This window comes from Oryctolagus cuniculus, chromosome X, assembly GCF_051225735.1.
Source record: "Oryctolagus cuniculus isolate XC-2025 breed Fujian yellow rabbit chromosome X, ASM5122573v1, whole genome shotgun sequence".
Taxonomy (NCBI): domain Eukaryota; kingdom Metazoa; phylum Chordata; class Mammalia; order Lagomorpha; family Leporidae; genus Oryctolagus; species Oryctolagus cuniculus.
This window is the reverse complement of record NC_142888.1, coordinates 43,239,242-43,815,957: the sequence shown is the minus strand read 5'-3', so window position 1 is coordinate 43,815,957 and position 576,716 is coordinate 43,239,242. Positions and strand designations below refer to the sequence as shown.

At 41.6% G+C, this 576,716-nt stretch overlaps 2 protein-coding genes, 1 long non-coding RNA gene and 3 pseudogenes across 18 annotated transcripts; 4 read left to right on the top strand and 2 right to left on the bottom strand.

Moving 5' to 3' along the window:
- Positions 1-48,582: 48,582 nt before the first annotated feature.
- LOC149119623 (uncharacterized) lies at positions 48,583-51,353 on the top strand. The gene is made up of 3 exons (XR_016228080.1): positions 48,583-48,704; positions 50,159-50,346; positions 50,958-51,353. It is a non-coding gene; the product is annotated as an uncharacterized LOC149119623 (long non-coding RNA).
- A 92,648-nt stretch (positions 51,354-144,001) lies between these two features.
- ARHGEF9 (Cdc42 guanine nucleotide exchange factor 9) lies at positions 144,002-551,315 on the top strand. Of its 15 annotated transcripts, XM_008272701.5 has the most exons (14): positions 144,002-144,696; positions 246,294-246,362; positions 250,543-252,147; positions 261,297-261,441; positions 267,450-267,544; positions 437,664-437,843; positions 465,297-465,488; positions 475,496-475,675; positions 509,681-509,913; positions 515,731-515,860; positions 523,061-523,192; positions 533,676-533,919; positions 541,501-541,569; positions 548,026-551,315. In XM_008272701.5, the coding sequence occupies exons 3-14, from the start codon at positions 250,594-250,596 to the stop codon at positions 548,205-548,207; spliced, it is 3,336 nt and encodes a 1,111-aa protein (XP_008270923.1). In that variant the 5' UTR covers positions 144,002-144,696; positions 246,294-246,362; positions 250,543-250,593; the 3' UTR covers positions 548,208-551,315. The 15 variants fall into 15 exon arrangements, with proteins under 15 accessions (XP_008270923.1, XP_069923540.1, XP_051683696.1 ...); XM_051827736.3 differs by lacking the exon at positions 437,664-437,843 and having other exon boundaries at positions 144,432-144,696; XM_008272702.5 differs by lacking the exon at positions 523,061-523,192 and having other exon boundaries at positions 144,547-144,696; positions 548,026-548,255.
- Positions 173,851-174,234, bottom strand: LOC149119622 (large ribosomal subunit protein eL42-like; annotated as a pseudogene).
- Positions 235,550-236,323, bottom strand: LOC149119621 (transcription factor BTF3 pseudogene; annotated as a pseudogene).
- Positions 300,465-302,585, top strand: LOC149119620 (uridine-cytidine kinase 2 pseudogene; annotated as a pseudogene). Its single transcript, XR_016228251.1, has 2 exons — positions 300,465-301,401; positions 301,512-302,585. The product of XR_016228251.1 is annotated as a uridine-cytidine kinase 2 pseudogene (transcript).
- On the top strand, positions 405,436-405,711 carry LOC138847741 (uncharacterized). The gene has a single exon (XM_070067441.1). It carries the CDS (start codon positions 405,436-405,438, stop codon positions 405,613-405,615), a length of 180 nt encoding a protein of 59 aa, XP_069923542.1. The 3' UTR covers positions 405,616-405,711.
- Positions 551,316-576,716: the final 25,401 nt, after the last annotated feature.

Here is a 576,716-nt window from a genome sequence, read left to right as displayed (position 1 = left end):
CTGTGCAACTCTAACAATAAAAATACTAATATTTCATTTATAATGGCATTAAAAATAAAATATTTAGGAAAACTTTGGCAAAGGGAGTGCAAAACTTGTACACTGAAACTACAAGAACTTGTTCAAATAATTTAAAGAAGCATACATTTTGTGTTAACGAACTGAAGGATGTTATTGCTAAGATTACATTGATTCTCCTTGATGTGAATGGAATGGGATAGGGAGTGGGAGATGGGAGGGTTGTGGGTGGGAGGGAAGTTATAGGGGAGACAAAGCCACTGTAATCCAAAAGCTGTACTGTGGAAATTTACATTTATTAAATAAAAGTTAAAAAAGAAGGTAAAAAAAGATTACATTGATTCTCAATCTATAGGTTATACACAGTGTCCATTAAAATCCCAACTGAGATTTTTTTGGTCCTTTTTTATTCACTTTGTTTTTTCAGAAATGAATAATACTCTTTCATATGGATATAACACAAGATATTCATCCATTTAGGGTATTTTTTTTATGTGAACATCAGGCTTATATCTGTCTGCATACCACACATGAACTTATCTTGCATATTAGCACTAGTCATTACAGGTTTCCAGATAATTAAAGCTGCTATCCCTCCAGTAAATTCAGTTTTCCTAAAAACAACATCCAGGAGCCTACAAAATAAAACAAGCATAGGCGATTTGGTAAAATTTCCTGAGGGAGAGAACTGATTCCCTTCCCATGCATATTCTGTGATCCATAACTCCTGCAATGGGAATAACACAACTAGAAAAGTAGGTTTAAAACATTTTTTCTGATTTTTGCAGAAGTCATTAAAGTATGGTACTTCTGTTTTGGAAATCAAACAAGCCAGTCTGAATTTATTAACTAGGGTTTCCATGGATAATTACACAGCCCTTTATTTCCTCTTAGCCAGCCAAGGGGAAGTTTGTGCTATAACAAATATTCCTTGTTACATCTATATAAATACTACTGAATAAATAGAACTGTCTGTGGCTAGCTAAGCGAAAATAAAAAGCTACCTGGTTCTCTGAAATAGACCTTGATGAATTCTGGAACATGTTCTCATTCCCTGGGTTTTATACTGCGTCTCTGACTTCAAGATTTGTTGTAAGAACTAATAGTCATTTTGCTTCTGATAGTTAACTTATGTTATACGTGGTCAATGTATTCTTTCCAGAATCTTGAATGCCACTGAACAGCTATTGTCAGGTCAGGTGTTTCAAATATTCATCCAACTGAGAGAGAAGAAAAGATTAACCCTGGTTCAACTACAGATAACATTGAAAGAACAATCTGCAGATATTATTCAGCAAAATATAGGCAATAGTGAAAATCTGGTTCTCATGGATTGATGTCCTGTGGTCTAATTTCACCTGAAAAAGATTTTTTAAAAAGCAGCCCCTTCTGGGTCTGGCACTGTGGTGTAGTGCGTAAAGCTGCTGCCTGCAGTGCAGGCATCTCATATGGGTGCTGGTTTGATTACCGGGTGCTCCACTTCCGATCCAGCTCTCTGCTATGGCCTGGAAAAGCAGTAGCAGGTGGCCCAAGTCCTTGGGCCCCTGTACCCACATAGGAAACATGGCTCCTGGCTCCTGACTCCTGGTTCCTGGCTTCTGGCTCTTCAGATAAGCAGAGTTCCAGCCATTGCGGCCATCTCTGGGATGAACCAGTAGATGGGAGGCCTCTCTCTCTCTCTGCTTTTCAAATAAATACATAAATATATATTTTTTAAGCAACCCCTTATGTCTGAGGTGAAGAAAAAAAAAGGTAGCCTCTGATTTCCAGAATTTGGCCTGACTTTCACAGTTAAATCATTTTATTTTCATAAAAATGCAAATATCTCATAGAACAGCAAACTCGGACAACATTATACTGAGCTCATGATCAAATGAGACAAAGCAAGATCACTTCATACTTTTCTCTGAGAGGACAAAAATAAGTTCTTTGTGTTGCCCACAATAAACACCTTTCGGCCAAAATTAATTGCTACTTCTTTACTAATTACACCTTTACCGTCAATGTCATCTCCTTTGCCTGCAGATGAGATGTATTGAGATGATAGAATTATACTTAATTTCTGACAGCATGCAATCTAGAGCAAAATTCCACTTCTTTAGATCTCCTCAGAATCACCCAAAGCAAGCCCAAATCTTAAACAGTAAGTCCCCCTTATCCGTGAGGGACGAGTTCCAAGACAACCAGTGGATGCCTGAAACCACACATAGTACTGATATATACATATATTATATTTTTTTCTTAAAACTATGTACCCATGATAAATTTAGTTTATAAATTTAGCACTGTAAGAGATTAATGACAACTAATAATAAGACAGTCATAGTTATATACTATAATAAAAGCCTTTTATTTTTTTATCTTATTGTTTTAAAAGATTTATTTATTTGAAAAGCAGACAAACAGAGAAAGAGGGAGAGACAAAGAAGACAGTGAGATCATCCATCTGCTGGTTCACTCCCTAAATGCCCACAAAAGCCAGGCCCACTCTAGGAGTCAGGAACTCTATGAAGGTCTCCCACGTGGGTTGCAGGGACCCATGTACTTGGGTCAAAATCCACTGCCTCCTGGGATTATCAGGAAGCTGAATTGGAAGCACAGTGGCAGGGACTAAAAGTGACACTCTGATATAGGACATGGGTGTCTAAGCAGACTTGCTGTGTCACAACAGTCACCACAATAAAACAAGTTTTATTTTTGGAATTTTCTGTTTAATATTTCAAGAACACTATTGACAACAAATAAATGAAAGCATGGAAATTGAAACCAGATAAGGGAGGGCTACTGTAATAAGTTCTTTGTTATCCTGCTTGTTGGCACACCCCATGGTTTCTCGTGGTTTGTATTCTCCTTCCATGCATTAAATAATAAACCCACCTTGTTTATCTATAGGTGTAGTTCTGGTGGTCTTTGACTGAAAGAGGTTGACAGTGGGTACAAGATTCATTTTTGGAATGATTAAAATGTTCTAAAATTTGATTATGATGATGATTGCACAATTCTGTAAATATATAAGCATCATTGAATCCTACATTAATAAGATATAGAGGGAGGAATAAATTAATAATAGACATATATTACAACATCATAGATTGTTAGCAGCTTCTTTGAGATACAGTTTACACACCCTCATATCTGTGCCCATGGGAAAGGGTCCAAAGAAGCAACATTCTGCGCTGCACCTGCCCCATTCTCCCTGCCTTCCACTAGTTCCCCATTCAATACTGCTCAAGAAAATAGATCATTTGCACTTTCCAAGATTCTTTCCTCAGGCGTCCATTCTAGGGTCTAAATAAAGCTATGACATTTTGGAGCTGGAGAGAAGCTTTGCTCCATTTTACAGGTAGGAAAGCGGAGGCCCAGGGCTGCCATGTGAAGTGGAGATGGTTTAGCACAATGGACTCTGGAGTCATACTGTTTAGATTTGAATCTCATTTCTGCACACTTTGTAGCTGTGCAGCCTTAGACAAGTTGTGTCCCCTTTTGGAGTTTCAATTTCCTCTCTGTACAGTGGAAGTCATATTAACAATACCTGCTGTACAGAGTGGTTGTGAGAACTGAGTGATATAACCTGCGGAATGCAGTTACTGCAGCGTCAGACACACAGTAAGCCTTCCTAAAGTGGCTGGCAATTGTTATGGACCTGCTTTCCCAACAAACTTGTGAATGTACCTTTGGCCTCTTGATTCTCACTTTTAACAGTGACCTTTGCTGTACGTAACATTCAAAATGTTATCATTCTCTACCTTTAGTCTGCTCCAGTCTGCTACTTATTCGATTGGAGAATATGCGGCTCACCAAAAGTGTACCTTTGCTGGTGATAACATCTACAACACGTGGCCCTGCAGCTGGTAGGTTAAATAAGAATGGGACCACAGGTTAGTAGGGCAGTGGGAAGAAGATACCAAAGCCTCTTGCTATGGGCTCAGGTTGGAGTAGTGTTCAGCCTAAACCGGTACAAGATCACATCACACTAATTCTGCGTAGAGAGGATATGTTCCTGGGGACAACATGGCAAGCACAATGCAGGAGAGCTCCAGAAAGCAAATGCACAATAGTTTTAAGGACTATTTGCACCTCCTCCTCAGTGTCAGATCCCTCCCTGAGGGGCAGCTTGATGACCCACGCTGACTTTCACTCAAGGAAACACCACTGAGGTTTGCTGCCAAACAGTCCTCTCCCCACAATGGATGCCTCATTGAAGGCTGCACAGCCAGTGCTTCAGGCTGTATAATATTAAAGCCACTCCCTTCTTGGGAGATGTCTGTGTGCCTGTTGCTTTTGCTGCACCTATTCAGGTAATCCTCCCAACTACCACAGGGCCGGTTTACTCTCATTTTTTATAGGAGAGTAAGGTAGCTAAAGGGGAAGTCACAAGCTCAAGGTACCTAGGACTCCCTCCTGGACAATGTGGTTCTAGGTCCATGCTCTTAAGCTCCTGGGGAAGCCTGACTAGGGGCGGGGTCACAAGCTCTCTCTGCCTCTTATATCCATGACCAAGTGGCTTTAGTTCCTCATCCACATGTAGTGAGACATTAAATGAACTAACACATGGGAAATAGCTTTGGGCCTGAAGGCCAGCAAAGTAGGCAACTGTAACATAATTGCTTCTTTCTCTCCCTCACTCTCACCTGTTCTCTGATATTAGCCTCTGGTTTTCTCCTTCCTCCTATCCATGACTTCACAACTAATGTGGAAAACTGTGTAAGTGTTGCTCTTATAGATTGGTGCTTATGAATGGAGACTCTGAATCTAGCCTTAGCAGGTTCAAGTCTTCCTTTCCTGGTATGTGGCATTGGACATTGGGCAAGTCACATAAGTGCCTGAGTCTCTCATCCTTAAAGTTGGGATGATAATAATAGTTCTTGCCTCAAAGTTGGGGAATTCTAACAATAGCAATTGCATTAAAGGGTTGCTGTAATAAGTAAATAGATTAGCAAGTGTAAAGAATTGAGAACAATGCCTGTCACAAATGAAGTCTCAAAGAATATATGTTATTCATATTAAAAAATAAAAGGACATGGGCCTATGTGTGGTAGGGATGGGATCTTATAACTAACATTACTTTATTTGCTTGCCATTGCCATTAGAAGAGGAAAGAAAAAGTCAGGGAGGAAAGAAGGAGAGAAGGATAAGTGGGGGAGAAGGAAAGGCGGTGATGGAGAGAGAGAGAGAAAACATTAATATTACCAATCAATTAGGTCCCTGTCAGCCTCAAACTGTGCATCAGATTTCAGCATATTATTTCATAAAACAAGAGTTGGAGCTGGCATTATGGTATAGCAGGTTAAGCTGCTGTCTGCAGTGCATACCATATGGGCACCAGTTTGAGTCCTGTCTGCTCCACTTCCAATCCAGCTCCCTGCTAACACACCTGGGAAGGCAGATCCCTGCACCCACATGGGAGACCTGGAGCTCCTGGCTTCAGCCTGGCCCAACCCCGGCCATTGAGGCCATTTGGGGAGTGAACTAGCAGATGGAAGATCGAGCTCGCTCGCTCTCCTCTCTCTCTGCCTCTCCTTCTTTCTGTGTAATTCTGATTTTCACATAAACAAATAAATCTTTAAAACAACCCAGAAACTATGCCCAAATTAAAAAAAAACCTCCATTTTATTTCAAAGGGACAGACTAGAGCTAAATATTCATACTAATATCAGTTATATGTCTCACAAATTTAACAACAAAAAAATCAATGACTAGATTGGAATCGGAAGTTAGAATCTCCACATCTGAGTCTGACCTCTGCACATCCCACTGTGTGACCTTGGCATATCCCTTTCTGTTTTAGGCATTCATTTCCTGTCTAGGCAATGCCGGATACAATCTTTCTGTTTTAAGATTCTGTGATCCCATCTTTTCCTCTCCGTGGCTTTTCTGTTTTCTGAGTAAATCTTTACTAACTTGCCCTCAGTTCCCTCCAATGTATTTGGTTCTTTGGGAGGACCTTGCCTTCCTAGGCAGCTGAATCTGTGGAAAATGAAGCCTGGAGTATCCTTTTTGTTGTGTATGCTCTGTTATTCCAGAGCCAAGGCCAGTCTCATGGATCCAGCCACTCCTTCATACAGCAAAAGGCACCCCACTTGCCCCTCCTAACCTTTATGTTGCTCTTGAAGTTTCAGAGTCTGGCAGTGGCTGGAGCTCTATGAATCCTTCTTTTTTTTTTTTTTTTTTTTGACAGGCAGAGTGGACAGTGAGAGAGAGAGACAGAGAGAAAGGTCTTCCTTTTGCCGTTGGTTCACCCTCCAATGGCTGCCGCGGCCGGCGCGCTGTGGCCGGCGCACCGCGCTGATCCGATGGCAGGAGCCAGGAGCCAGGTGCTTTTCCTGGTCTCCCATGGGGTGCAGGGCCCAAGTACTTGGGCCATCCTCCACTGCACTCCCTGGCCACAGCAGAGAGCTGGCCTGGAAGAGGGGCAACCGGGACAGAATCCGGCGCCCCGACTGGGACTAGAACCCGGTGTGCCAGCGCCGCAAGGCGGAGGATTAGCCTAGTGAGCCGCAGCGCCGGCCTATGAGTCCTTCTTATTCCCAGCACCAACTCTGCCTGTCTTCATCTCCAGGGCTGTTTTCAACTTCAGCTCCTAACTTAGGAGATGGCTGGGCTCTGTGTACCTGCACACTTGCAGCACCAGCAGGGCTTGCTCCCCAAATCAGTGAAGCCCTTGACTTCAGTGTCTCCTTCAGGAAATGGCTAGGAAACTGCATGATTGGGATTCCGGCAACCCCATTGGGCACTAGGAGTGCCCTAGATCCCTCCTACTACTACCATCAATATAGCCAAAGGGAAAAAGAAAAAAAGAAAAAAAAGTATAGGGAGATGATCCTAAAGCATCCAACTGGAATATAGTATTGAACTATGAGGAAAGGGAGATTGATGAAAAGCATGGTAAGAAATTCAAAAGGATGATTATAAGGTAACTCAGAGAATTAAGAAAGAATGCATATAGACAATTAAATGAAATTAAGAAATCAATGCATGGGGCCTGGCATTGTGGCATAGTGATTAAAGTTGCTGCTTGCAACACTGGAATCCCATACAAGCACCAGTTCGAGTCCTGGATGTTCCACTTCTGATCCAGCTCTCTGCTAATATGCCTGGGAAAGCAGTGGGAGATGGCCAAAGTGCTTGGGACCCTGCCACCCATATGGGGACCCAAATGGAGTTCCTTGCTCCTGGCTTTGGCCTGACCAACCCCAGCTGATGCAGCTATCTGGAGAGTGAACCAACAGATGAAAGATCTCTTTCTCTCTCCTCTCTCTCTCTCTCTGTAACTGATCTTCAAATAAATAGTTAAAAAAGAGATCAATGCATAATATGAATGAGAAATTTAGCAAAGAGATAGACATATTGAAAAAAGACCAAATAAAAATATTCTAAATGAAGTAGTCATAGAATTCAAATAAGGGGCTGGCATTGTGGTGCAGTGAATTAGACCACTGCTTTTGACACCAGAATCCCACATCTGAGTGCCAGTTCAAGTCTTGGTTACCCCACTTCTGATCCAGCCCCCCCCCAACTAATGTGCCTCAAAAGGCAGTGGATGATGGCCCAGGTGATTGGGTCCTTGCCACTCATTTGGGAAACTCAGTTGGAGTTCCTGGCTCCTGGTTCCAGCCTGGCTCAGCTCTAGCTGTTGCAGCCATCTGGGGAGTAAACCAGCATGTACAAGATCTCTCTCTCTCTCTCTCTCTCTCTCTCTCGCTCTCTCTCTGAAAGAAACCAAATAAAAATACAGTTGACAAATTTAACAACAAGCTAAATCAGGCAGAAGAAAGAATATCTGAACTTGAAGACAGGTCTTTTGAAATCTTGATTGACAATAAAAGAAAGAAAAATTAAAAATAATGAAAACAGTGTTCATGATCTATGGGATACAATCTAATTTAACCAATATTGAAGTTTTGGGAGTTCCTGAAGGAATAGGAGGAAAAAAGAAGTGGCTTAGAAAAATCTATTCAATGAAATAATAGCAGAAAACTTCCCCAATTTGGACAAAGATATGGACATCCAAATATAGGAAGCCCAAAGAATCTCAATTATATATGATCAGATAAGAACTTCACTATGGCACAGTGTAGTCAAACTTTCCAAAGTACAACGCAGAGAGACAGTGCTTAAATTGGAATGGAAAAGTTCCAGGTCACTTTTCAAGGAACCTCCATTAGATTGACAGCAGATGCTTAAAAGATTTATTTATTTGAAAAGCAGAGTTACAGAGAGGCAGAGAGAGAGAGAGAGAAAGAGAGAGAGAGAGAGAGAGAGGTCTTCCATTGGCTGGTTCACTTCCCAGTTGGCCGTAATGGCCAGAGCTATGACGATCCAGAGCCAGGAGCCAGGAGCTTCCTCTGGATCTGCCACGTGGGTGCAGGGGCTCAAGGACTTGGGCCATCTTCTACTGCTTTCCCAGGCCATAGCAGAGAGCTGGGTTGGAAGTAAATCAGTCAGGACTCAAACTGGTGCCCATATGGGAAGCTGGCACCACAGGCGGTGGCTTTACCTGCTACATCACAGCGCTGGCCCTGACATCAGATTTTTCAACAGAAATCTTATGGGCCAGGAGGGGATGGAAAGTTATAGGCCAAATTCTGAAAGAAGAACACTGCCAACCCAGAATATTTTATATAGCAAAGCTATCTTTCAAAAACAAAGGAGAAATAAAGACTTCATAAGACAAGCAAAAAGTGAAGGAATTCATTACCACCCAGCCAGCCTTATAAATGATACTTAAGCCCGCGCCATGGCTCAATAGGCTAATCCTCCACCTGTGGCGCCAGCACCCCGGGTTCTAGTTCCGGTTGGGGCGCCAGATTCTGTCCCGGTTGCTCCTCTTCCTGTCCAGCTCTCTGCTGTGGCCCGGGAGTGCAGTGGAGGATGGCCCAAGTGCTTGGGCCCTGCACTCGCATGGGAGACCAGGAGGAAGCACCTGGCTCCTGCCTTCGGATCAGCGCGGTACGCCGGCCACAGCGCACCAGCCACAGCGGCCATTGGAGGGTGAACCAATGGAAAAAGGAAGACCTTCCTCTCTGTCTCTATCTCTCACTGTCCACTCTGTCAAAAAAAATTTATTTAAATAAATAAAAAATAAATGATACTTAAAAGGTGTCCAACATACAGAAACAGAGAATGATAACCTTCATCATGAAAATATGTGAAAATATAAAACTTACTAGAAAAAGAATAAAAGATAGTCAAAACAAACAAAAGCAAATTTAAAGGAAAATGACACCAGGAATTATTTGATAGTTCAACATAGGCAAATCAATAAATACAATAAAAAACCCATAAGATCATTATCAATAGATACAGAAAAACGTATTCAATAAAACTCAGTATGCATTCATGATAAGAATCTTGAACAAATTAGGTACACAAGGAACATACCTCAACATAATAACTGCAATATATTACAAACGCACAGCCAACATCATACTGAATGGAGAAAAACTTAGAAAATGCTTAGAAAGCATTAAGATCTGGAACTAGATAAGATGTTCCCTTTCCCTACTTTTATTCAATGTGGTACCAGAGGTTTTGAAGATGATATGATTCAAAATGTAGAAAAATATAAAGGTTCTACCAAGACTATTAGAACTAATTAATACAGTCAGTAAAATTACCGTATTTGAAATCAAAACATGGAAATTGGTAGAATGTTAATATAATAATAGCAAACTTGCTCAGAAGGAAATTATAAGAGCAATCCTATTCTCAATAGCCATAAAAAGAAAAATAAATTTAACTAAGGATGTGAAAGATGTCTGCAACGATAATCAAAGAACGGTAGGCATTTAGTCTAGTTGTTAAGCTGCCACTTGGGATGCCTATATACCATATTAGAGTCCGTGGATTTAGGACCTGGCTCTGCTCTCAATTCCAGTTTTCTGCTCATGCATGTCCTAAGAAGTTGCAGGTGATGGCTCATGTATTTGAGTCCTTGCTACCCATATACGAGTCCCAGATGGAGTACTCAGCTCAAGGCTTTTGCCTGGCCCAGACTCAGCAATTTACAGGCATTTGGGAAGTGAACCAGTGTATAGTAGCTCTGCCTCTGCAATACATAATTAAGTAAAAAAATTAAATGATAATCACAAAACACTGATGAAAATCATTGAAGAAGACAGACACAAAAACTGAAATTAGAAGGGCCAAGGTTGTAATGCTGTGGGTTAAGTCACCACCTGCGATGCCAGCATCCCATATAGGAGTAATGGTACAGCAAATGGTACTGGGAACACTACATGACAATATACAAAAGACTGAAGGCTTGACTCCTCCATCTCATTGTATACAAAAATTAATTCAAAATGTATCAGAGACCTAATATAAGACCTGGAGCTGTAACAATAGTAGAAGAAAACACAGGGGAAACACTTGAAGACGTCTGTGTAGTCAATTATTTTTGGATAATACCTTGAAAGCACAGGCTACAAAAGCAAAAGTAGACAAATAGGACTATATCAAAACAAGAATCTTTTGTACAGCAAAGGAAATAATCAATGGAGTAAAGAGACAACTGACAGACTGGGAGAAAATATTTGGAAACTATTTATCTGACAATGGATTAATATCCAGAATATACAAGAGTCTCAAAAAGCTCAACAACAATAAAACAACCCAGTTAAGATATAATGAGCAAAGGAACTGTAATCACATTTCTCAAAAGAGGAAATACAAGTGGCCAATAAATACATAAAAATATACTCAATATCACTAGTCATCAGAAACATACTAATCAAAATTACAATGAGACATCATCTTACTTCAGTTAGAATGGATATTAGCAAAACAAAAACAATAAGAAATGCTGGCAAAAATGTGGAGAATTGGGAACCATTATACACTGTTGGAAGGAATACAAATCAGTACAGCCATTATGTAGAATACTATGGAGGCTCCTCAAAACTAAAAATAGGGGCTTGCATTTGTAGCACAACAGGTTAAGCTGCTGCCTGTGATGCCATCATCCCTTATCAGAATGCCAGTTCAAGTCTTGGCAGCCCTACTTCTGATACAGGTCTGTGCTAATGTGCCTGGGAAAGCAGCAGATGATGGCCCAAGTTCTTGGGCATCTGCCAACCATATGGGAGACCCAGACGGAGTTCTTGGCTCCTGGCTTCAGCCTAGTATAGCCCTGCCCATTGAGGCTACCTGGGGAGTGAACCAGTGGATGGAAGATCTCTTTCTCTCTCCTTCTGACCCACAACACACTTTCTCTCTCTCTCTCTCTCTCTTTCTCTCCCCCTCTCTCTCTCTTTCTGTGTGTGTGTGTAATTGAATATTATTCAGTCATAAAAGGAATGGAATCCTGACATTGCAGCAACAAGTATGGAATAGGAAGTTTTTATGTTAAGTGAAATAAGCCAGAAATAAAAAGAAAAATACCACCGATTCTCTCTCATATGTGTAAATTAAAAAAAAATTGATCTGAACTTAGAGTAGTGGTTGCTAGAGCTGGGAAAGGTGGGGGAAGATAGAGGGAGATTAGATAATGGGTATCAAAACATATTTAAATAGAAGTAACAAGTTCTAGTGTCCCCAGCACAGTGGAATGACCATAGCTCACAATAATGTGCTATACAGTGTGGGGAGATTGGAGAAAAGGAGCTGGTAGGCTCTACACATAAAAGATAAGCCCTGGAAATGCTAATTATATGATCTGATCAGTTTACACCATATACATGCTGAGAGAGTGTATTGTATCTCATAAAAATGTACTGATAACATGTTAATAAAATATTTTCTTTTTAAAAATATTTATTTATTTGCAATTCAGAGTTAGAACGAGAGAGAGAGAGAGAGAGCGCTTCCATCCTCTGTTTCATTCCCCAAATTGGCCTCAAAGGTTAGGGTTGGGCCAAGCCAAAGCCAGGAGCCAGGAGTTTCATCCAGGTCTCCCACGCAGGTGGCAAGGACCCAAACACTTCGGCCAGCTTCTATTGCTTTTTTCAGACCATTAGTAGGGAGCTGGATCAAAGTGAAGCAGCCAGGACTCAAATTGGTGCCCATATGGGATGCTGGCATCTAGGCGGTGGCTTTACCTGCTATGCTACAATGCTGACCTCAAAACATATTCAAAAACAAAAAAATGAAAACAGTATTCTGTGGTGAGAGTGGGAAATCCTATGAACAAAGCCCTGGAAGTAAATTTTGTCTGCCCAGTTCCAGGAGAAGCTGGAGACAAAGAAAGTACCTAGGAGCTAGTCCAACTGGGATGAGGCTGTGAAAGCCCAGCCTAGGGAAGAGAAAAGAGGAGAGGAGGAAACAGTGAGGATGAAAAGCAAAGAGAAATGCAGAACATGTGCACCAAAAGAATCACAAGATTTGATAACCCTTTAGAAGAGAGGGAGAAACAAAAGCTGGAAGACCTCTCAGAGGAAGTGACCTGAGGTCTGAGATCTGAGGCCCAAGAAGGCAGTCATGCAAGTATCATAGGAAAGGACCTTTTGAGAAGAAGAAATTGCCAAGACAATGGCTTTAAGGTGGTCACACAATTTTGCACAAAACATTCTAGTAACAGGAAGCTCATTACTTTACAAGGCAGTGCATTCTGTCATTGATATTATCTTTGCACCTAGCTGGTGTCTGCCTCCCTACAGATCTTAGTTAAGTACCCTTTGCCACACAAAGCAGTCTGCTCCCTCTGCTGATAACTGTTCAGAGAGAAACCAAGATCCCCCTTGCAATCCCCCAAGCTTCCCTTCTATTCTGGTTAGGGCCATCTGAGACTGAGGGACATACCGCCTCAGTGGATCACCCTTTGTGAGGACAAGAGGACAAGTTCTTGTCTCCTTCATGAAAAGGCTACTACCTGTGGCTGAAGTTTTCTTCCTCTCTTACTTTGCCCTGCCTTTAAGCAAAGAAACCCTTGGACTCTTATGTCTCAGATGGTTCCATGGTCTTGCACTGACTAGGGCAGCCCTGACTTCTCAAGGCCCTGAGGCTTAGATGAAAGGAATCTGAGTGACCAACATTCCCAGATTCCAGACACTAACTGGTTGTGAATTTCTCATGAATCTTTCTCTGGCCCTCATTCTTGGCCTTCAAGCAGGAACTAGAATGTCTGCATACCCCTCTTCCCTGGAGGGACTGTAAGAACAAATACAGGGCTCAAAGGTGATTGCACTCAGGACAGAAGTAGGTTTTGCAAGTTGAAAGGAATGCTGTTGTTTTGTGATATTAATCTCATTTGGAGTTGGTTTCTCAGGGGCCATGAGGACAATTTGACCTAATCAGCAGCTCCAAAACTTTTGCTGTCCCAAAGCTGATGACTGGCCAGTTCAAAGAACTTGAGCTGCTCTCAAAGTCCCTTTCCTGGTCACTCAGTAGAATTGTGGCATCAAAAAGGAGTAGTGAGGGATGAGGTGGGTGGAATTAAGTCAACCCATCATTCCCATTCAGCTTGGTAAAAGCAGATAAAACAACCAATGGACCAACATAAGCTGTGTCGTGGGTATGGGCACTGGGCCAGGCTGGACACTGGAGGAGTCACAAAAGGACACACGACCTATGCTCAGTCTCAAGGGGGAAGTGAAGATGCTCAGGAAGTATTCATTCATCAAATATATTAGAAAATGATCACTACGTTCCAGACATGACTTTAGATACTGGGATAGAATAGTGACTAGAGCAAACAAAAACATGTACACAAATTAACAGTGCAATTTGGGGGAGTGGTAAGTGGAAATTTGGAAAATATGGTGAGTGTCATTAAAAAAGACATTCGATAGATTTGGGGGATATTTTAGAGTGAGCCAGTCATGAGAAAATTGGGGAGCCAGTCATGGGAAAAGCGGGTCACGGTGTTCCATACAAAGGGGAAGCAAGTGCAAAAACTATCAGAAACAAGCTCTGATGTTTAGGGAATAACAAGAACAAAAAGGCTTGTGCAATTGAAACATAGTGAGCAAGAAAGGGAGCAAAAAGATACAATATCAGAGAGGTAGGCAGTGTCCAGAATATGCAGTGCTTTGTTTAGGCTTTGTTTGTAAATTCAAGCTTTATTTTGAGTGTATTAAAAAATCTTTGAATTGTTTTAAATAAATGATTGATGTTCTTTGACTTTTCAAAGATTCTTCTGGCTGCTGTGTGGAGAGGTGGGCAAGAGCAAAAGTAAGCAGTCCAGTAAGGAGGTGCTTTCCACAACTCAAGTATGAGAAGATTGTGCCCTGAACTAAAGTGGTGATGGTGGAGGTGGTGAAAGATGAATAGATTTGAAATTTTAGCACAGTATAGTGTAGTGTTTTCTAAAGTGGGAGTCACAATCCTATAGGGAGTTGTGAAATCAATACAAGGTATAGAGATGAGTGATTTAAAGAGCAAAACAGGAAATAGCATGCATTGCAGGTGTTGTTTGTGACATTTGTGTTAGATATGTATGTATGTCAGCTATATACACTGATAAGTGTGATAGCATGTAGAAATTTGCAATGTAGGTTGTGGCCAAATACTTTGAAAACCACTGGCACAGTAGTCAGAGTCAGAGTCAGAGACAGATCTGAGTTTGAATTTGAATTCCACAGCCACCACTTCCCAGTTGTGAGGCTTCTTGTGATACTAACTTGTCTTATCTGTAAATAAGGATAATAATGGTACTTATCTCAAGGTGTTGCTCCTGAATGTGAATAAGAAAAAAAATACTATCGTAGTGCCTGGCACAGAAGAAATAGCAATTATTCTATTAATATTGATGGCACTGAATGTTGAATGCTGGGCTCTATTGCCTGAATGATGAGTAGGGGGGATTTAGAAAAGTGAGAGAATGTTGTGGGTGGATTTAACTGTCCCTGCTCCTGGTGCACAAGTATGGATTCCATATTTTCAAACAAAATATCTAAATGTGAGGCCTGGTTAAACAAAGGATATTTTTCAATTTGTGAATTCAAATGAAAAGATCTAAAGAAAAAAACTCCAACATTGAAATTAATTTTTAAAAAGATTTATTTATTTATTTGACAGGTAGAGTTACAGACAGTGAGAGAGAGAGAGAGACAGAGAGAAAGGTCTTCCATTCTATGATTCACTCCCCAAATGGCCGCAACAGCCGGAGCTATGCCGATATGAAGCCAGGAACCAGGTGCCTCTTCCTGGTCTCCCATGAGGGTGCAGGGCCCAAGCACTTGGGTGCCATCCTCCACTGCCTTCCCGGGCCACAGCAGAGAGCTGGACTGGAAGAGGAGCAACCAGGACTAGAACCCAGTGCCTATATGGGATGCCGGTGCCGCAGGCGGACGATCAACCTAGTGGGCCCCGGCATCAACCCTGAATTAATTTATGAACTAGATTGTGTGCTAGGACTGGGCTAGGTGCTAGAGAATTGGGGTATAAAGATGAATAAAATATAATAAATAAAGATGAATGCCTTGGCATTCAAGGGATCCCATAAGCTGGTGAGATGCCCTGTGTCAGCTGAGTTATGCAACTAATAAATTGTCTTTACTGAAAGAATATAAGGAGCTGAAGTCCCTATATATATATATGTAAAGGCACTCAAATATTTGAGTACATTAGTTTTTTTTTCTTTTTTATTTATTTGAAATACAGAGTTACAGAGAGAGAGAGAGAGGAGAGAGAGAGAGAATCTTTAATCTGCTGGTTCACTCCCCAAATGGCCACAATGGCTGGAGCTAGACCAGGCAGAAGCCAGGAGTCCGGGGCTTCTTCGGGGTTTTCCATGCAGATTCAGGGGCCCAAGCACTTAGGTTGTCTTCCGTTGCTTTCCCAGGTGCATTAATAAGGAGCTGGATCAGAAGTGGAGCAGCCAGGACTCCACCTGGGATCCATATAGTATGTGGACATTGCAGGGGTCCATTTAACCCATTATGCCATGGCGCCAGCTTCAAGTCTATTAATTTTGATGAATATTTATTGTGTGATGCCCATTTACCAAGATGAACATTGGGAATCTAACGTTGAATAAGACAGCTTTAAGGTGCACACTCATGATGTTCACAGTCTAGCAAAGCAGGCAGACATTGGACAAGCCATTCCAAGCACACTGCATGCTCAGGTGGTGGATTGTGTAGATGTGATGGAAATATGTGACAAAAGGGTTTCCCTTCAGCTGGGTCTTAAACGATGGGCAAGAGACTTTAAGTGCAAGGTGGCGGTGGAGAAAAGCAAATATAAACATGGGAATGACTCATTTTTATTGAGACCAGAAAGGAGTTTCCCTGGTACATATATAGACCTATGAAAAAGGGAGTATCCAGGGCAGCCAGGGTTTCATAAGTCAGACAAATGTGGTTAAACTTGGTGGCATAGGTGATAGATAAATTGATCACATTTTGGTTTATCAATAATGTGATGGCCTTAGTATTTTCCAAGGATGATATCTAGTAGACCTACAATGGAGAAGAGAATGGCTGGTGCACAGGAGGCCAACTACAATCTTCTTGCCACAACACAACTCACCTTAGGGTTTTAAGCTTAAATCATAGTGGGCAGCTGTTAGAAGAGAGAAGAAGGCATATTTCTAAAAGGCATTTCTCAGAACAGCCTGACCTTTGTGTCTGGAGAGAAAAGGGTGAGTCAAATATTATTCTCAATTTTTGGAGAGGCTTGGGTAAATTAAAGAAAGGTACTGAGCCAGCATTGTGGCATAGTGGGTTAAGCTGCCACCTACAATGCTGGCATCCCATATGGGTGCTGGTTTGAGTCTCAGCTGCTCCACTTCCACTCCAGCTCCCTGAAAATGACCCTGGGTGGGCAGTGGAAGATGACCCAAGTACCTGGGCCCCTGACAGCCATATGGGAGATCCAAAAGGAATTCCAGGCTCCTGACTCTGGTCTGACCCAGCCTTGGCCATTGTGGCCATTTGGGTAGTGAACCAGCAGATGGAAGACTCTCTCACCCTCCCCCCCTCTCTGTATGTAATTCTGTTTTTCAAAATAAATAAGTAAATCTTTAGAAAGAAAGAAAATTGGGGCCAGCGCTGGGGCGTAGTGGGCTAAGCCTCCGACTGTAGCAGCAGAATCCCATATGGGTGCTGGTTCTAGTCCCGGCTGCTCCAATTCCAATCCAGCTCACTATTATGTCCTCGGAAAGCAGTAGAAGATGGTCCAAGTGCTTAGGCCCCTGCACTGGTGTGGGAAACCCAGTGGAAAATCCTGGCTCCTGGCTTCGAATTGGCTCAGCTCTGACTGTTGCAGCCATCTGGGGAGTGAACCAGTGGATGGAAGACCTCTCTCTCTCTCTCTCCCTCTCTCTGTAACTCTGCCTCTTGCCTCTCAAATAAATAAATAAATAAAATCTTTTTTTTTAAAAAAAAGAAGAAAGTTGGCTTTTCTGAAAGAGGATATGTGAGAAAGAAAAATTGCTTTGTAGCATGGCAAGGGGGAGAAAGAAACTAACACTGTATTTTAGTTCCCCAGGCTAGATTAATTATACATATTTGCAATTTCTGTGCTTATAAATGAAATTAAAGGACACATATAATATAGTTATCTCTATTAGTGAAGAACAAATAACTCTCTTCATGCAGGAAAAATATTTTTTAAAGTTCAATTCCTACTGATAGAAACAATGGTAGAAAAAAAGCTTTTTAGCAAATTAGACATAAAAGGGAACTTAACTTTGTTAAGATTATGAATAAAAAGACAACAAATATTATACTTAATAGAAGAACTTTAAATAAAATTCCATTTAATATTGAGGGTCAATATCATGCCTGCTCTCACCCATTCTGTTTCATATAGTATGGAAATTTCTATATCAGAACTGGAACTTTAAAGAGGCATGAATAAAGAAATAGAAAATATAGAATTTTCATTATTGCAGATATGAAATACCAAAAACTGTGCCTGTGGAACACTCGAACCATATACAAACCATAGCATTCTGCTCTGGGCTCTGAATATTCATACCATTCACAGGGCAAAAATACTGTAATTCCAACTCCAATAGTTCTAACATCTTAATTAATTCCAGCATGAATTGAAAAGTCCAGGCCGGCGCCGCTGCTCACTAGGCTAATCCTCCGCCTTGTGGCGCCGGCACACTGGGTTCTAGTCCCGGTCGGAGCGCCGGATTCTTTCCCGGTTGCCCCTCTTCCAGGCCAGCTCTATGCTGTGGCCAGGGAGTGCAGTGGAGGATGGCCCAAGTCCTTGGGCCCTGCACCCCAGGATAAGTACCTGGCTCCTGCCATCGGATCAGCGTGGTGCGCAGGCCGGCTGCAGCGGCCATTGGAGGGTGAACCAACGGCAAAGGAAGACCTTTGTCTCTCTCTCTCTCTCTCTCACTGTCCACTCTGCCTGTAAAAAAAAAAAATGCTATGGGGGAGGGGCTGGCACAGTGACATAATGGATAGAGCTGTTGCTTGAAGTGCCAGCCATCTCCTATGGGTGCTGGTTTAAGACCTGGATGCTCCACTTCCAATCCAGCTCTCTGCTATGGCCTGGGAAAGTAGCAGAAGGTGCCCCAAGTCCTTGGGCCCCTGCACTTGCATGGGAGACCTGGAAGAAGCTCTTGACTCCTGGCTTCGGATCAGCACAGTTCCAGCCATTGCAGCCAACTGGGCAGTGAACCAGCGCATGGAAAATCTCTCACTCTCTTCCTCTCTGCCTATTCTTCTCTAACTTTCTTTTTTTTTTATTTGACAGGTAGAGTTATAAACAGTGAGAGAGAGAGAGAGAGAGAAAGGTCTTCCTTCCGTTGGTTCACTCCCCAAATGGCCGCCACGGCTGGCGTTGTGCCGATCCGAAGCCAGGAGCCAGTTACTTCTTCCTGGTCTCCCATGCGGGTGCAGGAGCCCAAGCACTTGCGCCATCCTCCACTACCCTCCCGGGCCACAGCAGAGAGCTGGACTGGAAGAGGAGCAACCGGGACTAGAACCCGGCACCCATATGGGATGCTGGCACTGCAGGTGGAGGATTAACCAAGTGAGCCAAGTACTTAAGTTTCTACTCAAGTACTTTCTTATACTGCTTTCCTGGGCCATAGCAGAGAGCTGTTTCAGAAGAAGAGCAGCTGAGTCTCCAACTGGTGCCCATATAGGAAGCCAGTGCCACAGGCTGAGGCTTAGCTTGGTATGCTATAGCGCTGCCCCACTTTTATTTTTTATGGCTTAAGCTAGTACCCTGCCACACATTAGGGCTCCAAGCAGATGCAAAGACAGTATGGTCTGCAAGGCTCTCCCTTTGATAATATCACCTGTGATGTGGGCTGCCACAGTCTGTTCTCACTTTGCTCTCCAAAGGTGATGGATCCTCCGGCTCTCAGCTTTGGGGATTCCGTTTTGTGTTCACACTTACTGCTCTGTTTCCACACCTTCCATGCTGATCCATGGCATCCCCTTTCCTTTTCTAGAATTTTCACTGCAGATTGTTCTCCAACTCTCCACTGGGAATGCACTTTCTCCACTTTTTTCTTTTCTGCTATTTTCCCCTCGCCTAAAGCAGTACATCTTTCCCCTATTCAGCCATCTTGGAATTTCATATATAATATTTTTTTTAATTCCCTGGTGTTCTAGTAGTATCCACATTTTTTCACTTCTGATTTATTAACTCTTTTCTCTTTTTTTCTTAGTCTAGCTAAAGATTTGTCAATTTTGTAAATTGGGACAAATAATCAAATATACAACAATAGACAGATATTTCAGTACCCTAACTTGCAATAATGGATAAGATAATCAAATGGAAGGTCAATAAACGGAGGATTAGAATAACACTATAAATTGATTAGACCTAAAAGAAATATAAGGTACATTCCATCCGACAATAATGAAAACTACAATTCTCTCAAGCACACATTAACTATTCTTCAGGATAGTCATTCGTTAGGCCACAAAACAAGTCTTATTAAGTTTTGAAAGATTGAGGGGTGGGTGTTTTGTGCAACTGTCAACTCACAGTTTAGGATGCTTGCATCTCACATTGGAGTGCCTAATTTGAGTCTCAGCTACTCTGTTTCTGGTTTAGTTCCCTGATGATGTACACTGTGGGAAGCAGCAGGTGATGGCTCAAATGATTGGGTCCCTGACACCCATATGGGAGACCCAGATTAAAAGTATTTAAAGAGCAAAGATGAAGACAAAGCACACCAAAACTTATGGGGTAAAATGAGAGCAGTGCTCAGAGGGAAAATTACAGCTATAAATGTATACACTTTAAAAAAAAAGAAGTTTTCAAACTAACAATTTAATGCCACATTTTAGGGAAGTAGGTAAACAACAGTAAACTAAAACCAGATCCAGCAAAAGGAAGAAAATAAGAGTGATTAGAATGAAGGGGCCAGCGTTGTGGCATAGTGGGGTAAGCCTCTGCCTGTGGCGCCAGAATCCCATGTGGGTGTTCGTTTGTGTCCTGGCTGCTCCTCTTCTGATCCAGCTTTCTGCTATGGCCTGGGAGAGCTAAGGGGCTGTAAATACAGTGTTTTGTCAAACTTTGTTTTAAATCTTTGCCAAACAAATCATTAATAAGTATATGCTACTGTAATTTTAATGATCTGTGACTATTTTAAAATTTACTTTATATGAGAGATATTGAACATCTTTTCATTTGATTATTGTTTATAAACAATAGACCCTTGCCTATATTCTTGTTGAACTATGGTCTTTTTACTTTTTTTTTTTTTTTAGTTTATTTCAGGGGCTGGAGTGTGGAACAGCCAGTTAAGCTGCAGCCTGAAATGCTGGCATCACATATTTCAGTGTCAGTTCAAGTCCCAGCTGCTTTGCTCCTGATCCAGCTCCCCGATAATGTGCCTGGGAAAGCATTGGACGATGGCTTAAGTGCTTGGGCCCCTGCATCCACGTGGGAGACCTATAAGAAGCTCTTGGCCTAGTCCTGGCCATGGTAGACATTTGGGGAATGAACCACCGGATAAAAGATCTCTCTCTTGCTCACTCTTGCTCTCTTTCTGTCTCTCCCTGTAACTCTGCCTCTCTCAAATAAACAAATATTTTTTTAAAAAGTGAAAGTTTATTTCAAGCTGCTAACAACTTACCTTTGACTGCATAAAACAACTCTACATTTTTATCCCCCCACAAACATATTGAAATATGCTTTTGATGTCTGAGTTTGCATCATAGCATGTTTTGCTTGACAATTTATTTTAGCTGTAGATGTTATTAATAATTTTGTACTTTCATTCTCTTAATGATAAAATTACACACAACCATTACAGTCCTAGTTTATTGTTTTAGAAAGATCTAATTTATTAATTTGAAAAGCAGAGTGACAGAGAGGGAGAGACAGAGAGATAAAAAAGTCTTCTATCCCCTGGCTCACTCCCCAAATGGCCACAATAGCAAGGAGTATGTCATCCCAAAGCCAGAAGACAGGAATTCCATCCTAGTCTCCTCGATAGGAGACAGAGACTCAACTACATAGCCATCTTCTGCTGCTGTCCCAGGTACATTAACAGGGATCTAAATTAGAAGTGGAGCAGCTGGGACTCAATCGGGCACTTTGATATGGAATGCAGACATTGTGACACAATGCCAGCCCAAAGTCCTAGCATATTTTGAATATTTCTTTGTAATACTTGTACCATGCAGCCTCTATGGAAAACAGTTTGGCAGTTTTAGTGTTAAACATAAAGTTATTTGACCAAACAATTTCACTTCTAGGTATATAGCCAAGAGAAATGAAAACATATGTCCATGCAAAAACTTGTACACAAATGTTCACAAGCAGCATTATTCACGATAGCCAAAAAGTGGAAACAAACCAAATTACTTTCCATAGACAGCTGGATAAATAAAATATGATATATACATTTAATTGAATATTATTCAATAAAAATGAGCACATTATTGACACACAACAATATGTATGTAGCTCAGAGACATTGCGTTCAGTAGTAGAAGAGGTTTCATACCCCATGTTCCCTTTCTTGAAAATATAAAACTTTAGTGTTGAACACCACATCAACGGTTGCCAGGAGCTAGAGGTGGGGACTACACTTATAGAAGGGCAGCATGGAAGAGTTTTGAGGTGGAGGTAAGGGAACTGTTTTATATCTTAATTTGAGTGGTGTTTGAATAAATAAACATGTGTGCTAAAACTCACAGAACTCAGGGTGAGCATTTGGCATAGCCATTAAAAAATCATCTGGGACTCCCACATCCCATCCCAGAGGGCCTGGGTTTGAATCTTAGCTTCACTCTGAATTCCAGCTTTCTGCTAATGTGTACCCTGGGAAGGAGCAGGTGATGGCTCAAATGTTTGGGTCCTTGTCACTCACATGGGAACGCTGGATTGCGTCCCTGACTCCCAGTTCTGGCCCAGCCCTGGCTATTGTGGACATTTGGAGAGTAAATCAGTTGATGATAAATCTGTCTGTCTCGCTTCACCTTTCAAAAAATAAACTCAGAGAACTGTATGCCCTAAAGGTCATTTTACTGTTTGTTGGCTTTAAATTTTTTAAATGTTTGTTTCAAATTCATTCTCACCTGTTCCATCACTCTAATGTTCGTTTCAGGCTCTCATTGGCTTTTGGATAGATTATTGTGTCAACTTCCCAAGTGGTCTCCCAGCCTTCAACTTTGCCCCCACCTAATCTATCCTGCACTCTGCTGCTACAGTGAATGCTCTGAAACTTACACGTAACCATATCACTACGCCTTAAAACCTGTTCTATAGCTGCCAACTGTCTCCCAAGCAAAGGGCCAACCTTTACTTGGTTTACTGGAACCTTTCTGATGTGACTGTTGCCAAGCTCTCCAGCTTAGTATCTCTCTACTCTCCTATTCATCACCTCCCCTGAAGACTGACTTTAGAGGGTTTTAGGGACCTGTGTTCCCCCACATCCATATTACTTCATCATTGTGGACTGCCTCCCTATTCCTTCACTTGGTTAACTTTCATCCTTTAGCACTTGGTTCAGTCCATGCTTCCTCTAGAATGCATTCCCTGACCCTCTTCTATCTGGCTTGACTTCCCAGCATGTGTGTTTCCTTCTATGACTCCACCACATGACATTTAAAAAAAAGATTTTATTATTTATTGGAAAGACACAGTGACAGAGAGGGACACACACACACACACACACACACAGAGAGAGAGAGAGAGAGAGAGAGAGAGAGAGCAGAGAGAGATCTTCCATTCACTGATTTACTCCCCAAATGGCTGCAATGGCTGTGCGTAGACCAGGTCAAAATCAGGAGGCTGGAACTCCATTCGGGTCTCTCACATGGGTGGCAGGGATCCAAGCACTTGGGTCATCTTCCACTGCTTTCCCAGGGGCATTAACAGGGAGCTGAATTAGAAGTGGAATAGCCAGAACTTGAACTGGTGCCCACATGGGATGCTGGCAGTATCTTAACCCACTGCACCACAACACTGTCCCCAACAATTATTTTTTTGATTTATTTTCCTCCACTGATAAGAGCACTTCCTGTGTACAGGGGCAATACAGAGAGCCTTGTGCATGCAGACCTTTTCTGCTATTAGCTGTGGTATACTTTTGCCCCCTTGTACTTCCCAGTCCCTGTTTTTCAGCTACTTGTGCATGGTTTTGGTTTAGGGGATGCAATTTTCAGTCTCAAACTCCCAATGCCCAAAAAAGATGGTAAAGAAATGGATGTATTTGAAAATAGGTTGATTTGCATCCATCCTGAAGTGAAAAAGGCTTCTGAAGTCTTTTTCTGTGGCCAAGCAGCTAGAAGGAAGATGCTAAGGCTCTGACAGGTATGAGCAGAGTTTTCCACCTGTTCCTTAATGGGTTGTGGGCTTGCTATCCTGAGTTCTTTGGTGTTTGGTTGCTGTGGATTTCCAGTGTCAGTTTTCTCACAAGACCTGTTTATGTATCTGTATCAGTATATATTTTCATACACATGTGTTCCTGCTCTTTGGGAATAAGCAGGTGCCAGGTGGCAGTTAGGAAGCAATGTTCATAAGAAGTTCCTGTCTCAGTCAGGAAGATAGAATTGCCATAAGAAACCAAGGGCAGGAAACCAGCCTTATGTTGAAACTGATAGATAGCTGGTGAGTTCTCTCTCTCTCTCTCTCTCTCTCTCTCTCTCTCTCTCTCCCCCCCTCACTCTCTCCATCTCCCCCATGCACACTCATGTACACACACCTCTTGAAAAAGGCTGAGTGACTCGGACAATTACAGACTATGCTCCTATATTTAGAAGTCTTTCTGGGCTTCAATTTTCCCATCTGAGTAATGGAAGGGTTTGAACTGGGTAGTTTAGTTTCTTTTTTTTTTTTAAAGATTTATTTATTTATTTGAAATTCAGAGTTACACAGAGAGAGGAGAGGCAGAGAGAGAGAGAGAGATAGAGAGAGATCTTCCATCCAATGGTTCACTCCCCAATTGGCTGCAACAGCCAGAGCTGCGCCTATCCAGAGCCAGGAGCCAGGAGCTTCTTCCAGGTCTCCCACATGGGTGCAGGGCCCCAAGGACTTGGGCCATCTTCTACTGCTTTCCCAGGCCACAGCAGAGAGCTGGATCAGAAGTAGAGTAGCCAGGTCTTGAACTGGCGGCCATATGGGATGCAAGCACTTCAGATCAGGGCATTAACCCGCTGTGCCACAGCACCGGCCCCGAACTGGGTAGTTTCTAAGGCCTTTGTGTGCCTTGCAGACTACTGCTTCTTGGAGTAACTGAGTGAGGAGGTGGTTTGAGGTGAGACTGATCAGGGGTGGTTGTTGGGAGACCATTCAGGCTCAGTAGGTACAAGGAGGATCTGGGAGTTTGTATTTTTTTAAAGTTCCCAAAGTGATCTGATGCAGCCAGCTGGTGGGAAATTAATTTGGGTGGCACCTTTGGAGAAGATATTTCCTCCCTCTCTTCCTGCCTGTCTGCCTGCCTTCCTGCCTGCCTTTCTTCGTTCCTTCTTCGTTTTTTGAGTTCATTCCCTCCCTCCTCCTTGAGCACTCCCAGCTTTACCCAGTTCCCTACCTTTAACACAGTCAGATGCATAATTGGAATTCCTGGGGCTATAATCTAATGGAGAGTCCAGGAATTATGATCTGGGCTTCTCTCTTTTTTATTCAAATCATTTTAAAAAATATTTACTTACTCATTTATTTAAAGAGGCAGAGCGAGTGAGTGACAGAGATCTCCATTCATTGGTTCACTCCTCAAATGCTTGTAACAGCCTGGGATTAGGCCAATCCGAAGCCAGGAACCTGGAACTGCAATAGGGTCTCTTACATGGGTAGCAAGGACTCCAGTACTTGGGTCATAATCTACCGCCTTTCCAGGAACATTAACAGAAAGCTGGATGGGAAGTGGAATAACTAGTACTTGAACCAGCACTCTGATATGGGACGTGTGGATGCCAAGCTGTGGCTTAACCTGCACCACAATGCCCACCCAGAAACCACAATTTTAAAATGTTGTTTGAATCTTGCTCTTGTTAATCCATTCAACAACTATTTGTTGGACACCCACGGTGTTCTAAAATACAGCAGTCCCTCCCCTTCCAGAGCTTCCAAATCACATCTTTCCTAGTACCTTCAGTGCTCAGGTGGAAACACTATGGACTCCTGGGGGTGCCCCTGGTATTGACTGCATCCATGTTGGGACCTGGCACCTGACATAGTATCTGCCACATGGCAGTTCCTGAGTAAGCCTTTTGAATAAAGGGACCCTAAAAAGCCAAACTATCATACCCTGCAAACTAAGATTAATTTGGAATGAAGCTAACCTGATTCACAGGATCTAGGCAAAATATACATAATTTGATGTTTGTATGCACAACAGCATGAAGTAATTACTAGCATTGTGTGAACCTGCTATAATTAATAAAGCTCTTTGGCATATTAATAACGGATACAAAAATTCAAGCCTCCTGTAATGTTTTTTTTTCTTAAGTGGGTTACCATTTTTATTGTAATCCAGCCTTGAGGTTTTACTTGAAAATGTGAGGCCATTGCTGAGCAATGGTGTAGGGGATGGGTTTAACAGCATGACTAAGAGAACTACACTACTTGGTTCTGAGTCTGAGCCTTACCACTTGCTAGGTGTGTGATCTTTATCAAGTCAGTGTGTCTAAGCTTTGTCTGTAAAATGGGGGATAATGATGATGATGACAACACCCATGTCCCAGGATTATTGCCAGGGCTAAATGAGTTGTCATGAGGTACTCAACAAGAGAAGCTTCTGAGGTGCTCAACAAGAGAAGCTTTGTTGCCATTGTTATATATATGGCTGCTGTGGCAATGCCTACTTCCATTGCAGGACCACACAGAAGTTGTGATTGTCACTCCAGAAGGAAAGACCAGTAAGACCTTTCCTGGAAAATGCCCACTTCTGGAACCCCTCTGGGTTGGCTCATCAAAGCAACAGGATAAAAGAGTTGACAGTATGAAATTTACGTCATATACTTTCTAGGTGCCAGCTACTGTGCTATCTTTTTTCTTGAGTGTTTATTAATATTGTCACTCTCCTGTACTTAGGTGCAAGGATTGGCAAGTATAGCTTGGCCAGGGAGATCCATGGCACAGTTCACTGTGCTTGCTGTACTTATCTTACGGGAATAATTTATGAACCTGAGCAGGAGACAATTAGATAGGCCTCCAGCCTTCCTGAAGAATGTGGCAATGACTGCCTAATCCCCCTTGGTCAAGGGGGAGTGTTAGTCTTGGATTGGTGCTGGACCAGATGTCTTAAGATGACTGAACAGCAGTGTCTCATTGGTTTCTAATGAGAAAGCTAAGGTAAACCATTCTGAGCTTTATTACCAAGTCATAACAGGCCAAAAGAGAAGGGAGAGGCAAGCAAGTTGGGACCTGAAAAGTGCAGGAGGAGAAAGTTCCTTTCAGAGCAGGTGATTGGAAAGAAAAAGTCCTGAAGGCCTGAGCAGGAGCATGCTTTGATTTATCCTGTCTGGGGTTTTCTGTGTGCCTCTGGGGCTCAAGATTAGGAGCTTGGGAGTACAATGGGAAAACAAAAATCTCTGGAAGAGATCACTGTCAATTATTGATATCTGAGTAGGTATTTTTTTTTATCAAATTGCTAGGAAAGAGAGCCCTATAGGGATGGGACACAGGGCAGGCCAGATCTGAAGAACACTGAGAGCAGAAAGAACACTGGTAACACAGGGAGGTTTCTTAAGGATGCAGGCTTAAGTGAAGTGCCACAGTGGTCATGCATCTTTGAAATCCTGATGTGAGGCAGCTATGATAAGTGAGAATGCCAGAAAAAATGGATTTTAGTAGGCATAGCAGATCAATAACAACAGTAGATAAGATTTTCTATTTCACTATGTTTTTTAAATTCACAACCATGGATGTGGGTGCTGTGACAGAGTGGGTTTAAGCCATGGCTTAGATAGTCACAGTTGTTCCACTTCTGATCCAGCTCTCTGCTAATGCCTTCTAGGAGGAAGCTGATGATGGCCCAATACTTGGGCCCCAGCCACCCACATGGAAGACCTGGATGGAATTTCTGGCTCCTAGCTTTGCCCTGGCTCAATCCCAGCTATTGTGGGCACTTGGAACATGAACTAACACATGGATGATCTTTCTCCCTCTCTGTCGCTCTGCCTTTCAAGTAGGTAAAAATAAATAAACATTAAAAACACCCACAACCACGTTATGAAGCAGGTATTACTGACCTTTGCATTTTGCAGAGAAGTATGGTTTAGGGAGGCAAAGCACATTGACCAAGGACACACAGTAAGCAGCAGAGTTCAGTTTCAAACTCAAGACTGCTTCATCACTACCATTATGCTATGTGTCACCTTCACCTAAATTCCTACTCTTCTCTCAGTGCACCTGTCAGATTCCACTTTCTCTCTGAAGAAATCTAGCCAGCTCCCCTCTGGGATCCTTTCTTCCTGTTTATTCTGTCAACTCTTAAAACATGTCTGGGCTAGACTGTATCATTTAGTGCTAACTAGTTGTTGTCTTGCTTTGCTTGCTTGCTTGGGTGTGTGTCTGTGTGTCTGTGTGTGTCTGTGTGTTGGTGGGGGGAGAGGTTGTGGAAACTTTTAGGACAAGGGTTGTGTTTTTTCTTCCTGTGCACAATATGACCCAATCCAGGTTGGGCATTAAGTGGCAACACACAAATAGAACCCTACTATTTTAGGGTGGTCAGGGAAGGCCTCTCTGAGTCAGCAACATGTGCACAAGAATATAAATGAAGAGCGGAAACAAGCCATGTGCATGGCCTTATGCAGTGTTGCAAGCAATACATAACCCTAATAATAACCACATGGACTGGAAGGTCACTTTTCATTAGATGTTGTGTGCAAGCTCAGGGCTTCCAAACCCTGCATTTGGTGGAAGTTCCTCTGAGTTCCCTTAGGATCCCCATGCTCTTTCTTTCTGGGAAGCTGTGTTCTGAGTTGCTTTGCATCTTTATGCTCTGATACAAGGGTGTATGTGAATGGCAGTATCCTGTGGCTGGCTACACCTACCTATGCTTCTTCCTTATCTCAACCCACTCAGGCCCTTGCAATCTTTCTGTCTACTTTTTCCTCTGCCTCTACCTTATCCTCAAGATCTATCTGATTCCTAGAGTTCCTGTATTCAGGAAAATGTCTGGATTTGTCCCTACCTTGCCAGAAATGCCATTTCATTCTTTTCTCACTGCTGTTAGGGGAAAGGCCAAACTCTTCAGCAGAAGTGAGGCCTTTTCGTGTCTGACCTGTCACTCTGGCCTGGACCCTGCCTCACCAGCCATACTACTGCGCTACAGTTTTCCAAACATGCCACAAAACTTAGGGTTTGGCACAGTTTTGTAGGCTCTGTGCTCCCATAACACTCCTTGTCCCTTGCTCATTAAGACCCAGATCTAGTGTTGTCTTCTGTGTTAGGCGTTTCCCAACTCCAGCCACAGCATTTCTGGCTCTTTACTTTTAAAAACTTGTATCAGAACACTTTTCTCACTGAGTTACAATTTATTAGTTTCCATATATGCTTTCCTCTACACAAAGTTCTGAAAGTCTGGGGAACAGATCTTATCCACTTTGCATTCCCAGAGCCTATCAAAGAGCCTTAAATCAAGTTGGTATGCCAACATTTGTTTTCAAGAGCTTATTGCATGTCACTCTTCAAAATGCTTCAAACAGCTAACTCAATTAATTTTCTTTTTAGTTTTTTTTTTGAGGTTTATTTATTTATCTGAAAGTCAGAGTTACACACAGAGAGAAGGAGAGACAGAGAGAGAGGTCTTTCATCAGCTATCTACTATTCTAGTACTTACAGTTTAATTTGAGAGCTATTTGCCGCCTGTACCACCCCTGCCCCCCACTTCCCTGCCTTTTCATTACTTTGGCATTGAACATCTACCCCAGTATGGTCCTGAGCTCAGCGCTGGCAAAGGAGTCACTTTCTATACCTTAATTAATCTTTACAGGCAGCAAGTATGAATGGCAGTAGCAAAGCCTCTGGCCCAGTGTGCCCAAGTTGTGATTTGAGTTTGGAGTATTTAAGTCACTGCTGGTGAACGGTTTACTCCTGTCTCACTCTTGGGGCCTATGGCTGGGTCTGCAGTTCCTCCTCTCCTCCAAATGGAACATTATGTTGCAATTTCAGTTCAGGAGCTGACTTGGGAGGAAACAACATTCAGCCCCCAAGCCTGCTGGTACAATCATCAGGTGTTTGTTTTCTCCAACTCCAGGTTTTGTCTGCATACCTGCTGGAGACATCCTAAGTGGCCCTTGCTATCTGGGAGTGGAGTTTATCTCACTTTAGGCCCACATGTCCTCTAAGTGAAGGTCTCCCGGCTGCCCCTCCTTCATTCTGCAGATGGAGAAAAGCTGGCCCAGGAAGATGACAGAAACTTTTTCAGGAATTGTGCGCAAACAGGGATTACTGAGGAAAGAAACCTCCACTTTTCTGTGTACACATATGAAGAGCACTCTAATTTGGTACTTTATAATTACACTGACCATGAAACAGAGTGTGATTACCCCTAGTTTAGAGATGAGGAAAGTGGGGCTTAGAGAAGTTAGGTAAATTGCCTGGGGTCATCTGGCAGAAGTGGCAAGACTTAGATTCCAAGCTCAGATTCTAGTGCACAGGCCCGCACATTCTTCCCATTATCAGGCCACTTCGCAGAGCAACAACAGAATCCTAGATTCTCACAGTATGACCCAGCATATTTTCGTACAGCGAACTGCTCTGCCTGGGGAGAATTCCAGTCAGAACCAGGAGCAGCCTGGCGGGGATAGACACCGGGGAGGAGTATTTCTTTTGCTGTCTTGGGTAATCTCTACTGATCACTTCCAGGCAGAGATGACAGAGGAATTAAGCCCTGGCCTCAGAATTCTGAGTCCCTCTTCGATAACACCCCCTTCTAAAGGCTTCTATGCCATTGTCATGTTCTCTTCATTCCTTTCTTTTCTTCAAATGGTTCTCAGAAAGACTTGCCTAGCAGTCTTCAGCATTCCAAAAAACTGTTTAGCACTATCATACGAACTTCCTTTAAAAAAGTTAGTGGAAAAATGAAATTAAATGCTGAATTTATCTTGGCACAAAAATGCTTAAAATCCATGCATAGATTTTATATACTATGTGTTTTCCATGAACATTGTAAAGATCTCTCATAGACTCACAGAGATGCTGTCCTTTTCAGCGTGGGACAAATAGGCCTAACATTGTACCCATCCTGTTTCTTGAAGAGATTTATGCTCACCTGGAATCAGTCAAGAAAACAAAATGAAACAAGACAAGATAACAGGCTAGGGAGAGATCTCCAGTATAAAATTCTTTTTCCCTATGCCTTTTTGTACCTGTACGTGATGGGTAATGGGAGAGGAACATCCTAGAGGGATGATTCCAGCCAAAGTGTATGACTAAGCCCCTAGTTAAACCCAGAGATGCTAAGATTTCATGTTTTATGGACATTGGAAATAGAAGGCTGGGTTTTGTTTTTTTAATTTATTTATTTTCTATTTTTTAGGAACTGGCTCATTTGAGTGCCAGAAGTGTTAGTAGTAAGAAAAGCTTATGCCATGTCTTGGCGTGTCGAAGAAAGCTGGGACTTCCCACTCAGAAATCAAACTCTTCCAAACTCCCACTGCTAAGGTCACTGAAAATGTTGAATATCTTTTTGCCATATGGCTTCACTTTGGCCTCATTAACTCAAATCTCTTTCCTGAGAGTTCTATGGTCACTTCAGCTCAGTCCAGGAACTGACAATCTTTTGAGTATCAGTATGTCCTCCCTCTTAGGTTACTTACATTCTCCTCTTGCCTGCACCTCCAAATCTCATTAGGGAGTGAAAATCTTTATCTGTATCCTCTTTCAACAGCTTTCCTTCCCGGGGTCCCTAAAGTGCTACATGAACCTGGGACCCAGCAGAGAAGTTACAGGGAAATGAGATGTGAAAACCTCAGTCCCAGGTCGTTTTTACATTGGGATTATGCTCACAGCTAAACTGTGGGCTGATAAATGAGTACCCAGCCCAGCCCCAACTGAACTCTGGGAGATCTCCAACCTGTCTAGAAGAGCAGTCCCCAGTTAGGCTTTCTCTTTAACAGCTGCTTTCTCTACCTACTCCTTCTCACAGCTCTCTGTGAGAACATTGAGCGGAGTAGTCCTTTGTGTGTTTTGAGCACCCTCTAGAGACCGCATTTCAGCCGTGCAGCCCTAGCCAAGATAGCACTTTATAGCAAATTGATAGATTTTCAAACCTGGCGTGTCTTTCCTCAGCTATTAACTGATCTCGGCCCCAGCCTCAAAATAGGAGGTGCAGAATTTCAGGAGCAGTGCAGAAAGATGGAGCTTGACAAAATCTTAAACACCGCCCTGGGTTTCCCTGTTTCGCAGATAAGCCCACACAGTTGGTGACTGAATCAGGCCCTACTAACCCTAGGCAAGTGAGATTTTTCACAGTAACTTATTGTTTAAGTAGCAAGCAGAGGGAGCAGTACAGAAAGCGGGAACAGGGGTCTGTGTTGTGGCGCTGTGGCATAGTGGAGAAGGCGCCAATTGCAATGCTGGCATCCCATATGGGTGCTGGGTCCTGTCCCAGCTATTCCACTTCTGATCCATCTCCCTGCTAATGGCCTGGGACAGCAGTGGAGGATGGCCGAACTGCTTGGGCCCCTGCCACCCATGTAGGAGACCTGGAAGAAGCTCCTGGCTCCTGGCTTCAGATCGGTACAGCTGCGGCTGTTGTGGCAAATTGGGGAGTGAACCAGTGGATGGAAGTGCTCTCTCTCTCTCTCTCTAATTCTGACTTTCAAATAAATAGCTCTTTAAAAAAAGAAAGCAGGAACAATGTGTTTATCAGTAAAAGATTAATAGCTCATATATATGAGAGCTCTCTAAGTACTAGATACTGTTCTCTACATGTAACATTTAATACTTATAGCAGTCCTCTAAGGTACGCAGTATTATTACCCCCATTTTACAGATTAGGGAACTGAGGCACAGAGAGTTTAAGTGACTGATCCATACTGGCATGTTAATAACTGACGGAGTCAGAATTAAGACTCAGGCAGTCTGACTCCTGAGTCTGAGATCCCCTTTGGTCGCTTCCTGGTTTCCCTCTTTCCATCTACATCTGATCAGTCACTAAATTCATTAAGCCTTTGATGTGTTTGTAGATCATGCTGGGCTGTTGAGTAAAATTCCCCTCCAAGTCTCCTGAAGATCCTAGTATTTTACTGTGTGATTTCCACTTTAGCTACTGTTAAGCCAGGTAGTCCTCATCCTGTATTTATACAATTGATTTCCTTTTAAACTCGAGTTCAAGATATCACCTTGTCCCTTCTGGATATCATATTGCTGATATCCACTCTATTGTTCTGCCATTGAACTCTATTTAGATATGGTTGTTTGAACAGGTAAAACAGCTGATTTATAATCCTTAAAGATTTGCTGAGACCATCTTTGCTGAACCATCTTCCACTGCTTTCCTGGGCACATTAGTAAGGAGCTGGATTGGAAAATAAAGCAGCCTGGACTTGAACTGGCACTCATATGGGATGTTGGAATTGCAGGGGGCAGCTTAATCCATTCTCATGAAACCCTTGACTACTCTTTATATATACGATCTCAAAATAAGCTTGTATTTAATTCAGTTTTCCACAAATTCTTGAAGTCCTTTTATAGTATATCACAACATCAAAATTTTTTTGATAATTCATACTATTATCTATCCACATTCAAATTTTCCCCAACAGATCCCAAAAATGAAATCTGTGAACCAGAATCCAGTGAAAGTTTTTGGATTGTGTTTCATTACATCTCTTTAACCTAGAATGGCAACCTCACATTTCCCCCATGATATTGATATTTTAAAGTGATGAGGCCAATTGTCTTATAAGAAATAATTGGTTCTATTTTTTTAGATTATTTTCAATTGTCTCATAAATGTGTCACATTCTGGGTTGTTCGATTGCTTCCTCAGGGTATTATATAATTTGACCCTCCATCCTCCCTTTATATTTTCTGTAAACCTAGACGTTAGATCTAAAAAGAATAAGTATGCTTAGGTATATATATACATAATTTTGGAAAGAATAGTCCATAGGTGATCCTGTTGTTTAACATTGTACGTCACAGCACACACACACACACACACACAATTAGTGATGCTATGTTTTATCACTTGGTGGAGTTGGTGACCACCAGATTTTCATTTTAAAAGCACATGTGCCCTTTGCAGTTTAGCTTGCTTCTTAGTAAAACTATTTCTGTGATTGTTGGATCCTACTCTATCAGCTTCCTAACTTACTTAAACAGTGATTGTAGTCCTTCTGATACTTTTCTGCCCTCTAAGCATCAAAGAGAGAACGAGCGAGAGTGAGAGTGAGAGCAAGAGAGGGAGAGAGAGAGAGAGAGAGGAGCTCCTTCCTTCTACCATTGGAAGAGTTCAGTGAGGTCCAAGTGAGATAAAAGAGACCTCTTAAAGGGCAGGAGTTTTGAGCTGGGCCTGGAAAAATGGCCGAGTTGGAATAAACTCAGGGCAGCTGGGAGAGCACTTGAGAAACATGACTAAATGCATGGAGGAAGGGATGAACATAAAACAGTGACCATCCTAGCCAAAAAAGAAATACTGGGGAGGAGTGCAAAGAGGACAGGTAATGTGCGGCCATTTTATAAAGGAGCTGGAACATCAGATGGGCTCCCCAGGCATTGGCTCAGGCAAGGCACCAGCTTCCTCCCAGTGAATGTTAGTATGCCACAAGAGGGCTCTTTCTTGAGCCCTAGGACCTTCCTCATGCTCTTCATGGCACGTAGCAGACACTCAATAAATGCGAATTTCCTTCCCCACCTTGTCTATGAAGCATGAGGCCAGAGTGAGGTCAGCTTTCACCTTCGGATTGCACAGACCACTTCTCATGTAACTACGACTCATCAGAGATGTGGGAGTCATTCCCCCAAGGCCTTTTTTTTCACATTTTCTCCCATTCACGGTAGCCTGAGGGGGCTCCCAAAGCCTTCAAGAGATCTAGAATATTTGATTATATTAATCTCGACCCTAGGACAAGCCAGGGATTTATTGGTCTGTTGGTGCATGAGTTTTCTATTGCTGTGTAACAACTTACCACAAACACTATGACAAAAGAATATCCATTTCCCAAGTCTGGTGCCACATGGCTGGATTTTGTTAATGGAAATAAGCAGGCTCTGTAAAAAGATTAATATACAATGTATTCAGGACAGCATATGAGTGATCTAGGCCTGGGAGACACAAACACAATGAGTGTAAGGAGTCTTAGGAAGTGTTCCAAAGTTGTCAAATTCCAATCAGAATTTATGTATTGCATGACAATACATTTTCATTTTCATTACACAGTGAAAATACATTGGCTTGGTCCCAAAAGGTGGGCTATAGGTAAGTGGGGATGAATTTTTTCTAGGTTATACATTACTTTCCTTACATCATGAATTGGTTACAGACATTGTCTCTGAAAAGAGTTACTGAAAAGAAGACTATTGAATTAAATTTAAGAAGGACATTCCTGATAATATAGCAAAGAATGCATAGGTGGAGGATGAAGGATTGCTCAAGGGGCTCCAGATGGCTAAGATGAAACAAACCCTGTAAGCACATCACTCAAATCACATTGATCTGGTGGATGAGAATAATAGCTCTGTCCATATACTCCTCAGACACGTCTCAGTAAGTGTTTCTCTTGAATGCTTTGCAGGCTTTTTGAGGGCAGTTTGTTCTCAGTTTTCTGCTCAGGGCATCACAAGGATGAATCAAAGCATCCTCCATGTTGAATTCTTAATGGGACATGCTAGGGAAAAAATGACTTCCAAGCTAGTTCTTCTTATAGGGGTTCAGTTTCCTGCAATTATAGAACACGGGTCTCCATTTCCTTGCTGATTTTCAGCTCCTAGAAGTCACTCTCCAGTACTTCTGCATAGATTCCTCTATCCTAAGGCCAGCCAGGATAGACTGAATCATTCTCCTGCTTTAAATGTTGAAATTTCTCTTTTAACAATGAGTAAGAAAACTTTTAAACACTCAGGTGACTAGATCAGGCCACATGGATGATCTCCCATTTTTAGAAGCAACAATAAATTATACATAACCTAATCATGGCAATGAAATCCATTCTATTTATAGTCTCAGCAATTAAGCAGGAAAAAAAACCAGGAGAATGGGAAAGCTTGAGGACCACCTTAGGTGGTCCTGCTCTCCTGACCCCAAAGACTCATATCTTTCCAAAATGCAAAATATATTCATCCCTACCTCAAGTTGCCTAAAAGTCTCATCTCAATACAGTATCATCTCAAGTCCAAAATATCATCATCTCATTTGCAGATGACATGACTTTATAATAAAGAAAACCCCAGGACTGGCACTATGGCATACCAGGTAAAGCCATCACCTTTAGCACCAGAATTCCATATGGGCACCAATTTGAGTCCTGGCTGCTCCACTTCCAATCCAGCTCCCTGTTAATGCTCCTGCGAAAGCAGTGGAAGATGGTCTAAGTGCTTAGATCCTCACTCCTGGACTTGGCTCAACCCCAGCTGTTGGGGCCATTTGGGGAGTGATCCAGCGAATGGAGGATCTTTCTCTCTGTTTCTCCTTCTCTCTTTCAAATAAATAAATAAATAAATAAATTATTTTTACAAAAAGAAAATCCAAAAGCCTCTACTAGGATAAGCAAACTTAGCAAAATTTCAGTCAATGTGCAAACATCAGTAGCATTGTTATACACCAATAACAAATCATCTAAAAAAAAGAATCAAGAAAGAAATCCCATTTCCAGTAGTGTCCAAAAAAATACCTGAGAATAAACTTAACTGAATAGGTGAAAGATCTCTATAATGACAACTGTAAACCACCGATGAAAGACATTTAAGAGAACACAGAGAAATGGAAAGACAACTTATGTTCATGGACTGGAAGAATCAATATTATTAAAATGTGCATATTACTCAATTTACAGATTCAATGGCAATCCTTATGAAAAATTTTAATAATGTTTTCACAGAACTAGAAAAAACACTGCCAAAATTTGTACAAAATGACAAAAGACCCCAAACAGACAGAGATGTCTTGAGCAAAAAGAACAAAGTTGTAGGTACCACCTGACTTCAAAATAAATTTCAGGGGCCAGTGATGTGGCATAGTAGATTAATCCTCCACCTGTGGTGCCGGCATCCCATATGGACGCCTGTTCTAGTCCTGGTTGCTCCTCTTCCAGTCCAGCTCTCTGCTGTGGCCCGGGAGGGCAGTAGGGGGTGGTTCGAGTCCTTGGTCCCCTGCACTCATGGGGGAGACTGGAGGAAGCTCCTGGCTCCTGGCTTTGAGTCAGTGCAGTTCCAGACGTTGCAGCCATATGGGGAGTGAACCAACAGATGAAAGATCTTTCTGCCTCTCAAATAAATGAATAAAATCTTTAACAAAAAAAAAAAAACAACAAAAAACAAAATACATTTCAAAGTTGCATAAATTAAAACAGCATGGTATTGACTTAAAGATGGATCTACAAAAAATAGAAGAGAATAGAGACCCTAGAAGTAAACCCACACACCCACAGCCAACTAATCTTTGGCAAAAGTGCTAAGAAAATGCATTTGAAACAGGATAACTTTCTCAGTAAATGGTGCTAGGAAAATTGCATATCCACAGGCAAAACAATGAAAAAGGGTCTACTCCTATTTCTTACCTCTTATAAGAATCATCTCAAAATGGCTGAGGACCTAAATGTGAGACCTGAAATTTGAGACTATTAGAAGAAAACGTAGGGCCGGCGCCAGTGTTCAATAGGCTAATCCTCCACCTAGTGGCGCCGGCACACCGGGTTCTAGTCCCGGTCGGGGCGCTGGATTCTTTCCCGGTTGCCCCTCTTCCAGGCCTGCTCTCTGCTGTGGCCAGGGAGTGCAGTGGAGGATGGCCCAAGTCCTTGGGCCCTGCACCCCATGGGAAACCAGGATAAGTACCTGGCTCCTGCCTTTGGATCTGTGCGGTGCGCCAGCCGCGGCGGCCATTGGAGGGTGAACCAACGGCAAAAGGAAGACCTTTCTCTCTGTCTCTCTCTCTCACTATCCACTCTGTCTGTCAAAAAAAAAAAAAGTAGGAAAAACACTTCAGGACATTGTAATTGCAAGAATTTCTGGATAGGATTCCCCAAAATAAAAGCAAAAATAGACAAATGGGATTTCATCCAACTAAAGAGCTTTTGCACAGGAAAGGAAACAGCCAGTATAGAAAAGGGACAAACTATAGAATTGGGGAAAATATTTGCAAACTATACATGTGACAAAGGGTTAATATTCAGTCAGTATGTGGAACTCAAACAACTCATCAGCAAAACACACACACACACAAACCCACAAAAACCAAAAAACTATCCAATTCAAAAACAGGTAATATATCTAAACAGACAGTTCTCAAAGGAATACATGCAAGTGTCTCAAAGCCACATTAAAAAAATGTTCAACATCATTGATCATCAGGGAAATACAAATCAAAACCACAAGGAGATACCACCTCATTCATGTAAGATTGATCATTATTTTAAAAAAACACACAACAAAGATAACAAGCATTGGTTAGGATGTGGAGAAAGGGAACACTTTGCAAACTGTTGGTGAGAATGTGAATTAGTACAACTGGGGTTGGTGTTGTGTCACAGTGGGTTAAGCCACCACCTGACATCCCACATCAGAACACTAGTTCAAATCCCATTTGCTCTACTTCCAATCCAGTTCCATGGTAATTCTCCTACGAAAAAAAGCAGCAGGGGATGGTCCAAGTACTCAAGCCCCTGTCATTTATTTGAGAGGCCTGGATGGAGCTCTTGGCTCCTGGTTTCAGCCTGGCCCAGCACTATTTTTGCCATTTGGAGAGTGAATTTTCTCCCTGTCTCCCCCTTCTCTGTCACTCTGCCTTTCAAATAAATAAAATAAGTATTAAAATATTAAAAAGTAGTACAATAATTTATGAAAACAGTATCGAAGTTCATTAAAAAGCCAAAAATAGAACTACTATATGCTCCAGAAATCCCATGGAATCCAAGGGAAATGAAATTCATGTGTCATTGAGAGCTGCACTCGCATTTATTGTAACACTATTCACACTAGCCAAGAAATGTAAGACAACCTCAGTGTCCATCCACTGATGAACAGATAAAGAAAATGCATTAGTCATAAAAAGGATGAAATCTTGTCATTTGTAACAACATGGATGGAACTGGATGTCATTATGTTAAGTGAAATAAGCCAAGTACAGAAAGACAAATGTCACATGTTCTCCTAAGTATGTGGAGTATGAAACATATAGTTGCTCTTATATGAGTTAAAAGTGTAACTGTATTATCAAAAGCTTGGGAAGGAAGTGGAGAGGGGAGGGAGGGTTGGGGAAAGTTGATTGATGGTCACTAGCTTATAGCTAGATAGCAGTAAGAAGTTCCGGGTGGCTCCTGGCTTCAGATCAGTGCAGTGCGCCGGCCATAGTGGCCATCTGGGGGGTGAACCAACGGAAAAGGAAGACCTTTCTCTCTGTCTCTCTCTCTCTCTCACTGTCCACTATGCCTGTCAAAAAGAAGAAAGAAAGAAAGAAAGAAAGAAAGAAAGAAAGAAAGAAAGAAAGAAAGAAAGAAAGGAAGGAAGGAAGGAAGGAAGGAAGGAAGGAAGGAAGGAAGGAAGGAAGGAAGGAAGGAAGGAAGGAAGGAAGGAAGGAAGAAAGAAAGAGAAAAGAAAAGAGAAAAGAGAAAAGAGAAGAGAAGAGAAGAGAAGAGAAGAGAAGAGAAGAGAAGAGAAAAGAAGAGAAGTGAAGTTCTGGGGTTCTTTTGCACAGTTGGGTGAAGATAGACAATGTTCATTTTGTGTTTATTTCTCTGTTAAAAAGAACTAGAAGAGGGGCCAGTGTTGTGGTGTGTGGATTAAATTGTTGACCGAGACACCCGCAACCCTTATTAGAATGCCAGTTCTGGCCGGCACCGCGGCTCACTAGGCTAATCCTCCGCCTTGTGGCGCCAGCACACGGGGGTTCTAGTCCCGGTCGGGGCACCGGATTCTGTCCCGGTTGCCCCTCTTCCAGGCCAGCTCTCGGCTGTGGCCAGGGAGTACAGTGGAGGATGGCCCAAGTGTTTGGGCGCTGCACCCCATGGGAGACCAGGATAAGCACCTGGCTCCTGCCATCGGATCAGCGCGGTGAGCTGGCCACAGCGCTCCGACCACGGCAGCCATTGGAGGGTGAACCAACGGCAAAAAGGAAGACCTTTCTCTCTGTCTCTCTCTCTCTCTCTCTCACTGTCCACTCTGCCTGTCAAAAAAATTAAAAAAATAAAAGAATGCCAGTTCTAGTTACAGCTACTTTGTTTCTGATCCAGCTCCCTGCCAGTGCACCTGGGACCAGCCCTGGCCATTATAGCCATTTGGGGAGTGAACCAGCAGATGGAGGATCTCTCTCTCTCAATCTCAATCTCTCTCTCTTGTGGGGAGCAACTCGGACTAGACTAAGTTACTCGAATTAAGACTTACTCTATGTGGCCGGCGCCACGGCTCACTAGGCTAACCCTCCGCCTAGCGGCGCCGGCACACCGGGTTCTAGTCCTGGTTGGGGCGCCGGATTCTGTCCCGGTTGCCCCTCTTCCAGGCCAGCCCTCTGCTGTGGCCAGGGAGTGCAGTGGAGGATGGCCCAGGTGCTTGGGCCCTGCACCCCATGGGAGACCAGGAAAAGCACCTGGCTCCTGGCTCCTGCCATTGGATCAGCGCGGTGCGCCGGCCACAGCGCGCCGGCCGCGGCGGCCATTGGAGGGTGAACCAATGGCAAAGGAAGACCTTTCTCTCTATCTCTCTCTCTCACTGTCCACTCTGCCTGTCAAAAAAAAAAAAATTAAAAAAAAAAAAGACTTACTCTATGCATCTGCTCTCCCACAATATGGCGCTGGGAGAGGAGTAAACAGCTTCTACGCAGCTGCCTCTCGCCAACTTGAGTGATGACCTGCAGGAGCTGATTCTGCTCCTGATTGGAGGAGAGCAGCGTACTCAGCGTGTGGGTAGCAGAGCTGGGATTGGTGGAAGAGGACTATAAAGGAGGAGAGAGACTCCATGCACCAGGAACATCTAAGGGGAACATCCGGATAACATCTGAGCAGCCCCCGAGAGAGCCGGCCGGCAGTGTGCCGCTCCCCTGCGGAAGTGGGGAAAGTGGCAGGGGGGCCCGCCCCTCCACGGAGGTGGAGGGACAGCAGCCAACCCAGGAAGAACCAGCAACAAACCTGGGAAGGGCCGAGCAGACAAAAGAACAGCGCAGGGTCCTGTGTCGTTCCTCCAGGAAGAGGGGGAGCGACACTCTCCCTCCCTCCCTCCCTCCTTCCCTCCCTCCCTCCCTCCGTCTCTCTCTTTCTCTCCCCCCTCCCTCTGTCAGTCTACCTTTCATATAGTTTAAAAAAAAACCCTATAATATAGGAGCCAGTGCTGTGGCATAGCAGGTAAAGCCACTGTGTGCAGCTCCCACATCCCATATGGATGCTGGTTAGGGTACCAGCTGCTCCACTTCCAATCCAGCTCCCAGCTGATGTGCCTGGGGAGGCAGCAGAAGATGGCCAAGTGCTTGAGTCCATGCACTCATGTGGGAGACCCAGATGAAGCCTCTGGCTCCTGGCTTCAGCCTGGCCCAGCTGTGGCTGGTGCAGGTATTTGGGAAGTTAACCAGTGGATGTAAGATTTCTCTCTCTCTCTCTCTCTCTGCCTCTCCTTTCTTAAAATAAAGGTAAGATTTTTGAATATTTGCACTATAAGGAAATGCTAAATGCTTGAAAGGATAAACATGTTTAGCCAAAAACATATACAATTTTTATATGTGTGTTGAATTATTTAAAATTAAAAAGTTTTAAGCAGGAAAAAGAATCCTAAACTTATCATCTAAATTAATTCACTCAAGTACAGGTGAGGCTTCTGGGTATAATGAATTAAGTACAAGATTTGGTGTACAATTATTCCCTTCATTTGTGAACCTGTGAAACTAAAGAGGCAAGTTCTCTGCTCCAAATACTTTCAACATAAAATTCAACATAAAATGGTAAGATAGGCTTAGAATAACAGTTATAGACATTTGAGTTAAAAATGGGTAGAATGAGAGATAAACAGGAGTCACCAGTCCAAAACAGTCTTGATTTCCAGCTAAGCAAACTCCAGAGTTTGCGTATCTTGACTCTGCCCTCTGATTCATCCTCCTTTGCAAACATTTGTTTGCACTTGAGATGATTTAGCAGCCTGCTTCATGACAGTAGATTTTAGGAGTCTGATGGTCTTTGATTTTGTATTCTCTATTCAGTCCAAGCTGGAAGCATTTTTGCTAATCTAATTTTCTCAAGAATTTAGTGGGCCTTTCATTAATTTCATGGGGAATCACATCATCAGATTAAAAACTTCATCCACAGATCTTTCTGAGATAACAACCTGATTTACCTTTGCTGTGACTTCTGAGATGGTCAGAGGTAAGTGTCCCTAAGGGTTCCCTGGATTGCTTGGAAAGATTTGTGCAGGGCATCCTGAGTTCTCTCTCTAGTCCACGCTGTCTCAATTTTTCTGTCTGGTCATATTCCCGTAAACTTTAGCCTCTCTTGCCATGTGGATAGGATAAGAGTTGTCAAGTTCCCCCAGTAGGATTCATTTTTGCTTAACAACTCTCTACTAACTTTTTACTATGAGCATCAAGGATAAACAGGCAGAACCTTCCACAACTTTGTTGGAAATATCCTTAGCTGTAAAGTTTTTCATTTCCAAGTTCTGACTTCAGTATAAATGAAAGACACAATGTAGCTAAACTTTTTGGCCCCACTTAACAATGTTCCTCCTTCCTCCAGTTTCAAATAACATTCCTCACTTCCTCCTCAGCCCTCACTGGCAGCATTCTTAAAGTCTCTGTGAACAATCTATTCACAGTGATTTGGGCTGTCTCTAAGGCAAATTAGCGTTTCATTGTAGTGCTCCTCCCTTTCCTTCTGAGCCTCCACCTGCAATATATATAATGTCAATCTTGCTAATGCCTGTCTCTTTTAGGCAGCAGGGGTTTCTATCATGCTCCTCAAAATTCTTCTAGCTTTCCTCCACTGCATAATCCAAAAGCTGCTGTCCTATTGTAGTTATTTTTCTTTTCTTTTTTTTAACTTTTATTTAATGAATATAAATTTCCAAAGTACAGCTTATGGATTACAATGGCTTCCCCCCCCATAACTTCCATCCCACCTGCATCCCTCCCCTTTCCCTCTCCCTCCCCCCTTCCATTCACATCAAGATTCATTTTCAATTCTCTTTATATACAGATCAGTTTAGCATACATTAAGTAAAGATTTCAACAGTTTGCACCCACATAGAAACACAAAGTGAAAAATACTGTTGGAGTACTAGTTATAGCATTAAATCACAATGTACAGCACATTAAGGACAGAGATCCTACATGAGGAGTAAGTGCACAGTGACTCCTGTTGTTGACTTAACAAATTGACACTCTTGTTTATGGCATCAGTAATCACCCTAGGCTCTTGTCATGAGTTGCCAAGGCCATGGAAGCCTTTTGAGTTCACCAACTCTGATCATATTTAGACAAGGTCATAGTCAAAATGGAAGTTCTCTCCTCCCTTCAGAGAAAGGTACATTCTTCTTTGATGACCTGTTCTTGTCACTGGAATCTCACTTGCGGTGATCTTTCATTTAGTTGTTTTTTTTTTTTTTTCCAGAGGCTTTTCATGCCTGTAATACTCTCATGGGCTTTTCAGCCAGATCCGCATGCCTTAAGGGCTGATTCTGAGGCCAGAGTGCTATTTAGGACATCTGCCATTCTATGAGTCTGCTGTGTATCTCACTTCCCATGTTGGATCATTCTCTCCCTTTTTTATTCTATCAGATAGTATTTGCAGACACTTGTTTATGTGCTCCCTTTGGCTCTTAGTCCTATCATTATGATCAATTATGAACAGAAATTGATCACTGGGACTAGTGAGATGGCATTGGTACATGCCACCTTGATGGGATTGAATTGGAATCCCCTGGTATGTTTCTAACTCTACCGTTTGGGGAAATTCAGCTTGAGTATGTCTCGAATTGCACATCTCTTCCCTCTCTTATTCCCACTCTTATATTTAACAGTGATCACTTTTCAGTTAAGTTTCAACACTTGAGAATAACTGTGTATTGATTACAGTATTCAACCAAAAGTATTAAGTAGAACAAACAAAAAATACTAAGAGGGATAACAAATTAAGTTATTCATCAACAGTCAGGGCAAGGGCTGACCAAGTCACTGTTTCTCATAGTATTCATTTCACTTTAACAGGTTTCCTTTTTGATGCTCAGTTAGTTGTCACCGATTGGGAGATCATATGGTATTTGTCCCTTTGGGACTGGCTTATTTCACTCAGCATAATGCTTTCCAAATTCTTAACAGTGATCACTTTTCAGTTAAAATTTAAACACCTAAGAATAATTGTGTGTTAATTACAGAGTTCAACCAATAGTACTAGAACAAAACAAAATACTAAAATGGATAAAGTATTACATTGTACATCAACCGTCAGGACAAGAGCTGATCAAGTCACTGTTTCTCATAGTGTCCATTTCATTTCAACAAGTTTCCCCTTGGGTGCTCAGTTAGTTGTCGCCAATCAGGGAGAACATATGATATTTGTCCATTTGGGATTGGCTTAATTCACTCAGCATGATGTTTTCCAAATTCCTCCATCTTGTTGCAAATGACTGGGTTTCATTGTTTTTGACTGCTGTATAGTATTCTATAGAGTACATGTCCCATAATTTCTTATCCATTCTACTGTTGATGGGCATTTGGGTTGGTTCCAGGTCTTCGCTATTGTGAATTGACCTGCAATAAACATTAATGTGCAGACTGCTTTTTTGTTTGCCAATTTAATTTCCTTTGGGTAAATTCCAAGGAGTGGGATGGCTGGGTTGAATGGTAGCGTTATATTCAGGTTTCTGAGGAATCTCCAGACTGACTTCCATAGTGGCTTAACCAGTTTGCATTCCCACCAACAGTGGGTTAGTGTCCCTTTTTCCCCACATCCTCGCCAGCATCTGTTATTGGTAGATTTCTGAATGTGAGCCATTCTAACTGGGGTGAGGTGAAACCTCGTTGTGGTTTTGATTTGCATTTCCCTGATTGTTAGTGATCTTGAACAAGTTTTCATGTGCCTGTTGGCCCTTTGGATTTCCTCTTTTTTTTTTTTTTTTTTTTGACAGGCAGAGTGGACAGTGAGAGAGAGAGACAGAGAGAAAGGTCTTCCTTTTGCCGTTGGTTCACCCTCCAATGGCCGCCGCGGCCGGCGCGCTGCGGCCGGCGCACCGCGCTGATCCGATGGCAGGAGCCAGGAGCCAGGTGCTTTTCCTGGTCTCCCATGGGGTGCAGGGCCCAAGCACCTGGGCCATCCTCCACTGCACTCCCTGGCCACAGCAGAGGGCTGGCCTGGAAGAGGGGCAACCGGGACAGAATCCGGCGCCCCGACTGGGACCAGAACCCGGGTGCCGGCGCCGCTAGGCGGAGGACTAGCCTAGTGAGCCGCGGCGCTGGCCATGGATTTCCTCTTTGGAAAAATGTCTATTGAGGTCCTTGGCCCATCTCTTAAGTGGGTTGTTTGTTTTGATGTTGTGGAGTTTCTTGATTTCTTTGTAGATTCTGGTTATCAACCCTTTATCTGTTGCATAGTTTCCAAATATTTTTTTCCCATTCTGTTGGTTGCCTCTTCCCTTTCCTGACTGTTTCTTTTGCAGTACAGAAACTTCTCAATTTGATGCAATCCCAAATGTTAATTTTGGTTTTGACTGCCTGTGCTTCTGGGGTATTTTCCAAGAAGTCTTTGCCAGTACCTATATCTTGCAGGGTTTTTCCAATGCTCTCTAGTAATTTGATGGTGTCGGGTCGTAGATTTAAGTCTTTAATCCATGTTGAGTGAATTTTTGTGTAAGGTGAAAGGTAGGGGTCTTGCTTCATGATTCTGCACGTGGAAATCCAATTTTCCCAGCACCATTTATTGAATAGACTGTCCTTACTCCAGGGATTGGTTTTGGATTCTTGATCAAATATGAGTTGGCTGTAGATGTTTGGATTGATTTCTGGTGTTTCAATTCTGTTCCATTGGTCTATCCATCTGTTTCTGTACCAGTACCATGCTGTTTTGATAACAACTGCCCTGTAGTATGTCCTGAAATCTGGTATTGTGATGCCTCTGGCTTTGTTTTTGTTGTACAAGATTGCTTTAGCTATTCGAGGTCTCCTGTGTCTCCATATGAATTTCAGCATCATTTTTTCCAGATCTGAGAAGAAGGTCTTCGGTATCTTGATTGGTATCGCATTGAATCTGTAAAGTGCTTTTGGGAGAATGGACATTTTGATGATATTGATTCTTCCAATCCATGAGCATGGAAGATTTTTCCATTTTTTGGTGTCGTCTTCTATTTCTTTCTTTAAAATTTTGTAATTCTCATCGTAGAGATCTTTGACATCATTGGTTAAGTTGATTCCAAGGTATTTGATTGTTTTTGTAGCTATTGTGAATGGGATTGATCTTAGAAGTTCTTCCTCAGCCATGGCATTGCCTGTGTATACAAAGGCTGTTGATTTTTGTGCATTGATTTTATACCCTGCTACTTTGCCAAACTCTTCTATGAGTTCCAATAGTCTCTTAGTAGAGTTCTTTGGGTCCCCTAAATAAAGAATCATGTCATCTGCAAAGAGGGATAGTTTGAGTTCTTCCTTCCCAATTCGTATCCCTTTAATTTCTTTTTCTTGCCTAATAGCTCTGGCTAGAACTTCCAGAACTATACTGAATAGCAGTGGTGAGAGTGGGCATTCCTGTCTAGTACCAGATCACAGTGGAAATGCTTCCAACCTTTCCCCATTCAATATGATGTTGGCTGTGGGTTTTTCATAAATTGCTTTGATTGTATTGAGGAATGTTCTTTCCATACCCAGTTTGCTGAGAGTTTCAATCATGAAAGGGTGTTGTATTTTATCAAATGCTTTCTCTGCATCTATTGAGATAATCATGTGGTTTTTCTTCTGCAGTCTGTTAATGTGGTGTGTCACATTGATTGATTTGCAAATGTTGAACCATCCCTGCATACCAGGGATAAATCCCACTTGGTCTGGTGGATGATGTTTCTGATGTGTTGTTGCATTCTATTGGCCAGAATTTTCTTGAGGATTTTTGCATCTATGTTCATCAGGGATATTGGTCTGTAATTCTCTTTCAGTGCTGCATCTTTTTCTGGCTTAGGAATTAAGGTGATACTGGCTTCATAGAAAGAATTTGGGAGGATTCCCTCTTTTTTGATTGTTCTGAATCGTTTGAGAAGAATTGGAGTCAGTTCTTCTTTAAATGTCTGGTAGAATTCAGCAGTGAATCCATCTGGTCCTGGGCTTTTCTTTGTTGGGAGGGCCTTTATTACTGTTTCAATTTCTGCCTCAGTTATGGGTCTATTTAGGTTTTCGATGTCTTCCTGGTTCAATTTAGGTAGGTAGCATGTGTCCAGGAATCTATCCATTTCTGATAGGTTTCCCTGTTTGCTGGTATACAAGTCTTTGTAGTAATTTCTGATGATTCTTTTTATTTCTGTGGTGTCTGTTGTTACATTTCCTTTTTCATATCTGATTTTATTGATTTGGGTCTTCTCTCTTCTTTTTTTTAGTTAGTTGGGCCAATGGGGTGTCAATTTTGCTTATTTTTTCAAAAAACCAGCTCCTCGTTTGGCTGATTTTTTTTGTAATTTTTTTGGATTCAATCCTGTTGATTTCTTCTCTGATTTTAATTATTTCTCTTCTCCTACTAGATTTGGGTCTGGTTTGCTGCAGATTTTCTAGATCCTTGAGGTGAATTGAAAGCTCATCTATTTGGTGCCTTTCCAATTTCTTGATGTAGGCACCTATTGATATAAACTTTCCTCTTAACGATGCTTTTGCTGCGTCCCATAAGTTTTGGTATGTTGTGCTGTTATCCTCATTTACTTCCAGAAAATTTTTGATTTCTCTTTTAATTTCTTCTATGACCCATTGTTCATTCAGGAGCATGTTGTTCAATCTCCATGCGTTTGCATATGCTCTAGGGATTCCTAGTTGCTAATTTCTAAATTCATTCCTTTATGGTCTGAGATGCTGCATGGTATGATTCTAATTCTTTTGAATTTGCTGAGACTTGCTTAATGGCCTAGTATGTGGTCAATCCTAGAGAAGGTTCCATGTACTGCTGAGAAGAATGTAAATGCTTTCTGTGTAGGATGAAAAGTTGTGTAGATATCTGTTAGATCCGTTTGGGCTATAGTTCATTTAAATCTACTGTCTCCTTGTTGATCTTCTGTCTTGTTGATCTGTCTATTTCTGAGAGTGGGGTATTGGTGTCCCCCAGTACTATTGTATTGGGGTCTAAGTCTCCCTTTAAGTCCCTTAACAAATCTTTTAAATAAATCAGTGCCCTGTAATTAGGTGCATATACATTGATAATCGTTATATCTTCCTGTTGAATTGATCCCTTAATCATTATATAGTGCCCCTCTTTGTCTCTCCTAACAGTTTTTGTGGTAAAGTTTATGTTGTCCGATATTAAGATGGCTATGCCCACTCTTTTTTCATTTCTGTTGGCATGGTATATCTTTTTCCAGCCTTTCACTTTCAGTCTGAATGGATCTTTGTTGGAAAGATGTGTTTCTTGTAAGCAGCAAATAGATGGCTTTTGTTCCTTTACCCAATCAGCCAATTGGTGTCATTTTCACAAGAGAGATTTTCTATCTTGTCTATTAAGGATTTCTGTAGTTAGAGAATTTGTTTTTGAGAATTTCTTAATGTTCTTATCAATTTTTTGAGATCTGCTTCTTGCATTTCTTCTATCTCATCATCTTCATAATCTTGAATTGGGGTGTCTATTTCATTTGGGGGCGTCATAGTGTCTTCCTTGTTCTTGTTATCTTGGCTTTTGCGTTTCTTTGTCATACTGGAGATATTCTTTGGTTTTTCTCGTTATACTGTGACTCTAGATTAAGAGGACTGTCTGCTTTTGATGGATCCTTCGAGGCTGTGATGGGTATGGCCAGAGAGCTCTGGTTCTACAGGGTTAAGGGTGTGCCAAAGGTGATTCACCCTGATTGTTCTCTTGCTGGATCTCGCTCTCTCTCTCTCTCTCTCTCTCTCTTTTTTTTTTTTTTTTGACTCAGTTGGGAAGTAATTCCACACAGCTGAGTGGAACTGAGAGTAGTTGATGTATGAAATCTGGCCCCTGTGGGTATTCGTTTGCTTACCAGAGTCAGGTTTTTCTGCTTGGCTAATGAGGGGCACCTGCTTTACATATGCAAAATGGCACGCACTGCTTTACTTAAGTAAAATGGCGCCTACCCTTTGTCCTGCTCAGCTTTGTAAGGTGAGTGGAGAGAGAGGCTAAATGTCCGTGCCGGTTCCCCTTATTTATTCGATTTTTTTCTCTCCTCCAGACAGCCTGGTGAACTTTCCCCAATGGGGTTTCAGGCCTCGTTCTCTGCAGGCTCTTTCTGCCTTTCCCTGCCAATGTCTCGGGTTACCAAGAGTTTTTTTGTCTCACCTCCCCTTCCAGCGCTGGCACGCAGACTCTGCAGCTCTGGCGGGTCCGGCGGGTCCAGCTGCTCAGCTTCCACGCGGTGGGCGACCTTGCTCTCCCCATAGGTTATCCGAGTCACAGCCACTAGATCCAGGAGAGTTTCCTCTGCAATTTTTCCCTGATCCTTTTCCTGAGGCTACCGTAACTGCACTTTTATTAAACTATCTTTTCCCGGACTATCAGTGCGCACCATCACTATTCCGCCATCTTGGCTCCGCCCCCTGTAGTTATTTTTCAGCAGCATCCCACTAGCAGGTATCAAACTATGAATTAGTTTTCAATGGATGCATAACAAATTACCACAAATTTAGCAGCTTAAAACCATCCCCATTTATTAGCGCACAGTTGTTTAAGTGAAAAGTGTGGGCGCAGTGCAGCTGGGTTCTCTCTTCATTGTATTGCAAGTTGTGGCTGAAATCCAATTGGCAGCTAGGATGAGTTCTTATCGGGAGGCTCTGGGGGAAACTCATTTCAACTCCTATTTTTGTTTTTAAAATTCGTTTTAACTTAATTTTTAAATTCTATTTCCATGTTATTTGAAAGGCAGAGACATCTTTGATCCACTGGTTCACTTCCCAAATGCCTGCAACTGCCAATCATGGGTCAGGCCAAAGCTGGGAGTGCTAAACTCTACTGACGCATGAATGGCAGGAATCCCATTACCTGAGCCATCACTGCTGCTTCCCAGTGTCCATGTTAGCAGGAAGCTGTTGGTTTCAGGTACTTCAAAGTGAGACATGTTTTTTTTTTGTTTGTTTTGTTTTGTTTTTTTGGACAGGCAGAGTTAGACAGTGAGAGAGAGAGAGAGAGAGAGAGAGAGAGACAGATAGACAGACAGACAGAAAGGTCTTCCTTCCTTTGCTTCACCCCCCAAATGGCCATTACGGCTAGCGCACTGCGCCGATCCAAAGCCAGGAGGAGCCAGGTGCTTCCTCCTGGTCTCCCATGCGGGTGCAGGGCCCAAGCACTTGGGCCATCCTCCACTGCCCTCCCAGGCCACAGCAGAGAGCTGGACTGGAAGAGGAGCAACCGGGACAGAATCTGGCGCTCCAACCGGAACTAGAACCCTGGGTGCTGGCACTGCAGGCAGAGGATTAGCCTAGTGAGCCCCAGCGCCGGCAGAGACATGGGCTCTTAATCACTAGGCAAAATACCTGCTTCTTTTAATTTATTTTTTAGAACTTACCCATAGTCAAAATTACCCAAACACTTCTCTTTTATTTACTCTGTTTTCCTTTTAGCTGTCCCAGGGCATAAGATGTGGAGCTTCCATCTGGGCAGATCTTTCTGGTCTTCCAACACCCAAGACACAGCAGGGGGACCAGTGGAGTTGATTGATACCAGCCTAACAATAACTTAGAAAACTACAAGCCATTCTTTGGTTTTATTTCTTTTAGTTCCAGCATAACTGCAATTGTAAAAGAAGAAGGTAAAATTCCTCTGGGCCTTAATGAATGTTTCCTGTCTCTCTTTCCACTAATTGAAACACTGTACTTCTATTTTCTACACTCTCCAATGAGCAGAGGAGATCTCATGTGCTGAGTAGGACCTGGGGAGGAAATGGCAGTTAAGATGCCAAATCTCTGAAAAGGCCATCTGTCTTGGCGTTATTCCATCACCAAAGAGGAGAAAGCAGGCAACAGTTACTTATGTGTGATTCAGATTCTGACTGATTCGCAGAAGTTCAGAACTGTAAAGCATCTAGTGCTGGCTTTGCACACTGGCGACCTCTAGGGTGAAATTAGGCCTGTGGATGAGTTTTGTTTGGACAGCACAGTGTTTCCTTTTTAACTTTTTGAATCTGAAGGCTTTTAAGTAGAACATGCATAGTTCAGTTTTTGACACAGTATGCACCACTCCCTAGTTTCTTTTGTAAAAGAAATTTTTATTAACCATAATTGTACATGTATATGGTCTAGTGTGATGTCTCAATATATGTCTACAATTTATTCTGGTAAAAACAAGGTAATCAATACTTCTTGTTCTTTTTATTTTGAAGATTTATTTATTTATTTATATATTTATTTATTTATTTGACAGAGTGAGAAGTAGAGAGACAGAGACAGAGAAAGAGATCTACCATCCATTGGTTGACTCCCCGAATAGCGGCAACAGCCAGGGCTGTGTCAGGCTGAAGCCTGGAACTCAGAACTCCATCCAAGTCTCCCACAAGAATGGCAGGGGCACAAACACTTGGACCACCTTCTGCTGTTTTCCCAGGCCATTAGCAGGAAGCTGGACTGGAAGTGGAGCAGCCAGGACATGGACTGGTGCCTATGTGGGATGCCAACATCCCGGGCTGCTGCTTTACCTGTTATGCCACAATACATGTATTGAAATATCCATCTCTTTCTCTTTTGTGTATCTGCTCTGCTAGTGAATTTTGTACTATTGTGTGTTTTCATGATGATTGCTATGATCGTGTTACTTTTAATGTAGGACTGCCTTCAGAATTTCTTGTAAAGCTGGTCTGTTGGAGAACTCAGTTTTTTCATGTCTTGGAAACACTTTATTTCTCCTTCTTTTTTTTAAAGATTTATTTATTTGCAAATCAGAGTTACACAGAGAGAGAAGGAGAGGCAGAGAGAGAGAGAGAGAGAGAGAGAGAGTCTTCCATCTACTGGTTCACACTCTAAATGGCCGCAATGGCTGGAGCTGGACTGATCCAAAGTCAGGAGCCAGGAGCTTCTTCTGGGTCTCCCACATGGGTGCAGGGGCCCAAGGACTTGGGCCATCTTCTACTGCTTTCCCAGACCAGCCCAGATCTGGCCATTGAAGCCATCTGGAGATTGAACCAGCAGATGGAAGATATCTCTCCCTCTCTCTTTCTCTCTCTGTAACTCTGCCTTTCAAATAAATAAATAAATCTGGAAAATTTTCTAAAAAAAAAAAAAAGAATTTCATTCTTTTTTTATAGCTGAATAATATTCCATTGTGTATATATACCACATTTTCTTTTTTTTTCTTAACTTTTATTTAATGAATATAAGTTTCCAAAGTACGAATAATGGATTACTATGGCTTCCCCCCCATACCGTCCCTCCCACCCACAACCCTCCCCTTTCCCACTCCCTCTCCCCTTCCATTCACATCAAGATTCATTTTCGATTATCTTAATATACAGAAGATCAGCTTAGTATACATTAAGTAAGGATTTCAACAGTTTGCTCCCACACAGAAACATAAAGTGAAAAATAATGGATGATTTTTTTTTAATGATGATGAAATCAGATCAGACCTATTGTCATGTTTAATCCCAGTGAGAGTCAAGTTGGGAGTTGATAGTTTCTTTTCTTTTTTTTTTTTTTCCAGAGGATCAGTTTAGTATGCATTAAGTAAAGATTTCAACAGTTTGCACCCCCATAGAAACACAAAGTGAAATATATTGTTTGAGTACTCGTTATAGCATTAAATCTCAATGCACAGCACATTAAGGACAGAGATCCTACATGAGGAGTAAGTGCACAGTGACTCCTGTTGTTGACTTTACCAATTGACACTCCTGTCTATGGCATCAGCAATCCCCCTATGCTCCAGTCATGAGTTTCCAAGGCTATGGAAGCCCCTTGAGTTCTCCGACTCTTATCTTGTTTAGACAAGGTCATAGTCAAAGTGGAGGTTCTCTCCTCCCTTCAGAGAAAGGTACCTCCTTCTTTGAAGACCTGTTCTTTCCACTGAGATCTCACTCACAGAGATCTTTTGCCAGAGTGTCTTGGCTTTCCATGCCTGAAATACTCTCATGGGCTTTTCAGCCAGATCCGAATGCCTTTAGGGCTGATTCTGAGGCCAGAGTGCTATTTAGGACATCTGCCATTCTAGGAGTCTGCTGAGTATCTCACTTCCCATGTTGGATCACTCTCCCCTTTATTTATTCTATCGGTTAGTGTTAGCAGGTACTAGACTTGCTTATGTGCTCCCTTTGACTCTTAGTCCTTTCATTATGATCAATTGTGAACTGAAATTGATCACTTGGACTAGTGAGATGGCATTGGTACATGCCACCTTGATGGGATTAAATTGGAGTCCCCTGGTATGTTTCTAACTCTACCATTTGGGGCAAGTCAACTTGAGCATGTCCCAAATTATATATCTCTTCCCTCTCTTATTCCTACTCTTATGTTTAACAGGGATCACATTTCAGTTAAATTTCAACACTTAAGAATAACTGTGTATTAATTACAGAATTAAACCAGTCATATTAAGTAGAACAGACAAAAAAACTACTAAGAGGGATAATGTATTAAGTTGTTCATTAACAGTCAGGGCTATGCTGATCAAGTCACCGTTTCCCATAGTGTCCATTCCACTTCAACAGGTTTCCTTTTTGGTGTTCAGTCAGTTGTCACCGATCAGGGAAAACATATGGTATTTGTCCCTTTGGGACTGGCTTATTTCACTCAGCATAATGTGTTCCAGATTCCTCCATTTTGTTGCAAATGACTGGATTTCGTTGTTTCTTACTGCGGTATAGTATTCTAAAGAGTACATATCCCATAATTTCTTTATCCAGTCTACCGTTGATGGGCATTTAGGTTGGTTCCAGGTCTTAGCTATTGTGAATTGAGCTGCAATAAACATTAGGGTGCAGACCGCTTTTTTGTTTGCCAATTTAAATTCCTTTGGGTAAATTCCAAGGAGTGGGATGGCTGGGTCGAACGGTAGGGTTATCTTCAGGTTTCTGAGGGATCTCCAGACTGACTTCCATAGTGGCTTGACCAGTTTGCATTCCCACCAACATTGGGTTAGTGTCCCTTTTTCCCCACATCCTCGCCAGCATCTGTTATTGGTAGATTTCTGAATGTGAGCCATTCTAACCGGGGTGAGGTGGAACCTCATTGTGGTTTTGATTTGCATTTCCCTGATTGCTAATGACCTTGAACATTTTTTCATGTGCCTGTTGGCCATTTGGATTTCCTCTTTTGTAAAATGTCTATTGAGGTCCTTGGCCCATCTCTTAATTGGGTTGTTGGTTTTGTTTTTGTGGAGTTTCTTGATCTCTTTGTAGATTCTGGTTATTAACCCTTTATCTGTTGCATAGTTTGCAAATATTTTTTCCCATTCTGACGGTTGTCTCTTCACTCTCCTGACTGTTTCTTTTGCAGTACAGAAACTTCTCAATTTGATGCAATCCCAATAGTTAATTTTGGCTTTGACTGCCTGTGCCTCCCGGGTCTTTTCCAGAAACTCTTTGCCTGTGCCAATATCTTGAAGGGTTTCTCTAATGTTCTCTAGTAACTTGATGGTGTCAGGTCGTAGATTTAGGTCTTTAATCCATGTTGAGTGGATTTTTGTGTAAGGTGTAAGGTAGGGGTCTTGCTTCATGATTCTGCACGTGGAAATCCAATTTTCCCAGCACCATTTATTGAATAGACTGTCCTTGCTCCAGGAATTAGTTTTAGATCCTTGATCAAATATAAGTTGGCTGTAGATGTTTGGGTTGATTTCTGGTATTTCAATTCTGTTCCATTGGTCTATCCATCTGTTTCTGTACCAGTACCATGCTGTTTTGATTACAACTGCCCTGTAGTATGTCCTGAAATCTGGTATTGTGATGCCTCCGGCTTTGTTTTTGTTGTACAAGATTGCTTTAGCTATTCGAGGTCTCTTGTGCCTCCATATAAATTTCAGCACCAATTTTTCCAGATCTGAGAAGAAGGTCTTTGGTATCTTGATTGGTATCGCATTGAATCTGTAAAATGCTTTTGGGAGAATGGACATTTTGATGATATTGATTCTTCCAATCCATGAGCATGGAAGATTTTTCCATTTCTTGGTATCCTCTTCTATTTCTTTCTTTAAGGTTTTGTAATTTTCATCGTAGAGATCTTTAACGTCCTTGGTTAAGTTGATTCCAAGGTATTTGATTGTTTTTGTAGCTATTGTGAATGGGATTGATCTTAGAAGTTCTTCCTCAGCCATGGCATTGTCTATGTATACAAAGGCTGTTGATTTTTGTGCATTGATTTTATACCCTGCTACTTTGCCAAACTCTTCTATGAGTTCCAATAGTCTCTTAGTAGAGTTCTTTGGGTCCCCTAAATAAAGAATCATGTCATCTGCAAAGAGGGATAGTTTGAGTTCTTCCTTCCCAATTTGTATCCCTTTAATTTCTTTTTCTTGCCTAATAGCTCTGGCTAGAACCTCCAGAACTATATTGAATAGCAGTGGTGAGAGTGGACATCCCTGTGTGGTCCCAGATCTCAGTGGAAATGTTTCCAACTTTTCCCCATTCAATAGGATGTTGGCCGTGGGTTTTTCATAGATTGCTTTGATTGTATTGAGGAATGTTCCTTCCAAACCCAGTTTGCTTAGAGTTTTCATCATGAACGGGTGTTGTATTTTATCAAATGCTTTCTCGGCATCTATTGAGATAATCATGTGGTTTTTCTTCTGCAGTCTGTTAATGTGGTGTATCACATTGATTGTCTTGCGCACATTAAACCATCCCTGCATACCAGGGATAAATCCCACTTGGTCTGGGTGGATGATCTTTCTGATGTGTTGTTGCATTCTATTGGCGAGAATTTTATTGAGGATTTTTGCATCTATGTTCATCAGGGATATTGGTCTGTAATTCTCTTTCAGTGCTGCATCTTTTTCCGGCTTAGGAATTAAGGTGATGCTGGCTTCATAGAAAGAATTTGGGAGGACTCCCTCTTCTTCGATTGTTCTGAATAGTTTGAGAAGAATTGGAGTTAGTTCTTCTTTAAACGTCTGGTAGAATTCAGCAGTGAATCCATCTGGTCCTGGGCTTTTCTTTGTTGGGAGGGCCTTTATTACTGTTTCAATTTCTGTCTCAGTTATGGGTCTGTTTAGGTTTTCGATGTCTTCCTGGTTCAATTTAGGTAGGTTGCATGTGTCCAGGAATCTATCCATTTCTGATAGGTTTCCCTGTTTGCTGGCATACAAGTCCTTGTAGTAATTTCTGATGATTCTTTTTATTTCTGTGGTGTCTGTTGTTACATTTGCTTTTTCATCTCTGATTTTATTGATTTGGGTCTTTTCTCTTCTTTTTTTAGTTAGTTGGGCCAATGGGGTGTCAATTTTGTTTATTTTTTCAAAAAACCAGCTCCTCGTTTGGCTTATTTTTTGGAATGTTTTTCTTGATTCAATCCTGTTGATTTCTTCTCTGATTTTAATTATTTCTCTTCTCCTACTAGATTTGGGTCTGGTTTGCTGTAGGTTTTCTAGATCCTTGAGGTGAATAGAAAGCTCATCTATTTGGTGCCTTTCCAATTTCTTGATGTAGGCACCTATTGATATAAACTTCCCTCTTAACACTGCTTTTGCTGCGTCCCATAAGTTTTGGTATGTTGTGCTGTTATCCTCATTTACTTCCAGAAAGTTTTTGATTTCTCTTTTGATTTCTTCTATGACCCATTGTTCATTCAGGAGCATGTTGTTCAATCTCCATGTGTTTGCATATGCTCTAGGGATTCCTGAGTTGTTCATTTCCAACTTCATTCCTTTATGGTCTGAGAAGCTGCATGGTATGATTCTAATTCTTTTGAATTTGCTGAGACTTGCTTTATGGCCTAGTATGTGGTCAATCCTAGAGAAGGTTCCATGTACTGCTGAGAAGAATGTAAAATCTTTAGCTGTAGGCTTGAAAGTTCTGTATATATCTGTTAGATCCATTTGGGCTATAGTGTCGTTTAAATCTACTGTCTCCTTGTTGATCTTCTGTCCTATTGATCTGTCTATTTCTGAGAGTGGAGTATTGAAGTCCCCCAGTACTATTGTATTGGGGTCTAAGTCTCCCTTTAAGTCCGTTAACAAATCTTTTAGATAAACCGGTGCCCTGTAGTTAGGTGCATATACATTGATAATTGTTATATCTTCCTGTTGAATTGATCCCTTAATCATTATGTAGTGTCCCTCTTTGTCTCTCTTAATGGTTTTTGTGGTAAAGTTTATGGTGTCTGATATTAAGATGGCTACGCCTGCTCTTTTTTCATTTCTGTTGGTATGGTATATCTTTTTCCAGCCTTTCACTTTCAGTCTGTATGGATCTTTGTTGGAAAGATGTGTTTCTTGTAAGCAGCAAATAGATGGGTTTTGTTCCTTAACCCAATCAGCCAAACGGTGTCTTTTAACTGGACAGTTCAGGCCATTCACGTTCAATGTGACTAATGATAAGTGGTAACTTTGCCCTGCCATTTGCCAAAGATAAGTTCTAATATATGCTTTGAATTCCCTGTGATCTTTTGCTGTGAGCTTTCCTTCCTTGGTTTCCTTCCTTTACCTTCTTTCATATTGATGACCGTGTTTCTTTGTTTCTGTGTGTAACACATCTTTAAGCATCTTTTGCAGGGCTGGACGAGTGGCAACAAATTCTTTCAATTTCTGTTTGTTATGAAAAGTCTTTATTTCACCTTCATTCACAAATGATAGCTTTGCAGGATATAATATTCTGGGCTGGCAGTTGTTCTCTCTTAGTACCTGGGCTATATCTCGCCATTCCCTCCTAGCTTGTAGAGTTTCTGATGAGAAGTCAGCTGTGAGTCTGATTGGAGATCCTCTGAGAGTAATCTGACGTTTCTCTCTTGCACATTTTAGGATCTTTTCTTTATGTTTCACTGTGGAGAGTTTAATTACAACGTGTCGTGGTGAGGATCTCTTTTGGTCGTGTTTATTAGGGGTTCTGTGAGCTTCCTGTACTAGGATTTCTCTGTCCTTCTCCAAACCTGGGAAATTTTCTGCTAATATCTCACTAAAAAGGCCTTCTAATCCTTTCTCCCTCTCCATGCCTTCAGGAACTCCTAGAACCCGAATGTTGGGTTTTTTAATAGTATCCTGAAGATTCCCGACAATATGTTTTAGATTTCTAATTTCCTCGTCTTTTCTTTGGTCTGACTGTATCCTTTCCTGTTCTCTGTCTTCTAAGTCCGATATTCTCTCTTCTGCTTCACCCATTCTGTTCGTAAGGCTCTCTATTGTGTTTTTCATTTGGTCTATTGAATTCTTCACTTCAGTCACTATCCCAGTTTCCTGTTGTACTAGTTGTTTCGTTTCATTTTGATTCCTCCTTAATATTTCATTTTCACGAGAGAGATTTTCTATCTTGTCCATTAAGGATTTCTGTAGTTCAAGAATTTGTTTTTGAGAACTTCTTAATGTTCTTATCAGTTTTTTGAGATCTGCTTCTTGCATTTCTTCTATGTCATCATCCTCATAATCTTGAATTGGGGTGTCTTTTTCATTTGAGGGCTTCATGGTGACTTCCTTGTTTTTATTACCTTGGTTTTTGCGTTTGTTATTTGTCATATTGGAGATATTTGGTTTCTTCACTGTGGTGCTTTTTCTTGTTATACTATGACTCTAGATTAAGTGGACTATCTGTTTTTGATGGAGCCTTAGGGCTTGAGATGGGTGTGGCCTGAGAGCTCTGTTTGGTGTGCCAAAGGTGACACTCCCAGGTTAGGCGTGGTAAACCTCTCTCTCTCTCTCTCTCTCTCTTTTTTTTTGATTCAAAAGGGAAGTTATTCTGCACAGCTGAACGAAGTTGGAGGTAGTTAGCAGGCAAATGATATACCCACAGGAGCCAGAGATCAGAAGCTCTTTCCCAAGGACCACACAGGGAAGCTGTTCGGCCCTCAGAGTGGGCTCAGATTCTCCTTCAGTCTCCCACTGGGTTGCCAAAGTTACGGAATTGTAGCGTCTCTGGAGAGTGCTCACGTGAATTCCGTGAGTTCTCTCCCCCACCGTCTCTTTTTTCACAGTCTCAGTTCAGTAGCACCACAAGTTTACTAGGTCCTAATCTCCTGTTAATTCGCCCCGCCCAGAGTCAGGTTTTTCTGCTAGGCTCAGGGCCGGTGCAGACCTGAGGTTGCTCTGCTTATGACGTATGTCCAAGATGGCGCCTGCTCTTTGTCTTGCTCGCCCTTGAGAGGTGAGCGGAGAGAGAGAAACCCGTGTCCGTACCAGTCACCTTTTTTTTTCCCTCTCTCTCTCTTCCAGTTAGCTTGGTGAAGTCCCCCCCCCGGGGGTCGTTCCCTCTAGTCTCCTCTCTCCGCTTGCCTGCCGGTGTCTCGGGTTATTGAGGTTCGGCTCACCTCGCATTCCAGCGCTGGTGTGTTGAGTCTGCCGCTGGTGTCCCGAACTGTGGGCTCCCACGCTCTCCACGCAGGTCTGCTCCCCTTCCAGCGCCGATGTATGGACTCGGAGCCCTGGACGTCCCAAGTCTCCCCGCTGTTGCACTCCCCTTCGAGCACTTGCGCGCAGACCCTGCAGCTTGCGCAGCTCAGTCCCGCGGCTCGGCCCTGCGGCTCGGCTTTCGCGCGCGGTGGGCGACCTTGTTCTCCCAGTACGTCCTCCGATTCACGCCCACTGGATCCAGAAGAGTTTCGTCTGCAATATTTTCCTGGTTCTTTTTTCTGAGGCTACCGTAACTCCCCTTTTATTAAACTAAATTTTCCCGGACTATCGGTGCGCGCCCTCACTATTCCGCCATCTTGCGAAGAAGGGCATATACCACATTTTCTTAATCCATTTATCTGACTAGCAACACCTCGGTTGATTCCAATTTTTGGCTATTGTGAACAGTGCTGCTATAAACATGGTGGTGCAGGTATCTTTTTGATACACTGTTTTCAAGTCTTTTGGATATATATCCAGCAGTGGGATAGATGGCATGTCTAGTTCTAGTTTTTTTTTTCTTCTTTATGAAATCTGTATACTGGTTTCCACAGTGGCTGCACTAATTTACACTGCCACCAACAGTGTAAAGTGTTCCCCTTTGACCACATCCTCTCCAGCATTTGCTACTCCCTATGTTTTGGATTTTAGCCATTCTGACAGAGATGAAGTGATATCTCATTGTGGTTTTGACTGGTGTTTCCCTGATGGCTAGTGATGTTCAGCATTTTTTTCATATACTTGTTAGCCATTCCTTCTTCTTTTTTATTTATTTATTTATTATTATTTATTTATTTATTTGAAAGGCAGAGTTACAGAAAAGCAGAGGCAGAGAGAGAGAGAGAGAGAGAGAGAGAGAGAATGTCTTCCATCCACTGGTTCACTCCCCAGATGGCCACAACAGCCAGAGCTGCGCCAATCCAGCGCCAGAAGCCAGTAGCTTCTTCCAGGTCTCCCACAGGGGTGGAGGGGTCCAAGGACTTGGCCCATCTTCTACTGCTTTCCCAGCTCATAGCAGAGAGCTGGATCAGAAGTGGGTCAGCCAGGACTCGAACGAGCACCCATTTGGGATGAAGACAGTATGGGCAGCAGCTTTACCTGCTATGCCACTGTGCAGGCCCTGGAAATTCCCTCTTTTGAGAACTGTCTATTGTGGTCCTTCGTCTATTTCTTAACTGAACTTGTTACTTATTTGTTGTTCAGTTAATTTTAAATTGCTGGGTGTTAATTTTTTGTCAGATGATAAGTAACTTGCAAATATTTTCCCATTCTGTTGGATGTCTCTCCACTCTATTATTGATCAATTCCTTTGAAGATTTCAAGTTTGATATAATCCTATATGTTTAGTTTTGCTTTTGTTACCTGTTCTTTTAGTGTCTTGTTCAAGTTGTCCCCTACACCAATGTGTTGGAGTGTTTCCTATGTTTTCCTACAGCAATTTCACAGTATCAGGTCTTAAATTTAGGTCCTTGTTCCATCTTGAGTTGATTTTTGTACACAGTGAGAGGCATGGATCTAATTTCATTCATATATATATATATATATATACACACACACACACCCTGTTTTGCTAGCACTGTTTGTTGAAGAGATAATCTTTATTCCTCTGTAAGGTCTGAGCATTTTTGTCAAAAATCAGGTGGCTGTATTTTTGTGGATTAATTTCTAGGCTCTCTATTCTGTCCCATTAATCTATGTATTTTTTTCCATGCTGTTTTAATTACTATAACTTTTCAGTATGTTCTGAAGTCAGGTATTATGGTTCCTCCAGCTTGATTTTTCTTGCTCAGGATCACTTTGGTTATTCAGGGTTTTTTTGTGATTTCATATGAATTTTAGGATTGCTTTTTCTAATTCTGTAAAGGATGTTATTGGTATTTTAATAGGGATTACATTGAATCTGTGAATTATTTTAGGTAATATTGAAATTTTAATGATATTGATTCTTCCAATCCATGAGCAAGGAATATATTTCCATTTTCTCATGTCGTAGAGATCTTCAACTGCTTTTGTCAAATTTATTCCTAAATATTTGATTTTTGTGGCTATTGTGAATGAGATTTCTTTTTCTGTGAGTTCATCATTAGCATACAAGAAAACTACTGGTTTTTGTGTGTTTATTTTATAACCTGCAACTTTACAAAATTGGTTTACTAATCTGAACAATGTTTTGGTGGAGTGTTTAGGTTTTTTCATGTACAACATCATGTCATCTGCAAACATGGATAATTTGACTTCCTATTTCAATTTTGATTCCTTTTATTTCTTTTTCCTTGTTAATTGCTCTTGCTAAAACTTCTAGTACTATATTTAATAAGAGTGGTGAAAGTAGACATCCTTGTCTTGCTCCAGATCTGAGGGGAAATGCTTTCAGTTTTTCCCCACTCAGTGTGATACTGCCTGTTGGTTTGTGATATAGAACCTTTATAATTTTGAGGAATGTTCCTTCTATACCTAATTTTGTAGTTTTTTTTTTAAATCAAGAAGGAGTGTTGAGTCTTATGAAATGCTTTCTCTGCATCTATTGCTATGATCATATGGTTTTTGTTCTTCATCCTATTGATTTGAGTTATGACACTTATTGATTTTCTTTCTTTTTTTAAAAATTTATTTGACAGAGTTAGACAGTGAGAGAGAGAGACAGAGAAAGGTCTTCCTTCCTTTGCTTCACCCCCCAAATAGCCACTACTGCCAGCACACTGCACCGATCCAAAGCCAGGAGCCAGGTGCTTCCTCCTGGTCTCCCATGCGGGTGCAGGGGCCCAAGCACTTGGGCCATCCTCCACTGCCTTCCCGAGCCACAGCAGAGAGCTGGACTGAAAGAGGAGCAACCAGGACTAGAACTTGGTGCCCATATGGGATGCTGGCGCCGCAGGTGGAAGATTAACCAAGTGAGCCATGGCGCTGGCCCCATTTATTAATTTTCTAATGTTGAACCACCCTTGAATTTCTGGGATAAATCCCACTTGATTGTAATGTATTTTTTTAAGATTTATTTATTTATTTGAAAGGAAGAGTTACAGAGAGGCAGAGGCAGAGAGCGAAGTCTTCCATCCGGTTGGTCAACAGCCAGAGCTGCACTGATCCGAAGCCAGGAGCCAGGAGCTTCCTCCAGGTCTCCCACTTGGGTGCAGGGGCTCAAGCACTTGGGCCATCTTGTACTGCTTGTACATCTTGTACAGCCATAGCAGAGAGCTGGATTGGAAGTAGAGCAGCTGGGTCTCGAACTGGTTCCCACATGGGATGCCAGCACTGCAAGCAGCGGCTCTACCTGCTATGTCACAGAGTCAGCCTCAATTCACGATTTCTTGATGTGGTTTTGGATTCAATTTGCTAGTATTTTGTTGAGAATCTTTGCATCTATGTTCATTAAGGATATAGATCTGTAGTTTTCTTTTTGCGTCACGTTTTTGTTTGGTTTTGATATCAATATAATGTTAGCTTCATTAAAAGAGTTTTGAAGAGTTTCATTTTGTTTAATATTTTGGAATAGTTTGAAAGTTATTAGAGTTACTTCCACTTTGAATGTTTTGTAGAATTCAGTAATAAAGCAATCAGGTCCTTGTCTTTCACTTTTGACGATTTGAATATAATACAAACTGGAGAGCGTCTGTTAAGAACCCTTGTATTCCTTTGGAGACACCTTGCTTATTCATGTTTCCTACACATTTCATGTGTAGGTTATATTGGGAATTGTGCACTGGTAGGTGTGGGCCTGGTGCCATGGAATGCAGATAGAGTCTTCAAAAGTGCCCTGGGCAAACAGTCCCAGTCCCAGAGATGCAGGACTATCAGGGCACCTTACCCAGACCTCACAGCTTGATCACAGGTTATGTTGGTGAATGCGCACAAGTAGGTGCAAGCCTGGATCAGTGAGGGTGCAGATAAGACCTTCCTCACGTCCCATGGATGAGCCCGGGTGCCCCTGAGAGTTATAGAACAAACAGCCATAGACTTGAAGAATTCAGTGGAGTCCTTAACCAGGTCCCTTGGAACAAACTCAGATGACTCTGTGTAATATAGCTCCCAAATTCAGTCTCAGAGCCGCAGGACTCAGCTGATACCTTACCCAGGTCCCACATTGTGAATGCATATTATACTGAGGATTATGTACTAACAGGTACAGCTTGGAGCAGAGAAATGCATACTGAACCTTTCCCACGCCCTGTAGGAGAGCACAGGTGTCCCTGGGACTTATAGAACCAACAGTCTTGGTCCCTGAGATATACAATGCAGTGGTGTATTTACCCAGGTCTTAGGGGTAGAGTGCCAGTTGTTCTGGAGATTGTGCACTGGCAGCTTCCAGCCTGAAGCCAAGGAATAGACAGAGTTCACCAATTCCCTCAGCCAAGTGTGTTACTCCAGGGATTGTAGCACTGGCAGCCACAGTCCCAGTGCTGTACTACACAGAAGGTACTGCCCCAATTCTCACATGGCTTGCAATAGTGATGCTCAGGCTCCCTGGGATAAGAGATGCAGAAGGAGACTTCCTCAAGTCTGGTTCTTTGGGCTTGTATATTGGCTTCTGCTGGTTCTGAGCCCCCAAAAGCAGAGGGATTAGACAGAGTGAGCGAGTGTGGTTCTAGGGCCTGTGCCCAGCAATCCTGAAGCTGGTGGTTGCAGATGGGTCTGCTCCCTGTCCTATAAAGCACCTTGGCTCCTGCTCTGGGCTTCTGGTAGCAACACAGCTGCTTTTTGTCCCTTAAGACAGAATGGAGTTTAGCAATGGCTATCCAATAGCAGCTTGAATCTATAGCTTTGGGGGTAGAGAGAAGCAATATGGACTCCCTTTTGGGGGCAAAGCAGTTGCTCAGACCCCACTCAGCTTTCTAGAATGCATTTAAAACCAGTGAGGACTATGGTATCTTCAAGTAGTTAGGGTTGCCAACCTGCGGCAATGGTGGGAATATTAGAGCTTTCTACTTAACGTTTTTCAGGCTGTATGGGGTCCTTGCAGCAAGACAGCTGGAGCTGTGGTGTGCTGTGTTCCTTCCTCTTTTCTGGATTTTCAAGTCTCATGTTGTTAAGTGTTCCCCTCATTTCTTCACTGAAGTTTTCCATCAGTCAGTCTCCTGAAAATGTGGTCCTTCCTTTGTTGTTCTGGTTCTTCTCTGTGGTGGAAGCAAGTGCAGGGTCTTTCTATTCAGCCATCTTGGATCGGCTGGCGCTGCGGCTCAGTAGACCAATCCTCTGCCTGCGGCACCAGCACACCAGGTTCTAGTCCCGGGCGGGGCGCCGGATTCTGTCCCGGTTGCCCCTCTTCCAGGCCAGCTCTCTGCTATGGCCAGGGAGTGCAGTGGAGGATGGCCCAAGTGCTTGGGCCCTGCACCCGCATGGGAGACCAGGAGAGGCACCTGGCCCCTGGCTTCGGATCAGCGTGGTGTGCCGGCTGCAGCGTGCTGGCCACAGCGGCCATTGGAGGGTGAACCAGCAGTAAAGGAAGACCTTTCTCTCTGTCTCTGTCTCTCTCTCTCTCACTGTCCACTCTGCCTGTCAAAAAAAAAAAAAAAATCTTGGATCTTTCTCTCTCCTAGTTTCTTTCTTTAAGAGCTATTTATTTATTCATTTGAAATGCACAGCCAGAGGAGGGGAGAGAGAGAGAGAGAGAGAGAGAGCGCGCGCGCAGATATCTTCCATTTGTAGATTAACTCCCCAAATGGCCACAACAGCCAGGGCTGGGCCAAGCTGAAGCCAGGAGCCAAAGATTCCATCCAGGCCCTCTACAGGGGTGTCAAGGGCCCAAGCACTTGGGCCATCTTCCACTGCCTTCCCAGAAGCATTTGTAGGGAGTTGGATTGGAAGCTGGGCAACCAGGACTTAAACTGGCACTCTGATACGGAATGCTGATGTTGGATGCAGTGGCTTAAGCTGCTGCACCACAAGGTCAGCCCCTCTCCACTTGTTTCTTATACTAGACGTCTTCATATATTTTCTCAAATGCGTGAGAGGTGGAGTAGAGTGATGATAAAGAACATGGCCTCTTGATTCAGATTGCTTGGATTTGAGTCCTAGCTCTTCTACTTGTCAGTTGTGTGATTTGAAGATAATTCGATTTTCTTTTTTGTTTTTAAATATTGATTTATTTATTTGAAAGTTGGAGGTACAGAGAGGAGAAGATAGAGATATAGAGATATAGAGATAGAGAGAGAGAGAGAGAGATCATCCGTGTTCTAATTAACTCCCTAGATGGCCATAACAGCCAGAGCTGGGCCGGTCTGATGCCAGAAGCCAGGAGCCAGGTCTCCCACGTGAGTGCAGGGGCCCAAGGACTTTGGCCATCTTCTGCTGTTTTCCCAGGCATATTAGCAGGGGGGCTAGGTAAGAAGCAGAGCAGCCGGGACATGAACTGGTACCCATATGGGATGCTGGCATAGCAGGTGGCAATTTTACCCACTGTGCCACAATGCTAGCCCCAGGATAACAAGTTTCCTATGGTTCAGTTCATGCATCAGGAGAAAAGGAAATTATAATAAAATGGTATCTATCGTATAGAGCTGTTGGGAGTATTAAATGTGTTAATATTAATGAAGTGCTTAGAATAGTACCAGGCATACAATGAGTACTATAGAAATATTTGTTAGTGTTTTTTTTTTTTTATCTCTGAAGGCATTTAAGTTTGTGCCTCCCAATTTCAGTATAATTTTCCTTACCCCACATTTTATAGATGAAGAAATTAAAGCCTGAAAAGATCAAAGTGTTATCCAGGTTGCCTGACATCAACAAAACAGTAACAATAATATAGCAACAACAGTGAAGTACACAACACTTTTAGGTACAGGTGAAGTTTGAAGTACTTAATACACATGAACCCATTTAGTCCCCATAGCAATCCCAAAGTGTAGCTCATATTATTAACTCCACTTCTAAAACTGAGAAAACTAAAGCACAAAGAACTAAAATGCTTTCTAAAGCTATTGGCTTAAATTGCCATGCTGTTTTTCTCAAGGAATCTTAAGGTACTGTTTATTTTCCACACAGGTGGGATTAATATGATATGCAGTGGGTTGGCTGTGAGCTAGTTAATTGCAGCTCCTCCACTACCACACTGTGAACTTTGGCAAGTCCTTTAGCATCTCTGAATCTTGGTAAAATGTTTATTATCACAAGGCTAAATGCAAATGAAGGGACGTGGGAAAGTCCTAGCACATAGTTAAGTGTTCCATATATGTGTGCCCTTTCCTTTCCAATGTTAAAAAAAGGTGTATTCCTGAACAGTGCTGAATCTTTGTCTAAAACAGTCTCTCAGTTGACTCCTCATCCTACCCCTACTTCATGCATGTCTTATTTTGAAATCATTGCACCAAGAAGTTGGACAGTATTTTCACTTTGTTCTCACTGGCATTTCTACTGGTGAGTTGCTCTGTCATTTGTGCATTCTGGAATATCTCATAGTCATTTTCTTCCCCTTGCTCCATGTACCTATTGGTTTAGGGATTTGAAAGTTCCTGTTGGGTTCAAATCCTGGCTCTGCCTTGCACTGTGTTAGGTTTGTCCCTTCCTTTTCTGGGTCTCAGGCCCCATCTGAAAAATGAGAGATGCCAGACTGGACCATCTGTAAGGACACTTCAGCACTCAGTACTGGATTTCTTCTGGGCTGTGCCAAGGCTGGGGTCATTATGACCACAGTTGTCATTCTTCTCTGGGTGAGGAGGTGGGAGGTGTCTCAGGTCTGAGCTGGAAGAGCATTGGATAAGTAACTGAGAATTTCTGAGAAGCCCAACAGTACTGAATTGAAAATATGTCACAATGCCTCCAGTCCTAATCAACATGATGTATCATTTGTGTTCATTAGTGTCCTCTTTGGCCTTCTGTTCCCAGGGATAAATGTTGTTTGGTTTGGGTAGTACAGTCTTTTTGATTAATAATTAACTCAGAAAATTGTCATTGAATTGCATAATCAGGCAAGCATTTATCAAATCCTTCACTGTGTTCCAGGAGCCATATTTGCACAACAGACTTATATATGCTAAATTTCAATTGAGACAGGTACCCTTGCTTTAATTTATTTCTTTTTTTACTGTTTTCAGTCTTTTTTTTAACTTTCATTTAATGACTATATTTTGCAAAGTACAGCTTATGGATTACAATGGCTTTCCCCCCCCATAACTTCCCTCCCACCTGCAACCCTCCCATCTCCCACTCCCTCTCCCCTTCTTCACATCAAGATTCATTTTCAATTCTCTTTATATACAGAAGATCAGTTTAGCATATATTAAGTAAAGATTTCAACAGTTTGCATCCACACAAAAACACAAAGTGTAAAGTACTGTTTGAGTACTAGTTATAGCATTAAATCATAATGTACAGCACATTGAGGACAGAGATCCTACATGAGGAGTAAGTGCACAGTGACTCCTGCTGTTTGCTGTTGACTTAACAATTGACACTTTTGTTTATGGCATCAATAATCACCCTAGGCTCTTGTCATGAGTTGCCAAGGCTATGGAAGCCTTTTGAGTTCACTGACTCTGATCATATTTAGACAAGGTCGTAGTCAGAGTGGACGTTCTCTCCTCCCTTCAGAGAAAGGTACCACTTTCTTTGATGGCCCGTTCTTTCTGCTGGGATCTCACTCACAGAGATCTTTCATTTAGTTTTTTTTTTTTTTGCCAAAGTGTCTTGGCTTTCCATGCCTAAAATACTCTCATGGGCTCTTCAGATCTGAATGCCTTAAGGGCTGGTTCTGAGGCCAGAGTGCTGTTTAAGACATCTGCCATTTTATGAGTCTGCTGTGTATCCTGCTTCCCATGTTGGATTGTTCTCTCCCTTTTTTATTCTATCAGATAGTATTTGCAGATACTAGTCTTGTTTATGTGCTCCCTTTGACTCTCTGTCCTATCAGTATGATCAATTGTGAACTGAAATTGATCACTTGGACTAGTGAGATGGCATTGGTACATGCCACTTTGATGGGGTTGATTTGGAATCCCCTGGTATGTTTCTAACTCTACCATTTGAGGCAAGTCAATTGAGCATGTCCCAAATTTTACATCTCCTCCCTCTCTTATTCCCACTCTTATATTTAACAGGGATCACTTTTCAGTTAAATTTCAACACTTAAGAATAATTGTGTATTAATTACAGAGTTCAACCAATAGTATTAAGTATAACTTTTCAGTCTTAATTTCATCTACATTGCATTCTACTCTGCATTCTGTCACTGTATAATGTTGGGTGAGTCCTTTTCAATCCCTAGTCCTCAGTTTCTTCCTCTATAATATAATTGATCTAGAAAGCTCTGATAGTAGAATTGTATGCATGATGGTGAAGATAATTTACATTTATCTGGCATTTACATTATATGCCAGAAACTTTTCTAAGCTCTATAAATGGATTATCTCTTTTTATGGGTGAGGGGATGGAGAAAACAAAGAGTAAGATTAAGGATGCATTTATGTGAGTAACTTACTGATACTACAAACATTGTGACCACAGTTACACACGAGTTTTTAATTTGATACTGCTTAATACGAATTAGTCCTATGTAACACAAATTTAGGAGTGTTTGTTTTCTTTTTAAGTCAGTAGTCTTGAGGAAGGACAGAGGGAGGCAGAGACAGAAGATGGATCCCAGCCACAAGACTCTTATTCCTATCCAATGTGTGTGTATTATCATTTCAAAGATATTTCCATCATTTTCTCACATGTTTGACACAGAACCCTGGGAAGTTGTCATGGCAGGAACTATAAAGTTGGCTTCATGAACATGAGTGCTAGGTGTCTTAGCGAAGCACCTCCATTGAAGATCTCCCTTAGGAGAAGCAGCTCAGTGTATTGGTTAAAAACAGAGGCTCTGGACCTGGACTGGTTTCAGAACCAGTCCTGATCTTTTGAGGGTTAGTTCTATTTCTTTTTTATTTATTTTTAGTTGACAAATAAAAATCTATATCTTTATCATGTATTAATGTGGTTTTTGAAGAATGTGTACAAAGCAGAGTGACTAAATTGAGCTAATTGGCATGAGCCTTACCTTTCACATGTCTTTTTTGTGGTAAAAACACTTAAAATCTACTCCATTAGCAAGTTTTCAAGAATACAGTACAATGCTATTGACTGTATTAGTCACCATTTCGTCCAATGTATCTCCTGAATTTATTCTTCCTAACTGAAATGGTATATCCTTTGATGAGCATCTCCCCATCCACCCACCCTCAACCCTTGGTAACCATACTTCTACTCTCTATTTTTATGAGTTCCACTGTTTTATTTATTTATTTTAAAGATATATTTATTTATTTGAAAGGCAGAGTTAGAGGGAGAGAGGGAGGGAGATAAAGGGAGGGAGGGAGTTAAAAGGAGGGAGGGAGGCAGGGGATATATATATATATATATATAGAGAGAGAGAGAGAGAGAGAGAGCGATATTTTTTACCTACTAGTTCACTTCCCAAATAGCTGCAACAGCTGGGGCTGGACCAGGCAGAAGCCAGGAGCCGGGAGTTTCATCTGGGTCTCCCACATGGGTGGCAGGCACCCAAGCACTTGGGCCGTCTTCCACTGCTTTCCCAGGCCATTAGCAGAGAGCTGAATTGGAAGTGGATCAGGAAGGAATTCAACTAACACCCATATGGGATGACAGCACCTCAGGAAGCAGCTTTACTTGTTACATCACAATGCTGGCCCCAGAGTTCCACTGTTTTAGATTCCACATATAAATGAAATCATGTGATGTTTGCTTCTGATGGATTAATTGGATAACAGAAATGCTGGGGGGCCAGCGGGCCAGCGCTGTGGTTTAGCTGGTAAAGCAGCCACCTGCAGTGCCAGCATCCCATATGGGTGCCTGTTCGAGTCCCGGCTGCTCCACTTTCCATCCAGCTCTCTGCTATGGCCTGGGAAAGCATTAGAAGATGGCCCAAGTCCTTGGGCCACTGCACCCACATGGGGGACCCAGAAGAAGCTCCTGGATCCTGGCTTCGGATCAGCGGAGCTCCGGCAGTTGTGGCCAATTGCAGAGTGAACCAGAGGATGGAAGACCTCTCTTTCTTTCTCTACCTTTCCTTCTCTCTCTGAGTAACTCTGACTTTCAAATAAATAAATAAACAAACAAATAAATCTTTTAAAAAGAGAAAAATAGAGACGCTGGTTAAGGAGAAAAAAACCTAGGTATCTCATGAGCATCCTGTAATGACTTGGTGGGGGGAGTGTTTGTCCCCCAGAACAGAGTGATAGACAATAACTGAATGGCTCCCAGAGGTCACACACTGTGCTAGACACATCTAACATAATTCTTGCTACCAACAACTTGCTAGCTGGGCTTTATCAGCTCTGTATCACTGATGAGGAAATGGAGGTTCCGAGAAGCTTGATGGCTTGTCCACCATCACCCTGCTGGTAAACAGAAGGGCGATTTGAATCACAGGAAAAAATGGATCCCTCTCAGGGAGGAGCCTTTGAAGAACAAAGGATGTGCAAGTTGGAGGAAAAAAAGTCTCATGTCTTTTCTTGACAATCACATCTATAGTTTGTAAAATTATAGAGGCTTACATTCCTAGGCTTTCCAATGAAATACAGCAATTTATTCATGAAGCTGAGTGCACAGATATCCACAACCACAAATTGAACATTATCTGCCCTGAGAGCTTCTAGTGTGGAGTTGGAACAGAGAGTGCCCAGGGTATGGCACTTGTGTTGGCATGACTCATGTGTGCATTCTCAGATGTTCAATTTATCTGCTTGAACTGGCCAAAGCCCTAATTCCTCCATTAAAGCTGAATCACTCTAGCTTAAGGCTTTGCTTGTTAAAATGCATCTTCCAAAGGAAAAGGTAATAGCACAAATTAGTATTAGATTACTTTAAAAGGTTTGTGGAAAATGGAAATTCAAAGATGTTCATTTTTGTGTAAAAAATATTTAAAAGCCATGAATATGAGTAGTCATCCAAAAGCTTATGAAAAAACTAGCAATGGTTTTAAAAACATTTTTCGCACCAAAACAAACTCATTTTAATTCCATCTTTCCATGAACGTTTTCAATTATGCTCATATTTCTCAAAGTCTGTATCTAGAGTAATGTTAATAAGTGGAAGTAATGTTAATAGGTGCTAATAGTTAAAACAAACCCACAGAATTCTTTGACCACATAAATTTAGGTTACAAAGTATATTTTATACCCCTCTTGAAAACCTGTGTGCATTAGACTATTAAAAGGTCTGCGAAATTCAGCAACAGAGAAAGCATTAACCTGTATTTATCTCAACATTTCCTGAACTTATTTCACCGTAAACCTTTTTCTAATGTAATAGCCTTCATGGAACTTCATGGAAGGACTGTTATCCAGAATAGACTGGGAAATGTGATTTAAACTATTTTCACAGGTTTATACTTTAGTTAAAGAAGCTCTTGATGAGAGGCTGGGAATAAAAAAATATGATGCCAGTAAGGTAGAGTGAAGGCTCTTGTTGTTTATTATTTTGTATAGGGTGGACCTTTTTTGATATATTCTATTATTTATTCATTTGAAAAGCAGAGTAACAGAAGGGAGAGAGAGACTTTTTTGAAAAAAAATTTGTTTATTTGAAAAGCAGAGCTACAGAGAGAAAGGAACACAAACACACACACACACACACACACAGAGAGAGAGAGAGAGAGAGAGAGAGAGAGAGAGAGATCTTTCATCCATTGGTTCAATCTCCAAATTGCTGCAACAGTCAAGGCTCAGTGAGGTTGCAGTCAGGGGCAAGGAGTTCATCTGGGTCTCCCATGTGAGTGGCAGGGGCCAAACACTCGGGCCATCCCACTGCTTTCCTGGGCACCTTGGTAGGGAGCTAGATGGGAAAGTGGAGCAGCTGGGACAAGAACTGGCACCCATTTGGGATGCCAGCATTGTATACAGTGGCTTAACCCATTACACCACAATGCCAGCCCCAAGAGATATCTTTCATTTGTTGGATCACTCTGCTAATGGCTGCAATGGCCAGCACTATCATGCTGAAGCCAGGAAGCCAGAGCTCCACCCAGGTCTCCCATATGGGTGAAAGGAGCCCAAGCACTTGGGTCATCTTCCACTACCTTCCTAGGTGCATTAGCAAAGAGCTGGATTGGAAACAGAGCAGCTGGGATTTGTACTGGCATTCTAATATGGGATGCCGATGTCAAAAGCAGTGGCTTAACCCACTGCACACAACACCAGTCCCTAGATGGATGTTGATAAAAAAGAGTTATTCTTCTCCTCATAATTCCCAACTCTGTGTTTCTACCCATTTCTACTTTTCTTTCTCCCCTCTCTTGCTACTGCTTCAAATGAAGGGAAATAAATCTTTGATATGTACACATCAGCTGTGACCTTACAGAACATATTCCCAGGATTTTCCTTTTGCTTCTGGGTTTGGCATTTCTTTCCAGGCCAAAGAAGGGAACTTTGACAGTAAATGGAGACAACTACTTAATTAGATGGGGGCCTGATGGCTTCTGGGAAAATCATGTCTCATATAATGACTTGAGAAATGACAGGCAAGATGAGAGAGAGAGAGAGAGAGAGAGAGAGAGAGAGGGAGAACATTTAGCCCTCATGTAGAGTTTACCCTTTCTCCAGGCAGCGTAGCAGAGTGCTTCAAGGGATTGCTGCTGTCTTGGATACCTCCAGCTGCCAACTTTGCAGGCTGTCATGTATGTCCATGCTCATTGTCATGTGGAACAGTAGAGAGCCATGGGGAAACAGGCACAATTGACAACTAGCTAGCTGTGTGCCCTTGGGCCTCAGTTTCTCCATTGTAACTCAGAGTTTGGAGGAAGTTTCTTCTCATTCAGGCAAAGGATTCAGCCTGTGAATGGAAGTAGCTGTCACTGTTGTGGATGCTGTCTAGCCTCTTTAGCTTTTAAAGTTTCTATGGTTATTTCAAGCTTATGAAAATCTGCAGTATTTGGGAAGGTGTGTGGTGCAGTGGTTAAGACATTACTTAGGATACCCACATCCCATACTGGAAAACTAGGTTTGAATTTCCAGACTAGCTTTCTGTTAGCGCACACCCAGGGGGCAGCCGGTGGTGGGCCCAAGTACTTGGGTCCCTTTCACTCACATGGGCAATGTACACTGAATTCCTAGATCCCAGCTTTCATGTGACCCAGCCTCAGCTGTTGTGGGCTTTTGGGTGATTGAACCAGTGGACAAGAGGTTTCTGTCTCTCTGTCTCTCTGTGTGTGTCTTTCTCTTCCTTTCTGTCTTTACCTTTAAATTAAAATTAATTAATTAATTGAAAGATAAAATCTGAAGCATTTGCTATCTATTTCAGTGTTATAAAATATCTCAAAAAGTGAATGCTTCATAGGCTAGTGTTGCAGTGTATTGGGTTAAGCCTCCACTTTTGATGCCTGTATCTCATATCAGAGTACTAGTTCAAGTCTCAGCTACTATGTTTCTGAACTAGCTTCCTTGCTAATGCACCTGGAAAGACAGTGGAAAATGGCCCAAGTACTTGGACCTCTGCTGCTCATAGAGGAAATCAATACACAGTTCCTGGTTCCTGACTTTGGCCTGGCCTAGACCTGGCTCTTGTGGTCATTTGGATGTAAACCAGTGGATGGAAGATGTCATTCTGCCTCTCCATTTCTCTGTCACTCTGTCATTCAAATAAACAAATACTTTTTAAAAGTGAGTATCTTCAAAACAATAATAAACACATGAATCTAAGACATTAAATAAAAACGAGCATATTTGTATTAATATTCTATAAAAAAGGTGCACAAAATCATGCACTTGCACACATGTTCAAACAATATAAACTATATATACTTTTAGGAACTGTCATTTCTACAAATTCCCTTTACCAAAAATATATAGCAGGTCTTTTGATGCCCAGCTATTACTGCAGGAAGATGATGAAAGCAATCACTTGCAGAAAAGCATGTATGTAATGCACAAAAAATATAAAGACAGCATTCCAAAAGGAAAGGTGTGTAATGATGTATGAGTGATATCTGAAAAGCTTGGAGTGTACTCCTGTAATCAAAAATCTGTATGCACTGGCGTCACATCACAAATGGCACCTTATGTACAAAATCTTTACTTTTAAAATGATTTTAAGGCAGACATTTCACTTTTTAAGGATTTATTTATTTTAAAAGCAGAGTGACAGAGAATGAGGGGGGAGAGAGAGTGAGAGAGAGAAGGAGATATTCCATCCACTGTTCACTCTCCAAATGCCTGCAACAGCTGGGTCTGGGCCATGTCAAAGTCAGAAGCCAGGAACTCCACCCAGGTCTCCCATGGAGGGATTTAATTACTAGAGCATCATGTACTGCTTCCCAGGCTCATTAGCCAGATCAGGAGTACAGCAGGTGGGGCTCGAACTAGTACTCCCATAGGGGAAGCTGGCAAGGTGGCTTAACCTGCTCCCAGTCATTTCAATTCTATGCTGTTTTGTAAGAAGTTATGTGGATTCCATACTTCATGATAAACAGCTAATCAATTCTGTATGCCAACTACTTTTCCTTAACAGTAGTGTAAAATAGGTAAATTCTAAGTATGGAACATTTCACATAGATAATGGGCTTTTAAAAGAATATAAACTGGTGCGACCATTGTGGAAGACAGTATGGAGATAGCTCAGAAAGCTGAAAATAGATCTACCATATGACCCACCCATCCCACTTCTGGGAATTTACCCAAACAAAATGAAATCAGGATATGGAAAAGGGACCTGTACCCCGTGTTTACTGAAGCTCAATTCACAATAGCTAAGATATGGAATCAACCCAGATGTCCATTGACTGATGACTGGATAAAGAAATTGTGGTGTATATACACTATTGAGTACTAAGCAGTAGTTAAAGAAATGAAATCCTGTCTTTTGCAACAAAATGGAATCAACTGAAAACCATTATACTTAGTGAAACAAGCCAGTCCCAAAAAGACAAATACCATATGTTCTCCCTTATCTGTGATAACTAACAGTATCTAAAAGGTAATGTATAGGAGTAAAATTGACATTTTGAGATTCAGTGATTGTTACAGCACTTTACTGTTGAGGAACAGTGTTTTTTTTTCTTCATACTGTTTGTTGAACTCTTAGTGTAGGGTTAATCTTATGAGTATAAAGTAAACTGAAAATAGATCTTTGTACAAATTAAGAGTGAGAATAGGAGAAGGAAGAGAAAGAAGGGTGGGAGCACAGGTGGAAAGTATCACTATGTTCCTCAATCTGTATATAGGAAATACATAAAATTTTTATATCTTAAGAAAATTTTTTGACAGGCAGAGTGGACAGTGAGAGAGAGAGAGACAGAGACAGAGAAAGGTCTTCCTTTACCATTGGTTCACCCTCCAATGTCTGCTGTGGCCAGCGCGCTGCGGCCGGCGCACCACGCTGATCCAAAGCCAGGGGCCAGGTGCCTCTCCTGGTCTCCCATGCGGGTGCAGGGCCCAAGGATTTGGACCATCCTCTACTGTACTCCCGGGCCATAGCAGAGAGCTAGCCTGAAAGAGGGGCAACTGGGACAGAATCCGGCGCCCCGACTGGGACTAGAACCTGGTGTGCCGGTGCCGCAGGTGGAGGATTAGCCTATTGAGCCGTGGCACCAGCCCAAGAAATTATTTTTAAAAAGTTAAAATGAGGTCAGTAGGGTGAGCCTTAAAAATAGATTACTTAGTAACCCAAATGTGAATTCAAACTGCCCAAAAATTGATGAGAATGACTAAAAATTCAGTTCATTTTTTTTAAGTACAAATTTCACATTTTGGGAGATGAGCAACAAATAAGGACCTTTAAAAATAGGATTAATAAACTGTACATATACACAATAAGCTTAAAATGACAATTTTCAGAATTCACCATATTTTATCATATTGCATAGCTAAACCGTCCTCTACTACTTACAAAAAAACTTTCCAGGGGCCAGCGCTGTGGTGCAGTGAGTTAAAGCCCCAGCCTGCAGCGCTAGTATCCCATACGGGCGCTGGTTTGAGTCCCGGCTGCTCCACTACCCTCCAGCTCTCTGCTATGGTCTGGGAAAGCAGTAGAAGATGGTCCAACTCCTTGGGCCCCTGCACCTGCATGGGAGACCTGGAAGAAGCTCCTGGCTCCTGGTTCCTGGCTTCGGATCAGCTCAGCTCTGGCAGTTGCAGTCATTTAGAGAGTGGACCAGCAGAAAGGAAGACCTTTCTTTCTCTGGCTCTACCTCTCTCTGTAACTGTCTTTCAAATAAATAAAATAATTCTTAAGAAAAAAGCTTTCCATTCATTCAAGAAGATTTTTGTTCTGATTTCCTTAGATTCCTTCTCTCATACTGTACAGTGCTACGAGTTTATTGTGCAATGCAGTAAACTTTAAAGAAAAAAACTAAAACATCAATAATAAACATTTATTATCTCACGCAATTTCTATGAGTTAGGGACTCAGGAGTGACTTAGCTCAGTGGTTCTATTTCAAGATCTGCCATGAGACTTTGCAGTCCAGGTGTTGGGCAAAGATTGCGGTTATCTGAAGCCTTGCTTAGAATCGGATGATCTGACTCTTGGATGGTTCTCTAGCATGATTGGTACATTAATGCTAGTTTTTTGTCTATAGGGTCACCTAAGTCTCCTCATGACTGAGTGTTTGGGTTTTTAGAGTGATTCTAAGACATAACAGTGATAGAAATCACAGTGTCTTTTTTAAAAGATCTTATTTATTTGAAACATAGAGTTACAGAGAGAGAGAGAGAGAGAGAGAGAGAGAGAGAGAGAAAGAGAAAGGTCTTCCTTCTGTTGGTTCACTCCCCAGACGGCCGCAACAGCCAGAGATATGCTGATCCGAATCCAGGAGCCAGGAGGTTCCTCCAGGTCTCCCACACTGGTGCAGGGGCCCAAGCACTTGGGCCATCTTACACTGCTTTCCCAGGCCACAGCAGAGAGCTGGATTGGAAGAGGAGCAACCAGGACTCAAATCAGCACCCATGTGGGATGCTGGCACCATACGCAGAGGATTAACCTATTGCGTCACAACTCCGGCCCCTGCAGTGTCTTTTAGGTAGCACTGCTCTCATTTTATAAATGAAGCACAAAAAGCTTAAGGAATTCACCCAAGATCACACAGCTACAAAAGTTGCTGCAGGCATCAAATTCATGGTTGTGTGATTCCAAAGCTCAAGTGCTGAGTTGTTCTAGGACATCTCCCTCACCTACTTGTCAAGGTGCCAGACATGTGAGGCTGCTTAGTCACTCAGGGGGCCTGATCCAAAGTGATATCCCCTTGGGAAGAGAAATAACTGAGGGTTTCAGCTGGCTATGCCTAGCCATTTAAAGAAGCCTAGGCTTTCTAAGAGTTGGGGGGGTGGCTTGAGGGCTCAGGGCTCAGGGCTCAGGTCCACTATGCAAGGGTGGGGTGACAGGTCTGGAAAGAGCAGGGATGAGGCTTGGTGGCATACTGTGAAGTCTTTCCAGCTTTCAATTTCTTGTGTCTCTTGGAACTTCTGGGAGGGGATGAAGTTGTGGAGGGAGTGAGGTGCCATCTGGGCTTCTGTGAAGGTGCATTGTTGTTTGGGGGAAGTGAGTCAGAGTCCTGCCAGGCAGTGTTTTTCTAGCCTAGTCAGGAAGGTGAACTGACATCCTGTGGTGGGGACTAAAGCCCAAGGGCACTCCCCTGAGCGGCTCAGCAGGCCTTTCATCTTGGCAGACCCTGAGATACCCTGAGAGCTTTCCACTCAATGCTCCCAGCCTGCAGTTCTGTCCATTCTCTTGCTCACTGAGGCCTTTCAACTCTTTCATCAGGGACTAGGCCTTTCCACAGAAAAGAATCAGGCCTAGAATGCTTAGCCTTCTAGGTGAGAGAACGTAAGGATTGCTGTCCCCTCTCAATCCCACCAAGGGGCAACTTCCTCTGAGGGAGGAACACAACAGTGGAGGCAGTAGGCCTGGAACTCCTTCTGGCTTGGCCACTAGTGAGCTGGGTGAGTTTGACTGCATCCCATTGCCTCTGTGGGCCTCAGTTTCCCCATCTCAAACCTGAGAGGATGGGCTACAAGGTGCCAAAAAGCTTATGGTGCATTCTCATTCTGTGCTTCACATTCCCTGGAAGAAGTAAGCCACTGAGAAGAGCAACAATAGTAACAGCTAACGTTAATTGAGCACTTGGATATGCCCCACCATAAACTCTTTTCTTAGAATTAATAGTAAGGATTATTATTATTGCAATTTTGCATATATGAAAGCTAAAGTTAAATAATCAGTGTGATACAGCTTGTAAGAGGAAGTGATCCTAGAATAATAATTGTATTGGGGGGCATTGTGGCATGGTGGGTTAAGCCACTGTCTGCGACACCAGCATCTCATATGAGCTTTGGTTCGAGTCCCAGCTGCTCCACTTCTGATCCAGCTCCCTGCCAATATTCCTGGAAAAGCAACAGAAGATGGCCCAATTAATTGGGCCTCTGGCACCCACATGGGAGGCCTGGAGGAAGCTTTGGCCTGGCCCAGCCCTAGCTGTTTCAGCCATCTAGGGAGCAAACATATATGATTCTCTCTCTCTCTCTCTGTCTCTCTCTCTCTCTCTCTCTAACTCTGCCTTTCAAATAAATACATCTTTAAAAAATTCAAAATAGCAGAATTAAAATAAATGTATGGATGGCCCAGAATGAGAAGGTCCAGAAAGGAGATGTGCTTCCATTCATCATCTACCTTGTCTCTCCTCCTCCTCCTCCTCTATCACCTCCTTCCACTTCTCCTCTTCCTTTCTTTTTTTAAAAGAAATTTCTAAAAATGATTTATTTATTTATTTGAAAGGCAATGTTACAAAGAGAGAAACGAAAGGAGACAAAGAGGACAGGAGCTTCATCAGTCTCCCAAATGGGTAGAAGGGACACAAGCACTTGGGCTATCTTCTGCTACTTTCCCAGGCGCATTAGCAGGGAACTGGTTTGGAAGTGGAGCAACTGGGACTCCAATCAGTGATCATATGGGATGCCAGCATTGCTAGGAACTAGGTTTATTGAAATGACATGTCATTATTCACCCTTAATGGTGGGGTCCAATTATGTGAATTAAAAAAAGACAAATTCTGAATATGTGCCATTTGACAACTTTGGGTTTCAATGCCCTGGCAGCACAGAGGAAGAAGAGATGAATTCTGAAGGAGCCTATAGAAATGTATGGATTTCTAGAGGAGGTGGTTTCTGGGAGAAATCCAAAAGATGAGTAGTATTTTGACAGGAAAAAAAAAGGAGGAGGGGCATACATGGAGGGCATCAGTAGAGATAGAGCTTTCCAAATTGAGGGAATAGTGTGAGTCAAGTCTCAGAGGCAGAAAAGCACACTGCGTGCTTGGAAGGCAGAGCTGTGTGGAGTGGCTAGCATATGCCATGGAAGTGTAAGCAAGGGCATAAAAGAAGATGAGGCTGTAGACACAGATTACAGGGATCTTTGGATAAAGATTCCTTAACATCAAGATTTAAAAAATATTTTTAGTTATTTATTTGAAAGACAGAGGCAGAGAGATAGAGAGATGGAGAGATAGAGAGAGAGAGAGAGAGACTGGTTCACTCCCCAAAAGGAAGCAACAGCCAGGGCTGGGACAGGCTAAAACTGGGAGCCTGGGTGTCCCACATGGGTACAGGGGCCCAAGCACTTGGGCCATCCTCTGCTGATTTCCCAGGCCATAGCAGAGAGCTGGATTGGAAGAGGTGCAGCCAGGACTCAAACTGACACCCATATGGGATGCTGGCACTATGGACAGTGGCTTAACCCTCTGTGCCACAGTACCGGCCCTGTTATTGTAACTCTTTAGGCCACAGTCTATCTATATAATGGGAATAACAGTAGTGATATAGTACTTATAGTACTTATAGTGATAACAGTACTTACATAATACAATGTCATGAAGATTACATGAGTTAATAGAACTAAAGAACTTGGAACATGCTTGTGAGGGAGTAGCAGAGAAAGCTGAGATACTTGGGGCAAACATTTGGCCTAGCAGGTAAGACACAGGATAGGAAGCCCACATTCCATACTGGAACGTTTGGGTTCAAGTCCAGGCTCTGTTCTCTATTCCAGCTTCCTGTTAATATGCACCCCAGGATGCAGTGATGATGGTTCAAGTAGTTGCCAGCTCAGGTGGGGAGACCTCAATTGAGTTCTTACTCCTGGCTTCAGCCTGATCCAGCTGCTGCTGTTCCAAGCATTTAGGGAGTGAACCAGCAGATGGAAGATCTCTTTCTCGGTCTCTGTCTCTGCCTCTTAGGTAAATTTAAATATAAATAAATAATTATTAAAAAGGAAGCTGAGATACTGTATTTGAGAGCAATTGACACACTAAATATGGTCTATAGGAGGAGACTTGTTCCAGACATCGGAAAGCAGGAGAGCAAAGTAAGTCCTTCTGTTGCTCAAGACATGGTATTGCACAGGAAGACCTGCAGAAGAAGACAGGATGCAGGGGGCCTGACAAGAGCCAGGAGAGGCATGGCCCTAGCACACAAGTATGCAATATTGGGATATTTACCACTAGAGGGCGAAGACCTATCAGTCTTAGAAACTTATGATCTTGTCTCAAAATTGAAAATATTTCTGTCCTTATTATAAATCTATTAAATATATACTTGTACAAATTACAGAAAATCAATAAAAATTAGCAAAGAAAATAAAGACTTACCAATATTAAAGAGCATTTTATTTTTCTTAGCATTTTATATAATCATATTTTATAAAATGTACATATATGTATAATGTGTTATATATGCATTTTAAATGTTTATTTTCACCAACTTGAAAGACAGAGTGACAGAGAAGGAGAGAGAGAGAGAGAGAGAGAGAGAGAGAGATGAGAGATATAAGTCTTTTAACTGCTGATTCACTCACCCAAATGCCTGCAATAGCCAGGATTGAGCCATGCTGAAGCCAAGAGCCAAGAACCTTATCCAGGTCTCCCACATGGGTGGCAGGGTCCCAGGCACTGTGCCATCATCTGCAGCCTACCAGATTGCATGCTCAGGAAGCTGGATCTTAAGTGAAGTAGCTGAGACTCAAATTGTCACTCCAGTATGGGATGCTCGCATCCCAAGCAGCAGCTTAACCTGCTGCACCTCAATGCCCTCCCCTGTGTATGTATTTGTGATTTTCGCTTTGTTTTAAAGATAACTACAGAAATATTTTCACTCCCCAAGTCATTTGAGAATTCTTTGTCAGTTATGTTGTATTTTCTATAAATATGCATAAAATTTAATTATAAATGCTTTATAATTTACTTCATTTCTAATGTGACAAGGTTGCTACTTAATTATTATGATTTTAAGTTAATCTGGGTAGAATAACTTTGTGTATAAGCTTTTCTATATATTTCAAGTTATTTTCTTAGAGCCAATTCCTGAAGTGGGATTACTGGGTTCAGGAAGTTCATTCTATAACTGTTAATACAACTTATATTCTTAAGATTTATTTTTATTTTTTTTGAAAGACAGAGTAACACACAGATATGGGGAGAGAAAGAGAGAGAGGAAGAGAAATATCAGTCTTCCGTCCATTGGTTTATTCTCCAAATGGCCATAATGGCTAGGGCTGGGTCAGGCTGAAACCAGGAGACTGGAACTCCATTCTAGTCTCTAACATGTGTGCCAGGGGCCCAACTGGTGTTCCAATATGGTATGCTGGTGTTGCAGATGGCGCCTTAATCCACTGTGCTGCAACACCAGCCTTGACCAACTTACATTTCCACCAGCAGTGTCAGCCCATAACTGCTATACCATATCCTCCCCGTAACTATTATGCAGACATTAAAATTACTTTTCGTCTTGCTTTAGTTAGAATTCCTTTGATTTATATGGAGTAGGGTATTCTTTTGTTGATGCTGTTGTTTTTTTTTTTTTATAAAATGTGTTATCTATTTGTATTTATTTACTGATTTGTCTGTTCACAACTTTTGAATCTATCCAGAGAGGGTCATGTTCATTCCTGTGAATTGTTCATACTTAAGATTTTTGAACTTTTTGTCTTACTTGTTAACAATGGTTTTGAGTTCAGATGTAGCAATAGCTATTGAGACTCAAAAAGCATTTTGAGATTGCAGCATTAGAAAATCCAGGGTCTATTTGAAGTACTTTGGCTTTGTAAATGTAATAATAATGGCAGTTCACATGTATTGAGTGTTTACAGGAGGCCAGGCACACAGTGGAGTGATGTCAGTAATCTAATTTAATTTCTATCTCAACCACAAGAAGCAGATATTATAATTATCATCACAGGCAGAGAGAAATTAAAGTCACTTCTGAGATCACACAGTTGTTAGCAGCTGTCTCCAGAGCTTGAAGTTTTAACCATAGAGCTCTATTTCCCTGGTACTGAGTTCTGAGGACCTTCATGTATGGTCACACAGGTTGCACACTGTTCAACTTCAAGGATCATCGTCCACATTGTAGTACACAGGTGCTCCCTACAATTGTGCCATAACTGGCATTGATACAGTGTAACTAGTTAAAGTTCAGATGAGCTGGAAATTTTTGTATCCCTGAAAAATAATGTTCTCTTTAACTATGGGTTTGATATGCCCACCTGTTGCTGTGGATTCATTCTGAGAGGAGAAGTGGTGGGGGCAAGAGACGTGGCATCACCACACAGACTCCAGGAGTTGGATGAAAGTGGGCCAGAGGTGAGCAGCCAGCAGACTCATTTATTTCAGTTGGTGCAGCAGCTTATATAGCTGAAGCAGCCAATCTGGTCAAGGGGCAGTTTATGCCCTAACCAATCACAGCCTGTTGTCAGGCAGGCTCTATTGCCAGGTGGTTTCCAAAGCCATTCCTGAGTAATTGATGCTTGCTTGCCAGCAGCCATCTTGGCATGGGCTTCTCATTCCACCACACCCACCTTCCCAGGAAGCACCTGTATAAGAGGTAAATGGCTACAGAGAACTCTTTTTCTGCCACTACCCAGAAAGATAGTGCTCTCGTTTTTTCTCTTTGCACCATGGACTGGTCTCAGATGGACCTTTCTCTTGGACAGACTTCTCTCATTTTTTCTTAGTGGTGTTCAAACCCACTAAATGACTGAGGCATAATAATAAGACTGTAAGATGCTTCTCTTCCTCCATCTTCCCACCACTTCGATGGGGCTCCTGTACAATAACACAGGAATGCAATGAAAGAGCTGCATGTCTCAAATCATATTTTGGAAGAAAGCTCTGGGGAAATCCAAAGACAAGTGAGACAATAACAAGCACATCAGAGGGAATTTTGGCCTCTGATATCTACAGCTACAGCAAACTGTAAACACAGACTAACTCCCAGCCAGATAAATGTAAGGCTTCATAATATAAGTTTATTTACTTTAGTTCCTTTTAGCCAGTACCTAATGTTTGGCTTTCAACAACAACAAAAAAATTACAAAACATGCTAAAAGATCAAAAACACAGTTTGAAGGGACAGAGCAAGCATCAGAACCAGACACAGGTATGGCACAGGTATGGCAAAGATGTTGGGATTATCAGACCAACAATTTAAAACAACTGTATATAATTTGCTAGGAACTCTAATGAAGTGGACAGCACAATTAAAAAAAAAAAACAAAAAGTTAAAAATATAAATGGTGGATATCAGAGGCTGGGGAAAGAATTGGGAAGGAAGGTAGAGGAAAGCTTAATTTATGGGTACTAGGTTATAGTTTGATAAAAGTAAGAAGTTCTGGAATTCCATTGCACAGTATGGTGACTATAGACAATGTTAATGTACTGCTTATTTCTCTATTTAAAAAACCTAAAAGACAATAAGTCAGTTAGGTAATGTAAGCAGTGAGATAAAAAACATCTCCAAGAAAAATGAAAAGGAAATGCTAGAAAACACACACAGTATCATAGAAATGAAGAATGTCTTTCATGGACTCATTGATAGATTTGAAGTGGCCAAAGAATGAACCAATGGGCTTGAAGAAATGTCAACAGAAAATTCTAGAGCTGAAACACAAATAGATAAAAGACAGAACATCATATCCAAAAACTGTCAACTATTTACAGAAACTCTAACAGACACATGATGGTAATACAAAAAGAAATGAAAGCAGGAAAGACAGAAGAAATATTTAAAGTAGATTGAGAATTCACAAAATTAATGATAGACACCAACCCAAAGAACAAGGAAGTTTCTAAAACATCAAAAGGATAAATTAAAAAAAACTACTCTGAGGCATATTATATTCAAACTGCAGAAAATCACAGACAAAAAAAGTCATAAATACAGGAGCAAGGATAAGAGTTACATCACATATGAGGAAAATATTTGAACTGATATTTACAAAACAAGATACAAATATGGCAAACATACACTTTAAAAATGTTCAAAATCATATATCATCAGGAGATTGCAAATTTCAACAACAATGAAATACTTCTATATATCTATTAGAAAGATCAAAATCTCAAACACTTACAACACCAAAAGCTGGTGAGGATCGGGAACAACAAGACTCTCACTAATCATGAAATTGCAAAATAATGCAGCCACTTTGGAAGACAGTTTTGCAGTTTCTTACAAAATCAAACAGGATTCTACCACACAATCCAATAGTTGTGCTTCTTGGTTATGAGGGCACTTAAAAAATTTCATGAAATTGGGGCTGGCATTTGTAACAGAGCGGGTGAAGACACAGCCTGTGATGTCAGCATCCCATATGGGTACCAGTTCTAGCCCTGGTTGCTCCACTTCCAATCCTGTTAATGCAGCTGGGAAAGCAGGGGAAGATGGCCCAAGTGCTTGGACCCCTGAACCAACTTGGAAGCCCCAAAAGAAGCTCCTGGATCCTAGCTTCAGTTTGGCCCTGCCCTGGCCATTTTGGCCATTCGGGAAGTAAACCAGCAGATGGAAGAGCTCTGTCTCTCTGTCTCTCCCTCTCTCTATATAACTCTGCCTTTCAAATAAATAGAATAAATCTTTTTATATAAAGTCATGAAAAATGGAATTAAAAATTTATTTTAGTGCAAAGTTTTTCTTAATCCCTGCTTTTTTTCATAATATACATTTCCATTAATATTTTGAAGACCTTGGGCTGGTGCTGTGGCTTAGCAGATAAAGCTGCAGCTTGCAGTGCCAGCATCCCATATGGGCGCTGGTTCAAGTCCCAGCTACTCCACTTCCAATCCAACTCCCTGCTGATGTACCTTGGAAAGCAGCAGAAGATGGCTTAAGTCCCAGGACCCCTGCACCCATGTGGGAGACCTGGATGAATCTCCTGGCTCCTGGCTTTGGCCTGGCCCAGCCCTGGCCATTGCAGCCATTTGTAGAGTGAACCAGTAGATGGAAGGTTTCTCTCTATCTGCCTCTGAATCTCTAACTCTGCCTTTCAAATAAATAAATAAATCTTTAAAAATATTTTGAAGACCTCTAATTTTTACTCAAAGTGTTGTAAATTTATATCTATACTAAGATCTGCATATATGGGCCGGCACTGTGACATAGCAGGTAATGTCACCACCTGCAGTGCTGGCAACCCATATGGGCACCAGTTCAAGTCCCAGTTGCTCCACTTCTGATCCAGTTCTCTGCTATGGCCTGGGAAAGCAGTGAAAGATGGCCCAAGTTCTTGGGTCCCTGTACCCACATGGGAGACCCAGAAGAAGCTCCTGTAGCCTGGCTTCAGATCAGCACAGCTCCAGCTTTTGCAGCCAACTGGGGAGTGAGCCATTGGATAGAAGACCTCTCTCTCTCTCTCTCTCTCTCTCTCTCTCTCTCTGTAACTCTGACTTTCAAATAAATAAATAAATCTTAAAAAAGATCTGCATATAAATGTTTGAAACAGTTTTATGCATAATGCCAAAACTTGTAAGGAATCAAGATATCCTTCATTAGGGGGAAAGAATCAATAAACTGATAAATTCTATACACTAGAATACTGTATTTGTCAGATTTTCCTTACTATTGCAAACCTCCTGATATACCTAACTTCTCAAGACTCAACCCAATCCAATCACCATAACTGAATTAAGTTTTCACCTTCTCCTTCTTAGTACCTTTAGCAGAGACCAAACTCCCGAGTTCAAGCCATAGCCAATATCAGTTATCAATATAAAGAATGCTATCAGAGCACAAGAAAACATGGAGGAAACTTAAATACATACTGCCAAATGAGCGATGTCAATCTGACAAAGTGGTATACTGTGTGATTCCAACCGTATGATATCTTGGAAAAGGAGAAACTATGGAGACCGTAAAAAGATCAGTGATTGCCCGGGTTTCCTCCCTAGGAATGAGGGATTGATGAATAGCTGAAATTCAGGGGATACTTAGGGCAGTGAAGCTATGCTAATAGTGTATTTGGAAGCTCTGTCCACCTATTAATTTCTCTTGGAAATCCATACCAATATTCTTTCTCCTACACTCTCCAGTATAGCACAGACTACATTTTACTGGAGTTAGTCGTGCTTCTTTGGAATCCTCCACTTCAGGATCTTCAGATGCAGCTTCTCGTGGGGTAGACACAACTTTCCTTTATGCTCCCATTACCCGGAACATGCTCACTCCATGATACGCTTTTTGAATAGATGGGTGAATAAAAGCATGAATAAATCAGGCTGTGATGGTTAGAATATAAGCAAGTGACTATGGTTTTAAAACGTTAAGGAGCCATAGAAATATAAAGCACATTGGTGTGATAGAAGGATATCTTTAACTGCAGGTCAGCCTTGCTTTGAACCCTAGCTTCACCATTAAAATTTGTGTAACTTCACAGCTTGATGTCTCAGTTTTAATATCAATAGAATGGGACTAATAATGACTTCTAAGTGTGTTGTGATTAATATGGGAAGCAGCACTCACAAAACACCTAGTATAGAGCGAGATGCATGGAAGATAATCCACACGCATTTTCTTCCTCTCCCCTGTCTTACTGACTTGCCACCCTGCTTTTTATCCAAGCACCTTCTTCCTTCACTTCCACACTTGATCTTAGCCAAGAGGCCACGAAGAGATTCCTTCCCTCACTTCCACCAGCTCCCATTTGTTCTTGTCCTCTGACAACTTTTAAGACACTTATTTCTGTCCCTCCCAGCTCCTGGAGCCTGAGTCCTCTTCACAGGGCAGACGTCAGGCTTGGAGTTACTGTCCCACCTCCTGCAGAAGTGCTGTTATCATGAGACATCAGACTGACACAAGGCCCTTTGCTTGCTAGTGCTGGACTACTCTGGAGCCAATGGCTGTTCCTTTATAACTGTTTTTCCTGGAGTTATTTCAAGATTCCACAGAGGAACTTTGCTCTTTGCCACACCCCTGCACCCAATCTCCACCTTGCCAGTGGGGGCCCCTCATCCCCTCTCCTCTCAAGGGAGGAGAAAGTGGTGCTGGGCTGGACAGCCCTGTCTGTCTCCTCTCCTGAGAGACTTCCTGTTCCAGGCTCCTGGGAGCCAAGCAACGGAAACAGCCCAGAGGTTATGGCCTTGCAGGCTCCTGCCGGCCTGCCTTCCTCTAGGTCTTGTTTGTGTGTGTTTATTTTTGGGTCCAGAATACACTGCTGTTGGGGGAGGCAGAGAATTAAGCAACATTTTTTTTTTCTGGGGAAAGGATCAGTAACTTCTACCTCTTTTATAAGTACCTCTCTGGTCTCAGGCTCTTCTGTAATACTGTAGCTATTATACAAACACCAGTCTCAGAGCTAAAAAGTATCGTCATAATCTTAGCCCACCTCCCAGTTTTGCAGCTGGGAAAACAGAAGTTCAGTCTGGCAGAAAGGAATTATCCAAGGTTACCTGGTGAGTTATTATTCTGTGAGTCTTTAGACTGCCCTAGAGAATCAGGTATCTCAACTTCTCTGAGGAGCTATTCCATTCTTGAAGATTCCTAAATTTGTCATGAAAGAGATATTTTACTCAAGGCAACACACCATAAGCACTGACATTCTAAAATAAGAGGATTTTCCCCCCAGGCAAAGCAAACAAAGTGTGTGTCAGAGCACCTTACTGATGTTTCCAAAATCCTTACTGCCATGCTGGGTTTCATTCCCCAGTGAAACCATTAACAAATGATCTTGGAGGCTATGTGAAATCTAAAACCAAGAGACAGGAAAAAATTGCCCATTTTTTCCCAAAAAAGGGAAAGGCACAGATATTGAAAACCAGGGTCCAAACACCATGACTTTGATATTAGGTAAGATTCTGGAACAGGCCATGGAAAGAATGATGTTTGGGAATCTAGAAAAGGAAGTGGTAACCAGTTCAGTCGTCATATGCCTACTTGGAATGCAAAAAGTGTCAGAGAAATCAACTGTATTGTCTTTATTGACAATGTAACTAGCCTTTTGAATTGGATAAAAGGAGATATATGGTTAATTGGCCTATGGTAGGGAAACTATCACAACTTTTCTGAATATCTCTTGTTAAAAATGGGTAAATATAAATTGACTGACAGGATAGTTCAATGGATTTGTAATTAACTAAATGATCCTATCCAATATATTACTATTGTCAGTGCCGCTACTGTTACTGTTGTCTTTGCTGTTATTGTTATACTTTGGTTTAATTTTAATTTAGGGAACAAGCAGTGAAAGATTTCTACAATGAAAATTATAGCATACTAATGAAATAAATCATCAAGGTCACAAAAAAATGGGAATATTTTTCTTGGCTTTGGAATGGATGAATTAATACCATTAAAGTATCTATACTAAAGCAATCTACAGATTCAATGTAATCCCTATTAAAATACCAATGACATTCTTTACAGAATTAGAAAAACAATCCTAAAATTCAAATGGAACCACAAATGATCCAAAATAGCCAAAATGATCCTGAACCAAACAAATCAAACTGGAGGCATCATAATATCTGATTTCAAACCATACTACAAAGCTATAGTAATTAAAACAGTATGATAGTAGAATAAAAACTGGCACAGAATAGAGAGCCCAGAAATTAATGCACATGCATACAGCCAACTGATTTTTGACAAAAGAGAGTCATTTTAATAAATTGTGCTGGAGAAACTGGCTGTATATATGGAAGAATGAAATCAGCACAATTTGTTGAAGTGACTGTCCTTTCTCCATTATGTTCCCCTGGTTCCCTTGTTGAAAATCAGTTGATCATAAATGCTTGTATTTATTTATGGGTCCTCTTCTATCTCACTGATATGTCTATTTTAATTCCAATACCATACTCTTTTGATTACCATAGCTTTTTAATATAATTTTAAATCAGGAAGAGTGATGCATCCATCTTTATTTTTCTGGCTACTTGGAATCTTTTATGGTTCGACATTAATTTTTGAAGTCTCCTCATATTTCCCTGGGCATTTATCTCTCTCCTCTGAGTTCTCTAATTTCTTGGAATATAGTTTTTCATAATAGTCCCTTTTGATAATTATTTTTAATTTCTGAGGCATCATCTATTATAATTTCCTCAGTTTAGTCTTTTTATTTTATGTGAATCCTCTCTTTTTTCTTCGATTAGCTAGGGATTTATCTTTTTTTATTTTTCAAAACCTAACTCTTAGTTTTATTGTTTCTTTAGTTTTTCTGTTCTCTATTTGATTTATGTTCCAATCTTTATTATTTCCTTCCTTTAGGTTTAATTTGTTATTTCTTTAGTTCCTGGAGGCATAATATTAGACTCCTTATTTAGCTATTTTTTCTCTTTAATTTAGGCATTTATTGTTATAAACTTTTTTCTTAAAACTGCTTTTTCTGGATCTCATGAGTTTTATTACATGATGTTTCTATTGTTATTTGTCTCAAGCACTGATTATTCAGGCTCATGCTTGATTTCCACATAGTTGTGAGTTTTCTAAGATCCTATCTATTGATTTTTAGTTTTATACTATTGTGGTCTGAAATGATAGCGGATATGAAGATTTGCCTTGTGGACTAACATTTTGTCTATCCTGGAAAATGTTCAACATTCACTGGAGGAAAATGTGTATCTTACTACTGTTGGACAGAAAGTTCTATATATGCTCCATTTGGTCAAAAATGCAATTCAGATTCTATTAATTTTCTGCCTGGTTGATCTATCCATTGAAGAAGTAGCATATTGAAGTCCTCTACTATTATTGTATTGGTATCTATTTCTACTTTCATGTCTGTCATTTGCTTTCAGCTACTGCAGTGTTGGGTGCATGCATATTTACAATTGTTATGTCCTCTTGATGACTTGATATTTCTATCATCTCTTGCACCAACTATTGACTTTAAGTCTATTTTATCAGATGTAAGTATAGCCACCACTATTCTCTTATGGTTATTATTTGCATGGAATACCTTCCATCTTTCCATTTTCAGCCCATGTATCATTAAAGTTTAAGTGGATCTCTTGTAGGTAGCATATAATTAGATCTTTTTTACTATATCATTTCAGCTACTCTGTTTTTTGATTGTAGAATTTCATATATTTACAATCAAGGTTATTATTTATGGATAAGGAATTGCTATTGCCATTTTGTTATTTGCTTTTTGGTTGTTCTGGGACTCCTTTATTCTTTTCTCCTATTATTTAACTTTGTTATCTAATATTTTTCCATAATGCTAAACTTTTATCCCTTTCTCCTTATCATTTGTATATCTACTATAGTTCTTGGTTTTGTTTTATGGTTACTATGAGGTTTACATTGAATATATGATAGTTTTAATCTACTAGTTTAATTTATGTAAATTGCAAAACTCTGGACTCTCAATTCAGTTCAGAGATTTGAACATGGCGTGGCTCCCCAACTCATGCAGACTTTTAAGCCTAAAATCATGGGATGGGAAGGGTTGTGCTAGGAGGGTGAAGGCTTGATCCAATTATGATGTTCAGGAGGAGGGCCAGATGGAAGTTCCTTAGATCATTGGGGAAGTGCCCTCCAAAGATAATTCTCAGGAAAGGACTGGTTGTGTAAACTTCAATTGGGCCCAGCCACTCTCTGTCTGCTTCTTCACTCACCATATGATTATTCCTCTGCTCTTGTCATCCTCTGGGCTCACCAGATGGCTGAACCATTGAGACCCACCTGATATTGAACTATGATTTTCCAAAATGATAAGCTAAAATAAATATCCTTCTTTTGTGAGTAACCTCTGTCAGGTACTTGTTATAATAACAAATGTTCAATTAATACATTTACCCTCCCCCACAATTGATGTCACAATTTTCATATTTTTATCCTGTGTATTACTGAACAACTTATTACAGCTTTACTTTATTTTTGGCTATTTTGGCTTTTAACCTTCATACTAAAGATTTTTATGTTATACGTAGCACCATTACAGTATTGGGATATGCTGGATTTGATTATGTAGTTACTCTACCAGTGAGTTTCATATTTTCATATGTATCCATAATAGTGATTATTGCCATTTTGTTTTTGCCTGAAAAACATTCCCTTAAAAATTTCTTATAAAGCATTCCTGGTTGTAATGAATTCCTTTAATTTTTACTTGTTTTGAAGAGGCTTTGTTTCTCTTTTATCTCTGAAGGACAGCTTTGTTGCATATAGTATTCTTGTTTTAAATTTATCTTTATTTATTTGAAAGACAGAGTTACAGAAAGAGGTAGAGACAGAGAGAAAGAGAGAGGTCTTCCATCCATTGGCTCACTTCCCAATTGACTGCAACAGCCAGAGCTGCACTGATCCGAAGCCAGGAGCCAGGAGCTTCTTCCTGGTCTCCCACGTGAGTGCAGGAGCCCAAGGACTTGGGCCATCTTCTACTGCTTTCCCAGGCCATAGCAGAGAGCTGGATCAGAAGTGGAGTGGCCGGGACTCAAACCAGTGCTCATATGGGATGCTGGCACTTCAGGCCAGAGCTTTAACCTGCTGTGCAACAGCCCCAGACCTGCATATAGTATTCTTGGCTTGCAAATTTTGTCTTTCAGCACTTTGAACACATCATCCCATTCTTTCCTGGCCTGCAAATTTCCTGCTGAGAAACCTGCCAGTAGTCTAATGGGGATTCCCTTAAATGTAACTTCCTGATTTTTTTCTTAGTCTTTTAAAATTTCTGTCCTTTGTCAGTTTGATAATAATATGCCACAAATTCAGTTTGAATTTATGTGGGAATATTTGAGTTTCATGGATCTGTTGTCCATATTTTCTGCAAGACTTAGGAAATTTATTGCAATTATTTAATTAAATAAGTTTTTGATCCATTGCTCTTCATCTTTTCCTTGTGGAAATTTCAAGATATGAATATTTGCTAATTTACAGTGTCCTGTAAATCTCATAGATTGTCTTCACTCCTTTGCACTCATTGTTTTCTTCTGAATGGATCATTAAAGGAGATCTATCATTGAGTTCACAGATTCTTTCTTCTACTTAATCTACTTGGCTCTCCATTTTATTTTATTTTATTTTTTGCTTCATTGATTAAATTTTTCAGCTCTGAGATTTCTTTTTTTCCCCCAAAGAAGCCTTTTATTTAATGAGTACAGATTTCATAAGTGCAACTTTAGGCATATAGTGATTCTTCCCACCATATCCTCCCTCCCACCTCTACTCCCACTCCAACTCCTCCTTCCTCTTCCATTCCTAGTCCCATTCTCCATTAAGATTCATTTTCTTTCTTTTTAAAAAAGATTTATTTATTTATTTGAAAGTCAGAGTTACACAGAGAGAAGAGAGGGAGAGGGAGAGGGAGAGGGAGAGGGAGAGGGAGAGGGAGAGGGAGAGGGAGAGGGAGAGAGAGAGAGGTCTTCCATCTGATGGTTCACTCCCCAGTTCGCCACAATGACCGGAGCTGTGCCGATCTGAAGCCAGGAGCCAGGAGCTGCTTCCAAGTCTCCCACAAGGGTGCAAGGGCCCAATGGCTTGGGCCATCTTCTACTGCTTTCCCAGGCCACAGCAGAGAACTGGATCAGAAGTGGAGCAGCCGGGACTCGATCTGGCACCCATATGGGATGCCGGCACTTCAGGCCAGGGCATTAACCCACTGCTCCACAGCATTGGCCCCCAAGATTAATTTTTAATTAACTTTATACACAGAAGACCAACTCTGTACTAAGTGAAGTTTTCAACAATTTGCACACACACACACACACACACACAAAGCTGTTTGAGAACAAGTATCACAATTAACTCTCATAATATAACTCATTGAGGTCAGAGGTCCTGCATGGGGAATTAATGTACAGCGAATCTTGTTGTTAATTTAACAATTAACACTCTTATGTATTAAGTCAGTGATGGCCTGAGGCTCTTGACATGAACTGCCAAGGCTATGGAAGCCCTTTGAATCCACAATTTCTGTCAGTATTTAGAGAAGGCCATAAGCAAAGTGGACATTCTCTCCTCCCTTCAGAGAAAAGTACATCCTTCTTTGATGGCCACTTCTTTCCACTGGGGTCTTACTCACAGAAATCCTTCATGTAGGACATTTTTTGCCACTATGTCTTGGCTTTCCATGCCTGAAATGCTCTCATGGGCTTTTCAGCCAGACCAGAATGCCTTAAGGCTGAGTCTGAGGTCAGAGTGCTAATTAAAGTGGTTGTCATTCTATGAGTCTGCTGTGTGGACTACTTCTCTCGGATTTCTGTTTGATTCTTTTTTATGATATGCATTTCCTTGTTGGTTTTCTCATTCAGATCATGATTGCTTTTCTGCTTTCATTGAATTGTCTAAATTATTATGTTCCTTTGGTTATGTAATGTTTCATTACTTTTTAACATTTCTTCTGTATCTCCATAGATGTTTTTGCATCTAGTGCTGCCTGTCACCACTGAGTAACTTTTGTAGAATACTTTCACCTGCACTTGGACCTGAGAGTGCCATTTGGGCAGTGTGTAATGGCTCTGTTTCTACATAGACACAGTTGTTATAGTTTCTGTACAGCTGCTTCAATCATAGTCCGTGTCAGCAATGACTGTGGGCACTTCAGTGACAGTAATGGTGGCTGTGTACATCATTAGGAAAAGGACATTAGATATCCTCTTTATTCTTGCCTTCCTAGAAGCAAGGAGTCTTAGTTAAGGGGCTAACTCTTGGATTGAGTCTGACATAGCTCATAGGTAGCCACAGTGGCACTGGAATCTAAAGCACAGATTGTTGGAGTGAATATGCATCTGGGTTCCTGGGCTCAAGATCTTGAAAAAACTACTGCAAAACCAGGCACTTAAAATGGAGATTTGTTCTCCAGGGCATAAGTGGGTTTATTTATCCCACGAAGCCAAGGATTGTTGCTCTCAGAAACAATCCAGGAACATTCAGGTCCAGGGGGCTGGGAGACAGTTGTAACTCTATTCTATTCCAACAATTCCACATTCCAGGGGAATGGTAATTGCAATTATTTTCAGTCAATTTCAGTCATTAGTGGGATATTGGTTAGCCATCCTTGACCCCAGCTCCATGGCAAGCAGTCATGTCCTCATTCTAAAAAAAAACGCTTAGGGGAGCCAGGATCTGTAATAAAGATCTTCTCCAAATATCAGGGATCTGTGTTTTGATAACTGGTTGTTGCTTCTGATCACAGAGATGTAGACACAGTGGTAAGCTGACATTGTTTCATTCATTCCATGCATTGTTTCATCTCCTGTGCACTGACATGACTCTTAAGGCATTGGAATGGCTTGTCCTAGTTTTTTTCCCCCTGTTTTTCACTTTTCTCCTTTTACAAGACAAAATTTTAAGAACCAAGGCACTCAAAAGCAACTTCAGATATGGGATGATTTAGAAAACCACTGCATGTGCCCACAGAAATACAAAGGCTAATAAAATATCTTACATGACCTTAAACTTTTGCCTTAGGATAATCTCTGGCAAAGAGATACCTTACAATACAAAAAAAACACCAGCATACCCTAAGAAAGACAGGAAATTTAATATCTAGATTCACCACATTATAAAGATTTGAAGTTCAGTTTTAACAAAACATGATAAGGCATGCAAAGAAACAAGAAAATATGACCTACTTAAATGAACAAAATGAATAAATAGAAACATCTGAGGAGATTCAGATGGAAGATTACTAGACAAAAGCTTTTAAAAACTGTCTTACACTCTGGCAAAAAAAATGACTTAAATGAAAGATCTCCGGGAGTGAGATCCCAGTGGAAAGAACAGGTCATCAAAGAAGGAGGTACCTTTCTCTGAAGGGAGGAGAGAACGTCCACTCTGACTATGACCTTGTCTAAATATGATCAGAGTCAGTGAACTCAAAAGGCTTCCATAGCCTTGGCAACTCATGACAAGAGCCTAGGGGGATTACTGATGCCATAAACAAGAGTGTCAGTTTGTTAAGTCAACAGCAGGAGTCACTGTGCACTTATTCCTCATGTAGGATCTCTGTCCTTAATGTGCTGTATATTGTGATTTAATGCTATAACTAGTACTCAAACAGTATTTTTCACTTTGTGTTTCTATGTGGGTGCAAACTGTTGAAATCTTTACTTAATATATGCTAAACTGATCTTCTGTATATAAAGAGAATTGAAAATGAATCTTGATGTGAATGCAAGGGGAGAGGGAGTGGGAAAGGGGAGGGTTGCAGGTGGGAGGGAAGTTATGGGGGGGAAAGCCATTGTAATCCATAAGCTGTACTTTGGAAATTTATATTCATTGAATAAAAGTTTAAAAAAAAGAAAAAGAAAATAAAAAAACTGTCTTAAAGAGAGGGAGGAGATGTACAGTTCAGCACATGCTCTCTCGGACTTACACCTAATGGTAGAGCTAGAAACGTGCCAGGGGATTCCAATTCAATCCCATCAAGGTGGCATGTACCAATGATATCTTACTTGTTAAAGTGATCAGTTTAAGTTCATAATTGATCAAAAAGATAGGATTAAGTGTCAGAGGGATTACATAAATAAGACCAGTGTATGCTAATAATAATTGATATAATTAAAAAGGAGAGAATGATCCTACATGGGAGGCAGGATACACAGCAGACTCATAGAATGGCAAATGCCTTTTAAACAGCACTCTGGCCTCAAAATCAGCCCTTAAGCATTCAGATCCGGCTAAAAAGCCCATGAGAGTTTTGCAGGCATGGAAAGCCAAGACACTGTGGCAAAAAAAATGACCTAAATGAAAGATCTCTGTGAGATCCCAGTGGAAAGAACAGGCCATCAAAGAAGGAGGTACCTTTCTCTGAAGGGAGGAGAGAACGTCCACTTTGAATATGGCCTTGTCTAAATAAGATCAGAGTTGGTGAACTCAAGAGGCTTCTATAGCCTTGGCAACTCGTGACAAGAGCCTTGGGTGATTACTGACATCATAAATAAGAGTGTCAATTGTTAAATCAACAATGGGAGTCACTGTGCATCTGCTCCCCATGTTGGACCTCTGTCCTTAATGTGTTGTACTATGTTAATTAACAGTAAAACTACTACTCAAACAGTACCCTATACATTGTATGTCTGTGTGGGTGCTGTCTGTTGAAATCTTTACTTAGTATATACTAAGTTGATCTTCTGTATATAAAGATAATTGAAAATGAATCATGATGAAGAATGGGATGTGAGAGGGAGTGGGAGATGGGATGGATGCAGTGGGAGGGAGGTTATGGGGGGAAAAGCCGCTATAATTCAAAAGTTGTACTTTGGAAATTTATATTTATTAAATAAAAGTTGAAAAAAAACTGTCTTAAAGATCCTCAAAGACTTAAAGGAACACATGGATGAAAACAGGAAAACAATGTATGAACAAAATGAGAATATCAATAAAGATATTATAAAACAGGATGAAAAACTCTGGAGCTCAAAAATATAATAAATCAAATGAAATATCCATTATTTAAATAGAAATTTTAAGATAGGACAGTTGAAATTACAAAGTCTAATGAGGAAAAAGAAAAAGCTTTAAGAAAAGTGAATAGTGCCTAAGGGACATGTGAGACCCAATCAAATATCAATATGTGCATTATGTGAATCCCAGAAGGCGAGGGCAAAGGACAGCAAGAATACTTGAGGAAATATGGCTCAAAACTTCTCAAATTTGATGAAAGTCGTGAATCTACATATCCCAGTAGCTCAACAAAATCCAAGTAGGATGAACACTGAAAAAGACTCACACTGAGACACATTATAATTGAAGTACTGGAAGCCATGACAAAAAGACAATCTTAAGAGCATAAAGAGACGAGGAGTTTGTCACTTACAAAGTATCCTCAATAATATTACCAGCTGATTTCTCATGGGAAATTTTGGAGATCAGAAAATAGTGGGTTGATATAGTCAAAGTGCTGAAAGACAAAAAAATCTGGCATTTGAGAATTCTAAGTCCAGCAAATTGTTTTCAGAAGTGATATGGAAATTAAGACATTCTCAAATAAACAAAAGAGGGCTCATTAACACTAGACTTGCTCTCCAAGAAATACTGAAGTGAATCCCTAAGGTTGAAATTAAAGAACATTAGACAGTAATCCAAAGACATGTGAAAAAATAAAGATATTCATTAAAGGTAAATATTTGGGCAATTTTAAACCTAGTATTATTGTGATTTTGGTTTGCAACACCACTTTTTGTTTTCTGTATTATTTAAAGGACAAAGGCATAAAACAATCATAAATTCACATTATTGAGCATACAACATAGGAAGATGTATTGTGATATCAATAACAGGGATGGTTGGGGCTGATTAGGCATAGAGGTTTTTTTTTTTTTTTTTTTTTTTTTTTTTTTTTTTTTTTTTGGACAGGCAGAGTGGATAGTGAGAGAGAGAGACAGAGAGAAAGGTCTTCCTTTTGCCATTGGTTCACCCTCCAATGGCCGCCACGGCTGGTGTGCTGCGGCCGGCGCACCACGCTGATCCGAAGGCAGGGGCCATGTGCTTCTCCTGGTCTCCCATGGGGTGCAGGGCCCAAGCACTTGGGCCATCCTCCACTGCCTCCCCGGGCCACAGCAGAGAGCTGGCCTGGAAGAGGGGCAACTGGGAAAGAATCTGGCGCCCCGACCGGGACTAGAACCCGGTGTGCCGGCGTTGCTTGGTGGAGGATTAGCCTAGTGAGCTGCGGCGCCGGCCTAGGCATAGAGTTTTTAAAATAAACATTTAATTTCAGACTGGTTTTAAATTTACAAAACAAAAATTGTGAAATAGGAATAATTTTTTGTATGCTATTGACGACAGGTTGCTACAAATTCAAATTAGATTGTTAAATAATTTAGCACATTACGTCTAATCCCTATGGTAGCCACAAATCACACAAATATACATGTAGAAAATTAGAAGGGAATCAAAACTGTTCACTACAAAAAATTAAATGTACAAGGAAGTTTTAACACAAGAGATGAGGGTCACAAATTGTACAAGATATACAGAAACAAAATATCAAAGTGGCAGATGTAAGTCCTTACAGAAATCACTTTAAATGTAAATGGATTAAACATTTCATTCAAAAAGCAGAGGTTAGCAAAATTTGTTTTAAAGATGACCCATCTATATGCTGTCTTAAAAGACTCACTCTAGATCTAAGACAAAAGTAGATAGCAAGTGAAAGAAAGGAAAAACATATTCTATACAAATAGTTACCAAAAGAGGCTAGTAGCAATACTAATATCAGACAAAATATCTTTAAAATGATTACAAGAAATAAAGACTATATTTTAAGAAAAAGTTCAGGAACAAGATATAAATACTATAAATATTTACGACATAACAATAAACCTTCAAAATACATGAAGCAGGGCTGGGGCACTGTGGTGTAGCAGGTAAAGCAGTGCTGGTTTGAGTCCCGGCTGCTCCACTTCTGATCCAGCTCTCTGCTATGGCCTGGGAAAGCAGTAGAAGATGGCCCAAGTCCTTGGGCCCCTGCACCCATGTGGCAGACTTGGAAGAAGCTCCTGGCTCCTGGCTTTGGATCAGTGCAGCTCTGGCTGTTGCAGCCATCTGGGGAGTGAACCAGCAGATGGAAGATCTCTCTCTCTCTCTCTCTCTCTCTCTCCCTCTGCCTCTTTGTAACTCTGCCTTTCAAATAAACAAATAAGTCTTAAAAATATATATGAAGCAGACCTAGACTAAATGGAACGGAAAAAGAGAGAGTTGTACAATAAGAATGGAGACATCAATACCCCACTTTCAATAACGAGCAGAACGACCAGTAAGAAAATAGGGGCCTTGGAAAACACAATAGGCCAACTAGATTTAAAAGCTATATACAGAACACTCCATCTTATAATAACAGAAGACACAATCTTTTCAAATGAACATAGCACAGTCTTCAAAGATATTAGCTGACAAAAGAAGACTAAGTAGGTTTAAAAAGACATATAACAAAGTATTTTCCATGACAGAATCAAGTTAGAAGCCATAACAGAAGGAAAATTAGGAAATTCACAAATATGGGGGAATTAAACATACACACTTTTAAACAACCAATGGTTCAAAGAAATCACATGGGAAATTAGAAAATAGAGACAAATTAAATGAAAGCAAAACATACCACAATTTATGCAATGTAATAAAAGCAATGCTCAGGAGAAAATTTATAGTTGAATATGTCTATCAAAAAAGAAGAAAGATCTCAAACAGTCAATGTTTATACTTTAAGGAAAATGAGAAACGAAGTAAACCCAAAGCACACAAAACAAAGAAATCACAATGATCAGAGAAGAATGAACAATGTGTAGAACAGAATAGTTCATAGAACAGAAAAATAATAAATAAAATGATTAAATTTAAAAATTTGTGTCGCTCCCCGTCTTCGTGGAGGAACGACACAGGACCCTGCGCTGTTCTTTTGTCTGCTCGGCCCTCCCCGGGTTTGCTGCTGGTTCTTCCCGGGTTGGCTACTGTCCCTTCCACCTCCGTGGAAGGGCGATTCCCCCTGCCACATTCCCCACTTCCGCGGGGGAGCGGCACACCGCCGGCCGGCTCTCTCGGGGGCTGCACAGGTGTTCCCCTTAGATGTTCCTGGTGCATGCCATCTCTCTCCTCCTTTATAGTCCTCCTCCGCCAATCCTAACTTGGCTGCCCACACGCCGAGTACACTGCTCTCCTCCAATCAGGAGCAGGATCAGCTCCTGGAGGTCATCACTCAAGTTGGCAAGAGGCAGCTGCGTAGAAGCTGTTTTCTTCTCTCCCAGCGCCATATTGTGGGAGAGCAGATGCATAGAATAAGTCTTAATTCCAGTAACTCAGTCCAGTCCGGGTTGCTCCCCACAATTTGGTTCTTTCAAAAACTGATATCAGATAAGCCAGACTTTAAATCAAAAACTGTAAAAAGAGATAAAAAAGGATATTATATTTTGAAAAAATGTTCAATTCAGCAAGAAGACATAAAATCATAACTATATTTGCACCCAACACAAGACCACCCAGAAAATACTATTGAACATAAAGAGGGAGATAGACTCTGATACAATGATAGTGGGTCATTTAAACACCCCACTCTCATCAATAGATATATCATCCAGACAGAAAATCAACAAAGATACATCACAGTTGAAACATACTGTGGAGTAATTGAACCTAACAGACATTTTTTTTTTCTAACAGACATTTACAGGACACGTCACTTAACAGCTACAGGTTACACATTCTTCTCATCAGCACATAGAACAATTTTTTTCTTTTTTTAAGGATATATTTATTCATTTGAAGGCAGAGTTACAGAGATGCAGAGGTAGAGAGAGAGAGAGAGAGAGAGAGAGAGAGAGAGGTCTTCGATCCACTGGTTCACTCCCCAGATGGCTGCAATGGCTGGAACTGTGCCAATCCAAAGCCAGGAGACTGGAGGTTCTTTTAGGTCTCCCATGCAGGTACAGGGGCCCAAAGACTTGGGCCATCTTCTACTGCTTTTCCAGACCATAGCAGAGAGCTGGATCAGAAGTGGAGCAGCAAGGACTCGAACCGGCGCCCATATGGGTTGCTGGCACTGCAGGCGATGGCTTCATCCACCATACCACAGTGCCACCCCTAGAACATTTTCTAGGATAGACCACATATTAGGCCACAAATCAAGTCTCAGCAAATTTAAAAAGATTGAAATCATACCATATATCTTCTCAGACCATAAAGGAATAAAACTAGAAATCAACAAGAAGAACAATGGAACACTCATAAATACTTGAAAATTAAAAAACATGCTACTGGATGATCAATGGGTCATTGAATATATTGAAAAGAAAATAAAAAAATTTCTTGAAATAAATGAAAATTAAAACACAACATACCAAAACTTGTGATATACAGCAAACACAGTATTGAGAGGGATGTTTATAGCATTAAGTGCTTACACTAAATAGAAGAGAAATGTCTCTAATTAAAAATCTAATGATGGGGCCAATGCTGTGGTGCAGAGGGTTAATGCCCTGGCCTGAAGCACTGGCATCCCATATGGGCGCCACTTCGAGACCCAGCTGCTCCACTTCTGATCCAGCTCTCTGCTGTGGCCGGGGAAAGCAGTAGAAGATGGCCCAAGTCCTTGGGCCCCTGCACCCATGTGGGAGAACTGGAAGAAGCTCCTGGCTCCTGGCTTTGGATCAGTGCAGCTCCGGCTGCTGCGGCCAATTGGGAAGTGAGCCAGTGGATGGAAGACCCCACCCCCTCCCTGCCTCCCTCCCTCCCTCCCTTCCTCCCTCCCTCTCCTCTCTCTGTGTAACTGCGACTGGCAAATAAATAAATAAATCTTTTAAAAAAATCTAATGATGCATCTTGAAGACTTAGAAAAACTAGAACAAACCCAAAATCAGCAGAAGGCAAGGAATAATAAGTATCAGAGCAAAAATAAATGAAATTGAAAATAAAAAGCATACAAAAGATCAACAAAACAGTCAGTTTGTTGTGAAGATAAACCAAGTAGATTAACTTCAAGCCAGACTAACAAAGAAAAAGGAGAATGTGCTCAAATAAATAAAATTAGAGATGGAAAAGGAGACATTACAACTGACATCAATGAAATACAAAGGATCATAATAAACTACCATGAAGAACTATATGCTAATAAACTGGAAGTGAAAGTCACAAAAAACTTTCCCCAAAGTAAAAATCCTAAACCAGATGGCTTCACTGGTAATTCTATCAAAAGTAAAAAAAAAAAAAAAAAAAAAAAAAAACAAAACCCACTAATTGATAGTACTCTCCTCTAAATTGTAGAGAATAAACACCTCCTAATTCATTTTATAAGGCCAGCATTACCCTGACATCAAAGCCAGATAAAGGCAATATAAGAAAATTCCAGACTCATATCCCTTCTGAGTACAGATGAAAAAACCCTCAATAAAATACCAGCAAATAGAATCCAACAGTATATTGAAAGGATTATTCACCATAGTTATGTAGAATTTATTGCAGGAATACAAGAATTTTTCTACATAAGAAAATCAATATAAATCATCACATTACTAGAATGAGGGGGTAAATGATCATCTCAGTTGACACAGAAAAGGCATTTGAATAAAAATAAACTTCTTTCATGATAAAAGTTAAGAGAAAACAAAAAATATACAGGGTTAATTCCTCAACATTATAAACGGTATTTATGAAAAGTTTATAGCTAATATCATACTGAAGTATGATGACCGGAGTATGATGAAGTATTTGAATGACTAAAAGCTTTCTCCTAAGAACAAGACAAGAATGTCACTCTCACCCCTACCATTCAACATTGTATTGGATATTCTAACCAGAGCTATTAGATAAGAAAGACAAATAAAAGATATCTAAATTGGAAAAGAGGAAATAAAACTATCCTGATTCATAGAGAACACAATTCTACATCTACAAAGTCCAAAAAAAATCCACAAGAAACCTACAAGAGCTAAAAACCAAAGTCAGCAGTTATAGGGTACAACATAAACTTGTACAAATCAATTGCTATTTATTTGAAAGGCAGAGGAGAGAGAGAGAAAAAAAAGAGAGAGATTGATTTTATCTGCTGACTAACTTCCCAAATGGCTGCAATGACGAGGACTAGGCCAGGCAGAAGCCAGGAGCCAGGAGCACCTTCCAGGTCTCCCACGTGGGTACAGGGGCCCAAACACTTGACCTGTCTTCTGCTACTTTCCCAGGCCATTGACAGGGAGCTGAACTAGAAGTGGAGCAGCCAGGACTCAAATTGGGGCCCATATGGGATATTGGAATCATAGGCAACAGCTTAACCTGCCATACCACAACGCTGCTCCCCAAATTGTGTTATTATTATATATCAGCAATGAACAATCTAAAAAGGAAATTAAGAAAAGAATTCCACTTGCAATGGCAACTAACATAATCACTTAAGGATTAAATCTAGCCAAGGAGGAGAAAGACATCTATGCTAAAAACTACAAAACAATGCTGAAAGAAATTAAGTAAGATTTAAATAAATAGGATGACATGAGTAGGAAGATTTAACATTGAGATGTTAGTGCTATATGACATTACCTATAGATGTAGCAATTCCTATGAAAGTTCCAATAGCCTTTTTTTTTGAAAATGGAAAAGTCAACCCTCAATTTTGTATGGAAGGTTGTCAATTTTTTTTTTTTTTGACAGGCAGAGTGGACAGTGAGAGAGAGAGACAGAGAGAAAGGTCTTCCTTTGCCATTGGTTCACCCTCCAATGGCCGCCGCGGCCGGCGCGCTGTGGCCAGCGCACTGCGCTGATCCGAAGCCAGGGGCCAGGGGCCTCTCCTGGTCTCCCATGTGGGTGCAGGGCCCAAGCACTTGGGCCATCCTCCACTGCACTCCCGGGCCACAGCAGAGAGCTGGCCTGGAAGAGGGGTAACCGGGACAGAATCCAGCGCCCCAACCGGGACTAGAACCCGGTGTGCTGGCGCCGCTAGGCGGAGGATTAGCCTAGTGAGCCGCGGCGCCGGCCAATTTTTTTTTAAAAAGAACAGAATTAGAGCACTCACTGTTTCTTACTACAAAATTGCCATGAAGCTATAGTAGTTCAACAATATGATTTCTGGAATAAGGACAGACATATCTACCAATGGAATGATTCAAGAGCCCAAAAGAAACACATGTTAGAACTAACTGATTTTTCACATGTTTGCCAAGACCATTCAATATAGAAAGAAAAGTCTTTTGAATAAATGTTGCTGGGAAAATTGGATGACTACAAGCAAAGAATAAAGTTGAACCCTTATACCACATGCAAAAATTAAATCAAAATTAATCTAAGATCTAAGCATAACAGCCAAGACCATAAAACTCTTAGAAGAAATGATGGGAGAAATTCTTTGTGATATTGGATTTAGCAATAATTTCATAGATATGACACCAAAAGCACACAGAGCAAAATAAAAAAAATTAGGTAAATTGGACTTAATCAAAATTAAGAACTTTTATCCATCAAAGAACAATATCAAGAAAGTGAAAAAGCAACTCATAAAATGGGAAAAATATTTACATCTGTTAAAGGACTAATATCTCAAATGTATAAGGAACTCTTATAAATCTACAACAAAATAACCAACAATCCAGTTCAAAAGTGAATAAAATACTTGAATAGACTTTTCTCCAAAAAATACACAATGGTCACAAAACATAGGAAAAGATGCTCCACATCATTAGTCATCAGGGAAATTCAAATCAGAACCATGATGAGATACCACCTCACATTCACTAGAATGGCCAAAAACACAATGAAACAAAACAGTGGAAATAATAAGTACAGGAAAAAATGTGGAGCCATTGGAACCCTGATGCGTTGCTGACGGGAATGTAAAATGATGAAGCTATTGTGAGAAACAGTATGGTGGCTCCTCAAAAAGTTAAAAACAGAGCTACTATATGACCTAGCATTTCTACTTCTATGCATTGAAAGCAGATGCCTGTATACCAATGTTTACAGCAGTATTATTCACAGAAGCCAAAAAATGGAGACAGTGCAAATGTCCACCAATAGGCGAATGAGTAAACAAACACGCTGTGCATATCCATATAACAGAGCATTAGGCAACTTTGAAAACATTATGAAAAGTGAAATAAGCCAGACCCAATAGGGTGCATATTGTATGAGTCCACTTATGTGAGGTACCTTGAGTAGAAAATTCATAGAGACATAGAATAGAAGTTACCAGGATTAAAGGGAGGTACTCAGGAAGGAAAAGTTACTTTTTAATGGGTACAGAACTCATGCTGGAAAAGCTTTAGGCATAGATAATGGTGATGGCTACACAGTATTGTGATTGCAAGTACTGCAGTTGAATTGTACACTTATAAATTATTAAATTGATAAATACGTTATATATATTTTATCACATTATTTTAAAGCAATTAAATACTGGTAATTCCTATAATATGGCTGAATATTTAAAATATGCTAAGTGAAATAATCAGATACAAAGTGCTACGTACTGTATGATTCCACTTATAGGAAACGTCCAGAATGGGAAATACATAGAGACAGAAGATAGATTAGTGGTTGCCAGGGGCTTGTGGGAGGGGAAAATGGGAAGCAGGTACTGAAAGATTTCTTTTGGAGATGATGAAAGTGTTCTAGGATTAGATAGTGGTGATGATAGCATAATTTGCTGCATATACTTTAAAAATGCCAAATTATAATAATAATTTTTCTTTTAATTTTTTTCTTATCCCTCTGCTATACATTTTTTATTTTTAAAGGAATTTATTAATACATTAGATTCTCAGGGTCACATAAAATTTATGATAATTGCTACAAAACAATTCTCATCAATTCTCATGTTAATGTGATATTATAACCGAAAACAGATTCAATGCAGTTCGTGGATACAATTCTAAGAATATAATGATAGTTACCTCCCTTCCTTCTTTCCTTCTGTCCTTTCTTCCTTCCTTCTTTGTTTTTAAACTTATAATAATTTTTAAAAATCTAATAATACAGATTCAGGCTGGGGAAGATGTGGCTCAGGTGCAGTTTATGTGAAAAGATTCAGGGACTGTAGTTAATAGTTAAATTCTTATGAAGTCAATAGTGTGGCTTGAATTTTGGAAAACTAATATGATTAACAGGCTACGTTAACAGAAGTATATGCTCTATAAGAAGGAAAGCTGTCATCTTGTTCTTTCCTGGGCTGGCCAAACCAGACCTGGGAAGACTGTGTTTAGTATTAGTCCCATCCATTTAAGAAAGCTTTTAATCACCTCAAGCATGACTACAGTGGACTTCCCAGTTTGTAAAAGGATTTGAGGTGGATTCAAGAAAGGGGATGCATTCTCTAGGAGGCAATATAGTTTAGAAAAGGCTTTGTTTCTCTACTTACAAGGTTAGTAAATTTGAACTTATATTTCACTCTGCCAATTGTATTCATTGCAAGTGACAGAAACCCCAACTAAAATTGGCTTAAGCAAAAAAGGGAATGTGTGGGCTCATATAATTGAAATGTTCGAAGGTAGGTAAAGCTTCATCCAGGAGCTCCAGGGCTGCCACTTGTGTATTGCCTCTGTCTCTCTAGGCGCTATTTCTTTTGATTGACTCTTAGCAGGTTCTCCCTTCAGGATGGCAAAACAGCTGCCAGCATTTCCACACTACATCATTCCAGGCTTGAGTGTGTGTGTGTGTGTGTGTGTGTGTGTTAGAAAAGAACTATTTCCTGAAATTCCCATGCAAATTCATGATTTACCCTAATCGGAACACCTCAGGTCATGTGCATTCCTCTAAGGTTGCATGTACAACTCAGTATTGCTGGGAATCAGTGTGCTGATTGGCCAGGATTGGCACAAATGCCGTACTCTTGGAACCCTGCCTGAAGTACATGTACTGAAAATAGAGGAGAGATTGTGTCTTTAAAAGAAAACCAGCATTCTTTTATCACAAGGAGCAGAAATGCATTCTTGGAAGTCAAAAAACTTGAACAATAATACCCTCTCTAGGCCTCAATTTTGCCATCTGTAGGACTGGAATAATCATGCCCATCAAACAAGATTATTATAAGCAGTGAATGTGATAACATACAGAAGTGTCTAGCTCAGTGCTGTATAAATGTTAGTTACTTTACTTCTCCTAATATGTATCAAAATCTATATCTCACTGGTTTAGGACTTCAAGACACCATGACTGGGTATTTTTAAAAAAGATTTACTTATTTCCTTGAGAGACAGAGTTAACAGAAACAGAGAGAAAGACAGAGAGAGAGAGAGAGAGAGAGAGAGAGAGAGAGAGAGGAAATCTTCTATCCACTGGTTCATTCTCCCAAAGAGCCACAGACAGCCATCAAGGATCCAGGAGCTTCATCCAGGTCTCCCATGGGGTGCAGGGCCCAAGCACTTGGGCCATCCTCCACTGCACTCCCGGGCCATAGTAGAGAGCTGGCCTGGAAGGGGGGCAACCGGGACAGAATCCGGCGCCCCGACCGGGACTAGAACCCGGTGTGCCGGCGCCGTTAGGTGGAGGATTAGCCTATTGAGCCGCGGCGCTGGCCCCTGATTCTCTTCTAAGCTTCAAGATGAACAGGAGTCATTGCTCACCTCCAGCAAAGATACCAGGTACTGAAACTATCTGGTTATACCTGAGACAAAAGCTAAACATGCAACTATTTCATACATTAGTATCAAAGCACAGCCACTCCAGTATGCCCTTTATTTCATTTCTGGCAGGGCTAAAATTTATTGTCTCTCTTGCTTTCCCAAATCTGTCTGATGTAAAACACAGCTGCCCTGGGTCTCTGCAGTGTGTACATATGTGTATGTGTTTATATATATATAATTTTTTATTTGACATATAGAGTTAGACAGTGAGAGAGACAGAGAGAAAGGTCTTCCTTCCGTTGGTTCACCCCCAAAATGGCTGCTACGGCCAGAGCTACGCCGATCCGAAGCCAGGAGCCAGGTGCTTTTCCTGGTCTCCCACACAGGTGCAGGGGCCCAAACACTTGGTCCATCCTCCACTGCCTTCCCGGACCACAGCAGAGAGCTGGACCGGATGAGGAGCAGCCAGAACTAAAACCCGGCGCCCATATGGGATGCCGGCACCGCAGGCAGAGGATTAACCAAGTGAGCCATGGCGCCAGCCCCTATATATATTTTTAAAATACTTATTTATTTATTTGAATGTCAGAGTTACACAAAGAGAGGAGAGGGAGGGAGAGAGAGAGAGGTCCTCTGTCTGATGGTTCACTCCCCAGTTGACCGCAATGACCGGAGTTGCACCAATCCGAAGCCAGGAGCCAGGCGCTTCCTCCAGGTCTCCCACATGGGTGCAGGGGCCAAGGACCTGGGCCATGTTCTACTGCTTTCCCAGGCCATAGCAGAGAGCTGGATCAGAAGTGAGCAGCTGGGTCTCGAACTGGCGCCCATATGGGATGCCAGCACTTCAGGCCAGGACATTAACCCACTGCACCACAGTGCTGGCCCCTGTGTATTTGTATATAAGGGTACTTCAGAAGTTTCATGGGAAGTGGAATTAAAAAGTAAGTTGATTTTGGTACAAAAACATTTTGAAATCCATGCACACAACTGGTCTTCAAAAATTAATGAAATGAATATTATGAAAAGCCTATGCATGAATTTAAATTGTTGTACCAAAATAAATTTATCTTTTAATTCCATTTTCTACAAACTATTTGAAGTACCTTTGTATGTGTGTGCACATGTGTGCCAGTGATACTAAAGGTGGGTAATGATTGTCTTTACCTGTTTGTAAGCAAGAGTAACAGAATGATGGCAAAAAGAGCTGTTAAGGTCAGAGTAATTATGCAGGCTGTATAGCAACCCCAAGCAGGAACAGTAACCCTGGAAATGACAATTCTAGAAGACTTATGAGTCCGTAGAGATTTTTCACAAGCAGATGGAGTCTCAGTGGAGAGACGAATCCTCTTTAATGTTTGTGGCTTTAAGTATGGTGTCGTAGTCTTTTTGTGCTGCTATAAAAAATACCATAAACTCGAGTGGCTCATCAACAATAAAAATTCACTTCTTAGAGTTCTGGAGGTTTGGAAGTCCAAGATTAAAGAGTTTGTAGATTTGGAGCCAGGTGAAGATCCTTTCTGTTCATTAACATTGCCTTCTTATTGTGTTTTCACATGGTGGAAGGGGTGAAGGGTTCCCTGAAGCCTCTTTTTTTAATGGTATTAATCCCATTTACCAACATACTGGTGATCAGATTTCAACACATGAATGGGGTGGGGGGGAAGATTCAGACCATAACAGATACCAAGTGCTTTGCAGCCCCTACCAATGAGTTTCTGGAGAAGTGGATTAGGATTCTTATCCTGTTATCCAGTAGAAGAAACTGAGATGTGAGAAGTTCTGAAAAAGATTGCAGCTCCACCCCAGAGTCTGTTCTCCTCAAGTTATAAAGGAACAGGTACCATGACCCACTATGGACAGTGTGTTAAAACCTACAATACTCAAAGAAGTTATTGTCCCTGGATAGGGGGTATATATTTGCCAAGTTTCTCCAGAGAAACAACTAATAGGACACACACACACACACAAGATATCACATAGTGATGGAAACTGGGAACTTCTATGATCTGCCATCTGCAAGCTAGAGACTGGAGGAAAGCCAATGTAATTGGCTTTTTTTTTTTTTTTTGACAGGCAGAGTGGACAGTGAGAGAGAGAGAGAGAGAGAGAGAGAGAGAAAGGTCTTCCTTTTGCCATTGGTTCACCCTCTAATGGCCGCCACGGCCGGCGCGCTGCGGCCGGCGCACCGCGCTGATCCGATGGCAGGAGCCAGGTGCTTCTCCTGGTCTCCCATGGGGTGCAGGGCCCAAGCACTTGGGCCATCCTCCACTGCACTCCGGGGGCACAGCAGAGAGCTGGCCTGGAAGAGGGGCAACCGGGACAGAATCCGGTGCCCCGACCGGGACTAGAACCCGGTGTGCCAGCACCGCAAGGAGGAGGATTAGCCTAGTGAGCCTCAGTGCCGGCGTAATTGGCTTTTGTAATTCATATATATTTTTTCATTCAATGTATTTCAATTCAATGTAATTGGCTTTTGTAATTCATTCTTTTATCTGAAGGCCTAAGAACCAGGGGAGCTAATGGTGTAAATTCCAGCCCAAAAGCAGGAGACAGAAAAAAAAGTGAATTCCTCTTTCCTCTACCTTTTGTTCTATTTTGATTCTCAACAGATTGGGTGATGCCCATCCACACCTAGAATGACAATCTACTTAACTGATTCCACCAGTTTAAATGTTAATCCCATCACAGACACACTCAGAGTTAGTGTTTCATCTGGGCGTCCTTGGCTCATTCAAGTTAACACATAAAATGATCCATCACAAGGTATAAAGCAGGGAAAGAGCACTGACATAAAAACTAGCAAAAATTAATGCATGTTACATGAAGAAAGCTGACTACAGAAGTGACCCAGCTGAAAGCCATATGTGTGAATGTGCAAACGGCTGCTGACAGGACTGCTATGTTTTTCAACTCAGTCACATAGACAAGTTGATCCTCAGAAAGGTGTCACTCACTGCTGGAGAGGAAAGTTCTTTGGTATGAGGATTGAGAGACCTAGAATTTGGATTTCAGCTTTAATTTAAAAAAAAAGTTTATTTATTTGAAAAGCAGAGTTACAGAGAGAGAGATTCCATCTGCTGGTTCACTCTCCAAACGGCCACAATGGCTAGAGCTGGGCCAGTAGCCTGAAACTCCAAACAGGTTTCCCCTGTGGGTAACAGGGGCCCAAGTACTTGGGCCATCTTCTGACACCTTGCAGGATTCATTAGCGGGGAACGGGATCAGAAGTGGAGCATTGGGCCGGCACTGTGGTGCAGCAAGTTAAAACCCCAGTGTGCAGTGCCGGCATCCTGTCCTTGGGGCCCTGCACCCACGTGGGAAACTCGGAAGAATCTCTTGGCTCCTGGTAGAAAGAGAAAGCTGTTCCATCTGCTGGCTCGAGCCCAAATGGCCATAATGGCAGCAGCTGGGCTAGTCCAAAGCCAGGAGCTAACATCTTCATCTGGGTCTCCCGCATGGGTGCAGGGACCCAAGCACTTTGGCCATCTTCTGCTGCTTTTCCAGGCACATTATCAAGGAGCTGGATCCGAAGTGGAGCAGCTGAGATGCTAACCGGTGCCCATATGGGATACAGGTGACAGCTTAACTTGCAATGCCACAATGCCAGCCCCAAGGGGATGGTAATTTTTGCCCTGCTTTCTTCACTATGTTCTTATTTTAAGAAGCCAAAGAGAACAATAAATACTTTGAAAACATATTGATAATGATAACATTTATGGAGATACTTTATCCCAATATTTATTGAGTATATAATTTGTGCCAGTTATAGAGTGAGAAAGAATAAAATAAAATAAAAAGTTGTGATTTTTATTATTCTATAGGGCCCATGTTGTGGTGCAGCAAGTTAAACCCATATCTGAGAGCAAGTTTGGGTATTGTCTGTTCCGCTTCCTATCCAGCTTCTTGCTAATGCACCTGGGAAGCAGCAGATGATGGCCCAAGTGCTTGGGTTCCTGCCACCCAGGTAGGAGACTGAGATGGAGTTCCTGGCTCCTGGGTTTGGCCTTGCCCAGTCCTGGCTTTTGCAGCCATTTGGGGAGTGAACCAGTTGGTGAAAATCAATATTTCTTTTTCTCTGTCTTTTTCTCTCTGTCTCTCTCTTTTGTCTCTCTATCTTTCAAATAAATAAATAAACCTAAGACTGGGGACCAGGACAAAGCTAGGAGCCAGAAGTTTCATCTGGGTCTCCCACTTAGGTGCAGGGGCCATCTTCCACTGTTTTCCCAGGCTGTTAGCAGGGATCTGGAGTGGAAGTGGAGAAACCAGGATATGAACCAAACTCATGGGATGATGGCTTCACTACAATGCCGGCCCCTAAATAAATCTTTTATAAAGTTTTTATTCTAGTGGAAAAGACAAATGTAAGCACTACACATTGATAAAAATTAATGTAGGGCTTAATACATAGGAAGATTACTCAGCACAGAAAGTGGTAATTAAGTTGGTGTTTGAAGGAAGAACAGAAGTTTTCTAAGTGAATAATAATGGTGATGAGGATGGTTATAAAGTTGCAAAAGGAGGAAACAGCTCTACTTGTGTTGGAGTCCCAGGAGACAGGGATTCTGTGTTTCTTGTGCTATCTTTTTACCTGCTGACAGGCAAATATTAAGCATTTAATAGATATTTTTTAAATACTTCTTGATTGAATGAATATGTAAGGAATATATGAAAAGACAAGTGAAAAAGAATAGGCAAATTTTTAATAGGCTGGTATGTTTGGGAGGTAGGCTCACATTTGTTTCTTTCAAAACAAAAAATATTAGAGGCTAGAATCCCAGGCCACTAGGCCATTCATTAGCTCAAATCTCAAAGCTAAAGCACAGGGAAAAATCTTTTTAGAGACTAGCCTTTCAGGTTTAAAGGTGTGGAGTAGGATATCAAGAGATCTTAATGCTCCATTCCCCATATAGAATGAAGCTGTCCCACTATGTTATATAATACCCTACCAGAATTGATCACTTTGATGATGAGTATGACATGAAGTTCCAGGTGTTCCTTTTTCTAAGTAAACCAACTCTCCAGAACTCTAATTACTTAGCACTTGTTCATGGAGTCCACCATTGCCTAAGAGATCACTGAACTGGAAGACTGTTTAACAACAAGTTAGCCAGGCTAGTGACCCATGCTATCTAGAGCTTTAGGAATTCCTGAAAGGAGCCATAGTGATAGGCTGTCTGGGCACTATAAGTAGAAATTAAGTGTGCAGCTCTGAGCCTCCACCCTAGCTCCAACTACATCAGCTTTATTGGGCTTTTTTATTAGATTTCATTAGAAGAAAGCGTTCCATGGGACCTGCATTGTGGTGCAGCAGATTAAGTCACCACCAGTTCAAGTCCCAGCTGTTCCACTTTGATCCACTCCCTGCTAAAGTGCCTGGGAATGCAGAAGAAGATGTCCCAAGTACTTGGGCCCCTGCACCCACGCAGGAGACCCATATGGAGTTTCAGGCTCCTGGCTTTAGCGTGGCCCAGCCTTGGCTGTTCTGGCTATTTCGGGGGTGAACCAACAGATGGAAGATCTCTCTCTCTCTCTCTCTCTCTCTCTCTCTCTCTCCTTTTCAAACAAATAAATCTTTAAAAAATAATAACAGAAGAAAGGGTTCCACTGCAAAAATATAAAATAAAATCCTTGAAAACAACCACTTACATTAAACCCTACCATTTGCCCGAAATGGAAGCTGGGTACAAGCAGCTACAGTGATATCACACAACCAGCCACTGGTAGAGTCCGTACTCAAGGATGTCTTGCTATACAACTCCAGGGAGTACAGATTTTGTTGTATTTACCAAGATTTATGCAGCATGGAATCTCTGAATGGAATGCTTCTCTCCTGATGCAGAGCTATGCTATCTTCCACACTGTTATGTACACACTGAATTAATAATGGAGGTGCTCAAATCAGTGACTTGCAAACTGAAAAAGTTTGATCATACTCTTCACTTGAATGAGAAAACAAGAATTTCAAAAATCAACTGTTGAATTAAAGAAATATGTATTTCTTTACTGCAGCTTCCAGCCAATGTAGACCATGGGACAGCATTAGTTGAGTTCCTGCTACTCACATGGACACCTGGATTACATTTGTGGCTACAAGCTTTAGCCCTGGCCCAACCTCAGCAATTGCTGATATTTGGGGAATGAATTAGCAGATAGGAGCTCGCTCTCTCTGTTTGTGTCTCAAATTTTAAAGACACTTAAAATTAAAACATACATATTGATATGTCCATAAATTTTTTGAATATCTACATTTTGTCAGATATTTCACTTGGTATTGGGAAAATATATAAGAACAAGATATAGTTCTGTGTGTAAGTAGCTTATAGTGTATTGCAGTACGCCCATAACCCTTGGATATAAAACATCAGCCTTACCTTATAGCTCTCCCTTGAATCTTTCAAGAATTGAGGCAGACTCTGTTTAATTGTGTGTTGGTAAATGTTTAACTATCAAGGCCCACGCCATGGTGTAGGGGGTAAAGCCACTGCCTGCAATGCCAGCAACCCAAATGGGTGCCACTTCTAGTCCCGACTGCTCCACTTCCAATCCAGCTCTCTGCTAATGGCCTGTAAAAGCAGTAGAGGATGGCCCAAGTCCTTGGACCCCTGCACCTACGTGGGAGACTGTCGCTCCCCGTCTTCGTGGAGGAACGACACAGGACCCTGCACTGTTCTTTCGTCTGCTCGGCCCTCCCCGGGTTTGCTGCTGGTTCTTCCCGGGTTGGCTACCGTCCCTTCCACCTCCGTGGAAGGGCGGTTCCCCCTGCCACTTTCCCCACTTCCGCAGGGGAGCGGCACACCGCCAGCCGGCTCTCTCGGGGGCTGCTCAGGTGTTCCTTCAGATAGATGTTCCCCTTAGATGTTCCTGGTGCATGTTGTCTCTCTCCTCCTTTATAGTCCTCTTCCACCAATCCCAACTCTGCTACCCACACGCTGAGTACGCTGCTCTCCTCCAATCAGGAGCAGGTCCTACAGTTTATTGGTTGAACTGGAGGCAGCTGTGTAGAAGCTGTTACCTCCTCTCCCAGCGCCATATTGTGGGAGAGCAGATGCATAGAATAAGTCTTAATTCCAGTAACTTAGTCTAGTCCGAGTTGCTCCCAGTTGCTCCCCACAGGAGACCCTGAGGAACCTCCTGGCTCCTGGCTTCAGATTGCGGCCATTTGGGGAGTGAACCAGCAGATGGAAGACCTCTCTCTCTCTCTCTCTCCCTGTAACTCTGCCTCTCTGTAACTCTGCCTTTCAAATAAATGAATAAATATTTTAAAAATGTTTAACTATCTGCTCTCCAGGATGTAATAACAGCAACTTGATTTGTGTTTATTGTCATTTTGTATAGTATAAATACTCAAACCATGACCGATTTCAACTACTAACATAATGTTACTGAATGTGTGGTGGAAAAGAGTTGTAATAGCTTCTCTTGCCAGCTGTTACAGGCTGGCTAAAGCATACTAATGGAAGAAATTATTTCCTTTAAACTCTTTCCCAATCCTTTACTGCCTAGCTTTAGTCTATGTGCATGGAGAATTTGGTGTCATACTTTCCAATTATTGTTATTTTGTAAACACATACATCAACAGGGTCTTCACACATCATTTTTTATTGATTTTTTTTATTTTCTTGTGCCACAGTATGCCTTTCTTAAGGAGCACCTACAAGATGATTGGTAATCAGGATGTTAGTGCCCCAGCTTTTTTTTTTTTTTTTTTCTCAACTTCCACTTTCTCACAGCCACTCAATCTCATTCTCTCCATTCTTGGCATTTACATCCAGTCTTCAGAGAGTAGCATGCCAAGTCTCTCAATCAGAAGACAGATGTATAACAGGGCTGGGGATACTGACATTTAGGGACGTAATAAACTGGTAGAGGAGAACTTGACACAACCTAGAAAGGGTTGCTTCTTTTTGAAAAATCCTATTCATGTCCCCTTCCTCATGGTTGACACCTGATATTTTGGTTTAACAACTTGATCTCCACAGAGATGAAGAAGTATTTGATACAGAAGATGCATTATGATATACATCCAGTAGCTCCATTGGCTTTCCTGCTGTTTCCCTTCAAGAGCTCTAATTCAAGAGGCATATATATGTATGAACCACCTTTGCAAAGCCAGTGGAGGGTAGATTAGGGCTTGTTTCAGAATCCCTGGCACCTAAGAAGGCTTGATACAAGGGTTTCTTATTAGTTTAATCCCAAGAAGCAAGTAGGGGACTGGGCTCAATGTTTTGTGTGATTTATAGGCTGGTGTCAACTCGGTGCAGCTCCATCAAAGAAGTGTCATTATTTATTTTATTCCTCAATTGCATCCATGATTATATCTATGAAACTCAGAGAACATATCTTTTGTCCTGTGTAACTCAGTCAATCTGCGTTCTGCTTAAAATAAATGCAATTTTAAAAAAAAATCCAGAGGCCGGTGCTATGGTGCAGTAGGTTAATCCTCCACCTGCAGTGCCGGCATCACATATGGGTACCAGCTCAAGTCCCAGCTGTTCCTCTTCTGACCCACCTCCTTGCTATGGCCTGGGAGAGCAGTGGAAGATGGCCCAAGTGCTTGGGCCCCTGCACCTACACAGGAGACCCGGAAGAAGGTCTTGGTTCCTGGCTTCAGATCTGCTCAGCTCTGACTGTTGCAGCCATTTGTAGAGTGAACGAGCCAATGGAAGACCTTTCTCTCTGTCGCTCCCTCTCATGGTCTGTAACTCTACCTCTCAGATAAATAATAAATAAAATCTTTTTAAAAATCCAGTTTACAGGTTCCTTCCTTCACCTGGGGTAGAAAGGAAATGGAAACAGTTCATAAATAAGTAACAGTAATTAAAGCGTTGCACCGTTTAGTTGATTCAGACAGTAAAGCATTAAAAATCCTTACATTTCTTTAGAAAGCATTAGAAATACTATACAGGGAATAGAAATATTGATTTGTTAAATTAATAGAATTGTGTTGCCTGAAAAGGCCCTGGGAGATTACTATGAATGATTACATACAAGCTTCTGGACAAGTCTGTAAGTCCCAGCTATGGCAGTGCCTTTATGGAACATCAGATTCAGCTTACATTTTGTTTGACTAGGTGTCCCTAAGAGGAAATTATTTTGCCCAAAGTCTGGGAGTTGCCTGCATTTTGAATGTGAAGTGGGAATGGATGCCAACCCTATCTAAATTGTTTTATGGATAATGAAGCACTCTCCAGTCATTTGAGGTTCATGTCCTAGGTGAGTGATGGGCAGAAGGCACACAGGACAACAGGGAAACCTACATGAATGGGCCAAATGCTAGACCATGGTGATGGAATATTTCCAGAAATCAGGCCATTACTAGGTCCTCTCTCTGGGAAAAAAAAAAAACTCACACCAAATGGCATCTCTTTACTATGCTGCCAGTATGTGGGAGACTTGTATTCTTTGGAGCCCATCCATTCTACAGGCAAATGTTAACAATGTGCATGTTCACTAGTCTGAAAAGGAAAGCTCCATTTTGATCCCCTGGCGGCTTTTCTCTTGAATATTCTGATATGTGTTCCCCTTTCTGACCTATCGGAGGAAAGAGACAAGTGTTGGGCAAAGGAGTTTAATTTTCAGGAGACTGTGTTTGGGGACAAGCTGACTCCCGGGACTATGAGGCCAAAGTCATTTTTTTTTTTTTCATGTGGGTGAAGTGAGGTCTTTTGTTTCCAAAGCAGGCAATTATTTTTTTCCTCTTCTAATTCCCCTCTAACCTCTGGCTGCTCCTTGGACCTAGAATCAGGACACCCTGAGTAACGATCCAGGCCCTGTTACTCATTAGTTCTGTAGCTTTAGATAAGTGGTTTTACCTTTGTTGAACATCCAACTCTCCAATGGCTTTTCAGTCCACTTAGAATCACCTCAGAAGACCTGAAAATGGCCCACAGAGCCATTACATGATTTTATTTTCTCTGACCTTATTTCTTACTCTCTTTCTCTTGCTCATTCCATTCTAGGCACACTGGTTTTCTTGTGTCTCTGAATACATAGGTGCCCTCATGCCTTGGGGCCATTGAACCTACTATCTCCCTTTGCCTGGAGCACTTTACTGCCAGATATTGAATGACTTAGTCCCTCACTTCCTTCAGGCTGTTACTCAGATGCCACTTTATCAGAAAGACTCTGCTTGACCATCTATCTCAAGCAGCACCCCTGTTTCTCTCAGTCCCCTTATCCTGGTTTATTTTGCTTTTTAGCATTTATTCTCACCTGAGAAATTTTTTCTCATTCATTTACTGTCTGTATCTTCCTTCTAAAGAACGTGTTTTCACTGTTGAGTCCACAGTAACCAGCACAAGACCGTGCTCAGTAAATATCTATTGAACGAATATATGAAGAAAGGAATGAATGGAATATCATAGACTTACTGTGAAGGTTTCACGAATAATATACACAACAGTGGTTTGTAAACAGTAATATGTGGTCTGTTGTGTTTTAGTTTGCTTTCTGCACTGGATCCTCCTTTTTTTTCTTTTTTTGCACATCCTGCCATCATCTCAAACATGACTTATCTAAAGTGAGGTACTTCTACCTTTCCTCATTTCCTCCACTATGCCTTTGTCCAGGGTATCTTTGTTTATTCTCACTGCATCCTAGCTCCAAACCTTTGCATTCTGCCTCTCTCTAGTCTGAGTTCCTACAATAATATTCCATCCAGCTTCTCTGTCTTCAGTCCTTCTATGTAAGATTCAATTTTCTTAAGAACCAGTATGCAGCACTTCAGTACTTCTCTCTTGTGAGGAGCATTTGTCATCAAAAGCATAAGAAGCTGGCAAAAAGATGGCCTAGGTTCTAGTTTTGACTCTTAGAAGTAGGTGTTGTGAAGGAAGAAGAAAGCCACTACACTTTGTGTTTTGAACTAAACCACTCCACTGAGGCTTAACACTTTAAGCAATATCAATTCTCAGGATAGGTATTTGACCTAGTGGATAAGATGCCAATTGGGCTACCTGCATCCCATATTGGATTGCCTGGGTTTGAGTACTGGCTGCACTCCTAAGAACAGCTTCCTGCTAATGCACACCTTGGTATACATCATGTGATGCCTCAGGTAGTTTGGTCACTGACACCCACGTGGGAGATTCAGATTGAGTTCCCAGCTCTTGTTTTTGGCCTGGCCCATCCCTGGCTATTGTGAACATTTTGGGAAAGAACTAGTGGATAAGAGCACTGGCTGTATGTCTGCCTCTCAAATAAATAATAATAGACCTTTTAAAAATATCAATTCCCTTCTGTGGTCCAAGTATTAGGTTATAGAACTTCTGTCTGTCAAATGAAAGCATTGTATCAAAGCATTCGAGTTTTTTTTCTTTTTACACCTTTCTCTCTCTCTCTCCAGCAATAGCACTATATGTTCAAGAGAACTCTATTCCACAAGCCAAATATACAAAATAAGCTTAAAAATGGACTTTCTATATCTCTTCCTCCAGTAAGCCTTCTCTAATCTGCTCTGCCCCCAAATATGTCTCCATTTATGAAATCTTGTAACAATTAGTCTGTAAAAATACATTTGAAGTTGATTATTTCCTATTTAGTATTCATTTTCACTTATACATACTATATCTTCTAATAGATTGTAAATTTTTCAAAGGCAGGTGGTTTATATTGTTCAAAGGGCAGGGAACCTCATAGTAATACAGCATACTCTATTTGCACTCAAAAAATCCTATGAAGGTGACATGACATAAAAATTATATACAATATACAAAAAAGGATATTAAGGCTCAGAGAGGAAAATTGACCTGCCCAAGATCAAACAACAGAGCAGAGATTCAAACTCATTCCTTCTAACACTCGGTTTTCTGTGGTTGCTTATACTGAACATAGTAGGACATCAATGAATGCTTTTTGACATGAATGAAAACAGAAAAAGTGAGCATGAAGCAATGGCTCAGCCTTGATATCAGCCTAAATTCAAGTCTGACTAAGACATAGGGTGCACACTCAGTCCTATTTGTGGGGAGCAACCCGGACTGGACTGAGTTACTGGAATTAAGACTTATTCTATGCATCTGCTCTCCCACAATATGGCGCTGGGAGAGGAGAAAACAGCTTCTATGCAGCTGCCTCCAGTTCAACCAATAAACTGTAGGACCTACTCCTGATTGGAGGAGAGCAGTGTACTCGGCGTGTGGGCAGCCGAGTTAGGATTGGCGGAGGAGGACTATAAAGGAGGAGAGAGACGGCATGCACCAGGAACATCTAAGGGGAACACCTGTGCAGCCCCCGAGAGAGCCGGCCGGCGGTGTGCCGCTCCCCTGCGGAAGTGGGGAATGTGGCAGGGGGAACCGCCCTTCCACGGAGGTGGAAGGGACAGTAGCCAACCCGGGAAGAACCAGCAGCAAACCCGGGGAGGGCCGAGCAGACGAAAGAACAACGTAGGGTTCTGTGTCATTCCTCCACGAAGAGGGGGAGCGACATAATGGTGCCGTGACTCGGATATGAAGCCTAGGCAGGGTTCAATGTCGCTCCTCCATGAAGAGGGGGAGCGACATAATGGTGCCGTGACTCGGATAGGAAACCTAGGACGGATAGGAAACTTAGGAGGGAAGAAACGGGAAGAACTGGGAAAATACCGGAGAGAGAGACTAGCAAAGAGCCTAGGTGCCGGAAGAAGCTATTGAAAGCCTAGGCATAGACTCGGATATGGACTGTGGGAAAGAAGTTAGGAGTGAAAGCTTTCATAGACTCGGATGCGGACTATGGCGGGGAAGCTAGGAGATTGAAAGCGAAAGTGAAACCTGGAGGAGGCTTGGACTCGGATATGGACTGTGGGAAAGAAGTTAGGATTTAAAGTGAAAGCAAGAAGAAACTTAGACTTAGATACGGACTGCAGGTTGAAAGTGAAAGTGAAACCTATAAGAAACTTAGACTTGGATACGGACTGTGGGGAGAAGCCAGGAGAAATGAGGGAGGAATATTGTTGGAAGAAAACTTAGGGAAACATACTGGGTAGAGAAAAATGTTAGGGAGGATGAAGCCGCGAGTGCAGGCCGAGGCGGAGACATAAGCCACCTTGGAATTCTTCAAGTCACCCCGGGGAGCAAGAGGCGAAGATCTGGAACCAGAGGCAGAGACGTGGGCCGCCAGGTTGAAATTCGCCAGGTTAGTCCGGGGAACTTGGACTGAATGCCAGTGGTGGCGGAAACATTCGCGGAAGCCGCCGCGTGCAGAGAGAGCACGGGGTGTGAATAGATAGGGAACGCGGGGCTGGCGCGAGGCCGTGGTGCGGGCGCGAAGTGCGTGGAGACCGCGGAGCGTGCGCGCAGAGCCGTGAAGCTGCCGCGGGGCGAGGTGCCGAGAAGCAGCCTCGGGGCGGGCGCCGCCGGGAAGCCGCGGGGATAAGAGAAACAGAAGTTTAGAAATAAAATGAGAGAAATAGGAATGCTGGAAGATAGAAGTAAAATGGGAGAAATAGGAATGCCCGGAGATAGAGAAATAGAGAATTAGGGCCTCCCCACAACACTGCAATGTGAGAGCTTGGATTCGGTCTGCCTGATTAGTGAGGCGATGAGCACCTGCGGGCAGCTAGCAGCTTATGCGCCGCAGGTCACCGAAGACAGGCACGAATTAACATCAATAAGGCCTCCCCACAACACTGCAATGAGAAGGCTTGGATTCGGTCTGCCTGATTAGTGAGGCGATGAGCACCTGCGGGCGGCTAGCAGCTTATGCGCCGCAGGTCACCGAAGACAGGCACGTTATCAACACCAATAAGTCACCCCACAACATGGCAATGAGAAAGCTTGGATTCGGTCTGCCTGATTAGGGCGATAAGCACCAGCAGGCAGCTCGACCAGAGTATGAGCTGCAGGTCACCGAAGATAGGCATGAACCAACACTAATAAGTCTCCCCCACAATATGGCAATGAGAAGGCTTGGATTCGGTTTGCCTGATTGTTAGGGCTTGTAAGCCCCTGCAGGCAGAGCAGAGCATGCGCTGCGGGGCACTGAACACAGGCACGCATCAGCGCCTAAAAACCTCCTCACAACATGGCGAAGAGAGGACCCGGATTCGGTTTGCCTGATTGATAGGACTTGTAAGAACCTGTGGCAACTCTAGCAAGCAGAGCAGAGTGTGTGCTGCGGGACACCGAAGACAGGCGCGTATCAACGCCAAAAAATAAAAAGAAAGGGGGATCTGTGGGGAGCAACCCGGACTGGACTGAGTTACTGGAATTAAGACTTATTCTATGCATCTGCTCTCCCACAATATGGCGCTGGGAGAGGAGAAAACAGCTTCTACGCAGCTGCCTCCAGTTCAACCAATAAACTGTAGGACCTACTCCTGATTGGAGGAGAGCAGTGTACTCGGCGTGTGGGCAGCCGAGTTAGGATTGGCGGAGGAGGACTATAAAGGAGGAGAGAGACGGCATGCACCAGGAACATCTAAGGGGAACACCTGTGCAGCCCCCGAGAGAGCCGGCCGGCGGTGTGCCGCTCCCCTGCGGAAGTGGGGAATGTGGCAGGGGGAACCGCCCTTCCACGGAGGTGGAAGGGACAGTAGCCAACCCGGGAAGAACCAGCAGCAAACCCGGGGAGGGCCGAGCAGACGAAAGAACAACGCAGGGTTCTGTGTCATTCCTCCACGAAGAGGGGGAGCGACACTATTAAACATATTTTCATTCATTTCCATTGGACACAGGCCAATATCTATCATAAAAATCTCTGCACATCAATTTTACCTGACATCTGAAGAATTAAAATCCTTACTCATCAATTTTACATGAAACCTAGATCGTTGAAATCCTGCCCATCAATTTCACCTAAATTCCAGATCAAAGAAATCCACACTCATCAATTTCACCTAAAACTGGGATCATCAAAATCCTCACTCATCAATTTTTCCAAACACCTGGATCATGGAAATCCTACAGGTCAATTTTGTTTTGCTACCAGCCCTCACTACCTCCTTAGCCAAATAAATCCCCTGAGATTACATGGATGTCCCAGGGTGGGTGCTGCTCTTTAATTTCCAAGCCTGGGTTTAGAGGATATTAGTCTAAACAGCTCAGCAATCCAAAGGTAGGAAAACATCTGCCTTGACATGTATGTGTGTGTGTGTGTGTGTGCTCATGTGTTATACGCCTGCATACATGAACATGCTGAGTGAGTGGTAACAAAAAAGGAAAAGGATAGTGAGGGAAGGAAGGAGAGGCAACCTATGGTCCCAGAGCACTGAGTCCCTATAATAATCAATTTTGACGTGTCTAGAACAGTTTTTTTTCCTCCTCTTCACCTTTATCAAAAGGCATCGAACTGCTTGTGCATGCCCTGAACAAGATCTCAGGGACCTATAACAACACTAGCAAAATGAAGAATGCCCCCAATTGCCTTGCCAAAGAGAGCAGCAGGGGTGGCAGTGCTATCTGAAACTGAAGCCAAGACACAGAAGAGTGATTTAGTCAAGATTATACAGGAAAATTCTGTATTCTCTTTCTAATAATAGTAATGTAACTTTTATATTTACAACATTGTTATCCTGTGCTATTTGTTATATATATATATACATATATGTACAATAGAATATTATTTTTATCCTTATATTTATTATTTTCTTTTTCTACTCTAGTCAAGGATCTCTTTTATCACCACTGCTCAGTAGCAAATTTCAGGATCCTAATTGTGTCAATTATAAGAAGATGTGTCCACAGGTAATATAAAAATAGTTATTTTTCTAAGGTGGGGAAAACAAGAAAAGAAATCAGGATTTCACTAAATAAGAAGCTTTTTTGGATCTATGTTCCTTTGAAGGATATGTGTGTGTTTGCTTTGAGTTAAGTCTATGATGCTTATGTTTAATGTTATGGAGCCTAAGTTTCTCTAATAGCTATATATATATATAAATATATATATATATATATATATATATATATATATATATGAAGCAGTCTCATCAGTTACAAGCCTGGAACATCCAAAAGAAAATTTCGTTACTACTTCTGTACATTTGTTCATACTCTGGCTTAGTTATTGCCCTGATGGTCTTTATCAGCCTTGGATATTTCTGATCTGTTGGCATTTAGATATTTCCCCCCTTGAAGCCTGGTTTATTATCTAGGTGCTTTCCTTTTTTAAGAAATTTTGCAAGCACTAAAACTATCCAGGCCTCCTGGGGACCTCATGATCTCCTCTTTTTTTAAAAAAAGATTTATTTATTTATTTGAAAGTCTGAGTTACACAGAGAGGGAAGGAGAGGCAGAGAGAGGTCTTTCATCCACTGGTTCATTCCCCAATTGGCCGCAAAGGGCGGAGCTCCGCTGATCCAAAGCCAGGAGCCAGGAGATTATTCCCATGTCCCATGTGGTTGCAGGGGCCCAAGGACTTGGGCCATCTTCTACTGCTTTCCCAGGCCATAGCAGAGAGCTGGATCGGAAGTGGAGCAGCCAAGACTTGAACTGGTGCCCAAATGGGATAATGACACTGCAAGAGGTGGCTTTACACACTAAGCCACAGCACCGGCCCCTCATGATAACCTCTTCCCTCCATCTTTTTCCCCAGAGGAGTTAAGTATAGCCCTGCTTGATTTCTAGCTTAAAGGCACCTGTTGCTTTCAGCATAATTTCTTTTTGAAAAAGATTTATTTATTTATTTGAAAGTCAGAGTTCCACAGAGAGAGAAGGAGAGTCAGAGAGAGAGAGAGACAGAGAGAGAGACAGAGAGAGAGAGAGGTCTTCCATATGCTGGTTCACTTCCCATTTGGTTGCAACAGCTGAAGCTATACTGATCTGAAGGCAGGAGCCAGGAGCTTCTTCCGGGTCTCCCACGTGGGTGCAGGAGCCCAAGGACTTGGGCCATCTTCTACTGCTTTCCCAGGCCATAGCAGAGAGCTGGATAGGAAGTGGAGCTGCCAGGACTCGAACTGGTGCCCATATGGAATGCCATCACTGCAGGCGGCAGCTTAACCCGCTACACCACAGCACAGGCCCCTCAGCATAATTTCTTAGCAGTTTGTGATTCCTCATTTCTTCCCTCTGGCCTTCAGTTGTAATTAAGTATCCTTTAACAGAGTCAGGGCTGCTGTATGGGATTAAACAGAGTGTACTCTGTAAACCATAGGGGGTGCCAGCCTCCTAGATTGCAATGTGAATGGTACATCCTGGAGCTGTGCAACATCATATCCCTCTGAGAGTCCTATGATCAAGAAAGGCCAAAAGTGAGACCAGCTGGTTTCTACAGCAAGTGAGTCCAGCACATTCTTCTAATGCACTTCCACTGTCCTGAGAACAGCTGGGGAGGAAGTGAGACAACCCCCACATCCCTTTTGTCAAGGAGCAACAGTGGTAATGGATATACCTCAACTTCCCTTTCCTCTTACCTCCTCAACCTTCACTAGCAGTCCCCACACATGATGAAGGAGTTCTGGAGAGGGAAGACTTTTTCATTTTTAATTTTGTTGTTCCTGTATGTTTACATTTCTTGATCAAATTAATGTCCCTGCCAAAATATTTAGAATTTCTCTGCATAAGACATTACTGAAGCAGGAGACATGTTTTCCCACATGACTCTGATTTTGGATGACAAAAGTGTTTAATACTGCTGCACCCTAGCTCTACCCACCAACATTTTCATTCCTTTCAAAGTTTCCTATTCACAAATTCATGGTTAATAGCAGTTTTTACTTTCCACATCTTCAATAAATCGGCCCACTCTGGTAGATAGTTGTTCTGATATGGAATATGCTCTTTCTCCCGTTGAAGGATGCGAGGTGGAATGCAGCAAGGAGCTTCAGTCTATCATAGGAGGTCCTGCTATTAGAAGACCTTTCTGGGTTCCCTGTAGTCAATCAGGATTTTGAAATGGAGGGGAGCAATGAACCATGGATGTATTTTCCAGTGAGTGATCAAATGTCTAGTCACTATTGGATAATGTTAGTCCTACTGAATTCAGCCTCTGTACCTACTTCAGAAAGAAGTAACCACCTTGTAGCAAATCCTGCAGTTGAGAGTCTGCCTGGTGGGGTCCCTTGCTCCAGACTACAGGCTTACTTCATATGAGGAAATGCTTGTCTGTTTTTGTGTGTGAGTCACACCCAGAGTTGTGAGAAAAGGAACAGTTTCAGCAATGGGGTGGGCACGACTCAGTCACAGAGCCTGGGCCTTACGCCAAGACTTGGTGTTCAGCTACTGTTGGACGCATCAAAAGAAGGCAAGATGGGAAAAGCCTATGAGGTAATTTTTCTCCACCCAGGAGCCAGTAATAGACTCCCCCTTCTTTTCTTTCATACCTCTATCTGCCAACAGTGTGATTTAGAAAGCAATATTTTCTTTGTTTTTCCCCATATTTTATTTTCAGGGATCACTCAAAGGAGGTACTGGGGCGGGCATCATGCTTCTTCTTTAGTGAACTTGTCAAGATGCTAGTCAATAGTTTTGTATGCAGGAAAATCAAGAAGCAGTCATTCCCAGTTCACCCGTCCCTCTTCCCATACACAAACATCTACAGGAGCACATAGGCACTGACAGGCAAATGAAATTGAATACAGGAGTGTAGGTACAGGGAACTGGGCTTACAACCAGGGAGTACAAGAGGCCACATTATTCAGTACCTTGTTGGCTGGGGACTGTGTAAATTTTACAAATTTATCTTGGGTTGATTCAAATTGGTTTGCTTCTAAGAAATTTTGGGGGATGTGATAGGGCTTCCAATTCTCAGGCTCTTAAGAGGCAACTGCAATAAAGAATGAAAGGCCTTAGACAGTGGTGACCACAGCTACATTCTCTATAGTCAAAAGGGAATAAAACTATGATGTCACATTTTAAATAAAGGGATTGTTAACCTATTTACTTTTCTAAGATCTTGTACAAATTTCTATTTTGGTTGACCATCTTTATTAAACTTATAAAAAAAACTCTTTAAAAAAACAATTAGAATTATAGTAGTATTACAGGGTGAATTCTCTTTAAATGTATTCCGGGGCCAGCACTGTGGTGTAGCAAGTAAAGCCACCACCTGCAGTGCCAGCATCCCATATGGGCACTGGTTTGAGTCCCGGCTGCCCCACTTCTGATCCAGCTCTCTGCTATGGTCTGGGAAAGCAGTAGAAGATGACCCAAGTTCTTGGGCCCTTGCACCCATCTGGGAGACCTGGAAGAAGCTCCTGGCTCTTGGTTTCAGATTGGTGCAGTTCCAGTCATTGCAGCCAACCTGGGAGTGAACCAGTGGATTGAAGATCTCTCTCTGCCTCTGCCTCTCCTTCTCTCTCTGTGTAACTCTGACTTTCAAATAAATACATTTTTTTAAAAAAAGTATTCTTGTATGTATCTCTTTCAAACTCTCTCTCTCTTTCTCTCTCTCTCTCTCTATATATATATAGATAGATAGATAGGTATAGATATATATATATCCTATATCTATCTATCTATCTATCTATCTATCTATCTATCTATCTATGAGAGGAATGGAGAATGACCATACATCCTTTGGTTAACTCTTAAAATGCCTGCAGTAGTTGAGACTGGATCAGGCCAAATCCAGGAGCCCAGAATTCAGTCTAGGTCTCCCACATGGGTGGCAGAGACTCAACTACTTGATCCATCACCCACTGCTACCCAGATGCATATTAGCAGAAAGCTGGAACTGGAAGTGAAGCTAAGACTTGAACCCAGGCAGTCTGATACTGGATGATATGGGATGATACAAACAACTTGTTAACTCCTGTGCTAAATGCTCACTCCTCAAATATTTCTAATATTTTTTCTAATAACTGATTTGGGTCCCTCTGAGATTCACATAAATGATACATGTTATATATAACCATTCCTGTTTTTTTAAAAAATAAAATAACGGACTTCATTTTGAGTTAATTGCAGAGTCACATGCAGTTGTAAGAAATAATGCAGAGAGAGCATGGGTACCCTTTACCCATTTTTGCCCTATGGTAACATCTTGCATAACTGTAGTATAATATCACAACCAGGATATTTACATTGAAATGTCCCATAAATCTTATTCAGATTTCACCAGCCACCTTTACATGCACTCAATTGTGTATATGTGTGTGTTGGGGGTAATCTGTAATCACCACCACAACTTAGGATGTACAACTGCTCAAAAAAAGTATCCCTCATACAACCCCTTTTGTAATAGTAATAACCACTATTACACTCCTGCACAAACCCTGGAGACCACTAATCTCTATAATTTTGTCATTTCAGGAAGGTTATAAAATTGTAATCATATATGATTCACTTTCTGAAATTTGCTTTTCTTTCCATCAGTATAACTTTCTCAAGGTCATCCAAGTCCTTGCATATATCAATAGTCTATTCTTTTTGTTGTTGTTGAATTGTATCATACTATTGTTAATGTAATCATTTTCTGCTAAAGGATAGCTGAATTGTTTCTGGGTTTTAGCTATTTTTAAAATATTTAGTTATTTATCTGAAAATCAGAGTTACAAACAGGCAGAGGCAGAGAGAGAGAGAGAGAGAGAGAGAGAGAGAGAGAGGTCTTCCATCCTCTGGTTCACTCCCTATATGGCTGCAACAGCTGGAGCTGGGCTGATCTGAAGCCAGAAGCCAGGAGCTTCTTTTGGGTCTCCCACGCAGGTTCAGGGGCCCGAGGACTTGGGACATCTTCTTCTGCTTTCCCAGGCCATAGCAGACAGCTGGATCAGAAGTGGAGCATCTGGTATACAAACCGGTGCCCATATGGGATACTGGCACTACAGGCGGCGGCTTTACCAGATACGTTGCAGTGCTGGCCTCTGGGTTTTAGCTATTACAAATCAAGCTATGAACATTCATGTACAAGTGCTTGTATGAGCACAGGTTTTCATCTCTCTGGAATAAATGCCCAAAAGTGCAACTGCCAAGTCACGGCAATTGCATGGTTTCTTCCTTCACAAAACTGTCAAACTATTTTCCAGAGTCTCTGTATAAGTTTCCTTTCCCTAGCAATGTATGAGAGGTTTAGTTTTGCCAAATACTTCTCAGTATTAGACATTATCACTATTTTAATTTTTATACTTGATTTTTGATGTTTCTGTACATATTCTGACCATTTTGCAATGATATTGCATCATGGTTTTAAATTACATTTCCCTGATTACTAATGGTGTTGGCCATCTTTTCATATGCTTATATGCCACTTGTATATTTCTTGCAGTGAAAAGTGTGTTCATGTTTTTTATACAGCTTCATTTTTTTTAACTTTTATTTAATGAATATAAATTTCCAAAGTACGATTTATGGATTACAATGGCTTCCCCCCCATACCGTCCCTCCCACCCACAACTCTCCCCTTTCCCACTCCCTCTCCCCTTCCATTCACATCAAGATTCATTTTCGATTATCATAATATACAGAAGATCAGCTTAGTATACATTAAGTAAGGATTTCAACAGTTTGCTAACACACAGAAACATAAAGTGAAAAATAATAGATGATTTTTTTTAAATGATGATGAAATCAGATCAGACCTATTGTCATGTTTAATCCCAGTGAGAGTCAAGTTGGGAGTTGATAATTTCTTTTTCTTTTTTTTTTTTTTTACAGAGAATCAGTTTAGTATACATTAAGTAAAGATTTCAACAGTTTGCACCCCCATAGAAACACAAAGTGAAATATATTGTTTGAGTACTCGTTATAGCATTAAATCTCAATGCACAGCACATTAAGGACAGAGATCCTACATGAGGAGTAAGTGCACAGTGACTCCTGTTGTTGACTTTACCAATTGACACTCCTGTCTATGGCATCAGTAATCTCCCTATGCTCCAGTCATGAGTTTCCAAGGCTATGGAAGCCCTCTGAGTTCTCCGATTCTTATCTTGTTTAGACAAGGTCATAGTCAAAGTGGAGGTTCTCTCCTCCCTTCAGAGAAAGGTACCTCCTTCTTTGAAGACCTGTTCTTTCCACTGGGATCTCACTCACAGAGATCTTTTGCCAGAGTGTCTTGGCTTTCCATGCCTGAAATACTCTCATGGGCTTTTCAGCCAGATCCGAATGCCTTTAGGGCTGATTCTGAGGCCAGAATGCTATTTAGGACATCTGCCATTCTATGAGTCTGCTGAGTATCTCACTTCCCATGTTGGATCACTCTCCCCTTTATTTATTCTATCGGTTAGTGTTAGCAGGTACTAGACTTGTTTATGTGCTCCCTTTGACTCTTAGTCCTTTCATTATGATCAATTGTGAACTGAAATTGATCACTTGGAATAGTGAGATGGCATTGATACATGCCACCTTGATGGGATTGAATTGGAATCCCCTGGTATGTTTCTAACTCTACCATTTGGGGCAAGTCAGCTTGAGCATGTCCCAAATTATACATCTCTTCCCTCTCTTATTCCCACTCTTATGTTTAACAGGGATCACATTTCAGTTAATTTTCAACACTTAAGAATAACTGTGTATTAATTACAGAATTAAACCCGTCATATTAAGTAGAACAGACAAAAAAAAAACTACTAATAGACCAATGGAACAGAATTGAAATACCAGAAATCAACCCAAACATCTACAGCCAACTTATATTTGATCAAGGATCTAAAACTAATTCCTGGAGCAAGGACAGTCTATTCAATAAATGGTGCTGGGAAAATTGGATTTCCACGTGCAGAATCATGAAGCAAGACCCCTACCTTACACCTTACACAAAAATCCACTCAACATGGATTAAAGACCTAAATCTACGACCTGACACCATCAGGTTACTAGAGAACATTGGAGAAACCCTTCAAGATATTGGCACAGGCAAAGAATTTCTGGAAAAGACCTGGGAGGCACAGGCAGTCAAAGTCAAAATCAACTATTGGGATTGCCTCAAATTGAGAAGTTTCTGCACTGCAAAAGAAACAGTCAGGAGAGTGAAGAGACAACCGACAGAATGGGAAAAAATATTTGCAAACTATGCAACAGATAAAGGGTTAATAACCAGAATCTACAAAGAGATCAAGAAACTCCACAAAAACAAAACCAACAACCCACTTAAGAGATGGGCCAAGGACCTCAATAGACATTTTTCAAAAGAGGAAATCCAAATGGCCAACAGGCACATGAAAAAACGTTCAAGGTCATTAGCAATCAGGGAAATGCAAATCAAAACCACAATGAGGTTTTACCTCACCCCCGTTAGAAGGGCTCACATACAGAAATCTACCAACAACAGATGCTGGAGAGGATGTGGGGAAAAAGGGACACTAACCCACTGTTTGTGGGAATGCAAACTGGTCAAGCCACTATGGAAATCAGTCTGGAGATTCCTCAGAAACCTGAATATAACCCTACCGTTCGACCCAGCCATCCCACTCCTTGGAATTTACCCAAAGGAATTTAAATTGGCAAACAAAAAAGCGGTCTGCACCCTAATGTTTATTGCAGCTCAATTCACAATAGCTAAGACCTGGAACCAACCTAAATGCCCATCAACGGTAGACTGGATAAAGAAATTATGGGATATGTACTCTTTAGAATACTATACCGCAGTAAGAAACAACGAAATCCAGTCATTTGCAACAAAATGGAGGAATCTGGAACACATCATGCTGAGTGAAATAAGCCAATCCCAAAGGGACAAATACCATATGTTCTCCCTGATCGGTGACAACTGACTGAACACCAAAAAGGAAATCTCCTGAAGTGAAATGGACACTATGGGAAACGGTGACTTGATCAGCATAGCCCTGACTGTTAATGAACAACTTAATACATTATACAGCTTCACTTTTACCACCTTCCTCTTCCTAATACATTTGTCTAAAACTTCCAAGTTTCTTTCACCATCCATTCTTTGTCAATATTTTTAGTGTTAGAGAAGTCACTGATAAGGACATTTATAGGGTCTTATCATCCTCTCTATCCATTGATCACCAAATACAATTTTGTGCCTCATAAATGTATTTTGGTCAGTGATGGACTGCATATACAATGGGGGTCCTATAAGATTATAACAGAGCTTGAAAAATTCACATCGCCTACTAATGCCACAGCAAGCATAGCATTGTAGCAATGTCAGTGAAATTGTGACATTAGAGTTTAATGTATTACTCACAATGTTGTGGTGATGCTGGTGTGAACAAACCTACTGGCTGCCAGTTATGTGAAAGTATAGCACAATTACATATAATGCATAGTAATTGGTATTGATAATAAATGACTTTGCTACTGGTTTATATTATTGTAGCGTATAATCCTATTTTTTTTCAAATGCTTACTGTTGGTACAGCATCCTGCATCTATTTTTCATCATGTCTCTTGATTGCATTAAGAGGATACATTAAAGCAGTGACCTATACTGTTTAGGTTGCTGCAAGTACACTCTACAATGTTTTCACAATGACAAAATCACCTAACAATGCTATCTCAGAATATATCCCTATTCTTTTTTTAAGATTTATTTTATTTATTTGAAAGGCATAGTTACAGAGAGAGGTAGAGAGGTAGAGAGAGAGAGAGAGAGGTCTTCCATCCACTGGTTCACTCCCCAAATGTTCGCAATGACTGGGGCTGAGTTGATCCAAAGCCAGGAGCCAGCAGTTTCTTCCAGGTGTCCCATGTGGGTGCAGGGGCTCAGGGACTTGGGTCATCCTCCACTGCTTTCCCAGGCACATTAGCAGGGAGCTGGATTGTAAGTGGAGCAGTTGGGACTCAAACCAGCACCGATATGGGATACCAGTACTGCAGGCTAGGGCTTTAACCTGCTGCACCACAGCACCAGCCCTGGCTTTAGAGGATTTTGAGCTGAGAAGGGACAAGCTGTGACGTGTGTCATATTTATTCATTTGTTAACAAGGCAGAGAGATGGAGACAGAAAGAACTCTCATCTGCTGGTTCACTCCTCAAATAAATGCAATGATCAGTGTTGAGTCAAACCGAAGTTGAGAGCCCAGAACTCTATCTGGGTCTCTCATGTGGGTTGTAGGGACCCAAGTACTTGAGACATCGAGTGCTGCCTACCAGAGTGGGCATCATAGGTGGGCATCATAAGGAAGCTGGAATTGGAAGCAGAGCTGGGGCTCAAACCCAGACTCTCTAATATAAGATGCAAGTGTCCCAAGAGGTGTATTAACTGCTAGGCCAAATGCCTGTTCTATGACTTGTGGTTTAAAAGGATGTCTCTGACTGATGTGTGCATTATAGACCAAAATAGGGCGCAAGACTGAAAGGAGCAGGGCAACTGGAAGTTATTGCAATAGTCCAGGCAGGAGAGTGACTGGAATGTGGGTGGCAGCAAATGAATAAGCTATTGGCTGAATACACTGCTGAAGCTGTAATATCTGGGATGCTGTTGAGGACATGAGGTAAAGAGAAAAGTGCCTTAGGCTTTGAACTCATCCCCAAGTCTCTGAGGAAATGTGGTCTTGTGAGCTTAAAGACAGAAGCCCAAGGTTTCTGTGGTCCCCACAGAACTGGGCAGGTGGAGCCAGTGTTGTATTTTAGCAGGTAAAGGTACCATCTGTGATGCCGGCATGCCATATGGGCACCAGTTAGTGTCCTGGCTGCTCTACTTCCAATCCAGCACCCTGCTAATGGACTGGAAAAGCAATGGAAGATGGCCCAAGTGTTTGGACCCCTGCCACCCACACGGGAGACCCAGATGAAACTCCTGGTCCCTAGCTTTGACCTGGCTCAGTCCTGGCTGTTGTCACCATTTGAAGAGTGAGCCAGCAGATGAAAGATTCTCAATACCTTTCTCTCTCTCTCTCTCTCTCTCTCTCTCTCTCTCTCTAACTTTTTTAAATAAATAAATCTTTTTAAAAAGAACTAGGCAGGTAAAAAATCTATTTTTTGACATTTCTTTGTTACATAGGACCTGAGGAGTCCATGCTAGGAACCTTAAATTATCCTAGGTAATGAGGTGGCTTGGAAATCAGGCAGTATGGACCTGATACATCAAGAACATTACAATCACGTGCATGGCCAACTTCCTGCTAGGGATACATGTGTGGCTTGCTCCCTGTGAAGAAATGTCTAGTCAGACCAGAGGTAGGAAAATAGCAGAGAATGATATGAGATAAAAAGAGCCTGGTTTGACAAGGCAGTAGTTTCCCATGAACTCCCACCACCCTGTTCCTCATGAGATGGAGAAAGACATAAGGTTTGGTCTTGCTTGTGTTTTCTCTCTGATACTGGAGAGTTGGTTGGGAAGCAGAGAGGATAAGGTTAAATTCCTCTTTTCATTGGGAAAGAAAAGAAAAAGAGAGATTCCCACTTCTGGGTTTTTTAAACCAGCAAAGTCTATCTGAAGGCCAGCTCAAGTCCCACATGTGAGATGAGTTGTGTCATTGGCTCCAGTTCTGTGCTGTTGCCATTTTTAATACGGCTCTGTTGCCATGTCCTTGGCCCAGAACTCTCCAATTTTGCTCCCTTATTGTAATCAGGAAAGGATCTGACAAATCCTCAATGAGCTTTCTCTGGAGAGTTGGAGTATAGAGACACTCCCTCCTCCTCCACCTATCCCAATGTTCTCAACTACCTTCACACAAGTCCTTCTGCACCCAACTGTGATAACTGATGGAATTACTTGTGCAGTTGAGTAATTGGTTTTGTAAAAAATTTGTAAAGTACCTTGAGAGACCAATTCATTCCCATAGAAATGGCTATCTCTCCATTGTCAAAATAGCTTCCTCAGTGTGGACTTACAGCTGTCTTAATAGTTCTTAACATCTTAACTTCTTCTGTTCTACTGAATTTTTCCCCAAAAACTCAAAGAACTGGTTTTTTTTTACATTTTCATTATTAATATAAAGAGAAAAGATTTATTAAAGAGTATATGTTAAATTATTTATTTATTTGAAAGGCAGGGAGAGGGAGAGAGGGAGAGAGGGAGAGAGGGAGAGAGGGAGAGAGGGAGAGAGGGAGAGAGGGAGAGAGGGAATCTGCCATCTCCTGGTTCACTCCCAGAATGACTACTACCAAATGACCACAATAGCTGGTGCTGTGCCAGACCAAAACCAGGAGCCTGAAAACCCATCCTAGTCTCCTACATGGGTGGCACTTGGATCATCTTTAGCTGCCTTCCCAGGCACATTAGCAGGAAGCTGGATTGGAAATGGAACGGCTGGGATTCAAATTGGCGTTCAAATGTGGCTTAACCCACTGTGTCATAACACTGTCCTCCACCCCCAAAGAACTTTATACTAGGAGGAAACCTTTAAGATTTCCTTACTCTGCTTCCTTGTTTTACATTGGGTTGGTAAACAGGAGCCCAAATGAAGAAAATAATGTTCCCAAAGTCATAATACCATTCAGTAGCAGAGCCAAGATTTGAACCTAATTTTTCAGACTCTCAGGCTATTGTTTTTTTTTTTTTAAGAATCTGTTTATTTGAAATGGGGAGGGAGAGAAAGAGAGAGAGAATATCTCTTTCATATGTTAGTTTACTCCCCAAATGGCCTCAACTGCTAGGTCTAAGCAAAGCTGAAGTCATGAGCCTGAAATTCCATCTGGGTCTCCCACATTAGTGATAAGGGCCTTAGTAACTGGGCTGTTTTCAGGTGCCTCCCCAGCAGGCCAAGGTTCTTAACATGCAACAATTTTTTTTTTTTAGAATTTGAAGCAAGCCTACAGCACTATATGAAGGAGCATATGCCTGGCCTAACTGCACAGGTAAGTGTGTCCAAGTTCAAAAGGTGGGGATGGGAATGACATGAAGTAGGGGCTGTTATCCAATTGTGGTTAACCAGGGAGCCCAAAATACCAGGGCTGTTTCAATGAGGGTCATCTTGGAGGAAAGGTACAGGTAGAAGTCTATCCCTCTATAATATAACCTATACCTGAAGGGGCAATTCCACTGTATTCTTAGGTCCAAGGAGAAGGCAGTGGCCCCTAGAGGGTGCACATTGGTCCATGTTATTAAAGGTAGATATTTCTATTTGGTGCATGAACTTAGCTGTGGCATTAGGCCTAGCCTAACTTTCTCTGGCCACCATAGCTTGCCCTTATCAGCAAGGGATGACATGGCATGTTTGCCTTCCCCTTCTCCTCTTCCCTTCCTCCCTCTCCAGCCCAGGGGACTCCAGCTAACAAGGATTTCTCCCCATCTTTTCTGTGTAGCTCACTCTCCTGGCAACCTCCCATCCCCATCTCCCATTGTAGACAGACTGAAGCATGGCTCATCTCTGTTGGCTCTCTCCCAAACATGGCCATGCATTCAGCAAGTGAGGAGAAAGAGCTTGGGCTTCTGTCAGGTGGAGTAGACAACCATTTGAGGCCACCCAGGGATTCCTAGATAGAAGTCTAACTATTCGGCACAGGATATTGGCTGCTATAGGCCTGATTCATAGATCTGTGGCTTCTTGTGGAGGGAAGGCTGGAATAGGCCTGTGTTTCTTTTACACCATTAACATACCCCAGTCTGCTTCCAAGAAATCCAGGAGCTGAGAGCTTATGAAGAAACAGTTGGCTGAGTTGCAGGCATTCTGCTATACAGGTAGTTACAAGCAATTTAGATCTAAGCAGTAAAAAAATTAGGCCAAATCAAAAAAGAAATCAGACTGTGAATAAGAATTATTAATAAAATGTAGACCCATGCTCCAATGCTGCTCTTCTCCTATATTTACATGAGCTGCTCTTTATAAATATTTACTGAGATAAATTAATATATCATATATTTTGCCCATTTAAAGCATATAATTCAGGGTTGGCATTTGGTGCAATGGTTAAGTCACAATTTGGGATAACTGCATCCTATGTCAGAGTGTCTGGGTTCAAGTCCTGACTCCACTTCCAATTCCAGCTTTCTGTTATTGCAGATCCTGTGAAGTATCAAATGGTGGCTCAAGTACTTGGGTCCCTGCCATCCACATAGGAGGGCCAGATTGAGTGAGGGGGTCCTGATTTTAGATACACCCAGCCTTGGCTATTGCAGGCATTTGGGGAGTAAACCAGCAGGTGGAGGATCTCTCTCTGTTTAGCTCTGCCTCTCAAATAAAAGTGAATGAGTAAATTCAGACAATCCAGTTGGTTCTACTATATTCAGTGTTGTGAAACAATCACTAAGATCTATTTCCAAAACATTTTCATTGCCCCACAAGAAAAAAAAAACAAAACTCCATACCGATTAGCAATCACTCTTCAGTCCCCTCTCATAATAGATCCTGGCAACCACTAATCAACTTTCTGTCTATATGGATTTTCCCTTTCTAGAGATTTCATTTAAATGTAGTCATAAATGCTGGTTCTAGTCACGGCTGCTCCAACTCTGATCCAGCTCTCTGCTATGGTCTGGGAAAGCAGTAGAAGATGGCCCAAGTCCTTGGGCCCCTGCACCCACGTGGGAAACCTGGAAGAAGCTCCTGTCTACTGGCTTCAGATCGGTGCAGCTCCAGTAGTTGCAGTCATCTGGGGAGTGAACCAGCAGATGGAAGACCTCTCTCTCTACCTCTTTCTGTAACTCTGTCTTTCAAATAAATAAAATAAATCTTTAAAAATAAATAAATAAATGTAGTCAATAAAATATGTGGCCTTTTCCATCTGGCTTATTTCATGTATCATGTTTTTAAGATTCATCTATGTCGCAGCGTGTACCATAATTTCATTCATCTTTGTGGCTGTATATTATTCAATTGTATAGATATACCACATTATTTATCCACCCATCAGTTGGTAAACATTTGGTTTCTTTATGCTTTGTTACTTTGAAGGCTTTTTTTTTAAAGATTTTGTTTTATTTAAAAGTCAGAGTTACACAGAGAGAGGAAAGGCAGAGAGAGAGAGAGGTCTTCCATCCAATGGTTCACTCCCTAATTGGCCGCAACGGCTGGAGCTGCACCAATCCGAAGCCAGGAGCCAGGAGCTTCTTCCAGGTCTCCCACGTGGGTGCAGGGGCCCAAGGACTTGGGCCATCTTCTACTGCTTTCCCAAGCCACAGCAGAGAGCTGGATTGGAAGAGGAGCAGCCAGGACTAGAACTGGTGACCATATGGGCTTCAGGCCACAGCGCCGGCCCCACTTTGTTACCTTGAATAATGCTCCTATCAACATTGGAGTAAAATTATAGGTGAGATGACAACTCAATATTTAATATTGTATAGAATTATCAGACTGGTATGTGAAACTTTTTAAAAGATTTATTCATTTATTTGAAAAGCATAGCTAAAGGGGAGGGGGAAGAGTCAGAGAGAGAGAGAGAGAGAGAGAGAGAGATCTTCCATCCATTAGTTCATTCCCCAAGTGGTCTCAATGGTCAGAGCTGGACCTATCTGAAGCCAGGAGTCAGGAGGTTCCTCAAGGTCTCCCACCTCTGCAGAGGCCCAAGTACTTGGGCCATCTTCCACTGCCTTCCCAGGAGCTTTAGTGGGGAACTGGATCGGAAGCAGAGCAGCCAGGACTCTAACCAGCACCCATTTGGGATGTCAGCACTACAAGCTATGCCACATTGCCAGCCCGTGAGACATATTTAAGTGTGGGAAGTTTGGAGCTCATTTTGTGGATTGATTTAGTGAGTATCTAACAAGAATCTAATCTATGTATATGGGAGATACAAATACATCAAATAGTGTACAACTAAGGTGGACAGGCAAGGGTGATTCACTCTTACCAATGGGTCAGGAAAGGCTTCATGGAAGAAGTAGCATTTGACTTAAGCCTTGAAAGATGAGTAGTTTCCTTAGTATATAAAGTGGAGTGGGATGGAGAATCTTTTCCAAGTAGTGGAAATAGCATTACAAAAGTAACAGGTTGGAAAGGATATGGCAATGTTAACTGAAGAACAGATAGTACGAGGAAGTGCAGTTAGATTACAGAAAGTCTCAATTGCTGCCATACTAAGCATTTTAGAACATACCCATTGAGGTATTCTGAGTAAAGTTATTGAAATAACCAAGGCAAGACAGACTTACAGAAATAAACATGTCTGGGGCTGGTATTATGTACTGTGGGTTAAGAAATCAACTGCAATGCCAGGATTTGAGTTCTGGCTACTCTGCTACCCATCAAACTTCCTGCTAATTTGCCTATGAAACCAGCAGAAAATGGCCCAAGTGCTTGGGCCCCTATACCCATGTTGGAGATATGGATGGCGTTCTAGGCACCTGGCTTCTGCCTATCCAAGCTCTGGCTTTTGCAGCCATTTAGGGAGTGAACTGGCAGACAGTTGTCTCTGTTTCTCTGTCTCTCTCTCTCTCTCTCTCTCTGCCTCTCTCTGTAATTCTACCTTTCAAATAAAAAATCTTTAAAAAAATACACATGTCTGCATGTGCATGGGAATGTATCCTATCCTTTCAAGAAGATTAAAATGTTCTGGTTTTCTACCCCCCAGTGTCATCACTTCTAGAGTTTCTTTGTATCTTCTTTCTTGAACCCTCACCATCACTGACTCAAGCTCCCCTCAGCAAAGTATAAAAATAAAGAAGATAGGAAGAGTGGCAGAAGAGGTAGGGTAGCACTAAGATCTTTTGGGAAACAGTATTGGAAGAATATCTTTCAGATGATCTCAAGACTGCGGCTCTGAGCTAGGGTATAATCTACCCAAGGTCACCAGAGCTGGGATTTAAAACTCAAGTTTTTAGGCACTTATGTCAGTTTACCATATAACCTAATTAATACACCTTATAATGTTTGAAAAATACATAAAGTATTGTTTAAAACATTTACTGGGGCCGGCTCTGTGGCAAAGCAGCTTAAGTTGCCTAGTGCAGCACTGGCATCCCATATGGGTACCAGTTTGAGTCCTGGCTGCTCTACCTCTGATCCAGTCCCCTGATAATGAACCTGGGAAGGCAGCAGAAGATGGCTCAAGTGCTTGGGCCCCTGCACCCACATGAAAGGCCTGGATGAAGCCTCTGGCTCCTGGCTTCAGTCTGGCCCAACCCTGACCACTGTGGTTATTTGGGGTATAAACCAGTGGATGGGATACTTCTCTTTCTCTCTGCATCTGCCTCTCCCTTTCTGTAACTCCACCTTTCAAATAAATAAATACATTTAAAATTACATTCATTCATTTGTTCATTCATTTATTTGATACATAAAGCTCCAATCTACTAGCTCACTCCCCAAATGCCTGTAAGGGTCAGGTCTGGGCTGGACCAAAGCCAGGAACTGGGAACTCAATCCAGTTCTCCCATGTGGGTGGCAGAGATTTATGTACTTGAATCATCACCTGTTTCCTCCCAGGTTTACATTACCAGGAAGCTGGAATTAGGATTAGAGACTGCACGTGAACCCAGGAACTCCAATATGGGATGAAGCACCACAACTGCTAGGCCAAACACTTTATCCTGTATTATTCTTTGTATAGGTGAAATACACCAGCAGAACCCAGAGCCCTATGGAGATATGTCAGCCATGTAACAATGAGCTAAGTACTATCTTTCCACATAACCCCCCTGATCACTTTGCTAATTAATGGCATCAGTTCATTTACTCAATTTTTCAGGAGGTAGGCATTTACTGAATGCCTATTTAATGTTAATAAAGGTCCTTTGTTGGGCATTGAGGCTTATAATCTTGTAAGGAGTTGTGGCAAGGACACAGAAGACAAACTAGATGGAATAACATTATGTATGACTACAATAAAAATGTATCTATTTTCTAGGAGTGCTGTAACAACTTACCAGAAAATTAGTGACTTAAAACAATGCAAATTCATTCTCTTACAGTTCTGGAGGTTAGAAGTCCAAAATTAGCCTTATGGAGCTAGGATCAAGGTATTGGAAGGGGTTTTCCCTCTGGGGACTATGGAGGAGATTCCATTTCTCCCCTCTTCCCACTCAGATGACAGTTCACATTCCTTAGCTTGTGGCCTCATCAGCTCAATCTTTAAGGTTAGCATCTTCAAATCTATATCTGGCCTGTAAATTCTTCTATTTACCTACCACAGCTTGGTGCCATGACTCAGATATCAGATACAGCTCCAGCGTGACTCAGATCCAGTTAAAAATTCAATTCCAACCATCATCAGATCTCCTCGCCACTGGATGGGACTAAACAACTAGAAGCCTTCAAACACCAGGTGGTACTTGATAATGCCTTTGAGGAAATCTGCATCTACCAAGGACCCTTAGATCAACTCTCAGAGTAATACTCTACTGCTGTCCTTCAATGATACCCCCTTTTAGCATGAAGCAGCCAGAACAGTCATCACACCCATATCCCTAACAGCAGTTGGGGTCCATTCTTTTGGGAAGGGGGAGGTGACAGTTATTTGGCTGATAGGTAGTTAGGTCAGATCCCTGTTGGGATGAGAACAGGGAGGGTCCTTTTAAGAGTGAACAAGATGCATGCTTCTCCCAGAAGCTGCATTTAGCAAGACAAAAATTTCGATCCCAGCCTTCTGAGTTTCTAGTTTTATCATGAGAATAGAAAGAAATTACCTATCCCACCCTTCTGATGGCTTTTTTGTTTTATCATTAGCAGGTTATGGGTTTTGTCCCCTGCCATTTGATTGATTATTCCCTGAATTATGTTTACAAGACTCAACTTCCACCAATTTCTGGGGTCTTCCTCACTTGGAGACCCCCTTCTGACTGCTGCAGCTGGAGGTTTTTGACTTAAATAAATATTGCTTTGTTAAAAAAAAGTCTCTGCTCCATCTCACCATCACCTTTTCTGCTGTGTTTGTGTAGAATGAATCTTCCTCTGTCTCTTTCCTATAATGAAACATGAGATTGTATTTAGGGATCAACTGGAAAATCCAGGATAATTTCTACACTTAAAATTCCCAAATGTAATCATATCTGCATATTCCTTTTGCCATGTAAGGTAATACATTCACAAGTCCTGGGGATTAGGACATGGACGTCTTTGAAGAAAAATTGTTCAGCTTATCACAAAAAGTGTAAGTTTTAAGGGCAAGGGAAAGCTGTAAGATCCAGGTATAGATTTAGGAGGCATTAGTGCAATAAGAGATGAGGGCCATGGCTAGGATTTTTCTCTAGCCCATATGGAGTTCAGAAACAAAGGTATGCAAACTATGGTGTTCAACAGCTTTAGAAATATTAAGCAACTTTACCTATCATAGCTGGGGAAGTCTATACTCAGTGGATCCCTATTGAGTATTAGTAATGAAAGGCTTGGGGATACAGCTATAACTTCTTGTCTTTTGGCAAGAAAAGTGGGTAGTGGCAATTGCTTGTTAAATGTTAGTCTAATGTTCTATTGTCTTTGCAACAATGACAATGCAAGGCAGAAGATTCTAGGCAGGGAACCTATTTTTTGCTTATTTTTAAGATCTCCTTGTATAGGGGCCAACATTATAGTATAGCGGGTTAACCTGCTGCCTGGGACTCCAACATCCCATATGGGTGTTGGTTCGAGTCCCAGTTGCTCCACTTCTGATCTAGCTCCCTGTTAATGTGCCTGGCAAGGTAGTGGAAGCTGGAAGAAGTATTTGGACCCCTGCACCCATGTGGGAGACTCAGGATGAAGCTCCTGGCTCCTGCTATAGCCATTTGGGGGATAAACCACCAGATGAAAGATTTCTCTTTGTCTGTACTTCTGTCTCTGTATACCTTTCAAATACATAAATAAATCTTTTTTTTTTTAATCTCTTTGTATAGACAAGGGTTTCTTGAGAGTAGGATCTGGGCCTTGTCTGTCTCTGGGTTACTCATGGGATCTATCCAGGTGGTTGTCCAACATAGGTATCCAATGAATGTTTGCTTTCTTCTTGAATGGTTATCTTTCCCTAGGAAACTTGAAACATGAGTAATCTTTATGGTGAGGGCCTTTTGGGAGGCAAGCAGCTGGATGAGAGAGCCTATGACTAAAGTGATAGGGATGACATTTCCATATGAGTAAAGCATAGAAGGCTCATTTTAGAAAGAGTTATTCCTTCTGCACCTAGCATTATCTCCTTCCCCATTGCAGAGGCTGTTACTCGGTGCAAACATTATTATTAATGTTATCATGGTGATTATGATGAAGAGGAATAATTATAGCAATCAAAATATGTATCCTTGTCTATATTGTCAGTGATGTGCCTGGCACTCCATGTAGAATGTAAGAACTGGCTTTTGTTTTTGAAAGCCTCCACTATGAGCTCAAGACAGGCCCTGTACAAAGAGTAAAAGGGTCTGTTTCTTTTTTTTTAAATTTTTTTTTTGACAGGCAGAGTGGACAGTGAGAGAGAGAGACAGAGAGAAAGGTCTTCCTTTTGCCATTGGTTCACCCTCCAATGGCCGGCGCGCTGCGGCCGGCGCACCGCGCTGATCCGATGGCAGGAGTCAGGAGCCAGGTGCTTTTCCTGGTCTCCCATGGGGTGCAGGGCCCAAGGACTTGGGCCATCCTCCACTGCACTCCCTGGCCACAGCAGAGAGCTGGCCTGGAAGAGGGGCAACCGGGACAGAATCTGGCGCCCCGACCGGGACTAGAACCCGGTATGCCGGCGCCGCTAGGCGGAGGATTAGCCTAGTGAGCCATGGCGCCGGCGAAAAGGGTCTGTTTCTAAAGCAGGAGGCCCGTCCCTTTCCTTCAGAGTCTGATTAACCATTGGTGATCTGCTCCTGCCTCCAGCAAGGTAATGGGCCACAGACTACAATAGGGCATCTGAGACTTCCTTTCCTTCCTTTTGAGAGGGGAAGGGAAACAGACATTTTCAGAGTTCTTATTATGAATCAGGCATAGTTCAATCCACTGATTCCTTTTCAAAATACTATGAGGAAAATCTTATTATGGCTATTTTATGTATGAGGCATACTGAGGCTCCAAGGTGGTAAAGTGACCTGCTCGAGGTTTCCATTCCCATTTTAAGGTGGTCGGGTCCTCTCAGTGTCCCATTAGCTATTACATACTTTGGCAGGAATACTAGGAGCAGGAGAAGACAGTGAGAAGTGGGAAAGGTGGTCTCAACCTTGAAGGAGGCATCAGGTCTGACTTCTGTATGAGGCTGACAGGCTGTTCTGGAAGCTGGGACCTAGCTGGCATCTCCGTGGTAACTTTACAGGATAAACTTGCTCAAGTCCATTCATTTGTCACAGATGGCTGCATTTTTGTCTTCAGGCAGAATTTCTAGGAAGTCTTAGCAGGGGAGTGCTGCCTCAAGCAACTGCCTCTATAGCAAACCGATATTTATAAAAGAGTGCTAAAGTCATCTGTGCGACTTTTCTCCCCTGGCATATTATACAGATTTATTAGCATAATTGCCAGGTTGATTAGGCTAATCTCTCTATTTAAAAACAGGAGTGTATCCATTAAGCCATCCTGGAAAATTCTAAAGTCATTTCCTTGCACTTAGGAGCAGGGCTCAAATGCAGGGTTCCTCAGTCAAGAGGCATGAGCCTGAAGAAGCAGTTTCTCATACCTAGTGCACACCTGGCAAGAGAGGCGGGAAAGATCATTAAAGTCGCCTTGCCCACCACATCCCTGCTTGTCTTTTCTTGATGATTGGAAGCAGATTGTTATAACACTAATAATAAAAAGGGGAGCTTAAAAATGAGTACTGTGATTAACATGTGGAGAATCTGCCCTCCTGAGGGTGTCGCAATCACCGGGAAACTGCGAGGAGTGAACTGAATGGATCCAGGAAAAAGGTTGTCGACAGTCGGTCGCGCCCTCCCACCCCACCCTCTCCTTCCCCCTGCAAGTCTGCCCAGCCTCCCAGGGGTTCAAGGCGGGGCGCCGAGCGAGGGTGTGGCGCTCCGCAAGGCGCGAGGGTGGCGGATGCAGGTGGCCTCTCAGCGAAGCCTGCAAAAGGGCAGACCCTCTCCCTCGCCGTCCCGGCTCGTGGCCATTTACTCCCAGGAGCTCAGCAATTAGGCTGATGAAATGTTTGGGTTACAAGTCTGAGCTTGGCTGACCAAGGCAAGCTGCGCGACCCGAGCAGGCAGCGGGGGGGCGGCCATTAGTGCGTGGCGGGATCGACCCGCCCTCGCCATAGCGCGCACCCTCTCTTGGGCGTCCCCGCCTCCACCCCCCCCCCAACCGCCCACCCCCAGGAATAGCGAGGTCGCCCGCGTCCGCCCTGGGGAGCCAGCGCGGCCGCCAGTGTGCGTCGGCCTTTGGCCAGTCTTCTCCCGACCGACCGCAGAGTTCCGACCCGAAGTTCAGAGTTGGGGCCCCTCCCCCCTTCGTTCGCCTCTTCGGCTCCATCTTCCGCCAATTGTGACCCGAAGAACCCGCCGCCCCGACGGCCAGTCGCTGGCTAGAGGCAGCGGCAGGGAACGGCTCAGTGAATGAAGGCCGCCTCTGCCCCTAGTTGACACCGCGTGCACCTCCTCCGGCGCTCCCGGGCGCGCCTGTAACCTGCTGAGGGCGGTCGCGGCCTCCGCGAGGCGCGGCGGGGGTCGAAGGACGACAGAAGCCACGCGGCGGCCCTTGGGCTTAGGCTGGCGGTGAGGCAGCGGGCAGCGAGACTCCGCCGCAGTGGCACTCCCTGCAAAGCCGCCACCGCGCCGGGCGCCGCCTGCCCACCGGTCCCCTAGCAGGCGGCAGGTCAGTGGGTCCGTCCCGCTCCAGGCTGCGCGGGACGCGGGGTAGCCCGCCAGCCTGCTGCGGCCGGCTGTGATTGTCGCGTGACGCGGCGTGGCCCCGCGCGTGCAGCTAAGGTGCGGACCCACCCACTCGCCGGTCCAGTCGCCCGACGGAGCGCTGCTGCTCGCTGCTTTCAAGGTAACTCCCGCTACCGGCTTCCTGCCGAACCCGTGCCTGCGCCGCCAGGAGAATGGCCGAGTTTTGGCACCAGCTCAGGGAAAGTGACAGAGACAGGAGCCACTCGAGGATCCAAACTAAGATCCCAACTAGGATGGGGGGGGGGGGGGATTCCAGGATAGGGACTTGAGTGGAGGCGCCTGCCTGGCGCAACCTGTGGCCAGTTTATGGACTTAGGGACCTGGGGGGAAACCTTACCCATTCTCTAAGAGTTGTCCCATGGGGATAGGGTGGGGAGGTGAGGAAGAGAGGACTGGGTGGTGAGGGCAGGGGGTGAGGAAGTTGGCTTCTCTGAGGGCCCGGACCTCAGCGGCAGGACACTTCCAACACTGCCCTGAGTTGTGGAGCCCGGCTCCTTCCCCGCATTCTACATGGGCCCCCAGGGCCACAGAGAAAGTGTATTTCTGTTTACCCAACTTCCCAGGCAGAGAACGAATGGCACATGGGTGATATGTCACGATTTTTGTTAAAAGCTTGGCCACCCTTAAGCTGTCTATATGCAGGAAGATGGCTGGGTGGAGGGCAGCCCTTGAAGTGACTCAGAGTGAGAGAAGGAAAGAGACAGGGGTGTTCTCTTCAAATATCTTCAAAGCGTTATGTTTGTTCTGTGTGGCCTCAGAAACAAGAATCAGGATGGGTAGGAATTCAACGAGGTGGAAGCCTAGAGGAGGCAGAATCACGCTTACTATAAGAAAGTGCTTTCTAATAAGGACGGGGGAGTGCTTTTAACTGCTCTACTGAATGCTTTGCATAAATTATCCCACTTAACACTTACTGTGACTTCCATCTGTTCAGTGATAAATGGAATGGCCCAGAGTAGTGGGGTGTGGGTCACTAGAAGCCCTCTAGCAGAAAAGAGGTTGCTATATTATGCGGGATACTCAGACTTCCTGTAAGGATTTGTAGTATGTAACTAATAGGCCTTTTCAGACCCTGAGAATTTGGAATCCTACATTAAGGGATCAGGGATTATTATTATTATTATTATTATTACTACTACTACTACTTAAGAGCAAAAAGCCCCTAAGATCCTGGGGAATCTCTGGTCCAGACTCCTCACTGTACCAATTCTGTGAGTCCCTCTCCCTGTGTTTATGACTCAGGCTTGACAAGAAATGGTTACATATAGGCAGCTTACAAAAGCTGCTTCTCTGGGTAACTACCAAGTTGACCAAAATGCACATTTAACTGGAGGATTATTGTTCAGCTGGACTCCCAGAGAGGCATGGCTGAGCTTTTGAAAATTCAGGTTGTTTCACTGTGAGCAGCTGGAGAAACTTTGCTTTGACAAGAAGAGGACGTGTGTCTGTGTGTGTGTTTGTGTGTGTGGCAGTCTGGTAGTCAAAGACAGGATGTTTGAAACAGAAAAATAAGCCCCCTGCCTTTGAAAAGAGACACTGTGCTCATCTAGACTGCAGCTCTTCCTGATCCTGGGTTAAGATGAGGTTGGTGACAACCATTTGTTGATTTGTTGGTGTTGAAATAAGCTACTGCAAAGCAATTGGGAGGTTCTGTCAGCCACTAGCCTTGTGACTTTAGGTCCTCAAGTCTCCTGTCTCTGAAGCCAGTGGGTTGAACTTTACAGGGATAGCTCAAAGATCCTTTTAGACAAGTGATAATAAAAATTAAAACAAGCAAACTACGTTTTGGTGTCTTACACACTTGTATTTAGGGTTGTTGTAGAATCAGAGTTCCACACTGTCTTGAATTGACTGTCACTTCCCTGCAGGGGAATTGAAATGTCACCCTTTCTTTCATTGGCTAAAATGTGACTCTAATGTCCATTCAATTAATGGAAGATTTTGGTGGCTGCAGTATTTCCCAACAGCCAAGAACTTGAAGGGTAAAACCCAGGGCCCCTTTAGATGTTGTTTGGATTTCCCTATGCATGTTGCATTATTTTCTGGATATTGCCAAGGCAAATGCTCTGGCCTGTGATGCAAAAATGTGGGGCATCTGTTGATGTGGTGGAATTATGGTGAGCAACTGGACAGAAGGCAGACAGGACCGAGCAAAATAGATTCCTGATCTTAGAGGACTCCATGTCTATTGTGGATAAAGTGGATATAATAACCATATTACAAGGCAGAAAGACAAAGTGTCTTAGGGGTACAAAAAAGCTTTGTAGAGTGGTAAAAATATAGTATAGAATAGAAGTTGGAAGCTACTAGCTTCTAATACTGCATGGCTGTCTGTGTTGGCTCAGCCTGCTTCCTGAGGCCTGCAACTTTAAGGTCTCCTGATTTTAAATGATTATTTCTGGTCTGGGTTAGAATCATCAAGAGACGTTTGTGGTGGGCATTGAAGGGCTGTATGCAGAGAACATTCCAACATTGCTGGAGAGCAGAGGCAGGGGGACGAGAGGTGCAAGGCTTTCCTGGGCAAGTGAGTAACATGTATGACTTCATGGAGGCAAGAAGGTGCTAGTATGCAGGGGACGGTTAACGGATATTGTGATTGCTGAACCCAAGAGTGGAAATAAGGTTAAGGTTGCAAAGAGGGCCTCTGAACATCAGGCTGAGTTGTTCTGAACTTGTTCTTTGAGCAGCCACAGCAGCCATGTATTGTGTTGGACAGTGCTGGTGAGCAAATTAGTCATGAAGAGAGCCTCCTATATTGCCATACCTAATTTCCATTCTGCTCAGGCATTTGAGGAATGATAGCCTCTCACTCTTAGAAAACATGAGCAGATTGTCTGCTGATGGTGGACAGTGCTTCTTAATGTCACTGGAAAATAAACAAGATAGGTTCTAGTGACCCATCCTTTACATAGCTGCCAGTGAACTGTGCTGGGTCCTGGGCCTTTGCTAGGAACCAGGGTGGCTGACCTTGTTAGCTACAGAGAGACAGTAGAAGAGGTGGCCAGTGGATTGTCATCCTTTTCTCCTGTTTGTGGCTGATGGACAGAGGGTATAGTAAAGGCTGGGAAGGGAAAATCTTTTGGATCATGTGATTTGCCTTAATGATCAACCCCATTCAAAGAATTTGAGATTGCCAGTGGGGGTCAAGAGTGGATCTAGTCGGCGCCGCGGCTCACTAGGCTAATCCTCCGCCTTGCGGCGCCGGCACACCGGGTTCTAGTCCCGGTCGGGGCACTGGATTCTGTCCCGGTTGCCCCTCTTCCAGGCCTGCTCTCTGCTGTGGCCCGGGAGTGCGGTGGAGGATGGCCCAAGTCCTTGGGCCCTGCACCCCATGGGAGACCAGGATAAGTACCTGGCTCCTGCCATCGGATCAGCGTGCCGGCCTCAGCGGCCATTGGAGGGTGAACCAATGGCAAAGGAAGACCTTTCTCTCTATCTCTCTCTCTCTCACTGTCCACTCAGCCTGTCAACAACAACAACAAAAGAGTGGATCTAGATTTTTGCGGTAGAGTCTGGTTTTCTTGGAGAAGTTCAGCTAATCCCACTCCAGTGATGGAAAGAACTTGGGCTATCAATCAAGTATCTTAGGCTCTCTGAGCCTTGGTTTGTCCATCAAAGTATGGTAGTGGTGGAGGTTGGTTTGGATGACTCCTCAGGTGCTTTCCAACTCTAAAGATTTTTGAGACTATTATTCGATTTGGATCCTCCAAGGATGAATCTATATATTAAATTTAGACCAAGAAACTTGGCTGAGAATTGAAACAATAAGGTTGAGAACTATGTTGAACTAAGGGCTTAAAAAAGCCACCTTTATATTGGGAGGTTGGAATAGGTAGAGTGGGAAAGGGACCAGAGGTGGTATGTGCAGTTCTCCCTGCTTTGCGGTTTCTGGAATAGTGACCTTGTGTTGCTAGATGCTATTGCCTTTGGAAAATAATTTCCCCTCTTACATCCTACGGCCCCTGTCCTCAGTAGAGGAATATCAGAAGTGTTGATGTACTGAATTCTTTGGATATTTCCTTTCTCCAATCCCTGTTTTCCTTCCCTTTCTTTCTGTCTCCCAATAACACTTCTCTCTCAAATTTCCAGTAACCCTTGCTCTGCCCAGAATACCTGGCACACTAGGGCTTTTGTCTTTCCACTGGAACAGGGCAGCTTTTGGGCTATTTCCCTTGCATCTACCACGTGAACCCTAAAGCCATTTTCATCTTGTCTTTCCTACCACTGAACATATACCACTTCAACATCAAGTTTTTGGCTGCTAAGTCTTTTTTTTTTTTTTTTAGAAAAAGGTTTATTTGTTTATTTGAATGTCAGAGTTACAGAGAGAGGGGGAGAAACAGAGGAGGAGAGAAATCTTCCATCGCTGGTTCACTCTCCAGATGGCTGCAGTGGCCAGGACTGGGCCAGGCAGAAGCCAAGAGCAAGGAACTTCAGCCAGGTCTTCTACGTGGGTGGCATGGGCCCAAGTACCTGGGTAATTTTGCACTGCTTTTTTCAGGCCATTAGCAAGGAGCTGGATCACTAGTTGAGCAGCCAGATACAAACTGATGTGCGTATGAGATGCTGGCATTATGATGCCACAACACACCCCATAGCTAAGTCTTTAGAATAAATGGTGATAACATCTTTTCATGTATTTTTTTAAGTAAGAAAAGTACTTCCGTTTACTTTCCTTTTTTTTTAAAGATTTACTTATTTATTATTTGAAGGACAGAGTTATGGAGATGCAGAGGCAGAGAGAGAGATGTATTCTATCTACTGGTTTACTCCCCAAATGACTGCAATGGCTGAAGCTGGGGTGATCCGAAGCCAGGAGCCAGGAGCTTCTTCCAGGTCTCCCATGCTGTTACAGGGGCCCAAGGACTTGAGCCGTCTTCCACTGCTTTCCCAGGCCATAGCAGAGAACTTGGTCAGAAGTGGAGCAGCCAGGACTCGAACTGGTGCCCATATGAGATGCTGGCACTGCAGAGGGCAGCTTTACTTGCTTATAAAGAGCAGGTAAATGAATGATAAATAGATAATAATATGTTAGGGAAAAGTAATGCACAATCATATGGTAAACAATCCAAACTCTACAAAAGTACACAGAATAAGAAAGAGAAAATTCCCTCCCCAGGCAACCACAGTTCATAGTTTTCTGTATATTCTTCTAGTTTTTTATTTGTGTGTCCAAAAATGTATAGGTACATATAAATCTAATATTTTTGGTTTTAGATTTAAATGGGTCACACTTTACATTTGATTCTGAAACTTGCATTTTTTTTTTAATTCCACAATATATTTTGGAAATTTCTTCATGCCAGTATAGAAATCTGCTGCATTCGGATCTCCCAGGTTGGTGGCAAGGACCCAAGTACTGTAACCATTACCTGCTGTCGCTTAGGGTGTACATTAGCAGGAAACTGCAGTCAGAAGCAGAACTGGGACTTGAACTCAAGCATTTTGATATGGGCTGTGGGTGTCCCAAGGGATATCTTTACTCACCAAACACCTGTCGCCCTACCTCATTTTTTAAAGCAACTACATAATATTTCAAAGTACAAGTATGAGGGAATCTTCAAAAAGTTTATGGGAAATGCATATTAGGGAAATACATATTATGAAAAATTATACATGGATTTTGAATTTTTTGCATCAAAGTAAACTTATCTTTTATTTTAAAAGATCTAATTAGCTTTTCTTTTTTATTTAAAATTTTTAACAAACATAAATTGTACATATTTATGGGATATTTTAATTAATACGTTTATTAAGCAAATAATATAATTAAATTATTTTAAAAATAATACATTGTAGAATAAAATGCAAATTTCAGAATCAAATGTGAAGTTTGATCCATTTAAATATAAACACAAAAATATTATATATATATATGTACCTACACATTTTTGGACACACAAATAAAAAATGAGAACATGCAGAAAACTATGAACTGTGGTTGCCTGGGGAGGCATATGTTATTGTTATTTATATACATTATATAATGTCCAATCACAGTAAATATATTTATTCCTTCAAGCATTTACCACTTCTTTATAGTGAAAACATCCACAAATCCTTTTAGCTTTTTTGAGAAATACACAGTAAATTAAAATTACCTATCTTCACTCTACTGTGCAACAGAACCCAGAACTTCATACTCCTATCTAGCTATAACCTAGTACCCGTAAATCAACCTTTCCTCATCCGTCTTTCCCCTCTTCCTTTCCCATCTTCTGGCAACCATCATTATATTTTTTAACTTCTGTGATGTCCCCTATTTTTAGGCTCCCCATATGTAAGAGATCATGTGATATTTGTCTTTTCTGTGCTTGGCTTATTTCACTTAACACAATGACTTCAGGTTCCACTCATGCTGTTTAAAATGGCAAGATTTCATCCTTTTTTATAGCTGAGTAATATTCCATCATGGATATGAACCATTCATTCATTAGTGGATGGAAACTTAGGTTGCTTCCATTTCATGGCTATTGTGAATAGTGCTACAAAACACAAGGGAGCACAGATTTCTCTTTGACAGAAGGATTTCATTTTCATGAGACATATTTCTAACAGTGGGATTGTTAGATTATGTGGTAGTTTTATCTTTAGTTTTTTGGGGAACCGCCATACTGTTTTCCAGAATAGCTGTACTAATTTACGTTGCCATCAGCATTGTGCAAGGATTCCCTTTTCTCCACATCCTTGTCAACATTTGTTGTCTTTTTTGCTTTTTGATAAAAGCTAATCTTACTGGAGTGAGTTGGTATTTCATTGTGGTTTTGATTTGTATTTCCCTGATAACTAGTGTTTTTGAACATTTCTTCATGTACATGTTGGCCATTTGCATGTCTTCCATTGAGAAATGTCTGTTTAGATCTACTCATTTTTAAACTGTGTTCTTTTTTTGGCTATTGAATTGTTTAAGTTCCTTGGATAGTTTGGATATTAACCCCTTGTTGCATATTTTTCCTGTTTTCTGGGTTATCTCTTCTCTGTATTTATTACTTCCTTTGCTATGCAAAATCTCTATAGTGATTAAAATCCCATTTGTCTATTTTTGCTTTTATTTCGTATACTTTTGAGGGTCAGATACAGAGAATCCTTGCACATTCTTTCCCTGAAGTGTTTTCACCTCATAGTCTCAAAGTTTCAGGTCTCACATTTAGGTCTTTAATACATTTTGAGCTGATATATGTACATGGTGAGAGATAGGGGTCTAGTTTCATTCTTTTGCCTATGGATATCCAATTTTCCCAGCACCATTTATTGAAGAGACTATCCTTTTTCCAGTGCACGTTCTTAGCACCATTGCCAGAGCAGTTGACTGTGGATGCTTGGTATATTAGTCTGCTTTCATTACATTAACTAAAAGACTTGAGAAGAGCCTTTTGGAGAATAGGTTTAATTCATCTTACAATTTGAGGCTACAGGATTGGGATACCCCATAGCCCAGCATCTGGTGGAGGCTGGTTGTTGTGGATTCTGTGGCAGCAATCACATTGTGAGCCAGGAAGGAGAGAAAAAATCTAGGCCAAACTTCAGTTCAAGAAATACTCCAGGGGCTGGCGCTGTGGCGCAGTGGGTTAATGCCCTGGCCTGAAGCACTGGCATCCCATATTGGCACAGGTTCAAGACCCGGCTGTTCCACTTCCTGTCCAGCTCTCTGCTGTGGCCTGGGAAAGCAGTAGAAGATGGCCCAAGCCATTGGGCCCCTGCACCCGCGTGGGAGTCCCGGAGGAAGCTCCTGGCTCCTGGCTTCAGATCAGCGCAGCTCTGGCCATTGTGGCCAGCTGGGAAGTGAACCATCGGATGGAAGATCTCTCTCTCTCTCTCTCTGCCTCTCGCCTCTTGCTTCTTGCCTCTCCTCTCTCTGTGTAACTCTGACTTTCAAGTAAAATAAATAAATCTTAAAAAAAATACTCCAGGCCGGCGCCGCAGCTCACTAGGCTAATCTTCCGCCTTGCGGCGCCGGCACACCAGGTTCTAGTCCCGGTCGGGGCGCTGGATTCTGTCCCGGTTGCCCCTCTTCCAGGCCAGCTCTCTGCTGTGGCCAGGGAGTGCAGTGGAGGATGGCCCAAGTACTTGGGCCCTGCACTCCATGGGAGACCAGGATAAGTACCTGGCTCCTGCCATCGGATCAGCGCGGTGCACCAGCCACAGCGCGCCGGCCTCTGTGGCCATTGGAGGGTGAACCAATGGCAAAGGAAGACCTTTCTCTCTGTCTCTTTTTCTCTCTCACTGTCCACTCTGCCTGTCAAAAAAAATACTCCAACCTTTCCTGCAGACCATCCTCCAAGGGCACACCCCCAATGACCCACAGACCTCCCACAGGCCCCACCTACACCATCATTAGGTGAAGTTTCCACCCTTAATCAGTCAACCATTAACATTAAGACATTACAGTTTAAATAACTGCATGAGTTTTGGGGAGACAAATCTTGCTGTATCCGTAACACAAGTGTTTGCGTTAAAGGTCTCTATTTTGTTCTATTGGTGTATGGATCTGTTTTTATGGCAGTGCCCTGCTGCTTTCGTTACTGAAGCTTTGTAATAAATTTTAAAGTCAGGTAGTGAAATGCCTCCGGTTTTATTCTTTTTGTTCAAGATACCTGTGGTTATTCTGGGTCTTTTATGGATACATACACATTTTAGTAGTGTTTTTTTCAACTTGTCTCTTAAAAAAAGATTTATTTTACTTATTTGAAAGGTAGAGTGACAGAGAGAGAGAGCGCCCTTCCATTCGCTGGTTGACTCCTCAAATGGACACGATAGGTAGGTGGGGCTGGAGTCCGAAACTCCATCTTGAACCATCTTCCACTGCTCTCCCAGGCACATTAGCAGAGAGTTGGATTAGAAGCAGAGCAGCCAGAGCCAGCATTATAATAGGTACTAATGTGCCTTTGAAAGCAGTGGAAGATAGCCCAAATCACCGGGCCCCTGTATTCACTTGGGAGACCCATATGAAGTTCCTGGCTCCTGGCTTCAGCCTGACTCAGCCCTGGCTGTTGTGGGCATTTCAGGAGTGAACTAGTGAATGGAAGATCTATCTTTCCCTCTCTTTCTCTAACTCTGCCTTTCAAATTAAAAAAAATAAAAATTTTAAAAAAAATAAGCAAAGCAGCTGGGACTGGAAGAAGCTCTCTGATATGGGATGCCGGCATTGCAAGAAGCTGCTTAAACTGCAACGCCTCAACACCAGCTCCCCAACTTATCTTTTAATTCCATTTTCTCCATGAACTTTTTCTTTTTTCAAAAATTTATTTTTTTATTTGAGCGAGCGAGCGAGCGAGATCTTTTATCCATTGGCTCACTCCCCAAGTGACTGCAACAGCTGAGCGTAGGCCAGGCCAAAACCAGAAGCCAGAGGCTTCTTCTGGGTCTCCCACAGGGTTGCAGGGGCCCAAGGACTTGGGTCATCTTTTGCTCCTTTTCCAGGTACATTAGTAGGGAGCTGGAATAGAAGTGGAGCAGCCAGGACTTGAACTGGTGCCCACGTGGGATGCCAGCTGTACAGTCAGAGGCTTAACCTTCTGTGCCACAGCACCTGCCCAGTCCATGCACTTTTTCAAATACCCTCATATAACATAATGCATTTAAACTGTCCGTCTTGATTGACATTTATGTGGTTTCCAGTTCTTTCCTGTAGCACACAGTGCTGCAGTGTCCCTCCTTGGCTGTTATTTATGAGCACATGAACATGCATTTCTGTAGGGCAGATCCTTGGAAATGGAATCATACCAAAGGGATTATGCTTTAAAATTCTACCCTCCTCTCCAACATTTTATTATGGACATTTTCAAACACTCAGAAAACGTGAAGGAACTGTATAATGCAGTCCAGTATATATACTATCTAGAGTCTAACCTTAACATTTAACTTGATTTGTTTTATCACGTACACATCTATCATCAAATCTTGTTTTAATTTTTGCATGTATTATGAATGAAATATGGTATTTTGATTCATTTGCGTTTTCCTTAATTCTGTAGAGATTGGACATATGAAAATATGCTTTTTGGAGGTTTATATTTCTTTTTCTGTAAATTGCCTCTTCATATTCTTTGCCTCTTTGTGTGTACATTGCTTGGTTTTGCCTGTGGTTTAAATTTTGCAATATATCTATACAAGGCTGATAATACAGAACTCATGCGATCATTTTCCCCCCAGCAATATTATTGCTGATTGAAACATCTGAAAATTGCTCCTTTGCTAGCCCCTTGTGTCTCCTTCCTCGGACTTTCATTATTACTCATCTGGACAATGACCAGAGTGATTTTTTAAAAACAAATCTGATGTTGCCAATCCCTGTGCTCAAAAAGGCTTTCAAGAGCCCTATATTGCTTGAGGAATACAGTCCATACTCTTCCAGTCTGAATTCTAACTCTATCTGACGTCAATCTGCCTTTGTAGTCCTACTCCTTCTACTTTAATTTATACTCTTGAATGCGGGTAAAATGTAGGAACTTGCATTTCTTCATATGAAAAGCACATTTTACCTCCGTCTTCCTAAAGTATTCTTTCCTCCTCCAGCATCACATGGCCAATTTTTGTTTATCCCTAAGCATTAGATTAAATGCCTCCTTCTCTACACAGCTGTCCTAGGGTTCTCTCCAACAAAAGTACACTTCAGAGGAAGTGTATGCTCCTCTGAAACTTCTCTCTCTCCCCACCCTCTCTGTGTGTGGTGTGTGTCTGTCTCAATCTCTGTCACCATCTCTTGCTCAGTGGGTTACTCTTAAGAGCTATTTAAGCTATCATTCTCTACTTTATTACTAGCTTATGTTTATTATGTTTTTCTGTTTTCTAGTCCTCTAAGGAACTTGAGTGTTAGGGGATCAGAAAATAAACAAATGAATTAATTTAACCTGAAAGTAAGCATGAAGCTACACACCAAAAGAATGGAATTTCCCTATCTGCCTTGGGATCCCTGGTTTATCCGGAAGACTTCAGGATGGAGTGCATGGAGGTGGGGGAAGGGTGGAGCAACCTGGGGTGTGTTTAATGCTGACAAAGTTTCTTTCTCTGTGATAGGTAATGTGTGAGGAGCATAAGTTACTGAGGGAGGCAAAGGGTGAGATCCACAGTGCTATTGTGGTTTGGATACTGCTGGTATGCCCAAGTTATTCAGAGTTTAATGTGGGTGAAGCCACCTTATTTTGTGACCTTGAAAAGCTACTTCCCCACTCTGAGCTCTGGTTCTCATTAGCCAAATAATAGGAAAAGAATACTGATATTGACACAGGAAGGAGTAAATTGCATAGTCTGTAAAAAAGCACTGAAGTACTATACAAGCATGAAGTATTTCTGATTATAATAATGTTTTGTGGGGTAAATAAGTCAGGAGATCTAAGTTTCAGTCTCAGCCTTGTTTGGGCTTCATTCATGGCTTTGGGTAACTAGCTTACTCTCTCTGGGCCTTTATTTATCATCTATAACATTAGATCTGTGATTTTCTATTTTTATTTATTTAATTACTTAATTAATTAATTTGAGAGGCAGAGTTGCAGATAGAGAGAAAGAGAGACAGAGAGTTTTTCTACCCACTGGTTCACTCCCCAAATGGCAGCAAAGGCCAGAGCTGAGCTGATCCAAAGCCAGGAGCCAGGAGCTTCTTCTGGGTCTCCCATGTGGGTGCAGGGGCCAAAGCACTTGGGCCATCATCTGCTGCTTTTCCAGGCATATTAACAGGGAGCTGGATAAGAAGTGGAGCAGTCAGGACTTGAACTGGTGCCTATATGGGATGCCAGCACCACAGGCAGCAGCCGAAGCTAATACACCAGAGCACCGGCCCTTAGATCTGTGATTTTTGAACAAAGACGTCTTTCAGGAAAGCCCAGTATGGTGGGACTTCTTGGACCCTGAGATCATCTTTTGTTCTGGGACCCAAGAGATATCTAGATGAAGCTAAATAATCTCCAAGAGTCCTTCTAGCTCTCATATTCCATGACTCTGTCTCTTCAGGTAGCTGTATCATAATCACTGTTTTCTAGGTGAAGGCAGGGGAAAAGCATAAAACATGGCTTTTCTTTCCTATTCTTCAAGTTTTAGGCCTCCAGTCACATTTCTTTATGAGTACATGTGCCCTCCCAATTTTCAGTGAGAACCTATGGCCTGCCTCCAAGGATTGGCTGTTAATTTTGGAGCTTGTTCTTAGATACCGAGGTCATTGATAATGTCACAGCCTAACTTCTGTTTCTGAGCATAGTTAAAGACTATGGGGGCAAAGACTAATGGATGAAGGAAAGAATAAAATCAAAGCCTTAATTTCCTCAGTCCCTTATGGAAGTCTTCTAGGGCCATGATTTTCTGGGTTTTGAAGGGGAGGAGTCATCTGAAGTCACTTTTGACGTTTTGGACCTATCAGCAGATGGTTCCCATCCTTGCTTAAAACCTAAATCCAAAATCTTAGTCTAGCATTCAAAGCATCCTTCTAACTTATCTTAACACTCCATGTTCTCATTCATTTATTAGGGCAACTAAGTCCCAGAAAACCTAATTGAAGATCACACTTAAGGAAAATGTAACTGAGATCCAGAAAACCTTATTGATGACCACATGCAAACAAAACAACACAGTTTAGTTCATTTTAGAAATTTTTCTGTTTTAAAAGAACAGAGAGGGGGAAATGTACTCAATAAATTGAAATTCTCCCCACTTATTCTTCAGCTCACATAATGGTCAGTTAAGGGAGGAGAGAGAGACAGAGTAAAGAAAGGGAAAAGGAGAATGATTGGGTAAAGAGGAATGGATGGAAATCAGAGGGTGACGTAGGTGTTCACAAAGCGAGAGAATTATGAAGTTCTTAAATTGCTCTTTATCTTTGAGCTTTCAGAGCTGCCCCTGAATGAGAGGGAAATGAGAGGGAAATTATTCATAACAGCTCTTCAGAGACAGTGATCAGATCACCATTACTCCAGAATGTCTCTGGTTGTCTGAAAGTTGGCCCCCTCCAACAATAAACCATGTGTTCCATTTGTCCCTGACCACCCTCTCCCCCTGCATTCTGCTTGTTGTTATCTTGGTGCTTTCATAGGTCATCAGGGTCAAGGACAAACAAGGCTGTCTGAAGATGAAGATGGATAGGGAAGCTTAGACCATCAGGATGAGGACCTTGAAGCTAATGTAGTAGAGCTGGTGGAGCCTGTCTTTCCTTCTTCCTGGCTTTGGTAATGAGAAGTTGTGCTAGAGGACAAGATGACATAAGCTACAGAACCTGGACCATGATTATTGTCAAGGTCAGATCATGAGGCAATAACTTCCATCTCAGCGGCCAAGATCATTTGACTTCCTGTTCTTCCCATTTTTACTTCTGTGGTACAGAATGAGGAAGAGCAAAGGAATTGAGGCTTGAGGTGGGGTGTGGACAGCTCCAATAGAGGCTTAAGAGGCGAGCTGGCCACCCAGAACAGAGGGAATGGAAGATTTTCTTTTATTTTCAATATTTATTTATTTAAAAGGCAGAGAGAGTAAGAGAGAAGGGAACAGAGATATTGATACTGCATCTGCTGGTTCACTTATTGAAGAGTGAAAGTGAGGAGAGAGAGAGAGAGAGAGAGAGAGAGAATATCTTCTATTCACAGGTTCACTCCACAAATGGCGGCAATGACTGAGGCTGGGCCAGACTAAAGCCAGGATTCTGGAACTCTATCTGGTCTCCCACATGATTGCAGTGGCCTGAGTACTTTGGGCCATCTTCTGCTGCTTCCCAGGTGCATTACAGGGAGCTGGATCAGAAGTGAAGCAGTGAAGAGTTGAACCAGCTCTCATTTGAGATGCCAGTGTTACAGGCAGTAGCCTGACACGCCGCTACACAATGAAAGATTTTCTGGAGCAGCACAGGAGCTAATGTTTTAGAGGTTCCCTGTTCATCTGCCTGGCTTCTGACAGAATCCTAGAGAGGAAGTGAGGCTGTACTTGTATTGTTCTCCATGTGTGGAAAACAGGTGTCTGGCAGCTGTTTCAACTTGTAAAAGTAGGCAAAGGACCGATGGGGAAGCATCAGGCCCTGTGACGTGGTTGTTGCTCCCCCTACTTCCTAGTCCTGATGGACAGGCATCTTTTCTTATTTTACTGGTTTGTATGGCAATAGGCCTCATTAGTGTCCTGAGAATCAGGTTCATGGAAATAGGTTCTGGGGATTGGTGAGTGTGGGAGATAGTGCCCATATATAGGTCTCCTAGGTTTTGACTTTATTTGTTCCATTCTCCTGATCTCAACTCCCAAGATCTACAATTCCCTGACTTTCCTCTTTTTCCTTACCTTCTGCCCTTCACCCAATTATAATTCCCTCTTTTTATTTGTCTTATCTCAACCAGATTTTAGGGAAAGTCCTGGGACTGATTCACACTACAATGTGCTTGACTGATTTATGTCCTCACCTCACCCCCAGAGTTGTCTCGGGGAAAGTTATACCCCTTCAACATCAATGCTTGGACCTCATCAATGGACCTTTGTGGCTTCAGATCTCCATTCTCACTTCACAGATAGGAAATAAACAGAGCAGATCTTTCTCTATGCCTTAGGGTCATTCATCTGTAAACCAGGACAATAGTAGCTACCTTGATTTCTTATGAGGATTAAATGAAATAATGTACTAAAGCACTTAGAACAGGACCTAACAGTACTGTAGGGCCTACCCTACAGTAAATGTTAGCTATTATTAATCCTGTCAGTGCAAAAGAAGTGAAAAGAGGACTGGATCAGGAGTTAAGAGTGTTGGGTTCTTATGAGGGCTATTCTGTTCTTGTTTCCTTGTTTAAGTTTCTGACTTTCCTGGTCTATAGTTTCCCCATCTATGTCTTGAAGATGGGACTAAGTGATTTCTAAAGTTCCTCGCATTCCTATCATCCTTACTTACAGAATTATGATCTGAGAAGCTGGTGTTGTTGGCACAGTGGATTATGCCACTGCTTGTGATGCTGGAATTCCATTTAAGAGTGCCAGTTTGAGTCTCAGCTAATCTATTTCTGATCCAAATTCCTGCTAAAGTGCCTGGGAAGGCAGCAAAAAATGGCCCAAATACTTGAGCCCCTGTTCTTCATGTGGGAGACCAAGATGGAGTTCTTGGCTCCTGACTAGCTTGGACCAGACCTGGCTGTTGTGCCATTTGTGAAGTGAACCAGAAAATTCTCCTCCCCCCAATTCTGCCTTTCAAGTAAGTCAATAAATATTTCAAAAGAGCTATATCTGTCAAAATCGGCAGATACTGAGTTAAGAGAGTGGATTAAGAGTAGGCTATATAAAAGAAGATATGTCTGAGTGGCAAGCAGTCCCCAGGTTAAGTGCTTGGTGCCAGGTGTTGCCATTAGAGCTGACCCTAGGCTATTATAAGTTGATGTGTCAGCTGGGGTTCTGGCTGAAGGCCCAGGGACTGCAGTGGTTCAGGAAGTCTTCTGCGTCTAGCTAATACAAAGGCTAAGAGGTCCTCATATATAAGTAAATTCATAAGACACCTCCTCTTCTACAGTGTGACATATGGGAGCTAGCATCCAGAATATAGCCTTCTCCTGTTCCCTCCATCTTCATTTGTTCCTCAGGACATTGATCAACTGTCTATTGGTTCCAGCCAACATCAGCCTGATTATTCATTGTTCGCTATGGAGGCACAGTATTCTTTGTGTGTGAAACATAATGGTTTTCCTCTGGGTTTTCATTTTTTTCATAATCTCATTATACCCTCCTCTTCAAGGCTCTGGGATCGTTTGCCTTCCTAGGCTTAGGAAGTCTGAAAAAGAAATGGAGAATTTTGGTGAACTTTGATCTTTCCTCTTGGAAATGAATGAACCAGCATTTTATCCACTAATCTTCCATTGCCTATAGCTAGAACTGCAGGTGTCAGGTCCATCTTGGCTGAGCCAATGGCTGGATGAATAGTTTTAGCCTGGGCTCATGATATATCTCAGTTTAGAATTATAGAAAGGTATTTTTCTACTACTGTCTTTTAAAAATTTCCTAAAATTTTATTTATCAAGATAGTATATTTAAAACCAATAATAGTCATACAGCATGTAATTTATGCCAGATACTGTTCTTATTGATATGTGTGTGTGTGTGTGTGTACTCATTTACTCCTCACAGCAATATATAAACAATCAACAAACTCAGATGAGTTTGACCATTCTGGAGGGCCTGTGTTGGAGAAGGTACTGTACAGCCTGAATCTACTCTGCTCCCATGACAGAGGCCTGAAATCCAAATTACTCTGGGAATAAGCTGCAAGCCTTCTTCTCTTACCTAGAAATGGGTCAGGTCAGGGATGGAGTTGATTTGGGAGACAGTATTGTGTGAGGATAGGACCAGAGTGTGGAACACTGGGAGTGACTTTCAGTCAACATTGAGGCCTAAATATGTGTAGCCTAGGACTAGGCTATGCTATAGGAGAAAAAGAAGCTATGGAGGGATGGAGAGGGATTGTGGCAGAGGTCAGATTGACAAGAACTGAAGTCTTCATATCTACGGCTTCTTTGCTACACTCCAAAACAGTAAACAATAATTCTAATCTGAGTGATCCCAATACCCAGGACTACAGCATCTCAGAGAGGGGAAGCTGCAGAGAGAGGTGGGCCTTATCTGGCCTTTGGAGAATGTGTGAGGAGGAGAGGGGATAACATTCCAGGCAGGGTTTGGGGGATTTGCATTATTGTGGCTGAAGTCTGAACAAATGGTCATCCTCCTTTTCCCATTCCCTCCTGGGGCACTTACTTCCTTTCTCTCCTTGCACTTCCTTCCCCACTGACTGAACAAAGATGCCATCAGAACTTAGAGATGCTTCCTTGAAATTTTGGCACCCTGTCCCTATGTGAAGTGGTCCATTTATAGCTTGATCTAGATGTTCCACTAGCCCAGACTATCTTTGTTCCTGCAAGTTGGAGAAATTTTGTAGTTGGCTTCTGGAAGCATGCTGTTGGGCTAGCCCTCACAAGTTGGAGGAGTAAAGGTAAATGAGGCAAAGCCCTTGTGCCCTAGTCTGGAAAGTGTAGAAATAAAACAAGTGTGGAAGTAACTAATAAAATGCTATGGAGGCCGGCGCTTCGGCTCAATAGGCTAATCCTCCGCCTAGTGGTGCTGGCACACCGGGTTGTAGTCCCGGTCGGGGCACCGGATTCTGTCCTGGTTGCCCTCTTCCAGGCTAGCTCCCTGCTGTGGCCCGGGAGTACAGTGGAGGATGGCCCAAGTCCTTTGGCCCTGCACCCCATGGGAGACCAGGATAAGTACCTGGCTCCTGCCTTCGGATCAGCATGGTGCGCAGGCCGCAGCGCGCTGGCCGTGGCAGCCATTGGAGGGTGAACCAACGGCAAAGGAAGACCTTTCTCTCTCTCTCTCTCTCCCTCTCTCTCTCACTGTCCACTCTGCCTATAAAAAAAATGCTATGGGGGAAAGGCTGGCACGGTGACATAATGGATAGAGCTGTTGCTTGAAGTGCCAGCCATCTCCTATGTGTGCTGGTTTGAGACCTGGATGCTCCACTTCCAATCCAGCTCTCTGCTATGGCCTGGGAAAGTAGCAGAAGGTGCCCCAAGTCCTTGGGCCCCTGCACTTGCATGGGAGACCTGGAAGAAGCTCTTGACTCCTGGCTTCGGATCGGCATAGCTCCAGCCATTGCAGCCAACTGGGCAGTGAACCAGCGCATGGAAAATCTCTCACTCTCTTCCTCTCTGCCTATTCTTCTCTGACTTTCTTTTTTTATATAATTTTGTATTTGACAGGTAGAGTTATAAACAGTGAGAGAGAGAGAGAGAGAGAAAGGTCTTCCTTCCGTTGGTTCACTCCCCAAATGGCCGCCACGGCTGGCGCTGTGCTGATCTGAAGCCAGGAGCCAGTTACTTCTTCCTGGTCTCCCATGCGGGTGCAGGAGCCCAAACACTTGCGCCAACCCCCCACTGCCCTCCCGGGCCACAGCAGAGAGCTGGACTGGAAGAGGAGCAACTGGGACTAGAACCCGGCACCCATATGGGATGCTGGCACCGCAGGCGGAGGATTAACCAAGTGAGCCATGGCGTCGGCCCCCTTCTTCTCTGACTTTCAAATAAATAAATCTTTTAAAAAATACTATGGGGAAAAAGGCTATGGGCCCAGAGCTTTGGTGAATTAAAAGGATGGAGAGCTTAATCAAGGAAGGCTTCATGAGGAAGGCGACACTCCAGAGTGGGTAGATTGAGCCTGAGTAAGAGAGAAAAGGAAGATGAAGTTAGACCAGTAAGCTGGAGGCAGATGGGGGAAAGCCATGGATGCTAAATGAGGAATTGTATGTGATTCAGAAGGCAGCTGTGTGCAAACTGAGTTGGATGGGGAGAAATCTGGAAGCAGGGAAACCAATAAGAGATTATTGCAGTCATCTAGGTAAGTGAGGTTCTAAGTCTAAAGTAGGGCTGTGGCAATGGGGCTGCAGAGGAGAGATAATTAGAAAGTATGATAACTCATAACCTTTTGGAAACAGAGTCACATCTCCCTCTTCTGTTGTTGCTTGTGATGGCAGAGAAAAGGCCTGAATCCCAAAACCGAGGGACAAAGACTAGAACAGCACTTCCTAGTGGTGCAATCTGGATATTATGGTATTGTTGCTAAATCTGTTAGTGATGATAATGGGACTGTGGCTATATAGGGGAAGTCCTTATTTTAAAATAAGTGACTTCATTTCATTATAGGAAGATAGTTCAAAAAGTTCATGGAAAGTGGAATTAAAAGATAAGTTAATTTTAGCCCCAAATTTTTTTCATATTATGCATTTTCCATGAATTTTTGAAGAGCACTTGTATTATTTTTCTTACTATTTACATATTTGAACATTTAAGGTGAAACTTCATTATATATGTAATCTAAAACATTTTAAAAATAGAATAGTAGAATGTTAATAATTTTTTAATCTAGGTGATGGATATGTGAGTGTTATGATTTTATCATATATATGAGAATACTTGCAGTGAAAAGCAAAGAAAAAGTGGAATTTGGGGATAACCTGCATCATAGTCCCTTAGGAAATGTATTTTACAAGGAAATTCCTGGGTTTCATGCCCAAGCCCCTGAGTCAGAATCTTGGAGTTGAGGCCCAGAAATGTACACGTATATCAACTCCCTGGGGAGTTTTGATGCCCACTCAAATTTGAAAACTGCTCATTTGCCATCCAGCACAGGGACTGTTGCTTTTTCTCTTTTCCTGGAAGAAGCCTAGGATTATTGCTTCTATAGATGGTAGTTTCCCATTTTTATCAATGGCAGTTCCTGTGATGCAGATTTCCAGAGGCTTAGAGCAGAGACTGGGATACCCAAGATTTTTTGTTATGCAGCAGCAGTACTGGGAAGGTGATGACACATCCTCTGGATCACAGTCATCTAATTAATGATCTGTGGGCTGTGGAAAATCCAAACCAAAAAATAAATGGATCACTTCACAAAGGGATAGGATATCAAAACCTCAGAGAAGCATCTCCAAGTTCTGATGGCATCTTTGTTCAGTCACAGGATAGGAAGGAAGGTGGGGAAGGAAGTGTGAAGAGAGAAAGGAAGTAAGTGCCCCAGGTGGGAATGGAAAAAGGAGGATGACCATTTGTTCAGACTTCAGCCACAATAATGTAAGTCCCCCAAGCCCTGCCTGGAATGTTATCCCCTCTCCTCCTCACACATTCTCCAAAGGCCAGATAAGGCCCACCTCTCTCTGCAGCTTGCCCCTTCTTTGAAATACTATATCCCATCCCAGGAGCTAATGATTAGAGCCCCCACAATGTTTTATCTCTGCTTTGCTGGAATATCCAAAGTATCCTCCATCTATCTCCATGTGTCAAAAGGAAACCAAAAACAAACCCCAGTCTGAGCTCAGAAAGAACCCCAGTTAAAATTTCAGCTCTGCATTTATCAGCTTACTAGGTTACATACCCTGAGCCTCAGTTTCCTCATCTGGAAAAGTTTGGGTACCAGAAGTACCAATTTTGCAGGGTTGATATGAGAATTAAATAAGGCAATGTACAGGAAATTACCTGCCATCTAGGAGAGACTCAGTAAGTCATAGTCATTGTTATTATTTTTTCCTAGCTCTGAGATGGTCTCTCTGGTTCTGAATGTCCTTCTACTGTTGTACTGTCACCTGGTTGCAGGCATACAGTTGGTTCTGAGCCATGGAAATTCTCTGCGAGATCCTATGAAAAATGTAACTCTGGTACAGCCAGAGAATACACTCTGTTCCCCAGCTGTCAGGCCATCTTTGACACTGGCCTGGAAGAAGAGAGTGAATGCATTGAAAGACACCCTGACCCTGGAGCCTAACTCCCAACTTCAGGCAGCTAATGTTGTAGCAGATTAACATAGAAAATGTTTTATAGCTTGGTTTTTACCATGGCCTCTATCAAATGGAGGAAGGGGAAGGAATATCAAGTTTCTCAGAAAACTGGAAGTCAAATTGTGATCAGAGAAGACAGTAGGCATGGAAAAAGTTCTCAAAACTCTATGGAAGAAAGAATAATCCCTTGTCTTCTTTGTAATGTGAAATTGATCTCTAATGTAGAAGAAGTGGCCCAGAGATGACTTCTGACCTGAAGAGAAGTTGGGTCTGGATTTGAGTCTTGCCTCTACCAATTGACTGCTGTGTGACCTTGAGCAAGATCCTTTCTGTCTCTGGGTCTTACTCTTAACTGTAAAGTCCATGCTAGGGAGTGGAATTCGAAGGCCTCCAGCAGCTTTGCTAGCCTGTGAATGAAAGGGTTTGTGTCCTCAGAGAGATTTCAGGCATGAGTGAACAGTTAAGGGACAGTTACGGGGACCTGGGTCCCTAAATCTACATAAGGCCTGAAGCTAGTGCCTTTTTCCTGCTCAACTTCAGATTTATAGCTGACCTAAAGTAGATGCTTTAAAAAGGTCAAACCATTTTTCACGGCCATGCCAGACTGACTTTTTGCCCCTGTCTTTCTCAATCACTGATAGTTTTTAACTTCTGTGAGGAAGTATCTGTGAACTGTTAGTTAAGTAATACATAAAGGCCCACCCTCCAAGATCCCTTTCCTTGCTAACCCTATCCCTTTTTTACAAGTCAGTTCAATTCAATATATTGTTAACATAGATTTTTATTATGCAATATATACAACATAAAATTTATCAGTTTAACCATCCTAAGTACATAATTCAGTGACATGAAGTACATTCAGAATTTTGTGAAACTGTCACCACCATCCGTTTTGAACTGTTTCATCATTCCAAACAGAAATTCCTTGTCTATAAAATAACTCCTCATTTCCCCTTCCTCATAGCCCCTGGTAACCTCTGCTCTACTGTTAGTCTCTAGGATTTTTCCATTTTAGGTACTTCATGTAAATGAAATCATAACAGTATTTATTCTTTTTTATCTGCCTTATTTCACTTAACGTTGTTAAGACTTATCTACATTGTACATGTGTAAGAAGTTCATTCCTTATTAAAGTTTAATCATATTCCATCATATGTATGTACTACATTTTGAGTAGACTTTCATCTGTTGAAAGGCATTTGAGTTGTTTCCATCTTTTGGCTATTATGAATAATAGTGTTATAAACATTGGTGTATGAGTATCTATTTCAGTCCCTCCTTTTCAATACTTGTGGGTATATATTTAGAAGTGGAATTGCTGTATCCTATGTTAATATGTAATGTTTATAGTGAATGTATATAGTTACATTGAATTTTTTAAGGAAATGTAAAACTGTTTTCCATAGTGGCTGCATAATTTTGTATTTCCATCAACAGTCCACAAGAGTTCTAATTTCTCCACATCCCATATGGGCACCGGTTCAAGTCCCGGCTGCTCCACTTCTAATCCAGCTTTCTGCTATCGCCTAGGAATACAGTGGAGGATGGCCCAAGTGCCTGGGCCCCTGCACCCACGTGGGAGACCTGGAAGAAGCTCCTGGCTTCGGATCGGCGCAGCTCTGGCCATTGCATCCAGTTGGGTAGTGAGCCAGCGGGTGGAAGACCTCTCTCTCTCTCTCTTGCCTCTCCTTTTCTCTGTGTAACTCTTTCAAGTAAATTAATGCATCTTAAAAAAAAAAAAAGAATATGTTATTTAATTTTCACACATTTTCAAAATTTTCTATTTTTTCTTCTGTTATTTTTTTCTTTCCTTTTTTTAAAGATTTATTTATTTATTTGAAAATGAGAGTTACACAGAGAAAGAAGGAGAGGTAGAGAGAGAGAGGTCTTCCATTGGCTGGTTCACTCCCCAATTAGCCACAATGGCTAGAGCTGCACCGATCTGAAGCCAGGAGCTTCTTCTGGGTCACCTATGCAAGTACAGGGGCCCAAGGACTTGGGCCGTCTTCTACTGCTTTTCCAGGCCATAGCAGAGAGCTGGATTGGAAGTGGAGCTGGTACTCGAACCGGCACCCATATGGGATGCCGGCATTGCAGGCAGCAGCTTTACCTGCTATGCCACAGCGCCGGTCTCTGCTGTCGTTTTCTAGTTTCATTCTACTATAATGATAAAAGGTACTTTTTATGCTTTCCACTTTTTTCAACTTCTTAAGGACTTGTTTTGTGGCCTAACACTATTTTGGAGAATTTCCAGTGTGTACTTAAGAAAATAAATACGTAATCTGTTGTTTGATGGAGTGTTCTCTATGTCTATTACATTGCAATTGATTTATAGTATTGTCCAAGTCATCTGTTTCATTACCTTCTATCTGGTTGTTTTCTACATTACTGAAAGGGGGGTTCGATCCAACTATTATTATTGGACTATTTCTCCCTTAAATTCTGATAAAGATTTCTTCATATATCTTGGAGTTGTAATGTTTGAGTATATCCGACCATAACTTTTGTATCTTATTGGGCAATTGACCCTTTTATTAATATGTAATGCTCTTTTTGTCTTTAGCAGTTTTTACCTTAAGTGTCTATTGCTTTGGGTTGTCATAATCAAATACCACAGGTTATGTGGCTGAAATAAAATTTTGTTTTCTCATAGTATTGGAGGCTAGAAGTATAAAAACAAGGTTCCATTTGAGTTAGTTAACTGTAAGTTCTCTCTTCCTGGGTTGTAGGCATCTACCTTCTTCCTGTATATTTACATCTGCCTTCTTGCCTTGTCTTCTCACTATATCACCTGTGTGTATGGAAAGAGAGAGGTTTTTTAATGGTGTCTCTTCCTCTTCTTATAAGGGTAGTGGTTCTGTAGGATTAAGACTGCACTCTTTTTTTTTAAACTTTTATTTAATGAATATAAATTTCCAAAGTACAGCTTATGGACTACAATGGCTTCCCCCCCATAACGTCCCTCCCACCCGCAACCCTCCCCTTATCCACTCCCTCTCCCCTTCCATTCACATCAAGATTCATTTTCGTTTCTCTTTATATATAGAATATCAATTTAGCATACATTAAGTAAAGATTTCAACAGTTTGCTCCCACACAGAAACATAAAGTGAAAAATACTGTTTGAGTACTAGTTATAGCATTAAATCTCAATGTACAGCACACTAAGGACAGAGATCCTACATGAGGAGTAAGTGCACAGTGACTCCTGTTGTTGACTCAACAAATTGACACTCTTGTTTATGGCATCAGTAATCACCCTAGGCTCTTGTCATGAGTTGCCAAGGCTATGGAAGCCCCCTGAGTTCACTGACTCTGATCATATTTAGACAAGGCTATGGTCAAAGTGGAAGTTCTCTCCTCCCTTCAGAGAAAGGTACCTCCTTCTTTGAAGACCTGTTCTTTCCACTGGGATCTCACTCGCGGAGATCTTTCATTTAGGTTTTTTTTTTTTTTCCCCAGAGTGTCTTGGCTTTCCATGCCTGAAATACTCTCATGGGCTTTTCAGCCGGATCCGCATGCCTTAAGGGCTGATTCTGAGGCCAGAGTGCTGTTTAGGACATTTGCCATTCTATGGGTCTGCTGTGTCTCTCACTTCCCATGTTGGATCATTCTCTCCCTTTTTTATTCTATCAGCTAGTATTTGCAGACACTATTCTTGTTTATGTGATCCCTTTGGTACTTAGTCCTATCATTATGATCAATTGTGAACAGAAATTGATCACCGGGACTAGTGAGATGGCATTGGTACATGCCACCTTGATGGGATTGAATTGGAATCCCCTGGTATGTTTCTAACTCTACCGTTTGAGGAAAGTGAGCTTGAGCATGTCCCGAATTGCACATCTCTTCCTTCTCTTATTCCCACTCTTATATTTAACAGTGATCACTTTTCAGTTAAGTTTCAGCACTTAAGAAGAATTGTGTATTGATTACAGTATTCAACCAAAAGTATTAAGTAGAACAAACAAAAAATACTAAGAGGGATAACATATCCAGTTGCTCATCAACAGTCAGGGTGAGGGCTGATCAAGTCACCGTTTCTCATAGTGTTCATTTCACTTTAACAGGTTTCCTTTTTGGTGCTCAGTTAGTTGTCACCTATCAAGGAGAACAAGTGGTATTTGTCCCTTTGGGATTGGCTTATTTCACTCAGCATAATGTTTTCCAAATTCCTAACAGGGATCACTTTTCAGTTAAAATTTAAACACCTAAGAATAATTGTGTGTTAATTACAGAGTTCAACCAATGGTACTAGAACAAAAAAAAAATACTAAAATGGACTGCACTCTTACAACCTTATTAGTTAACCATTTTTTCCTCCTAGTAGTCCTATCTCCAAGTATAGTCATATCGAAGACTTCAAAATATGAATTTTGGGGAAAAAAGCAATTCAGTCTGTAATAAAGTCTGTTATGTCTGATATTAGTATGACTACCCATGTTCTCTTTTGTTACTGTTTAATGAATATCTCAAGGATGATGTCGTGATGTTAACAAGTTAAGCCTGTGGCTGTGAAGCCAGCATCTCATATGGGTGCCTATTCAAAACCAGCTTGCTGCAGTTCCCATCCAGCTCCCTGTTAATGCTCCTAGGAAAGCACCAGAAGATAGCCCAAGTACCTGGGCCCCTGCTCCTACATGGAAGACCTGTAAGAAGCTCCTGGCTCCTGGCTTTCGCCTGGCTCCTGGCTTTCGCCTGGCCCAGCCCCAGCCATTGTAGCCATTTGGGGAGTGAACCAGCAAATAGAAGATATTTCTCCCTCTCTCTCTCTTGCTCCCCCCCCTGTGTGTGTGTGTGTGTGTCTCCCCTTCCTCCTCCTCCTCCTCTTTATGCAACTTAGCCTTTCAAATAAATAAATAAATAACTCTTCTAAGATAAATATCTTTTTCTGTATTTTCAATTTGTGTCCTTAGATGTAAAGTGAATATCTTTTTGATAGCATATACAGATGGTCCCTGACTTATGATTATTTAACTTTAAATTTTTTGACGTTATGATGGTGTGAAAGCAGTTTACATTCAGTAGAAACTCTACTTTGAATTTTGATCTTTTCCTGGGCTAGCAATGTGCAGTATGGTACTCATGGCTCTAGACAGTGACAGTGATAAAGTGAGCTGCAGCTCTTAGGGAGCCATGAGATCATAAGGGTAAGCAACTGATACTCTAAAGTGTACTATGTTCCCGGTTGGGGCGCCGGATTCTGTCCCAGTTGTCCCTCTTCCAGGCCAGCTCTCTGCTATGGCCTGGGAGTACAGTGGAGGATGGCCCAAGTCCTTGGGCCCTGCACCCGCATGGGAGACCAGGAGAAGCACCTGGCTCCTGGCTTCGGATCGGTACAGAGCACCGGCCACAATGCACCAGCTATAGTAGCCATTTGGGGGGTGAACCAATGGAAAAAGGAAGACCTTTCTCTCTGCCTCTGTCTCTCTCACTGTCCCCTCTGCCTGTCAAATAAAAACAATAAAAATAAATAAAAATAAAAAAATAAAGTGTACTATGTTAACATGTGGAAAGGATATTTAATGCATTCTTAACTTGGAATATTTCCAATTCATGATGGATTTACTGGCATATAATCCCATCACAAACCAAAGATAATGTATAATTGTATCATATTTTGCTTACTCATTTGAGACACACAGAGAGATCCTGTCTGCTGGTTCACTTCTCAAATGCCAGATCGGCTGTAACCAGTGTCCAGAGCTCAATCCATTTCTCCCACATAGATGGTAGGAACTCAGTTATTTGAGCTGCCTTTTGGGGCCTGCCTTAGCAGAAAGCGGGAGTCAGAACTGGAGGTAGCTGTAGTACCAGGGCACTCAAAGGTGGGACACCTCACCCCAGGTAGAATGGCTCACATTCAGAAATCTACCAACAACAGATGCTGGCGAGGATGTGGGGGAAAAGGGACACTAACCCACTGTTGGTGGGAATGCAAACTGGTCAAGCCACTATGGAAGTCAGTTTGGAGATTCCTCAGAAATCTGAAGATAACCCTACCGTTCGACCCAGCCATCCCACTCCTTGGAATTTACCCAAAGGAAATTAAATTGGCAAATAAAAGAGCTGTCTGCACCTCAGTGTTTATTGCAGCTGAATACACAATAGCTAAAGCATGGAAACAACCTAAATGCCCATCAACCGTAGACTGGATAAAGAAATTATGGGATATGTACTCTATATAATACCATACAACAGTCAAAAACAATGATATCCGGTCATTTGCAACAAGATGGAGGAATATGGAAAACATTATGCCAAGTGAATTAAGCCAGTCCCAAATGGACAAATAGCATATGTTCTCCCTGATTGGCGACAACTAACTGAGCACTAAAGGGGAAACCTGTTGAAGTGAAATGGACACTATGAAAAACAGTGACTTGATCAGCTCTGTTGATGTACAATGTAATACTTTATCCCTTTTAGTATTTTTTTTTTGTTCTAGTACTATTGGTTGAACTCTGTAATTAACACACAATTATTCTTAGGTGTTTAAATTTTAACTGAAAAGTGATCCCTGTTAAAGATAAGAGAGGGAATAAGAGAGGGAGGAGATGTACAGTTCGGCACATGCTCAATCGGACTTGCCCCAAATGGTGGAGTTAGAAACATGCCAGGGGATTCCAATACAATCCCATCAAGGTGGCATGTACCAATGCCGTCTCACTAGTCAAAGTGATCAGTTTCACTTCATAATTGATCACACTGCTAGGTCTAAGAGTCAAAGGGATCACACAAACAAGACTAGTGTTTGCTAATACTAGCTGATAGAATCAAAAAAGGGAGAGAACGATCCAACATGGGCATCAGGATACACAGCAGACTCATCGAATGGCAGATGTCCTAAACAGCACTCTGGCCTCAGAATCAGCCCTTAAGGCATTCGGATATGGCTGAAGAGCCCATGAGAGTATTTCAGGCATGGAAAGCCAAGACACTCTGGGGAAAAAAAAAAGAAGACCTAAATGAAAGATCTCTGTGAGTGAGATCCCAGTGGAAAAAACGGGGCCATCAAAGAAGGAGGTAACTTTCTCTGAAGGGAGGAGTGAACTTCCATTTTGACTATGACCCTGTCGGAATAAGATCGAAGTTAGCGTACTCAAAAGGCTTCCATAGCCTTGGCAACTCATGACTAGAGCCTAGGAAGATTACTGACGCCATAAACAAGAGTGTCAAATTGTTAAGTCAACAATAGGAGTCACTATGTACTTACTTCTCATGTGGGATCTGTCCTTAATGTGTTGTCCAATGTGAAATAATGCTATAACTAGTACTGAAACAGTATTTTACACTTTGTGTTTCTGTGTATGTGCAAACTGATGAAATCTTTACTTAATACATACTAAATTTATCTTATGTATATAAAGAGAATTGAAAATGATTCTTGATGTGACTGGAAGGGGAGAGGGAGCGGGAGATGGGAGGGTTGCAGGCAGGAGGGAAGTTATGGTGGGGGAAAGCCACTGTAATCCATAAACTGTACTTTGGAAATTTATATTTACTAAATAAAAGTTAAAAAAACCAGACATCATTTTTATTAAAATTTTTAAAGATTTATTGTATTTAGGGGCCGGTGCCTTAGCTCACTTGGTTAATCCTCTACCTGTGGCACTGGCATCCCATGTGGGCACCGGTTCTAGTCCCAGTTGCTCCTCTTCCAGTCCAGCTTTCTGCTGTGGTCCAGGAGGGCAATAGAGGATGGCCCAGGTACATGGGTCCCTGCATCCGCATGGGAGACCAGGAAGAGGCACCTGGCTCCTGGCTTCGGATTGGCATGGTGCGCCGGCCATGGCGGCCATTTGGAGAGTGAACCAAAGGAGGCAAGACCTTTCTCTCTGTCTCTCTCTCTCTCACTGTTTATAACTCTGCCTGTCAAATAAAAAAAAAAGAAAATATAAAAAAGATTTATTGTATTTATTTTAAAAGCAGAGTTTCAGAGAGGGAGAGGGGAGAGGGAGAAGGAGAGAGACATCTTCCCTGTACTGGTTCACTCCCCAAATGAACACAATTGTCGGGCTGGGCCATGCTGAAGCCAGGAGCCTGGAACTCCATTCAGGTCTCCCACTTGAGTGGCAGGGCACATCTTCTGCTGCTTTCCCAGGTGCATTAGCAGGGACCTAGGTTGGAATCACAGTGGCCAGGACTTGAAAACGATGCTTATTTGGGATTCTGACACTGCAGGTGATGAGTCAACCAGCTGTGCCAGCCGTATGATATGTGTGGGCATCTTAACAACTGTCTTAACTGCTAGAACAAACACCTGCCTCTATAATTTTTTCAAAGTCTATTTTGTTAACCTCTGCCTTTCAAATGAAGTGTTTAATTCCTTTATATTTAAAGTAATTACATTGAGCAAGGACTTAACTTCTGCTATTTTGATAGTTGTTTTTTATGTCTTACACCATTTTTGACCCTTATTTTCTCCACTAATGCCTTTTTTTATACAGTTTTTTTTTATGGTGAACTGGTTTGATTCCTTTCTCATTTCATTTTGTGCATATTCTATAAATAGTCTGTGGTTACCAAATTACAGGTATTACATTTAACATGCTAGAGTAATAACAATGCAATTTGAATTTATATCAACTTGATTTTGCTGTTCCTGATCAATTCTGACCAGCTATATTATTGATATTACAAATTACATTACAAAATATATGTCCAATAATATAGATTAAATTTTTTATACATTTGTCTTTTAAATCATGAATAAAATACAAAGTGGAGCTACCAATGAAAATTACAAAAGTGTTAGCTTTTATAATTGCTCATCTATACGTTTAATGAATATCTTTATCTTTTCCCATGACTTTGAGTCACTGTCTAGTGTTCTTTAATTGCATCGTGAAGGACTGCCTTTCTTGCAAGGCAAATGCAGTTGCATCCTTTTGTATATCTGAATTCTTTTGTATAGCTGAGAATATCTTAACTTCTCCCTCATTTTTGAACAGTAAGCTTAAGATTTTCTTGTCATCAAAATAAAACAGAAGATAAAGCTTAAAACTGGATCACTTGGCCCTTTCTTTGCTTATCTTCTGCCAGTTCAAAATGTTTACATCTCTTAAAAGCCAGCATTCTCTTAGATCTGCAAGTGAGTGCCACATTCTCAAGCCTTAATGCAATCTTCTTTGCAGTTTTAGCTACTTTCCAGAAAATAAGCTTAGTCTGCCCACCAAAGCCACTCTGCTTCCTATCATAATGCTGCTTTGTTAGGGCATACAGAGAATCCTTGCCCTTCTTGTACTGTTGTTTGTGGGGTTGGTGCTTGCCACCTTTTTAACAGAAGGTCCAGTGGGTTTTAGAAATTTTTACCTTCTGTGCTGGAGAACTATTTGTATGGAAAAGAAAGAGCATGAGCCAGAAGCAAAAATATCTCTCCATAGCCTTTGCAGGACACTTTTACTAGATGTGGACTTTTTGACTGGCACTTCTGTTTTCCTTCAAGCACTTTGCATCATTCCATTGCCTTCTAATCTTCAAGGTTTCTGCCATGCAATTGGCTGATAATCTCATTGAAGATTCTTTGTGATGAGTTGCTTCTGTCTCGATTTACCACAATTTCTTTTTATGTTTCTCACTGTACATCTCTTTGGGTTTATTCTACTTAGAGTTTTGTTGAGTGTCCTGAATTTGGAGATTCATGTCTTTAAGTTACTGAAGACTTCAGCCATTATTTCTTCAAATGTGCTTCCTGTCCCTTTCCTTCTCCCTCTACCTTCTGTAACTTTCATATGTTTCATATGCATATGTTGATCTGCTTGATGGAGTACTGTAAGTCCCTTAGGCTTTGTTCACTTTTCTTGATTCAATTTTCTTTCTGTTCCTCAGACTTGATAACATCTGTTATCATGTTGTCATGCTGATTTTTCCTTCTTCCTACTAAAAATCTGCTATTGTGTCCCTCTGGTGAATTTTTCATTTCAGTCGGACAGTTAGTGCCAGAAATTCTGTTTAGTTTCTTTTTATATTTTAATTTCTTTTGGGTTTTGTTCATATATAATTTTCCTAGTTTATTTTGGTTCTTTGTACATGTTTCCCTTAGCTCTTTGAACATATTTAAGACAGATTTTTGTTTTTGTTTTAGTTAATTAATTAATTTTAAATATTTATTTATTTACTTGAGTTACAGAGGGAAAGACAGAGAGAGAGGTCTTCCATCCACTGGTTTACTCCCCAAATGGCCTCAACAGCTGGAGCTGAGCTGATCTGAAGCCAGGAGCTAGGAGTTTCCTCCTGGTCTCCCTTGTGAGTGCAGGAGCCCGAGCATTTGGGTTGTCTTTTACTGCTTTCCCAGGCCATCAGCAGGGAACTGGATCAGAAGTGTAGCAGCTAGGACTCGATCCAGCACCCATATGGGATGCCAACACCGCAGGAGGATGCTTAGCCTACTACGCCACAGCTCCGCCCCCAAGACAGTTGTTTTAATGTCTTTGTTTATTAAGTTTGATATCTGGGGTCCCTCAGGAATGGTTCCTGTCAGTTTATTTGGTTCTGCTGAATGAACCATGTTTTAATTTTTGTTTGCTTTTAGCATGCCTTGAGATTTTGTTCTTGTTGTCAGAAATTGGGTATTTGATTATTACAGTGTGGTAATTCTGAAAACTGGATTTTTCCTCTTTCACAAGGTTTCTTAAAGATTTAATTAAAAGGCAGAGAGAGAGAGAGAGAGAGAGAGACAGACAGACAGAGAGACAGACAGACAGAGAGAGAGAGAGATCTTCCATCTGCTGATTCACTCTCCAAATGGCCACAAGAGTCAGGGCTGGGTCAGGCAAAAGCCAAGCGTTAGGAAATTCTTCTGGGTCTCCCTTGTAGGTGGCAGGGACCCAAACACTTGGTCCATCTTCTGCTGCTTTCCCAGGTGCATTAGCAGGGACTGGATCAGAAGTGGGGCAGCAAGGACTCGAAACAGTGCCAATATGGGGTGCCAGCAATGCATTCCGCTATACCACAATGCCAGCTCATCCCTAAGGTTTCTATTTCTGGTGTTGTTGGAAACTAGAGTTCCATTAGTTTCTTTTTTATGTTTCTTGTTTTTGACATTTATTTAATGAATATATATTTCCAAAGTATAGCTTTTGGATTACACTGGCTTTTTCTCCCCAATAACCTCCCTCCGACCCACAGACCATCCCGTCTCCCTCACCCTCTCCCATTCCATTCACATCAAGATTCATTTTCAATTCTCTTTATATACAGAAGATCAATTTAGTATATGCTAAGGAAAGATTTCAACAGTTTGCACATACACAGAAACACAAAGTGTAAAATACTGTTTCAGTACTAGTTATAGCATTACTTCACATTGGACAACACATTAAGGACAGAGATCCTACTTGGGGGAGTAAGTGCACAATGACTCCTGTTGTTGATTTAACAATTGACAATCTTGTTTATGGCGTCAGTGATCACCCGAGTCTCTTGTCATGAGTTGCCACGGCTATGGAAGCCTTTTGAGTTCACCAACTCTGATCTTATTTAGACAAGGTCATAGTCAAAGTGGAAGTTCTCTCCTCCCTTCAGAGAAAGGTACATCCTTCTTTGATGGCCCATTCTTTCCACTGGGATCTCACTCACAGAGATTTTTCATTTAGGTCCTCTTTTTTTTTTTTTTTTTTTTTCAGAGTGTCTTGGCTTTCCATGCCTGAAATACTCTCATGGGCTCTTCAGCCATATCCGAATGCCTTAAGGGCTGATTCTGAGGCCAGAGTGCTGTTTAGGACATCTGCCATTCGATGAGTCTGCTGTGTATCCTGATGCCCATGTTGGATTGTTCTCTCCCTTTTTTGATTCTATCAGCTAGTATTAGCAAACACTAGTCTTGTTTGTGTGATCCCTTTGACTCTTAGACCTAGCAGTGTGATCAATTATGAAGTGAAACTGATCACTTTGACTAGTGAGATGGCATTGGTACATGCCACCTTGATGGGATTGTATTGGAATCCCCTGGCACGTTTCTGACTCTACCATTTGGGGCAAGTCTGATTGAGCATGTGCCAAACTGTACATCTCCTCCCTCTCTTATTCCCTCTCTTATATTTAACAGGGATCACTTTTCAGTTAACTTTAAACACCTAAGAATAATTGTATGTTAATTACAGAGTTAAACCAATAGTATTAAGTAGAACAAAAAAATACTAAAAGGGATAAAGTATTAAGTTGTTCATCGACAGTCAGGACAAGAGCTGATCAAGTCACTGTTTCTCATTGTGTACAATTCACTTCAGGAGATTTCCTTTTTGGTGTTCAGTCAGTTGTCACCGATCAGGGAGAACATATGATATTTGTCCCTTTGGGATTGGCTTATTTCACTCAGCATGATGTGTTCCAGATTCCTCCATTTTGTTGCAAATGACCGGATTTCAGCGTTTTTTTTTTCCTGCTGTATGGTATTATATAGAGTACATATCCCATAATTTCTTTATCCAGTCTACAGTTGATGGGTATTTAGGTTGGTTCCATGCCTTAGCTATTGTGTATTCAGTTGCAATAAACATTGAGGTGCAGACAGCTCTTTTATTTGCCAATTTAATTTCCTTTGGGTAAATTCCAAGGAGTGGGATGGCTGGGTCGAACGGTAGGGTTATCTTCAGATTTCTGAGGAATCTCCAAACTGACTTCCATAGTGGCTTGACCAGTTTGCATTCCCACCAACAGTGGGTTAGTGTCCCTTTTCCCCCACATCCTCGCCAGCATCTGTTGTTGGTAGATTTCTGAATGTGAGCCATTCTCACCGGGGTGAGGTGAAACCTCATTGTGGTTTTGATTTGAATTTCCCTGATGGTTAGTGATCCTGAACATGTTTTCATGTGCCTGTTGGCCATTTGGATTTCCTCTTTTGAAAAATGTCTATTGAGGTCCTTGGCCCATCTCTTTTTTTTTTTTTATTTTTTATTTTTTTTTATTTTTTTTTTATTTTTTTGACAGGCAGAGTGGACAGTGAGAGAGAGAGACAGAGAGAAAGGTCTTCCTTTGCCGTTGGTTCACCCTCCAATGGCCGCCGCGGCTGGCGCGCTGCGGCCGGCGCACCGCGCTGATCCGATGGCAGGAGCCAGGAACCAGGTGCTTTTCCTGGTCTCCCATGGGGTGCAGGGCCCAAGCACCTGGGCCATCCTCCACTGCACTCCCTGGGCCACAGCAGAGGGCTGGCCTGGAAGAGGGGCAACCGGGACAGAATCCGGCGCCCCAACCGGGACTAGAACCCGGTGTGCCGGCGCCGCTAGGCGGAGGATTAGCCTAGTGAGCCGCGGCGCCGGCCTCTTTTTTTTTTTTTTTATCTTTTATTTAATGAATATAAATTTCCAAGTACGACTCATGTGTTACAATGGCTTCCCCCCCCATACCGTCCCTCCCACCCACAACCCTCCCCTTTCCCACTCCCTCTCCCCTTCCATTCACATCAAGATTCATTTTCGATTATCTTAATATACAGAAGATCAGCTTAGTATACCTTAAGTAAGTATTTCAACAGTTTGCTCCCACACAGAAACATAAAGTGAAAAATAATAGATGATTTTTTTTTAAATGATGATGAAATCAGATCAGACCTATTGTCATGTTTAATCCCAGTGAGAGTCAAGTTGGGAATTGATAATTTCTTTTTCTTTTTTTTTTAACAGAAGATCAGTTTAGTGTACATTAAGTAAAGATTTCAATCGTTTGCACCCCCATAGAAGCACAAAGTGAAATATACTGTTTGAGTACTCGTTATAGCATTAAGCCTCAGTGTACAGCACGTTAAGGACAGAGATCCTACATGAGGAGTAAGTGCACAGTGACTCCTGTTGTTGACTTTACAAATTGACACTCCTGTTTATGGCATCAGTAATCTCCCTATGCACCAGTTATGAGTTTCCAAGGCTATGGAAGCCCTCTGAGTTCTCCGACTCTTATCTTGTTTAGACACGGTCATAGTCAAAGTGGAGGTTCTCTCCTCCCTTCAGAGAAAGGCACCTCCCTCTTTGAAGACCTGTTCTTTCCACTGGGATCTCACTCACAGAGATCTTTTGTCAGAGTGTCTTGGCTTTCCATGCCTGAAATACTCTCATGGGCTTTTCAGCCAGATCCGAGTGCCTTTAGGGCTGATTCTGAGGCCAGAGTGCTATTTAGGACATCTGCCATTCTATGAGTCTGCTGAGTATCTCACTTCCCATGTTGGATCACTCTCCCCTTTATTTATTCTATCGGTTGGTGTTAGCAGATACTAGACTTGTTTATGTGCTCCCTTTGACTCTTAGTCCTTTCGTTATGATCAATTGTGAACTGAAATTGATCACTTGGAATAGTGAGATGGCATTGGCACATGCCACCTTGATGGGATTGAATTGGAATCCCCTGGTATGTTTCTAACTCTACCAATTGGGGCAAGTCAGCCCGAGCATGCCCCAAATTATACATCTCTTCCCTCTCTTATTCCCACTCTTATGTTTAACAGGGATCACATTTCAGTTAATTTTCAACACTTAAGAATAACTGTGTGATAATTACAGAATTAAACCAGTCATATTAAGTAGAACAGACAAAAAAAATACTATGAGGGATAATGCATTAAGTTGTCCATTAGCAGTCAGGGCTATGCTGATCAAGTCACCATTTCTCATAGTGTCCATTTCACTTCAGGAGGTTTCCTTTTTGGTGTTCAGTCAGTTGTCACCGATCAGGGAGAACATATGGTATTTGTCCCTTTGGGACTGGCTTACTTCACTCAGCATGATGTGTTCCAGATTCCTCCATTTTGTTGCAAATGACTGGATTTCGTTGTTTCTTACTGCGGTATAGTACTCTAAAGAATACATATCCCATAATTTCTTTATCCAGTGTACCATTGATGGGCATTTAGGTTGGTTCCAGGTCTTGGCTATTGTGAATTGTGCTGCAATAAACATTAGGGTGCAGACCGCTTTTTTGTTTATCAATTTAAACTCCTTTGGGTAAATTCCAAGGAGTGGGATGGCTGGGTCGAACGGTAGGGTTATATTCAGGTTTCTGAGGAATCTCCAGACTGATTTCCATAGTGGCTTGACCAGTTTGCATTCCCACCAACAGTGGGTTAGTGTCCCTTTTTCCCCACATCCTCTCCAGCATCTGTTGTTGGTAGATTTCTGTATGTGAGCCATTCTAACGGGGGTGAGGTGAAACCTCATTGTGCTTTTGATTTGCATTTCCCTGATTGCTAGTGACCTTGAACATGTTTTCATGTGCCTGTTGGCCATTTGGATTTCCTCTTTTGAAAAATGTCTATTGAGGTCCTTGGCCCATCTCTTAAGTGGGTTGTTTGTTTTGTTGTTGTGGAGTTTCTTGATTTCTTTGTAGATTCTGGTTATTAATCCTTTATCTGTTGCATAGTTCGCAAATATATTTTCCCATTCTGTTGGTTGTCTCTTCACTTTCCTGGCTGTTTCTTTTGCAGTACAGAAACTTCTCAATTTGATGCAATTCCAGTTGTTAATTTTGGCTTTGACTGCCTGTGCCTCAGGGGTCTTTTCCAAGAAGTCTTTGCCTGTGCCTATATCTTGCAGGGTTTCTCCAATGTTCTCTAATAATTTGATGGTGTCAGGTCATAGATTTAGATCTTTAATCCATGTTGAGTGGATTTTTGTGTAAGGTGAAAGGTAGGGGTCTTGCTTCATGCTTCTGCATGTGGAAAGCCAGTTTTCCCAGCACCATTTGTTGAACAGACTGTCCTTGCTCCAGGAATTGGTTTTAGATCCCTGATCAAATATAAGTTGGCTGTAGATGTTTGGGTTGATTTCTGGTGTTTCTACTCTGTTGCATTGGTCTTTCCATCTTTTTCTGTACTAGTACCATGTTGTTTTGATAACAACTGCCCTGTAGTATGTCCTGAAATTTGGTGTTGTGATGTCTCTGGCTTTGTTTTTGTTGTACAAGATTGCTTTAGCTGTTGGAGGTCTCCTGTGTTTCCATATGAATTTCAGCATCATTTTTTCCAGATCTGAGAAGAATGTCTTTGGTCTTTTATTGGTATCACATTGAATCTATAAACTGCTTTTGGGAGAATGGACATTTTGATGATATTGATTCTTCCAATCCATGAACATGGAAGATTTTTCCATTTTTTGGTATCCTCTTCTAGTTCTTTCTTTAAGATTTTGTAATTCTCATCATAGAATTCTTTAACATCCTTGGTTAAGTTTATTCCAAGGTATTTGATTGTTTTTGTGGCTGTTGTGAATGGGATTGATCTTAGAAGTTCTTTCTGAGCCGTGGCATTGCCTATGTATACAAAGGCTGTTGATGTTTGTGCATTGATTTTATATCCGTTAGTTTCGAGACATTTCAAAATTATTTTTTCGAAGACTATTCCTTATAATTCATAATCAATGAAGTCTCTGTTTCTATATCATATTTAGGTAACATATCATGTTTTGTTTGCCAGAATTAACTGTAGTACCAGGAAGTGAAAACAAAACAAGAATCCTTTTCCTACCTTCTCCCCTCCACCAAAAAAAAAGAGAGAGAGAGAGAGAGAAAGCAACCACGTTTCCTAATCATTGCAGATTGGTTTTCTGAACTTGAAGTTCTGCTCTGAACATGAATCTTGTCCAGGCATATACTTGGTTTTCTAAATTCTACCATATACATATATACGGCTTCTTTTGAATGTCAGAGTTTCCCAAAGAATCATCCCAGCTTTTTCTCTGGGTCTTAGATGGTCGAGTGTATTTCTCTGCCTATAATCTCTCACCCAAGATATCTATGAGTTTACAGGTTCTATAACATTTACAAGCAGTGCTTGCTGCTTTTGCTTCCTGAATTCTGGGTCGTGTGAAGCAGTTATGAGGGCCTTGCATTGGTCCTTAAGGAAAAAGGGCAGAACAGAGAGTAGACAGGATACGAAGTCACAGCCAAAATGAGTTTATTCAAGAAGAAAAATAAATATATTCATTTTGGTTGTGAGTTCGTATCCTGTCTCCTCTCTGTTCTGCTTCTCTTTTTCCTTACAAGTCCTTCAGCTATATCACAGATTAGAACAGATATACACAATAATTTGCAAATAAGTTCAGTCCTGCCCCTTTTTGTTTGAGGGAAAGAACAAGGAACAAGTCTGCTTAAGAGTATGACTATTGCTCTGTTAGGGAGGGAATACGGTATGGAAAGTAAAATTGCCACAAATTTCATACCATTTTGAGGACAGCTCTTTCTTGATTGAGCATTTGCTTGGTTGCCTTCAGCCTTTGTTTTCCTGAGTGCCAAAAAAGTTTGATTCATACAGTTCTTTATTTCCTTGGTTTAATAGGGCTTAGAGCTTTCTAATCCACCACTATGTTTTTTTAAAGATTTACTTATTTATTTGAAAGTCAGAGTTACACACAGAGAGAAGGAAAGACAGAGAGAGAGAGAGGTCTTCCATCCAGTGGTTCACTCCCCAATTGACTGCAATGGCCGGAGCTGCACCAATCCGAAGCCAGGAGCCAGGAGCTTCCTCCAGGTCTTCCCATGTTGCTGCAAGGGCCCAAGGACTTGGGCTATCTTCTACTGCTTTCCCAGGCCATACCAGAGAGCTGGATTTGAAGGGAGGCAGCCAGAACTTGAACTGTCGCCCACATGGGATAACGGCATGGCAGGCAGCGGCTTTACCGGCTACACCACAGTGCCAGCCCCCACCATTATGTTGATGTCAACCCTGCATTCAACATATTTTTGTTGCAAGTGTATGTGGCAGTGTGCCTAACCTCAGAACTTTTTCTAACCTGTGCAGTTGATCTCTTGAGCAGAAAGATAAACTGTGAAGAAATCCTGTGGTCTTGTGCCAATACTATCTCTGGGTCTCATTCTCCTCACCTGTAGAAATAAAGTGGTAGGGGCTGGTGTTATGGTGAAGCAGGTTCAGCTGCTTCCTGCCACACCCCCAGCATCACATATGGGCATAGGTTCCACGGCCCTGCTGCTCCAATTCTGATCCAGCTCCCCGCTAATGTACCTGGCAAAATAATAGAAGATTCTCCAAGTACTTGGGCCCCTGCCACACACATGGGAGACCCAGATGGAGTTCGGGCTTCCTGGCTTCAGCCTGGCCCAGCCATGGCCATTACAGCCATTTGGGGAGTGAAACAGGGCATGATATTCTCTCTCTCTCTCCGCTTTCATCCCTCCCTCCCTTCCACCCTTTTTCCTTCTCTTCCTTTCTCTCCCTCTCCTTCTCATTCTCCCTCTCCCTCTCCCTGTATCTAACTCTTTCAAATAAAAAAATAAATCTTTTTTTACAAAGAAATAGAGAGGGGCTGAGGCTGTGGCATAGCTGGTAAAGTCATCACCTGCAGTGCCGGCATCCCATATGGGCGACGGTTCGAGTCCCAGCTGCCTCACTTCCGATCCAGCTCTCTGGTATGGCCTGGGAAAACTATAGAAGATGGCCCAAGTCCTTGGGCCTCTCCACCTGCACGGAGACTAGGAAGAAGCTCCTGGCTCTTGGCTTTGGATCAGTCCAGCTCCAGCCATTGCTGCCATTTGGGGAGTGAACCAGCAGATGGAAGACCCCTCCCACCTCTGTCCGCCTCTGCCTCTCTGTAACTCTGCCTTTCAAATAAATAAATAAATAAATCTTTAAAAAAAAAAAAGAAATAGAGAGTGGTAGACTGGAGGAGGCTGGTGAAGTACTCTTAGAGGTGCTTTTCAGCTTTGATGTTATTTCATTCCTTCAGCTCTGCAGCCCCATACGGCCAGTCAGTAATGAGTCTTTATCCCGACTTTAACTCGAAACAGGGAGGCCTTCGGGCAGGACAAGATCATATCAGTGGTATTTCCCTGCCCTTCCAATTTGGGAGAGGAAAGGTAGAGCTGAAGGTAGTAATAACAGAACATCTGATCCTGAAATGACTTGGCTATATGTTTGCTATGTGAAAAAAAACCCAAACGTGTTTTATTGAATTTTCATTAATCTTTCTGTTTGAGTTTTGAATATACTGCATCTGAGAGCCTACTGGGAATGGTGGTGTTTGTATCCATTTAGAAGAACTCAGTCAAAATCAATGCTTGTTCTCCTAGGCAGAATTTTCTGTAAGTTTTCAAACAAGGCTTTTAAGGGAGGCAACTTTGGGGATCCTCAGTTTCCTTGTCAGTGAAATAGGGACCTTACACTAAGGAGTCTTAAAAAGCCTTTGAGCTTTGGCCTTACAGGATTTGAAGAGTATTTCTGCTGTGTTGCTCCTAGAGATACATGAAGCCAGAAAATAAGTGGCAGAGAGGGCTACAGGTACAGGAACAGCTTTCAAGTGATGTTACTTCCTTGAATAATGCTCTCCCTCTCCACACAACTGGTTTGTTTTCTTCTTTGTCCTCTTGTCTGAGGGAGACTCTCTCTGGGCCCCTGGCACCTCTGTATATGTTCAACAGAATGGCTACAGAGATTCCAAGCAAGGCATGAACTGGACTTTTCTGGAGAAGAAAAGCACCAGACCAAGAGTTTTGCTCTGTTACTTCCCATCTATGTGTCCTTAAGCAAATGACTTTATTTGGGGGCGGGGGGTATGTTTCCTTATCTGTACTGTGGACTTAATATTTTCTCTCTCGTCTTCTCTAGAGAATGCCACAGGAAAACATTTTTAAAGATTTATTTTATTCCTTAAAAAGGCAGGAGGGGGAGAGAGAGAGAGGGAGAGAAAGGGAGAGAGAGGGAGAGAGAGAGAGAAACAGCTGGGGCTGGGCCAGGCTGAAGCCAGAAGCCAGGAACCAAGAGCTTCTTCCGTCTCCCAAGTGGGTGCAAGGGTCCAAGCTCTTGCGTCATCTTCCACTGCTGTCCCAGGCATGTTAGCAGGGAGCTGGATCAGAAGTGGAACAGCCAGGACTTGAACCCATATGGGATGCTGGCATCACAGGCAATGGCTTTACCCACTATGCCACAACAGTGGCCCCACAAGAGAACATTTTTAAAAACTGTCTGTATAAATAGGCATAAAGTACTGCACAAAAGGGAGCGATCTCTGGGTCTAGAGGTGGCTTTGTGCTTCAAGTCGAAGCTGGGTCAGGGAGACAAAAAGCTGATAGCTAAGCTGCAGTAAAAGAACAAATGGTCCTGGGGCCAAAATAGGAATGCACGGGGTATGCAGAGCTGTAGAGGTCTGGAGTTGGGGGCGATGTTTCCATCAGATTGAGGATTTTCTCTCTGGAGGAGCCCTTATACTAGGCATTCTCCTACTACTCCTTTTGCAGACGAGGCAGTAGGCCTAGAGAACAGAGGGATGTGTCCAGTGTCCCAGGTGAGTCAGGGCTTCCAGACTGCCAGGCCATTCATTTTTTTTTAGCATATCATAGTGTTCCCTTTGTGGTGGCAGCCTATGTTCTAAGTGGTCTGAGAGTTAATCTTTTCAGATTTGAGTAGCCTGGTTAAACTAGCACTATGAGGGCTCTCTGATCATTAGAATCAGGGCTGCATTCTGCAATCTTGATATCACTGCCTTCTCTGAATTCCTCTCTGCCTGGAATGTTCTTAGAATTCATCAAGCCATGGGACTGAGAGTGTGTCAGATGTCTTTTTTGTCGATGGAAGTCTGTACAGATTGAATCTGTGTCTTTATCACTACCTTGGTTCTCTCATGCTGAAGTGATAACTGAAGTGGATGATATAGGGAACCAAAGTGAATTTGGGGTAGGTGAGATTTATCTGCCTTGACTGTCTTTGCAATGTTTCACTTCCTTTTACTATCTCTGAAGTAAGTATGATTATTTCCCCTGCTTTACTGATAGGACTGGATTAGAGGTAACATGAACTTTCCAGTATTACTCAGTTGTCACATGGCAAAGGAGGAATTTGAACTCACGTATGTGTGGCTTTACAATTCATGTTTATTTCACTAAAACTCAAAATAGTATGTTATAAATGTCAGATAAATGGCACAGACATTGTGACAAAAGGGCTTCTGAAGTGATTGGATATGTTTGGTTTAAAGTAGTCCAGGAAGACTTTAAAAAAGTAGTGGTACTCATGTAGTTCACAGGTACATATATTTGTATCATTTGTAAAGTACCCTCATGTGTGTTAACTATGGACTCTTCAGGCTATCTCTGTGTGGGAGGCAAAACAGTTTGCATCCTTGGAAGGGAAATGATTAGCTCAAGCTTACACAGCTGATACATCAAGACTAGAGTAGAATCTAGCTTTTCTGCTTCCCAGCTCAGAGCCTTTGTCACCCTGCTAATATGTCTGGAAAAGCAGTGGAAGATGACCCTGGTGTTTGGGCCCCTGCACCAAGATGGAAGACCAGAAGAAGCTCCCGATTCCTGGCTCTGTCTGGCCCAGCCTTGGCCTTTGTGGCCATTTGAGGAGTGAACCAGTGGATGGAAGGTATCTCTCTGTAACTCTGCCTTGCAACTAAATAAAATCAAAAAGGAAGAAAGGAAGGAGTGTGGGGAGAGCATTTGACAGAGTGGCTAATGCCCCTGTCCAATATCAGGGTGCTAGAGTTCGAGTCCTGAATCTGCTTCACATTCCTGTTTAATGCACACCCTGAGAAGCAGCATATGATGGCACAAGTACCTGAGTCCATGCTGGCTGCTATAGCCAAATTATCAATTAACAGTTGTTCTTGAAAGTCCATCCCAAAGGAAAGGTGAATTGACTTTCCAATGGTCAGTTCGAGGTATGAAATGGGAGCTTAGTGCCTAACGTTCTAGATTCCAGAATGTCTGGAGCTTTTGGCTTTGTGGCTAAGCCTGTGGTTTCAGGTATATCCATCAGATGGCACTGCTGTGTTATCCATCAGGTGGCACTGCTGTGTTCTTTTGAAATGCTGGCAGTTAAGGGGCCAGGAGATGCGAGGTTGCACCTGCCCTGCCCCTTACTTCAATTGGATGATTCATTTTGGGATCAAAGAGCCCCCTCCCTACCCAAAGATCTCTCTACTTTCCTCTAACCGGTTCAAGGCTTACCAAGCTGCCCTTCTCCTCAAGCCTATTTTTATTTGCCTGTTTGTTGCTGTTTTTGTTCAGTTTGATCCTTCACTTCTGTTCTTCTCATTACATTTTATCCGTAAGGAATATGTCATTGTGCTCCTTTCACATGCTAATTTTGTCTCCTCTGTCCATCTAATACCTCCTCTGTACATGCACACATGCACACACACATGCGCACACACACAAAACCTATATGCAGAAGATGCCCCACTCCATTGATTTCAGAATTGTTCTCTGACTGTTTACTTGGGGCCAAGCAAGATTAGTAAAAAATTTACTGCCTTCACAAAGACTTTGAGGTAGAATGGAGGATGGGAGTATGTGTATCCACAGTCCTCATACAATTGGAGGAGAGCTAGAAGAACATCAGAAGTAAAACACTATGGAATCCTATGGTTTAATTAACATTGATGGACTGGGGGCATCAGGAGACAGGACCAGAATTGGAAATGCACATTTGGAAAGCCAAGCAGCAAAGTAATAGGGACATGGGGTCCTGACTGGGAGTGGGCAGAAGAGAGCCTCAGGCAAATTTGAGAAATAACGGGAACCTGTGGAGCTAGACTGCCTAAGTTCCATCCTAGCTCTCTCATCATTTAGGTGTGAGACTTTGAGAAGTTTCCTGATCTTTACATGCCTCAATTTCTTCGTTTATACAATAGAGAAAATGTCACAATACCTAACACATAGTTCAAAAAAATCAAAAGTTTCTGAAAATCCAAAGTTAATTTCATGTTTATATCTGAACTGGCATGAGGCTTTTTTTAGTGTTTATATCATTTAATGTGAATATTTGTACATGTTGCAGTAGAATTTTTAAATCCCAAAACATATCTGGCTTTTGAGGTTTTTATAAAAAGATATCGTGGGGGCTGGCGCTGTGGCAAAGCTGGTTAAAGCCCCTGCTTGCGGCACTGGCATCCCATATGGATGCTGGTTCAAATCCCGGCTGCTCCACTTCCAGTCCAGCTCTCTGTTATAGCTTGGGAAAGCAGTGGAAGATGGACCAAGTCCTTGGGCCTTTTCACCCACATGGAAGACCCGGAAGAAGGTCCTGGCTCCTGGCTTCAGATCAGCACAGCTCCAGCAGTTGTGGCCATTTGAGGAGTGAACCAGCAGATGGAATACCTCTCTCTGTGTCTCTTTCTCTCTCTGTAACTCTGTCTTTCAAATAAATAAAAAAGCAAAACTCAGTATCTAAAATTCAAAGAAAATGATTTTTATAAAAGGATATTTTGGACCTTTATCACCTATCATACAGATTTTTTTAATGATTAAGCGAATTAACATGTGTAAAGGGCTTGGAACAGTGGTTTGTAGTAGAAGATTCAAATATGGTAATTCTTATTATTTCAGAAAAATTTTATAAAGCCTTTATCACCAATTTAGGGATTCAGAATTTTATATCTGGGAAACTGTTGAAGGTTTTTGAAGGAGGAGATAATATGGTGTTATTCTTATGAAGTAATTGTAATGATGGTGTAAATGATGCCTAATAGGGTGGAGCTCCCTGACATGAGACAGGGAGAATAGCTAGGAGCCTTTTGTAATAATATTAGTTTAGATGAGAGATGATTAGGTCTCAGTTAGAAGAACTATAGGGATAAAGAGAAAAGGATGGTTTCAAGACATGTATCATGTAAGATATGCAAGATTTGGTGATGTGGATGGTAAGAGAGGGAGCAGGAGAAAACTAATGGCATTTCCAACTTCAGGGACAGTGTTGTTGGTAGTGTTTAAACTGAGTCTGGTCTCCTTTGCTCTCCTCGTTGTATAATAAGGGAAGTGAATTCGGCCGGCACCGCGTGAGCCTAGGCTAATCCTCCGCCTAGCGGCGCCGGCACACCGGGTTCTAGTCCCGGTCGGGGCGCCGGATTCTGTCCCAGTTGCCCCTCTTCCAGGCCAGCCCTCTGCTGTGGCCAGGGAGTGCAGTGGAGGATGGCCCAGGTGCTTTGGCCCTGCACCCCATGGGAGACCAGGAAAAGCACCTGGCTCCTGGCTCCTGCCATCGGATCAGCGCGGTGCGCTGGCCGCAGCGCACCGGCCCCGGCAGCGGCCATTGGAGGGTGAACCAACGGCAAAGGAAGACCTTTCTCTCTCTGTCTCTCTCTCTCACTGTCCACTCTGCCTGTCAAAAAAAAAAATGAATAAGGGAAGTGAATTCTAGAGAAAAGACCTGATGAGGTACACAGTGAGTCACCAGGGCTGGGCCTAAAATCTAGGTGTTCTATTTGTCTGTCACTGTATTATTATCATTCCTATATTGTATTAAATTATTCCTATATATATTAAAGAATTTGGTATGTTGGAAAAATCTGACTGTGGTAGTTCCTGTGTTGCTTCTATGGAGATTGCCATGACAAGTAGTCATAGGCTCTCTGTTTCATGTTTCTCTGCCTATTTGGTACCTCTTCTGTCCCTCAAGAACTGTCAGTTCTTAAACTTTGTGAAGAAGTAAGCATCATAGTTCATTTATTGGTTCCATATTGTAGAGGAGGCAAAGATATTCATTCCCTCAGGAAATTTGTGCTCCTCTGTCATATACTTTCTGCAATCTATCCTCAGGAAATAACTCGAGTTCCTAATTTTCTCTTCAGGGTGAAAACCAGAGGACCTCCATCTGAGGTATTTTAAGGTTTCTCTTTGTGAACAATGTCATTGGTATTTTGATAGGAATTGCTTAAATGTGTAGATCACTTTGAGTAGTATGGATATTTTAACAGTGTTAATTCTTTTAATGCATGGACACAGGGTGTCCTTTCCTTTTCTTTGTTTTCTCTTCAATCTTGTTTTCTTAAGATTTATTTATTTGAAAGATGGAATGAGAGAGAGAGAGAGAGAGAGAGAGAGAGATCTTCAGTCCGCTGGTTCACTCCTCAAATGGCTGCAGGGCCTGGGGCTAGGCCAAGCAGAAACCAGAAGCCAGGAGTTTCTTCCAGGTCTCCCACGTGGGTGCACGGGCCCAAGCACTGGGCCATCTTCCACTACTTTCCCAGACCATAACAGAGAACTGGATCCAAAGTGGAGCAGCCTGGTCTCAAGCTGGTGCCCATATAGGATACCAGCACTGCAGGTGGCAGCTTTAGCCACTATGCCACAGTGCCCACTCCACCTTTATAATTTTGAGGTCTATTTATTGAGGGTTTTATCATGTAAACTTCCCTCTTAATTCTTCTTTTGGCTTGACATATTGTGTTTTAATTTTCATCTGTTTCAAGACATTTTTATTTAATTATTAATTTTTATTGTTCATTCAGGAGCATGCTGTTTAATTTCCATGTATTTGTAAATTTTCTATTCTTTTTGTTGTTGATTTCTAGTTTTATTCCTTTCTCATATGAGAGGATATGTGGTATAATTTCAACCTTTTCAAATTTTCTAAGACCTGATTTGTGGCATAATATATGCTCTATCCTAGAAAATGTTCCATGTGCTGGTGAAAATAATGTGTATTCTGTAACTGTTGGGTGAAAAGTACTGCAAATGCCTGTTAAGTCAATTTAGTGAACAGTAATGGTTCAACTCTGATGAACAGTTGTTGGTTTTCTTTCTAGGTGATCTGTCCATTGATGACAATGAGGGTATTATTAAAGTCTTCAACTATTATTGTATTATAGTCTATCTCTCCCTTTAGGTCTGTTAATGTTTGCTGTACATATATATGGCTGGTATGTGTTTTTATGACTGCTATATCTTCTTGCTGAGTTGATTCTTTTGCAGATGTAATGTCCCCGGGTCTGATGTTGTGGTATAGTGGGTAAAGTCTCCGCCTGCAGTGCCAGCATCCCATATGGGTGCTGGTTTGAGTCCTTGCTGCTCCACTTCCGATCAAGCTCCCTGCTAAAAGCCTGGGGAAAGCAGTGGCAGATGGCCAAGTGTTTGGGCCCCTTTACCATGTGGGAGACCCAGATGAAGCTCCTGGTTCCTGGCTTTGGCCTGGGCCAGCTCTGGCCATTGTGGCCATCTGGGGAGTGAACCAGCATATGGAAGATCTCTCTTTCTCTGTCTCTCCTCACTTTCTGTAACTCTTTCACATGAATAAATCAATCTTAAAAAAGATATAATGTCTTCATCTCTTTTAGCAATTTATATTTAAAGTCCGTTTTACCTGATATGAGTCTAGCTCCCCGTACTTCTTTTGGTCTCCATTTTGTATGGTATATCTTTTTCTAGCACTTTACTTTCAGTTTATGTGGATCTTTACATATGGAGTGAGTTTTTTGGTAGGGAACATAGAGTTGGGTCTTTTTTATTGATATCCATTTGGTCAATCTATATCTTTTGACTGTGGAATTTGATCTATTCAAGGTTAATATTGATAGATAAAAACTGACTCTGGTTGCATCTGCTGTGTTAGTGAATTTGATACTCTTGTCTTTTCATGTTTACTTCTAATTCAGGACTCCATTTAGTATTTCTTGTAATACTGGTCTTGTGGTAATGAATTCTGGCAGTTTTTACTTGTCTGGAAAATATTTCTCCTTCACTTCTTTATTTTATTTTTTTATTTTTTGACAGGCAGAGTGAACAGTGAGAAAGAGAGACAGAGAGAAAGGTCTTCCTTTTGCCGTTGGTTCACCCTCCATTGGCCGCCGCGGCTGGCGCACCGCACTGATCTGATGGCAGGAGCCAGGTACTTATCCTGGTCTCCCATGCAGGTGCAGGGCCCAAGTACTTGGGCCATCCTCCACTGCACTCCCTGGCCACAGCAGAAAGCTGGCCTGGAAGAGGGGCAACTGGGACAGAATCCGGCTCCCCGACAGGGACTAGAACCCGGTGTGCCAGCGCCGCAAGGCGGAGGATTAGCCTAGTGAGCCGCGGCGCCAGCCTCTCCTTCACTTCTAAAGGATAACTTCAGTGGTTATAATATTCTTGGTAGCAAGTTTTTCTTTCTTTTGAGATATTTAGTATATCATCCCACTCTCCTCTCATCTATAGGGTTTCTCCTGAGATGTCAACTGTTAGTCTAATTGATTTTTCTTTATACATAATTTGATATGTTTCTCTTATTGTCTTTAGGATTACCTCCTTGTCCTTAACTTTTAACAATTTGAATGTAAATGTGCCTTGGAGAAGACCCTTTTGGATGAGTCTGGTTGTGCTTTGAGCTGCCTGTACCTGTATGTCCATACCTCCTTCAAGACTTGGGAAATTTTCAACAATTATTTCATTTGATAGGTTCTCAGTGACTTTTTCTTTCTCTTCTCCTTCAAGTATCCATATAGTATGAATAAATGCTTGCTTAATGGCATCTCATGTGATGTATTTGCTTTCTTTATTCTTTTTAATTCTTTTCTCTTTATTTTTGTCTTATGGAGTTATTTCAATTCTTGTCCTTATCAGAAATTCTTTCTTCTCCTTTGTCTGTTCTGCTGTTGAAACTCTCAGATGTATTTTGTATTTCATTGATTTTTCTGGCTCTAAAATGTGTTGGTTTTTTAAAGTGATTTCTGTCTCTTTATTGAATTTCTCATTTGTGTCATCTATTGTTTTCTTCACTTCTTTAAACTGTCTATATTCTCTTACGTCTTATTGAGTTTCCTCAGGATCATTGTTTTTAGTTTTTTTTTTTTTTCAGGCATTTCATAGAATTCCTTCAGATCAGGATCTATTTCTGGAGAACTATTGTGTTCTTTTGAAGGTGTCATGCTTCCTTGCTTCTTCATATTTCCTGTGTCCCTATGTTGACATTTATGCAGCTGACATAATAGTTCCCCCCTTTTTTATAGAGTAAGTTTCATTGGAAAATACTTTTTTAATTATATTGACTAATGTTGGGGTTTGTTGGACCATGAACACAAGTCCCAGCTCTGGTAAGTGTTAATAGGCCCTTGTTCCCATCTTACTGGATGAATACAAGTTATTCTGAAGATTACATTCTGGCAGGTATGGGTCTGAGCAATTCCCTAGGTCCTGCACAGTATTTTCTGATGACCCTGAGGAATCTAGTACTAATACTGACAGTCCTAGTGCTGCAGGATCCAAGGGGTTCTCAGGGATTTTGGCCTGGCAGTCATCAGTCTAAAACAGAGTAATGCAGCTAGGTCCTTCTAGATTCCATAGGTCATGCGAATTACTCCAGGGGTTATAGTATAAGCAGTGACAGTCCCAGAGTTGCAATATACAGAGGAGATTGTGCCTTTTCGCAACAGCATGCATGGATGGTGCTGTGGCTTGTCCCCTGGCCACCCAGCACTCTGTGGTAATAGCTGTAGAAGGGGCTTCCTCAGGTCTGGTCCTCAGGGATTTTGTATGGGGTGCTACTGGCAATTAGCTCCAAGAAGCCAAGGGAAACTATTATACAAGACATAGACAAAGCAAGTTCAGTTCAGAACTTGTGCCCAGAACTCCCATAACTGTAGAATCACAAAAACGTGCTCTTTACCCTGGAAAGTGCCCTTGTTGTCTCTGGGGGCTTCTGTTAGTGAAGGGGCTGCTTGCTTGCTCCTAAGACAGATGGAGTTCAGCAGCTATCTTAGCAGCAACACAAGTGCCACAGTTTGGAGACAGAAGGAGTCATGTAGGGTTCCTTTTTGGGAGCTGGGTAGTCCCTTGGAGTCCAGTCAGCCCTCTAAACTTGATTTAAAGTCAGTGAGGACTGTGAAATTCTCCCATAGTTGGGGCTGCCCATCTGTAGCAGTAGTGTAGGTTGCAGCACTCTTCTTGACAAGATGGCATCCACCAGCAGGAAGATGGAGGAGTGGTGAGTGGCATTCTTTGTTCCTCTCCCTACTGGCCTTCACAGTCTGTGCTGTTTGCAGATCTCATCACTTCCTCACTGAAGATTTTCCCTCAGTCGGTCTCCTCAGTTCTAATACTTGATAAAGAACCCTTTACCAGCATGATAGCTTCCCCTGGCTGGGGAGCCAGAATAGGAGTGGCAGGTGGTGGCAGCAGGTCATGGTGGTGCTTTGTCTCTCTGTGTTGGTTTTCAGCATCTATGTGCTATTTTCAGTTCTCATAACTACTTTACTGAAGTGTTCCTTTAGTCAGTCTCCTCAGTTCTAATATTTTATCTATAGAACCTTTTTCTCAGCAAGATGATATCCCCTGACATGGATGTTGGGGCAGGAGTGATGGCAATAGTGGCAGAGTGCTTTAGTTTTGCCCATCTTTGAACTTTATATAAATCATACTTTGTTTTTGCGAATCATATTGTTGTGTGCAGATATACTTTGTTCTTTTCCAACTGCTATTTGCTCATCTGTTATATGAGTATGAAAACTCTACTTACCCACTCTCCTATTGAGAAACAGTTAGGTTGTATCTAGCCTGTTATGAACAGTGTTTCTGTAAACTGTCTTTGCCTGTCTTCTGAGTCACATATACGGGAGCTTCTTCAGTGTGTATCCACAAGATTGGGGTTGTTTATATATAAATGGATTCAAATTTGCTAGAGAAGGACAAATAGTTCCCAATGTGGTCGTGCCAATTTACAGTACCATAAATAATGTATGAAAATTTAGTTTTCAATGTGTCTTCATTTACACTTGCTATTGTCTGTATTTTAAAATATTTTGAGGTGTCTTCTTATGGGTTTAATTTGCATTTCCCTGATTACTGATAAGACTGGTCATATTTTTCATTCCTTTATGACCCTTCAATACTTTTCTTTTTTGTGAAGTGGCTACTCATGTATTTGGCCTATTTTTTCTGTTGGGATATTTCCCTTTTTCTTTATTGATTTATAGGAATTCTTTATATAATCACATGCTGCTTTATTATATTTCCCTTTTTGATGCACAATTTTTGCTTTAAAATTATTTGTTTAGTTGAAATGCAGAAACACAGAACCAGAGATGGACAAGAGAGATCTCTTGCCTGCTGATTTGCTGATTCACTCCCCAAATGCTCGCAAAAGATGGGGCTGGGCCAGGCCCAAACCAGGAGCCCAGAACTCAATCCGTGTCTACCACATTGGTGACAGAAACCCAAAATAATTGAGCTATCTCCACTGCCACCCAGAGTGCAAATTAGCAGGAAGCTGGAATCAGAAGCAGAGCTGTGACTCAAATCTGGGCACTCTGATTTGCGATGGATATGCTTGGGATGTCAAATGCCTACTCCAATGCACATCCTTTTCCTCAGATTGCAAGCTTCTGGAGGGCAGGGACCATTCCTTTTCCTCTTGAACACCCTTTTCCCACCCCACCCACTCAACTGGACATGAGGAAGATGGGATAGTAGACAGGGAAGATCTCCAAATGGTCAATCTTGGTCAGAGGTAAGTTGAAATGAATACCTTCCTGGATCCTTGACCTGGAGTCATTATTAAAAAAAGACTTATTTTGGGGCCTGCACTGTAGTGCAGCAGGTTAAAGCCCTGCCATAACGTGCCAGCATCCCGTATGGGTGCTGGTTCTAGTCCCGGCTGCTCCATTTCCAATTCAGCTCTCTGCTGTGGCCTGGGAAATCAGTAAAAGATGGCCCAAGTCCTTGAGCCCCTGAACCCATGTGGGAGACCCAGAAGAAGCTCCTGGCTCCTGGCTTTGTATTGGCACAGCTCCGGCCATTGTGGCCATTTAGGGAGTGAACCAGCAGATGGAAGACCTCTCTCTCTACCTCTTCTGTAACTCAAATAAATAAAATAAATCTTTAAAAAAGACATTTTTATTTATTGGAAAGGTAGAATTACACACACACACACAAAGAGAGAGAGAGAGAGATCCTTCATTCACTGGTTCGCTCCCCAAATGACCACACTCAGTGGGGGCTGGGCCATCAGGTCTCTCACAATGGATGGCAGGTACCCAAATAATTGAGCTATCTTCCACTGCTTTCCCAGGTGCATTAACAGGGAGCTGGATCATAATTGGAGTAGCTGGGACTGAAACCATGATTCCAATTTGGGATGTTTGCATCGAAAGTGCGCTGCACCATAATGTCATTCCCTACCTAGAGTTACTGAGGAAGGTAGGAGTAGTGGTAAGGAAGTGACACTATTTTAATCCCTGTATGCCAAGCTCAACACTCTGTTGTACCATCTTGTCACACAGTGACCTTGAGAGACACATATTACTCTCATTTTTTGATGGAAGAGGCACAGAGCAGTAAAGTCAAACATATCCATAATGTTCCCACTTTTTATTACCTCTGTAATCAATATGTCTGATCTAAATTGCTTTCATCTTCAAACATACAAAGCCTAGTTCTTCCTCTATGCCTTTGCCCTTATGAGTTCTTAAATCTAGAGTACTTTTTCCTTAGCCAAATGACTCACTCTCATTTCATCCAATGTCACATGGCAGAGATATTTTTCCTGACATCTCAAGTAAAAGCCCTTGATAGTCTGTTCTCTTACTGTATTTCGTTTTCAGGGCATTTGCTACCACACAACATGTTGGATATTTGTTTTTTGTCTGTCTCTTCCCACTAGAATATAAGATTTTTTGAATATCCTGTGAGGGAAGGGTCCTTGTCTGACTTGTTTGCCTCTGTGTCTTACTTGCTAAATAGATGAAGTATATAGTGGGTGCTCACTGAAAATACGCTGAAACAAACAATAAAAGTCACTTGCCCAAGGATATGCAGCTACTCATTGGTGAAGTTAGCTTTCTAACCCAAGCCTGTGGAACTCAAATCTGATGTTCATTCTCCTACTCGACAAAAGCCCTGCCTCTTTATTTGGTGACTAACGGGCAGACTTCATACTAGACATGGAAAGAATATGGTCTCTTTTTTTTTGACAGGCAGAGTGGACAGTGAGAGAGAGACAGAGAGAAAGGTCTTCCAGTGCCGTTGGTTCACCCTCCAATGGCCGCCATGGCTGGCGTGCTGCGGCCGGCGCATGGCGCTGATCCGAAGCCAGGAGCCAGGTGCTTTTCCTGGTCTCCCATGGGGTGCAGGGCCAAAGCACTTGGGCCATCCTCCACTGCACTCCCGGGCCATAGCAGAGAGCTGGCCTGGAAGAGGGGCAACTGGGACAGAATCCGGCGCCCCGACCGGGACTAGAACCCAGTGTGCCGGCGCCGCAAGGCGGAGGATTAGCCTACTGAGCCACAGCGCCAGCAGAATATATTCTTGAGTAAGGTCAAGAACAAAGAGCAAGAATTAGTAAATAAAGAAGAGGCAAAGTGATGCCTTGGGGAACTTGTGTGCAAAAGACATTCTTCTCCCTAGTGAGAAGAGGGAGTGGGCAGAATATGTGAAAGAGGCAAGCAAGTATAGTTGAGGGGAAGTCTGTAGCTACTATCTGTATGGTATGGTTTTATAGGCACCAAGAAGGTTTCCTCCTAAATTTCTTTCCAAAGTGCCTGAAATTTAACTTTCAATGATTTATTTTCAGGGAGTTGCCAATGAATGTTACAGAAAAAAAGATTGGCCATGAGCTTGCTCGTTCAAAAGGAAATTCTCTGAATCTTGAGGCAGCTCTTTGTGAGGGTCTGAGAAACCATTTGGGAAGAGCATCTCAGAAACCTGGGGTATTGGGAGGGCTACAGAGCACATTGGGAAAAGAAAGGGATGAGACCATACCCCCTTTGCTGAGGTGCTCTAGCCCCCTGCTGCTCAAAGTTTGCTCCCAAGATCTTCAACATCAGCATCATTGGCAACTCACTACAAATGTGAAATCTCAGATACTACTTCAAACCTATTTAATTAGAATCTACATTATAAATAGATTCTCACATTATTCATGTACACATTTCACTGTGAAAAAGCTAGGATTGTTATTTGTAATTGTGGCTCTTTTATTTCCATCTAGAAGTTAGAAACTTCTAGAGTAGCAAAGATGCATTTCAGAAAGTAGTGTGTGAGTCCCAGTTTGCTTCTGCATGGCCTCACTGCATTCTTGGTATGCTCTCACTATTCCTCAATGTTGTTCCCACTATCTTCCCTTGAGTATAACCTGAGACTTGCCCCAAACAGACTTGGGGGTTATCTTTTGACATTCATCAGTGGGAAAATTTATAAAAAGGTAAAGATAGAAAGGCTAAGCAAGGATAGGCCTTTGGTCTAGAGATTAAAATGCCAGTTAAGATTAAGATGTGCTCCCTTAGGGGCTGATATTGTGACACAGTGGGTTAAGCCACCATCTGCGATGATGGCATCTCTTATCAGAGTCCCATTTTGAGTCCAGGCTGCTCCACTTCTCATCCAGCTACTCGCTAATGCACTTACGAAAGTAGCAGAATATGGCCCAAGTATTTGGGCTCTTGCCATCCACATGGGAGACCCAGATGGAGTTCCTGGCTCCTGGCTCCTGGCTCCTGACTTCAGCCTGGCTTAGTCCCAGCTGTTGTGGCCATTTAGTGAGTGAATCAGTTGGTGGAAGATTCTTTCTCTGGCGCGCTCTCTCTCTCTCTGTCTGTCTCTCTTTGTAACTGTGCCTTTCAAAAAGACAGAGTTACAGACCACAGTGGAATGAAAGTGCAAATTAGCAACTCAGGAAACCCTAGAGAGTATGCAAACACATGGAGACTGAACAACATGCTCCTGAATGAACAATGGATCATAGAAGAAATCAAAAGAGAAATCAAACACTTTCTGGAAGTAAATGAGGATAACAACACAACGTATCAAAACTTATGGGATACGGCAAAAGCAGTATTGAGAGGAAAGTTTATATCAATAGGTGCCTACATCAAGAAATTAGAAAGGCATCATAATAAATGAGCTTTCAGCACATCACAAGGACCTAGAAAAACTGCAGCAAACCAGACCCAAATCTAGTAGGAGAAGAGAAATAATTAAAATCAGAGAAGAAATCAACAGGATTGAATCCAAAAAAAGCATTACAAAAAATCAGCCAAACGAGGAGCTGGTTCTTTGAAAAAATAAACAAAATTGACACCCCATTGGCCCAACTAACTAAAAAAGAAGAGAAAAGACCCAAATCAATAAAATCAGAGATGAAAAAGCAAATGTAACAACAGACACCACAGAAATAAAAAGAATCATCAGAAATTACTACAAAGAGTTGTATGCCAGCAAACAGGGAAACCTATCAGAAATGGATAGATTCCTGGACACATGCTACCTACCTAAATTGAACCAGGAAGACATCGAAAACCTAAACAGACCCATAACTGAGACAGAAATTGAAACAGTAATAAAGGCCCTCCCAACAAAGAAAAGCCCAGGACCAGATGGATTCACTGCTGAATTCTACCGGACATTTAAAGAAGAACTAATTCCATTTCTTCTCAAACTATTCAGAACAATCGAAAAAGAGGGAGTCTTCCCAAATTCTTTCTATGAAGCCAGCATCACCTTCATCCCTAAGCCAGAGAAAGATGCAAAAAATTACAGACTAATATCCCTGATGAACATAGACGCAAAAATCCTCAATAAAATTCTCGCCAATAGAATACAATAACACATCAGAAAAAACATCCACCCAGACCAAGTGGGATTTATCCCTGGTATGCAGGGATGGTTCAATGTTCGCAAATCAATCAGTGTGATACACCACATTAACAGACTGCAGAAGAAAAACCACATGATTATCTCAATAGATGCTGAGAAAGAATTTGATAAAATATAACACCCTTTCATGATGAAAACTCTAAGCAAACTGGGTATGGAAGGAACATTCCTCAATATAATCAAAGCAATTTATGAAAAACCTACGGCCAGCATCCTATTGAATGGGGAAAAGTTGGGTTGGAAGCATTTCCACTGAGATCTGGTAACAGACAGGGATGCCCACTCTCACTACAGCTATTTAACATAGTTCTGGAAGTTTTAGCCAGAGCCATTAGGCAAGAAAAAGAAATTAAAGGGATACAAATTGGGAAGGAAGAAGTCAAACTATCCCTCTTTGCAGACAATATGGTTCTTTATTTAGGGGATCCAAAGAACTCTACTAAGAGACTATTGGAACTCATAGAAGAGTTTGGAAAAGTGGCAGGATGTAAAATCAATACACAAAAATCAACAGCCTTTGTACATACAAGCGATGCCACGGCTGAGAAAGAACTGCTAAGATCAATCCCATTCACAATAGCTACAAAAACAATCAAATACCTTGGAATAAACTTAACCAAGGATGTTAAAGAACTCTATGATGAGAATTACAAAATCTTAAAGAAAGAACTAGAAGAGGATACCAAAAAATGGAAAAATCTTCCATGTTCATGGATTGGAAGAATCAACATCATCAAAATGTCCATTCTCCCAAAAGCAGTTTATAGATTCAATGCGATGCCAATCAAGATACCAAAGAAATTCTCCTCAGATCTGGAAAAAATGATGCTGAAATTCATATGGAGATACAGGAGACCTCCAATAGCTAAAGCAATCTTGTACAACAAAAACAAAGCCAGAGACATCACAACACCAGATTTCAGGACATACTACCGGGCAGTTGTTATCAAAACAACATGGTACTAGTACAGAAAAAGATGGAAAGACCAATGGAACAGAGTAGAAACACCAGAAATCAACCCAAACATCTACAGCCAACTTATATTTGATCAAGGATCTAAAACCAATTCCTGGAGCAAGGACAGTCTATTCCATAAATGGTGCTGGGAAAACTGGATTTCCATGTGCCGAAACATGAAGCAAGACCCCTACCTTACACCTTATGCAAAAATCCACTCAACATGCATTAAGACCATCAAATTATTATAGAACATTGGAGAAACCCTTCAAGATATTGGCACCGGCAAAGAGTTCCTGGAAAAGCCTGGGAGGCGCAGGCAGTCAAAGCCAAAATTAACATTTGGGATTGCATCAAATTGAGAAGTTTCTGTACTGCAAAAGAAACATTCAGGAGAGTGAAGAGACAACCAACAGAACGGGAAAAAATATTTGCAAACTATGCAACAGATAAAGGGTTAATAACCAGAATCTACAAAGAGATCAAGAAACTGCACAACAACAAAACAAACAACCCACTTAAGAGATGGGCCAAGGACCTCAATAGACATTTTTCAAAAGAGGAAATCCAAATGGCCAACAGGCACATGAAAACATGTTCAAGATCACTAGCAGTCAGGGAAATGCAAATCAAAAGCACAATGAGGTTTCACCTCACCCCGGTGAGAATGGCTCACATTCAGAAATCTACCAACAACAGATGCTGGAGAGGATGTGGGGAAAAAGGGACACTAACCCACTGTTGGTGGGAATGCAAACTGGTCAAGCCACTATGAAAGTCAGTCTGGAGATGCCTCAGAAACCTGAATATAACCCTACCATTCAACCCAGCCATCCCACTCCTTGGAATTTACCCAAAGGAAATTAAATTGGCAAATAAAAGAGCTGTCTGCACCTTAATGTTTATTGCAGCTCAATTCACAATAGCTAAGACCTGGAATCAACCTAAATGCCCATCAAGAGTAGACTGGATAAAGAAATTATGGGATATATACTCTATATAATACCATACAGCAGAAAAAAAAAAAAAAAACGGTGAAATCCGGTCATTTGCAACAAAATGGAGGAATCTGGAAAACATCATGCTGAGTGAAATAAGCCAGTCCCAAAGGGACAAATATCTTATGTTCTTCCTGATCTGTGACAACTGACTGAGCACCAAAAAGAAAACCTGTTGAAGTGAAATGGACACAATGAGAAACAGTGATTTATCAGCCCTTGCCCTGATTGTCTATGAACAACTTAATACGTTATCCCTCTTAGTATTTTTTTTTGTCCGTTCTAGTTAATACTATTGGTTGAACTCTGTAATTAACACACAATTATTCTTAGGTGTTTAATGTTAACTGAAAAGTGATCCCTGTTAAATATAAGAGTGGGAATAAGAGAGGGAACGGATATACAATTTGGGACATGCTCAAGCTGACTTGCCCCAAATGGTAGAGTTAGAAACATACCAGGGGATTCCAATTCAATTCATCAAGGTGGCATGTACCAATGCCATCTCACTAGTCCAAGTGATCAATTTCTGTTCACAGTTGATCATAATGATAGGACTAAGAATCAAAGAGATCACATAATCAAGACTAGTGTCTGAAAATACTAACCAATAGAACAAAAAAGGGAGAGAACGATCCAACATGGGAAGCGGGATACACAGCAGACTCATAGAATGGCAGATGTCCTAAATAGCACTCTGGCCTCAGAATTAGCCCTAAGGGCATTCGGATCTGGCTGAAAAGCCCATGAGAGTATTTCAGGCATGGAAAGCCAAGACACTGTGTGAAAAAAAAAAATGGCCTACATGAAAGATCTCTGTGAGTGAGATCCCAGTGGAAAGAACAGGCCATCAAAGAAGGAGGTACCTTTCTCTGAAGGGAGGAGAGAGCTTCCACTTTGACTATGGACCTTGTCTAAATAAGATAAGAGTCGGTGAACTCAAAAGGCTTCCATAGCCTTGGAAACTCATGACTGGAGCATAGGGTGATTACTGATGCCATAAACAAGAGTGTCAATTTGTAAAGTAAATAACAGGAGTCACTGTGCCCTTACTCCTCATGTAGGATCTCTGTCCTCCATGTGCTGTACATTGTGATTTAATGCTATAACTAATACTCAAACAGTATTTTTCACTTTGTGTTTCTATGTGGTGCAAACTGTTGAAATCTTTACTTAATATATAGTAAACTGATTTTCTGTATATAAAGAGAATTGAAAATGAATCTTGATGTGAATGGAAGGGGAGAGGGAGCGGGAAAGGGGAGGGTTGCGGGTGGGAGGGAAGTTATAGGAGGGGAAAGCCATTGTAATCCATACGCTGTACTTTGGAAATTTATATTTATGAAATAAAAGTTAAAAAAAAAGAGTTACAGAGAGAAGAGAGACAGAGAGAGCTCCAGGTCATCCATCCGCTGGTTCACTCCCCAAATTACTGCAATGGCCAAGGATGGGCCAGGCCAAAGCCAGGAGCCAGGAGCTTTTTCTGGATCTCCCACATAGGTAGCAGGGGTCCAGGGACTCGGGTCAGCTTCTGCTTTCCCAGGCACATTATATCCACAGAAGTAGATCAGCAGGGACTGGAACCAGTGCCCATATGGGATGCTGGCACTGCAGGCAGTAGCGTAACCAGCTATGCCACAGTGCAAGGCCCTAATAAATCTTAATAGGGTGCCAGGGAAGAGATCAAAGCCTGGGTTTCTCCTGACTGTAGCTTCCTGCTAATGCAGATCCTAGGAAGCAGTCTTGATGGCTCAAATGCCTAGGTTCCTACCACACATGTGGGAGACCTGGATTGAGTTCTAGGCTCAATCCAGGGAATGAACCAGCAGATTGATGCTGTCTCTCTCTGTCCTTCTGCTTTTCAAATACATAAAATCAAATTAAAAACAAAATTACTAAGCATACATAATACATAATATAGTCAGATTTTTCAGGGTGAACCTTCTTTTTCATATAGCATTTTTCATCAACACAAGAGCCCTTTGGAAGGATATGAAGTATAAGCTTCTGATCCTGCAGATGTAGAAAGCACAGTAAGAGAAAGATTCCCTGTGGCTCAGTTGCCTTCTGTCAAGCTAACTACACCATCTCTTGTCCCAGATAGGGTATTGCTCTTCAATCATTTTGCTTGGGTTTTATCTCAGCCAGGCCCCTCCCAACAACATGGGGCAAGCACCATCTTATCTCTTGCTATGTGGCATTGGCCAGCTATGAGCAGGAAGAAACATCATGGACCTGTACCCTACTTTCAAATTCCCAAATGACTTGCTGTCCTTGTCCCATAACTCTAGTTCAGAATAGAGTTAAAGGTGGAGAAATGGACATTTGTGGTTTTTGTTGTTGTTGTTTTTAAAGATTTATTTGTTTATTTGACAAGCAGAGTTACAGAGAGGCAGAGGCAGAGAGAGAGAGAGAAAGAGAGAGAGAGAGAGAGAATCTGTCAGTCTTCCATCCATTGGTTCACTCCCCAGGTAGCTCAACTGCTGGAGCTGAGCTGATCTGAAGCTAGGAGCCAGTAGCTTTTTTCAGATCTCCCCACAGGTGCAGGGGCCCAAGGACTTGAGCTATCTTCCACTGCTTTTCCCAGGCCATAGCAGACAGCTGGATTGTAAGAGGAGCAGCTGGGACTCGGACCATTGCCCATATGGGATGCCAGCACTGCAGGCAGAGGTTTTACCTGCTACGCCACAGCGCTGGCCCCTGGACATTTGTTGAACAGCAAGAGAATCAGGTAGTTGGGAAGTTTAAACAATGGCTGCTTTGGAAAGTGGCTGGCATAAAACCTGGTCACTTTCTGGTTCCCTGTGTATGACTCCCTCTGCTTTTGGAGCTTTCTGGTATGATTCACAGAAAAGAGTGTCTCCCCTTTCTTCCTCCCAGTCCCACTGCGGTGATGTGATCTGCTGGTGTCAACTTTATGAATTGACAGGGATAACAAGACCTTAAGCAAACAATGCACATAACCTGACTGATGATGGGTATACTCATGCTAAATGGAGGCCCACTTGCACACCAAGGGAGCAGCCTGTGCTTTGAGGGTTAAAGCACTGTGAGGTAGCTGTAGCACTGAATGCTTTAGTCAGGAGAGTGACAGCAGAAAATAATTATAAGGGTTGAAGTATGGAATTAAGACTCTTAAGGAAAGGAAGAAGATGGAAAAGTGGGCAGAAAAACAGGGCCAGAGAAGCTGAAGAGGCAAGACAGGAACATTTTGCTTGACACTTATGCTTTTGTGCTGAAATTTCAAAATTTGATTTTGAGAAAGGAAGCTCTCTGATTGAATTAGGAATGTCTTCTGACTGATAATGCAGAAAAGTAATAGCAGCTCTCAGATCTGGTTATATGTTTGAAAGAATATCTTCTTAAAATAGGTCTAGATATTTAGATATTGTCTTCTGGAACTTGCTCCGTTAAAGTAAAGAATCTTGAACTTCTCTAGGTCATCTGGTATATGAAGGCTATTTGGGCTGATGCCAGGGAGATGCATCAAGCTACCCGAGGTGTTGATTAACAGGGTTTGGGGAGAGAGCCTTAGCTCCTAATTAACAACAAATGTTCACAGACTCCAAGACAACACTGTTGAAATGTGAGCCCATTCTTAGCCCCTAGTTCTCAAACTCTAGCGTGTATCAAAATCACAGGATGCTTATTAAACATTTAGAGTTCTTGGTTCCAACTCTCAGTAATTCTATTTCTGAAATAATCTAGACCTCATTTTGAGAAACACTGTCTTTGAGGAAAGATATTGACCAAATGAAAGAAAGATTTGTAATGAGCAGTGTTTCATTCCTTCTTTGGGTCCATGTGTTCCTATCAGTACTTAGCATTTTGAGTTAGTCACACCAATGTTTCCCATGGTCTCATATAGTTTTTTGGGTCTGTAGATATGTATGTTGCAAATTAGTCAGTGTCCTGTGAAATGGAAGGTAGGGTCATGAAAAGCTAAGAAAAATGTCTGATCCCCGTATGTGAAAGAGCTCTCAAACAAACCAGGGGTGTGATTGGGTGAGTAGGCTGGAGAGGGTTTGTAGGGTCTGGGACGTACAGAAAAGAATTCAGGGAGATGTGAGCTTTGGCTTTAGGGGAGTTGATGTGGGGAGAAAGAGCAGAGTTTGTGTGGCTCTACTCTTATGTAGTAGGGACAGTAAGAGGAATGTAATATTTATTGAATAATTAGTGTATATGCCTGAAAGCTATAGGAGTAGGTTTAAGCTCCACAAAAGGACAAAATTTCTAATGATGAAATGGACTGCCATTGGAGTAGTGAGCTGCTCATTACTGGAGGGGTGCAAACCAGTGAGATCTTTGTTTTATGGGAATGACACAGGGAAGATTAGGTGATGATGCTGGCCATGGTGATTGAGGAACAGGGGGATAAAAGGGCTGGACAAGATCACCTTTAAGGTCCTTTGGAAAAACACTAAGAGCCAGTGAAGTTAGTCTTTGGTATGCTTGCATGACTTTTTTGTGCTTTTACTTCCCAGACTCTTTTGTTGCCTGTCTAGTCTGTCAGGGACAACAGTGAGGCTTCAGACTCGAGTAGTCCCCTTTTTCCCTCCAGAGGTATTGGCATTTTGAAAGCAGACCAGCAGAAGAGGTAATGGTAGCATTTTAGAGATCAGCCAGCCTTTTGTGAGCAGACAACCTGAAGCATCAATATGGACACTGTTGTTCATACTGTTATTCTATAAAAGGTTGTTCCTGAGCTTAGAGATCCCCTGTTATAGAGCTTGGGATCCTGTAGGCTTATCTAACTACTAATATTGTTTTGCCCCAGGTTTTGAACCTCTCTGTCTTTAGAGAAATCTAGGAAATTGTAAACAGTTACCAACATCCTGTCTGAGGATTTCCAGCTCTGGGTTTTCTGGTATTTAAAAAGATGTGCAATTTTATGACATCATTTGTGTGTTTGTGTGATTGTAGCAGAGAGAGAAAGAATGGATAATAAGAAAATAGCGTAGATGTGAAAGCTGTAAAATAGGCTTGAATTTTAAGCAAAAGGATTGAAGCATGAGGCACATTCGTCTGCGGACTGTCTGACCTTTTGATTCTGTGAATTTCTGAACAAGGGAGGTGTGAGGGAAGGTGGCCTTGTGGACTATGAGAAGGCCAGCTGTGCTGTGAGCAGTCTTGTTGCTAAGGACCTCGAGCAAATTGACTTCTTTCTCTGGTCCTCACTGCCATTGTTTGTAACATGACACCTGATACTTTATGGTCATATAAAAAGGTAACATTCTCATTAATCCTACCTCCAGTCCTTGAATGCTCACAGGGAACAGTTAGAAGGGCCCTGAGAGACCAAGAGAAAGGCAGCAGAAGGTAATAATTAAGAGCACAGCTTGAGCCTCAGCTACTCCTTGGTCGCAATCATCTCTACACTTTTTTTTTTTTGACAAGCAGAGTTAGACATTGAGAGAGAGACAGAGAGAAAGGTCTTCCTTTTCCGTTGGTTCACCCCCCAAATGGCTGCTACGGCTGGCACGCTGCGCTGATCCGAAGCCAGGAGCCAGGTGCTTCCTCCTGGTCTCCCATGCAGGTGCAGGGCCCAAGCACTTGGGCCATCCTCCACTGCACTCCCGGGCCACAGCAGAGAGCTAGACTGGAAGAGGAGCAACTGGGACAGAATCCGGCGCCCCGACCAGGACTAGAGCCCAGGGTGCCAGCGCTGCAGGTGGAGGATTAGCCAAGTGAGCCGCGGCGCCAGCCCATCTCTACTATTACCTAGGAGCTATGTGGCTTTGGGCAAGTCACTTAACTTCTCAGTGTTTCCATTTAAAAATGAATGCCTAATAGCATCTTCCTCACCAGATTGTTGGAAATATTGGGTGAGACAGTGGTTGGTAGTACTCAGCACAGGGTAAGGACCAAATGAACTTAGCTATTGCCTCTATTGCTCTGGGTTTTCATCCACATCACATGTGGATAGGAGGTATGTTGCTTAATCAGGGACAAGTCTGCAGATTATGATTATCATAACCAGGAGAAGCTTTGTCCTCCCGCACCCTCAATGTTGTCTGAGACACTTAAAGTAGTGTCTTCTGCTTCCATGACTTCTAGGAAGTTGAGCACATTCTGCTGGGTCAGGCACATCCACAGGTTTGGGTCTCCTACTGCTCTCCTGGCAAGGCAGTGTTCCTGTTGGTTTGGAGATTGTGAACCAGATAGTGTACTGTTTCCCTTTGGCTGAGAAATTGGCTAGGGAGCAGAGAGAAATTCAGGCTTGGGTGGGGGCTAGGCTTTCCAGCTGTTGAGCAGGAACAGGAGGAGCGGGCTCCAGTGAGGAGGCCTCAATGGAGAAGGAGACAAAAGATAAACAGATGAGGCTCCAATGACTTCAGGACCACACCTGACTTACTTAGGCCACATTCTAGTGTTGACTAAATGGCTTCTATACTAATTTCTCCCATCCAGTCTCCCATATGTGTTTGGAAATGATGCTTCCTGGCAGGTCAGTGAACTGCATTTATGGAAACTGTGTGTTACTTACCAAGAGGCATGGTTAGGGACAAAACTCTGAGGCTGGACTGCCTGGGTTTATCTGTGCTTCAAAAGTTACCATTGTGCTTATTTTCTCATCTGCAAAATGCTGATAATAGTTTCTAATTGGACTTGCTGTTGGCATTAAGTAATTAATAGATGAAAAACATTCATAACAGTGTCTGGCATACAGTGTCCATTCTACAAGTGTTTATTATTGCCTCAAATCAACAAGCAGTTAAATCAACCATTAAGCCTTCAGTGCTGACTCTATGCTGTTAGCCATGTGTAGTCCACAAAATGATGTGATAACTGCTCTGAGCTCGCCTAACAAATATAGACTAGTATTATTACCTTTAGGTGTTAACAGGATGACTCCATGTAGTATTGGGTATGCCCAATGCATCATAATTAAGGACAGGGGCCAGCGTTGTGGCTTAGTGGGTGGAGCCACTGCCTGTGATGCTGGCATCCCATATGGGTGCTGGTTTGAGTCCCAGCTACTCCACTTCTGATCCAGCTCCCTACTAATGCACCTGGGAAGGAAGTAGAGGATGGCCCAACTGCTTGGGCCCCTACACCCACATGAGAGACTCAGATGAAACTCATGGCTCCTGGTTATGGCCTGACGCAGGCCTGGCCGTTATAGCATTTGGGGAGTGAACTAGAAGATGAAAGATCTCTCTCTCTCTCTCTCTCTCTCTCTCGCTCCCCTTCTCCCTGCCTCCTCCTCCTTCTCTCTGTGTAACTCTGATTTTCAAATAAATATGTCAATGTTAAAAAAAGGGACAGTGGCAGTGGTTGAATACTTGGAATACTTAGTCATGTTGCTGATGAAGCTTAGGTCTGGGGGTAACAGGAAGTAGACAGCATGAGAACAGCATCAGAAGATGTTATGAATTGCCTATCCATACTCAGTCCTTTGAAGGCTATAATAAACTGATAGAAACAAAAGCTGTCCTTCCCAGCCTTCTGGACTCTGTTCGTTGGATTCTGGCTCTAGAGACATTTCAGTGTAGCAGGCGAGTTTCTAAGTTGCAAATATTATAAGTTGGCTTGGATTTAGCCATTCGAGGAATACATTGAGGGATATTAGGGAACTTCCAGAATTTCTAAGAAGGCAAAAAAAAAAAAAACAAGTTTAAGGTTTACCAGCCAAAAATAGTCACCTAAAAATCATACTACAGGACTTGTTGATTATTAAGGGTATTACTACAATTGCCATCACCTGGCACTGGATGCTATGCTCTGTATCACCAACACTGCTAACACTGGACACTGAAACCCTCCTAGCTGCTGTTTTGACTCAGGAACTCACTCACAGTACTGTATCATCACTGCTCTACGTAATTAATGTGTACTTGCTTCCAGACATCCACGGTGAAAGTCTTTGTAGGTCTCCCTGGCTGAGGGTAGGCCCACTTGTCTTCAAGAGAAAATGGGAAAGCAAGTTTTTTATATTTCTGGTTTCTCTGCTTGTAGATGGGCAAGGCTCATCAGGGCGAATACTCTCCAAACATAGGAAGGGAGTGTAGAGTCTGGGTGGCAAAAAAAACAAAAAAACAAACAAACAAAAAAAAACGATGGGCTCCATGCCATCATCATAAAAAGAACACAGTTAAGAGCCAAGACATTGGTTTTCAAACTGCAGAGTTCAACCCATTAGTGGCTCGTGAAATAATTTTAATGAGTTGTGACTAGCATTTTCAAAAAAATGAATGTGATTTAATAAAATGGGAAAAATCAGAGGTTTTAATAAGACTGAGCCATAATGAAATCACCCACACACAACTTATTTTGAACAATAAAAAAGAATAGTTTCATATAAATCAACCTAATTCATCAGCACATAAAATGTGTTTTTTAGGATTTGTAATGAAAAGATTTAAAAGCCACTGAAGAAAGATTGCCTTTCTGTCTCTTAGAATTTGTATATATGACAAATTACAGACGCCTAGGCACTCAGTGCTATGTTTCCAATTGGCAGTGTGGAGGAGTGGGAAGGTCATATTGAGCAGGTGACTCCAGAAGGGTTTTCCGGAGGTGAGAGAACTTGGCTGGTCTTGTTAGATGGCAAGGTCTGATTAATGATGGAGAGGAGGGGCACGGGTTGGAATATTTTCCAGTAGAGGGCAGCAGCAAACTTGAACCAGGAGTCTGCCATGAGCACAGGCTTACGGGTGGTGTTCTGGGAGTTGGGATGAGGAAAAGGCAGTCTGATCTCTCCAGTTTCGTTCTCCTTGGGAGCCAGAGCATCAAGATTAAGCTAGATTTTCCCCTTTGGCTTAGATATTTGTGATCACGCTATGTTGGGTAGGAGATTTCTCAAATTCTAGATTCTCAGGACCATGGAGACTTCTTCAAAGTTGTTTAGTCCATCCCCTTGCCTCTGTAGAGGCCTGTACTTAACATCTGTCAGACAAATGAAAGTCTATCTTTTTAAAAAAAAGCTCTGTAGAGAGAAATACTATGCAACCTCTTTCTAGCTGCCTGTTTCACTGCTTAATAGCTTGTGGATGGGAAGTTCTTCTTTTGTCATCTCCTGCCTCACCTTAAAATGTTTTGATCATGTCCTTGTCTTAGTGCCCATGGTAAGCAATAACTTTCCTAGAGATGGCTGTATGTGCTGATTATCTCCCTTTGTACAGAGACCTGCATAATTATGAATAAAATATGTCAAATTTGCTCTGAGAACAGAACCAGGGCCAAAGAGTTAAAAAGTTACAGGGAGGCCAGTGATTATCCAATAGAATAAGGAAATTGTGAAAGGATTAGAGGTGACCACAAGAGGAATACCTTGGGGCTGGCGATGTGGCGTAGTATGTAAAGCTGCAACCTGAGACACCAGCATCCCATTTGTGTCTCAACTGCTGCACTTCCAATTCAGCTCCGGCTAAGTTGTCTGGGAAAGCAGCAGAAGATGGCCCAAGTGCTTGGGTACCTGTCACTCACATGGGAGACCCAGATGAAGTGTTTGGCTCCTGGCTTCGGCCTGGCCCAGTGCTGGCTGTTGTGGCCATTTGGGGAGTGAACCAGCGGATGGAAGACCTCTCTTTCTCTCTCTCTCTCTCTCTCTCTCTCTCTCTCTCTCTCTCCCCTCTTCCTCTCCTTCTCTCCCTTCCTCCCTGTTTCTCCCTCTCTTTCTGCAACTCCAACTTTCAAAATAATCTTTAAAATAATACATCAAAAAATCAATGAAATAGACAACAGAAAAAAATTTTAAAGAAGAATGCATTGAGAGACCTGCTTCTAAAGATTTAATCAGAGCACAGGCAAGATGCTGCAGTTGTGATATTTGTATGGGGGGGTTGTCACTAGAAGATCTTTAAGACGGTTTGCCCTTGATGTTTATTCCTCTCTCCCTTTACCCCTTATCCTGTGAGTTATGTGCTTCTAAATCCATGCAGTGACCTCAGCCCTCTGTCAGGGCAGAAAGAAAACAACCATCTTTGGTCAACAGATTGAGACTAGCCGTGGGAACAGAACCTGAGTCTGATAGTCTCCAAAGCCTGTGCTTAGTCCATGTACACTAAGTGAAAAATAATCAAAATAGTTCACAATTGAGTACTTCTTGCAAGTTTGTTCTATCAAAATAATTCATGATGCATTTACTTATTTGAAAGTCAGAGTTACAGATTGAGAGAGATCATCCACCTGCTGTTTCACTCCCCAAATGGCCACAATGGCCAGGGTTCAGCCAGGCTGAAGCCAAGAGATAGGAGCTTCATTCGAGTCTTCCATATGGTCCAAGTACTTGGATCATTTTCCATTGCTTTTCCAAGGCCATTAGCAGGAAGGTGGATCAGAAGTAGAGCAACCAGGACATGAACTGGTGCCCATATAGAATGCCAGTGTCACAGACAGCAGAGTGATTTTACCTGCTACACCACAATGCTGGCTCCTGTGTTGTTATTATAATTACTTGATCTACATGAATGAAGTTTGGGGGTACATAAAGGAAGTGTCATTTTGACCATTTCCCCAGTGAGGTAAATGAGGTTCAAATGGAATTGGATATTGCCCAAGAGCCAGGATTTCAAACTATTGCATTAAAAAAATGAGAGAGCAAGCAAGTTAGCTCTCTTATCCATTGGTTAACTACTAAAATGGCTGAGATTGCTAAAACTAGACTAGGTCAAAGCCAGGATCCAAGAATTCAATCCAGGGCTCCCACATAGGTAATAGAAACCCAATTTCTTGAGCTATCATGGATGCCTCCCAGAGTCTGTATTAGTAGGAAACTTGAATTGGCCAGAGTTTGGTATTGAACCCAGGTACTTTGATATGGAACAGAGGCATCTTTTAAAATATTTATTTATTTATTCTAAAAGCAGAGTTACAGAGAGAAGGAGACACACACACACAGAGAGAGAGAGAGAGAGAGAGAGAGAGAGAGAGAGTTTCCATCTTCTGGTTCACTCCCCAAATGGCCAAGATGGCCAGAGCTGGGCTGATCTGAAGCCAGAAACCAGAAGCTTTCTCTGAGTCTCCCACGTGAGTGCAGGGGCCCAGTGACTTGGGTCATCTTCCATTGCTTTCCCAGGCACATTAGCAGGAAGCCTGATAAGAAGTGGAGCAGCCAGGACTCAAACCTGAACCCATATGGGATGCTGGCACTGCAGGCAGTGACTTTACCTTCTATACCATAGTGCCAGCCCCCTGGAACAGGAATCTTACTTGAGGTCTTAGCTACTGGGTGAAATGCTCACCGCTCAAACCAGAGCTTCTAACACCACCAAATCTAGTGATCCTTTCTTTACACATATCACCCTTTCTTCCTACTGTAAGTGAATAAATTGACAGATTCTGTACTGTTCCAAAGAAGAGTATCTGGACCATGGGACAGAAATTATAGGAAGACAGATATCGATTTACAAACAAAAGGAAGATCTTGCCAAAAGGATTGGCCATAGAAGGCTGCTTTGAAAATGAGTGATCTCTACAACACCAGGGAGTAGAGACTGGACGATTTCGTGCTAGGGATTTTAGAGAGAGAGTCAAAACTTAGAAAGGAGCTGAGGATAGATGCTTTCTGAGGTTGCCATTGACAGGCGTTACCCAGCTCTTCTTGTAATTGACTTTTCTGAGCAAGAATGACCCTAAAATACCTGATCAGCATCCCAAGCTCTCCAGAGACAAAGGCCAAGTCCCTCTTTGTTTCTCTGACCCCAGCCCTGCTAGTTAACATCTACATAGATGAATTCGTGGTTTCCTATGCCTTGTTCTCTAGGCTTGAAGCATCTGTTTCCTCTCAGCCTCTATTCTAAGAGCAACACCCTAGGCTCCACAGCAGTTGGCTGACATCTTTTTGTTTCTCTTCCTCCTGCTTATCCCCATTGAGACTTTGCCTGTGAAACAGAGCTGGTATGAATTGTTATTCTCATCTCTTCCTGCTGCTTCCTCTTTGCTCCCTTTACCACAGCACTCTCTCCACACTTCCTGCCCCAGTCCCCTCCACACCCTCTGTAAGCCAGCCTGGAGATTCACAATATGGTCCCATGGTTTACCGAATAGGAATTTCCTCTTCAGCAAATTGATATCTTTCTCCAACTTCTCTACTTTGACTTTACAGCTCCCTTAGTACACATATTTTAAATGGAGGAATTAATTTCCCCATGAAGTAGGAAGAGCCAGTCCCTCTAGAACAGGGTTGGCAGACTTTTTCTGCAAAGAGCTAATGGTATAGATTTTAGGCTTTTAAGTCATTTAGAGTTTCTGTCACATATTATTTTTTAAAAATGATTTTAAAAACTAGAATAATTTTTAGCTTGTAGGCATTTCAAAAAATAGGCTCTGGCTAGATTTGGCCAGTATTTGGTAGTTGACTGACACCTGCTTTAGAGCATTCTCCCAATTCATTGTTCATCAGCATTCACTGTCAGGAAATTCCCCTTAACATCTACTTTTGTTCCTCACGGTAAATCTTGAAGCCATTTACCATTTGTCAATTTTTCTGTAAAAGTTTTTTGTCATTGTTTCTTAAAGTGCTCATCTGCTGCTGTTCTCACTCATTTCCCAGAATTCCTTATTAGCCTTCTTCCCCTCTCCCGAAGCAGCAACACATCTTGATTCTTGCCTCACTTTGCCTCTCTTCTCCACTTCTAAAACCATTCCCAAGAAAACAAAACCAATCGAAGATTAGGAGGTGAAACTGGATAGTGAATATTTGGAGCCTCACAATCAAAGTTTTGTTCAAACTATTGCTTAAACCTGTGGGTGGCAGTGAACTCGTTCTTTAGACTAAAAGTCTGTTTGTTGTTAATTTCCCAGGATCTTTCTCTGCTTTTATTTTCCTTGAAGTGCAGAAGTTTGACTCCTATTCCACCCTCTTTTTCCAGTTAATTTCTAGCTACTTGAACTGTCAGAGAAGCATGACTTAATTTTCCTCTGTGTTGCCTTGCCCTTTTATCTTTTGAAATAAGAATACAAAACGCACGATTTTTTGGGGGGAGGTTGTTCAGTGTAAGAAAACTCATATATAACAAGTGCCTACTATGTGCTTAGCTCTCTGCTAGATACTTCCTCAAGTATAGAATCATCATCAAAATAATGCATTAAATGATCCTAATTTTCCTCTTGGTGAAACTGAGCTTAAAGATGGAATGACTTATCTGGAGTTCATAGCTATCAAGTGATAAAACAGATTTCCCCCTGCTATTGGATTTAACTATATGAAGTTGCTGCTTTTGTGGGTCAGTAATGATCAAATAATGGTATTTTGATACAGGTCAGTGTTAACATAATGTCCATAAGGCCAACAACTTTTCTGTTTTCTTTAGTGTTTTGGCTTCATAGCCTTGACCAGTGTTTGGCTTTGGTCAGAGGGGTTAATACATATTTATTAAATGAATGGCTGAAAAAAGTGCATGTTCTTTCAATGTACACAAACGTTTCCCTATAGTATTGTTTCCAAAACTTCAGCCATTTGTGGATGATGTCAAAATTTTGCCCAGTTGGGGCTGGCACTGTGGTGCAGCAGATTAAAGCCCTGGCCTGCAGTGCTGGCATCCCATGTGGAAGCCAGTTCAAGTCCCAGCTGCTCCATTTATGATCCAGCTCCCTTCTAGTGCACCTGGGAGAGCAGTGAAGGGTGGTCCAGGCCCTTGGGCCCCTGCACCCACATGGGAGACCTGGAAGCAGCTCCTGGCTCCTGGCTTTGGATCAGCTCAGCTCTGGCTGTTGTGGTCATTTAGTGAATGAACCAGCAGATGGAAGACCTCTCTCTCTCTCTCTCTCTCTCTGACTCTACATCTCTCTCTGTAACTCTGCTTTTCAAATAAATAAAATAAATCTTTAAAAAACATTTGCCCTATAACATACCTATGTACTTTTTAGAATGGTCTGCAAGGTTCTATTCTTATTTCAGCATAGTATGTACAACTCTTTAGACACTGCTGCCCCTCACACTATCCTCGTTAGAGAGAAGAACAAGAGTTAATAAATGTAGTGGGTAATGATGCCCGTGTTGTTGCACAGCAGGTTAAGCTGCCTCCTGAAATGTCAACATTCCATATTGGAGTGATGATTTAAGTCTAGCTGCTCCGGTTCCAACTCAGCTGCCTACTAATGTGCCCAGGAAAGCAGTGGAAGATGGCTCAAGTACTTGTCCCTGCCACCCACGTGGAAGATCCAAATGCCCAAATGGAGTTACTGGCTCTTGACTTTGGCTTGGCCCAGGCCTGTCTATTCCAAGCATTTGAGGAGTGAACCAGAAGAGAGAAATTCCCCTTCTCTCTCTCTCTCTCTCTCTCTCTCGCCTTCTATCATTCTTCCTATCAAATGAATCTTTTTTAAATGTAGAGGATAACAAAGGCACCAGAGTTATTAAAAGGCTAGGATACTGTCCTAAGGGAAAATAGCAAATGAAGACACATGTATTCAAGAAAAGAAAAGAAAATTCAGTAAGAAATGCAAGAGTCTGTGATATGTCAGCCAAAGTTGCTCCCTCCCTTCTCCTCTTTAGCTCATGGAGCCAGAGATTCTACTTCATTTACCTACAGCCAAGAATAGAGGACTCTGTCGCTGCAGTTCCCAGTGCGAGGGCTTTCTTCCCAAGAGGCATGGGATGTCATCATTTTTCATCAAGCCCCCAGCTACCTATTGCTGAAACTCAGTCCCAATGCAAGTACAGTTGTTGTTGGTGATGGGTACTCCTTTGCTGCCCAGCCCCCATTGTAGAATGGAGGTTGTCCTTTGGGCACATGATACTGAGAAGACTGGGTCCTTGGACACTTTACACCGGGTCTTGAAATTGTGATTGCACACTAGGGGAGACAAATTCATGAATGAGCGATGAATTAATAGATTAGTTCTGCATTTTTAAAAGATTTATTTATTTATTTGATAGGCAGAGAGAGAACGAGAGAGAGAGAGGGTTCCCATCCACTGGTTCACTCCCCCAAATTGCTGCAATGGCCAGTGCTGACCCAGGCTGAAGCCAGGAGCCAGGAGTTTCTTCTGGGTCTCCCATGTGGGTGCAGGGGCCCAAGTCTTCTGCTGCTTTCCTAGGTGCATTAACAGGGAGCTGGATTGGAAGTGGAGCAGCCGGGACTCAAAGTGGCACCCATATGGGATGCTGGCCATGCAGAGGGTGGCTTTACCTGCTGTGCCACAGAACCAGCCCCTAGGGTTTTTTAAACAGATTTATTTATTTGTTTTGACAGTGTGGAGTATCAGTTGTTTACACTAGGGATCATATGGCTTACATGAGCTGCAGCTTACTGCAGCTGCCCAGCATCTCTAGAATATTAACCCAAATTACTAGTCTGGGAAGAGGTCAGAATTCAAAATTTAAAGTAAAGGTTCTATGGAATACATATTGCTTTCCCACCATTGTAAAGTGGAAAAAAAATCCCAAGTTGAGCCATTGTAGATTTGAAACTGCCTATACATAAGTCACTTGTTAAACACTTTTAATAAAAAATATGGAAAACAAATTAAGAAAACAATTTCAGTTATAATTGCATCAGAGGAATTAACATACATAAGATTATATTGTTGAAAAGAAGTACAAAAGTTATACTCTGACGATCACAACACATTGTTGAAAGAAAAAAGATCCAAATAATTGGAAAAAACTATCCCTTGTTTTTGGGTAGAATTTCCTAATATTGTTAAGATACTCTCCAAGTAGGTCTACATATTTAATACAGTCTCTGTCAGAATCCCAGTTGACTTCTTTGTAGAAAGAACTAGGCAAGCTGATTCTAAAATTCATATGGAATTGCAATGGATGAGAATGGCCAAAACAATTTTGAAAAAAAAAAAAAAAAGAACAAAGTAGGACTGACTGTTATTTCCTACAAAATTACAGGCACCCAGACTGTGTGGTGCTGGCATAAGGATAAACATATAGTTCACTGGAACAGAATTAAACATTCAGAAATAAAATGATAAACCTATATTCAACCGATTTTCAACACTGAGGCCAAGAGCATCCAAAGAAGGAAAGATTAGTTTCTTCAGAAAAATGGTGCTGTGAGAACTGGATTGCCACATGCAAAAGAGTGAAGTTGGATCCTTATCATACACCGTTATAAAAATAAACTAAAGACAGAACAAAGACCTATATATAAAAGCTAAGAATGTAACTCTTAGGAAATGTCTTAGTTTATTTTGTACTGATATACTAGAATGCCTGAGAGTGGATAATTCATGAAGAACACAGATTTATCATAGTTCTGGAGGCTGAGTGAGGGGCCCACATCTGGCAAGGGCCTTCGTGCTGTGCTGTACCATGTCATAGTGGAAGATGGGAGGATAATGGAGTCGGAGAAAGACATGGTCAATCTTATTTTACAACAAACTCACTCTTGCTATAACGAACCCACTCCTGTGATAATGGCACCAATTCTTTCATGAGAGCAAAATTCTCATGACTTAAACACATTTTTTAAATTTTTTTTTATTTTGACAGGTAGAATTATAGACAGTGAGAGAGAGAGACAGAGAGAAAGGTCTTCCTTCCGTTGGTTCACGCTCCAAATGGCCTCTATGGCCGGCGCTGCGCTGGCCTGAAGCCAGGAGCCAGGTGCTTCCTCCTGGTCTCCCATATGGGTGCAGGAGCCCAAGCACTTGGGCCATCCTCCACTGCCTTCCCGGGGCACAGCAGAGAGCTGGACTGGAAGAGGAGCAACCGGGACTAGAACCCAGCGCCCAAATGGGATGCCGGCACCACAGGTGGAGGATTAGCCAAGTGAGCCACGGCGCCGACCCCTTAAACACATTTTAAAGATCCCACCTCTCAACACTATTGTACTGGGGATGAAATTCCCAACACATCAACTTTGGGTGAGATATTCAAACCATGGCAGGAAAAAAAAAATCGGTGGTAAGTATGACCCTAAGTATGGCAAAGGATGCTAGCTATGATACTGAAAGCGTGAACAACAACAAAAAAAATTAAATTGTCCTTCATTAAAATAAAAAAGAAAACCTTTGTTTTCCAAAGGGCTCTATCAAGAAAGTGAAAAGGCAGTTCAAAGAATGGCAGGAAGCATTTGCAAATCATGTATCTGATGAGGGACTTGTATACAAAATACAACTCAAAACCAAAAAGACAGCACATTTCTTAAAATGAGCAAAGGATCACAATAGATGTTTCTCCAAGGAAGTATACAAATGGCCAATAAGCACGCAAAAATATGTTTGATACCATTAGTCACTAGGGAAATGTGAATTAAAAACCACAATAGGATACTGCTTCACACTCACTAGGATAGCTAGAAGCAAAAAGTGTTGCCATGGAGATGTAGAAATTAGAATCCTCATACACTGTTGAAAGAATGTAAAATGGTGTAGCCACCTAGAGAAACAGTCTGGCATATCCTCAAAACATTTAAGCCTACAGTTACCATATGATGCAACAATTGCATTCCTAGGCATATACTCAAGATAAATGAAAATGCATGCCCACCTCAAGAACTGTACATGTTTTATACCATATTGAAAAGATGGAATGTCCATAAGCTGATGAATAAACAAAATGTGATATATCCATACAATGGAAAGTTATTCAACCACAAAAATTAATGAAGTACAGTTACATGTTCTAATATAGGTGAACCTTAAAAACATGTTAAATGAAAATATATGTCAAAAAGGGCCACATACTATATGATTCCATTCATATGAAATGTTCAGGACAGGGGAAATACACAAGAGGACTTCAAAAAGTTTGTGGGTAAATGGAATTTAAAAATGTGCATTTTCCAGGAACCTTTTGAAGCTCTCTCCTATAGAGACAGAAAGTAAATAAGAGGTTGGTCTTACCTGGGGCGAGTGGTGTAGATCTGGGGTTGGTAGATATAGGGTTTCTTTTTGAGGTGATGAAAATTTTCTGTTGGTTATGATTGCACATGTCTGTGAATATACTAAGAACCATTGAATTGTAAACTTTATTTGTTTGAAGTAGCTTTTAAAATTTTTAAAAATAATTATCAAATAAAAATAGAATATATTCAAGGTGTACAATATAATGATTTCATATAGATATACATTGTATTATTGTTGCCATAAATTAATTAACATATCCATCAGTATCCATGTGGGACATTAGACCCCCAGAATCTGCTCATGTTTATTGCAAGTGCATACCCTTTGGCCAACACATCCCCATTTCTCCCAACCTCCAGTACCTGGTGACCTCCAGTTTACTCTCTGCTCCTATGAGTTTGACTTTTAGATTTTGTATATAAGTGAGATAATACAGTATTTGTCTTTGTGTGTCTGGATTAGTTAACTTAGTGTGCTAGGTGTCTTCCAGATTCATCCATGTGGTTGCAAATAGATGGCTTTTCTATTTTTTCTACTGAGTAATATTCCATTGTGTATATATATATATATATATATACACACACCACGCTGTCTTTACCTATTCATCCATTGGTTGAAACTGTGGTTATTTCCAAGCTTGGCTGTTGTGAATAATGCTGAAATGAACAGGGAGATCAGATATTTCTTTGCTTCTGATTTCATTTCCTGTGGATATATACCCAAAAGTAAAGCTGAGTCATATGGTAGTTCTATTTTCTAAATATTTTTGAGGAACCTCCATACTGTTTTCTATAATGTCTGAACTAATTTATTTTCCCCTCAATAATGGAAAAGGCTTCCCTTTTCTTCAAACTTTTGCCAGCACTGGTTATCTCTTGCCTTTTTGATAATAGGACTACTAATAATTGTGGGATGATATCTCACTGTCATTTTGATTTGCATTTCTCTGATTATTAGTGATATTGAACAACTTTACATATACTTGTTGACCATTTGTATATCTTCTTTGGGAAAATGTTCATTCAGGCCATTTTTAAAATCAGGTTATTTGGTTTTTGCTATTGGGTGGAGTGAGTTCCTTTTATATTTTGAATATTAACCCTCTGTCAGATACGTGGTTTGGAAATACTTATATTTTCTCCCATTTCATTGGATGCCTGTTCATTTTTTGATTGTGTGATTTTCTGTACATAAACTTTTTATTTTAATGTACTCCTTTTTTTTTTTTTTTTGACAGGCAGAGTGGACAGTGAGAGAGAGAGAGAGAGAGAGAGAGAAAGGTCTTCCTTTGCCGTTGGTTCACCCTCCAATGGCCGCCGCAGCCGGCGCGCTGCGGCCGGCGCACCGCGCTGATCCGATGGCAGGAGCCAGGAGCCAGGTGCTTTTCCTGGTCTCCCATGGGGTGCAGGGCCCAAGCACCTGGGCCATCCTCCGCTGTACTCCCTGGCCACAGCAGAGGGCTGGCCTGGAAGAGGGGCAACCGGGACAGAATCCGGCGCCCCGACCGGGACTAGAACCCCGTGTGCCGGCGCCGCTAGGCGGAGGATTAGCCTAGTGAGCCGCGGCGCCGGCCTAATGTACTCCTTTTTTATTTTCATTTTCGTTGCCTGTGCTTTTGGTGGCATAACCAAAAAAATCTGTTGCCAATGTCAAGGATCTTTTTGCCTATGTTTTCTTATAGAAGTTTTATGGTTTCAGATCTTACATTTGACTCTTTAATCATTTTTAGTTTTTTTTAAAGATTTATTGGCTCCTGGCTTCGGATCAGTGCGGTGCGCTGGCCACAGCAGCCATTGGAGGGTGAACCAACGGCAAAGGAAGACCTTTCTCTCTGTCTCTCTCTCACAGATTTATTTATTTGAAAGTTAGAGTTACACACAGAGAGAAGGAGAGACAGAGAGAGGTCTTCCATCCACTGGTTCACTCCCCAATTGGCTGCAATAGCCGGATCTGGCCTATCTGAAGGCAGGAGCCAAGAATTTCTTCCAGATCTCCCACAAGGGAGCAGGGCCCCAAGGACATGTGCCATCTTCTGCTGCTTTCCCAGGCCATAGCAGAGAGCTGGATTGGAAGTGGAGCAGCCAGGTCTCAAACCAGCACCTATATGGGATGCTGGCACTGCAGGCAGCAGCTTTACCCGTTACGCCACAGCACCAGCCCCAGGTTATTTTTATATAATGTAAAAAAGTGTTTCAGTTTCATCTGTGCATATGAAAAATATCCAATTTTCCCAGCATGATTTATCAAAGAAAATTTCCTTACTTCATTATGTATTCTTGGCACCCTGGTCAAAAATTAGTTGACTATGTATGAGTAGGTTTATTTCTCGGCTTTCTATTCAGTTTCATTGGTCTAGGAGTCTGTTTTTATGCCATTATCATACTGTTTTGATTATTACAGTTTTATGGCCTTCTTTGGTGTTGATCGTCTTTCTCAAGGTTGCTTTATCTATTCAGGGTTTTTATGAATATCAGGATTCCATATGAATATTAGGATTGTTTTTCCTGTTTCTCTGAATAATGCCTTTGGAATTTTGATAGCAATTGCATTGCATGTGTGGATAGCTTTGAGTAGTCTAGACATTTTAACAACATTGATTCTTTCAGTACATGAACATGAGATTATCTTTCCATTCATTTGAGTTTTGGTCATCTTCTATCATCATATATCTTATGGTTTTCAGTTCCAGATCTTTGGTTAAATTTGTTCCTATATTATATTCTTTTATGTAATCCTTAATTTCTTTTTTGGAGATTTCATTGCTAGTGTACAAAAACACAACTAATTTTTGTATGTTGTTTTAGAATCCTACAACTTTACTGCATTTGTTTATTCTAAACATTTTTGGTGGAGTTTTTAGGTTTTATATATATGTATATATGATCATGTGATATATGAATAGAGAAATCCTTTCTTTCCAATTCAGATGCCTTTTATTACTTTTCTTGCTTAATTGCTCTGGCTAGGACTTCCAGTACTATGTTCAATAGCAGTGGTAGGAATAGGTACCCTTGTCTTGCTCCTGATCTTAGAGGAAAAGTTCTCAGCTTTTTGTCATTGAGTACTTAGCTGTGTGCTTGTCCTATATGACCTTTGTTATACTGAGATATGTTCCTTCTGTACATGATTTTTGAAAGTTTATCATGAAATGATGTTGATATTCTTCATTGGCTTTTTATACATCTGTTGTGATGAGCATATGATTTTTATCCTTCATTCTTTTATTGATTTTTATATGCTGGATCATCCTTGCATCTCAAGAACTAAATCTCACTTCATCATGGTGTATAATCTTTCCAATATGCTGTTGAATTAATTTTGCTGAGGATTTTTATGCCTGTATTTATCAGGGATGTTGGCTTGTAATTTTCTTTCCTTGCAGCATTCTTATTTGGTTTCAGTATGAGGATAATGCTGACTTTATAAAAGGAATTTTGATGTATTCTCTCCTTTAGAAGGATTAGCATAAGAGGCATAATTTTTTAAATGTTTGGAGAATTTTCCCATGAAACCATGTGGTCCCAAACTTTTCTTTATTCAGAGGTTTTTGGTTATTGATTCAGTCTCCTTAATCATTATTGGTCTGTTCAGATTTTCTCTTTTCTCATGATTCAATTTTGGTAGGTGTTATGTTTTTAGAAATAAATCCATTTCTTTTAATTTATCCTGCTTTTTGGCATGAAACTAGTTTTTCATAGTATTTTCTTATAACCTTCCATATGTCTGTGGTCTTAGTTGTAATGTCTCCTCTTTTCTTTACAAATTTTTTTATCTGAGTCCTCCCTATTTTTTATGGTTTAATTAGGATGGTTGATATTTTCAAAACATCATCTAGTTTCTTTGATCTTATGTATTATCTTTCTAGCGTATATTTCATTAATTTCTGTTGTAACATTTTTTTAAAAAAAAATGATTTTTATTTATTTGAAAGGCAGTGTTACAGAGATAGAGGAAGAGATCTTTTATCTGTTGGTTCTTTCCCAAAATGGTTGAAATAGTCCAAGACTAGGCCAGGCCGAAGCCAGGAGCCTGGAAATTCATCCAGGTCTCCCATGTGGGTGGCAGCAGCCCAACCACTTGGACCATCTTCCTTTGCTTTCCCAGGCATATTAATAGGGATCTGGGCCAGTGCTGCGGCTCAATAGGCTAATCCTCCGCTGGCACCCCGGGTTCTAGTCCCTGTCAGGGAGCCAGATTCTGTCCCGGTTGCCCCTCTTCCAGTCCAGCTCTCTGCTGTGGCCCAGGAGTGCAGTGGAGGACGGCCCAAGTGTTTGGGCCCTGCACCCGTATGGAGACCAGGAGAAACACCTGGCTCCTGGATTCGGATCAGTGTGGTGCGCTGGCCACAGCGGCCATTGGAGGGTGAACCAACGGCAAAGGAAGACCTTTCTCTCTGTCTCTCTCTCTCACTGTCCACTCTGCCTGTCAAAAAAAAAAAAATAGGGATCTGGAGCAGAAGTGGAGCATCTGGGACTTGAACCAGTGCTCATGTAGTATACTGGTTTCACAGGCAGTGGCTTAACCCGCTGTGCCACAACTGCTGGTCCTTCTGCTGTAAACCTTATGTCTTTCCTTCTGCTGACATTAATCTTAGTTTGTGGGACTGGTGCTGTGGCATAGTAGGTTAAACCTCTGCTTGCAGTGCTGAAATCCTGTATGGGTGCTGGTTCAAGTCCTTGCTGCTCCACTTCCCCACCAGCTCCCTGCTAATGTGTCTGGGAAAGCAGCAGAGGATGGCCCAGTTGCTTGGGCCCCTGTACCCATGTGGGGAACCCAGAAGAAGCTCCTGGCTCCTGGCTTTGGATTGGCCCAGCTCCAGGCATTGCAGCCAATTGGGGGGGTGACCCAGCAGATGGAAGACCTCTCTATGTCTCTCTGTGTCTGTGGCTCTTCCTCTCAAATAAATAAATCAATATTTTTTTAAAAAAATTAGTTTTGGGGCTGGCACTGTGGCATAGAGGGTAAAGTCGCTGCCTGCAGTGCCAGCATCCCATGTGGGTGCCGATTTGAGTCCTGGCTGCTCCACTTCTAATTCTGCTCTCTGCTATGGCCTGAGAAAGCCGTGGAAGATGGCCCAGGTCCTCGGGCCCCTGCACCTACATGGGAGACCTGGAAGAAGCTCCTGGCTCCTGGCTCTTCAGATTGGCTCAGCTCTGGCCGTTGTGGCCACTTGGTGAGTGAACCAGTGAATGGAAGACCTCGCTCTCTCCCGCCCCCACCCCGCCTTTGCCTCTCTGTAACTCTACCTTTCAAATAAATCAATATTTAAAATTATAAATTTTTTTAAAAACTTAATTTTTTGCTCTTTTTCTATTTTCTTAAGGTTTGAAGTTAGGTTGTCTAAAATTTACCATTTTTTTTAGCACGCAGGCATTTATTGCTAAAAGATTCCCTTTTAGAATGGATTTTGCTACATCCCATAAGTTTTGGTATGTTGTGTTTCCTTTTTTGTTTGTGTCAAGATCCTTTTTGACTTATTCTTTGATACATTTATTGTTCATGAATGTATTGTTTAATTTACACATATTTGTGAATTTTCCAAAATTACTTCTATTATTGATTCTTAGTTTTATAATATTGTGGTCAGAAAAGGTATTTGAGATGATTTTAGTCTTCTTCAATTTGTTAAGACTTCTTTTGTTACAGAACATATGATTTACTCTGCAGTGTGTACTTTAGAAGAATGTTCCACTTTGATTATGGCCTTGTCTAAATAAGTTTGTGAACTCAAGAGGCTTCTATAGCCTTGGCAGCTCATGACAAGAGCCTTGAGTAATTACTGACGTCATAAATAAGAGTGTCAATTGTTAAATCAACAACAGGAGTCACTGTGCACTTACTCCCGTGTAGGATCTCTGTCCTTAATGTGTTGTGCTATGAGAATTAACAGTAAAACTAGTCTTCAAATAGTACTTTATACTTTGTGTGTCTGTGTGGGTGCAAACTGTTGAAATCTTTACTTAATATAGAGTTGATCTTCTGTATATAAAGATAATTAAAATTAATCTTAATGAAGTATGGGATGGGAGAGGGAGTAGGAGATGGGATGGCTTGCGGGTGGGAGGGAAGAACCACTGTAATCCAAAAGTTGTATTTTCAAAATTTATATCTTTAAATAAAAGTTAAAAAAAAAGAAGAATGTGTATTTTTGAGGCCGGTGCTGTGGCATAGTGGGCTAAGCCTCCACCTGCAGTGCCAACCTCCCCTGTGTGTACAGGTTCTAGTCCTGGCTGCTCCTCTGCTGAACCAGCTCCTTGCTATGGCCTGGGAAAGCAGCAAAAGATGGCCCAAGTGCCTGGACCCCTGCACCCACCTGGGAGACCTGGAAGAAGCTCCAAGCCTCTGGCTTAGACTCAGTTCCGGCCATTGAGACCATTTGGAGAGTGAACCAGCGGATGGAAGACCTCTCTCTGTGTCTCTAGCTCGCTCTCTCTCTTTCTCTCTCTAACTCTGACTATCAAATAAATAAATAAAATTTTTAAAATAAGAAGATTGCATATTCTCCTGTTGGGTGTAATGTTCTGTATATGTCTGTTGGGTCCATTAATTGCACACTTGGAATGGATGAATTATGTAGTGTGTTAGTTATATTTCAGTGCTATGGTTCGAATCATGGTGTCTCCTCAAATTCATGTTGACGCTTAATCCCTAATGCAACATTGTTGAGATGTGTCACTTTGGGGGAGCAATCTACCATCATGGATGAATGAATTTCCTTATACAAGAAGCTTCAGGGAAAATTTGCTTTCCTTACTCTTTCATTCTTCTACAATGCGAGAAAACAGTGTTCAGCCGCTCTGGAGATGCAGCAATAAGGCGATATCTTGGAAATGTAGACTGGGCCCTCAACAGACACCAGATCTGACAGTGCCTTCATCTTGGACTTGTCAGTCACCACAGCTGTGAGAAATTTATAAATCAGTCTGGTATTTTGTTCTCACATCACAAATTGACTAAAACACTCAATAAAACTAATTTCTTTTTTAAAGAACTAAATGGCAATTCTCAATAAAGCTATTAAAGAGTAAGTCTAGGATGAACTGTATGCAGTCTACATTAAAATGCAAATATAGCCAGACCAGGCCTCTCCTATTAGTTTTGTCTGACTCATATCTCATTTCTGGTTTGAGCATGAGCTTTGAGAAGGAATAAGAGAAAAATGTTGCAAAGAATTGTGATGCTTGCTTAATCATGTGTTATAAAAATAAGCAAATATAATCCCTGTGTATTTACCCTATATTGCTTACTTCTTCACAGCAGGCTAGTAGTATCCATTAAGTGAAAAGCCCACTTGTGCCTAACTCAGAATTTCACATTTCTAGTTGTTTTAAGTGTGAACAAATAAGCATATTTTAGTTTTATTTGGAAGGGAGGGAAGGCGAGAGAGAGAGAGAGAGAAGAAGAAGAAGAAGAAGAAGAAGAAGAAGAAGAAGAAGAAGAAGAAGAAGAAAGGAAGGTGGGAGGGAGGGAGGGAGGGAGGGAGGGAGGAAGGAAGGAAGGAAGGAAGGAAGGAAGGAAGGAAGATAAATCTGTCATCCACTGGTTCATGCTCCATTTTCCACAACAGCTTGGCAATGGTAAAGCCAAGATCTGGGAATTCAGTCTATGTCTTCCACATGAATAGTAGGGACCTAACTATTTGAACTGTCAACTTCTGCCCCATAGGACGTGAGTCAGCTGGAAGCTGAACTCCATAGTAGAAGCAGGACTCAAATACAGGCACTTGACATGCGATGTGGATGTCCCAAGTGGCGTCTTAACAACAATGTCAGATGTCCACCCTAAGCATACTTTAGAGCCATTTAAAATCTGTGTACTTGTATACCCTGAGAAAGTACAGTCAGTGTCTGCTAGCTACACAGTCATTGTGCTAGAGGAACCCACATCCCTGCTGGCCTTGAGTACTCTGACCCAGAGACTTTCCATTTTGTTACTAATGACACGACCTTTTTGATCCCCGTCTCTTTTGTGAGTCTCTCTAGGTGGTAGCCCCTCTCCATTGCCTCTGGAATGTCTTTTGCTATGAAGGACTTTTAGTGTGTAGCTTGTCAAAGAGCCACCCAAATTAAACTTATTGTGTGTTACTGCCACCTCCTGGTCATAGCTTTTTCCCTTCTCAGCCCTGATATCCCCTTAATCCATGACATCATCCAGCTTGATATGCTAGTAGCAGTATGTGCTGGGCCTAGATGTTAACCCAGTTGGCTTCTTCATATCATGTTGTTGGTAGTTCAAATGTCACTTCTTGAGAGAGCCCTTCCATGACACTTTAGCACTGCATCTCCACCCTCAGTCATTTATTGTTTGCTTGAAGAAGCAATTTATCTCTAGCTGAAAGTCATCTTGTTACTTATTTTCCTGTTTAATATCTATCTATCCTCCTTTGGAATGTCAGTCCACTGAGGGTAGAGACCATATGTATTCACTGATCTATCTCCAACATTTAGCATAGTGCCTGACACACAGGAAGTATTCCAATGAGGGGTTTTTAATGAGTTAGAATGGTTAGAATATCCAAATTTATGAGGTACAACTAAAGCAGTGTTGTGAGAGAAATTTAAAGCATTAAGTATCTATAGTCTTGTAAGAAAGGTCTTGTATCACTGAACTTAGCTTGTACCTTAGCAAACCAGAAAAAATAAGAGCAAGTTAAACCCAAAGTAAGAGGAAAAAAGGAAATGATAGAGATCAGATTGGAAATTAGTGAAATAGAAAACAGAAAAACCACAGAGAAAAGTCAGTGAAACACAAAAAATAGTTATTTGAGGAGGTCAATAAAATTTATCAACCTGTACAAGATGCTACATATATTGAAAGAATAATAAGGAAATATTAGGAACAACTTTATGTCAATACATTTGATAATTTCGAAGACAATTATGAACCCCTTGAAATAAAGCAAAAAACTTCTAGTTTCCTGAAGAAGAAATAAATAGCCTGAATGACTGGATATGGTAGGCATGCCTTCCAGAATTCCTTTCTTTCACTCTTTCCCAAAAAGACAGGGATCTAAAAAGTGTGAGAGAAGGAATATTTGATGTGGGGCTTAGCAGATGTGTATTTTAGGAAAAGCTCAGCCATTGACTTGTTTTCTGAGACCTGGGGAAGCCACAACTTCTCAACCCTCAGATTCCTTCTCTCAGAAGTGGAGTTGTGAATATTAAATAAAGTGATATAGATGCAAGGTATTGGACAAGGAAAATCCAGTACAAACTTGAGCTTCTGCTTTGCCTTGGGAATATGTGGTGAAGGGGGAAATAACTGCTCAGTTATCTTGGTAACATCAGAGATCTGGTAAGAGGTTTTTGTCAGAGCTCTGGTAAGAGGTTTTTGAAAATAACCAGTGAGATAATGGTTCAAATAAGGTAGTTAGAATTATAATCACTTATATTTCTAGGATACTTCTACTTTAAAGAAGAAAGAAGCCTTGAAGGGTATTTTCTTCTTTTTAAAGATTTATTTATTTTATTTGAAAGGTAGAGTTACAGAGATGCACAGGCAGAGAGAGACAGAGAGAGGTCTTCCATCTGCTGGTTGACTCCTCAGATGCCCACAACAGCTAGAGCTGTGCTGATCTGAAGCCAGGAGCCAGGAGCTTCTTTTGGGTCTCCCACACAGGTGCAGGGGCCCAAAGACCTGGGCCATCTTCTACTGCTTTCCCAGGCCATAGCAGAGAGCTGGATCTGAAGTGGAGCAGCCAGGACTCGAACTGGTGCCCATATGGAATGCCGGCACTGCAGGCGGCGGCTTTGCTTGCTATGCCGCAGTGCCAGCCCCTGAAGGGTATTTTCTTTTTTTGTTATCTTTTTTTTTGACAGAGTTAGTGAGAGAGAGACAGAGAGAAAGGTCTTCCTTCCGTTGGTTCACCCCCCAAATGGCTGCCACAGCCGGCGCTGCACTGATCCGAAGCCAGGAGCCAGGCGCCTCCTCCTGGTCTCCCATGTAGGTGCAGGGCCCAAGCACTTGGGCCATCCTCCACTGACTTCCCAGTCCACGGCAGAGAGCTGGACTGGAAGAGGAGCAGCTGAGACTAGAACCCTGCACCCATATGGGATGCCAGCGCTGCAGGCGGAGGATTAACCAAGTGAGCCATGGCGCTGGCCCCCTTGAAGGGTATTTTCTTAGCTACACATCTTCCCTATGAAGTAAGGTGATAGTACAGAAAGTTCTTCACTGAGTTCTGGGTGGGAAAACTGGTGGTCCAATAGCTGAGGATAAACCTCTTCTTTAGAGAAGATCCTCCCACTCTGGAGCCTGTATCACCTCCAAGTCATCCCTGTGGCTTTCTTCAGTTTGCAATGCAGTTAAAGACCATTCATCCTTGCTTAAAATTCATCTTACAAGTTGTTTTTGTTTCATCATATGCTAAGTCCCTCTTCTTTTGCCATCTTCCAGAGTTCCACTCTTCCTTTCACCTCTTGTTCCTCCTTTTTAGGGACCTATCTCTTAGCATCTGCCAAGAGTAGACACACCCTGAATGCTCTCCTACCCCCACATGTCTCTATGGAAACCAGACAAAAGAGGATTAGAAAGGTGACATGAGAAGTAGGCTTGTTTTAGCCCCACTGCCTGAATTCTGTCAGAGCTTAATGCAAAGCTAGGTGCTGGGTACTGAGGTCTAGATTTGATTGAAAGCAAATGGATTTTAGACATGATTTTAATCACTAAGCTGGACAGCAACATTTAATACTTTCCTCTGAAAATAGTGCCTACTTGTTTCTTAATATTTACTTAATATGCATGGATTATTCCAACCCAACCCTGGATGTCAGTTTCAGACATCTAAAAGCAGTGATTTACTTTGAAACTAATTCAGGAAACCAGAAGATTGATCAATTGTTTCACTCCAGTAGTCATTTGGAGCTGTGAAGTTGCTAGCTAGGGCTAAAATCATATTCAGTCTTGACTTTTTAGGCAATTAACCTAACATACAATTTTTAAAAGCTAACCAGATGTTTAATAGTACACACATTTGAGGTTAAATCTTTTTATGTATAAAACTCATATGAAACTGTTCATAATTTCTTCAAAAGTGTATTGGAATGAGACATTCCATAGAGATAAATTATCCAGATAGCTGAACTAAATTCAATGCTGAAATTTTAAGAACATTTAATACTCGTTTATATGGAAGATGACCTAAATATACATTATACATTTCCCTTTCTTTTTAGTATAAAGCCAGGACATCTAAAGAACACAAAACAGGGGCCGGCGCTGTGGCATAGTGGGTAAAGGCACCGCCTGCAGTACCGGCATCTCATATGGGCTCTGGTTCAAGTCCCGACTGCTCCACTTCGGATCCAGCTCTCTGATACGGCCTGGAAATGCAGTGAAAGATGGCCCAAGTGCTTGGGCCACTGCACATGAATAGGAGACCCGGAAGAAGCTCCTGGCTTCTGGCTTCAGATAGGCACAGCTCCAGCCATTGAGGCGGATTAGGGAGTGAACCAGCAGATGGAAGATCTCTCTCTCTCTCTCTGTCTCTCCTCTTTCTGTTAACTCTGACTTCCAAATAAATAAATAAAATCTTTTTTAAAAAAAGAACACAAACAACTCAATAGAAAAAAAAAGACCAATTAAAAATGGGCAATAGATCTACACAGGAATTGTGTAATGTCCATACAGGGTAAATATGGTTATTATTTCATACATTTAATATTTTTTGTGGATATACACAAAAATCCTACTTTCCAGGTTTTTTGTAGAGAAACATACAATAAATTAACATTATCTATCTTAACCCAATTGTATGATAGAAACACAGAGCTTCTTATCCCTGTCTAGCCATCAATCAGCTTTTCTCAGTGCCTCCCTTTCCCCTTTCTACCCAGCTACTGTTAAGCACAATTATATTTTTGACTTCATGGCATAACCTATATTTTGATTCCATGTATGAGTGAGACCTTGTGGTATTTGTCTTTCTGTGCCTGGCTTATTTCACTGAATAATAATCTCCACTTTCACTCATGTTGTTGCAGATACACAATTTCATCTTTTTCATGCTGAGTAACATTCCATTATGTACACATACCACATTTTCTTGATCCATTGATCAATGTAGGGACACTTACGTTGTTTAAATGTCTTGGCTATTGTTATTAGTGCTGCAATAAACATTAGACTGCAGATGGCTCCTTTTTTTAAAACTTTTATTTAGTAAAAAGAAATTTCCAAAGTACAGCTTATGGATTACAATGGCTTCCCCCTCCCCATAACTTCCCTCCCACCCCTCTCCCTCCCATCTCTCACTCCCTCTCCCATTTCATTCACATCAAGATTCATTTTCAATTATCTTTATATACAGAAGATAAATTTAGTATATATTAAGTAAAGATTTCATCAGTTTGCACCCACACAGAAACATAAAGTGCAAAATACTGTTTCAGTACTAGTTATAGCATTACTTCACATTGGAATACACATTAAGGACAGAGATCCTACATGAGAAGTAAGTAGACAGTGACTCCTGTTGTTGACTTAACAAATTGACACTCTTGTTTATGGTGTCAGTAATCTCCCTAGGCTCTAGTCATGAGATGCCAAGGCTGTGGAAGCCTTTTGAGTTCGCCAACTCCGATCTTATAAAGAAAAGGTCATAGTCAAAGTGGAAGTTCTCTCCTCCCTTCAGAGAAAGGTACCTCCTTCTTTGATGTCCCGTTCATTCTACTGGGATCTCATTCACAGATATCTTGCATTTAGGTCCTCTTTTTTTTTTTTTCCACAGTGTTTTGACTTTCCATGACTAAAATACTCTCATGGGCTTTTCAGCTGGATCTGAATGCCTTAAGGGCTGATTCTGAGCCCAGCCTGCTGTTTAGGACATCTGCCATTCTATGAGTCTGCTGTGTATCCCACTTGCCATGTTAGATCGTTCTCTCCCTTTTCGATTCTATCTGTTAGTATTCGCAGACACTAGTCTTGTTTGTGTGATCCTTTGACAGTGTGATCAATTGTGAACTGAAATTGATCACTTGGACTAGTGAGATGGCATTGGTACATGCCACCTTGATGGGATTGAATTGGAATCCCCTGGTATGTTTTTAACTCCACCATTTGGGGCAAGTCCGATTGAGCATATCCCAAATTGTTCATCTCCTCCCTCTCTTATTCCCACTCTTATATTTAACAGTGATCACTTTTCAGTTAACTTTTAACACCTAAGAATAATTGTGTGTTAATTACACAGTTCAACCAATAGTATTAACTAGAACAAAAAAATACTAAAAGGGATAAAGTATTACATTGTACATCAACAGGCAGGACAAGGGCTGATCAAGTCACAGTTTCTCATAGTGTCCCTTTCACTTCAACAGGTTACCTTTTTTTGTGCTGGGTTAGTTGTCACTGATCAGGGACTGGCTTATTTCACTCAGCATGATGTTTTCCAGATTCCTCCATTTTGTTGCAAATGACAGGATTTCATTCTTTTTTTACTGCTGTATAGTATTCTATAGAGTACATGTCTCATAATTTCTTTATCCAGTCTACTGTTGATGGGCATTTGGATTGATTCCAGGTCTTAGCTATTGTGAATTGAGCGGCAATAAACATTGAGGTGTAGACAGCTTTTTTTGTTTGCCAATTTAATTTCCTTTGGGTAAATTCCAAGGAGTGGGATGGATGAGGAATCTCTAGATTGACTTCCATAGTGGCTTTACCCGTTTGCATTCCCACCAACAGTGGGTTAGTGTCTCTTTTCCCCCACATCCTCACCAGCATCTGTTGTTGGTAGATTTCTGAATGTGAGCCATTCTCACCGGGGTGAGGTGAAACCTCATTGTGGTTTTGATTTGCATTTCCCTGATTGCTAGTGATCTTGAACATTTTTTCATGTGTCTGTTGGCCATTTGGATTTCATCTTTTGAAAAATGTCTATTGAGGTCCTTGGCTCATCTCTTAAGTGGATTGTTTGTTTTGATGTTGTGGAGTTTCTTGATCTCTTTGTAGATTCTGGTTATTAACCCTTTATCTGTTGCATACTTTGCAAATCTTTTCTCCCATTCTGTCAGTTGCCTCTTCACTTTCCTTGACTGTTTCTTTTGCAGTACAGAAACTTCTCAATTTGATGCAATCCCAAATGTTAATTTTGGCTTTGACTGCCTGTGCTTCCGGGGTCTTTTCCAAGAAGTCTTTGACGTTACCTATATCTTGCAGGGTTTCTCGATGATCTCTAATAATTTGATGGTGTTGGGTCGTAGATTTAGGTATTTAATCCATGTTGAGTGGAATTTTTAAAAAATTTTTTTGACAGCCATGTTAGTGGATTTTTGTGTAAAGTGTAAGGTAGGGGTCTTGATTCATGATTCTGCACGTGGAAATCCGATTTTCCCAGCACCATTTATTGAATAGACTGTCCTTGCTCCAGGAATTGGTTTTGGGTCCTTGATCAAATATAAGTTCTCTGTAGATGTTTGGATTGATTTCTGGTGTTTGTATTCTGTTCCATTGGTCTATCCATCTGTTTCTGTACCAGTACCATGCTGTTTTGATAACAACTGCCCTATAGTATGTCCTGAAATATGGTATTGTGATGCCTCCGGCTTTGTTTTTGTTGTACAAGATTGCTTTAACTATTGGAGGTCTCCTGTGTCTCCATATGAATTTCAGCATCATTTTTTCCAGATCTGAGAAGAATGTCTTCGGTATCTTGATTGGTATCGCATTGATACATTCCTTAGATACACACCTGAAGTGGAATTATTGGATCATATGGTAGTTCTTTTTTTAATTTTTTGAGGAATCTTCATACTGTTTTCCACAATGGCCACACTAATTTACATTCCCACTAGCAATGTGTAAGTGTTCCATTTTCTCCACATCCTCACCAACGCTTGTTATCTTTTGTCTTTTTTATAAAAGCCAATCTTACATTAGTGAAGTGATATCTCCTTGTGATTTTGATTCACATTTTCCTGATGATTAACAATGCTAGGCATTTTTTTTTCATGTAGCCTTTGGCCATTTGTATGTCTTCTCTTTGAGAAATTTCTATTTATAGATCTTTATAGATCTTTATAGATCTTGGGCATGAATGCCTTCTCAGATATACAACTTAAAAATATTTTGTACCATTCTCTAGATGTTCTCTTCACTCTATCTAATGCTGCTTTTGCTGTACAGAAACTCTTTAGTTTGGTGATTTCTTGTCTATTTTTGTTTTTATTTTCTGTAGTTTTTAAGGTCAGATCCAGAAATTCCTTGCTTGTTCCTATGTCCTGAACTTGTTTCTGTATGTTTTCTCCTCATAGCCTGAAAGTATCATATCTCACATTTAGGTCTGCAATATATTTTGAGCTGATATTTGCACGTGGTGAAAGATAAGGGTCTAGTTTCAGTCTTCTGCCTGTGGATATCCAATTTTCCCAGCACCATTTATTGAAAAGATTATCCTTTTTTGAGTGCATGTTCTTAGTACCTTTGTCAAAGATCAACTGGCTGTAGATGTGTGGGTTTACTTATAAGGTCTCTGGTCTGTTCCTTTGATGTTTGGATCTGTTTTTATGGCACTTTCATGCTGTTTTGTTTTTATTTTTTATTTATTTTTATTTTTATTTTTTTTGACAGGCAGAGTGGACAGTGAGAGACAGAGAGAAAGGTCTTCCTTTTCCGTTGGTTCACCCTCTAATGGCCGCCGCGGATGGTGCACTGTGGCCGGCACACCGCGCTGATCCAATGGCAGGAGCCAGGTGCTTCTCCTGGTCTCCCATGGGGTGCAGGGCCCAAGCACTTGGACCATCCTCCACTGCACTCCCTGGCCACAGTAGAGAGCTGGCCTGGAAGAGGGGCAACCGGGACAGAATCCGGTGCCCCGACCGGGACTAGAACCCAGTGTGCCGGCGCCGCAAGGCAGAGGATTAGCCTAGTGAGCCGCGGCGCCAGCTTCCATGCTGTTTTAATTACTATAGCTGTGTTATATATTTTAAAGGCAAAGTGTGTAATGATTCCTGCTTTGTTCTTTTTGCTCAAGATTGCTTTATATATTTGAAGTCTTTTGAGACTCTATACAGATTTTAATGGTGTTTTTACTAGTTCTGTGAAAAATGTCATTGGGGCTTTGATAGGGATTGCATAGAATCAGTAAATCACTTTAGGCAGTATGCATATTTTGTTTAGTTTTGTTTAAAGATTCTTTTAATTTATTTGAAAGACAGAGTAACAGAGAGAGGGGGAGAAGCAGTGGTATATTTCAACTATGGATTTACTTCCCAAAAGTCTACCATGGCCTTGGCTGGGCCAGACCAAAACCAAGTTCCAGGAACTCTATCCGGGTCTCCCATGTGGGTGGCAGGAACCCAACTACTTGGTCATCTTTTGCTGCCTTTCCAAGCACATTATCAGGAAGCTGAATGTGAAATGGAGCAGTTAGGACTCCAACTGGCACTCCCATATGGAACACCAGTGTCACAGGCAGTGGCATAATTGGCTGCACCACAATACCTGCCCCAGCAACTTTTTTTTTAATTAACCTTTGTTTCAAACTTTATCCCCAGGCTTCCTCAGCTTAATTAACTGCAAAGAATGAATTGTATAGAAGCAAAAACTGAAGCGAGCAGTGCTGTCTAAGGGGCTTGAGGTTAAAAATATCAGAGATCTAGATTCTATCAAGATCATAAATAAAATAATTTTAAAGAAGTCATAAAATAGCAGCTCCCAATAACTTCTTCACGTTTTACTTTCCTCGGAAGTTGACTCCATTCAGTTTGTCTCATTCTTAAGAAGTCTCATCAAAATTCTCCACAAGGTCTGGAACTTCATCATTATCATCCTCTTCAGTAGCAAGTAATGCTTTTCCATCTACAGATTGGGTAGAGCTTCAGCCAACCTCCTCAAGGCTGTCTGCACCAAGCTGGTTTGAAATGCTAGGGAGCATTTCTGTTGGCTGCTTTGTCTCAGTGTGGCCTCTAATGGTGAAAGTGTTTGCTGCCAGAGAAGCCTGAACATTAGGCTTGTTAAAGTGGATCATTGTTGGTTTGTAAACGTCCTCTTCAATACCAGAGATATTGTTTACTCCTAATTTCTTTAAGAAGAACGGAAATTTTTTGTTTGTTTGCTTTTTAATCATGTACTGTTACTGTTCTGTGAACCAACCACCCTCTTTCTTTTTTTAAAGATTTATTTATTTATTTGAAAGTCAGAGTTACACAGAGATAGGAGAGGCAGAGAGAGAGAGAGAGAAGTCTTCCATCTGATGTTTCACTCCCCAATTGGCCACAACGGCCAGAGTTGCGCTGATCCGAAGCTAGGAACCAGGAGCCTCTTCTGGGTCTGCCTTCCCAGGCCACAGCAGAGAGCTGGATTGGAAGAGGAGCAGCCGGGACTAGAACCGGTGCCCATATGGGGTGCTGGTGCTTCAGGCCAGGGCGTTAACCAGCTGCGCCACAGTGCTGGCTCCCATCCTCTTTCTGCAAACAGTTCCTTTCCCACCAATGGACACTTGAGCCTATAATTTGGCAAGTTTTTCTTGGTTCATGATGGTTTCTCTCATTTTGTCTGAACAGAAATGAGGCTGCATGGGGGACTAGGGTTGGTGCTCAGGGAATCTTGGGCAGCTCAGCAAAGATTGAGCGCACACATATGGGGACGGAAGATGTCTAGTCCAGCAAAGTCTTTTTAAAATAAAGGACTAGATATTAAATGTTTTAGGCTTTTCAGGGTCATGTCATTTCTATTGCAACTACTCATTCTGCTTTTGTTGTACAAAAATGACCATAGAAAATATATAAATGAATGAATGTGTCCCAATAAAATTTTTCTTTATAAAACAGGTAGCAGGCCTTGGTTTCTCAGCCCCTGATTTAGATCCTCATTATTGTGCCCCTCTGTATGCTGTGTACTTGGTAAGCACTGAGGAAAGCAAGGCAAAGTATGCTGAGGGCAGATCCTTTTGCCTGGGTCATCTTCAGTTACTCTGCTGCATCATGAGGTGCCTGCTGCATAGCTTCTAAAGTGCCTCTCAATTCTGCAGTTTTGGTTGATGCATAAATACACAATATGTACCTGGAATACTTTTTCAATTTTAGTTTTTAAGCTAACAAAAATTGCATATATTTGTGGTGTACGGCATGATATTTTGATAATGCACATATTGTAGAATGATGAAATCAAACTAGTTAATATATCCATTGCAATACTTATTTTTTTGTGGTGAGAACATTTAAAATCTACTCTCAGCTATTTTTTAGTATATGGTACATTATTATAATCACCATGTTTTAAAATGGATCTCCTGAATTTATTCCTTTTAACAGAAATTTTGTATTATTTGGCTAATATTTCCCTACCACTCTAACTCCCCATTCCTGCCCCCTCAAGTCCCTGGGAACCACCATTCTATTCTCTGGTTCTATGAGTTCCACTATTTTAAATTCCAAATTTATTTGAGGTCATACAGTATTTGTCTCTCTGTGTCTGGCTTATTTCACTTAACATAATATCCTGTAGGCTCATTCATGTTGGCAGAAATGGAAAGATTTCTTTTTTTTTTTAACTTTTATTTAATGAATATAAATTTCCAAAGTACATCTTATGGATTAAAATGGCTTTCCCCCATAACGCCCTCCAACCCGCAACCCTCCCCTTACCCACTCACTCTCCCCTTCCATTCACATCAAGATTCATTTTCAATTCTCTTTATATACAGAAGATCAGTTTAGCATACATTAAGTAAAGATTTCAACAGTTTGCTCCCACACAGAAACATAAAGTGAAAAATACTGTTTGAGTACTAGTTATAGCATTAAATCTCAATGTACAGCACACTAAGGACAAAGATCCTACTTGAGGAGTAAGTGCACAGTGACTCCTGTTGTTGACTTAACAAATTGACACTCTTGTTTATGGCATCAGTAATCACCCTAGGCTTTTGTCATGAGCTGCCAAGGCTATGGAAGTGCCCTGAGTTCACCGACTCTGATCATATTTAGACAAGGCCATAGTCAAAGTGGAAGTTCTCACCTCCCTTCAGAGAAAGGTACCTCCTTCTTTCATGACCTGTCCTGTTCTTTCCACTGGGATCTCACTCGCAGAGATCTTTCATTTAGGTTTTTTTTTTCCCCAGAGTGTCTTGGCTTTCCATGCCTGAAATACTCTCATGGGCTTTTCAGCCGGATCCGCATGCCTTAAGGGCTGATTCTGAGGCCAGAGTGCTGTTAGGACATCTGCCATTCTATGGGTCTGCTGTGTATCCCGCTTCCCATGTTGGATCGTTCTCTCCCTTTTTTATTCTATCAGCTAGTATTTGCAGACACTATTCTTGTTTATGTGCTCCCTTTGGTTCTTAGTCCTATCATTATGATCAATTGTGAACAGAAATTGATCACTGGGACTAGTGAGATGGCATTGGTACATGCCACCTTGATGGGATTGAATTGGAATCCCCTGGTATGTTTCTAACTCTACCGTTTGAGGAAAGTCAGCTTGAGCATGTCCCGAACTGCACATCTCTTCCCTCTCTTATACCCACTCTTATATTTAACAGTGATCACTTTTCAGTTAACTTTAAACACCTAAGAATAATTGTGTATTGATTACAGTATTCAACCAAAAGTATTAAGTAGAACAAAAAAATACTAAGAGGGAAAACATATTAAGTTGCTCATCAACAGTCAGGGTGAGGGCTGATCAAGTCACTGTTTCTCCTAGTGTTCATTTCACTTTAACAGGTTTCCTTTTTGGTGCTCAGTTAGTTGTCACCTATCAAGGAGAACAAGTGGTATTTGTCCCTTTGGGATTGGCTTATTTCACTCAGCATAATGTTTTCCAAATTCCTAACAGGGATCACTTTTCAGTTAAAATTTAAACACCTAAGAATAATTGTGTGTTAATTACAGAGTTCAACCAATGGCACTAGAACAAAAAAATACTATAACGGATAAAGTATTACATTGTACTTCAATAGTCAGGACAAGAGCTGATCAAGTCACTGTTTCTCATAGTGTCCATTTCACTTCAACAAGTTTCCCCTTTGCTGCTCAGTTAGTTGTCGCCAATCAGGGAGAACATATGATATTTGTCCCTTTGGGACTGGCTTAATTCACTCAGCATGATGTTTTCCAAATTCCTCCATCTTGTTGCAAATGACTGGGTTTCATTGTTTTTCACTGCTGTATAGTATTCTATAGAGTACATGTCCCATAATTTCTTATCCAGTCTACTGTTGATGGGCATTTGGGTTGGTTCCAGGTCTTAGCTATTGTGAATTGAGCTGAGATAAACATTAATGTGCAGACAGCTTTTTTGTTTACCAAGTTAATTTCCTTTGGGTAAATTCCAAGGAGTGGGATGGCTGGGTTGAATGGTAGAGTTATATTCAGGTTTCTGAGGAATCTCCAGACTGACCTCCATAGTGGCTTAACCAGTTTGCATTCCCACAAACAGTGGGTTAGTGTCCCTTTTTCCCCACATCCTCTCCAGCATCTGTTGTTGGTAGATTTCTGAATGTGAGCCATTCTAACTGGGGTGAGGTGAAACCTCATTGTGGTTTTGATTTGCATTTCCCTGATTGCTAGTGATCTTGAACATTTTTTCATGTGTCTGTTGGCCATTTGGATTTCCTCTTTTGAAAAATGTCTATTGAGGTCCTTGGCCCATCTCTTAAGTGGGTTGTTTGTTTTGATGTTGTGGAATTTCTTGATTTCTTTGTAGATTCTGGTTATCAACCCTTTATCTGTTGCATACTTTGCAAATATATTTTCCCATTGTTGGTTGCCTCTTCACTTTCCTGACTCTTTCTTTTGCAGTACAGAAACTTCTCAATTTGATGCAATCCCAAATGTTAATTTTGGCTTTGACTGCCTGTGCTTCTGGGGTGTTTTCCAAGAAGTCTTTGACGTTACCTATATCTTGCAGGGATTTTCAAATACTCTCTAATAATTTGATGGTGTCAGGTCGTATTTTAAGTCTTTAATGCATGTTGAGTGGATTTTTGTGTAAGGTGAAAGGTAGGGGTCTTACTCATGATTCTGCACGTGGAAATCCAATTTTCCCAGCACCATTTGTTGAATAGACTGTCCTTACTCCAGGAATTGGTTTTGGGTCCTTGATCAAATATAAGTTCTCTGTAGATGTTTGGATTGATTTCTGGTGTTTCTACTCTGTTCCATTGGTCTATCCATCTGTTTCTGTACCAGTACCATGTTGTTTTGATAACAACTGCCCTGTAGTATGTCCTGAAATCTGGTATTGTGATGCCTCCAGCTTTGTTTTTGTTGTACAAGATTGCTTTAGCTATTCGAGGTCTCCTGTGTCTCCATAAGAATTTCAGCATCATTTTTTCCAGATCTGAGAAGAAGGTCTTCAGTATCTTGATTGGTATCGCATTGAATCTATAAATTGCTTTTGGGAGAATGGACATTTTGATGATATTGATTCTTCCATTCTATGAGCATGGAAGATTTTTCCATTTCTTGGTATCCTCTTCTATTTCTTTCTTTAAGGTTTTGTAATTTTCATCGTAGAAATCCTTAACGTCCTTGGTTAAGTTGATTCCAAGGTATTTGATTGTTTTTGTAGCTATTGTGAATGGGATTGATCTTAGAAGTTCTTCCTCAGCCGTGGCATTGCCTGTGTATACAAAGGCTGTTGATTTTTGTGCATTGATTTTACATCCTGCTACTTTGCCAAACTCTTGTATGAGTTCCAGTAGTCTCTTAGTAGAGTTCTTTGGGTCCCCTAAATAAAGAATCATATCATCTGCAAAGAGGGATAGTTTGAGTTCTTCCTTCCCAATTTGCATCCCTTTAATTTCTTTTTCTTGCCTAATAGCTCTGGCTAGAACCTCCAGAACTATATTGAATAGCAGTGGTGAGAGTGGGCATCCCTGTCTGGTACCAGATCTCAGTGGAAATGCTTCCAACCCAACTTTTCCCCATTCAATAGGATGTTTGCTGTGGGTTTTTCATAGATTGCTTTGATTGTATTGAGGAATGTTCCTTCCATACCCAGTTTGCTTAGAGTTTCCATCATGAACGGGTGTTGTATTTTATCAAATGCTTTCTCGTTGCCTGTTGAGATAATCATATGGTTTTTCTTCTGCAGTCTGTTAATGTGGTGTATCACATTGATTGTTTTGTGCACATTAAACCATCCCTGCTACCAGGGATAAATCCCACTTGGTCTGGGTGGATGATGTTTCTGTTGCATCCTATTGGCGAGAATTTTATTGAGGATTTTTGCATCTATGTTCATCAGGGATATTGGTCTGTAATTCTCTTTCAGTGCTGCATCTTTTTCCGGCTTAGGAATTAAGGTAATGCTGGCTTCATAGAAAGAATTTGGGAAGACTCCCTCTTTTTCGATTGTTCTGAATAGTTTGAGAAGAATTGGAGTCAGTTCTTCTTTAAATGTCTGGTAGAATTCAGCAGTGAATCCATCTGGTCCTGGGCTTTTCTTTGTTGGGAGGGCCTTTATTACTGTTTCAATTTCTGTCTCAGTTATGGGTCTGTTTAGGTTTTCGATGTCTTCCTGGTTCAATTTAGGTAGGTAGCATGTGTCCAGGAATCTATCCATTTCTGATAGGTTTCCCTGTTTGCTGGCATACAACTCTTTGTAGTAATTTCTGATGATTCTTTTTATTTCTGTGGTGTCTGTTGTTACATTTGCTTTTTCATCTCTGATTTTATTGATTTGGGTCTTTTCTCTTCTTTTTTCAGTTAGTTGGGCCAATGGGGTGTCAATTTTGTTTATTTTTTCAAAGAACCAGCTCCTCGTTTGGCTGATTTTTTGTAATGCTTTTTTTGGATTCAATCCTGTTGATTTCTTCTCTGATTTTAATTATTTCTCTTCTCCTACTAGATTTGGGTCTGGTTTGCTGTAGGTTTTCTAGATCCTTGAGGTGAATTGAAAGCTCATCTATTTGGTGCCTTTCCAATTTCTTGATGTAGGCACCTATTGATATAAACTTTCCTCTTAACACTGCTTTTGCTGCATCCCATGAGTTTTGGTATGTTGTGCTGTTATCCTCATTTACTTCCAGAAAATTTTTGATTTCTCTTTTAATTTCTTCTATGACCCATTGTTCATTCAGGAGCATGTTGTTCAATCTCCATGTGTTTGCGTATGCTCTAGGGATTCCTGAGTTGCTAATTTCCAACTTCATTGCTTTATGGTCTGAGAAGCTGCATGGTATGATTCTAATTCTTTTGAATTTGCTGAGACTTGCTTTATGGCCTAGTATGTGGTCAATCCTAGAGAAGGTTCCATGTACTGCTGAGAAGAATGTAAATTCTTTAGCTGTAGGATTGAAAGTTGTGTAGATATCTGTTAGATCCACTTGGGCTATAGTGTCGTTTAAATCTACTGTATCCTTGTTGATCTTCTGTCCTGTTGATCTGTCTATTTCTGAGAGTGGAGTATTGAAGTCCCCCAGTACTATTGTATTAGGGTCTAAGTCTCCCTTTAAGTCCCTTAACAAAAATTTTAAATAAACCGGTGCCCTGTAATTAGGTGCATATACATTGATAATTGTTATATCTTCCTGTTGAATTGATCCCTTAATCATTATATAGTGTCCCTCTTTGTCTCTCCTAACAGTTTTTGTGGTAAAGTTTATATTGTCCGATATTAAGATGTCTACGCCCGCTCTTTTTTCATTTCTGTTGGCTGGGCATATCTTTTTCCAGCCTTTCACTTTCAGTCTGTATGCATCTTTGTTGGACAGATGTGTTTCTTGTAAGCAGCAAATAGATGGGTTTTGTTCCTTATGCCAATCAGCCAATCGGTGTCTTTTAACTGGACAGTTCAGGCCATTCACGTTCAAAGTGACTAATGATAAGTGGCAACTTTGCCCTGCCATTTGCCAAAGATAAGTTCTAATATATGCTTTGAATTCCCTGTGATCTTTTGCTGTGAGGTTTCCTTCCTTTACCTTCTTTCATATTGATGACCGTGTTTCTGTGTTTCTGTGTGCAACACATCTTTAAGCATCTTTTGCAGGGCTGGATGAGTGGCGACAAATTCTTTCTATTTCTGTTTGCTATGAAAAGTCTTTATTTCACCTTCATTCACAAATGAGACCTTTGCAGGATATAATATTCTGGGCTGGTAGTTTTTCTCTCTTAGTACCTGTCTATATCTCACTATTCCCTCCTAGCTTGTAGGGTTTCTGATGAGAAGTCAGCTGTGAGTCTGATTGGAGATCCTCTGAGAGTAATCTGACTTTCTCTCTTGCACATTTTAGGATCTTTTCTTTATGTTTCACTGTGGAGAGTTTAATTACAACGTGTCGTGGTGAGGATCTCTTTTGGTCGTGTTTATTAGGGGTTCTATGAGCTTCCTGTACTAGGATGTCTCTGTCCTTCTCCAAACCTGGGAAATTTTCTGCTAATATCTCACTAAAAAGGCCTGCTAATCCTTTCTCCCTCTCCATGCCTTCAGGAACTCCTAGAACCCGAATGTTGGGTTTTTTTAATAGTATCCTGCAGATTCCTGACAATATGTTTTAGATTTCTAATTTCCTCTTCTTTTCTTTGGTCTGACTGTATCCTTTCCTGTTCTCTGTCTTCTAAGTCCGATATTCTCTCTTCTGCTTCACCCATTCTGTTTTTAAGGCTCTCTAGTGTGTTTTTCATTTGATCTATTGAATTCTTCATTTCATTATGATTTCTCATCACTATCACAGTTTCCTGTTCTACTAGTTTCTGCATTTCATTTTGATTCTTCCTTAATATTTCATTTTCACGAGAGAGATTTTCTATCTTGTCCATTAAGGATTTGTGTAGTTCAATAATTTGTTTTTGAGAACTTCTTAATGTTCTTATCAATTTTTTGAGATCTGCTTCTTGCATTTCTTCTATCTCATCATCTTCATAATCTTGAATTGGGTTGTCTTTTTCATTTGGGGGCTTCATAGTGACTTCCTTGTTTTTATTACCTCGGTTTTTGCGTTTGTTATTTGGCATATTGGAGATATTTGGTTTCTTCACTGTGGTGCTTTTTCTTGTTATACTATGACTCTAGATTAAGTGGACTGTCTGTTTTTGATGGAGCCTTAGAGGCTTGAAATGGGTGTGGCCTGAGAGCTCTGTTTGGTGTGCCAAAGGTGACACTCCCAGGTTAGGCGTGGTAGATCTCTCTCTCTCTCTTTCTTTTTTTTGATTCAAAAGGGAAGTAATTCCGCACAGCTGAACGAAGTTGGAGGTAGTTAGCAGGCAAATAATATACCCACAGGAGCCAGGGATCAGAAGCTCTTTCCCAAGGACCCCACAGGGAATCTCTTCTGCCCTCAGAGTGTGCTCAAATTCTCCTTCAGTCTCCCACTGGGTTTCCAAAGTTACGGAATTGTAGCGTCTCTGGAGAGTACTCACGTGAATTCTGTGAGTTCTCTCCCCCACCGTCTCTTTTTTCACAGTCTCAGTTCAGTAGCACCACAAATTCACTAGGTCCTAATCTCCTGTTAATTCACCCTGCCCAGAGTCAGGTTTTTCTGCTAGGCTCAGGGCCGGTGCAGACCTGAGGTCGCTCTGTTTATGACGTATGTCCAAGATGGTGCCTGCTCTTTGTCTTGCTCGCCTTTGAGAGGTGAGCGGAGAGAGAGAAACCCGTGTCCGTATTGGTCACTTTTTTCTTTCTCTCTCTCTTCTAGTTAGCCTGGTGAACTTTTCCCCCCGGGGTTGTTCCCTCTAGTCTCCTCTTTCGGCTTGCCTGCCGGTGTCTCGGGCTATTGCGGTTCGGCTCATCTCGCGTTCCAGCACTGGTGTGTTGAGTCTGCCGCTGGTGTCCCGAACTGTGGGCTCCCACGCTCTCCACGCAGTTCCACTGTGAATCACTAGTTCTGGAAGAGTTTCTTCTGCTGTTTCTTCCCCTACTCTTCCTTGAACCTGCAGTATCTCCACTTTTATTAAACTGTCTCTCCTCAGACTATCAGTGTGCTCCCTTCCTATTCCGCCATCTTGCTGCCCTCTAAGATTTCTTTGTTTTTCAGTCTGAACAGTGTTCCACTTGTGTGTGTGTGTGTGTGTGTGTGTGTGTGTTTGCTTGTACATGTCCATTGATGGACATATAGGTTGATTCCATATTAAGGCTATTGTGAATAATGCTGCAATGAACTTGGAAGTGCAGCTAGTTCTTCTACCTACTGAATTCATTTCTTTTGGTTATATACTGAGAAGTGGGATTGCTAGATCATTTTAATTTTTTGAGGACGTTTCATAGTCTTTGTCATAATGACCACACTAATTTACATTACCACCAATCATTGTATATGGCTCCCTTTTGTCCACATCCTTGCCAATGTTTATTTTCTCTCATTTTTTTGATAATAGCCATCTTAACAGGGGTGAGGTGATATTGTCCCGTGTGTTTGTCATTTCCCTGATGATTAGTAATGTTGAACATTTTTCATATACCTTTTTGCCATTTGTATATCTTCCTTTGAGAAATGTCCATTCACATCTTTTTACTGATTTTTAGATTGAGCTGTTTGTTTTCTTACTGTTGAGTTATTTGATTTCCTCCCTTATGTATTTTGGATATTAACCCCTTATCAGATGTAGGGTTTGCAAACATTTTCTTCCATTCTGAAGGTCATCTCTACTCTGTTGTTTCTTTTGCTGTGCAGAAGCTTTTTAGGTTGATGCAGTCCTATTTGTCCATTTTTGCTTTTGTTGTTTTTGCTTTTGGATTCCTATGCATTCTTTTTGCCAGAACCAGAGTCATGAAGTTTTTACCCCTAGTAGTTTTTACATTTTGGGGTCTTATGTTTAAGATGTTAATAGATTTTGTGTTGATTTTTAAAGAGAGGATGAGATGAGGGTCTAATATCATCCATATGTAGATTTTGTGTTGATTTTTAAAGAGAGGATGAGATGAGGGTCTAATATCATCCATATGTATGTGGATATTCAGTTGTCCTGACATCATCTATTGAAGAGACTGTCCTTACCCATTATGTGTCTTTAACACTTTTGTTGAAAATTAATTGACTGTAAATGTATAGATTTATTTCTTGGCTGTCTATTCTGTTCCACTGGTCTAAATGTCTGTCTTTGTGCTGGTGCCATGCTATTGAATTACTATAGTTTTGTAATAGATTTTGATTTCAGATAGTGTGATGCCTCTGGCCTTGTTCTTTTTGTTCAAGGTTGCTTTTGTTATTTGGTGACTTTTGTGGTTTCAATTGAATTTTAGGATTGTTTTTTGTATTTCTGAGAAAAATGTAAGTGGAGTATTTATAGGGGTTACATTGAATCTATAGATTGTTTTGTGTAGTACTATGGTATGAAAATGATTTGTCCTATGAAATTCATATTGAAATTTGCTTGACATTGTGACTGTTGGGAGGTGGAGACTTTAAAAGATGATTAGGTCTGTAAGAGGGCTTAATGTCTTATAGAGTAGAGTATTATAAAGTATTGCCACCTCTTGTGTTTTTTATTATAAAGTGAGGCAGCCCCTTGTGTTTTATCTCTTCTGCATGTGCCTCCTTGCCCTTCTGCTTTTCCTGCCATGCTATGATGCAGCACGAGATCCTCACAAGAAGCCAAGCAGATGCCAGCACCATACTTTTGGACTTCCCAGACTCCAGAACTGTAAGCCAAAATAAACCTCTGTTTTTTTATAAGTTGCCCAGTCTGAAGTATTGGGTTATATAAACAGATGCAGACTAAAACAGGTTGTGGTAGAAACATTTTAGTAATATTAGCTTATGTTCTAAAGACACAAGTTATTTTTGCAGTTATTTGTGTCTAATTTATTTCATCAGTGTCCTAGAGCTTTTAATGTATAGTTCTTTCATTTCTTTGGTTCAGTTTATTTGCTTCTAAAAATTTATTTGTTTATTTCCACATCAGAGAGAGGGAGAGAGACAGTGAGAAAGCGAGTGTTCCTCTCCTCTGGTTCACTCTCCAAATGACTGTAACAGCTAGGACTAGGCCAAGGCTGAAGCCAGAAACTGGTAACACAATCTAGGTCTCTCACATGGGTAGTAGGAACCCAATTACTTGAGCCAACCTTACTGCCTCCAAGGGTCTACATTAGCAGAAAGCTGTGGTGAGGAGATGGAGTCTGGAATCTAACCCAGGCATTCTGATGTGGAATGTGTATATTTTTTGCCACTAGGTAAAATTCCCTCTTCCTTCAGTTTATTTATAAACATTTCATTCTTTTTGGAAAGATCTGTTTATTTACTTGAAAGAGTTACGAGTATGATACGGGGTTGGGAGTAGAGAGAGAGAGTCTCCCAGGTAGATAACAGTTGCCCAAGCAGTTGGGCCGTCTTCTGATGCTTTCCCAGGCATATTAGCACGGAGCTGGATCAGAAGTGAAGCGGCAGGGACTTGAATCTGCTCCCATATGGGATGCCGGTATTGTAGGTAGTGACTTAACCCACTGCCCCACAGTGCCAGCCATGAGGTTGGTTTTGAAAGGGCATATTTTTGGGGGAGATCCACTTAGTGTATGTCTTAAGGGTAAAGCGTTATGGCCAGGTGGAGAACTAGGGGAAGTGAGAGTCCTCAGTTCATTTGCCTAATTTGGGAGGGCTTTCTATAGGAGGGTTGTCAGGTGTAGTGGTCTTTTTTTTTTTTTTTGACAGGCAGATTTAGATAGTGAGAGAGAAAGAGAGACAAAGAGAAAGGTTTTCCTTTCTGTTGGTTCACCCCCCCCAAAAAAAGGCTGCTACAGCTGGTGCGCTGCGCCAATCCGAAGCCAGGATCCAGGTGCTTCCCCCCGCCCCCAGTCTCCCATGCGGGTGCAGGGCCCAAGCACTTGGGCCATCCTCCACTGCCTTCCCGGGCCACAGCAGAGAGCTGGACTGGAAGAGGAGCAACCAGGACAGAATCCGGTGCCCCATCTGGGACTAGGACCTGGCATGCTGGCGCCGCAGGCAGAGGATTATCCTAGTGAGCCGCAGCACCAGCCTGGTGTAGTGGTCTTTTCCTACCAATCCCCTCTGCAACCAAGCTTCACTTTAGACTCTGGCACCATGAATGTGTCCAGATACCTTATAGGAAGGTCAGTCTGATCTGGAATTACCAAAAGAAGTCAGGAGGTAGGCAGGCAAACAGACTTGTGTATGGATATTCCTCTGTATATAAAGCTCTGTTCTAAAAACGGAGTTAAGGCATGACCTCAGGATCTACACATCCTCAATTCAAATCTCACCTCTTGTTACCTAGTGGCTGTGGAGAACATGTGTAAATCACCTAAACTTTCTGTGCCTTAATTGAACCATGTTTAAAAAGAGGATAACAATAGTACCCACCTCATAGAGTTGTTGTGAGAACTAAATGAGTAAATAAGAACTGAATGCAGTGCCTGGCACATATAAACAGCTAGGATATTATTATCATAATTCTAAGTGGGGTAGAGAGCATACTTGGAGAAAATAGAACTTATGAATGAGTGTGACAGTGTGGTACAGTGTGGTCCTGCCAGGCCTGGGGAACAAAGGGACTAAAGCTTTTTTTCTTGACCTGCCACTGGCTTGCTGAATGATCATGGTCATGTTTCTGTCTCATTTTGTTTCATTTTCCTCAATTAGATCATCACGCTGATCTCTCCCAACTTGAACATTTTCTGATTCAAACAGATTCTGTGCAGGCTGTTTGCAGAAGTATAGGAAGAACACAGAGTAAACACATGGTAAAGTTAACCATGAAGACCAGAGGAAAGAGGAACAAACTGATGTTGAGCTTGGGAACTGGTCCCTGGCAAAATCACTAAGAACTCAGAAGTTGTCTTTAAGACTCTAGACTCAGTATACTTGCTTCTCTCTTTAAAAACATTTTGTAAATATTTACTGAATTTGAAAAGCAGAGTTACAGAGAGAGGAAGACACACACACACATACACACACACACACACACACACGGAGAGAGAGCGAGAGAGATAGAGAGAGTTCTTCCATCTACTGGTTCACTTCTCAAATGGTTGCAGCAGCTGGGGCTGGCCAGGCTGAAGCCAGGATCCTGGAAATCCATCCGAGCCTACCATGTAGGTGGCAGGATCCCAAGTATTTGAACTATCTTCCACTGCTTTCCAAAGCATATCAGCAGGGAGTTGAACTGGTGTGCATACGGTATGATGGCAGCACAGGCAGTGGCTTAACCTTCTGCACCAAAATGTGGACCCCTTGCCATTTCCCTTTTTTAAAGATCTATTTACTTATTTGAGAGAGAGAGAGAGAAAGAGAGAGAGAGAGAAAGACTTCCATCCACTGGTTCCATCCCCAGATGGACATAACGGCTGTAGCTGAGTGAATCTGAAGCCAGGAGCAGGAGCTTCTTCCAGGTCTCCCAAGGACCCAAGCACTTGGGCCATCTTCCACTGCTTTCCTAGGCACATTAGCAGGAAGCCAGATTGAAAGTGGAGCAGCTGGGACTCGAGCAGGTGCCTGCTATGCCACAGCACCAGCAATTCTCTTTCTTATCAAGCCCTCATCTCAGACTGTACAGGGTAAAGAGACAAAGAGCAGCAACTGTGTGGAGGGATAGTCTCATAAATAAGGTTCCAGTTCTGGACCCTGCAGTTTGGGGAAGGATTGCAGGGTCTTTAATATCCTTTCTGTCTGCCTCTTTCCAGCTCCACACCTTTCAGTCCCACTGTCTACCCCCACTCCAAGCATCTGTGACCTTTTGGCTTACACCTATTATAGCACCTATAGTACTGGCTGTATTGTAATTGTTTGTTTTTGTTTGCCAATGTCTCCCGTGAGCCTGTGAGGTCGAGTGACTAGCTGTGTGTGGCTGACTCATCTCATTGATGTCCAGTACCTAGCTGAAGGGTGTTGCCAAGCAGGTGATCTTATAGGCAAGTTAATTCAGGCAGGCTTCCTGAGTGAATAGAAGAGCAAATGAGAGAGGGAAACATGGACTGGATAGGGTCCTTACCTACTGTTCCCTTGGTTAGGCAAAATGGATGTCTCTGGATCTCCAATGCCTAACTGTAAAATGAGAGGACCAAAGTGATGGAGTTCTGAGATACATCTCAGGTTTTTCTGTTCTGGCTTTTCAAAAATGTATTTGCTTGGCCGGCACCATGGCTCACGAGGTTAATCCTCCGCCTGCGGCGCTGGTACCCTGGGTTCTAGTCCCGGTCGGGGCGCTGGATTCTGTCCTGGTTGCTCCTCTTGCAGTCCAGCTCTCTGCTGTGGCCTCGGAGTACAGTGGAGGATGGCCCAAGTGCTTGGGCCTTGCACCCGCATGGGAGACCAGGGGAAGCACCTAGTTCCTGGTTTCGGATCAGAGCGGTGCGCTGGTCGCAGCGCGCCGGCCTCAGCCCGCTGGCCACAGCGGCCATTGGGGGGTGAACCAACAGAAAAAGGAAGACCTTTCTCTCTGTCTCTCTCTCTCACTGTCCACTCTGCCTGTCAAAAAGAAAAAAAGAAGAAGGAAAAGGAATGTATTTGTTCAGTTGTCATGGTCTGATAATAATTGCTCTAAGTTATGTCCCTCTCAAGTGTATTTGTATTGAAATAGGAATAAACCATTCTTTGGTACAGAGGTTAAGCTGGGATATCCTCTGATCCGGAGTGTAACCTAGTGTGGTTCAAATGGATGAGTCTTTCCTCTTTAAAGGTACTAAAGGTCTGTTAGCCTAGTGATGGTAAAGTGTCTTCTGTGTGTTTGGTCATTGCGCATTGGTAAAGAACCCTATTTGCGGCCTTGCCTAATCTAGCTGTTTCTCTCTCCCCTCCTCCTTCTCCTTCTCCCTTTCTTCTCCTCTCCCCCTTTCCCTTTCTCTCCTCTCCCTCCCCTCTCTTTTCTTTAGCTGGAAATAACTGACCAGTCCTCCCTCTGTGCCCCATCCCCTGCTGTGACCATGGAGACACTCAGTAGCTGCCAGACTGCTGCCTTCTCAGAGCTGGTGCCCAATGGTTACCCTGCTCAGGCCTTCCCAGACTGCCCTGAAGTAGAAGGCCTAACCAGGGAAATGGGGCTGGAGGAGCTGGAGGAGTCTGAGCAGTGTAACCAGGGTGAACTGAATCCCAGGGAAGAGAGTGGTGGGAACAAGAAGAAAACCAAAGTCAACAGAATATGGAATTTTGTCAGCCGCAGAAAAGGGACTGCTAGCCAGGGGAAGCGCCCTCAGTCCATGATCGTACTGGGAGACAGCGCCAAGCCATCAGAGATGAAACCCAAAGTCACATTCATGGATCGAATGAAATCATTTAAGAGGCTGAAGACTTCAGCTGGATCCTCCAGGAATACGCCCCCTAAGAACAGTAAGACCCAGGATCAACAGGAGGCCACAGATATCTACCGTATCAGGAAGGCTGAGGAAGCCCCAAAACCCTTCCGCCATTCCTACGCAGGTCACATAGAGGGTCAGGAACCCTTTGTCACAGATGTGCAGGAACTGGTGCAAGCCCCCAAGAGGGTGAGCCAGAAGTTACTTGCCTTTGACGACTTTGGCATCCAAGTGGAGGAAAGCTCCTGGGAGGATGAGGCCCCTGGGCAGCTAAGTGGTGACAGGCAAGCCAGAAGCTGCCAGAAAATCACATTTCCCAGGAGTCATGAGGCCCCACACACATGGGCCGAAGACACCAGAGTCGGAGAGCTTGACACTACCATCAGGAGATCTACATTGGAAGGGGAAGTGGAGGGCAGCTCTGAGGAGAGCCGTGGACACCAGCGCCGAGACAAGGCTGCACCTTTTGGTGTTGTCATCAAATTCTTCAGCAATGTGGCTGAGGTAGCCCGCAAGTGGAGGGCATTTTCTCGTGAGGAGTCACAGTTGGGCCGCCACCGCCGTGAGTCCTACTTCAGTGGCTGCAGTGATGGCTTCATCCTAGAGGGCACTGCTTCTGGAGCTGCCTTCCCACTCAATCTGTCTTGTGTTGCTACTGAGGCCACACTGTGGGGCAGTGCCTCAGAGAGGCACCGTCGCCACCGAAAGGCCTCGCAGGCCTCGTGCACTTTTGAGATGAGCATTGAGGGAGAGGAGATACCAGGCCAGGGCCTAGCAGGTCCTTGCACTACTGCCACCTCTGCGGCAACCTCAACTGTCTTTGAGTTTCAGGATGACCCATCACAGCACAATGTCCATGGCCACAGCTACTGCCGTACCTTCACCAGGGAGAACTCCTCTTCAGAAGAGCTTGAGGGAGACACTGAGACTGTGGTCAGCTTCCTCAAGGAAGATGACAGTTTTGGTGAGTCCCCTGAACTGAGTGTGTGTGCCAGGAAGGTCACCACTAAGGCTGTCACAGAGAAACTGGAAGAGAAACTCAATGACATGAAGGAGCAAGAGGATGGCAGGGGGCCCAAGGGGTCCATCCAGGCCAGGCAGCCCCAGAAGCCTGAATTGGAAATGGGTGCAGGGGACACAGAGGGCAAAGCCAGCAAGGCCTGCGCTGGAGTCTGCGGTGCTCAGGTAAGGCTGGCTTTTACAAATCACCATTTGAAACATTTGGGACCCTAGAAACCAGTTAAACTCCCATGTCGGCTACTCTCATTCCCCCTCTAGCCAGGAATGCCCAGAATTCTCCCAGTAGTCCAGGGAACTTGACAGATCCTAAAATTCTGGAGGACTATTACCCTTGGTGCTGAGTTCCATGATTACACCTTAATTCAGCCTTTCGATAAAACCTGAAGCTCTGAGAATGGCAGGAGAATGACCAAGGTCATTTAATGATGTCCTATACAACTGTGGTCTCCTGTTTTCCTTAGGTAGGAAAATATTTCCATGGCTTTGGTACCATTCCCAGTACCTTCTCCTTCCAGCAGGAACTAGATCCCAAGACTGGAGTCAAGAGGGAGATCTGGATTTGTATCCTAGCTCTGTGCCCTGTTGTCTATATGATTTCAAGAGAAGTCCTTTCATTTTCCTTTTGGAAGAGTGAGGGTGTTCTCTTGGCACCTTCTTGGAACAGTACTGTTCGTTGACTTGACGAATGTAGACCAAGTCCAATACACTAGAATTTTCCTCCTGGCATTCATTGAATGGCAACTGTATATAGCCCCTTGCAGGGCACTGTCACATGCATTGTTCCCACTTAATTCTTATAGTAACCTTGGTGGGTGGGAGTGATTAGCCTCGTTTACTGATGAGGAAACTGAAGCTGAAAGATGTTGAATGACTTAACTGAAGTCATACAGATTGTGACAGACTTTGGGTTCAAATTTTGGTTCTTACTTTTGATTCCAAATCAGTACTTTTATCTGTAGTTTTTAGGCGATTTAATTTGAGTAGTGATGGACAGCTGTTCACCACATGCTTAATCATGAACAAAAAGAACTATGTACTAGATTGTTGCAGAGGATATGTTGAATATACAGTAGAAGTGACCCTGGCTTTGAGACTTAAGAAAGTCTTCATAAAAGGGCATGCTATAGTTTCTCCAGATCATTTTAGGACAATGACTTTTAAATAAAAAACCTTCTTCTTAGTGACAGTACTGGGGTGGATTACCTTGGTTGTTCTCAACCTGTCCCTAACAACTCTCATATCCAAGTTTCAGAGAACTTGGGGCCCATCAGGACAGAAACAATAGCCTACTTTTTCTGAGAAGAACATTATTTTGTTCACAAGCATTCTCTTTCTATATTTTTTATGGTAGGCTTTAAGAATATAAAAATTGGCATGATATTGTGGGGAGTAAATTTTATTGCAGTGATTTTAAGATCAACCATCAAGCAAACAGTCAGACAAATATACCTAATAACTCCATTAGCTGATAATTGCAGATGGGCATTGTGTGCCCAAGTTACCAATAGCTGGGAAGAGAGTCACAGATGAGCACATAACCTTACTAGGATGCTCACTGAGCTGTGCCCAGGGATGCCTTGTGAGTTTGTTGAAAGCACAGGCTTTCAAATTACAAAGGCTTCAATGTAAGTTGCCTTCTCATATATGAAATGAGGCTAGAGGTCGGCATTGTGGTGTAGTGAGTAAAACTGCCGCCTGGGACACCGGCATCCCCTATGTTCGAGTCCTGGCTGCTCCACTTCTGATTCACCTCCCTGTTAATGTGCCTGGGAAAGCAGCAGAGGATGGCATAAGTTCTTGGGCCCCTGCATCCACTTGGGAGACCTGGAAGAAGCTCCTGTCTCCTGGCTTCAGCATGGCCCAGCCCTAGCCATTGCAGCCATTTGGGGAATGAACCAGCAGATGGAAAATCTCTCTCTCTCTCTCTCTCTCTCTCTCTCTCTCTCTGCCTCTCTCTTGTCTCTTCTCTCTCTGTAACTCTGACTTTAAAATAAATAAAATAAATGTTAAAAAAAGAAATGAGGCTAAATGCTCCCTACTAAGAGGGCTGTTGTGGGGATGAAAAGAGCCAGTGTATGTAAGACGCCCAGCTAATACACATTGCAGGTATCCACAAAGTGGGAGCAGTTGTTGTGTTGATATTATTGAAAGTTGGTGAAATCAGAGTAAGTATCAACAATATTTAGCCAGTGAAGCAATTCAAGACTGTACTACAGCAGGAGCGGAGTGATGCAAGTGAAGGAACAATGTCTGAGAATCAGGAAACACTGGGCTATAGTTTTATTTCTGCCTTTGACTGGCTTTGTGACCCCAAGCTGGTTCCCTCCTCTCTGTGGGTCTCAGTTCCTTCATCTGAATCATGGAAATTTGGATCAGACAGTCTCTAAAGATCTACTCACCTACTCTAGTTCTCTATTCTAAACCTGTAATTATCTCATAGGAGACTGGTTGCCTCCTTTCTGCCTGGTGACTCATTTCCTAATGGCTTTCCTCTGCAAGCTTCCTGTGCCCTTTTCTAGTTTCACAGAAATGCTGGCTAACTTTACTTGGAGTATTAAATACCAGCCCAGGGGCCAGCTTCAAGGCTCACTTGGTTAATCCTCCGCCTGCGGTGCCGGCATCCCATATGGGCACCGGGTTCTAGTCCCGGTTGCTCCTCTTGCAGTCCAGCTCTCTGCTGTGGCCCGGGAGGGCAGTGGAGGATGGCCCAAGTGCTTGGGTCCCTGCACCTGCATGGGAGACCGGGAGGAAACACCTGGCTCCTGGCTTCGGATCAGCACAGCACCAGCCGTGGCGGCCATTTGGGGAGTGAACCAATGGAAGAAAGAACTTTCTCTGTGTTTCTCTCTCTCACTGTCTAACTCTATCTGTCAAATAAAAAAAAAAATACCAGCCCAGATGTGGACTAGGGACCAGGGAAAAAAGCAAAATGCAGTGGAAAAGCTGAATGTCATAGGATATCAATGTAAATCTGGGGTCTTGTTGACCATCTCCTCCAATTATTTCATTTTACAGATGATGAGGACACTGAATCCTAGGGAAGGGAAGGGATTTACCCCAATGTACAAAAACTGAGAGGCACGTGGGACCTGAGAGTTCCGGTCTTGGTGTTGCCACAAATCTTATCATCCCATTAGGTTTTAGCAGCCTTAAATCTCATCCTCACCTCAGGCACATATCAAATCTGTTGTGAGGCTAAATTCAGGTTACAGATATGAGAACAATGCCTTTTAAAGTATCAAATGCCACACCTTGGATCATTATATGCAAATAGAAGTAAAAAACTTGGTAAACTGAATAGGTTCTTCTGTGTTTCCCAGGGAAACTGTGGGCTTTGGCTGGCTTCCAACCCTCCAGAGCTAAGCATCTCCTGAAACTGTGACGTCTTTGGTCCAGATTTGGCTGTGGTCAAGCCTGGGACTACTGTCTTAGCCTAGAAGAGAGTGCGGCCTCAAGGGGATGATGTCAGAGGCTGGGGATGTGGCCTTATCAGGGTCCATAGGGACTTTAAACTTCATGCTTTACTCCCTGCGCTTCAAAAATGAGGAGTAATACTAATAATTATAGCTAACATTTTACAGTGCTTATTATGTGCCCAGGCACTGTTCTCATCATTTTACACATATGAACTCACTTCATCATCATGACTAACCTATGAGTCAGGGACTATTTTTAAAATGAAGATGAAAATAATATCTTCCTTACAGGGCTGTTGTGAAGATGTAATGAGTAAATACCTATAAGTGCTTATACCAGTGGGTGGCCAAGAGTCCTTGTGGAATAAGTGCATTCGTTATTGAAAGTACATGACACAGGAAGGGGCTATACTTCAATAATACTGCCATTAGCTAATATCTTGGTGTGAATGAGTAGAATACAGGTTGAGGGAAGAAGGGGAAGAATGCTAAGAATTTCTTAGATCTGCATAGGACTTTACAGAATGCTTTCCCACATAAAAATAGATTTTTTTCAGAACTACTCTAATGATCATTAGCATCATTATATCACTATTCCCATATGATAGACAAGGAAATGGAAGCATGGTATGTGGGGGGGGGGGGCATTGAATTTGGAGTAAAAAAAAAATCCTAGTTTCTTTTTTTTTAACTTTTATTTAATGAATGTAAATTTCCAAAGTACAGCTTATGGATTACAGTGGTTCCCCCCCCATAACTTCCCTCCCACCCGCAACCCTCCCCTCTCCCGCTCCCTCTCCCTTTTCATTCACATCAAGATTAATTTTCAATTCTCTTTATATACAGAAGATCAGTTTAGCATATATTAAGTAAAGTTTTCAACAGTTTGCACCCACACAGAAACACAAAGTGTAAAGTACTGTTTGAGTACTAGTTATAGCATTAAATCACAATGTACAGCACATTAAGGACAGAGATCCTACATGAGAAGTAAGTGCACAGTGACTCCTGTTGTTGACTTAACAAATTGACACTCTTGTTTATGGTGTCAGTAGTCACCCTAGGCTCATGAGTTGCCAAGGCTATGGAGGCCTTTTGAGTTCGCCAACTCTGATCTTATTTAGACAAGGTCATAGTGAAAGTGGAAATTCTCTCCTCCCTTCAGAGAAAGGTACCTCCTTCTTTGATGACCTGTATTTTCCACTGGGATCTCAATCAAGGAGATCTTTCATTTAGGTCATTTTTTTTTTTTTTTTTGCCACAGTGTCTTGGCTAAAAAAATCCTAGTTTTAAAGTCCTGGCTCTTCTGTTTTACTAGGTATGTGACTTCTGATAAACCAGTTAACCACTTTGATTCTTGGTGTCTTTCATTTATTACCTAGAAATAGGAAGTTTTCTCTGTGTCCTTCCTAGGGAAGAAAGACAATGCAGATATACTGAATGCATACTTTGTGCTTTTACTTGTTATCTCATTTGATTTTACTAGTATCTATGATAACCAGCATATCATTATTTTGCAGATGAAGGGGGCTAAGCTTTGTCTAAGGATACATCTAAGGTGATAGATATGGGCTCAAGATACCAGGATCCTGGCCCTTACTTAGACCAGTGCTAGATTCTACCTCTCACTCTGTTCTGGAGTCTCTTGAAAATTATGGAACCCAATTTCCCCAGCCTCTTAGGTGCTGCCCGTTTCATAGCTGGCGAAACAGCCAATGGGCTATGGAGGAAACAGTAGTTAGGTTTTGCAAATCAAATTTCCAGCCATGCTGCACTCTTCCTTCTGCTCCCACTTTCATTAGCTCCTATCCACTCTGAGTGGGTTCAGCTCCTTCTTAGAGGCCTGTGAAAGAATGCAATGGAAGAGTGGGCAGGAACCTCCCTGAATGAGCAAAGTTGTCCCTGTGCTATAGGTTTTGCTATCTAGACCCTCAAGGCCATACTTCAAAATGGCTACTGCATCAAGATATTTCTGGATACACCAAATAATGAGGTAAGTATTACAAGAGCTGTAATTTGGGAAGCAAGGTAAAGTTTCTTTAATGATGGTAGGAGCTACAGAGACCATACCCTTAATTCAGTACGGGCCTTAGTGAAAGTTCAAATGACTACTTCCACCTCTCTTTTCTTACCCTTTTCTAGATCTTGGGTGCCTCCCCCTGTCCTCCAAGATTCAAGATGCTTAATGTTGGTACCTCCCCAAGCTGAAGTTTCTAAAAGGCTATGCCTTTCTGTATTGGCTAAAAATTGTGCCCCTTGCCCCTGAAAAATATTTTCACGTTCTAACCTCTGGTACCTGGCATGTGACTTTATTTGGAAAGGGCGTCTTTACAGATGTAATCAATTTAAGAGGGGAAGTCAGAAGATTAGGGTGGTCCCTAATCCAGTGAATGGTGTCTTTATAAGAAGAAGGAAGTTTGTACATAGACACAAAGACACTGGGAGTAAGAACATGTGATGAAAGCAGTGATTGGAGTGATGCAGCTGAAAGCCAATGAATGTAAAGGATTGCTGGGAGCCATCAGGAGCTAGGATGAGACAAGGAATATTTTTCCACAGAGATTTCAGAAAGAGCATGGCCCCTGCTCCTGATTTCAGACTTCTGGCCTCCAAAATAGAGAGAACAAATTGTTTCTTCTAAATCACAAAATTTATAGTGGTTTGTTATGGTAGTCATATAAAAGTAATATACCTTCCATCTCAAACTATAGCTCTGGTAGTGAGTATATTCTAGAAAGCAGTCTGATTAGTTAATTCATATGGAGGTCTGTTTTAATCTTCACAAAGAAGGGTGGCCCTAATCCCCACAGTGATACTGAAGGTGGTAGACTGCATGTCTTGTGTATAATCAATGAAGTGGAGATGTTCAGATCATATAAAAGAAAGAGAATTTTTGGCCAAGTATCCTGACAGTCTTACCACAGAGATTGACAGCATATTCTGTAATCACTCACCTTTTATTTAAAATCAAAATAGCTCAATGGCCCAGTGTCTTCCATTGCTGGGCCCCAGATTTTTCCACATCCATACAATGAGGAGACTAGATTGTAGGGCCTATAAAGTAGATTTCCAGGGGCTGACATTGTAGCCTAGGAGGTTAAGCCACATCCTGCAACATCAGTATACGATATGATCATGGGTTCTAGTCCCAGCTGATCTGCTTCCAATCCAGCTCCCTGCTAATGCACCTGGGAAAGCAGTGGAAGATTGCCCAAGTCCTTGGACCCCCTGCCCACAGATGAAGCTCCTGGTTCCTGGCTTCAGCCTGGCTCAGCCTGGCTGTTATGATCATTTGGGGAGTGAACCAGCAGATGGAACATCTCTGTGTTTCTCCCCGCCTCCCCGACCCTGTAACTCTGCCTTTCAAATAAATAAAATAAATCTTTATTTAAAAAGTTTATGTGTCAGTAAGACACAGGATATAAGTTAGGATCAGGTACAGTGGTAAAATTCAAATTGAGACCATGTCTTAGGATGTGTACAGATATAGTACAGTTTCATACCTTATGAAACTGAATTTTCATTATGACCTGGTGACTTGCTCTTCATAAGGATTCATTGACTATGGGATCTCATCTCTGCCCTTGGAAATTAGGTTAGTAACTAGGCAGAGACCCTTCCCAGGGTCATCCAAACTGAAGTGCTCCCCACATTCAGTCTTCCTATGAAGGAATGATATAGATGGAAGAAACCTGTACTGTGTTAGTAAGATTGAAGAGTAATTTGAAGGACATAGGGGCAGAGGAGGTATTTTCATCTTGTCCAAGAAAGGTAACATGTAACCAGATAGACTTATTATTTATTGGTAGATAACTCATTTTTCCTTTTTGAGCTCTAGTTTCTTTACTGGAAAATGGGCTACCATATACCTTAGTTGTAGTTGTGAAGAATGAATGAGACAGCATGCATAGATATTGTCGCTCCCCCTCTTCGTGGAGGAACGACACTAAACCCTGCCTAGGCTTCATATCCGAGTCACGGCACCATTATGTCGCTCCCCCTCTTCGTGGAGGAATGACACAGGACCCTGCACTGTTCTTTTGTCTGCTCGGCCCTCCCCGGGTTTGCTGCTGGTTCTTCCCGGGTTGGCTACTGTCCCTTCCACCTCCGTGGAAGGGCGGTTCCCCCTGCCACATTCCCCACTTCCGCAGGGGAGCGGCACACCGCCGGCCGGCTCTCTCGGGGGCTGCACAGGTGTTCCCTCAGATGTTCCCCTTAGATGTTCCTGGTGCATGCTGTCTCTCTCCTCCTTTATAGTCCTCCTCCGCCAATCCCAACTCGGCTGCCCACACGCCAAGCATGCTGCTCTCCTCCAATCAGGAGCAGGATCAGCTCCTGGAGGTCATCACTCAAGTTGGCAAGAGGCAGCTGCGTAGAAGCTGTTTTCTCCTCTCCCAGCGCCATATTGTGGGAGAGCAGATGCATAGAGTAAGTCTTAATTCCAGTAACTTAGTCTAGTCCGAGTTGCTCCCCACAGATATCCCCAACAGAGTGTCTAACACATATACATTCCACATGCTCCAAAGAGATTCCACAGATAATAGCTTGTTTCCTCTTTTTCCACTTGTAAGTCAGGATTTTGTAAAAGAAAAGGGTATGGAATGAAAACAACTTAGACCATATTGATGTCAAAGGGGAGAATTTGAATTTAGTCTTAGCTGAAATGTGCTTTTGGCAAGAGGGGGGTTTCTCTGCCTCTCTCTTTCTCCCTCTCTCTCTCTCTCCTTCTCTCTCTCATACACACACACACACACACACACACACACTTTAAAAAATATTTATTTATTTGAAAGTCAGCATTACAGAGAAGGATACACAGAAAGGGAGAGGGAGATATCTTCCATCTGTTGGTTCATTCCCCAAATGGACACAACAGTCAGGACTGGGACAGGCTGAAGCTAAGAGCTTCATCTGGGTCTCCCACATGGGCACAGGGGTCCAAGGACTCAGGCCATTTTCTGCTGCTTTCCCAGGTGCATTAACAGGGAGCTGGATTGGAAGTAGAGCAGCCAGGTCTTGTACCGGCATCCATATGGGATGCTGGTGCTGCAGGTAGTGGTTTTAGCTGCTATGCCACAGCACAGTCTCTCCCTCTCCCACTTTCAAGAAATACTTTATTATGTGTTGATCTCATTTACCCTAGTAACTCTGAAAGGTGGGTAACTCTTGCTATCTCTTCTATGTAGAGGAAGAAATTGAAACTCAGGGAGGTGAAATAATTTGCCCCATGGCTCACACTGAATAAAGATTAAAGTCCAGCAAATGCAGAATCTTTACTCCCTGCATCCCAGTTTAAATAAACACATGTTGGGCTGGGCATATAGTAGAGTGGTTAAGATGCCACTTGGGACACTTGCCTTTCATAATGGAATCCCTGGATTCATGTCCTGGCTTTGCTTCCAATCCAGCATTCTGCTCATGTGTACCCTGGGAGGCAGCAGCAGATGGTTCAAGTACTTGGGTCCCTGTCACCCATGTGAGATAAACAGATGGAGTTCCTGGCTCCTGGCCTTGTCCTGGCTTAGCCCTAGCTGTTGAGGGCATGTGAGAGGTGAACCAGTGGATAGAAACATTTTTCTCTCTCCTCTCTCAAATAAATAAGTAAAGTGGGTTTTTCTAAACAAAAATAAACACATGAGAAAATATACCTTAGAAAGGATAAACAAGTAGATACTGTCTTCTTTAAATCAGTTGTCTGCTTTACATTTGCTTCACTGTCTCATTTCCTTTAGGCTTTTGTATCTTTGCTTCCATTTATTGATGACATGTGTTAAACCTACTTGGATGTGGGTACTGGATTAGATGATGTTTCAAATTGGAAGCTCTGCTGTCTAAGCCAGTTATTGGCCTGGTCTCCACTTCTATGGAGTAACTAATCCTGGTTGGTTTTCTTTGCAGGTTTTCTTTCCTCCAGCAGAACCACCACCTAGGACTCCACCACTCAAAATCCTCCTCGAAAAATGCTACTCTTTGCCCATCTCACAGAGTATCCCTCTGGAGCTAGACCAAATAGGCTGGAGGAGACCCATGATATTTTGCACTGGTAAGCCTTTTGTGCCCTGGTTTCTGTGGCAGGAAATGCCAAGCAGGCCTCATGCAAAGACAGACTACTGACATTTACCCTCCTCCGCCTGCCAGTACTGATTCTCATTGATATCCTGAAAATCCCACCATTAGCAATGGCTTGGTATGGAGTGCCCCTTTCATTATCTTTGAAAATGCAAGTATGTCCATATTGGGGGGGGCTTTAATTAAGATATCCCATTCTTCCCAAAGCCAGTTTGTCACCTCCCCCCTGCCACCCCACCCCCACTGGCCATCTCTACCTAGTACTTTCCAGGCCTCATTCTCTCTCCATTCTTCACAGTGCTCTTATATATACCCTGCCATCCTAAAAGTGAGCCGTCGTGTATTTCCCACACTTAGGGGATCATCCTTGTCTTGCCTCTCTTGCATCTTACCTAGACTTACTCTCTGTGGGTCCTTCTCCACCTTCACCGACCGCTGACCATGGAAAACTCCTCAAGGCTTGGGGCAGCTTTCAGTTAACTCAGTATCAAGAGACTTTTCCCTCCAAACATCAATTATCTCCCAGAGCTTCAGAGTGTGCCCTTTCAGACTCAGTCCACTAGCCCTGCCTGACAGATTGCTGTGATGCACAAGCAAAGCTCCATCTTTTGCTGCAATTGAGGAGAATCCATGCTCCTGGATCCCCAGGCTGCACCCTCAACAGCCCCTAGATTCCACTCTCAGTCCTTAGAGCAAAGCAATTTGTAGGAATGATGAGGATGCTTAATACCTCATAATATTCCTTTCTAAGTTTGTCTTTTATCTTTAAATGTTCTGGTAGCTCTGGTTCTACTTCCTCATGCCCCAAGGTTCCCTCAGCTTCAAAGATTTATAGCTGCTCTGGACTGGCTCCTTCTGTTTCTTCCTTTGTTGTCATTACTCTACGTGTGGGACATGTGGGATGCTTTAACTAAGAGCTTGTTTTCAACTTTGTGATTCCTTTCCAGCATTCCAGAAAGAACCAAAGAAATCACCTGCCTGGGTCTTCTGTACCATCATTTCTGTCAGTAATCCTCAGAAACTGTGGAGATAGTAAAAGGCAAATCTAAAGAATTTTGAAGATAGGGAGCTAATCCTTCATTAGAGATTGAATTGTCTTGTTTTTATGGATGGGGTAACAGGCTCAGAAGGAATAGGAACCTATCCAAGGTCACACAAGGCATTCATGGCAGAGTTAAGTCTGAGGGCTTCAACTTCCTGACTTTTCAACATTCTAGAATGCAATTTTACTTCAGTTCTTCACCAAAATGTTGGGATGCCAAGCCTCTGGTTCCATACAAGTTCACCTGCAGGGAAGTTGCCATCCATATGTTCCTTAAAGAGACTGTTAAGTGATGAGTATAACAAGCTATCAAGACGACAAGAGATGCCTATCAATTTCTGAGTCCCCTGCCTAAGGTACTCTCACATAGTTCCCTAAGAAGTCAGACCAGGGAGTCTAATACAAGGTATCAGATCCCAGCTCTTCCTTTCCTCCCACCCTCTGTCTTAGGAACTGGACCCACCCCTGGCAATTTACAAACTTTTGAGTAGCTGCTGCCCTACTGCTAAGTGCATCAGGTTACCTACACCCCCATCAGCCTCCTGATTGTCGGAAGCAGATGACAGAGATGGTTAATAAACCTTACCGTACGGACTTCTCTCTCATTATTTATAGGCCATGGGTGGGAAAATTTACCCCTGAGATTGACTCAAGCCCTGCCATCACCTCAGCAGGCACTCTCACCTCTGGGATATAAGTGGCTCCCACATTGCAATTCTGCATCTCAAGGTCCCACACAAACACTTGGTGCTAAAAATATCCCTGGGAAAGCAAATGACATCAGGACCCCATTTGGGAAACGAGTTGTCATCGGCTTCTCTTTTTGTCTGTGACCCTGCTGGCAATGGGATCCAAGGACTGTATTCTGATCATGATTAGTATCTGTTTTGCCTCTATCTTACTCAGGACCCAAAGGATTTCAGATCATTTTCTTTTTTTAAACTTTTATTTAATGAATATAAATTTCCAAAGTACAGCTTATGGACTACATTGGCTCCCCCCCCATGAATTCCTTCCCACCCACAACCCTCCCCTTTCCCACTCTTTCTCCCCTTCCATTCATATCAAGATTCATTTTCAATTTTCTATACATACAGAAGATCAGTTTAGTATACATTAAGTAAAGATTTCAACAGTTTGCACCCCCATAGAAACACAAAGTGAAATATATTGTTTGAGTACTCGTTATAGCATTAAATCTCAATGTACAGCACATTAAGGACAGAGATCCTACATGAGGAGTAAGTGCACAGTGACTCCTGTTGTTGACTTAACAAATTGACACTCCTGTTTATGGCATCAGTAATCTCCCTATGCTCCAGTCATGAGTTTCCAAGGCTATGGAAGCCTTTTGAGTTCTCCGACTCTTATCTTATTTAGACAGGGTCATAGTCAAAGTGGAAGTTCTCTCCTCCCTTCAGAGAAAGGTACCTCCTTCTTTGAAGACCTGTTCTTTCCACTTGGATCTCACTCACGGAGATCTTTCATTTAGGTTTTTTTTTTTTCCCCCAGAGTGTCTTGGCTTTCCATGCCTGAAATACTCTCATGGGCTTTTCAGCCAGATCCGAATGCCTTTAGGGCTGATTCTGAGGCCAGAGTGCTGTTTAGGACATCTGCCATTCTATGAGTCTGCTGTGTATCCCGCTTCCCCTGTTGGATCACTCTCCCCTTTATTTATTCTATCGGTTAGTATTAGCAGGCACTAGACTTGTTTATGTGATCCCTTTGACTCTTAGTCCTTTCATTATGATCAATTGTGAACTGAAATTGATCACTTGGACTAGTGAGATGGCATTGATATATGCCACCTTGATGGGATTGAATTGGAATCCCCTGGTATGTTTCTAACTCTACCATTTGGGGCAAGTCAGCTTGAGCATGTCCCAAATTGTAAATCAGATCATTTTCTACTACTCAATTATTGTCGTTCCATTTTCTGTCAAACACATTCCTTCTAGTTCCTCCGTCTTTGTCTCTAACCTGGATGTTTTCAGAGCAGACCAATACCATGGAAAGATAATAAACATTGGAGTTGGACAGACTCAGCTTTAAATTTTTGCTCTACCACTATGGGAAAGTTGTATAACCTCTCTGGAACTCATTTTCCTTATCTGAGGACTGAAATGCTCAATAACATCTAACTCACTGGGTTGTTGTGAGGAATGAATGAAACAGTATCCCCAGCACAGAACCTGGCACACAGGAATGCTCAGTGATGGTAGGTTTCTTTTTCTCTCAACTGCCCTCCACTGATTCTGTATGTGCAGGAGTTTTTTCCACATGCACACATCACTGTAGGACCCAACTTGAATCTGCCCTAGTACATGGGTTGCTTGTTATTCATTGATTCATGCACTTGCTTGCTCATTCAACAAACATTTATTGCAGAAAATTAGAAAGTCAGTGGAGTTTGTTTTTTGACAACTTTTTGTTGGGAAGGACCACTTTTGATTTTTTTTAGAAAACTTTTATTTAATAAATATAAATTTGGAAAGTACAACTTTTGGATTATAGCGGCTCTTCCCTCCATAACCTCCCTCCCACCCACAAATCATCCCATCTCCCTCACCCTCTCCCATCCCATTCTTCATAAAGATTCATTTTAATTATATACAGAAGATCAATTTAGTATATACTAAGTAAAGATGTCAACAGTTTGCACCAACACAGACACACAAAGTATAAAGAACTGTTAAAGACTATTTTTACCATTAATTCTCATAGTAAAACACATTAAGGACAGAGATCCTACGTGGGAAGTAAGTGCACAGTGACTCCTGTTGTTGATTTAACAATTGACATTCTTGTTTATGGCGTCAGTGATCACCTGGGGCTCCTGTCATGAGCTGTCAAGGCTATGAAAGCCTTTTGAGTTCACAAAATCCGGCCTTATTTAGACAAGACCATATTAAAAGTGGAAGTTCTCTCACTTCAGAGAATGGTACCTCCTAATTTGATGGCCTGTTCTTTCACTGGAATCTCACTTACAGAGATCTTTCATTTACGTCATTTGTTGCCACAGTGTCTTGGCTTTCCATGCCTGAGAAATTCTCATGGGCTTTTTAGCCAGATCCGAATGCTTTAAGGGCTGATTCTGAGGCCAGAGTGCTGTTTAGGGCATTTGCCATTCTATGAGTCTGCTGTGTATCCCACTTCCCATGTTGGATCGTTAGTCTCCTTTTTAATTCTATCAGTTATAATTAGCAGACACTGGTCTTATGTATGTGATCCCTTTTGACACTTAATGCTATCTTTATGATCAATTATGAACTTAAATTGATCACTTTAACTAGTAATATGGCATTGGAACCTGCCAACTTAATGGGATTTGGAGTCCCATGGCATGTTTCTAGCTTTACCCTTAGGGGTAAGTCCGAGTGAGTGTGTGCCGAACTGTACATCTCCTCCCTCTCTTATTCCCACTCTTATTTTTAACAGGGATCAATTTCCAGTTGGATTTAAAAACTGGGAAGGACCAGTTTTGAAGCCAGACTTTCTTAGATTTGAATAGTGGCTCTGCCATTTATTACCTGTGTGACCTAGAATAAGTTACTTTAACTCCCTGAACCTGTTTTCTCATCTGTAAACATTGGGTAATAATTTGGACCTCATATGTAATTCTGTAAGTCCCTGAAGGTCTAACAAGCATCGAAGTGCTTTATAAGCTCTGAGGTACTATACAACTAGATGAGAATTATAATAATAATGGCAATAACAATAAACAGATTAGAGAAAGGAATATGTCTTCTACCTCTCCAGTCCCTTGCTTAGTATTAGTCTGTAAATATCTGTTGATGCCAACATTGGGATTAAAGATCTGTTTTCCAAATGAGTGGGTGGTGGATTCTTCTGCTTACAAGAACCAAAATCTCAGAACAACCCCACTGCAGGCATATTCATACACATGCTGCTCCACACATTGTCTGAGCTTTGCTTAAACCACTTAAGGCTGAGCTGACGCAGAAGCCCCTTTTTCCCAGTATCATATAATTTCCCAGTGAGGCACTGTTCCTTCAAGTAGGTTTAGTTCTGTAGAGGATTGTAGGGTGCAGCTAGAAGAACCTACCACCACTAGAGGGAACAGTCCTGGGGCTATTGGAAGCAATGTTAAGTAAGACGCTGGTTTCACAGTAGATAAGAAGAAACTGATTTTTATCTGTCACTTGACTATTTTTTACCTATCACCTGAATATTTCTGTGGTGATGGTACCATTTAACTGTGTAATAACTGAGCCAGGGGTTGGGAGACCCAAGTTATATTGCTGAGTTTCTGTGTATACTTGTATGTAGTCAGTTCCACTCATTTTCCTGCTATGAACCTTAGCATCCTCATCTTAGAAATGGAGGCAGTACTGTTTGGCTGATCTGAAAACACTAATTTCACTTATTAATTGGTTCTGATTAGATACATGCTTGGTTTCTCCTACTACTACTTGGTTTTTGGACATATCTACTGCTCGTTTCCTCTTAAGGAGTGGGTTACCGAAAGCGATAAAAATGTGAAATTTGTCATTCTGGTAAAATGTTGAATGGGGCAAGATATTAGAGATGTTTGTGGAAACGTGGGTTTGACAGTGTTTGTGTATTTTAATTAACGTGCTGTCTATGTGTAAAATGTCAAGTACCAGAGAACTGTCAAACCTGAAATTGTTAGTTTGCAACTCCAGATAAGAACCTGAGGTTCTTCTTTTCCCAAGAAATTCCCTGAGAAATACAGGAAGGACTAGAGTACTTAAGACAGTGGTTTTCAATTTCTTCTTGACTAATCTCATTGTTCTTTCCCTGGATTGCAAGCCTTACATGAGTTTACCCTCCCCTTTTGTCTCCTACCCACCTCCATCCTGGTGATTCCAAAAGGTAGACCAAGTTGACCAGCATCTGCACCTCCCCAGAGAGAACTGAAGTCTGGACTCAACCTAAAGGGTATTCTCTCACCACAGGTAACTTGAACCAGGGTTCAAAGACACTAGAAAGCCGCAAGAATATTGGTGGATACTGGAAGCTCCAGGGACCAGGAAACAAGCCAGTTAATGAAGTAAGACCGTTTTTCTTAATTCCTTTGGAAATTGCCATTCCTGAAGCACTATTTATCTCCTCTGAGTTTTCCTTTCCATAGACATATTGCAAGTGTTGGCACTTCCAGCATTTGGAATGGAAGCAATTTTTAGACGGGTTTTGGAGCTATTTTATTGCTACATAAAAGTTGGGAGCATTAACCTTTTTTTCCCCTGAGGTTAGTTTTTAAATAAGATAAATCAGGGATTTTTTATGGTTTCCATGCAGCTTGCTGCCGCCGTTCTTTGGCTGCCTTTGCCATGGCAGATGGGGGAGCTGTGAGATTTTTAAACCCTGGGTACTTTGGTTTGTTTTTATTACATCCTTTATTACATCCTCTGAGTTCATGATCATCTTCAGTGCTAACTGGCGACATATTTATAGGCATTTCCTTGGAGAAGTTGCTTCATAAATAAAGATTTAATAAACTGCTGCTTAGGGGTTCAGTGTTAGCAGGTTTCTTTACCTCTGTGTCTTCATATCCATGACTGTTGTGCACTTATATTGACCTTTGTGAGAGTGGTTTTCTTGTGTCTCTGAACACATGCATATCTGTCTGCCCTTTTGTCCAAATGTTTCTGGGCGTTTTGACATATGGACCTTTTTGTATGGGCTTGGCTCTGTGAACCTGTCCATTTTCATGTTTTTGTTTGAGAGTGTGTACATATGTCTGTCTTTCAGTGTGTCTGTGTTTCAGTACAGTCAGTTTACCTGGGAGCAAGTGTGTTTAGGTAAACCCTGGTGAGAAATGATAGCTGAGAATGCAACCCTGAGATATCTGGACTAGCGGCTTAGCTTTCACTAACCACTGCCCTCCAATTTGAATATTCCCACTTAGAAATAGGCTTCTTGTCACTACGTGTTAGACCTGCTCCATGACAGTCACCACTTGGAGATTCTTGACTGGAAATATGTGTAACGAGGTTGAGGCTTTGTGGTTTTGTTTTATAGTTTGAGAATTGCAATGTGAGGCTCGCAGGAAAAGGCAGTTGGTAATTGGTTTGCTTTTTCTCATTCCCTGGCCCTGTTCAGTTGCCCACTTGGTTTCTTGGTCCAGACTGAGGCTGATCCATTTCTCCTGAGGCAATGGTGATCAATAGGCAGGTTTGGATGCCTGTTTTCATTTGGGCCTTGTATCTGTGCTGGGCCTTTCCTTATTCAGAGAACAAAATATCATTTTCCTCCTAACCAAAAATTGATGTGTGCTCACAGACAGTAGTTAGTCATATGTGATAGGAAGCCAACCTTTGTAAGGCTCCAAGATATTAAAATCCATGTATGGTGGTTCTGGCAAGATGAAATATCCTGGCCCAGTGGTGTAGGGGAGTGGTTGGATTCACCAGGAAAGCCTTGAGGAACTCCATGGCATTCAAGGACTTGATGTACTTTAGGAACCATTTTGCAGCCTTTGTCAGCCTTTGGGTCTCTTATGAGTCATAATAATGACATATATCCATAACATTTTACAAAATATTTTTAAATTTAGTGTTTCATTTGCTCTCATGGCAGTGGTGTCACTTAATATCCCTGTTTTGTAGATGAAAACTTAGAAACTCACAGAAGGTGCATGACTTACCCAATGTCACCCTGCTACTAAGAGCCAGGACCTGAATTCTCTTTATAATTGAAAATAAAAAGGCAGGACTAGATCTTTCATTACCCTGGGTAATCTTGAATTGGGAGCAAAACAATTTTTCAAGGGATTAATCCAAGATAAGTTAAAACAGAATCTAGCTATATGGTAGGCTGTAATACTCAATATTTCATAAGGGTGTGAAGGGTGTAATAGTTGGAAAAGAGGTGGCCTGATCAGATGGCAGATACTACAGGACTGGGAAAGATACCCTCTTTCTGACCCTGGGAGCACTCATTTCAAGCTTGCCTTGCTATTATCAGCGTTAGGAGATACCTTACATGTACACAGTATACCTTATAGGTAAGAGAGCAAATTCACACATATAATGATACTTAATTCTCACAGTTACCCTGGAGATACTGTTATGTTAATTTTTATGATGAGTAAATGAAGCTGGAAGGAAAGATAGGACTTTCTCAATGTTAAAAAGCAACTTGGAGTGGAGGGTTAGCATTGTGGCATAATGGGTAAACTTATCACCTGCAACACTGGCATACGACATGAGCATGGATTCATGTCCAGGTTGCTCCACTTCCAATCCATGTTAATGGCTTGGTAAAACAGCAGAAGACGGTCCAAGTTCTTGGGCCCTTGCCACATACATGGGAGACCTGGATAAAGCTCTGTCTCCTGGTTTTGGCCTGGCCCGGCCCTGTCCATTGCAGCCATTTGGGGAATGAACCAGCAGATGGAAGATCTCTCTCTTCCTCTTTCTCGCTTGCTCTCTGCCTCCCTCTCTTTGTGTCTGTAACTCTGCCTTTCAAATAAATAAGCCTTTAAAATAAAAGCAAGTTGATAACTGGATCAAGATGGATTTTCTTGTGACCCTAAACCCAGTGACCTAAAACCAATTCCATATTCTCACTTGGGGAAGATTGGCAGGGTATCTGCAGTAGGTCACCAAGCATATACGTCTTGTCATATTCTGCCTCCATCACCTCTAATATTTCCTGCCTGTTATAGGACTCCACCTTAGCTGATCTTGTCCTTGTCAGGTGGGGCATCAGCTGATAATCTCAGGCAGGGAAACCTGTTATGGCAGTGATCCGCCTTACAAAGTCAGGAAGCTCTGGAGGGGACATCTTTGATGCAAGACCAGCACCAGACCCCTAACACTCTGACGGAAGACTACTGCTGTTTTTGGCTCCCCATCAGTTGTTTCTTTTCTCTTTCACAACTCTCATGTGTCACCTATCAAAATCTGGCCAAATTTTCCCCTAGAAGTTAAAATTAGTCACTCTGCTCTTTTCCCCAAAGCTAGACTGAGAAAATATTTTCCAAAGAAAAAATTTTTAAATGATTGTAGTAAAAAAGTGTTAACAGACATAGAATAAATGTGCATATCTATGGGCTATTTTGTGATGTTTCATTACATGTATATATTGTGTAATGTTCAGAGTAAATATATTTATAATTTATATATTTACAATTTATAATTATAAATTATAAATAAAACATATTTTATAGTGAAAACATACAAAATCCCATTTTATTTTTTTTTAAATAGAGAAAAATACAGGACATTAACTATCTATAGTCACCTTACTGTGTGATAAAACCCCAAAACTTTTTTTTTTATTTATTCATTTGAAAGAGTTACAGAGAGGCAGAGGCAGGGGGTGGGGGTAGAGAGAGAGAGAGAGAGAGAGAGATTCTATCTGCTGGTTCGCTCCCCAAATGGCTGCAAAGGCCAGAGCTGGGTTAATCTGAAACCAGGAGCCAGGAGCTTCTTACAGGTCTCCACATGGGTGTAGGGGCCCAAAGACTTGGGCCATCTTCCATTGCTTTCCCAGGCCATAGCAGGGAACTGGATTGGAGGTGGAGCAGCCAGTACTCGAACTGGTGCCCATGTCAGATTCAGGCTATGCAGGTGGCAGCTTTACCCACCATGCCACATCGCCAGTCCCATAACCCCAGAACTTCTTACTCCTATCTAGCTATAACATAGTAGTTATCAATCAACCTTTCCCATTCCTGCCTCCTTACTTTACACTCCATCTTCTGATAGACACTAATATATTTCTAATTTCTATGAGATCACCTTTTTTAAGGATTGCATATATGAGTGATACTTGTCTTTCTCTGCTTGGAATATTTCATTTAACATAAGGATGTCCAATTCTGTCAATGTTGTTGCAAATAAAAAAATGCCATCCTTTTTCATGGATGGGTTATATTCTGTTATGTGTAAGTACCACATTGTATTTACCCATTCATCAGTAGATAGGTACTTAGGTTGTTCCCATTTCTCAGGTGTTATGAATATTACTATAATAAACATGGATATGCAGATGTATGTTAGACAGAAGGATTTTATTCCCCTTGGATATATACCCAGAAATGCTATTGTTGGATAATATGATAGTCCTATCTGTAGTTTTTTGAGGAACTTCCATATTGTTTTCTGCAATGGCTGTACTAATATACTTTCCCACCAGCAGTGTACAAGGGTTCCTTTTTCTCAATATCCTTGCCAGTACTTGTTACCTTTTGTCTTTTTGATAATAGCCAATCTTTCTGGAGTGGGGTGTTATCTCATTGTGGTTTTGATTTGTGTATTCCTGATAATTAATGATGTTGAATATTTTTTGCATGTAGCTCTTGGCTATTTGTATATCTTCATTTGAGGAACGTCTGTTTAGAACTATTGCCCATTCTGAATTGGATTTCTTTTTGCTATTGAGTTCCTTGAATATGTTGGATATTAACCCCTTGTCATATGTATAACTAGTAAATATTTTCTCCCATTCTCTGTGTTGTCTTTCCGCTATGTTCACTGTTCTTTGTGTGCAAAAGCTGTTTACTTTGATGAAATCCATTTGGTTTTTCTTCGGTTCTTCCCAATGTCCTGAAGTATTTTCCCCATGTTTCCTTCTTACAGTCTCAAAGTTTCAGGTCTCACATTTAGGTCTTTGATATATTCAGAGTTGATTATTGTACATGGTGAGACATAGGCATCTAGTTTCGTTATTCTGCATGTATACATATGATTTTCACACTATCATTTATTAAAAGTACTATCTTTTTCTCAGTGCATGTTCTAAGCACCTTTGTCAAAGATCAGTTGGCTGTAGGTAAGTGGGTTTACTTTAGAGTCTTTATTTTTTCCATTGGTCTGTAAATCTATTTGTTTTTAGGATTTATTTATTCGAAAGACAGAGTTACAGAGAGGAGGGAGGAAGGAAGGAAAGAAGAGGGGAGGAGAAGAGAGAGAGAGAGATCTTCTATCCACTGGTTCACTCCCCAGATGGCTGCAAGGGCCAGGGCTGGGCCAGGTTGAAGCCAGGAACTAGAAATTCCATCCTGGCCTCCCACATGGGTGGCAGCGACCCAAGTGTGTGGGATATCTTCCACAGCTTTCCCAGGTGTATTAGCAGGGAGCTGGGTCAGAATTGGAGTAGCTGAGACTCCAGCTGGTGCTTAAATGGGATGCTGGCTTTGTAGGTGGTGGCTTAACCTGCTACACCACAACACTGTAGATCTTTCTTTTTTATGCAAGCATTGATTGTAAGTATAAGATTGTAAACGGTAAGCTGTGAACTTACTTGTTAGTATGTATTTTACTGTATCCTATAGGTTTCGGTATGTTGTTTTTGAATTCTCATTCATTTTAAGACATTTTTAAATTTCCTCCTTGATTTCTCCTTTGATCCATTGATTGTTCAGAACTAAATTGTTTAATTTCCACGTATTAGTATACTTACAGCATTTTTTGTTGTTGAATTCTGGTTTTATTGCATTGAGGCCATACAAGATATATTTTTTAATTTTTTAACATTTATTTAATAAATATAAATTTCCAAAGTACAGCTTATGGATTACACTGGCTTTTTCCCCCCATAACCTCCCTCCCACCCACAACCATTCCATCTCCATCACCCTCTCCCATCCTATTCACATCAAGATTAATTTTCAATTCTCTTAATATACAGAAGATCAATTTAGTACATACTAAGTAAAGATTTCAACAGTTTGCACATACACAGAAACACAAAGTGTAAAGTACTGTTTGAGTACTAATTATAGCCTTAATTCACATAGTACAACACATTAAGGACAGAGATCCTACATGAGAAGTAAGTGCACAGTGACTCCTGTTGTTGACTTAACAAATTGACACTCTTGTTTATGGCGTCAGTGATCACCCAAGGCTCTTGTCATGAGTTGCCAAGGCCATGAAAGCCTTCTGAGTTCGTCAACTCTGATCTTATTTAGAAAAGGTCATAGTGAAAGTAGAAGTTCTCTCCTCCCTTGAGAGAGAGAGGTACTTCCTTCTTTGATGGCCCCATTCTTTCCACTGGGATCTCACTCACAGAGATCGTTCATTTAGGTCATTCATTTTTTTTTTTTGCCAGAGTGTTTTGGCTTTCCATGCCCAAAATACTCTCATGGGCTTTTCTGCCACATCTGAAAGCCTTAAGGGCTGATTCTGAGGCCAGAGTGCTATTTAAGACATCTGCCATTCTATGAGTCTGCTGTATATCCCGCTTCCCATGTTGGATCGTTCTCTCCTTTTTAATTCTATCAGCAAGTATTAGCAGACCCTAGCCTTGTTTATGTGATCCCTTTGACTCTTAGACCTATCAGTATGATCACTTATGAAGTCAAACTGATCACTTTGGCTAGTGAGATGGCATTGGTACATGCCACCTTGATGGGATTGTATTGGAATCCCCTGGCATGTTTCTAACTCCACCATTTGGGGCAAGTCCGACTGAGCATGTGCCAAACTGTACATCTCCTGCCTCTCTTATTCCCACTCTTATATTTAACAGGGATCATTTTTCAGTTACATTTAAACACCTAAGAGTAACTGTGTATTAATTAAAGAGTTAAACCAATAGTATTAAGTAGAACAAAAAATATTAAAAGGGATAAAGTATTAAGTTGTTCCTCGACAGGACAAGGGCTGATCAAGTCACTGTTTCTCATTGTGTCCATTTCACTTCAACAGGTTTCCTTTTTGGTGCTCAGTTAGTTGTCATCGATCAGGGAGAACATATAATATTTGTCCCTTTGGGACTGGCTTATTTTACTCAGCATGATGTTTTCCAGATTCCTCCATTTTGTTGCAAATGACCGAATTTCATTGTTTTTTTTTTTACTGCTTTATAGTATTCTACAGAGTACATATCCCATGATTTATTTATCCAGTCTGTGGTTGATGGGCATTTAGGTTGGTTCCAGGTCTTAGCTATTGTGAATTGAGCTGCAATAAACAATGAGGTGCAGACAGCTCTTTTATTTGCCAATTTAATTTCCTTTGGGTAAATTCCAAGGAGTGGGATGGCTGGGTCGAACGGTAGGGTTATCTTCAGATTTCTGAGGAATCTCCAAACTGACTTCCATAGTGGCTTGACCAGTTTGCATTCCCACCAACAGTGGGTTAGTGTCCTTGTATCCCCACATCCTCGCCAGCATCTGTTGTTGGTAGATTTCTGAATGTGAGCCATTCTACCTGGGGTGAGGTGAAACCTCATTGTGGTTTTGATTTGCATTTCCCTGATTGCTAGTGATCCTGAACATTTTTTCATGTGTCTGTTGGCCATTTGGATTTCCTCTTTTGAAAAATGTCTATTGAGGCCGTTGGCCCATCTCTTAAGTGGGTTGTTTGTTTTGTTGTTGTGGAGTTTCTTGATCTCTTTGTAAATTCTGGTTATTAATCCTTTATCTTTTTTTCCCATTCTGTTGGTTGCCTCTTCCCTTTCCTGACTGTTTCTTTTGCAGTACAGAAACTTCTCAATTTGATGCAATCCCAGTTGTTAATTATGGCTTTGACTGCCTGTGCCTCAGGGGTCTTTTCCAAGAAGTGTGCCTATATCTTGCAGGTTTTCTCGGATGTTCTCTAATAATCTGATGATGTCAGATCATAGATTTAGGTCTTTAATCCATGTTGAGTGGATTTTTGTGTAAGGTGTAAGTTAGGGGTCTTCATGATTCTGCACGTGGAAATCCAGGTTTCCCAGCACCATTTGCTGAATAGACTGTCCTTGCTCCAGGAATTGGTTTTGGGTCCTTGATCAAATATAAGTTGGCTGTAGATGTTTGGATTGATTTCTGGTGTTTCTACTCTGTTCCATTGGTCTATCCATCTGTTTCTGTACCAGTACCATGCTGTTTTGATAACAACTGCCCTGTAGTATTTCCTGAAATCTGGTATTGTGATGCCTCCGGCTTTGTTTTTGTTGTACAAGATTGCTTTAGCTATTCAAGGTCTCCTTTGTCTCCATATGAATTTCAGCATCATTTTTTCCAGATCTGAAAAGAATATCTTCAGTATTTTGATTGGTATTGCATTGAATCTATAAATTGCTTTTGGGAGAATGGACATTTTGATGATATTGATTCTTCCATTCTATGAGCATGGAAGATTTTTCCATTTTTTGGTATCCTCTTCTATTTCTTTCTTTAAGGTTTTGTAATTCTCATTGTAGAGATCTTTAACATTCCTGGTTAAGTTGATTCCAAGGTATTTGATTGTTTTTGTGGCTATTGTGAATGGGATTGATCTTAGAAGTTCTTTCTCAGCCATGGCATTGCCTGTGTATGCAAAGGCTGTTGATTTTTGTGCATTTATTTTACATCCTGCTACTTTGCCAAACTCTTGTATGAGTTCCAGTAGTCTCTTGGTAGAGTTCTTTGGTTCCCCTAAATAAAGAATCATATCATCAGCAAAGAGGGATAGTTTGATTTCTTCCCTCCCAATTTGTATCCCTTTAATTTCTTTTTCTTGCCTAATGACTCTGGCTAAAACTTCTAGAACTGTATTTAATAGCAGTGGTGAGAGTGGGCATCCCTGTCTGGTACCAGATCTCAGTGGAAATGCTTCCAACTTTTCCCTATTCAATAGGATGCTGGCCATGTGTTTTTCATAAATTGTTTTGATTGTATTGAGGAATGTTCCTTCTATTTCCAGTTTGCTTAGAGTTTCCATCATGAAAGGGTGTTGTATTTTATTGAATGCTTCCCCTGCATCTATTGAGATAATCATATGGTTTTTCTTCTGCAGTTTGTGAATGTGGTGTATCACATTGTTTTGCGAACATTGAACCATCCCTGCATACCAGGGATAAATCCCACTTGGTCTTGGTGGATGATCTTTCTGATGTGTTGTTGCATTCTGTTGGCCAGAATTTTATTGAGGATTTTCCATCTATGTTCTTCAGGGGTTTTGGTCTGTAATTTTCTTCCAATGCTGCGTCTTCCTAAAAGTTATTTGATACTACTTCTACTCTTTTTTTTTTTTTTTTTTGACAGGCAGAGTGGACAGTGAGAGAGAGAGACAGAGAGAAAGGTCTTCCTTTGCCGTTGGTTCACCCTCCAATGGCCGCCGCGGCCGGCGCGCTGCGGCCGGCGCACCGCGCTGATCCGATGGCAGGAGCCAGGAGCCAGGTGCTTTTCCTGGTCTCCCATGGGGTGCAGGGCCCAAGCACCTGGGCCATCCTCCACTGCACTCCCTGGCCATAGCAGAGAGCTGGCCTGGAAGAGGGGCAACCGGGACAGAATCCGGCGCCCCAACCAGGACTAGAACCCGGTGTGCCGGCGCCGCTAGGCGGAGGATTAGCCTAGTGAGCCGCGGCGCCGGCCCGTACTTCTACTCTTTTTTTAATTTGTTGAGATATGTTTTATGATCTACCACATGATCTTTCCTGTAAAATGTTCGAAGTACTATTGGTAAGAATGTGTATCTGCATCTGTTGGGTGAAAAGTTCTGTAGGTATCTATTAGATCCTATTGATGTAGGGTGCTCTTTCTTTGTTGATTTTCTTTTAAATGTCAACTTTTAAATTTACTTTCACCTACTTGAAAAGCAGAATAACACAGATAGAGTGACAAGTCTCTAGATGATCTATTTCTGAAAGTTGGATATTTAAGTCTTCTACTTTTATTATTATATTGGAATGTATGTCTCTCTCTAGTTATGTTACTATTTGTTGTATGTATTTGAGTGAGCCATCATTGAGATCATGCATATTTAGAAATGTTATTTCTTTTTTTGTGGGATCGGACTATTTATCATTATATAATGATCTTCCTGGCCTCTTTTTACTGCGTCTTGGAAGACACACACAGTCGGGAGGAGGGGCAGGAAGGAAGAGGTATCTTTTTTCTGCTGGTCCATTCCCCATATGCCTGAAATAGCCAGGGCTAGGCCAGGCTGAAGCCATGAGCCTGGAACTGCATCTGGCTCTCAGACATGGTTTTCAGTGACTGAAACACTTAAGCCATCATCTGCTGCCTCCCAGGATGCATTATCAGGAAGCTGGACTGGAGGCAGAATAGCTGGGACTTAAACTGGCTCTCTGATGTGGGACATAGGCATTTCAAGTGATGGCTAAACCCACTGCACCACAACACTTACCCCTAAAATCTATTTTATCTGATAGAGTTATGCTTATGCTTGGTTTCTTTTGAGTTCCATTTCCATGAAATATCTTGTTCCATACCTTCACTTTGAGTCTAGTTGTGTCCTTAAAGGTTAAGTGAGTTTCTTAACAAGCAGTGCACACTTGGGAATTGTTTTTTAATCAGTTCAGTCACTTTATGTCTTTTAATTGGGAGAATTTACTCCGTTGGCGTTTCAATACTTATTGATGGGTAAGGTCTTACTAAGACTATATTGATACTTGTTTTATATTTTTATTTTAGTTCCTTTCTTTCTTTGTCCCTTAACTATTATCTTCATTTATGGTTAAGTGATTTTCTGTGTTGGTGTAATTTCATTCTTCACCTTTTATTTTTGGTAAGCCTATATAGGTGTTTGCTTTGTATTTACCATGAGGGTTACAAAAACTTTTTTTTGCTATAACAATTGGTCTTTTCTAAGCGCAGACTCCTTGTTATATGTCCATAAGTGTCATAATACTAGATAACATCTGGAGCCCTTACTCCACCAAGACCAAGTATAACTTGGGATAGGATCAAAACTGACCTTGCTATGGTCTGTCTGATGTTGAGATGGGCTTACTGCCTGATGCTGCACCTATCAGCCACTGATAATACTGGGTGGGGTGAAAGACTGCTCAGTCAGGACCATAGAACTCTCCTGGGCACTGAACCATGTCCAGAGCCTATGCCTGGATTTTAATCAGCCTGGCCCTGGCCCTGAGTCCCTTAAACAGTCCTGCTATTCCTTGCTGTCTTCCCAAGGTTTCAGGAGGGGTGATGGAGGCAGCCCTTTAACTATTCAGTGAGGCCCTAGGCGGTAACACATCAAAAATTGAAAATGTCCAGAAAAATGTAGGGCAAATGGAAAGTGCTTTATTAGGATTTTTATTTATTTATTTATTTATTTATTTGGAAGACAGAGTTACAGAGAGAGAGGAAGAGGCAGAGAAAGAGATCTTTCATCCACTGGTTCATTCCCCAAATGGCTGCAGGTGCTGGGACTGGTCCAGGCTGAAGCCAGGAGCCTGGAACTCCATCCTGGTCTTCCACATGGTTGGCAGGGGCGCCAACACTTGGGCCATCTTTTGCTGCTTTCCTAGGCACATTAGCAAGGATTTGGATTGGATATGGAGCAGTTGGTACTTAAACTGGTACCCATATGGGATGTTCATTGCTTTTAAAACACTGGCCCCTTTAATTAGGGTTTAGCTCTTTGTGTTTTTTTTAATCTCTTTCCTTATTCTTTTTTTTCTGTATTTTAATATTTTATTCTTTTTTTTAACTTTTATTTAATGAATATAAATTTCCAAAGTACGATTTATGGATTACAATGGCTTCCCCCACATACCGTCCCTCCCACCCACTACCCTCCCCTTTCCCACTCCCTCTCCCCTTCCATTCACATCAAGATTCATTTTCGATTATTTAATATACAGAAGATCAGCTTAGTATACATTAAGTAAGGATTTCAACAGTTTGCTCTCACACAGAAACATAAAGTGAAAAATAATAGATGATTTTTTTTAAATGATGATGAAATCAGATCAGACCTATTGTCATGTTTAATCCCAGTGAGAGTCAAGTTGGGAGTTGATTTTTTTTTTTTTACAGAGGATCAGTTTAGTATACATTAAGTAAAGATTTCAACAGTTTGCACCCCCATAGAAACACAAAGTGAAATATATTGTTTGAGTACTCGTTATAGCATTAAATCTCAATACACAGCACATTAAGGACAGAGATCCTACATGAGGAGTAAGTGCACAGTGACTCCTGTTGTTGACTTTACCAATTGACACTCCTGTCTATGGCATCAGTAGTCTCCCTATGCTCCAGTCATGAGTTTCCAAGGCTATGGAAGCCCTCTGAGTTCTCCGATTCTTATCTTGTTTAGACAAGGTCATAGTCAAAGTGGAGGTTCTCTCCTCCCTTCAGAGAAAGGTACCTCCTTCTTTGAAGACCTGTTCATTCCACTGGGATCTCACTCACAGAGATCTTTTGCCAGAGTGTCTTGGCTTTCCATGCCTGAAATACTCTCATGGGCTTTTCAGCCAGATCCGAATGCCTTTAGGGCTGATTCTGAGGCCAGAGTGCTGTTTAGGACATCTGCCATTCTATGAGTCTGCTGAGTATCTCACTTCCCATGTTGGATCACTCTCCCCTTTATTTATTCCATCGGTTAGTGTTAGCAGGTACTAGACTTGTTTATGTGCTCCCTTTGACTCTTAGTCCTTTCATTATGATCAATTGTGAACTGAAATTGATCACTTGGAATAGTGAGATGGCATTGGTACATGCCACCTTGATGGGATTGAATTGGAATCCCCTGGTATGTTTTTAACTCTACCATTTGGGGCAAGTCAGCTTGAGCATGTCCCAAATTATACATCTCTTCCCTCTCTTATTCCCACTCTTATGTTTAACAGGGATCACATTTCAGTTAATTTTTAACACTTAAGAATAACTGTGTATTAATTACAGAATTAAACCAGTCATATTAAGTAGAACAGACAAAAAAACTACTACGAGGGATAATGTATTAAGTTGTTCATTAACAGTCAGGGCTATGCTGATCAAGTCACCGTTTCTCCTTATTCTTATAATCAATGTTAAGTTGTCTCAAATCTGCGTTTATTTTAGACTTTATTACTAACAGCTTCTCATGTGTAGTCAACCTTTCCCCAACCTTCTCTGCCTAGAGTCACTGGCCTAGGGATGCAAACCGTTAGGATGTGCCCAGTGTTGGGCTTTACAAGCCCAGCACTGATTTCCAAGATACAATCCCTTGGTCCCATATTATCTGTTCACAGTTGGAAGAGGGAGGTAACGGCAGCCCCTGGCTTCCCAAACTGGCCCCAGTCTGGCCACATCTGGGTCCCACAGTCCCTGGTCCCTTCAGTTCCTGGTGTGTCCACCAAGTTCACTCAAGACCGGAAGTTATTGGATCAGTTCAGCTCCAGCTGTTGTGGCCATTTGGCGAGTGAACCAGCAGATGGAAGAGCCCCCAACCCCCCATTTGTCTTTTTGCCTCTGCCTCTCTGTAACTCTGCCCTTCAAATAAATAAATAAATCTTTAAAAAAAATTGAGAATTAACACCCGCCAAAATGAGTCCCACCCACTGGATCTCAGGTCTCTGCTTTTTGCTGGATAAATCTGGAGACAGTCTGAGCACCTGGCTGGCGGTGAGGCAGTGGGCTTTGGATTTTATAAGATGATGGATCTGGATGAGGTAGGCTTGGTCATGGTCCTAATAAGCTTCCATTGCTGGCCTCTCCTCATGGCTTTCTGCATGTGATTGGAGGAAGGGTGGCAGAGGCTGCCTGGCCGTGGAAGCTCCACATACTCACTGCACAGGCATGGACTTGGAGACGGGCACCGGAGGTTTTTGTCTGACTAAATCTTTTTCAACAACGGGTCTGGCACTGCAATGCAGTTTTTCTTCCTCTCCCAAGTGAGAGTTGTCTCCCATGCTGCAGTGAGTTAGGAAGAAACTGGATTGGAATTTCAGTTACTGGGACTTGAACTAGGCATTCTGATAAGGAATGCAGGAATCCCAGCAGCAGCATAGCCACTGTACCAAATATCTGCCCCTGTTGTGAAGAAACATTTTAGTTCGATGTAATTAATCTATTTCCACTTTTGTTACCTTTTTAAAATTTAATTGATTGTTGACTTTGTTTTTGAAATCACATCCAGTAATCACTCCCACACCATTGTCATGGACCTTTACCACTATGTTCTCTTCTATCAATTTCATGACTTATGTTTCAATCTTTACTCCATTTCAAGTTGATTTTTGTATGTGGTGGGAAGTCAGGGTCTAGTTTCATTCTTATGCATGTGAATATTCGGTTTCACAACACCATTTATTGAAGAAACAGCCTTTTCCATGCTGTATTTTCTGGATACCTTTGTCAAAAATCGGTTGGAGGCCAGCATTGCAGCACAGCAGGCTAAACTGTCCCTTGTAACATGAACATCTCATACTGGAGTGCTGGTTTGAGTTCCTGCTGTCATGTTTCCAGTCTAGCTTCCTTCCTTTTATTTTTAGTTATTTTATATATATATATATATATATATATATACACACATTATATATATATATATACACGCACACACAGAGAGAGAGAGAGAATGAGAGAGAGAGAGAGAGAGAGATCTTTCATCTGCTGGTTCACTGCCAAAATGGCCACAATGGCCAGTGCTGGTGCAGGCTGAAGCCAGGAATCTGGAACTCCATCTGGGTCTCTCACATGGGTTCCAGGGCCCAAGTACTTGGGCCATCTTCCACTGCTTTCCCAGGCACATTATCAGGGAGCTAGATTGGAAGCAGAGCAGCCAACTCCCTGCCAGTGTGCTTGGGAAAGCTGTGAAGATGGTCCAGGTATTTGGCCCTTGCTACCCAAATGGAAGACTAGGAGGGAGATACTAGCTCCTGGCTGTTGCAGCCATTTAGAAAGTGAACCAGTGAATGTAAGATCTCTTTCACTGTCTCTCTGTCACTGTGCTTCTCAAATAAGTAAATAAGTATTTAAAGGGAAAAAAACATGTTTCTCCAGCTCAGTGCTTGAGGTGGATTCCCATATTGGTGATCCGCAGCTGCTGTGGTTTCTCTGGGAGAGGAAGGGTACTCTCAGACTTGTGGGTATAGAGGTTTCCTGAATAGACTAGTTAGTTATCTAAATTTCTCTTGCTATTTCCGTGGTTCTGCCTGCCTGCCTGCTTGCCTATCTACCTGCCCTTATAACACTTAGGGAAGTAGATAGTTTAGGCAGTAAGTAGTTTCAGGACCAGTAAAGGAGGATGTTTTGCAATCATTTCTCCTGGCTAATTCTGTTGTGCTCACCTGGTATTTTTGGTGGACTTCTCTGTCAACAAGAGGAGTGGTGAATCTATCTGGGCTATCTTCTGTTGCAAGATTGGAGGTCATTCAATACTAGGTTTGGTCTTTTTTCTATTGTATGGGGATTCAGGGATATAAGATGTCCTGCCACTATTTTGTTTCTCTTGTTTAAATATTTATTTATTTATTTGAAAGGCAGAGTGTCAGAGAGAGAGAGAGAGAGGGAGAGATAGAGAGAAAGAGATCTTCCATCTGCTGGTTCATTCCCCAAATGGCTGGTTCACTCTCCAAATGACCACAATGATCAGGGCTGGGCCAAGCTGAAACCAGGAGCCAGGAACTCCATCCAGGTCTCCCACATGTATAGAAGGGGCCCAAGTATTCAGGCCATCTTTCACTGCTTTTCCAGACATATTAGCAAGGAGCTGGATTGGAAGCAGAGCAGCTGGGTCCCAGCACTCCTATACAGGATGTAGCAGTTTAACTTGCTGCACCACAATGCCAGCCCTTTGTTGCCTTTTCTTTAGTCCTGGGATCCCAAACCAGATTGGCCTCCTGCCACCACCTTTCACAGATCTTCTCTGGTTGCATGCTTCATTATTTCCAGGGCTTATAGATTTCCTTAGCAAGCAAGATTGGGGAGAAATGAATCTACACTTTCCAGTCCAGACCAGAAGTCTATCCACATATATGACTGTTTTTAAACCCACAGAACATCTACAATTCTGTCACTGACCTCTTCGCCCAGTGAATTCCCTTCTCCTCACTGGTGATTCCTGAAACATCTTCTTTGGGGCCCCTTTTCACTGAACCCAAATCACTCACAGAGCTTCCATGCTCCTAATGAATATCCCTTCTCACTGAGTTTCCTTAGCCTTACCAAATCCCCCCTCCTCTAAACCATATTTTTTCTTCTTGAACCCCCTGTACAAGACAATTGCATTCCTTCATCAAGGTCCTGTCCCTTCTCTTAGTCCCCATAGGCACACTGATCTATCATTCTATCACTTACCCTAATCACTTCAATTGAGCCCATATTTGCTCACTAAGTTCTTCCAGACCCCACCCTTGCCTTCCAGGCTTAACTTAGCTGTGTTCCCCAATTAACAGCATCTCTTGACTGAGTTCCCAAATGCTTCTATCCCTCAGGTAGCCATCCATGGTCACCCCACTTAGCAACCCTCTTATTAGCCCCTATCCAATCCTTTAGTTCCAGCATCTCACATATTTAACTACCTTCTGCCCCCTGAATTTCATTTTTTTTCTTTTCCATTGCTGAGCCATCAGTTTTGTGGGTGAAACCCTGATTTTTCTCTGTGTTCAGTTACATCCTTCTTGTTCCCTTCTGTCATCCCCAAATTCTTCCCTTTTGTCACACATCCCCTGTTTTCTTGCCAGTTCCCCATCTTTTAGCTGTGGTCTCCTTTTTTCAAGCTCCTGTATTATTTCTAAACCTTCTATTTTAAATATTTATTTATTTATTTGAAAGTCAGAGTTACAGAGAGGCAGAGGCAGAGACAGAGAGAGAGAAAGAGGTCTTCCATCCGCTGGTCCACTCCCCAGTGGACTACATCCCCAGATGGCTACAATGGCTGCAAACTGCACCAATCCAAAGCAGGAGCCAGGAGCTTCTTCCAGGTCCCCCATGTGGGTACAGGGGCCCAAGGACTTGGGGCAGCCTCCACTGCTTTCCCAGGCTGTAGCACAGAGCTGGATCCGAAGTAGAGCAGCTGGGACTCGAACCTGCACCCAAAGGGGATGCTGGCATTGCAGGCGGCGGCTTTACTAGCTACGCCACAATGCCTACCCCCACATACTTTCTTTGCCCCAATCTTCTCCCTAAGTACCTCTCTGTACTACTTAACCTTCCTTTTTGCCGCTGAAGAATAGCTTCTATCTTTCCTTTTGCTGGCCCATATCATGGCCACTTATCTCCCATCATGGCCACTTAGCTTGATCCACTATAGCCCATTCCTGCCATTTTGTTTTATCTACACATTTAGTCCATCTCTCTGCCAGCAGAGGTGTCACATTTAGACACTTATTTTCTTGACAATGTTCCTTTGAGAAAATAAGATATCCATAGCTTTGAAACACAGATTCCCACTACAGTTTACACATCTGGGCAAGCATTTTCTTTCCTGCTTCTCTTGGGTTGTTCTGAGATTACATGTACTTACATGAAAACAGCAAATGTTCAAGAAATGCTCATTCCATTCTCTCCTTTGACAAGTTTCTTCTGCTATACAGGGCTTAGGTTTTTGCCCACAACTCTGGTTGTGACTGGGACAATATTTCTCCTCAGTTGGACTCTGAAAGTTAGAAACAGAATGCTGTATTTTTGGAGGCCAGGGCCCAGGTTTCCCTTGATTTCTCCTTTTCTTACATGGGACAGTGAATTGGATTGGCAGAATTTGGAGACAGGCATGACTGTTTATCTGTGGTGTAGTGACTACTAAAGCTGTCAACACCTTTGAAAGGTCTTCTTTAATTTTCGTCCCTTTGTCTGACATCTAAACTTAGCAGGTAACACTCCTCATCACCCTGAGCGTTTATGTATGAGCGCACATGCCTTCTCTTGGAATGTCGAGATATAGGACCTTACTGTTCCACTTTGAGATGTGACTACTTTCTGTTGTACATCCTTTCTGTCTTTTTGGTTAGTTTAGCTCCCACCTTGGCTCTTAGGATTTTAGAATTACCCTAAGGCAGAGGGTCACACAGGAATGGAAGGAAAATAGAACTGTGGGGCCAGCATTGTGATGTAGCAGGTAAAGCCACCAGCTGTGACACTGACATCCCGTATGGGCACTGGTTCAAGTCGTGGCTGCTCCATTTCTGATTCAGCTTCCTGCTAAGAACCTGGGAAAGCAGCAGAAGATGGCCCAAGCGTTTGGGTCCCAGCCACCCACGTGAGAGGTCCGAATGAAGCTCCTGGTTCCTGGCTTTGGCCTAGCCCAGTCCTGGCCATTGCAGCTATCTGGGGAGTCAACCAGCAGATGGAAGGTCTCTCTATCTCTCTGCTTCTCCCTCTCTCTTTTTCAAATACATAAATAAATAAATAAGTAAATAAAACTGAGTGAGAGAAAGAGAGAGACAGACAGACAGACAGCCACACTCTGGAGTGTCAGAGCTGCTAGGCCTAGACAGACTACCTGATCCAACAGCTTGTTGTGTAACTGGAGAAACTGAGGTGTAGAGATTGGCAGAGACTTGCCTAGTCAGTAATTAAATTAAGGCCAGATGCCACATTGGGAGGGTAGAAGATAGTCATCCTTGTCTGTTTTAGGCCTACTTTGGTCCTTCAATTTCACAACTCCACACTGGACTTTGAAGATCTCTTAAGAATTGGGGATCAAATGCTTCTCTTCCTGAATGATGAGCCACTTTCCTCACAGGGGTTTCTCTTGTGTCTATGGATGAAATTCATACTCTGGCTTCCTTATTAGTCTGTAGGCTTTTTCAAGTGCCTGGGGATGGCTTGACACACATTGCTATTACTGGGAGTTGCTTCAGTAATGTGTGTTATGGACAAAGAATCAGACTGAAGCAGACACCAGAGTCCTGGCACTGACAGGTATACTGCTCTAATAATAATGGCTACTATTTAAGTGCTTATTGTGCACTGTGTGCTCGATATTCATAATTACATCTCATCCTAATAACTCCATCAATAAAGCTTTATTATTATTTCTCTTGTATAGATGAGGAAATCAGAACTCAGAGATGAAGTGACTCAGTAAAGTCACAAAGTCAGTAAATGGTAAAAGAGAGACTTAAACTAAGACTGCATAGTTCCAAATGTTATGCTTTTATGAAGCTGTTAACCTGTAGATGCTTTACCTCACCCCATAACTAGACAATCTCAGGCTGGGTCTTCAGGATGATGATAGCAGTGATAGTAATGATGATTAAAATATGAACATTTTGGGGTCGGCATTGTGGCATAGCAGGTGCAGCCACTGACTGTGATGTTGGTATCCCATATGAGCACTGGTTTGTGTCCTGGCTGCTCTACTTCTGATCCAGTCCCCTGCCAGTGTGCCTGGAAAAGCAGTGGAAGATTGTCTAAGTGCCTGGGCCCTGCACCCTGGGTGAAGCTCTTGGCTTCTAGTTTCATCCTGGCCCAGTCCTGGGCTGTTGTAGTCATTTTAGGAGTGACCAGTAGATGGAATATATCTCTTTCCCTTTCTCTCTCTCTCTTTCAAATGAATAAATAATTTTTTTTACAAAATGTGAACAATTTCTCTCACCTTCCCCCATGTTGGCATTGTGCTAGGCACTAGGGGTACAGAAATGAATAGAGAACAGGGTGCTCCCTCAAAGTGCCCTTAGTCTAATGAAGAGAAGGAGTGGTATACAGACATATGAAGAAATAATTGGGGTCAGAGAACAACAGAGGAACCCATTGATTCAATTGTGTAAGCTACCATGGGCAATGACATTTGACTGCAATTTGAGGGATAGATAAGAGTTTCTCAGGTATAGAAAAGAGTTTGATAGGGTGGGCTACTGACAAGCAATCCAGGGAGAGGGTACAGCTTAAATAAAGGCTAGAGGAATAGATGTTCTTGATTTGTTTATGGAACATCAAGAGGGTTCCACAGGAATGTCAAGGAGGGGGTGAGAAACAATCTTGCTAGCACACTGCTGCAATAACTTAGTAACCCATGTTATTTCCTAAAACCATTAAAGGATTGATTAACTGCAGTGGTGAGCACTAGACTGCTCTGAAGTGTTCAGGGGTAACCTAGTGGGAGAAATAGCATGCCTGTGACAACTTAGTGCATCTCTTCTTGCCCCCAACTCAAACCGTTGTCTACATGATCGCAGGTCAGTTTCTTCTGCACAGTATCCTCTTAGTTCTGCCCAAATTCTTGTAATTGCAAGAAAACAAAAACCATATAATCTTTTCTACCTCATCATGCCTGTATCTGCAAGTAGTTTTCTGCCCTACGATGATACAATAAAAGATAACATTTTAGCATGTGAACTCTGGAACTCAACACTGTTTATATTCACAACTTGATCTAATACTTCCTAGCTGTGCAATTTTTGACAAAAATTTGGATGTGGAAATGCTTCAGTTTCTTTGAATGTAAAATGAAGACAACAATGCTAACTCCCTTACAAGGTCACTTGAGGATTAAATGAGATGATATAAAGTGCTTAGAACAATTCTCAGCACATATAAACATTTTAATAATATTTAGCTATTATAATTACTATTGATGTTGCCTGAGGATATATACCTAATTCTACCATGAAAAAATGTAAAAAATATACAAAATCTTAAGTTTAGATTATTCTCTGCTTTTAAATATTCTTGTGATTTGAAAATTCCTCTTACAGACTTATTTTAAGTTAGTTGTTATTATTATTATTTTTTTTTTTGGAAAAAAAAATCTTGTCACTGAGCAGTGGGAGGCTTTCAAACTGGCTTACTTATCCTTTAGAAAAACTAACCTAAACATCTCTGAAAGGATTCTTGCCTTGGACAAATGGCTTTAACATCTCTTTGCTTCAATTTTCTTTTCTATAAAACAGAGTTGTTAATAGTACCTACCTTATAACTATGAGGAGTAAACCAATTAGTTCATGTAAAATTCTTAGACCATGGTAAGTATTTAATGACAGAGTAATTACTAGTATTACTCTTACTTCCTTTCTGTGAAAGTAAGATGTCTCAAGTATATCTTAAATGTTTTTTGCCTTTAAATTTGATGCTTTATACTCTAAGAATTCTTGGCACCATTTGTTTGAGAAAAGATTGATTGCTCAGAGTATTGGTGCTAGCTAGGATTGTACATTGGATTGTTTTGTCGGAGAATTGATAATAGGTAGGAGATTATTTGAACCATGTTGATGATGGTGAAGACTTAACTTTTTAAAGATTTATTTATTTGAAAAACAGAGTTACAAAGGTGGGGTACTTCGTCCATCCACTGGTTCACTCCCTAAATGGCCACAGCAGTTGGAGCTGGGCCTATCTGAAGTCAGGAGCCTAGAGCTTCTTCCAAGTCCCCCGTGCCAATGCAGGGGCCCAAGGACTTGGGCCATCTTCTGTTGTTTTCCCAGACCAATGTAGAAAGTTGGATAGGACAAGAAATAGCTGGGACTCAAACAGGTGCCCATATGGGATGCCGGCACTGCAGGTGATGGCTTTACCTGCTACACCACAGTGCTGTCCTGATTCATTTCTTAAAGATCTATTTATTTATTTGAAAGACAGAGTTATATATAGATAGGTAGAGACCAGAGAGAGAAATGTTCCATCAGCTGTTTCGCTCCCTGAACAGCCATTATGGTCGGAGCTGAGCCAGGCCAGAGCCAGAAACTCTGAGTCTCCCATATGGGTGGCAGGGGGCTGAGTACTTGGACTGTCTTCCAGTGCCTTCACAGGCACATTAACAGGGAGGTGGATTGAAATTGTAGTAACTCGTACTTGAACTGGTGCTCATATGGGTTATTGACATCACAGGCCACAGCTTAACCCCCTGCTCCACAATGTCAGGTCTTTTGGTTCATTTTTAATAATTGAAACATGTACGTGCTATGAAGTGGAAAAGATACAGAACTATGTTTAGGGAAATGTAAGTGTTCCCCTGCCTTGTCCCTGATGCCTTGCAACCCAGTTCTCCAGCACAGATCTAAACTGTATGGCCAGCTGACTTACATATTTATTTGAAAGGAAGAGTGGGAAAGCAGGACAGCAAGGGCAAGAGAGAGTTCTAATTTGCAGGTCAACTCCCCAAATTCCCACAACAAACAAGGCAGAACCAGGCCAAGGTCAGGAGCTGAGAACTCAGTCTGGGTCTCGCATGTGGGTGACTAACCATTTGAGCCATCACCTGCTACCTCCAAGAGTGCACATTGGAAGGAAGCTGGAATCAACAGCAGAACCAGGACTCAAATGTTGGCACTCTGAAATGAGGATGTAAGTGTCCCAGTGTCCTAACCGCTAAGCCAAACACTCTTCTCAGTGGCCAGTTTCTTGAATGTATGATAAAATCCTTTCATAATCATGAGCTTATGTGTATGTTCTTAATTTAACTCTAACTCCATTAATCCATCCTTGCTTCTCTTTGATATTCCATTTTCTTCTAAATATGTTTACCTTTGTCCATTTTATCACATAGGAGCTGGGTTCTATGATGATTGTCATACCAAGCCATGTGTCTAAATGTAATGTTGCCAGAGTTATAGAAACCTTATTTTCCTCCCTTATTTTTGGATTCTGTTGTTTCATAAGACTGGCATTTGCTTATCTTTTTATCTTTGCCCCAACCTACTGAAACTGGCTCCAAAAGGTACAGGCTCAGATATTCTTGCTCAGCATCATCTGAGGAAGGCACTGCTTGCCTGAACAGAAAAAGAAATCTCAACCTGCCCTCAGGGCAGCACAAGGAAATGTGAAAGATTAGGGCACATGGTATCACACGAAGAGTCTTATACTTACTAGAGAATAATCATGTAAGGCAAAATACAAACATAGTGGTCTTTGCAGTTTCTCTACAAATCTTTCTCCTTCTCTTAATGAGCTCAGGGGTAGGGAGAGATCTCATGTGAATAGAATTGAGGATTGTATATTGGTTCAGATTTTTTATTCTCTTTGTAGCTGGGAACAAAATATTGCAATCAATATTCTTCTCATTTTAAGGATTTTTGATCACACTAATTTCTCTGGAGAAAGTCTGAAGAGCCCTGGGATGAGAGCATGTATGAACATATTAATTCAATCTCTGGACCATTGGAAGGCGTGTGTGTGTAGTGTGTGTATATACACATTCTTACATACAAACATAAAATATATATAATTTGTTTTCGTGGGCCTTAAAATTAATAGAATTTATTTAATCTGGTAACCAATGTTGGATCATTTCAACATAATCAATATAAGAATATTGTCATATTTGATGTGCTTTTTGTATTATTTAGTTTTTATTTTATATACTTTATGTCAGTGGGCTCCAACTTGCACTTGTTCATGTAACTTTTTATCTTTATTATCTTTCCATGTCATTAGGTGTAGACCTACTTCTTTCTTTTTAACTCCCATGTGGAGTCCTGTAATATGAACATATCACCAGACTTAGTTGATGGCCATGTAGGTTTCTGTTTAATTTTTTTTACCATTGAAGATAATATTTCAGGAAAAACTAGAAAATCTTTTTAGAAGAAAACAAGGGATAAGCTTCATGACATTGTATTTGTCAGTGATTTCTTGGGTGTGACACCAAAAGCATCAGCAAGCAAAGAAAGTATAGATAAATTGGACTTCATCAAAACTAAAACCTTTGTGTATCAAAGAATGTTATCAATGATGTGAAAGGACAACTCACAGAATGGGAGATAACAGTTGCAAATCATATATCAGATAAGGGATTAAAATTCATAATATATAAATAACTTATCTAAGTCAACAACAACAACAACAAAAAACAAACAACCCAACTCAAACACGGGTGAAGGCCTTCTTCAATAAACATTTCCCCAAAAAACCTATACAAATTACCAACAAATGTTGCGTGCCATCAGGGAAATACAACTCAAACCTATGATAGCATTTTATACTCATGAAGAGGGTTATTATTTAAAAACTGAGAATAACAATTGTTAGTGATGATATAGAGAAATTGAAGCCCCCTTGCATTGCTGGTGAAAATGTAAAATGGCACAACTACTGTGGAAAAAGTTTGGCAGCTCCTCAAGTCATTAGATATGGAATTTCCATGTGATCCAAAAATTCCACTCCTAGGTTTCTACCCCAACAGATTCAATGCAGGAACACAAATACTTGTGTTTTTTTTATTCAATAAATGTGAATTTACAAAGTTCAACTTTTGTATTGTTGTGGCTTCCCCCCCCACCTCCCTCCCTCCCGCGGCCCTCTGCTCTCCCACTCCCTCTCCCATCCTGCCCTTCAGCAAGTTTCTTTTTCAATTACCTTCATATACAGAAGATCAACTTAGTATATACTAAGCAAGGATTTCAACAGGCTGCCCTCACACAACCGTACAAGGTATAGGGTATTGTTCGACTAGTAGTGTTGTTTTTAAGTTTCATAGTAAAACACATTAAGGACAGAGATCCTACGTGGGGAGCATGTACCCAGTGACTCCCGTTGTTGATTTAACAAATGGCACTCTTATTTATGACGTCAGCAATCACCCGAGGCTCTTGCCATGAGCTGTCTAGGCTATGGAAGCCCCTTGAGTTCACCAACTCTGAACTTGTTTATCAAGGCCTTATCACAGTGGAAGTTCCTTCCTCCCTTTGGAGAAAGGCGCCTCCCTCCTTGATGGCCTGTTCCTTCTACTGGGGTCTTAGGAACACAAATACTTGTACACCCATCATCATAACAGCATGTATAGTAAATGTGTTATATAAACAAGTAGTGGAATATTATTCAGTCATAAAAAGGAATGAAATTCTGGTATATGCTAAAACATGAGTGAACGTTGAAAATATTATGCTCGATGAAATAAGCCAGACACAGATGAACAAATAGTATTCGATTCTACTTATATGAGGTACTTAGAATAGGCAAATTCACAGGGACAGAACATAAAGTAGAGATATAGGGGCTGCGGAATGATAATAGGGAGTTATTGTTTAGTGGGTACAGACTGTGTGGGATGATGAAGAGCTCTAGAATTGGATAGTTGTAATGTTTGCACAACATTGTGAATTAATGCCACTGGATAATACACTTAAAATGTTTACAATAGTAAATGTTATATATATATATACATTAGCACAAAAGATAGTGAAAATCTTTATATGTTTGTCTTTGTTTAGATAAGGGATTTATTGGGATGTAATTCATGTGCTGTAGTTGTCATGTTGGAGATGTGAGCAAGGTTGAGAGAGGTTGGGACAGTGGGGTGTGAGGCTGGTGACTTGAGTTTTTGACATGTTGGGTTTGAGTTGGCCACAGCATATCCATGTGGAGAGGTTCAGAAAGCAGTAATGATTTGGGTCTAGACCTTGGGGAAAGGGGTAAACACACAATCTTGGGAACCTACCACATCCAGATACTTGGAAATGTCTTATTCAATTATATTGCTCAAGAAGAGTATGAAAACTAGAACAAAGAGTCTGAGTTGAGCCAGTAAAGAAAAATGAGAAATAGTGATCAGAGGCATGGAAGCAAATATCAGTGCAGAACAGTGTCATAGAAGCCATAGGAAGAAAAGGTTTCAAAATACAGAAGGTATTTTTGGCATCAATGTTTAGAGGAATTGATTATGATGAATTGGAAAAGGGGAAGTTGGCTTTGGTTATTAAGAAGCTCTACTAACCTTTGGAGGTAAGGTAGTATAAAAAGAATAGCATGGGCTTTACAATTGAGTAGACATGCCTCCAAATCTAGTCAGTGGTACTTATAATATATGCGACAATCAGCAAGTCACTCAACCTCTTAGGATCTCAATTTTCCATCTGAAAAATGAAGATAATATCTACTGATTAGGGATGTTTTGGGCATTGGAGGAAACAGTTCATGTGAAAAGGATTGGCATAGTTCCTGATACATAGGTGCTCAATGTATGCTCCTTCTCTGCCCTCTTTCCATGTCCATTGTCAACAGGAGTTTCACTTCTCTGGTGATTGGACCTATAGGATTTAACTAGGCAGGAAACTATCCTAGGTCACAAATAGACACATGTTAAGGCCTACTCTTATTTTTAAAAATATTTACTTATTCATTTATATGAAAGGCAGAATTATAGGAAAATATCTTCCATCCACTGATTCACTCCCCAAATACTTGCAACGGCCAGGGCAAGGCCAGGCTGAACTCAGGAGCCTGGAACACCATTCAGGTTTCCCATGTGGGTTCAGAGTTCCAAGCACTTGGGCCATCTTCTGCTGCTTTCCCAGGGGCTTTAGCAGGGAACTGGATCAGAAGTGGAGCAGCCAGGACTTGAACTACACTGATATGGAAAGCAGGCATCGCAGTTGGTGGCTTAACCCATTGCATAACAAGGCTGGCCCCAAGGCCTACTCTTATAAATATCTTACACTACTCAGAGATGAAGGAAGCATGGTTACCTTTTAGAGATTCAGAGTCCAGGGGCCAGTCTGGTGCTGTGGCATAGTTGGTAAAGATGCTGCCTGCAACATTGGCATCCCATACGGGCACTGGTCCATCTCCTGGCCACTCCAATTCCAATCTAGCTTTCTGGTAATGTCCTGGGAAGGCAGTGGAAGATGGTCCAAGTGCTTGGGCACCTGCCACCCATGTGGGAGACCCTGAAGAAGCTCCTGGCTCCTGGCTTCAGCCTGGCCCAGCTCTGGCCATTGCAGCCATCTGGGGAGTGAACGAGCAGATGTAAGATCTCTGTCCCTCCACCCCTTGCTGTAACTCTGACTGTCAAATAAATAAATAAATCTCTAAAAAATTCAGAGTCCGTCTGAGTAAGCAGGGGAGTCGACTTCTAATCACGGACATGTGATACATAGCAATGGCAAGGTAGGAGCAGAACATTCAGGTGCATGAGAGGGGAAAGATTTGGAGGGTTTCCTAACCTTAAATTATTTTTCTTTCAATGAGATCATTGATATACTCATATAATCACAGAATATGTTGTCTGATTTTTAAAAAGAAATATGCAATAAGAGCCCATTTTGGCCAAACTACTTTAATGAGCTATATTTTAAAAGAATGATGATGATACATGTACTTAAGAGAAAATAATGGGGTGGAAAACCTGTATAATTCTGTCCCTTCCTCTTCTTCCTCTTTATTTTACAGGAATTTGATGTATTAGAAATTAGCCTCTTCAGACATCATTGTCCAGTTCAGGGTAGAATCTCACATTGTTGTCATGTTAGCCAGATGTAAAGAGCGTCTCCGGTACCTAGCCTGGCAACCCAACTAGGGTAAACATCCCAGAGTTCAGTGATGGCCCAGGAAAAGATTGAAAGTAAGAGTTTAGATGGTCAGGCAGGCTTGAGGGAAGGAGGCTAGGAAGGATAAGCTTCCAGTTTGCCAAGTGAAGATTAAGGAGGTCCTGAATAGAGGCTAAAGTTGTAGGATGAAGAGAAGCATGCAGACTTTGGAAATGCAGGTACAGAAGAAAGAAGCCATCTTCATTTGCTAGAGGAGTGTACGGTAAGGTTATTAATCCCCCCCCCCAAAAAATAGTTTCCAAGTGTTCATATGTGCTTAGGTATCTCTGTCTCTTCTCCCTCCTCCCATTCCCTACTTTGGACAAAAGTTCTAGGCTTGTTAAGCCTCTTACTGGCTTTTTTCTCTGTCTTCCTTCTCAACTTGCCCCAGTTATAATGGCTTTTAAATTTTGACAAGTATGCAGTGAAAATCAAAACAAATATCTTCCATATTACTTGTCAAGGTTATAGCCTTGACAGGTGTCAAGTGTAATATCCTATTATGAAGGTAGCAAGAAATGTTAATGTCAAGTAAGAAGCAGATTAGTTAGGGCCCTAGTAATGTATGCCCCTTCCCCAGCGGCTCATTTAACTGCCTCTTTTTTATCTTTCCTTTATTCTTTGGCTCTTATTTTCTCTCTCTTCAAAGCCCTTTTTTTGTCTTTGTTTCATTTTCCTTTACTCCGTTCTTTCCTTTCACTTCTCACATTCTCCTGTCCAGGCTCTCTTGTCTTTCTTCCTGATGCTCACTTGCTCTCTCTCTCTCTCTCTCTCTCTCTCTCTCCTATACTTGACTTTTATATCTGCTTTGTTTTTCTCTCACTCCTTTTCTAGCCCATGAATCTTCTGAGTCTCTCCTTCCATCAGAATCTGTTGTGTTTTGGCCTCTCTGTCCCTCTCTCTCTCTTTGTGCTGTGTGCAGTGGCCATTTGGGGTTATGAAGCAGTGGGTTTCTGAGGTGCTTTTGTATCATTGTTGTTCCTGCTCTGCCAGGCTGCTTTTGCTGCAGTCTGCTCAAAGAGCTGACCCTGCTGAAAATTCTGCCCACACATTGGCCCCAGGAGAGAGGGAGTGCAGTAGGGACTTATTGACCTGTCATTTAGAGGGGAACACGAGTCCTCTCATCACACAGCCAGAAGGTAAATACTGCAATGACAAGACACATCAGCAGCATTGCTGTCTGTAGCTTAACAGTTCGTTTCAATACATTTCTGTTTAATTAAAATATTCCAACACTCCGTATACGTCATCTTCAATCCCCCAGTTCCTTTTGAAGCCCTGCTTGGGAAATCCATTGTTACGACAGCCCACGCTTGTCAGCTGTCACCAGCAGGAGAATAGTTGAGGAAAACGTGTGTTGTTTTAATTGGGAGAGAGAGAATGAGAAGTGACAGGCAAAGTAGTTTCGGTTTTTTAGATGTGGAAAGCATGGACCAGTGAGCGAAAGGCTCTGGAATTGACTGAGTAGAGGGTAGGTAGAAAGGACGTAAGGACTTGAAATCATGTTTTTACAGCATTATTGATGTCCAAGTAAGTTCTAATACCAGAGGAGAGTTGCTTTGTTTTTAACTTATATAACAACCTGCATCAAGAGTGCTGGTGCTGCCTGACGCAAACAGAATACTTAAAGAGTCAGTCCATCTCAGTCTCTCAAACCCCTAGAAAAACCAGCACTTTTCCAATTCACATACCTTCATGTTGAGACACCTATCTACCATACAACAGGTACCACAACCTCTGACTCGGCTTCCAGCTACTAAACATTGCCACTATGTAACAGGCACTCTCTATGATAGTTGCTGGTATTTGCATGTTACAGATTAAAAAATCAGAGCTCTGACTGGTTGATAACTTGCTCGAGGTCACATAGCTAGTAAATGGTTGGGCTAGTGTTCTGTGTGTGTGTGTGTATACATATGAGTGTATATATATATATATTATATGTGGGTTGAAAGGAATAGGGGAGAGAGGGAGAACAGGAGGGAGAGTTTGAGAGAAACAGAAAGATTGTTGGGTCTGAGGGTCAGTCAGAGCAGAGGTGCAAAAATCCTCTTTGCTTCTTAAGAAGGGGTCTGAGACTCTTGGATTTTGATGATGAACAGTAATTTCTGTGGAAGAATGGAAAAAAGGACTGCTGCTAACTAATAATCACAATAATTGCTTTCATGTTTCCTTCCTGAAGCAAGTTGATGGGTATGCATATTTGTGCAGTTACACCAAATAAACACCAAGTACAGTTGGCAAATTCCCTGTCATCCCTGACCATAAACTCACAGTGGGCAGCAGTTCACCATGCAAAACTGCCTAATATGTATCCTTGATTTTAGAGAAACATTTAACTGGTAGGACTGAAATGCATTTTGACACTGCAAGTCGCTGTTAAAGAACCTTATAAAAGGTATGAAGGATTTCCCCTTGCCTGTGGCTTACACTCCAGTCATCATGGACAGATTGTCTCCTAGCCTTTGACACAGCCAGGAAATTTTCAAAAGCTGCTTTGGGTCAGTGCCACGCAGTGTCTCCTAACTCCTTAGCTGAGGAGCTTTTAATAAAAAAAAAAAAAAAGCTAACCTTAGTTAACCTTGAATGAGCCAATACAAGTAGCTTTTCTGCTTTCCGCTTTTTTTTTCTGAGAGAAAATAGTTTGTCCCCATCTAGAAATGTACAGTGAATAGCTGAAAACACTTTGGATTTGAAGTCAGGACTTGAGCTCTTACTGTTCTTTCACTTCTGCATTTCCATTTTCTTTCAATTTTTTGTCATCTTCTTCTCCTTGGGAAGAGGGATAGAAGAATTAGTAACAAGTCTGTAGAAAGGGACTTTCTCCTCTTCAAGGTATTGTCATAGCAATCTTTAAAGCCTTCTAGGACATTACTTATCACACTGTTGGGCAATCATTTATTTGAGAATCCATTTCTCTTGTATGAATGAGTTTACTGAAGGCAAAGATTGTGATTTTGTTTCTCTCTGCCCAGGTTCCAGTGGGAACAATTAGATGGCTTAGGTGTTTCACTCATTCAGTAGATACTTAACTGAGGGCCTGTTATCTGCCAGCCTTATGCCAAGTGCTGAATTTCCATTGTCAGTGCAGGGGTGATAGACAAATGACCATGGATCATTTGTCTGTGCATATCCTCAGCAGTCCTGTAGTAGGTTTCTGGCTTATTTATGATAGTTTCAGGATGCAGAACATTGTATTGGGAAGAATATTGTATTGAGTAAATGGTCCTGGAATCTAGGACCTATTCTACTCAGGCCTCCCTGGGTAGCTATAACATGGGCCTTTCTTTCCTCAGGTTCTTAGTTATTTCATCTAATAATAATTGCCAATATTTATTGATGGCTTCCTGTGGGTCAAGAACTGTGTGAAACACTACACATATATTACTGCATTAGTTCTTCCCCATAACATTGTGATAATACTTTTACATATGAGGAACTTAAAAGGATATGTTCAGTGAGACATAGCTAAGAAAAATCAAAGGTGGGGTTTGAGCACAAGTTAAACTCCAGAACCTGGATATTCAACCTCTGTTCTATACTGTATCCTTGAAAAATTAGGCTAATAATATCAGTCCTGCCATCACAACTGTCCATAGACAGTGGAAAGTGTCCATAGATGTGGAAAGTGCTATGTAAACTAAGGCATTTTCTAGATGGAAGCTGTATGACTTTAAGAAGTTAATGGAAATGGAATTAAAAGATAAGTTTATTTTGGTGTGAAAATTTAGAAATCCCTGTGTAGTTTTTTCATAATAGACACTTTTCATGAATTTTGTGAAGACCATTTCAAAAATTTTTGACCCCAAATACATTTATCTTTTAATTCCATTTTACATTAATTTGTTGAAATACTGTCATATTGTAGCTATGGTCAGCTTAGCACCAATGTAAACGTTTTCCATACTGCTTTGTTGCTCAGTTACCACATCATACCTTGAACAACAGTATGGATTGTGGTTAAGAACATGAACTCTTGAAGATTTGCTCAAGTTCAAATCTCAGCTCTGCCACTCACTATTTATGTAACCTTGGGCAAGTATCTAACCCTTCTGTATCTTAGCTTGCTCCTTAGTAAAATCAGGAATGTAAGTATATATTTGTGAGATTGTGGTGAGGATTAAATGTGCTAAGCATTGAGAACATATCTGGCACTTTGAGAATTCAGTGACCTATATTACATTTCTCCACCATTCTACCTAGATTAATACAGATTAGCAAATAGGATGGTGGTAGTGAGAAAGGAAATTTGATTTGGCATGGGTTTAAAGCTGAGATAGCACAATTATAAACCGGGTATAAAGCCAGACTCTGTTTAGAGTGATTCCTGCAGCTGAAGAGCAGTAGACTTAGTCATTGTCATCCAACAGAAAGGCCACAGCTGCCACCTCCCCAGCCTGGCCTTGTATTATGAACCTGTCTTCTTTCTTTCAAGACAAATATCTAAGATGAGGCTCAAGGGAAGAGCTGATAAATGATTGATCCTGGAGCCTGGGCCAGGTTACTGACTTGAAGGAAAGCTCATACCCTGTCTGATAGTGCCAAGGCTTTTGGTTTTGGAATCAGACAGATGTAGGTTTGAGTGTCAGCTCTGCCACTTACATCTCTATATCCTCTGTAAATTACTTTAACCCCTCTGAGTCTGTTGCTTCTCTAAAACTCCTGTATAGTAGTGATACTTACCATAGGTATGCAATAAAAGTTAACTGTTTATTTCCATTCTAACCAGTCTTTTCACCTAGCAAATGTAAGGGTCAAGTAGGGACAGGCTTGGGGCCATAAGAGATCTCAGGGTCATAAGATCTTGGGCTGAACAGCACAGAAGTGGATAGTATGATATCTAGGGCTTAAAATCAGAACCTAGGTTCTAGTCCTAACCTGGCCTTTATTAGCTTTGTTACCATGGGCCTCTTTAAGCCTTTGTTTTCTAATCTTTCACACAGAGATTTGTCCCTACCTTGACTACTTTCCAATATTGTTAGAAAGTACAGATTAATAGATATCCCTGTAATATGTTTATTATGGTCATATCCTGGTGTGATTTGAGAGATGAGAAAACCAGGATAAGGCAAAAGATGTTTGTAAGCAGTGCCTCTGGAAATGAGGTAAGAATTTAGTAAAGGTAAACCCAAGGACCTGCTCAGATACCAAGACAGTTCAGAGTCTGGTAAAAATGAAACAATCTGTATTGATGGAAAACAGGACATTGAGGAACCTTGTAATTTCACCTTCCTAAACATAACCGTTTTTATTACCTCCTATTATGTCCAAGTCTTTATTTCCATGTTGGTATTTTTTAAAGAATTATTTATTTACTTGAAAGTCAGAGTTCCACAGTGAGAGAACAAGAGGCAGAGAGAGAGAGAGAGAGAGAGAGAGAGAGGTCTTCCATTTGCTGGTTTGCTCCCCAATTGGCCGCAATGGCCGGAGCTGTGCCAGGAGCCAGGAGTTTCTTCTGGGTCTCCCACGTGGGTGCAGGGGCCCAAGCACTTGGGCCATCTTCTACTACTTTCCCAGGCCATAGCAGAGAGCTGGATTAGAAGTGGAGCAGCCGGGACTTGAACCGGTGTACATATGGGATGCTGGCACTGCAAGCAGCGGCTTTATGTGCTATGCCACAGTGCCAGCCCCCATGTTGGTATTTTTATATAGCTGCAATTCACCTATTTCGTTGAACAAACACATCTCTGTACCTACTCTACCAGGACCTGCACCCAGTACTGGCACAACAAAGTTGACTCAGAATTCACTGACTTGAAGGGGCAAATATGTACAGAAACAACAGGAATATAAAATAATAAGTGCTCTAATAAAGTAAAGTACAGTGTGGCCATAGACAAGAGGTCACTTAATTATCATTTGCATTCTTTCACTTTTCCATAAGCTATACATAAATCTTTTCTACCTCTGTTACTGTACACTCTTGATAGTCATGATCCTTTTCCTGTGGTTATATAATATTCCAGCAAGTTAATGTGCCATAATTTACTTAGAAAAATAATGAGAAACCTCTCTTAGGCGACCAGGGCAAGCAGAGAAGGCGCGCAGCTCCTGCAGCTAATGGGCAGGCTGGCGGCGGCACCACCCTTGTGCTCTGAGCAGCCAATAGGCACGCGGCGGCAGAGTAGGTACCTGCGGTGGTGCGTAAGCACGTGCAGCGTGCAGCGTACAGCGTGCAGTGTTGGCTGCCGGGAGCGGAAGAAGCCGTTGTGGGCGTGGAGACGGTGTCCGTGATCATTTGTAGCGGGAAAGGGCATCTCGAGCTATGGCGGGCGACAGAGAGCAGACCATGGAGAACCACCAACATTCCAATGGCTGTGAACCTTTCTTGATTGGTGTCAGTGGTGGCACTGCCAGCGGCAAGTCTTCCGTCTGTGCCAAGATTGTGCAGCTCCTGGGCCAGAACGAAGTGGATTATCGCCAGAAGCAGGTGGTCGTTCTGAGTCAGGACAGTTTCTATCGAGTTCTCACATCAGAGCAGAAAGCCAAGGCCCTTAAGGGCCAGTTCAACTTCGATCACCCGGATGCTTTTGACAGTGAGCTCGTCTTCAGGACACTCAAAGAAATCGCTGAAGGGAAAACGGTTCAGATCCCGGTGTACGACTTTGTCTCCCATTCCCGGAAGGAGGAGACAGTTACTATCTACCCGGCTGACGTGGTGCTCTTTGAAGGGATCCTGGCCTTCTACTCCCAGGAGATCCGCGACCTATTCCGAATGAAGCTTTTTGTGGACACAGACGCCGACACCCGTCTCTCCCGCAGAGTATTAAGAGACATCAGCGAAAGAGGAAGGGATCTTGAGCAGATTCTGTCTCAGTATGTTGCCTTCGTCAAGCCCACCTTTGAGGAATTCTGCTTGCCGACGAAAAAATACGCTGATGTGATAATTCCTAGAGGTGCAGATAATCTCGTGGCCATCAACCTCATCGTGAAACACATCCAGGATATCCTCAACGGTGGGCATGCCAAACGGCAGACCAATGGCTGTCCCAAGAAGCAGATACCAGAGCCCAACAGCAAGCCATAGTAACTCCTGCCTCCTTCAAGCCTGAGCCTCCATGTCCAGGATACAAGGTAGGGATCAGGAGACATCTTTCATCTCTACATACTGTAGAGAATTACTGTATTTTAGAAAAATATCACAGAGAGGAAATGCATTTAACTTTTTTCTTTCTGTATTCTAGAATGGTGAAATGAAGCAGAACTTCACTCTAAGCTTAAGTAACAAACTTCCAGCTATTACTGATGATGCTTAATTATTAATCCAATAGTGTAATCAGCTATAAATATGTTCTTATAAAGAATCTATTTTTGTGTTTTTTTTTTAAAAAAAAACCTTACATGTAACAGCAGTGTGACTATTACTGTTAATGTTGAAAAAAAATCTGTGTATGCAAAACAGTCTGATCAACTGCAAAGGGCAGCTTTCCATTGTACTCACTAGTTATCAGGCACTTTATCTAATTATGGACTCCATATTTAACAGCAGATGAAGAGAAAGTGAAAGGAATCCTGAGGAGATCCAAAAAAGGAAGACCTTCAAAGAAAGCTTAGACAAGCTGAAATTGCTTGAGTTGGAGAAGAGACTTGGGGACTGTTGAAAAATGGTCTTCAAATGAATAATTGTGCTTTGTCTCCAGAGGCTAGAACAAGAGAAAATGGAGCATTTTTAATGTGAAGAACTTGGAAAAAAATGTAAAGCAATAGTCCTTGACATTGAGAGCTGCCGAATTTTAAGATGAATGACAAAAAGACCTTAGAGTTTTCTTCTCTGGAGCTCTTTTACATGAGATAAATTTCCATCTACCTGAGAAGTCTAAGCACACACATGAAATCAGAGTGAGCAAAGTGCCTCTTTAAGATTCCTGCTTTCCCCCACAAAGTCCAAAGGAAATGGCTGTTAAGAATTGTCCAAGCATCAGAAATGGGCCAGAAGCACCGTTCCCTCATCTCTGTCTAGAAAGTGCTTCAAGGAGATATTCCTCTCTAGCTCACTGGCCAATTCAGTTTCCAGGATGATTCTTTTAAAATGGTTTTCATGTTTGAAGTTATAGTCCTAGATAAACTATCTTGTTTTTTGTTCTGAGTACAGTTTATTGTAATAAAAGTTTTCAATTCAATTAAGTGTTAAGTGCCTTCCCTTTCACATTCCTGTTCTCTCAGCTCCTTTAATTTTTCTCCATTGGTTAATTAGCAATCATGTATTGCTTCAGGATAGCAGTGGGTAGTAAAAAGAATGAAGTAATTGGGCAGGTTTAGGCAGAGAAAGCTCAAGGTCTGTTCTCAGCAAGGGTCAGCCCAACAAATAGACTGGACAATTCAAAGGGCTGACAGCTTGATCTAGGGCTGCCCCATAGAGAATGGCTTTCATAAGCAGTAAAGCAAGGCACAAGCTGTATAATGTAAGAAAACTTCTCATTGGCAGCAGCTGGCCTACTGGGAAGGGGGACCTTTTTACATGGGTGAGGATTTCATTTACACTTTGAAGGAGAAGATGAATTTTGCCACGAAATTTCCCCCAAACTACCAGTGCTAACTCTTAATTTTACCCAGCTTTTAATTGCTTCAAGGTTTACACTGAAGATAGCCTCAGTGGGTGTGAATTGGTGGCAGTCTTACTTTGTCACAGCATATGAATTGAAAGACATCATGGACTAGAATCTTTTTGCCAAACCAAAAGTGTCCTTTGGGTCTCTGCTACGAACTAGAAGAATTTTAGTCCAGTTTTAACAGGATCTGGGAGATGGTTTTTTGGATAGTGTTTTCTTTAGCAACAGGAGGTTAGAACTCCCCTCTTCAATAAGACATGATCTGATATTCAATGTTTTCAAATAAAAAGATGTGACAATATTTATGTCACATCAAGTTACCTTGTGTCTCTTACTCCATTCTGCTATAGCTCCCTGGCCACACATTTACATGATGGTTCAATTTTGAGTAGCGTTAATTAATCCATTAGCAAACATTTGCTGAGAGTCTGCTGTGTACAAAGCACTGGGTTGAAGGTTAGGTTCAAGAAACATAGAAGTGGTGAAATTTTATAATCTACAGAGAAGGCAACAGTAGAAGTAGACATGGCTAAAGAACACTTTTCTGGAATGCTATTGGGACAGGAATAATTTCGGTAGCTCCAACTTTCACAAAATTGCTTTCTGGTTAATGAAAAATATTGTCCTACTCTCCTGTTTCCTGCTACCAGCAAAAAAAAAAATCCATTAGAGAAAATTGAAGCACTCTCCTCTAATTTGAAAGTATGTGAAGGTCACTCTGGTGGTTACATATTGGAATTTGTGAAGTGGAGGGTTTGGGTGAGGTGCTATAAAGTTACTAGCCTCAAACTAGCTAGCCCAGGCAGGGTGGATATTACAGAGGTTTAGGACATCATTACAGACTGAGTAAAAGGAAGTACTGGTTTTCTCCTCCTTCCTCAGTAATATCAATACACTCAAAATTTTACAACATTTAGGTTTTTCCTTCTTGTTTTCTTTTTTTTTTTTTTGACAGCAGAGTGGACAGTGACAGAGAGACAGAGAGAAAGTTTTCCTTCTTGTTTTCTAATTTGTTTATTTAAAAAAATTATTTGGAGGGGGGAGCAGTGCTGTGGCATAGCAGGTAAAGTTGCTGCCTCAGTGTTAGCATCCCATATGGGTGCCAGTCTGGGTCCTGGCTGCTCCACTTCCAATCCAGCTTCCTGCTAATGCACTTTGGAAAGCAGTGGAGAATGATTCAAGTGCTCGGGACCCTGCATCCATGTGGGAGATCGAAGGAAGCTCCTGGCGCCTGGCTTCTGACTGGCCCAGCCCTGGTCATTGTGGCCATTTGGGGAGTGAACCAGCAGATGGAAGATCTCTCTCTCTCTCTCTCTCCCCTTCTCTCTCTCTGTAACTCTGCCTTTCAAATGAATAAACTGGGTTTTTTTTTTTTTTTGTAAAGATAAAAAAACAGAGTGCGTTAATTTAAAAACAATAATAATGTGTTGTTGTTTGAGAATCTGGGGTGGGATGAGTGGGCTCTCACATCCACTGGTTCTTTCCTCAAATACCCACAATAGATGGGGGTGGGCCAGGGCAAAGCTGGCAACCAGGGATTCAATCCAGGTTTCCTACCCAGTGGCAGAGACCCAATCACTTTAGCCATCACCTGCTGCCTCCCAAGGTGTGCATGAGCAGGAAACTGGAAACAGAATTGGAGCTGGGACTGCAACCCAGGCCTTCCAATATGGGATACAGTTGTCCCAAGCAGTATCTTAACCACATGGCCAAATACTTATCCTTAATTTATTCATTTTTAAATTGACAAAAAGAATTCTAGCAGAATGTGTTCAGTTAAATTTCAGCAATATCAGTAATTTTAAAGAATACAGTATGTTATTATTAACTGTCACTGTTTTGTACAATAGAGCTCTTAAACTTACTCTTCTTAACTCAAATTTTGTATCCTTTAATCAATATCCCTAAATTCTTCCTCCCTAGTAGATAGATATTGTGGTGCGGTGGGTTAAGCCACTGCTTGGGTTGCCCACACACTATAACAGAATGCCTGGATGAGTCCTGCCTCTACTTCCAATCCATTTTTCTGCTAATGTGCACCCTGGGAAGGAAAAGATGATGACTGATGTACTTGGGTCCCTGCCTGCCACCCACATTCAGGATCTGGATGGAGTTTCTGGCTCCTAGCTTTGGCCTGGCCAAGTCATGGCTGTTGTGGACATTTGGGGAGTGAACCAGCAGATGGGAGACTGGCTCTCTCCCTCCCTCCCTCCCTCTCTTTCTCTCTTTCCCCCTGTGTGTATGTGTGTTGCTATGCCTTTCAAGTAAAAATTAAGAAATAAACTTAAAATTATTCCTTCCTAGCTTTTTTTTTTTTGACAGGCAGAGTGGACAGTGAGAGAGAGAGACAGAGAGAAAGGTCTTCCTTTGCTGTTGGTTCACCCTCCAATGGCCGCCGTGGCCAGCGCGCTGTGGCCGGCGCACCACGCTGATCCAAAGCCAGGAGCCAGGTGCTTATCCTGGTCTCCCATGGGGTGCAGGGCCCAAGCACTTGGGCCATCCTCCACTGCACTCCCTGGCCACAGCAGAGAGCTGGACTGGAAGAGGGGCAACCAGGACAGAATCCGGCACCCAGACCGGAACTAGAACGCGGTGTGCTGGCGCCGCAAGGCGGAGGATTAGTCTAGTGAGCCGCGGCGCCGGCCCCTTCCTAGCTTTTAATAACCACTATTTTATTCTAAAACTTCTATGATTTCAGATTTTTTTTTGTTTCATATTAGTGAGATCATGTAGTATTTGTCTCTCTGTGTTTGACTTGTTTCACTTAACATAGTGTTCTCCTGACCCATCCATGTTGTCACAAACAACAGGGCTTCATTCTTTTCAGAGGCTAAATAGTTTTCCATTGTGTATATATTACCACATTTTATTTACCCATTCATCTGTTCATGGATACTTACATTGATTCTACTATCTTGACTATTGTGAATGAAACTGCGGTGAATATGGGAATGCAGATCTGTCTTTGATGTACTCATTTCAATTCATTTGGATATATACACAGAAGTGGGATTACTGAATCCTATGGTAGTTCTATATTTAGTCTTCTGAGGAACCTCCATACTGTTTTCCAGATCGCTGTACTAATTTACATTCTCACTAGCAGTGTACAAAGGCTCCCTTTTTTCTACATTCTTGCTGACATATATTGTGATAATATCCATTCTAACAAGCATGAGATGATACTTCCTTGTGGTTTTAATTTACATTTCTCTGATGATAAGTGATGTTGAACATTTTTTGTATTTCTGTTGGCCATTTATATATCTTTCTTTGAGAAATGTCCTTTTATAAAATTGAGCTTTCTTTCTTGCTACTGAGTTGTTTGAGTTCTTTCTTTTATAGTTTGGGTATTAACCTCTTATCAAAAGTGTGGTTTTAAATATTTTTTTCCACTTCATGAGTTGTCTCTTCATTCTGTTGATGGCTTCCTTTGCTGTGCATACATTTATTAATTGATGTAGTCCCATTTGTCTAATTTTGGTTTTGTTGCCTGTGACTTTATGTTCACATTAAAAACAATCGTTACTGAAACCAGTGTCATGGAACTTTCCTTCTGTGTTTTCTTCTAGTAGTCTTAGAGTTGCAGGTCTTACATTTAAATCTTTAAGCCATTTTGAGATGATATTTTTATGTGGTATGGGATAATGGTCTAATATTATTCTTTTGCATGTGAATATCCAGTTATCCAGCACCATTTATTGAAGAGATTGCCCTTTCCCCCTTGTGTGTTCTTGGCACCTTTGCTGAAAATCAACTGACTGTAAATGCATGGATTTAATTTTGGATTTTCTAGTTTGTTCCACTGGTCTATGAACAGCACTTAGATTTGCATAGACACATGTGCTAGCTCTTATATGCTCTCACTAGGCTAGGGAAGGGGTGTGAGAGAAATAGAGCTTTCTTTCCCCTTTGACCAGCTGGGCAATCAATGATAGAGGGAAAGTATCTCTTTGGCTTATACAGCAAAATCAGGATGATAGCAAGGGATGGAATCAATGCTTTTTTACTTTATCCTTATCACCCTTGGTAATCTTAGCATCCAGGTGAATTGAAGATTCCTCCATGGTCTTGTCCCTATTAAGCCTTAAGTTCACTCTTATAGAAACCTCTATCTTGTCCCTCTCATTATCTCCCCAGTCACCCAAAATGTTAGCATCAATTCAATATCAGCCAGTATTACCATCAGATCATTCTTAGCACTATTATAGGAGATGTAACTGGTGGTAATTTAGTGGTTGATCACTCTTCAAAATCTCCTTTTGCCTTTTAGTCATTAACTGGTACTTTCAACAGGATATGTCATTAGCCTGTTGGCTGACACAGTTTTTTATTGTGTGGGTTGGTACTGGTACCTTGTAAAGTTTTGCATTCCTGGCTCCCTTCCGTTAAATTCTAGTAACACTCACTTGTTAGTTTGACAATGAAAAAGCCCCTCCCATTTCCAAGTTTTCCCCTTACACTCATTGGGCCAGTGGACCCTGTACCAATGACTGCCTTGATATAGCACTAGGCAGGAGCTCTCTGAGGCACTGAAGTTTGTTGTGCTTTTCTTGAACGCAGGATCTGAAACAAAATGAGGTCTTAGAGCTTGTATCTTTTGAGGTTAATTATGATAACACAGCACTGTATACTCTTAACTTGGATATTAGCTTCTAATTTGCTCATGATTCTTAATGAAAATTGGACATCTCTTCACTAGTGGCTAATCACTGAAAGCAGCCTATAAGCAGTCTATGGAAAGCAGTGTGTAGTTTAAAGAACAGCCATTCAGTGGCAGAGAGAGAGAAAGTCAGAGAGCTCCCATCCGTTGGTTCATCCCCCCAATGACTACAATGGCTGGGGCTGGGTGTATGGGTGTATGCCAAACCTGGGAGCTACAAACTCATTCCAGGTCTCCCACTTGGTCCATCACCACTGCCTCCCAGGGTCACCACTAGCAGAAGGCTGGAATAAGGAACTGGATCCAGGATATAAGCCCAGGTACTCTGATGCAGATAACAGGCATTTTAACTGGTGTCTTAACTGCTTGACAAAAAAACATCTGCCCATCTGAGAGATTCTTAGGTGACATATGGACCTGAGTTCAAATCTCACTTTGCTACTTACTGGACATAATGTGTGTAGCAAGTCAGTTTCCTTCTATTAGGCAAGTCACTTCTGCATCAGGAAGCCTTAGTTTTGTTAACTTAAAAATGGGGATTATTATGGACTGAATGTTTGTGTTTCCCTCAAATTTGTAAGGTGAAATCCTAACCCACAATTTAATGATGTCAGAAGATCAGGATTTGGGTATGTAATTCAAATCATGAGGACCCTCATGAGTAGCATTAGTGTCCTTATAAAAGAGATCTCAAGGAACACTCTCTAGCCCTCTTTTCACCATGTGAGGATATAACAATTAATTGAATATCCGCAACACAGACAAGGGCCCTCATCAGATCCCAAATTTGCTGGCTTCCTGATGTGAGTCTTCCAACTTTCAGAACTTTGAAAAATAAATCCCTGTCAGAGAAGATGCTACAGTCACTTTTGGAGTCCAGAACCAGTCTTACCATTCTGTGGTATTTTGTGGTAACAGCCAAAACTGACTAAGCTAGAGATAGTCATAGTTAAATATCTGCCTCATAAGTTTGTAGTGGGAATTCACTAAAAATTTTTTCAAAAAATATTTTTATTTGAAAATCGGAATTACAGAGAGATCTTTTTTTCTGTTGGTTCACTCCCCAGATGGCTGCAATGGCCAGGGTTGGGCTAGGACTGGGCCAGGACTGAGCCAGGAGCTTCATTTGTGTCTCCCACAAGGGTGGCAGGGCCCCAAACACTTGGGCCATCTTCCACTGCTTTCCCAGAACATTAGCAGGGAGCTGGACTGGAAGTGGAGTAGCAGGGACATGAGCCGGTGCCCATATGGGATGCCTGTGGCACAGGTGGTGGCTTTAACTGCTGTGCCACAATGCCAGCCCCATGAAATAGTACATTTAAAGAACCCAGCTGAGTACCTAGTACATAATTCAGTAAATGATAGTGCCTTTTCTTATCACTAACAATAACAACAAAGAGTGCTTTTTATATCTCCTATGCCACACATTGCCACCCTTGCTCCTTGACTTATTGGTTGGATAGTGCCTCACTCCAAATTTATATATTGAAGTTCCAACCCCCAGTACTGCAGAATGCTACCTTATTTGGAAATAAATTTCTTGCAGATGCAATTGGTTAAGATGAATATATGCTCAATAAGTGGGCCTTTAATCCAATATTACTAAAATGGAAATTTGGGGAATACATACAGACAAGGCAAATGTCACACAGAGACCAAGGCAGAAATCTACAAACCAGTGGATTACAAAGATTGGCATAAAATCACAAGAAGTCAGGAAAGACCTGTTTTCTCACAGCCCTTATAAGGAACCAGCCCTGGTGACACCTTGATTTCAGACTTCTAGACTCCAGAAGTGTGAGACAATACATTTCTGTTGTTAAAGCCATCTGGTCCTTAATGGCAGCCCTAAATGATTCACAGTCCAACAAACTTCATCTGAGCCCAGGGATCCTCACTTGTCCTGGGAATTCATCTCTGTTTTCCCTGCTTTTGCCAACAGTCCTTGAAATTTAACAGTGTTAACTGCTGCAGCTGCTGTTACCATTCTACTGACAGCCCCTTTGCAGATGCACTAGGTTCTGGCTTGGCATGACCTTATCCTTTTCCAGTTCTCTGTTTGTGTCAGTAAAATAAGAAATCAGATAACTTGAATCCACCTGGCTATAGCTTCATTTTAATTGCTAGGGACTATTTTTATTATCACTTTTCACCTAGAGATCACCTAGTTAATCAGTTCCCATAACCCATTTAGCTATAGAGACTGTATTCTTCCCTCTTCCCTCTTTCCTTCTCTTGCCCCTATAAAGAGTAGTGTAAGATCAGGAGCCAGTTTTTTGTTTGTTTGTTTGTTTGAATTTTGCTTTCTGATCTAGGGGCTAGAAGTGATCTGAGTGCTAGAGAAAGTCAGGTCAACAGGTCTACAAACGCTTATTGGATGGGGGTGGGCATACATTGGTGAATCTGTTTTAGTTATTACTGTTTTCTCTAGAGAGTTAATCAGAATAATAATCACATACCACAGCAGGAAGGAGGCTTGCAACCCATCAGATCCACTTGGCAAGTCATTTGCCATTTCACTGAATTGCGTTTCCTCACCTGCTGTGTGCAAACAGGACTTACTGTATTAGCTGGAAAGGGAGAAAAGAGAAGTAAGGTGAAGGGAATGGTTGGAAATGAAAGAGCGGGAGGGGAGGAAAGGGGAATGAAGGAGAAAGAAAGAGAAAGGGAAAGAATAAGAATTGGGATATCAGGTCAGAATGTGTTCAGTGTCTTCCCAGCCTTTGGGGTAGGATGGAGTTAGAAAGCCCTGTTAATGGAAAGGGAACATCATTGCTGTACTGGACTTAACATTTTCTAGGAAGAACTGTTAGGTTTATCAAATGCTTGTTCCATACTAGGTCCTTTATCTTTTAAAATTTATTTTTATTTAAGAAAGAGAAAGCACTCTTATTTGCTGGTTTACTCCCCAAATGCCTATAAATGGCCAGAGGCTAAATCCTGGAGCCAGGAACTGAATGCAGGTCTCGCCATAGGTGGCAGGAGCCCAAAAATTTGAGCTGTTACCTGCTGCCTTCCTGGGCCCGCAATAAACAGGAAGGTAGAATCAGAACTCAGAGCCAGGAATTGCATCACATACTTCAAGGTGAGATACAGACATCCTAACTAGTGTCTTAACTACTCAGCCAAATGCTCATCTTTTAATTTCATTGATGAGAAAACTGAGGCTCCAAAATCCTGTTTCAAAAGTCGGTTTTTGTTCTACTATATCACATTTCCTCCTACTTGATGCAGGCATGCATTTTTATGTGCTAGAGAATGACCTTGTGAGAGCCCTTAGCTAGATTTGAGTTAGAAAGAAGAAAAAGAGTAATTATAAACTCCCAAGGACAGTATCAGATTTTCAGCTTTGTCTTTGATGCCAGTGAAAACTTAAAATACAGGAGAATACTAGATCTCAGAGCTGAACAATATCTATGGACTAGCCCCTGCTTGTTCCTCTCCACAGAGTCGTCATTTTCCAAACCACAGCAACAATATGGGAAAGAAAGTGATGATCACAATAGGCCAGGGAACTGAGGGAGATCTGAAACTTAACAGAGTCTCTGCAGTGGAATGAGCATAACCTATGGCATGTTTTTAGGAAGAAGGTAGGTAAGCCAATTTGTAGTCAAAGTAAGTTGGACACCAGCAGTACCAGAAGCCACCCCTGTAAGTAAGCTGACATATGGTACATTACACACCTTAAGGCCCTTTCTAGCTTCTTATCTTCTGGACTGTAAGATACGGTAATCATTGTTGGTCGCTAATATTCTGGCTCCTGATATAAGTTTACTTAGGGTAAATTGGCACTGATGCCTTTGTGAACAAGCCAATTTTTAACTTTTTGCATTTTGATATTTTTGTTATTATTACATGTGGGCCCAGGACATTTCCCTAGGTCATGTTGCAGAAAAACTAATGAGAAAAGCCTTTATAATGAGCACTGCAATGGCTCTCTTGGTTGTTGTCGTGCTTGGAAATAGCTTTCAGATTGGAGGCAAAAAGGCTAGGGACCAGTCCTCAAGAAAGAAGCAGTCCTCAAGAAAAAAGTCTAAGTAATGGCTCATGAGAGCCTTTTGGCCAAGTGATATTCAAGTTTCTGACACTTTTATCATTCAGTAAAAGAGTAAATCCACTGCAACTTCCAATTAGTCACACCTATCATTCTGCCCCATAGGGCCCCTGTGGGCCAAGAGAAATGCACCCTGGCTTCATTTCGCAGGTCTCAGGCCATCCAGATCTACCCTCACAGCTTCTCAGATCCATACGGTCAGGTTGTATCAGGGGAGTATGACCTTGAAATCTATTCAGGGCTCCCAGCTCCAGCTTGGAAATGGTTTTTCCAGCTTAGAATTGAGTGCCTGTTTGATTTGGGAAGTTATCTAGTAACACTTCTTCACTTGCTAACTTGTAACCTTGCACATGCTATTTTGCCTGTCCATGCTTCAGTTTCTTCCTCTGTACAGTGGTAATATGAGGATTAAATGAATGAACTTATTTAAAACAAGTGATAGTTATGATTATGATGATTGTCCTGCCACCTCCATTCTAAAAATGAAGAGGCACAGAGAGATCTTCCATCTGCTGGTTCACTCCCCATTGGCCATGATGGCCAGAGCTGGGCCAGGCCAAAGCCAGGAGCCAGGAGCTTCCTTGTGTGTCTCCCACGTGGGTGCAGGGGTCCAAACACTTGGTTTATCCACCACTGCCTTCCCAGACACATCAGTAGGAAGCTTGATTGGAAGCTGATCAGCCAGGACTCAAACTGGTGGCCACATAGGATGCCAGCACTGCAGGGGAAGCTTAATCCACTGTGCCACAGTGCTGGCCCCATGAAAAAGAAATTTTAAAATGCAGCGAATAGCTTTTGGAGTAACTCTAGAGCATTTACTGGCAATGCAAATTTACTAAGCTCTGGAACCAGTGGTGTGCTGGTAAATATTTAACAACCAGCTCTCTAGGGGTTAGAGGGGAGGGAGAGCCATAATTTGTAGCATTTACCAATATCAGACTACCAACTCCATGTTACTGAATTCAGAAAAGATGCACACTGTTATCTGAGGGTACTTCAAAATGTATGTGGAAAATAGAATTAAAAGATAAGTTTATTCTACTGCAGAAAATTTTTAGAATCCACTGTTAGTTTTCTCACAATATATATTTTCAGTGAACTTTTTGTAGGCCCCCTCATATTCATGGATTTAAATTTTTTGCACCAAGATAAACATATCTTGTAATTCCGCTTTCCATGAACTTTTTGAAGTACCTTCATGTAATATTTCTACCATAGATACAATATCAAATACATAGTAGTTATATATTACATATATAATACACATGTGTATAATCTAATAATACTACAGATAAGAGTAAAATCTTTTTAAAGGGATGCAATTTGAGTATTTATTACTCTTGTTCCAAATATTTAATTGTATGTATTTTTAATTTAATTTTTACATTTTAACTTTTTTAAAATTGTGGTAGAAAAACAGTAGTGCAAAATATATTCACATTGTTGTGAAACATATCTCTAGAATTTTTCCATGCTGCAAAGTTGAAACTCCGTATCTATTAGATGGTGATACCTCATTTCCCCCTCCCTCTATCCCTGGTAACCACCATTCCATTTTCTGTCTTTATGAATTTGACTACTTTAGTTATTTCATGTAAGTGGAAACACATAGAATATTTGTTTTTTTGTGACTGCTTTATTTCACTTAGCGTAATGTTCCTCTATGTTGTATCATGTATCAGAATCTTTCTTTTTAATGCTGAATGATATTCTGTTGTATGTATATACAACATTTTCTTTATCCATTTATTTGTGAATGGACATTTGGATTGTTTCTGTCTCTTGGCATATGGACATGGATGTTAATTTAATTTTAATGCCGGCTGTATTTTTAACAACTGACTCACAAATTTCCTAAAAAGTTGGCAATCAGCTCCAGAGAGTTGGTACAAACTGGCTTCAGCACATCTCTGCCTAGATCCAATGATTGAGAGTGCACACAAACCTTCATTTGAAGATTTTTCAACTGGACTACTTTGGAGAATTTAAGGAATGCTTGACACCTGGGGATAGGAAGATGGACAGAATTATCAGGAATTTTGCACTAGTGGAATTACAGAATAGAGAAGGCCTTTGGTTTTGAGATAATTTAGCCTTATTACTCAAGGCATGGTCTGTGGCTTTACCTGGGAACTTGTGAGACATATAGAATCCCCTACCCTACTCCAGAGTTACTGAATCCAAATCTTCATTTTAACAGGGAACTCCTGTGCAGCTTAAAACTTGGAAAGCACTAGTTTAGTGTATACCCCCACAACACACAAACACAAAGTGCTGCAACCTCTCCTACCTCCCCCACCCATTTTATAGACGAGAAGATTAGGTCTAGAGAGGTAAAGAGATTTATCCAAAATTAGAGTGTGCATCAGTAGCAGAGATGAGTCCAGAATTACTACACCTCTGAAGGTGATTTTTGGATCTTTCATTCTACTCTGGTGGCAACAAAAATGTATAGCATGTATAGATTCAAATATTCATGAAGGAAATTATATGATGGTGTAGTTGGAATTTGCTTTACAATGCCCCAAAAAGTTTGGAACAAAATGGCTTTAAATTGCTAACTATTGCAGCTGGGTTATAGGTACCTCAAGATTTACTATATGATTCTGTTTGTGAGTACATTTGAAAATTGCCATAATAAAAAGTAAGAAGAAAAGTGGAGGAAGTTCTGATAATATCATAGTAGCTGAAATTAGGTTTTTAGATTATTTGTGGTTTACAGAAATGTCCAGCAGGTGGATGGGGACCAGACCAGAGAGATGCCTGTGTTTCACTCCCAGCAAAACATACTGTCTCTCCCTTAGGACCCTGTATGTCTGGCACTTGGAGCTGGACTGGGTTTGCATCATTAGTACTCTGGTACCTCTACCAGATGAGAGAGAAGAGGACTTGAAGTAGAGCCCCAAACTCCAAAAATCAGAACCTCTCATAGTATTAGATTCTAACATGCTGAGAGGATACCCTGTCAGGTTTCCCCAACTCAAGCTGTTTGGAAAGCATTATTGTTGGGGATGAAGAGAGACTGGGATAGAGGCAGGCAGAGAAATATACTTTCCAAATTGACATGTAGTTGAAGTAAATTTGAAAAGAAAATGAAAGCTGTTTTTTTTTTTAATATTAATTCTAAATATGACACTTTGCAGAGGGTTCATGGCCGCAAGTCAAGAGCTAAGTCTGGTAGGAGGATGAGGGGCCAGACACCTTGCTTGGGAGGCCATAGTTTGTCTGTTAGAGTGTTGGAGTGTAATACAAAGAATGTGCCTGTTAGAGTGGCCCACCCCTGCATCCTAGCTTCTCTCTGATTGCCCAACTCTCAAGAACTGCAAAAGCATTAAAGTCCTCCCTTCAGGGGCTTATAGAATTGTCTTTGAGAGCTGGTTCTTTTTCAGTTTTAGGGCTGTCATACAGTGAGAGAGGACTATGAAACTGGAGAATGAGAGGGACAGTCTGATAGGATTTCCGTTTCCAACTGAGGACCACCTCTGCCCCACCTAGTCTTTGAGTGGGACTTTGTCCTCCTAGCTCAACACCCATAGTTGACTCACAGCCCAACAAGCCCACACTCAACAACATGCTTGCTTGTGGCATGCTCATTTGGTGGGGTTCACCTCAGCATACACTGCAAGTTACCCAATCCTTGATTCTCTGGTTAGGGCAGGCCTCACACAAAATGGTGATCCCTAACCTTTGTCAAAGTCTTTCGAAGTTTCATGTTCTATGGATTTAGGACCTTTCATCACACTGTGTGTGAAAAGCATTTTAAACACAACTGTGGTGGTTGATACTGGTAAAAAGGGTGGGGCATGGAGGGGCAGATAGGCTCCTGAGGGATGAGTTATCCAGGTTGGGGGTATAGAGTGCTTTTTTCAATGGGGGACATAGGGAGGCCCGGCCAGGAGGGAAGGCTCTTTGACACAAACTGGATGTGACATTCCTGGCAGTTAGATCCTGTGTGTGGATGCAGGGCAGAGGTCCTGAAAGTCAGTGATATGGAGAGCAATAAATTCTAGGTCTCCCAACTGCTAAGCAATGTAGTAATGACTGGTAGCAGGGATGAGAGGATGGATACCTTGCTGGGCAAACAATAGTGTAGTTTATACTATTTTCTCTACTTCTGTTTGTATTTGAAAGTGGATCTCTCTGAGGCTAAAGTGTAAGTGGCCTGGCTAGCCTTAAACCAAGCTCAAATAATCCTGGATTTCCAAAAATAGAATGTTCAAACTATCTTGAAAACATAAAAATGACATTGCTGAGGTTGAAGCAGGGCTGCCCTTTAGATGCTTCTGTCATCATATGATTACCTTCTTACCTCATCATAGCCTCCAAGGTGTGCCCTCAGAACTCTCCGGCTCCTCAAAAATCACTGGACTAATCTGTCTCTCCTCTTTTTAAACACTTTTTGTTTTTTTTTTTTTTTCTGGGAACTTTGAAATACATGTGAAACAATGTAATGTACCCTCATATGCTTATGTTAACAATTAGTAATTTATTCTTTTATCCACTCCCTCAGCCCACATCTCTAGAATATTTTGAAGTAAATCTTTGATTTCATCTATCATTTTTATCTGAAAACAGTATGAATCTCTAAATTATAAGGATTCTTTACTACAATTATCAAGCCTAAAGATATACTAATAATAATTACTTAATATCATACAGTGCTCAGTTAGTGTTCAGATTTCCCTGAGTTCTCACAAATGAAATTTTTAAGCAACTTTGTTTCAGAAGGATTTTAATAATGTCTTTACCACTATAAATGAGTGATACATCTCTTAAGTCTTTGTTAAGCTTAGGGTCTAGGTTCTCTCAGTCTCTCTTTCAGTCTCTGTCTCTGTATCTCTCACATCAACATCCATCGCTGTTCTTCCCATTCACTGTCTCACCCTCCATGGTGGTTACTGTGGGCTGGAGTGATCAGGGGGTGGTTGGAGAAATGTTGGTCAAAGCATACAAATTTTTAGTTATATGAGAAGGATGTGTTTAAGATATTTATTGTGCAGCTTGGTGATTATAGTTAATGATCACATGTTGTATTCCTGAATAATTAGAAGAATAGATATAAAGTGTTGTTGTGACAAAGATGATAACTTTTTGAGGTAATATTGGGAGCAGTTGAAAAAGTTCATTGAAACTGGAATTAAAATATAAGTTTATTTGGTGCAAAACATTTTTGAAATTCTTGAATGGTTTTCTTATAATTCTGCATTTTCCATGAACTTTTTGAAGCTCCTTCATGTATGTTAATTAGCTAGGTTTGGTCATTACACAATGTATATATACTTGAATACATCATAGCATATATGATAAATATATACCATTTTATTGTCAAAATTAAAATGTGCTAAATGATTGATACATCACAATAGATTAGGAAAACATGTATGTTTGCTAATCTCCCTCATCTTAGAGCTTTTCTTTTTAAGATTTATTTATTTATTTGAAAGGTGGAGTTACAGAGAGAGAAATAAGGAGACTAAGAGAGAGATCTTCCATCTGTTGACTCACTAAAATGTCCACAATGGCAGGAGCTGACCCCATGCGAAGCCAGGAGCCAGGAGCTTCTTCCAGTTCTCCCACGTGGGTGCAGGGGCCCAAGCACTTGGGCCATCTTCCACTGCTTTCCCAGGTACATTAGCAGGGAACTGGCATGGAAATGGAGCAGCTGGGACATCCCATATGGAATGCCTGAGCCACAGGCCATAGTTTAACCTGCTGCGCCACGTGCTAGCCCTAACCTTTGAGCTTGCTGTGAATAGGCCAGTCAAAAATTGCTCATATAAAATCCCCATTGAAGGAGGAAGGAGGGAGGGAGAGAAGGTAAAAAACAGAGAAAGCAGCCCTGGAACAGGGAATTGGTATAGCAATCTTGGAATGCTTGACTCTCCTCACAGGGTGAACAGAAACATCAGCTGTATAGAGCTTGATGAAGACAACCCTTACTAACCATACAGTTACTTTTTTACCAAGTTTATAGGCACTGTGGAGTTAAATGACATCTCTGAAGGAACAAGGTGAGTTTGCTACCCAGGACTAGAACTCCTGTTTGCTAAACAATTTTTGCTAAACTGCTAGGCTTGAAGAGCCCTTCAGCCTATAGCCTTTAACTTAGGTCTTAGGATCAACTATTAGAGCTTCCTTTGGGGATCATTAAAGGCACTTTTTAGGTCTTTATAACTCTATGGAAATGTAGATGCTCCCTTGGAGGGATTACCCTTTAAGTGCATCAGCAAAATTTAGAATCCCAAAAGACAAAGATTTTTCACAAGTTTCTGAGACGCCATAACCTGAGCATCAAGCTCTTCTACCACCCGGGTGTGCATTCTCATTCCCTGTAGTCATTTTACGGAGAGTAACTATCCTTTGGATAGATTCTAATGGTGAAATTTCAGGCACAGTAGCAGGTTGCTATAGGTGCTATGGGGGAAATTGATGGAAATCAATCTTACATATCAACTATTTCAGGAGGTTGTCTGCTTCAGGTATGCACAAGTCAGCTCTGATTGAACACAGGGCAGTGATTAGCAACTTGACTTCTTTGGTTCTAGTGTAATTCCATTTAGTTCCCACAGCCTAGCTGATTTGAACAGCTGAATCTCAATCAATCTATCTCCCCATCTCTCTCTCTCTCATACACACACACATACACACACACACACACACACAGAGAGAGAGAGAGAGAGAGAGAGAGAGAGCGCCATCCTTTCACCTCGTGTAGATTTTTCAACCATTGCCCTGTTTTCTCTATGGTGTGTTTCTGAGTCAGATCCATCAGGCCTGGATATGCTGAAGAGAGACAGGAGGTATAGCTCTGTGTCTGAAAGGAAATTTGAGATTGCATGCTGTATGTATTGATGTGTCCATCCATAGGATGTCCTGAAAACATGGAATGTTATGCACTGATTTCCTGTATCTAGTTCTTCCAGAAGTGAAGTGATCATACCAGGGATGACAAAGCCCATGCACATGTAATGTTATCAGGACTCCCTTTTCCCAGCTGTATTACCCAAATTTGATGAAGATAACCCTTAAACATCACCCAGTTTTCCATTTTTCCAAGTTTACAGGCTCTGAGGATTTAAGTGACCTCTCTGAAGTCACAAAAAGAATTCATTGCCTTGTCGGGATTAGAACTACTCTTTGCTGAAGGCTGTGAGGGAGAATCTGTTCCATGCCTACTTCATAGCTTCCGGTGGTTGCTGGAAATTTTGGGCATTCCTAGATTTCTGTTGCATGACCTTGATCTCTGCCTTCATCTTCGCTTGGTGTTCTCCGTATATGTGTTCCTATGTTTTATAAGGGAATCAGTCATGTTGGATTAGGGATCCACCCCTTTCCAGGATCCCCTCAAGTTCACTTAACGAATTACATCTGTGACAACTCTATTTCTAAGTAAGTTCACATTCTGAGGTACTAGGAGTTAGCACCAAAATTCAGTGTAAGAATTTCGGGGAATATAATTCAACCCTTGACACCCATTGTCTGATGACCCTCTCCAAAGAGCAGCAGTTCCTCTTGGTTTCTTGATATTCAGACCTAGATTATCAGCTGCCCTTAGGACTGATCTATCTATAAGCCCCTTGGGCATTTCTAATTCAATCAATATGCTTTCCCTACGCCATCACTAGGTCCTCTCCTAAACTTGGCTCTTCTGAGTGATATTTCTGGGTCACTAACTTTATGGTCCTTTCAGTCATGCAGCTGAGACTCACCCTTCTCTTTTCTGAGTCCCCCCTCCCTTTTCTCCTCACTGTGTAATCATTTGCCAGTTCTTGCAGAGTCCAGTCTTATGTTTTAGTTATGTCTTGACCTGCTTCTCCTCTGCTGCAGCCCTAATTGAAGGCCTTCATTGCTTCTCACCTCAATGAGTACAGTAACTTCCTAGCTGTTTTCCCTGTCACCCATCTCATCTCTCCCTCTGGTTCATCCTCTCTAGCCTACAAAAGTTACTGTCCTCAAGTACAGGTCTTCCCGTGGTTCCTCTCTTCAGTGCAGCTGCTTTGCCATCTCTGAATCTTAGTCTGTGCTGATCCTGCTCTCTGTAGTGCCCTCCTCTTACATTCACTTATTTAGATTTTAAGCTATAAGGCCACAGCCTTCACAAAGCCCCTACATCACATGTGACCTTCCTCCCTTGAGCTTTGTTTATGCCTCTTCAGTAGCACTTAACAGATTCTATCCCATCTCAGAACTGTATAGCTATGTGTTATCTCCTTTATCACCCTCCCACACACACACCAACACAATGTGACTGTGTTCAGGCAGGTCTCAGTTGTCATGATGTTCTACATAATGTCTGGCTCACAGCATGTGCCCAGTAAATATTGGCTGAGTGATTTGAAAAACCTTGAAGCTTGCTGCTCTGGTCTCTCTGTGTACAGCTGTATTGCAGCATAAAAAGAAGCCCTCTTGGGTTAAAAAAAATCTTCTAAATTGGGTCAGCTTATAGACTAGGCATATCAGCTGCTCAGCACTCACCACCCTCCTCAGCAAGCATCTCTCAGTGAGCTGATAGGAAGGTGGGGGCAAAAAGGGATTGGATGAGCTCCCCCCATCTAGCAGCAGCTGCTCAGCAGTAGGATGGGAGAGGCTCACAGAGCAAGAAAGCCAGATATACAGGTCAAAACCTGATTTATACTGGAAAAAAATACATGATGACCTTAATGGCAAGATAGCTTATCATCTGAAATCTACAGTAGTCAATAGGCATTCAGCAAGGGATACCTCTGTAGCCCATCCCCATTTTAAACAACATCATTTGAATCTTCCTTTGAAATGAAGTTTTTTTTGATCCTGTGCTGTCACTTAATATACGAAAGTAATCATTTTTATATCCTCTGTTGCTAAATCTGGACACAAAGCCATATTTTCTTCCTGCTTCCCAGCAGTTGAGCTGGAAACATCATAAAGGAGAACTGACTTACCCAAGGTCACACAGCAAGGAAGGGGCCAGAGTGGAAATCAGAAGCTGCCCTTGCCACCCTTTCTCCTTGCAGGAGCCCAGGGATGAACTGATACACTACTGGGGATGGAGTGTACCGAGGACTGGAGGGTGCAGGTGGTGAGACACCCCCAGGCAAAATACAAGGCCTAGAAACCTAAGAGCACCACTGCAGCAAATGCCAAAGCAAAGGTACTGCGGTAGCATAAGAATGTGGGTCCCAGAGTCTGACAAGCTGTAAACAAATAACCAAATGCATGTTGCTAAGTACTCCCAGGGCCACAAAAGGGAAGCAGTTTATCATCTGAGTGAATAATGTGATTGTAGGGGCCACAGTAGTCTCTCACTGCTCAGGTTGTAAATAAGAGCAGAGACTCCATAGATGTCTGACTGTGTTCAAATTTTGATTCTACCACGTATTAAGCCTGTGACTTTGCACAAGTTACTTAAGTTTTCCAAGCTTTAGTTTCCTCCCTAGAAAATGACACTTATTGTTTACAAATGTTTATTGAACACACACTAGCTAGTTACTCTCCTAGGCACCTGGAGTACAGCAATGAACACTTAACAACAGAAGTCACTGACCTTGTGAAGCTGACATACATTCAAGTAAGTGAGGGAATGTATGTAAAGTGTTTGGCACAGAGCTCATGCCTAATAAATGTTTCAGACTAAACTACAGCTTGGCAAAAAATGTGTCAGAGCAGTGAAAATGCTACCCACCTATCTGCTGCAGTCCTGTTCAGAATATAATAGATGCTGTCCTGACAAGCATCCAAGCTCAGAGGAAGGTGGAGGAGGTGGCATTTTATCTTGACCTTAAAAATGAATAGAAGAAAAAAGCTGGAAAGGCCCTCACAGGCTGAGCGGCCTTTGGATTTTGGTATGATATGTTAGAAATGTTGACAGTTTCAGAGTAAAAGTGACCACAAAATGGGGTATGAGAGATTTTTATCTTCTGTTCCTTGAGCTTGGATATGGATGATGGATCTTCAGCTTTATGATCTCTCTCTCTCTCTCTCTCTCTCTCTGTGTGTGTGTGTGTGTGTGTGTATAAATGAACCAAATTTTCAGCAAGTCCCCCTGAGGGAAAAAATTCAATATGAATCCTTGGCAAATGATATAGTATTCTGAGATAGAGTTTTCAGAGGCCTGCTGAAACTATAGTCAAGCCCAACAATTGCAGAGGTAGGGGAGGTTCCAGTCAACTGAAAGAGCCACAATCACCAGCCAAGGTGATTTGGTGGCTGGAGTTCAAGTCCATTGTTCTGCAGCTTCTTTCTGTCTGGTTCCATAGGTACCCGTTTTACCCCTGAAATCCAACAAGATCCATAATTGCACCAGATCTTCCAGTCCTTACTACAGTGAGACACAGTCAGGTATGGCTTCCAGACCTATGGCTCCTCTGGGGAGAGTAGTTAAAAGGGGACTCACTTGGAACCCTAGTCTGGACTTGTTGTTTCTTGCTGTATCCCTGATAAGGCCCAGTTTTAGTCCATTTTCTGTTGCTTTAACAAAATACTTGAGACTGAGTACTTTATAAAGAAATGTGTGTTATTTAGCTCATGTCCAAGATTAGAAAGTGTCATCTGTTCAACCTCTGGGGAAGGCCTCATGGTAGATGACATTACAACAGCAGATGTGGAAGAGGTCATATGGCAAGACAGGAAGCCAGAGAGATTCAGGGGCCAGTTTGCTCTTTTTCTTTTCTTTTTTTTTAAGATTTACTTATTTGTTTGAAAGGCAGAGTTACATGTGTGTGTGTGTGTGTGTGTGTGTGAGAGAGAGAGAGAGAGAGAGAGAGAGGAGAGAGAGAGATCTTTCATCCACCGGTTCACTCCCTAAATGACTGCAACAGCTGGGCCAGACTGAAGCTAAGAGCCTGGAGATTCCCATGTGGGTGCAGGGACCCAAGCACTTGAGCCATCTTGCGCTGATTTCCCAGGTGCCTTATCAGAAAGATAGATGGGAGCAATTGGGACTTGAATTGATGTCTATATGGGATGCCATCATTGCAGGCAATGGCTTAATTCGCTATGCCATAATGCGGGAACCACCTTGCTCCTTTATTTTATTTTATTTTATTTTATTTTATTTTATTTTATTTTATTTTAGAGGTAGAGTTACAGACAGTGAGAGGAAGAGACAAAGGTTTTCCTTCTGTTGGTTCACTCCCCAAATGGCGGAAATGGCCAGAGCTGCACCTATCCGAAGGCAGGAGCCAGAAGCTTCTTCCCAATCTCCCACGCAGGTGCAGGGGCCTAAGCACTTGGGCCATCCTCCACTGCTTTCCCAGGCCATAGCAGAGAGTTGGATTGGAAGAGGAGCAGCTGGGACTAGAACCCGACACCCATATGGGATGCCAGCGCTGCAGGTGGAGGATTAACCTACTGTGCCAAAGTGCCGGCCCTGCCACCATGCCCCTTTCTTGAGGACATGTTCTCATGAGATTTAACTCTATGACACCAGCATTAATCTCTTCTGAGGGTGATGCTACCATGACTTAATTACTTTGTACTAGTCCCCACATTTCAAAGGTTCTACCATCTCATCCCAACTACACTAGAGATCAAGCTTCCAGCACATGAACCTTAGTGGGACGCACTGAAATCACATCCAGACCATAATTGGTCCTACTTTTTTCCCACACAGCAGGAATAAGTTGCATGGAAAAATCACTGGTTTTCTCTCTGTCATTTGCCTTCTGTGAAACATAGCAGTACAGAGTGTGTGGGCTCTGAAAACAATCTCCTTGTTTTTTATAGCATGCATTTGTTACATCTGACTTGTGTGATTTTGGGCAATGTACTAGACCTTAGCGTCCTTGTCTTTAAATTGGGGATGGCAATAACATTTTTCTTGTCAGATTGCTGTAAGTATTCAGTGTTGTCCTCTAGGTAAAGTTGATAGAATTTTGACTGGCTTATAGGTTATTGGTTATACGTTAAGAGCTGTATAAATTGTAGGTTAAGATCTTGCTCTAGTCATTTTTCCTTTTGTGTTCCTCTATTGCCTTATTTCTTTGTGTGGCACAATTATGTTTACCCTGTGTAATTTCTGAGATGAGGGAACAGACAGATTGACAAGCACTTTACTATATCATACAAGATGCAGTGTACTGAGGGTGGGAGGTGCAGGATTGGGGGAACCCCCTCACTGAACTGTTTAATGGGATTTTGGTTGTATCTGTAATTCAAGTTGAAGAAATTAAGGTGTGATAAGATTGGTAGCCTTTATTTAATGACTTAGATATCTGAGATTATCTATGAAGAGTGATACCATGCTGTACTCTAATTGACATTTAGAACTATCTCTCTTAATATCCCCCCCTCTTCCTTGGAGCTCCATGTTACTTAGATTGTAGCTAATATTTATTAAAGACAAATGTATTTTTATTTGGTCAGTCTCCTTAAAGGGATCGCATTGCAAAACTTTTTTTTTTTTTTTAATGAATGGCATCTTGGTAAGTAACATCTAACCTTATGATAGAGTTTCAGAATTTTCACACAAAGTGAAAAAATGACCATGTAAAAAATCAGAAATTTGAATAAAGAATCCAGTCTGGGGGCTGGTGCTGTTGCATAGTAGGTTAAGCCTCTGCCTGTGGTGCAGGTATCCAATATGGGTGCCAGTTGGAGGCCCAGCTGCTCGTCTTCTAATCCAGCTCTCTGCTATGGCCTGGGATAGCAGTAGAAGATGGCCTAAGTGCTTGGGCTCCTGCACCCAGATGGGAGACCCAGAAGAAGCTACTGGCTCCTGGTTTCAACCTGGCCCAACTCTGGGATTGCAGCCATTTGGGGAGTGAACCAAGTGGATGGAAGATATCTCTCTCTGTCTCTCCCTCTCTCTGTCTGTAACTGACTCTCAAAAAAAAAAAAAGAAAGAAAAAAGAATCTAGTCTTTTAAAAAAAAGAAAAAAGAAAAAAAGAATCTAGTCTTTTATCAATTTCTTCATCTGTAAATCAGAATTGATAATCTCTTCTCTGGTTACCCAGAGACTGTAGTATAATTCAAATGTAATAACGAATTTCACAGTGAGTGAAAAATTATGATGTGGTATGTATATGTGGATTATAATAATTGTACTAGTAACTATAATTATTAAGTATGATATTAAGTATTAAGTATAATTAAGTATATTAATTATATAAGTATAATTATTGAGTATGGTAGCCTAGTTGCTTTTATTTTTAAAAATAAACCTATTAATTGCCGGCGCCGTGGCTCAATAGGCTAATCCTCCACCTTGCGGCGCCGGCACACCGGGTTCTAGTCCCGGTCGGGGCGCCGAATTCTGTCCCGGTTGCCCCTCTTCCAGGCCAGCTCTCTGCTATGGCCAGGGAGTGCAGTGGAGGATGGCCCAGGTGCTTGGGCCCTGCACCCCATGGGAGACCAGGAAAAGCACCTGGCTCCTGGCTCCTGCCATCGGATCAGCACGGTGCGCCGGCTGCAGCGGCGGCCATTGGAGGGTGAACCAACGGCAAAGGAAGACCTTTCTCTCTGTCTCTCTCTCTCACTGTCCACTCTGCCTGTAAAAAAAAAAAAAAAAAAAAATAAAAATAAACCTATTAATTAAAAAAATTAAATTCCTGCTAAAGTAGGCCCTGGGGAGCAGCAGTGATGGCTCAAGTAATTGGGTCCCTGACATCATGTGGGAGATTTAGACTGAGTTCCTGGCTCCCACCCAAGGCCCTGATCCACCTCCTGTCATTTTAGGCATTTGACAAGTGAACCCGTATATAGGAGCTGTGTGTGTGTGTGTGTGTGTGTGTGTGTGTAATGATGTCTGAGTAGTCTGTGAGTGTCTGTGTCTGTATCTCTCTGCGTCATGGTGTATTTGTTAACCATTTGTATTTCTACCTTTGAGAATTATCTGTTGCAGTCTACTGGACATGTTGTGATATACTGGATTGATATGTTGTTGAGGTTTCTGAGTGATTGATACATTCTGTACATTAATCCAATTTTGGATAAGTAGCTTGTACTTATTTTCTCCCATTCTGTCAGATGTCTCTTCCATCAAATAGATAATAAATAATAGATAATAATAAATAACTGTTTCCTTTGCTGTGCAAAAGGTTCAGAAATTGACATAATTCCATTTGTCTAGTTTTTGCTTTTGTGGCCTGCAATTTGTGGATTTTTTTAAGGATTATTTTTTTATTTGAAAGTCAGATTTACAGAGAGAGGAGAGTTGGGGTGGAGGGATCTTCCATCCACTGGTTCACTTCTCAAATGGCTGCAACTCCAGGATCCAGGAGCTTCATCTAGGTCTCCTGCATGGGTGGTGGAGGTCCAAGCACTTGGGCCATCTTCCACTGCTTTCTCAGGCACATTAGCAGAGAGCTGGATCAGAAGTGGAACAGCTGGGATTTGAACTGGTGCCCATGGATGCCGGCACTGTAAGCAGTGGCTTAACCCACTGTGCTACAGCACCAGCCTCTAATTTGGAATCTTAACCAAAAATAATCATTCCATACACAAATATCTTGAAGTGTTTCCCTTATATATGCTAACAATATCATACTTTCAGGTCTTACATTTAGATCTTTGATCCATCTGGAGTTGATTTTGTATATGGTGAGGGATAAGGATAAAATTTCATTCTCCTAAAAATGAATATCGAGTTTTGCTAGCAGCATTTATGGAAAACATTAGCCTTTCTTCAATTTATGTTCCTGGCACTTTTGTCAAAAATTAGTTGGCTCTATGTATGTGGATTAGTTCCTGGGTTCTCTATTCTGTTACATTGATCTATGTGTTAGTTTTTCTGCCAGTACCATGCTTTTTTTTTTTTTTTTTTTTTTTTTTTTTTTGACAGGCAGAGTGGACAGTGAGAGAGAGAGACAGAGAGAAAGGTCTTCCTTTTGCCGTTGGTTCACCCTCCAAGGGCCGCCGCTGCAGCCGGCGCACCGCGCTGATCCTGGCAGGAGCCAGGAGCCAGGTGCTTTTCCTGGTCTCCCATGGGGTGCAGGGCCCAAGCACCTGGGCCATCCTCCACTGCACTCCCTGGCCATAGCAGAGAGCTGGCCTGGAAGAGGGGCGACCGGGACAGAATCCGGCGCCCCAACTGGGACTAGAACCCGGTGTGCCGGCGCCGCAAGGTGGAGGATTAGCCTATTGAGCCACGGCGCCGGCCCAGTACCATGCTTTTTTAAATACTATAGCTTTTTAGTATGCTTTGGAATTAAGTACTGTGATGCCAATAGTTTTTTTTTTTTTATGCTCAAGGTCGCTTTGGCTATCCTGGGTCTTATGTGGTTCCATATGGATTTTAGGAGTTTTTAAAAAATATTTTTGCAAAGAGTATAATTCATATTTTAATTGGGATTATATTGAATCTGTAGATTTCTTTATGCAGTATGGACATATTAACAATGTTAATTCTTCCAATCCATGAACAATGAAAATCTTTCCATTTTTGTGTGTCCTTGATGATTTCTTTCATTGGCATTTAATAATTGTCCTTGAATATATCATTCATTTCTTTGTTTAAATTTATTCCTAAATATTTAATCTTTAGTAACCATCATGAGTTGGATTTCTCTCTTAATGTCCTTTTCTTTCAGCAATATCATTATTGATGAATAAAAATGAAACTTTTGTATATTGATTTTTTAACCTGCAACCTACTGAATTGGCTTACCAGTTCTAACAGCTTATTGGTGGATTGTTTAAGTTTTTCCATGTGCAATATCCCGTCACCTACAAGCATGGATATTTTTATTTCTTCCTTTCTAATTTTGATGCCCTTTTTTCTCTTCTCTAATTGCTCTTCCTAATACTTCCAGTGCTATATTGAATAACAGTGGTGAAAGCAGACATTCTTGTCTTGTTGCAGATATGAGGGAAAATGCTTTCTGCTTTTCCCCATTCAGTATGATATTGGCTGTGGGTTTGTAATATATATACTTTTGAAGTATGCTCCTTCTCTAGCTAATTTACTGAGAGTTTTTATCATGAAGATATGTTGAATATCATCAAATGCTGTTCCTGTATCCATTACGATGATACTACTGTTTTTCTTCCTCATTCTCCTTTTTTGAATTTATTTATTTATTTGCGAGCTGGAGTTACAGAAAGGGAGAGACAGAGAGAAAGGTCTTCCATCCTCTGGTTCACTCCCTAAATGGCCACAACAGCTGGAGATGGGCCGATCCAAAGCTGGAGCCAGGAGCTTCTTACCGGCCTCCCACGTGGGTGCAGGGGCCCAAGCACTTGGGCTGTAATCTACTGCTTTCCCAGGCCATAAGCAGAGAGCTGAATCCAAAGAGGAGCAGCAGGGACATGAACTGGTGCCAGCCCTCTTCATTCTCTTGATGTATTTTATTATGTTTTGGATTTGTGGGTGTTGAAACATCCTCACATCCCTGGGGTAAATCCCACTTGATTATTATGTGTGATCTTTTTAATGTAGTGTTGGTTCTAGTTTGCTAGTATTTTGTTGAGAATTTTTCTATCTGGGTTCATCAAGGGCATTGGTCTATAGTTTCTTTTTGTGCTGTGTCTTTTCTTTGGTTTTGGTGTCAGAGTAATGCTGACTTCAAAAAATGAGTTTAGAAGAGTTCCATGCCTTTCAATATTTTGGAATAGTTTGAGAGGTATTGCAGTTGGCTCATCTTTGTTTTGTAGAATTCGTTTGTTTAGCTATCAGGTCTTGGACTTTTCTTTGATGGAACAATCTCACTGTTTTGCTATTACTCTGTTTATATTTTCTGTATTTTCTTTTTTGAAAAGATTTATTTCACTTACTAGCAAGAGAGAAGGAGAGATCTTCATTGGTTCATTCCTCAAATGGCCACAATGTCTCAGGCTGGGACAGGCTGAAGCCAGAAGTCTGAAATTCCATCTGGGTCTCCCACAAAGGTGGCAAGGGCCCAAGTAGTTTGGCCATCCTGTGCTGCTTTCCCAGGTACATTAGTAGGGAGCTGGATTGGAATTTATCCATTTGTTTATAGTTTTGCAAGTTGTTATCATATAGTAGGTTATGGTAGATTCTTAGAATCCTTTATATTTCCATGGTATAAGTTGGTTTTTGTTTGTTTGTTTGTTTGTTTTTTATTTTTGACAGGCAGAGTGGACAGTGAGAGAGAGGGAGACAGAGAGAAAGGTTTTCCTTTTGCCGTTGGTTCACCCTCCAATGGCGCTGATCCGAAGCCAGGAGTCAGGTGCTTCATCTGGTCTCCCATGTGGGTGCAGGACCCAAAGACTTGGGCCATCCTCCACTGCATGGTATAAGTTGTAATGTCTCCTTATTCATCTCTAATTTTATTTATTCATGTTTTCCTTGTTTGTCTTTGCTAGTCTAAGAATTTGTCTACTTTAGATTTTTGTTTTATTGATTTTTTTGTTTTAATTTCATTTATTTCTGGTCCGATCCTTAGTATTTCTTATGTCTGGCTAATTTAGAGTTTGGTTTATTCAGACTTTTCTAAGTCCTTGAAATGCATCATTAGATTATTTATTTGAGTGTATCCTTTTTATTCTGAAAGACAAGATTTCATTCCAGGATGCAATTGGAGACCATTATGCTTAGTGAAATAAGCCAGTCCCAAAAAGACAAATACTATGTTTTCCCTGGTGTGTGTGTGTATGAGAGAGAGAAAACAAAAAATGTAATGTATATGAGCGAAATTGACATTTTGAGATTTGATTATTGTTTATAGCCCTTATGTATACTCTTGAGGAACAGTAATTTTTGCTACTTACTGCTTTGTGAATTCTATATTTAGTGGAGGGTTAAACTTGTGATTATAAAGTAAATTGAAAGCATGTCATTGTAAAAATTAAAAGAAAAGAAAGGAAGGAAGAGGGAGGGTGGGAAGTATCATTATGCTCTTAAAACTGTATATATGATATACATGAAATTTGTTCCCCATATATAAACAAAAAATTGTAAAATATTGTTTTTTTGAAATCTTTCTTGTTTTTAAAGATTTCTATCTATTTATTTGAAAGGCAAAGTTAGAGAGTGAGAGAGATATCTTCCATCTGCTGGTTTACTCCCCTGATGGCCACAATAGCCAGAGCTGGGCCCATTCGAAGCCAGGAGCCAGGAGCTTCATCTGGGTCTCCCATGTGGGTACAGACAAGCACTTGGGCTATCCTCCACCAAGGCACATCAGTAGGGAGCTGGATCAGAAGTGGAGCAGCCGGAAATTGAATCATCATCTATAAGGGATGCTGGCACTGCTGGCAGGAGCTTTATTCACTGCACCACAGTAGCCAGCCCCTCTGTTTTTCAATGTATGTACTTATCCTTATAAACTTCCCTTTTAATACTGCTGTTTCTGTATGCCACATAATTTGATATGTGATATTGTTTCAAGAAATTTTTAAATTTTTAAAATTTCTTCAGTGATCCATTTGTCATTCAGGAGCATGTTGTTCAGTTCTGTTTTTGCTGGTTTCTAGTTTTATTCCTTTGTGGTCTGAGAAGATACCTGGTATGATTTCAATTATTTTTTTAATTTACTGAGATTTGATTTGTGGCATAATATATGGAGTGTCCTGCAAAATGTTCCATGTGGTGATGAGAAGAATGTATATTCTGTTGTTGTTGCATGAAACGTTCTGTAGATGTCTGGTAGGTCCATTTGCTGTCCATTGATGACACTGAGGTGTTGAAGTCCTCCATTATTATTATATTGGAATTTAACTGTCCTTTTAGTTGTAATATTTACTTTGTATATTTCCATGGTTTGTGTTGAGTGAATTTATTATTGTCATATCTTCTTGATGAATCAATCCTCTTTGCAATATATAATTCTCTGCTCTCTTTTTACAGATTTTTATTTAAAATTCTTTTGTATCTGATATGAGCATTGCTGCTCCAGCTTGGTTTTGGTTTCCACATCTATGGTATAAGTTTGTCTGATGCTTCACTTTCAGTCCCTGTGTATCTTTACATATGAAGTGAGTTTCCAGTAGGCAGGATATAGTTGGGTTTTTTGGTAATCCATTCAGCTGACATATCTCTTTTGATTGGAGAATTTATGACATTCACATTCAAGGCTAATATTGATAGATAAGAACTAACTTTTTTTTAAAGAACTAGCTCTTGTAAGTTTGTTGATTGCTTACAGATTTTTTAAAGATTTATTTCTTTATTTGACTGCAAAGTTACAGAGAGGCAGAGAGAGAGAGAGAGAGAGGTCTTCCATCCACTGGTTCACTCCCCAGATGGCAGCCGTGAACCGAGCTGGGCTGATCTGAAGACAGGAGCAAAGAGCTTCTTCTGGGTCTCCCATATGGGTGCTGGGGCATGAGGACTTGGGCCATCTTCCACTGCTTTCCCAGTCTATACCAAAGAGCTGGATCCGAAGCAGAGCAGCCAGGTCTCAAACTGGCACCCATATTGGATGCCGGCATTGCAGGCGGCGGCTTTACCCTCTGTGCCACAGCGCCATCCCTCTGATTTTTAAAAATATTCTTTCCTTTTTTTTTTTTTTTTTTTTGTGCTAGGTTAGCACCAAAAAGGAAACCTGTTGAAGTGAAATGGACATTATGAGAAACGGTAACTTGATCAGCCCTTGCCCTGACTGTTGATGAACACCTTAATACTTTATCCCTCCTAGTATTTTTTTGCCTGTTCCACTTAATACTATTGGTTGAATTCTGCAATTAATACACAGTTATTCTTAAGTGTTGAAACTTAACTGAAAAGTGATCCCTGTAAAATATAAAAGTGGAAATAAGAGAGGGAAGAGATGTACAATTTGGGACATGCTCAAGCTGACTTTCCCCAAACGGTAAAGTTAGAAACATACCAGGGGATTCCAATTCAATCCCATCAAGGTGGCATGTACCAATGCCATCTCACTAGTCCAAGTGATCAATTTCTGTTCATAATTGATCATAATAGGACTAAAAGTCAAAGGGATCACACAAACAAGACTAGTGTCTGCTAATACTAACCGATAGAATCAAAAAGGGAGAGAACGATCTAACATGGGAAGCGGGATACACAGCAGACTCATAGAATGGCAGATGTCCTAAACAGCACTCTGGCCTCAGAATCAGCCCTTAAGGCATGCGGATCCGGCTGAAAAGCCCATGAGAGTATTTCAGGCATGGAAAGCCAAGACACTCTGTCAAAAAAAAAAAAAAAAAAAAAAGCCTAAATGTAAGATCTCTGCGAGTGAGATCCCAGTGGAAAGAACGGGGCCATCAAAGAAGGAGGTACCTTTCTCTGAAGGGAGGAGAGAACTTCCACTTTGACTATGACCTTGTCTAAATATGATCAGAGTCGGTGAACTGAGGGGGCTTCCATAGCCTTGGCAGCTCATGACAAGAGTCTAGGGTGATTACTGATGCCATAAACAAGAGTGTCAATTTGTTAAGTCAACAACAGGAGTCACTGTGCACTTACCCCTCATGTAGGATCTCTGTCCTTAATGTGCTGTATATTGTGATTTAATGCTACAAAGAGTACTCAAACAGTATTTTTCACTTTGTGTTTCTATGTGGGTGCCAACTGTTGAAATCTTTACTTAATATATACTAAACTGATCTTCTGTATATACACTGTGCACTTACTCCTCATGTAGGATCTCTGTCCTTAATATGCTGTATATTGTGATTTAATGCTACAAAGAGTACGCAATCAGTATTTTTCACTTTGTGTTTCTATGTGGGTGCCAACTGTTGAAATCTTTACCTAATATATACTAAACTGATCTTCTGTATATAAAGAGAATTGAAAATGAATCTTGATGTGAATGGAAGGGGAGAGGGAGCGGGAAAGGGGAGGGTTGCGGGTGGGAGGGAAGTTATGGGGGGGGAGCCATTGTAATCCATAAGCTGTACTTTGGAAATTTATATTCATTAAATAAAAGTTTAAAAAATTGCCACTAACATAAAACAAATAAAAAGCCTTTGAGTATGGTAAATATTTTGCCTTAAAAATAAATATAAATGTGAGCCGGCGCTGCGGCTCACTAGGCTAATCCTCCGCCTTGCGGTGCCAGCACACTGGGTTCTAGTCCTGGTCGGGGCGCCGGATTCTCTCCCGGTTGCCCCTCTTCCAGGCCAGCTCTCTGCTGTGGCCAGGGAGTGTAGTGGAGGATGGCCCAGGTCTTTGGGCCCTGCACCCCATGGGAGACCAGGAGAAGTACCTGGCTCCTGCCATCGGATCAGCGCGGTGCGCGGGCTGCAGCGCGCCGGCTGTGGCGGCCATTGGAGAGTGAACCAATGGCAAAAGGAAGACCTTTCTCTCTGTCTCTCTCCCTCTCACTGTCCACTCTGCCTGTCAAAAAAAAATTAAAAAAAATAAAAAATAAAAAATATATAAATGTAAAAGAAGCAATAAAGTCCTTAAAAGCAATACATTTTTAAAGATTCATTTACATATTTATTTGAAAGAGAGGGCAATAGAGAAATGGAGAGACAGAGAGAGAGAGGGAGAGAGACAGAGAGCAAGCTCTCATCCACTAGTTCATTCCCCCAAAATAACTTCATCAGCTATATCTGGTCCAGGCCAAAGCCAGGAGCCAGGAACTCCATCCTGGTTTTTGACATAGGTGGCAGGGGCCCAAGTACAAGGCCCATTTTCCACTGCTTTTCTGGGAGCCTTAGCAAGAAGCTATATCATAAGCAGAAGCAGAGCAGCAGGGACCACAAAAAAAAAATATTCTCTTTCCTTGTCTTTCTACCCCTCTTTTTAATTATCTTTGTGTTTTCACAGCTTTCTGCCATGAGTTTGGTTTGTCTTCTCTATTTCTTGTGTTATCTCCCGTTAGTGAATTTTTAAATAAAATTTATTTATTTAAATTGTAGAGTGACAGATAGAAAGGGAGAAACAAAAATACGTCTTCTACCCACTCTGATATGGGGTGCTGCATTGCAGGCAGTGGCTTAATCTGCTTTTTTTTTTTTTTGCCACAATGCTGGTCCCTAACTTGGGTGTTCATGATGGTTAATTCTTATGTAACACTTCCTTCTTGTGGGGCTGATCTGGTGGTGAATTCTGGTTTTGCTTGTCTGGAAAGTACAGTGTTTCTCCTGCATTTCAAAAAGATAACTTCCCTGGGTATAGTATTTTAGGTTGGGAGGGTTTTTTTGTTTGTTTTTTTGTTTTTTTTTTAAAGACCTCTAATATATCATTCCATTCTCTTCTAGCTCTGTAAGATTTCCCTCCAGCAGTCTGCCAGTAATCTAATGGGTTTTCTTTTATATGTAACTTTATGTTTTCCCTCTCACTGTCTTTAGGATTCTGTCATTGTCCTTAACTTTTCGTAATTTGAATGTAATATGTGTTAGAAAGGGTCTCTCTCTCTCTCTCTCTTTTTTTTTTTTTTTTACTTAATCTGATTGGGGCCATTTGTGCTCCCTGTATCTAGATGTCATATCTCTTTCCAGATTTGGGAAATTTTCAACTATTATTTTATTCTTCAGGTTCTCAGTACCTTTTTCATTTTCTTCTCCTACAGATATCACTATAATATGAATATTCACATAATTGTTTCCCATCACCTTACTTTTTTTAATTCTTTTTTTCTTTACTTTTGTCTGGCTAGATTATTTCAGAAATCTTTTTTTTTTTTTTTTTTGACAGGCAGAGTGGACAGTGAGAGAGAGAGACAGAGAGAAAGGCCTTCCTTTTTCCGTTGGTTTACCCCCCAGTGGCCGCTGCGGCCGGCGCACCGCGCTGATCTGAAGCCAGGAGCCAGGTGCTTCTCCTGGTCTCCCATGCGGGTGCAGGGCCCAAGGACTTGGGCCATCCTCCACTGCACTCCCTGGCCATAGCAGAGAGCTGGACTTCTTGGAAACGGAGCAATCGGGACAAAATCCGGCGCCCTGACTGGGACTAGAACCTTGGGGTGCCGGCGCCACAGGCGGAGGATTAGCCTCTTGAGCTGTGGCGCCGGCCAATTTCAGAAATCTGAATCCCTAAGATCAGGAAGTCTTTCTTCTGGTTGACTCATTATGTTGTGAAAGCTCTCAATTTTGTTTTTAATTTCATTGATTGAAATTTTCACATCCAAAATTAATGATTTGTTCTTTTGAGTGATTTCTATCTCTGTTGAAATTTTCTTTCATAAAATGCATGATTCTCCTCATTTCTTTGAATTATGTACTTGCATTATTCAATGGCTTTCCTTTGGATCACTATTTTGAATTCTTTTTCAGGCATTTCATGGATTTCCTTCAAGTCAGGATCTATTTCTGGAGGAGTATTGTGCTGTTTTTCAAGTGTCATGCTCTCTTGCTTCTTCATATTTCCTGCATCCCTATGTTGTCTGCACATCTGATGTAACATTTCCTTCTTTATGCAGTAGCTTTAGCTTGAAAAGACTTTTTTTGTTTAGGTGGAATGTGGTATGCTTGTTGGGCTGTTGCTTTGGCTTTGGTTCTAAATAATCCCAGGAAGGTAACCTCAGAATGATTTCTTCAGCTGTAATCAATATCAGCAGTGTCTATGAGTGCCACAGTTGTCTATTCTGCAGCAATTTGTGGAGGTAATAATATGATTTTTAAGTAGATGTGGGCTTCCATAGGTGTGTATCTTCAAACTCCAGAGAACTGAGTGTTAAATCACACTGGGAGTTGTGTTGGCCATAGCCATGTTCTTGGTGCCGTGGGACACAGAATTGGCTGTTCCCTTGTCTCTACAGGAAAGTTTGAGTGATCCTCTTGCTAGTGGCACCTATAGATGTGGTCCTGAACTGATTGATGTGGATAGGACTTTCCACAGGTCATATTCAGTGTACTTGAGTGATGATACTAGATCTCTTAGAACCAAAAGCCCTAGTTCCAAGCAGTGGGGGATATGAAAGTGACTTTGCCCGGGTCCTATGTGGGTGAATATAGGCTTCTTAGGAGATTTTTCACTAGCAGATGTGGGCCTGGAGGAATAGAATGTAGGTGGGGTCTCTCCCAGATCCTGCAGGGTGAGATCAGATGACTCTGAGAAATAACAGTACTAATAGTCAGTCTCAGAGCTGCAGGACAGGAAGGTTACTTTGCCTGAGTCCCACAGGAAAAGTGTAGGATTTGCCAGAAATTGTCCCCTGCAGCAGTGAAATGCAGATAAAGCCTTTACCAGGTCCCACAGGGCAAACACAGGAATTCCTAGAACTTACAAAACTGTAGTCAGAGTCCCAGAGCTGTAGAATGTAGTAGAGACGTTATGCAAATCCCATGTTTCATTCACAGTTTATGCTAGGATTGTCCACTGACAGGCATAGATCTAGAGCAGTGAAATATAGGTACAGTCCTCTTTAGCTCCCATGTTATGAACTCAGGGAACTCTGTAGACTATAACTCCAACAGTCTCAGTTCCAGAGCTGTAGGATATGCCCATGTCTCATAGTTGATCAGGAGTTGTGCTGGGGATTGTGTGCTAACAGGTACAAGCCTAGATCAGTGGGGTGCAGATAGAACCATCCTCAGGCTCCACAGCTGAGCACAGGTATCCCTGGGACTTATAGAACAATCAGTCATAGACTGACAGCTGCAAGGTGCAGTAGGCTTGTTACCCAGATCCCTTGATGTACTTAGGTGACTGTACAGATATAAGGCCAACAGTCACAGTTCCAGAGCTTCACAAAATTGAAGGATACTTTATCCAGATCCTACACAGTTATCACAAGCTATATTGCAGATTGTATACTAACAAGTGCAGGCCTGGAGCAGAAGAGTACAGATAGGGCCTTCCTCTGGACCTATGGGTGAGTACAAGTGTCCTTGGGACTTAGAGAACCAACAATCACAGTCCCAGATTACAGAATGCATTGGGATTCTGACCCTGATCTCAAAGGGTAAGTGTAGGTTTTGCTGGGGATTGTGGACTGGTGGCCACTAACCTGAAGCAGAAGAATTCAGATATTCCCCTTCAGGTCCTGCTAGTGAGTGCGAGTTGTTGTGCTGATGGTAGCACCAAGAACCACAGTCCCAGAGCTGTTGGACACAGAACTGGATACCCACATTCCCACAGGGTAGGGAAGGATGATGCTAGGGCTTATGGCCTGGTCTCCCAGAACCTCATGCTAAGAGATGTAGAAGGAAACTTTCCCAGTTCCAGTTGTCTTGGTTTGTATATACCATGCTGTTCATGCTGAGCTCCAAAAAAGCAGAGGGGGAACTTCACTAGATGAGGTAGAGCAAATAAATATGGATCTGGAGCTTGTGCGCAACAACGAAGCAGCTGAAGGATGCAGGCAGGCCTCGTCTATGCCCTGTGATGAGCCCTGGCTCCAGGGTGTGGGTGGGAATCCGGCAGCAATGGAATTTAGTAGTGGCTGTGCTGCAGGAGCTCAGGTCTAGAGCTTTAGGGGAGTGGGGAGGCAATGTGGGTTTCTTTTTTGGAGGAAGAGTATCACATGGACCTTAGTCAACTTTCTTGCATGGATTTAAAGCATGTGAGAATTGTGAAATTCTCTTATAGTTAAGGCTGCGTGTTTGTGGCAATGCTTGCTTTTCCCCAACAAGATGTGTCTCCTTGCTAGGAAACTAGGAAAGAGAAGTGGTATGCTTTGCCCCTCTCTGCTGGTATTTGGAGTCTCTGTGCTGTTCAGAATTCCTGTCACTTCTTTGTTGGATCTTCACTAACATTCTTTTTTTGATGCTAGTACCTGGATTGTTAAGTATAATAGTTAACATTTGTTTTGTGCTATCTGTGTGTCAGGCACTGTGATCATACCCATCACAAATAAATAATATATTTTGGTCCTTATAATTATTGTGTAAGACTGGTTTTTAATCCCCATTTGAGAAAATCTAACTGAGAATTAGAAAGGTTATATGAGTTACAACTACAAGAAAAGTGCCTAGAATTGTGCATGATATGGAACAGGTATCGAGGATGGGGACATGGGACCAGCATTGTGATGCAGCATGTTGAGCTGCTGTCTGCTATGCTGGCATTGCACATCTCAGTGCCAGTTCAAGTTTCAGCTTCTTTGCTTCTGATCCAGTTCCCTGCTAGTGCTCCTAAGAAAGCAGTGGAAGATAGCTCCAGTGCTTGGGCCCCTGCCACCTTGGTGGGAGACTGGGATGTGATTCCAGGCTCTTGGATTCAGCCTAGCCCAGCCCTGGCAGTTGCAGCCATTTGGGGAATAAACCAGCAGATGGAAGATGTCTGTCTCTCCATCTCCTGTCTTTCTGTCTTTCAAATAAATAAAATAGATATTTTATTTAAAAAAAAAAGAATGAGGACACAGCATTCTAAAACTGTGTTAGAGTTGGAAACGTCTTCAACACTTCTACTTTCACAGCTCCTCTAGATCTGTTCTCCATACTTCAGGTATACTGATCTTTTTGAAAGGTAAATATAACGGAACTTCTTTAAGGGATTTCATTTGATTTTTGGATAAAGCCTCTTAAGGTCAGCCATGTGGCTACAGGTGGAGGAGAGGGAATGATAGCTAAATGAAGTCAGAGAGGATGGTAGTGGCAGATCTTGAGGACATTTGAGGCAAGGAAAAGGAGTTTGACTTTCATTATATAATGAGGAAGTACTGGAGAGGTTTGAGATGAGCAGTGACATGATTTATATGGCTCTCTGCTCTGTGTGGGGAATGGTCAGTAGGGATCTAGGGGACCAGGAGCTCAATGAGGAGGTGACTTCCATATGCAGGTAAAAGAATATATTGGCTTAAGCCAAGGTGGATGGGAAGAGGTTAAGTCTAGATATACTGTATTAAGAAAGCAAAACCAACAGATTTTGATGACAGACTGGATAGAGAGAGTGAGGAGAAGTGAGAAATCAAGGATTACCTCTAGATTTTAGCCTCAAAACTAGGTGAACACTGTCTTAATTAAAGACATGGGAAATAAGGGGTGAGAGAAGGAAATCAGTGACTATTGAGAGCTTTTACTGGCCACATTTAATTTGAGATGCTCATGGGAGAAGGAAGCTGTGGGGATTCAGAGCATGAGGAAAACATTTCTGGAGGAGGAAGTAGGAAAGGCTTTGCAATGGAAGTGGCTTTTGTGCTATGATGGGCTCAGCAGACAAGGCAGCATTGGGAATATGGCAATAGTGAGGGGAGGAAGGATGGAAAGAGGTTACAACAGTGCTTCTCAGACTTCATAATTTTTGCCACATATAGGCATCATTTTACCTACTGTTTTTCCTTAAAATGACTCACTTTTGAAAAGTTTGATAATTTAAAAAGAGCTTTATAACTAGTACTATGAGTTGGCTTTGGTTGTCTCTTCCTAAATATACATTAAAAATCAACTTCTAATAAATACTTTGTTGATGAAGTAATAGCCAGTAATTGAGTACATATTATGGGCTAGGAGCAATTTTGAATGCTATGAATCAAGAATTTCATTTCCCATGACACTCATTGTCCCTATTCTAAGTGCTTTATGTATACTAACTCCTTTAATCCCTTTGACAGTGTTATGTCACAGAGGTACCATCTTCCCCATTTTACAGGTGAAGAAGCTATACCCTAGAGCGGTTGGGCAACTTTTTTTTTAATTAATAGTAAAAATCATTACAGCATGTTTCTGTAACTAAATTTTTTTAAAATATATTTATTTTATTTATTTATTTGAAAGAGCTACAGAGGGACGTAGAGACAGAAGAGAGAGGTGTTCCATCCTCTGGTTCACTCCCCAGAAGGCTGCAGTGCCAGGAGCTGAGCTGATCCAAAGCCAGGAGCCAAGAGCTTCTTCCGGGTCTCCCATGCTGGTACAGGGGCCCAAGGACTTGGGCCATCTCCCATTGCTTTCCCAGGGCATAACGGGGAGCTGAATCAAAAGTGGAGCAGCCGGGGCTGGAACCTGCGCCCATAAGGGATATTGGTGCTGCAGGTCAGGGTTTTACCCTGCTGCACTACAGCGCCAGTCCCCAGTTTGGCATTTTGACTGGAGTTGTACAACTAATAATTAGCAAAGCTAGGCTTAGAGCTGTAGGTCACTATGCTGTTGTTCACCCTAGAGTCAATGTAGAGAGTTTTTTTTTTTTTAATACCTATGTCTAGACCCCATCCAGATCAATTAAATCAGTAACTCTGGGGTAAGGCTCCAGCATCTGCATTTTTGCAAAGCTTTCTGGGTGATTCTCATGTGCAGCCAGGGGTGACAAATATCTGCTCCTTGCCATAAGGCCTCCAACCTCCTGTAATCACCCCTTAACTTCTGTATTCTGGGCATTTGTAGCAGAGAAAAGCATTCAGACAAAGGCATAAAGATGTTCATTAGCAGCTCAAAGAAATGCATATAGCCGCTTTTAAATTCACAGAAGTCTGAGAGTTAATGTCTCTGGTGGGGGAGCAGCAGCCCACACAGGGGCTTTATGTGGTAGAAGGTCACACAGTCCTAGGAGATGAGTTTGGATCACCTGGTTCCCAATTAACATGCTGTCTGATCTTTTCACCAAATTTAATTTGCTGGCAGATTATTAATTTCCAGTTGCTTAAGTATGTTGGGGCCAGAGGGGGGAAGGGAGCCTAGCAACCAAATTGCATGGCTTAGCAACCAATTACCACACTTCAGTTACAGCAGATGTGGGAGGCTGTCTGCAAAGCTGCCATTGCTGGAGCTGAGAAGAAAAGTCACAGAGTAGCCATGCAGGTGCAAATAGCAAGGAAGAGTTACCTTACTCACTGATTGAACTTGGGAAGTTGCTTACTTGTTTTAAAACCTGTTTCCCCAGCTGTAAAATGGGGCTAGTTTGCAAAGATCAAGAGAAGACATCTTCACTTTTTCAACAAATACAAACTCGGGTTCAGAGTTATTTAATTTTATATTTATCACATATAGGGAGTACACTGATCAGGTTCCTATTGTTTCTAAAATTTTATTTATTTATTTATTTATTAACAGGCAGAATGGACAGTGAGAGAGAGACAGAGACAGAGAGAAAGGTCTTCCTTTTGCTGTTGGTTCACCCTCCAATGGCCGCTGCGGCTGGCGTGCTGCGGCCAGCGTGCTGCGGCCAGCACACCGCACTGATCCGAAGGCAGGAGCCAGGTACTTCTCCTGGTCTCCCACGGGGTGCAGGGCCCAAGGACTTGGGCCATCCTCCACTTCACTCCCTGGCCACAGCAGAGAGCTGGACTGGAAGAGGGGCAACCGGGAGAGAATCCGGCGCCCCAACCGGGACTAGAACCCGGTGTGCTGGCGCCACAAGGTGGAGGATTAGCGTAGTGAGCCGCGGCGCTGGCGCTTCCTATTGTTTCTAAAAAATGACCACAAACTTGATGGCTGAAAGCAACAAACATACTATCTTACACATCTAGAAGTTAAGAGTTCACAATGGGCCCTGCTGGCCAAGATTAAGGTGTCAGCAGGACTGCATTCATTCTATAAGCACTAGAAAAGAATTTGTTTCCTACTTCCGATCACATCTTAGCCTTTTGGCTAAGATCAAGTGTGTTTCTTACTTCCGGTTTCTTCAAGCTATTTATTGACATTTCTTGACTCTCCCTTCCTTCCAGCAATGGTTAGTGGAGTTTTTCTCACATTGAATTACTCCCACACTAAGGCTTCTGCTTCCCTATTCCATGTTTGAGCACCTTTGTAATTACAATGGTTCCACTGGAATAATCCAGGATAATCTCCCTATAGTAAAGTTACTGATTAGCAAAACTTTAATTCCATCTACTACCTTAATTCTCCTTTACCATGTAACCTACCTTATTCACAGGTTCCAAGGATTAGGATGTAGGCAAGTTTGGGGGAACATATTCTGGCTCTTAAATTCTGTGTCAGACATTATTCTAAGTGCTTCACATGTATTTAAGCCTTACTTGTTTATAACTCATTTAATACTTCTCGGGGCTAGCGCTGTGGTGTAGCAGGTAGAGTGCATCCCCTATGGGCACCAGTTCCAGTCCCAGCTGCGCCTCTTCTGATCCATTTCTCTGCTTATGGCCTGGGAAAGCAGTAGAAGAGGGCCCAGGTCCTTGGGCCCCTGCACCTGGGTGGGAGACCTGGAAGAAGCTCCTGGCTCCTGGCTTTGGATTGGCGCAGCTCTGGCTGTTTTGACCATTTGGAGAGTGAACCAGAGAATGGAAGACCTTTCCTTCTTTTTCTTTCTGTGACTCTGCCTCTCAAATAACTATCTAAAATGCTAAAAGGAATGAGATATAAAAGTGCTTAACTACAGACATAAATTGAAAGTGTATCATTGCAAAAATTAAAAGAAAAATAAAAAAGGAAGAATGAGGGAGGGTGGGAAGTATCATTATGCTCTTGAAACTGTATATATGAAATTTGTTCCCTTTATATAAATAAAAACCATTTTTAAAAATATATGTATTTTTGTATTTTTTAAAAATATCTCAGAGTAACCTATTCAGGATTGGTAAGTGATTTCATCAGCCTTAGCACATGAGTTTCATCCTCAAAGTCACAAGGTGGCTGTTAGAGGTATATCTGTCTCAAAACCATTGCAAACAGTGAGAAAAGCAAAAATGGTACATGCCAGCTGTCTTTCACCATTGTTTAAAGATTTATTTATTTATTTGAAAAACAGAGTTATAGAGAGAGAAAAGGAGAGACAGAAAAAGAGAGAGAGAGAGAGCTTCCATCTGCTGGTTCACTCCCCAAATGGGCACAACAGCCATGGCTGGGCCAGGCCAAAGCCAGGAGCCAGGAAGTTCATCCAGGTCTCCCATGTGGGTTCAGGGCCCCAAGGAGTTGGGTCATCTTCCACTGCTTTCCTAAGCACATTAGCAGGGAGCCAGATTGGAAGTGGAATAGCTAGGACTTGAACTGGTACAAGTATAGGATGCCAGCATCACAAATGGCTTTACCCGCTATAACACAGCACTGGCCATTCACTTAAGCTTTCTAATCATGCCATTCAAACCATGTGAGGCCCTACTCACATTTTCTAATTATTCTGCCAAATTATGAAAGCAATGTACAAAAATCTATACCACAATTTAAGTTTTTCTACTATCTGGGAGTTTGGACAGTTTTTGCCACTGTGTCAGCCCTGACTTCTGCCATGTTAAAGAAGCTTTCCTGCAAGCCACACCCAACAGCTTTCACTGACCTCTTATTTGTTACTCTTTTTAAAAATATATAAACTATGGAATACTACTCAGCTGTAAAAAAAAAAAAGAATGAAATCCTGTCTTTTGGAACAAAATGGATGCAACTTGATATCATTATATTATTGAAATAAGCCAGTCCCCAAAAGAGAGATACTATATGTTTTCCCTGATCTGTGGTAACTAATAGAGTACCTAAAATGTAATGCATTGTAGCGAAATTGACATTTTGAGCTTCAATGATTGTTACAACCCTTGTCTCCACTGTTGAGGAACAGTGTTTTTTTTTTTTTTCTTCTTACTATTTGTTGAAGTCTGCACTTAGTGTATAAAGTGAACTGAAAGTACATCATTGTAAAAATTGAGGGGGAATAGGAGAGGAAGGAGGATGAAGGGTGGGAGCATGGGTGGGTGGGAGGGTGCAGTGGGAAGTATCACTATGTTCCTAAATCTGTATATAAGAAATATATGAAATTTGTATACCTTAAATAAAATTTTATATATATATATATATAAAATGTATTTTAAAGGCAGAGTTAGAGAGAGAGAGAGGGAGAGAGGGAGAGAGAGAGAGAGAGAGAGAAAGCGAGCTCTTCCATTCACTCTCCAAATGACTGCAACTGCCAGGGCTGAGCCAGCTAAAGTCAAGAGCCTGGAACTCCATTCGTGTCTCCCACATGAGTGGCAGGGGCCCAAACACTTGGGTCATCTTCTGTTGCTTTCCCAGGCATGTTAGCACAGTGTGAGATCAAAAATGGAGCAGTTGGGACGTGAACTGCCACCCCTGTGGGATGCCACTGTTTCAGGCTGTGGCTTTATCCTCTATACCACAATGCTGGCCCTGGCGTCCTGCTTTTTAGTCCATTCTGTCACTATGTCTTATTTGAGGAATTTAGTCCATTGATTTATGATAATTATTGATAGGTAAGGTCTTCTTACTGACATTTTGATATTTGTTTTGTATCTTTATTGTAGTACCTTTCTTTCTTTGTCCCTAAGTGACAGTTTTTATTTGAGATTAAATGATTTTTCCTCTATTGATGTACTTTGATTCTTATTTATTTTTGGTGTGTATCTACATATGTTTTTCTTTGTGGTTACCTTGAGTCTTACAAAAAATTATTTTGGCTATAACAAGCTATCTTGAAATAACAACATACAATTCATTATAAAAATAGGAAAAGAAACAAATAAAAAACAAAGAGATAAGAAATCCTAATGGCACATACTACATTTTTGTGTCATTTCTCCCCACATTTTGATATTTAGTGTTACATTTGACCGCTCTCCTTGTTGCCAGTCTCTTGACATTTTACTGTAGCAATTATGCATTTCTTTATTCTTCACAATAAAGATATAAATTATTTCTTTTTTCTTTAAGTTTTTATTTAATTAATGCATTTTTTCATAGATACAACTTTAGGAATACCGTGGTTTTTTCCCCCATACCCACCCTTACCCCCCACCAACTCCCATCCCACCTGCCTCTCCCTCTCCCATCTGCTTCTTCATTATGGTTCATTTTTAGTTTGATTTTATATACAGAGGACCAACTCCATGCTAAGCATAGACCTCAACAATTTGCACCCATGCACACACACAACATATAGAGTACAGTTTGGGAACGAAATTTGCAGTCGATTCTCATAGTAGAACTCATTAAGGACGGATGTCCTACATGGGGAGTAAGTGCACGATGACTTGTATTGCTCCTTTAACAATTAACACTCTTATTTAGGACGTCAGTGATTACCAAGGCTCTTGCCCCGGGCTGCCAAGGCTATGGAAGTCTTCTGTGACCATCAGTATTTGGACACGGCCATAAGCAAAATGGATGTTCTCCCTTCAGAGAAGAGTATATCCTTCTTTGATGACCCTTTCTTTCCACTGAGGTCTCACAGAGATCCTCCGTGTAGGATAAGACATAAATGATTTATGTAACATATTTACAGTATTAGAGCATTCTAAATTTTTTGGTATAGGTACTCTTTTTTAATTTTTTTTCATTTTTATTTAGGTACTCTTTTTTAAAGATTTATTTTATTTATTTGAATGGCACAGTTACAGAAAGAGAGATAGAGAGAGAGAGAGAGAGAGAGAGAGAGAGAGAATCTTCCATCTGCTCACCAAATGACTTTAACAGCCGGGGCTATGCCAGACCTAAAAAGGAACCAGGAGTTTCCTCTGGATCTCCCATGTAGATACAGGGATCCAAGCACTTGGGCCATACTCCTCTGACCTCCCAGATGTATTAGCAGAGATCTGGATGGGAAGTGGAGCAGCCAGGACTCTGCCAACTTCACACCCACTATGCCACAACACGAGCCCTGGTATAGGTACTCTAATCAGTGCGTTTGTACCTTCTGATATTTTCTTCTTTTTAGTATCTCTTTCTTTTCTTTCTTTTTTTAAGATTTATTTTATTTACTTAAAAGGCAGAATTACAGAGAGAAAGAGAGAGGAAGAGAGAGAGAGCGAGAGCAAGAGAGAGAGAGAGAGAAAGCAAGCTCTTCCAACCACTGGTTTACTCCCAAAATGATAGCAACAGTCAGGGCTGGGCCAGACCAAAGCCAGGAGCCAGGAGCCATGTCGGGGCAAGAGCCCAAGCACTTGGGCCATCTTCTGCTACTTCACTAGGCACATTAGCAGGGAGATGAATCAGAAGCAGCACAGCAGGGGCACAAACCTTTGCTCATTTGGGATGCTGGCATTGTAGGCGGTGGCTTAACCTAGTGCTCCACAACACTTTCTTTTAATTTAAAGAGCTCTCTTTAACATTTATTGTAAGGCAGGTCTAGTGGTGATAAATTCTCTCAGCTTTTGTTTGTATGTGAATGACTTTATCTCTGAAGGACTGCTTTCTTTGGATGCAATATTCTTGGCTGCATTTTTTTTTCTTCAGTACTGTAAGTCTCATCCCATTCTCTCATGGCCTTTTTCTGTTGAGAAGTCTATAGTCAGATGAATTGTGACTCCTTTATGTGTTATTTGCTTCATTTTGTCTTGCAGCTTTGAGAATCTTCTTTTTATATTTAACCTCAGAGATGTTGATTATAATATGACTTGGAGTAGACTTGGTTGTGTTGAATCTGACAGTAACTGTTGACCTTCCTGGATAATTGTATCTTTCTCCAGGTTTGGAAAATTTTCTGTCATTATCTCTTTGAACAATAATATACTTCCTACCTCTTTGGCATTTTCAAGTTCCAACTGAATCCCCCAGTAATTCCAATATTTGCTCTTTTCATGGTATCCCATATTTCTTATAAATTTTTTATTCCTCTTGATTTTTTTCTTCTCTGTGTTTTCAAATAACCTGTGTTCAAACTCACTGATTCTTTCTTCTGTTTGATCTATTTGTTTATTGATGCCTTCTATCTTGTTTTTAATGTTACTTAGTGTTTTTCACTTGAAGGATTTCTGCTTGATTGTGTTTACTTCCATCTTTCTATGAAATATTTCTGTTAGAATATTGAATCATGTCTCTCTGGTCTCTTGAATCTCCTTGAGTTTCCTTCAAACAACTATTTTGAAATCTTCATATGAGCATTTGGAAATTTCAGTTCTCAGATGATTGGTTTTATTTTGCTCTTTATGTGATGCCTGGGTACCCTGGAAGTTCCTGATACTTGTTGGAGTATGGTGTCATCTGTGCATTGAAGGATTAATTTTAGTAATCTGGCTTTTTTTGTGGCTGTCCTTCTATAAATTCTGAGCAGTCTGTTTTGTTGCTGAGGAGGGCGATGATCTGTCTGTAGCTAATGTGGGCTCACTGTCTTATGTTGCACCTCTCAGTCACAGGTGGTGTTAGCTGGGCTATAGCACTGCTCAAACAGAACCATATAACTGCAGTGGACACTGAAACGAGTCTAGAGGCTCTGTCTTCAGGAACTGGTCTGATACTTAATTCCAAAACAGACCTATGAATTCTTTTTGTCTGCCCAAGGTTGTAGGAGGAGTGAAAGAGGCAGCTTCTCAGTGACTCAAGCAGGTCCTCTGTGGGTCACACTTGGGTCTTACAGTCACCAGATGCTGTATATTCTTGGTGCATGCCCAAACAAGCCTGTCTCACCAGGGTGCAGGTCTCCACTTGATACTGGGGCAAATTGAGAGACTCTATCTACAGGCACTGGCCTAGGAATGGAAACTGTTAGGATCTGCCAAACACTTATTTCTGAGATGTAGTACCTTGGTCTCTAGCTGTGTGCTTACGGATGGAGTAGGGTAATAAAGGCAGTCCTCTGGCCACACAGATTAGTCCAAGCTTGTCACACCTGGTTTCCACTCCCCTTGTGCCTCACAAAGTCCCAGGGTGCCTTCCAGGCCCCCCCTGAGCTGGCAGAACATGTGCTCGGTCTTGGCATGGTAGACCCAGCTTGGATCTCCAAGGCATTGTCCTAAGCTTCCTCTACAACACTCTCCACATGGCTGGAGATTGATTTTCTGCAGTTGGTTAGGGGAAGGGGTGGCCAAGGCTGCCTGGGGTGGAATCTCAAATTCTCCACAGGTTAAGGGCCTGGGGGCAAGGGCTGGTGGGCTCAGCCTAACTGAATTTTTCCCACAACGAACCTGGCACTCTTTGCTTGCTTCTCCCAAGTGAGAGTCATCTCTTCATGCCATGCTCCTTGTAGCTGAGGGAGGGTTGACACAGGCAACTCTTTCCTTCTTGGTTTCTTCAATGTGAGTTTTCCTATGATTATAAAAGATGAGGTGCTATAGTGTCTCATGTGGCTTCTGTGCCTCTTGTGAAGGTGTCTTGATGTGTATATAGCTGTTCACATTGGTGTTTCTGTAGGGAGGTGTTCACAGGTGCTTCTTACTCAGATGCCAGCTTGGCTGCACATCCTGTAAAATTTTTAGTTGGTACGTAATATTTCTGCATTTGTATAACATACATTGCAGTATTTCAATACATATATACAGCATAAACGGATCAAATCAAGCAATTATCCTGCCTGTTCCTTATATTTTGTTGTTGTTTTTGTATCTTTCTAACTCCTCTCTTCCGTTTCTTTTGACAGTTTATAATACAATGCTGTGAATTATAGCAATCTCATTGTGCTATCTAGAATACTAGAACTTGTCACTTTTGAATCTGTTTTGCTACCCATTATCCAACCTCTCTCTACTCTGCCTTCTTTCACTCTTCCCATCCTCTAGTAATTACTGTTCTGTTTGATCCACTATTTTTTTTAACATTGTCTTTCTGTATCTGGCTTATTTGCCTTAATATAATGATCACCAGTTCCATCTACTTTGCTACAGATGTCAGGATTTCATTTTTATTTGGCTACATAATATTTCATTGTATACGTGTGTGTGTGTGTGTGTGTGTGTGTGTGTTTTCTTTATCCAGTCACCCATCAATGGAAATCTAGGCTGATGCTGTATTTTGGTCATTGTGAATAGTATTGCAATGAACTTGGAAGTGCACATGTTCCATTCATATGATAATTTCATTTCCTGTTCCCTGAAGTGGGATATCTAGATTTTATGGTATATCTAATTTTAGTTTTCAGAGGACCCTCCATACTGTTCTCCTTAAAGTCTTTACAAATTAGCATCCTCATCAACATTGTAAAAAGGTTCCCTTTTCTCCATGTCCTTGCCAGCATTTATTATTTTTAGTCCTTTTGTTAATAACCATTTTAAGTGGAGTGAGATGCGACCTCATTGTGGTTTTGATTGCATGTCTCTGATGGTTGGTGATAATTAACATTTTTACATCCATTTGTTGACGACTTGAATTTCTTTTTCTGGTACATGCCTATTTAAATATTTTCCCATTTCTTAATTGAATTGCTTGTTTTTAAGTTGTTAAGTTCTTTATATATTCTAGATATTAATCTTTTTTTCAGATGAACAGTTTGAAAACATTTTATTCATTCTGTTGGTTGTCTCTTCACTCATTTTTTTCTTAAGCTATGTGGAAGCTTCTTAGTTTGATATAATGCCTTTAGTTTACTTTCACTTTTGTTGCATACACTTTTGGGGTCTTATCTAAAAAATAACTACCTTTGTCAGTGTTTTGAAGTGTGTATCTTATGTTTTCTCCCAGTAGTTTATTAGTTTTAGGTCTTTAATTTAGATATGTGATGCATGTTGAGTTGAATTTCGTATAAGGTAAGATGTAGCAGTCAAGTTTAAAACACCTACTTATGTATGCCTAGTTTTCACACCACTATTTACTGAAGAGATTTTCCTCTCTCTAGTATATGTTTTTGGCAAAGGTCAGGTAGCTGCAAATGTATGGATTAATTACTCTGTTCCCCAATCTATTCTTATGCCAGTGCCACATTGTTTTTATTACAGTAGCTTGATAGTATGTCTTGAAATCTGATATTGTGACGGTTCTAGCTTTGTTATTTTTGTTCAGAATTGCTGTGTTTCTTCTCTGTCTTTTGTGCTTCTTTGTGAATTTTGGTACTGTTTTTTTCTAGTTCTCTGAAGAATTTCATTGATATTTGATGGTTATTTCATTGAATCTGTAAGTCACTTTGGGTAATACAGACATTTTAATAATATTAAGTATTCTAATCCATTGACATGAAAAGTAATTTCACTTTTTGTGTCTTGTTCAATTTCTTTTCTTTTAACTTTTATTTAATGAATATAAATTTCCAAAGTACAGCTTATGGATTACAATGGCTTCCCCCCCATAACGTCCCTCCCACCCGCAACCCTCCCCTTTCCCACTCCCTCTCCTCTTCCATTCACTTCAAGATTCATTTTCAATTCTCTTTATATACAGAAGATCAGTTTAGCATACATTAAGTAAAGCTTTCAACAGTTTGCTCCCACACAGAAACATAAAGTGAAAAATACTGTTTGAGTATTAGTTATAGCATTAAATCTCAATGTACAGCACACTAAGGACAGAGATCCTACATGAGGAGTAAGTGCACAGTGACTCCTGTTGTTGACTTAACAAATTGACACTCTTGTTTATGGCATCAGTAATCACCCTAGACTCTTGTCATGAGCTGCCAAGGCTATGGAAGCCCCCTGAGTTCACCGACTCTGATCATATTTAGACAAGGCCATGGTCACAGTAGAAGTTCTCTCCTCCCTTCAGAGAAAGGTACCTCCTTCTTTGATGGCCTGTTCTTTCCACTGGGATCTCACTCAAGGAGATCTTTCATTTAGGTTTTTTTTTTTTTTTCCCCAGAGTGTCTTGGCTTTCCATGCCTGAAATACTCTCATGGGCTTTTCATCTGGATCTGCATGCCTTAAGGGCTGATTCTGAGGCCAGAGTGCTGTTTAGGACATCTGCTGTTCCATGGGTCTGCTGTGTATCTCACTTCCCATGTTGGATCGTTCTCTCCCTTTTTTATTCTATCAGCTAGTATTTGCAGACACTATTCTTGTTTATGTGCTCCCTTTGGTTCTTAGTCCTATCATTATGATCAATTGTGAGCAGAAATTGATCACTGGGACTAGTGAGATGGCATTGGTACATGCCACCTTGATGGGATTGAATTGGAATCTCCTGGTATGTTTCTAACTCTACCGTTTGAGGTAAGTCAGCTTGAGCATGTCCCGAATTGCACATCTCTTCCCTCTCTTATTCCCACTCTTATATTTAACAGTGATCACTTTTCAGTTAAGTTTCAGCACTTAAGAAGAATTGTGTATTGATTACAGTATTCAACCAAAAGTATTAAGTAGAACAAACAAAAAAATACTAAGAGGGATAACATATTAAGTTGTTCATCAACAGTCAGGGCGAGGGCTGATCAAGTCCCCGTTTCTCATAGTGTTCATTTCACTTTAACAAGTTTCCTTTTTGGTGCTCAGTTAGTTGTCACCTATCAGGGAGAACATGTGGTATTTGTCCTTTGGGATTGGCTTATTTCACTCAGCATAATGTTTTCTAAATTCCTAACAGGAATCACTTTCTTTCATCAGTGTATCAGTGTTCTGTAATTTTCACTGTAGAGGTCTTTCACATCAGTAGTTAAATTTATTACAAGGTATTTTATCTATTTGTAGCTGTTGTGAATGGAATTTCTCCTATAATTTCTTTCTCAGTGAGTGAGTTTTTGGTATATAAAAATTCTGCTTTTGTACCAAGATGCAGCTTAACTGTTGTTCCAAGCAGCTAACTGGGATGCTTAATTTTATCAAATGTTTTTACTTTTTAAAGATTTATTTTTTATTTCTTTGAATGACCGAGTTATGGAGAGAAAGAGAGAGAGAGAGATCGATTTTCTTTCCACTGGTTTACTTCCCAAATGACTACAACAGCTGGGGCTGGACTAGGCCAAAGAAAAGAACCAGGAGCTTCATCCAGGTCTCCCACACATGGTTGCAGGGGCCCAAGCACTTGGGCCATCTTCCAATGCTTTCCCAGGAGCACTAGCAGAGAGCTGGATTGTAATTGGTGCAGCCAGGAGTTGAACTAGTGCCCATATGGGATGCTGCCATCGCAGGCAGTGCCTTAGCCCATTACCAAAACGCCAGCCCTATCAAGTGTTTTTGCTGGGGGCTGGCGCTGTGGCACAGTAGGCTAAGCCTCTGCCTATGAGAGACCCAGAAGAAGCTCATAGCTTCTGGCTTCAGATCAGCCCAACTCTGGTTGTTACAGCCATTTGGGGAATGAACCAGTAGATGGAAGACCTTTCTCTCTGTCTCTTCCTCTCTGTAACTCTACCTCTCAAATAAATAAATAAATAAATAAATAAATATTTTTAAAAGCAAGTAATTAAATAGAATCTCTTTTTTAAAAATGCTTTTTTCTGTGTCTGTTGAAATGATTATATGATTTTTACCCTTTAATCCCTTGATGTGCTGTGTTATTCATTGATTTGTGTATGTTGTAGCATCTCTGCATTTCTGGGATAAATCTCATTTGATAATGATGAATGATCTGTTGGATGCATTGTTGGATTTGATTTGCTAGTATTTATTTGGGCGTTTTTGTATCTGTTCATGAGAGATACAGGTTTATTTACTTTTTTCTCATTTTCTTTATCTGGTTTTTGAGTCATGGAAATTCTGGCCTCGTTTAGTGAGTCTGGAAGGGTCCCATCTCTTTTAAACATTTGGAATAATTTCATAAGACATGCCATTAGTTCTTCCTCAAATTTTCACTCATCAGTGAAACCTTCTGGTTCTAGGCGTTTCTTTGTTGCAAGACTTTTTACTGCTTTAATATCATTAATCATTATTAGTTTGTAAAGGATTTCTATGTATTCATGACTCAACTTTGCTAAGTTATTTGTATCCAGAAATAATGTATTCATTTTTTCTGTATTTTCTAATTTGTTGGCATACTGTTGCTAACAATGATTCCTTATGATCCTGTGTATTTCTGTGGTATCAGTTGTGATATCTCCTTTCTCATCTTTTTTTGTGTTAATCTCTTCTTTTTTTCTTAGTCTATATAAAGGTTAATTGATTTTGTTTATCTTTTTAAAAGATCCAATTCTTCATTTCTTTGATTCTTCATATATGTTTAAAAGTTTCTATTCCATTTGTCCCAGCCCTGATCTTTATTATTTCTGTCCTATAGATTTTAGGTTTGGTTTTTCTACGTTCTTGAGATGCGTTGTTATTTTTTTTATTTGAAATCTTTCTTTTTTTAATGTAGGCACTTAGTGCTATAGACTTCCTTCTTAGTACTGCTTTTGCTATATCCCATAAGTTTTTTTTTTATGTTGTCTTTCCATTTCATTAATTTGATGGAATTTTGTTAATTACCTTTTTGATTTCTTTGGTGACCCATTGTTCATTCAATAATAGGTTGTTCAGTCTCCATGCAATTGTATTATTTCTAGAGTTTCTCTTTTTAAAAAAATATTTACTTATTTGAAAGTCAGAGTTACGCTGAGAGAGAAGGAGCTTCCTCTGGTTCTCCCACATGGGTATAGGGGCCCAAGGACTTGGGCTATCCTCTACTGCTTTCTCAGGTCATAGCAGAGAGCTGGATCAGAAGTGGAGCAGCCGGGACTCGAACTGGCACCCATATGAGATGCCAGCACTGTAGGCGGCTGCTTTACCCGCTACACCAAGGCACTGGCCCCTAGAGTTTCTTTTATTATTGATTGCTAGTTTTCCATTATAGCCAGAAGAAATATATGATACGATATATTTCAGTTTTTTGAATTTGTTGAGACTTGATTTTTTTTTTTGTCTAATATTGTGGTCTTTCCTAGAGATTGTTCAGTGTGCTGCTGAAAAGCATGTGTATCCTGTTGCTATTGTATATATTGCCTCTAAATATTGGTTAAGTCTGTTTGGTCTGTAGTATAATTTAATGTTTCCTTGTTTATTTTTTGTCTAGGTGATGAAAGTAGGGTGTTGAAATGTCCCACTATTATTGCATTACAGATTATTTCTCCCATTAGATCTAATCATGGTTGTTGTATAAACTTGACTGCACCATAATTAGGTGAATAGGCATTTACAATTGTCATATCTTCTTGCTGAAAGGATTCCATGATCATTATATAGTGATCTTCTTTATCTCTTTTTAAAATTTCTGTATCAAGGTATATTTTGTCTGTTATAAGTATAGCTACTCCTACTTGCTTTTTGTTGCTAGTTATGTGGAATATCTTTTTCCATTCTTTAACTTTCAGTCAGAGTATATCTTTACCAGTGGAATGTTTGTTCATTTTTAACAAACTTATCTTTTTGGAATTACATTTTCCACAAACTTTTTATTTAATTTTAAAGATTCATTTATTTATTTTTTAAAGATTCATTTATTTATTTGAAAGGCAAAGTTACAGAGAGGCAGAGGCAGAGAGAGGGAGAGAGGTCTTCCATTTGCTGGTTCACTCCCCAAGTGGCAGCAATGGCTGGAGCTGAGCTGATCTAAAGCCAGGAGCCAGGAGCTTCTTCTGGGTCTCCTATGCAGGTGCAAGGGCCCAAGGGCTTAGACCATCTTGTACTGCCTTTCCAGGCCATAACAGAGAGCTGGATTGGAAGTGGAGCAGCTGGAACTCGAACTGGTGCCCATATGGGATGGCAGCACTGTAGGCAGCGGCTTTATCCACTATCCCACAGCACCAGCCCCCACCACAAACTTTTTAAATTATTATTTATTTGAAATTTAGAGAGACAAAATGTGCACAACAGTCAGTGCTGGTCCTGTCTCTGGGTCTCCCTCATGGGTGGCAAGAATCCAAGCACTTGGGCCGTCATCTTCTCTCTCCCAGTCATACTAACAGGAAACTGGATCACAAGCATGGAGTAGCCAAGACTTGAACCAGGCATACCAGCATAGGATGCAGGCATCCCAAGTGATGGCTTAACACACTGTGCCACAACGTCTACTGAGAAGTATGTTTCTTACAGGCTGCAATAATGTTGGGCATTGTTTTTCGATCCATTTAGCCAGCTGTATCTTTTTTTTTAAGATTATTTATTTGAAAGGTAAAGGTATGTGTAGAGGAAGACACACACACACAAAGAGAGAGAGAGAGAGAGAGAGAGAGGGAGAAGACCCTCTACCCACTGGTTCATTCTCCCAAATGCCCACAATGGCCAGGACTGGGCCAGGCCAAAGTCAGGAATTAGGAGCTTCATCTGGATCTCCCATGTGGGTGTCAGGGAGTCAAGTACTTAGGTCATCTTCTGCTGCTTTTCCCTGGCAAATTAGCAGGGAGATGGAACATAAGTGGAGCAGCCAGAACCCAAACCATCATGGGATGCCAGTGGTGGAGGTAGTGGTTTAACACACTATACCACAACACCAGACCCCAGCTATATCTTTTAATTGGGGAATTTAATCCATTTACATTCAAGGTTGTTATTGGTAAGTGATGACTGTCATTAATTTTTTTCTGTCTTGCATGTCATTTTTTGTTTCTTGTCATTTTATGCTTTCACATATTTTCATTAGTTTTTATGTTTCTTTTGCTTCTATGTATAGGACTCCCTTGAGCATCTTGTCAGGCTGGGTGGTGATGATGAATTCCCTCAGCTTTTGCTTGTCTTGGGGCGTCTTTATTTCTCCTTCATTTATTTATTTAAGATTTATTTATTTACTTGAAAGTCAGAGTTACACAAAAAGAGAAGGAGAGGCAGAGAAAGAGAGAAGCCTTCCATCTGCTGGTTCACTTCCCATACGGTCACCACGGCTGGAGCTGTGCTGATCTGAAGCCAGGAGCCAGGAGCTTCCTTTGGTTCTCCCACTTGGGTGCAGGGCTCCAAGGACTTGGGCCACCCTCTACTGCTTTCCCAGGCAGTAGCAAAGAGCTGGATTGGAAGTGGAGCAGCTTGGTCTTGAACCAGCGCTCATATGGGATGCTGGCACTACAGGTGGCGGCTTTACCTGCTGCACCACAGCACTGGCACTTCTCCTTCATTAATGAATGATAACATCACTAGGTAAAAACATTCTTGATTATAGTTTTTTTAAGATTTATTTTATTTATTAGAAAGGCAGAGTTATAGAGAAAGAGGGAGAGAGATCTTCCATCAGCTGGTTCACTGGCTGGGCCAGACTGAAGCCAGGAGCCAAGAGCCTCATCCAGGTCTCCCACATGGGTTCAGGGACCCAAGGACTTCCACTGCTTTCCCAGGCCATTTGCAGGGAATTGGACTGGAAGTAGAGCAGTCAGGACTCAAACTGGTGCCCGTTTGGGATGCCAGCACTGCAGGCAGTGGCTTTACTCACTACACCACAGCACAGGTTCCAATAGTTATTTTCTTTCAAAACTTGGAGTATGTCATTTCGTCCTCTCTTGTTTTGTAAGGTTTCTGTTGAAAAATCTGCTGTTAATCTAATGAGGGATTTCTCTCAAAACTGACCTGTTGCTTTTCTTTTGCAAATTTCAGAATTCTGTCTTTATGTGACAGTTTTTAGAGTTTGGCTATAGTGTGTCATGGTAAGAAACTTTTCTTGCCATGTCTATTTGGGGTCCTATGAGCATTCTGTGTTTGGATGTCCAAAACTTTCTCCAGATTGGGGAATTTTCAGCAACTGAATCAATTAATACATTTTCAAATCCTCTATTGCTCTCTTTGTCCTCATGCATCCCCACAATTCTAATATTTGTTCATTTAATGTTGTTTCAAATGTCTCAGAAGCTGCCTTCAATCTTTTATATATTTTCTTCTTTTTCTTTGGTGGGGGGAGTGAGATTCTTATGGGGATATTTGGAAAAAACCCTATCTTCAAGTGCAATTATTCTTTTTTCTGTTTGATCTAGTTTTTTGTTGAGATTTTCAAATGTTCCTTTTATTAGACTTATTGAGTTCTTCACTTCTAGTGTTTTTTTCTTCAAAATATATCCTTGCTGAATTTTTCATTCATATCATGCAGTGTTTTTCTGATTTCATTCAACTGTCTGCCTATATTCCCTTGTATCTCTTTGAGCATCCTTATAACCATTCTTTTGAATTCTTTGTCAGGCATTTCATCAGTCTTCTTTTCTTTGCAGTCTGTTACTAAAGCATTATTGTGTTCCTTTGGTGGCATCATGTTGCTTTGCCTTTGCATACTTCCTATGTTGCTATTTATGCATCTGGTAGGTTAATTTTTTTATCAGTTTTAACAAGTGGCTTTTAAATTTAAAGGATCTTTTTCTGAAAATGTGACTTCAAGTTTCTGTTAGGTAGTCTATTTTGGCTTTATTTCCAGTTGGATACTATAATGTAGTCTCCTTGATCTTATTCCACCACAGTTGATGGTGACAGTGGTGGGGGCATGGGATGCTCCTCTTAAACACAGCAGGGGAGTGTGGATCTCAGTAGTAGCCTGTGTGAAGGGTTCACTGTAGTTGGGGCACTAGCCTTCAGTCCGCTGTGTCTGAGCTTGTGAGAATGCTGTCCCAGAGTCCTAGAAGAATTGCTTGGGTACCTGTCTTGGCAGAGGTGTGGTCAGAGATGTGGTGGTGCTGGCTCAAAATCTAGCGGGGGCCCATGCTTATCACAGTGCTATCCTCATGTTTCTATGCAGTGTCTTGGCACTTACTAGCCTTTTATTCCCACAAGCAGTTACTCTCTTCATGTTCTACAGCCTGGTGTTTGGGGAGGGATAGAGTGAACAGTTCTGTGGCAAGTTACACCACAGTGTCAGATCACACCCAGAGTCCAGAAGTCCCCAAACCCAGTGCAGCATGTGATAGGTCCAAACCCACTTTGCTTAGGGCTGTCTGCTGCTGAGGTGGGCTTGCAGCCACAGGCTGCTGCATCCAGCTACAGGTGATATTAGCCAGGATAGAAGTCCAATTGACTGGTTCCACAGATCTCCGTTTGGCACTAGGGCAAGTTCAGGAGCTTTGTCTGCTGCTTCTGCTCTGACTTTCTTGGTGTTTGTAAAGGTGACTTGATGGGTGAATAGTTGTTCAAAATGGAGTCTTTATGGAGAGATTCTTTAAACGTGTTACACATTTGCCATATAGCTCTACCTCCTAGATTTCCCATCTTTAATTTGTAGGTGTTTGGCTACAGAATTTCTGTAGAATCTCCAGTCTCTAATGTTCTATAATTTTTTATGTGCATGAATTTCAAAATGCTTTACACCAAAATAAACTTATCTTTTAACTCCTTTTTCCATGAACTTTTTAAAGTGCCTTTGTATATAATAACCAACTGAAAGACTATTTTAAAAGGTTCTATATTTCAATTTCTAGTTTTTAGGAAACATAAGCCATTATGTATTTATTTACTATCTCTAGAGTTGGTATTTGGGAAAATATCAATTTGCTTATTTGCCATTTATTGTCAAGAATTCTTTAGGTATAACCTACTCTCCAACCAATTCACTTGGGAATTTTAAGGCCAGTGGAAGGCCTACTAACTTATTTTTTAAATGTGTATGTGCTATAAATACTGGTTAGTATTGCTGTCCAGCTCGATTATTTTTGGCACCTTTTCAGCAAAGCCTGAGGAGATGGTGGGTCAAACCTAGGAAAAATTCCTCTGGAGAAACTCCAGAAAGCAGAGAGCTGATGGCAAAAGTAATATAAACTTAGTTACTAAAAACCTGTTATTTTGAGGCACCTACCAAATGCTTTATATAAATTATATCATTTGATCTGCCCTGATCCAATTAGTGCTATTACATCTCCCATTTTTTATAGTTGAGCAGATGCTGGTAAACTTTTTGAGTGAAGGGTCAGGTAGTAAATATTTTTGGTTTTACAAGCCACATTCAGTACATGTTTCAAGTTTCTTTTTTAAACAACCATATGTAAATGTATAAAACTGTACAATAACAGGCTATCGGCAGGATTTGATCCACCACCAAAGTTGTCCAGAGCCTGAATGCAGAGGTTAAGATCATGGACATTGGAGGTAGTGTGGTTAGAATCTTGGTTCCATCTGTTTCTGTGTGCAATAGAGCAAGGTATTTTGCTTTGTCCTGCCTCAGTTTCTTCATCTGTAAAAATGAAGTAATTATTGGACTTACCTCAAGGTTGTTGTAAGGATTCACTGAGTTACTATTTGTAAGTGATAAGAACAGTGTCTCACATACAAGTGCTTGCTGAATAAAAAAAGAAAATGTAGAGTATCATTTTGGAATGGGTACACTATGTTTGGGGAGGAAGACATCTCTAGCATACTTCTGATTATACTCTATGGGTAGCTGTTATCTCTACATCTGGGATTGGTGGGCCACGTTCTCCAGTGTGGCTGGCTGTTCCATCTGCTCTTTTCTCTGTATCAGATGCTTCTGATGACACACAAGACTGTTGAACAGTCTAGTTCAGATATGTGTACCATTCAAACTGGAACCTTAATGCCACACTGATTGTGTATAGGCCACTCAGGGAGTTTATCTGGTAGCAAAACTCTTCTCTAAGAACATATACCACCAGCAGGGCATCAGCTTGCCATGGGGCTGGCCCCTTTCTCAACCATAAAAAGAACCTCTCTGCTATGTTTTGTTTGTGGTTCCCCCCAAAGGTTCATGTCTTAGAGACTTGCTTCTCAGTGTGGTAGTTTAGAGGTGATAGAACTTGTAAAGCTTAGGGCCTAGAGGGAGGTTCTGAGATGGAGGTGCTTCCCCAGAAGGGATTAACATAATTCTTCTGAGATCCCCTGAGTTAGTTCCTGTGAGATAATTATTTTAAAGGCCCGAACCTAATCCCTGATTTTTTTCTCTGCCTTCTGTCTTGCGATGTAATCTACTCCTGCTGCACACACTCCTGCCATTGTGATTGCCATTTACCCTGAGGTTTTAACCAGAGATGAGCTGTGCCTGCACCATGTTTTTGAACCTCCAGAATTCTAAATAAATCTCTTTTCTTTATAAAGTTACCTAGCCTCGGGATTTTATTACAGTAACAGAAAATGAACTAGTACACCCTCTCAGCAGCACTTTAAAAAGTTGCCCACTCCCTCCTCCTTGAAACTATTTCTTCCTTGGATTCTAGGACACTGCATTCTCCGGGTGTCACTCCTGTCTCTCTGATGCTCCTTCTCAGACTTCTTCACTATTTTCTTCTCATCTCTCTAACCTCTAAATGTTCATAGGTCCCAGGGCTTTGTTGTTGGACCTTTTATCTTTTTTTAAAGATTTATTTATTTGAAAGGCTGAGTGACCAGTGGGGGGGTCATAGAAACACACACACACACATACACACACACAGGAGAAAGATCTTCCATTCACTCCCCAAATGGCCACAGTGGCTAGGGCTGGGCCAGACTGAAGCAAGAAACCAGAAACTTCATCTGGGTCTCACACATGGGTGGCAGGGGCCCAAGTACTTGAGTCATCATTTTCTGCTTTCCAGGTACATTAGCAAGGATCTGGATCAGAAGTAGCGCATCCAGGACTCAAATGAGCGGTCCGCTATGGGGTGCCAGCATTGTAGGCAGTGGCTTAAGCTGCTGTGCCACAATGTCATCCCCAGGACCTTTTCTCTTCATGTGTGCTTCTTTATTTGGTGACCTCATCTAGCCTCATGACTTTAACAGTTATAATCAGCATTGTGGCATAACGGGGTAAAGCTGATATCTGCAACACCAGCATCCCATATTAGGGTCAATTTGTGCCTCAGCTACTCCACTTCTGATCCAAGGCAATGGAAAATGATCTAAGGGTTTGGGACCTGCCACCTACTTGGGAGACCTGGAGGAAACTTCTGGCTTATTCCTGGCTCAGCCCTGGCCATTCTGGCCATCTAGGGAGTAAACCAGTGGGTTGAAGATCTGTGTGTGTGTGTGTGTGTGTGTGTCTGCCTCTCTCACTGTAACTCAACTTTCAAGTAATAAATAAATACATCTAGGAGAAAACAATAACAGTGATACATTGGTGACTCTCAAATTTATATCTCTAGCTTAGCCTTTTCCTTTAGCATGTATATCCAACTTCCTACTTCATATCTCCACTTCAATATCTAATAGAAATTTGAAATATTCCCAAACTGAACTCCTGCTATAAAAACCAAGATCTACTTCCCTACATCAGTTAATAGCAACTTCCAGATGCTTCCTTCCAGTTGCTCAGACTAAACTCCTTAGTGACTCATTTTATCTCACATCCCACATACAATCCCTCAGGAAATCCTGTTGGTTCTACCTTCAAAATACATTTAGAACTCCTTGCTTCTCACCATCTTTAACTAGGAATACCACATTATCTTCCTTTCCACTTAGTTTCCTCCCTTAACCTCCTATATTCAATTATCTACACAGTAGCCAGAGTGAACATATTAAAACATACATCAAATTATGTCACCTGCCAGTCTTCTGCTCAAAATCCTTCAGTTATCTGTCATCTTAGTAATAGTGAAGGCCTAATACTTAAAATTATCTCCAAGATCTTATATGACCAGCCCTTATTACCTCTGTGACCTCATCTACTACAGCCTCTAGTGCTCACCCTCCTCCAGTCGCACCAGCCTCCTCACTCTTCTTCAAAGCCATCAGGTGCACTCCAGCCTTAAGACCTTGATGGTTGTTCGGTTTACCTTGCACACTCAGTCTTCAGATGTCTGCATGGCTCTCTCACCCTGGCCAGATCAGATACACATGTTTTCTTCCCACTGAGACTTTCCTCAGTCTTTCTAATATGTGCACACGTACTTTTCCCATCCTCTATTTCCTCCTTCCCAATAGCAGCTATAATCATTTGACATACATATTTTATTTGTTATTTGTTATTTGTCTCACCCCGCTAGAATATAACCTCTGTGAGAACAAGGATTGTGACTATTTTATTCACCAAAAGTTCCCCAGTGCTACAAGAAGGAAGAGTGCTTAGCACATAGAAGATGTGCAATGCATATTCTTCGAATAAATAAATGGAATTCTCCCACTACCTTCATTTTCTTTCCCCAAGAGTATATAATACACCCAACTAGCCTGACAAGTTCCAGAGGTAGGCCCATGGCGGAGTCACACCTTAAAAATAGAGAAACAGTGATAGAAAATAAGCAGGTGGTCTTATGCCTGCTTGTATTTCATTTGGCCACTAGGATTTCATGAGACTTTTCTCAAACTAGACTCTGAGTTTTGGTGATTGGGATATTTTCACTGCTCCTAATATCTGTCACCACCTTCCTGATATCTCTCACTTAAGAGCCATTTCCCTCTTGTTCATCCTTAATATCAGCCTGTAAGGCTCAGATTTCTCAAAGGAATGAAGCAACAGGCATACTCAGCGGCTGCTAGAAACTAAAGGCTTATGGGATCTCTCTCTCTCTCTCTCTCTCTCTCTCTCATTGTACATGTGCACGTGTGTGTGTGTGTGTGTGTGTAACTATACAGTGTGTCTCAGATCACATGGTCTGCATCAGGTCTGTCCAGGTCTTTCACTGTCCTGAGGGAACCTTTTTAAAAGCCCCTCAACCCTTCCTTTATCACCACTCCATAGCTAATCACTGCCATCATGGCTGACATGCACCAAGCACTGTGCTGAGGGCTTTACGTGTACTCACTTGTTTACTCCTCCCATAAACTTTTTCATATACATACCATTATTATTTCTATTTTGCACATGTGGAAACATCCAGAGAGATAAAGTAACTAGTTCAAATGTCTATATTGCTGCCATCTGATGTTGGTTTAGAATAGTACATTTTAAACTGTTCTGACTAGGCTCTGAGTTAAAAAATATAGTTAAAATACTTAATCCTATCTTTATGATCAGTTATGAACTTAAACTGATCATTTTAACTAGTAAGAAAATACAACTAAAATAAATTGAAACAAATGTTCATGAAATGATACCATTTGTGGCCTAGTTATCTGTTAATAAAAAAAAAAAAAGCTGATCAGGACACAGCTAATTGATTTTACCGCCTGAATAGGTACATTATATCATTCACTAAAAACTTGCAACCACCCTTTTGCAATCACTACCCTTAGTATTTATATGAAAAAGTTGCTGGGAGGAGTAAACAAGTGAATACATAGCATAGTGCCTGGCACATGTTAGCTCTGATGATAGTGGTTAGCTATGGGGTGGAGAAAAGGGTGAGGTTGAGGGGATTTCAAAGCCACATTTCAGAGACTCCCAAAATGGTGTCACTCTACTTTGAAATGTCAGAATCAAAGGAGGTATACGAGGCATTCCTTGTAAGAGTGGTGAAAGTTGGACCTTGCATGGCTTTTTATGCCACCCTCATAATCTGCCTTGCCCTTCTTAGAACCCAAGTTCAAGCCCTTTACTTCCCTTCTTTGAACATCAGTTCATTCAGTGTTTTATGAGAGCCTCACAACATTATGCCAGAGGGTATGGTGAAGCAAAATTATGTGGAGGAGACAAGTTCATAAACAACTAACTACATAAAGTAAGCTATGGCAAATGGCATAAAAAGGGTACCATCAAAATGTCATAAGCATGCACAGAAAGGGAGATCAATTTTTAACTTTGGTCAAAGCTTCATAAAAGAGATGGCAATTGAGCCAGAACTGGAAGGACAGCTAGGACTTAGATAACCAGAATCATGGGAAAGGAAATTATGAGAGGATTTAAAAAAAAAAAAAAAAAAGACATGTTGTCTGGAAAATGTGGCTCTGTAAAGAGATTATAGAGGAGTTAGAAGAGGATTTGGAGCTAGGTTGTGGAAACTTGTTAATATCTTTGTAAAGAATTTGAACTTCATTTTATAGCCAAACCCCTGTTTGATCAGGGGAGGATCTGGAACAGACTATGCTTCAGAAATATAACTCTGAGGGCTGGCATTGGCAAAGCAGGTTAAGCCACTGCCTGCAACACCAGCATCCCATATAGGCGCTGATTTGAGACCTGGCTGATCCACTTGTGATCCAGATCCTTGTTAATGTGCCTGGGAAAGCAGTGGAAGGTGGCCCAAGTGTTTGGGTACCTGCATCCGTGTGTGGGAGACCTGGATGAAGCTCCTGGTTTCCACCTGGCACAGACCCAGACATTGCAGGCATTTGTGGAGTGAACTAGTGGATGTAAGTTCACTTTCTCCCTCTCTCTCTGCAACTCTGCCTTTCAAATAAATGTTTAAAAATTTTTAAAAAGCAGCCGGCACCATGGCTCAGTAGGCCAATCCTCCGCCTGCAGCGCCGGCACCCCAGGTTCTAGTCCCGGTTGGGGCACCGGATTCTGTCCCGGTTGCTCCTCTTCCAGTCCAACTCTCTGCTGTGGCCCAGGAAGGCAGTGGAGGATGGCCCAAGTGCTTGGGCCCTGCACCCGCATGGGAGACCAGGAGGAAGCACCTGGCTCCTGACTTCGGATCGGCGCAGCGCACCTGCCTAGCGGCCATCTGGGGGGTGAACCAACGGAAGGAAGACCTTTCTCTCTGTCTCTCTCTCACTGTCTAACTCTGCCTGTTTAAAAAAAATAAAAAGCAAAAACCAAAAAGAAATATAACTCTGACAGCAGTGTGAGAATAGATTTGACGGCACCAAATCGGAATGGGGAGACACTTAAGAGGGTGATATGATGGTCCAGGAGAGACATAAATTAGCGCCTGACCTAGGGTAGTAGCTATGGGTATGGAAAGGAAGGGACACACTGAATAAGTGCCATAGGGGAACAGGTGGCAGGACTTGGTAATTAATTATATGTATGTGTGTAAAGGTGATGCATTCTCTCCTTTTTTCTAGTTTACCCCTCACCCCAAGGCTTCCACAGCAGCCTGATGAACTCTGAATGCACCCTATCAGGAAGAGGAAGTGTGGGTGTGAGGAGACAGCTCATCACAGGGGGCGGGATGGAGCCAGTTCTTCTTGTTGCTATAGCATTTCAGAAGATCATAGAATTTTAGAGCCGGAAAGGGACCTCTTAGGATCCTGCTGTGAGGATGCCCTACTGTGAGAAGGGGCCAGATAAGGATGGAGGAGTCTGGGAAGGAAGAAGCCTTTAAGAAAAGCTTCAGCCTTGATCTCTTAAGCTCCCCCTCTTCCTCCTCTGTTTGCTTTCTTTTTTTCTCTTCCTCTCTTCTCTTTCCTTCTAATCTACCAACTTGTCATCATCATACTCCTCCTTTTCCTTCCTTTTTCTCACTCCTTCTCTTCCATCTCTTCCTCGCCTTCTTTCCCTTTTGTACACATTCTCCTCTTCATCTTTTCCCCCTCCTTTCTCTCCTTTTATTCTCCTTTCTCGACCTGACCCTCTCAGAACTTTAACTAATAAAACAAGTTTCCCTCAGAACTCAGGAGTCAACACCTAGAGCAGGGTTTTTTCTGCCAAGGGTTATTTGGATATTTATAACATCATTTGTGGGCCATACAGGTAGAAAGGAATCATTCCAGTTATAGTGGGTCCAGAGTTCTTCCTGTTCAGCCTTCCACAAGTCCCCCAGAACAAGAAATAGCCCTTGTAAGACCTTCCCTATTCTCTATGAAAGTGTAGGTCAAAAAGCATTGCGATGAGGCCAACATTGTGGCATAGCTAGTTAAGCCACTGCTGAGATGCCGGCATCCCATAATGGGAGTGGGTTTCAAGTCCTGGCTGCTCCACTTCTAATACTGTGCTCCCTGCTAATGTGTCTGGAAAAGCAGTGGGAAAGCCCTTGGGCCCATGCACCTATGTGGGAGACCTGATGGAGTTCCTGGCCCCTTGCTTCAGATTGGCCCACCTCTGGCCGTTGTGATCATTTGGGGAGTGAACCAGCAGATTCAGCAGATGGAAGACTGATATCTACCTCTACCCCCCCCCTTACTCTCTGCAACTCTAACTTTCAAATAAATAAATAAATTTTAATAAAAGCATTGAGTGACTGTAACCATACCATTTGACAATGAAGAGATGGAATGGCTTATCCAAGGTTACAGCAGTTTAGCTGTCACCTGCCTCCTAGACCAGTATTCTCACCTTGGCTCACTGACTTCTTTGCATAGTTCTCTAGTGCAGCTTTTCATTGATGGAAGATTCATTTTACAGCATAGCTACCTGGTACTACACTGCATCGGTGTCCTCAGTAATGAAACTTCATAAGGTTGAACTTTAACATGTGAGCTGGGCTTGGCAGAGAATCCTTGAGCAGGTACATGTTTGTGAGCTTGGAAGGTCCTGAATCCACTCAAATGGTTCAACCAACACCTCTGTCCTAGTATGGGTTAAAACTTCTCATCTAATTGAAACACTTCAGGCAATTATTTTAGCTCCTGCCTTTGTCCTGAAAATGAGTAGTGGGCTGGAGGTCAAATTCCTTAGCATATAGGAAACTGAGGTTGAAGGCATTGCATGGAAGAAAGAGAAAAAGGGAGGTAAGGAGGAGTGATGCTAAGAGATGAACTTGCAGTTGGCCTCATTTATAGACGTTTGAGAGCAGAAGCCCATGGAGAGTTCACAAAGGAAAATCATTACTGGGTTCCCACCTCAGTGGAAGGAGCAGGTATTTCATCTGGCTTATCTCTGTAATCAAACTGAAATAGCCTGGGGAAAAAATTGGGACCAAGTCTCCCTACATTCAAGAGTGGTGCTTTCTGTAGCAGCCCATCGAACAGCAACTTAGCCTGTCTCAAGGCTCTTCTTGCCATGGCCTGAAGGAGCACAAATATGACCACTTCTCTCTGCTCTTTATATTCAATCTTGCTTCAAGTGCCTGTGAGGTTCACTGGGTCCCCTCTTTCGCCTGTATCTGCAAGCTTGAGAAACTTCAGGGTGAAAAATTGTGTTCTAAGTGGGATGAATGCCTAGCTGATGTTCCCACATAGGAGAAGGGAGCCCACATACCCAGAAAACCTTCTTTCATAAATCAGGAACTCTGGCTATCATCAGTATCTCTAACTGTTGTGCTTCCAAATAGAGATGAAGATGGTTTTTATCCCTTTTTGGCCAAAGGAAGTTATCTTAATGATTCCAACACAGTGGCAGGAATTTGGTCTAGAGCTGAGTCTAACACTTCAATAAGTGTCTGGATCACTGGGAATCTTGTGAAAATGTTGCTCCTTAGCCAATAGGTCTGGAGTGTATCTGGGATTCTGCATATTGAATAAACTCCCTGGTGATGTTATTGCTGCTGGTATGAAGCCTAATGTTGAGACTTTGAGCAGTACCAAGGAGCTAAATGACCTTGAGAATTTGTCTAGCTTGATTTGTTTTTCCCCTCAGAGTGTAAGATTATACAAGGATACCTTAAAAAGTTCATGGGAAATGGAATTAAAAGATAAATTGAAGTGGGCATTTGGCATAGTGGTTAAGCTGCCACTTAGGTCACAGACATTCCATATTGCAGTGCCTGGGTTCGAGTCCTCACTTGACTCCCAACTCCAGTTTCCTGATAAGTGCATCCTAGGAAGCAGCAGGTGATGCCTCAAGTAGTTGGATTCCCGCATCCAGTGTGGGGGATCTGGATTGAGTTCCCAGTTCCTGGTTTAGGCCTGGCCCAGCTTCAGCTACTGTGGCATTTGAGGAGTGAACCCATGGATGGGAGATCTGCTTCTCTCTTTCTCTCTGCCTTTCAAATTAAAAGAGGTTTATGTTGCTGCCCATTTTTTTTAAATCCATGATTGATTTTTTATACTTTTTGAAGACTTCTTATATCTATGGATTTCAAAGAAAATTTATAACAAAATAAATATCTTTTAATTCTATTTTCCATGAACTTTTAAAAGTACCCTCATATTTATATATGTGCTTAACTTTTCCAAATGCACTAACATCTTGCTTTAAATTATGATCTGTGTTAGGTTATTTGGAGAAAACATCTATCATTTTTCCTGTTCCTTCTTTTTCTGCCTTTACTACCCCTGGCTCCTTGTAAGCACATGCCATCTGCCTCTGCCACCCACAATGCAATCTTTCTTTTTTCTTTCATCCTCTGAGATTCTCTGACATAGTCTTCCACCACTGACTTATGGTTCACTATACTCTGCCACATTGGCCTTCCCCTGTCTCTTGTACATGTCATTCTGATTTCCATCTCTGGGCCTTTGCATTTGTTTTTCTTTCCTGTTTTCAAAGCATTTCCCTGAGTTCACTGCATGACTTTTTCATTCCATTACCATCTCAGATGTCACCTCTTTAGAGAAGCCTTCCTTGGCCATCTAAGTAAAACAGTTTTTTCCACAATTCTATTATATTATACTGTTTATCATTTTTGCAATAATTATTTGGGTTTGTTAGAATATAAGCTCCTTGAGGACAGAGACCTAGCATGTTTTATTCTCTGTTGTATGGTATCCCCAGCACCAAGAATAGAGTATGACAGGGCCTGCACTGTGGTGTAGTGGGCTAAGCCTCCACCTGTGGCGCCACAATCCCATATGGGCACCGGTTGGTATCCCAACTGCTTCTCTCCCAAATCAGCTCTCTGTAATGGCTTGGGAAAGCAGTAGAAGATTTCCGAAGTATTTGGGCCCCTGCACCTGCATGGGATACCTGGAAGAAGCTCCTGGATCCTAGCTTTGGATTAGCTTAGCTCCAGCCGTTGTGACCATTTGGGGAGTGAACCAGTGGATAGAAGACCTTTCTCTCTGTCTCTCCCTCTCTCTGTCTGTGACTCTACCATTCATATAAATAAATAAAATCTTTTTTAAAAAGAATAGAATATGACACACAAGAGATGCTTGATACATAATTATTGATTGACAGGCTGTCCTTTTGGACATTCCTACTCATTCATTGATGACTTTAGCTCCTGGTTCATCACTTGTCTTCATCCTTTCTCTCATCTATTTAACTGTAACAATCAAGTCAGCCTTTTAACCCCGGTCTCACATTCAACAAATTTTATTCTCAACCCACTCAGCCAGAAAACTCCTGTATTAATACTTTAGATCTTGTCATATCCATTAACCAACTGGATTACCTCCAGAGTCTTCATTTTAAGCATCTCCTCTCTGACTACTGCATCTTGCTCTTCTTTTTGTAGCTCTCCAACCATTCAATCATATCAACATCTCTTGTAGACCCTACTATTCCACAGACCTTACCCCATTATATAACATTTCTTCTCATGTATTCTTTTCCCTCTAATTAGCTGAAATTCATTTGTCTAATATGATCACTCTTTTGCAAATGCTTACAACTGTATTTTCTATTTCTCTTCCCAATATATTAGAGGATTTCAAAAATTCCAAGGAAATTTTATTTATATTTAAATTTTTAAAATGATATATGTGAGGAGTCTTTAAACTGTTTGTGAAAAATGTATACTGTGAAAAAAATGTGCACAGATTTCAAAGGGTGTTTTGTACCAAAATAAGCATCTTTTAAAAAAGTACTTATTTAGGGACCAGCTTTGTAGCCCAGCAGATAAAGTCACCACTGGCATCCAATATAGGCACTGGTTCCTTTCCTGATTGCTCCACTTCTGATCCAGCTCCCTGCTAATGGCCTGGAAAAAGTAGCATAAGATGACTCAAGTGTTTTGGCCCCTACCACCCACATAGGAGGTCTGGATGTTTTAGCCTGGCCCATTGCTGAACACTGCAGCCATCTGGGGAGTGTGAACCAGAGGCTGGAAGCACTCTCTCTCTCTCTCTCTCTCTCTCTAACTCTTTTTGAAATAAATCAGTATCAGGGCCGGTGCTGTAGCGTAGCTGGTAAAACCACTGCCTGCAGTGCCGGCATCCTATATGGGTGCTGGTTTGAGTTCCGCTGCTCCACTTCCAATCCAGTTCTCTGCTATGGCCTGGGAAAGCAGTGGAAGATGGCCCAGGTCCTTGGGCCCCTGCACCCACATGGGAGACTGAAAAGAAGCTCCTGGCTCCTGGCTTCAGATCAGCTCAGCTCTGGCTGCTGCAGTCATTGGGGGAGTGAACTAGAGGATGGAAGACATCTCTCTATCTGCCTCTCTTTCTCTCTGTGTGTAACTCTGCCTTTCAAATAAATAAAATAGTAAACTTGAAAAAAATGAATCAATAAATCTTTTCTAAAAATAAAATAAACAAAAGTATCTTTTTTTATTATAAAGGCAGAGAAAGAGAGAGATCAATCTTTTATCTACTGGTTCACTCCCCAAAAATCTGCAACAGCCAAGCCTGGGACAAGAACTTCATCCTAACCTCCCATGTGTATGGAAGGGACCCAAATACTTGAGCCTTCATCCTCTGCCTTCCATAGCACATTATGAGGGAGCTGGATCAGAAGCAGAGCAGCCCAGACTTAATACAGCATTGCGATATGGGATGCCGGAGTTGGAAGTGGTGGCTTAATCTGCTGTGCTGCAGTGCCAGCCCATAAACTTACCTTTTAATTCTGTTTTCCCACAAAAATTTGTTTTCATATTTGGGAGGGAGGGAGAGAAGAAGGGAAGGAGGGAGGGAGGAAGAGAGAGAGAGAGAGAGAGCTCCCATTTTCTGGTTTACTCTCCAAATGTCCACATTTGCCAGGGCTGGGCTGGGGCCAAAGTCAGCAGCCAGGAACATAACCAAGTCTCCCATAAGAGTAGCAAAGATTTAATTACTAGAGGTATCACTGCTGCCTCCCAAGGTCTGCAGCAGCAAGAAGAGGGGGTCAGGACCCAGAGACGGGTATTGAACCCTCACATACTGATAATGGGAGCTTTCCCATCAGCCCAAATGCCTGCCTCCATTTTGTCATGAAATTTTTGAAGTACTTTCATATTTTATTGGAAAATCTCCCCCTTGATTCCACCAAATCAGCCATCTTCTTTATACCTAGGCCTGAACAGCGAAATAGATGGGAGAAAAGTCCTACAGCTGGGCTGATTTATTTTGCTTTACTGTAAGCCTCGATTAATTCTTTATATTTCCTGCAAACCCTACTATATGTCCCTATTGTGTTTGCTTTTTCATTCTAAGATTGTGACACTCAACCTCAGTTGCACATTAGAATCATGTGGGAAATTTTTTAAAATCCTGATGCCCAGACTATACCCTCCTATTCTGATTGAAAATAATACTCAAGGTTGGGATCTTGACAGTGTTTTTCTTTTAATCTCCCAGGTGATTCTAATGTGCAGCCATGGTTGAGAATCACTACTGTGAAAGAATTATTTCATATTTGTCCATCCAGCTCCACTTATACCCTGTCTCTGCTTCATCTCTTTTTTGAGAAAATAAAAACCATTATATGGGCATTTCTGTCTCTTTCATTTACCAAATCTACAGGCTCACCAACACCTGCAACCTTTCCCCATTTTCTCTTCCTTCATACTAGAATGCAGAAAGTGCCCCTGTTCTTATTAAGGACAAATTTCTTCTCTTGTGCTCTAGAACCCATCCTCTCTCACCTCCACAGAGATATTACTTCTGCAAGTATCCCCTCTCCTCCAACAGTGCTCCTGAAACTGAAACTGTAATGTACATGCAGATCACTTGGGGATCTAGTTAAAATGCAGAATAAGATTCAGTAGTTCCGGGATGGGGCCTGAGTTCTGCATTTCTAACAAGCACCTTTTCTCATTCCCATCATCATATAAATACGCTCTTATCTCCATGTTAAAGGGAAAAAAAAGATTTGTTTGACTTCACATACCCTTCCCAATAGAGCCCTATTTCTTTTATTCACTTCTAAACTTCTGAGTTGTCTACACTCATTATCTGCAATTCTTTACCTTAATTTAGGTCTTCTCCCTGTAATTTACTCCACAAGCCTTTCTATTATGACTGCTCTTGCCTGTGTACTCCTGAAGCCACTCTTCTCAAGGCCCCTGCAGTAGACCTTGTTGCAATGCAGTGAACATATCTCTATCACCCATGTAACTCCTCAGTGACATTTCACACATCTCAAACCTTTTTCACTTGAATATGATTTCTCCTGGTTTTCTTTCTACCTTACTGACTACAGTTTTTAAGTCTCCATTTTTGACCTCTCCTTTTCTGTGCAACTCGTCTAATTGTTAGAGAGTCTTAGGATTCTGTTCAGGATCCATTTTTATCTACACTCTCTCCCTAGATGATTACAGACTGTCTTGTTACTTTAAATACCATCTATATGAGGATGAATCCAGAATGTATATATGCAGCCAGACCTTCTCTCCATGCTCCAGGCTTATATATCCAGTTATCTTTCTGACATCTTTTCTAATAATGATTAATTGGAAGCTCACTCTTTTTTAAGATTTATTTATTTATTTATTTGAAAGAGTTATAGAGAGGGGGGAGAGAGAGAGAGAGAGAAAGAGAGAGAAATCTTCCTTCCACTGGTTCACTCCCCAAATGGCTGCAACAACCAGAGCTGGACCAGGCTGAAGCCAGGAGCCAGGAGCTTCATTTGGGTCTCCCACATGGGTGCAGAGGCCCAAACACTTGGGTCATCTTCCACTGCTTTCCCAGGTGCATTAGCAGGGAGCTGGTTTGGAAGTAGAGAAGCAGCCAGGACTTGAACTGGTACCCGTATATGATATATGAAGGCTGCAGGCCTTTGCTTATCCTGCTGCGACACAGCGCTTGCCCTGGAAGCTCACTCTTAATACACCTAAAACCAAAGTCTGGATTTCTTCCCCTCCTCATACCTGTATTTAAGCCAGTCTCCTCACATCAGCCATGATACCATTATATACCCAGTCATTGAAGTGAAAAATGCAGCATCATATTAATTCCTTCTTCTTCCCACTCATACTCTATCATTCATCAAACTGATGTTACTCCCTCTGTCTATAATTGTCACTGGCCTTCTAGTCCAAGTCATCATTATCATCTTTCCCCTGGATTATTGAAACAACTTCAACCCCCCCCCCCCCAGTCTGTTTATCACAAAGCATTTGAATGGTCTCTTTTTGTTTTGTTTTTGTTTTATGAATGGCCTATTAAAACATAAATAAGTTTTCTCCCCTCTCCCCAGGTTGTTGTTAAAATAAATATAATTTCTCTTACTATGGCCTTCAAGGCTTTAGATGTCCTAGTTTCTGCTAAATTTGTCTTCTATTACTTTCCCTCTTTCTTTCAAGGCTTCAGCCTTATTGAAATTCACATTCCTGGAACACTAAAGAGTTTTCAATCCTTTGGGCTTCTCCACTTTCTGTTTTCTGTGCCTGGAATTCTTTTCCCATAACTCTTACTTGATTGCCTCATTTTTAAGGCCTTACTTTTAGGTCTCAACCTCAATTAGAGAAGCCTTCCTTATCTAAACTGTCTTTCTTCTCTTCTCCAGAGTTGCTATCACTTCACTTTCTTTTTTTCACAGAATTTGTCATTACCTGTTTAGCATATTTACTTTCCTTCTTTATTGAATAGAAATGAGGACATAAACTGTGTAAAATACTGTGCCTAGTACAAAGCAGGCCCACATGTTTATTGAGTTTATGAATGAATCATAATAGGTAGTAATTTATGAGACTACTTCAAAAAGTTTGTGCCAAAGTAGAATTAAAATTAATTTATTTCAATGGAAATAAATTTGAAATCTATGCATAGTTTTTTAATAATACACATCTTCTGTGAACTTTCTGAAGACCCCTTATATATATCAAATATTATTTTGTCACTATAATATAAATGTTAACCTTAGGCTCCAACTATTAGCATTATAGTAGTCGTGCACTTTTAATTTTTACCCTTTTTCACTACTGCACTCAGCTCACCATCAAGAATCAAGGGCTTGGGTATTTATCCCAACTCAGCCACTAAACTTTGTGGCTATGGGAATTCTTTCCATTCCCTGGGGCTATGTTGGAGGAGGAGATAGTATTGGAAGAGAAAATTTTTAAGATCCTTGCCAACTCTGAAATCTACTGATCAGTGATTATTTAACACTCTTAGACACATAGTTAGTGTATTCGTTGCATAATTGGGGAACTTGGTACCCAGAGAAACTAGGCATTTGCTTCAAGCTACTCACCCACCAATAGTAAACTCAACTTTTGACTCAGCTTTTGCCCACAGGCACAGCAGGTAGGGGCCAGCTTGGACAGATGCCTCTGCCCCAAGAAGTCTGTCTCTGGGTTCCCTTAGTCATTGTGGACTCAAAGGAAATGAATGATACTGGGAACACAGCTAAAACTGTCTATTTCCTTATCCTGCCAGCAACAAAATGCACATTTGGCCTTTGCCCACTGTGAGCTGGTGTAAGGTTAGGTACCAAATCTACTTCTGAAACAAAGAGATTTTGATACCACTTTTTCAGATTTCTGTTGTCCTGTCCTGAGTTTTTGCTGATTGCCAGGCCTTGTGCTAAATGCTTTCCTTGGATGGATTCATCAAATCTTCATAACAATCTTGTTAGCCCTATTCATAGATAAAGAAACTGTTGAGGTGCAGGATATCAAATAATGTGTCCAAGTAAGTGTCACAGCTGATAACTGAATCCAAATAGTTTTGGCTTCAGAGCTTATAACCTTATCTAGCAGTTACACTGCCTCTAACTGCTCACATGGTTCTAGGCAAACAAGTGCTAAAGACATACTGGATTCAACACTCTAACTTTGCCTCTGGGATCAGCACTCATTCTTCTGTGAAAGTTTCTAACTGAGTATAACATTGGCCTGTTTGCTCTTAGGTCTATTCTCTAGTCTTCTGAAAACTGCATTTCTTAGTCTCCCTTGCTTTCTCTCTTCCTTTTGTCCAATAGAAGGCACTTGCAGGATGTTGGGAGGCAGGAAGAAAAGAGAAGCCATGTTATTTCCTCCACTTCCTGTTTCAGAATGATATTTTCGGGTGGTAATCATATTTCTCAATGGCTCCAACTTCCATTCAACAACTCCCTCCATTCAGGTTGCCCATTCCATGCTGTTAGCTTCTATTTGGCAGATCCTCTTTCTACGTTCAAGTAACATTACCATCTTCCATTATCCATTCATCCCTGGGAGCAGGAGAAGCTTTTGTGATTGCCAAATGCTGGATTGCCTTAGCATCCACCATTTGGCTTCTTAGCACTGTAGGTATGATATATTCCCCGTATTAATGCTTGCAATTTAAAAGACCTAGGGTAGTTCCCATTTTTCTGAATGATGTATACATTTTCTATAATCCCAAGACTACTCACATCACATAAGTTGATTTATACCCTTCAGAGCATAAATTATAATCTCTAATTACCTTGTATATGTTCCTATTTATTATCTATTTCTCCTCTACTCCAACTACATTGTAAGGTCTATGAGAAACGTTCTGTTACATTCTGTGCATCTTTCATAATGCTAGGCACATCAGGGCTCAAAAATACTGTTGAATGAATGGATGTCTCCTATGTGCCAGTCACCATTGTAGAAGATATCAAGGTGAGTAAATCATTGTCACTACGTTCAAAAATAAAATCTTTACACTTCTATTTAAATGACAGGAAATAGAAAACTGCATGTAGCCAGTGTGTAAGTTTGATAGGGATGCCGTAACAAAGTACACAGATAGGGTGGCTGAAACAACAGTCATTTATCTTGTGTTACCACAGTCCTGGAGGCTAAAAATCAAAGATCAAGGTATCAGCAGGGTTGTTTTCTTCAGAAGCTTCTCTTCTTGATTTGTACATGACTGTCTTCTCCCTGACTCTTCACATGGTCTTCCCTCTGGAATTGGCTCTATTCACATATCTTTGTCTTATGAGGGCACTCATCAGATTGGATAATGACTCTAATGACCTTATTTTCACTTAATTACATTTTTAGAGACCGTATATCCAAATTTGGACACATTCTGGAGTACTAGGGATTAAGATTTCAACATATGAAGGCAGGCATTTTGGTGTAGCAGGTAAAGCCACAACCTACAATGCTAGCATCCCATATGTGCACAGGTTCATGTCCCAGCTACTCCACTTCCGATCCAGCTCCCTGATAATGGGAAAAAAGCAGCAAATGATGGCTCAAGTGTTTGAGACCCTGCCACCCATGTGGGAGACCTGGATGAAGCTCCTGGCTCCTGTCTTAAGTCTGGGTCAGACCTGGCTATTGTGGCTACTTGGGGAGTGAACCAGAAAACGGTAGATCTATCTCTTTTTGTCTCTCTCTATCTCTGACTTTCAAATAAATAAATCAATCTTTAAAAAAAAAGACTTTAACATATGAGTTTGGGGAGGACACAAGTCAGCCTGTAACAACTAGGAAGTGAAAAAAGATCATTTTCCACTGTGAGAGAGCTAAATGGTGGTATTATAGGCATTAGATGATAAAACCAGGGCCTGTAGGTATTCCTGGAAAGCTTCCTAAAGGTGGTGTGTCCAGTGCTAGATTTTGGATTCCTGACAGGGGCTGACGTTGTGGCACAGCAGATTAAGCGGCCATTTGTGACCCTGGCATCCCATATCAGAGTGCCAGCTAGAGTCCTGGATGCTCTGCATCTAATCTGGCTCCCTGCTAATGCACCTGGGAAGGCACTGGAAGATGGCTCAAGTGCTTGGGCCCCTTCCACACACATGGGAGACCTGGATGGAGGTCCTGACTCCTGTATTTGGCCTGGCCCAGCCCTGGCTGTTATAGACATTTGGGGAGTGAACCAGCAGATGGAAGATATCTATCTCTATTCTCTCTCTTCTTTCCTCCTTCCCTCCCTCCCTCCCCTCCCTCTATCCCTCTCTGTTACTCTGCCTTTCAAAGATTCTTGACAGTTTTGGTTGATTATCAGGGGAGGTACATCAAGATACTCAGCAAGAGAGAAGGTACATAGGTGGGAAAGGGAGAACATTGTAAAGTCACTGAGTTCCAGACTACCCAACTGGAGAGGAAGTTGAAAAATCACCCCAGGCCAGGATCCCATTTGATTTGGGAATCCCTTGTCAGAGGTCCATTCAGCTCCTGCCTGTACACCTCCTGTGACTGGGTACTCATCATGGTAACTGCTTTGATCTTTGGCTAACTCTGTCTAGCCAAAACAAATAGCTTGAATGAAATGGGGAGGGTGTGTTAAGAAAAAGAAGACAATAATGTTGTGTTGTGTAGCATGCCAGTGATGTCTTCTTACCTATTTCTTCTAGGAACTTCTTTTGATATCATACTTTATTTCAGTCTTGCTGCAATTGCAATCTTTGATTTTGCAATTCCATTCTTGTCTGACCTGTCCTGTGAGGAGCTTAGATTCTTGACTTGTTTGTCTGTGCTACTTTGGGCTAATGTCTTTCAGTCTCTGGGCTTCAGTGTTCTTGTCTAGAATAGGGAGTAATTAACATTCCATATTAATTAATTAATAGCTCTTGTGTCCATCTCACAAGAGTTATCACGAGATTATATGAGACAACAATGGGTGTGAATGTGATTGACAACATCAACTCTCAGCAGATGCAATGGTGCCAGCCTGGGTTGCCTTGTTCAGAGTTGGGAGCATCACGAAGAGGTGGGCGGTTTCTCCGTTTACCTGTTTTGCTGATGTACATTTGACTCATTCTCAGCAAAATAAGCAAATGGAAAATTCATCCATCACCAAGCTACCTTTCATGTTCCTGAGGGTATTTAGGGAGAAACCTGGAGTGTGGGTGTGTGTATGGAGAGAGATAGGGAGAGAGAGAGAGAGAGAGAGAGAGAGAGAGCTCAAGTAAGCAGAAAGAAGCTTGGAAAGCTACAGAGGGTGAAGTCCAGGCTTCATCTTTTTTTTTTTTTTTTTTTTTAGATCCTTTCTGTCTTCCAAATCTCCATTTATTTATATGTAAAATAGAGATACCTTTTCCTGCCTTCATAGGATTGTTCTGAGAAGTGAAAGTAATGCAGATGAAAGCCCCAAAAGAAAACAGGAGACCCCAGGGAGTATGCAGAAGGAGGGATGGGGGCAGGGAAGCATGAGCGCTGGCAAGGCTCCACCGGGGCAGGATCTTATTATTCCAAAGATTGGCCCAACACCTCTTGCAACTTTGGAGAGGACTTTCCGCTGACTCGACAGAATTGGGAAGCCCCACAATAAACAGCATCTAACTCCAGTGCAGCGGGGAAGCAGGGAGAGGTGGCAGCTGCTTCTCCCAGGCGGAGGTTATTCCCCGCCATCCTCTCCCTGCACCTCAACCCCCAGTTATCAAGCCTTAGTGGGGGACAAACGCAGCCCATTGGGACCCTCCCCGCCCCCTCGAGCTCCTTTCCTGGCCAAACACCCCCCCCCCCCACCTCCGGGAGCAGCAGGGCGGAGAGGCAGAGGCTGCTGGCTGGCATGGAACAACCTGACTGAAGGCGAGGTCCGGGGCGGAGGGGATTGGGCTATAGGGCGGTGGAGGAGGGGAGGCGAAGGGGGCGCTGGGGCTCATTCGCTCCATCCCAGCCCTCCTAGCCAGCCCGCGACAACCCGCGCCAGCCACCGGGCCTCAGAGAAGCCGGACTTCGGGGGCACCATGCAGTGGATAAGGGGCGGATCGGGAATGGTGAGTGCACGTAGCCCTGGCTTCCCCTGCTTGAGCCTCAGTCCCCCGGCCCCACCTCCAGTGTCTCCAGCCAGCCACAAAGCAGCGAGCCCCCTTGCTTCTGCCCACCGCCCTCGCCGCCGTCCTTGAGACACCAGTGAGCTTGCTGTGGCCATTTTAGGAGCCCCCGCTCCCCTGCCTGCCCAGGAAAGCCCCCTCCCATCCCCCTTCGCATTTCTGCCGCCCTCTGAGATTGGGGTAGGATGGCGATGTGGGATATATCAAGCACCTACGAGTAGCCTAGGGGTCACCTGGGTGGCCAGAGGGGCAAGCAGACTGGCAGAGGGGCTCTCTGGGAACAGTGAAACTGGAATGAGGCAGGAGAGCTGACACAGGATTGGAAGGGTGGGGGAGGGAATGGTCACAAAGCCTGAAATTGTGGAGGGGGTCTTATGGGAGAGCTGCATAGCCCCCCCCCCAACTACCTGTGTGTGTACCCCTTACTCCTGGCATGAGGGCCAGGGAGCCACTATGGGGGAGGCTGCCTGGGGGAGCTTTGCAACCCTCCTTTGCCTGGGCTGGGGTCGCCCTGTTCACACTTGGGGCTTGGTCCAGGAAAGACAGCTGCAGAAACCCCCATCCTGGAAATAGATCTGGGCCACATTCAGCTAGCAGAGCTCCTCCTAACCTCCAAAGGAGTGTGTGCTTTGTGCGTGTATGTGTGTGTGTGAATGTGTGTGTGTGTTTAGTATCATCTTCCAACAGTTTATTTTATGCCATGGTGCTTCCTGCTCTACCTGGAGACCTTGGAATGACTTCCCTTTGCAGAGAGGAAGTGGTGGCTGAATCCTGATGCCTCTCTGACTCAGCCAGGGGTACTTCAAGCCTAGTCAGGTGCTCTGGGGAATGGGAGGCCACCACGACTTTGTCCTCAACTTGGAGGCGTAGGCAAGAGAGTCTTGGAGGTCAGTTGGCATGGGTCAGCGGGCACTGATGGCATGGCATTGCCAGCCCATACTTCTGCACTGCCACCTACAACCACAGCTTAAGGAAGGTAGCCTGAAACGGGCAAAAATTGGTATTTAACTCCTATTTTTTTGTGTGTGTGTGCTCCCATTCTGGAAGGGAGGAAGGAATCTGGAATGGGCTGAGACTGTATTCAGAGGAGCTGTCCTCTTCCGTTCCTCAGGATTTCCTCAGGGTGTCTGTTTCACTGATTCTTAAAGGTGTATAGTTTACGTGCCTATATGCCTTGTCTTCAAGAAACCCTTTTTCCCAGACCTCCCTCCTCCCATGGGATCCCACTGTGGCTATATCAAATATTTGTAGGGCCAGAAAAGGTCAGAACAGGTAAAGACCTTAGAGTCTTTGTCATCCAACCAGGAAAGGTAAGCCACAGAGAGTGGGAAAATTTGCCTGGGGCCACAAACTCCTTGGAGGCAAATCAGAGTCTTCTGACTCTCTGTCATTGTCCTTCTTCACTGCTTCAGAGTCATCTGTTCAAATGGTGCTGAAAGAGACAGAAGGAACAAAGTCATGATCTTGGGAAAGGACTTTCTTCAATATAAACTAATGCCGTGAAATCAGTGCCAGTCCTGGCATTTCTGGCAGCTGAACCTAAGTGAGACTTGCCTCATCTTCCAAATAACTATAGTATAGGGGCTCAAAGCTACCCACTCATAACTGATTAAATTAATTGAGAAATTTGAAGTTTTGCCAATTGTGTGTGAAACAGAAGAGAGTAGCAGATATCTTATAGGAACTATGTAATTAAAGATCAATCAATGAAAAAAATTTCACAATATTTTTAGGGAGACAAGACACAGAATATTGCAAATTGAAATCATTTATGTAGCCATTTATATGATAGAATTCAAAAACTAAGAATAGTAAACTCTTTTCTAGCCTAAGAGAGAGGAAACTTCTAGCCTTAGCCTTGCTCTGCTGTTTGATGAGAATGCTTTGGGCTTCAGATTTCTCATCTTTAAATGAGGCCATTAATAATCAACAGAGTTACTTCCAGGCCTAAGACAGTAAGATTCCTAGAAGTAAATGTTGGATAAAAGATAACTAGTGGCTCATTATGAACAAAACAGGGAGTGTCTATGTAGCCACCATTTTATAATGTGGCTAGTGAAAAGGACTTTGCTTCTTGGTTTTTCCTTTGCAAGGCACCTGAAATTCAGAGTGTACTTTTATAGCAGTAAGAGTTCTTTTGAGAATATTTGAATATTATAACTTGTTTCAAGTGTTATACATAACACATTGTTTGAGATTTTACAGAATAAAATCTGTCGGTAGGTAGGTGGTGTCAAATTGTGAGTTCACTTTGGATGGTAAATTGTTCAGTGTATTTATTCATAGCTTCTTCCTGCAGTGTCCATTTATGCTGGGGTACACAGTGTTCCTAGAGGGCAAACAAAGAATGCTGTTCTCGTAGTCACAAGTCTGAGTTGGAGGGGCTTATCTTTTATACTTCTCAGTTCTGAAACTTTAGCATTTGTCAAACCTCTTTCATCTTCAGAATTCTAATATATGAAATGGATAGAAAATGTTTTATAGGCACTCTGTGGTCATTAATTTATTCAACAAAAATACTGAGTATATGCTGTGAGTTGGCACTGATCTAGGGACAGCGGAGACACTAGTGAACAAAAACAAATTTCTCATTCTTATGGAACATACACTTCAGGTGTTGGGGGACTGTTCACCAAACAGCCACATAAATGACCATGTAACATGTCAGGAGGTGCTAAGTGCTAAGAAAATCAAACCTGGTAAAAGAACAGAGATGTGGGGAGTGGGACAGTGTATTAGACAGATTGATCAAAGCCTATCTGGTTAAGGGGCATTGGAGCAGAGATTTGAAGGAAATGAAGGAACAACCTTCATGTGTATGTTTAAGGGAATAGGGATTTTAGGCATAAGGAACATGCAGAAAGAACATAATTGGTTTAAGGAACAGCAAACAGTCCTATGTCCTAGAGATAAGGAATCAGTAAGTAGAAGAATTGGAGATGAGGTTAGTGAGAAAGCAGGAGGCCAGTTTTATAGGGCATTTAACCTGAATAAGATGGGAAGCCACTGGAAGGTTTTAAACAAGTGAGGACCTAGTATGACCTATTAGCAGAGTAGATTGTAATGGCGCATGGTCAAGAGCTATGAGGAGACTCTTACAGTAGCACAGATTAGGAGTGATGGTGGCTTGAACTAGGGTGATAATTGTGGAAATGATCTATATGAAAGAGATGCGCTCAGAACTATTTGTAGATGGTTTGTTTCTTCTTCCTTTCTGATCATCTCCCTGGACACTCAAGTGGCTGAGAGTGGGGATAGAAAGCACACAGATGAAGTGAGTGCACACATGCAAGAATATTTCATATCTAAGTCAATGACTGAATGATCTGCTTTGGGCTCCTGGACACTAGTAGGGCTAGTGGAGGGTTGGTTTTATGTGGACTACCATTTAATTAGCTGGTTTGTAGAATTCTGGAAAATATTAATTATATTATTTGTACCTTGGAGATGTAATACACTAGCATATATGATTTCTATAATGGATCATGTTTTAATGTTCTCTATTATGATACTATTTTCTTTAAGGAACAGTACCATCAATTATTTTCTTGATTGGTTCCTTAATTTTCAAATAATTAACAATGAAAAAACAATAAATGTGCGAATTTCAAATGTATTCAAATTCAGAAGCTTATTCACATATGAATTAAAAGTTGTTTGCTCATTGAATAGAAATATTAGACTTTTGGTTTGCATTGCTTGACAGTTTTAGATTTTTTCTTTTTTATTTGACAGGCAGAGTTAGACAGTGAGAGAAAGAGAGACAGAGAGAAAGGTCTTCTTTCCGTTGGTTCACCCCCCAGATGGACGCCACAGCTGGCGCACTGTGCCCATCCGAAGCCAGGAGCCAGGCGCTTCCTCCTGATCTCCCATGCGGGTAAAGGACCCAAGCACTTGGGTCATCCTCCACTGCCTTCCCGGGCCACAGCAGAGAGCTGGACTGGAAGAGGAGCAATCAGGACAGAATCCAGCGCCGCGACTGGAACTAGAACCTGGGGTGCTGGCGCCGCAGGCAGAGGATTAGCCAAGTGAGCTGCGGTGCCGGCCAGTTATAGATTTTTTAAAAAGATTTATTTATTTATTTATTTATTTGAAAAGGTATAGTGACAGAGAGAGGAAACAACAGAGAGAGAGCGCTTCTATCTGCTGGTTCACTACCCAAATGACTGTAACAGCTCAGATTGGACCAGGCCAAAGCCAGGAGCCTGGACTCCATCCAGGTCTCCCAGTACCATCTTTCAGGTGCATTGGCAGGAGCTAGATCAGAAATGGAACAACCAGGCTTTGAACCAGCACTCCAGTATTGGAAACCAGAATCTCAAGCAGTGGCTTAGCCCACTGTGCCACAATGCTGGCCCTATTCACTGTTTTAGATTTTAAGCACACACATAAAAAAAAAGCCCTCTATTCATTGATCATATTGAGTGATACAATTGTTTCATTCTATTTCTTTATCTTTGTGATCACTATGCTATTATTGTTTATTTTAAATTTACTTTTTAAATGCTGCAACATGTAGTATCAGAGGGGTTACAGATACAAATAGTACTCAAAGCTACCTTAAATCATTTTGAATCTATACACAGTTATAGAGTTGAAAGAGCACATGTGGTTAAGTCTGTGTATAACTCAGAGTTCTTTAAGTCAACTTTTATGTAGAATACAATGTTGATTAAAGAATAAGTAATAAAAAGACTAATTTGAAACTTTATATATATTATTAAAATTCAGTAGTAACTGTGGGGAGCAACCCGGACTAGACTGTTACTGGAATTAAGACTTATTCTATGCATCTGCTCTCCCACAATATGGCGCTGGGAGAGGAGAAAACGGTTTCTACACAGCTGCCTCCAGTTCAGCCAATACACTGTAGGACTTGCTCCTGATTGGAGGAGAGCAGCGTGCTCGGCGTGTGGGCAGCTGAGTTGGGATTGGCAGAGGAGGACTATAAAGGAGGAGAGAGACGGCATGCACCAGGGAACATCTAAGGGGAACATCTAAGGGGAACACCTGTGCAGCCCCCGAGAGAGCCGGCCGGCGGTGTGCCGCACCCCTGCGGAAGTGGGGAAAGTGGCCAGGGGGAACCGCCCTTCCACGGAGGTGGAAGGGACAGTAGCCAACCCGGGAAGAACCAGCAGCAAACCCGGGGAGGGCCGAGCAGACGAAAAGAACAGCGCAGGGTTCAGTGTTGCTCCTCCACGAAGAGGGGGAGCGACATAATGGTGCCGTGACTCGGATATGAAGCCTAGGCAGGGCTTAGTGTCGTTCCTCCACGAAGAGGGGGAGCAACAGTAACCACAATTGTTTTGAACTTTGACCAACTGAAGATTCTCTCAGATAGGAGTATTGCAGTACTGCCATTGTTTAAAATTGCTGGTACATAGTGATAATAAAAAATCCATTGACTTTTAGCTAAATTTTTTGGAAAGTTATTTTGCTTTTGCTCCAATTGCATCTTTCTTTAGAAATATTTTTTATTTGAAAAGTAGAGTTACAGAGAGGCTGAGGCAGGGGGAGAGAGAGAGAGAGAGAGAGAGAGAGAGAGAGTAAGAGAGATCCTCCACCCACTGATTCACTCTGCAAATGGCCGCAATGGCAGGAGCTGGGCCGATCCAAAGCCAGAAGCCAGGAACTTCTTCCAGGTCTCCCACATGGGTGCAGGGGCCCAAGCACTTGGACCATCTTCTACTGTCTTCCCAGGCCATAGCAGAGAGCTGGATCTGAAGAAGAGCATCTGGTCTCAAACCGGCACCCATATGGGATGCCCACACTGCAGGCAGCGGCTTTACCCACTACACCACAGCACTGGCTCCTTTAGTAATTTTTTAAATTATATTTATTTCATTTATTTGAGAGGAAGAGGGGGGACAACTCCCATCTAAGTACCTATTAAGGCTGGGGCTGAAGATGGATCTGGGAACCAGGAACTTAATCCAAATCTCCCACATGGGTGCCAGAGACTCAACTATTTGAGCCGTTGCCTGATGCCTCCCAAGGCGCACATTAGTCAGGCCCAAGACAGGAGCCTTGCAGACATCTCATGTCAATGGCAGGGACCTGGAGAGCTTGAGCCACCTCTTCCTGACTCCCAGAGTGCTCATTAACAAGAAGCTGGATTGGAAATGGAGTGGAGACTAACCCAGGCCCTCCAATATGGGATTTGGGCATCCTAAGCCATGTATCTGTTGTGCCAAATACCTAACTCCTTGGTGAGTCTTCCCATGAGACACAGTGGGTGGTGATATTCTTCACTGAGATAAGGAATGCAAAATGGAGCAGCATTTGGGGAAAGCGTGGAGAAAGGAGATGACTAATACAGACTTAGCCCTTATGAGTCTGAGATGCTTGGACAGTCTCCCATTGCAAATAGTAGGTGATCTAGATTTTGAGCCCAGGGGGTGATCGAGAGGCACCGGTTACAGTTAAAGTTCTGAAAGTGAACGAATTACCTAGCATTTAAAATGGCTGTGCAGCCTGGGGAAATGAGAGGTCAGAGCAGAACTTGAGCCTTCTCCTATTTGAGATCTTCTAACCTAGAGCTGACCTGTTTATTCTATTATCTTTTTTCCAGATTTTTTGTTGCAGTGCTCTAGGATTTTTATATTATTACTGTTATTATTGTCGTCATTATTTTGATGTGTTCATGTTGCTTCTGTGCTGCCTCAGCTATGGGGCCCAAGTTGAATGACCTTGGGATAACATAGTCCAACTGTTTAGATTTAGAGTGAGGAAACTATAGTATGATGGCCAAATTCAGCCCCTAGCTAAGAACGGTTTTTATATTTTTAATGATTAGAAAAAAATTAAAACAAGGATAATATTTGGTGATACAAGCATATGAAATTGTATGAAATTCAAATTTCAAGATTCATTAAGAGTTTTTTGGAACACAGCCATGCCCATTCACCTACTTGTTGTCTGTGGATGCTTTTGTGATACAAAGGCAGAATTGATTAGTTTTGACAGAGACCATATGGCCCATAAAGCCTAAAATATTTGCTCTTTGGCCTTTTACAGGAATAAAAAAAAAAAAAACGCACACTCCTGCCTTAGAGCCCTTAGGATTATCATGACAGTGCCTTGGGGATGTCGGGTAGAGGGGCAGGCAGAAGGATGGGTCTCTTACCTCTGATTTATCCAGAGCACCTGAGCTTTTGCTTTCTATGTTGAGCTCATGCTTAAGATTTTGGAAAAAGGGTTTTGCTCATCCTGCATTCTTCCTGCCACCCCCTTCTCCAAAATGATTGAATATACTCATTGTGAACACTGAGACTCAGAGAAGGAAAGTGCTTTACCCAAGACTACACAGCTATTCAATAACTGGAAAAAGAATTCGCAAATTGAAATTCCCTGTTGTCTTCTCCAGTGAGATAAGTTTAGTGTGGCCAACAGAAGGGAGGCTCACTTGTTATGTGCCAGTTATACTAAATATTATTGCAATTAATCCTCACATTAGTCCCTAAATTTTTTTTAAAAAATTATTTATTTATTTTCATTTGAAAGACAGAGACACATAGACACACAGATACACACACACACACACACACACACACACACACGGAGAGACAGAGAGATCGTGCTTCCATTCGCTGGTCACTTCCCAGATACCTACAAAAGCTGGGAATGGGCCAGCCTGAAACCAGGACATGGCAGCTCAATCCAAGTCTCCTACACGGGTGGCAGGGACTCAAACCATTGAGCCATCATCTACTGCATTAGCAGGCCATTGAAATTGAAAGCAGAGTCAGGAATTGAACCCAGGCAACTGGTATGGAATGGGAATGTCCAAATTGTGTCTTTTTTTAAAGATTTTTAAAAAATTTTTTATTTGACAGGTAGAGTTACAGACAGTGAGAGAGAGAGACAGAGAGAGAGGCCTTCTTTCCATGGGTTCACTCCCCAAATTGCCACAATGGCTGGAGCTGTGCCGATCTGAAGCCAGGAGCTTCCTCCTGGTCTCCCATGCGGGTGCAGGGGCCCAAGCACTTGGGCCATCTTCTACTGCCTTTCCAGGCCATAGCAGAGAGCTGGATTGGAAGAGGAGTAGCCAGGACTAGAACTGGCACCCATATGGAATGTTGGTGCCACAGGTGGAGGATTAACCTAGTGCGCCACGGTGCTGGCCCCCAAATTGTGTCTTAACTACTGTGTCAAATGCCCACCCCCATAAAGGGTTTTAATGTCTAAATTTTTTCGTTTGTTAGTTTATAAGTTCATGCAGTAGATATTCACTAATCATGTCCCGTTGAGCATTAAATATTCTTGTAACAATTGTGGGTGCAATAGGCAACAAAATCAAAAGTTGTCCTTTGCCTTCTAGTCTAGATTGCAAATCTTAAATCTAGCTTTATAAAGTTTAAGCATCTTGCTCAGTGTTAAATAAAGGGCAACATCAGATTTCAAGTTCAGATCTCTAACTGCCAAGGCTTATTATGCTTTCTACAACCCACCCACCATGTACTGGTTCAAGTACTCCCCATTCTCCTATTTAACTCCCATCTACCCACTGATTCACTCACTCTTGCACAAACCGCTTCATACATCTGTCCATCCATTCATCCATCCGATGTATTTTTTCATCACGAACTCCTTGGTGTTGACAATATAGCAGGTACAGAATACTAGCTTACACTCCTCTGCCTGTTGTCAGTAACATAATACAATGATTAGGAGTATTATACTCTTGACCAAAGATTCCCTGCAATCCCTCTGGCCAATTAACTGTGTGGTCTTGTGTGTCCCACTTGACTCCTCAGTGCCTTTATCCTTAAAGCTGGGAAGATAGTAAGAAGTGCATACCTATTTCGTAGTGTAGTTGTAAGGAATGAGTGAGTTGAATACATGTAAAGCATCTTGATCAGTGCCTGGAACAGAGGAGAAGCTATGAAATTTTGTTGTTATTATTTTTACATTTCTTTCAGAGTCACAGCCCATCCTAGTCTGCTCAGAAACGCAGCTTCATCTGCATAGGGACACTGACTAATCATGTTACATTCCTCAGGGTCCTTTCAAGATAATCTGAGAAAGAAATTTATGTCAATAGTTAATAACAACTCAATATGTTCCCACTCCCTTGTAATATATGCATGACAAAAATTATGTAATTATCCTGAATAGGTTAATGCATGCACAGGGTACAAACTTCAAATTCAAAGAGTAAAGGATGTAGTGTGGTGAATAGTAAATCTCCTTACTTCTCTTGGTCCTGTCATCCAGTCCTTTGTCCCACAGGCATCCATTGTCATCAGACTCTTATATGTTCATGTAGGGATAGTCTATCTTTACAAGCACACATGTGCACACACACACACATTTTCTTTTCTTCACGCAGATAGTGGCGTATTCTTACAGTTCTACACTTGGCTTTTTTTTTTTAATCAACAATATGTCTTGGAGATTTTTCTCTATTAGTGAATGCAGAGATACCTCCTTTTGTCTGGCCACATAATTTTTTTAAAGATTTATTTATTTATTTGAAAGGCAGAGTTACAGAGAGGTAGAGGCAGAGAGAGAGAGAGAGAGAGAGAGAGAGAGAGAGAGATCTTTCATCTACTGGTTCACTCCTCAGATAACTGCAATGGCGGGAGCTGGGCCAATCTGAAGCCAGGAACCAGGAGCTTCTTCCAGGTCTCCCACATGGGTGCAGAGGCCCAAGCCCTTGGACCATCTTCTGCTGCTTTCTCAGACGCATTAGCAAGGGGCTGCATCAGAAGTTGAGCAGCCAGGACTGCCATATGGAATGCTTGCACTGCAGGAGGTAGCTTTACCCGCTATGCCACATCACCGGCCCCACTACATAAGTTTTTATTGCGTTCCCTATTGATGACCAATTAGGTTGTTTTCAATCACAGGCCACAATGCTCCAATGAGTTTTAACAGATCATTTTAAGAAAATGGATGTTTTTTAAGCAGCTATCATCTCTAAGGTATTATAGTATGCTGAGGTATGGGAGAGTAAAAGCAAGATGTGGTTATGCCTTCAAGGAGCTCATGGTTAAGTAGGGGAGAAATAAAGCCAGCCTGAGTTTAATGATATAGGAGATATCAAAAGTATGATGTGAGAGTACAAGGAAGCAAGAACGTGGTGGGACAGGGGTTCAGAGGACTGGGCAGGGCTTCCAAGAGCAGGTAATATTTAAACTGTGCTTCTAAGCCTTTCAGATGGCAGAATTGGCTTTGGGTGCTAAGTAGGCGTGGTAGGTGAGGCATGAGTGTTCCAAGCAGAAAGTACAACGTAAGACAAAGAATCAAGGCATGAAAGAAATAATATGTTCTAGAAATATCATGTGAGTGCTCTTGTGTTACTGGAGTCAGTATTTCTGGCAAGGTATGCTGGGACCAGATCAAAAAGGGCTTTTTGGGGGCAGGTATTATGGCACAAGAGGTTACACTTCCATTTGGGACATCTGCATCTCATATCAGAGGGCTGGTTTCAGTTCTGGTGCCTCTAATATAATTCCAGCTCCCTGCTAACACACTTGGGAAAGCAGAAGATGGCCCAAATACTTGGGTCCCTGACACCCATGGGGGAGACCTGATAGGAGTTGCTCTCTCTCTCTCCCCCCCTCTCCCCCTCTCCCCCTCTCTCCCTCTCTCCCTGTCTGTCTCTCTCTCTCCCTCCCTCTCTCTCCCTACCCCCCCACATCCACTGTGCCTTTCAAAGAGATGGAAATAAACATTTTTACTTTTTTTTAAACAAAAACAGTGTTTTCAAATGCCAGGCTCAGAAGCTTTGCCTAGTAGGAAGGACAGTGGCATGATGAAAGCAAATGGCAGATGATTCCTTTGGTGACAGAGATGGGGGGAATGGGAGGAGGGGAGGGATTACATTTGACAGCTGGTACAAGTTACACAGTTATTACAATAGAGGACCTCAAATACTCATTGAGTGTCTGCTGTGTACATTTCTTTTAATTTACATTTTATCTTAAAGGGAGAGAGGAAGAGGGAGAGGGAGAGGAAGAGAGAGAGAGAGAGAGAGAGGGCTCTTCCATCTGCTGGTCCACTCCCCAAATACTGAAAAGAGGCAGAGCTGGGCCAGGCTGAAGCCAGGAGTCCAGAACTCAGTAGGGTTTGCCATGTGGGTGGCAGGTACCCAAGTGCTTGAGCCATCAGCTGCAGCCTCCTGAAGTGTGCATTAACAGGAAGCTAGATCAGAAGCAGAACCTGGTGTTCAATCCAGACACTCTGATGTGGGTTGCAGGAATCCCAAGCAGTGACTTTTCCACTGAGCCAAATGCCTGCCCCATGTTGGGTAAATTTCATAGGAAAAAAAAATTATAAGCCAGATTGACCTAAGTTTGAGGCCTGCTTCCACCAGCAGTTGTATCTATGTGTCCTTGGCCAAATCACTAAACTTTTCTGACCTTCAGGAGCCTGTAAAATGAGGATAATAGCCTGTATTAGTAAGTGTTCTTCAGAGAAACAAAAAAGCCTGGGTAGCTGGATGGATGGAAGGATGGAAAGAAAGAGAGAGAGAGAGAGGAAGGAAAGAAGGAAGGAAGGAAGGAAGGAAGGAAGGAAGGAAGGAAGGAAGGAAGGAAGGAAGGAAGGAAAGAAGAAAGGTAGGCATTTATTATGAGATAAACTCATGGGATTAGGGAGGCCACAACCTGATAAATGCAAGCTGAATACCCAGGAAAGCCAATATTTGAGTTCATGTGAAGTCCTGAGAAATAAGAAAGCTATTGTTTTAAGTTCCAGCCTGACAGCCTGCAGCGGACCCAAGAACAATCAATGTTTCACTCCAAGTCTCAGACCAGAAAAGAGGATATCCTGGCTCAAGCAGTCTACCTTTCATTCTTTTTGTTCTGTTCAGGCCCTCAATTGATTGGATAAGGCATACCAGTGGCAAGGGCTTTATTTAGTCTAATAATTCATATATTAATTGCATCCAGAAACATCCTTACGGATACACCTAGAATAATGTTTGACCAAATACCTGAGTATCCTGTGGGCCAGTTAAATTGATATGTTAAAATTAACCATCAAATGCCCTCACATACCTTCCTAGTCAGCTATGAGAATACCATGATGTAGTAGACATACATGGTAAAGGTCTGTGTGCTATGAGCTCCTGTGAACCCATGTTGGGGGGTTATTATTCCTGACAGGCCAGAGGGACCTTTCCTGTTGCCCTGAATTCACATATCAGAAGGCCAGACCTAACTTTCCTCTTCGAGTGCCAAGGAATTTAATTCACAAGAAACAATTCATCTTGCCCCAGCCTAAGGCCACTTAGATTCTCTGCTCAAGGAGAGACTGGGAAAGGCCTCCAAACTACCCCACTACAAGATGAGAAAAGCTTCATTTTTTTAAGATTTACTTATTTATTTGAAAGAGTTACAGAGAGAGAAAGAGAGAGAGAGAGAGATCTTCAATCGCTGGTTCACTCCCCAAATGACTGCAACAGGTCTGTGCCAGGCTAAAGCCAGGAGCCCTGAACACCCTCTGGGTCTCCCACATGGGCGGCAGGGACCCAAATACTTGGGCCATTTTCCACTTCTTTCCCAGGTGCATTAGCAGGGAGCTGGATCAGAAGTGGAGCAGCAGGGACTTCAACCAGTGTTCATATGGGATGCTGGTCTAGCAGGTGGCAGCTTAACCCTCTGTGCCACAATACTGGTCCCAGAAGGGCTGCTTCTTAGGATGTGATTGCTTTGAAAAAAAAATTATATCATGCTGTTTTTGTTTTGTGCGTGTATATGTGCACATGTATGTGTGTGTGTGTGTGTGTGTTACAACAGGACTAGTTCTGCAAGTGATTAAGTTGCTAAGTAAAACAAAGCAGTGTATTTAGCTGTCTGTAAGACTTCCTGTTGCCCTGAGAAGATGTCTTTTGAAAGGGCCTATGTGCCATATCAGGAAGTGACATTTAAGCTGGATCACTTATGTAGAGACTTTGGAAATAATCCTGACACATTTGGATTACAATAAAAAAATTAAAGAGACAGGTTTGTGGAGAATTGAGTAGAGGCAGCAGGAATAACACATACAGAGGCCTTCAGGATGAAACAGCTTGATACATTGGAGAGATAGAAAGAAGACCGGTGTGACAGGAACATAAGGAGACGGAGGTGAGTGCCATGAATGGAGAACAGAGAATTAAGCAGGGACTAGCTCACACAGGATTCAAATACAGGTGTGTTTCAGTGATCAGTAGCCCAGGCTCTAGAACCAGATTGTGTTCAAATTCTGATTGTCATGTCTTAACTGTGATTTGAGCAAGTTACCAGATCTTTCTGTTACCTTAGTTATGCCCTTGAAAAACTGGGGATAATATTGATACTGTTCAAGATACTATTGGTACTATCTATAGTGTTATTGTGAGGCTTAAGTGAATTAAGTGGTGTTCTTGGCAGTACTAGACATATAGAAAATGCTATTTATTCTAAATATAATAGAAAATATTTGAAGTAGCGAAATGATAGGGGTTGCATTGCGACTTGAGAAGGTGACTTTTGTAGACTGTGTGAATAATGGATTGAATAGGGCAAAAATGGAGATTGGGACCCAATTGAGAGGTCACTGGAGAAATGTAGTCAGCAGGGTCAGGTGTTTGGCTTAGTAGTTAAGATGCCTGTGACCCATATTACAGTACTTGGGTTCGATACTTGGCTCTGGCTCTTGACTCCAGCACTCTAGCTAATGCATACCTTGGGAGGCAGTAGTTCAAGTGATGTGGTTTCTGTCACTGACATGGTAGACCTGAATTGAGTTCCTTGCTCCTGGATTTAACCTGTACCAGGCTCAGCCATTATAAGCCATGTTTTGCATTTTCAAACAACTGTGACATTAATGAACTCATGTAATCCTCAAAACAACACTCTTCTTACTTTAAAATTTAAAATACATTGATTTTAAAGAGAGGGACGGAGATCTCCCATCAACTAGTTCATTGGTCCTGTCCACAGTGGCAAGAGCTGGCCCACTTGGGTGGCAGGAACCCAATTATACTGCTGCCTCCCAGATGTGCATTATCAGGAAGCTAGAGTCAGGAGCCAGAACCAAGTATTGAACCCAAATACTTGGCACATGGGTATCCTAACTGGTCTCTTCACTGCTAGGCAAAATGCTCATTGCTCTTCCTACTTGAAAGCTGGGGAAACTAAGGCTGCTAGAGTGAAGGATTTCCTCCACACAGCTACCTCCAAATAGATCCATGATAAGAAGCAGGTGTACAACTCCTTAATAGCTCCTTGGGAATTACTCTCCCTGCTTGCCAGGAGTGGATGTTTGCCTGGCCTTCTGCATTCCAGAGGTGAGGGACAACAGTAATAAGAATGTGTATGCAGTAAATCTTAAAAATAATAGTTTACATTTAGCAAGCCAGCATTTATTATGTGACAAGCACAATTCTAAATGTTTTGAATGTCTATCTTATTTAATGTTCCCAACAATCATGTAAGATAAGCACAATCTTCCAGTTGAGGAAACTTCCAGGTATAGTATGAAAAAGTGAGTGACCCTCAAGCCACCTGCTGAGAAGATTAAAGTTAGTTTTGTTCCTTCCACTCAACACAATGCATTCCCAAGAGGATGAAAGCTCAGGGAAGCCTTTTGAGTATTTGAGTATGTAAAGTCAATGAGGCCTGGCAGAATGCCTTTTGTATACATTGCAGGCAATCAAAATGTCTTTGGAATGTGTGAGTGACCTGATGAAATGAGTGTATCCCAGGCCACCTGGAGCCACTGAGCCTAGAGCTGGCCCCTTAGAGGGGAGAGGTATTTGTAGCAAATGTTTCATTTGTTCTGGGTAAAAGATGTCACTTAACCAACTAGGTAGATTGCTGAGATTGGGCTGAAATAAGAAGCTTCAGAAGTCCTTCCTGAGAAAAGTAACTCTTCTGGATATCAGTTTTCCCATTTGTAAAATGAGGCCTTTCTCCCTTCCTCTACCACGTGCCCTCCTCCCCCGACCCCCCACCGGGGGTCCACACACACACACACACACACACACAATGCTTCAGTCCGCAATATTTTTTGAGCACATGCTATATACCAGGCTATGTTCTAGGTACTGAATGGAGAACAAAATACACAAAAATTCTCTCTTCTTGGAAAAGATATTCTAGTAGGGAAGATACATGCTAAGAAATTATTAAATAAAATATACACTATGCTAATTTTAATTGCCAAAGAGAAAAAAATACAGCAGGGAAGAGGGATAAGAAATATGTCTGTGGGAAGTTACAATTTTAAATTCCTGTTTCCTGCAGTTCTTCCAAGGTTGCCTTGAGGTTGATATGCAATACATGGCCACAGTATTTAGGAAGCTGTGAAGTTCTATTTAAATGTAAGGTGATGTTAGTTATTTCTAGGGGGGTTAATTTTTCCTAAGTTCTTATTTTCTGTTCCCTTCTCCATCATAAATGTGGTAAAATATCAAAAGTTCTGGCTTAAGCATGGGAAATTCAAATTCTAGGCCTGACCCTGGTATGGCAGTTTCTTAAAATCCCAAATGTGCAGTGCTGTCCCCAGAACTAGATCTGGCTCCTAATCCTTTGTTCTTCCCACTCCTGCATAAACAGTGGGAGCTGCATCAAGTCACTTTCCTTCTCAGATAATAAGTGATACCCTCCTATAGAATGAGGATGATGAATCTCTTCCCACTACCCCTTTCTAGCCTCCTCGGATTGTTGTGAGGAGCAAACCAGGTATCTGGTACAAAAGGGCTTTGTAGGTCATAAAGTAAGACCTCCAAGGCTGATTGCTAGCATCTGGAGAGTTGGTGTTTCTGCTTAAACAGTTTTTTCCCTTGTAAACTGGGTGTATGTGTGGATTGGGGGAAGTGAGCCTTCAGTTCTGGTGCCATTTCCTTTCCTTTCTGAGAAGCAGCTGAGGGGAGTGGAGGCAGTATGGATCCTCAGCACCTCCTAGAAATAGGAATAGTTACACGGAAATGGCATCTCACGATGGAATGGCAACTACTGGTGTGCAACCCCTTTTGGCCACTCTGTTTTTTGGAAGTGGAAACTGGGACTCATTTCCTGACACTTAACAGTTAACACGAATGACTCATGATCTTTAAAGACCTCCAGTTGCATCTCATTTGAAATGCTGGCAATGGGGATGGGGAGCCTTGAATAAGTGGAGTCTTCATTTAGTACAGTTTTTCTACTGAGGATTTTTCACATCCTAACCTAAATTTTCATTCTATAGAGCACTTTCAAATCTATTATCCCATCATCTCTTTGGCAGGTATTATTTGTGTCTTCTATTTATAATGAGGAATCAGGCTCATAGAGGATATGATTTGTCTAAAGTTGGGGACAGAGATTGTATTGAAATCTTTAAATAATAGTATTTATTAGCATTCACTGAACATTTCTATGTGCTGGGCATTGTTCTGAGTGCTTTACATGTATTATCAACCATATGGAACTCCCTGCTTTGCAGATGAGGAAACTAGTTACTGAGAGTCTGGGGCTTGTTGCAAATGAGGGCCAAATTGAATACTAGGGGGGGCATTCTGCCATTTTCCCATTTTAAAGATGAGAAAAATGAGGCTCAAGGACATTAAATAACTCAAGGTCACACAATTAGCAATGGATGAGACTAAGGTTGAACCTTAGTAGGCTGTCTTTAATACCTGTGTTCTTTTTCACCCACATGGGATATTGGCACTGCAGGTGACAGCCCCACCCGTGATGCCACAGCACTGGCCCCTAATGCCCATGTTCTTAACTATCAAAGTATATCACCTCTAAGTCTTTTAAGGCTTTCCTTAGATTGCTTAATGGAAGGCATGGTGGCAGGAGGGAGAGAGAGAGACTCTGAATTATTAAGTCCACAAAACAGATTTGACATTTTTAATTTAATTTTTGAATAGATAATAAAAGAAAGAAAAATTATATGCAGTGAATGTTCTCTGTCCATCCATCAGAGGTCACCAGCTCTATAGGTTTTTTTTCTTACTCTTTCCAGAGGGTTTTAAAAAATTGTTTGTGAGGCAGAGAGGCACACAGGAGAAGGAGAAACACACAGAGGTTTTCCTTCTACTGCTTCACTCTCAAAATGTCCGCTGCTGGTCAGAGATGGGCCAGACCAAAGCTAGGAATTAAGGATTCAGTCTAGGTCTTCATGTGGGTGGCAGGAATATAGTAACTTGAGCCATCACCTGATGCCTCCAGGATATATATTGACAGGAAGCTTAAGTCAGGGGCTAGAGACATTTATAAAACCCAGGCACTTAGATATGGGACATGGACAACTTAACCTGTGTCTTAGCCCAAACTCCCACCCCCCGAGATGTTTTTGTAATGCAGATATAAGTGGATACAAAGATATGATTTTCACACAATAGCTCACACATCATGTGTACTAATCTGCATTTTGCAGTTTTTACCCAATATATCTTTGAAGTTTTTCCTTATCAGTCTATGGAGATCATCAACAGTTTTAGCCTCAAAGAATTTCAGTAAGCCATCATCCATCTATGTGTCCTGCACCCTTCCCTTCTTTACCAACCTGTGATGGAGTCTAGCCTTTTCAACATTTTTACTCAGTCTCATAGGTGATTATTTTTGGACTTTTACCTAAAATAGAGTCCCCCAAAGTCAATCCCTTAGATTCCCTCTGACACATAATACAGCCTTTTACAAACTTCCCAGCTTAACTAATAAGCAAAATTCCATACTTAATTTGATGCTGAGTAATTAGTGTCCTGAATACCTAGTAGTTTACAGTTTAAATGAAGCCTGTGAATAAATAAACCTGGACACAGAGACCAGAGTGTGTAAATGGCTGAGTGAATCATGAGGCCCAAGAGTGGAAGCATCCAGGAGATTAGGCTCCAAAACTAAACACTGGATCCTGATACTGAGAGAAACAGTCACTGTCCATCCAGTCTTGAAATTACAAATGATTGGCTTTGGCTGCCTGGGAAAGATCCTGAGCCTGACAAGAAACCATTGTACATCCTCTGAAGAGACTTTTAGACCCTTGCTGCTCTTTTCAGCCATTCCTCTCTCTACCCAGAGTAGAGACAGATGGGCTGGCCCACTAGCTTACTTGAAATAGAGCTGAAATAGGCCCCAAATAAATGCGAAATAGTCTTGAAATAGATCTATGCAAAGGAACAGGAGGAAACTGCTGTTCCTGGGTATTTATTCAGATAATTATCCAGTGGCTGGCCACCGGGGAGCGGTATGGGAAGTATTTCCTGAGGGAAGGGCCTCTGGGGAGTGGGTTACAGTGATGTCTATGCTAACAGGGAACAGAAGACCAAAGAAATCTCAAATTCTGAGCTAGTAATATGGACCTTTTAGTCCCTTTTGGAGGAATTCTCACTAACCAAGTCCTTTGGTGTGAGGAGGGACAAAGATTGGGATTCATAGGCTGCAGCAGTCAATACTTTCCATAACAGACTTCCTCAGCATCCTAGGTCAACAGGGTATGCCTTGGAGTTCATTCACTCATTAATTTAGTCAGTCATTAAAAATGTATTTATTAAGTGCTAACAAGCCCTGTTTTAGGTGCTGCAGATATAGCAATGAACAAGTCAGTCTCTGCCTTCATGGAGCATATCTTTTTATAAAGGCAGCTAATAAACCAATGCACAAATCATTCTATAAAATATTGCAAGGAGTGATGAGGGCTATGGGGTAAAATCTTGTAAGGGAGGAGAGAGTGATACGGCAGTACAATGTTAGATAAAAGGACTGTTTTTGAGGAGGTGAAGAGCTAAACATACAGATAGTTAGGGTAAAAGTCTTCAGGCAGAGCCAAACTCTTAATCCTTTTTCTGATTTCTTCCTTAAAATTCCACCCCACTAAACAATATGTGCAACTAAATTCATTAAGAGTGACCATCACCCTTTGCTCAGGTACCACCTGAGACCAGGTCCATGCCTGGCACACTTTGGGAAAGAGAGTTGAAGCTTTAAAGCTTTATTTTAAGCTGCAACCAAGTCATAGGTGTCTGAGCTTTACATAACTTAAGAGACGTGTCTCAGGTTACATAGCTACCACAAATCAGAGGCTGAATTTATATCCAAAAGTCTTAACTCCTTGTCCATTATTCTTTTCACTTTGCCATGAGCGTCTCAAGGTATGTGGGACTTCAGCTGCACATTTGATCATTTGCCATTGTAGGTTAATGTGAGATCACAGTAACTCTTCCTAAGTGTTCATTAATAGGGAGATCAGTGTTCAAAATAAAGGAAGTAGCAGTCCCACTCCATTCCCCATTGGTCACTCTCACCTGAATATGTGTTCTGAGTGATGTAGGCAAACTGAAGAAAAACCAGCCGGGGGAGGGAAACTGAAAATCATGACACAAGTGACAGAGCTTGAAAAAAACAGTAACTTTTATCTTTAGATCATGTGTGAAGAGGGAGGGATTAGGATTTGAACTCATTATGGATGTCTTCAAACACTTAGGAAGACTAGTGCTTAGAAGGACTTGAATTTTTGTCCCCTTCCCCCTTCACTTTTTGGCATGAGCCAGAATGTTGCACTCTAAAAAATGGGCAGAAACCATAAGATAATGAATTTCAGCTCAAAAAAAAGATAATGGTGTTAGAAACTTCAGAATGTTTCCTGTTACTGAAAATATTCCATCAATCTGCTGGACAAAACTTATCAGGTATAGTGGACAAAAGGAATGGGCTTTGAATACAGATCTCAGTTCAAATCCTGCTGCTGCTAGATCCTACCTGTATGACTATGGATAAATTATATAAACACTGTGAGTAGTATTTTCTTACTGTTTAAAATAGCAATAACAAATCCTTATTCTTGTACTTCTGGGGATAATGAAATAAAATAGTATATAGTATATTGAAAGGCCTAGCACCGTGTGCACCTAAAAGGAAATACAACTATTTATTCCTCCTTTTCCTTCCTCTCATCACATACACTGGAGAGAGGATTCCTACTTAGGGAGATAGGGAAAAAAGAGGTTTTCCCTATCAAGCATGAAATTCTATGATTCATTCTGTAATTGTCAGTAGTTTTATTCATTTTCTGATTGTACTTGGGACACTTAATGTATGCATTGAAATTATATGCATCATCATCTCCTCCACTAGACTATAAGCTTCCTGAGAACCTTGCCGTACTCCTGAGCTGTCAGAATAAGTGCTTATTGAATTGAACTGATTTTGGAGGGGTGGTGATCTCTGTGCTGAATAATTGAACTACATAGGATTTTTTTTGTCCTTGGGGAACTGACTCTCTTAGGTAGAGCTAACATGCTTGAACATGCAAGAGTATCTAGTCATGTCAATAACCAAGACAATGAATAGACAGGGTTCAGTGTCTGCTGAAGCATTGACTATGGAGTAGCTGGGATGGTGGTTGATAGGCAAATAAATAAGTAGCAGTCAGGGTGACAAGACACAAAGACAGACTTTTTCTTGAGAATGCTTGCTGGCAGAAGTGGGTCTCTGAGAACTGTCTGAAACATGGGAAGCAAGACAATTAGGAACTGCCTTTTTTCCAACAGAAGGCAAAGGTTTCAGATCTAGGTGTCTTATATCTGAGAGGTAGGCCACTGTAGCCCACATTAGGGCAATGAAACAGTTTCTTTTTCCTGTGATCCAGGGGATATCAGATGCAGTTAAATGATGAGACATATGTCACCTGGTGGCATCAGTATAGCTTAGTGTTTACGAGCGTAAGTTCTAGAGCCAGACTGTCCAGGTTTACATCTAGACTACAGCAATTACCAGCCATGTGATCCTGGGCAAGTTAATTAACTTCACTTTGCTTCAGTTTCCTCATCTATAAAATAAAGACAATACTGTAGAGATATATAGATACTATATAATATTGTGAAGACTGAAAGAGCTAATACAATGGCATGTCAAAAAGATTGGAAAAATGCAATTGGCACTCGGTTAAGATGCCATTTGGGACACCCACACCTCAGGTTGGAATGCCTGGATTTCAGTCACAGCACCTCAGGTTGGAATGCCTGTATTTCAGTCACAGCTTTGTTTCTGATTCCAACTTCCTACTAATGCACATCCTGGGAGGCAACAACTGATGATGACTCCAGTCTGCCACCCATGTGGGAGACTCTGATTGAGTTCTAGGCTTCTAGCTTTGTTCTAGCCCAGGTTGCTGTTGGAATTTGGAGAGTGAATCAGTGGTTGAAAGGTCTCTCTCAGTGTTTCAAATAAATAAATAAAAATTTAGAGAAGGCTTGTAGGAAGAAATGGAATGAAACAATAAGTGTTTTAGGGTAAAAATTTGAAATATATACAGTTTTTTCATAATATACATTTTTTCACAGACTTTTTGAAGTACCCTCATATAGGTAAAAGGCTTATTAGAACAGCATCTGGCAGAGAATAAACACTTTGTGTTAGCTATTATCACCATTTGTTGAATTGCATTTGAATGCTAAAAAATAATGTGAATTTGGAACCACTTGTATTCTACACCCTGTCATGGAGTAGTTATCTCCTTACCAATGTTTGTGGCAGAAGTAGCAGTATCTGGCTTAAAAAGCTGGAGACACTTCCTACCAACTAAGATTGTTCCAAAGATAAAGGGGCTGTCTTGGGAGATAACCAACTGGCAGGAACGTTACAGAGGGATTGAAGGATGGAATTGGGATTATGCTAGACCAAGAGATTCTCTGATTCCTTGATGCTCATCAGCAGAAGGGTCGGTTCTGGGTTGTAGGTACTGCTGCTCAAAATGTGGGGAACTCCTATAATTCTTTTATAATTATAAGCAGAATTGAACGGCCATCTAACTCAAAAAGCTAACCAGAGTTGCCATAAAATGCCATGTTCCAAAGTCTGAAATATCTCACAAATACTTTTGAGACCCAAGATAAAGGGTTTTGCTTCCCAGTCTGCTTGCAAATAGTTATGTAATCTGCACAGGTTGCTTCCTTTCTTTGGTAACCTGGAATATGAGGGTTTAGTTTTTCAACAGTCCCATCAGGTCTTGCTTTCTGTTGTTGGAAGATGTGACTCTTTGGGTAGGAACAAGAGGATGAAGCAGACATGCATTCTGTGGGTGTTCATGAAGCACCTGCTAAGTGTCAGGAAAATAATGAACAAAACAGGCATAGTTTCTGCCCTCATAGCTCCACAATCCAATGGAGGATACAAAAAGAAAAAAAAAGTTATTACATGGTTTAAAAAGTGTTCCAACAGAGCTAAACACAGGGTTCTATGAGAGAGGAATATTATCCAAAATATTTCTGAGTGAGGGAGGTGTATCAGAGACTCTTCTGGAGGAGGTGGCGCCTGAGATGAGCTTTATGATAGAAGCTGGAGGGGGTGAGCAGCAGTTTACACAGACCCTGTGGTAAGACAGCCTGGTGGGTTATCAGAAGTACTGTAGATTCTACATAGCTGGAGAAGAGTCATTGAAAGGGCATTGGTAAGAGCTGAGGTTAAAGACATCAAAGGATACCATATTGGCTAGACATTGTGTGCCATTCTGCAAAATTTGCCTTAAAGGCAGTGAGGAGCCATTAAGAGTCTGAGCAGAGGAGTTATATCTGTTAGATTTCAGCTGCAGAAAATAAAGCACTCTAGTGCTTCTCAATAGGAAGTTTTAATATAGAAAATCAAATGGTTACCAAATGGGTGAGAGAGGTAGAGGTTCAAGTTTTAGTCTGTGCCCTCAGAAATGACTCCAAAAACAATGCCAGAGTAGCTGCTATGTCTGCCACAAGTAGGAAGTTGAGACATCAGGCACTCTTAAGAGCATTTCACCTTTTCTGTGATCTAGGAATCAGGAAGCTGCCACCAACTGAACTGTTGGCTAGAGTATTATCATACCTGTCAGATTTACAGTGGCAACAAACAAACAAGTAAAAGTAAAAGTCCCATTCTCTGGTTCAGAAAATGCCAACACCTCCACATATTGTGCTCACCAACAGAAACAGCAGGGATATGGCTTCTGCCTTACAATGCCTTTCTAAATATTGTACACTTGCACATGTTTGGCAAAACTGTGTCACATCCAGAATGCTAGCTGCAAAGGAGTCTGGGAAATGCCAATTTGTTGTAGCCTTTTTATTTTTAGCTTTTCAGCAATAAAAGAAGGTAAGCTATAAGGAGGGTGGCATGGATCTTTAGTAAACAGTACATAGTATCTGTCACAGGACTGATAAAAACAGAACTGCTTCTGAGAGAGAATTTGGGCAGGAGGGAAGAGGCTGAATTAGTGGAAAAGAGCAACATAAGAGATCAGATAATGAATGATAATAGATCAGACATGATGAGGAACTAATTAAGGATACTGGCATCAGGGAGAGAAAAAGGGGGACAAATGAGTGATAGATTAAGAAAGAAGGAATCAGCAGGACTTCAAGACTGGCTGGCTATCTGGTGAGGTTACAGAGAGATAAGACTTAAGGATGTCCTCTTGGTTTCTAGCTTGTTCAGTTTGTTTTTGCCATTCTCAAGAGACAGAGAACTCAGAGGAAGAATGAGATTATCAGGTATGGGAGAAAATGACTTCCATTTTTAATTTTATTGACTTTGAGGTGTTCATGAGATATTCAGGAAGAAACATCCAGGAAGAAGTCAGAGTTTCACCTCTGGAATTACAGAGAGCTACCTGGGAGTCATCAACAGAGATGACTCTGCCATGCAAGCAAGTGATTGTGCCTGTTTTGTTCCTTACTGGTGTCCAGTAACTCCATTGAAAGGAGGTGCATCAGTGTTTAAGGTAGATGGTAGTTCAAGCCTTGGGAGCGGATGAGCCCATTCAGGGATGTGCAGAATGACAAGAAAAGGTACTGATATTAGAAGAACTCTGAGAAATCATGCATTAACGACTGGAAAAATGACACAAGCAGGATATGAAGACATTACCACCAGATAGGTCATGTGGAGAGTCCCCAAGGCAAAGGATCATTTCAGGAAGGAGAGTCATTAACGTAATCAAATGGGAGAAGAGTCAAGAAAGATAAAGATGGAAACCTGGTCATGAGATCTAGCAAAAAGTTGGTCATTTGTTTATAGTTATAAAGGTTCCAGGTTTTTATGGGATGATGAGGGTAAAGCCAGGCAGCAGTGGGCTGAGAGGTCAAAAGAGAAGCAGGAAGTAGAAACAGTAAGATAGAACTTTTGAAGAAAAGGAGAATATTCCAGTTGTTTATATTATGGTATTATCTTCATCACCAGTATCTGTCTCAGCGTTATCTAGGAGAGTGGGTTTCAAACTGTTTTGAACATTACTTGCTGTAATAAGTACATTTTACTCATACCCATTACATTACACAAAAGTTTTGTGAAATGATATCTACCCTAGCTATATGGACATTTCATGTGAATGAAATCATACAAAAGCCTTTTGTGCATGCCTCTTTCACTTAGTATGTGTATGTGTGTGTGTGTGTGTATACGTGTACTTACATGTGTGTGTGTGTGTGCATGTATCAGCATTCTATTCCTTCTTCTTAAGGCTGAATAGATATTCCATTGTATGGATATACCACATTTTGTTTAATCCATTCACCAGTTGATGAACAATTGAATTGTTTCCATCTTTTGGCTATTGTGAACAATACTGCTATGAACACTCATGTACAAGTTTTTTTGTGTAGACATGTTTTCCTTTTAGGTATATACTTTGAAGTGGAATTATCAGGTCAAATAACTCATATTTAACTTTTTGAGGAATTGCCAGACTATTTTCCAAAGTAGCTTCACCATTTTACATTCTAATAGCTGTATTAAGGAGGGTGGCAATTTCTCCATAGCCTCAAGGACATTTGTTATTATCTTTTTTAATTACAGCCATTCTGGTGGGTATAAAGTGGTTATCTTCTTACAAACAATGCTGTAGTGAATTTCCTGCATTTCCATTTCCTGAATTTGATTTAAATTTCCCTGATGGGTAACCATGTTGAGCATCTTTTCATGTACTTATTGACCATTTCTTTGGAGAAATGTTCAGATCCTTTGATAATTTTTTAATTGAGTTATTTTTCTTTTTAGGAGTTTCTAGAGCTCTAGACACAAGTCCCTTATCAGACTTATGATTTGCAAATACTTTCTCCCATTCTGTTGCGTTCACTTTTGGCCTTTGAAGTACAAATTTAAGAATTTTTATGAAGTACAATTTGCCTAATTCTTATTGCTTTTGCTTTTCAAAAAACCTATTTGATAACACTCTGACCTCAGAATTAACCCATAAGGCTTCCTGGTTGGGCTGAAAGGCCTGCAAGAGCATTTCAGGCATGGAAATGCAAGACTCTGTGATAAAAAAAAAATCCTATACAGAGGATCTCTGTGAGATCTCAGAGGAAAGAAAGGGTCATCAAAGAAGGAGACACTCTTCTCTGAAGGGAGAACATCCACTTTGCTTATGGCCGTGTCCAAATACAGACGGAGTCTGTGGTCACAAAAGGCTTCCATAGCCTTGGCAGCCCATGACAAGAGCCTCAGATGATCACTGACGTCATAAAAAAGAGTGTTAATTGTTAAAAGAACAACAGTAGTCACTGTGTACTTGCTCCCCAAGTGGGACCTCTGTCCCTATTGAATTGTAATATGAGAATATGAGAATCGACTGCAAATTCTCTCCCCAAACTGTGCTCTATATGTTGTGTGTGGGCATGGGGGCAAATTGTTGAAGTCTATGATTAGCATAGAGTTGGTCCTCTGTATATAAAGTCATACTAAAAATGATCCATAATGAAGAAGGAGATGGAAGAGGGAATAGGAGGTGGGATGGGAGTGGGGGAGGAGTTTGGAGGAAAGAACCACTATATTCCTAAAGTTGTATCTATGGAAAAATGCATTCATTAAATAAAAAAAAAAATCCTATTTGAGAAAGACAGAGAAAGAGCAATCTAGAGAGAGCACTCCCATTTACTGATTTATTCCCCAAATGTCCACAATGGCTGGGGCTGGGCCAGGCCAAAGCTGGAAGTCTAGGTTGCCCATGTGGGTGGCAGGAAACCAATTGCTTGAGCCATTACCACTGCCTCCCATGGTCTGCATTAGCAGGAAGCTGGAGCCAGGAACTGGAGCTGGGTATGGAACTCAGGTACTACAACATGGAATGTGGGTATCTTAACCAGGGTCTTAACAGCTAGGCTAAATACCCGCTCCTGTTGCTTGTGCTTTCATTTCTAAAAAAACAAATCAGGGGCTGGTGCTGTGGCATACTGGGTTAAGCATTAGCCTGCAGTGCTGTCATCCCATACGAGTGCCGGTTCACATCTAATTAATAATAATCCTTAATATCAATATTATTTGTGTTCCAATTTGCAGTTGTATTATGTGAAAAATGTGTGTGTACATGCATGCACCTTCTACTTGAGTCAATTAATCCATTTTCATCCTATTTATTCACAAAGAAGCAGATTATTGTTTTTGTAGTTTTTTTTTTGTTTTGTTTTGTTTTTTTTTTTTTTTTTTTACAATCTGGATTCTACAGTTTGTATCCCTATACTGCATTTTAACCTGTTCGTCTATGCTCTTTGTGTTCTATAAATTGATAATTAGATCTAGAAACTTGATCTTATTCAGAGTTTGTTGCTGTTTGTTGTGACAATAATCATTCATAAGTAGTGCTAAGAGCCAAAGTGGGTGCTGAAGTGGGGACTTCTTAAGGGTTTGTTGTATCTTGCAGGGCCAATGATAATTTTGTTTATGACCTGCATCCATTAAGAATTTTCAATAATCTAGTTAAAATGGATGACAGTTCTAGCTTCAAAGATTTTTAGAAAATGGAAAGTAATTTTGAGTCTGTAGTATGTTAGCAGTTCAGAACTTAATTCTTTCTGTGTCTTATCCAGTTTCCAGCCACTGTCTACCATTATCTGTCTATTCACTCATACAGTTTTAAATGTAACATCAAGAAGGCCCTGAGCATTCTTCCCTATAAAAGAGCCCTTGGTTCTTGAGAGCTCAGGAAACTCTTGAAATAGTATGCATTTTTCTGAGGTGAGTGTTCTGAGGTTTCACTGAATTCTCAGGTAAGTCTTGAATCCTCATGTGACAGAATAGAGGTGGAGGCCCAGAGAAGGGAAGAGAGTTGCCCAAAATTAATACAGCAAGCTTTAGGTAAGGCTGAAAGTAAATCTGAGACCTTCTGGTCTCTACTTCAAGCCCCTCCCCCCTGCTTAGTTCCAGATATGAGTCACAGAGCACCCAGTGATTACAAGCAGATTGCAAGTTTTGTAGAGGTTTCCCCATGATGAATATTTAACCCTTAGCTACTTTCCTTCTTAGTATCCTGTATGCTCAGAGTACAAGTTGTCATAGTCTGAAGAAACCATATTTAGGAAAGGGCATCTGACCAGGCCAGGGCACCAGTATCAGAGAAAGCCAAATAGTGTGCCAAGTAGTGTCCGTGAGGTTCTGTCCACAGCACCAGTTTAATTTTTGTAGCTGTGAGTTGACAGAGGTCAAAGACACCTTTGCTTTCCACTTAGCTCTGGCTCCAAAGTGGTTGCCAAGGTATATGCCTTCTCCTCACTCATCTATTCCTTTTTTACATTCCTTTTCCCTTCTCCTCATCCTCTTTTCTCATCATATCCCCTATCTCTTCTTCCTCCTTCCCATCTGCCCTTCTCTTTCTCATTGTTTTCTTGGTCTCCCCCTCCGTATCTCTTTCCTTCCCTTTTTTTTTTTTTTAGTCCCCCGCTCCCTCTTTCTCCTTCCATCTGATACTTCCCTCTTTCCTAGTCTCCTCCCTCCCTCTCTGCATCTCACCCCCAACCAGCTTCCCACCCCTACGCTAGCACTGATGGTGGGTGACTCCCACTTGTGGGGATGGAGCGAGCCAGCTCCGGGAGCCTTGGGCCCTCCGATTGGCTGCTGCGGCTAGCACGCCAGTTCAAGTCCCGCCCACTGCGAGCAAACGCGCCGCTGCGGCACCTGCTATTGGCTGATTCGGTTGTCAACAGCGCTGGCCGCGCCTCACGCAGGCGCCCGAAGTGTCTCTGTGAATAAAAAGGCAGCCTACGGGCTGAGGAGGGGGTTGGGAAAGGAGAGAGAGGGCCGCGAGGCAGGGATTGACCGAGTGGCTGCCAGCCTGGAGCTCCGCGAAGAGAGCGAGCGAGCGAGCGTAGGAAAGCGAGCGAAATAGAGAAAGTAGGGGAGACCGAGACTAACCGGTAGCCAGCCAGGCAGGCAGACGGACGCACGCCCGGACAGACAGACTGAGTAGGCGTCGGAGAACCTGTCACAGGTTCCTCCCGCCTTTCCCTTTGAAATCCAGGATTTTGCCTTTTCCGTGGCGCCCGAGAGAGAATGCTGGACTCTGCCGACTTCAGCGCAAGCTAAGATTTCTCAGCTAGGGAAGAAAGATCAGCCCAATCCTGAGAAGGGGGGAAGCAAGCGCCCCTATCCCCATCCCCCTCCCCTCCCCCCCGGCCAAACTCGGGCGCCAAACCCAGCCCTTCCTTAACCACCCGACTTCCTCCTTTCCTTTCTAGCATGGTGGCTGTATGGACAGTCTGACAGAACAGAGACTGACATCTCCCAATCTGCCGGCCCCCCACCTGGAACACTACAGTGTTCTGCATTGCACCATGACCCTGGATGTGCAAACTGTAGTCGTTTTTGCCGTGATTGTAGTCCTCCTGCTTGTCAATGTCATACTCATGTTTTTCCTGGGAACGCGCTGAATGGAGTCCAGCCACCTGAGCTGTCGCGAACTCTGGCTTTGATTTCATCCCGAGAGCCACCAAGAAAAAAATTACCGAGAGACAGACAGAGACAGGGAAAGAGAGGGAGAAAACGAGCAAGCTTTCTTACTCAGGGGGGAAAGCGTTTTGAGCTTCAACATGGCCTCGCTGTGATATGTATGACGTTGGTATATTATCTCTCCCTAAATCTTTTGTCATGTCTTGTCTTTTAAGTATGCCTGTGAGTGTAGTTGCTTATTGCTTGAGTGAAATTGTTGATAAAGAAATGCTTTCTATTTAAATGCATGCATGTGTGCATAGCATTCTTCATCTATGTGACGTTCATGGAGCAACCTCTGTGTCCTTAAACAGTAGCTTTGCTATTTGTGGTGTCTTGTCAGCTCATTTTCTTGAAAGCTATCCTTAAACTCCATCAGGGAATTTTAGTCAAAATTTCTCTCTTGCCATCAGTAGTGCATTTGGGTTTGTTGGGGGGGGGGCAGGGTTTGTGGAAGAGCATGATGAATTTTTGGCATTGTAGAAAAGACAGTTTTACATTGGATGTTTAGAGGTGGAAATTTGATGCAAAGAATGGATTTAGGGAAAATGACTCTTTAGTCTCTAAGGGAAGCAAAAATTTGGGAAGTGACGTGATGGAGTGCGTCGAGCTGGCAGTTGGTGACTGTGTCCTCTGAATCTCAGTTTGCTGTCCAGGGTTCACAGTTTTCAATTGCCAAAGAAGCCACTTTTAAAACATTTCTTGTAGCATTAAATGGGACATAAAAGCATTCTATGATATTTTGAATCGGCAAGAGAGGATTTTGACGAGATGTTTGGATTCCTTTTCCTAAAGATTGTACCCCTGGATTTGTTTTGGAGATTTTGTCTATGTGTCATCCAAAAATCCAAAGCCAGTTATTTACCGGTCTTGGAAATCATAATATTTGGATATGGTGCCTTCGGGGTAATCTTATTTGCAATGATGTTCTTGAACTACATTTTAAATAGAACTTTATAGTGCTGATTAGAAAGTGGTGGTGTTATTGTTAGCTTCCTTATTTCTTGCTTTAAGATCATACGTCTTTCTGATTGAAACATTACTGTAACTTGAAGCATGTAATGTACTAAATTAAGAGTTTTGAGCACCAAGAAAAAAGTCTAGATGAAATGGGACAAGAGTTTGGGAAACATATGAGCTAGAAACAGCATTCTGATTTGAGATGTTTGCCTGTCTCTGTCAGATGGTAGTGGTGGTGGTTGCTGTTATTATTGCTGTTATTATTTTTATATTTCTGTTTCCTCTGAGAATTCTTTTGGTAGAATCAAGGGAAAAAAATTGTGATGCCAGTATGCATAATACTTTTTTTCCCTTCCTTTGCTGATGTAGGCAGGTCTTCCTCATTCTGTTGCTTACCTGATTTTAAATAGTGCCATTTATGGCTCATGTAGCAATGAATCAGGGTGCATATATGTCCACACACATGCTCCCTCCTCCTACACCCATGTGGGCGGCTGCTCCTGTGTGATGTGCAAATCTGTTGGAATTATGCTGTCAAGTTCCTTGTCCTGTTGTTCAGTCTCTTTGGAAATGATGATGAAGGGAGAGGGGCAGTGAAGAGGGTCCCTGGAATTGTTCTGACCACAGGACCCAGAGAGTATTATTTAATGGCGGCAGATGAGGTTTGGGGCCTCAAAGTGCACTCTGATTGACTTGTGTGGGTGAGAAGCTGAGTTGCTTCTTTTCTTTTTTTCCCTATTTGGTACCTCGGTGTAAGTGTAACCTGGGAAGTTTGCTGGCATTGATTCTTATTAACTACTCTTTGGTCCCTTTGTGAGGCCCCCTTGGGTGGAACTCAGAACTTCTTTCTTTGTAAAGACAATCTCGGAAGACCCCCTCCCCCATTAGCTCCAGCTGTATTATTTAAAGTAAGCTTAATCTTTTCAGGCACTTTGTTTTGAGGCAGTTTTGGGGAATGGGGAATGCTGTTTGCTGAGCAATTGCAGATCTGGGTTTTTCTCTGTTTAGCAGCTATTTGACCTTGGGCAAATTTTTTCTTCTTCAGTGGGTTTGGGATTCCCTGTAACATTGGCGTTTTGTAATGGTTGGACTAGATGGCCCCCAAGTTCTTACATTCTGTGATTTGGGGCACTTGAAGGAACTTGAAGTCAGAAGGGGGTGAACTGAAAAGACAAGTGAAAAGACAAATGAAGTATTAATCAATGGATGATGAGAGGAGGGGATGGATATCTGGCTACTGGTACGTGGAGAATAACTTTTAAGAGATTTTTTGCCTGGTTTTGTGGGCATGGAACTTGAACTGCAACTGTTGAACGCTTTGGTACTTTTACTTTTGCCTAAGTGGGGGAGGTAAGGGTCTCTAAGGCTAGTCTTTTGATCTAAGTTTATGAACAAATAGTGTCAGGAAATGCACCTCAGGGTGCCTGACGGACTCTTGGCTGAAAGCCTTGAGGAATGTGTGTGTGTGTGTGTGTGTGTGTGTGTGTGTAGGGTGGTGGCAGTATGTTTGTGGGTGTGAGTGCACCCCCTTCTCTGTGCGTGTGGGGGAGTACACTCCTGAGTGTGAAGGGGATTGGTGGTGTTAGGAATGAGGAAAGATGGCATTGAGTTCCACAGTTTTGAATGGCCTCCTTGTGCTAGGGCCTGTAAAGATTTAAATGGTACTGGGATGGATGGGTATCCCTCATGCCAGTCTTCCTCTCACCACCTGAAAACCCTCAGGTTAGAGGGGAAGGTTGAAAGAACCCTTCTATCAGTAATTTAGCTGTCCTGGTTAGCGCTTTGCACATTCACTTATCTCTAGGCAAATAAAGGGATGTTGCTAGCCAGATGGTAGGCCACCCTAGAGCAGCCAGAAGGAATTTTGGGGAGTAGAGAACAAAAGGTGGCAGTGTGACTTTTACTTGTGTGAATCCCAAAGGCTTGGCATTTCTCCTTCAGACATGTGAGAGTATGCAAAAAGAGAAAAGAGTGGGAGAAAATGAGAAATGCAGCCCAGAGGAGTGGAACCCCTTGCATTTTAACTTATCTTCTTTTTTCTCTTCCCTACTTTCTCTCCAACTTTTTCCTTTTTTCCTTTTCTCCTTTCATAGTTGTCAGTGGGTGAAAAGTAACAAAAGCGATTTTTTCCCTCTCTGATTTATCTTAACTTTGCCCCATAGAACTCCTCCCCTCCTCTCTGAAGCCTTTGAGTAGAGGATAAGCTTTTGCTACTAGGAGGGGCAAAATATTAGCTAGGGCATTTTGGCTCTTACCCATCCCCCAATACCTCTCCACCCCCCAGCACCAACACGGAATTAAAGAAAATGTCCTCTACTGGTATCCTAGCAACGCTTGCATCGCTCAGCACCTGCTGAGCTCCAGAGCCCACCATTTAAAGGCCTAGGCACCAGTATCTGGAAAAAGGAAGACTTCAGAACAGTGGGACTTGGAGAGATGCTTTTGAGGGGGGGACAAGAAAAGAACAAGATTCCTGTTTCCTGAAAATGCCTAGAAAACATGTCCACAGCAGGACATACAGAACCTGTTCCAGCCATGAGGTCTGTTTATTGAAAAAATCCTCTCCAGTCATACCCTCTCCTTAAGATTAACTGAGCTATTTCACTTCCTAGCTTTAATGCAAGGGGGGTCTGCAGGTCTTTAAAAATATTTTCACCGTAACTTTTTGCTGCTGCAGAAAGGGGGTGAAGTGAAAGCTTAGTGGGAACAAACAGAACAGCTCTTTTCTTCCTCCGTAGAGACAGCCTCCATCTGTCACAACCTGCAACATCTGCTTGTGCAGTGTGCCCCAATTTTGTTTGTGGCTTGGGGAACCCAGCCCAGCAGTAGCGTGGATTTTGATAAGTTTTCTTTCTGTATTGTCAGTCTACTAGTTTTCTGAATCAGACAATTGGACAGTTTCATTGTGGAACCTGTGAACAGCACTTGGGTCTTGACTCAGATTCCCTTGCCCACTTGTGTGTGTGATTAAAGCTGTTAGGGAGCTGAGGGATCCCAAATAGCCTTGGGATTATGTGCCCTTCTGCCTGATCAAGAGTGCTTGGCTGTGGCCAGAGGGAACACTCTGGTGGCGCAGGGATGGTGCCAAAGTATGGCCTCCTCTTTAGCTTTTGTCTGCCATCTCAGCCTCTGATTCCTTGGCCTATGGAGTGCTTGCTCTGGGCAGAGATATGGAAATTGAGCCTCTTCTCCTAAAATAACTGCCTCCTCAGAAGACCTCCAACAAGGCTTCTGGATCCAGCCCCAGTGGCTTTGCCCCAATACATGGCATGGAGAAGAAGAATCTTAGAGTCTGCAGCCCTTATTTCCGGTTCTGCAACTTGTCCTAGGCCAACTGAGTTTTCTGGCTTTCCAAGAATCCTTGATTAAAGTTTAGCTTGCTTCCAGTTTCTATCCAGGGTAGCTCTGGATGGATCTGGCTTTCTAGAGCGTTTAGTTCATTGTTATTTGCTCTGGGACCAAAGTATAAAGTGAAAAATTAGGAAGGGGATGGGTGTAGAGGGAGATAACGCTTGGGAAACAGTCCAGTAATGACTGTGTAATAACCCCTTGTCAGTGCATGGTCCTGTGGAGTTTACAAAGCGATTTCACATCCTTTCTAATTTGAGCATCACATCAACCTTGTGAAGTGGGTAGGGGTGATTGTTATTCTCAGTTTTATAGATGTGGAAAGTAAAGGTCAGAGAGACTGGTGAGACAGGAATGGGATTGCCTTTCAGAAAGTGGAGCAAGTCAGAGTTGATCATTCCCAGCTAGTGTGAAGCTAAAAGGGGTCAGGTGGGGAGGGAGGTATGTGTCATCCCTGAAGTCATACTAGCTGCCTCAGCTACTTGTTTACATTTTAAGTGCTTTTTAGTACCTTTCATTTGTGTAGTGCTTTTGCACAGAGTTCTTTATAAAATGTTGCCTTTTTGTCTCAAATATCTATCAAAGGGTTCCTTTAATCCTATGAAAACTCAGTATTTGGAATCCTCAGGTGAAAGGCTAATGTGAATTGCTGAGGCCTAAAATACAGACTATTTTGAGAGAACTTCAGTTTTCATACAATTGTCCTTCTTTTTGAAGCTCTTATTTTTCTACATTTCTTTAAAAATATGCTACCCAGAATCAATCATGCAACTCCAGGTGCCACCTGACCAGAATGAAGTACAAAGGGACTTTGATCTGTCTGTAAAATATCTAATAAATGCAGCCTTCTCCTGGTTCTTAACCCTCACTGAACATTCTGATCACTTGGGGATTTTTTAAAATATCTATACCAGGTCCCTATCATGAGAGATTCTGATTTAATTGGCATGGGATAGATCCTAGGCAGTTTTATTTATTTATTTATTTTTAATTTAAAGCTCCCCAAGGTGATTCAAATGTGCACCCAGGGTTAGAAGCCACTGCCTTAGCCTTTTGAGCTCTGAGGTTATAACCCTTTCCTATCTAGTCCTGTCTTCTATGCTCTTGTGAAGTTGGCCTTTTGAGCCAAACTTTAACTGTTTTTTTTTTAACCAAATTGGTTGCATTTTACTTTTGTTTGGTTGGTCCATTATTCTAGCTTTTTAGGGGTTTGAAATTTTTTTTTCGTGCTATGCAAAAATTAACTGTCCCCTTTGGCATTCAGTCAGTTATATTCTGTTTTAAGTTGCTTGATCTATTAAGTCTTTTAGGGTTTTTAAAATTTTTTCTTCATGTCACACAGTAGTTTGGCAGTCTTTTCTAACATTGCATCAATTGAAAACTGAATAAGTATCAGTGAATTTATTAATTGAAGAAATGTTTAATATGATGAGGTTAATTCTAGCTCCTGTGGCACCTCTGTTAATCCTCTTTTGAGTTACAACCTATTAATTTTTCTATGTATCTGGCCAGTCAGTGGAGACTCCACTTGGAGGTGCTATCATCTATCCTACCAGTCTGTTAGGATATCATAGTGCAGCATATCTGTTGTGTGTTTTGTGGGCATCAAAATATGCTACATTCATGGTAATCATCTGACAAGCCAATGGTCCCATCAGAAAAAGGATGATGGGTTACTTCACATCTTGCTCATTGTAAATCCAGTTGCAGACCCTGGTGCTCCTTGTTTTCTTTCAGTTTCTATAACCCAAGTGTTTCTTAACTGGGTCCAGACTTTGGGTGAGGGTCAGTGCCACAACTGCAATTTCTGTGTATCACATTCCTTTTCCCTCTTTGGAAAAACAGAACATCATGGGCATAGATTTAAAGCAGAATATATTTTGTTCTCAAAGAGTTCAGGAAACTCTTTGTGCATGTTTCCCTGGTTGCTTGGCTGAATTGTTTCCATTAACCCAGTAGTTCTCAGCCCTGGCTGCACATTGGAATTGCCTAGGGAGTTAACAAGACTAACAGCAATTCTTAGACTCTCTGGGGGAGATATGATTGAGTTGGTCATGGTGGAGCTCTGGCGTCAATATTTTTCTAAAAGCTCCCTGAGGTGATGGGAATGTTCAGCCAGGGGTGAAAGAATGACTGCTATGGAATGTTTCAAAGGAAATGTTAGCTCAGCCTGAGCCTAGCTTATCACACAAGTGAAGAGATAGGCCTTGCAGATGGTGAGATTTTATTCTAGAATTGTGGGGGCCTTGATGAGTTATAAGGACCCAAGTGTCCGCTCTAAAATGGAATATGCAACTCTAGAGAGTGAATAGTCTGGGGACCTATTTGAATTTAAAATATAGTCAGCCTCATGTATCCATGGATTCTACATCTCTGGATTCAAACAAATATGGATATTAACTGTTTGAAAATTAAAAAATAAGAATGCAACAGTAAAAGCCAATACAAATAAAGCAATACTGTGTAACAACTATTTGCTTAGCATTTGGATTGTATTGACTGTTAAAACTGAAAGATAATTTAAAGTGTGGGAGGATGTGCATAGGTTATATGCAAATATTATGTCTGTTTATATTAGGGACTTGAGAACCCCTGGATTTTAGTTTCTAGGGGGTCCTGGAACCAATCCACTAGAAGTTCTGAGGGATCACTGTAATCAACTGTGAGATGGTTTGAACCTTGCCGTAAAAGTTAGTCCCTGCACATTTGCCATAATGGTGGGGAAAATTCCAACATTTTTCTGGGTGTCCTCAGGTAAACTGCCTCTACGCTATGAAATTTGTTTTCCTCACCTGCAAAGTAAATATAGTTGGATTAGATGGCTTCAAAGATTTCTTCTAGTTCTAGTAAACTGTGCTTACTTTGTGATTAATATTCATGATCAAAATGATTAAGGATATCATTATCAAAACCAGCAGTTAAATCTGAAGATACCATTTTAGCAGGTTTAGAATGTATAGGGTAGTTATGGAGATAATAGATTTGCCTTCATGAGTATATTTGGCTTAGATTTCTTCTAGAACAAGTGAACTATACATTGTATTCTTTGAACAAACACTGGATAATAAACAGGAAAGGGAATCCTACAGTAAGGTGAGTAACAGAGGGATATCGCTTTGGGATTCAGCTTATTAAAGAGACATGTCATATGGGTGATTGAGAATTACCTCTTATGGATGCAAATCCAGTCTCATAGGTTCTGAGAAAGCCTAGAAGGCAAGGGGCTGCCATCTGTTTTGACAACCCAGAGCTCTTTTCTGCAGTATTTTATGTAGCCATTCACTTACTTAATGCTACTACAATTAATAAGAACTTCAACAGATACAATTATCTGGTTATTTCATTGGCTCCTTTCCTGGAAGTAGTTCAGGAAAGTGAGGCTCAGAGATATTAAGCAACTTTCTCAAGGTCACATAGTAGGAAGCTGTAGTGCTTGGCCTAGAGCCCAGGCTTCTTGATGCCTCATCCTGCAGTGTTTCCAAGGTAAGCCTGCATAGTGGGTTGTGTCAGGGTCAGGATGCAGCCATGACTCTTTGAGAATTAAAGGGGTTCCACTGGCATAGAGCAATCTTTGAAGAAGGCAGCAAATGGGGCAACCTGGAGGAAGAGTAAAGGTTAAGAGAAGGATGTGTCTGAGCTCATTTCCTTCTTGCCCTTTACACTGTTCTGTGCTGGTTTCAGGCCCTTGACAGCAATTAGGCATTTGGTATTTGAGCACCAAGGTTGAGTTGGTAGCAGAGAAGAGGGGAAAGTTGCATGTGCATGATAGAAGGATAACATATGGAATGTAGACCTACAGTAGGAGAAACAAACTCTGAAAAGGGCTTACTATCCCTAGGATAAAGCCCTGGCTCTCCCTACCCTGCTGCCAGATCCTGATCAAGACGGAGGCCTAAGTTTCCATGTCTCTACAACAAGGAGTGGTTTCAACAGAAGAATCATGTTTTCAAATGAAATTTAAGCTGAAAGCTTCTGTGTAAAATGGGAAAAAGCGGAACTAGTCTGACTACAATGGGCCTGTGGCAGGGTATATGGAGGACAAAGTCTAAAGTTCCAGGCAATGCAGTCTTTAGTCATTACAGAAATTGGAATGATAGTGTAGATGGCTCTGCCCAGCATAGCTGAACTGCATGGGAGATAGGGCACCCTCAGAAAGGGCAGTGTGATGGAGGTGGGTCTTTCATTTAAGTGGTCAAGATTCACATAGAATCACTTAGGGGTAGACAGTAAAGCACATTGGAAATCTACTGCAGCACATTGGCCCAATTCTTTTTCACAAGTAAGACAACTAAGGCACAGAAGGGGAAAGGGACTTGGCAGTGATGGTCCTGGGATCCTGATTCCTCACTTCAGGCTCTTGCCCACTATAGCCTGATACCTTCCCTTCCTGGTGCTAGATAGAGACCTGAATGCTCTGTCAGGTTTTCTTGGAGAAAATGAACTGATGAGAGTCCAGAAGAACAAGGGCATTATGTAACCTTCAGGAGGGGAAGCAGGCTGGGTAGCAGCCCTTAGGGTGCCAGGAGATAGGATGGGTTAGGGAAACACAGAGTCTCCTGCAGGCCACATCAGCTCTCCTGAGGCAGGGAGCCTTGAATGCAACCCTGTGTTGAGCAGCCATCCACCCTCAGGGTCCAGAGTAGGCCGGCACTGTGCATCCATAGCAAGCTCTGGGAATGGCTCTGGCAGCTGATTTCTCCGCCTGCCTGCCTTCATTAGAGGAGGGAAAGCCATGCACCTCCATGCCCAGCTGGCTGCAGGAAGGATGTTCTAAGAACCCACTCCCCACCCCCTCAGAGTGTGGTGCCTAAAGGCAGCAGCTACTTTTAGCTGAACCTCCCACAGCCTCTCCTCCACCCACTGTCTTCCTTCCTCCTCCCTCGGTGAACTGTGCTGATTGGCAAGAAGGCCGGGCAGTGGGTGCCTTGGCATTGGACTAAAGGCAGGAGGATCTAGACATCCCTAGGAGGAGCTCTGATAAGCCTAGATTGGTGGGAAGACTGAGAACAAAGCCAAAATGATTAAAGACTGCTTTGTGTTTAGGTACTCGAGTGGAGGGATTTATTAATTTCATTTGGACTTTGCAACTGGCTGAAGTCCTTGTCTTGTGAATCCAGATTGAACTGCACAGGAGAGAATTCAGGAGGTTTTTTGTTTTTTTTTTTTTTTTGGACAGAACATGCATACACACTCCATTTCTATTTGGATTTAAAGGAAAGCTACTTGGTAGTAGCGGATCCTTAAACTTGATTCTTGACTCTCCCTCCTGAACACTGTCTCACACTTTTCAGTGGATTTTTGTAGTGTCTTGCTTGACTTCTTTGACCCTGTGAAGTGGGTAGTGCAGGAATTATCTCCATTTCACAGAAGAAAAAAATGAGGCTGAAAGTCTTATTATCATACAGCTGCCTCTAGTCTGGTCTTCTGCTCTCAAGCTAGGCAGTTATAGTGCCATTTAAAGTCATTCCAGACAGCTTTATCTTCCACAAAAGGAGTACTAGAGCTTTGCTGGGTTTAATACTCTTGTTGTGGAAGCTGGGGAGCTAGGCCTGGAGAAGAAAAGGACTTGCCCTAAGAAGCAGTACATTTGTAGTAATGCTGGAGCCAGAACATTGATTGCCTAGCAAGGATGTGAGTTCCTGGATCCAGAGATATGCAAGCCTCTCTGGTCTTTCAGGGGTGGTTCATGAAACCCATATGGTGTGATAGAAGGGAAAGGGAGCACTGAACTAGAAATTTATATCAGTTTTAGTTCTGTGACCTAGGGTGAATCACTGAGCCTTTCTGACTTCATTTTCTTCTTTGTAAATTGGTGCTGATAAGCCCAGAGAACTCTCTGAGGTAGAAGTCTTCTGTTAGTGACTACTACAGTGGAGAAGTCTGACACTCAGTAGGCCCTCCATAAAGGTTTGGTTGAATAAAAGATATACATGAATAAAGAGGGCTGCAAATACCAAGTCAGTCACTGGGTGACCTTGAACAAATCCTATTGTCTGTCTGCCTCATTTCTCTCCATTATGAAGCCTGATGACCTAGCCCTTGGTTTGGATACTTGGTAGAAAGCTGGTATTTTTTTTTAAATAAAAAATTTTCTTGTATTTACCCCAGCTTCACTCCCTGTGTAGTCACACACATGTTGCTATGAATAGCACACTTGCTTTCTCTCTCCTCATCTCCTGCAAAGCTAAAACAAGAGCTTGGAAGAAAACTAAAATTAATTGTGTTTTTATTTAGCACCTTCTCAATTCCATCAAGCCAGAACTACCTAAGCACTTGGCAACTAAATACCAATTATTTTTTAAAGAAATATTTATTCATTTCACTATATTTGAGAGAGAAAGAGAGCGAGAGCGAGAGAGAGAGAGAGAGATTGATTTCCCATCTGCTGGTTCACTTCTGAAATGCCCACAATAGCTGGGGTTGGGCCAGGTGGAAGCCAGGAGACCGGATTTTAATCCAGGTCTCCTGCAGGAGTGGCAAGGACCTAAGCACTTGAGCCAGGATACATGTTAGCAGGAAGCTGGCATTGGAAGTGGAGACTGGACTCGAACCCAGACACTCTGATTTGGAATGTCAGTGTCCCAAGTAGCATCTTAGCCACTACATCAAATACCCTCCCCTAAAAAAACAATTTTCAGCCCTGAGATTCTTTGATAGGATTTGAGAATTAGGGTGTTTCCATGATATGATTAAGAGTTGCTTTAGAGGCTGGCCTGCGGCACCGGCATCCCATGTTGGCACTGGTTCTAGTCCCAGATGCTCCACTTCTGATCCATCTCTCTGGTATGTATGGCCTGGGAAAGCAGTTGAAGATGGCCCAAGTTCTTGGATCCCCTATACCTGCATGGGAGACCTGGAAGAAGATCCTGGCTCATGGCTTCAGATCAGCCCAGCTCCAGCCATTGCGGCCATTTGGGGAATGAACCAGTGGATGGAAGACCTTTCTCTCTGTCTCTCCTTCTGACTGTCTGTAACTCTGCTTCTCAAATAAATAAAATCTTTAAAAAACGAACAAAAAAAGAGTTGCTTTAGAAATTGCAGGTTTTTCACCAATGACCTACGTGGAATAAATTGACACTCTTCACTTTTATCTGTATTATTCTGTTTGGAAACATCTCACTGCTCTAGGGTAGGGCAATAAGATAAAGAGTATTATATAGTCTTCCTGATGCTTAGGGTTTTCTTCATGACTATGAAGTGGGTAAGACAAAGATTATTTTCCTCAGTTTATGGCTAAGGGAATTGAAGCTCAAAGAATTGTTTTGGTTTACTCAGATCAGTGCTGTTTCTTAAAGGCATAGTATATGGATTTAGCTCTTTCTAATCCTGCAATATCACATGACTTTGGACAAGGAGTTCACTCATTTTTTATATTTTTAAGATTTATTTTATTTTTTCTAAAAGGCAAGTTCCAGAGAGAGAGAGAGGTATCTTCCATCTGCTGGTTCACTCTCCAAATGGCCACAACAGACAGGACTGAGCGAGACCAAAGCCAAGAGCTTCCTCCAGGCCTCCCATGTGGGTGCAGGGGACCAAAAATCTTGGGCCATCCTTCACTGTTTGTCCAGGTGCATTAGCAGGGAGCTGGATGGGAAGTGGAGCAGCCAGGACTCAAATCAGCCAACATGTGGGATGCTAGCATCATAGATATCAGCTTTACCTGCTACAACACAACACTGGCCCTGAGGAATTCATTCTAAAGATGCCTTCTGTACTATGCTTGTGTCTAGGTCAGTGTATAAAAGTTAGTCAAGATAGCAAAGAGGACTAGGCAGATGACAGTAGATAACTCTGGCCAGGGGGGAATTGAACCATTCATTGAACATTTTATATACATCTATTAGATTTATAATAAATCCATCTGAAAGCCATGTTGTCCAGAGATGTATGATAGGCCTCAACAAATGCAGAAAAATATCCCTGAATTCTGTAGCCTTTTTGTACCCTGCTTTAGTTAGGATGTCTTCTATTTGTAGAGTTATCTGGTCATGTTTTTAAAATTTATTTTTATTTATGCATTTGTGAGGCAAAGAGACAGCACCCAGACAAGAACTCCCATCTTCTGGTTCACTCCTCAAATGCTTGCTATGGCCAGAGCTGAACCAGGAAGTCAGTTCAGATTTCCCACATGGGTTGCAGGAACCTAAGTACTTGAGGATCACCTGCTGTCTCCCAGGGTACACAATAGTAGGAATCTGGAATCAGGAACAAAGCCATGACTTGAACCCAGGCTCTCTGTTATGGTATGCAGGCAACCAAATTGCTAAGTTAAATGCCTATGCCTGGTCATTTTCTGAAAGACTAGGCCTTGAGCCTAAAAACTGCCTAATTGATGATGGCCTTGTGGTTTAGTGGGTTAAACTAACACTGGCATCCCATATCAGAGTATCTATTTGAGTCCCATGTGTTCCATTTCTGATTGAGCTTCCTACAAATGTGACTGAGAAAGCAGCAGAAGATGGCTCAAGTGCTTAGGCTCCTGCCACACATAGGGGAAACTACCATGGAGTTACAGGCTCTTGGCTTTGTTCTGGCTGTTGCCACCATTTGGGGAATGAACCATGGATGAAAGATCTCTGTATACCATCCATTACCACCCCCCATCTCCCCCCCCCCACACACACACTTTGCCTTTCAAATAAATAAATAAAATTTTTAAAGCTGGCTGATCACTATTACCATTTCTTACAGTTATGCCAAAGAATGGGGAAGAAAGATTTGGATAAACTACGTGTTACTTTGCTTGGGCTTTGGTGGAGATTGTATATCTTTAAGGTTATATGTGTATCTCTTTTAGTATGGTTGGTGTAGACCACTTGGAAAATGAATATGGAATGACTGACAGGCACAGGGAAGCATTCACTATCTTGCCAAAGGCTAGAGAGGGCCTAGCCGAGATGAGGGATCTGAGATGAGGCTAAACCATATGCACATATCTGTGCACAACTCTTTGTGGTGATGAGGGAACCAGAATTAATCCATGGTGCTTTAGCTGAGAAGTCAATGGGTAAGTGAGAAAGAACTTAATTGCATTGAGTCCACTCCTGTATAATACTACTGGGAAAACTGAAGGGAGAAGCAAGTACTTGCTTAAAGTCTCAGAGTTGGTTCTTGATCCTTGTCCTGCCTCTCTATTCAGCTATTGACAGCTTGAATTCATGTATATGAGATTCTTTAAACGAATGGAGTGGTGGCTAAGCCTCTTTGGAAAAGTACCTATGACCACTCCCTTTGGGAAGTGACAGAAATGGAGTTTGAGCCTAGGAGGAGGTTTGACCCATGTGTGTTGAAGGAAAGCTGATCTAAACAAAATGTTGGGGAGAAAAACTGAATCTGCCTTGGTGTCTATCCATACCTTTTTGCCACACCCATTTGTAACCTGTACTATAGGTCACAAATGGTACATGCTTACGACACACTCAGATATGTGTGAGGAAAACATAAGATGTACACAGTAGGGTACTTTCACATTGAAAACACTTGGAACGCATACACTCAGTTAATGTTTAAGTGCACTTAAGCATTCTCAGCACAAGCAAGGGATACACAGGCACACGCATGAAATAGATTTTTGTACATTTGCATGTGTGAACATATGAAGGCATAAAAGGCACAGCTGTACATAGTTATAAGGACACTCACCCCATGAGACACATTTGAACATACCTATAGGATACACCCAAATGCCCCACACATTCATATTGGACACAATCTTATCCTTAGGGCCAGCCAGCTCTTCCTTTCTTCTAAGTGGGTCTCCATAAGTTTTCTCTTGTCCTCTTTTCCTTTATTTTTGAAATTAGGCTTGAGAGGAAAGTGAGCCCAGTAATAAAATGGATGCTCAAGATACTATGAGTTGTAGCAGACTCTGCAAAGTAAATTGAGCTCAGAACTGAGTGATCAGGTGTGAGTTAACAGGTAGATATAGAAGACTGAAGAAAGCAAATTGGCATTCATCAATGCAGAAAGCTTGAGCCTGCTCCTTCATCCCCTAGTCCACTTATAAACCATTACAGAGTGATATGAATGTGAAGCAATGTCCTAAAATGCCTAAAGTAACAGAATATTAGAATTTGTTTTTCTTGGGAGTGAAATAACAACTTGCATCAGAATAAGTATATCTAAAATTTGAGTGGGAGGATGTGAGGGGAACTGGTTAGATACATGAAAGGAGACCCCTTTGGGCAGTGCCCAGCCTATCCTGGGTTAGTGTGGGCTGAGAGACCAGTCACATCCTTAATGACCACAGCCCAGCCCGCAGGCACAGACGCTTGGGCCGTCTGGCCCCACTAATGAGGACCTGCTATTTTTAGAGTTCTTCAAACTGGAAACCAGGTCATGGTGTCCTGGGGAAGCCTTTCTGGTCCTTGGTACCAAAGACTGGAGCTGGAAGGAGGGGGACTTGGACTAGATTTGGATGAAGTGTGGAAAGCTGTGAGACAGGGATCCAGAGGATGCTAGGCCTGTCCTGGAACAGCAACCTCAGAGACTTAGTCAGGTTACTGTTAAGTGTGACAACCCCATGCCTGTTTCTCTACTTTGGACTTAAAGTCAAGAAACATGAGTTCCAGTTACTACTTTGTGTTTTTAGTGTGTACCTCAAATTCTCCTCTCTTGTTTGTTCTTAAAACAGCTAATTTTGCTTTAGATGATGATAAGGCTCTGATAGCTTAAGAGTTGAGAAAAAACATTGCAGATGTATGCACAGAGTTGCATTTCTCCTATCCCTAAGCTGGTTTCAGTGTTCACCAGCAGCTGGGTCTGACCCTTATCAAAGTAGCCATAGAAAGAAAAGGCCCAACACGAGCCCAGAGAGACACCTTCATGGCGCCATGAGGTTGGTCAGAGTCATGCTGAAGTTACCCTTGCCGGTACAGTTGCTTTTCAATGCCAGGTCAGTTCCTCTGGGGAAAACAACAGATTTGTAACATTTAGGTAGGTGGATACTTTGATCTCCTCAGGAACTCTAGGTAGTGAGAGAAGGGAAGGAGTCAACAGGCCAACAGTACCTACCACTTCTTAGAGAAAGCAGCGTGGGGTGCCAGCTCTGGACCTGAGAGAGTACTTGATTCTAAGTGTTTTTGCTCATGACCATTTCATCTGCTTAATTGAGGGGGAGGAGGTCAAGAATTAGACCATATGGCTCAACTTTTCCCCCATCCCAATCATCATGGGCAAAGTCCTCTTGAGCCCCAGTTTTCTGTTCTAGAAAATGGGCTTAACTGAAATGCCTCATAGAATTTGGAGAGCAAGAATTCATGGTGACAAAGAATGTGAAAAGTGTTGAATGTGTGTTTCTGCTCTTTGAATTGTCAAGATTTCATCCAAGTTGTGATTATGGGTAATTCAATAGTAATCTAGGAGTCTGTCTTCGTTTTATTTCTCCACTCCTTCCTCATTCATTTCTGTTAAAAGCATTATTTGTAAACATTTTAAAGATGAGGATACTGAGGCTCAGAGAGAATGAGAAGAGCCTGAGTACACAAGATTAAGTAGTGGTGGGACTGGAAGCCATGCCTTTGGACTGCCAACTCAGTGTGTTCCCTATGGCCCTGAACTCCCACCCAATGAATTCTGGTGCTAAAGGAAGCTGCCATCAGCAGCTTAAGTAAATATATGTAAAAACTTAGATATTTCTCTGAAACAACAGCATGAACAAGGGACTTCACGGGGTTCAGCATCCCCCAGCAATGTTCCTGCTTGCCAATAAAAAGCACAGTAGTTGACCCTTTATACCTCCCACAGCAGCTCACGTCCCACTCGTCTCCTGCATGTTGGAAGCAGTGAAGCGTTGGAGATGTTAAGCTGTTGTGAGAGGGAACTGTGCTGCCTATTTAAGCCACTTCAGGAGGATCCCAGGTGGCACTTGATCCATCTTGGCCACTCCCACCTTTTCACAGTTTCTTAGGTACAGAAGCTCCATGTGGCTGGCTGACCTGCCTAAGGGTAGATTGAAAGGGATCTGGGGAAATATGTTTGAGGTCCTGATCCATGGAGGATGTTGCCAACTATGGAGGGATAAGATTGTGGAAAGCCAAGAACCAAAGCTGAGAGAGTCCCCAGAGACCAGCTGGGCTGACCCTCACCTGATCTCAATATGGACATTAAAACCCAGGTGGGCTTTCTTTTTCTCCCTTAGTGTGCTCTTCCTTTATATACCACAACCTGAGCTGGGCCAGATTTCCTGGAACCTTTCTAGCTTGCTTAGTTTTGCCAACTGAGCCCAGGAAGGGTAGGCACATTGAGGCAGAGTGGTGAAAGGAAGGAGATGGTGAAATTTGTAACTTGGACCTTGAATATTAGGCATTGGGGCAAAAAAGCCTTTTGTGTGTGTCTCTCTTTTCATCTATTCTGCTGCTAATGTATTACTTTTATTTTTTAATCTTCCACTGACTGGCTATGGAAGCCTAACCCAATCGGTTGCTGTTTTCACTTATGCTGCATAATGACTAGCCCTTCTGACAGGACAAGCATCGAAAAAAATGAGAGGGGTATTGGAGGAAAAGCGAGGAGAGGCACTTGTTTTCCTTCAAGTTGAGGGCCCAGAAAAATCTTGAAGAAGGAAGGGTTAGCTGTCATAGCCCTAATGGCAGTCATGCAGTTTCTTCAGCTCTCATGATCCTAGGCACGTCATTCTTTTTTTTTAACTTTTATTTAATGAATATAAATTTCCAAAGTACAGCTTATGGATTACAATGGCTTTTTCCCCCCCATAACTGCCCTTCCACCTGCAACCCTCCCATCTCCCGCTCCCTCTCCCCTTCTTCACATCAAGATTCATTTTCAATTATCTTTATATACAGATCAATTTAGCATATATTAAGTAAAGATTTCAACAGTTTGCACCCACACAAAAACACAAAGTGTAAAGCACTGTTTGAGTACTAGTTATAGCATTAAATCACAATGTACGGCTGGTGCCACGGCTCAATAGGCTAATCCTCCGCCTTGCGGCGCCGGCACACCGGGTTCTAGTCCCAGTCGGGGCGCCGGATTCTGTCCCGGTTGCCCCTCTTCCAGGCCAGCTCTCTGCTGTGGCCAGGGAGTGCAGTGGAGGATGGCCCAAGTGCTTGGGCCCTGCACCCCATCGGAGACCAGGAAAAGCACCTGGCTCCTGGCTCCTGCCGGCTGCGGCGGCCATTGGAGAGTGAACCAACGGCAAAGGAAGACCTTTCTCTCTGTCTCTCTCACTATCCACTCTGCCTGTCAAAAAAAAATCACAATGTACAGCACATTAAGGACAGAGATCCTACATTAGGAGTAAGTGCACAGTGACTCCTGTTGTTGACTTAACAAAGTGACGCTCTTGTTTATGGCATCAGTAATCATCCTAGGCTCTTGTCATGAGTTTCCAAGGCTATGGAAGCCTTTTGAGTTCACCGACTCTGATCATATTTAGACAGGGTCATAGTCAAAGTGGAAGATCTCTCCTCCCTTCAGAGAAAGGTACCTCCTTCTTTTATGACCTGTTCTTTCCACTGGCATCTCACTCGCGGAGATCTTTCATTTAGGTAATTTTTTTTGACTGAGTAGACACGTCATTCTAAAAGTTCTGCTTTTGAATAGGAAATACATTCACATGGTTCAAAATTCAGAATGCACAAGACGGTACACAGTGAAGTCTCCCTCCCTTCCCTGCTCTCTAGTCACTTAGTGTCTGCAGAGGCTAACTAGAGAGTCCTTCCAGATAAATGTGCTAGTGATATACAAGCAAGTATGAACTCCTTATCCTTCCCTTTTTAATTGATAATTTTCTATACAAACTGTTATATTCTTTGCTATACCTAAGAGGTTCTTTGATCCTTCCTTGTCTTGTGCCTTTTGGGAATATAAGGATATGTCACAGAGAGCAGAGTTTAGGAGCACTGGTTGCAGAGTAAAAGTGCCTAAGTTCTGATTCTGTTCCTGTGTGGCCTTCAGGAATTACATTATCCATTTCTTTATTTTTAAACTGGGTAATGCAATAAGTTAATGTCCATGAAAACTTAGATTTATCTCTGACACATAGTAAGCATTCAATAAAATTAGCCACTTTTCCTTTTTTAAAAATACTTATTTTCATCTACTTGAAAATCAGAATTACAGAGAGAGAGAAAGAGAGATAAAAAGAGAGAGAGAGAGAGAGAGAGAGAGAGAGATCTTCTTCCATCTGCTGGCTTACTCCCCAGATGCCCAAAACAGCTAGGAATGGAATAGGCTAATCTGCCATCCAGGTCTCTGATGAGGGTGGCATCATCTACTGTCTCCAAGGATGCATTAGCAGGAAGCTGAGTCAGAAGCAGGAACTCAAATTGGCACTCCAATAAGGGATGTGGGCATCTCAAACAGCGACTTAACCCACTGCACCATGATGCCTGCCACCACTGTTTCTTATTAGGAAAAAAAAAATAGTGAACCATGAATCTCAAGATCTGGGTTTCCTTCTGACCTCTGCTAAGTGATTTCGTGTGTCTAGGTTTCAGTTTCCTTGTCTTTAAAATGGAACCACTCATCTCTACTCTACTTATCTCCTACTAGAATTGCTGGAAGGATCTAATGAGCTTGTGAATGTGAAGGCAGCTTAGAAATTATAATGCGCTGAACAGATGGAAGGGATGCCGCTACAATTTTTTTTTCTTAGAAGCTACTTTAAGTAGCTTGAACCCAGTGGCCTCAACTGAGTGGAGGAGGCAGTGTTGTTCCTTCTGGCAGTGGAACTGAAGGGCCATCCCTGTACTGGAGTTCTATTCTGGGTGGGTTTAGCCTGTGGCAAAAACAAAACATTGAAATAGTCAAGTTTTGTTGTCTGACCTTTTTTAACCCATCCCAATCTCTTTACTGACTTTCTTGTTCCTATGTTTTTTTCATCTCCATCTTGCCTGCCATCAAAATCTGCATTTAAAAGCAAAGCAGTTACATTGGTCAAAGAGAACCTCAACATTGCATTTAAGATAACCTAATGCAAGTAGCTTAGAAAGGAGCTTGATCTGCCAGAGTTCAAACAGCAAGTCAGAAATGAAGCCAGATCTGGAGCCCATCCTTCCCATCCAGTGTTTTTTCTACTAGAGTTTGTATTTTAGTGTGAATTTGACTTTGAGATCCCCTAGTACAGATGTCAAGTGAGGGAAATTCTGGAAGTGTCTATGCAGCTTTCACACTGACGTGTTTTAACCCTCTTTATTCTTCAGGATTAGACGTTTTTGGGAACCTGAGGAGAAGGAGAGGCAGATATTGGTTGATTAATATCTGTAGAGCTGTGGCTGTAAAGAGTGCCAGAAAATATCTAAAACAGTGATCTGGAGACTCTGGTCACAAAAAGGTTATTTATATGTTAAGTTGTTAATCCCATTTTTATTTAATTTCCATTTTGTTAAGATTTTATAAAATATTAGAACAATAATGAGATAAATGCGTTTTTTAATTTTTATTGCATATATATGATGTTTAGAACATGATGTTATGGAATTATAGTAAAATGGTTACTATAGTGAAGAGGTTAATGTTCGATCATTTCACATAGTTACTTTTTTTTTTTTTTGACAGGCAGAGTGGACAGTGGGAGAGAGAGACAGAGAGAAAGGTCTTCCTTTTGCCGTTGGTTCACCCTCCAATGGCCGCCACGGCCAGCGCGCTGTGGCCGGCGCACCACGCTGATCCGATGGCAGGAGCCAGGAGCCAGGTGCTTTTCCTGGTCTCCCATGGGGTGCAGGGCCCAAGCACCTGGGCCATCCTCCACTGCACTCCCTGGGCCACAGCAGAGAGCTGGCCTGGAAGAGGGGCAACCGGGACAGAATCCGGCACCCCAACTGGGACTAGAACCTGGTGTGCCGGCGCCGCAAGGCGGAGGATTAGCCTAGTGAGCCGCGGCGCCGGCCTCACATAGTTACTTTTTTGTAATGAGCAGCTAAATGTTTTAACAGTAGAGGGGTGTACGATTCAAAAACAGTTGACATCTGTCCTTTTAAAAAAATTTAAAATTCTCGACCTGGTTTCTAATATTGGCTTTGTTGTTACTTAGCTTGACACTTTAGACAATTTTTTTTTCCACTGGACACTCGGTTTTCTTACCTATAAAATGGAGAAATGAATAACTCAATTAGGTGTGCTAGCTCTTGGGAGTCTCCAGTCCTGACTACCTCTGGGTATAGGAACCCACTACCTTTCAGGCTCTTTAGTGCAAACAGATCCAAGAAGAGTACTTTCAGACCCTGGCACCTTATTGGATGCTTTGTCCTTCTATCAGGTGCACTGGATCCCTTCCCTTCACCCCCACCTCTTCCACCTAGTCCAGACAGGCAGACGCTTCCTTATATAAGCTTGGCTGACCTACTTGAAGGGCTTTTGTTACAAGAACAGCCACTTTTTCTACTCAGACAGTCGTGGTGCCATCTCTAGCCCTGGAGGTGGGTCTGATTTTTCTTCTCTGGTGTCCTGTTAGCCCAGGTTTGGATGTTGTATCCCTCTAAGTCTTTAACAACAAGGTCTGAGGGGGAAGCCAGATCAGCGATTTGAGTCCCCTGGGGCCTGACCCAGTGGCTGCTCACTGAATGCCTCTGCCATCCATTTGTCCACTGTTTACTGAATATTTGCTGAAAACCCAGGTCTCTGCAGGACTTTGCATTAGAAACATGGTCTACCCTTGAGCAAAAAAGGCTGCTAACAGGGAGGTGCCTTGGCCTTGGCTGGGTGTCTTTTTCTCTCACTGTGAGCCAACTGGTAGAGGGAAATCAATGAACCACTGGAAACTATCTTTCACTTTCTGATGGGCTGTTTAAATGCAGATTTCCTCTCTGGGCTGTAATGACTCCCCAGGAGATACTTAGATTCTCTTTGGAAATGCATGCCAAGGCCCTGAGCTTTTCCAAAGCCAATGTCCTGGGTGGGCATGTCAGTACACTTAAAGGTGGTTTAAGTTGATTGAAATGTATTTATTTTTCTTCATTTTCTCCCTATACCGGAGTGGGTCACAGTGCTCCTGACTGAAAGCTGTTCTTGTTCTCCGTACCTTAGACCAGATGGCCACATATTAAAGACATTAGAACCATTAGTTCCAACCTATCTCCTCCCCCCACCTACAGCTTTCCTTCCCTTACAAGATTTTAACACGACATCTGTCAAATGGATAAAAAATGACTTTCCTTTCTTCTCTTTGCCTTGCCCACCCACCCTCTGGCTGTAATGTTGATGAGTATAGAACTATGCATGTGGGAGGCATGGAGGACAGATTCTTCATGTAATTCTAGCCCCCTCCTCCTACCCTTCTGGAAACCTAGAGGAGCCCTACCCCCACCCCTGCCCAGGAAACTCCAAGGCTGGGCTTTAAGTTAAGGCTCCCAGAGCCACTGGCCCTGTGGAACTAAACAAAGAAATTCAAGAACCCAGGACAGATCTAGGTCATGTCAGGGATTAGAGACTCTTTAAGAATCCTCCTGTCTCTCCCTTTGGCTTGCTCTGCCTTGCTCTTATTTCTCCATATAAAAGCAACAAGAGACCCCAGTGTGTGACTGGAGCTCAGTTACCCACAGCAAATCTAAGAAAGGCATGGTATGGGGGCAGGAACATTTGGGTTATAGGGTCCAAGCTGGCTCAACAGACAGGTAAGAGGCAGGGTTACCTCCAGCTTGGAGTAGCCTACTTCTGATTCAACAACTCATAGAGATGGCATTGCTGAGTTCATTATTATTTTACTAATAATTTGTCTTTTAGAGTATTGGAGACTGTCTGAATACAGCTCTAGGAAATTACTCCTAGATTGTAGCTTAGAGAGATGCTGCCAGAGTTTTCTGTCAGGGCTAGTGGTGGCCTCAGTGCTAAAGATTTGTATAGGAGTGGGGTAAACCAGAGCAGGCACAGATAGCATCTTGAAACAGATGGGGAAAATCTTCCTGCATGAGCTATTGTTGCTGTGTTGATTTTGAGCATGGGTCTGTGGACCTCATGTTAAGAAACTCTGGTGTAGGAGGGATCTTCAGAAAGTTCATGGAGAATGGAGAATGTGTATTATGAAAATAACTGCATGGATTTCAAAAACTTTTTGCACAATAATAAACCTATCTGTTAATTCCATTTTTCCACTAACATTTTGAAGTACCCTTATATTTGTATGCCTATGCTTGGCTTACCAGTCAGAGGCACCAAATGATGCCAAAAGATCCCAGAACAACTTTACAGTAACTCCTGTCTCCAGGTGTTTTGAAGATGCAAGGTGTTTATCAGATTGAGAGTTACTCTGTTCTGGGAGACTCCTCCAGCTCATGGTTCATTGTCCAGAAACTCATATTCTGTCTGATCTGCACAATGATTGGTCCATTAGGCTGCATTTTCTTTACAGGATTCATTCTCTCAAAAAGATCAAGCTCTTTTTTTTTTTTTTGACAGGCAGAGTGGACAGTGAGAGAGAGACAGAGAGAAAGGTCTTCCTTTGCCGTTGGTTCACCCTCCAATGGCCACCACGGCCAGCGCGCTGCGGCCTGCGCACCGTGCTGATCCGAAGCCAGGAGCCAGGTACTTATCCTGGTCTCCCATGGAGTGCAGGGCCCAAGCACTTGGGCCATCCTCCACTGCACTCCCTGGCCACAGCAGAGAGCTGGCCTGGAAGAGGGGCAACCGGGACAGAATCCGGCACCCCGACCAGGACTAGAACCTGGTGTGCCGGCGCCGCAAGGTGGAGGATTAGCCTAGTGAGCCGCGGCGCCGGCCAAAAAGATCAAGCTCTTAACACTGTGGGGCAACAGCTAGATCTCACTTCAGAAACTCCTGGCTCCATTTGTTTGAGCTAGAGGCTGAGGTTTCATACCACAAGAGTCTATGGCTAAGGTTGAGACCAAGCAAACAACTCACCTTCCCTCATGTGTTTAGATGCCATTATAGCTGAGATCACATTGTAACTTCCTATGTAAGAAGCCATCCTTTGTTACCATCTTGGAATGGATAAGAAAATATCCTGGGTAGCACCATGTCTTGTCTGGGATTCCCAGGCGTTCAGGTCCTGGCAGGTGTGCATTGGCTTGTAACCAGTATACATACTGGTGTTTGGATCAGAGGGTTCTGTCTTGATTTTGTTGAGCCTGACCTTCATCTAGATATACCTTTTTTTTGACAGGCAGAGTTAGACAGTGAGAGAGAGAGACAGAGAGAAAGGTCTTCGTTCCGTTGGTTCACTCCCCAAATGGCCGCTATGGCTGGTGCTGCGCCGATCCGAAGCCAGGAGCCAGGTGCTTCCTCCTGGTCTCCCATGCGGGTGCAGGGCCCAAACACTTGGGCCATCCTCCACTGCCTTCCCGGGCCACAGCAGAGAGCTGGACTGGAAGAGGAGCAACTGGGACAGAATCTGGAGCCCCAACCGGGACTAGAACCCGGGGTGCCAGCACCGCAGGCGGAGGATTAGGCTAGTGAGCCGTGGCACCAGCTATATTGAATTTTATATGTGTTTTATTGGAGTTGGTAGCAGGTCATCCAGTGAAACGTGGAGCAAGCTATTGGAAATATAAAACTGAAGACAAGTTAGAGCTGATGTTGTAAAGAAGATGACTTCTCTGAGGAGCTAAGTGGTGAGAACAAAATGGAAAGGTCCCTATTGGCTTTAGAATTGGACAGTCAAGGGCTTCAAATAGAAACCCACATTCCTCAGTTTTCTCAGCTAGTCTGGGAAAACACAGGCACTAGCCTGTGCTTTAATGTGTTGCTAGCAATGCCTGAGTGAGTTATCTTCAGGAAGGGCCTAGTCAGCTCCAACTTCTCATTTCCTCATCAGACATCCATAAAAACAAATCAGCCACAAACAGGAGGGTGAGCCACAATAACAAAATCCCTATCCTTTGCAGAAGTAAAATGTTAGCCTCAATAGAATGCCAGTGTTAGAGGGACTTGAGAGTTCACTTGTGTGGTGGTTTCAATCTGTCCCTTGTCTGCTAAAGATACAGACTGAAAAGGGAAAGGGACATGCCCAATGTCAGTGAATTACTGACAGAGTTTTTTTCTGTTGCCATTCTGTCTTTGCTGTACAACATGGTGCTCCTTAGCTTTTGTTGGAGTGGCCTGAACTTGCTGTTTCTTCCAGATATAGGGAAGAAGGTTATTCTTCAACACTTTGGGTAACATATATCTAGATTCCATTTACAAGGCTATATTAAAAGAATAATATGGGTACTTCAGGAGACAGCATAAAATCCCAGCCTGTTTTAAATGTGCCTAAAGGGATCAAGGGGAAGAAATTTTGCTCATGTCCATACTTAGCTTTTGAAGAAGATTGCCTTCTGAGAGGATAAGACCCAACAGCAACCTGAGAAAACCTCATAGAGTGGCGAAAGCCCCTCATATCCCTTCTTTTTCTCTTGTGAGGCTTCTCAGAAGGCAGACACAGCTAAGCTACCCTTATGACAATTGACACTTTTGCTATTCCACACAATATGTGTTAGTTTATTAAAAAAAAAACCTCTACCTCTTCTGTTTTTGGCTGTTAAAACTAATATTTCTGGCAGATACTCAGGCTAATTAAATATCTATTTGCGGGGTGATTCTGTTCAGGTAGACGGTAAAAATAAGAGAAAGGCAAATAGTGTAGTTCTTGAAAACTGGGTAAGGCCTGTGGTCCTAGGTTTTTTTCTGTGTTGGCACAACCTGGCATTGGGCATGCTCCTTACATGACCCCAACTATCCTTCTCAGGTAAACACCAACCACTGAGGAAAGCTTCATAAATAAGTAGGAAATTCTAGAGGTAGAGAACCGAACCAGCAGGGTGGCATGAGCATCCCTGGGAAGAATGACGCATCAGGAATGGCAAGGCTAAAGCCTAGACTAGGAAGGTCCAATGAGGCAGTGGCTCTACAGTTGCTATCCTTGGGCCAACAAACTTTGGCTTCACCTGGCGACCTATTTGAAATGCAAGTTCCCAAGCCCAACTTCAGCGTGGGAGGCAACAGTCTTTGTTTTAATGAGCCCCCGCTGCTCTAGGTCATTTACAGTGTGTGCTTGACTCCCCCTCTGCCTTTTTTATAGGCACTATAGAGGTCGGCAAAAGCAAAACTATAGAGTAAGGCCAAAGGAGATTGAAATCTGCCCCACCACCTACTAATGGTGACTCTGGGTCACTTGTTTAACTTCACAGGTTGTCCTCAGGAACAATGGGAATGTTAATGCTTACCCTGGAGATTTCTAGAGATTGAGCTCACAAAAGAAGCCTGGCATGTGTTCTCAACAAATACATTTCTTTTCCTCCTTCATTCCCTTTCTTCCTCCCTCTGACTTTCTTCTCTTCCTATTCTTCTTTTGCCCTCTGCAAAAGGGCCTACTAGGGGCTGGTCTTGTGGCACAGCAGGTTAAATCACTGCCTGCGATGGTTGGCATTCCATATTAGAGTACTGGTTTGAGTCACAGCTGCTCTGCTACCAATTCAGCTCCCTGCTAATGTGCCTGGGAAAACAACAGAGGATGATCCAACTCTTTGGGCCACTGCTACCCATGTGAGAGACCTGAACAAAGTTCTTTGCTCCTAGCTCCAGGCTTCTGGCTTCGACCTGGCTCAGCCTTGACTGTTACAGCCATTTGGGGAGTGAACTAGTGGATGGAAGATCTCTTTCTTTCTCTATTTCTCTCTTTGTCACTCTACCAATTCAAATAAACGAATCTTTTTAAAAAAATGACTCACTAGCCACTAGCCACTCTTAAGCTGTAAACACAATTCCTTATTGTTGATCAGAGACCAGCCTTAAATTTCCAACTTCCATTGCCTTCAGTGTGTAGTGATATTATTTCCAGGTTAAAATTCAGGGCACATTGGTCTGATAACAGTTATACAAGGGTTTTTTTTTTTTTTTTTAAAGTTCATGGAAAATGCACATTATGAAAAAACTATGCATGGATTTCAAAAATTTTTGCAGCAAAATAAACTTGTCTTTTAATTTGATTTCCCTGAGCTTTATTTATTTATTTACTTATTTATTTGAAAGTCAGAGTTACACAGAGAGAGGAGAGACAGAGAGAGAGAGAGGTCTTCTATCTGATGGTTCACTCCCCGATTGGCTGCAATGGCTGGAGCTGTGCCTATACGGAGCCAGAAGCTTCTTCCAGGTCTCCAACATGGGTGCAGGGGCCCAAGGACCTGGGTCATCTTCCGCAGCTTCCCCAGGCCATAGTAGAGAGCTGAATCTGAAGTAGAGCACCCGGGTCTCAAATCGGTGCCCATATGGGATGCCGGCACTCTAGGCCAGGGCGTTAATCTGCTGTGCCACAGTGCCGGCCCCCGATTTCCCTGAACTTTTTGAAGTGCCCTTGTATCACTTTGGGATCAGTGAGATAGGATATTTGAAATTATGATTATCTTGGGAAATCTGGGTAAAAAGGAATAGGACCCCATTCTATCTTTAAGTATGATATTATGACTCTTTCCCTTCCCTATCTTCTTACTCATGTCCAAAAATATCTTTGTTGTAAGCATGGGAAACACTGTGCCACACTCACTGGTAAGTTGAAGCAAGAGCCAACCTGTATTTGATGCTGCATCTGAAATGCCACAGAATTAGAAAATTATTTTGTTAGTAGTCACAATAGTGCTGTTCCATTGCCCACACCTATTTGCATATTTTGCTTGAGTAACCAAACACCATCGCCTGGATTTCTGTCAGGCTTGAGGGTAGGGAAGAGTTGGGAATTAAGGCTTTGATAGAAAGGAAGAGGAGTATAAATCAGTTTGGAAATAGAGAATTTAGTCCTTGATCTAGCCACTCACAAATGGTCCTTCCTCCCTTCCTCCCTCCCTTCCTCCCTTCCTTCCTTCCTTCCTTCCTTCCTTCCTTCCTTCCTTCCTTCCTTCATAAGATTTATATTTATTTGAAAGACAGAGTTAAAGAGAGAGGGAGAGATAGATCTTACATCCGCTGATTCACTCCCCAAATGGCCACAACAGCCAGAGCTGGGCCAGACCAAAGCCAGGCCTCTGGAGCTTCCTCAGGGTCTCCTAGCTGGGTGCAGGGGCTCAAGTACTTGGGCCATCCTCCTCTGCTTTCCCAGGCACGTTAACAGGGAGCTGGATCAGAAGTGGAGCAGCCAGGACTGGAACTGCCACCCATATGGTATGCCAGTGCTGCAGACGGCTGCCTAACCCACTGAAGCACAGTGCAGACCCTCTTGGCTTTCTTTCTGAAGCTCCTTTTGATAATGTTGATCAGCTCCTGCTGCCTGATGCTCTTGTCCTTGGCTTTTGTGAGATCAAAATCCTTGATATCTGATGATATGCTGACAGCTCCATTTAGGTTTGTTTCTGTGATTTTTCTATTCCTGACCTCACATTGTTGCTATTTCCCAGGGTTTCTCAGTTTTTTTCTTAGCACTTTCTTCCCGGGCAAACTTCCTTGGTTTCTACAATTTCTGTTGGGTCTTTGACTCCCAAACCTTCAGTATTTATATTCCCTGATTTCTCTTGAGTACCAAACCTTCTTCCATGTCCTGCTGACCCCCCATACTTTTTGTTTAAAGATTTATTCATTTATTTGAAAGTCAGGTTACACAGAGAGAGAAGGAGAGACAGAGAGAGAGAGAGAGAGAGAGGGAGAGAGAGAGGTCTTCCATCCACTCGTTTACTCCCCAATTTGCCACAGTGACCAGAGCTTCGCTGATCTGAAGCCAGGAGACAGGAGCTTCTTCCAGGTTTCCCATGCAGGTGCAGGGGCTCAAGGTCTTGGGCCATCTTCTACTGCTTTCCCAGGCCATAGCAGAGAGCTGGATCAGAAGTGGAGCAGCCAGGATTCAAACCAGCACCTGTAGGGCATGCTGGCACTGCAGGCAATAGCTTTACCTGCTATGCCCCCATACTTAACATCTTAAAGAGCAAATGTGTTACCCTTTATTCTCCTTCAAAGCCAGTATTCCCTTATAATCTATGCTTATGCTTTAATGATTTTGGGGGAGGATCTACACCCCTCCCCCCCAAAATCAACTTTTACTTCCTTCTTTCCCTCAAATGAGATTCAAGACCTTTTAAACATGACTCTGACCCACCTTTGCAACCATTTCCCCCTCTACTCCCATTTCTCAACCCTACCCTCTTCAAACTTCATTGCTTTTTGACCATTGACATTCCCTACAGTCTTCTCTCAGATTTTGTTTTATCTCATTCCTCTGCCTCAAATGCCAACCCCTTGTAACAATCTTTGTTACAATTACATGTATTCTTTAAGGCCTGTCCTTAGTGTCCCCAAAAAACTTTCTAGATCCTAGATCCCAATGGCCAAATGTAATCTTTCCTTCCTCTGACATTTTGTACTAAATCAGCACATGACAGGTACTATCCTAGGTACTACATATCCAACATCTCAATTCACCTTTTCTGTGACCCTGTCTGTGAGGCAAACCTCATTATCTCCATTTTGCAGATGAAAAAACAGGTCCAAGGTTTTATACTTTGAAACTGTTGTCTTTGGCTTTTGTGAGACTGCACTCCTCAGTATTCTGATTACATGCTGAGAGCTCCATTTCAGTTTGTCTCTCTGAGGCTTCTATTCCTCACCTCCTGTCATCGCTGCTACCTTTCAAGTAGCAAAGCCCAGACTTCAAGCTTGGCTTGCCTGCCCTTAACCACTTTGGCATATTACCTGAAGGGCATGTGCTATTGGTGTCCAGAGGAATGATGTTTTTCTATTTCATTAGAAACTTTGATCTTTGGGAGGGCTGTAGCTCAACCACAGTGTATGTAGTAGGAGCTCCCTGAATGAACATGGAAAGAAAATGGGTGAACGAAGTACATGTGTATGAAAAAAAAATTATAGCAAGTTAAATGTCAATTCTGAATACAAAAGGAAATTTGAGAACAGTTTACTTTTCTTTTTCAAAACAACTGAGAGAATGAAGAGGAGTTTCCCTTTGTTCTGCTTGTATTTATGATGGGAGAGCACAGGAGCTTTATACAACTTCTAGCCCCTTCTGGCATAGTCCTCCTCTAACCTCTGCATCAACTTTTAGTTCAGTGTTTTACAACTTATGAAACAAGTGGAAGTTAGTTCCTAGTTTGTAGCTGAACAAATTTAGACCTAGAGGCATCATACTTTGTAAGTTAAGATCAGAGTCTCTAGAGCCCATTGTGGCTGCATTTGAATTGCATTTGTAGCTATTGGCTGTGTGAACTTCAGTAACTTATTTAACCTCTCTGAGCTTCAGTTTCCTCATATGCATGATAGAGAGCTTTTGTGAGGCTTAGATAGGTTAATGTATATAAAGTATTCAGAATAGTGCCTGACACATAATGAGTTGCCCATATTAGCTAGCATCATCATAATTACCATTATACCTTTAGCAAGTAGTAGAGTGAGATCCTAAATCCAGGTATTCTTTTTCTGTCTCCCCCCTCTATATTGTTAAATACAGGGAGGGGGGAATACTAGTCTAGGAGGCTGGCCGTCTGGTGACTATGGATAACTCCTGTTATACAATGCCTGAACTGTAAAATGAAGGTTTTATGGGGTTATAATCCTTGAAGTGCTATCCATTTCTGACAGTCAGTGAATTTAAGTAGACCCTGACAACATGCTTGCCAGTTGGTTTGTTGATTTGGTTGGGTCCTGAATTGGCCTTATCCAGGATAAAGTTATACTGTGTGATCTAAGGGCCCAGGCATGTCAGCAGGACAAAATAAGGTCAAAGTGTGGTATTTGCTACTGGGATAATGCAAACATATAGTTCCTAAAAAGAAGGTTACAGATTTAAACCACAAGCCCTCATGGTACTCTGGGTTGGGGCTGTATGTGCTCATTGAACTCTAGCAACACAAATTTAGAGCTCAACTTTGGCAGGAGATTTATTTTATTGAGACCAGTGACCAGTGATTCTCCTCTTCTGCTGAGGCCAAGGAGAAGCTGATTTAGTACAATTGGAAGGAAGCAAATGCAACATAAAAATGAGGCTTTTCAGAGGCAGGGTTACCTATGACTAAAGATATATGTCTAAATCTCCTTCTTTAGGGGTTTTTAAGAATAAGATCCATCTGGTTTTTGCTGTTAAGGATAAAGTTTGGTAAGTTCAGTATAGCTGATGAGTAGACATTAGTATCATGATTTGATTTGTGTAAGAGCACATGAGATCAGAAAACTTGATTTCATAATTTATTACTTGTGTTACTGGCTGAAGGACCATGCCACTTCTTTGAGACTCAATTTCCTCATCTTTAAAATATGGATAACAGTGAGACACAGCTCATTCAGTAAGGATTGAATGTTGTACTAACTGTGAAAACACTGCACAGATAGTAATGCATGAAATACTTGAAAGGTGGTATTGTGAAAGGTCCTAGCAATCTCTTTTGCGTCCATGGTAAGGTGTTTTTCCTGTGCCTTCCCTTCTATAGAAGGCATGAAGACTAGAATCCTGAGCAATGATGTATGACCTTAACTAAGTGAAAAGATCAGGGTGTTTATATGTGTGTCTATATGTATATCTTGGCTTGTGCATTCATTTTGTGAGCATAGTGTTATTGTCTGGATAATGGCCATAGGATAGACCTATGGTAAAAGATGCATGCTCCATACGCTGTCTCTCTTGTCTGCTCTTGTAGAACTATGATGGCCTTGGGTGGTCAGTCCTTCCTCAAAGCAGGGTAATGGAAAAAGCTTACTTCTAGAGGACATGTTCAGCAATTCAGTGCTAAGAAGAGAGTACTTAGTCTTTTTGCCTTACAGGCCATATGTTCACTATTCTGGAATCTATTTTCCCAAATTCTAGGAAGACTTATGGCCCAAGCAAACTGGAACGGTTGTGAGGAAACAAGAAATAACACAAACTATTGCCCCTCCCCCATCCTTATCACTGTGGTTAGATGAGTGTCGTGAATGTGTGTGTGTGCGTGCGTATGCATGTGCATGCATGTGTTTACACTCATCTGCCTGATGTTGTGTGGAACCCAGTCCTGCTGACCATGAAGTCTAACAACCATCGTGACCATGCACAGCCCTGCTTTGACAGATAATCCTAGACTCATCCTTTGATTATTTTTTGCTCAGTTTTGCTATTTGTAAAATCCAGAAGTCAATCCAGACCTTTCTGTATCTCACAGGGTGGTTGTACAAATAACTGAATGAATCTGTGCCAAAGCTGAGTTTCTTGGGCACAAGGCATCATAGAAAATCATATTCTTTCATACCCATGGCCTCTCTGGATGACATCATGTGTGGGTGAGAAAGGGAGGCTGCAGGACTGGGGTCCATTGTGTGTGAGGAATGTCATGGTCTATTATCCCAGGGAAGGGGTACAGCAAGGTTAAATAATGTACTACCCGCCCTCAGTTGGACAGTTCCAAGGAGGAGGAGGAGGAGGAGGAAAGGGAGAGGAGCACAAGAACTGAAAGCAAAAAAGTTTGAGCCTCATTTTAGCCATTGATTTCAGCCTCTCCCATTCCAGATCCAGGGCTGCCTTGAAACACTAGAGAGATGGAAGCTTCCTTTCTTCTCTGGGGGAGAAATTCAGGAGTAGGAATAAAAGAATGAGGCCTGTGTAGTCCATATTCACTCTGTATCATTCCGTGGCTAATGGAGAGTTCACAATACTGTTTGTCTTGTGGTCCAACAGAGCTTGTGCTCCAGTGCCATGCCCTTCACCCTCACCCCTCACCACTAGAGTATGTCAGTTTTTCCATGAGTAGTGGAACCCTGTGGGTGGGGGAAGGGGCAAATGAGGTAGCCAGCTGTGTGGACTGAACACATTCTCATTTTGTCTCCTAAGCTGATCACTGGAGATTCCATCGTTAGTGCTGAGGCAGTATGGGATCACGTCACCATGGCCAACCGGGAGTTGGCATTTAAGGCTGGCGACGTCATCAAAGTCTTGGATGCTTCCAACAAGGATTGGTGGTGGGGCCAGATCGACGATGAGGAGGGATGGTTTCCTGCCAGCTTTGTGAGGGTGAGTGTCAGCCTTCACTCTCCTCTTCTATCTCTTTAGCTGCCCACCCCTGGCTTTCCCTCTACCAGCCTCTCTTCTTCTTATTTCTCTTAGTAACTTTATATTTTTACTTTCTTCCACTCTTCCATTCTTTCTGCTTTCTTTTCCTTCCCTTCCTGCTTTTCTTTTTCTTTTCCTTTTCCTTACCGGGACCTGAGCTTCCTTTGCTGTCCTCATTTTTAGCTTTTTTTCCCCTTTGTCTCTTGTTTATTTTAATAACCACCACCCTCCCAAACTCCCACCTTTGTATAAATCATTTTTCTTATCTGGGCCTTAGTTTCCCTTTCTGGAGTTGGCCTTGATGGTTTTTGAAGAACTTTTAACTGTACATTGCTGTGAAATTTTGCCTTTCTTATATCTCTTATCTTTTTTCACTGTCCTGTCATGTTTATCCTTTCTTCGTTTAAGTCTTTCCCATCTATGCTTCTGCTCTCCCCTGATCTTTGTCTCCTCCCCTCTCCTCTACCCCTGTCCTTCCTCTCTGCTTCCTTTGCCTCATTTCTCTCATTTAGGGAAGTGTAAACACCCTCTGTGAATTGTCGCAACGCTGTATTCAACTGTTAATGTAAGAGTGTGGGCTCCCTGCCACACAGGGACTAGAGCTTACTGATTGAACTTTTTACAGGACAGCAAAGTAGCTGGGATCTAAGATGTGTTAGGGATGGGAAGCAGGCAGCCTGCAAGGGCTTACAAGGCCTTGGCCTGTTTGACATTTACCATGGTGAAACTGGCCCTTTGCAGAGGTACTTTTGGGAGGTCATTTCCAGGCATTTCTGTTTCCTTGGGATCACCAGTTAGCAGGATGCTATGGGAGAAGATCATTGGCCAGAATGTCCCAACTCTTGGCCTTCCTTCAGAAGGCAAGCTGGAATCAATCATTTGAGTTCTGGTTTTCCCCATCTGCAAAGTTGTGTTGATAATTCTTAAATGTTAGGGGATACCACAGCGAATAAAATAAAACATGTGAACACTGCTTTGTGGTAAGACAAATAGCAAAGCCACAAAAAGGTGGCTTTACCACCTTATCACAATGTACCACTTTTTATTAGTTTCTCCTGTAAAATAAGACTGAAGTGGGGTTGGGCTCTTAGAGATTAAAGGGCCTCAAGACTGGAATTATGGTAGTGTGATATGAAGGAAGGAGCAGGATATGTGGAGTCAGATAACCTGAGGTGCAGCTTTTCTACCTCCTAACTCTGACATTTGCAAGATTTTTACCTTCCCTGAACTTTGATTTCCTTATCTGGAAAAATTGAGATCACATACTAATTATGAGGATTGAATGATCACATATGTAAGTAAAGTGTCTAGCACATTGCTCACACATAAAAGGTACTTGGCAAATGGTAACTTATTATTGTCATCATCACCATAAGTATCACTACCACCTTATTAGCTCCAAGAAGGTTCATATATCAAGGCTGACCCTAGGAGTTAAACTAGTCCTCCATCCTTGTAGAGCTGCAAACCCAGAAAGCACTGTTATTTAATTGGGACATTTTAGATGAGGTTACTTCTCAGAAGCAGGAGAGTGGACAAAATGACCTCTCCTCCTCTTCTGTCCAGAGAGTCTTATGATGAAATATCCAATCGTTTCTTCTATGCTTATGAAGCAACTTCTATCTTTAAATGCCACCTGTGTCCTTGCTCAACTTTGCTGATTGATAAATCAGTCCCATGGGCACATCAGGAACCACAGACCTTCAGGTCTAGCATGAGGGCCTGTGAACATACAACTTATGTCTCTTATGCTGGCAGGCTTCTCTTTAAACAGAAGAATTAGCCCACACCCAGAAACAGTGTCTTACAATTTCATTTGCATTTAAGTTTCAGGGAAATGTCACTTTTATAATAAAGAGTAAATCAAAAGAAGGGAGAAAATGATTAAACAAGTTAGGAAGACAAATAGCAGAGCCAGGTTTCAGATTATCAGTGAGTGGGCATTAATGCTCCTTAATTTAATCCACACATATAATTAAAATTTTTCTATTCGCTATGCCAAAAAGTGAAAAGATACATGTAAAATTAATTTTCATGTGTATTTTAATTAGCCCATTATATCCAAATTTACCATATATTATCACAATAAAATTATTTTACTAATTTTGAAATAGTTCGAGGGACATGACTTTACAAAAGCGATGCAGGAGTTGATGTTCCTTCTCAGAAACTTGTCAGTTTGAATGAATTAAAGCTCATAGAATATCAATTTGCATATCAAGCTGTTTATACCTTCTGTGGCTTTCTTGGGCTGGTTTCCTCCTGAGAGCTGAGGGCAGACTGCTGTGTGTCTTAGTAAATCCCACCTCTGTGGTAGGCCTCTGGTTGCCTTCTGGGTCCTAAGGCAGTCAGGTGCTTTTCCTTTGTCACTATGCAAAAGGAGTCTTTGTCTTTACTTTGGGTTGTGGTCTGGAGAGAACATGCTGGCTATTTGAGAGCAGGACACATGGCAACCTGTTATTAATGAGAGATGAGGCCTGTGTGATGAGGTTGTGGATTTTGTCAGAAAGTTAAAATGCCATCAGGAGCTGGATATATACTTTCCTTGTTTCTCTAAATTATAGATTTCTGTAGATTCTGGCTTGCCTGAAGTTAGGAAGAGGAAAGCATATTCTAAGCAGCTCATTGCCTTTGCACAGACCAGATGTTGCAGAAATCCAACTTCTTCTGTTCAGAATATTGATTGCTTTTGTTTATATAGTGAAAACAGACACCTGAGAAAAGCTTTTTACCTGCATGAAACACTAGACTTAGAACTGGAAAGCCTCATTTTTTTTTAAAGATCCAATTATTTATTTGCAAGGCAAACAGAGAGATCTTTCATCCACTGGTTCACTTCCCAAATGGTCACAATGGCTGGGGCTGGGCCATGCCAAAGCCAGGAGCCAGGAGCTCCTTCCTTGAGCTTTGCTTTCCTTATCTGGAAAATTGGGATCGCATACTCGTTATAAGGATCAAGTGAGCATACATGTAAATAAGACTGAGAGAACCTTAAATCCAGCTGTTTTGTGACCCAGAGAGTTTCTTCAAATTCATGTAGCACAGGTCACCCTGTTGGGTCTCTTATAGAGTCTTCAAGTTGAAAGCAACTTTGAGGGTCCTCCAAGAAGAACTGTGGCTAAGTTATCCTGGATTTAAAAAATCTGGCCAGCATCTGTCAGCAAAACCCTAATTGCTTTTTTGTTTCCAGCTGCTAGTCCTTAATGATGTAGTGTAAGCCAGTTTATTGAGACATGTTACCTTTTGCACTAGGAAGATGATATTTAAGAGTTAGTACCAATGGGAGGTACTCTGATTTGTTCCCTTTGTGGTAAAGCTTTCCTACTAGTGTCCCCTTGTTGACGCATAGCATGAATTTGTGACTTGATTGGCTGCCTGAATTGAAGGTTTTTATTTGGGACCTGGGGCCAGTTTAACTTTGTGTAGACAATCCCTGGGTTTATTGGGGTATAAGCTTAGACTTCCTTAGTATCATGTATATACTTCCTTGGTGGCCTGATGACATGGTTGCCTGGAGATGAGTTCTCTTTGGAGAATACAAAGTCTAAGAAAATAATCATAATCATTTTGCTTTTTCTGTCAGTATGGTTTTCATTATGAGTCAGGGTAAAAAACCTCTTTTATCTTTTTTCCACATGGCTTATTATTATTAGTGCTTTTGATATTTTACTGACAGTATTTAATAGGCCCCAAACAAAAATGACTGTCTAGCATTTAGCAACAGCCACATCCTTGAGCTGGGTAGACAAGTGCTGAGAGTGTCAGCCATCTTGAGGGGTGTGTTTCTAGGGACCTTGCCTTGCTTTTTAGAGGGTCACTAGAGGAAATAATATTCAGATGTGCCTAGTTTTCAGAAGTGGGTCTTTTTGAGAGAGCCTTCATTTAGAATGCTTTATACTGAATGAGCAAATTAATATTTCCTGATTTAGCTCTGTTCCCAGAATGGACCTGGACCCTCAACTTGACAGAAGGTTAATCATTTTTTGAAAGACTTGGAAAGCTAGGATATGAACCATGGGACGAAGGTCCGAGGCCTTAGGCCTCATGTGTGCCACTGCTTTCAGAAATCCATCCAATGATGGAGTCTAACAGTCCCTGGTCCAAATACATATGCATACCATTGTTTTTCAGAGACATTTCCATTTCCCCCAGAGGACAGAGCTGAAACAAAGGAGGCCAAGGCTTTAAGCAAGAAACCAGATTCTACCACTGAGGATAACAGTCACTGAGCATGGTGGGCTGAACTGATTAGTTTAAAGTATCAATCCTTTTTTTTTAAAAGATTTATTTATTTATTTGAAAGTCAGAGTTACACAGAGAGAGAAGGAGAGGCAGAGAGAAAGAGAAGTCTTCCATCCGCTGGTTTGCTCCCTAGTTGGCCACAACGGCTGAAGCTGCGCCGATCTGAAGCCAGGAGCCAGGAGCCTCCTCTGTGTCTTCCCATATGGGTGCAGGGGCCCAAGGACTTGAGCCATCTTCTACTGCTTTCCCAGGCCATGGCAAAGAGCTGCATTGGAAGTGGAGCAGCCAGGACTCGAACTGGCACCCATATGGGATGCCAGCACTGCAGGCAGTAGCTTTACCACTATGCCACAGTGCTGGCCCCAAGAGTATGATTCCTTAGGGGACCTACTGCTTCTCCCTTTTCTTGACCAGAATGGCAACTTGCATCCAGTGAGACCTAAGTCACTAGCTCATTTTTGCCTATAGGAACCAAGGAGTAGGAAGATGATGGTAAGTGGGCAAAAGAGGCATATGAATAGGGCGCTATGGGTAGAGATTTTTCTCATCCCTTGAGGCCTTTCTTTATTGGAAATGTGCCTTGTAGGTATAGCCAAATCAGTTTGTGTGAGTGGAACAGGTTATCAAGCAGAAAGAACAGAGTAAAGGTCAAAGGAGCATTGTGCTTGGAAGTCAAAGACCTGAGTTGAAGAGTTCTGCCTGCTGCTGGTTTAGAGAATGACAGGCAGGAAGTTACCCTCTTAGGGGGTCTCAGTATCTTCCTTTACAGTTCAAGGATTGGGACTAGGTGGTTTCTAAATGCCCTAACTTCTCTATCATTGTGAATTTCTTTATGATACTAATTGTATGTATGTATGTATGTATGCGTGTATTATACATGTATGGATTTATTTATTTATAAGGTGGAGAGATGGTGAGGGGAGATTAACAGAGAGAGATAGCTTCTCTTCCCAAATGCATGCGATAGCCAAAGCTGGGCCAAGCTGAAGCCAGGAATCAGGAACTCAATCCAAGTCATCTATATAGTTTGGCAGGGATCCAAGTTCTTGAGCCATGCCTACTGCCTCCCAGAGTATACATCAGCAGGAAGCTGGAATCAGGAACTGAGCTGGGACTTAAACCCACATACTGTGATATGGGTATCCCAAACTACATATTAACTGCTTCGCCAAATGCCCACCCCTCTTCTATGATTCTATAACCACAATTACTTGCGTTTCTTAACTTGACACCACTCAGAGCAGGACACCACATCGGTTTGATGGAGCTTCCCAGTGGAGCAGAAATAATTTGGCGTGGCACTACAGGTGATGAATAGAGTGCACCACTGACATGACACTTTGATAGGTAGCAACATATCCCCAGGTAATGACGCTTTTTCTGTGAGTAAACTGCCAGTGGGTACCACCACGGAAAAGATAACATGAGATACTGTGAAGAGGCAGTTCAGTTCCTGTCCCTTGAGCAGACTGTAAATGAAAAGACAGTTTGCTCTTTGGTTCTTTTTGCAAATAAATGCACATTTTGCTTTTCACTTTCAATTATGTTGATAATAATTTATATTTTAAGCTATTTAAAAGTCAATATAGGTTTGTATCAAAAGTGAAAAATCCCCTTGTCAATTCCGCGACCAGGGTCAACCAGTTTTAACCTTTCTGTTTTTATATCTTCTGTTGGTGAACTTCAAATCTATAAATGTGTTTCAACTTTGTGATTATAGAATTTTGGAACATGACCTGTCAACTTTCAGTTCAAATAAAATTTAAAACTTAATTTTCTCCCACAATTCATTTCTCCAATCTACCCAAAATAAAACCTGTCACTGCTCAGTCCCACCTCTTGTCACTACTGCCACTTCAAAGAACATATTTAGGCCACATTTCTTGGTCTGCCAACCACACATTACCAATTCTACAAGATATTATAATGTTAGTCCCCCCAACCTGTATCCCTCTCAGCCTTTCTCCCAGCTCCTTTCTCAGTATTTCCTTCCCAGCCTTTAGCAGCTGTGCTTTTATTTTGGTAAAGTTAAGATTATAACATTCATTCTCTACTGTAATCACAGTACATTTTTGATGATTTGTCCACAATTTGTTCTAAAAGCCGGAAACCAATAAAAGCTTTTGTACTGTAGTATAGCTATAAAAATACTTAACAAAGGCCGGTGTTTAGCATAGTGGTTAAGATGCCCTCATCCCACATTGGAGTGTCCAAAATTCAAATTCTTGCTCTGGTTCTTGACTGCAGCCTCCCACCAATGCAGACCCTGGAAATTAGTGGTGATGGCTCAAGTAATTGAGCTCCTGCTATCTACATGAGACCTGGATTGTGTTCTCTGCTCTCTGCTTTGGCCGTAGCCATTGCAGGCATCTGGATGGTAGTGTTTCTCTCTCCATCTCCTTCTTCCTCTCATTCCCTCTACCTCTCCCTCCACCCCCCTCTTCTACCTCTCTCTCATATAAGTAAATATAACTTAAAAATACTTAACAAGGGGCCAGCACTTTGGTGCAGTAGGTTAAGCCACCGCCTGCAGTGATAGCATTCTGTATGGGCACTGATTCGAGTCCTGGCTGCTCCACTTCTTACCTAGCTCCCTGCTTATGCACCTGGGAAAGTAGCAGAAGATGATCCAGGTGCTTGTGCCTCCGCACCAACATGGGAAACCCGGAAGAAGCTCCAGGCTCCTGGCTTGCACCTGGCACAGTCCTGGCTGTTGCAGTCATTTCAGGAGTGAACCAGTAGATGAAAGATCTCTCTCTGTGTCTCCCCTTCTCTTTCTGCAACTCTGACTTTCAAATAAATAAGTACATCTTTTAAAAAATACTTAACAAAATAGATATATGTATTATGCTAGGATTACATTTTCTTTTGTCTAATCTAATGCAGTAACATCTGAAAGGCCACTCAGAGGATAATGTTACTAGATCCAAGTTTGTGATTCTTTCTTACGCTTTACTACCTGATTTTTAGTGTAAGTTCAACTTTTTTCATGGTCTCATTTCTCTTGTTCTGGCATGGAAACAGTTTATTTCTGCCAAAGAAATCCATATCATTAACTAGGGAACTTCCAGACATGCAGATGTCCAAGTCTTAGGTTTCTTACATATGCCTTTCTTTTCCTATATATGTGTCTTTCACTGTGTTTCTGAAGCCAGAATGTTCTTTATTAGGAATCATAATAGTCTTTCATTTTGTAATTGAAACTTTGCTTTAGGATCCAGATATTTTGAGAGCAGGCAGTATAGATTATCACCAATTTACAATTTTAGGGTTTTTCTATTTACAATGGTATGAAAATGATATACATTCAGTAAAACACCCGCTTCAGATTTTGAATTTTCATCTTTTACTGGGCTGTTTAACATATGAGAGTGTGATACTCTCATAATACTGGGCAGTAGCAGTGAGCCACAGCTCCTAGTAATTGTGATCATGTGGGTAAACAACCAATAATCCATGGTGTACTTTGTTGTTAAGCTATGATGTTCAGTAAGTTAGGCGTATTAAATGCATTTTCAAATTATGATATTTTCAACTGATGATGGCTTTACAACTTACAACTACATTGTAAGTTAAGGAGCATCTGTGTTAGCTTTTGTCCATTTGTACTGCCTAAGAATGATTAGAGATGAGAAAGGACCATGAGGGTAACTAGGAAAGGAAGTAAGTGAAGATAATCAAAGATAGATAGACACAGCCTGGGAAGGAGGGATTGCAAGCACATTTTCCTAGCACCTCCATTTGCTTGGGGCCAACTAGCCCTACACAGTGCCTGTCTCCTAAGGTTCCATGTCCCATAGGAAGTACTTTGAATTCTAAAGGATTAGTCTGAGAGTCAGATGGTACTGACTTTGCATCTTCTATCTAGTACTTGGTAGTGTTGTTTTCTTTGGTATATTTGTTCATATCTTTGAGCCTTTCATTTTTTTTTTCACCTATAAAGTGGGGGCATTGAGTCCTGCTCTTTTTCAAATATTAGATTCTAGCCTTTGAATAGAATGCCACAGTTTGATAGGACCTTTCCAAAGGTGGTTGTAATTTGCCTTCCCTGATACATAAAGTTCTAAGGCTAGCAGAGCAGAACAGAGAGGCTCAATTCCTGGTTACAATGGGAAAACAGCAGAGAAGGACTAATTTCTCCAGAGACCCAGGTCAGAGTAATATCTGAACCCTGAGTGTCTTAGGGTGTCACAATCCAGTTCCTTTGCCATTCTGCATTCTGCCCATTGTGGGGCTCAAAAGAGCTACTGGTTGTGAAAAGAGATTAGTAAGGCTGAGGACTATGCCCCCAGTGAGGGATTGGGCTTTCTCTTTACCTGAGATGGAATCTTGAGGGTTAGTTTGGCTGTAGATAGGGCAGAGAAAATTCAGTGCAGAGGGCAGCCGCCCAGAAAGGAGTGTCCCTGGTCCTGTGAAGGTTAGCTCATGGTAGCTTGACCATGGCAGTTCTCTTGTGGCTCCTCCTTGTCCTCTAGTTCTAGTTCCATGATGACAATATACTTAGCTCCTACTTAACTGATGACATGCTTCTGGCCTGGTCTGGGGCCAAAGGTACTTCCAGGCAAGCTCTGTAAGAGCTAGGTTTGTTGTATCAAATTGTCTTTAGAGCATACCCACTTTTCTTTTATGTTCCTTTCCCATTGTCAGTCTTATCACTCTCCAATAATTGGGATAATTTGTTTCCCAGAGCAGTATGCCCGATCAGGGGAGCTGTTGCCTAAAGTGGGTGCCAAACTCAGGTGTAGGCTGAGTTGGGGTTGTAATAGGCCAGAGATAAGAGTGTATACTGAGTCTATGCTAGTTTCAAAGATCTGTACTCTGATCTGTGGGCAGCACATACTGGCTTCAGATAGGAAGCCTGCCTGAAATCCTTGCATTACTTGACTGACTCCAGAATATTGGACAGTCATGGGATGTCATAGGAAAGAGTTAAAATGTAAGGGAGCCTTGTCAAACTATTTTTTCTCCTCTGGTCTTTCCCACTTTTCCAGGAACTTTATTTCTAGCCTATACTTGCCCCACTTCTCTTTCTTATTTGGGGCAGTCAGGGGCTATCCACTGCCAGTGCAATGCCCCCCGCCCCCGTCCTAAAATATTACTCATCAGCTGTGAACAGAAACAACTGGAGCTGATAGGCTGATTAACTCATGTCAATTTCTGTTTCCTCTCATAAAATGTTAGACAGCCATGGCTGTCTTTGGAAAACATATCAAGATATCAAGGCAGTAAGAGAGAGGGAGTTTATGTAACAGAACCTCCTAGATTGCCATGCCTGGGCCCCTATCCTTCCATCCACCTTACTGATGGTACTGGAGAACACAGGTGAATGCTATCTCCCTAAAGATGGAAGGAAGGCCTTTCTAATCTCATAAATAGCTGGTTCTTTGTTTCACTTTATCCCCCCCCCCTCCCGCTAGGAGAAGAAGATGCAGCTGTGTGAGAAGAAATCCATTTAGGGTAGTTGGGGTCTGAAGTTATTTGTTAAAAAATATTTGAAGACATTTGGGTGATCTACATTTCCTTCCTGCTTGCCGCATTTTACATTGCACCCCTTTCACTACCACCACCTCACCTTCCCCTCTCCTTTACATTATGTATCACGTGATATGTCCTGTTTTGTGTAAGAATCCATTGACATTGTGTGATATTGTATGTTGTTAATAGTAATGCTCCAAGAAACATCTGTGACTGCCCAATTACTGGGTTTAAGGAAGGAAGTGCTGGAATAAGTTTGCATTTGATTGAGCTTGGTTGAATTGGACCCAGCCAAAAAGCTTGAATTTGTTGATCCTTCTTAAAATGGTCTGTGAGCAATGGCTGTTGAGTCATAGAGTCAGGAAATTTCAGAGCTCAGAGGGGATCTTTAAAGTCATCTATTTTAGCCCTCTTGCTGATGTTCAAACACCTCTAAATTACATATCCTTGCCTCCTAAGTGGTTATCCACTCTCTATTCTCACACTTACTAACAGCTCCCTACCTCTTCAGGCCATTAGTTACAGTTCAGGAAAGGTCTGAGAGACTTTGTCTTTATGTTAAATTAAAATCTGTCTTTCTGGGGCTTCTAAAGCTGGGAAGGGTATAAATGGACAAGAGCACTGGCTCTGGAGATACTCTTTTAGGATTAAAATCAGAGTTTTCCAATCTATTAACAGTGTAGCCATGGCTAGGTTGCTTGTACTTTCTGAGCTTCAGTGGCTTCATCTGTGTAAATTACCGATTTAATAGTACTTCATTAAGTTGTGAGAAATAAACCAAATTATGCAAAAAAGTACTGACAGTGGGGTCTGACATGTAGGAAGCACACAATAATAATGTGGATGATACTTATAGCAAACTTTTAATGTTAGTCACAGAAGTAGTATCATTATTTCTCCCTGCTTCTCTCCATACATCTTCGGTACTCTCTCTGCAGCCCTTAAGGGTGCTAAGCCTGATACCAGGTTTGCCATATCTCTCCTGTCCTCTTGGCTTCAGGGATTTCATCTTTTACCTATTGTTTGGATGAATCAGTCCTTCTGCAACAACTTCTTGTTCCTAAATGTATGTGGCTAGACTGAGCATCTGGGCATGCAAGGATTCAGTTCCTCTTAACGCAGCTACTTGTATGAGAACATGGGCTACTTGGAGGCCTGTACATTCTGATAAATGCCAGGCTCTGAAAATTAATGGGGATGGTGTTGAAACCAATGAGCCTGCTGAACATATAATTGTACAATGGCTTTCTTGGCTGCTCTGGCCTCTACCAACAGGCATAACAACATAAGTGAGTCTGTACATCAGCAGTTAGCTTTCATTTAGGAGCAAATAAATGGTGGAACACTGTGCTATGTGTAGGAGCCCATGAATGATTGGAAAACATCTTTTGTAAGATGTATTGGGGGAAATAGCCATAATAACAGACCTGTAAATTTTGCCATTTCGTTCAGTTCTTTAGTTGTTTTGATAAACTTATTAAGGTAGCAAAATTATTGGCATTGCTTCTCAGTGGGCCTTAGGCCTGAGGACCATGTGTGGGATGGACTCATGCCAATATCCAGTTACATACTAGGTAAGCATAGCTTACTGTTAAGGACATATTTAAAAATGGTATTACATATGGAACAGGTCCAGCAGTAGCTCTGAAATTACAGTGCAGTCAGATAAACTTGAATTGGGATCAAGTCCTAGAAGATCACCTTCTCACACAGATTGGGATAGGCTGAGAACATGCAGTGGGTGAGGACCCTCCCAACTGCAAATGTTGGGAAGAAGTACAGCCCGGTGGGTGGATAATAGCATCAGTAGGCAGGCGTGCAGAGAGTGGCTTTGTTGTCATGGCAAGTGGTAGGTTTTAGTAGGTCTGATATCAAGTTTTTGAGTGTGTTTCACACAGCAGATGAAACAGGGTAGCCAGGAATCCAGATCCAGGCAGTATACAGATAAAATGGTTTCTGCACCTGTACACTGAAGAGCTTAGTTATAAATTCATTCATCCAACTGAGGACTGTCAGATGGATTGTGAAGAGGTACAGTACTTTGGACCTTCAGACCATTCTGCAGGAGTCTGATGGTAGATATGAAAACTTATACAGAAATGAGGTAACATGCTTAAGCTCTCTGACTTTAGTCAAATTTTTCTCATTTTTCCAAGTCTCAGTTTTCTCCCCGGAAGATGGACGGTTAGACCAGATAAACTATAAGAACTTTTTAACCCATATTCTGTAATTGTTTTTTATTGAGGAAAAATAAAATTTACCATTTCAATCATTTTAAAATGTGCAATGCAGTACATTCACTATATCTTGCAATCGTCAGTGATATCTAATCCCAGAATTTTTTATCACTACATGGAGAAATTACACCATTAGCAGTCACTCTCCATTCCTCCTTTCTTTAGTGCACTGGACTCCACAATGTTTTATGCACAGATTAGCAGGTAAATAGAAAAGGACAGTTAGTGAAGGGATGTGATTCAGTAGGAGCTGAGATCTGGAAGAGGTATATGGCTCGAGTAGCCATAGCTGAATACCTCAGCCTGGATAAGGAATAGAAAGAGTTAAAAATACAAGTCAACTGTTACAGGAGAACATTTAATAGGGAGCAAGCCAGACTTGGGACACTTGTAGAGTTTTGCAGAATCTGCTAGACTTGCCTATGTTAGTAAGTGGCATGACCCAGACTCCAAAGCCAGTGTTTTGCCAATTTACCACCCTGTGGTGTTTTTATTTCTTTCAGAAATTTCCGTCAAATAACTGCAAGATTTTTGGGAAATGAGTACCTCAGATTAGTTTGATTTTAGTGCACATGTGTTAGTGTGACTTTTATCATGAAATCAGGGAAGGCAAGGCTTTGTACATCCATATTCTGGATAGCTTAAATGGAAGCTTTCTCTTCCTTTTAGCTCAAACAGGAAGTACATCAAAGGAAATGCAGAAGAAATGAACTTCTGAAAGTCCTATTATAGCACCCCTTTTGTGGCTATTTTACTAGTGAACCTAAGTTCTATCAAGATCTAAGCAGGGTAGGCACATACAAACCGAAGGAAAGAAGACTTAGGGGTAGAGTATATTTTGTTTCCAGGCTGGTGCTGTTGTACAGCAGGTTAAAGCCTCGGCCTGCAGTGCTGGCATCCCATGTGGGTGCAGGTTTGAGTCCCAGCTGCTCCACTTTTGATCCAACTCCCTGCCAATGTGCCTAGGAAAGCAACAGAGGATGGCCCAAGTCCTTGGGCCCCTGCAACTGCGTGGGAGACATGGAAGAAGCTCCTGGCTCCTGACTTTGGATCAGCCCAGCTTTGGCCATTGCAGCCATTTGGGGAGAGAATCAGCATATGGAAGACCTCTCTCTGTAACTCTGTCTTTCAAATTAGTAAAAGCTGGTGCCGCATCTCACTTGGCTAATCCTCCGCCTGTGGCGCCGGCACCCCGGGTTCTAGTCCCAGTCAGGGCGCCAGATTCTGTCCCGGTTGCTCCTCTTCTAGTCCAGCTCTCTGCTGTGGCCTGGGAAGGCAGTGGAGGATGGCCCAAGTGCTTGGGCCCTGCACCCACATGGGAGACCAGGAGGAAGCACCTGGCTCCTGGCTTCAGATCAGCGCAGCGCACTGGCCACAGCACGCCAGCTGTAGCAGCCATTTGGGGGGTGAACCAACGGAAGGAAGACCTTTCTCTCTCTCTCTCTCTCACTGTCTAACTGTGCCTGTCAAAAAATAAATAAATAAATAAATAAATAAATAAGTCTTTAAAAAAGAGTATATTTTGTTTCAGAGGCATCTAGTTTTTTTTTTTTTTTTTAAGATTTATTTGAAAGGCAGAGCGACAGAGGGAGAGAAGGAGAAGAGAGGGATAGGGAGGGAAAGGAGAGGAGAAGAAAGAGAGATCATCGAGATCTGTCCTTCCTTTCACTGGTTTCAATCCCCTGGTAACACAAGAGCCAGACTGTGCCAGGCTGAACTGAAGAACCAGGAATTCCATCTGGGTCATCCACATGAGCAAAAGGGACCCAAGTACTTGAGCCATCATCTGCTGCCTTCATAGGCACGTTAACAGAATGCTTGATGAGAAGCAGAGCAGTTGTGACTGCTCCAATATGGGATATGGGATGCCAGCATTCTATTTGGTGGCTGATGCACTGTAGCACCATCCCCAGATATACTTTTCTTGACTAGGAAGGAAACTATATCATTTGTGAAGGGCTTCCTTGTACCCCAATCAACCTCCTTCTAACTTGAGCTCTCACCTTAGGAAGCCTTGTTATGTGCAAAAGATATTAACAACCCCAGCCCAGGCAAAGTCTCCCTTCTATAGCTGGTTGTTTGGAGTCTGGCTTTCAAGAAGAGTGCTCTCCACTCTCCTTGTTGTTGTTATTTGGTTTGTTTATAACCAAAATCTTCATTGCTATAGTTTAAGCTCATTATGTCTCTGCTAGAAAAGGAAAACAATTTGTTAGTAGCATTCTTATGATAGTCTTTCATATAATTAGTGATAGTTGTTAAATCTCTTTCCCTTGATGGAGGCTGTATACACCTTGCTAACTGTGTAGACCATGGTGGATAGTCTTTGCGCCAGGCAGAAATGCTTTCTTGCATGCATACTCAGGGATTTCTATGCAAGCCTGATCCACCTAGAAGCTGGAACTGGGGTTTTTAAACAAACCATGTGGATTAGGGGAGTGAGGTGTGTGGTGCATGTGCATGTAGGACTAGGAACTCTGTTTGCCTGAAGCCAAATGAGTTCCTTTCAGTCCACCTGCAGCCACACTAGGACACTGAGCCACTATGATGACAGAAAAAGGCATTTGATGACCTTTGCTTTAGGACAATTTATGTTTTCTCTAATCCCACTCCTTTATCTGTGTTTTGGCCTTTTGCAGTGAGATCACTGAGATCACTGGCTGGCAGAAAGGGCTCTGCTCATTATTAGAGTTATCTAAAATAGGAAAGGGCTACCTTGGAAGACAGTGATATCTTTGTCACTGGTTGTGTTTAAGGAGATAGGCTGGATAATTGCTGGCCAGGGAAGTGGTCAATGGAATTTATGCATTGATTGGTGGGCCAGGAGTAGTATGGATTAGCTAAGTTTCCATTTCCTTTAGAACTGATTCTTCAGCTCTGAGATCCTATTAATGTGAACAGCAGTAATACCTCACTGTCTCAGAGGATGGCAGACTTTTCAGTTCTCTCTGGCTGATTATATTTGGTTTGGTTTGAAAACATTAAGATGAAATTTAGATAATATTGCTTATCTATTCTTTTCTCAGAAATATCACACCTCTGGAGCCAGGGATATTTTGACTTTCTAGGAGACTCCTCAAGCCTTTATGAACTTACCTGGGAGCTACTACATGGATGTTATTATGATACCTCTCCTTTTAATTTGAGACAAGGGCTACTAAGGATGTTGAAGAGTGTGTACCAAGGATGTAGTGAGCATCATTTTTTAAAAAAAAAAAGATTTATTTATTTGAAAGGCAGAGCTACAGAGAGGCAGAGGCAGAGAGAGAGAGAGAGATATCGTCCATCCACTGGTTCACTCCCGAGATGGCCACAATGATCGGAGCTGAGCCGATCTGAAGCCAGGAGCCTGGAGCTTCTTCTGGGTCTCTCACACTGGTGCAGAGGCCCAAAGACTTGGGCCATCTTGTACTGCTTTATCAGGCCATAGCAGAGCTGAATTAGTAGTGGAGCAGCTGAGACCCAAACCAGTGCCCATATGGGATGCCAGCACTGCAGGCAATGGCTTTACCTGTTACGCCATAGTACTGGACCTGTGAGCATCATTTTAACAGAGCAGTGGTGCATATGCTGGAGTGTGTATATAGGTATATAAATGCAGGGATTTTCTTTGTGCACAAAATACATAACCATGGTGTCATATGGAATATGGACTGAAATATGACTGGAATGGGGAATGGTCAAAGGAGAAACCTAGCCTTATCTAAATTGTTTTAACTTTTAATTTATTTATTTGTGTAGGGATATAATTCTCATACCACAAAATTTACCATTTTAAAGTGTACAGTTTGATAGGTTTCAGTGTATTTGTAAGGTTGTATAACCATTATCACCATCTAGTTCCAGACATCTTCTTTTTCTTTTTTTTTTAACTTTTATTTAATGAATATAAATTTCCAGAGTACAGCTTATGGACTACAATGGCTTCCCCCCATAACGTCCCTCCCACCCGCAACCCTCCCCTTTCCCACTCCCTCTCCCCTTCCATTTACATCAAGATTCATTTTCGATTCTCTTTATATACAGAATATCAGTTTAGCATACATTAAGTAAGGATTTCAACAGTTTGCTCCCACACAGAAACGTAAAGTGAAAAATACTGTTTGAGTACTAGTTATAGCATTAAATCTCAATGTACAGCACGCCGGCGCCGCAGCTCACTAGGCTAATCCTCCGCCTAGCGGTGCCGGCACACCGGGTTCTAGTCCCGGTCGGGGCGCCGGATTCTGTCCCGGTTGCCCCTCTTCCAGGCCAGCTCTCTGCTGTGGCCAGGGAGTGCAGTGGAGGATGGCCCAGGTGCTTGGGCCCTGCACCCCATGGGAGACCAGGAAAAGCACCTGGCTCCTGGCTCCTGCCATCGGATCAGCGCGGTGCGCCAGCCGCAGCACGCCGACCGCGGCAGCCATTGGAGGGTGAACCAATGGCAAAGGAAGACCTTTCTCTCTGTCTCTCTCTCACACTGTCCACTCTGCCTGTCAAAAAAATTAAAAAAAAATAAAATAAATAAAAAAAAAATCTCAATGTACAGCACACTAAGGACAAAGATCCTACATGAGGAATAAGTGCACAGTGATTCCTGTTGTTGACTTAACAAATTGACACTCTTGTTTATGGCATCAGTAATCACCCTAGGCTCTTGTCATGAGCTGCCATGGCTATGGAAGCCCCCTGAGTTCACTGACTCATAATTTTTAGACAAGGCCATGGTCAAAGTGGAAGTTCTCTCCTCCCTTCAGAGAAAGGTACCTCCTTCTTTGATGGCCCGTTCTTTCCACTGGGATCTCACTCAAGGAGATCTTTCATTTAGGCCTTTTTTTTTTTCCCACAGAGTGTCTTGGCTTTCCATGCCTGAAATACTCTCATGGGGTTTTCAGCCAGATCCGCATGCCTTAAGGGCTGATTCTGAGGCCAGAGTGCTGTTTAGGACATCTGCCATTCTATGGGTCTGCTGTGTATCTCACTTCCCATGTTGGATCATTCTCTCCCTTTTTGATTCTATCAGCTAGTATTTGCAGACACTATTCTTGTTTATGTGATCCCTTTGGTTCTTAGTCCTATCATTATGATCAATTGTGAACAGAAATTGATCACTTGGACTAGTGAGATGGCATTGGTACATGCCACCTTGATGGGATTGAATTGGAATCCCCTGGTATGTTTCTGACTCTACCGTTTGAGGTAAGTCAGCTTGAGCATGTCCCGAATTGCACATCTCTTCCCTCTCTTATTCCCACTCTTATATTTTTTTTATTCCCACTCTTATATTTAACAGTGATCACTTTTCAGTTAAGTTTCAGCACTTAAGAAGAATTGTGTATTGATTACAGTATTCAACCAAAAGTATTATGTAGAACAAACAAAAAAAAAATACTAAGAGGGATAACATATCAAGTTGCTCATCAACAGTCAGGGTGAGGGCTGATCAAGTCAGACATCTTATTTTTCATTGACAAAGAAAACAGTGTATTTATGGGGTACAGTGTCATGTTTTTATTTACATATACATAGTAGAATAATTAACATATCCATCACCTCACATTTTTTGATGAGAACATGTAAAATCTACTGTCTTACATTTATTATTAATTGTAGTCACCATGCTACACAATGGACCCCCAGAACTTACTTTTCTTTTCCAAATGAAACACAGAACCCTTTGAAGTTTCTCCATAGTCCTCTTCAACTCAGCCCTTGGCAACCACAAATCTGTTATTTAGCTTTAATTGATTTGTCTATTGTTGACATTCCACATAAATGGATTTCCACATGAATCTTAAAATCAGCTTGTCAATTTTTGCAAGAAAGCCAGCCAAGAATTTTTGTTTCTTTATTTTATTGATTTGAAAGGCAAAGAGAGAAAAAGAGATAGAGACATCTCACTTGCTGGTTACTCCCCCATATGCCACAACAGCTGGAACTAATCTAGATTGAAGTTGGGAGTCTAGAATTGAATTCAGATCTCTCACATGGGTGGCAGGGACCCAACCACTTGAGCCATTGTCTGTTGCCTCACAGGGTGGATATTAGCAGGAAACTAGAAAAGAGGGTAAAGCCAGGTAATGAACCCAAGCACTCTGATATTGAATGCAGATGTCCCAAGATATGTCTCAACTGCTACATCACTCATACCAAATGCTCAACTCCCAGCTGAGAGTTTGATAGGGAGCATATTAAATCTGAATCAATTTGGGGTATATTTTCATTTTAGCAGTATTAATTCTTATAATCCATTAACAGAGAGGTCTTTATATTTATTTAGATCTTATTTACTTTCTTTTAGGAGGTTTTTTTTTTTTTTACAGTTTTCAGTATATAAGTCTTACACTCATTTTGTTAAATTTATTTCTAAGTATTTTGTCTGATCCTATTGCAGTGCATTTGATTTCTTAATTTTATCCTCAGATTGTTCATAGTATAAGAAATTGATCATTAAAATATATGCATGTATCAAAATATTACATTGCACTCCATAATTATATACAATTATCGTTTGTCAATAAATGCAGGTAATCTAATAAAAATAATATAATTGATTTTTTCTTTTTTAACTTTTATTTAATAAATATAAATTTCCAAAGTACAGCTTTTGGATTACAGTGGCTTTCCCCCCCACCATAACTTCCCTCCCACCTGCAACCCTCCCATCTCCTGCTCCCTCTCCCATTTCATTCATATCAAGATTCATTTTCAATTGTCTTTATATAAAGAAGATCAATTTAGGCTGGTGCCGTGGCTCACTAGGCTAATCCTCCGCCTTGTGGTGCCGGCACACCGGGTTCTAGTCCCGGTCGGGGCACCGGATTCTGTCCTGGTTGCCCCTCTTCCAGTCCAGCGCTCTGCTGTGGCCAGGGAGTGCAGTGGAGGATGGCCCAAGTCCTTGGGCCCTGCACCCCATGGGAAACCAGGAGAAGCACCTGGCTCCTGCCATTGGATCAGCGCGGTGCGCCGGCCGCAGCGCGCCGGCTGGGGCGGCCATTGGAGGGTGAACCAACGGCAAAGGAAGACCTTTCTCTCTGTCTCTCTCTTTCACTGTCCACTCTGCCTGTCAAAAAAAAAAAAAAAAAAGATCAATTTAGTATTTTTGCATATTTATATTGGATTCTGAAACTTACTTTTTATTACTAACAAAAAGTTTTATTTGGTGGATTTGTTTAGCATTTTCTGTGTAAGAGCATATAATCTATGACTAGAGATAGTTTTACTTCTTTCTGGTCTGAGTATCTTTTTTTTTTTTTTTTTTTTTGGTCCAATTGCTCTGGCTAGAACCTCTTTGTAATGTGGAACTGAAGTGATGAGAACAAATTTTCTTGTCTTGTTCTTGATTTTAGGAGGAAAGCTTCAGTATTTCATCATTAAGCATGATATTAATGAGTTTTTCATAAATGTCTATTATTTTGAGGAATTTCTCTTCTACTCCTAGTTTGTTCAGTTTTTCTTATCATGAAAGTGTTGAAGTTGTTCTGTGTCTATTGAGATGATCATGTGGGTTTTTATAACCTTTATTTCATTGATAAGGTATATAATATTAATTTTCATATATTGATCCAACCTTGTATTCCTGGGATCTATCCTATCTGGTAAAGTGGGTAATTTTTTTTATATGTTGCTGGATATATATAGTTTGCTAGCATTTTGTAAAGGATTTCTACTTTTTGGAGGAGTATCTGGAAGGTTGTTAATTTCTCTTTAAATGTTTGATGGAATTCACCAGTGAAGTCATTTGCTGCTGGTTTGTTTGATTGTTTCATGTTTTTTCTCGGCTTGGTAAGTTCTCCATTATTCATTAACCTTACTATAGGTTTACTCATGTTTTCTGTTTTTTGACTTAGTTTCTACAGTTTGTCTTTCTAGGAATTTGTCCATTTATTATGTTATCTAATTTGTTGATATACAGTTGTTCATAGTATTTCTTTTCAGTCCTTATTATTTCTATAATACTGATAGTAATGTTTCTTCTTTCTTCCCTGCTTTTAATAATTTGAATCTTTTTCTAGTTTAACTTTTTACAATGTGCTTCTGTATTGACTGTATTATTTTAAAAAAGGCAGGAAAAACTGGAAGGCAAGATATCAAATGGCATGTTAAAGAATAAGTATGTTGCTATCTCATTGAAGTCTGTATGAGCATCAGTTTCTTTTTATTTATTTATTTTTAAGAATTTATTTTATTTATTTGAAAGGTAGAATTACAGAGAGGTAGGAAGAGATAGAGAGATCTTGGATCCCCTGGGTCACTCCTCAAATGGCTGCAACAGCCTTGCTTGGCCAGGACAAAGCCAAGAGCCAGGAGATTCATCTGGATCTCCTATGTGGGTTCAGGGGCCTGCGGCCTTGGGCCATCTTCTGCTGCTTTCTCGGGTATATTAGCAGGGAGCTGGATTGGAAGTGGAGTAGCTGGGACACGAACAGGGCCCATATGGGATGCTGCTGTCACTGGCAGAGGCTTAACCCATTATGCCACGGTGTAGGCCCTGAGGCATCAGTTTATTTATCAGGAAGTGGAGAGGTTGAGCCATTGTGACTGAAGTGGTTTAAATCCTCTGGACTATATTACTTCTCTCTTCTAGTATGGTATTAAAAACAGAAATGGGAATATTTTTGTACAAAATGTAGACCAGTCTTGGAAGAACCCAGCATTCCTGAAGGGAGTAGTAGAAAGTAGGTGTGGAAATATATTTGAATACCAGGATAAGAGAATTGGACTTGCTTTATAATCAGTGAGGACCTATTGAGATTTAGGGATATGAGAGTAGTCAATCAAAATTATAGTCAAGTGAATTGATCTGATCATGTTGGATAGGAGGATTTGGAGCTGGGGTATTACCCAGGGACTTTTCATGTATAAAGGGACAAGGGCAGTGACAATGGGAATGGACAAGGAAGAGATGAGAACCAGAGATTATTTTTGATTTAGAAAGCACTCACTGATTCAGAAGTAGGAGGGAGGAGTCAGTTGTCATATTCAGTTGTGTGTCTCTCACAATTAGTGGTGAGACATGGAAGAGGTCCAAAGAAGATATTTGTTAAATTGAACTACATTAACCCAGCCTTGCTTCAAAGTTCAATGAAGGCTGGGAAAAACTTTAAGTACTCTGAGAGGGCTTCCAGAAAAGCTTTCAACTTGGCAGGTTCCAAGCATTGTCCATCTTCTTACTCAGGAGCCTGCATATGCTAATCGCAGCATCAATAAGGACACCTGTGAAAAGATACACATTTGCCTGCACACATTGTTGGGCAAGGTTGATATGGCACTCTGGGCTGACATTTCACCCAGTGAAGATAAGCTCATGTGTTGATCTGTGTAAATACACTCTTAGATGCAAGCAGACAGGAGCCTTCATCTGCACAGAGGAGCAATGTCCTCAGGAGCAGGAGTCTTAGAGTTTAGACCAGAAAGCCCTTTCATTTGGACCACAGGATCTTTCCTGGGACCCTGGAATCCAGAACATAATGATTGGGCTTCATATGATACCTTTTTCTAGTCCAACATATTTCCTTGAATGGTAGACCTTCAAAAGACAATGATTTTTGTCTGTTTTGTTTGTACTATGACCACAATATGTGTCACATAGTAGGGACTTGATACAGATCTAATGAATTTCTGAATCTGCCAGTAGTTTTGTAGGAAAACAGCATTTTAACCTAAAGAGTATACTTCTGGGATTGCTATAGTAGTAGTAGATAAAGATGTCTTCCCATAAGCTCCTTATGAAGAATCCTGTCACCAATGCCTTTAGTTCTAGTCAGAAGGGACATCTCCACCAAATTCTGTATAAGGGATCTGCTTCTACCTGGCTGCCATTACCTTCCTCTCGTCATTATCAGTTGGAACTACAGTGCTGTGGAATATGGCTTGAACTTAGATCTGGTTCTGTTCCTGTGTTCACTTGTGCTCCACTGCTACCTCATATTCTGAGCTTCTTCCCACAGGAACTGTTCCAAATATTCATCTTATTCCAACCATCCTAAGACCAAAATTTTAAAAAATGAGTGAGTGGGAGCATGAGAGAGAGTGCAAACTCTCTTCTGCTGACTAACTTCCCAAATGTCCAATGAACCCCAGCTGGGACCAAAGCTGGGAGCTAGGGACTCAATCTAGTTCTCCTAGGTGGGTGGCAGGAATCCAGTCACTTGAACCATCGCCACTGCCTCCAAGGGTCTACATCATCAGGAAGCTGGAGTTAGGAGCAAATCTGAGTATTGAATCTAGACACTCTGATGTGGGATGTAGGGTGTCTTAACCACTAGGCCAAATGCTTGCCCCCAAAAGTTATCATTTTTACTTTACTTGCTTTATACTCCTGAGAAGAAAATAAATGGTTTATTGTCTGTTAAATGCTTGCCTCTGGTACCATTTTCATAGCACACTTAGCTTGCCTTATGAGAAGCAGAGAAAAGCAAATGGATTAATAGAGGGTAAGGTTTTCGTTGTTATAAATAGTAGCATCATGTATATATCGGCTTTAATGCTGTATTAGTCTGTTTTCCATTACTATAACAAAATACTTGAGACTGGAGAATGCATAAAGAAAATAGGTTTATTTAGCTCAGTTTTAGAGGCATTAAGTCTAAACAGTATAGTACCAGCTCTTGCAAGGACCTTCATGGCTGCATTACATGGTGTATGATATCTTAGTAGGACCGTATGTGAAAGAGAAAGATAGGTAGTCAGAGAAAGACTTGAGTCCCAGGAGGCGGGACTACATTACTACATTATTCCTTTATGAGAACAGTGAGAACAGGGACCTAATTACCTTCAGAGCGCTTTCTCTTTCTCTCTCTCTCTCTCTCTCTCTCTCTCATCTCTTTGAGAGCTAGAGTTACAAACAGGGAGAGGGAGAGACAGAGAGAAAGATCTTACATCCACTGGTTCACTCCCCAAATGGTCACAATGGTTGGAGCTGGGCCATTCCAAAGCCAGTACCTAGGAGCTTCTTCCAGGTCTCCCATGTGGGTACAGGGGTCCAAGTGCTTGGGGCCATCTTCCACTGCTTTCCCAGGCCATTAGCAGGGAGCTGGATCGGAAGTGGAGCAACCAGGACACGATCCAATGCCCATAGGGGATGCCGGTGCAAAGGCAGAAGCTTAGCCTACTATGCTACAGTGCTGGCCCCTGGGCCCTACCTCTTCAAGGTCCTACTACTTCTTAACATCACCACATCAGGGATCAGAATTTCTTTTTTTCTTTTTTTATTTTTTATTTTTTTTATTTTTTATTTATTTATTTTTTTTTTTGACAGGCAGAGTGGACAGTGAGAGAGAGAGACAGAGAGAAAGGTCTTCCTTTGCCATTGGGTCACCCTCCAATGGCCGCTGCAGCCGGCGCGCTGCGGCCGGCGCACCGCGCTGATCCAATGGCAGGAGCCAGGTACTTCTCCTGGTTTCCCATGGGGTGCAGGACCCAAGTACTTGGGCGATCCTCCACTGCACTCCCTGGCCACAGCAGAGAGCTGGACTGGAAGAGGGGCAACCGGGACAGAATCCAGCGCCCCTACCGGGACTAGAACCTGGTGTGCTGGCACCGCAAGGCAGAGGATTATCCTAGTGAGCCATGGCGCTGGCTTAGGGATCAGACTTTCAACAGATGAACTCTTGGCGAACAAACATATTCAAACCATAACAAATGCCCTTGAATCACTTTTTGACCAGGTCTATTCCTTTGAATAATCGTCTTTCATATTGTCCATTATTGTATTAAAAGGCAGCTCTTAACATTTTGCACACACAAGGCTGACCTTTTGGAAGAGATTTCCAATAGAGCTTTTACAGAGGGCAATAGGTTCTCAGTGGAGATAAATTTTATACATTTGGCTATGTGTGCAGAATGCATTAAAACAGTAAGCGATACTTATTTTTTCTTGTCGCAAATAAGTGGAATGTATGCTGGGGACATCTCCAGGATCACTGGGTAACAACTGTTCACCCTTAATAGGAGCAAGGGAAAGGAAGAAAATAGAGAGTTAGGAAATAGCTGATATCCTTCTAGTTCCATCCCAAAGCCTCTGTCCCCCTGAGGCCACCCATAAACAGGCTTCCCTGATGGCAGAAGTACGATTGCATTTATTATTTTTTTATTATTTTTATTTTTTAAAGGTTTTTATTTAATGAATATAGATTTTCATATGTATAGCTTTTAGGGATATAGTGTTTCTTCCCCCCATACCTACCCTCCCACCTTCACTCCCATCCCAGCTTCCACTCCCTCTCCCATTCCATTTGCCATTAAGATTTGTTTTTAATTGACTTTATATACAGAAGACAAACTCTTTATTAAGGAGAGATTTCAACTATTTGCACTCATACAGACACAAAGTATAATGTACAGTTTGAAGACAAATTTTACCATTAATTCTCATAGTACAACTCATTAAGGACAAAGGTCCAGCATGGGGAGCAAGTGCACAGTGACTCCTGTTGTTGATTTAACAATTGACTCTTATTTATGAAGTCAGTGATCAACCGAGGCTCTTGACATGAGCTGCCAAGGCTATGGAAGCCTTTTGAGTTCACAAACTCTGCCAGTATTTAGACAGGGCCATATGCAAGTGGAAGTTCTCTCTTCCTTTCAGAGGCAAGTACATCCTTCTTTGATGGCCCTTTCTTCCCACTGGGGTCTCATTCATAGAGATCCTTCATGCAGAACCTTTTTTGCCACTATGTCTTGGTTTTCCATGCCTGAAATGTTCTCATGGTGTTTTCAGTTAGGACTTAGAGGCTGATTCTGAGGTCAGAGTGCTGTTTAGGGTGTTTCTCATTCTATGAGTCTGCTGTGTGGACTACTTCCCATGTTGGAACTTTTTCTCCTTTGTAATTCTATCTATTGTTATTACCAAGCTCTTGGTCTTATGTGATCGCTTTGACTGATGGTCCTATGTATATGATCAGTTTCATACTTAATATGATCACTTTATCATATAAGATGGGATTAGTGCCACCCTGCTAAATGGGATTTGGAGTCCTATGGCAAGTTTTTAGCTTCACCCTTAGGGGTAGGTCTGTGGGAATGTGTGGTGTTCTGTATAGCTCCCTCCCTCTCTCATTCCCACTCTTATTTTTAACTGGGATCTATTTTCAATTGACTTAATACATTTATGATTAATTCTATGTTAAGTAAGGAGTTCAGCCAATGGTATTAAGTGGAGAAGAAAAAAAAAGAATAAAAAAATAGATAAAGTGAAATAATAAAGTGTTCCTTGACAGTCAAGACAAGGGCTGTTCAAGTAATTGCTTCTCATAGTGTCTGTTTCACTTCTACAGGTTTCCTTTTAGGTGCTCTGTTAGTTGTCACCGATCAGGGAGAACATATATTTGTCCCTTTGGAACTGGCTTATTTCACTAAGTATGATATTTTCCAGATTCATCCATTTAGCTTTAAATGACCGGATTTTTTTAACTGCTGTGTAGTATTCCATAGAGTACATATCCCATAGTTTCTTTAACCAGTCTTCTGTTGATGGCATTTAGGTTGATTCCATGTCTTGGCTGTTGTGAATTGAGCTGCAATAAACATAGAGGTGCAGATGTCTCTTTTATTTGCTGATTTCATTTCCTTTGGGTAAATTCCAAGGAGTGGGATTGATGGGTCGTATGGTAGCGCTGTATTCAGATTTCTGAGGTATCTCCAAAATGTCTGTAGGATTTCATTTCATTGCTTGATCTTGAGGCAGAAATGTGGAAAAAGCTAGGGGGTAGAATGCAGAAATAAAGATAATTGATTAAAACTGCTACTCTGCCTAGGGGGGCCCACTCTTATTTTCTACCTACCCCCATAATTTTCCCCTTTCCTAGGACAGGGGTAAAATGGGCCATCTCCTTGATTCAAGTGAAGTCCTCTAAGATCCAGAAACACCTTCACCCAACTTCCTCCGAAAGGTGTCTTCAGCCTCCCTCTGCCTTCATGACTTAATCAGTAATCTTAACTGTATCCATATCTGATGATTTCAATAATTCTTAGCTCACCTTGGTCTAAGCTCTTTTCTTCTGTTTTCCTGTCTGCCTTAGAGCCCAAATCACCAAGGTACTGGCACAGAGGTTAAGAGTGTAGTTTCTAGAGTCAGACAGCCTGGCTTCTATCCCCGTTCCTCTGTTTCCTATGTGTGAGACTAGGGACAAATGTCTTAACTACTCTGTTACTCTCATCTGTAAATTGGTGGTAATATGAGGTAATTTGTAGCTCATAGGCTTCAAACACATAGAAAAGATAAGGAAATAGAAAGGTTAATCACGTGCTTATGTGTTGAAATTTGTAATGTGCTCCATAAAAATGTACGGGTATTACATACATTAATCCTGTTTTTTTTAATTTAAAAAATTTTGGAAAATAGAATTAAAAGACTTTTTTGCAAAAAATCAAAGTTCATCCATAGTTTTTTTAAATATGCATTTTGAAAACTACTCATATGCATGGATCTCAATTTTTTGTGCCAAAGTTGTTATATTTTAATTTTATTTTCCATAAACTTTTTTATTTTATTTATTTGAAAGAGTTACAGAGAGGGAGAGGGAGAGAGAGAGAGAGAGAGAGGTCTTCCATTCGCTGGTTCACTCCCCAAAAGGCCACAACGGCTGGAGCTAAGCCAATCCAAAGCCAAGAGCCAGGAGATTCTTCCAGGTCTCCCACGTGGATGCAGGGCCCCAAGCACCTGGGCCATCCTCCACTGCTTTCCCAAGCACATTATCAGGGAGCTGGACCAGAAGTGGAACAGCCAGGACTCGAATGAGTGCCCATATGGGATGCTGGCATTGCAGTTGGCGACTTAACCTACTGCACCACAAACACTGGCTCCTCCATGAACTTTGAAATCCCCTTGTTACCTGTAGGTATTAAAAGTTCTTAGCACAGTGGATGGTGGTAATAAGTGCCCAGCAAGTGGAGAAATATTCTGCCATTTCCACTGTAACTTTGAGGAGGTAGAAATCTTTGTATATCCAAGGAAGTTCACAGTCCAATTTTGATGATTATTTGTATATCCTTTGGTGGAAAGCAGTACTAAAAAGCCCTTGGTTTGAGCCTGTATTCCACTCTAGCATCCAGCTTTGGTATTCATGCTCATGGACACTAAAATTCTGCATTTGGACAATAATTCACCTGTGACTCTGAAGATGTTTAGCTTAATCTTTTTTTTTTCTTGATCCAGCTGTGATACTTAGATTTTCTACAGTATGAAGAAATTCTGCTTGCCATCACTTCTCCCTCTTCTGAGACCTTTTAGACACAAAGGTACTCAGATACGATTTAGATATCTCCCCAACCTCTGCTCCATCCTCCGTTTTACAGTTACGGCACCAGAAATCAGAGAGATATACACATGCACAAGGTTACAAATCACCCTAGAGCAAATATTGCATTCTTTTTGCAGGGGCCTTGGGATAAAGAATCTCTGAATTTTAATTTATCCTTTTTTCTACTTGGCTGGAAACTCCTAAGGTGGCTAACCCATTCTTTTTTGTGTGTACTTCCACAGCTCTGGGTGAACCAGGAGGATGGGGTGGAGGAAGGGCCCAGTGATGTACAGAATGGGCACCTGGACCCCAACTCAGACTGCCTTTGTCTGGGCCGGCCACTACAGAACCGGGACCAGATGCGGGCCAACGTCATCAATGAAATCATGAGCACTGAGCGTCACTACATCAAGCACCTCAAGGACATTTGTGAGGTAGTCGTGGTAGTGCATTTGGGGGCATGCAGGGTGGGGTGGAGGGCACTTCCATGAAGAAATGACATCTCTCCTGGGCTGTGCCTGTGACAGTCCCAAGGACAGGAAACAGGAAAGGGTAACTGAACTGGCTTTCCAGATGCTATTCAATGGAGTGAATAGAATCCTTAGAAATTTTTGGATTTCTCAATCACTCTGTTTCTCACCTTTTCTCTGTCTCTCTTATTCTATTATCAGTCATTTTCTCTCTTGTTTATCTCTCCACTCTCTCCCATCTCTGTCTTTCTGTCCTTCTCTCACCTAAATCTCTGTCTTTATTCTCTTGGTTTTTAATCCACTTGCTGCTACTCCATGTAAGAGCCTAATAACCTTACTCATTAAAACAAAACACATCTCTCTTCAAGACAATGATTCATAGACTTGAACATTCACCAGAGTCTCTTGGGGGAGTTTGTTAAACATAGATTCCAGCCCCCTCACCCCTGCCATTCAAGTTGAGAATTATGAGTCTGAGCTAAGGCATAAGCATCTCTAAGCTTAATGAGCATCCCTGGTGATAACTGCTGCTGCTAGTCCTGTCTCACTTGGAGAACACTGGTTGTAGGCTTGAGCAAAGAAGAGCTTGTGGAAAGAAATCTACATCAAATAAACATTGTATGGACAAGCCGTGACTTCTTCAGTATTTCCCTGAAGTATGTCATTTTACTGTGCCCCTATACTCCCACACTCCAGGGTTGTGTTTCTATATTCTCTAACACCATTCTCTTCCTTCTCAGTACTAAGTGGAAGTGAGGACTTTTATTCTCACACTCTCTTGAGCTCAGTAGAAGCAAGTTGGCATTTTCAAAGGTTGTTTTACTAAACAGTAAGAGGAAACCAGTGAGAAATGGAGAAAAGGATATTTTTAAGACACACACAAACACACACACACTCCCAGTTACAGCTTTCTTCTTGATCTAGAGAAAATTTTTCTTTTTTTTTAACTTTTAGTTAATGAATATAAATTTCTAAAGTACAGTTTATGGATTACAATGGCTTTTCCCCCCATAACTTCTCTCCCACCCGCACCGCTCCCATCTCCCACCCGCACCCCTCCCATCTCCCATTTCCCGCTCCCTCTCCCATTCAATTCACATCAAGATTCATTTTCTTTCTTTCTTTCTTTCTTTCTTTCTTTTTTTTTTTTTTGACAGGTAGAGTGGATAGTGAGAGAGAGAGACAGAGAGAAAGGTCTTCCTTTTTGCCGTTGGTTCACCCTCCAATGGCCACCATGGCTGGCGCGCTGCGGCCGGCACACTGCGCTGATCCGATGGCAGGAGCCAGGTGCTTCTCCTGGTCTCCCATGGGGTGCAGGGCCCAAGCACTTGGGCCATCCTCTACTGCCTTCCCTGGGCCATAGCAGAGAGCTGGCCTGGAAGAGGGGCAACCAGGACAGAATCCGGCGCCCCGACCGGGACTAGAACCTGGTGTGCTGGCGCCGCTAGGTGGAGGGTTAGCCTATTGAGCCGCGGCGCCAGCCTCAAGATTCATTTTCAATTATCTTTATATACAGAAGGTCAATTTAGTATAAATTAAGTAAGGATTTCAACAGTTTGTACCCACGCAGAAACACAAAGTGTAAAAAAATACTGTGAGCACTAGTTATAGCGTTTGAATCTTTTTTGTTCAGTTTCCCATTAGAGGAGGGGTCATGTCCTATTTTCTATCCCCTAACCTGGAGGCCATTTAGGGTCATTTCTCTAGGACAGTGCTGACAGTAGAACTTTCTGCAGTGATGAAAATGTTCTCTGTCTTCACTTTCTAATGCAGTAAGCCACTAACCAGACATTTGTGGCTGTTGAGCACTTGAAATATGGCTAGTATGACTGAGAAATGAAAATTAAATTTTATTTAAATTTAATTAATTACATGTGACTAGTGACAGCCACATTGTACAGTATAGATCTAAAAAGACCAAGGCCAAGGACTGGGGCCCTTAACTTTCTTCACCTTAACTCTTTTTCTTACCCTTTCTGGGTCATCCTTCATGAGACAGTAAGATGTAGTGGAAAGAACATGAGCACTGGGGACATGGAGTGCTGGCTTTCACATACTAACTAGTCACTAATTAACCTGTAACCTTGAAGACATCCCTTAGCCCTCTGACCTTCAATCTTCTCATTTGTCCAATGGACTTCATTATACAAACATCTTAAGGTTACTGGGGAAATTAAGTAAATATAAAATTGTAATAACCTATAAGTATTTAGGAGAAGAGAGTTTCCCTTTCCTTTCTCTGTCTACTCATCCATATCATTTTCTTATTCCCTTCTTTCCACAAATGTCTGATATTTAAAAACAAAATTCTCCTCTAGAATGTGCTATATGATGTTGGATATCAAGCTATCAAAATGTCATTTATACAGCGAACTTTCAGTGACATTCAACTCCATACCAGGTCCTGGGCATAGCTCCTATGCTCAAAATGTTATACTCTAGACCACTGGCATCTGTGTCACCTGGGAACTTGTCAGGAATATAGCATTTTTGGCTCTAACCCAGACCTACTGAATCAGATTCTATATCTTAATAAGATTCCCAATTGATGTACAACATATATTCAAGTTTGAGAAGCATTACTCCAAAATGATAGATGTATTACAGTGTCATAGGGGCCTGAAATAAAAGTAAGTGCAGTCTGTTCTCCACTTGATAGCCAAGGGAAGATATCAAGACCTGAGTCAAGTCATACCATTCCTCTGCTAAAAACTTTCCACTGGCTCACCATCTTCTGAAGTAAAAACCAAAATTCTATTACTTATAAGGCTCTGTATGGCCAATCTCTCATTACCTCTGTGACTTCATCTCTTGCTCCTTTTACCCATGCACTCACTACACCAGCCACACTGGCCTGCTATTCTCTCAATGTGCCTGACGTGTTCCCACCTCAGAATTTTTGCTCTGATTCTTCTCTCTGCCTGGAGCAATCATCCTCCAGATTTCTATGTAGCCCCCTTCCTCACCTCCTTTGAGTCTTTACTCAAATATTATCCCCTTGAGACTTTCCTGACTATTTTATTTAAAATTGTGACCTTGCAGTACCTTTCCCCCTTTCCTGCCTTATTTTTCTTCATTACACCTATCACTATCTAACATATTTTACTTATACATTTTAGTTATTGTTTAGCTCTCCTACTAAAATGCAAATTTCTTAAGGAGCAAGGGTTTTCATCTGTTGGTTTTACTAATTCATTTCCCCAGCACAGTGCCTGGCACATAGTAGATGCTCAATAAATGATACTTAAATTTATAAATGAAATATAACTTTTTAAAAGATTGTATTTATCTACATGAGAGGTAGAGTTACAGACAGTGAGAGGGAGAGACAGAGAGAAAGCTATTCTGTCCATTGGTTCATTCCCCAAATGGCCACGATGGCTGGAGCTGCGCCGATCTGAAGCCAGGAGCCAGGTGCTTCTTCCCAGTCTCCCACGCAGGTATAAGGGCCCAAGGACTTGGGCCATCTTCCACTGCTTTCCCAGGCCATAGCAGAGAGCTGGATTGGAAGAGGAGCAGCCAGGACTAGCACTGGTGCCCATATGGGATGCCGGCGCTGCAGGTGGAGGATTAACCTACTACGCAACCACGCAGGCCCCATGAAATATAATTGTTCATGTTCGTGTACTAGTTTGCTTGACAAAGTACATTCACATTGTGTTCCACTTTATCTTCAATTAAAACAAAGGTTGTTATTGTTATTCCTATTTTCTACATAAGTAGATTGAGTCTCTTAGAAGTAAAAGTATTTTCCCAGAGTTCCTAGGCACTGGCCAAGTGTGAGTACTTCAGTCTTAGATGATCTATTCCCAATTTCCAAACATCTTTGCCTTTCCCCACAGGGCACAGGTTCAAGAAAGCTGTGCAAGTGTACCTCTTTCCAGAAGTTGAAACTTCTACTTTGAATCTACTTTGAGAACTTGCCCAGTCCAGACAACTCAATCAAAGATCTTTCTTAAGATCTATTGGGAGCTATCTTTCTGTGCTGTCCCACAACTACAGATGTCAGAGAGGATTAGAGAAGCTCTGTCTAGCTGCCTAGGGTGTGTCACCTGTAAACTAAAAGCTGTTATAAACAAATGACTTATCAGAAAAACTATCAGACTCAGAATTGGGAGTTCCACCTGGGTCACTTGCTGGAGAACCTCAGGTGATTTTTTTTCCACACTGGGCCTTGTTTCTGCATCTTTATAATGAGCAAATTGGAGCAGATGCTGTTTAAATGACATCTGGCTTTTTGGTTCCGTAAAATGTAGATATGTCCTCAGTAGAGAAAACTATGATAGTGAGCCAAGTTACCTCTTCATTTTCTGCCTCTTCCTCCTTATTGCCAATGGCGGCACATCTTACTCAACTGTGAATGTGTTAACATGACATTATCTATTTTTTCTGAAGGTTAAGGGAGATATCTAAACACTTCCCACTCTTGTACTTGTTGAAGGGGACACTGTATTTAATATAGAAAAAAAAAAAACCCTCATACTATCTATTAGAGAAACTTTTTTTACTCGTGGAAGCAGAAACTCCTTTGTGATCACTTAAATCACAGCATCCTCGTTTTACAGATGAGGAAGTAGAAAAGAAAGTGATTCAGTGAGATTAGTAAGAGAACAGGCCTTTTTAAATGAGTTCTCTGAAGAAGACCACATTCTTCTTTCTAAACTCAGTCATATAAAAATTACGCTTGGTTTAGTTCTAGATCACCTTGACTGATTATGGGCATGCCTCTTGTAATACTGGGAATACTCATATTGTAATCAAGGAAACTGAGACACAAGGCAAGCAGAACTAAACATGCCTTATAAAGATGTCTTGTCGGTCTCTCTTGAAGCAAATAAACTCAGTTATCCCCTACATGTGAAACAAATTCTGTAATCAGATGTCTCCAGTGAAGCTGGCCTCATTTCCCTCAGTCATCTTTATTTTTGTCTGATGTCCTTCACCATCAAGAAATGCTTCCTTAAATCGTACCAGGTTTATTATGCCGTAGCTTCAAGCCATTTCCCGTTGATATATTTAAGCTTGGAATTTCAAACTTATTAGCCATTTGGGTTTCTCCTTTCTGAGAATTGCCTAACCCAGTACTTCCCAAATGTCTTTACATATTGACACACACAGAGAATGAACACTTTGTATAAAATAGTAATATTTTTATGATATATTATATTAAAAGTAGCCAATGAGTGGCCAGCCCAGGGATTTATACCTGCCCTAGTCCCTACCTATCCATACCACCAAGACACTCCAGGCCCTATTCCTATCCTTTCTTTGCTCATTTTCCTCCAGTCTCTCATATTTTTCTTAATGATTTATCAGAGTTCCTTATATATTCCAGTAATTAATTCATTGTCAGTTTTTCATGTCAGAAATATCTTCTTCCTGTCTCCTTTAATGGTTTTATTTCATTTGAAGAGTTTCCCTTCTCAAAAAGGGGAAGGAGGAAGGGAAAGAAAATCACCAGTTTGAACAGTCTGCTCCTTAATTACCTTTGGCCATCATTATTCTGGGAAGAACTAGTCATTTTGCATTTATTCAACCAATATTTATTGAGTTTCTACTTTGTACCTGGTATTCAAATAAATTCTGATGATACAATGGTAAATAAGATAACTGTGGTCATCATCCATAAAGATGATAAGAGTCTAATTTTCTTTAAATACTCTTCAAGATGTTTGTCAAGTCTCATGTCAGGCTTCAGGCTTTAGGCTATATCTATCTATATGTATATATATGATATTTTGGTGCAGTGGCTTAAGCTGCTGCTTGGAACACCCCCATCCTATATCAGTGTGCCTAGGATTGTGTTTCGCTTCCACTTCTGATCCAAGTTCCTACTATTGCACCTTGGAAGCACCAGATGATAGTTCAAGTGTTGGAATCCCTGCCAGTCATGTGGGAGGTGAACTTCCTGGCTTCTGAATTTGACCTGCTCTGACCCTTGCTGTTGGGGCATTTGTTGAGTGAATCAGTGAATAGATTGGTCTTTCTCTCAGCCTTTAAAATAAATAATAAAAATGACTAAATATTTAATAATCAATATGAAGCTCCTAAAGCATCAGAACTGAAAGAGGATATGGAAATCTTTTCTGCTGTGTTCATTTTAGAGATGGAGACAACTGGCATCTAGACTTGGGAGGACCTTCCCTAAAAAGGTTTTTCCAAATCCTAGATGATCCAGCAGCTCTTTGAGCCATACTGTTTCCCACCATTTTTTGGGATCTTCTCTGCAAATCTTCAATATGGTTTATATCCCATGTCAAAGCACTACTTTGATATCAGTGCAATAGATCTCAACTTGTAGATCAGCCCTTGTGAATTCAGAAACGAAGTTGTTAAATGCATGAACAACCTTTCTTGGCTGTTAACATGGCAATGCCAGGGCTGATTCTTTCCAGTTGTAATTGATGTGATTACCTTGTGGCCTGCAAAGCTTGAATCAGTTCACATCTAGTGCAATAGTGCACACTGTTACTTCTTAGCATTTAGATGGAGTCTAGGGGTTTTTGAAGCATGCCTGAGAGTAAGAGCCACAGATCTCTTCTGCTCCCTCTACGCTTGTGAGAGGCCCTCAGAGATCCCCTGAGTCTTTGACAACAGGACAACCAGACTGATTCCCTCTACCATTCTTCATCGTGTTGCTTTTCAGACCCCTCCATACCCTGCTTACTTCCCTTTGGTTCTTTTGTTTTTAGAATTAAAAGGTAAGTTTATTTTGGTATAAAAAATTGAAATGCATAGGTAGATTTTCATAATATACATTTCCATGAAATATTTGAAGCCTCTTGTGTATATCATCCTGATATGAAAATATACAACATAATTTGAAAACTACAAAAGATTTGAATAGACATTTCACCAAAGAAAATATATTAAAAACGCACTGGAGGATGGCCCATGTGCTTGGGCCCCTGCACCCACGTGGGAGACCAGGAGGAGGCACCTGGCTTCTGGCTTCGGATCAGCGCAGTGCACCGGCCGTGGTGGCCATTTGGGGAGTGAACCAATGGAGGGAAGACCTTTCTCTCTGTCTATCTCTCACTGTCTAACTCTGCCTGTCCAAAAAAAAAAAAAAAACAGGCATATGAATTGATGTTCAGCATTGTTGGGAAGACACGAATTGAAACCATATGAAATACCACCAAAAGGTTGTAATAAAAAATTTGACAATACTAAGTGTTGGTGGGGGTATGGAGAAACTAGGACCTTCAATCATTGCAGGTGGGAGTGTAAAATGGCACAGCCACACTGGAAAGCTGCTTGGTAGTTTCTCTAAAAAGTTAAACAGAGTTACCCCACGATTCAGCATTATAACTCTCAGTTATCTGTCTGAGAGAAAGAAAAGCATTTATCTACACAAAGATGTGTGTGCATCACAGCCCTTTGGCTCTTGAAAAGAGAAGCTTAGAATTGAATGCTGCTCTCCAGCAGTGGTGTGATTGCTTCCTGTTTCCCCTCTTATTTCTGCCTCTCAATCTGTTTTTTCCTTTTCCTAACTTAAAATTGCATTAGGGTTTCTGGCAGTCACATTTCACTGCCAACACATCTGAAACTCAAAAACTCTAAAAGTGAATGAATGAGAAGAGACAATTATTGATTTGACCCCTATCCAAACCTCTGCTCATCACCACCATGGAAAATTTGATAATCATTAGGCTAGCTAAAATAAGAGAATAAAAAAAAATAATAAAAGCAAGACTCCATGGAACTAGTCATCTATCCTGGCTTTTCTTCTCCCAGAAACCTAAGCAGTTACATATGACATAAACATTGAGGGTGCCATTTTGGGTTTTCTGACTACTCTTATATTCTTAGGTCCTATCCATCCCTTATTGCCTTGATAGGCCATTTACTAAATATTATTTGTAATTCTTTAAAGCAGTTATGTGTCTTACATACTAGTGCTTGAGACTATCTTGAGAAGACATCATATTCCTCCTTGCCCAACCCCCAAATACATACACCTCCTTGATAATAGTGTACACAGGGAAACCTTAAAGCTGTATTTTCTTTTCTTTACAGTCTTTGGTTAAGACTTTTCCCCAATTTTTTAAAAAGATTTTATTTATTTATTAGACAGGCAGAGTTACAGACAGACAGAGGGAGAGACAGAGAGAAAGGTCTTCCATTCACTGGGTCACTCCCCAAATGGCTGCAACAGCCAGAGCTGGGCCAATCCGAACCCAGGAGCCAGGAACTCCTTCCAGGTCTCCCACATGGGGTCAGGGGCCCAAGCACTTAGGCTATCTTTCGTTGCTTTCCCAGACCATTAGCAGAGAACTGGATTGGAAGAGAAGCTGGAATACCAGTTGGCGCCCATATAGGTTGCCAGAGCCAAAGATGGATGCTTAGCCTACTACACCATGATGCCCGCCCCTCCCCAATTATTTTTAAAGATTTATTTTAGCTATTTGAAAGGCAGAGTTACAGAGAGAGAGAAGAGACAGAAAGGTCTTCCATTTGCTGGTTCACTTCCCAAATGGCCACAACAACAGCCAGGACTGGGCTGGGCCAAAGCCAGGAGCTAGGAGTTTCTTCTGGTCTCCCATGTGGTTGCAGGGGCCCAAGCACTTGGGTCATCTTCTGCTACTTTCACGGGTGCATTAGCAGGAAGCTAGATTGGAAGTGGAGCATCCGGGGCTCATATGGATGCCATCATTGCATGCAGTGGCTTTATCTGCTATACCACGATGCCAGCCCCCTTTTCCCTAATTTTTAATCATGAAAATGAAAAGAAACATTAGAGAAGGTTTAAAAATATGAACAAAATCAATCAGAATTCACCAAATACAAAAGAATTGTTGTGCTCTTGCATAATACTTTCAAATCTGTCCATATATATATGTACATATAAAGGGATTTTATATATATATGTGTATATATATATGTATATATATAAAGGGTTATGATTATAGTGATGTACCACTTTATGTTCTGCTTTTAAACATTATATTATCAATATTCATCTGTACTTCTCTTTAATTAGTGGCTAGCTGTATTAAGTCATCTGTTATTCTCAAATGAGTCCTGAACACCTGCTCTGTAAAAAATACCACACCTAGACACTGAAGAACTTGCTGGCTGAGTTCATCCAAATGATCTCTCCTGGCCAGCTACCTTAGATACCTGAAAAACTCGCTTTAAGAAATTGTTGGACTGTGGCCAGCATTGTGGCATAGTGGGTTAAGTTGCTGCCTCTGATGCTGGCATCCTATATGGGCACTGGTTCAAGTCCTGGCTGCTCCACTTCCAATTCTTCTCACTGCTAATTGGCCTGCAGAAGCAGCACATGATCCAAGTGCTTGAGTTCCTGCACCCACATGTAAGTTCCCCAGGGAGTTCCAGACTCTTGGATTAGACCTGGCCCAGCCCTGGCCGTTAAGGCCATTTGGGAATTCAAACAGTAGATGGAAGATTTTCCTCTCCCTCACCCTCTTCCTCTCTCTCTCCTTTTCCCTCTCTGTAACTCTGACTTTCAAATATAAAATTTTTTTTTAAATAAATGCTTGATTTTGTTAATTCTTGTTCCCTAATGGGAAATTTTCCTGACTTGGCCTCTGTTGCCAAATTGTGATCACTATTATTATAACCTTTTGCATCGGTCTTAGAAGGAATAGAACTTGAGAGATGTGAATCGATCTAGCTAAACCAACAACTACTAAGATGAGTGAAACTGTGCTCAACGAACTTCCAGAAAATGATCCTTTAACTTTTGGGTTCTTTGTCATAGAGTATGGTGGGGAAAGCCCTATGCTCTGGTGCCTTTTCACTCTGAAGACCTTTGCTAGAGCTGCAACATTCCTAGTTACTCACTGGTCGAGTGATTCCCTTCTCTAAACCTCATTCTCCTCATATGAAAAATGGAAATGACTATACTTCATGGAACTGAAATGAGGCTCCCAAGTACTTAGGAAGTAGTAAAGCCCTCTGAGAGTGGGAGACAGCCTCATTCTTGGCTTTTCCTTTGTCTGCAGGGCTACCTGAAACAGTGCCGAAAGAGAAGGGACATGTTCAGCGATGAGCAACTGAAGATAATCTTTGGGAACATTGAGGACATCTACAGGTTTCAGATGGGCTTTGTGAGAGACCTGGAAAAACAGTACAACAATGATGACCCCCACCTCAGCGAGATAGGACCCTGCTTCCTGGAGCACGTAAGCATCTTACCCCTTTGGGGGGAGGCTTTTAAGAAACCTTAGGAAACAACAGAAGGAAAGTCTGAGCTGTCTATTTCTGTTCAGCTGCTTTGTCCTGTGGTGGGGGATTGGTTTCTCTCTGGCTCTGATTTTGAGCCTCAATCTCTGGCCAGGGTATGAGGACTTAGAAAGGTGTTATGATTTAACCTGGGATTCTCTTTCTTTACCATTCCCTTCTTATCTTGTCTTTCAAGACTGTTTCCAGTAGGAGTTTTTCTACAGTTTGTTCTGTTCCTGTTGAATTCAGTCTCCATGAATCCCAGTGTTTTGGGATGGGGGACTCAACATATTCATTGCACAGAATATCCATGAACTGAGAAATAAGAGGGACCATGGTTGCAAGAAAGTAAGCTCCCACAAGGCATTTAGTAGAGATCAGTGGGATAGGGGAAATGACAAGCGGAAGAGACCATAGGCTTAGCAGCAGGAGTACTAGGAAACAGGACAGTGAGGACTATGCCCTGTGCCTGTAATGACCATCTGAATAACTTTGGCCAAGGCCCTTATCCTCTTTGGGCTTCAGCTTCCTCATCTAGAATATGAGAAAGTTTCATTGTATGACCTTGATGATTCCTTTATATCTTTTGGGTCTCATTCATAGGTAACCTTGTTTTCCTTTATGAAGTATTTATTTTTAAAGAGGTAATATATGCTCATGATACAGGATTCAAATGATACACAAATGTGCACCTAAAAGAAAGTCATTTTGGAAAATTAACTGCTTTGCTTATGGGAGTCCATAAGACTATACTTATGTTCAGTGATTGGTAGGAAAAGTCCTTGCTATGATTTCTTATAGCCAAAGGATCCAAAGCAAAATCAGAAATAGGAAAAGGCATGTGGGATGAAGTCCAGAGGAAACAAGGCACAAACTTCCAAGAGACTTCATCCCCAGTAGAGTAACATAGTATGCACTAAATTCCTTTAGGATTGAGATATGACATGTCTGCCAGAGAAACTCATTAGAAACTCAGTGTCCAAGGTTTCAATAGGAGGCTGCTCATGTAGGCACCCTCTACTAGCATCTACCAGATTCCCAGATTCACAGGAGAGCAGGTATTCACCATAAACCACAGGCAGTCTAGGCACAGCAACTTACTCTTGTCAGAGAATGGTGGAGAACCCTCTTGAGATCCGATTACAAGATGCCAGCCAATGAGAATCCTGTCAAGCTGGTCTTTCTAAAGATTAGCAGTCTCAGGCCTGATATGGTAACCTCCTCCTGCATGGTATGAAAACTGTTTCATAGGCCGGCGCCGTGGCTCAATAGGCTAATCCTCCACCTTGGGGCGCCAGCACACCGGGTTCTAGTCCTGGTCGGGGCGCCGGATTCTGTCCCGGTTGCCCCTCTTCCAGGCCAGCTCTCTGCTATGGCCCGGGAGTGCAGTGGAGGATGGCCCAAGTCCTTGGGCCCTGCACCCGCATGGGAGGCCAGGAAAAGCACCTGGCTCCTGCCTTCGGATCAGCGCGATGCGCTGGCCAGAGCGCGCCGGCCACGGCGGCCATTGGAGGGTGAACCAACAGCAAAAAGGAAGACCTTTCTCTCTGTCTCTCTCTCACACTGTCCACTCTGCCTGTCAAAAATTAAAAAAAAGAAAACTGTTTCAGCAATTCCAGAAAGCCTCTGTGCAGTAACTATAAAAGCCCAGTGTGAGTATAACCTAGTGGTTCCATTCCTAAATGTGTATCTCAGAGTAATTCTCACAGAAGTCCAGAGAGAACATATACAAGGCTGTTGATTGCATGACAGTGTTGTTTGTGGTAGAGTACAATTAGAAGCAACTTAGGAATTGATCACTAGGGAGATGGATAAGAAACATATGGGGGATACTTACTGGAGGTTATGATAGCAAGAAACAGATGCATGAGAGTACTTCAGAAAGTTTGTGGAAAATGGAATTTAAAGATGAGTTTATTTTAGTTCAAACATCTTAAAATTTATACTTTTTATAATATAAAATGATATGTAATATAAAAATGCTGATTCTGTTTTTTAAGATTTATTTATTTATTTGAAAGGCAAAGTTAGAGAGAGAGAGAGAGAGAGAGAGATCGATCTTCCATCCTCTGGTTCACTCCCCAAATGACCACAACAGCTGGAGCTGGGCCAGTCTGAAGCCAGGAGCCAGCAGCTTCTTCTAGGTTTCACACGTGGGTTTAGGGGCCCAAGCACTTGAGCTGTCTTCCACTGCTTTCCCAGCACATTATCAGGGAACTGGATCGAAAGTGGAGCAGCCAGGATGCCAGTGCTGCAGGCTTCAACTTAATCCACTATGCCATAGCACTGGTCACAGTAATATACATTTTTCATTAACCTTTCGGTGACCCTTTGTATGCATGGATTTCAAATTTTTGCATCCATTTTCTTTGAAGTTTTTGAAGTACCCTCATATGTACCTTCTAGCAACATTATTTATATTACAAATATAATATTCAGTAGGGGAAGTAGAATGTACACCAATGTTTCCCAACTGAGGGCCTCCCTGTATATGAGGTATACTACATATACAGCGTTCAAAGTTTCTACCTAATAGACACCAGGAGACCTAATAGACACTCCCTCCCATAGTTGTGATAAGCAAAAATGTCAACACTGTCGGATGTCCTCTGGGGAACAAAAATAACTGCTAATCTATTGAAATGACCATATGCTTTTACATTTTAATCTATTAATGTGATTAATTTGTATTGGTTAATTTCCATATATTAAATGAATGCTGTATTACTGGGATAAACTCCACCTAATCATAGTGTGGTGTCACTTTTATATTTTATTATGTCTTTACAAATTAGATTGCTTACCCTTTTATTAATTCTAAGGTGTCATTCCCCCCTTCCAATTTCATTTTTAACAGCTTTATTTATGTACAAATTACATACAATAAGTCACCAATTTTAAGTGTGTATTTTAATGAGTTTATATATAGTTGTATATAACCATCATTTTAATCAATATATAGAATATTTCTATCACTCCCTTTGTTATCTCTGCCCCTACCTTCACTTCCTGGGAAATACTGATCTGCTTTTTTGGTATTATAACTTTGCTTTTTCTAGAATGTCATATAAGTGGAATAAAAAATAAGCACTCATTAATGTTTAACTTCTTTCATTAACATAATACTACTCTTCACCCACATCACTGCTTGTATCAATTAATGAACATCTATGTTGCTTCTGGTTTTGCACTGTTGTGATCATTCTAGTATAAAATTTTTTGAGAATATATGTATTTATTTTTTCTTGGTAATACCTAGGGTTGATTCTTGGTCTCATGGTAGGTGTTTCCTTAACTTTATAAGACAATGCCAAACTGATTTTCACAGTTGCTATACCATTTTTCTCACTAATAAAATAAAAGAATTTGAGCTGCTTCAAATGCTTATCAACACTTGATATTATTGTATTTTAAAATTTAAGCCATTTTAATAAATGTGTAGAGTGGTATCTTACTATGGTTTTAATTTATATTTTCTTTAAATTTTTATTTATTTTTACTTGCATGAAAGACATAGAGACAAAGACAGAATCTGTCGGTTCACTCACCAAATGTCCACCACAGGGGCCACAAAATCCAGGCTGAAGCCAGGAACCCAAAACTCAGGTCTCCATATGTGTGGCAGAGACAGACCTAAATACTTGAGCAATATATGTACTGCCTCCCAGGGTGTGCATTATCAGGAAGCTGTAATTGGAAATGAAGCTGGGACTCAAAACACAGCCAAGTGGATATAGGATGCAAGCCACTAAATTTACATTTTCTAATGGATAATTATGTTGAGCATCTTTTTAATGTATATATTTGCCATCTGCATAAAACCTTTGGTAAATATCTGTTCATTTAATTTGCTTATTTTATTTCTTATTGACATTATGTATTTGACAGAGTGGCAGAGATAGATAGAAAGAGACAGAGAGAGATCTCCCATTCTCTGATTAATGCCCCAAATGCCTCCTCCAACAGCCAGGCCTGAGCCAACCAAAAGCAGGGAGCTGGAAATTCAATCTGTTTCTCTGATATGAGTGGCAGGGACCCAACTTCTTGAGCCATCACCTGGTGTTTCCAAGGTGTGCATTAGTAGGAAGCTGGAGTTGGCAGGCAGCAGAGCCAGGACTTCAACCCAGGCACTCTGGTAGGAGATGCAGAAGTCACAAGTGGCATGTTAACTTCTGTGCCAAATGCCCATTTCTCTTTTGCCTATTCTTAAGTTTGCTATTTGTTTTCTTTTCTTTTTTTAAGATTTATTTATTTATTTGAAAGCTAGAGTTACACACAGAGAGAAGGAAAGGCAGAGAGAGAAAGAGAGATCTTCCATCTGCTGGTTCACTCCCCAATTGGCTACAATGGCTGGAGCTGCACCGATCCAAAACCAGGAGCCAGGAACTTCTTCTGGATCTGCCACGTGAGTGCAGGGGCCAACTTCTACTGGTTTCCCAAGCCATAGCAAAGAGCTGGATCAGAAGAGGGGCAGCCAAGACTCAAACTGGTGACAGCACTGCAGGCCACAGCTTTACCCGCTATGCCACAGCGCAGGCACCTGTTTTCTTATTTTGAGTTTTCATAGCTCTTTATGTATTCTGTCTACAAGTCATTTGAAAGATGTTATTGGGAGCGTGGTAGGGCATGGCTCAGTAGATTAAGCTGCCACCTTTGACGGCAACATTCCATATGGGCGCCCTTTCGTGTCCTGGCTGCTCCACTTCCAATCCAGCTCTCTGCTATGGCCTGGGAAAGCAGTAGAAGATGGTCCAAGTCCTTGGGCCCCTACACCCGGGTGGGAGACCTGGAGGAAGCTCCTGGCTCCTGGCTTTGGATCAGCACAGCTCCGGCCGTTGCAGCCATCTGGGGAGTAAACCATCGGATGGAAGACCTCTCTCTCTGCCTCTCCTCTGTCTGTGTAACTCTGACTTTCAGGTAAATAAATAAATCTTAAAAAAAAAAGAAAAGTGTACTATGAATCAGCAGATGGAAGATCTTTTTCCTTCTTCCTTTTCCTCCCCTCTCCTTCTCCCTCCACCTCTCAAATAAATAACTAAATAAATCTTTTTTTTTTTTTTAAAGAAGAAAGATGTTCTTTGACAAGACTTTATCCCAAGCTGTGGCTTAGTCTTTTATTTACTTTAGTCTTTTGAAAAACATAAACTTAATTTTGTTAACATTCAATTTATCATTTTTTCTTATATGATTCTTTTTTCTGTGTCCTATTTGAGAGATCTTTGCATATTTGAAAGTTACAGAAGTGTCCCCCTACATTTTCTTATAAAATTTATATAGTTTTGTTTCTTACATTTAGGCCAGATAATTTTTATATGTGGTACAGAATAGGCATCAAGGTTAAATTGTTTACATATGGATATCCAATTGTTCTAGCACCATTTGTTGAAAAAAAAATCCTGTTGATTTCCCTCACTGAATTATCAGGGCACTTTTGTGAAAAATAAGTTAACTCTATATTAGTGGTCTTGAAAAAGTTCATGGAAAATGTATATTTTAAAAAATGCATGAATTTCCAACATTTTAACACTAAAATAAATTTATCTTTAGATTCCATTTTTCCATGAACTATTGTCATTCCCTCATATGTATGAGTCTATTTTTAGGAACACTATTCTGTTCCAATGATCCGTGTGACTGTTCTTATGCTAATAGCAAACTGTCTTGATTTATTTAGGTTCATAGCAAGTCTTGAAATCAGATAGTATAAATTTTCCAACTTCTTTAAAAAAAAGTTTTAGCTATTTTATATGATTTGTATTTCCATATAAATTTTAGAATCATCTTGCTATGTTCTACTAAAAAACAAATAAAAATCTGGTGGGGGCAGGCATTTGGCACAATGGTTAAGATGCTGCTTGGGGTGTTCACATCCCATATCTGCGTGCCTGTTTGACTCTTTTTTTTTTTTTTTTTGACAGGCAGAGTGGACAGTGAGAGAGAGAGACAGAGAGAGAAAGGTCTTCCTTTGCCGTTGGTTCACCCTCCAATGGCCGCCGCTGCAGCCGGCGCACCGCGCTGATCCGATGGCAGGAGCCAGGAGCCAGGTGCTTTTTCCTGGTCTCCCATGGGGTGCAGGGCCCAAGCACCTGGGCCATCCTCCACTGCACTCCCTGGCCATAGCAGAGAGCTGGCCTGGAAGAGGGGCAACCGGGACAGAATCCGGCACCCCGACCGGGACTAGAACCCGGTGTGCCGGCGCCGCAAGGTGGAGGATTAGCCTATTGAGCCACCGCGCCAGCCCTGTTTGACTCTTGATTCCACTTCCGATTCTAGTTTCTTGATAATGTGCACCCTGGGAAGCAGCAGATAATGACTCAAGTACCTGGATTCCTGCCACCCATGTAGGAGACTCTTATTGAGTCTTCAACTCCTGGCTTGACTTGTCCAGCCTCACCTCCAACTGTTGCAGGCATTTTGGGAAGTGAGTCAGTTGAAGGAAGATATCTCTTTTTGTTTTAATCTCTGTCTGTCTTTTAAGTAATCTCTCTGCCTTTCAAGTCAAATGCATATAAATAAATAAAAACCATGCCAGCATTTTCAGTAGGAATGCATTAAATTTAAAGGTCAGTTTTGGCAAAAACTGACATGTTTAAACTTCAAACCCGCCAATATATCTGTTTTATTATTTAGATTGTTTACAACTTCTCCCAATATTGTTTCAAGTTCTCATCATGTAGGGCTTGATCTTACTTTTTTTTAAAAATTTGTTTATTTATTTATTTATTTAAAAGGCAGAGTTACAGAGTGAGAGAGAGAGACACTCCACAAATGGCTGCAATGGCCAAAGCTGGGCCAGACCAAAGTCAGCAGCTAGGAGCTTGTTCTGGGTTTTCTACGTGGGTGCAGGGGCCCAGGGAATTGAGCCATCTTCTGCTGGTGCATTAGCAGGGAGCTGGACTGGAAGCAGAACAGCCCGTACTCGAATGGGCACCCATATGGGATGTTGGTGCTGTACGTGGCAGCTTAACCTGCTACACCACAGTGCTAGCCCATTGACCTTACTTTTAAAGTTATTTCTGGGGCTAGCATTGTGGTACAGCAAGTTAAGCCACCACCTGCAACACCAGCATGCAATATGACCTCTGATTGCAGTCCTACTATTCCACTTCCAGTCCAACTCCCTGCTAATATGCTTGGGAAAGCAGTGGAAGATGGCTCAAGAACGTGGGCCCTTGCCACCCACATGGGAGACCCAGAAAGAGTTCCAGGCTTCCGGCTTCCATCTTGCCCAGCCCCAGCCTTGTGTCTGGGAAGTGAACCAGCAGATGGAACATTGTGTGTGTATGTGTGTGTCTCTGCCCATCTATATTCTGTAACGCTGCCTGTCAAATAAATAACTTTTTTAAAAAAATTGATTTTTAAATGTTTACCATTGAAGTACAAATGATTTTAAAAAAATTTTTTTGACAGGCAGAGTTAGTGAGAGAGAGAGAGACAGAGAGAAAGGTCTTCTTTCCGTTGGTTCACTCCCCTAATGGCTGCTATGGCCGGCGCGCTGCGCTGATCCGAAGCCAGGAGCCAGGTGCTTCCTCCTGATCTCCCATGTGGGTGCAGGGGCCCAAGCACTTGGGCCATCCTCCACTGCCCTCCAGGGGCACAGCAGAGAGCTGGACTGGAAGAGGAGCAACCAGGACTAGTACCCGGTACCCCAACCAGGACTAGAACCCGGGATGCCAGTGCCACAGGCGGAGGATTAGCCAAGTGAGCCACAGCACTGGCCACAAATGATGTTTTGACATACACAGTGAAGTGATTACTGCCACCAAGCAAATTAACATATCCAGCATCACATGTATAAGATTTGTTTATTGGAAAAGTAGAGAGAGAGAGAGAGAGAGAGAGAGAGAATCTTTCATCTACTAGTTTACTCCCCAAAATGCCCACAGTAGCAGAGACTGAACCAGGCTGAAATCAGGAGCCAGAAACTCCCTCTGGATCTCCCATGTGGGCAGCAAGAACCCAAGTACTTGGACAGTCATCTGCTACATCCCAGGCATTTTAACAGGAAGCTGAGTTGCAAGCAGAGGTGGGACTCGATCTCTGGCATTCTGACATGTGATGCAAGTGTCCCAAATGGTGGCTTAACCTTCTGGGCCACAATGCCTACCTTACACATAGTTACCTTTGCTAGGGTGGAAGGTGGGATAAGAGTATCTAAAATCTAGTCTTTTAGCCAATTCCCAATATATCATACAATGTTATTAACTGAAGTTCACACATGTTATACATTAGATCTCTAGAGTTTATTCATCCTACATAGTTATAACTTTGTAACCTTTGATCTACATTTCCCCCAGCCCCATGCCTCTGGTAACCACCATTATATTCTATGTATTCAGTTTTTTTCTTTAGTTTCCATATGTGAGTAAGTAGTTTTCTTTTTGCAGTATTTTTCTTTCTGAATTATTTGATATAGTATAATGCCTCCTAGGCTCATACATATTGCTGCAAATGGCATGCAGGATTTCCTTCCCTTTTTTTCAATGTTTATTTATTTTCATATACATGAAAGGCGAGGTGACACAGATTAAGAGAGATCATCCTTTTGCTGGTTCACTCCCCAGATATCCTCAATAGCCAGGGCTAGGGCAGGGCTAAGCTCCAAGCCAGGAATTCCATCTGGGTCTCCTATGTAGATGGCAGGGACCAGAGTGCTTGAGCCATATTCTGCTGCTTCTCAGGATGCATTATCAGGAATCTGGATCAGAAGCAGAATATCCAGGGTTCCTTCTTTTTTTAGGCTGAATAATATTCTACCGTATGTGTACATGTATATAACATTTCCTTATCTATTCATCCATTGAAAAACACTTTAGTTATTTTCATACCTTCTTAGCAATTGTGAATAATGCTCCAATGAACATGAAAATAAAGATTTGTAAGCTGGTAATTCTGTTTCCTTTGAGTATATACCCAAAAGAGAGATTATCGAGTCATTTGATAGATCTGTTTTTAATTTAGTTAGTAACCTCCTAAAGGTACTGTTTTCCACAATGGTTGTTGCACCAGTGTACAATGTGCATTCCTATCAACAGTGTACAAGTGCCCCCTTTTCTCCATACCCTCACCAACACTGGTTATCTATCTATCTATCTGTCTGTCTGTCTATATCTATCTATAAAATAACTACTCTGACAGGTGTGAGGTGATATCTTATTGTGGTTTTGTCTTTTGCATTTCCATGATGATTATTATATTGAGTACCTTTTCATTACCTATTGGCAGTCTACTTCAGAGAAATGTCTATTCAGATCCTTTGCCCATTTCTTTAATTATGTTATTTAGATTTTTTTTGCTAATAAGAGATGTGAATTCCAAGGATATTTTAAAACTCAAGGAAATGTGTACAATGAAAAAAAACTGTGCATAGGTTTCAAAATTTTCTGCAACAAAATAAACTTATCATTCATTCCATTTTCCATGAAATTTTGGAAGACCTCTTGTATATATATATATATATATATATATATATATATATATTATTTGACAGGTAGAGTTATAGACAGTGAGAGAGAGAGACAGAGAGAAAGGTCTTCCTTCCGTTGGTTGACTCCCCAAATGGACACTATGGACGGTGCCGCGCCGATCCAAAGCCAGGAACCAGGTGCCTCCTCCTGGTCTTCCATGCAGGTGCAGGGGCCCAAACACTTGGGCCATCCTCCACTGCCCTCCTGGGCCACAGCAGAGAGTTGGACTGGAAGAGGAGCAACTGGGACTAGAACCCAGCACCCATATGGGATGCCGGTGCCGCAGGCGGAGGATTAACCAAGTGAGTCATGGTGCCAGTTCCAGACCTCTTTTATATTTTGGACATTAACACTTTCTCTAATAGTTTGCAAGTATTTTATCCCAATTCATAGGCATAGCTTTCATTTTGTTGATTATTTATTTTGCTGTGTTGAGCCTTTTTATTTTGATGCAGTTATATTTGTTTGTTGTTACTTTTGTGCTTTGAGAATTGTAAACAAAATAATGAAAAATGTCAAAGAGCTTTTACCCTATGTTTTTATCTGGGAGTTTTATGATTTGAAATATTACATCATATCTTATTCATTTAGAGTTGATTTTAAATACGGTATAAGATAGGGGTTAATTTCTCTCTTTTTTAAGATTTATTTATTTATTTGAAAGTCAGAGTTAGACAGAGAGAGGGGAGGCAGAGAGAGAGATGTCTTCCATCCGCTGGTTCACTCCCCAATTGGCCGCAACGGCCGGAGCTGCGCCGATCCGAAGTCAGGAGCCGGGAGCTTCCTCCATGTCTCCCATGTGGGTTCAGGTGCCCAAGGACTTGGGCCATCCTCCACTGCCCTCTCAGGCCATATCAGAGAGCTTGATCAGAAGTGGAGCAGCCAGGCACCCATATGGGATGCTAGTGCTTCAGGCAAGGGTGTTAACCTGCTGCACCACAGCACCGGCCCCAAAGTAGGAGTAATTTCAATATTTTGCGGCCGGCGCCGCGGCTCAATAGGCTAATCCTCCGCCTAGCGGCGCCGGCACACCGAGTTCTAGTCCCGGTCGGGGCGCCGGATTCTGTCCCGGTTGCCCCTCTTCCAGGCCAGCCCTCTGCTGTGGCCAGGGAGTGCAGTGGAGGATGGCCCAGGTGCTTGGGCCCTGCACCCCATGGGAGACCAGGAAAAGCACCTGGCTCCTGGCTCCTGCCATCGGATCAGCGCGGTGCACTGGCCGCAGCGCGCCGGCCGCGGCGGCCATTGGAGGGTGAACCAACGGCAAAGGAAGACCTTTCTCTCTGTCTCTCTCTCTCACTGTCCACTCTGCCTGTCAAAAAAAAAAAAATATTTTGCATGTGGATATCCAGTTTCCTCAGTGTATTTGATGTTCTATTTTATCTCTTCCTGTATTGCCTATCTCTTAGCAAATTAACATAAATTATGATTTTCTTAGTCTTCACATTAAAGATTACATACACACCGTGTTTACAGTATCAGAACATCCTGATTTTGCTTGTATAGTTACTCTTAACAGTGAATTTTCTACCTTCTGATATTTTCGTGTTACTTTTTTTTAACATTTTTATTAATATAAAGATAACAAGCTGGCGTCATAGCTCACTTGGCTAATCCTCTGCCTGCAGTGCCAGCACCCCGGGTTCTAGTCCTGGTTGGGGCGCTGGGTTCTAGTCCCGGTTGCTCCTCTTCCAGTCCAGCTTTCTGCTGTGGCCCGGGAGGGCAGTGGAGGATGGCCCAAGTGCTTGGGCCCTGCACCCGCATGGGAGACCAGGAGGAAACACCTGGCTCCTGGCTTCGGATCAGCGCAGCACCAGCCGTGGAGGCCATTAGGGGAGTGAACCAACGGAAGGAAGACCTTTCTCTCTTTCTCTCTCTCACTGTCTATAACTCTCTCTCTGAAAAAAAAAAAAACCAGATTTCATGTATTTCATAGATGTAATTCTAAGAAGATAATATCTCTTTCTTTCATTTTGAAGAACTCCCTGTAGCATTTCTTGCAAGAGAGGCCTGATGGTAATAACCCCTCTCAGATTTTGTTTGTCAGGTAATGACTTTATCTCTCCCTCATATCTAGAGAGAATAGCTTTACATTTATTGCAGAGACTACCCATTCCCCATTGTGTCTCCTTGGTGCCTTCTAAAACTCAGGTGATTCTACTTATTTGTGTTTATTTCTAGGCTCTCTTCTGATCCATCGGTTTAGGTATCCTTTTTATCCCAGTACCATAGTTTTTTGATTTCTGTAATGGTATAGTATGGTTTGAAATCAAGGATACTTTCACCTTTTTCTTTCTCAAAGTTGCTTTGGCTATTGAGCCTTTATTGTGCTTCCATACAAATTATAGAATATTTTTATGTGTTATTATTTAAATTATTTATTATTTAAATTATTTATTTGAAAAGCAGAGTTACAGAGAGAGGGAGAGACAGAGATCTTTCATCTGCTGGTTTACTCTTCAAATGGCCACTTTGGCTGGGGCTGTTGCCAGGCCAAAGCCAGGAGCCAGGAGCTGCTTCTGGGTCACCCATATGGGTGGCAGGGGCCCAAGTACTTGGGCCATCTGCTGCTGCTTTCCCAGGCACATTAACAGGGAGCTGAATCAGAAATGGAGCAGCCAGGACAGGAAGTAGTATCCATATGAGACCAGCGTCACAGGTAGCAGCTTAAGCTGCTACGCCACAGTACCGGCCCCTTGATTTTATGTATTTCCATGAAAAATGCCATTGGAATTTTGATCAAGATTATGTTTAATGTATATATCACTTTGTATAGTATATTTTATTTTGAATATTTATTTGAGAGGCAGATAGAGAGAGGAAAGACAGAGGTTTTCGATCCGCTGGTTCACTCCCCAAGTGGCCACAATGGTCAGAGTTGGTCTGATCCAAAGCCAGGAGCCAAGAGCTTCTTCCAGGTCTCCCATGTGGGTACAGGTGGCTCAAGCACTTGGGCCATCTTTCACTGCTTTCTCAGGCCGTTAGCAGGGAGCTGGATCAGAAGTTGAGCAGCCAGGTCTTGAACCAGGTGCCCATACGGGATGCCAGCACCAAAAGCAGGGGCCTAACCTACTACACCACAGCACAGGCTGGAGTATGGATGTTCTTAGCAATACTGATTCTTATAATCAATGTAACTGGACCATTTTTCCATTTATTTATATTCTTCCATTTTTTTTCATCAGTGTCTTATAGTTTTATTTATAGAGGTCTTTCATCTTGGTTAAATTTATTCTTAAGTATAATGATACTAACATAATTGTGATTGTTTTCATTTCTTTTTTAGGCAGATAGGCCTGAAGAAATGCAACTGCTTTATGTATGTTAGATTTATAAACTGCAAGTTTACTGAAATCATTTAATAATCCTGACAGATTGATTGTGGGTTTTCTCCAAATAGGATCATGTCAGCTACAAATAGAGATAGTTCTTCCCTTCCAATTTGGATGTATTTTATGCTTTTTTCTTGTATGATTACTGATGCTAGGATTTTCAGCATTGTGTTGGATAGAAGTGGTGAGGGTGGACATCCTTGCCTTAAGCCAGATCTTGAATGAAAAGCTTTCAGTTATTTTACCACTGATTTTTTAATAAAATTATTAAAAAGATATAGAGATGGATAGAAAGAGAAAGAAAAAGAGAAAGAGAATTAGAAAGAGAGAGATCTCCTGGTTCACTCTGCAAATGTCACAACAACTAGAACTGGGCCAGGTTAAAAACCACTAACATGCTTCAGGTCTGACCACATGGATTTCAGAGACAAAATTACCTGCTACTTCTTAGGATCTGCATTAACAGGAAGCTGGTCAGAAACTAATTGCCATAGATTATGAGCTTCATATAATGGTCTTTATTATCTTTATCTTTATTATCTTCAGGACATTTCCTTGTGTACCTGATTTCTTGAGAAGTTTTATCATGAAATGATGTTGAACTTTGTCAAGCACATTTTGTGCATCTTTGAGGTAACCCTGTGGATTTAGCGTATAACATGAATTGATTTGCATGTGTTAAACCGAACTTATATCCCAGTGATAAATTCCACTTAGCCATAGTGTATAACTTTTTTGATATGTTGTTGCATTTGGTTTGTTAGTATTTTAAACACATATAAACACTTTATAAACACCTATATACACTCTAATGTGGTCACTAGAGTTATTGGCCTTTAGTTTTCTTTCCTTCTGTTGCCTTTGTCTGACTTTGGTATAAGGATAATTCTGACTTCATAAAATGATTTTAGAACTGGTCTTTCTAATTCTGTTTTTTGGAAGACTTAAGAGGGATTGGAATTAATTATTCTTTGAATGATTGCAAGAATTCAGCCTTGAAGCCATCTGGTCCTGAGCTTTTATTTGCTGGGAAATTTTTAAATACTAATTTCATCTCTTTATTTGTAACTGGTTTTCTCTGACTATATTTCTTCTTGATTCAGTCATTGCAGTCTATATATTCCTAGGAATTTATCAGTTTCCTTTAGGATATCCAGTTTATTGATATATAATTGTTCATAAGGTCCCTTATTTCTGTGGCATCTGTTGTAATGTATTCACTCTCACTTCTAATTTTGTTTAGATCTCTCTTATTCTCACTTTAGCTAAGGATTTTTCGATTCTGTTTTTCAAAAATCTGTTATGGCTTTTTCCTAGCTATTTCTACTCAGTATTTGATTTATTTCTGCTCTGATCTGATCTTTATTATTTAATTCCTGCTGCTAACTTTGTGTTCAGTGATTCGTTTTTTTTCTTAGTTCCTTAAGGTATAATTCAGATATTTTTTTCTTTTTTGAATGTACACATTTGTTGCTATGGAACTGCTTTTGGGGGCCAGTACTATGTCGTGGCAGGTAAAGTCGCCTCCTGTGACACCGGCATCCTATATGGAGGCCCCATATAAGTCCTGGCTGCTCCATTTCCAATATAGCTCCTTGGTAATGTGCCTGAGAAAGCAGCAGAAGATGTCCCAGGTTCTTGGGCCCCTGAACCCACATGGGTGATCTGAAAGAAGCTCCTGGCTCCTGGCTTCAGACTGCCTCAGCTCCGAACTTTGCAGCCATTCGAGGAGTGAAGCAGAAGATGGAAGATCTCACTCTATGTCTCTCTCTTTCTCTGTAAATGCTGCTTTTCAAAAAAATAAATCTTTTTTTTTTAAAGAAAATGTAACTACCTTTGCAGTATCCTAAAGGTTTTAATATATTAAAATTTCATTTTCATTTATCTCAAAATATTTTTTTTAAATTCCCTTCTGATTTCTTCCTTGAGTCATTGGCTTTTCAGGAACATGCCATTTAATGTTCGCATTAGTCCATTTCATGTTGCCATAATTATAACAGAATATCATAGACTCAGTAATTTACAAAGAAAATTTTAAGTCAGTTTATCTCAGTTCTTGAATTTGAGAAGTCCAAGATCATGACACCAACATCTCATAAGGGCAGGATAGTATGGGCAAAACAGAAAACTCAGATCAAACTTACTCCTGCTATACGGGTGTAAATCCATTCATGAGGGTGGAGTCCTACTGAAATAATCATCTCTTAAAGGTCCCACCTCTTACTACCATTACAATGACAATTAGATTTCAATGTGAGTTTTGGAGGGGGCGTTCAAGCCATAACATTACATATTTGAGAATTTCCTAGTTTTCTTCTAATTTTTGATTTCTATTTTCATACTGCTGTGATCCGAAAAGATACTTCATATGATTTCAGTCTTGTCAAATTTAATCAGGCTTGTTTTGTGGCCTACTGTGTTCTATTCTGGAGATGGTTCCCTGTGTACTTGAGAAGAATGTGTGTTCTGCTCCTGTGGGATGGACTGTACTGTATACATCATTTTGGTCCATTTCATTTAAAGAGATAAAATTTCACTGTTTCCTTATTGCTTGTCTATTTCTCCATTTCATATCTGTTTAATATTTGCTTTACATCTTTAGTTGCTATGATGTTGAATTTGTATGAATTTCCAAATTATTATATCTTCTTGAAGGCTGACCCCTTTATTATATAATGACCTTCTTAATCTCCATTGACAGTTTGATTTAAAGTTTATATAAAGTATAGATGGTATAGATGCCCACTATTGCTCTCTATTAGTTCCTGTTTGCATGGAATAACTTTTTCTATCCCTTTACTTTTAGTCAGCATATATTTGCTTGAGGGTGAAATGAGTCTCTTGTAGAAAACATAGAGCTGAGTTGTTTTTTTTTTTTAACAGCTAGGCACACTTTGTTACTTTTGGTTGGAACATTTAATGCATTTGTATTTAAAGTAATTATTGATAGATGACAATTTAATATTGACATTTGTCCATTGTTTTCTGGCTGTTTGTTCCTTTCTTCCTCTTTTTTTTTTAAAGATCTATTTATCTATTGGAAAGTCAGAGTTTCAGAAGGAGACGGAAAGCCAGAGAGAAAGAGATCTTCCATCCACTGGTTCATTTCCTAAATGGCTGCAACACCCTGGGCTGCCCCAGATTGAAGTCAAGAGCATGAAACTCCATCTGGGTCTTCCACATGGGTGGGTGACAGGGGCCCAAGTAATTGGACTATCTTCAGCTGCCTTCCCATGAGTCCTGTTTCTTCTCTTGTTATTAGTTTCCTTTGTAATTTAGTGAATTTCTTCAGTGGCATGCTTTGAATTCATTAATTTTATCATTTGGTATCTTATTTTGTGGTTAGATGAGGCTTACATAAAACACATTATTGTCATACCAATGTATTTGAAGCTAGTAACATCTTTTTTTTAAGTTTTTTTTTATTTTATTTATTTTATTTATTTATTTTTATTTTTGACAGGCAGAGTGGACAGTGAGAGAGAGAGACAGAGAGAAAGGTCTTCCTTTGCCGTTGGTTCACCTCCAATGGCCGCCGCAGCCGGACGCTGTGGCCGGCGCACCGCGCTGATCCGATGGCAGGAGCCAGGAGCCAGGTGCTTTTCCTGGTCTCCCATGGGGTGCAGGGCCCAAGCACCTGGGCCATCCTCCACTGCACTCCCTGGCCACAGCAGAGGGCTGGCCTGGAAGAGGGGCAACCGGGACAGAATCCGGCGCCCCGACCGGGACTAGAACCCGGTGTGCCGGCGCCGCTAGGCGGAGGATTAGCCTAGTGAGCCGCGGTGCCGGCCTTTTTTTTAAGTTTTATTTAACAAATATAAATTTCCAAAGTACAGCTATGGATTACAATGGCTTTCCCCCAATAACTTCCCTCTCACCGAAACCCTCCCATCTCCCATTTCCTGCTCCCTCTCCCATTCCATTCGCATCAAGATTCATTTCCAATTATCTTTATATACAGAAGATCAATTTAGTATATATTAAGTAAAGATTTCATCAGTTTGCAGCCACACAGAAACACAAAGTGTAAAGAACTGTTTGAGTACTAGTTATAGCATTAATTCACATTGTACAACACATTAAGGAGAGAGATCCTACATGAGGAGTAAGTGTACAGTGACTCCTGTTGTTCACTTAACAATTTGACACTCTTGTTTATGGCATAAGTAATCCCCCTAGGCTCTTGTCATGAGTTGCCAAGGCTATGGAAGCCTTTTGAGTTCGTTGACTGCGATCTTATTTAGACAAGGTCATAGACAAATGGAAGTTCTCTCCTCCCTTCAGAGAAAGCTACCTCCTTCTTTGATGGCCCGTTCTTTCCACTGGGATCTCACTCAAGGAGATCTTTCATTTAGGTTTTTTTTTTTTTTTTTGGACAGAGTGTCTTGGCTTTCCATGCCTGAAATACTCTCATGGGCTCTTCAGCCAGATACAAATGCCTTAAGGGCTGATTCTGAGGCCAGAGTGCTGTTTAGGACATCTGCCAGTCTATGAGTCTACTGTGTATCCCGCTTCCCATGTTGGATCATTCTCTCCTTTTTAATTCTATCAGTTAGTATTAGCAGACACTAGTCTTGTTTATGTGATCCCTTTGAATCTTGGACCTATCATTATGATCAACTGTGAACTGAAACTGATCACTTGGACTATTGAGATGGCATTGGTACATGCCACCTTGTTGGGACTGAATTGGAGTCCCCTGGTATGTTTCTAACTCTACCATTTGGGGCAAGTCAGCTTGAGCATGTCCCAAATTGTACATCTCCTCCCTCTCTTATTCCCACTCTTATATTTAACAGGGATTACTTTTCAGTTAAATTTAAACACCTAAGAATAACTGTGTGTTAATTACAGAGTTCAACCAAAAGTATTAAGTGGATCAAAAAAAATACTAAAAGGGATAAAGAATTAAGTTGTTCATCAACAGTCAGAACAAGGGCTGATCAAGTCACTGTTTCTCATAGTGTCCATTTCACTTCAACAGGTTTCCTTTTTGGTGCTCGGTTAGTTGTCTCCAATCAGGGAGAACATATGATATTTGTCCCTTTGGGACTGGCTTATTTCACTCATTATGATGTTTTCCAAATTCCTCCATTTTGTTGCAAATGACTGGATTTCGTTGTTTTTGACTGCTGTATAGTATTCTATAGAGTATATGTCCCATAATTTCTTTATCCAGTCTACTCTTGATGGGCATTTAGGTTGATTCCAGGTCTTAGCTATTGTGAATGGAGCTGCAAAACACATTGAGGTACAGACGACTTTTTTGTTTGCCAATTTAATTTCCTTTGGGTAAATTCCAAGGAGTGGGATGGCTGGGTTGTGTGGTAGGGTTATATTCAGGCTTCTGAGGAATCTCCAGACTGACTTTCATAGTGGCTTTAGCAGTTTGCATTCCCACCAACAGTGGGTTAGTGTCCCTTTTTCCCCACATCCTCGCCAGCATGTGTGGTTGGTAGATTTCTGAATGTGAGCCATTCTAACCGGGGTGGTTTTGATTTGCATTTCCCTGATTGCTAGTGATCCTGAGCATGTTTTCATGTGTCTGTTGGCCATTTGGTTTTCCTCTTTTGAAAAATATCTATTGAGGTCCTTGGCCCATCTCTTAAGTGGGTTGTTTGTTTTGTTGTTGTGGAGTTTTTGATTTCTTTGTAGATTCTGGTTATCAACCCTTTATCTGTTGCATAGTTTGCAAATATTTTTCCCATTCTGTTGGTTTTCTCTTCACTTTCCTGACTGTTTCTTTTGCAGTACAGAAACTTCTCAATTTGATGCAATCCCAATTGCTAATTTTGGTTTTAACTGGCTGTGTCTCCGGGGTCTTTTCCAAGAGGTGTTTGCTGGTGCCTATATCTTGCAGGGTTTTTCCAATGCTCTCTAATAATTTGATGGTTTCAGGTCATAGATTTAAATTTTTAATCCACGTTGAGTGGATTTTTGTGTAAGGTGTAAGGTAGGGGTCTTGCTTCATGCTTCTGCATATGGAAAGCCAGCTTGCCAGCACCATTTGTTGAACAGATTGTCCTTGCTCCAGGAGTTGGTTTTAGACCCTTGATCAAATATAAGTTGGTTGTAGATGTTTGGATTGATTTCTGGTGTTTCTACTCTGTTCCATTGGTCTATCCATCTGTTTCTGTACCAGTACCATGCTGTTTTTATTACAACTGCCCTGTGGTATGTCCTGAAATCTGGTATTGTGATGCCTCCAGCTTTGTTTTTCTTGTACAAGATTGCTTTAGCTATTCGAGGTCTCCTGTGTCTCCATATGAATTTCAGCATCATTTTTTCTAGATCTGAGAAGAATGTCTTTGGTATTTTAATCGGTATCCCATTGAATCTATAAATTGCTTTTGGGAGAATGGACATTTTGATGATGTTGATTCTTCCAATCCATGAGCATGGAAGATTTTTCCATTTTTTGTTATTCTCTTCTACTTTTTTCTTTAAGATTTTGTAATTTTCATCGTAGAGTTCTTTAACATCCTTGGTTAAGTTGATTCCAAGGTATTTGATTGTTTTTGTGGTTATTATGAATGGGATTGATCTTAATAGTTCTTTCTCAGCCGTGGCATTGCTTGTGTATACAAAGGCTGTTGATTTTTGTGCTTTGATTTATATTCTGCTCCTTTGCCAAACTCTTCTATGAGTTCCAATAGTCTCTTAGTAGAGTTCTTTGGATCCCCTGAATAAAGAATCATATCATCTGCAAAGAGGGATAGTTTGAGTTCTTCCTCCCCAATTTATGTCCCTTTAATTTCTTATTCTTGCCTTATGGCTCTGGCTAAAACTTCCAGCACTATATTGAATAGCTGTGGTGAGAGTGGGCATCCCTGTCTGGTACCAGATCTCAGTGAAAATGCTTCCAACTTTTCCACACTTTTTTTTTAACTTTTATTTAATGAATATAAATTTCCAAAGTACAGAATATTGCTTACAATGGCTTCCCCCCCATAACGACCCTCCAACCCACAACCCTCCCCTTATCCACTCCTTCTCCCCTTCCATTCACATCAAGATTCATTTTCGATTCTCTTTATATACAGAAGATCAGTTTAGCATACATTAAGTAAAGATTTCAACAGTTTGCTCCCACACAGAAACATAAAGTGAAAAATGCTGTTTGAGTACTAGTTATAGCATTAAATCTCAATGTACAGCACACTAAGGACAAAGATCCTACATGAGGAGTAAGTGCACAGTGACTCCTGTTGTTGACTTAACAAATTGACACTCTTGTTTATGGCATCAGTAATCACCCTAGGCTCTTGTCATGAGCTGCCATGGCTATGGAAGCCCCCTGAGTTCACTGACTCTGATCATTTTTAGACAAGGCCATGGTCAAATTGGAAGTTCTCTCCTCCCTTCAGAGAAAGGTACCTCCTTCTTTGATGACCCATTCTTTCCACTGGGATCTCACTCGTGGAGATCTTTCATTTAGGTTTTTTTTCTCCCAGAGTGTCTTGGCTTTCCATGCCTGAAATACTCTCATGGGCATTTCAGCCAGATCCGCATGCCTTAAGGGCTGATTATGAGGCCAGAGTGCTGTTTAGGATATTTGCCATTCTATGGGTCTGCTGTGTATCTCACTTCCCATGTTGGATCATTCTCTCCCTTATTGATTCTATCAGCTAGTATTTACAGACACTATTCTTGTGTATGTGATCCCTTTGGTTCTTAGTCCTATCATTGTGATTAACTGTGAACAGAAATTGATCACTGGGACTAGTGAGATGGCATTGGTACATGCCACCTTGATGGGATTGAATTCGAATCCCCTGGTATGTTTCTAACTCTACTGTTTGAGGTAAGTCAGCTTGAGCATGTCCCGAATTGCACATCTCTTCCCTCTCTTATTCCCACTCATATTTAACAGCAAACATTTTTCAGTTAAGTTTCAGCACTTAAGAAGAATTGTGTGTTGATTACAGTATTCAACCAAAAGTATTAAGTAGAACAAACAAAAAAAATACTAAGAGGGATAACATATTAAGCTGCTCATCAACAGTCAGGGTGAGGGCTGATCAAGTCACCGTTTCTCATAGTGTTCATTTCACTTTAACAGGTTTCCTTTTTGGTGCTTAGTTAGTTGTCACCTATCAAGGAGAACAAGTGGTATTTGTCCCTTTGGGATTGGCTTATTTCACTCAACATAATGTTCACACTTGATCAGCTCGTGTCCTGACGGTTGATGTACAATGTAATACTTTATCCATTTTAGTATTTTTTTTGTTCTAGTACCATTGGTTGAACTCTGTAATTAACACACAATTATTCTTAGGTGTTTAAATTTTAACTGAAAAGTGATCCCTGTTAGGAATTTGGAAAACATTATGTTGAGTGAAATAAGCCAATCCCATCGGGACAAATACCACTTTTCCCCATTCAATAGGATGCTTGCCGTGGGTTTTTCGTAAATTGCTTTGATTATATTGAGGAATGTTCCTTCCATACTCAGTTTTCTTAGAGTTTTCATCATGAAAGGGTGTTGTATTTTATCAAATGCTTTCTCTGCATCTATTGAGATAATCATATGGTTTTTCTTCTGCAGTTTGTGAATGTGGTGTATCACATTGATTGATTTGCGCACATTGAACCATGCCTGCATAGTAGGGATAAATCCCACTTGGTCTGGGTGGATGATCTTTCTGATGTGTTGTTGCATTCTATTGGCTAGAAATTTATTGAGGATTTTTGCATCCATGTTCATCAGGGATATTGGTCTGTAATTTTCTTTCAATTTTGCATCTTTTTCCGGCTTAGGGATTAAAGTGACGCTGGTATCAAAGAAAGAATTTGGGAGGATTGCCTCTCTTTCGATTGTTTTGAATAGTTTGTGAAGAATTGGTGTTAGTTCTTCTTTAAACGTCTGGTAGAATTCAGCAATGAATCCATCTGGTCCTGGGCTTTTCTTTGTTGGGAGGGCCTTTATTACTGTTTCAATTTCTTTCTCAATTATGGGTCTGTTTTGGTTTTCTATGTCTTCATGGTTCAATTTAGGTAGATTGCATGTGTCCAGGAATCTATCCATTTCTGATAGATTCCCTGTCATCTTCATAATCTTGTATTGGGTGTCTTGTTCATTTGGGGGAGTCATAATGTCTTCCTTCCTCTTGTTTTCTCGGTTTCTGCGTTTCTTGCTTGGTATTGGTTTCTTCTTTTTTTGTCCTTGCTTTGGTGGTTTTTCTCATTACTATGACTCTATATTAAGTGGACTGTCTGCTTTTGATGGAGCCTTAGAGGCTTGTGATGGGTGTGGCCAGAGAGCTCTGTTCAGTTCTTCTGGTTTAAGAGTGTGCTAAAGGTGACACACCCAGATTAGGTGTGGTAAATCTTTCTCTCTTTCTCTGTCTCTCTCTCTCTCTCTCTCTTTTATTCAGAAGGGAAGTAATTTCGCATAGCTGAGCAAAATTGAAGGCAGTCAGTGTCTGAGCTCTGGCCCCTGTGGGTATAGTATTCGTCTGCTCTGTCCCAAGGACCACACAATGGATCTGTGCAGTCCTCAGTGTAAGCTCAAATTCCCCTGTAATCTCACACTGGGTTGCCAAGGTTGCTGAGTTTGTGGCATCTCAGGCACTGCGTGAGTTCTCTCACACACTCTCAGTTTTTGTTTTTGTTTTTGTTTTTGTTTTTGCTTTTGTTTTTCACAGTCTCAGTTCATTAGCTCCACACATTCACTAGGTCTTAACCTGCTTTTATTTCTCCCCACCAGAGTCTGGTTTTTCTGCTTGGCTGAGGACGGGCGCAGACCAGAGGTGGTGCAGCTTTTACATATGTCCAAAATGTCTCCTGCTCTTTGTCTTGCTTGCCTTTGGAAGGTGAGCGGAGGGAGAGAATCTTGTCCATCCCGGTCCCTTTTATTTATTTAGTTTTTTCTCTCCTCTGGGTAACCTGGTGAACATTCTCCCATGGGGCTTCAAGCCTCGTTCTCTCTAGGTTCTTCCTGCCGCTTCCCCACCAGTGTCTTGGGCTACTGAGGTTTTACCTCACCTCCCTTTCCAGTGCTGGTGTGTAGACTCAGCAGCTAGGGTCCCAAGCCATGGGCTCCCGTGCCCTCCTCCTAGGTCCACCATGTCCCACTTGTTCCAGAAGAGTTTCCTCTGCAATTTTTTCCCCTAACTTCCCTGAAACTACAGTATCTCCACTTTTATTAAACTATCTTTTCCCGGACTATCAGTGTGCTCCCTCCCTATTACGCCATCTTGGAGAGCTAGTAACATCTTATTGTCAGTTGCATATAAGATTTCTCAACTTTTATTCCCCCTTTCTGTGCTTTATGTTTTTACTGTTACAATTTACATATTTTTTTAAAGTTACATATTTTAATAAAATTTTAATTCTGTATTAGGGTCAAAGTCATATGTGTTGGTCAAGGACTGAATATACTTTATAACTTTTAATTTTTGTCGTTAAAATGTATTTTGAAAATGCACTGAAGTTTTCCATGATGATTGATTTTTTAAAACTTTTATTTAGTAGATATAATTTTCCAAAGTACAGTTTATGGATTACAATATTTTTACATTGTTTTTCCATCAATAAGTTAATGTAGTTGTGACTTTTTAGTTTTGTCTTTTAATCTTTATGCTAGAATTACAAGAGATTTAGCACATCACTGTTTAAAGAATTAGAGTATTTTTATTTTAGTTATATATTTACCAGTGAAATTTATACTTTCATATGTTTCATGTCATTAATTAGCACCTTTTGTTCCAAGTTGAAGAATTCCCTTTCACATTTTTCTAAGGCAGGTCTAGTGATGAACACAATTTTTGTTTGGGAAAGTTTTTAATTTTTCTCTCATTTCTCAAGGAAATAACTGCTTGGTAAAACATTCTTGGTCGACAGTTTTTTTTTTCTCTTCAACACTTAGAATATATCATCTTACTCTGTCCTGCTTGCAAAGAATCTGCTGAGAAATGTACCAATAGCATTATTAGGACTACTTTCAGAATTTTTCTTTGTCTTTGATTTCTTAAATTAATTTCAAATATTTTTATTAGCCATTTTTTAAGAAAACATTTCAGGGGCCAGCGTTGTGCTGTAGTAGGTAAAGCTGCTGTCTGTGATGCCATCATCCCATATGGGCACCTGTTCAAGTCCCAGCTGCTCTACTTCCAGTCCAGTTCCCTGCTGGTGTGTGTGGGAAATCAATGGAGGATGTCCCAAACTTGGGCCCATGCATGCATGTGAGAGACCTGGAAGAAGCTCCTGGGTCCTGGCTTTATCCCAGCTCTGGCCATTGTGGCAATTTAGGGCTAGAACTAGCAGATGGGAGATCTCTCTCTTTCTGTCTCTCCCCCTCTCTCTGTGGCTCTGCCTTTCATATAATTAAGTAAATCTTTGAAACAAAAGCTAAGACAAAAAACATTTCCAAGAACTTTAGATTAATAGTAGTTGTACATGGTTATAAGGTACATTGTGACATTTCAGTATATGTATATAATGTGTTCCAATTAATTCAGGATAACTAATGCTTCCCTCTCTTTGTCATTACTGTAAATTTGAAGCCTTGGCGCTCCTCTCACCAACTTGTTGCGAAAGTATATAATAGGTTATTGTGACCTATAATAATGCCACTGTGCTGTGCAACACTAAGAATTTAGCCAATCTGTATAACTGTGATTTGGTGCCTGTTATCCAACCTCCCTCTACTCTCCAAATCTCTAGTAATTACTGTTCTTTTTTCATATTAACTTCTTTTTAACTTTGAATGTTAAGATGAACATGCAGTATTTGTCTAGATCTAGCTTATTTCACCTCATAGAATGTCCTCCATTCTATCCATTTTGCTGTAAATTATAGGATTTAATTATTTATATTGCTGAATAAGATTCCATTGTATATGTATACCATTTTTTCTTCATCTCTTCATTTTTGGATGGACACTTTGATTCCATATTTTAGCTATTGTGAATAGTGCTTCAATAAATGTGGTTGTTCAGGTATCTCTGATAAAATTATTTCATTCTTTTGGCTATATACACAATAGTAGGATTGCTGAATCACATGACAATTCTATGTGCATTTTAAAAGAAATCTCCACACTGTTTTCCACAGTGGCTTTATTAATTTATATTCCCACCAGCAGTATATATGAGTTCCCCTTTCTGCACATCTTTGGCAGCATTTGTTATTTTTTGTCTTGTTATTGAAGCCATTCTAGCTGGGGTGATGTGACATCTCATTGTAGTTTTGATTTGCATTTCCCTGTTGGTTAGTGGTATTGAGCATTTTTCTTGTTCTTTTTTTAAGATTTATTTATTTGAAAGGCAGCTTAGAGAGAGAGAGAGAGAAAGAGAGAGACAGAGAGAGGTCCTTCATCCACTGCTTCACTCCCCAAATGGCCACAATGGCTAGGGCTAGGCCCGAAGCCAGGAGCCAGGAGTTTCTTCCAGGACTCTCACATGGGTGCAAGAGCCCAAGCACTTGGGGCATCCCCTGCTGCTTTCTCAGGTGTATTAGCAGGGAGCTGAATCTTAAATGGAGCAGCCAGGGCCTGAACGGGTGCCCATATGGGATGTCAGCGTCATAGGCAGTAGCTTTACTTGCTATGCCACAATGCCAGCCCCAGGCATTTTTTCATATATTTGTTGGCTATTTGTATTCTTTTGAGAAATGTGTATTCACATCCTCAGCCTATTTCTTGGTTGAAACTGGTGAGTTTTTTGTTGTTGAGTTTTTTGAGTTCCTTGTAAATTCTATATCCTTTCTCAGGTGAACAGCTTACAAATGTGTTCTTCCATTTTGTCAATTCTCTTCACTCTTTTGTTTCCTTTGTTGTGCTGAAACTTCTTGGTATAGTCTTATTTGTTTAGTTTTGCTTTTGTTTAATATACTTTTTTCATATTGCTCAGAATACTGCTTACTCTTCTAGCAATTTCATAGTTTCAGATATTATGTTTAGGCCTTTGGTCCATCAGGAGTTAATTTCTATGTGGTGAGATGTAGTGATCTAATTTTATCCTTCTACAATTATTGAAGAGACTGTTATTCTTGGCACTTTTGTCAGTGATATGTTTGCTGTACATGTACAGATTAATTTCTGAGTTCTCTGTTCTTTTCTCTTGACCAGTGTGTCAATTTTTTTGCCAATACCATGTCTTTTATTAATATAGCTTTGTAGAATACCATGAAGTAAAGTATTCCGATGCTTCCAGCTTTATTTTTATTATTATTATTTTTCTCAGGATTTCTTTGATATTCTGGATCTTTTATGGTTACATATGAATTTTAGATTTTTGAATTCTTGTAAATAATGTCATTGGTATGTTGATGGGGAGTGCATTAAATCTCTAGATTGCTTTGTGAAGTATGCATGTTTTAACAATGTTAATTCTTCCAATCCATTAACAGGGAATATCTTTGTTTTTTGTTTGTCCTCTCTTCTCTTTCATTAGTGCTTTATAATTTTCATTGTAGAGATATTTTACTTCTTTGGTTGAATTTATTCCTGAATATTTTATTGTTCTATAATTATTATGAATAGGATTTTTTTCTTGATTTCTCTTCCAACAAGTTCATAATTGGTGTAGAGTACTATTCTTTACATTGATTTTGGATCCTGCAGCTTGATGGAATTTATCAGTTTTTTATGGATTATATAGGTTTCGCCATGCATAAAATCATGTCATCTGCAAACATGGGTATTTTGATGTCCTCCTTTCCATTTTGCATGCTTTTTCTTTCTTTCTTTTCCCTAATTGCTATTGCTTATTTATAATATAATGTTGAATAATAGTGAAAGTAGACATCCTTTTCTTATTCCAGTTCTTAAGGGAAACACGTTTAGCTTTTCCCCATTCAGTCAGATATTGTTCATGGGCTTTTCATATATAGTCTTTATTGTTTTGAAATGTGTTCCTTCTACACCTAATTTGTTGAGTTTTTATCTTGGGGGGATGTTGAATTGTATCCAATGCTTGTTCTGCATCTATTGAGATGATCGTATGCTTTTGTTCTTCACTGTGTTTGTGTGACTTATTACATTTCTCGATTTTTGAATGTTGAACTGTCCTTGCATCCCTGGGATAAATCTCACCTATCATTTTGTATGATCATTTTGCTGTGCTGTTGGATTCAATTTTCTCTAATATTTTGTTGTGAGTTTTTACATCTGTATTCATCAGGGATATTTTTGTCTTTGATTTTTGATAATTGTATTACAGTATGTCTTTTTAAAGATTTATATATTTATCTGAAAGGCAGAGTTACAGAAAGAGAGAGAGAGAGAGATATCTTCCATCCACTGGTTCACTTCCCACATGGCTACAGCAGCTGGTGCTGGACCAGGCTGAAGCCAGGATCCAAGAGCGTCTGCCAGGTCTCCCACATGGGTGCAGGGGCCCAAGCACCTGAGCCCTCTTCTGCTGCTTTTCCAGTCACATTAGCAAGGATCTGGATCAGAAGTGGAGCAGCTGGATCTCAAACCAGTGCTCATATGGGATGCCTGCGTCACAGACCATGGCTTTACTCACTACGTCACAGCGCCAGCCTTTACAATATGTATTGATGAACATTTCTATTACTTAAGTTTGACTTGAGATCTCTGGGCTTCCTTTGCCTGACTTTTCATATTTTTCCTAAATTTGGGAAGTTTTCAGACATTTTTTTTTTAAACTTTTATTTAATGCATATAAATTTCCAAAGTACGACTTATGGATTACAATGGCTTTCCCCCCATACCGTCCCTCCCACCCACAACCCTCCCCTTTCCCACTCCCTCTCCCCTTCCATTCACATCAAGATTCATTTTCGATTATCTTAATATACAGAAGATCAGCTTAGTATACATTAAGTATGGATTTCAACAGTTTGCTCCCACACAGAAACATAAAGTGAAAAATAATAGATGATTTTTTTAAAATGATGATGAAATCAGAGCAGACCTATTGTCATGTTTAATCCCAGTGAGAGTCAAGCTGGGAATTGATAATTTCTTTTTTTTTTTTTTTTTTTTTTTTACAGAGGATCAGTTTAGTATGCATTAAGTAAGGATTTCAACAGTTTGCACCCCCATAGAAACACAAAGTGAAATATATTGTTTGAGTACTCGTTATAGCATTAAATCTCAATGTACAGCACATTAAGGATAGAGATCCTACATGAGGAGTAAGTGCACAGTGACTCCTGTTGTTGACTTTACCAATTGACACTCCTGTCTATGGCATCAGTAATCTCCCTATGCTCCAGTCATGAGTTTCCAAGGCTATGGAAGCCCTCTGAGTTCTCCGATTCTTATCTTGTTTAGACAAGCTCATAGTCAAAGTGGAGGTTCTCTCCTCCCTTCAGAGAAAGGTACCTCCTTCTTTGATGGCCTGTTCTTTCCACTGGGATCTCACTCGCAGAGATCTTTTGCCAGAGTGTCTTGGCTTTCCATGCCTGAAATACTCTCATGAGCTTTTCAGCCAGCTCCGAATGCCTTTAGGGCTGATTCTGAGGCCAGAGTGCTATTTAGGACATCTGCCATTCTATGAGTCTGCTGAGTATCTCACTTCCCATGTTGGATCACTCTCCCCTTTATTTACTCCATCAGTTAGCATTAGCAGGTACTAGACTTGTCTATGTGCTCCCTTTGACTCCCAGTCCCTTCACCATGACCAACTGTGAACTGAAACTGATCACCTGGAACAGTGAGATGGCATTGGTACATGCCACCTCGATGGGATTGAATTGGAATCCCCTGGTATGCTTCCAACTCCACCACTTGGGGCAAGTCAGCCTGAGCATGTCCCAAATTATACATCTCTTCCCTCTCCCATTCCCACCACCATGTTCAACAGGGATCTACTTCCAATTCCCCTTTCTCTGTTCTCCTGAATTTTCCAAATCTTAACTCTCAATTGTGTTCCATAGATCTTGTTAGGCTTTCTTCATTCCTTTTTAATTTTTTTCGTTTTTCTCTTCTGATTGGAAGATTTTAAATAATCTTACAGTTCTTATTTTTCCTATTTGAGCTAATTTTTTTGTTGAAGTACTGTTTTGTATTTTTTAAACTCATTCTATTCTTTGATCCCCAAATTCTGTTTTGTTCTTTTTAATGTTTTATTTTTCTTTGTTTAGTGTTTCATTTTGTTCTTGTATTGTTTTCTGATTTTGTCTGCTTACCCTTGTTTTTATTTTAATTCACTGGACTCCTTTAGAACAGTTGTTTGAAATTCCTAGGCAGTTTATGGATCTTCAGTTTTGGGGATCAGTTATTGGAAGTTCATTGTGTTCCTTTAGTGGTGTCATTGTCCCTGAGTCTTCTTGATCTTTGTTGTGTTGCAAAGTTGCCTATGATTTTTAATAAGCAGATATCTCTTCCAGACTTTATGAACTCACTTGGATAAGGTAATTCCTTCCTTTGAAAGTGGGGGGGGGGTGCTGTGAAGACATGCTGGGGTATACTGTGACATCAGATATAGTGTCATTTGGCACTATTTGTGGGAGCCATGTAGTGATTCAATGTGTGAAAAATTGTGTCTTCTTGGCTTGGCAGCTATGATCTGTAGATTTGGTGACTCTAAGAGCTGGGGAAAGAAACCCACCATAGTTGTGAGAACTGCAGGGTTCTCAGCTGTTCCTTTGGGTCCAGTAGCATTGGAAGACAGTATCAGTATTGTGCCCACATTCTACTTGGAGAGGCTAAGTGAAAGCATATGCATGGTTAGTGGTAGCCAGCTGTGGGTTTGTTCAAGGTGGTAAGGACTGAGGTTAGTGGCAATGGCTAAGGGCAACTGCTAGGTAGTGATGAGATCTGGAAGCATGGTTGCAGAGATCAACTTTGGGCCAATTATAAGGACCAAGTTTCTATCTGTGGACAGCTGCAGGTCCAAGTTGGTGATGTCAATGTCTGCATAGCTCCATGGACCAGTAATGGGTGTAAACACAGTGATGAGGGCTGACACTGGATGATAAGGCCAGATATTTATGTATTCACAGCTGTGGAGACCAGGGCTATCAGTGTGCTATAATCTGGTTTCATCAGTCTGCTTGGATTGTGCATGGTTGTGGGGCCAGAGCCCACAGAGAATGGCCCTGAGTCTGTTTTTGGACATACATAGTAGTTGTGCTGGGCTACTGGGCCAGAGCACCCAAAGACACAGCAACTGAGATGTATTCAGGGAGAAGGGGGGTGGTGTCATGACATTCAGAGTATGAAAAGGCTGGTGGTCTGGATCCTTGAGTTGGGGTGCCTGTGGTAGGAATATCTCAGGTAGCTTCCAGATCAGGTGATGAAGAGGGCTTCTTGATCAGGGATCTAGAGAATGTGAAGGCTGTGGGACTTGTTCCCTGGACTAGGGAAACTGCAGGTGCAACAGCAGTCCAAAAACTGTTTCTGGCTTAAGGAAGTGAGTGAGAAAGGGAAGACATGTCTCAGGTCCCTGAAAACTGAAGGCAAAAAATATTGTGGGGACCTGTATGGCATAGGCTGCAGGGGTCTGTTGTTGCTTTGCTAGCAGTTGTTTTTCTCAGCAGTGAAAGTTTCTAGAGTCCACTGCAAAACAAGGTACTGGACTCTGTCGTTGTGAACACTGAGGAGGAAACCTTGGTTGTGAAAGCTATGAGGGGTACCTGAGGCCATGAGAGCTATTGAGGTTCCCTATAGAAAGATCTGCTGAGGGTCTCAGTGATTCTCCTGCCTGGCTGATACTAATAAAGCCCATTTCTCTTCCATGTTACCCACAGTCTCCATATGTCTCAACTATGCCAAATCTCCCCTCCCCCAAAGATTTGGTTGGAGTAAAAGTAAAGCTGGTCATTTGGGCAGTATCCCAGAAAGCTTGAGAAATTTGTTGTTTACCTTAGTCTCATTTTCCCTTCAAGGGGGGCATAGAGCCATAGAATTCCTTCTGTATGCTCAGCCTGGCTGGCGTGAAGAATGAGGTGTTAATGACAAAATGAAACCCTTCTTCCTACTCTTTTTTGCATGGCTATTGTTTTTTTCTTCCACTGTGTTGCTTTGAGTTTTTTACTTTTTAAGGATTATTTTATTTGAAGGTCAGATTGACAGAGTGGGAGAGAGAGACAGAGACAGACAGACAGACACAGAGAGAGACAGAGAGAGATTCCATTTGCTAGTTCACTTGTGGCTGGGGTTGGTCCAGGTCGAGGCTGAAGCTGGGAGCTCAGAACTCCATCAAGTTAGCCCACGTGACTGACAGGAGCCCAAGTACTTGGGCCATCTTTTCCTTCTTTCCCAGACACGTTAACAGGGAGCTGGATCAGAAGCAGAGTAGCCAGGACACAAATTGGTGCTCCAATATGGAATACCATTATCACAAGTGGCAGGTTAATCCACTGCATCATAACAGTGGCCCTTGCTATGTCTTAAATGGACTACTAAACTCTTCTAGAATTGTTTTTTGTTCATGGATAGCTGTTGAATTGTTCCTCTTTGTAGAGGAAAGGAAGGCTGGCCTCCCTAATCTGCCATCTTGCCAATATCCTCTACCTAAATACTGACTTCTGAGTATTTAATGGGTTTTGATGCTATTGTAAATAGTATTTTACATTTTCATTTTCCTATAGTTTTTGCTATAAGAAATACATTGACTTTTGTGCATTGTGTATCCTGGCATATTACTAAACTCACTAATTCTAATTTTTGTGGATTTCTTATGATTTAATACATACATAATAATATCATCTTTTAAATCTATATGCTGTTGGCTGGCGCCGCGGCTCACTAGGCTAATCCTCCACGTAGCGGCGCCGGCACACCGGGTTCTAGTCCCAGTAGGGGCGCCGGATTCTGTCCCGGTTGCCCCTCTTCCAGGCCAGCCCTCTGCTGTGGCCAGGGAGTGCAGTGGAGGATGGCCCAGGTGCTTGGGCCCTGCACCCCATGGGAGACCAGGAAAAGCACCTGGCTCCTGGCTCCTGCCATCGGATCAGCGTGGTGCGCCGGCCACAGCGCGCCGGCCGCGGCGGCCATTGGAGGGTGAACCAACGGCAAAGGAAGACCTTTTTCTCTGTATCTCTCTCTCTCTCACTGTCCACTCTGCCTGTCAAAAAAAAATCTATATGCTGTTTATCTTATGTCTTACTGCATTGGCCAAGAAATATAGTACAGCGTTAACTAGAAATGATAAGAGGCAGAATCTTAGCCTTGTTGCTGATCTTAGGGGCATGCATTCAGTATATCACCACTGAGAATTTATTAGTTTTGGTTTGTCATTTATTACATTGAAATAGTTTATTTTTATTCCTAGTTTGCTCATGGCTTTTATCATAATTGTGTTTTCTCAAATACTTACTCTGTATCTATTGAAATGATTGTGTGATTTTTATCCTTTAATTGTGTGATGTGAATTGGGGTAAATCCCTCCTAATCATAGTGCATCATTCTTTTTGTTTACTATTTCACTGTTTAAAAATGGTATATTTGTGATTACTCTCTTATTTTTTTTGCCATTCAATTTCTGTTGCCTGTGATTCCTGTTGTTTTTTCCCCATGTTTTGTATTCTCATGTAGCAGTTATTTTTAATTTTTTAAAATTATTTTATTGAATACTGAACAATGTATAAGAAAAATTTGAGGGATATTAAAAAGATTTACTTGGTAGTAATTTCAAACTTGCAGAAAAAGTTGAAATGTGAGGGAAGTACAGTGAATACTCATATCCCATTTACCTAGATCCATGTATTGTTAACATTACATTTTTTTAAAGATTTATTTGATTTATTTGAAAGGCAGAGTTACAGAGAGGCAGAGGCAGATATAGAGGTAAAGAAAAGGTCTTCCATCCACTGGTTCACTCCCCAGACAGAGCCTCCTCAGAGTATCCCACATGGGTGCAGGGGCCCAAGGACTTGGGGCATCCTCCACTGCCTTCCTATGCCACAGCAGAGAGCTGGATCATAAGTGGAGCAGCTGAGACTCAAACTAGCACCTATATGGGATGCCGACACTGCAGATGGCAGCCTCACACACTACACCACAGTGCTGGCCCAACATTGCATCATTTTTATACATACATGCACTCATACATTTTCCCCTTTAGCCATTCGTATATAACTTGCATTAATATTGACCTTATTCCTACATAACTTCAAGGTACATTTCTTAAGGGATATTTTGCGCAAATGAGTTGAAGTGCTGGATGATGTGATATTTTCCATACAGATTTTACTATTTTTTTCAAATTTTCTAACTGTTCTCAGTGGCAGGGTGTATGTGAAACAACTTACTCTGCCATTTCCAGAAGTGGAATCTCTAATATGTCTCTTTTATGACTCAATAGCAGAGTTTTTTTTTTATTTTTATTTTTTGACAGGCAGAGTTAGAGAGAGAGAGAGAGAGTGACAGAGAGAAAGGTTTTCCTTTTCTGTTGGTTCACCCCCCAAATGGCTGCTACAGCTGGTGTGCTGTGATGATCCGAAGCCAGGAGCCAGGTGCTTCCCCCCGGTCTCCCATGCGGGTGCAGGGACCCAAGCACTTGGGCCATCTTCCACTGCCTTCCCAGGCCACAGCAGAGAGCTGGACGAGAAGAGGAGCAACCAGGACAGAACCAGCGCCCCAACCAAGGCTATAACCCAGGGTGCCGGCGCCGCAGGTGGAGGATTAGCCTAGTGATCCACGCTGTATCTCATTCTCATTAGGCTTTATTACCTTTCTTTTCTAGAATTTCCAGATTGTTTCTACTCATTTGGCTTTTCTATATGCACTCAGTTTATCTAGTTAGATAATATTTTCTTTTGATATTTTTATTATTAAAGTATGAAAAAATTTAAGAATAATTGACATTTTGTGCCGGCACTGTGGTGTAGTGAATAAAGGTGCCACCTGCAGTGCTGGCATCCCATATGGGCACTGGTTTGAGTCCCGGCTGCTCCACTTCCAGTCCAGCTCCCTTTTAAGGCACCTGGGAAAGCAGTGGAAGATGGCCCAAGTCCTTGGGCCCCTGTACCCACATGGGAGACTTGGAAGAATCTCCTGGCTCCTGGCTTTGGATCAGCCCAGCTTTGGCCGTTCTGGCCATTTGGAGAGTGAACCAGCAGATGGAAGACTCTCTCTCTGCCTCTGCCTCTCTGTAATTCTGCCTTTTAAATAAATAAATAAATCTTTAAAAAGAATAATTGACATTCTTAATCTAATATTCCTACATTAGAACAGGATCATTCCATTACTTGAAGACTTCTTTTGAGGTTCTCAGTATTTGTTTCTTTTCCTTTTTTCCTCTGCCCACAGCAAGATGGATTCTGGATATATTCTGAGTATTGTAACAACCACCTGGATGCGTGCATGGAGCTCTCCAAGCTGATGAAGGATAGCCGCTACCAGCACTTTTTTGAGGCCTGCCGCCTACTGCAGCAGATGATTGACATTGCTATCGATGGTTTTCTTTTGACTCCAGTACAGAAGATCTGCAAGTATCCTTTACAGTTGGCTGAACTTCTCAAGTATACTGCCCAAGACCACAGGTAAGAGATTGAGGGAGGCAGGAGTGAGGTTCCTCTACATGTTGGTGCTTATTGAAAATGTGTCCTTTTGCCTTTTCTAGCTTAACCTATCTGGAAAATAGGATGATACGTTACTTCACAAGGCTGTTGGGGGGAGTTGCTTTTGAGAATTGCTTTTAAAGTTGTAAATGGGTATGCACACAAAATAAGTCTGCATCATCATTATTGTACAACTTAGAACCTATCTTCAGAGAGCTTATAACTTAGTCCTTAGTCTTGAGTTCAGTTAAAAGAATCAATCCGGATATAGTAAGTGTTCAACTACATATTCCATTCTGCTTGATGGACTCAAATGCCCTGGTAAAAACTTACCCAACTTGTGCTGATCCTAGGTTGTTCTGCAAAGCTATATTCCTGATCTTCTTTAGCCTTTTTAAGCCTCCTCTTCCTTACCCCAACTGTGTCTTTCCCTTAGTCCCAGAGTATAATGGGGAAAGATAGACTTCAGAGTTCTACTACAGGTTTTTTTCTTTTGAAGTTTTAAATGTATTTTAAAGAAAACCAACCCAACAAGGACCAAGGAGCTTGCCTCACACTGAATGGAAATGATACTCCTCATCTCCTACCAGTAAAGTACATGATGGGAATAATTGACAATAATAGGAATGGTCTACAATCAGCTGTCCCAAATTTTGCCTTTTCTTAATAACCTAGAGTCCCCAGACTTTTTATGACTTGCCTTTAGTTGATGTTAAATCCCTGATCTTAGATTCTTTAGCTTAGTTGTTAGCTCTCTTCTTCAAACTAAACACTTCAGGACGGTGCCGTGGCTCAATAGGCTAATCCTCCACCTGCGGCACCAGCACACCAGGTTCTAGTCCAGGTCTGGGCGCCAGATACTGTCCTGGTTGCTCCTCTTCCAGTCCAGCTCTCTGCTGTGGCCCAGAAGTACAGTGGAGGATGGCCCAAGTCCTTGGGCCCTGCACCTGCATGGGAGACCAGGAGAAGCACATGGTTCCTGGCTTCGGATCAGCGCAGTAAGCTGGCCACAGCGCACTGGCCACAGTGGCCACTGCGGGGGTGAACCAATGGAAAAAGGAAGACCTTTCTTCTGTCTCTCTCTCTCTCTCACTATCCACTCTGCCTGTCAAAAATAAAAAATAAAAATAAAAAAACACTTCAAGAAGAATTAAGAACCTAGATCTTTGCCCAATTTTATTTAGCTTTTAGACTGATTCCTTTTTTTTTTCTTTTTATGTGACATGTGGAGTTATAGACAGTGAGAGACAGAGAGAAAGGTCTTCCTTCTGTTGGTTCACTCCTTAATGGCCGCAACGGCTGGCGCTGCGCTGATCCGAAGCCAGGAGCCGGGTGCTTCCTCCCGGTCACCCATGTGGGTCCATCTTCCGCTGCCCTCCCAGGCCACAGCAGAGAGCTGGACTGGAAGAGGAGCAACCGGGACTAGTACCCGGTGCCCCAACCGAGACTAGAACCTGGAGTGCTGGTGCCGTAGGTGGAGGATTAGCCAAGTGAGCCATGACGCCATCCTAGACTGATTCTTAATTTACTCACTTCCATTTAACACCTGGTTTCCTTGGGACTGGTTTCCAGATCTAGATGCATAAGGCCATGGGTGTGGATTAGCTGGTTTGGTTTGTGTTAAACTTCTTGGGAAATCCCTGTATTCATTTTTGAGTTGAAATTGCTTCTTTTTGAGATTCTAGATCATGTGTTTAAGTGGTTCTGGAGCCCAAGGCAAATTTCAAATTTTAGCTCAAATGCCTTGGCACTGGACTCTTCTATTTATGTGATTAACCAAGGCCAGTGATAGCTCTGCCTTCCATGACCTCTTAACTGTGAGGGAGACAAGTGAAGCAGGACTTTGTCAAGAAGGACCCTGTTCTCCCTTCCCTGAGGTAATTTACTAACTGGGGGTCAATGAGCATATTCATTAGATTTGAAATTTGCAGATGACTAAATCCTGCTTGAGCAGATTTAATGTATTCCATTGCCAGAACCTAGGTCCAAGTCTTATAAAGCTATATTTTCTTGTGAAGTGTTGTAGGATATTGAAGAACCTCCCACTAATAGTAAGATATTTAAAAATGAAAAATAGAAAATATATATGGTACCTAGAGTAGAAACCTTTCTTTTTGTCAGATTGTCTCTCTCTATGGTTGGAAAGACTAAGGCTTAGAAAGGGAAAAGATACAGAGCAAGTCTGTAGTAACACAGGTACATGAAGCCTGAGCAATGATCTGAGAATTTTATCTTTTCAAAATGCTCAAGGAAATCTCTGTGCCCAGGTAGGTTTGTGAGCCAGTCTGTTGTAAGCATTCAAATTCTATCAGCCTGTGATATCATGAGCCCAAATGACCTCCACAGTTATATTGCATGGTGTTAAGGGACCAGCAAGAGTGACTCATGTACCTAAATCACCAAGAAACAGCCTTCAGACAAATAGTCTTGAAACCTAGACATTCAAAGAGTGGTTTTTAAATGTTTTTATATCACAGCTCCTCACCTACCTACTTTGCACCTATCCATTCTATGGAATGTAGCAGGGGTTTCTAAAAATCATACTTATTAACTGACAATATTACTAGGTATATTACATATTGCATAATTGATCTTTAGAGTCCCAGAAAGGCTATTTTTAAGCACAACTTCAAGCTTTGTTAGTTTCTTAGTCAAGCAACCACAAGGTTTTACTGGGTTTGGTGGGAGCTGGCAGAACAAGTCATCTACCTAGGATTTGCCAATTCCTATACTCCTTTATCTTGTGACTGGAAGGCCTGCCTTAAAACTTTCTTGCTCTTTGGCTCCTTGGTCCTGTCTGTTCTCATCTCCTGGGCTCCAGAATGTTGAGAGAATAGCTCAGGCAGTGACGAGATAGATCAACCTTTCTCCATCCTCAGGGTAACCTGTTGGGCCCAGCACTACCTCCAGGACATAGCCAACCCATTTAGTGAGGCCTCAGGAAGCTGTACTACCATGCATGTCAAGAAGTAGCTTGTTTCAAGGCAGTTAGAAACTGCTACAATTGGAGGCTTAGTCAGATAAATAGGCCTGAAATATAGGCAGTCAGAGTAGCCTTGGAAGGAGAGAATTAGATACAGTTGTAAATGGAGAATAACACTGCCTTTGCTTATAGAGGAGTAACATATTTCCCCTACCCCACCTTTCTTAAGCTGACAAGAAGGAAGACTATACACAAAAGGAAGGTTAGTTCACATGTCTGGAACTAGAAATCTTGCTTCTGTCACTCTTTCCATTAGCAGATGAGGACCCATACCTCATCTGAGGGCCCAGGGCCTCTGACCAGGATCAAGGTTGGACCACAGTTATTCTCTTCTTTTATCCACTTCTAAAGCTAGTGGGACAGAGATAGAAGCATTCATACTCTAGTTGCAGTTAGAAAAGCAGCTAACTATAGGATGGTGACAGTGATGAATCCATGGCTGGGTAGGACTTGGGGTCAAGCCAGAGGGTAATAAGAATTCACATGCCAGCATTGTCCAATGTAATGTAAATATTCTATATCTGTGTTGTCCAAAACAGTGGTTACTGACCATGTGTGGCTATTGGGTACTATGAAAGATAGCTGGAACAACTGAGGCACTAAAATTTTATTGTAATTTAATTTTAACTAAATGCGGCTAGTGGCTACCATATTGGACTGTGTAGCTTTATACTTCCCAGAAAGTAACTTAAAGCACTGATGTCCTTAAATCAGAAAAAGAAGAGACCAGAGAACAAAAAATGGCCCCCAAGAGCAGGTGTACTTATTTATTTCACTAGCTTCTCCACTGCAAGCGATGTTCTGTCCTCACTGTATATTACATCTAAATGACAGCCTTAGACAGTCCTGTCAGAGATGGAAACTTCAGCAATGTAATAAAGTCCAAAAGATCCTCCATAAGCTAGAGCAAGTAACTGAAAGGATGCAATGTAACAGGAACAAATGTAAAATTTTGCAGTTGAGTCTGAGAAATCTACAGCTTAAGAACATGCAGGGCCGGTAACGTGGTGCAGCAGGTAAAGCTGGCACTTTTAACGCCAGCATCACATATGAGCACCAGTTCGAATCCTGGCTGCTCCACTTCCGATCCAACTCCCTAATGCACCTGGGAAAGTAGCAGCAGGAGACCCCTGGCTCCTGGATTCATTCTGGCCCAGCCCTGGCAGTTCCAGTGGGTGGAAGATTTCTCTTGCTTTCTCTCCGTAACTCTGTCTTTCGAATAAATAGAATATTTTTTAAAGAACATGCACAGACAGATACAGCTTCTGTACAGCAAGCTTAGAAGAGACTTAGTAAGTATTAGTTGGTTATAACCTCAGTACAGGTTAGCAATGGGATCTAAAAGAAATACTGATAATGACTGACATTAATTTAAGGTTCAGAATAAAGCAGGCTTTCCTAACAGAGTTGTCTTAAGACACAATAAAACGTTTAAGAAGTATAGTGACCAACTTGTCCCTGAGGGTGATAAAATACAACAGCATTTGTGGGCCATGGTCCTCAAAGGTATGCAGAGCACAGCTTGGAGCAATGAATGCCAGCTAAGAAAAGGAGTTACATGGCATCTGCCCTAGCAGTTAAAACTCCTTCCCTGTGCATTTTCTTTTTCTCCTTTCTAATCCATGCTAGAAGAATAAGCATATTAATAACCACAAGGCATTTCCAGCATCTTTAAGGAAAGGTGTAACACTGAACTATAATGCATCCTCTTACATTCTTAGTTTATTGTAGTTCCACTGAATGGCTGAGATTTCACTGTCAGTCTGCCTTCCACAGGAGCCATTAGATTGGAAATGAGATAAGAAAAGCAGTGAAAACTGTACAAGGTGGTGTAATCCTCAACACATATACTGTTGAAAGTCCCAGGAAGCTGGGATGAAGGTTATACTTTTGGGACCAGGAGTCTGAAGAAGTATCCCATGTGATATCGCTACTAGAGAAATGTTTTATTTGTAATAATAATACTGCTATCATTTATCATAGACTAAAAGAGTTTACATGGAATGATTGTATTTAATTTGTTAAAAACTCCTCAATATATTTTACCATAATTCTACCCATTTCACAGATGAGAAAACTGAATGAGAGAATGAGTGAGACTTGCCAAAGGCCACACCACTATTCAATGACCAAACTAAGATTTGAGCTCTTGGAGTCTGTCGACTCTGTTTTTTTATATTATGCAGTAGGAAATGTGGAGATATTTTATAGTAACTTTGAACAGAGATGCCCTAGATGTAGAAAGTAAAAGAGATGATTATGTTTCCTGGACTGTGCCATGTGTGAGATTCCCTTTTTGATCCTTGTCTGGTTATATAAGATAGGACATAAAAATAGTATGAAAAAGATAGAATATGTCTTACATATGAAATAAGTCTGCAATTAGGAGGTCTCTGACTGGTATAGTGGCTCCCTGGTCATCAAAGATCTGGCTCCTTCCAGCTTTCAGATATTCTACCTATAGGATATAGACCTTGTCCTTATGGTTCATGATAACTACTAGAGTCTCAGCCATTCCAGGCATCAGAATTAAGGGCTAAAGAAAGGCATGTTTTCTTCCTTAAAGAAGATTTTTCAGAAGTCCTGTTGAACACTCATATTTACATATTGTTGGACAAAATGTAGTCACATAGTCATCCTTGCTTAACCAAAGGAGAAGAAATATAGTCTTTTACTCTAGATGATATATATTGTCATCTGAATAGCAGGACTGTGATACAGAGGAAGAAAAGGAGATTGGATGTTAGGATTGTCAGCTAGCACATTGATTCTCTGGAACATTGGTTCATCCAACTTGCACTTTTGTGTCTTCACAGTGACTATAGATATGTGGCAGCTGCTTTGGCTGTCATGAGAAATGTGACTCAGCAGATCAACGAACGCAAGCGACGTTTGGAGAATATCGACAAGATTGCCCAGTGGCAGGCCTCTGTCCTAGACTGGGAGGTAGGACTTCTACTCACAGGGGCATTGGGGAGTCTGAATACCTTGGTGAAAACTTCCTATTTTAGCTGATAATGTAGGAAGAAGAATTAGATTTGTAGAACAGAAAGAATTTAGATTAGATCGAAGCAAAAGTTTCCAGCTACTGAGAAGTGTTGGTGCTTGAATAGCTTTCTAACAATATCGGAAAAAATATCTGTGGCAATACTTCATCAAAAAAGCAAAGATTTATCTCTTAGGGTATTGCTGGGAAACAACTGGGTTGATTCTGATGCATTTCGAAATTCTTTCATGTCCTGGACTTAATAATTGCCGGAAGCACACTTTGATGAGTAGCATGTGCTGATTTACTTCCAGACACAGAAGATGAGGTTGGTTTTCTTGTTCCCAAACATGAAGGACAGCAACATACTTTTTCTCTTGGTTGGATCAGTTCATCTTGATACATCTTCTAAGTCTATTCAAGCTTACATAGTATAGGCCATGACAGTTTTCCTACTGTATCCACAGACCAAGTTCTATTAATAATCCATGATAGCCTTCCATTCCTTTGCAAATAGCCATGACTTCTCTAAACTTTGGAAGCCTTCAGTAGCTGAAATTCCTAAAACCTTCCCTTAATACCCACCAAGAGAACCTCTCAGGAAAAATTGTGTAATCTGATAGTCTACTGCTAACATTACTAAGAAGAGAGAGACTGGAAATGCTACCAGGGAAGGGCAGCAATCTTAGGCCTATGGTCACAGTGTAGAGCTAAAGCCAGCTCCTTATTCCACTGGTTCACTCCCCAAATGGCTGCCACAGCTGGTGCTGCGCTGATCCGAAGCCAGGAGCCAGGTGTTTTTTCCTGGTCTCCCTTGCGGGCGCAGGAGCCCAAGCACTTGGGCCATCCTCCACTGCCCTCCCAGGCCACAGCAGAGAGCTGGGCTGAAAAAGGAGCAACTGGGACTAGAACCTGGTGCCCATATGGGATGCTGGTGCTACAGACGGAGGATCAACCAAGTGAGCCATGGCGCCGGCCCCCAGACAGTGTCTTAACCCGCTATGCCACAGCCTGCCCCCTGAACCCATTCTTTATCTAAATTTTTGTCTTTGTCCATTTGGGCTGTTGAGTGACTTATAAACAAACTAATTTCTCACCCTTCTGAAGACTAGGAAGCCCAGGATCAATATGCTGCTAGATTAAATGTTTGGTAAGGGCCCACTTCCTGGTTCACTGATGACCATCTTCTTGCTGTGTCCTCACATGGCAGAAAGGACAAGTTAGCTCCCTAGGATCCCTTATAAGAGCACTAATCCTATCTGTGACAGCTCTACTCTCATGACTTAATCACCTCCCAAACACCTCACCTCCAAAAACCATCACACTGGGGATTAGGTTTCAGCACATGAATTTTGAGGAGACACAAACATTCAGTCTGTAACAACTGGTAGGTAGAAAAAATGCCTCATGGTCCCCTGCTCAGACTCTGTGATCCCTATGGAACTTGCTAGCTCTGGAAGATTTCCCCTGTAGAGATCCTTTCTTCCTGCAAGGTGTGATAGGTATGTTTTGGAGGTTAAGGCTTTTGAAGTATCTATCATGTTTATTATATCTGGTCTTAAAGACTTCTATAATGCCGGAGTCACTAGGGCTCTTAGAGGACTCACTCTACAATCCTGACCATGCTTGTGTGTGTCCAGACATACATACTCTCAGGCATACTCTCACTTACCCTCACAGAACTTGTAATGATGATAGAGAATGATAAGCAAAGAGGCCTGTTCCTGATCAAGCAAGTGGTGTGTAACTTGAACCTAGTCTCTTGATTCTCTGTGTGATGTTCTTTTCATTACTGCACCATATTCTCTTCTAACCTCCTGCCTCCTGTAGCCCAACTATTGTCCTTTGTGGTACTGCAAGGGCTTGTTTTTCCAATAAAGCATCTATATTTAAATGAGACCTTGAGACCACATTGGGGAGAGGAATTCAAATTCCCATCAGGGTAAAGGTAGATTCTTGCTGGAGAAAAAACAACAGGACTTAGACACTTCATGATATCCTAGTATAGCGTCTAAGTATATTCTACCAGCTCAAGAAGCTGAACAGGCAGAGAAAGAATAAGAGAGAGAGAGAGCAATTTCTTGCCAAATTGCTGATGAATACAATGGACAACCCTTGCAAATCATGAGAAAGAAGTAATGCTTGCTGTCTCTGAAACCCTCCTTGCTTCTCAGGTATTTGAATAAACAGGGTAGCTGTCAGAAGCATCTGTGTGATAATTTCAGTTTCACTTATCAAATGAAAAAGAGGAATCATAGGGGAACTCTTCAGAGCTTAATATCCTTTAAGAGGGATTGGGAGGAGTTGGGAGGATAGGTGGCACACAAGCAATTGGTGTGAAAGCAGTGTCTGACTGGAGAGCAGGAAGCCTTGCTATCAAGGCCTGGCTCTTCCTTCAGCTTACTCCATTAACATTCTGGGTCTCTTTATCCTAGCTCCAGTTATTATCCCTGCTTCCTGCTGTGCTATGGGGACTATAGAGTTCCTGAAGTACCTGACCCTTGTCCCACTCTTCAAGTCTCCTGAAAAATAAGTAGATGAGTGAAAGTGTCACCCATCACTCTAAGTAATAATCAACACATTGGAGCAGTTTGGAGAAGCAGCAGGGAGAGAACCTGTCCCAAGGACCACAGTTTCCTGGAAATTTCCATTTCTGATTTCTTTCATGCCAAAGTTCGATTGAGCTGTCACTTTGACACCTTTCACAGTCATTAAATCCACTTGAAAGGAAGGGGAAGGGAACATATCTCTGACAGTTTCTTTTTAATGCTTTTTTCCCCTCTGGAGATTTTTAGCAGGAGCACAAGTTGCAGCTCATGTTTAGAAGCTTGACTGTGTGTGGTTATGGTTTCTTCCTCATGGCACCCTTGCCCTTGTAGCCTAGTTGTGTAATACCCAAGGGCCTGTTCCAGTTTACCATTAAATGATTGAATCCAGAGAAATTTGGAGACCCAACCTGATGAAGGCAGCAAAATAATCTATTTGAAAGCTAAGGTGGCTTGCTGAGGCATTCTCCTGAGACCAGAAGATCAAATGTGGGGCTGAATGGATTTGTTATTTTCCTGCCCTCCTGTCAGTAGGCAGCAGTGAAAATAAACTTGATGGGAAAAGATGCCATTTCCATTGTCTTCTTTCTCTGTATCTGTTCAGAAAAACGCAGCCACACATCACTTGGCCTGCAATTAGACTGAAGTGAAGTCAGGCAAAATGGGGTGAATTAGAATTGGGATAAAGTAGAATTAAAATACATTAGAATGGGGTAAAATCTCTTCTATGAGGCTTTGGCATCAAGAAAGTGAGGTGGATGAACTGGTAAGAAAGCTTTGGGTAGTTTTTGGTTGTGTTAAACAAATATTTATTGAATACCTACTCTGTGTCAAAGCCTTTACCAATAGGTAAAGGACAAAGACCCTATCCTGAATTTACATGGTAGTATGGGAGAGTGGCAACAAACATGTAATATATTATCAGGTAATAATAAAGTCTATGAAGAAACATGAAGTACGGAAACAGGCTAGGCTGATGAGGTAGGTGATATTCGAGGAGGTCATATTTGAGAAAAGACCTGAAAATGATGGAGAAGCAAGCAATGTGGCTTTCATTTCAGGCAAGGTGAAGAACATGGACAAATTCCATGAAGCATGAGAGTATGTGCTCATGAAGTAGTAAGGAGACCAGTGTGGCCAGAATATAGTGAGTGAGGGAGAGAGTTGAAGCAGATGAGATCAAGGAAAGTAATAGGTGGTCAGATCATGTTCTCTTAGAATTTTTGCTGTTAGTTTGAGTAAGATGAGAATCACTGGGGGGGTTTAAGCAAATATGTGATACTAGGAGATTTAGGTTTTGAATATCTCTCTGTCAGGCCTCATACAAGCACTGGAAACATTGAAATGGATAAGGTATGGCCTTGGCCATCTAATGGGGACAGATACATTCCTATCAGAGGGAACAAAATCCTAGAGGAATGGAACAAAAGTCCCATGGGGGAGGCAGTAGGAAGATGTTATACTTTTTGCTGCAAGACAAAAAGATATATAGTTACCTTGCAGAAGAGGCAAGATAACAACTGAATAATAAAAGAGTCCCTTTCCCTTGTGTGAACTGTTTCGATGCTCTCAAGCAGCCACGTGGAGCGGACCAAACAGGAGCTGTCATATTTTCTCCATGCTACAAATGAGGAAACAGTTTAAGAGAATGTAAGCTACTTTCTTAAATATATAGAATGAGTTTTTTAGCAGCAATGGACTCTGGCCCCAAGTCTTCTGATATTCTCACCTCAGAAATATTCCAGAGCAATTGGTGGTTCTGCTGGAGGGCAGATGGGATTGTTCATCATTCTAATGTCGTTTAGTGATTAAGAGCATAAACTGTGGAAGGAGTCAAACCTGGATTCTTCCTGTTTGGGCAAATTCCTTCCAATTTCTCTAACCTTAGTATTTAGGATAATAGTAATAAGCTCCTTTGAAATTGTTGTCTTGTAGGAGACAGAATATATATGTGAGGACTTCAAAAAGTTCATGGAAATGGAATTATTTGAAATTCATGCAAAGTTTTTTCATAATATTCATTTCCCATGACCTCTTGAAGGACCCCTTTTATGCAAGGATATCAAATTTTCAAAATATGTACTTCAATAATCTTCACAACATCCAAATTAGATTGGTTGGTACTGTTATTATCCTCATTTTACAGGTGAGGAAATTGAGGCCCAAAATGAATATGGTAGTTAGCCAAGGTCAGTTTGCCTGGTGAGCATAGAGCTGTATTTTTTTAAAGTTTTTTTTTTGCCTGGTGAAGTTACAGGTAACAAGTACTTCTAGTAGAGTTAGAGTGTTCCTAACTGGTACAGAGGTGGATCAGATAATACTGAATGAGTAGTCATCCCGATCTTATTATCCTCAGGTTCACATGTATACCATTAACATAATCCTAGCCACTTTTTTGTGGTATTGCCCTTCCAACCCCATCCCACCTTGGTAGTTTTCTATCAGTTTATATATATTCAAATTGGACTATGGCACATATTCCTAATCTGCATCAGAATAAGGCACAGTGGACTGATGTCACTTTCAGTTTCCCTTCCCTCCAACAGCTCCCCAGTGCTGGGATCTTTTTCTTCTAGACTTAGAGCACTGGTGATTCAGTGGTGGTATGTTAGCTCCTCAAGAAGGAATGTTTACCTAGTTACCAGGTAATCCTGAAGTTAAACATGGAGGCTAGAGTTGAAGCAACATTTCTGAGTTTCTCTCAGGTTCTACAATTAAAAAATAATTCTGGGGCTGGTGTTGTGGCATAGCGTGTAAAGCCGCCACCTGCAGTGCCGGCATCCTATATGGGTGCTGGCTCAAGTCCCGGCTGCTCCACTTCCAATCCAGCTCTCTGCTATGGCCTGGGAAAGCAGTAGAAGATGCCCCAAGTCCTTTGGCCTCTGTACCCGCGTGGGAGACCCGGAAGAAGCTCCTGACTCCTGGCTTTGGATCGGTGCAGCTCTGGCCATGGCTGCCAATTGGGGAGTGAACCAATGGATGGAAGGCCCCCTCTCCTCCCGCCTCTCCTTTTCTCTCTGTGTTACTCTGACTTTCAAATAAATAAATAAATCTTAAAAAAGAATGAACTCCCCTTTTCCCTTTCCATCCCTTAGACTAGGAAAAAAATAAACGTATGCTCAAAAATATTATATCCAGATGCCTTTTAGTGGCCCACTACCCTGCCTGGGATGTTTGCCTCTGATTATTTCTGGGAGGATCGCTCACCTTATCTTGAAGCTTTTGAGTATGATGCTGAAATCTTAGCATCAGAATATGAGAGCTGCGATTGTAACAATCATCCTCATACACCTGACTTAACAGCTGGGAAAACTGAGACCCATAGAGAGGAAGGGACTGACCCTCCAGTGGTGTTTTTGGCTTACAGAAATTTAGTGCACTTAATTTTAATGTAGTGGAAGGAATGAGTATACTTTCTGGAGCCATAGGCACTGGGGTAGGATCATGGATCTATAGCTGCCTAGCCAAGCAAATTTGGCTTAACATTTGATCCTTTCTGTATCTCAAACTGTAAAGGAGCAAGAAGATCTGCCTTTCAGTGCTCTTGTGAGGCTCAGAAGAGATTAAGTGAAAAGTGTCTACAATGACCATATAGGTGCTCAGGAAATATTTATTAATTAATTACTTTTAAATTAAGGTTACTGGTATTTATACCCATTGTCATATTCACTGTGACCATGGTATTGGTGTGGTTTGTCTTGTGTTCTATGATTTCTGAGCACATCTGCACTAATGTCCTCCACTGAGATGTGAACTCCTTTCCAGATAGACACCACCAACATACTTGTGACCTAGCAGAATTGCCCTTGGAGACTCTGGAACTGAATTAGCCAGGAGTTGATGAGTTGATGTTGTCTTGGTGATTTGTGTGTGTATGTTTGTCTGACTCAGTGTAGCAAAAAGAATCAGTCCCAGGCTCTATGGATAACAGACCAACTGAAATATGCAGCCATGAAATTTCCTATTTAATCAATAGATTTTAATGAACTGAGAGGAGATAAAAAATAATTATAAGTGGATTCTGTTTTTCTCCCTCTTGTCATCATATTTTTGCTTGCTCTTCCCTGTCACTTCCACTCATCTGGGAAACAGAGAGATTTCTACCACCTGGTCAGACTTACTCTTTAAGTATTAGAAAGAGACTGAGGGACCAGGGCAGGAATTGAGAGACTAGGACTGAAAGGGAGATTCATAGGAAATAAGATAAAGGAAGAATGAGAAAGATTCAGAGAGAGAAAAAAAGAGAGATAGGCAGGGGGTAGTGCAAGGAGAGGAAGGAGACAATGAGAATTAATGGGAATAAATGAACTCATGGCAACTGTTTACTCTAGGGCCAGAGGGCAACAGGCATAGAGAAGTTACAGCAGTCCTGGGTGGTGGGGTTCATTTGGCTTCAAAGCGAACAAGAATATGAATTGTCTCAGGAAGTTGGAAACTTCTCAGGAGTTGTAAAGCCTTTTGATGATTCCCAATAGTCACTTCTCCCTTATTCCTCACTAGGCCTTTCCTGGAATCTTCCTATCTCAATCTACTCTCAGGCTGGGGTGCCTCCAGGTAGGGTACAGGACCATCCCTCTTGCCCCACTGCTTCTTACCATCACATGTGCTTCCCAGGGCGAGGACATCCTAGACAGGAGCTCGGAGCTGATCTACACTGGGGAGATGGCCTGGATCTACCAGCCCTACGGCCGCAACCAACAGCGGGTCTTCTTCCTGTTTGACCACCAGATGGTCCTCTGCAAGAAGGTAACCCCGCCCCCTTCTTCCCTGAGGGAAATGGGCCCCGCAGGGGATACTAGCCACTTCTCCATCACCCAGGCTCTCAAGGGTGTTGGCACAAACTGCTGGGGGAAAAATAGATAGGAGATTGGCATATCAGGAGCACTGCATATTACAGGCAGTGCTGGCTTGTGGACAATGAAACCTTGAAGTTAGAATATATTGTCTTAGTGGGGTTTGTTTATCCTTTATCCTCATGACCCTTATGGTGATCCCTCTTACTCCTTTATATCTGGAGCTGAGAGCCAGCTAGTTTGTAGCTAGTTTGTACCAGTTATTAAAAATATGAGGTATTTCTATCACAGTTGGTAAATGGTAGCTTCCTTGAGTACCTTCCCCCATTTCCACTCTAATATCTCTGACCACTCGGCCCCTCCCTGCCCTAGGAACTAAGAAGGGGCCTCCCACTTTTACCCTGACAGGTAGGTACCTTTGTGATATAGGAATTTCCCCCGTGTATTTATCTAATTTCCTACACAAGGTACATCAGTTCTCCACGACTCTCAACCATGCTCTCCCCCACACTCCCTTCTCTGTAATCCTTGAGGAGAGTCTTTTTTCTTATCACTGACTCCTGGATAATTCTGTGAATGTTCTTGGCATCCTTGATTGAGAGATAGGATATGGGACGTATGTTTTCATTCCTCCGTATAGGATATTGTTCCCCCTACCTCCTCACTCAGGACAGGGAGTTGAGACCAATTTTGGTTCTCTGGACTGACTGGAAAAATTTGGGACAAGTAAAGGAGAAGGCAGGTACAAAAAAAAGTCAGAAAAAATGTAAGAGAGTGCTGGAAATAACTTCCCAAATCCACTGTCCAACTTTGACTTTCTCCATCATGCAGTCTCTTTGCCCTCTCCCTCACCCAGTAGCAAGTGCTGAGTCATAAAACATAACGTTCAACACCGATTTTTTTTTTCTGGGCTAGAACATGAACCACACATATTTTATTTTCCCCAGAAACCTTTTATTTAAGATATACAAACGTAATGCATTTCATAAATACAAATTTAGGAACATAGTGATTTTTCCCACCCTACCTGCACACTCACCCTTCTTCCTCCTCCTTCTCCTATTCCTATTCTTATTTTTTACCAAGATATATTTTCAGTTAACTTTACATCCTGTTCTCTGCTTGTGTTTGCATATGCCATCTCTTGTATCACATTTTTACTCATTTGCCTTCTACAGTGAATTGAGGGAACAATTTGATTCATACTGCCTTAGTGTTAGGTGATAAGCTCTGAATTCCAGCTCTGGAAACAATAGCCATCCAGTTAATGGGGATAACTACCTCATTCTGGAGCTGACCCTGGAAGAAAAAACTTATGAATCTGGAGCAGTGCCTTCTTTTTTGCTCCCCCCAGCTTTTCCCAGGACTTCCTAAAATCTGAAGTGTTTTTTTTAAGTTGATTGATTTCAAAGGCAGAGTTAAAGAAAGAGAGAAATAGTTCGTCCATTTGCTGGTTGACTCCCTTAAATGGCCACAAAGGCCAGCACTGGTCCAGGCCAAAGCCAGTAGCCACAAACTTCATTCAGGTCTCCCATGTGGGTGCAGGGACACAGGCACATTAATAGGGAGCTGGAATTGAAATGGAGCAGCCAAGACTCGAACAGTACCCATTGGACACCCAAGGATATTCTCAATATATTACCTGTCACCAGCAGGCATGGTCTCATTTTTCTGAATAAGATATGTTCATGCTCAGAAAAATTAGTCACGGATAAAGACAGCAAACAATTAGGAACCTATTTTACTTGCGGGTTTACCACTTCCCCCAGACCCTGTTTATCTGTCAGCTAAGGCTAGTTTACTAGCCAGAATACAGCGGAAGACCAAGATGGAGTGGTGAGTCAACTCTAGCCCAACTAGCAAGCGCCAATGATTAGGAAGAAAGTGAGAGTCAGTGGAGAACTTGAGAGTTCAAACTAACCTAGCTGGCAGGATGAAAGAAGCAGGTACATTTTCTTTCAGATGGGAGCTCTCTTGCTCTGGTAAGAACCACAGACTTTCTTCCCAAAGCAACACTAGCCTAGCATCTGGAAAATAAAAGCTACTAACTCTGCATACTGAGGTCTCCTTGACATTGGTTTGTCATAGCATGAGCAGCTATGAACTGATTGCTTAAAGGCCTTTAAAACTGATGTTTTTGTTGAGGCTGTGGTTAAAGACTTCAGTTTCTTATCTGTGATAGGCCATTTAGCAAATAGGGTGTATACTTCGGAAAAATGATCATGGGACCCAAAGGAGGTTTTCAAAATGATGAAATATTTTGTCCACTGAGTTATTTTAAGGAAATGTTGCCATTACCAAAACTGGGAAGAATGCACAGAGCTTCCTAGAGGTACATATTCCTTTGGGAAAGGAAAGGCAAGGACCAGGACTAAGGCAAAGAGGGTGGGGCTTCACCTCAGACACACAATTTAAATGGATGTCTGAAAGCTTTATATCAGGGCCTGTGTTGTGCTGCAGCAGGTTAAGCCACTGCATCTCATTTGAGTGCTGATCCTGGCTGTTCTGCTTCTGATCCAGCTCCCTGCTAATACACCTGGAAAAGCAGCAAAAGATGGTTCAAGTACTTTGGCCCCTGCCACCCACATGAGAGACACAGATGGAATTCCAGGCTCTTGGCTTTGGGCCATTAAAGCCATTTGGGGAGTGACTCAGTGGTTGGAAGATCTGTCTCTCTCTCTCTCTCTCTCTCTCTCTCTCACTCTGCCTTTCAAATAAGTAAAATAAGTCTTAAAAATAAAAATGAAAGCTTTGCATCCTTTTTTATACGGAAAGATAGGGGGAGCAAACCAGCTGAATAATCAAAGGCAACTACATTAAGCTTCCTGATAAGCACATATTTAAAATGAAGAGGAACAAGGCTCCTAGCAAGTGACTAGGTAATATATAGCCTTCTGCATATGACATGTTAACAGTAGCTACAACACTAGCTTCATGAATCCCAGAGTGAGTCAAAGTTAGTTTTAAAATGTTTAAGACATTATTAATCATTTTTAAAGATCTGTTCAAATGATGACAAAAAAAAGAAATGATAGAATGGCAATGGCAATGCCCTGCTTGAGGCAGACAATTTAGTATTAACAGAAGAATGTAAATTCCTTCTCTGTCTAGGAAAAGAGAGCATAAACCTTGAATAAAATGAATTGAAGCCCTAAGGATCTGATATTGTAAGAAAACACATCACTGCTGTGAATTCTTTTATACTCGAAATATTTATTGTGCCCTTACTCTATGCCACCCTGCTATGCCTTTTTGAGGCTTGTAGCCTAATAGAATTTAAGTGTAACATAATTTAAAACTACATAGATTTCTGGGCACTGAAATAATTCTCCTATGTCTCTGGGGGAATTGCTATAGGTAAACTTGGCAGAATTATGTGTCCCAGAAAATCTATGAGAACACTTATAGATAAGAAAATGTGCCAGCTTTCAAAAGAGAAAATAATATAGCCTGGAAAATATAGATTGAAAAAAGGATAACAATGAACTAGCACTGATTGAGTGTGTCTGTGATGGTCTTCTAAGAACTTGCAATTAAGACACCTACATTCCATATTCAAGTGCCTGGGTTTGATTCCCAGCTCTGGCTCCTGAGTACACCGTCTTGCCAGTTCCATTCCTGGGAGGCAATGCTGATTGCTCTAGTAAATGGGTTCCTGCCACCCACATGGAAAACCTAGGTTTCTTTCCTGACTCCTATCTTCAGTCAGCATTGTTAAGGCATTTGGAAAGTGAACCTAGCAAATGGAAGCCCTCTGCTTCTCAAATAAATTTCTAAAAATGTAAGACAGACAGAAAGGAACATTCTTTAATTCTCGCGACAAACCTATGGGGTAGGTGCTATTATTTTTCCCATTTCAAAGATATATGATGTGAGACAATGACTGACAGAATCAAAATTGAATCCAGGCAAGCTGGTTCCAGATTCCACACTGATAACTTCTATGTCATTATTGCCATTGAATGTGTGTGAGTATTTAAATAAATTATTTAACAATATGCACATATTTAGAAAGAGATGCAATAGCAGGGCCAGAATTATGGGGTAGTGGGTAAAGCCACCACCTGCAGTGCTGGCATTTCAAACAGACACTAGTTTGAGTCCCAGCTGCTCCAGTTCTGATCCAGTTCTCTGCTATGGCTTTGGAAAGTAGCCCCTGCACCCACATGGGAGACCTGGAAGAAGGTCCTGGGTCCTGACTTGGCTTGAATTGGCCCAGCTCTGGCCTTTGCAGCCATTTGGGTAGTGAACCAATGGATGGAAGACTTCTCTCTCTCTGCTTCTGCCTCTCTCTAAATCTGCCTTTCAAATAAATAAATAAATCTTAAAAAAGAAAGAAATGCAGTGGCCACAGGGGCTCAGCACTGATTTCCTAAGAGCAAGTCATAAAACTCATTTCAATTTTGCCAATTGCTAGGTAGGTTGATGGGAGGATTATAGTGGACAGAGCATGAATTTCAGCCTGTCATTTGAGATTCTACCATCATTTACTTGCAGAGGGATGCAGTGTTGAATGATGATAAAGCATTAACTATTATAGTTAAAGAATTCTGGGCTCAAATGCTGATTCTAAACACTCACTAACCATGTGATTTGTAGCAATTGATTCGTTCCTTCCTGTACCTTCATTATATAATTTGTAAAATGTGGAAAATAACTATAAGATTGTTGTGAAGAATAAAGTTGATACATATAAAATGCCTGATAATGTACCTAGCACCTGGAGTACTCATTAATCTTAGTGTTCTCCCACTCCCAACAAAGCATTAGACAGCCTTGTATGGTATTGAGGTCCCCAGTACTAGGTGTACCTAACTGTTAGCTAACTATCTGATCTGCACTCAAGGTTATGTGGCCCAATTCCTATTGAACTCTTAAGATTCTATTAATTCCCAGTCACTTATGTAGAAACTTACACATTTTCTATATTGGGAGTTGGAATTGAATGAGCCACTTAGAACAACTTGAACAGCTTGTACTGCTTGTACAGCTTGTAGCTTGTTTCTCTCTCTCTCTCTCTCTCTCTGTGTGTGTGTGTGTGTGTGAAGGTACTTTTAAGATGGCAACTGCAATACATGGGAAAGACACTGGTGGCTTTTAATCATGTGACATGTGACCTCTTCTCTAACTTTTGCTTTCCCTTCTCTTGTCATTTTTCTTTCAAAAAATCTAGATAATACTCTTTTTTTCTCTTTCGTATCCTCTGAGATAGCTGTCTCTGCTCCCTTGTCTCATTGTCTTTGTTATTTAGGTTTTGCACATATTTTGTTATTTTCTTCCTGATGTGATTATTTTGATGCTTTGTGTAGATTTTTCCTTTTTGTTTTCTTTTTTTCTCTTTCACTATTTACTGTGGAAGGGAGTAGATTCTGTTTCCCCAGTCATTCGCTAATGTCTTTACAGCCTTGTAGTTTCCCTAAGCAATCATTTCTCTGAATTCTGTGTTCTCAGTTGTACCAGTCTGGATATGCTTTCTTGTACCCTGTGTCAGAATTGTTCTGCATTTCTACTGCTTACACGATATTCTGAGAGATCAGAACTAAACAGCATGCTGAAAGAGGACTTCTGATCAGGGAAGTTCCTACATTTCCACGGTTTCTTCTTACACTGAAGGTCCAGAAGTAGAGGATGAGCCACTTCGGACAACTCAGAAATATAGCAATAGCAACACAGGTGGGGATAGAACAGAACAGAACAGAACAGAAAGAAGATGGGGATTTGAAGACAGATTACCTGGATATCAGACTCTATTCTATCCCTTATTGACTTGTGTAACATAGATCCAGTTCTGTAATGTTCTCCTTATTTTCTTAAATGTCAGCTGAGGATGATGGTAGAACTTAGGCCTAGAAGTTCTGGGGGAACCCCCTGTGGTAGTGGGAAGCAATGGAGTATAATGTTAAGAGCATAGGTACTAGCATCAGACTAGAGGACACCAATCCCTTTTCTACCATGAGCTATATGATTTTGAACAAACTCTCTGTGGTTAAAGTTATCCCCTCATTTTCAAAACATGAATGATAGTGGAATCTGCAATGAAGGAAGACAGTGAGGCTTAAATGAGACAATACAGGTGCATAGTTATTACTTAATAGATGTTAGCTATTATTGTTATAGTAGTGTATATGCAATATTACTAATCATTCATATGGCAAGTTTTTATTAGAAGACAATATAGAACATTAGTTAAACCAGAGGACAAGTTTTAGAGCCAGAGAACCTGGACTCAAAGGCCAGTTCTGCCACTTAGAAGCTTTTATTACTGGTAAGTTTCTTAACTGCTCTATGTCTATAATTCTTAATCAAATGAGTTTATAATAGACTGTACCTTGTAAGATTATTATGATGATTATTTAAATTAATAAATGCAAAGCACTTAGGGTAGTGCTTCATATACAATATATGCTATTTAGCTGTTCACTCTTGCTGCTGTTGTTATTGCTATAATTATGTTGTCACTATTAAGCAGGTACTGCATATAGGTACTAGAATATAGTAATGAGCAAGATAATCCCAGTCCCAGTTCTGTGTACTTTCCTTAGGATCTGGAGAGAAAACTGGGGTGATCTAGGCAAGGGGTACAAAAACCAGGACCCCCTCTAACCACAGGAAAGGTGGTCTTTATTGACAAATAAATGAGGCAGGCTGTAATCCTGAACAGTTGAATTCCTCAGCAGATGTCATTTGCACAAAATGACCTGTTCTGGCTAGAAGCTATTTGAATTATGTAATGTAAGGGATGAAAGTAGGCTCCTTGCTGGGACCATGGGTTAGGGCCAGGGCCCTGGTGTCTGCAGACTGCCAACACCCTCATTGGAAAGATACTACCTCCCTTGATATCCTCTAACTCAGAGGAACATAAAAGAAAAGGAGGGAAACTGGCATTCTATTAAAAATTATAAACTCTGGGGCTGGCATTGTGGTGCAGCAGGTTAAGCCACTGCTTGCCTGCAACACTGGCATCCATATCAGTGCCAATTTGAGTCCCAGCTGCTTCCTTGATTTCCAGTCTACTTCCTATCCAACTCCCTGCTAATGTGCCTGTGAAAGCAGCAGAAGATGGCCCAAGTGACTAGACTCTTGCCACCCATATGGGTGACCTGGATGGAGTTCCAGGCTCCTGGCTTCAGGTTGGCCTAGCACTGGTTGTTGCAGCCATTTGGAGAGTGAACCAGTGGATGGAAGATTTTCCAACTGTCTCTGTCTCTGTCTGTCTCTTCCTCTGGCTCTGTAACTGCTTTTCAAATAAATAAATCTTTGAAAAAATGATAAATTCCATTAGGTAGGGAAGTTGTGATGATATAAATAGAATGTTTTGAGTACTTACCATATTTTTCAATGGTTTATTTATTTATTTGAAAGGCAGAATGCCAGAGAGAGAGGAAAACATGGAGAGAGAGAGAGAGAATCTTACATCCACTGTTTCACTCTGCTAATGCTTGAAACAGCCAAGTCTGGTCCAGGACAAAGCCAAGATCCAGGAACTCCATCTGGGTCTCCTATGAGGGTGTCTGGAACCCAAGTACTTAATCATATCTGTCACATCCTTGTACTTGGCCTATGCTAACCTGATGCTTTAAAACTTACTTTCAACCCTCTAGGAAGCTAAGAATAGCAGGCAACGGGAAAAATTTAATAATACCTCTCTCTGGTCCTATTCTCCACCACAAAAGCAGAAAGTCTCGCTACTCCTTGTCATCCTTAAATACTTATAGTAATAATAGGAGGTGCAGTGGATGCTTGTAATGTAGCTCCAAGTTCATGCACATCATTTCCATTTCTGGAAACTGGCAAAGGTGTTGAAGACTGACAATGATTATGACATACCAGTTTGTGGGAAAGGAAGCTATAGACCGAATTTGGGAACAGAGACGTTGAGACTGCCTATGTTTTAGCAAGGTATACACCAACCTATTAGTTCTGTTGTTCAGAACTAAATTTCCAGATCTGTATTACTGTGTTACATATTGTAAGACAGAATTCAAGATCTTTCTGATCTCTTGATAGCTAGATCTCCTTCTGAGATCAAGACAGATTACATCTATCCATTATCCACAGCTTATTGTGCTTTCGTGGTAGGTTAGCCTAACAGGGTGTACTTTTTGTATATATGTCTCACAAATTGTTCCTGAGAATTGTGGAATTCAGTTTATAGGATACACTCCATCCTTCTGTTCAAAACTGAGCTTGTGCTCCTTGAACATGGTAAAAGAAACCTAGGCTCTGAAACAGGCTGGAGGCATCACTGGCCCTCTCTCTACAGCTAATCCCCTCCTCTTCTGGGAATTTGATGTTGAGGGTACCAAATGATCATAACTCTGCATTCTCAGCTTATTTATATGGACAATCATTATGGGAGGAAAAAGAAAAATGTGATAGTTATTTTTGTAGAGCAAATTCTATATTTCTCAGCCTGGGGTTTTGAGGTTGACAGAGCTATGTTGAAAATCCTTTAAGATATCCTTCCTTAGCTCTATTGAAAAAATCCAGTGTACTGCTCAGTATGAAGAGTTAGGATTGGGAATGTGGGTGGCCAGAGGCAGATCTTTTGTTGGTAGCCTGCAGCTAAGAAGTGAGGCATGTCAGGCGATTCAGTAGAATGGAAATGGTTTAATTAAACTGTATTATGTTAATTAAAATTAATAAGCATTTCTGATTCTGTCAGGTTGACTGAAAGGCCAGATACAAGCGGAAAGGATGGAGAATTAGCCAGAAAAAGCCCTTGTGACTAATAGAGAACATCTGTCAGGACAGTCTTCATCCAGACTCAGCCACATCATGTATCCCAGGAGTGGAGGTGCTGTCAGGAGACTGAGGGCAATTCTTAGAGGAGAAAGGACTGAAAAGCCACTGAGAAAGACTTATGAGAGCTGACACTCCATTGGCTCATACATCTTTTCATCTATTTCTCTGTTTTCCTTTTCTAATTTATGAAGTATTTGACATTCAAAAAATTGTCAAAAAATATAATGAGCACCCATGTACTTATTCTCCAATTTAAGAAATAATTCATTACAAATACAGTCTTTCTCCTCCCTTCTCCTTCTGCTTCCCTTCCTTCCTTTTTTGTCCTCTATTTTCTGCTCAGTACTCTCTTGGGTATATATCATTATTATGTATTTCTTTGTAAGTTTAATATGTATATTGGTAACCCTAAACATTATGTGGTATGGTTTTTAATGCCTTTAAGTGGAACAGATAGAGATGAGTTGCAACTATAAAGAAAAGAAACCTGGGGAATGATGAGCATGCGATTTAGGAAAGAAGGATACCTTAGGGTTGTTATTTTTAGATTGTGTCATATTTATTGCATTTTTTTTTGACAGGCAGAGTGGACAGTGAGAGAGAGAGACAGAGAGAAAGGTCTTCCTTTGCCGTTGGTTCACCCTCCAATGGCCGCCGCGGCCGGCGTGCTGCAGCCGGCGCACCGCGCTGATCCGATGGCAGGAGCCAGGAGCCAGGTGCTTTTCCTGGTCTCCCATGGGGTGCAGGGCCCAAGCACCTGGGCCATCCTCCACTGCACTCCCTGGCCACAGCAGAGGGCTGGCCTGGAAGAGGGGCAACCGGGACAGAATCCGGCGCCCCGACCGGGACTAGAACCCGGTGTGCCGGCGCCGCTAGGCGGAGGATTAGCCTAGTGAGCCGCAGCGCCGGCCTATTTATTGCATTTTTAACAATAAGTAATAAATAAATAAGAGTACAATGAGTACAATTCTTGGACTACTAATGAGTGTGTCATGGGCAAGAATTAGGATTAATCCAGTTCTCTGTGCACAAGAGCAAAATAACAGTAATAAGTAAGCAACATACTGTTTATATCCATCTATAATGTTTACTTTTCACATAAGATTTGTGAGATTCATCTATGCTGATATGTGAACTTCTTCTTACCTCCATTTTTTCTTCCTGGACTAGGCCTTATCTAACATCCCTAGAATGCTAAGTGTTAGTCCTTTAAATAATCCTGCCCAGCCAGCAGCGTGTGGCCTCCTTGCTACTCTTATTACTTATCCCCACTCTGATATCCAGGATCATTGTCCTGCATTGGTTTCTGAGCATACTCCAGGCAATAAATGACCTCATTTCATGCCATTAGTAAGCCTGCGAATATATTGGAAAAGTCCTTGCTAGTAGTGCTTATATGATTTACTATTCCCTACATTCCATCAAGAGTCTTAGAAACATACCCAGGGATCAACACTGGGGTCTGAGGCAGTCCTTTGATATGGGATAGAGGCTTTTTCTCAGTGTATCTACTTAACCTACCTGTCCATATCAGATTGCTAATCTAACCTGCCCAAATTTAGACCAAACCAGTCCCTATTGATATTCCAAAACAATGATAATGTTAGTGTCCTGCTATGCCTATATGCCAACTCTCCTAGAACTGACATTGATGTATCTCCAGCAAAATTCTTCTGTTCCTTCCCACCTAGGACCTAATCCGGAGAGACATCTTGTACTACAAAGGCCGCATTGACATGGATAAATATGAGGTGGTTGACATTGAAGATGGCAGAGACGATGACTTTAATGTCAGCATGAAGAATGCCTTCAAGCTTCACAATAAGGAGACTGAGGAGATACATCTGTTCTTTGCCAAGAAACTGGAGGAGAAAATACGCTGGCTCAGAGCTTTCAGAGAAGAGAGGAAAATGGTACAGGAAGATGAAAAAATTGGTAAGTCACCTGAGAGGGGAAAGAAGAATGTAACTATATGAACATACAGGATTTGAATTGTTTTTCTTTTTTCTGGAGTCAGAGGGAAGAGAACTAAGCCATATTGGTGGTTCCTGATTATTAGATTCCTTTTAGTAAATACTAATACTTTCTAATAGTCAGAGATATGTGAGAGTGACAGATTGGCCTCTCGTACTGTCTCATTACCAAATGGGAATATTATACCGAACACCAACCTCAGGCTTGATTTTCTCAAACACACAAGCATTCATTAACAAACAAACATCAAAGCAGTTTTACAACCTCTTCTGTAGTCTCAATGACATATCAGCTCTCTGTCCTTGAGTACATGACATCATCCTCTATGAAAATGTCAGCCAAGGCAGAGTTGGTAGTTTTTAATGAGAGGATGCAGTCAACTTTCTTTTTTTTAAGATTTATTTATTTAGTTGAAAGTCAGAGTTCCACAGAGAGAGAAGGAGAGGCACAGAGAGAGAGATCTTCCATCCACTGGTTCACTCCTCAGATGGTGGCAACAGCCAGAGCTGTGCCTGTCTGAAACCAGGAACCAGGAGCTTCTTCTGGATCTCTCACATGGGTACAGGGACCCAAGGACTTGGGCTGTCTTCTACTGCTTTCCCAGACCACAGCAGAGAGCTGGATCGGAAGTGGAGCAGCAGGGACTCGAACTGGCACCCATATGGGATGCCAGCACGGCAGGTGGTGGCTTTACCTGCTACACCACAGTGCCAGCACTTGCAGTCAACTTTCTAGTCAGTATCCAGTGACAAAATCCACTAACGTGGACCAAGACATAGGACCTATTTTCACCTGGAAGTTTCAGAGTCTCATCTGAGTGGCATAGGTTAAAAAACCCACTAAATTCTTATACCCAGTTCTTATGTGGGCTGAAGTGTTGGTGAGACATTTCTGGCTGGTATACATCTTGAATAATATTCATTTTATTAATAAAAATTTGTTTGTAGCATATGTTCAGCTAATTAGGCCTCCTGAATTAAGGTGGCAAAATTGCTAATTGTAGAGGCCTCTGGAGCAAAGGCTTCTGAATGTTTGATATGTTAACAAATCACCTCTAGAGTATTTATTCCTGATTAGCATACTTAAGATATTAACTAAATGCCCCCAAAAGTATATATTAAAACTACATGTACATACATATCATGCTGTCTGAACATATTTTATTTCTTTAAAGATATATTTAAAGATTTATTTATTTTATTTGAAAGAGATACAGAGAGAGTAAGGGTGGTCTTCCATGTATTCATTCATTCCCTAAATGGATGCAACAGACAAGGCTAAGCCACGCTCTGCCAGGAGCTTTATCCAGGTTTCCCACATCGGTGGCAGAGGCCCAAACATTTGGGCCATCTTCCTGCTGCTTTCCCAGGCACATTAACAGGGAACTGGATTGGAAGTGGAGCAGCCAGGACATGAACCCACACCCGTATGGGATGCTGGCTTTGTAGGTGGTGGCTTTACCCTCTGTGCCACAATGGCTGCCTCTGTGTGAACATATTTTAAAGCAAATTGTATAAAGTTTAACAGGGTATTAAACTATGACCATTTGTGTGACTTTGAGTCACACTAAATTTAACATACTTTTTGGCTTGGAACAGGTTGTTCCCCTTTTGCAGGGGAATGTACCTAGTAGAAATATTTTTCGTGTTGCTTGCAAATGGGGGTTTAAGCAGCATTTTCTATAGCTTTATGGATTATATGGTAATATTTTGGTCTCTTGTTCATGATCCTTTCCCTGGCATAGAAAATACCAAACAGTCAGGCTTCATAATTCCTTAAGAAGCAGCACCATTTCTGTCTCTGCCCCACACCTTATGGAAATGGAATAGTACTTTAAAATGGTGTATGCTCAAGCTGATAGAAACTATATCTGGAAAAATAGACCCTACTCATTAAGTCTTATTTGAAATAGTTCTCCTGTCCTTCCATGTAAGAGATTGAAATGGTGCAGAGGCAAGGAAAGATGATCAGAAAGGCACATTAATTATAGTGTTCTCCTCAAATCTTGGATAGAAAATACGCATTGATAGCTCAACTTTCAGCCCCATTGTAGCCAAAATGACTTTAGTATATGGGTACTTCATTGAGACATGATGTAGAATGGTATAGAAATGTTGGTAGCTACTTCTCCCAGTAGCAGGAATCAGCGGTCACTGAGCCTATCTAGGCTATTAGAGACATTAAAGGAATAGTCTTAGTGTGCAAACAGACCCTGAATCAATTTAAGGACCCCTTCCATTTATTCTGACTTTGGCATGATGTCTCCTACACAATGTCCTAATAACCTGCAACTGTATGAATCTGCTACCAACAGAAAAACTTCTAGAAATTACTTCCTGATAGGCCTGTGTTCATCTTTTTAAAATGCATTCGATCACTTTCATCATAGAAAATTGTAGAGGGACAGAAGACACAAAATATATATGAAAAAATTAACATTTCACACATGAACATACTATTCAGTGATAACTTTTGTAAACATTTTCATTTATTTCCTTCTAGTCATTTTTCCCTACATCTATAATAGAGCCAGTGGGATGACTGAATCTATTGTTCCTTGTTCTCCTCACACCTGCTTCTCCACAGTAGAAAGGTCTAATTTTGGATCCTCATTCTTTCACTAAACATTATATCACTGACATTTCCACCAAATAATTTAATAATTTGATCAGTATTTTATGGTTGTCATATATATTTACCATAATTTATTACTTTTTATTTTTATATTTTAATTATAAAATACATGGTTCCTATCTAAACTTATATGGAAGATAATTAAAAAATTAGCATTCTTTCCTTTTTGTTACTTCAACACTGTGTGAGACAACTAGTATTAACAGTTTAGTATGCCTCTTTTTATATGTATCCCATAACTCCTGTATACATGTACAAATTTTTTAATTTATAAAAATTATATTAAACATATTACTCTGCAACTTGCTTATTTGAAACTTGATTTATCATGAGTAACTTTCCAGATAACTACAACTCTGGTCAGTTAGGGTTCAACCAGAGAAACATAACCAATGTATTATTATTAAGAGATTTATTATGGGGCCAGCACTGTGACACAGTAGGTTAAGCCTCCACCTGCAGCGCCACCATCCCATATGGGTGCCAGTTCGAGTCCCAGGTGCTCTTCTTCTAATCCAGCTATCCACATAGCCTGGGAAAGCAGTAAAAGATGGCCCAAGTGCTTGGGCCCCAGCACCCACGTGGGAGACCTGAATGAAGCTCCTGGCTCCTTGGCTTTGGATTAGCCCAGCTCTGGCCATTGTGGCCATTTGGGGAGTGAACCAGCAGATGAAAGACCTCTCTCTCTCTCTCTCTCTCTCTCTCTCTATCTGTAACTCTACCTCTCAAATAAATAAAGAAAGAAAATCTTTTAAAAATAGTGATTTATTACAAGGTATTCTCTTATGTGGTTGTTAAGGCTGTCTAAGCAATTCTGAAATCTGTAAACTGTCAGTCAGAAATGGAAGATCACGGGCAAGCCTAAACCATTGGCATAGGCCAAAGCTGTTATCAACAGGCAGTAAGAGAAGATGTTGAGAAGGATGGAACTCTGCAGACAAGCTTCATTTCACAAGCAGAATTTCTTCTCTCCCTGAGGGAGCCTTCAGTCATGCTTTTAAGGACTTTCAGCAGATTCAGTCAGGTTTATCCAGATCATCCAGGATATTCTCCCTTATAAAAGTCAATAGATGGGGCCAGCACTATGGCACAGTAGATTAATCTTTGCTTGTGGCACTGATATCCCATATGAGTGCCAGTTCTAGTCTTGGCTGTTCCTCTTCCTATTCAGCTCTCTACTATGCCCTAGGAAAGCAGTAGAAGATGGCCGGAGTCCTTGGGCTCCTGCACCCACATGGGAGACCTGGAAGAAGCTCCTGGCTCCTGGCTTTGGATCAGCTCAGCTCCAGCCATTGCGGCCATTTGGGGAGTGAACCAGCAGATGGAAGACCTTTCTCTCTGTCTCTCCCTCTCACTGTCTGTAACTCTACCTCTCAAATAAATAAATAAACTCTTTAAAAAATCTCAGTTGAGGAGCTGGCACTGTGGCATAGCAGGTAAAGCCGCTGCCTGCATTGCTGACATCCCATATGGGCGTTGGTTCAAGTCCCAGCTGCCTCACTGCCAATCCAGCTCTGCTATGGCCTGGGAAAGCAGTTGAAGATGGCCCAAGTCCTTGGGCCCCTGCACTTGCGTGGGAGACCTGTTAGAAGCTCTTGACTTCTGGTTTTGGATCAGCACAGCTCCAGCCATTGTGGCCATCTGGGGAGTGAACCAATGGATGGAAGACCCCCCCCCCTCTGCCTCTGCCTCTGCCTCTCTGTAATTCTGCCTTTCAAATAAATAAATAAATAAAATCTTTTTAAAAAGTCAATTGATTGGGGTTTTGATTACATCTATAACATACCTTCATGGCAACATCTATATTAGTGACAAACATAGTTCAATCAGATTGACACTTCAAAAAATGCCATCACACTTCTCTCTTAAATGGCCGTGTAATACTACTTATTATGCTGCAATTCTTCCCCTTTTGCTAGACATTCATTTTTTTCCAGCTTTTATTTTCTACTTTATTTTATTTTCACTACAATTATTGCTCTGATAAATAATCTGTGTACATATCTCATTTCATATTGGTGCTTTGGTGCTTTTTTTGCTGTAGAATAGATACCCTAAAGTGGAACAACTAATGTAAGGATATGAACAGTTTTAATTTTTATGCATACTTTCATATTCAATTCAGGAAAAAATTGTAGAAATTACACTCCCAGCATGATTTTACAGGTACCCTTTCTCTGTCTTCTGCAGTACTGGATAGTATCTACTTGTTTCAGTTTTCCATTCTCATCTAGCAAGACTGAAATGAGTGTTTTGATATACCTGCTATTTATTTTCAGTTCTTGTTTAGTGAATTGCCCATTCATACCTTACACTCCTTTTTATTTTTTGTCTTTTTTTAGTATAAATTTGCAAGAAGTCTGTATTGGGATAGTAAAACTTTGTAAGTCATCAGTGTCACATACTTTTCCCCAGGCCATTTATTATTTGTCTTTTAATTTAGTTCTCATACTTAGTTGTACAAAACTTTAAATTTTTACTTCAACAAATGTATCTTTCATTCCTTTAGTGGCTCGTGTGTTTATCTAACCTAAGAAGATCTTTTCTCACCAACACTTTGCAGTTTACTAAATTTTCTATATTTTTTTTTAGTTTTAGAACTATAATCCATCTGGAATTTACTTATTGTATATGGTATGAGGGAGGAATACCATTTGTTTTGTTACTGGTGGATAGGCAGTGTATCAGCATCATATATTAAATAAATCATCTATTTCCCACACAATTAAAATGCTACTTATACAGAGTCCTCATATAATAACTTTCCATGCATACTTGAACTTGTCTTTATGCTTTCTACTCTGCTTCATCATTCTATTTGTCACTACTTGTGTCAAGACAATAAATACTCTTTATTACACTAGTCTTTGAGAAATGTGAAATCCTTGGGGGGGATCAATTCTCATTCACTCTTCTTTCATCATTAGCTCTTAACAGTTGTTAGATGTTTATTTATATGATAATGAAATTCATTTTTCTAGGTCCCAAACAGGTTTCATTTAAATTCTGATTGGCAGAGTATTAAATGTGTTAATATGTGAATTCTTGACATTTTTACCAAGTTTTCATTCAGGAACATGGCCCATATCTTTTTATCCAAGTCTTGTTTTATCTGCTTCAGGAAAGTGGTATAGTCTACTTCACATAGATTCTATACGTTTTTACCTCTTGCATTACTTTTGATAATCTATTTTGCTTAAAAATCATTAATTTCCTCTGGATTTTCAACGCAATACTATATATATATAGTGTATGTATACATATACACACACACACAATTTTGTCTTTTTTAAGATTTATTTTATTTATTTGAAAGAGTTACAGAAGAGGTAGAGAGAGAGAGAGAGAGATCCTCCATCCACTGGTCCACTCCCCAGATGGCCGCAAAGGCCAGAGCTGCGCCGATCCAAAGGCAGGATCCCGGAGCCCCCTCCAGGTCTTCCATGCAGGTGCAGGGACCCAAGGACTTGGGCCATCCTGTACTGCCCTCCCAGGCCACAACAGAGAGCCGGATCGGAAGTGGAGCAGCCAGGACCCGAACCGTCGCCCATATGGGATGCCAGCACTTCAGGCCGGGGCTTTAACCTGCTACGCCACAGGGCCGGCCCCACAATTTTGTCTTAGTATTTTACTTGATTCCGCAATTGTGGTTCTATCTTTTCTCATTCCTAATATTTCATATTTATTATTTTCTTTCTTTTAAAGAATTATTTATTTATTCGAAAGAATTATACAGAGAGAGGAGAGGCAGAGAGAGAAGTCTTCTATCCGCTGGTTCACTCCCCAGTTGGCCACAATGGCCAGAGCTGTGCTGATCCGAAGCCAGGAGCCAGGAGTCTCTTCCAGGTCTCCTACACAGGCACAGGGGCCCAAGGACTTGGGCCATCTTGTACTGCTATCCCAGGCCATAGCAGAGAACTGTATCGGAAGTGGAACAGCCGGGACTCCAACTGGCGCCCATTTGGGATGCCGGAGCTTCAGGCCAGGGTGTTAACCCACTGCGCCACAGCGCCAGCCCCCATATTTATTATTTTCTAACAGTTTTTGAATCAGGTTTATACTTTGTTAATTTTGATTTTTAAAAATAATTAAATCATTTAGAGTACATTTTCCTTTGAGTAAAGCCTTAACCATATCCATAGATTTTTGATGTAAAATATCCTTTTGTTCATTTTTTAGATAATTTGTGAATTCAAGTATAATTTCTCTTGATCGAGGGGTTATTCAAAATACTGTTACTACCAGTGTTTCGGATATTCATTCTAATAATAAATGTTATCTCTCTTATAAATTAGCTGTTCTTTCTGTCTTTTAGCCTGTACAATTTTTTCTTTATCCTTGACGTGCTAATTTCACTAAGTAGTCAATGTTTTGGTAGGTGTGTGTCTGTATTCTAATCCTACCTGGGACTTCATAAGACCTTTTACTCTTATAACAAGTACCTCTTTATTTCACTTAGCCAAGTTTTCTGTTCTTTTTTTAATTCAATTTTTTTCTCCTTCTGAAATGTTTTTGTCTATATATATGAATATTTTCTGATATAATTCTCTTATGTTTTGACTCATCGTTACCTTTTCTTTGCAGTCTTCTTAAGCAACATCAAATATTTCTTCCACTCTCTACCATATTTCATTTAAAAAATTATCCATTTAACAGCCTCTTAACTTTTGTTCTCATTTCTTTTTGCCCCTATTCTGTGAAATGCATCTTTGTAGTTAAGTTATTGTCTAAGTTTCTGTCAAGTTTCCATATTAAGTAGCGAATTACTAGGTCAAAGAAAATGATCTTTTTGTGTATAAAAGTTTTTTACATCTTACCAAATTGCTCTTCCAGAAAAAAAATTGTATTAACTTACAAATTCAAGAAGACAAGTTCTCATAACAAAATCATGTGCTTTTTTTATTTTAGGCTTTGAAATTTCTGAAAACCAGAAGAGGCAGGCTGCAATGACTGTGAGAAAAGTCCCTAAACAAAAAGGTAAAGCTGCTTTTATTCCCCCAGCCTCTCTCTCCCCCACTTCCACATGCCATGTGTGATATTGCAGAGCTTATCCGCCATGTGCTTGCATAGTCATATAAGCCCATTTCCATAGTGGGGTTCTTCTGGGGTGGTGGAGGATAATTCCCAGGCCCCAGCTGTCCCTAATTGACAGATGGCGAGTATATGTAACTGCTTACGGTTGAGGAGTGAATGGTGTAGGATGGACATGTCCTAGGTAGCTCACTGGGAACAGGAAAAAGAAAAAGAAAACCTCTGTTTGTCTTTATTTTTACTTAAAAACAAAGAGAAGCTTTACTAATAATTCAGAAATATAGATAATGTTAGACATTTATAATTTATTTAATAAGTAGAAATACATTAGAAATGTGTGTTCAGCTTCTTTCACTGGTCTGAGGGCACCTACCAAATCAAGAGCCCCAAATCAGAATGGAGACCTCTGACTGAACCATAAAGCTTACAAATACTTAAAAATACCTTGCACATCAATTTAAATCTGAAGAAAAGCTTTAGTTTCTCTTTCTCATGAATGAGAACAAAACTAAAGCACTCAGCTGAACCAAGGAAATGAACTACTTACTGCTTGTTAGAGAGTGCCTGTTCAGTATCAGTATCTTTATGGTTTTTTTTTAATTTTATGTTTAGGGTTCCCACTGAGAATATAGGTACTAGCAATCCCATTTCTCAGGTGAGGAAACTTAGTTTCATCAGGGTAAAATGACTCTGAACCTAAGTCAGCTTGACTCTGAACCCACTGCTCTCTGTTCTTCATGTCAAGGTCCTCCTGATGCAGCCCATCCTTGGAAAGAAGAGTGGATTTTTCTGTGTCACCTCAATTACTAATAGCTGCTTCTGTTACTGATAGCCATTGTCACTGTCCCAAGGGATAGGCATTCTTAGTGAGATCTCACTTTCCCCAAGTCCTTCCTTCTGGTTTCTCAATGGGTTTTCTGGTGCTGAATGAGTCATCATACAGAGTATTGGATTCAAGTCCTACATCTACATAAAGCACCCTTAATTATTCCCAGTGAAACTCTCTTTGATTGAGGAAACTGGGTGCCCGAGAATATCTGATTTTCCATTAAACATTGCACCTAGCTGGGCCTCTCTGATTAGACATGCCTTCCTTTCAACTGTTTATTGCTTCTTCCTCTTGAGGGGCCAATATTGGCTCTTTTCCTCATCATGGAAATGTGATTCCCTTTAGACAGGAAATTACAGCCAGCTACCCCCAATCTTTCTGAGGCTGAAATTTGAGAAATGGTGTCAGAAAGCACTCTGGAGTTAATGACAGTAATGATCTGATCTGGATTAACAAGGGAACTCTTTGAGTCAATGTCTTGTTTTCCTTAGACACAGTGGTGATTAGATAATAGCCTTGGTCAACTAGAGAAGTATCAGGCTGCAAAAGGGATACTGTCCTAGCACCCTGCCTCTGTTTCCTGGAGACTCAGTTTCTGAGCTTCTCTCATTCTGATTTCTCTATTGCCCCCATCACACTGGCCTCTATAGTAGATTGGTACATTTTAATCCCAGCTCAGGTACCCTCAAGCATATCTGAGACTGTCAGGCCTTTTCACTAAGAACACTTCAAACAAACATCTACAGATAAACCAATGAAAAGGTAGTCCTGCTATGTCACTCCAAGACTTTGAGTCAGGTTCCTTCCCTACCCTGTCTGGTCTCCAGGTTGTACATCTCACACACTGTCTTGACTCCCAGTATCTAAACTCTGTTTCACCTAAACAACTTTCTTCCCTTAACAGCAATCTTAAAGTCTTCAGGGGAAAACACCTAATTTTTAACCTCCCAGAATTCCTTTGAATTGTTTCTCATATTTCTATTTCTGATATTCAAGACTCTCTTGTTACTCCAGGGCTATGGTGATTAATATATTTTAAGACTCAAGGGTGCTACACATATGGAAGTGGTTGTCAGATTTAGGAATTCAGTAATTGCAGTGTATACATAGGGGAAGTGTAAAGGAATTCTTTCAGCTACCCATGAAAGCTATTTGCCATGATCCTTCTTCCATTTATTCCTTAGAAATGATGGAGGCATTGTTAAGATTTCTTCTCTGAAGAGGTAATTAGTCTAGTGTCCTTCCAACCCCATCTGTAACACCTTGGGATATTATCAACTCAATGTACTGCTTTGCTAAGGGAAATCCTGGTTGGGAGAACAGCAGAGAGGATCCAGTCTAGTTCCAATGAAGGTGTTCTCACTTCACCTTTGCCTATCATAATGTCTTGGTTTTGAATATTGATAAAACTTCTTAGGAGTTAGATGCAATTCCAAGCCTATCAACCCAATCCAGTCTGTCAATAATGAGCTCTCCAGGACCATGAACACAGCCCCATTTTCAGAGGTTTTAGTGCCTGATCAAAATCAAATAAATAGCCTAAAATAGCCAAAACAATCTTGAAAAAGAAGAAAGTGGGAGTAATCAATTTATCCAATTTCAACACTCATTATATAGCTGCAGTTACCAAGAGAGTGTAATTATGGCAGAAGAATAAACATATGAGATTGACAGAACAGAACCCAGAAATAGACCTGTACAAACATGTCTAACTCCTTCTTTACAAAGGCACAAAGAACATTCAGTATAGAAAAAGTAGCATGTTCAACAAATAGTGTGGAAGCAATTGGACTTCCCTGGGGTGTGTGTGGCGGGGGAGATAGAGAAAATAAACCTATACCTTATACAAAGATTAACTCAAAATTAATCACGGAAGTAAATGTAAAGATACAGAACTCTTAGAAAAAGTAGGAAAAAAATCTTCAAGATCTAGGGCTAGGCAAAGAAGTTTTTTAGATTTGACACCAAAAGCTCAAACCAAAAAATAAAAAATAAATGATGATGTGAATGTTGTGAGAGTTGATAATCTCTGGGAAAGGTGCTATAAATAGGATTAAAAACAAAAGCTATAGGATAGGAGAAATATTTACAAACCACATAATTGGAAAAATATAATTGTCTAAAATATATAAAGAACTCTTAATAATTAACAGTGTTCCACAGGGGGAAATCTTGTTGTTGTCTTGGAACCTTTGGAACACATAAAATCTGTTTATAGTCATAAAAACGTCCCTAACAGTAAAAATACCAAGCATTCTAGTTAGAAAATGGGGTTCAGAGATATTTCACTGAAAACAGCATATGGACAGTAGTTAAGCACATGATAAAGTGTTTAACCTCATTAGTCACTGGAGAAATACAAATGAAAACCACAATGAGGTATTGCTACACACCTATTAGAATGACTACAAAATGGTAACAATACCAAACGCTGACAATGATACAAAGAAAATGGGTCATTCATACCTTGCTGACAAGAATGTAAAATGGTATAGCCACTCTAGAAAATAGTTTGTCAGTTCCTTAAAAAACTACCATACAACCTAGCAGTTACACTCCTAGAAATTTCCCCAAGAGAAATGAAAACTTGCATGCATGTAAAAGCCTGTCTATATAGCAGCATTATTCATAATAGCCAAAGTTGGAAACAACTCATGTATCTTTCAATGAGTAAATGATTAAACAAACTTGTACATCTATACCATGGAATATTACTCTTGAAATGATGTAGTTTACAAGAGGGCCAGATTAAGAACTAAGGAAGGTGTTGAGGGCAGCAGAGATGTGAATACAGTTATAAAAGGGTAAAGTGATCCTTGTGGTAATAGAAATGTTCTAAATCTTGATTACATTTTATAGAATTATCAATATTTTGATTGTGAAATTAAAATTTTACAAGATGTTAACACTGGGAAAACTAGGTAAAAGGTGCAGAATCTCTTCGTACTATTTCTTACTACTGCATTATGATCTATAACAATATCAAGATAAAACATCCTTTTTTGAAATTTAAGAGGAAGATTTATTAGAGTCAGAGACCTCCAGCCAGAGTGGCATGGCGGGGGGGGGGGGGGTGGTTCAAGAGAAGCAAAACCTGAAGGGTCTGGTAGTACTGGAGTTTTTAGCACAGTTTTGGGGAAGGAAAAAAACTTGACATTCAGTTACAAGGCTGGGACAAAACCATCAGAAGACCTAATTTGCAGTCTTATATCCTATTTGGCTTGCTCATGATAAAACAAAAAGAGCCATCAGAAGGGTGGAATACCTTATTTACTATAAACTGGCAGCTCAGAAGGAATCACCACTCCCTTGCTATTCTCATGATAAGATTGGAAGCTTTCAAGGAGTGGGCAGGCAGGCAGGCACTTTTGACCTTGCTAAGGATTTTGCACCCTCAGTTTCCACTGGGACCACACTGACTCACTTAACTCATCTGACTCCTCACATTCCCCACCCAGAAGAATGGACCCTAACTTCTGTTAGGGAAACTGGGTTATGACTGCTCTGGCTGCTTCATGCTGAAAAGGGGCATCCTTGAGAATGACAATCAAGACAGGGTTCCAGCAGGAAGTGGCTTCTCAGCAGGAGGTGGCTTCTCAAGGGGGATGCAGTGCCTGCTTGTACAAACTGCTTCCATCCGAGGTTTCATGTGCATGGCCACCTAGAATTTCACTGTTTCAAGTCCGGAGAAAATGAATCTAACAAGCAGATTAAACTCACAGGATCTAAAACAAAGGACAGAGTCATTATTAGAGGACCTAAGAAAGGTGCTGTCTAAAACCATGAGCAAGTTTTCCAACTGATAGGCAAATAGAAACTGATAGAAGGGACCTGATAATAATCAGTTGGGTTTTAAGGTTTAACCAGGTAGGAGGACCAGACCTATCTGTCTCTTCACATGGGGTACCAGAAGAGACATCATAAGGGAGGTGTGAACCTTCTTAGGGAAAAACATTTTCTTTTTAAAAAAATTAAATTAGCTCTCCCAAACTCCCTATCTGTTATCTCCATATTGTCTATTGGCATCTAGTACATTCATATTTCTGACACCATCTTTCAAAACTAACTCTTAGAAAAGAACTTGATCCTTCTGACAGAAATGCCACTACTGATGGTGGCTTAATCTGATACTACTAGGCCAACGGGGTCAAATCATCAAACAAAGAAGCAGTAATGTTGGAATTTCAAACATTGGCTAGTGAAGGAAGCAGGTATTTGGAAGCTGAGATGCCATCTTGGCATGTGTAAATAATGTGCTGTGTGCCTCATTCTGTTCTTTTCTGAATATAGATGATTAAATTTTGAATTTTAAGTCCCTCTGATTCCTGGAATCCTCCATTTTACTTTAATGGTTGTGAGCACACAGAAGTTGAAAAGGTCTTGAAACTTATTAGTGTCATTGATGCTGTTCCCACAAAAGGTCAAAAATATATTTCAAGTATGCCTTGCTTTCTCTGAATCGTATCTTCTGGTAGTGAGTTTGTTTTCTTCCGCAGCTACAAATGTCCATTCCCTATTAAATGCAGGTTCATCACCCTCAGCTCATACTAAGTCACTTGTGTCTCATGCTTTTAGAAAACTTCCCCCTCAGCACCCCCACCCAGACCTGCCCTAAAGTCAATAGTTCTTACCAGGCTTTTTTTTGACATTTCCAGGGCCAATTCGACAGGGGAAAAAAAACCAAAGCCATTTGGAATTAAATGGAGTTTGTTTTGTCCTTTGCAGGACAGAGGTGGAGTTTGGGAGTTTGGGATTTCTATTTTTCCCTCTTCCACTCTTTACTGAGGAAGGGGAGGATCCCCTTTCTCCTCTCCCTCAGCCAAGCATTTGCGAATGTCCTTGCAGCCCTGCAATTGCTCCAAATAGCCTTTCCCCAGCATCCTCTACCCTCAGTTGTGCTGGTCTGGACATGCTCTGTTGTGCCCTGTGACATCACTGCTTGATATTCTATTGCTTTCACTGTGTTTTAGGTGTTGTAGAGGGATCAAAAAAACAAACAGAAGCAAGAGAGTGTCAGAGTATGATGATTGTAGAAAGGACTTCTGTTAATTGAAACATTCTGCAATAGGACTGTTTCTTCTTGAAAACAGCTCTAAACTGAGAAGTGAAATAATGTGTGTTCTAGCCCTTGCTTTGTAACTAACGTATAATGTGATCTTAGGTATGACATTTCTCTCTAGCTATCAGTGTCCACATCTATAAAAGAACTAATAACAACACCTTAAATTTTGTAGTGATATCTGAGTAGATGGAGAAGTGTGTGGTGTTGTAGTAACAGCTGTGCCATTCAAAAATTGGTTAGGGAGAGAAATTCTCTCCTTGATTGAGTTACAACACAGTTCAAGAATACCTTATCAGAAATTCTTGAAATAGATTTTGGGATTTTTCAAATTTTGGAATAACTGCATGGATTTTATCCCTAATCTGAAAACACTCCAACAAATGCTTAATATGTATCAATTCACACTCTATGCTTTCTTGGCTTGTCCACTCAGAGTGCTCACTGTGTAATTTGAAAAGCCTTTTGTGACTTAACTTACATTGTCTCTCTTTTGATCTCCCATCTGCTCTAGGTGTAAACTCTGCCCGCTCAGTTCCACCTTCCTACCCACCACCGCAGGACCCGTTAAACCAGGGCCAGTACCTGGTCCCCGATGGCATCGCTCAGTCGCAGGTTTTTGAGTTCACCGAACCCAAGCGCAGCCAGTCGCCATTCTGGCAAAACTTCAGCAGGTTAACCCCCTTCAAAAAATAATACCTACAGGGAGGCAGATAATTTTAAAATAAAGTAAATAAAATTATATTTATAGATGGACCTTTTTTCGGAGAAGCACTGTTGAAATTTATATATACATGCATACATACATATATACATATATATGGTCATACACAGAGACTCTTGAGTGTACATGCACACACACATGCACATGCATAAACACACACACAAACACACAAACACACATACACACACACATAGAGAAGGACCAAAAACGTTTTCTGTTGTTTTTGGGAAGTAAAATCTGTAGTTGATAGGAAGAGGTACCAATGACTTCCAAACATGTGATCCCTTCTTAAAAGTTTTCAGTTCTTACCTGTTCCCCTCCTCTTTTCTTTCAGAAATTAACATTTCTATTTGTTTCTTTTCTTGTTCAGATAATCTCTTTGCTCTCCTGTGAGTGATTCACTGACTTGTCATTATTACCATAGATGTATTTGTATTGTTTTTTTTTTTTCTTTCCTGATGATACTGATGCTGATGACTTTTGAATTTCATTTGATGTGGTGGAGTTTGGGAGTTTGGGATTTCTATTTTTCCCTCTTCCACTCTTTACTGAGGAAGGGGAGGATCCCCTTTCTCCTCTCCCTCAGCCAAGCATTTGCGAATGTCCTTGCAGCCCTGCAATTGCTCCAAATAGCCTTTCCCCAGCATCCTCTACCCTCAGTTGTGCTGGTCTGGACATGCTCTGTTGTGCCCTGTGACATCACTGCTTGATATTCTATTGCTTTCACTGTGTTTTAGGTGTTGTAGAGGGATCAAAAAAACAAACAGAAGCAAGAGAGTGTCAGAGTATGATGATTGTAGAAAGGACTTCTGTTAATTGAAACATTCTGCAATAGGACTGTTTCTTCTAGCACTGGGGATTCCCATGGTATAACACTGCTGGGTCATTGCAGTTTTGCATCTGGGAGTTAGTTCGAGCCAATTATTCTTTTTCAAGCCGCCTTTGTTATGAGTTTCCTCCTAGGCCTGTCTCCCCCCGCACTCCCAGCCCAGAAGATCTGAACTGGAAGCAAAGAGGTTGAGACTCTGCCTCCTGAGGGAAGGATTTATCTTCCCCACTCAGTACCAAGTAGGTGTAAGGTAGAGCTCCCTACAGCAGTCATTTCAATGTCCTGTTCACCCCTGTTCCTATTTGCAAATTTTTAAGGCAGAATTTATAGGAATCCATGGAAGGGTTCAAGTCAGAACCTGCTTGACCAAGATCATTAGCTGCCTGTCAAATTATTGAGAGTCCAAGGCTGACAGTAAGCCCTTTCAGGAAAGAACAGGGATGGGCATGGAAAGAGACAGCCTTGACCCAGACGTTGTACTTGCAGTTCCTACCATCCAGTTGTGCAAAACTTCCCCTATTGTTAGTAAATTGCATGGACAATCTTCCCACTCTTCTTCCTTCCATCCCCTGTCTTCTTTCTTCCTCTAGCCCTCCTAACGCAGGAGGATTTCTGGTGTTCACATACTGACAGCAGTTCTGGCACTTGAAGGGCCTCATTCCAGTATCCTCCCATGCCAGGACATTGAGGCAAGTGAGTGAGGGGCCTAGGGGATACTTCTTCTCTAGACAAAGAGTCTGAGACAGACACTCTACCCTCGGACTCATTTTTGGTAGGCTTTCCACTTGGCAGAACTAACTTCTTCCACAAAGAAGCAGGGTCTCTATGGGTGTAGGAGTAGCTGTCTCTCCTCCCTATGTGGCCCCTTGGCATATACAGACCTTGAACAGCCAGGAGAATGGGGTATAAATGAATGAGGATGGGCCCTGCTGTGGAAGGCAACTCTACCAAGGAATCTGGAGATTGTAAGTCTTCCTTGGACCCCACAGGAGACTTCATCACCAAAAGATCTCAGTTTATCAAGCAGCAGCCATGGCTACATGAGGAATTCAGCTTAGCTGGCTTTTTTATTGCCTCCTGACTCAGACCAGGCCCTATCCAGCCTGGAAATCTTTCCTCTGTGGGAGTTAAATTACAAGCTCTTAAGGCTTCCATTTCACCATATCCAAGTCAGACTTGTAGAGTAAATCAAGGATAAGCCTCATCTGGGCAGAGGTCAGGGCTCGGGACTGGCCACCACTGCTCAGCACATAACCTAGCTACTTACACTCCCTTGGCAAGAGACCTGGTATCGAGCACTCAGGCTAAAATGTCCTCCCTGGCAAACAGACTGTTTCAGTAGCTGTGCAGGCCTCCCTTTAGTGTACCCTCCCCCCTCACTTTCCTACTTTCCACTCCACCTCACTAGACTTGGCTTTGATGTGTTTCTCCAGGAGTTGGAGGCACATCAGGAAGGGATGCTTGGACAAGTCACTGGGCCTACAACACCTTTTCACTCCCCTCCCACCCTGAGGCCTGTGCCCAGGGCTCCAGATCAGGGATATTAACCTCTCACTCCCTATTTCTCCACCCAACCCACTGACAATACCAAATGGCAGCATTTGTGAAAGCAACAAGAAATCAGCTTTCTGTTGGTTGGAGTGTCCCCAAAGCCTATGGCAGCAAAGCAAACCTGTGGTCAGCAGCCCAAAAGGAATCCATTCATTACCTGGGCTCAGTGCCCAAACCTATGTGTCCCCAAAGCAATGCTACTCCCAAGAACTTGATAATTCTCCTCTGTCTCTGCATGGCCCTGAGCTCCCATTTCCTCAACTCAATGAGGCCTGGATTTGCTCTACAAAAGGCTTTGCTAGTGTGTTCTATTGGCCCTGCTGTGGGGAAGTCTTAACACAGAAATACAATTCTTTCTCTCTTCTTCTGTCCCCCTCTCTATATGTGTATATCTCTAATGGGTCTATAAGGACAGCAACAAGAGAGTTCCAACAATTCTAGTGTGAGGCCAATAGTGATCTTTTAGTGCTTTGGGGGTGGGGTGGGCTGGGGTGGATGGATGGGCAACAGTGAATCTGATTACCCCTGCTGCTCTGCATTTGCCAGTTTATTCTTTTGTTTCTTCTATTTGACTGTTTGACCCTGTCAAACAAGTGTCAAAGTTGTGTGTTTAAAAAAATGTTTAACAAAAAAAGATGTTGTAATGACACAAAGCCTTATGAAAATATTTATGGAGTTCAATAAAAGAAGTAAAAAGACACCCTCCAGGCATAGCTCTTGTGCCATTGTGTGTGTGTGTGTGTGTGTGGTACCTGTTTAGCTAGCTGCAAAATAGAATTTACCTGGTGGGGGAGGGCTTACAGCAGTCCTGTTTTGATCTACTAGCAGTGCTGTTTCATTCCCAGGTATCCCATTAGCTATCTTTGACTTTCTTTGTCCTTTCTCAAAGAGTAGACCACAAGAATGAAGTTTGAACCTGTAACTGGGTACTTGCAAATTTTCTTTTTATAGGATTGTCCTTTATGTCCCCTGGCCCTTTGACAAGACTTGAAGGCCAATTCCTGATTATGCTCCTTTGCCTCGAAGATAAAAATTCAGTATCTGCCCTGGGCACTTGAGTGCTTAAAGACTGCCTTTAGAACCCAGCCAGAGGCCATAGCGCTCCAGAATCCCCCACTACAAGTACCTCTTTACAGCTTTTGATCTTGTCTCCTCCGAAGTAGACACCTTCCCATCTGTCCCTTTGAATGGGTGGAATGGCCTTACCATTTTTTCTGTCATGGTGTCACCTGACTGAAGATGCTATCTTGCTATCTGCTGCCTGCTAGGCCTGCATGTTGTGTCTTATGATGCCTTTCAGAGGCCCAGTGGTGGGTCTGCTCTGGCACTGTATCACCTGCATCTCTCCAGAGCAGCCAAACACTGACCACAATGATGTACATATTTACTAAAAGGGTCCAGATAATTGTGGTAAGCTACAGAGTTGAGAAATGAAGCAGATGTGTCTCTGGGTTAGGGTGCGAGCCCTGTCTGTCCAAGCCTTGGGGATGCCCCCTGAGTGGGATTTGGGCAAATCAATAGTTAAACCAGTCCTGTCCACCTTTCCTTTTGCACCATGTTTGGGTACTCCTCATTTAACCCCCTCCTTTGCTTTCACCACCCCTTTTTCTTTGCCTTGAGGTCTGCCATCTTTCCTCATCAAAATCAGCCAGCCTCAGCTCCCAGCACATTTCCCAGTCCCAGCCTCCTCGGCTTCCAGAGGTTAATCTCAGATACCTCCAGCAGACCAAAGGGAAAGCATCTGGTCTCAGTCTTTCTTGCTTGCTTTTTTAAAGTTTTCTTTTAAAGATTTATTTATTTGAAAGTCAGAGTTACACAGAGAGAGGAGAGGCAGAGAGAGAAAGAGAGGTCTTCCATCCGCTGGCTCACTCCCCAAATGGCCGCAACGGCTGGAGCTGCACCGATCCAAAGCCAGCAGCCAGGGGCACCTGCAGTGCCAGCTTCCCATATGGGCGCCGATTTGAGTCCCTGCTGCTCCACTTCCGATCCAGCTTTCTGCTGTGGCCTGGGAGGGCAGTGGAAGATGGCCCAAGTCCTTGGGCCCCTGCACCCACGTGGGAGACCTGAAGTGAGCTCCTGTCTCCTGGCTTCAGATTGGTGCAGCTCCAGCCGTTGCTACCATTTGGGGTGTGAACCAGAGGATTGAAGACATATCTCTAGTGCTTTCTCTCTGCCTCTGCCTCTCTGTAACTCTGCCTTTCAAGTAAATTAATACATATTTTCAAAAAAAGTATCATTTTTGGGAGGTCTTAAAAGGGAGATACCAATAAAGGGAGGGCCACAGGGCCTTAGCCTATCCCAAGACCACTGTATTAAGGATAATGGCTTCGCTCTGCAGTTTCTTCAGAATCTTCTGGGAGGCTCAGGAGTGGGAAGTGATGCCTCTATTGGTCAGAACTAGAATGGAGATAGGAAACTCACTCTAGCTTCCAGGGAAGGACACTTCCTAGAACAAATCAACCCCTGCCCATCTCTATCCTGAGAAAGACCTGAATGGTCCCCAGTGGAGAAAGCTTATGGCTTGTGTAAAAACATTTCCTCAGGGATGGGCATTGTGAAGCAGCAGGTTAAGCTGCTGCTTGGTATGCTGGCGTCCCATATCAGAGTGCCAGTTCATATTTCTGCTGTCCCACTCCTCATCCAGCTCCCTGCTAATGCAGCTGAGAAGGCAGCGGAAGATGGACCAAGTATTTGGACCCCTGCTCCCCATGTTGGAGACCTGGATGGAGTTCCAGGCTCCTGGATTTGGCTGGGTCCATATATGTGGAACCTATATGTGGGGAATGAACCATTTGGGGAATGAACCAGAGGATAAAAGATATCTTTCTCTCTCATTCTTGCTTTTGTTCTCCTTCTCTGTCACTCTGTCTTTAAAATAAATAGTAAATATGTAAAAAATAAAAAACAATTCCTCAGGGGCTGGCATCCCATATCGAAACACCAGGAGTTCCTACTGCTTTGCTTCTGATCCTGCTTCCTGCTAATGTGCCTGGAAAAGCAACAGATGATGGCCCAAGTATTTGGACCCCCCGAAATCCATGTGGAAAACCCAGATGGAATTCCTGACTCCTGGCCCAGCCCTGGTTGTTGTGCTGATTTGGAGATGAAATCAATGGATAAAACACCTCCTTCTATCTCTGTCTCTCTTTGCCTCTCACTCTGCCTTTCAAATAAATAAATAAATCATTTTTAAAAAGCAGTATGTCATATTAATGATGACTTTACCAAGTATGGAGTGTTATTTAATGTTTATGGCAACAGTTTTTTTTTTGACAGGCAGAGTTAGACAGTGAGAGAGAGAGAGACAGAGAGAAAGGTCTTCCTTCCGTTGGTTCACCCCCCAAATGGCCACTATGGCCGGCGAGCTGCGCTGATCCGAAGCCAGGAGCCAGGTGCTTCCTCCTGGTCTCCCATGCAGGTGCAGGGTCCAAGCACTTGGGCCATCCTCCACTGCCTTCCCAGGCCACAGCAGAGAGCTGGACTGGAAGAGGAGCAAATGGGACAGAATCTGGCGCTCCGACAGGGACTAGAACCCGGGGTGCTAGCGCTGCAGGTAGAGGATTAACCTAGTGAGCTGTGGCGTCGGCCTTATGGCAACAATTTAACAATGGTAATATTACCCACATTTAATGTAGAAGAAGACAGCTATTAAAACTGACTATAAATGGTTACCAGCTTGTGAGTGTTCCTCACCTATCCATCACCCCTGTTTAAACTTCAGAGCTGCTGCCTCCCAGAGCTTTGATGAGTAAGGGTTAGGGAGAAAATAGCATCGCATAAGCTACTACTAACAGATGAATGAGTGTCATTTACACTCTTTGATAGCCCAAAGTCTTAAATTTTATAATCTAGACCTCCAGCAGGCACTGGCAGCCACAGGTGCCTTTTGTCTCTACCACCAAGAGCAAGTGGGAGAAGGACCAAGGCCTCACTGGCTTATTACAATGTTTCTATCACTGAAGCTCCCACTATTCTGCTTGGATCCCTCAGCTTTTGGACCATTTGGGATTTCGTTATTCATGCTGACATACTCAACTCTGGCTCCCAGGGGCTTCTGTCCTGACCAGGATATGGAGCTTATAAGGTAGCTCTCACTTGTCCAGGACTGTACCTACCAGGCCCAAGGTAACAAACTGCCACCTACAGAACAACAGTTCATCAAGGTGTATTCGATCAGCAGAATTTGCGGCACAGTTGGAGAAAGATGTTTGGAGACCAGATTCATGCCTCTAACAGCACACTGTTTTGGTTCATCTCCCCCTCTTCTGTGTTGTCTATGACATCCTTCTCCAGTGAGCCGTGAGTGTCAGATGGACACTATTTTCTCATCTAGTTGAGGGTGCAGAAGAAGAAGGATAGCACTTGGGTATAGAGTAGCCTCGTGTTCTTCAGAAGCCTGTATCACTTACACTCAGCTCATGAGGACTCCACGAATATGTCACTTAAAACAGCTTCCTAGGGATGCATGTTGTAGTGCAGCAGCTTAAGACACAGCTTGGACACACCTCGTATTGGGGTGCCTAGGATCAAGTTGCACCTCTGCTCTTGCTTCTAATAACGTGCCTTGAAGGCAGCAAATGATTGCTCAAGTGTTGGGTTCCTGCCACCCATGTGGGAGACCCAGGTGGAGTTCCTGGCTCATAGCTTTGCCTGGCCTAACACCAGCTGTTACAGGTCTTTGGAGAGTAAACTAGCAGCTGGAAGATTCTTTCTCTCTCTCTCTCTCTCTTTCTCTCAAAGAAATTAAAATGAATAAACTTTTTATAAAAGCAACTTTTTTAAGGATTTATTTATTTATTTGAAAGCAGAGTTAGAGAGAGGCACAGGCAGAGAGAGAGAGGTCTTCCATCCGCTGGTTCACTCCCCAGATGGCTCAATGGCCAAAACTGCGCTTATGCGAAACCAGGAGCCAGGAGCTTCTGAGTCTCCCACACGGGTGCAGGGGCCCAAGGAATTGAACCATCTTCTACTGCTTTCCCAGGTCATAGCAGAGAGCTGGATCAGAAGTGGAGCAGCTGGGACTTGACCCAATTAGGATGGTGGTGGCTTTACCAGCCATGCCACAATGCCGGCTCCCAAAAAGACAACTTCTTTTTTTTAAAAAAGATTTATTTATTTATTTGAAAGGCAGAGCTACAAAGAGAGAAGGAGAGGCAGAGAGAGAGAGGTTTTGGATCAGCTGCACTGATCCAAAGCCAGGAGTCAGGAGCTGCTTTCGGGTCTCCCACGAAGGTTCCAGGGGTCCAAGGACTTGGGCCATCCTCTACTGCTTTCCCAGGCCATAGCAGAGAGCTGGATCAGAAGTGGAGCATCTTGGCCGGCGCCGCGGCTCACTAGGCTAATCCTCCGCCTTGCGGCGCCGGCACACCAGGTTCTAGTCCTGGTCGGGGCGCCGGATTCAGTCCCGGTTGCCCCTCTTCCAGGCCAGCTCTCTGCTGTGGCCCGGGAGTGCAGTGGAGGATGGCCCAAGTGCTTGGGCCCTATACCCCATGGGAGACCAGGAGAAGCACCTGGCTCCTGCCTTCGGATCAGCGCGGTGCGCCGGCCGCAGCGCGCTGGCCACGGCGGCCATTGGAGGGTGACCCAACGGCAAAGGAAGACCTTTCTCTCTGCCTCTCTCTCTCACTGTCCACTCTGCCTGTCAAAAAAAAAAAAAAAAGAAAGAAAAGAATAGAAAAAAAAAAAAAGAAGAAGAAGTGGAGCATCCGGAACTTGAACCAGTGCCCTTATGGGATGCTGGCACTACAGGCGGCTGCTTTACCTGCTACACCACAGTGCCAGCCCCAAGACAACTTCTTAGGCCAGGCTTTGTCCATCTCAACAAGAGCTGTGCTTCTCTACAGTCCTACTGCCATTAGTTTCAACTCACAGTTCTGAGTAGTCAGCCAGGGCCAAGCTTTGTGGTAGAATTAGTTTCAACTCACAGTTCTGAGTAGTCATCCAGGGCCAAGCTTTGTGGTAGAATGCACTAGGGACACAATGAATAAAATACAATCCTTGTCACACAAATCACTCATGTTTAGTGAGGACATAAAAGTATGAACTATAACGGGTAGATGAGAGCCTGGGGTTACTCAAAAAATGGATTGATTCATTCTGAAAGAAGAAAATCTCTTATCAGCCAGGGTAAGTTTGGTTGTGCTGAAATAACAGATATATCCCCAAATCTCAGTGTTTTAACACACAAGAGTTTATTTCTTGCTCATGCAAATCCTGCTATGGGTCCAGATGGCTTTCTGGGACAGCTCTGAGCTGCTTCCACCATATTGTGCCTCCATCTGCACACATAATCACCACAGCAGGAGAGAGAGCTCCAGAGTATTTCGCATCTCACTGACAGTTAAATTCTCTAGGCATACTCTATAGTCACATACCTCACCCAACTTCAACATAGCAGAAAAGTGTAAAAGTCCTGTGAGCTCAGAAGGACAAGAGAACTAAGTACGGTTGAGTATCAGAAATTTTTACCAAAGAGGGACCTCAGAAAACATGGAAAAGTCTATCTTGTTATGAAAGAGAACTAAGAAGATAGAAATAACAGTCAGTATGTGATCATCCCTTATTTTAAACAATGGTAGTTTTGATCTGATATACCATGAGGTATTTGGTATGCAAACTCCTCCCATTTGAAAAACTCCTTCTGTGAGTCTAGGATGAAGAGAGGGACTTTCACAGAAGTGAAAGTGACCTATTCTTTTTCTCTCTCTGCACATCCTGGAATCTATAGTGTATGTGCATGCATTAGGTTTGTCCTTCCACATGCTTACACCTGGGGTGTTGAGTATTGAGAATGTCTTCATGACTCAGGAGCAAGTGAGAAACTTTCTAATAGTGTCAGGCTCAATGACAAATATCCAAGAGGAAGAGGGGAGGAGTGGCTTGGGTAGTCCTGCTGTGGCAGTTCTGTAGGTGGCATCTAAACCTGAGTATCTTAGAACACCTCCTTTCTGACACTAATGTCAAGTTCAGAGGTCCCAACACCACCCTTTGGTTCTGTAGTTCATTATTAGGATTCAGAACACTGTTATGCTCACAGTCACGGTTTACAGTGACACGGTTTACTAAATACAGATTACAGCCAGCTATCTAACCTGCCTCTGGGCATGTATCTGAAGGAAATGGTATCTGTTACTGCAGTGTGATTCACAATAGCCTTGATAGAGAGTCAACCCAGGTGACCACTGATGGATCAATGGATAAAGAAAATGTGATACACACACTCAATGGCATATTATTCAGTTGTAAAGAAGAATGAAATCCTGACATTTGCAACAAAATTGGTGGAACTGGAAATAAATTTTGTTAAGTTAAATAAGCCAGACAAATATTATATTTCTCTTTCATATGTGGAAACTAATAATATAGATATACATTATATATATATGTATATATAGTCTCTGAATTTACAGCGGTGATTGCTAGAGGTTGGGAAGGGAGGAAATGGATGAGGGGAGTTTGGATAATGGTTACCAAATTGTAGTCAGGTGAAAGTAACAGGTTGTGGTGTTCCACAGCAAAGTGGCATGACCATAGTTCATGATAACATATTGTATTCTGTATAAAGAACTGGAAGAGAGGAGCTGTTAGGCTTTAAACACAAAAGATAATGAATTGGGAAGGCTAATTGCCTGATACAACCAATTTATGCTATGTATATGTGTTGAAGTATTGCACTGTATCCCATGATTAAAAAAAAAAGTATTTTTAAAAAAATCAGTCAAGACAAGAAGCAAATAGAAAGAGTTCAAGAAAGTGCCAAACACAGACTTATGTTATCCACTCCATGGAGTCAGGACTTAAACCTTTTACACAGCGAATTGCCAGGAGAGACAAGCTTCTATATGTGCTTTAATGGGGCTCCTTCACTGTCTCTGTGGCAGTTCTCAGTTTCCAGTCTCTTCAGGCCATAATCCTATACCAGGTAACCCAAAGGCCCTGCACAACATCCTATTGTTGGTTGTGGCAAAATCTCTATCCTAAATCACATTTCTAGACTATCGGGTGACCGAAGAATGCTCCTATCAGATATTCCAAGCATTTGGAGATTACCCCCTAGAAGCTGAGGGAAGGGGCCAGAGCTCTGTTTGGGCAATATTAAAGTCTTTACTACTCATAAGCAAAATACTTGGGACACAGGCTGGGAAGAACAATAGAGGGTATTCCAAGTGGAGGGAGTAGCATAACTAAAATCTCTGCAGCTTAGGTCCGATTGAGTAAAAAGGCTCTGAATATCACTTTGTATTTCTTTACCTAATAATCCACAGTATTTTCATACCTAACACTTCCAGTCTGAACAAAGCAAGATACTAAAAAGGCTCTGAATATCACTTTGTATTTCTTTACCTAATAATCCACAGTATTTTCATACCTAACACTTCTAGTCTGAACAAAGCAAGATACTAAAAAGGCTCTGAATATCACTTTGTATTTCTTTACCTAATAATCCACAGTATTTTCATACTTAACACTTCCAGTCTGAACAAACCAAGATACTAATCCTACCTGTATGGTGCTTAAGGCATGATAAATCATCTTGAAGTACAAACTCCTGTGTAAGTGTGCACTCTTGGCATGAGGGTTTGGAGCTTCCAAGTTCTGGTAGCAAATTAACCAGAAGTCCCTTCTACATGTCCACCTTTCTGGTCACCAAATTGCATTCCATGCCCTCTGTCCCCTGTTCAACCTTAGATAATGCAACCCGCACCCGTTCCCATCCCTATAACTATAGGCATATGTGTAGCCCCATTTCATAGATTTATCAGAAGGATAAACATAAACTCTTTTGGTTATTAGATGCTAGCTAACATTGGGCACTTGCTAATGGGCTGAAGTCTGTAATAGACTCTGACAACAACCTTTAGGAATAAATATGAATATTTCTCCCATTGCACAGATTAGAAAGGCAAATATCAGAGTCACAGAGTCAGTGCACAAGCTGGGCTTAAAACAGATTTGGTGCCAGCATCGTGGTGCAGCAGATTAAGCCACCACCCATAAGCATGCTGTTTCAAGTCCTTGCTGCTCCGTTTCTGATCCAGCTCCATATTAATGCATCTGAGAAGACAGCAGAAGATGGCCCAAGCACTTGGGCCTCGCTGAGCCCCAGCTGTTGCAGCCATTTGGGGAGTAAGCCCGTGAACCAGTGGATGGAAGATCTCTTTCATTATCTCTCCATCTCTCTCTCTGTCACTCTGCCTTATAAATAAATAATTAAAAAAAAATCTTGGACTTGCCTCATCTGAGGTTCTTATCTTTGACACTGCACCATCCATTCCTGTAGCACAATAATGATGTTCCCAGTAACTGTTGAATATACCAGAACAGATGATGCAAGCTAATGTATCGCAAAGGCTGTTAATGTTCCCCCCATCACCCCTTACCATTTCTGTGCACATCAACCTTACTTCCAATATCCAGTGCCTGCAAGTCTGTTGGAGGCATTCTCTAAGGCTGCTGGAACCCATCATGCCCAGGATACAGCAGTGCAGTTTTTGGAGTTATTTCCTAACCAGTGACTTGAGGAGGGGTTTAGGAATACCCTGGCCACTCTCTCCCTCTATTGTGGTAATTTGGAAGAGAGAGAGAGAGAGAGAGAGAGAGAGAGAGGGACTTTCTCCTAGAGCTTCCGCAGGGACTAAGCTTCCGTGCCCACCCTGTAGTAGCTGGTTTACTAACACACCATATTGGCTGCCTTGCCTTCTTTGTGTCCCTTCTCTATTCCCCTCATATCAGAGGATGTACTTCTTGGGGAGACTCAACTAAGACATAGAGGACTGCTCACTGTGTGCTGTGTGCAGTGTTTCACATGATCTTCTCACTGAAGCAGTGATGCTTTGGTCAGTTAGCAAATGTGTCAGGCTGCCTTAAACCAAAAACTTTAAATAAAATATTCTCTTTTCTGTATCAGATGCAATGAGAAAAAAATACTTAGACAAAAGGGGAAAAAGTAGTAGCATTTCAGGCTGGGAGTGACATAGCTCCAGGAGATTTTTTTGTAGTATCCCAGAAATCTCATAAATTAAATGATTATATTGAGGCAGAGCAGGGCTAGTCTCTCCTGTAGCAAACAGTAGCCAATAGCTGACTAAGGAAATACAATGGGAAGTCTACTGGTGGAGGACTGGTTGCTGAGCAATTGGTTGCTCTCCTGATAAAAGGGTAGAAATAAGGCTGCCATCATTGCCTCTTTTGCTCAGCTGTAGTGGAGATGTAATGTCTGATGCTAGGGGAGCCATATTGTGACCATGAAGTAACAAATATGAGAATAACGGCCTCTGTACTAAAGACAGTAACAAAGAAATGTGGGAATGGACTGAATTACAATGGCATTTGCAAACTACAGAAATAATGTCAGCAACAAACTACCTTTGCATGATTATTACGTGAATAAAATAAAATCCAAATTGATTAAGTCACATTTGATGGAGTTTCTGTTTCTCAAAGCCAAAAACATTTCTAAACCTCATCGAGATTTTTGTGGTGATAAAATGAGTTAACACATGTATAGCACCAACAACAGTGGCAGCTTAGTAGAATGACAGTTCCTACTGTTATCACACTAAATCACTATGAAGTTCGGAGAAGGAAAAGGGCTTTCTCAAGATCACGGTTCCCTTTTCTATAAACTGCAAGGATGCTACTCTATGGCTGCTAAGTCCCCGACCAGCTCCCTGTTCTCTGGAAGGAGATGCAGAATGATGGACTTAGGGTCCAGAGGAAGCTGGGAAGTTTTACTCTGTCCTGTTTTGGCTCAGTCTGGTCTCTGTGCTCAGCAGCCAGAAGTCCATCAGCACCAAAACAAGGGATCTTTCCTGGCATTTCTTTGCTATTCTCAATTCTGAAGAATGAAAGGAGTGCTGTCACACCTAGCACTCATCTGCCCAGGGAGAAATTGAGACCATTCCTTATACCTGGTAGGCTATAGTTGTTGATGAAATGGGAGAATTCATTACAGACAACCAAGTACTTTCCTTCCTATAGAGGAAATCTCAAATACACAGAACTCATGCTTATCTTCTCTAGGTGTCCCTTCATTTATCCTGCTCCCACACCTTGGCCTACCCACCAAGGGCCTAAGCCCCCCTGTGTCACAGTACCATAGAACCTGAAAGAATTCACTTCTGCCCCCATACCAGGCCTGGGACCCCATCTGGAACTGAGCCAGTGTCAGCACACAAGATCATCCACGGCTAGGACAAAGGAAAATGTTAGAATGTTACTGTCTAAAAACCATAAAAGAACTTAGGATTTTTCAATAGTTAAATATGGACTGTCAGTGGTGTTTGTATTGTACATTCATATCTTGGAAAGGAGTACTCAGAAATATGTTACTGGGAGGCCAGCACTGTAGTGTCATAGGTTAAGCTACCACTGGCGACACTGGCATCTCATATTGGGATGCCGGTTCAAGACCTGGCTGCTCTGCTTCTGATCCAGTTCCCTGCTAATGTGCCTGAGAAGATGGCAGATGATGGCTCGAGTTCTGAGGCTGCTGCCACCCACATGGGAGACCTGGATGGAGTTACTGGCTCCTGGCTTCAATCTGGCACAGCTCTGGCTTTTGCAGCCATTTGGAGAGTAAGCTAGTGGATGGATGATTCTCTCTTTCTCTCTCTCTCTCTCTCTCTCTCTCTCTCTCTCTCTCTCCCATTCCTCCCTCCCTCTCTCTCTCTCCATCCCCCCTTCTTTCTCCCTGTCATTCCCTATCTGTCTCCTGTCACTTTGCTTTCGAATATACATGCATGTCCTTTTTTTATTATTTATTTGACAGATAGAGTTACAGACAGTGAGACAGAGGGACAGAGAGAAAGGTCTTCCTTCCGTTGATTCACTCCCCAAATGGTTGCCACAGCTGGCGCTGCTGTTCAAAGCCAGGAGCCAGGTGCTTCTTCCTGGTCCTGGTCTCCCATGCGGGTGCAGGGGCCCAAGCACTTGGGCCATCCTCCACTATCCTCCTGGGCCAACGGCAGAGAGCTGGACTGGAAGAGTAGCAACCGGGACTAGAACCCGGCGCCCATATGGGTTGCGGGCACCTCAGGCGGAGGATTAACCAGGTGAACCACGGCGCCAGCCCCGTGCTTGGCCATTATTTTAGGACTCTGTAGCCATGTCCCCTGGGTTCAAATCCTAGATCCATAATCTACTTCCTAGCTATGAAACCATTGGCAGATAATATCCTCTCTCTGACCCTCAGTTAGCAAAAACTTCACAAATTGCTGTAAGAAGTAAATCACTTTACAGTGCAATACATATAGCATTCATATTGTTAAAAGTGGGGACCTCACATTTCCCCAAAAACTTATACATAGAATTACCATATGAACTGATGGCAATTCCACTCCTAGTCATATACATAAAAAATGAAAATATGTCCTCATAAAAACTTAAATATTCATAGAAAACACTCATAGAAAACATTCATAGGTAAAAAAACCTTATTCATGATTTCCAAAAGTGAAAACAGCCCAAATGGCCATCAACTAATGAATGGATAAACGAACTCTGGTATACGTATGAACCAAAATATTATGCAGCTATCAAAAAGAATCAAATAATGATGCATGCTACAGTATGGATGATCCTTGAGAACGTTATATTGCATGAAAGCAACGGAGCCTAAGAAGCTTCTATATGATTCTATTCATAAGAAATATCCACAATAGATAAGTCCATAGAGATAGAAAGTAAATTATTGGGTGCTTGAGACTGAAGAGTGGATGAAGAGTGACTGCTAATAGATACAGGGTTTCTTTTTGAAGTGATAAAAATGATCTAAACTTGTTTGTGTTGATGGTTGCATAATTTTGTGAATATAGTAAAAACCACTGAGGTGTACATTTTAAAATGTTAACTCATACTATGTAAATATATCTCAATAAAGCTATCTTTTTTTAAAAAAGAAGCAGTCCTAACACAATGCTTTTATGCACCTATGATTTTTTTCATTATACATTATGTGTAGTGCAAGAAAAATAGCTCTCCAAATTTGCTTCTAGGAGAAACCTCCAACCCAACAACATGCCTGTATGAGAAAATGTTCTCAGATAAATGACAATGACCTCCCAGTTTCCTCTGTTTGGTTCCCAGCCTTCTCCTCACCAACCCTCTGTCATCCTTGCTGGCAGGAATCTGTAGCCCCACCCCAATAGGTTTGTCCACTGGAGAGAGGGAGGTGGGGGTTACTGCATAGGCCTAGCTTTCTATTTGGAAAACAAATTGGGAGATGTATTATCTTTTATATATGCATTGGTCTTTTCTAACTATCTAAACATTATGGGATTGTTCAGCATCATGTGCAAAAAATCTAGTAGCCATAGATTATGAGTTTCTCTGTAGTTCATTTATTTTCCTTCCAAATTTCTTCAAGAAAAAAATTGATAAGTGTTTCAATGTGGGAATTACATTCACATTGCAAAAAATATGCTTACTGGTTCATGTAACAATACCTTTACCTCAGAAACTCTGATTATTCATACAAGCAAATTTAATATTTGAAAAAGTGGGTTCTTTCTGAAGACTACTCTGAGTGCTTTGAGATTAGGTGATCAAAAGTCTTGTTTCAATGAAGTTACTCAAATATACATATTGTCAATTAAGGAAAAGGAGAGCCCTCCAACTGTTATATTTTCTTATTTTATTTTTTTAAGGAAATTGCTGCCTCGAACGTGAAGTCCATTGCCTTTGAAAGAACACTACATTTTGATAAATGGAATTTTTTTTCTGCAAACAGCCTGCTGCTCCCATATTAGTTAAAATTGGTTCAATATTCAATTTTAGTCCCAGTGCATAGAGGTTTAATGCCATGGTTAATTTACAAAGCAGTGAACACAACAGCTTGAGTGCTGAGTTAGTAAACTGTGAACTTCATGTTTCCTTTCATATGTCTTTCACTCATCAGGAAGTGAAATATGGGCTTTTAGGAATAAAATAGAGTATAAAACTTCTGTATTAAATGTAAAATAGAAGATTGCTATTCACAGACCCCTATGGGCATGTGTATATTTTTAAAGCCAATACATTTTTATTGTGTTTGTCATATTGGGATTGAAACCATTTGGCAAACAGTATGCTTCTGTCTCTCAGCCTCCTGAGCTACAGATTGAGCGTCAGATTGAGGCCTCAGTCTTGGGAAGGACGTCAGGCCCTCAAATGAGAAACCAGCAGGGGATGGTAAATCATTTTCCCACAGTTGAACGGGGATGCATTAATACTCAGTTTAGTAGAATTATTATGATTCGTGCCTCTGGGGTGAGCAAGACTTGGGTTCTAACTCCAGCTCTGTTCCTTGATACCTAGGTAGCACATTTAAACTCTATATCTGTCTCATCAAAACGAGAGTTAACAGTGGCCACCATCCAAGGTAACTGGGAGAATTTAATAATGTGATTCGTATCAAGTTCCTAGCACAGTGCTTGGCACATGCAAAAGATGACAAAAGGCCACTCTTGTTCTTCTCATTATTCGTTTTGCTGCTACTTCTTGTTGATAGAATCCAAGGAGAGAGGTTTTGTTTGTGTTTGGAGCAGAGCATTCAAAGATAATCAGTGCTTCCTTGGGGTAAGATGTGACAAGTGTGACAAGTGTGAAGGGCAGTAAACACACATTGGAAGGAAAGTGAAACAGCAAGATAGATGTGGATCATTTGGTGGGGAGTCACTTGAGTCTTTATGAAGACAGATGATTTTCTCTCACAATTTTTATGTTTTTTAAAGATATAATTTTTATTTATTTGAAAGGCAGAGTTAGAGAGAGGGAGAAAGAGAGAGAGAGAGAGATCTTCCATCTGCTGGTTCACTCTCCAAGTGAACACAGCACTAGGTCTGGACCAGGCTGAAGCCAGGAGCCTGGAACTCCATGCAGATCTCCCACGTGGGTGGCAGGGACCCAAGTAGTTGGGACACCTTTCAAGCACACTGGTAAAATGCTGGATTGGAAGCAAAGCTTCCAGGACTCAAACCAATATGGGATACCCACATGCAAGTGCTGGCTTAACCCACTGTGCCAAAACACTGGCCTCCATTACCTGCATTTTAATACAATACAGGGTAAGTAATAGACACATTAAAGTTCAGCACAGATCTAGCTAATTTTAGACCCCTCAACAAATACAGAGGTGGAGAAGCAGTGGCTCATTCCCAGTGTGAAATTCTTCATTTTTCCTCCTGCACAGCCTGAAGATAAGCCCATTCATGGGCTTGTTCCCATCCACCTACCACAACATTCATGGAACTCCACAGCTAAGAGTTATTCCTGTGATACTCAATCTTAGCTATATAGTGGCATCATTTGATGTACTTTTGAGAAACGCCAATGCTAAATTGATACTCTTAGTGTGGCTCTACCTCACCTTCACCATCCAGTTTCATGTAAGGACGTCTGATTTTTGGAACTTAAGTCATCCAAAGAACCCTGACATGTGAGGGATTCTGCAGGAATGGATAGCAAAGCACTCATCCCCAACAGCCACACCAGATAGCAATAAAGAGAAAGTGGAAATGGCAATGTTGGTTCAGTAAAGATTTTCTGTCACAGAGCATTAAATGCATGGAATATGAGGGCTGTTTTATGTTGACAAATTTTACAACTCATGAGGAAAATTGAGTCATGAAATGTATGTACTAAACAGCAAAGTACTAAAGTATATAAAGCAAAAATTGTTCAAACTCCAAAAGGAAGTTGAAAAGCACAAAATTATAGTATAAATTTTGTATATTGCTCTCATGATGTGACAGAATAATTAGAAAATGTGAGTTCAAACTTCACACGATTTGAACGACGTGAGTAAATAGTGGGTAAATAGTGAGATAACTTTTTGAATCCATACCTATGAAATCATAGACATATAGATACTTCAAAATATTATTCTTAAATATACACAGAGCCTGTACTGGGCTATGAAGTAAATTTTCAATAAATTCAGGCAGTAGGCTGGCACCATGGCTCAATAGGCTAATCCTCTGCCTGTGGCGCCAGCACACCGGGTTCTAGTCCTGGTTGGGGCGCCGGATTCTGTCCCGGTCACTCCTCTTCCTGTCCAGCTCTCTGTTGTGGCCCCGGGAGTGCAGTGGAGGATGGCCCAAGTCCTTGGGCCCTGTACCGCATGGGAGACCAGGAGGAAGCACCTGGCTCCTGGCTTCAGATCAGCATGATGCGCCGGCCGCAGCGGCCAGTGGGGGGGATGAACCAACGGAAAAGGAAGATCTTTCTCTCTCACTGTCCACTCTGCCTGTCAAAAAATGTTTTAAAAAATTCAGGCAGTAAAAATCTCACACATGTATCACATTCGTTAATTTCAGTTCAATAAAACTAGAAAACAAACAAAAGGAAGGGAGGAAAGGCAGATATTAAATGAAAAATCAAAGCTTATGTATAACTCGTCTTAAAAATAATATGCAAAGCTCAAATTACAAACAATTCAATAATTAATAACAACACTTTATGTCAAAACATGAGTAATATAATCAAACACACAAAAAGCTGCCGCCTGCAATGCCTGCATCTCATTGGGGTGCTGGTTCGAGTCCCGGCTGCTCCACTTCTGATCCAGCTCTGTTATGGCCTGGGAAAGCAGCAGAAGATGGCCCACGTCCTTGGGCTCCTGCACCCACATGGGAGACCTGGATGAAGCTCCTGGCTCCTGGCTCCTGGCTTCAGACAGGCCCAGCTCTGGCCACTGTGGCCCATTTGGGGAGTGAATCAGCAGATAGAAGAACTCTCTCTCTCTCTCTCTCATCTCTACCTCTCTCTCTGTAACACTGACTTTCAAATAAATAAGTAAATCTTTTAAAAAAAAAGATTGAAAAGAAGTAGAATCATCAATTCTAGAAGTTAATATGGATTATAAATAAGTACGCTCCCCAAATTGGATAATCTGGAATTAATAGATACATTTTAAAAGATTTATTTATTTATTTGAAAGTAAGAGTTACACAGAGAGAGAAAGAGAGAGAGAGAGAGAACTTCCATCTGCTGATTCACTCCCCAATTGGCCACAACGCCAATCTGAAGCCAGGAGCTTCTTGCGGGTCTCCCATGCGGGTGCAGGGGCCCAAGGACTTGGGCCATTTTCCACTGCTTTCCCAGGCCATAGCAGAGAGCTGGATCAGAAGCGGAGCAGCCAGGACTTGAACTGGCCCCCATATGGGATGCCAGCACTTCAGGAGCGGCTCCACCCACTATGCCATGGCGCCAGCCCCAATAGATACATATTTTAGATACACAAAACCTACCAAGACTGAATTAAAAAAAAAAAGAAAATAAGAAAGAAAGAGGGAGGGGCTGGCACTGTGGTGAAGTGAGTTAAGACTCCTCCTGCTGTGCTGGCATCCCATATAGGCGCCTGCTGCACTTATGATCTAGTTACCTGCTAATGGCCTGGGAAAAGCAGCAGAAGATGATCCAAGTGTTTGGTCCCTCTCACGTGAGAGACTCAAAAGAAGTTCTTGACTCCTGGGTTCAGTCTGGCCTAGCACTTGCTTTGCAGCCATTTGAGGAGTGAGCCAGTAGATGGAAGATCCTCTCTCTCTCTCTTTCTGTCCATATCTCTCTTTTTCTCTCCATCTCACTAACTGTGACTTTCAAATAAATAAGTAAACCTTCAAAGAAAGAATAAGGAAGGAAGAGAGGAAGGAAGGAAGGAAGGAAGGAAGGAAGGAAGGAAGGAAGGAAGGAAGGAAGGAAGGAAGGAAGGGAGGGAGGGAGGGAGGAAGGGAAAATCTGAGCAAAACAATCATGAGAGGAGGTTTAAGTAGTAGAAAATGTTGCCATTCAAAGGAAACCCCAGGACCTGATGATTTCACTGCTGAATTTAACCAGACATTTAAAAGAAAGAAGAAATACTATTTCTCCATAAGATATTCCAAAAAAATTGAAAATGAAGGAATACTTCTAAACTGTTTTTAGGAAGCAAGGATTACTCTGATATACCAAAGCCAGACAAGGATATCATAAGAAAAGAAAATTACAGGCCAATATCCTTGATGAGCATAGATGCAAAAATCTTCAACAAAACACTAGCAAACCAAATTTAACATCACATTAACGGGTCCTTCACCTCAATCAAAGAATATTTATCCCTAGAATGCAAGGGTTTTTAAACATTTGCAAATATACCTATGTGATTTACCCTATGACCATAATAAAAATAAAAAGCAGAGGATAAAGGGTAAGCATTATGGCACAGTGAGTCAAGCTGTCGTTTTCAGTGCCAGCATCTGAAATTGGAGCACTGGTTCAAGTCCTGGCTGCTTGGTTTTTGATCTGGTCTTCTGCTAATGTGCCTGGGAAAGTAGCAGAGATGGCCTGAGTACATGGGGCTCTGCTACTGACATGGGAGATCAGGATGGAGTTCCTAACTCCTGGCTGTAACCTAGCCCAGACCTGGCTGTTGCAGCCCACTAGGGAATGAAGCAGCATATGGAAGATTCTTTCTTTCTCTCTCTGCCTGACAAATAAATAAACACATTTTTAAAAAGCATGATAATACCAATAGATATGGAAAAAAATCACTTGGCAAAATTCAACATCCTTTCATGATTACAATTCTCAACAAATTGTGTATAGAAGAAATTACTTCAACACAATAAAGGACATATATAACGAACCCACAGAAAACATTATACTCAATGCAGAAAACTTGAGAGCTTTTCCTCTAAGATCCAGACCAAGACAAGAAAGCCCACTCTTACCAACTCCATTCAATAGACTTTCATGGGTGGGAGCCAGAGCAATTAGGTAGGAGAAAGAAATAAATGGCATCTAAATCAGAAAGGAAGAAGAAGGAAGAAGTTAAAGTGTCCCTGTTTGCATGTGACATTACTTTATATTCAGAAAACCCTGAAGATACCACCAAAAATAGCCTATTAGAACTGATAAATGAATTAAATGAAGTTGCAGGATCCAAGATGAACGTGCAAAATCAGTAGAATTTCTCTACTCTGACAATAAATTATCTGCAATAGAAATGAAGAGAAGAATCCTATTTTAAATATTTATCATAAATAAATTGAAATATCCTAAGAGTAAATTTAATAAAGGAAATGAAAGAACTGTGCACTGAAAACTATAGAACACTAATGAAAGAAATTAAAGAAAGCACAAATAAGTGGAAAGGTAATCTGTGCCCATTATAAGAATTAATGTTGTTATAATGTACCTATTATCCTACATATCTACTGAGTCAGAGCAATACCCATCAAAATTCAAATTCATTTCTCTTATAGAAGAAAACCCTAAAATTCATATGGAATCACAGAATAACGAAACAAGTATCTAAGGCAATAGTAAGCAAAAGGAATAAAGCCAGAGGCATCACACTACCTGATTTCAAACTATACTACAGGGGCTGGCACTGTGGCATAGGGGGTAAAGCCTCTACCTTCAGTGCCTGCATCCCATATGAGCCATGGTTCAAGTCCCAGCTGCTCCACTTCCAATCCAGTTCTCTGCTATGGCCGGGAAAGCAGAAGAAGATGGCCCAAGACTTTGGGCCCCTGAGCCAGTGTAGGAAGACCTGAAGGAAGTTGCAGGCTCCTGGCTTTGGATCTGCACAGCTCCAGCCTTTGTGGCCAATTGGGGAGTGAACCAGTGGATGGAAGACCTCTCTCGCTCTCTGCCTCTCCTTCTCTGTCTTTAACTTTGACCTTCAAATAAATAAATAAATATTTTTTAAAACCTATACTATAAAACAATGGTAATGAAAACAGCATGATACTAACATAAAAACAGACACATAGATCAATGCAGCAGAGTACAATGACCAGAAAAAAACTAACATATCTACGGTCAATTGATCTTTGCCCAAAGTATCAACAATATACAGTGAGGAAAAGTCTCAAATGATGTTGGGAAAACTGGATATCCATATATAGCAGAATGAGATGAGATCATTATCTCATATCAAATTTAAAAATCAATTCAAAATAGATTACAGGCTTCAATATTGTACTAGAAGCTATATATATATATATATATATATATATGTAAATCTATTAGAGAAAAACATAGGGGAAAATTACATGACGCAGATTTAGGCAATCGTTTTTAGATTTGACCCCAGGATTGCATGCAACTAATGCAAAGATGGGCAAATGAGTTTGCATTAAAATACAAAGCTCCACACATCAAAGAAGACAATTAACAGAGTGAAGAGAAAACCAGTGGTTTGGGGGAGATTGCAAGCCAAATGTTTGATAAGGAATTAATTTAAAAAAAAAATGAACTCCGGCCGGCACCGTGGCTCAACAGGCTAATCCTCCGCCTTGCGGCGCCGGCACACCGGGTTCTAGTCCCGGTCGGGGCGCCGGATTCTGTCCCGGTTGCCCCTCTTCCAGGCCAGCTCTCTGCTGTGGCCAGGGAGTGCAGTGGAGGATGGCCCAAGTCCTTGGGCCCTGCACCCCATGGGAGACCAGGAGAAGTACCTGGCTCCTGCCATCAGATCAGCGCAGTGTGCCGGCCGCAGTGCGCCGGCTGGGGCAGCCATTGGAGGGTGAACCAACGGCAAAGGAAGACCTTTCTCTCTGTCTCTCTCTCTCACTGTCCACTCTGCCTGTCAAAAAATAAAAATAAAAAAATAAAAAATAAATGAACTCAAATAACTCTATAGGAAAAATAATCATATTAAGAAATGATCAAGGTGTCTGAATAGACATTTCTCTAAAGAAGACATATGAATGACTAACAGATACACAGAAATGTACTCAATATCATAATTAGCATTATTAGGGAGATACAGATCAATACCGCAATGAGATACCACCTCGCACCTGGTAGAATGTTGTATAAAAAAGAAGACAAAGACAAGTGTTGATGAGGATGTAGAGAAAAGGAAACTCTTTTACACTGTTGAAAGGAATGTAAACTAGTGTAATCAATGTGGAAAACAGTAATGGAAACTCCTCACAAACTGAAAGTAGAATCACTGCAGGATTCAGTAATCCCACTTCTGAGTATGTCCCTAAAAGACTGAAATCATGTTGAACATTTGTAGCCTATGTTCGTTGCACTATTCCCAATAGCCAAGTTACAAAATCAACCTCAGTTTCCATCAAGGGCTGAATGGATAAAGAAAATGTGGTAACTCTACACAATGGGATATCATTATACCTTTAAAAAAGAACTTGCGATTTGTGACAACAAGGATAGAATTGCGAAACAATATTCTGAATGAAACAGTGAAACAGGCAGTGATTGTTCTTACTTGTATATGGCATCTCAACCAATTGAACTCGTAGAAGTAAATAGCAAGATTTTGGTTATCAGGGTCAGGAGGATAGGTGGTATGGGAAGGTGATGGTCAAAGTATACAAAATCTCTGACAGGGGAACTTAAGTCTTTTTAGGTCAATATTACAGCATGTTGAATATATGTGATAATAGTGTTGCATGCTTCAGTAACACTGAGTAAATTTCTAGTAGTTTCATCCAAAAATGTTAAATGTTTCAGGTGACATAAATGTTAATATGCAATTCGGGACATGCTCAAGCTGACTTACCTCAAACGGTAGAGTTAGAAACATACCAGGGGATTCGAATTCAATCCCATCAAGGTGGCATGTACCAATGCCATCTCACTAGTCCCAGTGATCAATTTCTGTTCACAATTGATCATAATGATAGGACTAAGAACCAAAGGGAGCACATAAACAAGAATAGTGTCTGCAAATACTAGCTGATAGAATAAAAAAGGGAGAGAACGATCCAACACGGGAAGTGAGATACACAGCAGACCCATAGAATGGCAGATGTCCTAAACAGCACTCTGGCCTCAGAATCAGCCCTTAAGGCATGCAGATCCGGCTGAAAAGCCCATGAGAGTATTTCAGGCATGGAAAGCCAAGACACTCTGGGGGGAAAAAAAAAACCTAAATGAAAGGTCTCCGCGAGTGAGATCCCAGTGGAAAGAACGGGTCATCAAAGAAGGTACCTTTCTCTGAAGGGAGGAGAGAACTTCCACTTTGACCATGGCCTTGTCTAAATATGATCAGAGTCGGTGAACTCAGGGGGCTTCCATAGCCTTGGCAGCTCATGACAAGAGCCTAGGGTGATTACTGATGCCATAAACAAGAGTGTCAATTTGTTAAGTCAACAACAGGAGTCACTGTGCACTTACTCCTCATGTAGGATCTCTGTCCTTAGTGTGCTGTACATTGAGATTTAATGCTATAACTAGTACTCAAACAGTATTTTTCACTTTATGTTTCTGTGTGGGAGCAAACTATTGAAATATTTACTTAATGTATGCTAAACTGATCTTCTGTATATAAAGAGAATTGAAAATGAATCTTGATGTGAATGGAAGGGGAGAGGGAGTGGGGAAGGGGAGGGTTGCGGGTGGGAGGGACGTTGTGAGGTGAAGCCATTGTAATCCATAAGCTGTACTTTGGAAATTTATATTCATTAAATAAAAGTTAAAAAATGTTAATAGGCTTAACCACTCCACACAGTATTCAAAAGTTATAATACCTTTGTACTCCATAAATAATAAAACTATTATTTGTTAATATACAATGTTTAAAATAATACAAAAACAGGTTCCCCATGGATTTCAAAATGGAGTTCTTTCCATGGAATAAAAAGAAGCTAAAATGGGAACTTTAAAAAATATATCCAGAAAATTGAGAAAAAAATAATTCTAAAGTATAAGTTTATAAACCAAACTATTATTGAGAAATAAAGCCAATAAATGATTATCTTAAAATATCAACAGAATAAAACAAAATAGCTTGCACAAAACAGAGAAAAAACCATACAATGCTAGGCATAAATGTAGGGTATAATCTGAGATATGGAGGAAACTATTATAAAAACAAGAGCATTCTATAATTTTATACCATTAAATATGAAAATCTCTACAAAAATGGATGATTTTGTAGGAAAATATAAGCCTCAAAATTGAGTCACAGAAAGATAGAAAATGTGACTACTCAATAACTATTTTAATTGAACAGAGGGTAAAACAAACAGACATGTAGGTGTCCATAACTTGTACCCTTACCTCAGCACCTAAACTAAGCATAAGAAGAGATATACAACCCAACAACAACAAAAACCCCAAATTTAAAAATGGGCAAAGGAGTGGAACAGATATTTCTCCAAAGAATGTATAAAAATGGCCAACAGGTCATTGATTATTATCAGGGAAAGCAAAACATAGCCAATACAAACATTTCTCTATAAACTAACCCTACAGAAATGTAGTCTTGGGCTTAATAGACAATACCTTTACAACATCTATATTACTATATTCAAATATTTGAAGGAAAACAAGGACACAGTACTAAAGGAAACCAAAAAAATGATACAAATCAAATGTGACTGTCAAAAAAGAATTATATGTGTATGAAGAAAGAAAAGAAAGAATAAAGAAAAGTGAACAGAATCCAAGAGACTTATAGGACACGACCAAGCAGACCATTATATGACTTATAGAAATTCCAGAAAGAGAAAAGGTGGGAGAGCTTTTTTAAAATTTCCCAAATATGAGGAAATATATGCATGTATAAATACAGAGGCTCAATGAAGTCAAGGTAGAATAAACTCAAAGACATCCACATCAGCGTATTAAAATATAAAAAGCCAATGACAAAGAATATTGAAAACAATAAGAAAAAAATTGGGGTCACATATAAGGGATTCTAAATAAGATTACCAGTGAATTTATCAGAAGAAAGCTTGTAAGCCGAGCAGAGTGAATTAACAGCACATTGAAAGGAAACAAATGGGAAAAAAATCCAGCAAATAATTCTACACACACCAAAACTTTCCTTCAAACAATGAGGGAGAGTGGGGCCATCATTGTGTCTCAAGTGAGCAACGCTGCCACTTGCAACTCTGGAATCCCATGTCAGAGTTCCAGTTTAAGTCCCAACTGCTCTACATGCAGTCCAACTCTCTGCTAATTTCCCTGCTAATTTTCTGGGAAAGCAGCAGAAGATGGTACAGGTACTTGGATCCCTGTACTCATGTGAGAGACCCTGATGGAGTTCTGAACTCCTTTTGGGCTTTGGCTTAGATCAGTCCCAGATGTTGCAGCCATTTGGGAATTGAACCAGTTGATGGAAGATTGATCTCTCTAGATATAGATATAGATATAGATATAGATATAGATATAGATAGATATATAGATATATCACTCTGCCTTTCAAATGAAATAAATAGATCTCTTAAAAAATTAGGGAGAGGTAGAACAAGATGATGACTGAACAAAATGTTCCAGCTATCATCTCACCACAGAGACAAAAATTTGTATTCACACACCAAGCCACTTTCACAATAACTAATGAAACCATCTGAGAAACCACAGTGCAGATTTTTAGTATAATAAGAAAAGAAGTTCTCATTTATCCATGCTCTAACTTCCAGAAGTGCAGTGTTGAGAGAGATGCATTGCCTCCCACTTGGTTGAGCTGGAGAGAATTAAGTCCAGATCTTAGACTTGAAACCCAACACCAGAACTCACTACAGCAAAATCCAGTGTCAAAAAGGGCCCCACAGCCTTTGCTCCCAGGTAAATACCTAAAGACTGAGCCTCTAGACTCTCCTTACCTAAATGGCCAAAGGACTGCCTCCATCATTCATTGCCCAACATTGGGCAACCAGTGGGGCAGGACTCAGCTAGGGTGTAGAGTAGGAAAGTGAATACAGGGGTTGGTACTGTGCTTTAGTACATTAAGCCTCCTCCTGTGGCACCAGTTCAAGTCCAGCTGCTCCACTCCTGACCCAACTCCCTACTGATGGCCTGGGAAAGTGGTGGAAGATGGTCCAAGTGTTTGGGTCCCTGCACCCACATGGGAGACCGGAAGAAGCTCCTGGCTCCTGGCTCCTGGCTTTGGATCAGCTCAGCTCTGGCCATTGGCGGCCATTTAGGGAGTGAGCCAATAGATGGAAGACCTTTCTCTTTCTCTCCCTCTCTCTTCTGTAACTCTGCCTCTGAATTAAATAAATAAATATTTTAAAAAACACTGAAAGTGAGTACAAGGACGTTGCCTTGGAGCTCTGTGCTGGGCCTGCTGCAGTGAGATTCAATGTTGGATATACCCTAAAGGCCCCTATCCCTAGGCCATGCCTCACAGAAAGTCTCTAGACATGCCCTGGCATCAGGCAGAAACCTGTGCCTTAGTAGGATCTGCTTGTGTTTCAGCTTGCATCAACCTACCAGCAGAGAACACTGTACTCAGTAAAGCTATCCTTCAGATATGAAGGAGAAATAAAAAATTTTTCCAAGCAAACCAAAGGCTGAGAATTTATCACCATTGTATCTCTCCGACAAGAAATGTGAAAGGAAGTTCTTCAGATGTTAAAAAAAAGATATACTAATGAATAAAAAAAATACGCAAAAGTAGAAAACTCACAAATAAGAATATCTATACTTACAAATTCAGAATGCTCTAATGTTGTAAACGTGATGCATAAGTCATTCATATATTCAATATTAAGAACAAAAGCAAAAATGATTTAAAAGCACTATATTATATGTTAAGAAAGTTAAATTATAAATATATAAAATGTGACATCAAAAATTCAAAGTGTGGGGGCTGGCATTGTGACACAGAAGGTTAAGCCACTGCTTGTGATACCAGCATCTCACATGGGTGCTAGTTTGAGTCCTGGCTGCTCCACTTTCAATCCAGATCTTTGCTAATGTGCCTGGGAAAAGCAGCAGAAGATGGCCCAAGTATGTAAGCTCCTGGTACCCATGTGGTAGGCCCTGATAGAGCTCCTGGCTTTTGGCTTCAGCCTGGGCCAGAGCAGGCGGTTGCAGTCATTCAGGGAGAGACCCAGCAGATAGACAGTCTCTCTCTCTGCCTCCCTCTCTGTAACTCTGTCTTTCCAATAAATAAATACATAAATAAATGTTATATAAAATATTCAAAGTGTGAAAAAAAAGTGAATGCAAGCACACAGTTCTATGCTGGTATTTTTCTTCTTTTGTCTCTTTTCCTATCTTTATAATAAATGCTAAGCTGCTATCAGTTCTTTTTTTTTGTTTTTGTTTTTTTAACTTTTATTTAGCAAATATAAATTTCCAAAGTACAGCTTATGGATTACAATGGCTTTCCCCCCCATAACTTCCTTCCTGCCTGCAACCCTCCCCTCTCCCACTC

Bases quoted from the DNA above. Each gene is read 5' to 3' on its own strand.
- ARHGEF9 (XM_008272701.5), top strand. From the start codon at position 250,594: ATGGAGACACTCAGTAGCTGCCAGACTGCTGCCTTCTCAGAGCTGGTG. The intron at 515,861-523,060 runs GTAGGACTTCTA...TGTGCTTCCCAG, and splicing joins CCTCTGTCCTAGACTGGGAG to GGCGAGGACATCCTAGACAG. The intron at 541,570-548,025 runs GTAAAGCTGCTT...CATCTGCTCTAG, and splicing joins AAAAGTCCCTAAACAAAAAG to GTGTAAACTCTGCCCGCTCA.
- LOC138847741 (XM_070067441.1), top strand. From the start codon at position 405,436: ATGGACAGTCTGACAGAACAGAGACTGACATCTCCCAATCTGCCGGCC.